The following is a 567,394-nucleotide window of genomic DNA, read 5'->3' as shown; positions in this document are numbered from 1 at the left end:
GCATTGTCCCAGCAGTGGAAAAAGCAACAAATAGAAGCAACAAATGCAAGACAGCTGGATTCCACCTTGAGGGATGCTCTTGCCCACAGGCCCTTAGAGATGTCCACAACTGGCAGAAGCTGCAGGCAGCCCATCACACCAGCAATAGGTCTTGCTGAGGTAATTTCTCAGGAATATGAGAGGACTGGGTGGTGTGTGGAGGAATAAATCAAAAGAACTCAGAGAACTGGAGAAGTGAGGCAGTGATGCAATGTACCCATCTGCAGATTGAGTTGCAGTGCTGCTGGGAACCGGAGGTGAGACACTTAGGACTAACGTAGGTCATGGAGCATCTATCACTCTTTCTCCAGCTTGCCTGGAATATGTCACTTCCTACTCACACTGCCATTTCACAGCTGTGACTTTTTAATCATGTGCTTTTCAAAAGAAAACAGGTCTAGCCCCTAAAGAAGACTACCACAGTAAGCCCTGAGTGCTCCCTTCTAAGCTGGTCTCTCTCTTCCAGCTGTCCGTCTCTTGGTTTTAATGAACTGAAGTCATAACAAAGTCTGGACAACACAAGGCCAATTCAGTACTGAATTTCTTTCAACAGTGCTAATTCCTCGGCCTTTACAGGGGCATTGAACCAGAAACATGCCTCAAATGAGTAGAGGGTAAAACAACCCAAACAAACAAGTAGGGGAAACAAACTGAAGGTTAAAGAAAAGATAACCTGTGCCCGTTCTTGGGAAAGTAGAGTGTTTTCTTCCAGCTCAATTCACCCTACAGACAGGCAGGTCAGGACTGCTGGTACTGGGTAGCTCACCTATGAAAACAAATATTCCCTTGTTGGATAAAGTGCCACATTGTTGACATTCAATGCCTTTTCAGGTTTTAAGGCTCTCCAGAGCAAGTAAAAATCAGCCAGGCTAATTAGGATGTGCTAGTATTTTGTCCTGATTGCATTTTGTGTATCAATGTGCACATAAGAGAGCAGGACCTCCAGGACGGTGTAAGAACATGCAAGAGAGGGAGAGAGGAGCGTGTGAATGTGCAACCAACAAATGAGTGTATGTGAGAGAGAAAGAGACCAAGAAGCTTTCTCTTATTCTTGAAGATATATTAGAAGATTTCCTCTTTCTAAAGAATGACCAGTGACACATGATAAAGGAATAAGGATAAGGGGCATTAACTTATATAACTCATTCCACCGAGCTATATAAATTGTGTTGCCTGTGCATGACTTAGTCTGAAAATGTTGAAGAGAGATAACAGATAGGAGCACAAATCAGCAGCTTCTGCAAAGTGATATGCAAGGCTGTAGATTTCCTTTCTCACTGGAAGTCAGGCATGCCAAGAGACACTGCATGTACAGCAGGATCTGCTGTTTTACCTGGCGGAAAAATGCTACCAAACACAGCACAGGTTGAGATCTAATAGCAGCAGTGCACTGTTTGCCTGTGTGCAGCAGCTCCTGGCTCCCACCAAATCCAAAGCTGAGCAGAAGATGGGAGCTGAAAGCTGCTGTCTCTTAGACACCAGCTGCAAAATGCAGTGAAGTCTGGTTGCTGGCCCTGCTGGATGTTGTTCAAAATCTGGCCAGCCTCTGGAAGTTCTGTGGCAGGTTGCCTGCTACTCCAAGACATTAGCTTCAGGTTATCCATAATTTTTGGACAAGAAGTGACTCAAATGTTAAGAGATGCCTCATGATCAGTAGGAAATACATGTAAGTTATTTTCCTTCCTGAGATCATTAACCCAGTCTACATAGTCTGATGAAGAGCTATTGAGTTAACCGTTTAATTCTTTCTCAGTTCCTTCTCATGTAAGGTAATTATTTCTAATATCACTTTCAGGTTTCCATGATGCTGCTTCTTGCCAAAAGAGGACTCTTTTGGATATACAGGCACAGATTATTGTATGTAGATCAGCAGTATTTTTGGAAAATGCTACAGCTCTTCACTGGTGACAAACATGAATGAGCTTTCCTATAGCTTTTTAGGTGAGTCACTAATTCTAGGGAGCTTGAGAGCCAGTCTACATGCAAAACTGGAACAGAAAACGACGCATACAACAAAATCAATTTATTATAGTGCAAGTCTACAGCTGAAGAAGGACTCTAGGTTCACAAGTGGGAGGATTCACTCATGCTACTTACTGCATTTCTGAAAGGCAGACACTGACCAAGAATAAAAAAACAACTCTAAAAATAGCAAGGAACCTTTTATTTCAGAATGAAATATACTGTTCTGATGCACCTGAAATTGATCTTAAAAAAGTCAAACTGGACATTGAGAAACACTGAGGCAAAATAGCACTCACATAGCTACTGAGCAAAACAAGCCAAGAGGTCAGTTACAATGGTTTTGTTTCTAGCGGTGAGTGGTTTTACATTGGTAAAATCCTTTAAAAAGAATGTATGTTTGAACAGTGAAACGCGTGACATTCCGATTGTACACACTGCATGCTGACATACGCCTGCTCAAGCAGGGTGAAAAAAAAAAGCTTTTGGTATCTAACCCCAGGTCTGTACACATCTGGCTCAGATGTATGATACCACAAACCTGTAAGGGCCATGGCAGGGGAGACTTGGACATTTTCCTCTTCACTGTTTCTCCAGGATGTGTTTGATGTGCATATCCCAGGTGAGTCTTGACTGAAACACCAGTGCTGGCTGAAGGCCCAGCTGTTTCCTCGCTTCTTGAATTGAGGCTGATGAAATTATGCCGCTGTGCCTGTCAGTTGAATTGCAAGACTGCTTACTGTCAGGACAGCCAGCCACAGATATGGGATCTGCCTGGAAGACAACTCCTAACAACTTCCTCCTGTCAGGAGCCTCAAACCTGAAAACCTTCTTGCTAGGGGAATTGAGGAGGAGTAGCTTTTGATTTTACTTCCTTTCATATGCAGCAGTGACCTGATTGTCCATAACAAAGTAATTATACTTTGCTGAAATGCTGCCCTTAAGTGGAAACCAGCGCTGTCAAGAAGATGTGCAAAGCATATCCACAAACAGATGCATAAATACATTTGTATGTATTTATACATACCTATGTGCAGGAATATATATATATATATGTGTAAAAACTGTATGCATTGGACCTGATTATCAGTTCACTGAAGGGCAAAGTTCTGTTTCTCAGAATGTTACTTGCAGATATTCTTTACACTACATGTACACCAGGATTCAGGCATATTTCCAGCCGTATCATCAACTTATCAGTGACCAGAGATGTTTATAAAATAGCTAAGACAAGAGTTGTTGAAATGCGGAAGACAGAACTAAACCTGGGATCCATAATATTAGCTTCATTTTTAGAATGAAAAGTAAGACTTCTTCCTCAGAAACATATTTTGCCATTCCTGTCTGTCTGCCCAAAAGTAACAATGATGTTATTTAAAATTTACTTTTTTTTGGGGGGGGGTTGCTGTTTGCCAAGGATTTAACCTTTGTCTTCCCACAGTAGCAATGGGGATTCACAAGGGAACACTTAAATAAACTGACTTCAGACTTGTTTTGCTTCTGCAACCAGACAATGTCACAGGCACAGGTATTTATCAGGAACACCAGTACAAACATAGTTGTTTCTCCTCTTAAAGGTCCTGTTCCTCATTCTGTACTGATCCATTCTTTAACAGATGTTATATTGTAAACAATGGATGCTTTCCTGGAAGAAGATATGTAGTAACAAAAGAAAGGGGCTTATGCTTACTCATCTGCTTTTTTCTGCTCTGTAGAAAACCTGGCATAATTTAAGCATCAGCTAAGCACATACCTGGCCCCTACTGTAAGAGGTAATTTGTGCCCTGAACCACAAACATGGTAAGAATGCTTATACCTTCTTGTATCCAGACTAGATTTATCCTAGCAGAAAATAAGTACATGAAAAAAAGAGGCAGAGAAGAAACAGAAAAGAATTAGAACAAGCTATTAACTGGGAGAATAGAGATTTACATAGTTTAGAGCCATCTGGGGTCTCCTCTCTGCTTTCTTAACTTACTGCTTTTTTCCCCCTGAATTGTTGCTATTTCAGCATAAAAGCTCAGCCTGTGCCCTATTAATGGCATTGAGCAATCCTGGCTCTGCTTAAACGTCAAATTCTTTACCAGAGGAATTTTGTTCACTTGCAGAAATGACAAAATGTCATTCTGGATGAAGGATACAAGTTTCAACAAATGTTGGCAGGAGTGTTATCCCATGCAAACGCAAATATGAGAGCCTTGCACACCATTGATGCTTTATTGTCATTCTACTCTGGTGTGTTGTTTCTGAGAAACCTGTTAGCTGTTAATATGGAGCTCAGGTACCTTGTTAGTCCCACCTGTATGGTTGAAACAGCTGCTGTATGTGATCTTCTGCAAGAAAGCAGCACATTGTTTTAACTGTTGATAGAAGGGTTGGTTGGTTTGCTTTGTTTTGGTTTTTCCCGCTTTGCCAGAAATTGAGACTTTTCCCCAGATAACAGTCCCTCCAAAGAAATGTCAGCAATCTCCTTGTGGATAGCTTATACCTACTACTGGAGACCTCGTTAAAGTTCCCTAGTTCTCTGTTTTACCCCCCGAGTACCCTCAGTCCTGTTCTAAACTATACCAGTTAGCAAAGCACTCCACTACTATGCTTCCAGACAGTTTGACCCTTCCTCCAACACCTACTTTCTCTGCAATGGTGCATAAGGCTCAATACATAGGTGTTTCTTCCACCTCCTTTGGGGATTGCCCCACTTCAGGAAGGTCCCCAAAAAACTGCTTTCTTAGCTGGTGTTGCAAGAAGAGCCTCGAGGTACAAAAAGGGAGGAGGAGGCACGATTCTTATTCTGGGTTTCTGTGTGTAAAAAGTCATGGTCAAGTGACTCAGACATCACTTTGTATGATCATCTTCTAGCTAACTTCTGCCTTAGAGTAATTTAAAAATGTTTTTAAAATAAATTCTTCATCCAACACACAGCAGCCTCCTACAAGATTTAGTAATCTGGGAAACATCTGTGACTGTCATGTATGACCTCATCAAAATGCCTCAGGGAAAGCTATCCAAAGTTATTATGCTGGGGCTTGCACAGGTAAAAAGCCAGCTCTTTTCTCTGTGGGAGGTCTGAAATGTGTTGACTTAAAGGCCGTGATGCAACAGCCTTGAGGAGGAGAAGAAAGCATCCTGCTTGCCTCCACCTCCCCACTCTCACCCAGATCAAGTTCCACTTGGAGAGCTGAATGCAGAAAAGCACATAGGTACCCTCAAAGCAAGGGGGGGGGAACCCTGGGACAGCCTGAATATGAGTGTGAGCCTCTTGGTATACACCTGTCACAGAAACTGTTGATTTTCTTGCTTTTTCTGTGTTGCTTCCAGAATGACACAGATTATGTGTGTGTACAGGGCTGACTGCTTATCACTGCAATTGGTGACTTCCTCTGAACAGGACATAGAGCTAATCTGCTGCAGTGAGGATGTAATATGAAGCACAGAGTAATATGAAGCACTTTTTTCCAGTTGAATTTACTAGGGGAAATTTGGCATATATGGGTAAAATATGATTTCTCAAGTTGATACATAACTTTAACCTCAATGTGACCAGAGGTATTCCACTGCAATACTGTTGTTTTCACCCGAAGATCACCCTCAAGGCAAGTAATGAGATACCAGCAACAAGAAGCAGCCAGGAATCATTCTGTGGTGTATTTTACATGGAAGATGGCTATAAAATTTGGACATAAACTTATCTCCCGCAGTCAGTCTACTCATGTGGCCCACAACAAATATTCAGGGAAAGTGTAGAACCAAGCAAGCACACAATTATGTTGCCCAGTGGGATGTTGCTATCTTCAATCAATTCAGTTTGTGGTTAAATAGCAGGATCCATATTCCAAGACTTCAGATTTTTTTGTGAACTACTTTGTACCTTTGGCTGTCACAAATTCTGAAGTGGCAAGGAGCTCAGCTATGCTTGTGTGAGAAAAGTATTTTTCTGCTGTTTGTCTTAAAACTCCTGCTTAGTACATTGATGTAGTATCTGATAGTGTGTCAGACACAAGCTCTTCAAGGAGTCCCTTATGGTGATTTAAACATCATAGACTGTTTTTCTAGGTTCTAGCCACAGAACTGCAACTTAGTTCCCAATATGTTTTTGCAATCTGCAGAGTACATGGTATATGCTAGGTGTCAATTTGTTAGGGTGCACACAGGCAACCATACATGCTACACTGACTCACAGGTGAAAGAACAATCAAAACCCATTGCATGGTAAATATGATGTAAAGCGCATACCTCACATGGAGGTGAACACAGCCAGTCATTTGTCCAGCATAATTCCTTGCGTGGATCCCTACTCCAAGCTGCTGTGTGTTTGGAGCCTGTATATGGTGGGATCAATGTCATTTCCTGGGAATCTCAGACAATAACATAGAGTCCACACCTGGGAGGTTTTGGAAAGGAGAGCAAAGGCAAGGTTGCCAAGGTGAGTGCTCTCCTCTGAAAAGGTTTTATACATTGTCTATAGGGATCACTACCCCTAAACTCTGTCAGCTCTGGTTGATAGCTTGTCAAATACAAGATAGATGCACCCAGCTAATCATGGTTGGTGCAAATAATACAAAATACAGAAGCAATTGAGACAGCTCCATTAATTGTTACGCACTAACAATAAAGGAGAGCTGGGATAGGGACCCACAGCAGGCTAAGGACACCCTAGTACACAGGCACAGCAACATTAAAACCAGTGCAGTGGTGCTTCTAACTTTCATGATGTCTGTCCTCACTTTGCTAGCTGCCAGTGCCTTGCACAGCAGGGGTACGGAAAGAGGGATGGGTGACAGCTAATTTGTGTGTTCCTATCTTGCCAGATATCAAGTGTATCATTTTGTTTGTGTTGCCTATGCAATGCTTATCTCCCTAGTGAGAAGGAAGGAGTGCCCACCTTCAATAGATGCCATTTCCAGGGCCCAAGGTACGCACTCAGTAGCCCTCTCACTGGTATTATCAGTATCTGCTGTTCATCAAAGAGTTTTGTGCTGGAGGACAGCGAACACTGCTTTGAAACTCTGCGCTCCCAGGCTAAGCTGCTCCTCACTGCAAACAAAGAGTGGTGCCAACATGGCTGGTTTCCCGGCTGCTGAAAAGCAGAACTTTGCCAATTTGCATAGGAAGAGAAGACCAGCCAGGTCCCTGTCATCACAAACAAACCAAGGAGCAAATGTTTAATCTCAACAGGGCCCTAGAGCATCACCTCCACATACCGCTGACTGCTAGAGGCTTCAAAATAGTTTCCTAATATCCTGTGACAAATTAAGACCTATGGTAAAGACTGAGAGCCAGTATAAATAATGTGGTATGTAAAGAGAGAAGAAGAGACCCATGAGAAGCCCTTTCCTAGAAACAATGATGCAGTAGAAAAACTGTTACTTAAAAGTCTGAAATAGCCTTAGGAAGCAAGCTGTATGTTGTACACTACAGGGGAAAGCAGTATTCCTCTCCCCACAGGGTCTTTCTTGGCCCCAAATCAAGTGATTGGCTCAACCTAGACATCATGAACAACATACTCTAAAAGATTTGATGCTACTAGGACCTGCAAAACATGCTGCCATATCAGTATTACACCTAGGACCTCAACAGTTTTACATGTTTTCCCAGTACTCATTTTCAGCACTTCTCTAAAACTATCGTTTGTAATCTGTGAGTAGTGGAGATGCAGCATGTCTGGAAGACTTCAGGTTGCCCAGGCAACAGGCAAGTAAACAATTCAGCCTTTGCAAAGCCATTTCTGTTGGCATTGTATAGTTTTAGGGAGCTAACCCAGACTTAATCTGAACAGCATACTAGGTCTGTGCTTGCAGTGCTGGAGAATCATGGCAGGGCAGCATTTAATGTCCAGGAGTGGTCCAGTGCATTTGCAGGTAGATGTTCTTACAGCTGGATGTCCCTCTTTGAAATGTCTACTGACTATTTGACAGGTCTTCATCATTTTCTTCATGCTCTTGCAGGTTACTTGAAGAACAGGTGCGGTAGAAAAAAAAACAACAACAAAAAAAAAACCCCACATGGATGCATGGCTTCTTAGCTCCATGGTAGCATTATACGTCCCCTGTCTCTCACTAGATACATGGGGCAGGGGACCTTCCATTTTGTTATGGTTGATCAGTACACTGCCTATGAGGCTATGAAGGTGAAAACTCAAAGGTGTCCCGTAAAGGTGTCTCCACCATGTATGCCCCAGTTAGTAGCCCAATATGGGTTTACTCTGTTACTTGCCTGCTACCAAAAAGGATATTTTGGAAACTAAGCCTTGCCATGTACTTATTCTGGGAAGACCTTGCAACAATATCTGACATCTGCAACAGCTTCCTCTCCACAGTCTTTCCACAATTTACATTTATTTATTTTATTATTATTAAATGAGACCAAAATGAACACAGGCAAAAACACAGGCTGCCATCTGGGAGGAGCTGGACTTCAGTGTTGGATCTTCATCTTCTGCTGGGATTGCCTCACTGAGTCCAGTGTTTCCATGAAGCTGAAGTCAAGGCAGCTCTGCTAACTCACACCCACTGTATATCAGATTTACACAAAGACAGCTTACAAACTGGCAGGTGGCTGACCTCACTGTAGCTGCAGTCAAATCTGGAGTTCATTAGTGATGCAAATGATTTTATAGATTCACTTAGGCAATTTCACTCATTTGCCTTTAAGTCAGATTTTCTTTGCTATCCAACAATATATGCATTCGAGAACATTCTTCTATTCTTAAATGCAGAATCTTAATCTGAAGCAAGCCTTAATGCATCTCTGAATTGAGAAACTGATTCTAACTTATAAGGAACCTCTGCTGTGTTGGCTAAAACAGCATTCCTACAAGGTACCCTTCACCTACAGGGGCAATTCAGAGTAGGAGCAAGGAAAGAATGACAAGTCTTCCCAGAAGTCCTGTGCCTTCTGCCGTATTTCTCTGCTCCTGCTTTCTCAGCCAGCAAGAGCTGATGAGTAAGTTAACTTAGGGAACAGCAGGGGGTGGACATCACATCCCACAGCTCATTCAGCTGCTGAGTCCCCTCTGCCTGCCCTTTTGCGGATATTGAGGTCCACGACTACTCCACTGCTGAAGGGTAGTCAGCTATCCCAAGCCCACTGTGTTGGCTCTTCTCTGTAAGTGTTAAAACCAAGCCAGTTTTAACCACGCAGAACTGCTGTGAAATAAGTATCTTTATTCCAGCTGAACACAGAGGGAAACCAAGGCACTATCATACATTTCTTTTAATAGATGACTGTTTGCTATCTGCCTACTGAAGCATGCCTTAATCTGCTCTGTGTTTGACTTAAGACTCGCCTAAAATTCTTACAATGGTGAGTTTTCGAAGTATGCTTGAAACTACAAGCCAAAGGGAAGGCTGACCCTTGGCAAGGCCTGAATGGGAGCTGGAAAACTTCTAAAATATCCTTTTTGTCTTTGAAGGGATCTTTGCAGAGAAAAGGATCTTTTTCAGTCCAGGCAATTTAGAAATACTTTACAATGATGAGCATTTTTGAAAATGTGTCTCATACTACTTTACAGAAGTGACATTCCCACTTCAGCTACAAACCAACAGGGAGGATCCTCAGACCGCTGAATACTCTGGGCCGTCTCATCACAGTACATAGTCTGAGAGTAGGTATGGTAGGTCCCATATCCATACGGACATCAGGTTATGTTAAATCACAAGTGTGGATTTTATTTTTTACCTTGGTTCACTGCTCTTTCACATTTTACAGTGACCTTCATTTAAAAAAAAAATCACAAAAGCTGGCACATGATCAGTTGTAAATGATTTAGAACAAATCTGCACACTTTAGAATAGTTATTTTTAATACAAAAACAGGACCAAAGAACACCTGATCACATACTTTCACAATGACTATTTGTAGCATATTCTACAAGTTCTTTCAAATGCCATTTCCAGTGTTCTTTATCCTGACCTGTCATTTTTGATAATTTACTGGTTCATCCCAAGATCTTTCTTTCATCTTCTAATACATATGTGAATTTCCTGGATAAAGGCAAATCACTATTAGATCATCATCTGTCTCCATATCATGAAAGTAAATTCCTTGCCAACACTAAGCCACAAGCCATTAATCCAAAAAGCTTAGAAAAGGTCAATTTTTTAAGCTAATAGTATAAAACCCACATAATATAACATTCAGGTAGAAACTTTAGGAAGTCTCTTTTGCAACTTAATTTAAATCCCCAGTAGACCAAAATGTCTGGATAAAGCCCACAAAAGATTAAAGACACTGGAAGACCTGATTTTCTAACCCATTGCATTTTCTATCCCTGTGCAAATCCACACAAATCTTTACCTCTTTGAAGTCACTAGCAAATCTCTTGGTCTTTTCAATAGGACTTACAACTTCACTTCTGGTAATTACATCAGCCTGCCACTGTGGAATATCACTCCTGGGAAATGCTAATAATATAAAGCTGGCCACTGTCAGATCCTCTTTGTACCAAAGCTATTTAATTTAAGTAGCTTTTTCTTTTCCTTGTTGAAGACACGAGGATGTTACGGGCTTCACAGATGCACAAGATGTCTCAGAAAGGGGTAGGATGATCCTTTTAATAAGAGTTTGAACCCTGACAATATGTTTCAGAGACCAGATCATGGTTAAGCAGTCATCTCTTAGTGAATCTTCCTTCTCCAAGACATCGCGTTCCTCTTTGTGATACTGTTTCTTTCTGCACATTCCTGCCATAAGACTGTCCTTCAAATTGCCGTTATCAGTTACGTATCTCTCCCCACTTCCTCCTAGTACCCGTGTTTGTGTCCATGGTGGCTCACCAAACCTGCCAGTCTGTACCGTTCTTCTGCCTGGTTCAGATGTTGTCTACAACTGCCACACACCCTCGAAATGCTTCTCTTCTTTCTGATGGATCAGCAACACATAGAACACAAATATGGCTGGATAAGAAAGTAGGTCACCTTCTATCAGCAGCCTGGACACCCTGGTAGATCTGTCCTTTGTGAATCTCTCTATGTTGAAGTAGCAGGTTATGTTGGCTGAGAAGCTAATGCCCATCCAGGTGCATTTCCCATTGCTCACTTCCCTGTGTCCACATAATGAAAGGCCACCTTCTCGTGGCAGCCTGAAAGGCAAGGAAAGGGAAACAGAAGAATACAAGTGACCTGCAAAGGAGACGAGCACACTACTGAGTGCCCTTGTTTTTCTGATTAAGTTTCCAGACAAAATATTCCATTAATGGGAGCATTGTGCTTTGAGGGCTGTTTGTTCTGTTGTATTATTCCATCAGTTTAGATGCAGACACAAATGCACAGAGGAAAATAAAACAGAGTTAAAGAAAATATTTGACTAAAATTCCAGGTTTCTGGTGGGTCTTGATAAGGTTTGATTGCAAACACTGAACTCTGCAACATCTGTTGTCAGAGGTGGAATTCACTGTAATCCCACTGCTGAAAATTGCCCAAAGGCTGCATCCCCATTTAAAATGGCAAGGGTTTACGGTGTGGTAGGTTGTTAAAGCAAAAAGCTTCTTGCATGCTGCAGGCTGCTGTTACTGTTGCTGTTGCTATTTCTCTTCTCTATGGGGGAACTGTTGACAGAGCAGATGCTAAGTCAAAGCCCAGGTGATGATCTGGGTGTTGACAGATAAGATCAGCAGGTTTGTTGTCTCAACCCAGGCACTGTTTATCCTATAAAATGGTGGGCTAATTTCACTGGCACTGGATATATGCTAGTGCCCTGCCATAAAGGAGCTATTACAATTCCACCTGAAAGCCTGGGCTGCTCCTCCCTTTCCCCTCTCCCTCCCACCATTCATCCTCCTCCCTGCCAGGAAAATGTCAGCTGAAAAGCCAGATGCAGATATTGCTGGCTCCTTGGTTTGTTTTGACCTCTGTGGGTTTGATCAGAGAATTAAAATGATGCCAGACTGCAGGTACTCCTCACTGATCGAGAAACTCTGTCTGTGAGAGTTAAAGCATATCGTTCCCTAGGCATCAGGAAAAGCCTACAGTGATAAACTAGTATAATTTGAGTCTGGAATTACACTTGATTACATATTAAATCCTGTGTTATTCCAACAACTTTGATGACTTTACAGTGTATATAGGCTTGTTCTGCTGAAGGTAAAACCTGGCCTGTTTTCTTCTCTTTAATCACAAACACAATCTTTTGGGAACAGCAAATCATTTGCATGTCTGTGTGACAAAGAATTATTACACAGAAGAGATAATTAAAAGCATCACTTCATAGTTCTCATTTGAGTCACTTGATTAGTTTTGTTTCCAGGTGATAACTGAGGGCTTTGCCAGGAAGGAAGCAGTGTTTTCTTATTCATCACAAGAAAGCATTTGCTGAATTATGTCAAATCTCTTACTACTGTCCTTTTTAACAAATGCTTGTAATTTCTTTGTTTCTCAAAAAGATATCTCCCTGGAATCAACAGCATGATATAACTATTCCTCAAGTGCCTCCCTCACCCCACTTAATTCACCACATTGCTCTGAGATTTATGCCCTTGGCGATAATCCCAGGAAGATGTTCACTTGTTAATCTCAGCATTAGAAATACACCTGAAACTACATCCAATCACATCAGTGGTGACACTGAACAGGAAGTAGTTGCTGGAAAGGGATGAATATGTAGAGGTACTTTTTGTAACAATTGCAAATTATAATTAGAGCTGAATGGAAAATATAAGCAGCTTGCAGAGAAGATTAATTTGCATTTTCTTAATTAATTCCTTCTGATGATATCTATGCTTCTTTCTAATGTTTCTGTTGCACAAATATCTGAGTGATAAGGATTTTTTACCCACACAAGCTTAGGCTTGGTGAACCAGACTCAGCATTGCTCCCAATGTCCAAAGAGACTGAAGGAGAGGTGAGAAAAGCATCTACCCCTCAGTGATCAACCCTGATGGGAGGGACTGGACTTCCAGCCAAGTACCAGCTCCAGAAAAGGTACAGCAGTGAGTTACACATACTCTAGCAGTCTTTAGGACTCCTCTAAAGTACAGGAGACAATCATCTGGGCAATTGCCTCAACAGGTGAGATGCAGGCCTCCTGCTCTAGCTCCTGTGTCCATTCTTGTGAACTTCATGCTAAGCAGAGCAACCTAATTTTATGGTTATAAAATCATAGAATAGCAGAATGGTTTGGGCTGGAAGAGACCTTAAAGATCGTCTAGCTCTAACCCCCCTGCTATGGTCAGGGACACCTTCCACTAGACCAGGTTGCTCCAAGCCTCATCCAGCCTGGCCTTGAACACTTCCAGAGATGACGCAGCCACAGCTTCTCATATGGGAATTATGTCCTTTAACTTCTGCCATCTTGCTTTAGATTCAGTGAGGCATAATCCTAGGATAAGAGGTAATGAATGTTTGTTACTACATGGTTATCATTTATGTTTGTTATTTTATTTATAGAATTATTTTGTTGTAACTTCTGGTAAGCCATTTCCCGTCATTTTATGGAGACAAAATGCAGGTTGAGTCTGCCTATGCTAAAAATCGTAACAGTCAGCTGTGTTGTTTTTTTGTTAACAAACACTGCTAACTGGAAAATTAAAATTCTTTTATTTATCAGACTAAGTCAGAACTTTAAAGCAAAATCTAACTTTGAAGTGGGGCCCAAAGTAAGAAAAAAGCACAACAAAACCTTTAGTGTTTTATCTGCAGGTTTGCTGACCAAATCCATCTGCTTTGTTTGACAACTGATAAAGACTGGCAGGTGCTCTAATGAGCCAGCTTTGGCTGCACTTGCAGATCATCCTTTTGAAACCTGCAGCAATGTCGTTCTCCAAATAGCTGAAAGACATGATTGACCTCAATGTCAAATGTCTCACTGGATGTGTGCATGACCATTCTTGCAAGTATGTGTGAAACACCCTTCCGCAACCCCCCTTGCTGCAGCTCCCTGACCCCTGCTCCTTTTTGCCCTATACACATACAGGCCCTGACACTGAATTTTGGGTTTTCCCACTTTCATTTTGGGTCCAATCTTTTCTGCCACAGGAATTCATTTGTAACAGTCCACATCTGAATGAAAACTTGCAAAATGGCCCATGTCACCCCCAGGCCTGTGCTACAAGGGGAGAAAGGAGCTAGTCAGTGCCCTGGTGTCTGGCAACAGAGCTTTATCATTAAAAAAGCAAGATTTATGGGAAAAGGTAGCATAAAATCACAGATCCCCAAGAATAATTGAGGTTGGAAGGAACCTCTGAAGGTCATCTGCTCTATCCCATGCTCAAAGCAGGCCTAGTTTCAAAGTTTACACCTTCATTACCAACATTGTCCGAGATCAACTCACACACTTTCATCACTCTGCTTTCTAGGTACCAGCTGGGAATATGTTTCCTTTCTCATAGTCTGCATGGCCAACATAATCAGGTTAAAATTAGAGTAATTGTTCCCAACTTGTATGTAGTTTTCAGCTTCTATTTTTGACTTGAAGAAGGATTTCTGTACCCAGACTCTTGTTTTCCTTTTCAACTATATCAGCTAGTCTGATAAAAACATTACCTCCTCCTGCAAATCTTGCTGGTATTCTTAGACTTTTCCAACAAGAACATTCTCTTCAGTGACAGTTTTGACTCAGCAGTGACCAGATAATTTTTGTCCCTGAGAGTACACACATTTTATCTCAGAGAAGCTGCTGAAGCTGTTATTGGAATAAGCAGACTAATCCAGGATTCAGTAATGTACGTGTATGCTTAAGTGGTACAGAAATTAAGAAAGAAACCAAAGTAAAATGGCCAGTATAAAAACAGTGATTCTTTGTTTTGAATGTAGTTGAAATTCACTTGTTTCAGTTACTCAGCCCTCTCCTTTTTTTTTTCTTTTTTTTTATGGGGTAATAATATTTTACACTTTTTGCTGCTAAAGTTGACAGTATGTTTGGTTTGCCATTTGCCAAGTGATAGAGGGGAAAAATTAGGAGCACAGACTGAAAGAAACAGGTTGAGCAGAGATGCCAGCAGTTAAGATGTTCATTGCCTGAAGTTCACTTATCTTAATTACAGTAAATGATTAAAGACATTATTTCAATCTTACCCCTATACTGACAATTTCCTCTTAAAAGTAAAAGCTAAACAGCTAACACAAAAGCAATGAAATCATCTTTAAATTACTCTTCACAACCAAAACTAAATTAAGAAAAAACTGTCAGTTGTTATTTTTTAATGCGAATTTTATGTGAAGCCTGGAGTAGACATTTTGCTATGTTGCCCCGCTGTTGCTGACATGACGAGGCACACGCCCCGAATTTTTCACTGTAGTATAGTCTTGCTGTGCTAAAGCAAGTCAGAAACTTAAAAAACAGTATCCAACAGTATCACCCTGAGCAATCCTTGGCCCTGGCAATTACATTTTGAAATCCTTGGGGAAAGAAAGGAAAAAAAAAAAAGGATGAGCTGTTCAGGCTGCCCTGAAAGGAATGCAGATTCCATCAGTGTCCATTTGCATCAGTCAGTGGAAATGACCCCAAAAAAATGTTCTCAGTATTAGTTGCTCGAGCTTCACTTAGTGGATTAACCACACTTCTTCCTGGTGCCATGTTAGTATTGGTTATGATTTAGATCAGTAGACCCATTCACTGTGGGCACTGTCTATCCTCCAAGGAATTCATAGTGTACAAGACAAACAAAGGACAGGAGAAAGCACATGTTATTGGCATTTATAGGTGGGGACATGAGTCACAGAGAGGGATTAATATCTTGAGGCAGCTTGTGACAGATTGGGAAAAGCATATAATTAAACAGGCTTGTGTCACAAAAGGAGAATATGGTATGGCAGAAATCCCAGATTCCATAGCTCTGTCCTGTGCCTCACACTGGGATTACACAAAGAGGGCCTACAAGAAATATGGAGAGGGACTTTTTACAAGGGCATGTTGTGACTGGACAAGAGGGAATGGCTTTAAACTGACAGAGGGGAGGTTAGATTAGATATTAGGGAAAAAATCTTCCCTATGAGGGTGGTGAGGTGCCAGAACAGGCTGCCCAGAGAAGTTGTGGCTGCCCCATCCCTGGGAGTGTTCAAGGCCAGGTTGGACAGGGCTTTGAGCAACCTGGTCTATTGGAAGGTATCCCTATCCATGGCAGGGGAGTTGGAACTACGTGCTGTTTAAGGTCCCTTACAACCCAGACCATTCTATGATTCTATGGTTCTGTGACTAGCTGAAGGAACATCCCTGCTCCTGGAGAGAATCTGGTGCACTGGGCAAACATACTCCTCAAGCACAGACATTCCTTCAAGACAATACCTCTTGAAACATCCCATCACAAAAACATGAACACCAGCAGGGAAAATTTTTTAGGGTGCACAGCAGGTCTATATAGCAGACAACCTGCAAGTTCATAGGAGGATTATTAAATACGGTTTTATTGACCATGCCACCAGGTATCCCACTGCTTCACAGTGATGGTTCCCTGAAGCCTCTCTTTCTTCCTCTCCTTTTTGCCATACCTATTCCCTAGTGCTGACAAAGAGGCTTATTCTGAAGAAAGAGTAAAGGGATTGCTATTTGCCAGAATAACGCTGTAGAATGTAGTGAGTTGCCTCTTGTACATAAGAGTTCACAATCTAGAATGCTGAGGGACAAGCAAGAGCAAGCAGGGGAATGGAATTCCTTCCCCTAGTTTCCCCTCCCAAATATTAAATTTAAATATCTTAATAAGTGGAAAACTTATAATGCCAGTGCAGTTTTAATCCTGATGGACAATGGAAAACAAAACACATTGCTGTTCCTGGAAAACTAATGTCTGAGGGCTGGCCAGATAATCCTTAACAACTTCGACTAAGCCATTTGATCAGTCAAAATCAATATCTAGAAACTTATTCAGCTGTGAAGAGAAGCGCCGTCCTATCCAGGAAAAATAATTCCTCTCAGGCAAACAAAGCAACAAATGAGGAAATGAGTGGCTGAAATCACACTGCAATAAAAGTCTGATTATAATGTTATGGCGTTAAGATCTATGAATCTAATCATAGACCATATTTGTCCAAACAACAGTTGTGTGCTTCCCTTCATGCTTTGACATAAAAATCTGCCGCAAGCCATTACTGTTTTGTGGCCAATCACTTGCCGTGAGCACGAGGCACAGGCCCATGGCACAGCCACCACCCATTTGCAGCACTTGTTTGAGCCAAGGCAGCGTGGGCTGTGGGAGCTCAATACAGATCCCACTGATGGCCCTGACTGAGGAGTAAAACGGTATTGCCTATAGTGGGTTGAGCACTGCGTATTTCTCAGCTGCACACAGGATACCATAAAAAGGGTTACTACTTGGAGTCATATAAGGTTAGTACGTCAGACCTGTGTGGAAACAGCAGTATGCTCATGTCCAAAGTATTCCTTTGAGTACTTCCTATAGACTTTCTGCTACAGAGACTGGTTCACACCTCTAACCAAGAGCATATGGGATGTCCTCTTGAATTCTATGAATGGATCAAAAGCCTCATGCTAATAAGGTCAGAGACCATTGTTTGGTCTCTAGCAAAATCTTTGGAAAAGGTGAATGAAATAGAAGAGATAGAAGCACATGTAGGGGCAGGGTGAGAAGGTAGGTGATGAAAGATGGATCTATGGAATGAACATACCTTTTGGAATAATTGTAGAGCTTGAGGGTGTAAGTATGATATATTCTGAACTCAGGTCATAAAGGAGGCCTGACATACATCCAGATTTCCCTTATAAACCTCATAACCTACAAAACTACAACACCAAGATGTGTGCGCTTCAGTACCTCAGGCATTTTGAGCTCTTGCCAACTCTGCTCCAAATAGACCTAACCTCTATAACTGCCACATATTTGCTAGAAGTATTGAGATGGTTTGAAGCTGAAGTCTTTGGTTTAGGGATTCATTTCTCCTGTTTATGGTCCTTTGCAATTCAGAAAGCAGCTCTAGAACAACCATCTTTTAGTTTCCTGGTTTGATTTTGGAGAATACAGTTTGACATACAAAAGCAATGCTAGAGCATGAAATGCAATATAGGAGAAGTCATCACAAAATCACTTTTCTAATATTGGCTTGGCTTTGCTGGTGGTTTGGTTTTGGGTTTTCTAAATAAGAACTTCTTCCTGGTGTTGAGGAGCATGCTCCATCAGTGGGCTCACCATGTAAAAAGGAATGACTAAATCATGTATAACAAACCCATTAAATCTGCCAGTGAGGATTGAGATATGTACTTACTGTTAAAAATATACATACATTTTAGGAAGTTTAGTTGCTACAGGAAGCAGGGTTCATCAGGTGCTGCATGGAATGTTGTGCAGATCTGGGTGGCAGATCTTGAGTTTAGCCACAAGGTTTGTGAATTCCTCAGGCAAAGCCATCAGCTCTTGCAGACTTCCCAAATAGTGCAGCTAGAAGAGAAAATGAGCCAATATTTTCTCAGAGAAAGACTCCTTATGTCTATGTGACAGCTCTGGGTTTCCTTGTTTTCCACCTCCTCTCCCTGATTAACTTTTCATTTAAAGAAGAAGAAAGCTGAACATCAGGGAAAATCAATATTTGTGGTCCATGAGTAGGCTTAAAATGTAAGAACTACATAAAGGGACAAAGGATTTCTCTTCTGATGTAGATCAGTTGGGGATTTCTTTAACAAGCCTGGTACCAGTGAGCCACTGCCCTTTGGCCCTGTTACAGCATCCAATTGCCTTACATATTCTGGTCACTACTTTACACAAGTAAAAGTAGTACTGTACCTTCCCACATGTAGACTTCAGATCCTCTTCCCATCTTTTAGAGAGACTAGTTTTGAAAAGAAAGCCTGCAGCTACTCAGGCAAATTCAGAACAAGAGGGAGGGAAAAATTAGGAATGGCTGTAGGAAGCAGGCATGGGGGAGTACCCTCAGACAGGAGACAGGCAAATTCAACGATGTGACAGACATAAGCCTGCCACTGAGGTCAAGCACAGAGGTTAATGAAATAATGACAGGGGAGGACCTTTGCTGGTAGAGGTCTGTGAGTGAAGCATCTAGTACCAGCTCTCTCCCAGCTCAGGGCACTGGTGCTCTGCCGTCCTGGGGTCCCTTGAGTAAAGCATAGTCATGATCCCCAGACTCCGCTTGGGTTCCTCTCCCACCAGCCCCTGGGGTGGCAAGACAACCAGCAATGCCCGGTGTTCAGCACAAGTCTGTACCTCCATCGTCTAAGCCACTCTATAAATGAAAATCAAGAGCAAAATACCTGTAACAGGGCATTTTTATTTGCTTTGGCACTAGCGGTAGTGGCACTCAAGTTTTTCTCTTAGAAACAGGTATGCATAGTCTTTACAACCAATCCTGCCCCATGTGCATCATTTCTGAGAAATTAATGTGGTAACAGGAGGTTCAGTGGAAGCAGTCTAACTTTTCAAACCTGAGTCTATCTGCAGGCAAATTCATGGAGGTTGGGGCCTCACATCCTAACTGTGAAACAAACCAGACTAGAACGGCCTATCACAGGCTTTGACTGAGGTTTATCTCACAGCTGAGCACTTTTACCCTGACAGGTAAAATGGTCTTGAAGGAAGAAAACAGTGTAGACTTCCACAGGAAGGGATGCCCAGACCTTTATGCAAAAGCTACAGCTTATTTTTTTCTTTTTTAAAAGTACTTTCAAGTCAGAACACCAAAGTTGTTCCATGCATTGATTCAGACTTGAAGTGCTCTCCTGATGATGACTGCATTGCCACAACTGACCCTACTAAATAAAGGGGCTTTATTTAATGTGGCCCTCAATAAATGATATACTGTGTCCTCAAATGACGGAACTGTGTAACCAGCCTTTTGTTAGCTAACCTAATTTTTCATCTAAAGACAGTCGTGTAGTAAATGTCACATCTGTTAAGCTGGTGAGATGCTCTTCTATTTTATATAAAACCTGTGTTTTGGGGGAATTAGATGCGACAATCCAGCTGTAGTTCATGACCAAGAAAATGATGTATTATGTAAACCATTATCCAAACAAATAGGCAAACCAAATAAACCTACTTCTTTCTAAATGAGTAAGCAAACTGCAGAAAGAAGGTAGCAGTGATGACAGGGTAAAGGTAGCAAAAGGAAAGATGCCTGCTATATAATACCTTGTCAGCTGAAGAAGGAGACCTCTGAGTGACTGTATTTGAGCTACAACAATTGGATATACATGTTTGCACACATATATGGAGGAGTAATGTGAACAGTGGTGAGGTCCACTTACTTTGATGTCTACTGGAACCCCGAGTAAAAAGCAAAACAAACAAGAGATGCAAATCTACATTTTTATACTCCAAAATAACCTCTTACTATAGGATTTGATCCTCTTGTGGTATAATCCCAGCTCTAATTACATAGGAACAGCATTTGTGGTAGCGTCAGGACAAATGTTACCTGCATTAGGTCTTGAACAAACATGAATCGAGAAATGTAGGTGTTCTCCAACTTACCACGTCCACATAACACCACTTAATTGATTTTATTGGGTGCTATGGACACCCAGGTATTTGGAAAACCTGTGTTTTGAATGCCCTCTAGTGGCTTCTGCCACCTGCAAGAAAACTCATGCTTCCTTGCTCAGGAAACCTCCTTGGACCCAGAGGGCTGTGGAGCAGGGCTGCAAAGGCAGGAAGGGCTGGCAAGAAGACGTGCCAGGTGAGCCAGCTCGATGAAGGCATGGAGATGGTCTTGGGCTCCGTTTTCTTTAAAGAATTTAGAGCTCACTTATAATGACTTTTAATAACTGGTTTCATGCCTGTTGTCATTAACATTTTTTAATGTGATTTGTCATAGAGGAGCATAAACTCTCCAATTGTCTCGTGGAGAGAGGAAAGGGGGACACGCTATGGGCTGCGTTTGAATACGTACAGCTATGGTATTTACTCCTACACTCCCTTATGTCATTTGCCTCACAGCAATTCTCTTTAAATTTTGCATAGCTCCAATTTAAAGCTTATGGCAGAAAATTAGCATTCTGGGGGCAAGAAAAATTCTCAGCAAAAATTGCTTCTCTCTGGGGTGCACTTGTATGCAAAGGCAGAACTAGCCTGGCTTTGTGCTGCAACCTGGGCATCATTACTGCACAGAGAAACCGAGGTATCTGGGGGATTTGCTCTCAAAACCTGTATGTAGGCACAGTCCTCAAAGCTTTCCTGAGCTGGCCCTAATAGCTACTTCCAGCAGCAGATGCAAAATTAGTCTATGTGTTTTAATAATTAACAGCAGTGATAGAAGTCTGCAAGGTATCTCTAAGTGCAAGACCTTGTCTGCTTAAACAGTTTGTAAACTAGACCTCTGTTTTTTCATCAGCTTTTTTATCTGATGCCTATCTTAATATAGTAATCAGCAACAAGCAGGAGTGTGTGTTAACATGTTCCATGTGTTAGCATTGCTACAGGCAAGAAAATACTTGAACTTTGAGAAAAGAAGCATACCAAAACCATAGAGTAAGATCAAAGTGCAATATCTGATGATTTTCTTTTACAGTTTCCTTCTTTTCCTCCTTGTATTTTCTGAGATGTTTCAGCTTTTGGAGATCACCCTTAGCTATATTTTGGCAAAAGATGACATGGAAACATGGATACAAGCATTAAAGCAATCTCAAAAAGGAGATAATATAGGACCAGATCTAAGGACAAGATTTCTTCTTCTGTCAACATCAACTGTTCCATTGCACTTGTTTTGCATACAGGAGCTCCAGCTGTGAAGCCAGTGCTGCAGAAGCAGCTCTGCAGGTAAGGCATGTAAGGCATCTGCACTACACACTGAAAAGGAGAGCTTCACTGGGAGTTTGTCTTTTTCTTCATTCAGATACCATGTGGCATCACAAATGAATCAAAGTTTGAAGGATAGATCACTGTCTTGCTGTGCCTGCCCCTTAGCAAAGAGGCTTAGTCTGGCAAAGCAACTATTCCACTAAAGCCAGTTGTTTGCATGCATCTGGACTGAGACTCTAATCTTCCTGAGGCTGAGTCCACAGGCAGAAGTGGTCACCAAATCAGTGGATCCCAAGTGAGTACACACAGAAGTTACCAATGGTCCATCATGATTTTGCTGGAAAAAAAATTAACCGGTAAAGTAGATGTTTTAATTATGTACAAAATCTTAAGATAGAAGAAATTGGTGTTACTTTTAGCTAGGATGCTGGATTTGCAATAGGAAATTGGAGTCCTTTTTTTCTCTGCTCTCAGCTTGACACAAAGGCAAGTCATTCTACTTCTCTGCATCATACAGGAGTCCTGTTCTAAAAATGCATATAATTAAATTGTCTCATTCTGGAAAGGGCATGGAAATCTGCTGGGGTATGGGGGAGAAAGTATCTAAATGGTAAATGATATCATGATAACATGGTACTATGAGGGCAGGACTTAGGCTGATGTCCTGGGAAACACAAAACATGCTATTGGTCACAGGTTTCTGATCAAAATGTTTTGGTGGCTAAACATCACACAAGTACCTTCAAGTGAGCTGCAGCCTGAGAAGCAAATAACTGCAGTAAAATTCAAAGAAGAAATGCACTGCAGAATCCAGAAATGTGGTCAAACTCTTCTAGAAGAGAATAAGGTAATAATAAATTAAGTAGGCTATTAATTACTTAGATTTATGTTTAACTATGGGTATAAAAGAATGACTATGGAGCAGCAAATATAGCCCATGTGTGGGTCCTGAGCAGCATCCAGATCAGGTGATTCACATCATGCCATACCACATTAAGTCTTCAGGTAAGTATGGCTGCTGGTAAGAGCCAGTAGAGTTTGTGGAGGGTGGTTCTGAAAAACTAGGGGTGGGCAGCCCTTGATGGAGCACATCAGAAGTATCTTTTGTCCCTCAGCTCTCTGATAGAGTGTACAGTGCAACTCTCAGGTATGTGAAAGCCTTGCTATGGTCTCTGAAGGATTAGAGATATTGGTTGTGCATTTCTGTTTGACCAGAAACCTGAGGCTTGAGGGAGTGAATCTAAGAATTAGAGCTGCAGAGGCAGGAGTTATTCTGGTGCTTTACTAAGGGAAGTGACTGCTGGAAGCCTAGTATGTGGCCTGGCTCTCTCTGTGGCTTCACCTGCATGTCTGCAGGCCTGCATTGCCATGTTAGAGCTGATGGCCACAGTGAGCTGTGTTATACAGAGAACTGACACAGTTACTTGGCACCTGCTAAGCTGAAAATTCAAGTTTTTTCTAAACAAAGCTGTGAGTTTGTGTGCTTTTGGGGGCTGCAAGAGACTTCTAAGATACAGGGACCATGTAGCTTAAATGTGTACTTTTTTTCTTCTTTTTTTAGCTGTGTCCTCTCTTTCACTCAGATGTAGATTAACTTTGGGTTCTTTCTTCTTTCCTTATTCCTGTGCGTTCGACTAATGAATGTTGCAAGGCAAAGCTGTTTCAGTCAAATATAACTTAAAGAAGAAAATAATTCGTCTAATATTCCATCATGTAGTTTATCTCAAATTTGTCTTGAATCTATCTTCCTGCCTTATCATGGTGAGATTTTGATTTGCTTGTTAAAATCTAGTTTGCTGGTAACAGCTGTCTGTCTAACTTTTACAACTTCTTGTTCAGATATGCTTTTTTTCAGCGTTCATTTTAATTGCAGTCTGAGGTTAGCTGACAATCATTGTTTGACTTGCCCTGGCACCTACACGAAGGCCCCACCTAGGACTGAAGTATGACAGAAAATAATGTATAACCTGATTTCATTGCGATGGGCTCATGTGAAAATGGTACCACTGCTGTTTTGCAAGCTCTGGCGAAACATGAGCTACATGAAAGGGGAAGTCAGACCTTTTGCTGTTTTTTGGAATGATACAGGGGAACAGCTTGAGAGAGAGAGATAGAGAGAGCATTATGTTATGTTGCAAGGTCTCTTTCCTTTAATACTCACAAAGGTAAACCTATGTTCTCTTTTTTGGGTACCTAAAGTAATTTCAAAATGAAGAGTAAATTGATAAATCAACTTGACTTCACATAATGTTTTGACTGCAACTTGTGTCAGACAGGACACCTAGAGGCTCCATTTTCTGGGGTATTTTTTTTTAGTTATGGTCAATACCAGTTTTTCCTTTACCAGGTTCAATACCTGTTGGTGTTACCTGGTGCACACAGACTGAGGTAATCTCAGAGTAACCAATCCGTCTACAAGGCTGCCTCGGTTTCTTGGAGCCTCAGTAGAGGATTCCCTTATTTCACAAAAAAATCTGAAATATCTTTTCTTGTACCAAATCATGATAAAGAAAAGGTAGGTATACTGTACTGAAAACACTAGGCACTACAAATAATATTTTTGTCTCTTTAATGCAGCTTGATGTGTTACTTGTCTCTTAGTCTTTCAGCTATTAAAATACCCCTTGGTTGCATTTCCAAGCTTTGCACCTCACTTTGAGGGCAAGACATTAAATTCTTTGTTTTGAAGTGCAATTAGCACTCTGAAAGTAACACCTGACTCCAAGTTTTCATGAAAAATAAGTTCACAAGCATTAGGTACTTTCATAGGCTCATTATAGCCAGTGAGACTGGCTATACATAACACGGTCAAAATACCTCGAAGTGCAGTATGGGCCCTTCAAATCTACCCACTGCTAACCTGTGCGTAGTTTTCATGCTTTTAGCATTGTGTGCTGGGTAGAAGAAAGAGAAACTTTAGGAAACGTTATTGCTTCATGCAATATCTTAATACACATCTACCACGCACTGTGCATATCTAATGCACTATCTACCACCTAGTAGAGCCTGGTATTGCACCATAACAAAGTGTAACAGCAGTTTGGAAGAAGAAAAATAAGTTCTCGTCTCATAGAATCATAGAATAGTTAGGGTTGGAAAGGACCTTAAGATCATCAAGTTCCAACCCCCCTGCCATGGGCAGGGACACCTTGCACTAAACCACATCACCCAAGGCCTCGTCCAACCTGGCCTTGAACACTGCCCGGGATGGAGCATACACAACCTCCTTGGGCAACCTATTCCAGTGCCTCACCACCCTAACAGGAAATAATTTCCTCCTTATATCCAATCTAAACTTCCCCTGTTTAAGTTTTAACCCATTACCCCTTGTCCTATCTCTACAGTCCCTAATGAAGAGTCCATCCCCAGCATCCCTATAGGCCCCCTTCAGATACTGGAAGGCTGACATGAGGTCTCCACGCAGCCTTCTCTTCTCCAGGCTGAACAGTCCCAACTTTCTCAGCTTATCTTCATATAGGAGGTGCTTCAGTTCCCTGATCATCCTCGTGGCCCTCCTCTGGACTTGTTCCAATACTTCCATGTCCTTTTTTATGTTGAGGACGCCAAAACTGCACACAATACTCCAGGTGAGGTCTCACGAGAGCAGAATAAAGGGGCAGGATCACCTCCTTCAACCTGCTGGTCATGCTCCTTTTGATGCAGCCCAGGATATGGTTGGCTTTCTGGGCTGCAAGCTCACACTGAAGCTAGCTCATGTTCATTTTCTCATCGACCAGCACCCCCAAGTCCTTCTCCGCAGGGTTGCTCTGAATCCCTTCCCTGCCCAGCCTGTAGCTGTGCCTGGGACTGCTCCAACCCAGGTGTAGGACCTTGCACTTGGCATGGTTAAACTTCAGAGGTTGTCATCAGCCCACCTCACAAGCGTGTCAAGGTCCCTCTGGATGGCATTCCTTCCCTCCAGCGTATCCACCAAATCACACAGCTTGGTGTCATCGACAAACTTGCTGAGGGCGCACTCAATCCCACTGTCCATGTCAGCGATGAAGATGTTAAACAAGATCGGTCCCAACACCAATCCCTGAGGGACACCACTCGTTACAGGTCTCCAGCTGGGCATTGAGCCATTGACCACAACTCTTTGTGTGTGGCCATCCAGCCAGTTCTTTATCCACCGAATGGTCCATTCATCAAATTGATGTCTCTCCAATTTAGAGACAAGAATGTCATGTGGGACAGTGTCGAACGCTTTACACAAATCCAGGTAGATGATATCAAGTGCTCTACCACTGTCCATCAGTTCTGTAGCCCCATGATTAAGCCCAAGTTTCCCCCCCTCTCTTTGTCAAGTAGATTCACTGAAGTCTTACTTGCCCTGCCAGGTCTGAGGTGTTCACTTTTTGTTGATTCATATTTGTGATTCCTGGACTGATCCATTCTGATATAATTTGCAATGTTTCTGGAAAGCTAAGGCTTTGTTTTTCTGAAGTTGTCTGCATTCCCTAGACCTCAAGTGATTTGATCAGAATAGCATCTGTATGGCTGAAAAAGCCACTGTATACAGCTGGCAAAAAAAGAAAATAGGCCATGCAAACTAACCTTCATGCTGTTATGTTTACTGTTTATGCTTACAGTTGTCCTGATAAACCATAGGTGTCAGTTGTTCCAGAATTAAGCATAATAATTTGCTCCAGGTAGCAACTTGACGTAAAAGGCTTGGCAGGTGATTAGTTAATATCACATAATCTGTTTCAGTAATTTACATATTGTCAGTAGCTGAAAAAGTGCCTGTTGCAAAGTAGCTGCTCTAAGGATGCTTAATCTCTTTGTAAAGTGCTTTTGAGATCTACTGATTAAAGTTAGGTGGTATTACTATTATTATTGTTGTTGTGTCATAAAATCTGGGCGTATACTATGAAATATTTTCTACGAGTACTCATTTGAATTTGGAGTTTAAACAGCCTATTCTAGCCAACTTGTATTCCTTTCAAGCTTGCTTTCACAATTTTTTCCTGGCTGGAAAGCTTACAGGGTATACCTTTTATGTCTGAATTCTGTCTGCAAGCATTTGCTTTGTAAGTCTGATAGTTGAGATGACTGTTGCACAACCAGAGAACAACAACGCCATGCAAAGTGTGACAGAGGAGAGGAAGATTGTACTGGTATTTATACAGTGATGTATTAGCTAACAGACAGGGCTGGATAAATCATCTGTTGAACTTTCCAACCAGAAACAAACCCAAGTGTCCCAACTAGGTTAATGATATGTAAGTTCTGCTAGCCCAGTATTTGCTAGATTGTCCTGCTGATGGGCCATGCCTGTTGCTCTTCCTGGAGCAGAGTTCATACAAGATGCCTGAGGTCTTCATCGCACTTAGTGCTTTGCATGAATGGGAAGGAGGATCTCTGTCTGCTCAGTGAAGCATTTCAAGTCCTGCACATGCAAACAGGGTAAAACATCACAATTAGCTACATATTTTAAGTCTTGCTCTTTAGGCAGCAAAGTATGTGTGGAGAAACCACAAGTGCTCTGCCAGATCCAAATAGCTGTGTTTACTGAATATACACAAAGGTAGGAGGGTAGAAACCTGCACTGATGAGCTGGTTGGTTTCTGGCACCTCCAGCAACAGAGAGCTGCAGAAGGCCTGACCAGCCATTTAAAGGAGTACGTGAGTAAGAATGTTACGTATGGGTTTTTAGTGGTGTTTTTGAAATCCATAGCAGTAGGCCACCAACATAATTTAGTCCTACTCTGAAGCTCTCTTGTGTTCCCAGAATGATACAAATCAGCCACCTTGTGTGCACCCACAGGGTCTGACTTCTAGTTTTCACTAGAAATGGTTGTTCTGCCCTTGTCAGGTAATGCCCTTTTGGACAATCTGTCTGCTTTCCTCTTGTAATTTTTACTATCCTGATCTGAACAGCTCTCATTACATCATGTTGTCCCATGAGTCCAATAAGAGCTCTGAGGATGGGTAAGCATTTTCCGGGGGGGTTTAATGAAGAAAGGCACGGATGAGAGCATGGAAATTCACAGGGTGCAAAACTGAATCTACATATGTTTGTAGTTGTTAGGTACATCTGTGCTGACTGCTTTGCTGGGGGGATGCGCATGCTGGCAGCACTCAGCCCCTTCTCTGTGCAAAGCATCCCAGCAAAGTAGCTAATAGTTGCCCAAGTGGGGATAAGCTGATCTTGGGCTTACCAGCTTTCCACACAGAGCAGCCCAGCAATCCTGAGTGCAGCCTGACTGAAGGGTAGTATGAGGAAGAGGCTGGAGCTGCACTGAGCTACTGAACACTTCCCTGGGGAAGGCTCTGGTTACCTACTATGACCTGTCTCCAATGATTGCTGGAGGGTGAAAACATTCATAGCCCATAGCCCATACCCCACCCTGAGAACTCCTCTGCCTCTTGGGCTCTTCCCTTTCTGTCCACAGAGTCTTTTGGAGCCTCCTGGTAATTAAAAGTCAAAGTCTATCACGTAGAAATGAGAACAACAAAGCAAAGAGGATGCCTCAGTGCTTACTCTCCTCTCTGTGGCTCTTCTGGGCTGTGACTGACACATGAAGGAGCCTCACTCCATTTTGGGGAACCAAGGGCTGGGGGGGTGAGGGGTGGTGTTGGAATGTGCTAGTAAAGTATTAAAGACTTAATAATCATAAAGGAAAAAATTCTCTGTAATGAAGTATCAACACAGGTCGGCTAGTTTCTGCTGTTTTGACAATTGCCAGGTGTTTTAGAGTAGCATGATTGGCACCTGCCTGTGTTGTTTCAGAAGAACCAAGGTGCTCTCCTCCCACTGAGCTGTCTTGTGCCTTGCAAATCTCCCCTGAGAAAGGTGGGAGCAGTTCATGTTTGGTATGTTGTCATGGAACCAGAAAACCCTTTGGGCAGATAGTTGTCGTATTTGCTTGTTTGGACAAATGCAGGAGTGCTCCTCAGCAGTTTTTGCCAGGGCGCTGGCAGCTGTCTGGGGGTGTGCAAGGCTGTGTGGCGATCTGGTGGGGCTTCCCCCTAACTGTACTGTGCTCCCTGGTGCTGGTGCTCAGCAGATCTGGAGCTGCGCCAGCTCCCCGAGGACCTGTGTGTGCCTGCTGTACCTTGGCCTGGTCTAGTCTCTCCGGCACAAAGCAGCACTCTCCAAGGTCGATGTGTGTGCCAAGTCTTCCCCAAGAGTGAGCACAAAGGCTTTGGTTTGTGGGCCTCCTCCGCAGAGAGGGGTCATGGAGTGTGTAGTAGCACTGCTGGCTGGGCTTTAGAAGTGATTGTAGCTCAAGTTCAGGAGCACATTTGTCTCTGAATGTCCCTCATGTTCGGATAATTAATCTTTTAACACAGGTATCCTTTCTTTCTGGAACTGACTTCTGTCTACAAGACCCCAAGCACTTCTGGCACATTTTCGTGGAGTTTTCACCTTTGTATCATTGATTCCATTAAATAGCCCATCAGCTATGTTGCTCCAAGGTGCTGGTTGGGGCTAGGACATGGATAAGAAAGAATGAAAAAAGCAGCTGATGCCAAGTTTGCATTTGGTTGGTTGTATAGCTATAATAGTTCTGTCTTCTGGCAAATTTCATCACCCAATTTGTCTTTCCTCATGCCTAATCTCCTGCTTCAAACCTGATGCTTTCCCCAAACACAGTACACCCCTTGTATTTCAGTACACTGACACCCATACATACTGTATTACTGAAGGCTGGAGGAAGAAGCTGTCCTTCCTAATATATTTTAAGTCACTGTTCCTAGAAACTGAGGATGAGGTCAGACAGCAGAGCGTGGCCAACATCGTGCCTTGCTGCTGAGCAGAGGCTGTCTCCCCAGTCATCCTCCTCCCAGCAATGCTGTTTCCCTCCCTCCCTGCTCCAGCACGTGTCCTTTTGCACAGACTTATTTAGCTTACTGGACTGGCTATGGGTTGTTCCCTCATCTCCTGGGGTCAGTTTCCTGCTGGATTACTGGCTTGAATTGGTTTATCAGCCCAGCAGCCATGCACCAGTGCCAGTGGGAGGGCGCAGAGGAGGTGGCTGGGGTGGATCCCCTCTTCTGAGGCGTCTGGGAGCCTTGGTATCGGCCCAGCCCTATCATCTCACCACACCCTCAGACAGAAAAGCGAAGGACACTTCAGCTATTCCCAAGATAGATGTCTAGATAGATAACAATAGACAATAAGAACTGTGTACTGCACACAAGCATTTTTAGCAGATAACAGCAACTCGGATATCAGTATTTGAAGAGCAGTGTTAGGGCTGCCTCTAACTGCATATCCATGATCACACAGACAAGCATTATTGAAGTGTCTCTTTTTTCTTCCCCCCCCCCCCTCTTCTGTTGCTCTTTATCTTGATGGATAGAGACTTGTATGAATTAATTGCATTCTATTATCATAAAGGTTAATACTTTCTAACTGCTGGTAATTACACTTCAGATATATGTTACTGGGAGATTGGCACATGTGTTACGATTACTGCTCCTCCCATCACTGCATTTCAAAAATACATGTGTATATGTTCAAATTCGGTTTTGAAATCAGATTAATCTGCTGTGTTCTTGAGCCTCAGCCCCAAATTCAGAAAGATTTACATGTTCCCTGAGATGTATTTTTAAGGAATAACCTTTTCTGATAAAATTCAGCTTGTCCTTCTGCTCTTTTTCCTCATTGAGCTGGACAAAATCTAGAGCATTAAAAGTGCAGGCTTAAGTAAGCTTCAACTAAACTTCTGTAAGTGAATACAGCAGTAAATGGGACTATGGTTACCAGAGAACCTAAGTCTGCCTGCATTTTCACAGACATTAAAACCCCCACAGAAGTGGCTAGTTTCTATGAAGATGTGAACTGCAGTGACACTTTGAGGATCCTTAAAAATTGGAGCCTCTCTAATAATTGCAGAAGCAAATTGAAGGTTGGATATACATTTTTTGCTCAGTCCTTGGTTCAGGAAGCATTTAGATAAATGGGTAATCCTATTTGTATTCAACAGGGCATTTCATTTCAGTAGTACTGAAGGCAAAAAGGCTTCACCCTATGGTGGGTCTTAATGCATCTAAGAACTGTAATGAACTGCTTTCATGCTTTACTCTAGTGAGCATAAGACCAAATTTGGTTCTCATTTAACCTTAACAGTTCCCAAAACCTGTTCAAAACCTGTTCATCTGTGGGATGAACATTCTTCACAATTTTCACAGATGGTAAAGTTTTCACAGGTGCTGAGTTTCTCTACCCCTGGCAGAACCCAGTGGTACAGACACCCTGTAGAAGAAAAAAAAGGACTTTATAGCGTGTCTCTGGCAACTAGCTACCAGCTTGTAGAGGCAGTTGGCTACCTCTCTTGCCGTGTTTCCACTGGGTTATGGGGCAATAAAATAAAGCCTGTTACTAAAGGGCTAAAGTCATGCTCTGATCTTTTCGAGAGCCTGCTTGAGTTGTCCATAATCTTCTGTTTATCAACTATTGCTAAAGTTCATTTATTTATAACCATGACGAATAACCCTCATGTACATTCCTCCCGTGATTTATTGTGCAATTGTTTTGCATTCTTGAAATGTAAAACAAGCCACCAAAGTAAGAAATGATGCAAGATACTAATTTTTAAGAAACAGAGGAGAAGAATTCTTTCACATAGACAATGCAAAACATAAACCAGCTGCTCATTCATGTTATGATAAGACTTAAACTAAAGTGTTGCAGTTCTGCTGAGCTTTCCATGAGAAGTGCAAGCTGGTTTATTGTAGAATAGATAATGATTATGCCACTTCATCACAATGTCACTTAGCTCTCCAATAACTCATCATCCTGCCTTAAAGACTGGGCTGTTGCTGAGCAGCCTTGCTTTAGAGCCGGTATCTCTCATTGACCTGTAGTTGCAGAAAGTGGCTTGTGCAATCTGATCCAGTTTCCATTATGGAAAAAGGGCTGGATCAGTCATTTTGCGCATGATGTCAATGGTCATATTTATATCTAATCTCCACTTCTCAATCTTCCAGCCAGTCTTCTGCTCTTGTAACAGTGTGACCAGCAGGAAGCTGAGCTGCAACTGGTACTCCATAGGAAAGGCACAAAAGCTGGTACCCCTCTCTCCCAGGGACTTGGGAGACATGTCAGACTGGACCTGCCCACAGAGTGTCTGCTGTGCAAGGAATTGGTGTTTTCTTTACTGGCTCTGTTTATCTTGTTTGTCCCAGTTAAACTCATGACCTAAGGAAAAGCCATCAAGTTGCTTAGGGCTTCTGTATATAAACAAGCACATCCTATTCACCTGGAAACTGACGGTTACCTTGTGCACTGCACAGAGGGATTAATCTAAAACAAGTTTGCGACCTTCTTTATGAGTAAGTTTTGAGGACCCTTGAATTAGAATGACTCTCTCACACACCTATGTTACCTGACCAGTATGTCATATGGACACACATCAAATATTAAATGGCCTGTACTGTTACGTGGTCTCCCAGGTAGTCCAGGTACTGACCATCAGGATAAGTGAGCAAGCACGTGATGCTGATTGCATTACTGTTTATTCAGCTCCATCCCAATCCCACCATCACACAGCAGAGCATGGGCACACTGGGAAGCCTGCTGGCATTGTTGGGATCTGCCTGTCAGCTCCTGTGTTTGTGGCCACGTGCAGTAGGCCCCAAATGACACTTTTCTTTCTGTGTCATGTGCATTCTCTGGTGAATTCACCCTGCAGCCTTTCCCTTGAGTGGTCATTTCCCAAGCTGTCTCTTTTACTTCTGACTTGTATGCAGGACCTTAGTTATCCTTGTAACCTATTGCCTTCCATGAGGCTGCCTGAGATTGATCAGTGGGTTCAAGAGCTACTAAAGGACACACCTATGCCTCTGGCAGCAAATACAGGCACACACCCATATGAAAATACACATGAACAGGCACAGTATGATCATACGTGCCTATTTTCCTAGAAGCCAGATGAAAACTCTGCAGACGCTCATTGCCCACCCTTGCTGTTGTGAGCAGAGTCAGTCTCTCAAGATCGAGGAAGCTTGTAGTGAAAGTATCTGAGTTAAAAAGAATTATATGGCTGTCTAATATTAACATAATCGAGCTTCATCTCAGCAGGAGCTGAAACAATGTACAGAGCTCTAACATTACTGGAAATCTGTGAAATGGGCATGCTGTTTCTTGGTTGTTTTGTTCTGCTTAATACCAATTGTTTAGAAAAGAAAACTTTTCTGAAAAAGGAAATCAAGAGCATTTCTCCATTCGTACTGTTGCTGCAATAACAGGAAGCAAAATTCACATATACAGAGCTTGGCAGATAAGAGCTGAATGGTAGTTTGTTTTTTATAGCTGGTGGCAAGTGATCCAAGAGAAATGCAAATCACTTGCCTTTCTAATTCACAGTGAGCTGAACCCTGAGTCCCCTGGGACTTGTGCAGGCGCCAGGATGGAGCTCCCCAGGGATGAGAGCTGCAGGATACCTCTCTTGGGAACTGGTAAAGTGCCTCCAAGCTGACCAGTTCAGGGTCACAGGTTGTTGCAGCATCGTCTATATAAGGTGATCCGATCACTTACAGAGGGAAGGCAGCAGTGGCTCTGAGCAGTTGGCTGTGCCTCACCCAAGGCTTGCTCCAACTTTTGGTCTGTTGTTTTTCTAATGTCACACCATCAAATGAGAGGAGTTTTCAGCTGACTGGTTGTGTGAGAAGTTGTAATCCAGGCAGCCTGTCTGCTTGTTGCCTTGGCAAGGTCAGCTGATGGTCATCTTCCCTCACAAAATTCAGCGACATCTCAAACTCTGCAACTAGCACTGCACAGGTTGCCTTGTAAAGTGTCTGAGCTGTGAGATGAAGGTTTTTGCAGCAGCAGTGCAGGGAGTAGCTGAGGGCACTGCTACTGCCTGAGGCTTTAGGACAAAGCCAGCAGCTGCATGGTTCTACCAATGCTATAAGTACCAAAGTAATTAATAGACTTGACACTTACATGTCTTTTGGGGGGGTAGGAGTGGGTCCTCCCTGTTATGCAACTTGCATCTCTCAGGTGGTTTCAGACTTACCTGCAGACTTAGAACAAATGTGCTCTACTCTGTTCATGTATTCCAGCTTATGTGTATAAATCTTGATGAGAAAAATGAGGGTTTAGGATGTCAGAGCCACATTTCTACAGCACATCAAGAACTGTGCTTCACGGCTCTCCCTGTCAGAACCTATACAATACTTGGCAGTTTCCCTTTTGGATCCTGTGTCTTGTCATTTCCCTTAATTTTTTCATCTAGTGTCTTAACTTAGTGTGTAATGTTTTGTTCCACATTCATGTTCACAGAGCTTGGAATACTATCACTGGATTCCATTTAATCCTTTCTTTTCACGTAGCCTGAGAGCTAATCAATTTTTCTGACAGCACATTATTGTCAGCTAAAGCTGGCACAGCTAAAGCATACGCTTTCTGAGTTGGGGCTTCTTTGGTGGCTGGTACCATTTGATGTACACGTATGGTACCATGTCTGCAAAAGAAACACAAGATTACATCTTTAGCAGTAAAAAAAAAAAAAACAAACCTAAAGCATTTTAAATTACTGAAGTGCATTCTGACCATTGCTCCTTCTGTCAAATGTGGGCCCAAGAGGCGAGCACTTGTTAATTTCTGGGGTTGTAGTAGTGGAGGGAGCCTTGAACAAGGCCCCTGCAAATAAAGACCTGCAGGAACTTGGGATTCCTGCCCCAAACAATTTACTGTTTAGGAAATAATGTACTTCTATAATGTACGTGTCTCACCAAAATGTCCAATCATGCAGGGTGTTTTAAGGGCTGAAATTAAGCTTGATGGGGTAGCTTTATTAAACCATTCTCCTGTTGTTGCCTTTAGGCTGGGCTGCATTGCAGACATGTTTGCTGGCTTAAGTACTTTGAACGAGTGTGCCTGTCTTGACAAAGCAGAAAAAGAGAACTACTGTTTTTTTTTGAGGGATGGTGGAATACTTCAAATAGTATCCTTCACACAGGGATTCTTATCCATGTGAATCGCAATGTTGCTTAAAACACAGAGATAGAAATCTTGTCTGTATTTAGAATGGGCTGTGTACATATATATGTATATATGGGCTGGCAGCAACCTGTAGTGGCACTCTGTTCTGTCCACTTGTTGGTGGTCCTCCCAGTTGTATGCACAGAGTCTGATGTGTTTCCTACCAGGGAATGCATCTTTTACTTATCCTTCATTTACCACTATGGATTAAAATGTTTTCCTTTCATAAACTATAGAAACAAGCTCAATTTAAATGTAACCATAAAGCGATGAGCAGCTTTATTACTAATGCTACCAGCACAGTAGATCTCTGACCATGTGTGAAACAATGGCTGAAAATGCTGTGTTTGGTACCTGGGTCATTTAAATTTCTATCAGGTGGGGTATAACTCAGAAAGCTGGCTGTTGCAATGACACAAGGCTGAGCAATGCTCACCACATCTTATCAGGGAAATACCTACAGCTCAGCCATTTAACTGCTGATACTTTTTAAAGTTAACTGGAAATCTGTCATCTTTAAATAATCTGTAGGAAGTATCTGAGCTGGCAGTATTGTGTTTCTGAAAGGCAACCACTGTAAATGATTGACATCTCCAGTATTTGTGCTTATTGCTCGTGAGGTATAAGCACGAATAGCTGTAGCAAATTGGAACACAACAAGATGTATCATAAATGGCTTCTGAAAGCATATGGGTTTGCACAAATTCTCGCACAGTCAAGTCTCTAGACATCCACTGCAAGGGAGTAAGAAAAAAAATAAGCCCAAATCCTCACCATGAGCCTCAGCACACAACTTCAGAGCAGTACCTCTTCACTAGTGAATTGTTCTTCTAGAATTACCAGTTTCTCCACATAACCAGCTACTTGCTATTTGCTGTCTGGTGGCTAACTGTAAGCTTCAGATGACACCTTCATTGAGACAAGTGCTATTAAACTGTGTTTTATAGGTCTGGGTGGCTAAAACCTGGCTGGAACTGAGTCAGCACTTCTGTGGTGATGCACAAACTGGGCAGGACCCATTGCCACTTACCACAGTGCTGAGAAACCTCAGCCAACAACTCCAGGTGTTGACAAGGCTGGAGGACGCTTGCTGCGAGTAATGAGGAGCTCCATGAAAACAATTCTTGATTAATAAATCATTGGAAACTTTTGTAATGTCCAGTTTAATAGAATTTAAAGATGATAAAGGATTAAGTGAATAACAGGAACCATCCTGCAAGAATTTCCCCCAGAGCACTGTGGGCGAGGGAATGAATGTGAGAGAGGGAGCACACATGTGTTTGCAGTTGAAGAATGCATGCCCCTAAGGGGTGGAGCGTGCTTCTGCTCGCTGCATGGCTCACAAGCACTGCCGGGAGAAACCGAGGCTAGCAGGGGAGTGGGTGGGCAACCTCCCGTTGCATTCGATTCGTGAGTCATTGAGGTGCACTTTGTTTCACTTCCTCCTTTTCGCCTCTCCACCCCTGTAGTAAAACCCTCTGCCACTTCGAAAGTAAGACCAGTTTTGCTAGGTAGCTTCTGCAATGGGCAGGATTTTCAGAGCATGCTTAGAAGCAATGTTAGCCAGTAACAAATGTCCTTTATAAAATGTAACATTTCCATGACCTGCTTGAAACCAGCTCAGTGACAGCACAGCTACACAGAAAAAAAAGGACTGTCTTTCTGCATAAGCTAAATTAACATTTTTATTTGAAGCATGAAACATTGACAGGAAACAACTGCTGTAGATGTTAAGAGGTAACCAGAGAAAACAAGTGTGTTGCTTAAATAGGGAAGCTTGACAGAGTAAATTACCAAAAACTCAATGATGCTTGAAAAATGCCATGAGAATGAAGATTGTTTTCTGCCACACAAGTGGAAGTATAATTCTCCTGAGCCACAGAGAAAAATAATGTGGAATAAATCATTCCTTCCCTTTTCAGACAAGCACTTTCCACTGATAAGGAGAAGTAACTTCCCAGGCGGAGGGAAAAATAATCATTTTGCAAAATTCTGAATAGTGCTTTGTCTTCAGATAGCAAATTTTAGTTGCTTTATCAAAGAAGAGTCCTGTTAACATCTTTTTAACTAATGCTCATTATTCTTGTTGCCCTACCTGTTTTGTGCCAAAACAAGTAAGTACAAACGGGTGAGACTGTTGTTACAAGAGCAGTGTAGCAGCTACGCACAAAATCTCAAAGATGCATGAATGAAGTGCCCTGTGAATTTCGGACTGTAACTGGCATGTCAGTGGGAAAGAGGAAGGGGAAAGTAATCAAATTCTCTTCCCAGCTTCTAAAATGCTGCAAATCAATGTTAATTCTTCATGATACTAATGTGATAGGAACATGGGAAAGGCTGGGCTTGCGAATAGCAGTGTAGACATGTGGCCCAGACCTTGATAAAATGCTCATATGTGTTTGCCAAGCAGGAGTGGAGTCCAGTATTTTCTGTCCCCTGTGCATCTGTAGCTCCTGTTACTGTACTAAATAGAGCAATTCTGTGGGGGTTTTTTTAGTGTTTATCCTTGAAATACCGCTTACAATAAGGGAGTGCTAGCATTTACAGTCGGCAAGAAAACATAAATGTCAAAGGATCCCTCTCCTTCTTTTGCTTCTTCCTTTGGGGCAGTTTTTCTTTCCTTATAGGTGTGGGTACTGGGAGCTAGCAATGCTTCTGGTTTCAGCAAGCCTTGGTGAGAAAGCAAAGGTCATAATGCTGTGAACTGGGTCTGGGCACACTCAGTATCCAGCATGTGCCTGGTTCCTTCAAACATACACCCCTGACACAACCCACAGCAGACCAATTAACCTGAACATTCACTATGGGAATGTCAATAAAGGATAAGTGTAATTCCTCAAACTGTTTCCATCCCCATCCCCCCTCCCACTGTTATGCTCACACATATGTTAATAGCCACAAGTTAATTTTTCTCCAGCTAGTAAAATTGGGTTTACATTCATTAAAATGCCAGAAAGGAGCAAAGCATTTGATGAAAAACTGAAAAATGTAGGGGACCATAGTAGAAAAACAAAATATCTGTGGGCTGACATAATTCAGTGCTGTGGGCTGAAGTGTGCGTGTTTCACACTCCCACTCCTTCTTATGTCTCCTTTGAGGTACCACAGTACGGTGCATCAGTAGCAGTTGTATGGTACCATAGGTGGTAAAAGACTACTAAATAAAGAAACCTGAGGCACCTGAGTTAAAATACTAGTATGGATTTAAAATTATAGCACTTAATTATCAAGTTACCTTTTTTTCCTGGGTAAGAAAAGAAAGGGGTGATATATTTTGCTTTTCAACCAAAGCTTCTTTGCAATTCTCAAACGTACAGGTTTTCAATAAAAAATTAAAAATTTGCTATGGATGACTCTTATGGAGAAAAGAACCCTGTATTTTGTAACCAAAACTTTTTTTTTTTCCTTCATCATATAATATTTGTGTTCTTTAGCTGAAAGGGAACTTCCCATTCCCAATACCCCAACTCAAAGGTGAGTCTATATCAATGTGAGGTTTTGTTTTTCGGAGATGTCAGGATCAGGCTTTAAGTCTGTAGAAACAAGAGGCCCTATTACTGTTTTACTTGTAGATGTGCAACTGATGGGTGTTCAGCCTCCAGGAGTTTAGATGACTGAGATAAGGTTTCAGATAAACATCCAAATGTTTAGATTTTTATCTAACCCAAAGCTCTGAACCTTTAAAGGATTACCCACCTCCAGGGATAATCCTATAGTGATTTCAACACCTGTATTGAGTCAAAGTGAGTTCAGAGTCTCCTGTCCACAAGAAATGGTTTAAGCCCATCCTACTGTTTGTTTTGTATGGCTAAAACAGGCTGTGTCAGATCTGAACACGATTAGCTGGGCACTCTGATTTTAAATGACTCCATCCCAGGATGACTCCAAATAGTCATCAATAGGATCACTTATTACCAAAGGAAAACAACCTGTGATGCTATGCTTCTGTGGCCTAAAAAGCAGATATGCCCTAAATGTTCTTAGGGTGAATCAGAAGCACTAAATACCTCACAGTTTTATAGATATTTCAGTGAGCTGTTTTTCTGTCAGCATTTTGCTCTGGAAGCAGACTTTGCTGCCTTCTCTTGCAGTTATCACAAAAATATCTTCATAGATGTGACACTGAGGGACATGGTCTTGTGGACTTGGCAGTGCTAGGTTGACAGTTGGACTAGATCATCTTAAAGGTCTTTTCCAACCTAAAAAATTCTATGATTCTACGTTGGCACACAGCAAAGCTGCATTCTATAGGTCTGCTGCCCCAGATATAAAGTGAGATATCTTATGAGTGGCCATTTCTGTCTGTTGCCACAGGTGTATTAGACCTACTTAGAGGGAAGATATTTTGGTCCTGTTCTAACACCTGCACAATGCAGAGCTCATGGCCAGATAGGCTGTATTCTTTTCTTTTTCTCAACTAGCAGCTTGTCCAGGTGTCCTGAGTAGCAATTGGACTTTGGGCTTCATTCAGGCTTCTCTTAAACGAAGCAGTAACTCTTACTAGGATTACTAGAATTCTTGTGGCGTATCTGATGAATTATTCTGGGTTTAGTTCTGGTTTTAGATGCTGTGGCCATGCTTTGCAATAACAAGGAATTGAGAAAAAATTAAAAGAATTATGCCTAACACTTCATACAAACCTATGTATGTGTACGTATGCATGTATACGATGCATATTATTTCACATGAATCTGAAAGTGCTTTACATATGTTAACTGATGATGCCACAGAAATCTCCCTTTCCTCGTTAAAAAAATAGTCATTGGGTATTATTCTGACAACAGAATTATAGAACACAGAATTATAGAAGCCGTGAGGCTTTTTGGCAAATCCTTTAGCCTTATTTGGGCTGAGTTCCCTGTTAGCCTGAGAAGAAGGCAGAGGTTTTTTAATCAAAAGATTTCCCAGTAGACAGAACTGTTGGTGTGGGGTTTGGTGCTTTTGTTTTGGTTTTGTTTGGGTTTTTTATTTTGTGTTAGTTGGTTGTTTGGGGGGGGGGAGAAGGGAAGTTGGGTTTGGTCTTTTACATTCAAGCAAGAAAAAGAGAGTTCACTGTTCTTCATTTAAGTTCATCTGTTGTAAATTAACAAGCAACTGGAAGCAACTACTAGCTTTGATCACTCTTCTGAGGTACAATGGTATTTAAGGAAAAGCTGATCTTATTTTAATCACTGGTTCTTCAGCTCACCTTTTAATTAGAAGGAAAGCTTGCCTCAACAAGGCTCAGGTGGAATGCACAGGAAACATATGATTAAATGGTGATTCTAAGTTTAGCATTTCACCTCCAGAAAGCAAAACAAGTATTGGGTGCATCTTCCATACATTGGGTGCGTCTTCCATACAATCAAAAGACATTTTAAAGATTAAGCTAATTAGCAATGGCATACATAATAAGCAAAGACAAAGGATGAAATAATAGTGAATTAAAGCCAGTTAGGATCTTGCAGTGGCATTCAACAGGGTTAGATTTTCAACCCCACATTTTCACACTAGGTCTTCTCTACAGATTTGATTTGACATTTACGGTGAGGTGAGTTGCAGAGAACTTTATCAATAAGGAAACCCAGTACAGGCTGGGTTTACTTTCCTAGACTAGCCCTATGCAGTCAGCCTGAAATAGAAGCTTCTACTTGTCCTCTTGTTCATCCTACTGTTTGGTAACTTCAGACAAATATTTTTAACAGAGTTCTGGTGGATAAATTCTCCTTAATGTGTTGTAAATCCCTGGAAGTGGAGGAGGGTGTTTTCCTGGAGAGAGCAAACTTGTTTTTCCTTTTAAATAAAACGCCTCTCCAGTAACTAGGTTGATCTGGCTACTGGAAAGCAGACCTCTGCAAATGTATATGTTAGGAATGTTTGGAGTTTGGAAAAGTTAAGATAGATTTCACCACAAGGTCAACATTTAACTTTTATATAAAATTAATGTCTGGGGAGTATTTTCATCCACATCACTGTTATTATCATAGGATACCAACTGTTTGCATCTCTGATTCCTTGGTTATTTCCCCATCGTCCAAGGAAAGATTTATTCCTGGTATGAATTTCATAAAAGTAAGGGGAGAAGTGACTGCATGAACAGACAACACTGTTTTCATTATATTGCATACTAGACAACCAAAATGAAATTAAGAGTTCCCAAGAGTTCCTACAGTTTCTTTAGCCAATGGTTTCCATGTCTCTGGTATTCTCACCAACCTGTTTCACCCTAGAATTTCATGTCAAGTGAAGTAAAATCCAGTGTGTCCTATCTAAAGAGTGCAAATGCACATTGGACTTGCCATTCACAGCTCTCTTTTCTGAAATTACACTGAGCAAAGTCTTGCCTCATGCTTATTTGTAATTGTAGTTTGAAGGATCATCAGAAAAAGGGCCGTTTGTTGAAGTGGATTTTAGAGTCTATCCCACAAAATATGACAAACAGTCTGAACAGGCTTTCTGGAATCTGACAGATATTTATGTCTGGAATGCCTTCTTTCCCTACTGAAAGGAATAAAACATGTAGCCTCAGTAGTCTCAGCTTTTACCTGTAAAAAGTTATGGTTGGACCATGATAATGGTTCCAGTGGCAAAGCGTTGGTAGGAAATCAAAACCAGTTCAAAGTAAAAAGTGTTATTAACAGTAAATCTCCTGAACAACTAATTTAGGCCTTTGATACAACACTTGAAATCTCTAGAGAGATCCAGAGAAAAATGTGAAAGCTTCTTTAACTCAAAAGGTCTGGTTTAGATGCAGAAGCAGAGATCAAGTACGTAAAAGGCAGACCAGATATCTGAGTTTAAAATGTAAAATAGATTAAGCTCAGTTTTTCAGAATGGTTTCTCCTGTTTGGCTTCTTGATTTCAAAATTTGATATTGATGTGACTTTTTTTTCCTGAGGACAAAATCTTTATAAAAGTTTCTTCAATTCCATTTGTTTTCATTTGCAGAAGAACTAAATTTGGGTTCAAAGGTCCCAAGAATGCCTCAGTCCTGGCAAAAGGCGGCCAGCCTTACCTGAGTAAGCATGAGCTCACAGTTTAGGAAAGTGAGGAAGAAAGAACTTGATGAGCCCACAGAAGGAGCAGAAACAACTTCCCTGCTACCACCTCGCTGAGTCTTCAGTTCATTGTGTTCATCCTGCATCACTGTGACTCCCAAACAAATCATGAAGTTACATCAGCCAAGTGCCTAATTAAAAGGACTGGAGACACTTGGCCTGGTCTGAAAGGTGAAGTAGTAGGTATTTACCTGAAAATGCCATGAAATGACACAGCAAACACATATGTTTTAGACCTTACGAATCAAACCTCCGACTGCACTGAGTATAGATTTGGATGATAAAAGTAGCCTATTGTTGCTTCATGGGTATTTATTACCCAGTGAAACCTCTGCAGCTGTTAATTGCATTAGAATTCTTATTTTAAGCCTCCTGATCAGCAGGGACCAACTACCCCAACACTTATATTGCTGCAGCATGGTTTTGATCTAACATTTTATTTTTTTTTTTTTATTTTAATAGCAATGATTTCTCTCTCTGTTACACTCTGTCCATTTACCAGTTATGTTACTCTGTTGCTCAGAGACGGCCTGACATAGTGTCCTGGGTTCAGCAGTAGCAGTCATTTTTCTCTTTCTTGGTAGCTGGTGCAGTGCTGTGTTTTGACTTTCGGGCTGGGAGCAGAGCTGATAAAAATGGTGTTTTGGTTTGGCCAAGGACTTTGTGAGCCTCATGCTCTGCCAGGGAGAAGGGAAGCTGGGAGGAAGCAGAAGCAGGACACCTGACCCAAACTAACCAAAGAGGTATTCCATACCACAGCACGTCATGCCCAGGAAGGAACTGTGAGAGTCACCTGGAAGGGCTAGGTGGGCTGCAGGGTTGGAGGAGGTATCGGTCGGTGCTTGATCGGGCTGGGGGGGCAAGTTATTGGTGGCCTGGTGATGGGGTGTTGTATTCTCTTCCCTTGTTATTTCCTTTATCATTACTATTATTGGTGGTAGCACCACTAATTTGTGTTATACCTTAGTTACTAAACTGTTCTTATCTCAACCCGTGGGAGTTGCATTCTTTCTGATTCTCCTCTCCGTCCCTCCAGGAGTAGGGGGAGGGCAAGAAGAGGGGGGGGAGTGGGTGCATAAGCTGTCTGGTTGCGGTTAAACCACGCCACATAGTAATGTAGACACATCTGCTCACCCAGTAAGGGATAAAATATATTAATATTTTCCACACTAGTCAGGAAAATCTAAGCTTTCTAATGCAAAATATTAAGAAAGTTGTTTTGATAGCAGTAGTTCTTTGACAACTCTCATTAAAACTTTGATATATAGAACATCACATTTTATAGATGAGTAAAAGGAGTCTCAGAGAGGCCAGACTGTGGCAAAAGTCATAGTCTTGCTTTTTTCATTCTCTGAACTTGAACAGCCAGCCAAAGCAAATATAAATGCCACTCTATTTTAGAATGAGTGTTTGCAGAGCACTCACCTTGCTGACCTGTCTCCTGGGCCATTTGAGTGTAAGACAACAGGTTACACCTAAACAATTACACATTTTTAGGGTACACACCAGGTACCAATGAGCAAATAAAATACTGAAAAGTGAAAATGCATCTTTGGGTCCCTCATACCCAACTAGTGAAGACAGCAGTCCAGCCATCTGTGTACTGGTAGAACAATACTTCCTCTTACAGCTTCTCATATTATGAATGGAGTCTAAAGTACGTCTGTCTGACAAGGGAAAGTAAGACAGAAAGACAGGGAAATAGTCAGGAACAGGAGGAAAAAGACAATAACAATGCAGTGCTTTGAAAAGGTAGGCTTGACTCCAGCCTAACTTCAACTGCCTCTGAGCTGCGTGGTGGCTCAGCAGCTGGACGGTTTTCCTAATGATATTGTGCATTGTGCTGGAGTGGCTTCTACCACTGCCACACAGCCACGCTGCTGAAGACTCTGGGGAATTACCTTGGTATTTAATTTGTTGTTATGAAAACAGTGAGTGTGACTGCAGCAAGAATAGTTTCTTCCCAAACAGTTACCAGAATCCTATTGTTGTTCTCCTTCTTGTTGACCTTTTTGCTGCTTTTGCAATTATAATAATGATTTTCCCGGCTTTGAGATCTTGAATTTGTTTGATTTATATTGTGCCAGGAATTCAGAAGGGGAAATAGCATCTCGTCTCAGGCGTAAGTTCTGCTAAATGATAGATTTTAGAGAAGTAATTTTTTTGAATGGAATTGTGATGGGAAGAACAAAATTTTCCTTGTTTTAAGCATTTTAACTGTATATGGCTACTAGAAACATAGAGCTTATTTTCACCCCCAGTATTGTGCTGCTACCACACAAGCTTTTCAGTTTTGGTGGTTTGGGTTTTTTTATTTTATATTAAATTAAATGTAAATATTACTTCTTTTACAGTGTAAAGGCTGTGAAAACCTTACAATGATATTTGCCTGTGTAACACTGCTGACATCAATTACTTCCTCACTTACTTCTGTTCTTATCTGAGGGTATTTACTGGGCTTTCTACTCTAACTGCTCCCCACATAAAATTCCCAAATTAAGAGAAAAGCCCTCAAAGAGCAGGTTACAAATCTGCTTTGCACAGCTATAAATAAGCTTTACTCAGGATCCCATTTGCAGCAGGTCTGTGTAAAATTTCTCATTGACTTCCCTTGAGGTAAGGGTCAGGTAAGTCTGGTTCAGACCATGCTTTACCCACTTGTGTCTCAGGGGACAATGGCATAACAAGATAATTTCCAGTTCTATTCTCCTGTGTCTTCAAAGACCCAGAGTTTAATTTCACAGTGACCAAGAGAGTGGCAATCTTAGGAAGGTGTTATGTTGGCTGGTGCAGAAATTTATTTCCTTTAAAATTATCTGGCTGTGAAATATGGCACCACGGCAGCTGCAGGATCTCCCTCTTGCCCTTCGCTAACTCTGTTGCTAACCATGGCATTGGCACACAGGAGCGTGTAACTTTGCCTCCTCTCCTTTCAGCCCATGTACCCTTTTGTATTTTAACAAGTCTGTCATGATATCCAACATAAAAGCATCAAGCTAACAGCTAATGAAAGTGTGTGCCTATTAACTTAGACACAGATATGTGTATATTTATTAAGCTATTTGGAAAGCCAATTATAATAATGAAATAATAGGAAATTATTCTTATATTTCATACCATAAATGTTCTTTATTGTAGATATGACTATATTTGAGGTAACATTTGCATATGAAGCTATTCATAACTATGATAAGATAACATAGTCACTGCAATGCTATTTGCTGTGCTTATACAGTATGCTGATTCAGTTCCTGCACATTACTTTTCATTTATTACTGATGGCTGTGTTAAGAATATCCAAAACAATCAACAAAACACAGAAAAGAACATTTTTTTTAAATTTGTGTATGCTATCTGTGCTATGCAAAGCTTACACTTTAATTGCTATTTCTTATCTGCAAGGATATACTTTTCTACAATAAAGGCAGTGTGCCACAAGCTACTTATGAAAGTCCTATTAGGAGACAATTATTTTAATTACTATATAATGTTAAGACTACAGCACTGCTAAAAACACACTATCCATTTGGAGTACAAAAAATTAACTCTCCATCCTACACCCGGCTCTCCCAAGAGAGCTTGCAGGCCATAGAGACAGAGACAACCAAAGCAGCATGCAGGAGCTAGGAGATGAGTGCAGCTTCGAGAAAACACAGACACAGTCCTGAATACATTTTATTAGGACCCAGATGAACAAACTCTAGAACTGTCCTGTTTACTGTATTTATTTTGTTCTTAAATGACAGCAACGTAAGTAAAAGAAGGCAAACTTTGCTAGTTTGCTACTACCTCTTCCAGGAACAGTGTTATCTTGACATATTTCTGTAAACAGCACTATTCCTTATAACTTCTTGAATTTTGCGTGTAGTAGTTGTATATACTGTGCCCACAGACTCTGTAAGATGGACTTTGTCACCTGTTATAGATTTTTATTAGTTTATTACCAAAGATACCAGCTCACATTAGCCTCTTTTTTTCCACAGGTTTATTTACACGGATATTTGCCGTAGTATATTGTAGCATAAGGCAGTGAAAATACTTCAAGAAAAGCAAAGTGCTGTAGTAGCTTAATGAAAGAGTCCAAGCTCCACATGAAGAGGCCACAGAACTGTGCTCGCTGTCTTATGTTACTTCTCTCCATTTTCCTCAGCAGCATCATCTAATACTCATCCTTGCAGCACAGATGGAAACAACTCAGTAAATTTCCACCTGGGGAATATCAAAACCTAGACAGAGTTGAAATATTGTTGAAATAGAGAGATACAGTTAATGTAAAATCAGGAAAACTAGTCCAATGCTGGAACAGAGTTAGTATGCCGGTCCTCTAGCTTCTCCCTCACCCTCCCCTGGGTTGCCTGAAACCCACGTCGAGCATGGGTGTTCACTTATTTCAGACTCCTGGAATTTAAGTTCATGCACTAGAAAATGAGAATGGGCTCCTGGAGCCATGACTCATCCTGAGGCACAGAAGAAAACACTTTTACCATCACTCTGGCCTTACTCAAGTTCCATTTCTCAAGGGTGGTCTGGCACTCAACAGCTTGGAGAAAGCACTTGGATCCCTGTTGCCAGACCCTAACAGGTGACACTAACCCAAGAAAGACTTTTCTGACAAAGAGCTTCATCCTGCAAGACTACTGAGACCTCAGGCCTCAATTTTGTAAATGGTGAAACTAAACCAAATACTACACTTCCTGGTGGCCTTTTGGATGCTGTCCTCGAGCTGTAAGAAAAAGCCCTAAATGTTGTTGGAGCAGAAGGCTACTTCATGTCCAATGTCAAATAAAATGTTCTCAGAACTCTGGTAAGATTTCTGGGAAAGGATTTTTCTCTTCACAGAAAGGTCTTAGCACTGCAGAATGACTGTCAGGCAGGTGGCTGCTTCAACTTTCAGGTTTCTCAGTGTTTTCTTCCTGTGAGCCCACTGACACATGGAGTGAGCAGATGTAGATGATCTGCTTAAATACCTGATCCCACAAGAGGGAAAAAGTAAGAGATGGCAATCTCTTCCCACCACCCTTTGCTGTCTTTTAGGAGGGTTTTTGGTACAGCAGTGCACAAGTTAAATGAGATGGGGGAAAGTCACTTGCTTGAGACTGCACACATGGGGAAGAGAAACAAACCCCAAGCCCTTAGCCCTGATGATTTCCTCATGTGCCAGCATTCAATTTAGGAGCTGCTTAGTTGCACTGTTCAAGGCAAGAGTTATCTTTCAGTTATGTGTTTATACAGCACCTAACACAGTGAAGCCATTCTCCTTGATTGCAGCTTGGAGACATCATCACAACACAAATAGTAAATAATAATCGGGTTAAAGATAGCACTGAATTAAACCAGAGCAATATGCCTATTGGAGGCCAAATGTTACACAGTGCCAGCTCAGGCAACTGGCTTTCAAAACTGAAAGAGAACATTCCTCTGCAGTAAAATAAACACTACTCTTTTTCTCTTGAGCTAGATAAAGCATTGTGTGTTTCTGATAAATCCATATGGTTTGCTTGCTTGCAGAGGAAAGCATGAAGAACAACAATTCCCCAGATTTCTTCCTCAGGAGTTGCATTATCAATAAATGCCTGTGATATCACTTGGGTTCTTAAGCCCACACATCCGGCCAGTATATTAATTGCAATAACTTCACGTCCTAAAAAGCCAATGCAGTGATATACAAGGGACCTGATTCCAACCCCTAACCTCTCTGAGCCCGGAAAGTCTTTCAGCATTCCTGTAAACTTACATAAGAGAGAGGGAGCAGATAACATTGTATGCTTGCAGTTAAACATGCAGGATGCTTGTGCCCTCTTGCAGAAAGGACTGAAAGAATGGCCTCTTAGGAAGTCGTTCTAAATTAGAAAATGGCCTTACAACTGAAGAATTTGGAGTGCAAAACCAAGGACCCCTGGGATTGCTGAATTGTTTTTTCAACTCTCCAAAATTACTTCATTGCACTTTTTTCTACAGCCTATGACAACCCAAAACCTACTGAATAAACAGACAAAATTCTCTATGTGGTCTTTATATATACTGAACTAGGCCATACCAGCAGCATTATAGGAAGTGAGCAGAGGACAGGCCTGACTAAGTGGAAAAGGAAATTCTCTTTACTTAAATTGTTTCTTTTAATTTGTCTTTAGAACTGGGAACTACACACCGGAACTGGGAAGCCAGACAGATCTGAAGTCCATCCTGGAAAGGTGGTAGATGTCCCTGCACATCTCTTAGGAAAGGGTTGAAACCTGTCTCTGGGTCTCTAGGAAAGTCAGTAGCAGGAGGGTGTTGTTAGCACAAGTGTATTATTTCCACAACACCTGAATTTTCAGAAGCCTTTTACAAGGTGCAATACTAAAAGTTATAGAGGAAGCAGATCAGAGGATTACAGTCCACATCAGAGAGTCCCCAGGGACAGGTGCTGCATCTTTATTGATAACGAAGAGGAGAGAAAGGGCTGAATGGTAAACTGCAAGTTTGCAGATAATACTAAGTATTTCTCCATAAGCAAATGCCATGCCAGTTTCAGAAGAACCACATGAGTGTACAAAAAGGTGGCAGATGGGGTCCAGGTAGGTAAATGAAATGTAATGCGTCTCTTGAAAAATAATCTAAATCATGCCTTCATGATGCTGAACTGGGGTAGCTCCAGTGCAAGAAACAGACCTTGGCATCAGCAGTGCCAGTTCTCGGAGATCATCTCTTTGGTGTGCTGTGGCAGCCAGAAGAGCCAGCAAAGCACTGGCCATTGTAAAGAAAGGTGTGGATAATGACAGAAAGAGTGCCATTTTCCTGCTACAGAAAACTGCTGTAGTAACAATGCCTGTTTTGCAGTTTTGCATCTCAAGGAGGGTATAGCTGAGCTAGACAAGATCTACAGAAGGGCAAGGAAGACAGCTCAGACTGCACTTTGGATGATATCTTATGGAGAGAGACTAAAAAAATTGAATTGCTTCAATTTGGAGAGAAGAAAGGTGGGGATGTGAGGGAGGAGATGGTAAAAAACTATAGGATCACAAAAGTGGTGGATTAAAGCAAAGGTAGATAAGCAATTTACCAAATTCCTTAATGCTGGAACTGGGGGATGCTTGCTGAAAACAAAAAATCAGTTGAACACAGATAAAAGAATGTAATTCTCTTACATAGGTGTCATTGAAGTTCTGGGATTTGTTGAGCCAGAAAGTTTCAGGCAGATGATATCTGCAGGTTCAGAGAGAAATCAGACAAACTCAGCGACAGCAAGTCCACAAGACCAAATGAAACTGTCCCATATCATCCCTGTATATCCATTGTGGGTCTTTGAGGAGAACAAGCAGAAGAGACCACAGAAAGCAACCAGAACCATTTGCTGTATTTATTCCCTTTGTCTGAGGTTCAGTATTGAGCTATGTGGACTGTTGGTCTAAACCTGTATGTTTCTAGTAGAGACAAACAAGTAGCAGCTTTCAGAGCTGTAGAGAGCAAGTAGATACAATTGCTAATGTTTTATCTAAATCTTTTAGGCTGATTTAAAAAGCTCTGCTCCACTTCACACACCTGGTAGCTCTTCAGTATTAGATTCACTGGGAGCAGCCAGTGCCATTGACTACCAGGTGAGCACAGTTTGCTTCCCTTCCTCTTATTCCTTTGCTTTCCCTTGCTGTTTGGTTAATAGTATGAGCTGCACAGCACAGTTTCTTTGTCATCTTGCAGCCAGAACAGCTTCTTCTGGTGTTATGTGAGTATGAAACAATTCAAAATTTATTATTTTTCATGGGTAAGGGAGGTAGAAAGGTGTTAACCTGCTGACATGCAGCAGCATGATACGGCATATATGGTATGGACTCATATCAAAGACCCTATGTTTACAAGTAATAAGGAACCTTTTGATTAAATTTTCTTCTAAATTACTTTTGTGTGTGTTGATGCCACTGAATTTCATGGGTATACAAACGAATGAGTAAGTGCAGTGGCATAGCTATACTTAAGTTAGAAATTAAGGAAATTAATTACTACACTATTTAAGGGTAAGAAATACTTCCTTGAGGAACTTCTGGAAGAGGTCAGGGTGATCTCATAGGTTTTGGGGAGCTAAAGATCTAATGATGCTTAAGTTTGCTAAGACAAAATATTGACTTCTGGACCTAAAAGTTCACCTTGGACTTTTCCCTAGCAGCATAGCTTTGCTCTTTTCTGCCATACTTAAATCCATAGTTAGCAACCAAAGGGACTTCTGCATTTTGCTGCACACTTAGGATGCTCTTCGGCTGTGTAGGAGAGGTGGTACCTTACAATGTAGTTCCTCAATGCTTGCCTTGTCTCTGGAAAAGGAACCAAAGGCTGAAGTAAAATGCATTGGAGGCACAGACAGAGGGAAACTTAAGTGCAATTTCAGTGTAACAAAAAAATTATATCTAGTTCTGATCATTATTTGTGTTTTTTTAGTAGATGAAAGTATTGTCAGCTTTAAAAGGCTCTCAGTCAACAAAAAGTGGTATCAATGTGCTCAGATCACATCCTGAAGTCAGAGTTCAGTATTCAGTTTCTAAGAAGGAGAAATTTTTCAATTTCTTGTCTAGACAAAATTGTTCTTACAATAATGAAATATTGTTGCAGCTGAAGGAAGAAAGGTCTTGAATTTAAATATGCCAGAACCTTGCAATATTTTTTGTTTGATCTAAATTTAACATCAAGAGCTTCTCTCTGGTTACAATGGGATGAAAATGTATTAGCAGTCTCATGTTTTATGTGATTTATTACTTCTATTGTTAAGGTTTGGACCTTGTTACCACTGAAGGCTATGAGAGCCATTAAAAAAAAAAAAAAAGTAGATTCTTTTTCTTGCCCAAAATAGTCTGACCTTTTGTTCAAAGCTATAAGAGTACCTGGGCCACATGTATGAACATAAGACAAAGTAGAATATAAAATGTGTTACCAGGCCACATTTGTGCTTCGCATTGTCTTTAGTTTTAACACCTCTGGAAATCTAAGAAATACTTCTAGTAGCTGTTAAGAAAGAATTTGCTGCTTCTTGGCAGCTGCTGTGATCTACCAGGTGTGTGTGGTCTCTTCCCTTTATGAGGTTGTCCTTTTGTTCTGACTTCTTTAGCCAAAGAAAAAAAAAAGGCAAGCTGCACAGCTTTAGTCTGTTAAATAGTCCACATTACTTACACGGCTACTCTCTTCGCTGACCCTTAACAGTTTAGTAGCTATGAACTTTAAGAGGCTCAGTCTTAATCTTCTGTCTTCAAAGGAGCCAGAGCTGGTGTAGAATATGGCCTTTTCATTGTGGCTTTCCCTGAATTTTAGAAACCCACCTTTGTCGGCTGGTCACTTCCATGCTTTTATCTAGATGCCAACAACAGTAAAATTACCGTAAATTACATAGACTTGTCTGTGGGTTTTCATAGCTCCTTGATGCTTTGCTCTCATCCTGGCATGCACTCTCTCAAATAGTGTGTTAAATAGCAGACTTCTACCTAAGAGACAAAATGTTCAGAATCCTTGGAGGCACAGCCCAAACAAAATATTCTGGCCAAGGAGCACTCTGGCTCAAGCGTACAATGTTTGTATCTTTACTTTCAATTGAGGAAAGGTGGCATGCAAGTGATGTGATGAAACTGCATCTCACGATTTCAGGGACTGTCTTTTTGTAATCTGCAAACATCAAGACTGGACCCAAAGGAAGCTCATTATTTAGGGGAAACTGTCATGTTCAGCAAGACAGGACTGTTGAGCTGGTGCTCTTGGCAGAATTCTTTCTTTCCCTCCACCCTGGGATAGCAGTATTCTGTTATGGCTTCACATGGGTACTGATTCCTATTTCTTACTGTCCTTGATTTCTTTGGATCAATGTGCTCTGGGCAGTAAGCACAGAGAACTGTGGATATGGTTATGAACCAGGGTTGATTCAAAGAACATGCACTATACTGATGTTTAAGGGTTGTGACTGATTCTTTCCTATTGCTCCAAGGTGCACATGAGCATCTCGGGCATACGAAGACCTGCATGCCTGCTGTGTGCAAGAGGTCAGTCCCATAGAAAATATTTTTCTCACTGGGGACATATACATGGAACTTCCTTTGGGCTTTCCTGGAGGATTTGTTGCTCTTTCCCACCTCTGCTACAGAACATAACAGCCACCAGGTATGGCGTAAACACAGGGATGTTCACTCATCAGTCTCTGGAAGAAGTATCTAAGATGTCAGCTTACAAAAGCTTAGAAAAAAGTGGGGGAGAGTGCAAGGATCACCCTGTAAAAATAGTTTCCTTGCTGTTTCTAGACTCCAGAAGTGTAGACCAAGATGTACTTGGCAATCCAGTGGGACCTTGACACCCTTGTAAGGTGGGCTGATACCAACCTCATGAAGTTTAACCATGCCAAGTGCAAGGTCCTATAGCTGGGTCAGAGCAATCCCAGGCACAGCTACAGGCTGGGCAAAGAAGAGATTAAGAGCAGCCCTGCGGAGAAGGATTTGGGAGTGTTGGTCTATGAGAAAATGAACATGAAGCCAACCGTATCCTGGGCTGCATTAAAAGGAGCATGACCAGCAGGTCGAAGGAGGTGATCCTGTCCCACTACTCTGCTCTCATGAGACCTCACTTGGAGTATTGTGTGCAGTTCTGGTGTCCTCAACATAAAAAGGACATGGAACTGTTGGAACAAGTCCAGAGGAGGGCCACAAGGATGATCAGGGGACTGGAGCACCTCCTGTATGAAAACAGGCTGAGAAAGTTGGGGCTGTTCAGCCTGGAGAAGAGAAGGCTGCGTGGAGACCTTATAGCAGCCTTCCAGTATCTGAAGGGGGGCTATAGGGATGCTGGGGATGGACTATTCACTAGGGACTGTAGTGATAGGACAAGGGGTAATGGGTTAAAACTTAAACAGGGGAAGTTTAGATTGGATATAAGGAGGAAATTCTTTGCTGTTAGGGTGGTGAGGCACTGGAATAGGTTGTCCAGGGAGGTTGCGAATGCTCCATCCCTGGCAGTGTTCAAGGCCAGGTTGGACAGAGCCTTGGGTGATATGGTTTAGTGCAAGGTGTTCCTGCCCATGGCAGGGGGGTTGGAACTAGATGATCTTAAGGTCCTTTCCAACCTTAGCTGTTCTATTCTATGTTTCTATGAACTGCACTGGAATAGTGTATGGGCACTGCTTGGCTCCTGACTCCAGAAGCACTAGCAATGCATGTGGGCCTGCTGACTTCCTATGGATACTTGCACAAACACTGGTGACTGGTGTCAGAGAACGCTTGCAAGATCAAGCAACAAGGGCCTGTATAGAGTTTCTGTGCAGTCAGAAGCCTTGACTTGGTTGTGTGACATTCCTTCATATCCTGTCCTCTCTTGATGACCTTTCTTTCTTGTTTTCTATGTGACTGACAGCCCTTTAAAACACAAAGCAACAGGATAGTGTCAGATGGTGGGAGGAAACATTGTCATCAGTTTGGGATATCATTATTGAAACAGCTTCAAGTTATCAACAGCTTCAAGGAGGAAAAAATGCTGATACTGTTTTTTGCCTTGCATAGTATTCCCCATTCATTAATCGGTTTGTTGACTCTCTGACCCACCTTCCTGCAATAATAGTTCTATGGAAAAATCAAACATTTCTTATACTGATGTCTGCATCCCTGGGCTGAAGGTTCTAAGATACTTCTGACTGTAATGAGACAGTAAATTTCCTTCCTAGCAGTTTGGAAATCATGTCTTAATCTTACCATTTTGCTAACTTCATCACTCATCATAGCTGCTTGAACTAAAATGTAATCCTGGAAGAAATATTTGATTTTGCTGAACATTTAGGGACTGTAGGGTTGACATTATACCATGTCCTTTGTTTCCGGAGTCATCACAGTAATTCCCTGTACAAAATATCACCAAAAGGGGTTTGACTGTAGTAATTAGTGCCCCAAAGCCTGTCATTTATCTAATAATCATGGAGATTGGTAGACATTCATTAATTATGTTCTCAGCAGCCTGGTCTCTTTAATTTCGCTGTTCTAATTTGGTGCCACAATAGCCACTGTTTTTTTAATAAGGTAATTACTAACCTCACTTTAGGATTGTATAAACTGATAGATTGCATTAGGTGGCTGCCTGATTAAACACTGTGTATGCAGTAGAGAAATTAGGTCTGAATTTGACTCCTTCAATTCTATTTTGACAACTAGGGTAATGTTGCCTTTGATTCTGTAAGTTCATCTAGGGTCTTCCCAAATGCTTTTATATGGCAGTAGGGAGGAAAATAACAAAAACTGGGAACAAGCGGTTGGTAGGCAAATAAGAACTTCATTTCCTGTTCCCCCACTCCCTCCCCCTGAGGCACTAAGGCAGAATGCAAACTGATGACAAGTTTCTCACTAAAGAGATGCTGTTAGTTGAATTGCCTGAAACGTTGCCTAGGGAGTAATAAGTATTTGTGAGTTGCCCCATTGTAGAGAGAAACTAGCTTTAGGGGCATGGAGCTGTGGAAAGACCAGCTTGCCCAGGAGCAGGGACCCTCATTGTGTGACAAATACAGTGGTGAATATGTGTGTTATAATTGCAGCAGCTATGGTCATTGCCAGTTGGAGAACTATGCAGATGAGATATTTACAGTTAATAATCTTGGTGTACTTTGAAGATCAGAGAAGCCACCCAGCTTAACCTGTGGTTGACAAGATGGGCCATGGATATTCCTGCCCTAAGGCCAGTAACCTGTGGTGCAGTTTCACAGTTCCTGTGGGCCAGCCTGAGACCATCATGCTCCTGCTCACTCCCCCTCTCTCCCCGTCAGTGTCTCTCCACACCTGTGTCTATACTCCATCCTTTGTGCTAGGTCTAGTGGCTGTGAAGCCAACCTGAAATTACCAGAAGTGGTGTAGTTTTCAGTCTTCTCTTTAACTGTACTGTCAAATGAGGTGGAATAACATAGCTCATGATGAGAAGGTTGACCCTGGTCTGAGCGGGTGAAACCACTACATTATAGTCAGGATCATCTAAAACATCTCTCTCAGAGATCCCATGTGGTGCTGAATGAGAAATGCTGTTTGGAAACACCCACCATTGCCCTTTGTTTTTTACAGGGGTTAAATTAGCATTTTCAGGAGCAGAGCTACGTCATTAGAACATCCTCCTTGACAGAAAAGGTTTTTATTCCCACTTGTCATATTGGAACTTGAAAACCTTGAAGAAACCTACAAACTGCCCATGAGGTTCCATAATACAAAGACAGGAGAGAAGGTAGGGCTTCAAAAATAAAATGGCATTTATGTAGCTTGTCTTCCTGTGATATTCAATAAAAGTCAGTCTAACTAGTATTTATGACTTCTAAAACCTGTGTCATGGGGCCTCAGTGGTGGCAGAAAGCTCAGTGTTTGAATAACTACAGCAAGGAGTGTGTTAATAACAAGGCTCAAATTTCAGTCACCAATGAGCAGCATTCAAATGGCAGGGACAAGGAAGGGAGATAATTGCTAGGATGTGTTTTATATATTTGAAGATTAGAAAAAAGCAATAATATGGAAGTACCAATTTAAAACACAGACCTTTAGGCAAGAATCACCTACACATCGTTGTTTTGGTTTGGTTTTTTTAAGGAAAAAGTTATTTCTACAGGCTAAGGTACAAATGGGTGAAACTAGTAGTAGGTCATTTGTTAACCAGATAAAGAAAAGCTACAGTAGGATCTACTGGTGTGTTTTCATCAATGGTGGTGTGGTGATGATGGTGTTTGCAGCAATGAATTTTTAACTGTCCCCATGTAAGCAGGTGGTTTTGGCTACATGTGAAATTTTTTAAATCCTGCTGAAACCATGGAAAATTAATTTCTGCGTTTTCTATTATGCCACTGAAAAAAAAAATTCTCTTCCAAATGTTCTGTTTCATTCCCATTTTATCCTGTGTTTTACTACCCTAAAGTCTTCTGGATGATTACTTTTGGTTTTCTTTATTTTATTTTATTTCATTTTATTTTTTAAATGTTGGCTTTTTTTGTCTATATTCTACTACTATTCCCAGCACCTGATATTTCTCTTGCTGCTCGGGCTGCATCAGGGTCTTCATCCCTCTGCTGACCACAGCCTATAGATGGACCCTTACATTCAGCAAGGCCCTGTCTCCTCTTCAGACTTATAGGTTCATACAGATATTGGGTATAACCTTGGCCTGTACGTTTTGTGATCATACAATGAAGATGACAAACAAGATGTTGAGGGCCAAGAGTTGCTTTAAATGCCTAAAAGACAAACATAATGCTAATGGAGTGTGTAAATTTACTGTCCTCTAGTATTGACATGCTGGATGGGAGCAGTAAACTTTTCTTCTTAAATGCTGCATGAGAGCTGAAACTATCATAATAGTAAGAAAGCAAATTGGAAAGCCTTGGAAGAGCAGCTGAAAAGAGCACATGAGTATGCTGGAACAGCGAGTGCATTGGCCAGGAGCTTTCGGAAAAAGTTAGGCTCGGGGGATGATGACATGATGATAGCAATATAATAAGTGAAAGGAAATTGCATGAAAGCAAGGAAGAGGGTTATCTGGATTATCTAGAAAGTGGCTGAACGGAGTTTGGCCTGAAATTAAAAATGGAAAAAGAATGAGGCTAGACATAGGTGAAAAAAATCATAACCTTGAGCATGTCTGGAATAGACTGTTGAACTTAGCAGAAGCAATGACATAGGTGGGTGAGACTAGATAGGATAAGACAATAGCAACAACAAAGTAAGGAAATAATCTTTGTGGTGGGGGTAACTGGAGTGGGTAACCCAACTCATGTTTTTCCAGGCCTGGCTTTCTATATATAGCTTAAGAAAGTAAGTAAATCTCATACACTTGTCAGTGGTGGCTGGCTATGATGGCACACTGTGATAAGTTTCCTATGCTTCTACTCAGTTTTACAGAGATGTGGCATTGAGGGAGGATTGCCAGCCCATGATTGCTAGAGGTCAGGCTGTACAAAGTACCATGAAATGGGAAAGAGATGAGCCACCAGTCACTGAGGTGGCTCTCAAATCTTCCAGGCTTTGGGAGTTTTAGGCTGCAACTGAAATAGTTGTTGTGGATGCTTAAGTTGCCTTGAACTGGCCAAGGCTGTTATTCACAGGTTCATCATCTTTGCACCAACTTCACTATTTGTATGTCTGCTGCCTTAAAACAAATGTTCTGGCCTCATTCTACCTCTAATGTGGTGATGTGGACTGTGTACCACAGCAGATGATATTAATGGGGTGGCTGCAGGCTCAGTAGTATTGGTTTCACACACTAAAACATCCCATCTGTACACTTTTGTTTAGTTTTATACTCCCTACAGTGGAATGAGAAAGTATAATGTGAAAAAATGAAGGTTATGAGAAGCATGAATTTGCCATGCTGCTTTTTTTGGTTTGGTCATGATGTCAGGATTTGGGAATTTTCCTTTATTCCTGAAATATGTATTAATCCAACCTCAATCTGCTTCAGAAGAAGGACTCCAAAGAAAAACATCTATTAGGAGACCTTTTGGCCCTTTCTGTTTGCTCTGCGTGCGATGTTTTTTGTTTAATTTTGTAGTGATGGGCCTATACTAGGCTAAAATGAACCTTTAAAGGAAATAACCCTAAACGTGCCTTCAGGTCCATTCTGTCAGCTCATACAGGAACAGAATAGAGATCTTGAAATTCTCTTCCTTACAAAAAGAAGGGGTCTGCATTTCTAACCTAGCAAGTTGTTTTTCCCATACTTGGCAATCAGTAAGCTCTTCAGAGAGTTGCAATTATGTGCCAGAGGCATACTGAAAGGGAAGAAGCAAGATTTTGAAGTACTGCCAAGTACTGTGCACTGTTACACACCAAGACGCTCCCTGCACACCCGTTGGGTGTTGGTGTGCAAATATTCAGGTGGCAATCATCTTACACTTATGTGGCTCTTCACATGGGAAATACTGATCCTGACCCCCAGTAAAGGCAGTGAGAGTTTTGCTGTTGATTGCTGCTCAGAATAGGCACCACAGATCTGCAGGAATTTCTCAGGAGAGCAAAGAAAACTGAGGGCCCTCTGCAAACCCTGAGGAGGGAAGAGGTTGAAATGGTGGCAAATACTTCACAGCGTCAGTGAATGTTTGGAGAGACTGCTGGAAATCATTTAGTCCAACTTCCCCTGCTAAAACAGATTCAGATATAACAGGCTGCATAAGACTGTGTCCAGGAAGGTTTTGAATATCTGTAGAGAAGACTTCACAATCTCTCTGGGCAGCCTTTTTCCTCACCCTCAAAGTAAGAGAGCTCTTCCTCATATTCAGATGGAACTTCCCGTGTTTCAGTTTGTGCCCATTGCCCCTTATCCTGTCACTGGGCACCACTTAAAGGAGTCTGTCCCTAACCTCTTTACACCAACTCTTAAGATATTTGCATGCATTGATAAGGTCCCCTCAGTCATCTCTTCTCCAGGCTAAACAGGCCCAGCTCCGTCAGACTTTCATCAAAAGATAGCAGAATGGACCATATCATCTTTTTTGGACCTCCACTGGACCCTCCCCAGTAGTTCCTTGTCTTTCCTGTATTTCAGTACAGCTCTTCAAAGCCCAGAACCGGATACAGTACTCCCAGGTGTAACCTCACCAGGGCGGAGTAGAGGGAGAAGATAACCTCCCTCGACCTGCTGGCCACGGTATTGCTAATAGAGCCTAGGGTACCACTGGCCTTATTGGCTATGAGGGCACACTGCTGGTTCATAGAATCATAGAATCATAGAATCATAGAATAGTTAGGGTTGGAAAGGACCTTAAGATCAAGTTCCACCCCCCCTGCCATGGGCAGGGACACCTTGCACTAAACTATATCACCCAAGGCCTCGTCCAATCTGGCCTTCAACACTGCCCGGGATGGAGCATTCACAACCTCCTTGGGCAACCTATTCCAGTGCCTCACCACCCTTACAGTAAAGAATTTCCTCCTTATAGCCAATCTAAACTTCCCCTGTTTAAGTTTTAACCCATTACCCCTTGTCCTATCACTACAGTCGCTAATGAATAGTCCATCCCCAGCATTCCTATAGCCCCCTTTCAGATGCTGGAAGGCTGCTATGAGGTCTCCATGCAGCCTTCTCTTCTCCAGGCTGAACAGTCCCAACTTTCTCAGCTTATCTTCATATGGGAGGTGCTCAAACATGTTTCCCAAATTTAATGAAAACCAGTAATTCCACAAATATTTCAGAACTGGAACCTGTTGTTTAGGAAAATTTTAAACCTCCTTTAGAGCAGCATGATCTAAGCTCCAGGGCATACAGAGGAGCTAGGCATCCTGGGGCATCTGGTGTCTCAGCTGTGGCCAGCCCAGCAATGACCTGCCCTGGAGTAGGGATCTGTGCAGCCCTCAGCCTCCCAGTGCTATGTCAGGCAGCCCAGCAGGAAACACCTCCAGGACCCAGTCCTGTTTGTGCTTTATCAGGAGATTGTCAAACATACCCATTTCCCAAAGACATTTTCACTCTGAATTGCCTTTTTCCAGTCTGTTTCACTGGAAAATTCCTAACATGCCCTAGCTGCTATCCAAGGACACTGGAAGAAACTGAAAGGTAGCAAGTTCAAAGATGAGGAAAGGAACTGTTTTCCCCCGCGACATCATTAAACTATGAAACTCATTCCTGCAGGCTGTCACTGAGGTCAGGAATTTATCAAGATTCAGAAATGGCTGGGAATGTGTGCTGAGGATGAGCATATTCCTATTACACAGGGCTACAAAAGTAGTTTTGCAAGGGCTGTTTGAGACCTTTACTGAGCTTTCATATTATAATGGCATGAAGTGTAATTGTATTACATATAGGTTTATATTGCAGAGGCAACTTCTAGTGATTCTCTACATGCATGTCCAACAGGTTTTGGTGCTGGTCATTGTAAGAGCAACTGTACTGGCTTAGTGGGATCTCATCCTGATTTGATGGGGGAGGTTTAAATATTAAGCCTCCATATATTCCATTGGATGCCCTGAAGATGTTTAATTTGGGGGTCTATTTTCTTGATGTTCTGAGTCACCTTAGCTCCCACTGGAATTGTATAGGAAATTAGGATTATTCTCTTCATAGGGGTTTGGGCCCATGTTGCTGAGATAAAGGAGATGAGGAACAGACAACAAAGGTTTCTGGTGTTGAATCTGTGCAGGGCAACTGTGGGTCTGATAGGTCCCAGAAAGGGAGGGGACTCTGTAGGAGGAGTTGGATGTTTGGCAGACGACACTTCAAATTCCTGGACATGGGCCAGGTCAACACTGACAGATGTTGCTGTCTGTAATTTTGTTAGGTGGGTAATGTCAATGCTTCTAGCATGAAAAAAAAAAGCACCTTTAGGCATGATTCACCTCATCTAATTTTAGCTTCTTAAGACTCAGTCTAGTCCCTATATCCTCAGCAGAGAGAGCGAAGCCTGTCTATAAAGTGATTCATCCCTCTGGTCTCTGGTATCTGTCATAAAATGGGTTGAATCATTCTCAGAAGTGCTTATCCGTTTCCACTGGTTGCAGCGGGAGACCAGGCACACCAGGTCATGCCAGATGCCTAACACTGAGATGGCTTATGTGAAGTGAGATAAATCTCCCTTTCCTGACTACTATGCTCATACCAGCAACAACAAAAAGCACAAACCTATTTATCAACATGAAGTGAATTGTACACGTACTAGTGAAGAGGAAGTTGCCTTCAGAGGTATCCAGCTGAGGTCAGCAAGGTCCCAGAGCTGTATTCCTCTCCTTTTCAGCTCTCAGACTTTACCTCTACCTTGTCTATTTCCCTCTTTAGAGAAGCAAGTAGCGTCAAATATGTAAGAACACAGAAGTGTATTAATCCTGGTGTGCCCCAAAGCTTGCTTGCTTTATCTCCCACTGTATCTGTTAGCCTAATAAAAGATACTGAGTCTGTCTATAAACTTTGCTTGCTTCCTATCCTCACATCATCGAGGTAGCTACAAAGCCACCATTACCTTACCTTCAGCTCATCTTTGGTGAAGAACATGAACTCAACCTGTAATGAGATAAACGTGTGTTTTTAACACAGACACATCTCTACTGGTTGCTTAAGCCAGCACAACTGCTCACATCTTTTAAAAATTAGAACATGCTTAAGCATCTCATGGTGAATCTCATTTTTATTTGAAAATGGCAGCTTTTGCAGCCTTTTTGCTTAGTATCTTGGGAGGCTACGCATCTGTGAAAGCTGCATGCAAATCCTTTTCAAGAACTCTGGAAGTTTCTCTGACGAGAAAATCATGGGAAGCAGAAATGAATGATAACAAAATACATGGGACAATATTACTCATACAATGACTCTGTCGCTTAAAGCAAGACAAAAAAAATTCCCCACAAAACCTCAGAGGAGAAGCACGCAGGGAATTTCTGTTTCATAAATTCCTCATTTTGGGTGCATATGTAGCAGTGTTCACCATCCCTCCCAGGCGCTTCTTACACTTAGGTAAGCGCACATTGTCCTTCTATGGAAATATATGGTAAGTTGTGCAAATAGAAGCTGCTAGGAGACATCCGTCTCCCACCGGCAAGGAATGTGGGTGTGGATCTAGCCAGGCTCCAGCCCTGCCCCTCTGAGGCACTACCCTTGTGCAGCCTGAGAACAATAACCACCAGAACATGCTCAGAGACATTCGGGAGGAAGAAAAGAAAAGGGGGGGGGGGATTAAGTCCCTGCTTGGACTTTAACATGCAGATGTGCCACCCAGTGCTATTTCCAGAGATAAATAACACATGTGGTGTTGCTCTCTGCTCACCTACTCTGGATGTTCACTGCAGTGGGCAGAGAATATTGCAGCACAGTGAGTGTAGTGGCTGAGGAGCTTCTTTGAGGGTGATGCGTCCTTGCATGAGGTGTGAGAACCCTCTCTGGCCTATCACTTAATGAGACATCCCTGAGCTGTGGAAAAGCAGAGGGCTGGAAATGTTGCTGTTTAGGGAGCACATGGTGGAGAGACTGAGAAATTGGCAGTGTCTGAAGCATGATAGCATCTGATAGCTAGTTATGTATTTACTGCTGCCTGTCTCCCTTTTGCTAGCCCACTCACTTAGGCTTCATGCATATCAAAGTGTGAAAACAGGGGAGACAAAGAGGAGGTGTCACCTTTCATGTCAGTGACCAGCTGGAGTGCATGGGTGAATAAGAAGCCAACCAAGATCTTATGGGTCAGGATTAGAGGGATGGCAGGGACATGTGACATTACAGAGTCTGCTACAGGCCACCCAGCAAGGAGCACTGAGCAGGTGAGGGGTGCTGTAGGCAGCCTCATGTTCACAAGCCGTGGTCCTTATGGGGGACTTCAACGACTCAGATATCTGTTGGAGGAACAACACAGCAAAGCGTAAGCAATCCATGAGATTCCTGGAATGCAGTAATAACTTCTTTCTCCAAGTGTCAAGGCCAGGTGGGACGAGGCTTTGAGTAACCACATTTAATGCAGTACGTCCAATTGGCAGGGAGGTTGGAACTAGATAATCTTAAAGTCCCTTCCAGCCCAAACCATTCTGCGATTAAGTGTTGTGGCTTGTTTTCTTGTTATGTGTGGCATGCGTGCATATTTCCCATGCTGTGTTTTAGAACAAACAGCTCCTGTGATATCTTCTTGCATAACACCTTCTCTACACTGGCAATTTTTAAATCCAGACTGGATGTTTCCTTTAAACACAGGCTTTCGTCATTAACAACAAAAAGTCAATGTCATGCAGCTCTTGCAGAGGGACCACTGCATTAATCCACCCTTTGGTATCTGCAGTGCATGAACTTGTGCATGTTCCACCTGGCACAGCTGATGGGCACAATATGCTCTGAAAGCCAGGCATGCCAGCTGCAGTTATTTTAAGAGAAAAACCACCCAATTTGATCTGTGGGACCTTATCAAAGGCAATAACAAGGAAGGAAACATAGCTAACCAGAAAGGTAGGGGTCAGGCAATGATGCTAATCAATAATTTGAGAAGGGATTGCCTGGCTTGTGATTTCTTGGTAATGCTACAACCTTGGAAAAATCAGGGCAGTCATTTAGCTGCTGTTATCTGGGAGATAACATTTGCCTGTGGGCACCCATGTCTGAAAATATTTGACTTTTGACAAATACCTCTCAGCCACTACAGGCAGACATTGCTTTTTTTCTTTGCTCCAGTTTCCCCAGAAGCAAAAGCAGTGGAAGTAAGCAAACTGTGATTTCCTTTAGCTCTGGGTCTGTACTTCATTATGGACTGTAGTGATAGGACAAGGGGTAATGGGTTAAAACTTAAACAGGGGAAGTTTAGATTGGATATAAGGAGGAAATTCTTTCCTGTTAGGGTGGTGAGGCGCTGGAATGGGTTGCCCAGGGAGGTTGTGAATGCTCCATCCCAGGCAGTGTTCAAGGCCAGGCTGGACGAGGCCTTGGGTGATATGGTTTAGAGCGAGGTGTCCCTGCCATGGCAGGAGGGTTGGAACTTGATGATCTTAGGGTCCTTTCCAACCCTAACTATTCTATGATTCAGACCTCAACAAATGCAGTGTAAATAAAGCCATTTTCAAGTGTAGATCGTCCTAACTACTAATTCTTTATGTGACCCAATGCAAGATGAATCACGGGCACGATTTTTAGGCTTCTTGTTAGCAAACACTTTATTTAAATAAATACCACAAAATGCAGAGGCTTGTTGTAGATAATAAGTCTGGAAAATTATGTTTAAAGAAAGAAAATAATTGAAAAAATAGACTGGAATACAGACGAAGCTGATTACTTGTTATTAGGTTTACTTATAGTTGTACTGCTGTAAATACAGGGCAGGGAGGGTTAGTTTATGGACCTGGGGGATGGGGACATCCTCCTGCACGTGGAACCTCTGGCTGGCCAGTTAGTTTTAGAGAGGAAAAATTATTAGCTATGCCCAAATTGGTATGTTTCATTTGTCATATCTAGTTAGTGTTATTTAACGTAGAAATGAACAGAAAACATCACTCTTACTGCGTGGGGTCAAGTTACACTTTAGAAATGGTACATAGGAGGTATTTCTGGGTGTACCTTAGGTGCCAGCGACTGCTTTTCATACCAGGGGCTACCAGAGTCTCTGTGGCAGAAGCATAGCTCAGCTGTGGTGGGTTTGGTTTTGGGTTTTTTGTTTTTGCTTCAGCTGGAGGCTGGATTGTGTGCTCATGGCCATCTCTGCAGGGAAAAAACATCCAAAATTTTACCCTTTTAGGAGAATAGTGATAGGTTTCTGGCAGGTCCAGCTAGGAATTAGGGTTTTTATTTCTAGTTCCAGCTCAGCTGTGGCGATGGAGGGAGCAGGGATTAGTGGGATCTCTCAGATTTCCCTACTTTGGCATCATCATGGCAGTACTGCCAGGGGCAATTTGGCTCAGCCTCTCACTTCAGGGACTGCACCCTGCCTTCCTTAATTCCCCAGGCTTTTTGGAGTTTGGTGCTTTGATTTAGTCTGCTGGCTATACCCGATGTCTTTGCCATTACCCAGGGCTCCAACAAACCTGTTTTCTTTCTCCAGGCTCCCCCAAACCAGGGAGTCTGTAACCATAGTGAGGGTTTCGGAGAGTGAGACAACAAAACATTGCCCCTGGACCTGCATATTTACTTAACACTTGCATTTTGAGGCATGCAACCTACTGACACCATTCAAAGTGAGTGGCTGCCTTCCTCCCATGCTGGCAGCCTGGAATGAAAAAGCCAGCTTGCCTGGAGGGAGACACCGATGGCTCTGAGTGACAGGCTCTTGCACAGCAATTAATCTGCCAGCCACCATCAGCTGCCATGCTGGAATTTAGGACTAGCACATGGATACCTGCTTTCATTAGGAATGGAGTGCTGGGGATGTTGCATAGCTGGTTTATGGGAGCTGCAAGCAGCTGCAGGAGTGGGTCACAGAGAGCCAGCAGCAGGCTCGTGAGCTTGAAAAACATTAAAAGTCCACCAGATTGTTGGTGGTGTCTGAAGTTTAGCATAGGCATGAAAAGGTAGCCTCCAGCCAAATGTGAGTACAGCCCAGATGCTGTCCTACAGCTACTGCTGCCTGACTTCACCAATAAAATCTGGCCATTCTCCTATTTGTTTGCTCGTTTGTTTCAAAAGGAGAGGGGGAACTTCTTCATATTCTATAGCTATAATTTGATTTGTCCTAGCTTTTTATGTGCTGTTGAGACAAGCTGACTGGAAATTCCAGTTACATGCTTTCATTTGTTCCCCCTTGGCATGCAGGTTACGGTAAGAGGGCTACAGGCCCATTGGCCTATATGTCATTAATCTTCTGGGAACAATGAAAAGAGAGCATTTGAATGTGTCTTGGCTTTTCTGGCAGTCTCTGTCTGAAGGACTTCTCATTTATGTGGCAAGAACAGCAAAACAAAAGAAAAAAAGGGAGAGCAACAATAAAAGGAATCCCTGGGAGTTGAGTGCATGTGTCCCTGGGTGTCCATCAGCCTTACTGGATGGGGACTGCATCCCAATACCAGGAACAAAAACCTGTCATCACAGCCATGGCAGGGGAGAGGGCTCCCATTCAGGTGTCTAGAACCCAGTAAGTTGAACAGATGCAGCTTTTGATGAAGGGCTGTGAACGCAGACAACCATGCCCCTTCCCTAAAAGCTTCCTCAAGTCAAGGCAGCCCTGTGTAATGCTATAGGCCTGGGGAAGAGTAGCTGGAAAGCTGTTCGGCAGAAAAGGACCTGGGGTTGCTAATTGACAGAACAGAACATGAACCATGAACTAGCTTGTGCCCAGGCAGCCAAGAAAGCCAATAGCATCCTGGCCTGCATCAGCAATAGTGTGGTCAGCAGTACCAAGGCAGTGATCATCCCCCTGTACTGGGCACTGGTGAGGCTGCATCTTGAATCCTGTTCTCAGTTCTGGGCTCCTCAGTACAAGAGAGACATTGAGGTGCTGGAGCAGGTCCAGAGAAGGGCAACAGAGCTGGTGAAGGGTCTGGAGCACAAGTGTGATGACCAATGGCTGAGGAACTGTGGTTGTTCTCAGTCTGGAGAAGAGAAGGCTCAGGAGGGACCTTTGTTGTTCTCTACAACTGCCTGAAAGGAGGTTGCAGTGAGGTGGGAGTCAGCCTCTTCTTCTATGCAAAAAGGCAAGAGGTAATGGCCTCAAGTTGCACCAGAGTAGGTTTAGACTGGTTATTAGGAAAAATTTCTTTACAGAGAAGGTTGTCAACCACTGGAACAGGCTGCCTAGGAAAGTGGTTGAGTCACTGGCCCTGAAGGTATTTAAAAGGTGTGTAGATGTGGCACTTAGCACATGGTTTAGTGGTGAACTTGGCAGTGCTAGATTAATGGTTGAACTCTGTGATCTTGAAGGTGTTTTCCAACCTAAATGATTCTATGATATTCTAACTCTGCAGGTGGGATTTCCACATCCTCACTGCCTCTCATTTGTCACACATACCCAGTGACCTCTCCCTTAATGCTCTGTGATAAGGTGTTGCTGTTTACTTGAACAGTTACTGGGCTGAATTCACAAGGAGCTGACCAGGATGAGGACCAGGGATTCACTGGAGATTCATGGCTTCCTCACATCGAATGTTTCTTCCCCACAAAACTGGGTTTTAAGGTGGTATATGCCAGCTTCCTTTTGCAGGTGTGAGTGTTTCATCATTTAACCTAAGGATTTACAGACTTGCTGGTAAGATAGGTGCCTGAGGAAGCCTCAAGTTGCTGATTACAGGGCTGGGCAGGCAGCAAGAATTCCATTTTGCAAATATTTTTTTACCAAAAAGTGAAAAAACAAAGGGAGATGAAAGGAAAGAAAAAAACTTCCACACTGCACAATAGCCAACAGCTCAGACCTGTAGCTATTCACTTGAGAAGTGGTCTGTAATCTGGAAGAAGAGCACTCCTACCACCAGCCCACTTGACATTCTGGCATGCACCTCCCTAGGCTGGAGGTCCTTTTCTGCACCCAAGAAAAAAAATGGGGTTTTCTGTATTTCTCATAAAAAGAAGCAATCAAAAAATACCAACAAGTACCTAAGGAAAGCATCAGGTTTAAACTACTGCCTTTTCCAAGGGAACACCCCTCCTTTTTCTTAATCTTCCCTGCCATCTCCAATTATAGCATTCTTACGGCATGTTCTCCACTGTGGAAGGCATCACAGTAGATCTGGTGCCCTTGGAACTGCCTACCTTTTTCCAGTGTCGGGGGGAGATTAATCAGAATTTCAAAAGTATACTAAGAATATTTTGGCATCCAGCTTCCTTGGGACTAGTGTTGTGCCTTTGAATGTTGTATTTCTGCTGATCCTGTGGTGGATTAATAATGAGCTCCAAGCAAATGTCCTTACCTTTCTGGAAAACTCATGCTCTTGGGCCAAATGAGGAAAGAGGGGGGGAAAGGTGATTTACCAAGAAGGCGGTGTGTGTGTACAAGAGAAATGGCAAAATGGCATCATGCTCAGCTGGACTGGCCTGCTAGAAGGGAAGTGATGCCTGGAAGTGGGAGAGTAGCCTCCTGCTACCCTGCAAGCTCCTGCCCTGCTCCACGGGCAGGGGCAGAATGGCTCTCCCTTTGGGAGAAAGCCCCAGGAGTTGCCAGCACTTTTCTTCAATGCCTTGCCCAAGAGCTTTGATTAATGGTACCAGACTGGCTCTCGATCCCTCATCACCTTGCCCTCTCAATTGTTATGCTAAAAGAAGTGGACTCATGTTGCCTTGTATTGGGTCCAGCTTTGGTCTACTTGTGTCTGTGCTCCAGGCGGCATAGGTCAGGGCAAGTTGAGTCCTGAGAACCATCTTCAGACTCACAGCACGTAGCCCATGCCTCTCCACTGACAGGACTAGCAAATGCTATTGACTGGTACAAATGAAATCAGCCAGGAGATTTCATTTGACATCTTGGAGATTTTCTGGCCCCATGTAGTATGGACAAGGAGGGTTAGCCAGGGTGATAATTATGAGGGTTTTTTTTTTCCCCAAGATTTTTGTGTGGCTTCCTGGGGAAAGAAGTTAGCAAATGGTCTATAAGACAACCTCCAATGAGCCCACATATTGCAGTCTGGGTGTTCCAGCTGTGTATTTACTTAGGAATAAATAGTAAATGTTGCTGATAAGGAAATAATAACTAATATGTTAATCAGAGATTTAATCGTGTGTTATTGGAATTTCCATCAGTGAAACAACCAAAGGATTAGACCTTACAAACTGGAACTGCCTGACTGAACAATGCATAAGAAATTGCATTCAGCAGGGAACTGCTGAGAAAATACCAATTTATGTATCTGTAGGAAAGCAGGAAAACTTGAGTATCTTTGAAATAAAAAATGAACAGCTTGACAGAAATATGTAATTTAATAAAAATAGTAATTCATGTGCTCTGCCCATTCATATGATGGGACTTTCACTTTATCCGAATTAAAGCATCGAAGCTTCACAAACAGAAATCCTGTTAGTGATACAGCATATATCTGAAAGTTCATAGTGAAAGGGTAACTGCTAAAAATAATCTTGTATTTCAGAATATCTGTAGGAAGCTGGGAAAACCCAAGTATATTTTAAATGCAGTTTGAAGTTTTGTACCAAATGAACTCAAAACCAATATTTCAGTGTTGCTTTTAAAATGTTTTCAAGAAAACTCGAAATGTTTGCTGCATCAAGGAAAGAAAGCATCAAGGAAAGATGGTCCCCACTCGTGGCCATCAAATCTTGCACAGGAGCCAGCTTGCAGTTGGATTAATTTTTACCATGAATCTTTTCCCTCCTTTTCACCGGTTTTCCAGTGAATAAGGGAGAACCCAGGAGAGGGCCTGGCCCAGACTGGGGCTAGGGGCATCCACTGACATATCCAGCCAAAATAATGAAGGGCAGAAGCCTCTGATAGATCTGAGTCTGAAAGAAGCTTAGCAGTGGTGAGTGTGGCTGAACTGGACATCTCCTTGTCCCCAGTTCACCATCTCCACCCTGTTCACCGGGATTTTCTGGGATGTTCAAACCCAGCCAGACCCAGCTCAATCTCATGCTCTGTTGTCTGCAGGTTCAGTTTCTGTCATTTCCAGCTTTGCAAGCAAGAGGTTGAAGACAGGTGTCTTGCTGGCAACATAAGCATGCTACTGCTTGACTTCCTGGGTATAAAAATTTCTCTTAGCAATTTTTCTGCCCTCTCCAAATCTGAAGACAAAGATGACCATTTCCCATCCCATTCCACAAGCAGCCTCTTAAGGGCTAGAATTCACCTCTGTAAGCAGAAGCAATTTTCAGATAATAGCGCTACCTGACTCATGGTTTCCTTTTGTTCCTCCCCTCCTTCCTTTCATCCACCTGTGGTATTTCATCTTGCACTCAGTTTGGAAAGCTTTAAGCAGAGGTCCTTCCTTTGTTGTATGTCTACACAACTAGCATAGAGTGGGCAGACCTGAATCATGAATGATACTCTGCACACACACACACAAAACCAAACAGCAACAGAAAGACGAGGATTTGTTGTACTCATCATTCCCAACCTCCCTATGCAGTAAGCAGCTGTGTGCTGATGGGGTTTGGTCCCATGTGTGTGGGTAGAAGTTATCTAGCTTTTGAAAAGTCAATCAAACTTGGGTATGTCTCAGCTCCTCAAAAATGTTTTAGTCCTCCTTTATGAACTGTTTTGCTGACATGAGGAATGATGAGGTTAAACCTAGAGATATACTAGGAACTAAGTGTAATAGTCCTGCTGATGTTAAGGAAGAGGTTTTCCAGTCATTTGAGGCTTAGGGAAATCGTAGAATGGCTTGGTTGGAAAGGACCTTAAAATCATCTAGTTCCAACCCCCTTGCCATGGACAGGATGCCTCACACTAGGCCATGTTGCCCAAGGCTCTATCCAGCCTGGCCTTGAACACTGCAAGAACACACTAGTGTGTAATATTTGTATGTATTAAATTATTTTTAAATTAATTATAAATATGTCCATATTTATACTTCATATCCATAACACCTTATTGATATGATTCATTTTGTTGGTTCAGTGAGCTCATGTTTCTCTTCTAGCTACAGCACATGAGGAAATAATTTGGTTCAATAAAGAAGGTTCCAAACAGAGAATCTTTTATTTCCTTAATATTATCAGGGGAAAGTAGGATGGTTTGAAAGGAATGCAGGAGCTTGGAAACCAAAGAATACTGCTTTTCTTTTTTAGCAGGTGTCAATGTGCATAGGGGAATAGTTCCTAGCAAGAATTTTGGAATAAATTAACACCTACCAGAAATATCTTGGGCCTCAGACCAGAAAAGCAATTAAGCATGTGCTCAACTGAGAACATTGCCTATTTTGTGAGTCACTTATGTGCATAATGTTAACAGAGGCTTAATTACTCTGTAAGAGCATACAAAAGCAGGGCTGGAAAAGACCTCAAGAGATGAACTGGAGCAACCCTAACAGCTGTTTTGCACAGTGCTTCAATGGTATGGTTTGTACAGCCTACTCTGGTAGCATGTTCGAACTGTCATTTGAATGTAAGAAAGCGTGGGGGGTTTGGATGGTTTTTGTGGTGGTGTATTGTTTGTTTTGGGTTTTTTCCCTCAGGCAGCAAGTTCAAATCTTCTTTGTGCAGAGCAAACAAAATTCCCCTTAACACAGAGAACAACTAAGCTCTGTTCTACATGTAACACCCTTCTTGCATGCTGCAATACTGATGGCATCTCTCTCTCTTGTTCTCCCCCTGCTCCCCTTTATATACCAAAGAACAACAGTTTTTCCAAGCTTTGCTTGAATAACATGGTTTTCACATCACTTATCATCCCCATTTCCCTCTTCTGACATCACTAGTGCATTGATCTTCCCAAAAGTGGGGAGCCAAGCTGATGCTCCACCGATGTCACACAGAGGAAGCTGATTACTTTGTGTTTCACATCCATCCCGCTTTTTGATACACTTTGACAAAACAGATTCATCCTCTTTTCCATATGCACTTTTCGTTTCTGGTCGTCTGTAACCCCAAGATCACTTCTTGGTGTGCTGTTACTTCTCTGGTTATTATAGAATCATGGAATCATAGAATAGTAAGGGTTGGAAAGGACCTTAAGATCACCAAGTTCCAACCCCCCTGCCATGGGCAGAGACACCTAGCACTAAACTATATCACCCAAGGCCTCATCCAACCTGGCCTTGAACACTTTCTCACCCTGTCTTCATATGGGAGGTGCTCCAGCCCCTGATCATCCTCGTGACCCTCCTCTGGACTTGTTCCAACACTTCCATGTCCTTTTTTATGTTGAGGACACCAGAACTGCATGCAATACTCCAAGTGAGGTCTCATGAGAGCAGAATAATGGGGCAGGATCACCTCCTTCGACCTGCTGGTCACGCTCCTTTTGATGCAGCCCAGGATACGGTTGGCTTTCTGGGCTGCAAGCGCACACTGAAGCTGGCTCATGTTCATTTTCTCATCAACCAGCACCCCCAAGTCCTTTTCCGCAGGGCTGCTCTGAATCTCTTCTCTGCCCAGCCTGTAGCTGTGCCTGGGATTGCTCCAACCCAGGTGTAGGTCCTTGCACTTGGCATGGTTAAACTTCATGAGGTTGGCATCAGCTCACCTCACAAGTGTGTCAAGGTCCCTCTGGATGGCATTCCTTCCCTTCAGCGTATCAACCAAACCACACAGCTTGGTGTCATCAGCAAACTTGCTGAGGGCGCACTCAATCCCATTGTCCATGTCAGCAATGAAGGTGTTAAACAAGATCGGTCCCAACACCGATCCCTGAGGGTCACCACTCGTTACTGGTCTCCAGCCGGACATTGAGCCATTGACCACAACTCTTTGTGTGTGGCCATCCAGCCAGTTCTTTATCCACCGAGTGGTCCATCCATCAAATTGATGTCTCTCCAATTTAGAGACAAGGATGTCGTGTGGGACAGTGTCGAACGCTTTGCACAAGTCCAGGTAGATGACATCAACTGCTCTACCGCTGTCCATCTGTTCTGTAGCCCCATCATAGAAGGCCACCAAACTGGTCAGGCAGGATTTCCCCTTAGTGAAGCCATGCTGGCTGTCACCAAGCACCTTGTTGTTTTTCATGTGCCTTAGCATGCCTTCCAGGAGAATCTGCTCCAAGATTTTGCCAGGTACAGAGGTGAGACTGACTGGTCTGTAATTCCCTGGGTCATTCATTTTCCCCTTCTTGAAAACGGGGGTTATATTTCCCTTTTTCCTGTTGTCAGGAACTTTACCTGACTGCCATGATTTTTCAAATATGATGGCCAGCGGCTTAGCAACTTCATTCGCCAGCTCCTTCAGGACCCACGGATGGATTTCATCAGGACCCATGGACTTGTGCATGTTCAGATTTTTAAGATGGTCTCAAACCAGTTCCTCTCCTACAGTGGGCCCAAGGTCTCCATTCTCACAGTCCCTGCGTCTGCCTTCCAAGGGTTGGGTGGTGCAGTCAGAGCCTTTGCCAGTGAAAACCGAGGTAAATAAGTCATTCAGAACCTCAGCCTTCTCCAAATCCTGTGTAGCTATTTCTCCCGAGAGCTTCCTGAGGGGACCTACATTCTCCCTAGTCTGTTTTTTATTTGCTATGTACCTGTAGAATCCCTTCCGGTTATCCTTAATATCCCTAGCCAAGTTTAATTCTAACTGGCCCTTAGCTTTCCTAACCTGGTCCCTAGCTTCCTGGACAACATCCCTGTATTCTTCCCAGGCCGCCTGTCCTTGCTTCCACTTTCTATAAGACTCTTTTTTCCTTTGAATTTTCCTCAGCAGCTCCTTATCCACCCAAGGAGGTCTCCTGGCCCTCCTGCTGCACTTCCTTCTAGATGGGATGCAACACTCCTGAGCTTGTAGTAGGTGATCCTTGAAGACCAACCAAGAGTCTTGAGCCCCCTTGCCCTCTAGGGCTATATCCCATGGAATCTTACTAAGCAGGTTCCTGAAGAGGCCAAAGTCTGCTCTTCTGAAGTCCATCTGTTTTATTTGTGCATTCAAAAATGCCTCATCTTTGCTGACTTTCATGCTGCAGATTTGAAACCCCTCCAATTTTGGATCATTCACTAGTTTTATAACTTGTGCTGTGTGAGCTCACTCTCAGGCTCCATGCTGCTAATGAATAAGGTGAATAGAGAAGTGACTAGGACAAATTCATGAAGAACTTCCTTAAATGTCATCCTGCCCTGACAGTGAGTGGCCGATAACTGATCTTCAACTGCAGTTTTTCACTCGGTGGCAAGTCCAAGTGCATGTGATTTCACCAAGATCATATTTTCCTATTTATTTCTCAGAGTATGTAGGACAATGGCATCCTGCCTTTTTCTTAATTACTGGGATACTACCCAGTAAATTGTTCTGACATGCCTTGTTCTTAAAAAAGAAAAAGAACATAAAATCTGCACTGGCTGATGTTTGTTAACATATTGCTCTCTTGGGATTATAACTTAGTTATTTAATCATTCATATTATCTTTCCATCTATCAAAGTTAGGCAGATTAGTTTTGAATTCCCTGGCTCCTCCTTTTTCCTCTCTATAGAGATACGTCTTCTCTCTGCTATTTTCCAGCCCTCTGGGACATCCTCTTTAAACCTTGAATTCTTGCAGGTAATTCCTAATAACTCAGTGTGCTTTGGTTGGTTCAATTATACTACTATGAGTTTCATCAGGCCTCATAAGCTTGAAAGCATTTATCTTATCTAAAAACTATTTGGGCAATTCTTTTTCTATCTTGGCCTTTACACTTATCACCTGCTAAATCAATTTTACAGTTAACATTTTTACACAGACTTGAACATTCTTCTCTGTTTCAGCTGTTATTTCTCCTCTTCAATAAGTAACAGGTTTTCCTGTGTTGTCCAGTTGCTTCTAGACATTTGGGAAGCCTTTTGTACCCCTTGCTAGTTGCTATTCATTTTGCATTTACATGATTTTGTTATTCCGCTGTGTTCATTAATCAATACAAGTACTCAATTCATCAATATTTCTACATAAAGTTCATCAATACAGCAATTTTCCACAAGCTGCCTGTGCTGTCCTAATGCTCTTCAGCTATACTTCCTTTTCTCCTCTGAGACTCAGACAACTTTATAGCTCAAATATAAGCTTGCACAGTCACTCTTCTGCACTGCTTTCCTCCAGAATTTATTTCTGCAGGACCTGACTTACCATTTCTGCGATGCTGTTGAAGTTTGCTCTCCAGAAGTTGGTGTTTGTTTTGTGGTTTTTACTCTTTTCATGAATGTGACCACTTTGTGTCCATGGTCATCCCCCTTGCTTTATATTTTAAAGCTTTCATTCAATTCCCGTCTACTCAGTGGCACCAGGGCTAAAGTATGCACTCCTACCTCAAACACCCTTCTTTCTTGGAAATGTATTTTTTTTTCTACAGTATTCTAAGAACATAATGAACTATGTCTTGCCCTATTTGATTAATTACTCATGAAATTTCCCCATCATCAAGCCTTTATTTGCCTTGATATTTGCAGTAACCTCTGCCTGGTTCATTCTCTGCTGGTGCTGCCTTGCATGCCAAGGTCAGGCTTGGTGCTATTGGTTTCATTGTGGGATACAGGAGTCTGTAAATTGAACCTTTCATGGAGCAATTACACCTCCAATGTCATCTTGTACCAGGTACCTTCCAGTGTTAAACAGGATATTGCTGATGCTTTAGTTTCAAAATCCAGTGAAGACTGCAAAGCATGCAGGTGTCTGATGATGCCCAGATGCCTGAAGGTCAGCTCTTTATATAGTTTGTTCGTTAAATGTGTGATTGAGTGTTTCTACTTATATGGACTTGTCTATAAAAGAAAAATAATGCTCAGAAGGTTTGCAGTCCTGAATACACCAGGCAGATACTGCCTTTGTGTTGTCTAGAAACCTGATAGCCCCAGGGGTCCTGAGCGGGAGACATTGATAAATAAATCAAGGAATCTTGAATAATCTCATTCAGAGCATGAATTGGTCATACTGTAAAGGTATTTACATACTGTATTTACATACTGTAAATACCTTCAGTTACTTTGTCACTCTACAGTAGTATCTCTGTCCAATGCTTTCTCTCTTCCTACTTGCAAGGAAATGGAGAGGTGACCAAGGCAGAGAGAGGTGGGGAGAGAGGTGTGATCCTGCCTATCCTCTGCACCTCCCACAAATCTGCTCTCACATTGCCCAGATGTTGCACTGAGCCCAGCACCTCTGGGCTCTTAGAATAGAATAGAATCAACTAGGTTGGAAAAGACCTTTAAGATCACCAGGTTAAACTATTACCCCAGGACTGCCAAGACCACCACTAACCCATGTCACTGTAGGCCTCATCTGCATGGTTTTTGAACACTTCCAGGGATGGCGATTCCACCACTTCCGAGGGCAGCCAGCTGCAATGCCTGACCACCCTCCCTATGAAGAAATTTTTTCTAATATCCAATCTAAACTTCTCCTGGCACAGCGTGATGCCATTACCTCTTGTCCTATCGCTTGTTACTTAGGAAAAGAGACAGAACCCCACCTCACTACAATCTCCATTCAGGTAGTTGTAGAGAGCTTCCTTTTCTCCAGACTAAGTAACACCTGTTCCCTCAGCAGTTCCTCATGAGACTTACTCTCGGGCCAATATATTCTCTTGCAAACATGTGGCCCCTCAGACAGGAGCAAAAGCTTTCCTAAAAGACAAATAGGGCTCCAAATGAGAGGTAGAGGGCTAGCTGTTTTCCTCTCTTTACTGGCTTAAACTTGGGTCTGATAGCACTTTTACACGGTAGTAATTCTTAAAGCATTTCTTTTATGCATGTGTTGCTTGTTTGATCTTTTGAAGTGATGGCTGGCACCTCCGCTTTGCCCAGCCAAGGTTGCTGGCCCCATGCAAATCCTTGGAGTCCTGGATGGCTTTATCTGAAGTCTCCTTGCTCCCGTTTAACAGCTGCCATGGTTACAAGCACCACTAGACTGATGATATTCACATGCAGGAAACAATGCAGGGAAAACAGGATTTGCACGGCTCCGGCTGCACTGCCTCAAGAATTGCAGGAAGTGATTGTACTTTATGAAACCGTCTGTGCTCTGCTAGATTGTCTATAGCTTTTAAGGTCAAGCAGTAGCACACCGCGTTTGAAATGCCCTTTGTAATAATGAGGACTGTTTATGAACCGCAGTACAGGCTGTATTGTTTACCCTGGGCTTTGGTTAAAAGGTGCTATATTTCAGCCTGTTTTGCAGGATGGCACGGGAATTTATCATGGGCCTTTCTGGCATGGGCTTGGACTGGGTTCAAAGGGGGAATGTCCATCATGTCATCTGAAGTATCCCCTGGCATGTAGAATGTCACGCAGCAAGCACAGCTACCCAACACTATGTGAAGACAACAAAAGAGCTGGGGGGAAATTGGGAGAGCCTCTCAGGGTCCCAGGGTGTTCCTCTGGGCACTTCCCACAGCAGCCAAGCTGCACTCTTGGAGTGGGGAGAGGTGCAAGCCCCACAGTGGATATGCTCAACCCAGGGAGAGGGGTAGAGAAGTGAGGCAGGGAACCACAGCTCCTGGCAGCTAAAGAGGAAAATTCTGGGAAGCAGCCATAGATTCAGCATCCCTTCTCTGCTAATTGTCCAATCCTTCAAATGCACGAGCGCTGCCTGGTGCCAATACAGGTCTGTGCAACAGGGCTGCAAACAATGTGTTTCTGCAAAGCATGACTAGATTAGAAGTGCTCAGGTGTTGTTTCTAGTGCCTGCCTTGGGTTTAACACCACCAGGGTTAATAAGCAGAGCAGACAAAGCTCCAGCAGTCAAACCTGCATGGCTGAGACTTGCCCCAAAATAAAGCAGGGAGTTTTGCAGCAGATCTCTTGCTTTATATTGCATTGAATGCTACAAACAATAAAACCTAGCTGCTAGCCCTCTTTGGGCTAAGAATATTGCTTTTTCAAAGTAGGTTGCTTGTGCAACTTGCCAATCATCCCAAAAAAGCTGTGTTTAAAATGGATTAGTGGTGCTTATGCCTTGGAAGCGAAGACCTGCCTGTGTGATCAGTTGAATTCCTGCCGCAAGGAGCATAACATGCTGGGAGATTTTTTGGTGTGGCCATAGTGTGAACATGTTGGAAATCTTGTGAGTGGTTAGAGACTTGCAGAGGCCACAGTGGAGTCCAGAAGTTGTAAAATGTCATCCCTTATAAGCATTCATTTAGAAGTCACACCAGATGGCAGGCCAGCAGCCCAAAGGACTTGCTGGTACCTACGACAACTGACAGCATACTGCCCCTTAAGTTCAGGTTGAACTTAATCAGTATGAAGATGTCCCTGTTGGAGGACTTTGCAAACAAGTTCTGGCATGCTTATGAGAGGGAGGGACCATTCAGGAAGTGTTGGGAGAGGAAGATGAGGCACACAGCTGAAATCATCCAAGGTGTCACTTGGTGACAGTATTCTGCTGGCAGGAGCTTGGGCTGTGGATGTGCAGGCTCCAGAAGCAGCTTCTGGGTGAGGGGCCATGAAACCAAACTCTGCAGCAGCTGAGGAAAAGCCTCAGTGTGCTCTCACTGTAGTTCACCCACTCCTTCCCTGTGATCACGGTCAAGGGAAAGAATTTGATCCCTTTCTAAGATACAGCTCAACCCTGGAGTAGGTAAATTGCTTGAAACATGTGCTAAGCTAAGCAGTCTCCTTTTGGTCCTGTTTATCTTGCTGTTTCTGCCTCACAGGGGAAGATCAAGGGAAATACTTTGCTTGGGTAAGCAAAATCTTCCCCCTGACCAGGACCGAACCATGGACAGCCAAGCAGGCAGCCTGAAGTACAGCATTGTTTTCTAATAAATAAAACTCAAGAAGAGGAGTTAAGCGAACCCATCATTAACAGTTGCTAAGGGATTAAATGTTTGCTTTTTCTCTCACATCCCCTCCTGTTTCTCCTTTGTGCACTCTTATTTGTTCATTTTGTCCACCTGTTGACTCTTGATATGAGTTAAAATGTTGGGTCCAGAGCACAAACGTGGCTTGGCCAGAGTGCTTGCATGGGTGCATTTGGTGGGCTGCAGGTGGACCTCCCCATTGTCATTGCAACACCACTAATAGCCCCTGCTGCCAAGGAAGATATAGGCAGGGGAAGATACCCATCCCAGACATCACCAGCTCTGACAATGGTTTTGCAAAATCCATTGGTGTGGGCAGTATTTCCTCAGCAGAGAAATCCCTTGGCCTCTGATGTATCCTTTTCACATCTTCTCCCATCCACCCACTCCAGCTTCTTCTGTATTCGTCTTGATGTCCAGAAAGATTGCTCTGATTCATTCCCCTCTGTCTTTATCCACTTCAGGTACCTCATGGCACTGAAACTCTTAAGGAGCCTCACCAGCAGATCTTATATATCGAGAGAGAGAAGAAAGGGCAAACAGAGCTGGACACCAGTGGGCTATGATAATGCCCAAGAGCTGGGAGGTGAGAGATTCTAAGGGAGCTAGGACAGACACCACAGGTGAAAGGTGGCTCAGGTTGGCAAAAAGCAGAAACCAGAGGTTCTCTAAAGTATTAGTAACTTTGAAAAAATCTTGGCACATGCATATCTGGTGTGAGCAAGCATAAGGATCTGAGGTTATTTTTATTGTTTAGCAGCTAACTGGTTAAAGCACTAGATGCTGTTCAGACACAGCACACCGTACCCTCCAGGGTATGTGAAACAGAAGTGAAGAGGTGGACAAAGCAAATCTTAAAAATAACACTGACTTTTCTGGGTCCACTCATATGTCTAAGTCTAGTCATGAATGAGCTTTGCTGGGTGAAGAACAAATGCTCAGCTCCTTGCTGGTAGACCCCCATCGCTACTAATCCACTGGTCATTTTTTTCAGCAGGCGTTGAAGAGTTTCGATGCCTCCAGCATTGCTCATTACAGTGGCTCTCTGGTGGTTATTCACAGTTTATCAGATATGATCACTTGCTCTGTTTCCTATTGGTTTTCTTCCTGGAAAACTGGAAGCATGTACCCAGGAAGATGATGACAGCATTCCTGGGGCAAATAAATGAAACTTCTGAGGTTGAGAAATGTTTCTGTGCATGCTGTACATGTGAGCAATGAGGAGAATGACCTCTATAAATCAGCAGAGTCTTTATCTGAGACAGTTCTTGGACTTTCTTTTTTCATTCGATAGCTTTTGTGTGTCTTCTAGGACACAGAAGCACATAGGGGACACACATGCTAGAATACAGCATACTTCCATCCTAAGGGCAAAGTTCCACACACATCCACCCCTGTCTATTAGGGGTTTGGGGTTTTTTTTACTAAATGAGAAGCTGGTTGTCTGGCTCAGACTTTGAGTGTGAAATACTGAGGATAAAGACTCAAAGCCATGGTCAATTAGAAGGATAATCTAAACTACTCATACAGGGGTGGTTTCTAAAATGATTGGAGCTCATCAGGGAAAAGAATGCACTGTCAGACTATGAGAATCAATGTAAAAACACAGATGTGCAACCCAATAAATTAGAAATTGCATCTTAAGGGGAAGATGCAGCAGAAGACATTTCGAGACCAGAAATAAGTAAATAAGAATGAAAAAATTGAAAGACTAGGAAAAAAAGTCGTTCGAGGAGTACCTGGAAAAATTGTGACTCCCAAACTTAAACCTCTAATTATTTAATTAGAGGTTTAATTTAATTAATTAATTAATTAGAGGGTCTAAATTAAACCTCTTTGTAGGAAGAAATATTTTCAGCCATTAGAAGACAGAGGTGATAAAGCTGGCAAGGAAGGGAGAAAAGGAGCAACAGGACAGAGCCTGTACGAGCATGAAGAAGTAGACAGCAGATTGTCAGGGGAGCTCCTACAAGTCTTTCTCAAGCCCACGTGGAAAAGGAGCAGAAAAGGACTGGAGCCAGTGAATGTGTGTTTTTTCTCAGGGTTAAAGGAAAAGCATTTTGTGAAGTTCCAGATAAACCTCTGTCCCAGCATTCTGCAGCTAGAATTTAAAAAATTACTCAGTCCTGTACAGGCGCTTGTAAACTCTGTGTCTACACAAGATGCAGCTATTATTTTGGTAAAAATGTCAAGCCCCAGATTTAAGGGCATAGTAATGCACACAGATTAGAAGCAAACAAGTAGCAGACTGCCTACCTGGTTCTCTGTCTAGCTGTGTCATACACAGATCTGATCTTTTTCTTTCTTTCTCCCTCTGGCCTATCCACAAGGTGAGAAAATTGCAAGGCATCCCCTTCACTACCCTTTCTCAGGACCATCCCAGGCGCTTAGCACAGGGATGTCTGAGGCTATAGATGAGTAAATCTTGCAAGAGAATCTGTAGTTCCCACCAACCACCAGAGCAGGGCTCTGTGGAGAACATAAAGTAGGAAAAAAAACCCAAACCAACCAAAGCAGCCTGATAGGAACTACACAGGAAATCTTTGACCAGTTTGGCTCCATGCTTGTAACAACAGCTTGTAAATATTCTGCTTTACTGGCCATAAAGACTAATTCCAAGGTCATCAGATCATAACCCTTTATCAAATGATAAATATTTGCCTTCATAGCCTCAGCAGAGCTTGTGTAACTGAGGCAGGAAGTTAACTTCCACCAAAAGACTTGTGTTTGTTTTCTTGTTTGTTTGATTGTTTGCAATAAGTGGCTAAAACTGGTACCAGAGTCTGTACTGAGACACTTAACTATGTGGCTCAGTTTTCCAGTGTAATGTACTTTATTGCTGTCACAGTCAGCATCTGTTGCCTCTGAAAATCAGACTGTGCTTATAAGTCAATTATCTAATGCAAGAGCTTCAGTCTAGGTTATAATATTTTCAAAACTTTGGTTTTCTTTTTGTTATAGTATTCAGAATAATTCACACAACTTAAAATGAAACATTTAGAGAGTATTAGTGTGTTTACAATTTCAGTCCTTTGCCAAATATTTCCTTTCTATTGATTTTAATTTTTCTTATAATTTATTATTGTTAATTGTTTGAGTTCAGTGAACACATTAAACCTCTAGCGCATTATGCAAACTTGTCCTTACCAACCCTGGCATTTCATAAATTTTCAGTGGTGTTGCCCTTATTTTAAATATTACAAAGAATTCAAGATTATTTTACTTACATTCTGGTTTTTCCAGAGGCATTCTTGGATGCACTCAGGTGGCTCTTTCAAGCTATTCCCTATAGCTGTGCAGGCATCCTTTCTCTAAAGGGAAACTGAACAGCACACAGTCCCAAGAGCTCAGAAGCTGGGCTTTTAATTAGGCCACAGATCATTTCCCAACTCATAGTTAAAGCTGGCAATGTTCCAGACGATTCAGAAGAGATCAGACCAAGGTATAATTGAAAGAACAGGCTGTAGAGTTGAGATATATTTGCATTTAGACTGCTCTGCATAGTGCTGAGGTCCTCAGCACAACACTTAAAATAAATAAATAAATAACCAAAAGAACAGCGTGTTTCAGACCCAGCAGGAGTGAAAGTGCTTTTCTCTGTCTTTTATGTGAAAAGTTTGCACAGCAGCCAGGAAAAAAAGAGTCCTCAAGAAAAAAAAATCAAGCAAACAAACGGCTGCTAAAGCAGACATTTACCTAAGACTCCCACAACATGAAAGAAGTCCATGGAGAATTTCTTGTATGCATTTGCAGTTAAAGTGTGTGGACAGCTTTAAGTAAATGTGAAAAGTTGAAATCCTCTACCATCACTATATATCCCCTGGCTTAACAAGAAAATCCCTGAAGTATGTTTGTTGACAGGCTAGTAACAATTGCAGAGTTTATACTGTAATTTACCACCACCCTTCTCCCTTTCTTTTCTTTTCATTTCTCCTTTACCCCTTGATGGTCTCAGAACCTTTGCCCATATGTACTTTATTTGCTCATTGATTCAGCTCAACTCTGGTTTAATCCAGAACAACAAGAGTAAATGAAGCCTGGGTTTCTTTTTTATGATGATGACTCTCTTTTGCAGGTACTGCTTGTTTGGAGATTAGGGAGGCCTGGGGAAAAGGGGCATTTGAAGCATGTCTCCTAGGATGCCTTATTAAAGGATGGCAGTTTCTTATCACTTCTCATCACACATCTGTGGCCTCTTAATTCCTGTTGTTTCTCAATATGCATTCTTTAAGCATTTCCATGTTGACAGTGATATAATTTGTGGCAGGCTCTCCCCCCTTTCCCTTTCTTTTTTCATCTTATCTGATTTGTTGCTCCATTTTTTTGTTTTGTTTTGGGTTTTTTCTCTGAACTTGCAGGGAGCTATTTTTAAGTTTCATAAAGTTTTAACATGGAAGAGAAATAAAAAATGAGATCTGGGTGGAAGAATAAGCAACAGATTTTGGGAATGCTGGCAGGCGAGATCAGTATGGACTCTGGCTGCTTTTCAAGGAGGATGGCCTGGTCTTAAACAGCTGGTTTTAATATCAAAATGTGGTGCATGTAGTAGAGTAGTTCTGAACAGTTCCGAAAAATAGAGGTGATGAGGTTGCATTAAGTAATGTATGAAGTGTATAAACCAAAGGCTCAGAGGGCAGGCAGCAGCAAGCAGCTCTTGCACAGCAGGATTCAGAGCTAGCTGGATGTTAAAGTCCCTTTGATGAAGGGCTGTAAGCCGTGGCAGAGAACTGAAGCATTGGGAGGGCTAACAGGCTCCCGCTTAACACAAACCACAAAATTTCCTCTGTACATGGCTAAACCAGAGCTCCATGATGGAGCAGCATGCTCATTTGACTGGAAAGATCTGAAGAGGTAGAAGTCATGGCTAATCAATATTGCTCCCCTTGGATTAGAGCATCCTTAAGATGCTCCTTGGTCTCCTTTGCCTTCACTAAAAAAAAAAAATCAACATTTTGATTTTCACATGAGCACAAGGCTGAGAGATGAGCATTGCAGGTTACTGCTTCACGCTCAAGTACAGACTTAATGCCCAGTGTCAAGTGCCTAGGCAGTCACGGCAGTTTTGAGTTAGGGCAAGGAAGCTACAGAAGGCAACCGGTACTACAAAACCTCTCAGAGCAAGGTAGGAGGGCAGGCCCAGGAGCTTTCCTTACTCTTGTAGCTGTTCACCTTTGGAGCTGGGTTCACATGCAGCCCCTCAACTTCCTCAGCAGCACCACAGGGATCCTTTGGAGGACTCTGCAACATCTGTAGGAGGTTATTTGATCTCAACTTTTCCTTTTTTCAGTAGCTGAGCATGGGTTGAGGAATGAGAAAAGTCTCACCTTGCCTATTTTTCCAGCCTGTGTTCTCCCTCCCCAGTTAGATAGGGCTTACCATGATGGTATGAACACTGGGTTTAAAAATATAAGAGAACGGGGATCACTAGGAATATAACAGATCACTGACAAATCCATGACTGTTAGCAGGTCAGTGATTATAAGAAAAAAACTCCTCTCCCCCTAAAATTACCTTATGTTCCTGCCAACCAGCTCATTCACTGGATATAAATTAAATAGCAATCTGTAATAGAGCCAGTAAAGCTGCTAAAGAAAGCACCCAGAGAACATTTCAGACAAAATAAGAAAGAGTTTTCAATGGCCAAGACATTACAGCACCATCTGAAATTCCCTAACGTGTCTGCCCTTAGAAGGTCAGCGTGGAGAATTATCTGCACAATAGAAACAGGCATACAGAGAAAGGGAGTGATTTGCATTGTGTACCCACAGCATGCCCATTTTCTTGGCTTTGCTGCTGTTTTCCTTCCTTTTTGGCATCTGCTACTCAAGTTTTCTCCTAACCACTGGGGCAGAAATAGAGCAGTTTTCCCCTCAGTGGTCCAGACTTGCTTCTTTCATTAGAGCATAGAGTCTTGACTTTTCTTCTTGAGTTTCAGCCAGATGTATTCCCCCCTTCCTAAGTTTACTCACGAAATTCTTTCTTTTTAACATCGCAGTGTGACTTAGCTATCACTGTGATACAACTGTTACAAACAGAGAAGATCCTGATAAACTGTGGGCCAGCCTGTGTGTGTTGATGCCCAGGCTAGTTTTGCAAATGCCTTTTAAGGGTGAAAAGGCAAGCTAAAGATCAGGCTGATGATTATTCTTACCTGGGCCTTTGGTCTTGCCTTGGCATATTTGCTCAGGTCACTTGAAGAGCCCTGCTGTTAAGAGCCTGGGTATGCACTGTGGAAACAGATCAGGGGCTGTAGTTGGATGAAACAAGGATGGTATCGGAAGGTGGAAGAGAAAATTGTATCTTGTACACTGAGAATCCCAAGAGTGACAACTCAAATGTAGTTACTGGTAGTCAGGTTAAAACACAACATGCTTTGTTTTCTTCCCTTTTTTTCTGAGAATTTTCCATCTGAAAAAAGCAATACCTCAGAGTCAAGTGATTAGGTCCTTGCTTCTGATTTCCTTGACCATAAAAAACAGATCAAATTATTAGACCTTTGTTGCTCACTGCCACTATTATTCTAGACAGCTTTCTAAATCTGAGATTTCACAGAATTATACAAAGTTACCCTGGAAAGAAGCCTCCAGAGATGATCTAGGGTCCCTCTGAAATGAGGTATTCTTCCACACATTTCACAGCGAGTCCCTGGGTCTGTTTTCAGTACTCCTCAATGTTTGTTATTTAAGCCTAACCGCACAGCATCTTGGTTGCTCCTTGCAGGCCATATTTCCCAGGCTTTGGTCATTCCTCTTGCTCAGCTCTGGGGCCAGATCACCTCACCTACCTCCTGCCTGAAGTGCAGACTCCAGTACCCAACCATGTGTCAAAGCTTAGGCCTCATCAGCACTTGGTGGGGGTTAGATTTAAGATTAATATGACCATTGTGAGAAGCTAAATCCAAAGGATCCCCGGTGAGACTGTTACTGACCCTTCCCCCTTGGTACTGATGCTTTGGAGACAAGACCTCCAGGCTTATTAAGCATGTAGAGACTTAGGCATCAGGATGCTCATCTAGAGGCATATGGCCAACCACTAGTACTCATAAAATGACAACTGACCTAATAAGCATCTAGGTGTTTTGGGGGGTTTTATGCTTAACGAAGTCTAGTTTTTGCTCAAATTCTCCTGGGTTTGATGACACAGGTCTCCTCCAAGCAGATCTCGCACCTCAGCCTTGCTAAGACTTGAAGAATAAGCACTTCCCTGCTCATTTTACTTGTCAAGGGGCTGTTTTCATGTGTCTCCTCAGTGTACTTTTTCCTACATTTTTCATATTTTTCCTCCTATTTTCCAGCTCTTTTATTGTCAAGAGATGTGGGCATTGACAGATTCCTCTCTCCCAAAAGTATCTTTTAGACAAAAGAAGAGCATACAGCAGTGTAAAGGGTACTTAAATATGATGCCCTGACACAGGTTCAAATTCTGCACCTTCAGATGTTGGTTTCCCTATGTGCAGCCACCTGCTTTAATCACCAGGTTGTTGCCACCCAAGCAACAGCCTCTTCGGTCAGGTCATGCAAGGATTGGCTTATCTATGAATGTTTAAGAAATCCAGGAGAAAGGCTGATGCTGCCAGGTCTGGTTAAAAAGAGGTGTTTACATCCTTCAGGGAGCGAAGCTGAAGCCACATAGTTTTCAATGAATAAATGGCCTCGTTATCTTGCTGGCTTCAGGAGAGTCTTTCTTAGTCATTCCATTTTGAACAGTGTTTTAGGGTAGAACTGACTTTTTAGGGATCAAAATCAAGAAGACTGCCAGGAGGCTGGACCAACAGTGAGTCCCAAATTGACTGGGTCAGGCTGGCTTGGGGCATGGCAGAGCTTGCTGCAGCATGCCAAGGAGGAGGCATCCTGGTGGTAGCCATCACTCACATCCTACATTGCTCAATATCAAACCAGCAGGTACTAGGCTACCTGCATGAGCCAAACAGCAGCTGTGTCATATCGTGGCGTGCAGCACCACAGCCGTAGCGATGTGAGTGAGGGGTGGACTTGCCTGCCGCTCATGTAAAGCCTGAAAGTGGCTTTTGTCTAGACATTAAGGGAAACAAATTTCATAAGTTAGAGAAACACTCAACTGCAGTATTCTTTCAGGTTCAGGCTGGGGTTCTGAGCTGCTTCCATTAACTTCTAAAATGCCTTGAAGAAAAACAGTACTTTGTTAACTACTTCAGTATTGGCTCCACTTCTTTTTTTTTTTGATGCATCAAAAAAATTTTGAATCATAATTAGATTTTACCTTTTTAAAAAATTATCTGAGTTTATTTCATACACTTCATTTTGTCAGTGGTGAGCCTTTGCAGTTTGAAGTTTTCAGTTTTCTTGTCGAGCACAAACCTGGAAACCTAATCTTTCACCTGAACCTTTTTCTTTCCACCAGGGTAACTTTGCTTGTCGTTATTATTTACAACGTTTGCTCTCCTTTATACTAATGCCTAACTGTGACCAGGGGCATCTTATTTCCATGAGCTACTACTTCGCTGGTCGCAGCAGTTTGACACTAAACTGAAGTGTTGGTGCCCTCTAGTGAGCAACGTTTAATGTCAAGAAGAAAGTGCGTGCTGCAGCACTTGTGACCGTCTTCTCGAGCTTCTACTCTGATTTCACATTTTTACCGAGCTTGAAATAATAAGAAACAGAAGCCTTCACCTCTGCAACCCGACGGACCCCTGTTAGTGAAGCAGAGCTAACAAATCACAGGGTATCATTTGGGAAACATAGGAGCATTTTCTAAGCTCCCTTTACTTACAAGCAAGTTGCTCTTTTGTCATGCCTACATTACTTTTATTTGTACTGTTGTTTTGGATTTGTAGTGTCACCTTGTGTCGTGCACTCACCTGTTGTCCCCCAGATATTCTTTCCCTGCCTCCCCTTGCTGTGTGTGCTTAGATATCCTGTCCACACTTCCAGCAGCATTTCCCCTTCCCAGCCAGTCCTCTCATCTTGTCCACTAAGTCTTTTATGTATTTTGAGGACTGGACATATTTTTTCAATATATGCCCATAAAGCCACGATTTGACCCTTGATGCTACCCACTATGAAGGAAAGAGCACCATGATAATTGGTATTTATAACTGGATATGCTGGTTAGTGGTGAATGGTCAACTAAGTCACAGTCTTATGTTTTTCCATTTACTTGTTAGAAGGTCGACACCTTTATGATCAGTACATCAAAACCTCAAGCCTCCAAGAGAAACCTAGCTGCTAAGAACCCTAACTGGATTTCTGCTCCATTTTACTGAAGGGCTGGGCTGATCTCTGCAAATTCTTCCTGGAGAAATTAAGGTGTTTATAATCGCATTAATTCAAATTAATGACATGCACAGTGTGCATTTAGCTAGGAAAATGGTGACTGTTTTTTCTCTAGTTGAGGTTATTGCGGCCAGGGTCTAGCAGGACTCTGAGGAATTCAGCCCTCCTGCTGTGTCATGCAGGGGAAAGCCTAAAACATGCCAAGGGCTTTACTGCTCTGCCGAACAAGAGCAAGGAAATACTAACGGCAATAGATTAGAGAAGCAGTTTGCCGCAGCCTTGGCTAAAGAGTGGTGCTGTGGAGGCCATGCATGGCACAGTCACGTTCCCCAGAGGACTGCTGGCCCATGGGAATGAGACATGCACAGGGGACAGAAGCTGTCAAATTAGCAGAGAAGCTACTCGATAAGGCTAATGTGAGCCATCTTCTGTATCATCTGAACAAGTTATGTTTCTAGGTCACTTTGAGAATGGCAAAGTCAGTGGCATAGCTCATGTGCGCTGTGCAAAAAACCGATGCAGAAGTTAGAAGGGCCACATAGTCCATGGCACAACTGCCTCCTAGTGACAGGCTGTATCACATGCAGAAAGTGGCACAAAGAGGCAGAGATTTGCTCCTGTGTTTCATTCATTTTCAATAGGCACTTTCTAGCGCCTATACACTTTAGTCTCAGTTTAACACAAATAATGTAACTTGTTCTTAAACACCCTGAAAAGATTCCTGGGATGACAAGAGAAACATAATAAGAATCTTCATTTTCAGTAAAGGTATGACCTGTTTGTCAAGAAAATTGAGCTAATACGCAATTCCACCTATTCCAGACAATGTTAGTCTCTGTACTGTAATTACTGAAATGGCAGGTGGATGTTTTTTCTATAGTATTCAATGCTAAGCTTTGTGATGGTCACATTTCCTTACTCACAGGGACTGTTTAGGTTTGACAGGGATTTCAAACTACAGCAAACCTAAATCAACCAGAGAGTGCTTGCTTATTCAGTGACTGCTCAAGTGACACCCATGAAAAACAACTGACAGAGTGTAAGTACACAATGCACTTAAGTAGCATGTTTTCTAGGATGCATTCAGGTTAACTGTGTGGGTAGGTTCAAACCTGCCTTCTCTGAATACGACTCTCCCGAGCAAATCCAGTCATGATCCTCCTTGTCAAAATGCAGCAGAAAGCAAGCAAAGTCTACAAGTGGAGGAGGAGAAATTTGGCAGAGGCTGGGAAAATTCCAAACCCAACACTGGGATCAGTGCAAAATCTCTAAGTTCAAAAAATATAAAATCACCATTCATACAGGAGTTGTGATGTTTTTCAAAAGACAATGCTTGAAGGCTATCTATCTACCTACCTGTGTTCTTTTCCTGTGAAAAGCTAGGACTTCTGGTTTGTGTTAATTTGAGGAAAACTGCAGTATATTCAGATGAGTCAGTTGCATTCAGTTATAGGCATGCCTGTTTATGAGAAGGAAAGAAAGCATTTTAGATATCTGAGAAAAGCAAGACTATAAATAGCAATACAATCCTGCTACAGATGGGCAGAAACTCCAGCCCTTCATCTGAATGTTTCATGCTTTGGGGCACTTGAAATCTGAGTCTGACGTTTGCATCATTAAAATGTTTAGAGTCCACCTACACAAGATTGTAAAACACGCAGTTTATAGCAGACGTTACTTCAGTCACATCTTCTCCCTCCCTGTTCCCCCACTCTCCCTCTTTCTTCCCCCTTCTGGTGTTAAATCCTAAAGATTTCCACAGAAATTTCTTTTTATAGACTCTTTTTATTAGAGCGCTATCCCTACTAAACACTTCTATGAAATTCTCTATTAGACTGTAACCACCTACAGACCCTGTGGTATCCTGTTACATTTTCAAAGTTGATTTCATGCAAGTTTCTAACTGAGCACATTTTAAATGTCAAATTATAACTTTAGGCTTGTGATAGTATTTATAGCAATTTCATCCCTTTCCTTCCAGCTTTTGGAGGAAACTTTTTCTTCCTTTTTGCACACACAACCTCCACAAGCTGTCTGATGTTTTCTGTCATAGTTCACAGAGAAATTTGTCTTTTGAGAGATGCAGACCATTTAAAAAAATAAAAAATCAGCAATAAAAGGAGATTTTTGGAAAGTCCTTATTATGTAAAGGAAGCCGAAATATTATGTAAGGGAAAGAGTGTTATGGAAAGGAAGAAGAGCAAAGTGTTCCGAAAACTTAACTCCCCAAAAGTCTGACAGATGATTATATCCTTGAAAGCTTGTCTGTTTTTCTAATAGTATCAGTTAGGTTGATTAAGAGTATCATCTCTGCCTGGAAACCTTCCTGCACTTGTTTCTCCAGGCTGGTGAGATGCAGTGATGCTGCCACTGCTCCCATCAATAGTCTTATGGTCAGAGGGTGTTACAGCTCTGTGGCAGTGAGGTCAACCTAAGCAGACAAGCATATACACCCTTATATTTTTAAACCAAGGTGGACTGATACCTACCTCTATTCCTCCATATCCATATGGTTCTGTCAAGTTATGTGACCACAGTAACTTAGAGAGATGCTTTTACAATCTGGAAGGAGTCTCTAAGGCTCTTTCATCAGGGATCCTACAGGTGTTCTATCCACTCGTCCAGCTGGCTGTTCCACTTCATGAAAATCAGCAGAAGCAGGACTCTTGGACAACTGAGCTGTTCCTGTGGTATAGCCTTCATGTCTCTATGGGATTAAGTAAAAGCACTTTGTTGCAATTCCCTACTTTATTCATTACTAAATTCTGGCCCTGATTTTGCTCGTTTGGTATTTATCATGTACATACTTCATATGCAGAGTATATGCTAGATTTACAGATTGTATGTATAGAGCAGGCAGAGTGAAAGAAGACTCCCAGTTCTGTGTTTCTAAAAGTCTCAGGTTAGAAAATCCCCCAGAATGTGAACCACTGGAGATTTAACAGGCTGTCTGTGGTCTTAAATGTATTATTCCCTGGTGTATTAACAGGAACATTAATTTAAGGTTCAATGCTGTTGATGTGACCACAAAAGCATTCTTATTACAATATGCAAAACACTGAGTTTATGAGCTTATACTGCCCTCTTCTGTAGTACATTGAAAATGAAAACAATTAAGGCCAGGGGCTGTTCTAAGAAATGAAATCCTATTTTGTACTAAGGATTTCTCTATGTAAAAGTATCCTTTCAGGTCAGCTTTTGCTTCTGGTTGTTGTTTGTAAAAATATTGTCTCTAGTCAGCACATAATGTTTCACGTTCGCTTTTTCCTTCTAAGTTGCCCTTTGATAATAGTTCTGAAGAGTAGGTGTCATTGCTCAAAATATCACTGTTACGTAAAGCCTGATTGATATGAGCTAAGGTGGGCAGAAAAGAAAGTTATCAAAATCTGACTGTTTGAAAGAGAAGAATGTATTTTTGCTTAAAGCAGTGGGAGGGCATAATTACCTGTACTGAGGATAAGAAAGATTGGAGCTCACTTTGCCAACATGAAGGTCTGCAGAGCAGACTCCCTTCTTTGTGTGCTGTCTTGCACCCAGAGGTATCCACCATACAGCGGGAGGGGTTTGTGAAATGCTGCTACAGAGTAACATAATGGCCACACAACACCACGCTGATTATCCAAAGACCATCAGCAGTCAGGGTAATTACGCCACACATTCAAAGGTCTCGGGGTATGCTGATGTTGAAGGACGCTGCAGCATCTAAGAGGGGAGGCGTGAGTTGCTGGCTTAATGTGTGCTGTGTGCCCTCTGCAGTCCCTGCAATGCCATGGGGCCCTGAGCTGGCCTGCCCAAGGATTTGCCCCACTGACTCTCATACAGGAGAGGCAAATGGGGTAAGGAGGTGAGCGGCTCTGAAGCTGCTGAAGGGCAGGGTGAAAACAGAAAAAGCTACAATGAAGTCTCAACAGTAGAATTTATTTTGTGTTCAAGGCAAGCTTCTTGCCAAGGCACCAGAGAGAAGCCAGGAAGCTGTGTTTTAAACACAGGCAAGCGCACATTTCCAGCTTCTCTTTTTCAGGGGATTTTGTTTGGGTCTGCGGGTCTCCAGTTTGAAAGGTAGCTCTTAAAATATTCCCTTAATATTGTTAAGCTGGCTATTTGCAAGGTTTTTTCCTCTGAAACCCTGGGAATCCTGTGTTCTGGAGTGTCTTTACCAAGCTGGGTTGCTTTGGGCAGCTCTGTTTCAGTCCTATGATAGGTCTTTCCATGTAAGTTCATTAAATTAGTCAATTAAGAAGCTGTTTCTCTCACTCAGTAAACTGTAACAGACAGCAGGAAGGACTTGGGCACACACAGCATGCTGCAGCTCTGAGAAATATTGGAACTGGTCTTCAGATAATGAAATCCAATAAAGAGGACTCTACTGAACAAGCTATTTTGAGACATGTTTTCACTGCTTAATGATCCTCCAGCTTCCTGACCAATAATGAGAACTGCTGCAGCAAACCAATTTGCAGTAGCACTAGTTCTTTGTAATTTTGCTTTATAACAAGTATTCTCCCACAGAAACAACAGAGTAGTGATACTACAGCACAGCTGTCATCACTGTTAATCCATACATGTGTGTTAAGTCTTAAAATGATTTGTCAAAGCATTTAGTTGAAGTAAGTTGAAGTAACCTTCAAACATTTCTTTAGTCTCTGGTTCTCCAATGGCTTTGCTACTCCTATTACTATTTGTTCCAGTATTTTATTCTTGAGATGAAAATATGTATAGCAATTGGCCAGCAAGCTTTTTTTTTTCTTGAGCATTAGCATATCTTTTGCTTCTCTCTTTTTTCCTGCACTGAAGATCTTCCAGAAGTGTGTAGAAAATTGGCAAATTCCCTTAATGATCTGCAGTACATATTACTTGGGCCTGCTTAGCTCTGCTGTTTAAAAATTCTTTTTTAAAAACAATCTGCATTAACAACCTGGGTTTTTACAGGGATTCCCTTCCTAGTTGCTCCTACCCAGTCATCATATTTTTCAAGATAAATTCAGGTTTCACTACTGTCATTTTGATCACATTTTCTATAGAATGTTAATTCTCTTTTGTTCTACTTGGAAGCCATCAAAAATTCAGTTAAAAATTAGAAGTCATTTCAAACAGAAAAATTCAGACCCACGTGCAAATTTTGTTGAAGTCCAAGTGGGAGCCAGTCAGGATTGGTGGAGGCTCTTCCAGTATCTTTGATGACAGAGGTGTTATGTTGACCATATGCTGCCTGGGAGACAGCTTCATTCAGCCAGTTGGAATTTCACCAGCACTGACATGGTGGGAAAGAGTGTATGGCACTCATAGTCTATGACCACTTTTTATCATCCACCTTCTCCACCCTGAGAGCTGGAGCTCTGCAGGCAGTAGGGCTGAAGGGCTGCTAAGGACCTGCTTATTAAGTTCAGAGGAAGAGTGGAGCCTCTCTTATGGCAAGGAGTCAGCTTGCAAATTAGGGAGCCACCCCCAGCTCTCTCTCTTTGCAGAGTCAAGCCCCACTAAGCCAAGCCAAACCCCCAACTCACGTAGCACTCCAGCATAGCAAAGGCAGACACAAATTTTCACTGCTGTTGACCAAAGAACAGCATTTTCCTCCACTGGGAGCCAATTCTCACCAAAAGCTCCCACTCTGTTTGCAGTGAAAGAAGGGATTTCACAATAGAAAGGCTCAATAGAAGCTGTTGCTACGTGGGAAGATACTGAAAACATTGATTGGCATTACACTTTCTTTCTTCTGTCTCCTCTGTTGTTTGCACCCTAAGAACTGTAGGAACATGGCTGTTCCTGTGGCTAAGTCTGTTACCCTCTTCTCTTATTTCCCAACTTCAGTCATTAGTGTTTGAAGAACAACTTGAAGTAATTGCACTTTGACAGAACGGTTGTATTTCCCAGCCCTTTACCCTATCACAATCGTATGCCTACACCTTGTGGGCATAAAACCTGCAGCTGCATCTATCACATCCAGCACAAAGGGTCATGCACCAGCTCCACCTCCAGGGTAAGACAGAGGAAGGTGAGACATTCTTGCAGTGGGGGTATGTGGCTCACCATGTGTGCCATGTGGCTACATGAGTACGGTGCTGAGCCTTTACAACATCTCCTACAAGGCCACTGCCAGCTCCCCGTCGGACTGGGCATGTGCCTCTTCGCACTGATCATACTGATGTATTCAAACACTACCTTGTCCATAAAAGCCAGTCAATGGGGTTCAGCTTGCACAGGGGAAACAAGCCATGCTTGTTATTAGACCAGTACAGGATGGGTCCCCCATTTATTTCTTGAATAACCAGGGGCCATGACCCCTTTGTCATGCCACAGTAAAATTTTGGCTGACCCAAAACCTCAGAAATTCTTCCTTGGAGTTTAGAGCAAAGCCACAGGTATTACTCTTAGAGGCTTTCCAGGCTGAGATGTGCTCCTGTTTTGTTTCACAATTGTGAAAACAGAATTAGAGCCCTCATTACAACCAACCCTTTTTGCTGGTAGTAGCTGAAAGATTTGTTTAAAGCTCATCAGTAGTTCAATCTAGTTGCAGAGACAGCAAAAGTATGGGTGCAAAGCTGAGAATGAAAGAGTGCCTCTCCCCTCTGCCAAAGGCAGTCCTGGGAATTTATTTGTGATCAACATTGTGTAGAGAAACACATTTTCTCATGCCCTTGCAAGGGAAACGATTGCTAATGGATCTTGTGCTTCAGTGGCATCTTGCTCCCTGCTATGTTTCTCTAGTGTGTAGGTAGAACAGCAAGCCTATGGAAACCTTTTGTTCTTTTGTAAATGGAAAGAGAGCTGCTGCCTGCTCACAAAGATGAGAGCTAGAAAGTTATGAGAAAAGTACTATTAACCACTGACTTACAAAACCTTGAAGAAAGAAATTCTATAATGAAAGGCACAGTAATCAAGGAAATAATACAAAGAAGCTGAAGGCAGGATTTTCTAAGCTAGGAAACTCCACTGGGCCGGGGTAAACCTCTCCATGTATTCCTGCATGCCTGCATGTATTTGCTGAGGTGAGAAGGACTTTGAAACATGTTCTGGAATCATGCATTGTGCTTTATTACAATTACCAGTGCTACAGCAATGCCTATTTCCAATGAAGTAGCCGGGTCTTATTGCAGAAGTCATTGTGTGAAGGAGGAATATAAAAAAAGTGACTTATTATCTTAGACATTTCAGGCAGAAAAGAGCATGAAACAAGCACCCAGACTGGCACTGTGTCAGCAGTCTTTAAAATATGAGCCCTGTGAGAATGAAAATATGGAAAACCAAAGGTCTCCTTCCATAAATATAACTAATAAAGGCAGTCATGGGGCGATCCTAAGCAAAGGGAAAGAAATGAGAGGAAACATTAGACCAGCAGCAAGGGAAATATCTCAGGCTATTTTAAAAAGCCTTGAAGACACTTTCAGAAGAAATAAGGCCAGTTTTACTGAAGGGGGGAGAAAATTCCAGTATCAAGCTCTCAAAATATTATTTCCACCTCCATTCCTCATGTTCACATATTTCTAGCAATCTGGCCATGGTGTCTCCACACCATCCTCCTTCTCTGTAATATCTAATTGTCACTGTATATTGATCTCCTGCCCAGCTGAAGATCACCATCAGTGAGTGGTTTCTAAATGCAGCACGCAAATCACTTAAGGGATTTTACACCCTCTGTTTAGCAGTCTGGCTTCAGGTGTACATGATATTTTCTTTATTTCCCCCTGCCCCAGTGCTGTCACTGGTTCACGATCACTCCCCTCTCTGACTTATCCTTCCCATCTTATCAAAGAGAACCTTCTGCTGTGAGCTGAAGAGATGTCATTTTTTTTCTATGCCACTGCTGTTCACCAACCAGGGGCAATATTTCTGGAGATCAATACCTTTTATTTCTGTGGCCTTATTTTCAGCCTTGTTGCTTTTTGTTATCGTTCCTTCCCTGTTCAGTGCCTTGCTGAAACCTTTGTCACAAGACTAATACTCTGATTAATCAATAAGTAATAAGACTGACCTAATTCCAGAGCTAAAGGGGAAATCCCAAGGGAAATACTCTCTGTGATGCCTTCTAGAAGTCTGAAAGGTTCCCAGTCTCATAAAAGATAACAGTGGTAATTAAAGGGCTTTTCAGACAGCAATTATCAAGAGACTCCATTTTTGCTCTTCATCTTGACCTAGAATAACAGGTTACTCAGTTCACAGCCGAACATGAAAATCCATTCCTAGCAGACAAGACTGTGAGGTAGAGGAGGTCAGTTCCAGTGACCAAATAACTGCAGTTGAAGAACAAACTTTGCAGACATCAAGCCCAGGAAAAGGTGAAGATTCAGTTGAGTGGTGCTATGCTCCTTTGGACAAAACACTGTAGAAAAGGATAAGACCCAGCTACAACCTGGAAACCAGAATTCATGGACCCTACTTCTCATACCAGAGGAGACTATTCAGCCCCTGTGTGTCTGCTCTGCAAGGCTCAGGACTTTGTAGCCCTGTGGTTTTATAGAACCATAGAATCATAGAACAGTTAGAGTTGGAAAGGACCTTAAGATCATCAAGTTCCAACCCCCCTGCCATGGGCAGGGACACCTCGCACGAAACCGTATCACCCAACCTGGCCTTGAACACTGCCAGGGATGGAGCATTCACAACTTCCTTGGGCAACCTATTCCAGCACCTCACCACCCTTCCAGTAAAGAACTTCTTCCTTATATCCAATCTAAACTTCCCCTGTTTAAGTTTTAACCCATTACCCCTTGTCCTATCACTACAGTCCCTAATGAAGAGTCCATCCCCAGCATCCCTATAGCCCCCCTTTAGATACTGGAAGGCTGCTATGAGGTCTCCATGCAGCCTTCTCTTCTCCAGGCTGAACAGCCCCAACTTTCTCAGCCTGTTTTCATACAGGAGGTGCTCCAGTCCCCTGATCATCCTTGTGGCACTCCTCTGGACTTGTTCCAACACTTCCATGTCCTTTTTATGTTGAGGACACCAGAACTGCATATGATACTCCAGGTGAGTTCTCACGACAGCAGAGTAGAGGGGCAGGATCACTTCCTTCGACCTGCTGGTCATGCTCCTTTTGATGCAGCCAAGGATATGGTTGGCTTTCTGGGCTGTGAGTACACACTGCTGGCTCATGTTCATTTTCTCATCAACCAACACCCGCAAGACCTTCTCTGCAGGGCTGGTTTGAATCTCTTCTCTGCCCAACCTGTAGCTGTGCCTGGGATTGCTCCGACCCAGGTGTAGGACCTTGCACTTGGCATGGTTAAAGTGCTGCCAAAGTCATCTACCTCCCAGGCTTTATAGACCCTGCCCAGCTGTAGGCCAGCTCTAGCCCATTTCCCTTGTGCCCTTGGCAGCCTTACTGAATCTTAAAGCACTGGTCCCACTGTTTAATACAGATATTGCTGTCTTGATCTACTGTCAGACCTATTTCTAGGTTGCAGCTCCAAGGCTGTGCTACTTTCAGTTCACGTGGTTCATTGGCTTGTCTGCTTCTAGTCCTATGCAGGGAGGAACCCATGACTATGAAAAGCTGTTGCAGTCATGAAGTAATCCAACACCTCGTAACTGTTAAAAAAGTTTTTGCCCTTCTGAACTCGGGAGACAGGCAGAATTTTTGGTGAGTATGTTGTCAAAGTGCCTCTCCTCACCCACCCCCACATCTGAGACAGAAGAGCTCAGACTGAGCTTACAACACTGCTGTTCTCTAGCACCGTAGAGAGATACCTGGAGCTATCTCACCATGCCTCACTATAGAAAAGTACACATACACAGCTGACATCCCAGCACTTACTGCCTCCATATGCAGTGCACTCCCCATAGTTCAATTCTGTACTAAACCTTCACTTTTTAAAAAGTTCATTATGTGGGAGAGGATAAAGCAGGGACAGCACAACCTTATTCAACAGCATAAATGTGTTTCTCTGGCAACCATCATCAAGCTGCACTACATAGTAACTAAGTGTAGAAGCAGCTATATATAGGTTCTGGGTCTGCTATCTTTTTCACTGCAGAAAATCAACATGTATCCGTGCATCCAGTTTCGGGGTGAAGAATCCACCCATCCACTGCCAGTGAAATGTGGGTGTGTCTTTGAAATTTGGAAAGGTCTGCCTGGCTGACCTCATGCTCCTTCCCTTTTTGTGTTTGATATTTAATGCATTTCAAATTCTCATAAGTTTCTTAGCCTGCTCCAGACTTACCAATTAGTTTTGTTCAGCTGTGCCTGCACTGGGCAGCAGATGCTGTCCATGGTGCTCCCTTGAATCCTAAATCCCAGGTTGAGTCCCCAAGGCACATGCCAGCTGCTCAGTCAATAGGTGTCTGGACAACGCTCCCCTGTACCTTGCACTGGGACAAGAGGAGATGCAGTGTGATACACTGGTCTTTAAAAGCTGGGCAGTTTGGGGACCTCCACCATGGGGCCCCTGTGGGCACAGTAAGCCTTAGAGGACCTCAAGGTGTTCATCTTACTAATATTGCATTGAGGCCAAGTACTCGAAGACAGGCTCCTGCTTCCTCTTTAAATCATCCTAAATGTCTCTGAAGCTCAGAGCCTGGTCTTTTCAGTGTCTGGCAACACTTCAACCAAAGAGAAAAGTCAGATGTGTTTACTGAATGTCCCCAGCACCACTGTAGGTACTTAATATATGGAGACAAGGTAATAGCCCCACTTATGACCTCAGTAGCTGGGACTCCACAAACCAAAAGGAATATGTAACCACTATTTTCAAAATGTCCACTGAATCTGGGAGCACAAATAGTTGCTAGAGAGTGATATCACCTTTTGATGACCAGCCTCCAGTAAAGTGTCTCAGTTTGAGCACCCAAAATAGTCCCATCTAAAATCACGAGTCCCTTTTCTGAATGTGTTGGTTCTATATATAATACAGAGACATTACCAAGAGTAGCATCCAAGGGAGTTAAAAATAATACTGAAATATTCTGGAAGAAATTATTTATGAGGAACTTTTCTTGTTTTTATATCCTTCCTTAATATCACTTGAATTCTGTGGTAATCCTTTCTCCCAGCTTATCACAGAGAGATAATTGCAACACCTACTCTTAGAAAAGGAACAATGAAACTAATTTTTACAAATAAAATCAAAGGAAAAAGATCTTATGTTTCAAATAATTAAGAAATAATGCACATACGCTGTAAGGAATCATCTACAAATGGTTACTAAAGAAAATAACAACACTGTTTACACATATTTGGCAGGTATATCTCAAATAATAGCAATAACTTGACATCCAGGGATTAGCTCATGGACTCATTATCTTTTGAATGAGCTTAATGTTTTTAAAATTACTAGATCAAGCCTTAGACTGACATCAGTATTATGTAAGTTTCCTTCTAACAGCCAGCCTGTTCAAGGTGCTCTCCATCTTCCAGTAGTCTTGATTTTCCACTGAATATTTGTCAGACCTCTGAGCAAACCAGCAGCAATTTCACAATGCACAGAACAAGTCTTTGGCATAAGCTGGCACCCAATTTATGTATTTACTTAGTGTTCAAGCTGATAAAAATGTTTTATTCATAACAAAAAGGTTATTTTAAGTCCTAAGTTATGGAATAACTGCTTCTGGAAATGGGAGCTATAAAGAAACTTGTGAGAGGTGCATTGAATGAGGGAACAAGAAGCTGGATAGAAAATCATCTGAACTGTCAGGCTTCAAGGGGTGGTGACCATGAGTACAAAGTTAAAATGGCAACCACTTACCTGTAGAGTCCTTCATAAATCCATACTAGGACCAATATTATTTAGCGTCTTTACTAAGGGACTGGATGAGGAGAATAAGCACGCTCTCTGCAAGTTTACAAAGTATGTCAAAACAGGAAAGCAGTCTATGCTGGAAAGGAGGCTGGAGAAATGGGTGAAGTTGAAGCTCACAAAGTTCGATGATGTGCCATGGTGAGAGGTAACCCCATGCACAGGAGAAGCTGAAGTCTGACTGGCCAGAAAGGAGCCTTGCAGGTGAGGCCTGGAGGTCCCGGTGGACACCACACTGACCAAGAGCCAGCATGCACCCTGGTGGCAAGGAAGGCCAATATCTTCCCAGGCTGTGTTAGCAAGACTGAAGAAATGATTATGTCGCTCTGCCCTGCAGTTATGAGACAACAGAGGGATGCTACATCCACTTTCTGCCTCTGTAGTACAAGAAAGATGTTTGATACTCTGGAGCCAGTCTAGCAGAGGGCAACCAAGATGCTGGAGCACATCATGTGTGAGGAGAAGCTGAGAGAGCTGGATGTGTTCAGGCAAAAGGAGACAAGGTGAAGGGGAGACCTGCTGTCTGCAAATACTGAACAGGACTCTGCTCGGAATTGCATGCTGGAAGTGCAAGAGGCTACAGACACAAGCTGAAAAATGGAAAATTTTGACTTAATGTAAGAAAAACATTTTGTAACTATGCAACTCTTCACCTTTAAAAGCCTGTGTGCTGGGAAACCAGTCCCTTCTGCTAGGTACAAGACAGCTTTAATAACACGAATTATAGATTTTATTTACTAGATATCTGCATACAGAAAAACACAATGAAACCTTAGCACTGATCAGTCACGATATGGTCAAAATTCCTCCATGAGCCTCAAAGAGCTACCAGTATATTGGCCAAGAGAAAGATATCAAGCCTAATCTCTCACTAATTGCAAAGAGAAAGAGAAAGAGCTCTTCATCCTACTGCAAAACGGCACCCAAAGACAGGTTAAAAATACCAGGATGCTTTCAGAGGAAGACAGTGTCCCCTTTCAAGCCGTGTTGCTCCCCTCCCAATGGGCTGGCCCAAAAGGTTACAGATACAGCTGTGTGTCTGACCCTACTGCAGCCACCAAAGGCTGAATTCTTAAAGGAGGCAAGAGGCTCACTTGACAAAATCCAAGAAATTCTTTTCTACTCTTCATCCTAACAAAAATGAATCCTGATCTTTAGAGTTCCATAGTCCAAAAGACAAAATCAAGAATAAAAAGTAAATTTTTGGTTCCTTTAAGCTGGCATCAAACAAATTGGAACCTTTTACCCCAAAAATGCACGCAGGAAATGGATGGGGTTTTGTTGGCTGGAAGTTTAGAATCAAACTGGAAAAATCTGTCAGTTATGTGTTTACCAGTTTAGGACTAGGCTACATTACAAGTACTTAGAAATCTGATGCTAGTAGGCTAGGGATGGCTGTTACTACTGCTTACAGCAGTGGGGGTTTGTAGCTCACGAGAGACCAACAACATAACAAGCAGATGAAATGTGTGGACTGTTGCTTACACAGCACCAACATCTTTATAAAAGACACATGCCTTTTTTAGGCTTTACAGCAATTCTGTCACAGACTTCCAGGAATAAATAGTTCCTCCCCTGCCTTGCTAACATATCAACCCAAGCATCAAGCTGTAGTCTTCTCTCACTTAAAAATGCTGATTCCAAAAGGTCTTACCAGTTTACCAAAACAAATGTTACAAAGAGATTAAATGAAAAGATACATTGCATTCTTCCTGAGAACACATGAATCTAACACTTGCCTCCATTTGGAGAGGGGAAAAAAGATCAAGAACCCTTCCCGTGATTACTCTCCAACAGACAACAGGTGATGACTAGTTAACACATATTCTGAACTGAGTCAAATCAGCCATCACATGTTAAAAATAGTGTGCACAATAAATTAAAGTGAAGAGATTATTCGTGTCATTTTCCATATCATCCCACAAATATCCTGTGACAGACTTACAGAAAGTGGGGTTTTAATTATTCTGTTTAACATAACAGCTTTTGTTTTTTCTTTTTGTTCTTTTTTCTTTGTCTGAGATGGATGGGTGAACCTGGCAGTTCTGTGGAAAAATTAGATACATGTTTCAAATTATCACTACCTCTTAATCAGAGTATGCAATTTTAATAAGTTTTTAATTAATATCTAGTCAAGAAAAGTAAGGACATAGGAAATCCTAGTGCTAGACTTGGTTATTTCAGCAGAGAGATTGCTGGAACCATTTTGCTGCTGTACCTTGCAGACTACTGGAGCAAGAACATTCAGAAATTCATGCCACAAACATTGTCACAAGTGGCTTATGGTGTCAAGCAATTTGATGCTGAGCTTATGGGGTGGTTTCTTTGAGAAACAGGGAGTAAAGGGAAAGGTCCTCCTTGTGGAGAAACTGGGGGTTTGGGTTTTTTTGTTTTGTTTTGTTTTGTTGTTTTGGGTTTGTTTTTTTTTTATAGTAGGAATCGCCAAGAGCTTTGAAGAGAAAGCAGAGAAGAGATGTATGGCACTTCTCCTGACATAGCTGAACCCACATGATGGGGATGTAACATATTCCTGAGGAGGATTGCAGAAAGGTTTTATATTCTCTTGTTAAGACAGGTGTACAGAAGTGCCTGGAGGTTTTTCTCAAAGCCTGAATAACTTGTCTTACATAGTAAAATGCTGGTTTTGGTAGGTTCCAAGTCCTTGAGAATGTCACAAGAGTGATAAAAAAGCCAGTGTGTGGTCATGGCACCCGTCATGGAGAGGCCACATGCCATACCTCCCTGTCTGCCACTTCATCCAGGACACAGCAGGGTCAAAGACAAGTCAGCCTCACTGCTCCGACAGCCCTTGGAAAAACAGCCCAGTAACATGGCATACCCACAGCAGTCACCACTTTCGCAGCATAGAAAAAGCAGGAACCTGTTTTTAATGAACCCATTAACAGTAAGAAATGAATCACCTTTTATGTTTCAACTTGCTTGTCATCCTGCACCGCTCCCCAGCAGTTTTCCATCGCACTTACCTCCCTCCTCTCTGCCTTGGGGGAAACACCAAAGGGGAGGTAATGCCCTGGTCATTCCTGTAGGCAGGTGAGGTTATGCTTGCTGCACTTAATGACTCTTACAGGGGCTGAGGCTAACTGCGATTAGATTCTGACTGTGAAAGGATTATGGGGTAGCTGAGATAAGATGTTTTCCTCAATTCTTGCCATATCCTTAAAGAAATGCCAGGTAGGATGAAAACTACTCAATATTCTATCCATAATCTACTAGCAGACGGTTTGCAAACATTTTTTAAGTGGCTGGATAAAAAGTGCTGCTGTCTGCAGATACACCCTCTTTCTCCCCAGAATATCTCCAGGCTAATGCGGGAGTAGCTTCCAGGAACCGGGAGATGCAGAAAATGGGAACGCAGGGAAGGGCTGTGGGAGAGGAAGCGGGGACTCAGGGTGAGTGCAGAGGACTGCGACACCAAGGTAGGCCCTCCCTCCATTGTTCTCCATCATGGCAGGGAATGTTGTGGCTGCAGGTACCTCTAGAGGGCTCATTGCCTTGTCGGCGAGGTAGCAGCCTTTGTTCTCGCTTCACAGCACCGCTGCGTGAAAAGCACTTCATGCGTCTCTTTGCTTTTCAATCTTCCCTTTATTTCCACTCAGATCTCCAGTGGATTGACCTCCAACACAAAGATGCAGGGTGCGAGTGCTCCGTGTGTCCTGTCTGTGGAGTCTGATGAGAGGCAATGGGGATTTGATACCTGCCCATCTCCTGTGACACAACAGCCTCTTTGCATCTTTCAACCCTCTGAAAGTTTAAGTCCTTAAATAATGCCCTCCATTGCACTTAAACCATGCCACATCTGGTCCTATCACCACTTCTGCTACAGAGCTGATGTACATGAGTGCCATGGTTATCTGTCCTGCTCCTTGAGATGAGCTGCCAAGAGTGTAGAAATCCAAGACCTGTGCCACAATCAGGTTCTGCATTTGAGCAACGTTTCTGATCAGAAGAAGGGGAAAGCCAGACAGAAGATGTGCTTTTTAATCCTGTGCTTCTTTATTGGTTCTTCAGGTAGATGGACCTGTATCTCTAAACACTTGCAAAGCCTTGAAAGGTATTGAAGACTGGCTTGCTTCTCTAGGACTGTTTGCTAAGTATGTACAGCATATTTTTAAAGCCCTCTTCATGGGCAGTGGTGGTTACACCTGTAATGCAAATTTTGAGCATGCAGCTTTAACATTATTAGCACTGTATAGTCTTTCTTGTGACATTCCCTGTGAACTACACCATAATTGTCAGTATTGAATTTCATCTGCAGTTGTATTGGCCATTTGTTTTAACTTTCTCCTAATGCAGAATAACCAGCTAGGATTGCTTTGCAAAGCAAGCAAATTAAAAGCTGAAACCATTAACCTGACTAGCGATTCTCCCTTGACTGTATAAGCCTTATGTAGCCGCAAGAGAGGTGCCCCAAAGAAGAGATACAAGGACTCCCTGAAACAATACCTTAGCCTTGGCCATATTGACTACCATCAGTGGTCCACCTTGGCCTCCAATCGGGAGACTTGGAGGCACACCATACATAATGCCGCTGACTCCTTTGAGAGTTCACGAAGAACTAGTCTCGAGGAGAAAAGACAACGCAGGAAGAATCGTGTCCCACCTGTTCCACCCAAGGAGACCTTCTGCTGTGCTTTTTGTAGCCGGATTTGCCTATCCCACATTGGCCTTCTTAGTCATCAGCGCGCTTGTAGTAAGCGTGTGTAAATGCCCTTCCCAAATCTTCGTTCGCGAAGTCAAGCCATGATGATGATGATGATAAGCCTTATAAGCCCCTGGAACTCATCTGCATTTGATTCAGACTAGTCAAACAGGATGAGACCATTTCACTTGCTATACAGCATCTCCTTACATGGAGAGTTCAGCCTTTACTCTTGAAGGTTTTGCCATCTTCTGTCGAAGTCAATAGGAAGGCTCTTGTTGGCAAGGTTGAAATGAAGATAGACCATCTGTCCCCCAAAAGGCATGCACGATTAAGCAGCAAGGTAAGACTCCCCAGCAAGTCCAACCATGAGTATCAAAAGTTACGTTTGACAGTACAAGGTTGTTAGCAAGTTCTCAGGGCAAACTGACTTTCCCTGAGAAGGGATCTCCACCTGCCTTCCATTGCAATAGTGTGCATAACCTTCTCCTTTGGGGATATTGCTGGCTGGGTGCATTTCTCTCTCCAGGGAATGGAAAAAGCTTCTTGCAGGGAATAGCCCCAGCAGTAAGGAAGGAAGATGAGACTCTGGCTACTGGAGTTCAATCCTCTGGCATAAATCTGTGAACACTATACACATTGACAGTACAACAAGTCTTTATTGAAGCAAGAGTGGGAGTCAACCAATAGGCAAAACACAAACACCAAGCATCAGAAAGGAAACAAACATCCGACTCGCCAGTGCTGTGTGCCAAATGTCGCAGCACATGACAGGAGACTGTTGTGTTGTTGATGGCATTTTGTCATAATTATGTGCAATGTGCTTACACATGTTGTTCAGCACAGATAACATAATGATCAGCTTCTACTTGGCTTCTCACTGCACAGTGACTATTTCAGTCCCGAAACAGCCCTTTTAATCTGCATTCCTTAATGCCTCCATGGTGAGAGGGTGAATATTTGTACAGACATAGGCAACTGGGCTATATATTTCACAGGCTGCCAGATTGATTTCATGCATTTTTTAAGGACTTGGTCCCTAGGGACTGCTCACAATTGCTTCAGTGGCCTTGACTGATAAACTTTGTTTTGTGCCTCCATGCTTTGGAAAGCCAATTTGCATGTATATTGCCAATGATTATTCACTAGTTATTTTTATTAGGGAATCACACAGAGGCCTCTTCTGACAAGCTGTCCTATAGGTGCGTTATGAACATAAAGCTTTCTGGCAGCTCTGCCACAAAGGTTTTCTGGTGTTTAAGAGGTGAACAAGAGCTTGATCACTCTCAGTGTTTACAGCTGCTGCAGAGCTAAAATGAGAAAGATCCTTTCTGCAGACAGTGCTTTTTATTTGCACAGAGTTCATAGGCAGTCACATCTCTTGAGAGAATAGAGGGCAACAGAATAAAGTCCGCATAAGCTAGACCACATTCCTCCTTTAGGACCATTTGGGATTGGTCTAGATATTTATCAGATACTCTATGCTCCTCTGCAATTCCTCTCAGCATCTGGAGACACAGCCAATTTGTCAGGTATTTGATACTCACTGTGATTTCAGAACAATGTGTTTGCCTTTGCTACCTAAAAGGCTCTGTTCTGTCATGCTGGATTTACTTGTACAACCTTTACAGATGAAAAAAAAAAAAAAAAAAGAAGAAGAAGAAATAATTGAAGTTTCTCCAGAGTTATCTGGAGAAAAAGAGCCTGTTTTGGCTCCCATAGACTCATCACTATTCCTAGAACTATTCACAGTAGCTGCTTGGCACAAAGAAGGTACAAGTTCCAGCTGAAGTCCTCCTGCTAAAACTGCTCTGCATGTTTTATTCTCTATTGCTTTCTGCCCACAGGCTATGAGCAGAGGTCTGGCCAGAGAATGGCTTTGGCTCTGCGATTTGGGGTGATCTGGAGCCCCACAGAGTTTTTGCACCTTTCCAGAGGTGCATCAAGAACTAAGAGGTGGGCTGCACCATTCAGTCACCCCAGGAGTTGCCTTATTCTGTGCTAGCAGCCAAATTCAATAGAAAATAGGAAGTAGAGCTCTTACCTGGGAAAGTGTGTGCATTCCAGGCTGCCAAACCTGCCCAGCCAGAAGCCCATAAATATACCATCATAGCCCATAAGGTTAGGGTTCACTGGAGCCACTTCTACTTTGAATTAAGATTAAACACTGTGACCACATCCCATGGGTTTCAATGGACTTGATGTGCCCCAGTCTTCTCTCCTGGCTCAGAGCTCATGATGGAAATTTTAACAAAGTCTTAGTAGAACTGGCCCATCCTTGAGAACTGGTTTATTGCACAACTGGGTATTTTATGTTAAAATGAATTGTGCTGACACAAAAATAATTTATATCAGCATGTTAAAATAGTCAGATATTTCTTCCCTGTGTTTTTGATTTTACAATTAATTGAGCATTCATCATTCTTTCTCCTGTAAATGACATAAGTACTATATAGCTGAAAAGAATTCCAGGTGGCAATGAGACTTTACTATGTAATGCTACCAGTTAATGATAGAATTTGAGACTATAACCATCAACTTCATAACCTTCATAAACTTCATAACCTGAGCTGGCAAATGAAGTTGCTAAGCCGCTGGCCATCATATTTGAAAAATCATGGCAGTCAGGTAAAGTTCCCAATGACTGGAAAAGGGAAATCCAATCCCCATTTTCAAGAAGGGGAAAATGGATGACCCAGGGAACTACAGACCAGTCAGTCTCACCTCTGTGCTTGGCAAAATCTTGGAGCAGATTCTCCTGGAAGGCATGCTAAGGCACATGAAAATCAACAAGGTGCTTGGTGACAGCCAGCATGGCTTCACTAAGGGGAAATCCTGCCTGACCAATTTGGTGGCCTTCTATGATGGGGCTACAGAACTGATGGACAGCGGTAGAGCAGTTGATGTCATCTACCTGGACTTGTGCAAAGCGTTTGACACTGTCCCACACGACATCCTTGTCTCTAAATTGGAGAGACATCAATTTGATAGACAGACCACTCAGTGGATAAAGAACTGGCTGGATGGCCACACACAAAGAGTTGTGGTCAATGGCTCAATGTCCAGCTGCAGACCTGTAACGAGTGGAGACCCTCAGGGATCGCTGTTGCGACCGGTCTTGTTCAACATCTTCGTCGCTGACATGGACAGTGGGATTGAGTGTGCCCTCAGCAAGTTTGCCGATGACACCAAGCTGTGTAGTTCAGTCGATACGCTGAAGGGAAGGGATGCCATCCAGAGGGACCTTGACACGCTTGTGAGGTGGACTGATGCCAACTTATGAAGTTTAACCATGCCAAGTGCAAGGTCCTACACCTGGGTCGGAGCAACCCCAGGCACAGCTGCAGGTTCAGCAGAGAAGAGATTCAGAGCAGAAAGACTTGGGGGTGCTATTCGGTGAGAAAATGAACATGAGCTGGCTTCAGTGTGTGCTTGCAGCCTAGAAACCCAACCATATCCTGGGCTGCATCAAAAGGAGCATGACCAGCAGGTCGAAGGAGGTGATCCTGCCCTTCTACTCTGCTCTCGTGAGACCTCACTTGGAGTATTGCGTGCAGTTCTGGTGTCCTCAACACAAAAAGGACATGGAAGTGTTGGAACAAGTCCAGAAGAGGGCCACGAGGATTATCAGGGGCTGGCATCTCCTGTATGAAGACAGGCTGAGAAAGTTGGGGCTGTTCAGCCTGGAGAAGAGAAGGCTGCGTGGAGACCTCATAGCAGCCTTCCAGTATCTGAAGGGGGCCTATAAGGATGCTGGGGAGGGACTCTTCATTAGGGACTGTAGTGATAGGAAAAGGGGTAATGGGTTAGAACTTAAACAGGGGAAGTTTAGATCGGATATAAGGAGGAAATTCTTTGCTGTTAGGGTGGTGAGGCACTGGAATAGGTTGCCCAGGGAGGTTGTGAACGCTCCATCCTTGGCAGTGTTCAAGACCAGCTTGGACGAGGCCTTGGGTGAGATGGTTTAATGTGAGGTGTCCCTGCCGTGGGGGTTGGAACTAGATGATCTTAACTATTCTATGATTCTGTGATTCTATTATTCAAGACTGACATGCTAAAATTTCTCTTTTCCACTAATGCAAAGCCTTTTGCATAGTGGCAAGTCATATCCACACCTTCTGCACAGCCACTTTTGGCAGATGGAGTGGCTCAGTCATATGAAGAGGACAAAATTGCAGCAATGTAACCCATCAGGCTGAGGTGGCAGCCAAATTTTGCAGACTTCTCTCTTTGTATTTGTTCTTTAGCCTTTTCAGTTACCACCTAACAGTAATAACTCTGTGTGTAGAATAGCTGTAGTACAGGAGAACAGCCTTCCTTGCACAGGGAACCTTTTTATAATGCTTTAATACTTCCATCAAAAATTAACGTGTCAAGATGATTAACTCTGGTTTTGTAAATGACTTGACCAACAAATACTGACTAATGAAAAATGTCTGGGTTTTACTGCATACTCTCACCCTGACCTCTGATTACATATCAACAGGTAATAAACTATTTTACTCCCATTTTCACTTCAACAAATCTCCATTAGAGCATCAGCTTAGTTCATTCATAAGGACCACTTGGAGTATGTATCTGAAAGCAACGTTATGGCTATAAAAGCTTCATATCAACATTTAAAAATGGAGTCCCTTTTCACTTTCAAATGTTCCTTCAGTCTATCCACTTTTACATCACCCCTAAGGGCTGGCTCTAAGTCAACAGCTTCATTTCCCAAGTCAGGTAGCAGTACACTTACTTATAGTACTCTATGTGGGCAGTTGGCCCTGGAAAGCCCTATAATTAAAAGAACTTAGACAAGAACCAAGCAATAAATTGTCCCCGAGTACCAAACATACATACACAGAGACAGAGGAAGAAAGCACTTTACAAATAATAGGATTGAAAGCAATAAACACGGCATTCGTGCCCATTTAAATGGACAGATGGAGCTGTTTGAGCCTATAAGGTCAATAATGCACAAACTAAGAAGGATTTATATGATAGACAGTAATGGCTCAAATCCACTTAAAAAAAGAGGGTTACAATAACTTGGAACAATGCTCAGTATATTCAGGGGGCTGATGTGGTAAATAATGATGAACCTTTTTGAATTAGCACAGTTATTTAAAAATCAAATGTACAAGTGAAATAACAGGGTTTTTAAATGCCTCTATTCCACTGATCTTCAAACTACCTAAGCTTTAATACTGAATGTCACAACAGTGAGTCAGAGACAGGCTGCCAGAGCAGCTTTTCCACAGGGAGTGGTGCAGGGCCAATCCTTCTTTTTCTTCCTGACTTGAGAAAGCCAAATGTGCAACCTTGAGATGTATGGGAAGATGCTTATTGCAAGTGCAACATACACATGTTGGTTTTCTTATTCTCTTAGTTGACCTCTAAGCAATCCTTAACCTTTCAGAGACTCTCACCTGCAATGAGCACAGTAAGCCCAGCCTGAATGAAGTGACTCAGGTGAGGTCAGAGCCCTGACAATTCCCCAGGGGAAGGGGCAATGGTCTTCAGCTGCACAGTGTGGGCTGCCCTTAGATAATTTGTTACAAAAGCAGGGCAGGTAGGGTTTGCTTAATCAACTTAGCAGCTTGATCTTGAGTTAGGCAAACATGTGATAGAGATTTAATGTGTCCTTCTCTGACCAAGCAGGAGCAGAATTTCTTGGGTGCATTGTGAAGCTAGTTTAATGAGGTAGGTAAGTATGTATTTATTTTTTTTTGCTGTATCTGTAAGTCTACAAATAGCAGTAAATGTGAGTTAAAGCTTTCTTTTATCTTGCTGGGTAGTAATCTAATACTGTATTGTTTTCTCCTCTAAAGGAGCATTTCTTATCTCCAGATTCTTTGCTTTAATGTCCTTAGAGTTACCTATCACTTCCCTCAAATTTCCTTCTTTTTTCAGTTATCTACAATATTGGTAAACTTCTATACTGCAGCTGCAGTGACAGTAGTTTCTTTTCCTGGTCATGCAATTGCTTGGAAATATTTCATTATGACTAAGAGTAGATTTAGATTAGATATTAGGAAGAAATTCTTCACCGTGAGGGTAGTGAGACCATGGCACAGGTTGCCCAAAGAAGCTGTGGCTGCCCCATCCCTGGAAGTGTTCAAGGTCAGGTTGGATGGGGCTTGGAGCAACCTGGTCTAGTATAAAGTGTCCCTGACCATGGCAGGGGATTGGAACCAAAAGATCTTTAAGGTCTCTTCCAACCCAAACCATGCTGTGATTCTATGATTCTATGACTGATTGTTAGTGTTGTCACAAAGAATTAAACCAACTTTTTACTAGCTGTAGAAGGTATGGCCTTGCAACAAGTTAACAAGAGAGGTATATTTAATGGTGTTTAAAAGCTAGGTTAGGTATGAGAAATACAATTGGTATCTCTTACGGACAGGCGTGTGGAGGGGTGGGCAAGCCCTCCAGCATCCCTTTAGTCACACCAGTTTATCTTGGCTTTCAACCCAGAGAGCAAAGCTTAAGGTACTTCCTGCTTGTGAGGAAAGTCAACTGAATGATGTCTGAGGCACTCAGAGGCTGTGGATACAGGTGTCTCATTGAAACGGATAGACAAGCCCCAGGGAATGCTGTGAGCTGACATGGCCTTGGATGTGTGCATATTGCTGCTTCTTAAGTTAAAAGCTGTCCTGCCTTCAGCCCAGGAAAGCACGTGGTTAAGCACACTGCTTTAGTTTTCTCTTTGTTGCTTTCAAGAAGTTCAGAAGACTTACACCCACCAGCAGCAGAAATTTGTGGGAGCTGAACAAAGGAAGGGTGCTAAATGTTTGTTAACTGCTTGTACTTGGTTCTCCGTGCTTGTTCCCCTGATGTGTGAAACGTATGGGTATGTATAAAATATAAGCAGCTTGAAATGTGTTTGGGTTTTTTTCTAATTGAAATGTGTTCTGGTTTTAATATATGTATATACAAATGGAGCCTAGTCTGTTCCAAAAGGTTTTTGAACTAGAGAAAAGTTAAGAACTGGACTCAGTGTGAATTTGATTATTTATTCTATCTGCATAAAGAAAGGATGGAGGGGAAAGTAATAGTAAATTAATTGGTCTGGTACTTTCTGTAAGAAAGATATTCCTTCTCTTAATGTTCCTTCTGTTACTCAGTCCTTGTTTTTTGTGTCCTTAGATCAATAAATAATACCTGTTTAGGAAGATGGGAGGGGAAAAAACCTTCAGGTGCCCAAGAGAACTTGATTATTTCCCAATGCAGAAGTTTTGTAGGTCTTGCCCTATTTTCACTCTGATGATCAAAAGGTCAAGAACAGGATCTTTGGAATATATGCAACTTCTCAGTTTCTAAAATACTGTAATTTTTCCACTGAGCTATGAAGAAAAATCCTATTTAGGAGGTGCGTAGAGGAAAAGGAGAGTTGAAGAGGCCTTGCTAAGTTTTGCAGCTCAGCATAACTGGCAGTCATAGTTATTCAGTGCAGAACCTGAACAGGTACTTACTCTCAGAATTAAGAACATCTTTAAATATTCTTTTAAATTATTGGGTCCAGGATTACAGCTGAATGTGAAGAAGGGTTTCATGATTGCTGGCAGCCATAGGAATTAGAAGAAGTAATTTTGAGTTGATGAATGTTTAAATAAAAATTCACAGAATTAAGAATTAAAAAGAATCACTTGTGGTGAAGAATTGTCTTGATTGGCCTGACACGCAGTGGTGTTTTCAAATGGAGATTTCTGAATATTTTTTTAATATATTTTGAAAGTAATTTCAAATGGAAAAGAAGTTTTGTGCTTGAAAAGCAAAATATATCAATCTAAAAAATGTCAAAGTACAGTATTTTTACCTTTTCTGGTTTGTTTGTCATGTACTCCCATCCCCAGCCCAATGACCAATATTTCTAAGAACAAGCACTTTGTAAAATTGACTCAAATTAAAAGAAATAATAATTCTGTAATTCTGCATAGAATCTTTTTTACATCATGTTTTGGACAAAAATTTTTCCCTTTATGACCTGGATGTTGCAGGAAACATTAATAACACTTTACCTCTATAACCTACTGATGTGCGTAATCCTTCAAAGGTCAGGGTATATACTGGCTTAGTGAGGTTATCTCCAGCAAATGGATAACTCGCATGTGAGCAGGGCAGCATGACAGGCAGTGTGTTGGTGTCAGCAGTAAGATATCAGTCTGGATGGCAGAGCAAGAAACTGTTTAAACAGAGCTATTTGTCATGTACTAATGCCACAATGAACACAAAAGTCTAGATAAAGTAATGAAGGCTGAATTTCTGATACACACAAGGATTACACATTCACTGGCTGTGGGAAACTGAACAGCACTATGCAGACAAGAGCATCTTGAGATGAAGTTGGCTAGAAAAAGCAATAGCAGAGATATCAAGAGTTCCCAGGGGAAACTGTGACCCCATTGAACTGGTTGGGAACTTTTCCATATGATGTACTCCACTGCCTTCCTCCTTGAAATAAGACTCCGGATACGTCTGGATTTGTGAGCCTGAGCATGCCTGCCAGTTGCATACCAAATAGGAATTTACTTGGACGTGTGTTTAATATTCTTCTTTGCCTGTCTCCCCTCACCTGCCCCGTGCATAGGCTTTTGTTTCACATAGAAGCCCCTCTATGAGAGATTTCAGACTTCATCATGTCCTGATAGGTCCCTGTCTGGGTGATCAGGAGATCAGAATGTTATGATACACCCTAGAAGAATGTCATCTCCCAGTTGAAAGGAGTGGATGCAACTGGAGAATCCATGAATTCTTCCTTCCTGCCTCCATGCAAGTTTCACCAGGTGGTCTAGAAGCAATTCTTCTACCATAACATATCAACAGCAAGGAAATCAACTCATGCTGTAGTAATGCATTCAAACTTTCTATGTGTAAGGGTCAGGTTATTTTGATTCTGAAACTTTAAAATGTTATTTACAGCAGCTAGAGCTAGATACATCTGGTGCCTCTGAGCTTGGCTCCTTCATGTAAGGGTTAATGTCTTCACTTGCTGCAGAACAGTATGATATCCATACTTTCAGAGCTAAAGGCTTTGAAACCTCAGGAGTTCCTCAAGCTCAGACTGTGGGCACAAACAGTTTATCCTGAGCATGCAAAGGTCTTTAAACAATTATAGGCAATAGAGAGGAAAACAAGTGGGGAAAATTTACTTTAGGTGTTTTATCCTGCCAGATTTTTTTTTTTCCCAAGGTGCCATGTGGACAGAGGGATATAATTTCCCTTCAGCCTTCGCTGGCTGACCCTCTAAGAAAATTTATGTGGCTTCTCATTGCTTGTGGACCCTTTGCATAGTCACTGGAGTTGTCTTAATTTTAGTCTCCAAACTAACCGAAGAAATTCTAGCAGCTTGGTCAGAGCCCAGGAATAGTCTCTCCACAGTTGAGAACTAAAGGTTTATCACTAACTGACCTGAGGGTGTTTGTCAGTGTTTAGCTTATATTTACCAAGTTTTTCAAGTTTTGCCCATGTCTTCAAATTAAAACAAACCAACATAATCATTCAGTCACCATCATAAAAAAACAGGTCAGCATATACTATTCATAAATTATCGCAAAGCATCTGTCACATGCTTAATCTGGTTTTTAAAGGGGGTGGCTGCCTTTGCTAAAGCCCATGTCTTAAGCTACTGCTTTAGCTCCCTGTTCTTTGACAGTGCATGATTGGAGGGCAAGATTACTTGTGCTTATTATACAACATCCAGTGTAGAAGCAGCTGACTAGTTATCAAACAGTATCTCTAAAAGGGTTGGTTAAATCTTTTAACTTTGGTCCTGAAAAGCTAGGATCCATGCTAGCAGCCATTTGCTTTGAATAGTATTTATTCATATGATTGAGAGGGCGCAGAATTGTTTACTAGTTTTGAGATGGGGAAAAAAAAGTAACATTCAGGTACACAGTGAGTGTTAAATTAAAAATATGAAGTTTTAAAGATAAAGCAGAGGTGGGGGATTAAGGGATTGCTCACTCTTTGGTCTTCAATTGTCATGCAGTGTTTTGAGGCACAGGATTCTGTATGTTACTGTATTGAGCACGTCTCCTTGAAAAGTGAATTGTAGAATTTCCTTCTTTGGCTGCTGCAGTCATGGTAAAGATGAGAGTCAGGGAAAGAAATAGTGCTTTATGTTTCATGCACTGTGAAGGGGGGAAACAGTAGTTAAAAAAAAAAAAAGAAAGTCTGCCAGCAGCAGAATATAGAGTACCAGTTCTTTGTCCTCCTATGTCAACTGAGGGAATGGAATAACAAATAAAGCTTTCACTCCAGCCTCAAACTCATCTACTAGTCTGTGTGGCTCATGGAACAGCTGCAGGAAGGGGGCCATACCTGACAAGGTCACTGTTGAAAAGAATGACTTTAGTAATGCCTCTTGTTCTAAACAACAGATCTAAACAAACAATCTAGCCCAGACATAGTATTGCATTTCATTTAAGTAGCAGCACGGTATCTTCCTCAGTCAGGATTATCCCAGTTGGGCCTTCATCATGAGCATCTGACCAGCAACACTAAGAAGTAGCCAAGACAACATCAGTTTGACCACTCTGATTTGCCTTTTGCTTGTCTACATGAGTATAAATGGAGAATTGATTCTAATGAAGGTGTCTTTATAGGACTCTTCTGTGGTGTCCTGAACAGTGCCTATCAATAGAGAATCTGTTTTTTCTGCATTGTCCAGGTCTGATTCCCTTGAGGACATACCTTATCATTCTCCATTGAAACAGGATCAAGCAAAATATGAACAAAACTGAGAATTTCTGTGTTCATTGTAATGCTTCTTGTACTCAAATAATATTCTTCTGTATCAGTGGAAAAAGCAGGCAACCAGCTTCTGTAAGGGCTGTGACAATGGACCTGTCAGTCACCTCAAAATTTTAACTGCAGAAAGTAAATGGGTTTGTTCAAATCTTCTAGGGACTTCTTTCACTGCAGTTGCATATATTTGCATAGTGATTCACAGATAAGTGCATGCCAATAGCCATTTCTGTGAACAGATGTTAACAGAACTATCAGAGTAATGTGAACAAGTCTGTCTTCTTGCATGCGCAGAGAAATGCATAACCTAGTAGTATGATGGAAATTTCAGTTGGTGCATGATAATCAGCCTTTGCATGAGTATTGATGCTTCTCCATAAAAACAAGCAAGCATTTAGAATAAGAAGGGGAGAACCAGAAGAATTGTGCGGCACTAATATTGGTAATAGAGACGCTATGCTTATTTTATGACACCTCATTTAAGAAAGCACAATATTAATTTTAAAATGGTGTGTTTGTCAAACAGTGCAGTGACTGAATATGTTCTTAGTCATTATGATAACAATAATGTAGCAAATATTGAAATAATTGCCTAAAACTTCAAACATTTGGTATGGGGTGTTTTAATAACAGGTTTGAGGGATGGCTATATATGTCCTTTGCATGGTGATACTCTCAAGATGAATCCTATGAAACAGGCATATCTAGTAGAGAGCTGTCACAGACCAGCACGATATAGCGGAAAAGAAAACAAGATTTGAATTGAGTCTCAGAGTCCCTTATGCAGCAAAACTAGTTAGCTAGAAAGTAGGGACAGCCTACTTTGCTGATGACAGAAGCAAAGGAAGCTTTTATAAATGACAATACATTTCCAGAATGTATACGTTTTTCAGACCAAAGTGAAATTAAGCATTATGTAGCCCAAACTCAGAGTCAGGTAAGTAAAATGCATATAATTCTCCCTAGTTCTGTTCCCTCTCTGTTACTCTGAAGCAAGTTAACTTCAGTGCTACTCCAGTAATATGTTAGTTTCTATAACTGAATACAAAATCTGAGATGCACTTAGGTTTCTATTGTAATCAATGTCAACTCTACCCACTTGTATTTTCATCTTCTCATTGCTGCTTTCTTTCAGATTATACATAACTAGCATCCTCTGAACTTTGTTTTGGTCTCATCAGAGTAGGCGATACTGAAAATCTTGTTTCTCTTTAAGAATCTTCATCGTGATTTTGCTTTTAATTTGTGCCCAAGAAATCAAATTTTCCACACCAGTCCATTAACACTACTTCTTCTTAACATGGCAAATCATCTGAAGCAGACTCACAGCTGGAGCTTTCCTTTTATTGCAGGCAGAAAGCAGGTGTCTCAATGAAAGTATGCTAAAAAGGAAGCAGAAGGCCAAAAAGAAAAAAACTGGGAAGTAAGATATTCAGTTCTTGAAGACTTGTACTTAAAAAGTTGGGTCTGGAAGTCTTGTGCTGAAGGATAATTAACTACTCCAAATGTACACTGAGAGCTACCAGAAGAGGCAAGCTTCTGCTCATGGCTGTTAGGTATTCTCTTAATGCCAAAATGGGGTTCCACATGACTTTGAATACTTGTTTGAAGTTTTGTCCCAATTTTCCAACCTTGGTATTTTGAGGGTAGGAAGATAGGAGGCATACACAGTCACACAATCCTTAGGTTTAAAATCCTTGTATGGATGTTTGTTGGAGTTTTTTCCTCTGTTACTGAAATGGTATGGGCATTTACAAGTATGGCTGCTGCAGATGAACAACAGATTTCCCTACATGTCATAACTAAAGCCAAAATGTAAGCTGGGTTGCTACTTCACCGAAGTCCTCTTATGGGTCTGCCAAAAGAGGAATCAGCTCACATGACGTAAAATGTTGCCTACATTAACATAGATAATTAGGTATTTGCAAGAGCCTATATCTGGAAGGATATGTGAATTCCCTTGCAGCTATACTAGCTTGGGAGATGTCTTGCCTTTCCTACTTATGGACATAAAAATAAGCCTAAAGGTCTTCTCTCTGGTCCTTTATTATAGCCATTTTTTGACACGGGTACATTTTGTTTTCTCCAAATCTTTCTAGAAGCTACACTTCACATAAATTTAATCAGCCTATTTGTTTCACAGTATCCCTTTCCAATTCAGGAAGTTTCAGCAGGATTAATTTGTCACTTTTTATGCTAGAGTTTCTCACAGATTGAAATTTCAACCTTGGTGACTTTGACCACTTTCAGAGATGCAAGCTCCCCTTGACACTGTTATTGAAATATAACTACTAACATTAGATTCTAGCCCATGCTTTTCTTCTTAATCACTTAGTGTTTCAGTCTCCTTCCTGTACCTGAAAATAATAAAATTGAAATTGACCATAGAGATTTTGCAAAATCCTCCTTTCAAAATGATAGCTCATATCAGTGAGGCAATTTTACCACCATTTTAGTTTTTTCTGTGGATTACACACCCCACACACCCCCCCCAGACTCCCGCAATAAGATGCTGAGAGGCTTTGATAGCATTTACATGCTTGCAGTTGGCACAATGACACACACAAAAAAATCAGTTGAAAATAAATTTGAGCTTTCATAATTATACAGGTACCACCTCATTATTTTCTAGTTATGTTATACTGTGGATTGTCTTGTTTGTGAGATGCTCAGGGATGACTGTGGCATAGGCTTAAAGCAGAATCACAAAAAGGAAATTAGTGACCATCTCTGCTGCTGCCATTAGATTACTTAACCACAGTGGTTCTATTCTATAATATGATTGTTCTATTGGGTTTATAGGACTGAATATCATACACATCACCAAGTGCAGTGCTGGGTACGTATGCTAGCTCAATTAGTAAAACCATGAACTAGTGCTCAGCAAAACGTATTTGGGCTAATGATGAAAGCTTTTTTTTTTTTTATCATGAAGTGTACAAAATTGCAATACCTTCCTTTACTGGGGCTCTCATAATTATTCTGTATTGTAGTATATTCAAAATGCAGCAGCCTGCATCCTTACAGGCATTCAACTAGCTCTACTTTCTCCTTTTTGTATCAAGTGCCAAATCACTTTAGTCACTTTTCCAGTCTTTAGAGATCTGGGCAGTCGAATTCTGCCTAGAAATAGAGAGCTATTTCTCTGACCCATCCCTGTATCAGATGAAGCTACTTGCATTACGAGACAGCAAAATAAATGCCTGAGTTTCCATAAGAAAGAAACAGCTAGAAGGAAAACATGACAGACTACAGAGGAAAACCTGCTTGAAGGAGAGCTTGGGCCTTCTGCTGTAAACACAATCCTGACTTGATTAAGGATTTTTGGAAAGCGCAAGGACAATAACTTACCTGTAGATTTCTCATCTCTTTTCCTTTCTGGTTACCTTCTTTAGCAAACATGTTCAACTAAGTTGAGGACTAAAAGGTAAAGTATAGAACAAAAGTAATCTTAAGACTTGTTGAAAATGCTAAAATATAAAATTTATACTTTGGAGTACAGTGAGTTTGAGCTGGCTGATGTCAAGAAGTGATACTTAATAGATTCTACTAAAAATAAGTGTGTTTGTGCATAGCTATTTAGTATTTTTAACTGATTAAAATGTTAGTTTTTCAAAAGTCTGCTCTCTGGAACTATTTCACTGATGAACCTCCTTTCCCTTTTCATAAAAATCAATTTTTGGCAGAATTCTTTAAAACCAATCCACAAGTCTATTTAAGTCTACTTTCCAAAGTTTTATTTTTGTATCCTATTTGTCAGCAGCTAATGAGCAGTACAAAATATCAGTCAGTGACGCATGTGGTTTGAGCGGCAGTGGATTCACTGGGCACTCATTACTAAACCAGAAGTTAGTAAAGCTCTGAGAAGCAGCTGGAATTTGTTTCTGAGCATTGCTAGAATCACTTCTGTGTGTTAGCCTATGAATCCAGCAATATATCATTATGACCTCTTCAGCTGTGCTTATTTAAAAAACATCCTAGGAATTTTACCAGGGGTTGTGCTTAGTGACAGTAAGAAATTAACAAGGTGGTTAAAACTCTGATATTTTATGTTCTATTTATTTTCTTTCTTCTTTTTAACAGAGCATCTAAAAGCTCCAGGTATGTTTATAGGACTGCATGCACACAGGGAAAAAGTGGTCCTGCCATAAAGAGTTCACAAATATAAGCAGCAAAAGGTGAAAATGAGAAAGCAGACAGCACTGGCAGCATCACAGAAGTTTAAGGTTTTTTTTGTTTATGACTACTGTGAAGGTAGCCAAGCTATTTTTCTTGCTTGCTTGCTTCTTTCTCTTTTACAAAAGCAAAAGAAAGCTCTGTAAGGATGGGTGAAAAACAGGGCAATGTGGTAGTTGAAGGGGCAGATTGAACGTGGAAAACTTCTTGCCTGCCTGACAGTAATGGAAGTAGCACTTTGTTTAAAGGAAACTAGTAAAGCATCTGTTACTCTAAGTACCTAAACACAGTCTTAAATGTATCCTTGTTCTGCAGAACAGTGGATGTAGGCAGGACTGAAGCACAGCTTTATAATTGTGTGCTTTACTGAGTAAGAGTTCTACTGAAGTTTGCAGACGTCTGTCATCAAATTGCCAGTCCACCCTCTACAGTCCTCTTGCTCAAGCCTGGGACTATTAAAGAATCCCTTTGACTAAAAGAAATAGCATTTTTTGCTTATTACAGTACAAGTAGTGCTTTAGACAAGGTAAATACTTCCTGGTACTTAACATGATATTTAAAACTGTAATTCCCATTTCACATTCTATAATTTAGGTATTAATCTTTGACTCATCCTTGACATTCTGCTTTACACCTACAAGTACTTTGGTGCACAGTGTATTTTGGAATTTAACAAAATTAGATATACTGCACTTTGCCAGCAGATGACTAGAGAAGAGTACTTTTTTTCCTAAGCTAGCTGAACAAAAAACGCACTTCTGCAGCTTTAGAAAGTCCATGTGTATCAGGGCAGCTATTTCACCATTTCATAGCAGGGTATACATCCACTGGAGATGAACAACCTGCAGGAAGGAAAAATAGTTTTAACCTTATCTAAATTTGTTTTACATATTTTTCTCTGCCTGTATACATTTCTGTGTATGTATGTACTTGCTACAGAAGCCTTATGCTACAGATACTTCAGATGGGAACAACTCTGCTCTATTTCACAGATCGTCTCTCTGTCTTATCCAGACTCTAGGAGCTGCACATCTCCAGTTTATTTGAATGTGTATTTCAGGATCCCTCACAATACCTTCTAGACTTATTTAGTGACTTCTAAGACATAGATCAGACAGAGAATGGTCTGGCTTCTATTTTTGTTTTCCAGGTTAGATTGCATATGAGTTAGTGGAAACTCATGAAACTTAAATGCTGCACAGCACATCAACGGCCTCTTTTTTAGGAAAAAGATGATGATGGCTGCCTCCTAATGATGCCTCTCCCTTTGTAGCATCTTTTTAGATATACTGTCTGGCACCCATGTCACAGCTGCCAACCTCTACTCTAAAGCAGAAGTTGATGTACGGCAGAGAACAAGACTTGAAAGAGATTGCCCTGCCTGCAATTAGGGTGCCCCTCTGTGTGCTGTAGCCAGAACAGCTACATCCTGGAAGAAGTGGCTCTCTCTGCTGTTTATGCTGCTTGCCTTCAGCCTGATACAATTTTTTTGCCCCATCTTGTCACCAAAAGTTAGTGTCCTCAGTCTCGTGTGGTAGGATCTTTGTGCATGGAGGAGCAATTGAAATTGAAAATTTGTGGAAAGGATTAAATGTGAAAAAGTAATCCCAGAAGAGCAGTGGCAGTGTGAAGGAAGGCTTGGAAAGGTGGGGGAGGAAATGGCACATGCTCACCTAAGGAAGAAATAGTGTGGTTATACCTTGCTGAAATTCAGGGAGCACTTGTGCCTGTGAGCTATAAAAACAGCAAGATGCGTCAGGCCTGCCCTGCTGTCCTGGTAAAGGTAATGAGCTTTCCTCATGCTCTCTCTGTTTTCTTGCATGGGGACCCTTCTCCCAGCAGCTTTTGCTACTGATCTCAATGAGAAGATATTTAGATGGTAAATTCATTCAGTCAGGGATTATTTCTTCATTGGCTGCCACAGAGGGACTTCTGAGCTGTGACTTACAGGCATTAGGAACTCAAAGACAAATTATGAGTAAGAAGAATAGTAGTGGAATAGCACAAATTGTAAATTATTTATTTCCTGGAAGCTGTTTAAAGCAGACGTACACAGAGCTTAGTTAAATCTCTCAGTAAAATCCAGATCTGCAACAAACTGAGGAACAAAATGCAGCGGTGATGGAGCTGTCCCTTCTAATCACAGTAGAAGGATTCCATTTGGTTAACTACATCTTGGATATATTATGTTCTCAACCCCAATTCATGACTTGGCTCCTTCTCACAGCCAGCTCTAGGTTTAGGCAAGACAAGAGTTTTGTAGAAAAGCAGACTGCCGGGGAGGAAGAAAGCCCATACCACAGCAGTAACTACAGAGCTCTTTGCCAGAGCTCAGTTTCAGGTGTTTGCTTTGCCAAGCAGTCATTGTTAGTTTCAGTCCCTCCCAGGAGCCGCAATTGCTGCTCCATTCCCTCCAAGTCCCCTAGTGGCAGCAGAGATGAAGCCTTACTTCTGTGGCAGAAGAGACCCAGCACCCACAGGGCTTCTGCTCGCTTTCAGGAGCAGCAGCATTTGCTGTTGCTTGAATGCGGGCAGATCAAACCACTCTATTTTCATGTGCCAAGTTTTAGCTTTTATCCTGCTCAAAGTATTTATTAGCCAGTCCAATCTGAATATACATTGCTGTGGTTACTCTTGAATAATATATATATATATATTTTTTTTTTTTAGGGGGAAGGTGGGTCTTTCCAGTGTGACTGCATATCATCTCCACACCCTCCTTATTCCTTTGGAGTAAGCTGCTGAATCTCAGACTCACCATTGCCCTAGCAATGGTGAATATAGCTTAAAGGAACAAATCAAAGTGATGGTGACAGATGTCCTCGGAGAGAGAAGGTGATAAGTCTGTGTCTAGATGACAGGAATGTATTAACTACAAAAATAGATCTGAGTTGTAAGATTAAAGAAATCATGGATATGAAGGTAGAAGGACATCTCATCTGGCTTTGTCACAACTCTCCAGACAATTTGGGAAGTCCGATACATTATTAAATACATTAACTAAACCTAACTTTCAGAGGTGACAAAACTTAATAAAAGACATTTGAAGAGCAGAGTGCTTGAGGGGTTAGACAAATATTTATTTTAAGCCACTCAGATTAATTTCTTTGCCAAGAAAATGGTCAACTGTGTTCTTCAAAAGTTGTCATGTTTCAGAATATCATGGTGGCTTTCTAGTCACCTACAGAAGACTGTAATTCTTTCAGCAAAATACATTATTTTTGTGCAGACATGCTAGTTACACCACCTGGCTCAATTATTCATGATATGCACCAGAGAAAACGGGTGTTCTGGGGAGAAATTCAATTTGCAGCAGAGAAACTGGGAGCTTCTTAAGAAAAGAAATTATAAGCCTAAGGGTATTGTAACTCTGGAAAGGCCTACTAAGGAGGTTGTGCTGTCTTTCAAGGAGGTTTTAAAGTATAGGTTAGAGAAACGGCAGTGAAGAATGAGCTTGGTGCGGTTAATTGGTGTACAGGGATTAAATAATTTCTTGAGTTCCTCTTCTGTCTTGTATTTCTGTGAATACGACTTTTGTTGTAATTTGCTGGTTTTTTATTGATCTATCTCACTATGCTGTTTGTCATTTAGACTGCAACTCTGCATTAAGTACGGCCTTCTAAGACACTTTCCTTCTCCGATAATCCTTTTGCTGGAGACCATGCTACACCTCTGACTAAATACATGCTATTTGTATTACAGTCCTCACCTCCTCAGGCTTTTACAGTTGTTTCCAGCAAATTGCATTTTGTCATAGGCTCTAGGCATTGAGAGGAAAATTACAGCCTACAAGGGAAAGTTCACATAACTAGAAAATGTTAATGTCTCCCAGTGTGCACTATTCATATGGGGTCAAAGAGTGGGCTTGCAGAAGATGGGTGTAAAACACAGACTGATTTCAGTAGTGCCAGCATTAGGCCAAAGGAGCCTGTCTAGACTAGAATGCTACTATAGCTATTGTCCAACTAGTCCATTTGGTTAGAGACGCTTTAATCTAGTCATACAGCATACCCCATTTTCAAGCTAAAACAAGTACAGCACATTCTCCCTTATTTCTGCAGCTAGACAACTCATTTGTTGGGACCCACTGAAGCACCCCTGTGAGTCATGGATGTTGAGGAACCACAGGAACAAATGAAGAGTCCCTTTGGGCTCAAAGGAAGAAAAGGGAGGTTTCACATGGAGAGCTCATTTATGCAGGCTGTTCATAAAAGCAGTGCAGAAAGCAAGGCAGGATTGCAGGATTACTCTGATGTCACACAGTTGGCTGCTGACTATGTACGGAGACCAGGGAGAATAGTTTCCCAGCTGAAGTACCACCTCAAGGTGTGAATATCTGGAGCAGAAGGAGGGGTGGTGGCCCAGTCTGAGATCCAGTTGTCCCCCTGGTCCAATCATGATGAGAAACTTGCTGTTGGATGATTTTGTGGGAAGTTGTTCAATTAACTCTGAAAAATTGTATTTCTTACATGGCTTGGTGGCAGAAGCCCTTTTTTATCGCAATACTAAAACATCTCAAATACCAAATCCTTACCACAGTTGGTGAATTTTGGTTAAGGACTTGATTTAAATAGAGACCAGTTTTATCTGCATGCATTGCACAGCTTAGATTTAGCTGCAGATACTCTTGCACCTACACAATCCAAATAAGAAATACCCCGTATCTCAGGGTTCTAGACAGCTGTCTTATAGCATGCTGCAATATTCACCACATACAGGAGGAGACATACTGTCTCCTCCTTCCTCTAGACTTGGTTCTATTCCTTTTCAGTATGTTGCTATTTCCATCTACCCACCACTTGTAGTTCCAGAGAGATAGTATTTCAGGGATGGACCTTGCAAAGTCATGGTCAGTTCCTCTTTAGTTTTCCATGTGGCTCCTTTGCTGTAAGGGTACCTGGTTCATGTCACTGAACCACATTAGGAGGCTTTAGGTATTTGCCCGCTAGAAGACTAACACAAGGAAGGTGCAAAAAGGATGATTTGGAGAGAGCAGCTGGCACTGTTTGGCTCCAGTCACCATTGTAATGCTGGTATGCCCGCTTACCCCACTGCAGATGCTGTTTCCTTTGTACACTCCAAAAAATACACTGTAAAAAAACATTCTCCTTAGTTGGTACTCCTCTCTTTCTTGCCTGTTCTGGGCATCCCTAAGAGGCACAAAATTCTGCATAACTTTGTTTTCTCTAAGCCTACTATAAAGCTACTCAGCCTAGTTTGCATGTGATACCTGTCCCTGCTGACTGTTACGAGACCTCTTGTTTGCAGAACACCATTCTGTATTAGAGAATATGACAGTTCAGGCAATGGCAGAACTACGCTATCTCTTGAGTTTAATGAAGTAGATCCCTTTCACACTTGAAATCTGTACTTGAGATACCTAGGAGACATTCTGATAACATGAATTTCTGCTATTGTTACAATGACAAAAGTAGTGCACTATCACACAACAGCTCTCTTCTTGCTTGTCTGGTTTATTTACTTATATATAAACATATATGTGGATTTATATGTTTACATACTACAAAACTTCCTACATATTTCTCTAAATTTCACCTACTTGAAACTAAGATCGTTTTTGTGCATGTTTGACCACTCCAAAGGGGGTAACAGAAAGAAGTTATTTCCTAGTGTGCTTATATTTAATAATGCTTTTTACTGTATGGTACTCAGCTCTGTTCGAAACAGGTATAGATAACAAATGTAAGGAATAGAGAACAGTCAGGCAAATGACCTGGACAGCCAGATAATAACTGTGTTCTCTGTTACAGAAGCTTCATAATACAGAGCTGTTTGCAATGAATACATCCCTCCCTTCTGAGAAGGAGAATAAAAAATCCCTATTATTCTTTTAATTATTTTCATTTTAATATTTTAAGTCCCAAATTCAAGCTGACTTAAGTGATTTCTAAAGGTATAAGGGGCCGGGCAGTGGAAGGATTTCCAAAGACTGCTTCATAGCTTTTAAAGTTCTTTCTATGACTGGGACCACTGATTGCAGTCTGCAAAGATACTAAATACTGTCATTTCTGCTGTCTTGATCATTGATGCTGATTTCTCCTCTCCTCCCTTCTTTCCCAAAGACACTGTTAGTTTTAGTATGGGCATTCCAAGACTACAAATAGCTTGTCTGAATGGTCTTATTTTTGGCCTTTGCTAATTTCCTCAACTGCTTTTCAAAATCAATATTTTTCAATTGGTCACTTGAGCTTTTTTCAGTGACGTTGAACCTGTGATGCATGTCACTTCAGGAGCATTTTCCAAACATTGTAGGCGTCATGGAGCAGTTTTAGCATAAAAAGAAGAGTATAACTAGAGATGGCGGGGGAGCAAATTACATCTTGTGTATATATAGTGTTAAATGCTTCCATTAGTTGCCATAGGGATGGGCAGAAGTTGGTCTGAAATGACAGCTTTTTTGATGCTTGATGTGTTTAGAAAGAAAACATTGGGGGAGGGTTTTTTATTATTATTATGCTGGGAGTCTTTTATAGGGGAGGGGGAAATATTAAAGTCATATTTCTCAAAGAAATTCATTGGGGCTCCATAAGCAGGCCAGGCATCACCTTCACCTCTCTTCAGAAACACTGACCTCTATGAAGCATCTTTGCAGCTTCAGGGCTGTAATTCTGCTGCTCTGAGCTTCACATTTCCCTCTGTTGTGCAACACTAGAACTTGTGAGGCGTGGTTGTCAGGTCAGGCATTTCTATTTCCTCACTCTAACTTTGCTTGAATATTGGAAATAAACAGAAATCAAGATTGGATTCATAATTACACTATGATCATGTCAAAAAGATAAGAGGTGCAAGTCATATACCTCAGCATGTCATCTAGGCCTACAGCCATCTGATGTTAAAACTATCATTCACACAAAGAGTGACCAGTAGAATGCCAGCTGGTTTTTTTGCTGGCATTCAGGTCCCTGGAAATTCTGTGTCAATGGTATGTGTGCCACACAAGGGGATACTTGCTAGTTTTGCCAACTAAAAAATGTGAATGGTTCAGAACCATCTTCTACACAATATGTAAATGAGAGTTAATCAGGAGGCTTAATGCTACAACACTGTGTTTCTGAAGGTAGTCCATAAGAGAAGGATCTGTCCTGTAAGGAATGAAACTGAGGCACTGTGCTTAGTAAATCTAATCCAAATTCACTGGATTTTCCAACAATTTTTAATAAGTATTTAAACTGTGATTATTTTTTTTTGTTTGGTTTGTTTTGTTTTAAGCCTAACTTAGAATCTGTGCCACAAGTGCCTTTTTACTTCTTTTCCTGAAGACAATGTTTTATGAAAACTACTTATCAGCCTGGGGGGCACTGAGCAAACACTGAATGTTATTTTGAGAAGACCACCCATAGACTGTGAAATGTCATTTGTCACGGCAATTATTTGCAGTCTGCCTGTACATGCTATTCTGCTAGCTCCTGGGGATACACCTCACTGATATGACTGTAATGTCTTTAATAATTAGTGAAACTTGGGCAAAGAATAAAAACATAATTTTTCTTTTCAATGGAGTTGACTGAAAATAAGTGCAACACACATAAAACACTGGACCTGTCCTTGGTTCATGTTTTTTAGAAACTGTCTCCAGTCTCATGTTCTATTAAAAGACCTGATCTTTTGTCAAGCTGAAGAAACTGGAGGAGAGGATCTGCATTAGCTGTTCCATGGCAGGATGCAAATTTGGTGTGAGTCCTACAAATTCCTACTGAGAGTGCAAAGAGGCTTTGCTCAAAGGCAAGCAAAAATTCTTTGAAATCACAAGCAACATGAAGAGTTTGAAGTACTCTCCTCAGCCTGCACTGTATGGTGAACAATGAGGAGGATGTGGCAGAAAACAAGCATGTCTGAGGAAACAGGAGAACTAGTGCACCCACCGTTATGTTAATGGTAATGCACATTTCTCTTTTAGTCCACACTTTTGCTACCAGGCAGGAGTAATTTGACAGCTTTACAGTCTAACTATAGTTAAGAAAGAATTAGGTTCTTCTGGCTTGTTATCTTGCTCGTCATTTTTGACCTTGCATAGGCCTTCGTTATGCAGGATCAAAACCTTCCATAAAGTATGGAAAGCACAGCAATATATAGTTGCATATTTAAAATGCAAGAAAATATCCAATTTGTGCATGTAAAAGAAAAACCTGAACTGTGTCCAAACTAAGCTAAAGGTACACACAAGCTTTGGAATAACTTCAGTAGTGAGGTACAGTAATATGTGTCCAGGAATACTCAAAGGACCTGGATGATTTTGGTTGCTACATTAACCTGTTTCATTATGAGTCCTGTAAATATTCCCACTGCAAATATGTGGCTCCTCAGTAGCTCCAGAGCAACACAGGGTAGGAAACATATGACAAGGGAATGCTTTTTCTGAAGCTCTTGTGGCTGATTTGTCTTCCTAGGGAATTTAATCATAAAAAACATAGGCTAAATGTTTTTGAAATTTGTATTATAAGTTGATGTAGGTTTTTGAGGAGAGCACAGTGTAAGAACAGGCACAAGAATAATTTTTATGTAAACTATTCAGAAACTGGCATTCATATGCATTATTTACATATGTATGTACAGTGCCATACAAATATTAAATCTCATCATGCTATGTGAGGACTACACCTTGTAACTTCATTATTACTCCATAGTTACATCTTCGCCTCTCATAAAATCAGTTGGCAAGAAGTAATTTGATTTTGTTCTAACCAGACTGCAATTCCTACATTTTTTATCAAATGTGATCATGTTACTGTGTTTATGTCCTGACACTCAGTTACTTCAGAGTTGTTTATTCCATTTAAACCAGCAACCAACTGAAATGAGATTTAGAAATGTTCCACTAGCAGTGAATTTCTCAAAGGCCACTAGGAGACTGTAAGCATACATCTGTTTCCATTTTCCCTGTGCTGGTTTTCCCTTTCTTTCGATGATGGTTAAGATTGAGATAATTAGTACCTGTGCTAATGCAAACTAAAGGCATTCCCTATTACATCTTTGGCCAGTCGCAGTATTCTTTGTGTATGGGATAGCTCAAGCTCTGATCACTGCTCAGTCCCAGGAAGGCACAAAGGACAGATGACTCTTGTGCATGTAAAAGAAAAACCTGAACTGTGTCCAAACTAAGCTAAAGGTACACACAAGCTTTGGAATAACTTCAATAGTGAGGTACAGTAATATGTGTCCGGGAATACTCAAAGGACCTGGATGATTTTGGTTGCTACATTAACCTGTTTCATTATGAGTTCTTTGGCCAGTCACACTATTCTTTGTGTATGGGATAGCTCAAGCTCTGATCACTGCTCAGTCGAGGAAGGCACAAAGGACAGATGATTCTGTTGTCTGTCATTGCTTCCAGCTGCTCCTTTGAATCTTTTTTTAAGTTCTTTTGCCAGAAATCCTTGAAAATTGAGTAGGAAGCTGGAAGGGATGCCTCCACCTCCATGACTGTTGCATACTGGTTGGGCGGCAGAGGAAGGCTTACCCAAAAGTTCTATTTTACTAGTTTCATCCACTTCCTCTGCCACAGATAGCTCTGTGTTTTTTCTCCTTCCACCAAGTCATCTGTGCAAATGAATTAGGGAAAGTTCCTCTTCTTCCATTCCTGTGTAGTTTGTTACGGAAAAATAAAATATATCTAGTCATGTAATTAAGGAGGATGACAAAGGTCAATTAATGCAGAAGAATTTCTGCCTGTATAAGGACTGAAGGATGAGGCTTTAACATACGTGCTTCCCCCCAAATCTCTCATCTCTAATGTGTTTATAATATAATTATGACTTCAACATCTCCTCCCTCAAATGAAGGCGTATCAAACTGCCATATATCATCTTAGAATAGACTTTTACTATGCAGGGTAGATAACCTTTGTTCTCAATGACAGCACTTCTAATATTTCCTCAACTAGCAACTTCTTGAACTTCTTATTCATGAGACAGGATATTGGAGCTGCCTCTTTTCAAGCTCATCTCTTCTACACTGGAGTCCATGCAGTTCTTGCTTTGGAGCTAAGTAACAGGAATGTGACCCTAATGCTATGAAAGGACAAACTAAACCTTCCGCTTATTTCAAGAGCCAGAGCTACCTTTATGATCTCTTCAGTGCTTCTGGTATTGATAATGTTTATGGCAGAAGCCTAGAGAATAAATAATTCTGCACTGGAAGGTTCTCTTGTTCTGAATAACATTCTTAAAATTCCAATTGACTCCAGGATAGAGTCCTACAAAATTTGTAGAAACTTCTGAAAGCATCAGTGTAGTCTCTATCATGGTAAAGCATCTGTAGCCCTCAGTTGAGTATTTTGGTGTTTTATTGTATGTTGTGTACTTCATAATATTTGTCTTGCATTACAAACAAGAAATAGAGAACATATTTGTGTCCTAATTTTGCTAGCAATCCTCTCTTTTAATATATCTAAGCACAAGACTGATAATTATAATTTCAAAAAACCCCCATTCTTCATAGCTTAGGGGCTTAAACTTTTATATTCTTTCTTTATTCTGAATGTATCCCGCAGGAAACAACTCTCTGTAATAATCACCTTGCCTACACTTCTTCAGTCACATATTACATTCTCTCTCCCACTTTCTTTCAGGTTAATATTAGTGTTTGTCAGCAGCAGACTTTTTTCTCCAAGGCTCTGAGTCATTACAGTAACAGTTATGTTCTCAATAGAGAGTTCAGGATAGGGAAAAAAAAAAAACAACCCTATGCCTACGTGCATCTGACTTAAAAAAACAGAAGGCTACTCACACCTTTTAAATGCCAAGTGTTCAGTTCTTTTCCCCTTGAGGGTTTTGGGTTGTTGCTTGTTGGTTTTTGTGGTTTTTTGTTTATTTGTTTTGTTTTGTTTTGTATTTGGGAAAAGTCAGGTGTGCTGCAGAAGGTTACTTAAGCTCATGGTGAAGAATTGGCTTCAGAGGGCTTTAGATATTTTCAAAGTGTGACAGCTTTATTCCAAGTACTTCTTTAGCAGAGGTTGGTCAGTTGGTTTTATGGTCTGGCTCACAGAGTTCAGTCTAGACCTCTGTAGGTATCTGTGTATATTATAAAACCATTTCACCTATTATCCTGAAAAGGGATCTGTGTTGACAAGAGGTCCAATCAGTAGCAGAGATTTTGCAAGTTTGGCTTCTGACAGAGCACAGGGAAGCATTCAGAGAGCTGTAGAATACAGTTTCTGGCTCGAGTTAACTGTTGTCCTTCCATGTCCTGCCCCCTGGGATGCTCTTCTGTTCTTTGGAAGCCTTCTCTGGGGATCATAGCTGACTCAAACCAGATCTTTTTTTACCTGAACATTTTTCTAGACATGTAGGCTTTTCAGCTGGAGGTAATGGATTTCCCTTTCTAAGGGTAGAGCTCTTTCAGGACTGCAGCTCAAATCTGAGTCCCCACTACTGTCCTAAAGACTTTGTAACAAGGCAGGCAAGGATTTCCCTCATGGTGATGAATGCCACAGAAGCATATAAATACACATGCATTGTTATCTTCCTTGTTGTTAAGCATCCCCTAGTCAGAGAGAGCTCTTAGCAGCTGTCAAAACTGCATTAGAATTCAAAATGAACTGTAAATCCCTGAGATGGATGAAGGCATTGAGATGGATGATTTTGGAATGGTCAGTAGAGAGGCTACTAGTGATTTCAATACTTTGCTTGTCAGTCACAGTGGAAGATAACAATGCAGAATGAAAGGGTGATGGCAAAGAGAATCAGAAGGACACACCAAAGGCTGAAGGGCAGGTGTTATAAACCACTCTCCAGCATGCAAGGTTGTATTTTTAAAACCATATTTCATACTGCTTGCAAATAAGCAGATATAATCTTTGGAGCAAGTGAGGTAGAGTGTTCCTGACTTCCATTTTTTCCTTCTGCACCTCTGTATTGCCAGCCCTTTTTTTTTTTTTTTTTTCCCCTGGCTTTCTGTTGAGGAAAGTCAGCTTGGCTAAACAGACATATGACCCCTGGTCCATAGATAATGGAACCAGCTTGGAGGGACCTATTATTCCGTAGTCATCACTGCAAATACAAACTCTCCAAAATGCAAAAAGGGAAGGTGCTAGTAATTCTCCAAGATGCAAAGAAGGTGGCTTGCACTGTTCTTGTTGTTTGGTTTTCCTTTAATTTGTGTTTAGGAATGAAAACGTTTGTCACACCTCTCAAAATAGGAACACAGTTTGCACAAGGCAGATCCACAACTAAGGTGGCACTGAGACACCTACTTAACCATATTTAGTGGGGTGCCAATATAGGAACTGCCATACCAGATTCTACTTGGAGTTCATATAGCTCACCCTTATCTTTGATACTGTCTGGATGCTTTGAAGAAGCATTTAAGAAATCTTAAGAGAGGAAACCCATGGGGTAATCTGCCCACAGGGAGTCTTACTTTCTGAAGTGTACCAAAAAACCCCCATAAAATAATTGTACTCTGAGGGTGCATCTTCTTGGATTTCTTCTTAAAAGCCAGACAACCCACCTTTGCTACTTGATATATAGTTTTCTTATACTGAAATGAAAATCTAACCTTTCAGAATCCACAGATTTGAACACCAGTAACATTTGGTGGCAATGGATTTCAGAAGACATTTACACATGATCTTTTAAGCAGAGTACTGGCAAATATGGGAAGACAAAGCTTGATTGCTTTCTGACACTCAGCTGGGGCAGAACTTCCTAGTCCACATTCATCAAAGCATCACTTTATCAATGCCTTCTTCAATTTCTGATCCACTTCCAGAATCACCACACTAAGACCTGCTGGAAGAAACAGGGTCCTGGCCCTCTTGTGAGAGATGCCTGTGCAACTTGATAGCATGGCCCTTGTTAGCCCCTAGTGCCTGGCTTCATCAGGATTCCAAACACTGTGCAGCTCCAATAATGCTAAACTAGATGAACCGGAAGCCACCAAGAAACAACTGTGCTATATTTCAGTTTATTAATCATGCAAGCCCACTTTCTGATATGGGAAAAGCAAATTATAATTGAAAATATCTGAGTAAAAAAATGTTCTGCTTTCACGGTCTATGGCTATGCATGTTTAAGCTATCATGCCATGACACTGTGCTATTTGATTTATGTTTTTACTGATGCTTTGACTGACTAGTTTGTTGTAATGTACAGCTAAATGGAGGAAAAAATCAGAAACTGTATCAGGCAACCACTCTGTATTTCATTCTAGAAAATAGCTGGCAATTATAATTACTCACCATGTTTCTGGCTCAGAATAAAAGTGGCATTACACAAATACCACACTGAACATTCATCGTGATTAGAAAATGCTCCATACCTTGGAGTGCAGTGGAGACATAAGAACAATTTTAAATGCAAATTAAATTGTGGGGGTAGCAAAGAGAACAGATAAAAGACAGTAAAACAAAGCCTTTCACTTTCCTCAAATTAGAAAGCTAATGTAGTATATATAAAAAAAAAAAAAGCAGTTCTACTCAGTTCTGTGCTAAGAGCTTTCATTTCACCATAATATAAAACAGCAGATCCGTCACCTTTCTCTATTCAGTACTCTTGATTTCGAGGTTGAAGTGAAAATTAGAAGCTGTTCATTCTGGCTCACAGACTGGGTTGCATTTACTTAGTCTTATTCCATGACAGTAGGATGGAAAGAGGTCAGTAACACTGGTAAGTACTTGTATCCTGCATCTGATTTTTATTTATTTATTTTTAAGATCTTTCACAGTGCTTTGGCTTTTTATCAGTGTGTAATTCCTGAAAAATCCCTACATCGTGTATTTTGTAAAAGGCTGAATCTTAAGCAGAAACGCAGTGATTCCTTGAGAATGCTTGTACCAGATGTTAGAGCTCCTTCAAGAATGAATTAATTACTTAAAGTAGGAATTCTGTAATAGGAAAGGTTTCTAGATAATCTGTATATTTCATAGCATCACAGGAATATTTTGTGTGTTGCTTTCTCTGTCTGCCTGGTTCAACAAGCAGTACCAGATAAGACATGAATCTCTTCAAGATGTTATTTGCATTATGTGCATAGCAAAACATCTAACAATCTCATTATTCTTCTGGTAAATGGTAGGGAAGGTAGATTTTACTTACTGAAAGCAAATTATTAGACAAAATACAATGTTATGGTTAATCATTATGAAAGACTTAAAAAAGATCTCAGAATATGAGATACAACAAGGAAGATCAGAGTGAAAAACAAATTGTTAAGGAAATTATGTAGATTTTTTTTTTCCTTGGGAAAGTTTTTATCAAATTAAAACCAAGAGCTTAATTTTTCTGGATGAAGGGTGAGGGGGAGTAGGGGAGATGATCATAGTGTCACCTCCTGTTGCTAAGTAACAACATCTCCTGGCCGTTTTTATCTGATAAAGGAAGTCCAGTTGACGTTATGCATTATTCATCAGAGTTCCAATCAAACAATCAAAACTGTTTGCTTACACTGGGGACATTTAGTAAGATCAAAGAAACCCTCCTTGCAACTACTGGAGCTTACACCGCTGCCAGGCAGTTCTCGCTACTCTGCAGTAAGTATCGTTTCTGATTTGGGAGTGCTACAGTAAAGTGAATGCTGAGGAATTTTGGAAGTTTTCTTACCAGGACAAGCTTCTGAATTTTAGGAAGGACTGCATTTTGACTGATGAAAACTGAATTGAAGGGAAAAGGGAAATATTTGGAACCCTGATTCTCTGATTTTTGCCAATGTAATTAAAAGAATCGCTTGAAGCAAGGGTCAGATTCCTGCCCCAAACCTTTCTGCTAGGTTTGCTCAGAAAAGGAATAGAGGTATTTTTGCATGTTTGTCTTAAAATAAATGTTGTGCAGAGCTGCTTGTATACTTATGATTATATACCATTGCTAACTGAGGTGTGGATGAGAGAACTAGCTTGTGTGTTTTCTGCAAGTTATTCAGAGTAGAAGAAAATGCAGAAGGTAGTAAGAAGACTGGAAAAGGGTCATGATAATGTGCATAATCCCAGGAACTCTGCCCGGCAGAGGCAAACCTGACTCAGTGTGTAGCTTGAACAGTTGTATTCTAGGATCTAGGCAGATCTGAGTTCCAGAAGAATGCCAAACATATAAGCCTTAGCTAAGAAGCTGTGTTAGGAGTAGCCTAACATTTCTTAATGATTGCTCTTGTCACATTTTTTAAAACGGATGGTGGGATGTTCTGTTGCTACTTCTGGTCAGTACAAGGGGAGAAGGAAGGCAAGGTTGGCTTCTGCTCATTTAGATGGAATGAAATATCCGGAATACTGTATATGCCAAAGCAGCGCACTAGAAAGGAATAAGCAGCACAAATGCTGTGTTTAATGTAGTTTTTTACAGTAGTGCCTACTCAGGAGGTGCCAGCTCTGAATCTGGCTAAAGGAGCTCCCTGCCCCAAGCTTTTCTGATCTTTTTAAGAACAAATGTAACAGGCAGGTGAATCTAAGTATGTAGTATATGAAATTGAGACTGTGGCTAGCATAAAGGTGGTGGTACTAGAAATCATGCTAATAACTGCAGTAGGACTTGTCTTTAATGTTTTTAGAAAAGGATTTAAAGCGAACACCCTAAAATAGAAAAGGACACCCGTGAAGTTCTATGAATAATGATTTGAAAATTATTTGACCCTAATATGCCAAATGAAGTACTTCAGTAACTGTCTACACAATTCTTTCCACAAAGAAACTCACTAGCTTTTTTCCATCTAACGTCTCTGTAATCTTTCCCAGGAATCTGACTGATCAGCCATACCGGAGTAGTGTATAAAGTTCCTTCAAAATGGACTACTTTTTGGATGTTGAGTCTGCTCAGAGACTCTTTTACAGCCAAGGAGCTCAAGGTAAGAAACTCTAGTACTGATTCAGAAAATTACTATTTCAACTGTACAGTTAAGATGTATAAGGCCAGACAAGGGCCAGTCCTTGTGGCTGATCTACCAAAGTGTACAGAAGCCACAGGGAAAGGAGTTCAAAATGTATGAGTTGTGAAAGAAACTATAAGAAGAGTAATGATAGGGTTGATCTGCACTCTCAGAGGATAAGGAAAGGTGTGAAAGCTGTTGGATGTGCAGCAGGAACAAAAGGAACTGCCAAGATCCAGAATATGCTCTTGAAGAATCCAAATGGACAAGTCAGAGGGGACAGCAATGGCTTGCTGCTAGATACGTAAACCTGTGGTGTCCTTCCCCTTCTTCCTTCCTTATTGATGCTGTCAGGATCATAGGTGGTGTTAGTCAGCACTGCAGGAATTGGTTTGGGAAATTCTGAGGCAGTCCAGCATGCTGTATGTAACCAGCAGGCTCTCACTGGTTTGCATCCTTCCCTGTGAAATCCCCCCCAACTCCAAGCAGCAGCAGTGTGAGAGAAGGAAAGAGTAATCAAGCTTCTTTGCTTTAATGTAGTTGAGACTTGTTCACGACACAGATGATATTTTTTGTAAAGTCAGTTCATGTTTTTCTCACCAGTTCTATTTCTGGATAAAATTTGCAGCTTCAGAAAGAAGGGGTTTTTGTTCCTTAAGCTTTAAACACAATATTAAATGGAAGAAAACTAAGAACCAAGTAGCTCTACCAGCCTTTTTTGTTAATACATACTGCCTGTTTTCTGGAAATGTAATCCAACTTTTTTCCATTTATTAATTTCATCACTTGCTAATGAAATTCAAAGTCCAGCCAATAGAGTTGTGCCTTCCTTGTGGAGGCCATTCTCTCAGAGCAAGACCTAATCCACCCAGGGGGGTACCACCATGGGGGCCAGTACCACCTTGGCTCAGCAGAGGTGCTGCTCCCTGACACACGCTGCATTGCCCAGCTGCTGTCCCACTTGTGGTAGATTTTCATCTGTACAAGTCACAGAAAAGCTTTCTTGTCACAGCACAGCCTCCCGCATTGAACAACAGAGGCAAATGCTAAGCACATCAAAATCGGGGGGCAGAGAAAATGGCTGGGGCACTAACTGATTTTGCTGGCTTTTTCTGCATCTCTGAAAAGCAATAGACACCTGAGTGTTGCTACAGAAGTAATATTAAGTTCCTCAATATCCCTTGAGAACAAACCTTCTCTTTTATAGAAACTAAAATTAATGAATCTGCAACTTACTGGTTTACAAGATATAGCAATTTATTGACAGCATCCCTGTGAACTACAAGGTACAGAAGGAGTATGTATTCATGCAATGAAAGTCTATTACAGTAATGTACACAAAGTGACTAATAGGCTTGTATACACAACCTTCACTGTAAGTATTTCCAAGAAGGCGAATGAAAAACCCCCATATTTGGAGAAATTGTATTTTTAGCATATAGCTTGTACTGATCGGTTAAACGCATGACTGAAATTTTAACCTTAGCCCCTGCTTGATTTTGTGTTTCAATGCAATTATTTTGCCTTTTTAAAATGCAAAATGAGGGGGAAAATCCACCATGCAGAACTGTATTCCTTGATACAGAAGTCATCAACAGGGGGTTGACCTTTAGATTTGTCATGCGGGTTTCTGTCCCTTGGCCAAAACAAGTAGGAACCAACACTGTGACCTGGGGATTTTTTTTGTCCCCCTGCTTGTGAATGTTTCAGGAAAGCTGCCAATGACATGCTTCCACTGTGCACCACAGCATAGCGCAAAGGCTCCTAAACCATAATTACTTCTACAAGTGGAAACAGTACATTGACATAAGAGCCAGGCTGTGCTTATGCTCTGCCCACTTCCACTTTTCACCTTTCTTTTTGCTCCTTTGGCTGAATTTTTCCTAGCTCCTGTCCTTTACATCTCTCACCACACATGCTTGTGAGACCTCTCCCCCAAACTCTATCTTCGTCTCTCTGGTTTTGAGGTCAGCTGCTTTACAACAAGCAGGGAAATTGTTCTAAGCACAGAAGTGACAACTTCTGTTCTACATTGTCAAATGATGCAACACAGCAGACCCCTGGCAACAGGAGAGATGCTGGAGTGGAAGGATGGATGGACAACCCTGTTAGCAATAGGTGTGGCAGAAGTGTGGCCTGTGCAGAGAGAGGTGGAAGGCTTTCAGGAGACTTTCACTGTCTGAGGTAGCACTGAGCACCTCTGAGGTGACAGAGATGGCTTCAGCAGGCTAAATAATAAACCTCTGAAAGAGTTTCATCATCAGGTTTTCCTGTAGCAACTGCCTGTATTGCCATCCTTAGCCCCAGACTTCTTGACGGTAGCATCCCCTTTCTCTGAGCTATCTTATCCCCATGCACAACAAGGAACTAAACCCTACTGAATGCGAATTGTTACTGCCTGCACAGCTCTGATAACTCCTGTTGTCCTTGTACATTGTGCCAAATTTCAAGGCTGTCTTCCAAAGAACAGGCATTTCTAGATGAGATTATGGCATGATTTCTCGAAACATGGGCAAAAATAACATTTCTTTCCTTATCTGCCTTCTGACAGTTAAGCTGTGTTAGCTATAAGTTTCTGGGCAAAAAAAAAACCCAACCCAAAAAACAAAAAATGCACTGAATGTGAGGCACCCATCCACCACAAATAGCACAGCTCAAGTAGCTAGTTTGGAACTGAATAGAAGGTCTGCAAGAAAGCATTACCACCAGATCTTCCAAATGGGATCACAAGTAACTGTTTGATCTTTACATAATAACATGATGCTCTTAGCAAGTCATGTTATCAAACAGCACGTGTATATGCATTAAAACTGCATTATGACAGGAATAAGTGAAAGAAGACTAGTGTTCTGCCATTTAATTAGAAACAGCATTAGAGCATATTACATGTATTATTATTATTATTATTATTTTAATTATATTATTAGCTATTGCATTACAAAATGTTCTTTTACAGACTGTAAAATTGGGGTTTATCACCCACTTACTCTTCCTGTGAGATTTGAAGATTTCTGCTTTTTAATCCTTTGATCCTACAAATCAAGAAAAAATCTCCTTTCCAATGTTTTCACATTAATGATACGACAATGTTACAAATGGCAGCTGTAAAGCAATCATTTTCATCTGTACCCACTCCTTGTGGGTGGAGGAAAAGGGAAGGAATAGGACTGTAAAATGTTGGGAAGGAACTCAGAGATATGATGGCATTGTTAGCAGATGTTATCAAATCCCAGCTGATATCATGTCTCATGTGGTTGAATGCAGGATACTGACCTCAGCAAATGGACTGTGGTCCCCAGCAACTAACCAGTTCTCAATCTCTTCCTACCTGCACTAACACCCACACCTCATCCCTACTCCTGCAGAAAGCTGCAGAACTGCCTTTTCTGCTGTAGGGTAGGAGGAGAGAGGTGTTACCTTAATCAGCTGCCTCCTCTCCCATCTTCTCCTTCTGCAGAAGCAGCCATCACCTTACTCCCGTGGGCCGAACACAGTACAGAGGATGTTTGGCCATTCAGGCTGCATCTACTGTTCAAACAGCTGTTGCCTGTTTCCTCCAAGGAAAGTGAAGCAGGAGGGATGGAAAAGTCACAAAAGCTGGATCTGGCAGTAGGATTATCTAGATTTAAAAAACTTTGTAAACGAAGCCAGCTGGCTGTAGTTTTCAGAAACAAGCCAGAAATATCCTGAACTCTGCGATTCTCCCTGTCTTTCTGTGGCCATATTTTGGGATCTAGATGGGGGGTGTCCTTGCCAAGTGCGCAATGCCTGCTGATGCATCTGCAAGTCAGAAACAGGAAAGAAGGGACTGTGATCCCCTGGGCTCAGGCCCTTGCCCTAGTAAAGTCTGAATCTGAAATCTAGGCATGACAACGTACTTCATTTACCAAAAAAGTCTCTTCCCGTTGGAGTGTGTGGAAGATACTAGTTATTCTTGGATATACATGTATTCTAAATCCAAATCTACCATAGTTTTCAGCCATGAGGTCTGAATGTATACAGTGGAACTTGGAACAGGATTTGACTCACGTATTCCTTAGGTGTTCTCAGTGAAGATGTTTCCACTTAAGACTTCTGACTAGTCTGGCATGTATCAGTGGAAAGAAAGTCATTTTAAGAGCAGGGTTAACCTAATCTTAGACATCTTCCTTGGGATAATATAAATCCTGCCTTATTTTCTCCACTGATTATGAAAGCCTAGACAGCTAACTTGAATGAAAGATGCCTATGCTAATGGCATTTGTTTGCATAGAGGAATTGCGTGTTGAGAGATGACACCTAATTCAGGAAAGGGAGTAACTTCCCCCAAATAGGTCAAGTTGGAATCTAAAGCTGTAAATGTGCAGATCCCATCTTGGATGTAGCCTGCTTTGGAGACAGGTCAGCTTTGATCTTGAAGTTCTACTTGAAAGAAGTTAGGCTTTGGGGCATGGAAAGAAAGACCTCCTATTTGACAGAGCTGAGAAGGCTGGCACTGAGGAGTAGCAGAAGCAGGCTGCTCCTAATGAAAAGTGAGCCAAGAGTCAGCAAGAAAGGCGGAAGCAGTGGTCTTGCCTATGAGAGGTAAAACGCTGCAGCATACAAGCAGGTCAGTTCTGGTGACAGTCATCAGGTTCAGCCAAGAGTCCAGATTGTCAGACAAGACCATGGTGATGAGGCAGGTATGAGGCCAAGCAGGACATCTAAGTCAGCAGTTTGGATGCAGATCAGTGAGGAATGTAGCCAGGCACAGCCTTGCTCAGCAGGTAGGCAATGGCCACAGTGCAAATGTAGCTCCCAAAAGGAAGGAAGGAGGCAGCTGTTGAGGCTTCTTGTCACTTTCTCAAACAGCTCCAAAGCTGATCAGGCATTCTTAAGCCATTGTCTCCAACAGCTGTGCCATATCAGAGAGCCTGCCTTGAGTGTAGCCAACTGCACTGTATGCAGGGAGTGCATGTAGGGCCATGGTGTTGGTACCCAGCTCTTACCTAGGCTTGATCAGAATTAAGAAATGAGGAACCCTTCTCTTCCATTATATACAAGGGTGTGAAGTGCCCTGGATAAACTCTAAGAGCGAAGAAGGACTTCTGCCCAGTAGGCAGGATGAAGGCTTTAGTGTCATCGTAACAAGGGAGTTGCCCATCGCAGACTGAGCATAGCACTTTTCTGCAGCCATGAGTTTGATTGATGGAAGCTGTCCTAAGACTCACACCCTCTCTTGGCACCTTTAGCAACCCTACACCACAGCCTGACAGGACAGGCTGAACATCGTGCAGCCAGGATACTGTTTGGGGCTGCATGTGTCCACCTTTGCACTTAGACCCTCTGGTCCCTGCTCAGACTCTGGGTTCTGCTCTCGGGTGACTTTTGCCTCAAGGATAAAAAAAACTGGAGATGTATGCATCCATTTCTCTAGTCTTATCTCCTTTTGCACCAGCAGGGCACACCAGCTTAAAGTTAACTGCATTAATTGAGTATTTCCAAGATGCTCCTACATACCTTGAAATGCTTGCTAGTCCATTTGGCTGGATACACTGTGCTTATTTAAATAACTGAACAAAACTCTTTTGAAAGTTTATCTTAAACTATCTTTTGTATCTATATATAATTTACAGATCCATTTATATTAGGTGTGCTTTTACTGCTTGCAACGGTCCTGCAATCTACTTGATGAATGTAAGGAGTGAATAAAAAATGTTAAGTAGAAAAAAATATGGAAATAAAAATAGAGCACATACAGCCAAGAGTAACAAATGCATAAGACTGTATAGACAGATAGGGGATGATTATTCAAAAGATTTCTGCAAATCCTTCTTCTTGATCAGCTTTCAAGGTTTAATAAAATACACCCAGATACAATTTTAATTCCACATTTTCCTCTTGCAGTCTGTCTTCAAAATAGGGTTATTTCACTGTACTTCACTTTTGCTCATTTATTTTAATTTCCACAGTGCTGAATCATTCTAGATGTTTGACTTTAATCATTGCTGACTACTCAGTGCTACTTCCCTTCTGCTTTTGCATATTGAATGTCCAGCATTTTACAAAAGTGTATTGCTGTGGTATCCCCAGATCCTAATCCAGAAAGATTCCACTGAAGATGTTCCGTGGCTAAAGTAACATTAGGACACTCCATCCACCAACATTTTAGGATTAATCGCCCTGTAGATTAACATATTTTCAAAGTTACGTTATTTTGCAGGGGTGGTTTTTTTATTCCTGTGATGTTACTAATTCTTAGGCTAATAACAGAAGAATTAGTAGCAGCAACTGCACATTTCTGATGCAATTTCTCTCCCCTTAAATCCCATGAAGTAACCTTTTAACATCAATCTTTCCTCATCTTTTTTAAACTCTCCCCCACACACACCCCTTCCCACCTCCTACTCTGGCATATCCCCAGTATTGAGAATTCAGGAACAGGCAACTGAGTGCCAGGATCAGAGTCTCTGGCTTTGCAGAGTCAGGCAGCCTAGCTTCACCAATTGCATAAAAATAGCTCATGATGAGTTGCAGTAACTGTACTTCAGCTACTTTTTGTTCATTTATTTCAATATACAGTCAGCCAAATACAAGTCAGGAGAAAAAAGCATCTTCTAATTCTCCAAGGCATATCTGAATAAAACCAGGATATTTCAGATCCAATCCTCTATACCCCTAAATATAAAAAACTTCAGAAAACCTATGCATGGATCACACTTGAAAGATTGCATTCTGAAAACTAAATCTATATTTTTTCTACTAAAAACTAACTTTAAATAACTAAGCCTCCTCTTGTCCCTATTTCACAATTATTTAGCTGATTTTTTTTTTTTATTATTTTTAGTAGTCTGCTTTCTGAAACCTATGCTTTTGGACACAACAGCAGAGGAACAGGCATGTTTCCTTTAAAATGTAGCAAAAAAATGCTACTTAGGCATATTGCAGGCATTTACCCAGGTATCATAAACCAGCATAACAAGCGTGTGTGCAAAAGTGGATATCCTTTTGCATGTGTACTATTGTTTGCAATCCTCAGGCCTGTGTTTGAATACTATGCATCTAAGTACTTTCTTTCAGATTACTGGTGTCCATCAAAGCAGTGTCAAAGATCTCAAGAGCTTTGTTTTAGAGACATGGAGCAATCCATACGCATGTGCTTCTGTGTTTATCTGGGAGACACAATCATTCTTCATAAATGACAAATTATGTCCTCTCCAGTGCTTGCACATGTTCTGCTCTCTTCCCCTCTTGCCTGCCATGCCTCATTTTCCATCTCTGATCCTTCAAATGGTGTGCTTTATCAGTTGCATTTAAAATAAGACAAAAGTGAACTCACATTAAATCCCACCAAAAGATTATTTTCCACGTAAACATCGATTATGACCCATTAATTGGTCTGCCTTTACAGAAGAATATTTGCAATCTAATATTTTTTTCTTTTTAGCATAGCTGGAATATCATGTTCTAGGTGCATCAAAGTGTACCCAAACTGGCATTTTTAAAGCTTATATGCAGCCAAAATACATTTCTGTGTGCATTATCTACATGGTGAGCCCTTTCAACAAAACATGAAGGAGGAGAACTGAGTAAGAAGCTCATATGTTTCTCTAACAAAAAGAAAAGTATCAACAAAGTATCCTAATTAATCAGCAACAGCAGCACTGCAGCTAAAATATTTTCATAAATATTCTGAAAATTGTTCAAAATTTGCTCTGAGAAATGAGATTTTACGCAAAAAAAAAAAAAAGCCTTAAAGATTACTGATGTAAACCAGATTCCTTTATAGTTATTTCCATGTTACCTGAAGTTTCTTGTGATAATATGCTTCAGAAATAGACCTGTTGTAATGCATCTAGGTGGGGACATCTCCAACAGAAATATTTCAGCTCTTCTCTTGTGCCAAGACTAAAATCATCAGGTCTCAAAAGATTTTGCATTTTGAGGTACGAATCTGCTGTTTAAATAAGGGTTGCTAGATAAAGACCTTATCAAGCCAAAAATCTGTGTCACCAATGAGATATTTTAAAAACAATTTAATAAAAGTAAATTCTTAGAAGTGGATTAAAAAATATAGATTAATACTTCATGTTTTCTCTAATTTTTATGAGGATGGCTTTTTACCTCATAATTTTTTCCAACTTCAAAATGTCCAAAATTTTTCTAAAAAATACAAGTCTTAAAAGAAAAAATTGTAACTCTTCAAAACATAAAGCTAGTTCTTAGTAAACAAAAATTAGTAGTAATATTTTTATTAAAATATGTGGAAATGTATTTTAACAGAAAAATTAAAACCATCAAAAATTCTTTGCAAACTGCCTCCATGTTTTCAGTAAATTGAAATGTCATTCAAAACCTGGGTGACCTGTAGTTTTAACTAAATATATTGAAATTGTACGTTGAAAATGCCTCTGAACATGGAATGAAATAATTTACGTATTTCACATTCCCTTCTCCCAAACGTATAGTTGCATTGTACTTCAGTAACTGACAATATTTTGAGACAACAAATGTCAGATTATATACAATTGGTTCTAAGGTGTCATTACATTCATTACAGCATTTCTATTTTTAAGGTATTTTTCCTGCATAAGAAACCTTTTCCCTTCTAACAAACCGCAGGCAAGAAGTTGACACAACGTGCCAATTGTGGGGCAACACTATGAGGAACAATGCAAAGAGAATGAAAGAATTTAACCAAAATGACTGATTTGCCCTGTTAGTCTGCTGAAAAGGAGTTTTTGGACACTGGTCTCAAATCCATTTGCAGTGTAAAGGGGCCCCTTAATGTGTATCATAATGTCCTTCATTTACTTCATGACCTTCAGGAGGACACTTTCACATTTTTCTGAAAAACTATCTCCTAAAAATGCATCCTAGAGACTGAGCTGCTTTGTGGAGAGCAGCTCAAAACAGAGATACTGCTGGGTTACCTGGAGTGGACCCAACAGTCACATTGGGCAACTGTTGACAGCTTTGCTAAGAAATATTTGGTAAATCATTCTTGTAATAACAAGTGCTATGGATTACAGTTAGGAAAAAAGGTATATTCATCACCTACATAAATATTCATCATCACTGTATGTATACCAGAACATGATCAGTGATACTATCCACTTCTGTGACTGCGTAAGAATCAATCTTAGGTTTTTATTGCAAACCATTTTAATACTTACTAGCTTCCTCAGAATTTTTTCCAATGTCTACTTCAAATTTCCAGTCATTCTTGAAAACTCCTTTTGGTAATACCCTTAAAGGAGAGATAAACATTATTGTCAAAGTAATATATAATGATTACTCCAGGAAACATTTTTCACCATCCACCTACTTCTAGTCAAAACGAATACAAGCCAGATCCCAATATTTTGACCCAAAAGGTAAAAAATATTTATAAACAATTATACAGAAAATCCCACTTGTTCTCTGATAACTATAAATGTATATGCAATTTGGTGTTGATTTTTTTTTTTCAAACAGACTCTCGTGCTGTGATCCAGCCAACCCTGAAATACATGGGTGCCCTTTCACTGACTTCAACTACACCTAGATCATTCCAGTTTTAAAAACCAAATCTTTTACATGGTTGTTTTGTAAGATGTTTTTTACAATCCTGACTTCGTATACAGATGAAACTTCCTTAAGTGTAAATTTGATGATGCAGTACACAAAATTCTCCATAGCAGAAATTTTCCATTCTATCTTCATTACTGTACATGATATTACAAGGGAGCAATAATTTATAGTTTAGTTGCAGTGTTTACTTTAGTTTAATCTAAATAGTTGACCCCATTAGATCAATTTCAATGCTTGCCCTCTGTTTTTACTTCAAATTCAAATGCTAGGTTAGAAATGAGCAAAAACTTGAAAGGAATCTATTTAAAACCAGGAAACAAGTTAGACCAGAAATAACTGTTACCTCCAGCAGCACAGATTTGCTTGTTTAGTAAACTGCATAAAGCTGCAAATTGAAAAATAGATATGACAGCTTTGCTAACTCATACTAATTATATGCTATCTTACCTAACGCTGAAGTCAGGTTTTAGGCATCTGAAGGCTTCTGATTGACAGGTATTATTTGGAACTCTAAAACACTCTTAAAAGAAAGAATCACAGTTATCAGGCTGCAGAATATGCTCTTACTCATTATCAGTCATGCTCTCCAGTCCCAGCAGGAAAATATAGTTCATAATTAGTTATTGGAAGTGTAGAGTTTGCAGAATCTCTAAGATAAAGACTTAAACCAGATAATGTCCACAGAGCAAGAAACACCCAGGGGTTAGGCTCTTACAGGTTCCCATGTGAAAGTTAACGTTAAAAGCTGTACATTAAGAGTAGGATGGGCTTTCAAGCCGAAATTCTTTTTCCAGCTATATATGAGGTGGAGGGTAAAGAAACAAAATGGACAGGTACTTGTGCAAGGTGCTCATGCTTTCAGTGATCAGCCAGATCCATCTAACATTTGTGATAATCTTTTTCTATTCAGAGGGAGAATTAAGGTGGATGTATTTACAGAAGCTCCTCTGTTTGTGATTTGTCATTTATAGCCTCAATACCCAAAGCATTCAACAGTCACTCAAAATTACATTTCACATAAAACCCACCTACATTAGAGGGAAGTTACTGAGGCTTAAGTTCAAGTGCTAAACACTTAGGCAAAGGCAGAATGAAGGTGGCCTCTGCAACATTAATTCAGTCACCTTACACGTATGTACTATAGTTTGGTTTCTAGTTGCATGATGACACAAATTTTTCACTATCCTACCATTGGCTTTATCAATGCATAGAGTGGGCAGTGTTACTTAATGAGCCACTATTAAATATTTTGTGTTCTCCTCCTTGAAGGCATTGCCCAAGCCATTTAAACCCTGTTCAGAAGATAGAAATCTTAATTTCCTCATGGGCTTTTCATCAGTGTTTCACTAAAGTATAAGAATACTTTACAAATATTAATAAATTTATCTTTTCATGGAATCCCTACTGAAAGAAAATGATGATTCTCCCTGTTCTACAGCTAAGAAACTACGACATAAAGTGATCAAGAGCAAAAGTAGCTGTTAACTTTGAATACCCAAACCAAGACAACAAGAAACTGAGTTTTGGAATAGTTGCTGTAGGCACCACATCACATGTCCCAAGCACAGCTTCCACCAATTTCTGCAAATCAAGCAAACAAATACTTCCATTATTCTGGCATCACAGCCTCAAAAACAGTATTCAGCAAAAGACTGCAGCTATTGAGAAGCTCTGAAAAGAGTGGTTCAAGTGGCAAAACCAGGAACTTTGAACAAGCAATCTGTGGCAGGAACTGAGCTATAACCTGTGTCTTTGGGGCATACAACATAGAAATCTTTTCTCTTCTTGGTATCATTCAGCACAGCCCTTAAGTTCTGCAGCAGCTGAGGCAGTGACCTTAAGCAAACAGCCTCCTGTACCTGTTACAGAGCCTCTTTTTCATTGAGTGATTTTCTGTCTTCCTTTTTTCTCTCTTTTATTTTTTTTTTTAATCCCTCTTCCTCCCTTTTCCTATTTCTCCTTTCTCCTGCTATCCTCCTCCTCATTTGTTCTTTTTTACCAGCTCGTCGGGCAACTCTTCTCACCGTGCCCACTCTGGTGACAGCATCTTCTGAGGATGACATAGACCGGAGACCTATCAGAAGACTTCGGTCTAAGAGTGACACCCCCTACTTGGAAGAAGCTAGGATCTGCTTCAACCTTGATAATGGTAAGACCACCCCAAACACCACATGATGTTAATTAAAGACTTTTTTTGAGATGCAGATGGACCAGATGGTACCTCCTCCTTCTCAAGTAGCATGATGGTTCACCAGAAATCCAAGGATGTCACTGCTGTCTAACTACAAGCACCTGCATGTGTATGAACAGGGATCCTTTCCAAGATTCTCCTGAGTACTATTTTCCTCTCTTTTAGCTAGGGTGAGCCTGTGAGGTCAGAGCAAAAGAGAACAGTTTTGCAAACAAGATAAAAATGTAACTTATCCACTCCTGGCATCCAAAACCATGAAAGTTCTTGTGAACAGTCATGAAGGGATTGGAATTAACAGCAGACCAGCTGAACCCAACATCATGACCATGGAAGAACATTCAGCACACCCAAAAACCTCTATAGGTTCAATTTGCAAATGTGTGACAGAAACTCTTGATTCTACAGGAAAGACTAACACAGTTGTCACCCAAAATTCAGATCAGCTAATGCTACTATCATTGCCTTCAGAGTTACTGAGCCCTGGCTTTCCTTGGTCCTTTTTCTCACTGAGGTTGACCAAAACAATAGATTTTGGAAGTACTGATAACTTAGTAACTTTAAGCAGACTGGGTTTTCTTTAAAAAATCTGTGTTAAAGGGGATGAAACAACGCACTCCCTGGCACACACTTTAATTGTTTAACTCTCACTTTGTGTAGCACTTTTGTGCTACACTTTTTTTTTTAATAGCATTTTCAATTATTTGTATTACACCAACATCTAGAAGTCCCAACTGAAACTTGTGCCCTAACATGGCAGGCAACCCACAACCACAGAGGCAGAACTTCTACATAAATTTCTGATTACTAAATAGAGAAGATGAGACAGAACAGAAGGAACAAAACATTGTTCCCACTTTGCAGATGGAGAATGGATTAACTGATATGTTCGTATGGTCATGTTGGTTTCTTTTGTCTCAAAGACCTGACAGAATAACTTGTGTATAGGAGTCCCAAGCTCTAAATGATGGCCAGTGTTAAACATTGAGTGTAGATCCCTCACTCCCCCAGGCATTTTAAAGTGCTTGCCCTGGTGAACCATTGTGGTTTACTTAATGGCTTTGCCCAAGGGAAGACGAGGAGGAAGTGAAGGAATGAGCCCTCAGATTTTCCACCATGTCTCAATCCAGCCGCGCTTTCAGTTTGTCTCCTAGCCTAGAAGAGAGTGTTTCAGGGTGCCCAAGACTGCGTCCGGAGGTACCATCTCCGCCAGCCAGGCCATGCTGGTGGCATCTGGCATCTCAACTGGGCCACGGTGCTTGATGGGGGCAGCTGTCACCTCAGCTGGGAACCTGCCCTGGGGGCGTGAAACCACATCAGCCGGAGTGAGGGTGATCCTCCAGCCGCGACCCTGCCCTGGGCTGTGGGCGGGGACACACCGCTCCGGCTCCCCGGAGCGAAGGTCGCCGCTCTCAAGCGGGCGGCCCCTGGCGGGGCTCGGCCGGCGGAGGCGCTGCCGGTGGGGAGGGTCAGGGGCAGCGGGCAGGGCCGCCGCGGCCGCTCCCGTCCGGAGATCCTTGACGGGTTTTCCCTGTCTCTCTCCCTCCCTCCCTGCGCTCCTTTCTCCCTTTCCCTCTCTCCTTCCCCATCTTCCCCTCCCCCTCCCCGCGCCTCTCTCCCTCGTACCTCCCCTCCTGCCCTCTCCTCGCCCGGCCACCCCACACGGCCGCTCGCCCTCGCCAGCTCGCCGGGCCACGCTGCTCACCGTGCCCACATTAATGGCGGCATCTTCTGAGGAGGACATCGACCGCAGACCCATCCGCCGCGTCCGCTCCAAGAGCGACACCCCCTACCTCGCCGAGGCCCGCATCTCCTTCAACCTCGACACAGGTGAGGGATGGCCCGGCACGGTGCGGGGGAGCTGTTCGCATCACTCACCGCCACCCGCGGACCGGCGGCGGCTGCCCCGCGGCGGAGGGGCAGGAGGAAAGGGGCCGCCCCCGGCGCAGCGGCCTCCTCCTCCCCGGCCAGGGCCGGCGGGCTCACCGGGCTGCGCCGCCCGGCCCTCTCCTGGTGCCTGCTTCTTTGCTCTTCCCCGGGCTCCCCTTACCCCGCTGGCTCCCACTTCCCTTCGCTGTTCGGGCCATCAAAGCCACCTCTCTCCTAACGCTCCATCCCGTCAGCCCGCAGAGTGGGCTACCACTTCCCTATAAGACTCCTGATCTGTCCTTACCCACCAGGTTCCTTTGACATCCCTCCTGGAGATGTTGCCCTTAGCGTTTTGCGAGTCTTTTGCTCTCTCACTCTTTGCCTTCTTACCTGATGGGTTTCTGCCACAAAAGCGCAAGAAACTTGCACCTGCGTTGTCCACTTTTTCTGTCTCATGAGGTCCCCTCTTGCCTCAGCATCACTTTTTGTGACTCTCCATGGGTGTACAGCCCGATGCTTTCCACCAACACACCTCCAGCTCCCTACTTTCATCTTCTGCTGCCTGGTATTGGGATAAGCCTCCTGTAAGGCTCTACCTGACCTTCCCACCCCCCTTCTCCACTACTGCTCCTTCCTCTCTGCCACCTTTTCCTCATGGTTCCCTTGAGATTTCAGCTGTCCCCTTCAGTTCATCCTGCACATGGTTGACTATCCTGTTTCTTTCTTAATAGGCCTGTGGTTTTCTCTCCTTTCCTGACCTTTTCTTTCCTTACGGTCTCTGTCAACAGTAAACTACATCAGAGGTTACTTGCTCTCAAAAACAAAGGAAAAGAAAGTTCTTTATGTTGGCTCTTTTCAGCAAACCAGACTTCCTCTGTTCATTGGGGTGTGTGTGTGTGAGGGAGAATCTGTGGCCAGGAAGCTCTATTGCAGCCTCCCTCATGTCCGAACAGCAGCAGCAGTGCACAAAATGACCCAACTGTGTAACAGCCTTTGATACTGAGCCAGTCAGCTCACTGCCAGCTGTGAAGGGAAAAGAGCTGCCTCAGAGTTGTTGCTTGCTGTGCTGCAGTCTCCCCCATTTAGCCTTCCCCCTTTCAGCTGACAGAAAGTTGGAGATAGCAGGGATGTGTTCTATCCTCTGTTTGGAGATGGAGCTAATTCCTGTCCCCCTCCCGTTATCCCTGCTGTAATTACACCCTTGGTAATGGCCAGTATGCAGTTTGATTTTACCATTGATGGAGGAGTTGATTAGATTGTGTGGTGGGTCATTATTTCTTTTACATTATGATTTCTTAAGAATTACCAAACTGTAGGTGAGTTGAGTGGCGTTTCAGGGCACGGATTGGAAGACAATGCTAGATGCCAAGTTTCTAAAGAACTGAGTGTGAAAATGGAATGTGCATCACTGTGCATAAGGTGTAAATAAAAAGAAGTTGTATATGGTTGACTGCTGAAATAACTCTGCGCTGACTTGTGCTGTCACAGGTAATGTTATGTCATGTAGTTATAAATAGGTAAACCAGTTAAGAACAAGGTGCCTTCGGGTCACCTGGTGCCTCACATCTCTATGCTGAGCTAGACATGCTGTCTTTGCTACAAGTCCCAGAGGATATGCAAGTCTCTGGGTGCCTCTTTCCTGCAATCCACTGAAAAATTTGATAATTACACTTAGCTTCTTTCTGTTCCTCCCCTCCCCCTGTCTCTCTTTACTTTCAAACCTGGAAATGGAATTCCTTTAAAAGAAATAATTGAAAGAAACAGTACTGGTGTATCAAGAAATATAAATGAAGAATGTTGTAAGTAGTGCAAGTGTGTGTTTTCATTAATCTATCTGTCAGTGAGTAGTTTTGAGCTTAAAAAAAATAATAAAATTGCTTAGCAACCAGAGTGAGCAAGCCAAAAGCAAGAGAAACGTGTGGCTGGTACCCACTTTATTTCTGAGCTGCTGGTTTTACTCTTCTGTTTGCTTAGAAAGCACAAACTAAGCAGCCTGGGTTTGAGAACTTTCTATTCCAAGAGAACGTCTGTTAGAAAATTTGTTTAGCCACTTTTGCTCATACTTCATGAAGCTTCGTGGTGCAGGGTTTGCTTTTGAAACTTACTGATGTGGTGCATTGCTAGTGAATTTGTTTCTCTGGGGTATGTGTGGAAAAAAACCCAACTGATTCTAAACTGAGCAGCTTTTCTGGCGCATTGCCGCTGCTGGTGACTTTACTGACGTGCCATGATGGATGTCCCCGCGTGTCCCTGGCATGCTGCCGGTCCAGCCGGCGGAGTGGCCAGGCCTCCTGCCCTGCGGCGGAGGAGGACCAGGCCGAGCTGCCGCTGTCCGCTGCCCCTGGTGCTGAAGCGCCGGCCTGCCCGCGGGGCTCAGCCGCGGTCGCTGGGCTTTCTGCCGGGGGTAGAAACTGCGTGCCCCGCCTTGTGGTGTTCCTCTTCTGTGTCCGTGGGCTGGCAGTGCACATGTGTGCGCAGGAGTGTGTGTAATTTCTTTGCCTGTGCAAGAGGAAGCTGGTAGAAAGGAAGTGATGCTCCCCAACACTAGGCATTTAAGATTTGGCTGGGCAGGGTGCTGGGACATCTAATCTAGGTCATGCTTCACCTAGAAAAGTTGGACTAGCTGACCGTTGAGGTCCCTTCCATCCTGGTATTCTGTGATTCTGTGATAATGCTGTCTCTTCAACCCACTGATGCAGCCAAAACTAAAGTGACACTTGGAGTGGAGGAAACAACCTCTTATGTGTTTATTGCTGGCTTTCCATTTAGTGCATTCCATAGCTACAGCTGCTGTTTAACCAGTGTTTACAGAGCTACTTTTCCTACAGCTGCCACAAGTCGATCTGGGTTCCTTGGTCATTGTCTTCTATCAGGACAGGGTCAGGGCTTGGGTGCAGCATGCAGCTGCTCTGCTGTATTGGAACTTTAAAATCCACTTTTCTTAATGAAACATAAGCAGTTGCAGTGAATGGTGCTCTTCTCCACTCTTAATTGCAACCACTAGTTAAGAACTATCAGGTTTTTATCTACTTGAGCTGTAAGTTATAATTATACCATTACTGCTGTTATCTGTATTGTTGAACAGCTGGGAGACTCCATACACAGAGTCAATTATGCAATTTGAGTATACCAAAGATTTGGTCTGGATTGTGAAAAGCCACAATTTATAAGTGATTAATTGTGCGCCTTCTACCTGTCCATCTTTTTTGATTATATTAACAGTTTTGCTTTGTTTGATTTTTTGACTTGTTTATTGTGTTTAGTTTTAAATATTGATCAATTAACTCATGTTTATTACCTAGCATGAGTTAACAAATGGTGTTCAATTAGTTGTCCCTGGTATGGTTTTTTTTGCTGGTGTTCCCAAACTGATTAAAATACAAAGCTGTTTTCCAAACTCAGGGTTATTCTGCCTGCTGTTATACATATGCAGATCCTATTAATATGAGTTACGTGCTTATATCAAGAGGGTAATGTTTCCCAAAGGATTTAAATTACCTCTTCTGACAAAATTAATGTAGCTACATAACATCATAAAATTACAGATAGATATGAATTCTTTTTGCATAGCTGATACTGAATGAGTCCACATACATAAATTAATTTTTTAATTTTCTGAGAGACTTCCTTCAGTGTGACACTAGAGGAATGTGGATTGGGCTCCCACTTTCCGATGGTGATCTTTTGTTTTCTTTATTCTGATTAGCAGTCTGGCTTGGCTCCGTGTCTTGGCTTTTCATACACATCTTATTAAAAGCAGTTTTCAAATTCTATTTCTAACTTTCTGATTCAGGCATCTAAAAGCTAATCCCAAATTACTTTTGAAAACTTAGGCCTCCATCTGTGACAGTTGTCCAATAGCATAAACTCTTTCCTGGTCCTGCGCCAGATGACAAGTTGAAGAGTTTTTTACAGGTGTTGACCTCTTGCAGGTTTTGACAGATTTCTATTCTTTCTGTTGTTGCAAAATATTACACTTTTAAAATGACAGTGCATGGTAGGTGGCTTCCAAGATTGGTAAGTGAACAGAGGTGATGGCTGATAAGAAAATAGATCAATTAACACTCTCACTAAATGATCCAAGAGGTGTGAGCTTTTCTTCTGCCTCCCTCTTCATGCAGCTGCTTGGAGAATCCCTGCCAGAATGTTATCAATGTCTGTTAGGGGAAAAGGGACTACCACACTCAGTTGATCTGATCGGGTTCTCTTTTAGCTCTTCAAGACACAGTCACTATTGAAGCTACTTCTGTATACAGACCAATACCTACAGACAGATACTCCTTCCTAGCCAAAAAGGAGTAAGCTTTGTACTGCAGTCCTTTTCAAAGTTGATTCTAGCAGACTGACTTCTTGTATAGTGGTGCAAGAAGTTGTCTTTATCTCAGCTGCCATGAGACCTTCCTGAGGTCATTCAGGGAACTCACTAAAGTTCAGTCTTTGTTTGCACAAGGCTGATTGTCTACTTAGAATTTAACCTGTAACTGGGGACCCAGGGAGAAAGCAAGCCAGCATCTTGGAGATGTGAGGTCAAAATTACTGCAGTGGCTATACTACCAGCTAGCAGTAGCAGTACTACAGCAGAGAGGGGATGTTCCTTCAGGAAGAATGTGTTTAGCTTCCATGCCATTCAGTGAGGGAAGGGGAGTTTTTGAATGAGAATGTATCTTACCCATCCCGATTTAAAAGCGCGTAGCAGTGGTACAACTGAATGGAAGCCCGTGGCCAGAGAGCACAGGCTGGGCTCTGAGGCTGGTGAGAGGAGCAGCAACACAGTAGACCTGATAGGGATGGTGCAGCCTGTGCTAGCTATGGAGCCCAGCTGTCTCTCTCGGCCATGAACTACAGTACAGATTTTAATTATACTGAAATCAGTCAGTCATCTCACTGAAGTGGCTGGATTGTCAAGTGATGTAAGTCATTTGTTGAGTTCAGCCAGGAATCTGAGCCAGACTGTAGAAGTATACATCTCTGCTTCCCTTCAATAATGAAAGTTCTGTTTTATCTCTTTGTGGTATGGAGCCACATATTCTCCTGGAATGTGTTCTGGGAAAGCAAAGCTGAGAGGGAAAGGGCTGAGTGGCTCTGCACAATTTTGCCATGTGTAGAGAAGAAAGGTCTTATGTCTGGCAAAGCAAGTGAGCTTGGTACCTTTTACTGTTTTTAAGCAGTGATGAATAACTCACATTGGAGGGATGAAAAAAAGCCATGGCAGCCTGTGCTAGTGCTGCTGCAAGCAGAATTAATTCACAGGGTGTAAAAAGGGAGGACGATCCTGGCAGAAACTGCTGAATGGCTGAGACAAATGTTAGCGAGCTGGGAAATGTTCATAGTTGGCTGTTTCTCTGATACAGAGCTGGTGGGGGAAAGCCAAGACACGAAGGGTGGCTGTTGGTTTTATACACAGGAACTTCGCTGGTCTGAATGGGGCATAAGTTGAAACCAAAAGACACTTCCATTTTCAGTGTCCTGGCAGCTTCCACAGTCTTTTTGGACCCTAACACTTCTTACAGCCTTCATGATAGGCTGCCTTACTGTTACTGTTTGTATCACTGTATTCATTCCATTATATAGCTTTAGAGCTGTGCTGAGTACTTCTCAGAGAGTAAAATGATGTGTGATTTCCTTTCAAATGGAAAGATAATGTCATGTGTATCAGTCTCATACACGTTGATTTGGCTAGAAGGATATGATACATTTTTCTGCAGTGATCAAGAAGGAAGTTGTGAACTTTATTTTGTCGCTGTGTAAAATAAGAAAGAATATATATACAGCTCACTGAGGTGAGTAAATGCCAAATAGCTGAAAATAAAGCAAAATGACTTGGATTTTCTACAGGAAATCTCCATCATATACATTTTTAATTTTCACTAAAACCCATCAATTGATTCAGAAATCTGTTTTGAAGTTTGTGAGTTTGCCCCTGGTCATCTGTATGTATGATTTAGTACACTAACCCAGTTAATCATCTCTGAAGTAATTTGAAATGTTATCACGTTTGGCACTATGTTTTTTTCTTTCCTATTTAGCCAGCATATGTTTGTGTATATCCATAATAAAATAATCTGCATGGTTTCCTGATTAGAATAAATAATCCCTAAAATAATATAAGAATTTAAACTACTTTGGATTTATTGAGCACACAGATTAAAAATGATGTTGAACGGGTAATCTGAAAGGCATATTTGTGTTTTTAAACACACTTTCAAATTATGGTGGCTTTAAGATTTCAGGTAGAAAAGATTCGGTTCAGGAGAACTGGGGGAGAGAGAAATATGCAGTAGTAGGCTTTCTAATATTTTCTAATATTTTATTTCTTTCTGGAGAAAGATTAGTAAAAACGCTTTCTTGGAAAATTCCACTTTCTCTTTCTGCTCTAATCACTGTCTCAGGTTATTGTCATGGAGATCCTCTTGTACTTAGGAAGCCAAATCACTGGTTTTGGGAAAGCATCTCTTAATAGTTTTATAAAAGGGACTGAAGAACTGGCCTCTTTTACCATGACACTTTGCATTACCAAAACTTGTGCCTGCACTTTAATTGAATGATGATTGTTAGTCTTAATGCTGCTTAATTCAAGAGTATAGCTAGGTATCAGATGTGTGCCTGTCACTAATTTTGAGGCTGTTTTCCAACCACAGGAGCATGAGTGCACACACCAGGAAAAGAGAGGCTCCAAACTGAACGCTACCCACAAAAATATGTGGCAAAAATATACCATTTGGGATGACTGGCCTTTACCAGGGGTAAGTGGAGTGGCTGAAAGCACCTGTGTATCAACATTGTATATTACAGGTAAACAGCCTGTTTTGAGGGTTGAGGTCTTACCAGCAACTGAAGTTTTTAACTCTTGTATTTGGCTTTGGAGACCTTTGGTTTAAGACTATGACCTTCTGTGCTTGCCAGATGGATGTAAATTTACAGGTTCTCTAGGTGCTGTAAAAGGGAGCAATGTCTCTGTTTCATTAGATGTCATCTGAAAAGAACTGTTGTTAGCAAATAGAGGACAATTTGAAGGGAAATGCATAGTTGGTCAAAACGAAGCAGAGTTGGTCAAAATGAAGCAGAATTAGTCAAAATGATAGAACTGGCAAGAGGGAGGTGATACAAGATCCATTGCTCTGAATGCTGAATATATTGGAATTGGCTAAATAAAAATAAAAATAAAAGCTTTGCTGTTTTAGCCATTTTTGTGTCACTGCACATGTACATCACTTTGCTGTGCCTGGGGGAGAGCTGATACCCGGGCAGTCGGTGTCACCAGCATTGCTGTGGAACAACCATGACAGGAGGTAGAAGGAACGAAAGTACATGTTTGCCTTGGGATCAGAATATGCAGATCTAATGCCTATTACAGCTGTCTGCAGTACATGTAATTTTAAGGGTGCTGTAGTGTTTTGTTGCTAACCTGGTTCTTCAAGAAAATTGATGTAAGAAGTTATCTCCGTATTTGTCTTTTGGTTGATCATCTTTATAATTTGTATCATCTTTTGCTCAATGAGCCTGTTGGGTTAACACAGTTGAATTTATTCCTGCAAAATTATAGAATAGTTAGGGTTGCAAAGGACCTTAAGATCATCTAGTTCCAACCCCTCTGTCATGGCCAGGGACACCTCACACTAAACCATGTCACCCAAGGCTCTGTCCAACCTGGCCTTGAACACTGCCAGGGATAGAGCATTCACAACTTCCCTGAGCAGCCCATTCCAGTGCCTCACCAAAAAATCTTTTTATTTTTGTTTCATCAGGAACCACAGTTTTCTTATTGGAACTTGGTCTTTAAGGAAAATAAAGTCTTCCAAAACTTCAGATAAAATAGTCATAACTGGCAAACCTGTTCGGAATTATTAGCTGTAAAATCCAGTAAAAAGAATGGGCCTAATTCTCAGTAACAGGTATAATTAGTTTTAATGCTTAATTACTCTAATTGGTTTCACTGGGACTGCTCACAGTAATGCTCACAGCTAGGCATGTAAGTGCCTTCAGAATAAGTCTTAAAGTTTGTAAGTTTTTTGTAGTATGACAAAAGTCATTAGTGCACAAAGAATGTCCTGGGTTGTCTGTTTTCAGATAATATAAAATGTCAGTGCTAATGAAATACTGTCTTAATAGCAGTTGAATCTTGTGCTTAGACTTTAAACCATAGAATCGGTGTGGTATATTATACTTGTGTGGCAAAATAAAACTTGGCTGCACTCACGCTTTCTTGGTGACGAATATTCGTGACAATATATCTCTTGCAGATAAGGTGCAAAAAGTATCACTTCTAACATTTTAATTATATTAATGTATTTTACATGGTAATACAATTTGTTGATATAGTCATCAAAAGTGTTTTCTTCAGAATCTTTTAGGGCAAAAAATAATTCATAATCATGCAATAACCATTTGTAATCATGTAATTCTGTTGCCTTCATTTAGAATGCTTGATGGTCTTGTTTTATACCAATGTGCTGAGGCTGTTGCTTGACTCTCAGTATGGAGGTTCTGTAGGTTTTGTGGAGCCAATGCTACTGAATATTTGAAAGAAGATAATTATTGCCTTTACTGCAGACTTATGTTAATTTTCATATCTTGAAATTACAATTCAATCTGTAAGAAGCAAAATGAAGATGTTGTCCAAAGAAGATTTTGAATGAGTAGCAAACTTACCTAGAAAACAGGGAGGTGGAGTTGAAAAATTAAATGCCTGTGTTTCTTCTGCACTCCAGACCCGCTGTGGTTTCATTCTGGTTACAAAATATGTAAGATAAGGAAGTATGTGACAAGCGTTTGCATGCTTATGTACTGTATGGACACATGCCATTTTAACTATGATGGATAACAACTGCAGCGCATGTTTTGATTAATCAGAAATCCTTGCTATGCATAATTTATGCTACAATATAATTTTTATGTTTAGTGCTTACAGTCCTTGGACAAACACATCTGGTTAATAGTTTATAAGCAAATTAAATACTTGATGCATTATTGAAATGGAAGAGAAATTTCATCAAGCTAAATCTAATTCTTTGTTGGAGTGGTGGAAATAGTTAAAGCCTGATGCAAGCTTGCTGCCCCAAACTGGGAATGAGCAATTTTGAATGTGGCCCTTGCCTGCCTGTGTGTCCTTATTTCTGTTCAGTGGATAAAACGGTAAGGAATCTACTGGTGGTTTGATTTGAGAACTGACTGGGGTACCTGTCCTTGGGGAAAAATGTTCTTCTGTTACCTCACTCAGTCAAAAAACCAAAGTCAGTCAGGTGTTACAACAGTGTTAAGCCATTGGAAACAGCCTAAAGTTAAAAGAGATTATTTTAGGCTAGTCCCATTTTGCTACAGGTTTGCACTGAGCCATAGTAATCTCTCTGTGAACATAAAACATGCCCCCAGTTGGGTGAAATGAGAAATTAATAGTTATATTGCAGTATTCCTTGAGAAAGAGATTACTACCATCTGACATCTGTAACGGTCCTTTGTTCTCCTTTCTGTGATCATGATAGTACAGTTTTCATACATTTTTCCTTCTGCATAATTATCTGTATCCTTGTAATAGTGCTAGAAGTGCTAGAAACAAATACAGAGATACCTTGATGTAGTTATGCTTGATGTATCTGTAACATTTGGAGGAGAATGGCTCTTCCTTGTGCTCAGCCTCAGTTGTAGGAGCACATGGGTGTGGGAAGGTTGTGCAGACTGCTGGTGGAGAGGCCTGCAGTTGAGTATCTCATGCAATGCTCTCAGCTTCTGCTTTCTGTGGGGTTTTGTTGGTGGTGGTGTCCCTCTTTTCATGTTGCTTTTTCCATTCTCGTGTGTATCTGGGCTACTTGTGCTGGCAACAGCAATATGACCTGTGGCTTCATGAAGGCTGTCTCTACTAGCCTGGGAGAGTTGCCATACCAGCATTTAAAGCTGTAAGCTGGGACCTATGGCTTTCAGTGATCATCCTGTATCCTTAAGGACCTTTGATAAAGAGCTCTGGGATCTACATGGTGCTTCCACAAACCTGGTTATGGCAATTATTCCCCATAGTGATCATCACTCCTCTCTGCTTAGTGAGTGCTCTTTGGGTCCTTGGAGATAAAGGTGGTTTATTGAAAATACTGAGGTGGAGAGTTAGGAATAAACTACATTAAGCTGCTAATGAGTAGTCATTGTTAATATTTAAAGCAATTTGGCATGTTCATCCTTTCATGAACAATTTAATTTTGCCTTATCATCACTGTTCGTCGTTCCTTATGATTGACAGTACATATCAAGGCTCTTTTAAGATTTCACTGATGTGATGATTTTCCAAAAAACTTCAGGATTTTTATATCAAAATCATCACAATTGCTAACTATGTTGAAATATCCAGAGATAAATGGAAAGCAATTGATAATTTTAATTTCCTTTGTGTGGAAGTGTGGCAAAACCTTGGAGCATTTCAAAGCTAATAATAAAAAATTAACTGGGGTTAACTAATAATCAGTAAAATAATAGCCTGTAATTATAAGGCCTGAAGAAATCAATAAAGCTCAATTTGTAATTTAGTCTTAGCTCAGAAGAACAAACCATTCTGTGGGATAAATCTGATAAGATTGCCTGAAATAATATTTGGGACAAATTAATTTATAATAGTGTTTGTTTTTTAAAGGAAACAAGATAAGCATCACAGAATGATCTTGGGGGCTGACCTTGCAAGTTTTCCCCTCTGCAAGCAGTGCGTGTAGCAGCTCTGTCAGTGTTAAAGGAGACCCAAGGGGAGAGTGGCAAGAATGTTTGGTTGGGAAGTATCATTACACAGATGGAATAGAGCTTTTTGTTGACAGGCTTCCTCATAATAATAGGAAACGACCAGGGGAAAGTGTCACCAAAATGAAGGCAAGGGAGGGCATGTGATGTCATTAAAACATGGCAGGGCTTACTAAACTTAGTTGCTCATGGTTAATGCTGCCCTAGGCATCAGAAACACGATCTTAGCAGGTACTCACCTAAGGGGCTGTATATATACCTAGAGATATGTGTCAGCAGCTTTAGGAGCATGCAGGGACCATCTGCTAACCAGCGTGAATTTAAAAGGCTTAAAGTGGGCAGCAAGGGATTGTTCCAAAAGATGTGCCTTGTTTCAATTACCAAAGTCAGTGACAGGTAGACTGGTTAGAAGCAGTGGTAGGTGTTCCTTCCTTCATCGTAGCTGTTTCAGGTGATGTTTCTCTTTGGCTTTTGGCAATGCTTACTAATATTTGTAGCCAGCTGCAACTTAAAGTAATGCCTAGTGTTGAGAGGGAGCAAAATGTAGGACCAGCTTGCTTATCTTTCGGAGATACATGCTGCTTTTAAACTTCTTTCTTCCCTCTGTCTGCTGAAGTAAAATACTGTATCAGCTATATATCAGTGTGGTGACTAAAGAGGCACTTAGCTTTCATTAAAGCTTGTAACAGAGAGAAAAAAGATTATTGTCAGCAGGAGATAGAGGGATATATTGAGAAAGTAGACAGGGTGATAGTATTAGCCACAGTAAAATCCAGAGTTGTTGGAGTTTCACATTGAATTTAGGGCAGAGTTTTAAAGTGGATTAAGCAAGAAAATGTAGGTTGGAGCTTGAAGAAGATATTTTCAGTAGCTTAAAATAACTTTCATATTTTGGTTTAGCTAGTGTTTCTATCTTTTAAAAAGATCCAGGATTGTATATAAAGGTGCCCTCACCTATTTATTTTGTATGTGTGTGTGTATTATTGCTGCTGCTCACAGTGTGTACATTCAATGAACAAAAGAATATGCCTTCTTGTCCTTCCCCTGTCTTCAAGCATGCCCTGAAGACTCCAGGATAGGTCATCTCCTTCCTCCATGAGAAGGAAGCTCAGAAGACCTAAAAATGATACAAAAAGAAAGGATTTAACTGGTGGACAGAAGACCTGTTTTGTGTCTTTCTCCAGTCATGGTGAGCTTAATAATTGTATTTGCTAACAATTTTTCTTCTCCAGATTTTAGGACGGAACAAGATATTTTCTGGGAAGAACTGGGATTTGTGGAGTGAGGAGGAGAATGGCCAGAGTGGATTAAATCATTAAGATGTATTTATTTCCCTGAAAAGAATATTGTTGGACTGAAGAAAGACGTTCCTCTGAGCTAGAATTGAATGTGCTGGGTTTTGTTTTGTTTGTTTTGTTTTGTTTTGTTTTGTTCTGCTTAATGGATTTTAGAGGACTGTTTGCGGGTTTTTTGTGGTTTTTTTTTTTTTTTAATTTAATATCTCTTATTACTTCCCATAGAACATTATCAAGAAAGTTTCTATAAATCCTATGCACAGAGTTTTATTTGAGGCTAAGATATTTTTTCTTGCCATATCTCTTCTACCTTGTGGCACAACTGCACAGGTATTTATTTGTGTCCTTAAAAGTTTTTATTCTCACCTGTAAATGAAAACCTTGAGTGCTAAACTCTTAATCCTGTGCCAGTTCCATGTGGTAAGGAGGATACTCTCTCTGAGGGGCTCACCCTCCCTTCTGAAGTCTGCATCACAGTCATCTTTTGAGACTGGAGAACTAGCGGTTATTTGTAACAGAGCTTCTCTGTATTGTTCTTCATATCAGCTAAAAGAGTGACGATAAAAGCCAATAAAGCTTCATTTTCAGCCCTTTAGCTACTCATTCAACAGTACCCTGAAACCACTTTGGCCTCAGAGCAAAGGATGAAGCATACATCTCATGCAGAGAAGCTTCTTATGTCATTGCAATATCTTGTTGCTGCACTTGCATGGTTTATCTGATGAGGTTTACCATGTGTTTGCTGCAATGCGCACCTCGCCTTACAAGCCTTTTCTTGTAGCTCCTGAATTAAGTGTGATGCCTTTGTAATTTTTTTTCAGGCTTCTTTCTCTTGCCTCTGCCCTTAGGTAAAGGGCACAAAATATGAGCAAATAAGTTTCCCTCTAATGCAGTTTTGGGGTAGTTCAGAGTGGCTTGAAAACAAATGAAAAATGTTCAGAAAAATAAGTCTGACTGATTTCCTGTTCATTTAGATTATGTGTCTGTCCAAAGGCCTTCTTATATAATACAACTATTAGTCCCTGATGGATAGGAAATAGTTTTCTGAAGCTGTGCTTACTTTTTACACTCTATCAAGTCTCCCAAAACAACATTTAAAGGGTAGCAGGGTAATTAAAGTTCATTGGTACAACGGTAACTAGATGGCTATATTTAATTAGTCTCTCTGTGAGGTAGAATTGCTGCATCATATTTGAAATGCCCTTTGAGGAAGATAATGAAATATGTCTTACAGGAGCTTTAGTGTGATGATTGCTTGGTTAGTATTTAAATTTGCTGCATTTAGTTAGCATGCTTGGTTAGTATTTAACTTTGCTGCAAAGTGAGGTTGTGTTACACCGGTAACACAGCTTCTGATAGATCACCATCACAGCATCCTTCTTCAAATAAATACATACATAGCCTATTACAGTTCTATAATTAGCCATGACAAAAAAGGAACTGCTGTCTCACAATGATACTGGATACTGACTTCCGTGGCCTCTTCCTGCTTTGGTTTATTGTGACTGTGGAATGACCCAGTTCAGGAAAGCACTGATGCATCTAGGTTCATCATTATCAAACACTGGAAGTGTCTTCCTGAATCTGTCTCTACGTTGCAAATGAAAAGCTGCTCTGTGGAGATCATCATAGAATCATTCGGGTTTGAAGGGTCCTTTAAAAGTGATCTAGTCCAAACCCTCCCTGCAGTGTGTGAGAATATCTTCAACTGGATCAAGTTGTTCAGAGCCCCATCCACCTACCTTGAATGTTTCCAGGGATGGGGCATCTGCCAGCTCTCTGGGCAATGTGTTCCAGTGCTTCATTACCCTGAGCATAAAAAAGTTCTTTCTTATATCTAGTCTAAATCTCCCCTGTTTTAGTTTAAAACTATTACCCCTTATCCTATCACAACAGGCCCTACTAAAAAGTCTGTCCCCATCTTTCTCATAAACCCCCTTTATGTACTGAAAGGCTGCAATATGGTCTTCCTCGAGCCTTCTCTTCTTCAGGCTAAACAACCCCAACTCTCTCAGCCTTTCCTCATTGAGAGGTCTCAAGCCATATGATCATATCCGTGGCCCTCCTCTGGACTCGCTCCAACAGGTCCATATCTTCCCTGTGCTGAGGGCTCCAGAGCTGGATGCAGTACTTCAGGTGGGGTCTTACCAGAACAGAGGGGAGGACCAGAATTCCCTCCCTCAACTTGCTGGCCATGTTCCTTTTGATGTAGCCCAGGATATGGTTGGCTTTCTGGGTTGCAGGTGCATATTGCGGAGTTATGTTCAGCTTTTCATCCACAGTGCCTCCAGGTCTTTCTCTACAGGGCTACTCTCAATCCTTTCATCCCCCAGCCTGTATTGATATTGGGCATTACCCCAGCTCGGGTGCAGGACCTTGCACTTGGCCTTATTGAACCTCATGAGGTTCACATGGGCCCATTTCTTCAGGTTGTCAGAGTCTCTAATAATCTCAGAACATTATTTCTTTTTGCAGTTGCTTCAGAAAAGAGATAGTAAACCAGTCCCAGTCCCAAATGTAAGTATTGGCAGGAGGCGGGGCAGATGAAGTTCTGAGGCACTGGAATAGGGTGCCCAAGGAAATTGTGAATGCTCCATCCCTGGCAGTGTTCAAGGCCAGGTCGGACAGAGCCTTAGGTGACATGGTTTAGTGGGAGGTGTCCCTGCCATGGCAAGGGGGTTGGAACTAGATGATCTTAAGGTCCTTTCCACCCCTATAACTATTCTATGATTCTATGAATACATCTCCCTGCCAGGAGACACCACTTGCCTCTATGATTCCCATTAGGACTTCTGCATTGTCTCAGGAGGCACAGCACAAACCCTGAGGTGCTGGCACACCTCTTCAGAACTCTTTGTGATGCTGCAAACTATTGTGTTCAGAACTGGGCTGTGCATATGCACAGAAGAGTGCAGGGAACAGCCATTAGGGAGAAAGGGGGAGACTTCACCACATCAACTCAAACAGTTGTTCCTGCTCCTGTCACTCATAACTGTTCTTTAGAGCCTTGTGCTTTCCCTGCTTCACAATCAGTTTAGTTGGGTCAAACTGATTTTGCTAGCCCAACCTCTTGGAAATCAGGCCACAGATGCGTGTGCCTGATGTGTAACTCAATACACAGCTGGGATGTGCCTGGGTTACACACCCAGTTTGAGGAATGCAGGAGTGTTCCCCAGGTCCCTAATCACAGTATGCCATTAGTTTTTGCATAGCCTCGTCTACCCAGCTTGGGCTACTGGCCCACACAGCCTCATAACATCTCTTGAGTTTTACAGGTTTATGGTTGCCAGATGTGCTGGGCTGCTTGGGGTTTCTGCCCAAGCATAGTTTCTCTGGGGGAGAGAAATCCATTTTCCCAGAGATTTCCAGATCTGAAGCAACCCACTCAGAGCAGTAATATAAGCCTGTCTCTGGATATTTGTAAGTCTGTGTACTTTTTTCTACATTCAGAGAGCACCTCTACAGAGCATGCATAGCCAATCTGGCAGATCCTAGAAATGTATATTTTTCTATCCAGGAAAAACTATATCCTAGGGAAAGTTATTCCAAAAAAAGCTATTGTCCTTATGATGCCCTCTGGAAAGTAATTTGCAGCTGACCTCGTGGTCCCTACATTAGAAGGAGAATTTCTGGCCTGATGAAGGCACTGATTTATTATATACTTTGTTGTATAAGTACACTAGTGCACCAGTAAGATGAAAAACTCCAACTTTCCAGTGTTTCTCGTCCTAGAAGTGCTAGCAGATTAATTGACCATATTGAAATATTAGTAGACACTTAGATGGATCTGAGTTAGATGTTAATACAGAGGAACTGGTGCATTGAGTTAGTTCTGAGCTCTTAATCTCTGTAGGTCTAAAGGACAGACAATTCAGGGGTTTGTTACTGTTGTAGATCTTTAATCGTTGCAGAAAACACTGGTCATGCTCATTGGAATGTCAAAGGAAATAATGGATTAATATAATCTCTGTTTATGGAAGTCATGGAAATAGTTTCATTTTGATCATTTGGAGTTCACGGTGATTATTTCATTGCTGATTCACATCTTTAAAACATTGGTTCTTCTGCATTTGTGGAGGGCATCAAGAGAAATAGATGTAACAGCTATCAGGTGGGTCCATTTCATGGGGCAAATAAGAGCCTGGAAGCTTAAACCTGTACATCAGTGTGAACGGGGTTTGGATTCTCCTGGACCAGACTTACCAGGCAGTAGTGGTAGTGAAGGATTCAGTTTTCCTGGCTTCTGTATATTTTAGAATAATGTGACCCATATAATGCCAAAAATTCAGTAAGCTTTGAACAAGAAGCTTATTTGAAATACACACAAAGCCAGTGACTTGTTCTCCTGATAGATGGTTGGTTGGTTCAATTCGGGCTTGCTACTCAGTACTTAGAAATCGCATTCTAGTCTTAGTGGGGCAAAGAGCTTGCTTCAATGTATGGCCTTTGAAGATCCTATGGAAGAGCCCACCCTTCTCCCCAGTTCAACAACCTGCATATATTTTTATTAATTACATGCTTTTCTGGAAGCCTGCTAATGGCTTGTTTGTTTGGCAGAATTTGAAAGAAAATCAGCACAAAGTATGGTAGTCGTGGCTTTTTGTCCACTTCTTTCCTGCTCACTGCCATGGATCTGAACTAGGATAGCTACTGGGATGTGGGCTTTGTGGATAGAAGGACTTGGAAGGTTGAGTCAGGAATCTAGGCCAAATGATTTTGTCAGTGAAGGATTTTATGAAAAACCCAGGCTTTGAAATATGGCATGTGTTCTGTCTTAAGCCTTTTTACTGTTCAAACCATACTTTCAGAGCTTATAACCTCCAAATATTAATGCTCTTCGAAAGCTATATTTATGATAAATAAATAAGATCAAATAGTAGAGGTCAGAATTCCAGCAAGTTTCCTTTAAAACTGTAATGATTGTCGTATGATACATTATCTTGCAGTTAATGGAGTAGCAGGGGGCCTAGTACTAGAATCTTAAATGCCAAGAAATGAAAAAGCCAAATGTTGTCACAAATACTTTGCACTCTGGAAAAATATGAAGGTGAAACCTGAGGTCCAAGCTTTGCCTTTGTACTCAGTAACTCGTTTCTCATAGAGAGACTAGAGTTAGTGGTGGAATGTGAAGGGTAAGCTAATATTCCATCTAAGGAAGTATGACAGATTCTAAAATTAAGTAATTATTAGTAATCATGTATTACAAGCTTGTTTTTAATTTTTATTTCTTTTTGACTACCTTTTAGATTTTAAATGTGCTCCTGCTGTGGTGCTCACAGAACATTTTGGCATCTAGAGACCCAGTATAGTAATAAAAAGAAGAAAAAAAAAATCAAAACCTGTTATCATCAGGTTTGCAATTTACAGTTACTTTGGTTTAATGCAACATTAACATTAAAAAAAGGCTTGTTACGTGGATCATCACAAAACTGGTAACCCTGGAAGTCTGAAGTTTTATCCCAGTTCAAAGGTGACAGGTTCTGAGTAGCAGCTGTTTAGCTCAGTGGGACTACACATATCAGAAGAGGCTGCAGAACCAAACTTCTCTTTGAAACCCAACTCTGATGTACAGCTGTCCAGTCTTTGGGGAGGTGGGAGGGAAAGGCACTTAGCAACGTGCCTCCCAAGGCAGAAGGCCACTGCTACATCTTTCTGCTTCACAGGATAGGAACACCTGTTTTCCCTCTGTGGTCAGTCTGGATCCCACTGAGCAGTTATCCTCCTGCTGGGTTGTGTGTCCAGCCAAAGTAGATGTCTAGCCCAAGGGGCATTAAAATCACTTGTGTCTCCACACCACCATTGCTCTACTCATGTGTCAGGGAAGAAATCTGCCCTTAAGAGCTTCCCTGCTGTAATACTGTTCTGTGCTGCTGCCATTGTGGAGTTATCGCTGGAAGACACAGGAATATGTGTCTCTCAATATTTGTCTGGAAAGCACCAATACTTCCTTTCTGGTTTAGATCTGTGTCAATGAAAAGGAATGCCTGTGAGCTAAACTATTGTAAACCCAGTGAGAAGGAGATGTAAATAATGGAAGCCCTCACATTAAAAGTATCCATTTTTGCTACCTTCTGACTTGCTGGTCTGAAGGTAAGATTTGTTAGTGGGTGAAATGGTCAATAGATCTGGTTGGGCTTTTACTGAGTAATCCAGAATGGAGGATAGCGATATCTCAGTTGTACTCTAAACTGAAAGAGGATGAAGATATGCACTTTGCAGCCTGGTGTAAATACTGTCCAATGCCTATTAGTGGCCTTTCTGAGCCCCACAGACTCGGCATCAGCAGGATCCTGCTCTGTCTTTCTTCTAAGTGCAATTCTTAAGTAGTCTCCAGGAAGCTGTATTTCCTCTTGGCAAGAAGAGTGACTGAAAATCCAGTAAGCGATCATTATGAACATCATTTAAATTCTCTGTGTTGCATTTGAATAATAATCCCTAGCCAGCCCTTTGCTGTTCTTTCTACTTGCTAGTTCTCAACTTGTGTGTGTGTGTGTAGTTTCATATTGTTCTGCCACCTTTCAACTCCTTTGCCTTGAGGCTAAGGTATGAAAGCTGAAGCAGTAAAGAGGCCGATCACAGCTATTCAGGTGCTGCTCTGGTGGAAGAGGTCAGTGTAACAACAGGGCCAGGACATGTTGATTCTTCTTACCACAGAAATCAGTGACCTTCTAGGAGGGGTCCTAGTGTTCATACATAGATTTAGGTTTTGATGGTTTGGTCAAGGACAATCTGTAGTGACGAGTGAAAAACTGGAGGTTCAAACCAGTCGTAGTTCACTTAGACCAGTAGAGTTGCCAACTAAGAGTGCTGCCTTTATATTTCAGCAGTCTTGTGAATGTAATATAAGCACTTGCCGTAAGGAGCAGTGTAAAAAAACCCAACCTTGAAAGGTTAGGGATATGCTGCAATCATTTGTAGATAAAGGGATGTTGGCTTTCTTTTAATTTTGGCGGTGTATGTTCAGCTAAAAGAACGCTGTGCTGTTTCCTATGTGTCTTTTGTAGCTGGTAAAGTATCACCTAACCATCCCTGTATTTTATTAATTTGCATGCTCTTCTTTTGATGCTGCTTCTTAAGATACCTAATGTTGGATTCCACTCCATTGCCATGGGAAAGTAATACGCAACCAGACAAAAGAAACACAGAAAGAATCTCTTAAAATGGGGATTTAATTTGTTTTGCTGTAAAGTGTATACTGAGTATGTGAAAAAACACGTCTTCTTTCATATGTTCATCTACACCCCCCCACCTGATCTGTGACCCTAATCTTGAAATGCCTTTTCTACCCTTAATTGTAGTTTTTTAAGAGAGAGAGTGTTACTAAGACATTGTTCCAGCTGGTCAGAGTTTCTGCTGAAAGGCCCTTTCTAGGTAGGGCTCACTTCAGTTCACTGCAATATTTCAGCCTTGCATCCCAATGGGAGCATGAGTTGCCTGCATGGAGGGGTTTCTTCCATTTTTGTTGTTGTGGAGTTTGTTTTGTTTTGGTTTTCTTCACTTAGGATGAACTTTCAGGAAATTCTTTTCTTTTTTTTTTTTTCCAAGGGCCAGATTCTGGAAACCAGTGCTAAAGCCTGGTACTCTATTTCAACTTTTTGATTGTGTAAAATTAATCAGACCTCAACATGTCTGCAATGAAGGAGAGCATTTCTGGAGATTATAGAGATCAGAAGGGGAAACCTACTTCTTTTTACAAAACCTCTTTTTAGAAAAGAAATACTTTCCTATGTTACCAAATGCAAACAAATCAGGTACCACCACCTGTTGTAGGTGTAACAAATCCAGTATTAAGGAATGCCTGTGAAGCCATTCAATCAAGTAAGAAATTAGTCACATATTCAGTGTAACTGAACATTTGTGGTAATGTGTATTGCTGATAATTCATACTGACAGTAAGCTCTGAAAATACCAACCTGAATATCTTCTGACAAAACTTTCCATGTGGCAAAACATAAATTTGCCTGTAGTAATTTAAAAATTGTCCTTGTGTGGCTTCCTGAAGTACAGTGCTATTTTATGAGCCAGTCATCTAAAGAAAAAACAGACGCCTCTCTTGTGAAATGAGTGTTGAGTGCCTTATATATACTTACATTTCTTTACATTTATTTTGTAGAGCTTGTTGGACTTCCAAGGATGTCTTTGAATCCCTTTCAATATGGTTTTCTTAATCTAAACGAATATGAAATACAGCTGGTTGCTATGCATCCCTCACTTTTCTCCTTTCAGGTGGTTTTAGCTTTCAGTTTTGAATGTAATTCAGTCTGTAAGTAAACCTGGTGTAGACCATAGGTTGATAGACGAGAATGGAGATGATAATGTTACTCCAGTATCCTGTGTCCCTCCTGCCAAAACTGTACACTGCTGTTTAAGTCACCATTGGGGCTACATCCAGTTTTAGTTCATCTATCATCAGTGTCAGCCTTGATGCTGTTTCCCAGCCACAGATGAGTGTGAGTTTATTGTCCTATTTTTAAGATATATTTCAGAGTTGCTTCACGTGGGCCATATGTATCATGTTTGCTGTCACTGGCTCAGTTCACTGGAGCTTGAGAAGAGTTTCTATGCTTTTCTGAGTAGCTGTGCAGTTCTTTTCCTGTTGTCCTTTAATTTGTTGGGTAGTGACCTATGCATGTTTTATACCTTTTCAATTAAACAACTTGTCAAATTTCCTAGAGGTTTCCTTGTTTGGTTACTGGAAATCTCAAAGCAAACAAACAACCCAACCAACCAATCAAACTAACAAAAAAATAAAAAAAAAGGCCCACCACCACCAAAAAAAAAAAAATGGCCAAGAAAACCTCATCAGCCTTTCAATTAAAATTCTTTCCCTGTGGAAGCTCAAATAAAAAGCACTCAAATGCTGACTAGAGCTTATATTTTTGCCTTTTATTTTGATTGCTACAAATCAGTTGTGCTTTATTTATACTTGAGTCTCTTCCTATCAGGTGGGTTCACTCTTGCCTAAGAAAATATACTTAGGTTGGTTCCTTTCTTCTTGAAGTATTTACAAGTATTTCTTATACTATGCTGAAAATTTTAATGTAATCTTTTTCTTTCCTGAACAAGCCAAGGAGGTTGGTTTGCATTTCCAAGCAAATACAGCATGCAGCTGTAATTTCAGTACATTTCCAAGCGTAAGCCAGAGAAGCAATCTGAACAAGATTTAGTAGTATGGGCAGACATGCTATTGGCAGAAGATTTGAACTGATTCATAAACTGCTGTTCTTTTTTTTCTTTTGCACAAATTTAAATCATCTGCTACATGCATTTAGGTGATCTCTGTCCAGAAGGAGGTTCTGGAGGAGGGGAAATGCCCCTGGAGGTATTGATTTACCTCAGGGTCTTCTTTAAGGTCTTCTCAGTTCCTTCTCCTACTTCTATTTTTTCTACAGCTGCCAGCACTGTAAACACAAATCTGAATACTAATTATTTTTAAAATGGGTTATTATGTATAAAGTAGTGTTCCTGATGTTTAAGGGAAAGATCCAGCCATGGAAACTGAAAAATAATGCTGACACTGCCTCCGTGGTCAGTGGAGAAGTCATCCTGCAGAATCCTGACCTTTGCGCAGAGAAACTCCTTAATCTTCTGTTGTAGTGGCAGGGATTTCGTGCTTTGGAAATATAGTTGGAATCATAGAATCAGAGACTGGTTTGGGTTGGAAAGGACCTTAAAGATCATCCAGTTCCAACTCCCCTGCCATGGGCAGGGACACCTTTCACTAGGCCAGGTTGCTCAAAGCCCTGTCTAATCTGTCCTTGAACACTGCGAGGGATGGGGCAGCCACAGCTTCTCTGGGCAGCCTGTGCCACAGCCTCACCACGCTCACAATAAACAACTTCTTCCTAATGTCTAATCTAAATCTACCCTCTGTCAGCTTGAAACTATTCCCCCTTATGGGTGGACACCTTAGACCTAGGTCACCACTTGTCATGCAGTTTTAGGCCTAACACAGCATAACCTAGTCAATTTATATTCTATTCTATTCTAGCCCATCCTATCCCATTCCTTTCTGCTCCATTCTATTCCATTGCATGGCATTCCATTGCATTGCAGTCCATAGTATTGCATTGCATTCCCTACACTCACCCTGAGCTGGATAACAATGAGACTTATTTCCCTCAATGTCAGGGTTTTTCAGCTCCAAAAACACTTTGAAAAGCACAGATCACAAAGCTTACAAGTGGAAGCAGGATTTTATTTTATTGTATTCCATTTGGGTTTCGTTTTGTTACTTTTAATTTCATGTTATTTTATGTTATTTCATTTTTTTTGTTTTCATTGGTTGCTTTTGTTACTGTTTTAGAGCTGATGCACACAAGCATCAACACACATGTAGCCAAGAGCAGGCTGATGCATTCTTTAGTTTGAAAAAACATCCCTTGCAGTGTGGGAAAAGAAAACAACAGAGCCACAGAAAGCAGCAGCAGGAAGACAGGCCAAGCAGCCCCTGTCTCCTAAAGAGTGAGAAAGTGAAGAATGAACATCTGGACCGACCACACACAAATGTTCAAGATGGAAGAGGTGTTTGGTACCGTTTGGTCCCAATGTATGACACCTACCAGTGACAAGCACACTGTTGACTTCCAACTCTTGCTCGGCTGCTGCACTTCCTGGCCAGGAATAAATGAAGTGCTCTTGTACCTGCCCAGTGCTGGTGTTGCATGCAGGGAGAGCTGGAAAATGGTAGCTGCTGATGAGACAGCAAGGCTTTAGCCCTTCCAAGCACAGGCTGCTGTGCACAAGCAAGAACCCACAGGGAAATGGAGCCAAGAGAAGAGTGAAGCTCATTGCTGCTCTGAGCTTGCCCTGGGCAATGGAGCCAGAGAGAGCTAGGGCATGAGTGGTGCCTTGAAGGTGCAAGAACTGAGCCCAGAGGGCCCGGGGAAGCCCTGACAAGGGGCTGTGCTTAGTGCTACAAACAACAAGTCCCAGGGTCATGCTGGGACCACCCTGGGAGCCCAGAAGGCTTCCTCCCCCTGGATGTGGAGCACAAGGGCCACCTGCATGGAGCATGAGTGGCAGCCTTTGGGCCATAGTAGCCCAAAGGAGCCCTGGCAATGGGCTGTGCTTGGCTGTGGAAGAGGCAAAAAACCCAGGGACACTCACTAGTCCAGCCTGGGGGTAAAAAAGCCTTCCCCCGACAGCTGCAGGGCACGAGGGGCAACCTTCATGATGCATGAGTACCAGCCAGTAACCCGACAGAATGGACCAGCAGAGCCCTGACAAGTGGTCCTGCTCGATACTCAGAGGAAGGCAAAAAACCCCCAGGGCCATTGCCAGTCTGCCTTGGGGGAAAAATTCCTTCCTGACCACAGTGCTGGCTATTGGCTATCTCTGAGCATGTGAGCAAGACCTGCTTCTGGTCCACAGGCTGGTCACACCTCCTGGAAGATGCCCAAGCTGTATTTTCCCTCAACCTGGAGCCACCTCAGGGCTTCCAAGCATGCCCAAATGCCCCTGGCCTAATAGGCCTTGGAGGCAAGAATCCTTCCTACACGTGGCAGGGCACCAGTGCCTGCTCCAAAGCATTAGGATCACTGGAAACATCTCTGCATCCCATTGCTTATGGCTGCTGCGCCTGGCTCCATGGGGGATGAGGATGGTGAGCTCTGCAGTGCTCCTCATGAAGGCATTCCTATGATTTGGCCATGGCTATCCAGCTGAAAAGGATTGCTATCCCTCTGATGAGCTGAAAAGCTGTTCCTGCCAGGGGCTGGCCTTGCAGTGGAGAACCTCCAGCAGCCTTGACCAGCTGCTGGTCTTCCTCCCTCAGCCCCCTGTAAGTAACACCAGCAACTTAAGGACTTCCTTACAGGTGTCATCAGGCTGCCCTGGGCCATCTCTGCCAGGGGACACGGGAGGATGCTCCCTTTTATTCTGTCCTGGGGCATCATGATTGATGTGTTGCTGGGTGTCAGAATGGAATGGAATGGAATAGAATGGAATGGATTGGAATGGAGAGGCATAAAATGGAGCAGAATGGAAAGGTAAGAATGAAGAGACATTGAATGGAATGGAATAGCATAGAAATGGAATGGAATGGGATGCAGTGGAATGGAATGCAATGGAATGCAATACAATGGAGTGCAATGGAATGGAATACAATGGAATGAAATACAAATCACTGGGGGTGCGGGGCTCTTACTGAACAGTATGCTTAAACAAAGAGTGAGCATGTCTAAAATGTGAAAATGGTACAGACTGGAGACTTGGAAAGAATGAGAGGATTGTGGAAGAGTGAGTGAAGAGTCTGTCTGGAGTGATGACTGTTTTCCAGCATATACATACAAGCTTTCAATAAATGTCCTATGAAGTGCTACAGAAAGTGCAGAGATAATACTTTTACACAGCATTATTATCACTGTGAGAATTTGTTTGCCCATGTCTGTCAAGCATTTTGAACAAGGGCATATTTATGCAGTAATAATTTCACGCTTAGCTGCTGGGCAGCTGTGTAAGAAAGTTCTTCCTCCAGACTACCACCACAAGTTCACTTGATCTTGACACCCTGTATTTCTTCCTATGCACTTGGGAATTATGGTCATCTATGTTTTGGTTCCACATTTTTTAATTTCTGTACTGCTTTTAGCTAGGATAGTGTTAATTTTCTGCACAGTAGCTTGTAGCATGCTATGTTTTGGATTTATGATGAAAACAGTGTTGATACCATAGGGAAGTTTGGAAATGTACTTGATCAAAGAAGTTTGCTTAGACAGTTAAATCCATCTCTTCAGTCAACTTGTGTTTTCCAGGCCTTAGGCAGCTCCAGATTCATCAGAACAACAAACTTTGCAGTCTGATATTAGTTTCTGGACTTTATCTATTCTCTCTCTGATGACTCTCTGACTTCAGATATTTTGAAAGCTTCTTGGTGATGGAAGTGGCTAGTCTTGTGGTTTCTTTTTTTTATTATGGTGTTATGCAAGTGTTTTGCGGCGCTCCATCACTGGGTGTTGAGATGCCTGCATTTATAGCTGGTGGAAAGGTCAAAGTTGGCGAGCTTTAAAAATTATTTTTCTGTACTTTCATAAAATTAACTTCTGTGAAGTTGGTCTGTGCTGCTTCTAAAGCTAGGAAAATACTACTTCGCTCTTTCATGGCTTGATTAAAATTTAGGAAAATTTGAGAATTATAAGACCTTTCAGTACTATGTGAGGGGAAAGCAGAATAGCCAAAATAGGGCGAGGCTGTAATGAAAAGCCTTTGACTAACAGTATTGATTAACTGCAGATGAGAGCTTTATGTGGTTTAGGATGTATTTTGACCAAAAGCTCATAGCTGATAAAGTCTATTATTTGAGAGAGGGTGATGGCTGTGGAACAGAGCCTTGCAGGTTGTGGAGGGAAGGTTTCAGAATGTCCTGGGTTCAGCATGATTGCTTTCTGAGGTCAAACACTATTTAATTGTTTCACAGATGAAAACCTGGGATTACTCTTATGTATAAGGAAATATTTTCTTGGCATTTCAGGCTAATCTTTGTGCAAACTGCCATGATCTGTCCAATGCTTGGCCATGTCCACCTATTTTCTCACTTCAGCTGGAACTAGCATGTGTCCAGAAAACCATCTAGTGAAAGAATAGGCCCCAACAAAGATAGTGTTTGGCCAAATCAGCTGTGTGGTCCAGCTCTTCACACAGCTACAATGTCCAGCTCAAGGGAGGTCACAGACATTTACAGCTAGAAGGGAAGAAACCCATACCAGCTTGGATTTAAATTGTATTGCCTTTCTGTGGAACCACACCTAAAGCCACAGCAAGGGCAGCTGGGAGAAGCAGAACTGCCCTATTCTCTCTTCAAAGCGTCAGTCATTCATTTTCTTCTTATAGGAAGAAAAAAGAGACAAGAGTCTGGCTTTTGGAGTAGGGTGATGTTGTAGAATGATTAAAATTAAATTTGTCAAACATAATACACTTTTATATAGGTGCAGCTGAAGGCAGAATCAAGCCCAGGATTTGTAGGAAGGACAGAAAATTAAATGCTTCCTCCATAAGCTATTGCTGGCACCAGAAGTATTTAGAAATATTTATTGCTCTAGTTTAACTAGGTCATATGCAGAACCTTTTTCTCCTCAGCAGAATTGGGTGTAGGGGTTGTACTAGGGCTGTGTGGCAGTCTGAATGTGTTGCAACATCACTAATATTTATTTGGGTTTTTTTCTAGCAGTGTTTTGCGTGATTATGTGATGAGGGGTGAGCAGTCAAACACGTCCTTTATGCTGTAGCATTGTTTTCAAGAGAATTATGTCAAAAGGTGCAATGTGAATACACTCAACTGAGTCATGCAGGTCTTAAGTGAAACTGGTGCATTAATAAGACAGACTTAAACAGAAATCATACCTTTAATCTTATGGGTAGTGATACAGAGCAATAGATGAAAATGAAAGATTCCTTATGACAATGGTAAACCATATGGCATGACTTGTACTACTAAATGTAGCCTTTGTCAATTATTGCTGATCTATGTCTTATCTCTAATAGTACTAGTCTCGAACAGTTGCTGTATGTTGTGGCTTTTCAGGAGTGTCCATCTTGTACTCTGCAGAAAAGATCTCGGACTTAGTCCAGGGTCTTCTGTTCAGTTAAACCTGTTCTTAAGGTTCAACATCACAGTTGAGTCAAGGACACAGTAAGCAGCAGTTGTAGTGTGGAAGTAGAAGAGGGATTGTTAAATCTCTCATTGCTTGCTTAATGCAATTTTTGAGGAATGACACATCTCTTGCTTTCCTAGAATAGGTTATTGCTTTCTCCCTTTCACTTGTCTGTGATTTCTTGTTTGTGATGACTTGCATATAGTTAAACAGGGGGAAAAGGCAAATGCCCTTGTACACTCTCCCTTCCTACTGTTCAGAAAGGAGATTCAACAACATGAGGATGGCTCCTCTGGCATCTTACTTCAAAAATAAGAGTTGTTAGCATCAACAAAGTTCATGCTTGTGTTCATCAACAAAGAATCATTAAATGGACTAGGAAGAGCTTTGAAGAGATTCTGTCCAGCCCTCTTCACATAGCTTGTCTGAAGGTTGACCTGTGCATTCTCTGCTTGTTTGAAGAGCTTTGTGCGCTTCTAGACTGCAGAAGTACTACTAGCACCATTACATTGGATAAAGGTGTTATGTTTTTCTTTGTTTGTATGCATTTGTTTTGCTAAGCATATGTAAAAGCATAAATCATATGGTGGGACACTGCTGTAAAAACATTGGTTCCCAAAACTGAAATAAACTGTACTTGCAGCTTTTGTATCAGTACAGCCATATCCTCACTCAGAAAATTTTTGCTGCTTTTAACCATTGACTCTGTCCTAGTTAAAGCAACAAAAGTATTCAGTGTGAGCTTTAAAAGCTTGTCTGTACTTGAGTATTTCAGTGAACTGAGACCCAGAGAGTGCTTTTGCAGCAGTCCTCACTTCAGTTAATTGTGGGTATTCTGGCCTGTAAAAACAATTTGGTTAAGCATTTCAGCAGCAGGATTTCAACCATCATAATTTTTCATGCGCAAATACAAGTTAAAACTATAACCATACGATGGAAATACTGAAAGACATCGCTTAAGGCATTCATCATTTCATTTGCTTGCTGAACCGTTGCTTCCATATGTTTTACAGTATTCATCCAACCATAATTTTGGCTTCTGGTCATTCCGTATTGTACCAATGTGTTGTTGAATGTATACCATTACTTTCTGGATATTACTTAAAGGATGGGTTTTCAAATTCATGGTTTTCAATGGTAGCATGAGCCTGCCATACAAAACTTCTGTTGACTCTAGGAGTGTTAGCGAGGTCAATGATTAGTGTTTTAGAAAATCCTCAACAGAAGGTGTAATAAGAAGTATTCCTCAGTATGTCAGAATTGTAAGGATAGAGCATTTAAAAAATGTTTCAAATTGGGGTTTTATGTAAGTAGTCTTTTTATTCATAGGCGTTTGGACTTGTATAATTGGCAAAGTTGGCAATGTTGTTTAGAAGATGTGCTGCAGACATGCTGTCGAGAATAGGAGTCATTGATCAACTTAGCTCCTTTTCAATGCCAGGAGGCAGGTCACTTGCCTGATTGAGCAGGCTTGTTCAGGTTTCTGGATACATTGTCTGGCCTGCAAAGTGATTTAAGTTGAAAACCTCTAGAAAATAGCATAATAGAACTTTTCTAATGCATTTTAAATAATTTTTAGCAAACCAGACATCACTTCAGGCATTACTTAGCTGTTCCCCCACAGGCTTTAGGACGTTGAAGACAAAAGTGTTTGCTGATCTGTCTTCCCCAGTGACTTAGCATAGAGAATTTAACTGGTGGTAAAGTTTTAGTACTTAAAAGATGTTGTGGGACTTCTGTGACTATCGTGGTGTGGAGACTGCGCAGAAGAGCAAAGCTTGTGGTTGTATGCGAGGAGAGACCTCCTACAAGTCTGTGTTTCACTTCCTCCTCTTTGTTGATGGCAAAAAAGGAAAGGATAAGAAACATTCATTCCCTTCCCCATTGGCAGAGGTCCCTAAACTTGGTTTTACCAGGTATTGCCAGTAAGGGGAGTAATGGCCCCTGGCTGCGCACAAGACATTATTCTGCAGATTTAGAGCTATTGAAGTAGTCCTGTGAAGTGATCAGTGCTCTGCTAATGATGTGGGAGCTGCCAGTTTGAAAGCTGCAGCTATAAACTGTTCCTCACTCGTCATTCCTCACCTCTTGCCTTTTCTTTCTTTGGGCACGTCTCTTCCTTCTTACATGTGCACACAGATATGTTCTGACCCAGGCTTGCCAACATTTGGAAGTGATAATCTCCTTCCAAATCTGTTTTAGGTCACAGAGCCAAGAAAATGTCTGAGGGTGTGTTTCTCATCGCTTGTACATACAAGTGTTAGCCTTGCACCATTGCCCATGTTGCACTTTGTTAAATTTGTCTTTTAACACTGTAGTGAAAGCAACCATGAGAGAATTATGGGAAGCTTTTGGAATTCCTCACTTGGTAATAAGGTTAATATTGTAAAAGTAGGAACCATCAGCTCTCTAGTCCCCAAGCATCACCATCGCTACTTACATTTCAGCAGCAAGAGAAAGGGAAAACTGAGTGTTACTATGTTCTTCCAACAATCTTAAGGGGAAGAATCCCTGTAAGGGTTTAATTGTCCATTGAAGTCAGTGATTGTTCATTTTTGCCTAGGAGAAAGAACACAAGACCAAAGACAGACACACCTTCCATCTAATGAAAGTCTCATCTTGCCAGCCTTTTGTGAAATATATCACAAAAGTATGCCCAATAGCATTTAAATACTGTCTGCTGTGCCAGCTAACAACCAAACCAAGAGGATTCCTCAACATTTCATTTAAATATTTGTGTGTTTGTTTCTGGAATTTGAAAAATCCTGAGTCAAGCTGTGAGATTGTAAAAGCTGAAAATTATGATTTAGTTGAGGCTGCCCAACTGGGCAGTGACGCTGGCTATTTGTCAGGAGCTGGATGACTCCTGCTGAGGAGCTGACAGTGATTACTGATATCTTTGACAGATAAGCACCACTTCCAAAGATTGTGTAATGCACTTGTATGACATATTCCTCAGGCACTGATATGCAGGGGACAGTGATCTCCTTCTGTGCACTAAATAAGTTATTCACACAGAATAGCTGAGGTGAGAAGGGTTCTCTGGAGATTAGCATTATTCAAAAGAAGCTAAACTACAGCAGGTTGCTTCAGGCTGTGTCCAGCTGGATTTTGAATATCTCTGTGGATGGAAACTCCACAACTTCTGCGGGCAGCTTGTTCCAGTATTTGACTGCTCTCACTGTAGTAAAGTTTTTTTCCTACGTTTAAGTGGAATTTATGTATTTCAGTTTGTTCCCATTCTCTCTTGTCTGTTCACTGAATACTACTGAGAAGAGCCTGGCTCTTCCTCCTCTACACCCTGCCATCAGATACTTATGTCTACTGGCGAGATTCCTCTGAGCCTTCTCTAGATCGAATGGTCCCAGCTATTCCAGCCTCTCTTCAAATTAAAGATGCTAAAAGCCCTTGGTTTTTCTGGTCTCACTCTAGTGTGTCCATGACTGTCCTTGGGAACCCAGAATTTGGGAACCCTAAAAATCAGATACAACAGTTCAGATATGGTCATCTTCACACCTTCACCGTCTGTGTGCTGAAATGCAAGGTCTTTGGTTTGAGTGCTGTGTTAATACATAGGGAGCTTCCATATTAGTACTGATTCAAGTGTGCAACATTCCCTCATAACTGTGTTTTCCTGTTGCAAGCAAGTCCATTATGTTTCGCTTCTCCTTAGATATAACTCGTGCCATCTTCTAGAACCTCTTAAGCAGAGCAAGATGTCCATTCCCAGGAATCTTGTACCATGAGTCAGAATTATCCTCAGAGGGAATCCAACATTAAGTTATAAATCTCTGTGCTAGAATACAGCAAGGAATAAAATGGAGTTATGATTGAGCATATTTGGGGTAGTCAAGTGCAAGAATATTGGCCAGTGACCACAAAGATGCATGGAAGTAGGTTTCAGGGTACTAAAAGCATATGAATCTCCTGAATGGGCATAGCTGTGCCTCCGCTAAGTTCATTCACTGCTTGTTTCTGGGTGGTCACATTGAGCCTGGCAGCCAGCACCCCAGGCCAGCCCATCTGGGTTGATCTAAGCACCCACTTCAGCTGTTACACCTGGCATGTGTTAAGAACTGTGATATCTTCTGCTCATGTCTTCCACATACAGAGGTGCATGGAGGCAGAATAACGCTGGGCTCCATCTGCCAGCTACTTTTAGCCTCTGCTGATTAAAAGAATCTCTCTGTCATCAGGGAAAGGAATATTTTATTTGCTTATCTTGGTCTGAGATGGAAGAGAAAAGACGTGGTGTAATCAAAGACAAACCCTTGGTATGTGCTGGAAGCTGGGAAAGGACTACGCTCTCCCTGACATGGAAGCAAAGGAGCTTATGTCACTTCCCATGTATTTACTTCTTTCCCTGTTTTGCCCTGAAGATACCAAACAAGGAGGCAGTAGGACTTGTCATAAGTGGAGAGTTTACAGAGCTTCTCTGCAATATTTTAAAGTACTCCTGCAGGGCTTAAGTTGTTGTCGGTCTCTGAAAACTGATGGCAATCCTCAGCTTTAGATTTACGATGACAATGAGAACTTGCTTTGATACCATCAGGTGGAAAGGCTTTTTTTTTTTTTTCTTTCTGTATACATGTAAGGGTTCTGTATTTTTTGTAATGCTAAGAGAAATTACTTTTTTAAATTACATTTTTCTCATAGTGAAGATGTGTGAGCACTAAGAAGTGCTGAGAAGAGAGATGTAATGATGCAGAATCCGTAAAGTCATAGGGCTGCTGCTGCCTGTCACTCAGATGATTTTGTGTGACTTAAAATTAAAGAGATGTATATCAAGTGGCAGGAGTTAGTCACCAGAATGGGGATGACTCAAGTTGTTTCTATGAATTCTGTGAGGAATGTTAAATGATGGGCTCCCACAGCACCAGTGCTGCAAGTCTCTAGGTGACAAGAAGGGAGCTTAAATATTAGCAGTAAGATGAAGTGAAATTCAAGATTACATTGGGATGTGCTGGGAACAGTAAGACTTTTGCGAGTTGTCCAGTTTCACAGCTTTGGAGCATCATATAGGAATATGTGGCTAAATCTTCTTGTGTAATGCTGTCAGTAAGGATAAGAGCAAGGAGGGTGATCTTTAAGACAGTACATCAGATCATACTCAGTTGTTTATATAAATGATTTAACTCTCTTTAAACGTAGGACCAGGTATCAGTCTTGCTTTGGTGAAAAATTTAATGAATATACTGGAGAACTGTCCTGGATGCTAGGGCATGCCAGGCATGAAATGAAAGCTGCCCAGTGGAGCATAGTGGTTCCATGCACTCAGAGATCATTTTATGGTTTGGGAACAGAAAGTCAGAGCTTTATCAGTGGTACCATCATGCTTCCAAGTAACCACAGTTTGAAGCAGAAGTACAGCTGAGAAGTCTACAATCCTGTTGAGTTCTTGCAGTATTTTCTTTATTGTGGACAGGGGGTTATTCAAATAAAGGAAAGGTGAGGGCATGAAAGGAAAACAGCCCTTCTGACAGAGCATTTTGAATGGAGTACCAGAAGGCAGTTTGGACTGCTGCATGAATGCAAGGCTATGAAAAGCTGTAAACTAGTGACCCAGACAGAATAAAAAAAAAGTTAAATCTGTGGCTACTTCAGCTTTTGTTGATGCTGCCGATCCAAAATAATAATCCCCATAAAATTACCTTTCTGGTGCTCTGTTGACATCTCTGAACAGGTGAACAGACTCTGTTCAGCAATCAGATGTATAGCTTGCAGAGTCTGTGTCCTTCAGTGTGATTCTTCATTCCTGGAGTGTATGAAACAGGGTAATGTGGAAAATGCACTCACCTTCAGGGGGCACTGGTGTTGCTGTGAGACAGTCCTAAGGTGGTGAAGCTTCATAAAGGTTTTATAACCTATTTAGCTTCAAGTGCAAATTTCAGCTGTAGAAAAGGGTATACAAGTAAGCTATCTCTTCAAATGGAAAGTTGCTGGTGTTTAGAGGAAGGTCTAGTCTTAAAATAGAAAAATTTTATGGCTTTTCTGAAATTATTGGCTATCAAGTGATTACTCCCACAGACCTAAGAGCTGTTGAAGACCACAGTGTTAATACAGCTGTGTAAATTGCCCTTGCAAGCTCATTTTTGCAGCCCTTGCATATACAAATACCTGTTCCCTATGAAGAGCAAGTAATTCCTTAGTATTCTCACTTACACAATTGCTGTGGTCCTTCAATGGAATCCATTTGTTTGCTTTTTTTCCCCCAAAACCTCCTGTCACCAAGGAATCCCAGCTCCCTTAGATATGTCTAAAACCAAGTCTTATGTACAGGTAAGGTAAAAATGTGCCTTCTCAAAAGAAGCTGAGGCACTGGACTTTAGGTAATCCTGTGGAAGTCAGAGTCTTAGTGCCCATAGTGTTAGCATTGGCTTGTCTTTAAAAAGGGCAAGAGTTTGAAGCTCCAATATAGTTTTTTCTGACCTACATAAGTTCTTAGGGCCAGTTTTGAGTTTTGCCTGCTCCAGTTTCATGAAGAAGTTTATTATTGACTTTCTCACGTCAAGGATTTGACTGACTGAACTCCTTCAGTTTCTGGAATAATTCATATATTCTTCTGGAGAACAGAGGTTCAGGTTGAGCTGTGCCATAACAGGTTTTGACTTACTTAATCAAGCATTCTTTTTTCACCTGCCTAGTGAAGGTGGATGTTTTGGGGGGTTTGTTTATCTAATCCTTTTATTTTGCACCTCTCTAACTGTGCATGGGGAGACACATCCCAGGTTCCTTTTGGCCTTGGCTCTAAGGTGTCTCCATGTCATTTTGTAAACTTAGTTACTATAGCCAGAGCAATTCTCTGTTGACAAATCTAAGGTAAATGTTGTTCTTACTGATGTTTTGGCTACGCCACTGAAGTAGACATTTTGCAACTGCCTTGCAAGGCACCGAGCTCCACTAAAAATCTAACCCTCTCATATAACAGGTAGTCTAAATAAGAGCTTCCATGAAGAAATTGGCAATCAAAGCACATCAGAAACTTTTCAGCCTTGACTACTCCTACTCATTTGCTATTCTTAGTGCACTCTATTGCCGTCAAGAATCTAGCTCGAAGCTCTGAGATTCTTCTCACTTCATCAGTATCGTAAGACTCATGTTTTGCGTCTTTATTTTTAGACATACAGTTTTTGGCAATTAATGTGAAAGCTCTTTTCCTGGGGAAAAGTGTAATTCTTAAGAACAGTAAAAACAGACTGTGTTTTGTGGATGTTTGATGGTAGAGAATGAACTTTCTCTTATTTCATTCTTACTCTGCTTCATTTCTCTCAATAGGATTGTACACACCCCTAAAATTCTGTCCTGCACTTGCTTAATGTCTTACTGGCCTGGAACTTAGTCTGAAACAATGACTAGGAAGCCTGTTCCAAAGTAATGAAATGCATCAATGAACAAGGGAATAAGCAGCAGATTGCAGAATAAGAAAACACAGTGTTTAAGGAAATGAACCTTGCTCATTTAATAAATGCTGTTTGCTTTTTTTTTTTTTTATTTATAACTCGTGATTATACTGATGCAAGATGCTTTCACAGAGTGATCCTGTGTAGGACAGAAAAAGGGCTGCATATATGAGTTGAAGCTGGAAGGAACAGAGTTGGACAAGAGAACCCCAGGGAACTTGATCCTGCCTGAATGAAAGCGGTGCTGCTGGCTGCCAAGTTCCCTTTCCTTAGCATCCGGAGCAGGTCTGGAGACGGTACAATGACATTTATTATTGGTTAGTGCACAGTTGTTACTAAACAAGATATAAAGAGCTTGTAGTTTGAATAGTAGCCACAGAATGCTACAGGCCCTGAGGAAGGAATCACTTAATATGCTTGTATTTTGCCTTTTGCAGCCTCAGAATGTTTTTGAACTCTTGAGAAGTAATGGTTACTCAGAGGATTTTTTGTATGGGGACAGAAATGGTGGCAGTTCAATGCATCATATATGGCAAGGAGGTGACTATTTCCAGAAGACATGGTCTCCCCCGTTTTTCCTTCATCCATCCCATTAACAAATAGTGGTATAACTGTTATATATTAAAGGAGCAGTTTATAAATATGTGCTGACTTCTGTGCCTTTAAAGGTCCCTCTTGGCCTTTAAAGGTCCCTTCCAAGCCAGACTATTCTATGATTCTGTGCCACTGGGATAGTGCAGCATCCAATCTTGAAATGCAATTGCTTAGTTGAGACTTTCACCTACAGAAAACACAGTTTTCCGGTGCCAAGTCCCATTTAGTGCATGTTTTGAAGGTTTTTGTGCTGATTCCCTCCCTGCAGGACCAAAGCAAGAGGTTACTAAAATGACTTCCAGATGGAAGGTGCATCCCTGATCATACTTGACCACATACAGACTACATTCAGGGCAGTCCTGAGGCTGCTCTCACTTGACTCGAGTGAGGAATCATGTTCTTGGAACTCCAACCATTATCTTGGAACTCAGATTTGCAAATGAAAAGTAATTAGGCAAGAACACCAGCAGACTGTGGTAGTAATTGAGGAGCCATAGAACAAATTGTTGCCATTAATTTTGACTTTTTGCAAGGCATTACACAGAACACCAGGTACAAGTGTAACATCTGCTGTTCTTCTGACAGTCTAAGTGTTCCCTCCTGGATCACTGTTTTACCTTGAGGTGGCAGTAAATATGATTAAAAATAGGAATGAGGAAATGTGGGTGTCATCCATCTGATGCTACAGAGTAAACAGTCTGTGAAAATGAGCTGACTGGTAGGACAGTACCCCAGCTGATGATAAAGCTTCAGTTGTGTAGGGAGCAGGGGCCTCTTGACTAGATAACCATAATCTGAGGCTGTCAGTAGGGAATGAGGCAAACAGAATGGTGGGAAGAGAGTTGATTCATCCTATAGATTTATTCATCATACTGCATTGGTTTGGAGAGATTTCTGGAAGTTTCGAGTAAGCCTGTTCTTCTTAGTGGGGTCAAAAGCTTAACTGAGGAGCACTGTTCAGGGCCATAGTCTGTATTCTGCATGTAGGTCAGCCCGCTTGAAAAGCGTCTTTGTGTCTGTCTTTAATTGATGTGCTAGGAAGCCATGCATATACTGATATAAAAAATGCTGGAATGAATCTCAGTGGAGAAAAGCCAGACCTAACCTGCTGGAGTCCTTTGAATATTTTACTACAATGATACAGAGGGTGTTAGTGTGCTTAGTAATTCGTCTCCAGCTGCTAAAATCAAAGCACTCAGTGCTTCAGTATAGAAACCAAATGATCACGTCTGTACTGCACAAATATTTAGCATATCACTCACCAGACCCTTCAGAGCTCCAGCCTCTGTGACTACAGGTAAGCATAAAAACCTGTGGGCCAGCCCATCTTCTTTTTGTTGTTATTGCTATCATATTATCATTATTTTTATAATAATTTTAGTCCTTCTCACAGGGGATATGACAGTGATAGTTTACTTAAAACACATCTGACAGCCTTTCCCCTCTATCTGTGACTCAACAGATGCTGTTGAGAGAATCAGGAATGCTTTTGTCTGCTTGTACAGTCACCTCTGCTTGAAAATATGTGTATAATTGCTACTTAAAATGATTTAGTATACTTAAAATTGCTACATCTGATCCCACTGGACTGCTTTGATGCCTGGAAGAAATGAGGAAGTAGCATACTGCATGTGCTTTCTTTAAAACAGCAAAAAAACAACCCACAACAAAACCAGAATGGTTGTTCAAAATGACAGGTCTAGAAAAGGAAACAGACCAGGCAAGTGGCAGTGTAATTCCATGCAGAGTCGTACCCTTCAGTTACCATCACCAAAGTGGCCTGTACATGATTTAGACACCCAAAGGCTCCATAGAGTGTTTCCAGGCCACTGAACAAGCTCGTCATCTTTTCACACAACCCTGCCATGGAGAGCCCAACAAAACAATTCAGACAGATTATCTGTTTTAAAACTGTGAACAGTCTCCTGGCTCTTTGCTCTGGGCTGTTCAGGCTTTGAGAAAACATTGATTATTTTCACTACACTGAGAAAGCAGGAGGAACTTTAGTCCATTTGCCACATGTGTCTTGGGTTGCCTTTTGCTTGTGTATGTACACACACAAATACATCATATAGTTGTGTGTAAAATGGCACCTTTCTTAGAAATTATACTGAGACATCAGGTGTATGCAGGCACCTTAATGATCTAACAGTCAGAGGCACACTGAGTAGAAATATTTGCCCTGCTTTGATAACAGGTAAAATAAGTGTGTGGAATAATTCAGCTCCCACCGGAAGGCATGGTGCTGCCGCAGCAGTTTTTAGGTTGATGGTAGCTGTGTTGTCCTTGGTTTTCCAAGTGCCACAGCAGCGACTGACCTACCTGTGCTCCAGTCCTGCCTAAGCTGCAAGAACTATTTCATGCAAAATTACTCTCTAATTAAGTTGCACAGTGGTAGAGCTCGTACAAGCTGTACTGAAAAAGGGGATGCCACTTTTCCGTAGGTACCAGAAGCTCAGCATGACATTAAGCAAATGGAATAAATGGCTTTTCACAGCCCAGTGCCCACTGTATTTGACCTTGCACTGCCAGCTATTGTATGTTGGCTAACAGTACCCTGGCTGTACTATAAACAGGACCCTGATAGTGACCCCAGTTACAATAGAGTTATGCCTCAGCCGTATTACAAAGTGAGTTTTGATTTGAAAGGTAAACTGGAATGTACAATTATATTTCATAACCTGGTGCTGCTGTTATGGAATTATTACCTTAGGCACCCTGAGGAGTTGGAAAGAAAATCAAGAAATAAGAATTCCATAGATACATATGTTCTGTTGCCTCCACTGTTACCAGCAGGTGGTAGGTGAGTAATACCCATGAGGAAAATGTATTCTTTTGCTGCTGTTCTTGACATTCTGAAATGCAGACTATTTAATGTAAATTGAAAGAACATTTAAAAAGCAATTTTAGATGGGAAATTTACTAAATCCTCTGCTAAATAAAGAAAAAATTATACTAGGAGACAGATCATCCAACTGCAGGAACTATTCACCTTGAAATGTGAAGAGACAGGAAAGTGAAAGTCATTAATCTGGTAGCATTAGAACACTACATGAATTATCTGGGGTGGTTGCAAACCAAAATGTAATTAGGCATAAGATGGTTGCTTGAGGTTGCTTTAGACATGTAAGATGGGGAAAACAGGTTGGACAGAATGGCTATTGAAGTCGGGGTAGAGAACAAGTTTATCAGATCCAGAGCCTATGTGACCATTGCCTTGGCATTCTGTGCCCTGTGCTGCCAGCTGCTCTGCAAAATACATACCTATTTCCCAGCTGTGCACCTACTAGCTGTTGTTTGTAATGTAAAGTAAAAAATTCTGGGGTCTTTCTCTTAGGAAAATAATAGTGAGACATAGAAGTTCTGGAAGAAGATCAGTAGGGTTCATGCAATTACAGAATATGTACTGTGGACAAGAAATGGATAGCTTGGCATTTTGCTGTGGGAGAAGGTGTAGTGTTCATGAAGTTGCTGTACAGCCGTCCCTGAAGAATGATACCATCTTTGCTTATATAGGTCAAAGCTACCAAAAAATGAGCATCACCCTCCGCCTCCCAGGAAAACTCTTGTCTTTTTTTACACCTGTTTCACACTTGTTTCTTAGGAACATTACTTGCTTTCACTGCATCCATTGATACACCATTACTGCTTAGTCTTTATACAGGTGACTCTGGAAGGGTAACGTTTTTGCTGTAACCTCAAATACTCCTCTCCTGTGTGTTTGCTTCATTCATTGTAAGGCCCTTAGTGAAGCAAAATAAGTTATGAAGGCTTCACCTGCTGCAATGATTTTTGTTCCTGATTTTAACAGTTTCGGAAACTGAGTCTCCCATGCGTAGTAAAGTTGAAAATATGATTGGTGATACTGCTCTGGTGTCTGAAAATTAAGTGGAATTGCAACTTCTCATACTGTTTCAACCAAAGACAGCATTCTGTCATGCTACATCGGGGCAAACTCCTCTGACTGTTGTTTTGCATCCTCTGCCATTTGTTCAAAGATGGGATTAAATGATTTTTGTCATGTTTCATGGTAGTGGCACACAGGGTATTACTTTAGTCAGCCAACAGGATCATGGAGTTGGGACACTGCAGTCTTCTCTTACATGTTCCTCCTTGTTAGTTTACCCATCCCTGGGGTAATACAAGGAGGGCAGTGAATGTTCACAGTTTCCCATTCCTGTCTCATCCAATTGCCACAGTCAGAATGTGAGAAAGGATGGGGAATCCAGCTCCTTCATAGGATTGCCCTGCTTTGTATGGGAAATAACCTGTGCTAACACAGTCCCATCTTTAGTATAAAGACTGACCTCTTTCTTTAAAGACCACAGGTCACAGCCTACTGTCTATTATAACTTTTTTGTGGGGAAGCAGAGGAATTGATGAACTTTATGTTCTTGCCTAGCACAATCCTTAGGGCTTGCTGGGAATCCTTAGGGCTTGCTCAGTGTCAAGGTTTCTCCTCCCTCCCCACCCCTTTCAAACTTGAAAGGAAGAAAGAGAAAGTGAGTGAGAATGTACCTGCAGCAGGTGCCCAACAATCGGATCAAGATACTATCTGTTATCATTGTGTTTTGACTGCCAAATAAAATAATGATTGAAAATGAAGATTAAAATGGGAAATCTTCTTTCGTATCTAATGAAAATCTGTAATCTTGGCATAACATATGGCACTGCGTTCAACTCAGTGCTGTAGGAGTAGTTTGCAGCTGACAGTGCATATGTGTGTACAGTATGCTTCAGAATCCCTAAATTTAGATATTTGATTGAATCAGTAATTCAATTTAAGCTCGAAACGTAAGCATATTCCTCGTCCCCTTTCTGCTCTGCACACTACCTCCCAAAAAAGCACCTTGAAAAGTTAAGATCATTCAGAGTCATCCTCTCTCTCATGCTTCCACTATTCCTTTGCAAAAAGAAAACTAATAAAGAAGGTACTTTCATTTCTCTTCAGGAGAACAAAGTACCCTCAAAAACCTCAGGTGGCACCACAGAGCTCATATAATACCTGCCAGGAAAGCTTACTGAGTTGCTAATTTCCAATTCTGGAAAAAAATCTCTGCAACTGACAATATGGGTTTAATCAAAAAGGGTGTGAATTACATGTAGAGCGAGATATCGTGCGTCTTCCCTGACTTTCAGGATGCCTTAGCTTTCCCTTTGCAGAGGATTTATTCAGTTTCCATATTCATCTCCGTGTCTTTACCATGAATAAAGACTCACTAATTCATCAAAGTGTGCAGATAATTGTGATCTTCAGGAAGAAAGAACGGAGTTCTGTCATTAAAGTCTTGCTTTGCTTGGACCCCTTTAGGGTAAGATGTCAGACTTTTTTTCTTAAGCATTAGATCTTGTTTGTGTTTCATTACCAGTAGTATTTGATTCAGAATTTTGATACAATTTATATTCTGGCATTTGGATTCCAAAGCAGAAGGCCATGTGTACATTAATTAAAATTTATTTTTGTTTAAAACAAGGTGGTTTAATGAACACAGAAGTAACACCTCCTTTGTCTGAATCAGAAGTTGGGGATAGCACACCTTTCCAAATTCGTGTATGTTAGCCGCTCTCCTGAAGGCAAAAATCCTAGTAAGTAAAGGAGAAAAGATATATTCAGCGTGAAGTCAAGCTTAGGGATGAGCTTTCATGACTGCTGAGGTGAATTACATATGGGAAAATATTTGAAGGAGAAATATTTGGCTGCAAAGATCTGCATATTAGGAGAGCCTATATCAAGATACCTGAGTGCAAACTTGCATATATTGCAAAGACACAGCACTAGGTGCACTTTCCAACTTACTCATTCCCAAACTTTTAAATTTGAGTTTTTCTCTTTTGAATTAGCAATAAGACTGCAGGAGGTTGGGATTCATTTGCTGTATTCATTTGCCTGCATCCATCCTTTGCAGAGCTGTAGCACACAGGCTGTGTGCAGTTGTGTACTGGCATGTGAGATGGCCCCTGTTCAACCTGAGGGCTGTCTTGCTCCCATCATCCTACTCTATGTACTCACCTTCACTTTACATCCAGCCTTTCATTGAACTGCAGGCTGGTTTTGCTGTCCCCACATGTACCTAGCTTAAAATCTACTGCACCAGATAGGCAGGTCTTTTGGCAAAGGTGCTTTTACCCTAATTAGTCAAATGGATCCCATCTCTCAGCTCTTCTTCCTCAAACTTCTTCCTCAAAGAGGGATCCTTGGCCACGAAATCCTAAGCCCTGCTTGCAACACTGGCTGCAGAGTCAGTTATTAATTTTCAGTGTGCCTCCACTCCTATCCAGGCCTTACTCTTCAGGGAGGTCATTGCTTGAACTCTCGTGTTCTCTGCCTTTGCTCTCTAAGCTCTATAATCATTATTGAATTGGTATCTGTTCATCATGTTCTAGTTATTCATGCTAGTCACACACCTCAAAAAGATAAAAAAAATATTTCTGAAGCTGTGTTTCCTGGATGTTTCACAAATTCTCAGTGTCTGTTCTGTGACTCTTCTAAACAGCCCAAACAGACTATATGAACGGTTCTAATTATTTCAAGAAAGTAACTTGAATATGTAGTGTTATTACTTATAATGTCGAGAACTGATTATTGGCTTGAATAACTCAGACTTTCTGGAAATGCAAGATTGCTTCCCAGAAGAATTGTCTCTCTGTACATCTTTTTGTGAGGGGAAAAAAACCCAAAAAACAGTAGGACTGTATGGGTCACTGTAAGTCAGAAAAGATTTTGGGGAATGGGGTTGAATCTGGAATGGAAGATGTACAAAATCATCTTGAAAACAGGAGTCAGAACAATTTGATAGTATTAATGAACTCTTTCTTTCATTTCTCATGCACAGTGACAGAAATTATGTTCTATCCACAAGAATGTTTGCAAAACTCCACCTCACTGGCGGTTCCTCAGTAGTCTTTCTAGCAGAATCTTTAGATTTTCCAACTGATTTTATAAAAAGTTTCACCAAGGAGCAGAGAAGCACCACAAAAAAAAAAAAAAATCCAAAAACAAACAAACAAAAAAAAACCCCAAACCCACCCCAAACGAAATAGGTAAGCAGCTTTCAGATAATTTACATGCTGAAATTTGTTTGCGCAGGATATTTGAAAAAGTTAAGCAAATTAGGAAAAATCAAAGTGTTTTGTAAAGTGAAAAGAAGCTAGATACTTCTTGGCAATATCTCTTTGGTTTGTTTCATGCTGGATTTATTTTTGGAAGAGAATATTTTTGTCTTCTGTTCCCCTACCTCTGAGAGTTAATGTTGGTTTTTTTTTCTGACTGCGACAAAAATTGCTTGTTCTTCATAATACCATGTTCTGGGAGAGCTGACTGCTATGATCTGTCTTCCTTTCACTGCTCATCAGCTCAGCTTGGATTCTCATACCTATCCACCATATCAGGGTCTTAGTCCAGCAACATATGGCATATCATGAAGAAACAGTTAATATTTAATATTTCTGGTGCAGTCTTTAGCAAAGGTGATTAAAAACTGAGTAAAATTCAGATAATTTTTAATAATGTCCATGGCATTTTCTTGCCGGCTTTTAGGAGTATGTGTACGTACTGCCCTCTAGCAGGATATCCTGTGACACAGCTATTGTTTCTAAGTGCTTAGGTGCGCAGGGAGGCTGCTTTTTGGTACATGGAAATTACCCCCAAAAGATGGGCTAATACTTTGGATCTCAGTTGCCAAAAGGAAGTATCACTCCCAAGTTTTTCTACCTGTCCTCACTGTCACTTCAGAAATACTAGTGACCTCCACCTTTTCATTAACGTGGTGTTCTTAAGTAGGGGTTGCCTACAGATTAGTAGTTGTGATTGAACTACCATGCACCCCACTTCCATAAATTGGGCTGTTTTTCTCTGGAAGTCGTGACAAATTCATGCTGCCTTTTCTGAAGAGCTCAGGAGCACCCCCAAAGGCATGTCTTACATAATATGGGGGAAGTAAAAACATCATGTTTTTAATGATATTGGAAGTGCCAGAGAAATGCATGATTGTCTAGATTTAAAGATGCTGTAATACAGCTTTCATTAGGGAAAAGCTGGAGGCTTAAATACTGTCATATTTGCTTTTTCCCATGGAAAGTTGTAATTTCCTACCAAATTCTGATTTATTTCTCTGTGGCACATGAAAATATTCTGTTTAATTACATCTAAATTTTATAGGATACATCTTTGAAAATGAACCTTGACTTGTGAAAACTTGTAACGTATACCATTTATAATTACACAAATTGAAGACTTGTTTAATGTCTCATAGAGAGGAACCAGTCACTGACTTTTATTTGTCATTTTCTGAGTTTTGATTTCTGAAAGTGCCTTCAAGTGCAAGTAAAAAAAATCAGCCTCAAGCTGTTAGCACGAGTACCTTTCCCCCCAAATTATCGTTCTGTTCAGATTTTCAGAAAGATTTGATAACTTTTGAAAAATATATTTTTTTATTTTTTTTTTGGTAAACTGAGATCATTTCTGATTCTCTCTGTTTTATGTAACACCACACAGATAGTACAGATACTGGGACTAAAGGGAAGAAGAGGCCAGGGTTGTTAGTTCAGCCAAGCGAGAGACTGAATGGCAGGTCAATCAGGTTTGTAGGCAGGTGTATCTGGTCAGAAAGCAATGATCATCAGGTGCAAGGAATACAGCTAAACCTGCCAGCCATCAAGTGAGTTGAGGACTGTAAATGCTCTCTGTGTTAATAGTGTTTCTCTTTACCAGCTGGGCCTTTTGCTGTGGCTTTGGGTTTATACCCCTATAGTATTTAGGGAAGTGGGATGAGAAAAAGAGAGCTTAAATCTCTGCAGTTGCTGCTCTGGCACCTTTCAGTCTCCACAGGGACATAATGGCACACTAAGCCTTCAGAGGTACTGTAAAATTGCTATGAAGCATAACTATAGTCTTTTGACAGACTCTTTCTATTGCTGGCAGTTGTCTTCATTTGTTCCTATTACTGTGTCAGTTATTTGTGGTTTTTTTCTTGTATTGAAGTGGGTTTTGTTTTTTTTGGTTTTTTTTTCCCCCTCTTCTCTAACCTGTATTTATGTATGGAAAGGGAGTGTAAGGTGGCTGTTTATCAGGTAGTGCTTTTAGGATGTGATACTGGGGGACCCTACTCAGGAGGGGCAATGTATTCTCACTATCATTACCCTGTATGCACTTAGCAGGATTGGGGGACCAAATGAGTTAAATGCTAACTCCTCAGAAAACAAAATGGGGAGTGCTGAATACTGTGAAGGCAGTTGGTTTGAGTAATCTTTGTTGAAAGAGAGGCTTAAAGGTGTATTTAGAGTGAACTTTTAGGCCAGTTGTCCTGTGGCAGAACTTAGTAATGTTTTTCTGTGTATCCTTCAACATACAGAGAAAAAGCTGATGTTAGCTATACAATAGAATTATATTGCTAACATGAGTTTATACTGCATCAGCAAGAGTCAACAGATTAATCTTTGAAACTTCTTCATCCTAAGTGTTTTCCTGCTGTCTTGGAGCCCAGGGCAGAAGGGACAACTGGATCAATGCCTGAAGCAGTTCACAAGTTTCAAGTCCCACAGTAGCTTTGTATTGCAATTTAATTCCAAGTGAGATGGAGAGCATCCAGTTCAGGTCTATAAAGAGTTACAGTATGCTCCCACAATAAGCTTTGGGGCCTATCGAACAAAAGGCAAGAATTTTCAGACGTTTCAACAATGTATTGGGGAAAGCTCATAGAAGTGAAAGAGTAAAAACATACAGCCAGTCAGTACTGAATAGGTATTGAAGCTCTTGCTCATATCTTTGCAAAGGAGCATTTCATGCAGTCTTCTTTGAACAGAAGTCCAAATACCTGAGTCTTGATGCATGGTCTCATTGTATAGCTGAGTGCCCAAGAAAAGGAATCACGGGGAGCCACAAACCAGTGTGAAGGCAACCTAAGCAAGGCTCAAGAGGTGCTGAGTAAAGCCTCACAGCTAAATGTTTTTCTCTGCTGTCATAGTGTACAATATTTCTTCTCTGCTGCAACTGTAAAAAAAGAGAAACCCCACTGGGAACAATAAGAATATGCATTCAATGGTAATCAAAATAATAATTTGAAATATTTTGAGCATTAATTTAATTACAGTAGCATCTGCATTCAGTGTAGATCTTTTTAGTTCCAGATTTGAGCAGGCTGTGTTCAAGTCTGAATTTTCATGGGTGACCATGCTTAAACCTTAGCTTAACTGTTACATGGTTCTACCACTAATATTAGGAAACCTGTAAGCATCCTTATCATGAAAACCATTCTTGAACAATTAGAGGAACTGTCAGTCTCTTGATAGCAACGGTGTTATCTTTGCTGTTGATCGAGATATGGGATTGTCAGTCACATAATGGGGTTTTTGTATGCTACAGCTATTGTTGTGCACAGACCTGATTGAACTAAAGCGAAGATCAGTGGTGTCATTTGAAATAACTGATTCTGTGAATTTGCCACAAAATATTTTCCTGAAACATGGTACGTACTGTAACTTACTTCAAGATTTTAGTATGTTTACATACCCTTTCCAAGGTTATATTGTGAATTTGCTACAATCCTTATGAGTAGGTCAATAAGAGGTAATTTTACGTGAGAGTTTATTTTGGTGCTACTGCCTGAGGTGATGCACAGCAAGGAGCAAATTATCTTGCACTCAAGGTCATATGTCAGAGTCATCCTTAGGTGTGCTGCAGTGCAAGAGGAAGCATAATTCCTCTCTCTAAAAAGACACCTTCTGTGAGGAAGACCCATCGTGGTGCTCGTGTTTCTTTTGCTGGACAACTCCACATGCCCCCTGAGCTTGTACCGTGCTCCTGCGCAGGTGGCCTGTAGGGTGTGCTGCCCTCCCCATTTTCCAGTCAAAATAACTCCACATTGAAGCAATCAAGTTAACACTTGGCTAAAAAAAGGAATGATGTGTATATTTTTCCTCTTTCGTAAGGATCTCCTGCAGATGTCTTTTGGCTCAGCCTAGCACTTCCACTTGCTTGTGGTCATTAGGTATGTATGTTCTGAAAGAACAATTTGGTATCTGATAGCTACTTTTCTTAATTTTTCTTTTCATCAATGCAGTAGGGTTTTTTTCCCTTTAATTATATAGGGAAAAAATGGGAATTAACTTATTTTAGTTTGACAAAGATTTTATTTTTCTGATGTTTGGGCTCTTCCAGCATTTTTGCCAGCAGCCACTGCTTGGGGTTCATTCGCAACCTGCTCAAGTGAGCTGCAATGAACACTAGATTTAAATTAAAAAAACCTAGTCTCCCTAATTATCCCTTCTATGGGAAAATGTTCAGTTTTCATTTACTTGCTTGTTCGGGGTTTTTTCTTGCCAATATGGGTAACCAAAAAAGTGCCAAACATAATTTTCAGTAGTGGAAAACTGTCACCCACGTAACTGGGGAAGACTGGAGGGATTAGGTGCAGGACATGGCTTGAATAGGGCTGGGGTTGTGTTGCGTATGTGCAATGTTTAAATCCTCTGGACTTTCACTTCTGAAAGCCTAGTTTTGCTCAATGAAAGTAGGGGATTTTTGTTTGTTTTTAATGAGTAATTAACATTCTTGTGCTATAATTCCTCTCCTGCCAACTCTCCAACCCATGAGTAATCTTAAATGTGCAAAATCTAAGCACACAAATTTAAAAGCCTGTTTTCCAGCATTCAGTTACTGATGCTGTTAGATTAACACAACACCATTGCGAAAGTACATGTTGCAGTGCTGTCACTGTGACCGTGGCCTGGTGACAGAGGCTTGAGAGGCAAGAGCAAAGCACTTGTTCTGTAGTTCATTAGCTGTAAAGCAGCTGTTACCATTTTGAGCAAATAAACTTAAAATACCATGTCAACTTCTCTTTGTTTTTCACTGCCTCTTTGTACTTCATAGATGAAATTGAAGTGCAAGAGTTGCATACCAAGGAGCTTATCACTGATGACTGTATCCGTGTTTCAGGGCACTGAGACTTACAGCTATTGATGCTCTGACTGATTGCTGTTCTGAACATATGGGTTGTAGTAGAGGATACAACTGAAATTTGAGTGGACTAAAGGGGGCCTCAAGATCTGCCTGCTTGTATATTCTAATCAGAAACAAGTGACCTTGTTTAGATTTTGTGATAAGCTGCACCTGCTCTACCCCTTACATGTTTGAGGTGATCTCAAGAATTGAATTGGATGCATTTCCTAGAGTGTTACTAATTCAAACATGCATGTGTGCTTTTCATTAAATAAGGAGAAAGTATGGCAAGAGTAAGCACAAAAAGAAGAGGGTAAAAAAAAGTAGCCTGATTCTTGAGTACCATTGTAGAAATTAAATACAGATACTGAATTTAATGTAAAACGGTCCTTGGTAATCTAATTAGATACGCATTGCTATAGTTTGTTTTGTAAATGGAACTATGGGGGGCTAAAGAAAAAAGTATTTAAGTCAGCATAAGATATAAAAGCAACTTCCTTTAAAAAGGAAAAACAAGAAACTGCAGCAGTATGCATTCTGTCCACATAATAAATCATAGCATATTGAATGCTCCAGATTTAAGAGATGACATTGAGCATTGGAGACTTTCCAGAAATCAGCAGTAGCTAAATGGTACAAACAGGCACGATATCAGTCTTTTGTTTTTTGTCCAGTTTAAGGGTAGTCCCTTGGAAATAAGAAAATAACAGGATTTCCCTGGTCTGTGTTGCATCTCCAGTATTCATCTAAACACAAAGAAAATGGAGAATTTTATTTTTTTTTCTTCTGTTAAACCCCCAAAAGAAAGAAAAATAGTGTCTGGAAACTGTATTGCTCAAATTTTGATAATTTTAATTGTAGAAGGCAGCCTATTTTGAAACAATACAATGTGAAGCAATGAGCTCTGTGAATATAATGGCACTGAGTGTATGGTCTTTGAAGCATATGGCTTTTACTGTTGTATTTCATCTTCTAACTGGTGATGCTTGTCCAGTTCAAATTTTGCACCTTTTATAAATTGATCAGTGTTTCTTATTCCTGCATAAGTATGGTCTGTGTGAAGCAGATGACTGCTGCTTCTTGGAAACTCACCAGAGCAAGCTCTTCCCTAGATTTCCAATGATGACTGTACTCTTTCAAGCACAAAAGAGGATCTTGTGGCACTCTGCCAGCTTCAGGTGCTAGCCACCCATGCTGGTGTTTCCATGACTCTCCTGTGCTGGCAATGCTTTGGGTCTGAAGGGCTGCACTTCCAGTCACCAGCACTGCTTGCTTTGGCAGTGCTTGCAGTCCCCTCCCTTGGCAATGCATCTATGGGTTTGTAAGCCTCTGAACCAAGTCCTGGCTGTGCTGGGAAGCAGTGATGCTTCTGGATGTGTTGGCATGGCACAGAAAGCTGTGGCGTTTTAAACACTCTGCCGTTTAGGCCTGCTACAGAAGGAATTAAACATTAGTTGATGTGTCAGCTAGTCTGTGAAACCTTCTCTGTCTTAACTCACACCAGGAGTTGCCCTGCTAGCAACAATGATGGTGGAAAAAGCGTTCAACTTAAATTTACTTATGATCTTGTTTGTGTCTTCCACAAAGTTCAGAACAAGCTATACTTGGTGAAAATATGTTCATTTGCTGGGATAAATAGTGTACAAAAAGATGCATACTACAACAGAGGAGTTGAGCATCACTGAGTATTTAGAGCATCAAGAATATTTAATGTTTAGATCAGAGCAAAAATGTGGTGGTAAGGATTTCTTGTTGTGGGTTTTTTGGTTTTTCTCTCAAATCACAGCCTCTTTTTTGGGGATACAACAACAGCAATATTTAAACCTGTTTAAAGCTTCCTGCATAAATATATCATTTTAAAACAGGCTGTGTCCTGTAAACTTCCAAGCATAGGCTAGTCTGAAGAATATTTATCTGAGCATAGCTCATTATCCTTGCAGGATTTTGAAATAGTTTATTTCTACTGGTGTAAAACTATTTAGTTCAAACAGAGTAATGTCTATCCAGGTACAAAATCACACTCGTAACTAGGGTGTGGTCAGCAGGTGTATCAGTGCTAGTGTAGATCAGGAAGGCTGTTCTGAAACAGATCTTCTCCTGGTCCCTACTTCATATGAGTTGGTTGGTGTCAATGTGGCAGCCTTGGGAAGTCCAGATGTCCTGTGCCTGAGGGGAGATTACTAAGAAGGCAGAGCCAGGCTCTGTGTGGAGGTACACAGAAACAGGATGAGCGATGATGGTAATGAACTAGAACAGAGGACGGCCTAATTTGCCAAAGGGATTAAAATTAAACCCCCCCATGTCACCATTACTGCAGTCAAGGCCTGGACCTGGCTGCCCAGAAAATCTGTGTAGCTTCCATCATTGGAGGCTTTCAAGACCCATCTGGACAAAGCTCTGAGCACCCTGGTCTGTGATCCTGGGTGCTGGGCTCATCTCAGTTTAAATTAAACCAAAGGGTATGCTCTAGGAGTACCTAACATGCTTCACCCATTAGGGGCTGTTCTTAACCAGGGTCTTCAAAAGAGATGTGAAACAGGCCAGAAAAGCATGGATGGAGCACAGGGACATAGAAAATATTTCTGGGTATGGAGAGCAGAGCAGGAGAAAGTGATGAACTGTTTGTAAAAGACAGATACTGAGACCACTGAAGTACAACACAAGGACACATTTCATGCCTGTGACACTACTTGATCCTGTGGGCACACTGTTTAGCTGAACTGAGCAATTGTTTCCAAACACCGATTAATAAAACTCTTGAAATAGGTGCCCAACATAATGAAGTTGGGATGGGAAGGAAAGTAATAAAGGACCAATCTCCAAAATTAGAAAAATCATCATCTTGCATGATCTGTCTTACTTAACTATGCAGATTACTTCCTCAGCAAGCAGTTCCTCACAATGTAAGAACATTTACTGACAATTTAGCTGACCTTTCACTTCTGGGCCCTGATAGTCACATAATTCCATTTCAGTAGCACATACAACATCTGTTGTGCTTCTGTCCTAGGTTTAGTCTGAATGGTTACAAAAGGAACTAGTGTATATATATTTCTGTGGTATAGGCTTCCATGGTGTTTGTTTTAGAGTTGCTGCATTGTTATTGTTCATAGTCACATTGTGAAGATTCAAAGCACAGAACATTGCTACAGAGCATGCTGACTCTTGCATCTGAGTGGCACTTAACACAAGTCACAGGAAAGCTTTTGCTGTCCTTGGTATTCTCTTCTGGTATTGTAAAGCTTGTTCCCAGAATCACAGATACCTGAATTTCCAGCAGTGTGCTATTTCCATTTCATGGACCAGTAGTGCTCTAGTTTTTCCCCACAGTGTATATCCACACTTCAGCATTCTCTGGAGCAGATAAATATTAAAGGCTAAATAAAATAATTACCACTGTTGGCAGAAGATTGGAGTTAGTTTTTACATTGCAAGTATTTTGAGAGAAACATAGTGGGAGCTCCCCTGGTATCAAACTGGATGCCCTATATATAAGATTTGTAGTCCAAGAGAGTTAAGAAATCTAGCTTTTCAGGTTCCCAAATTAGATTTATCATGTACACACCCTTACTTCTATGAAATGCTTTCAGATTGCCCTGATTACAAAATACTTGTTGTAATCAGATCAAGTTGAACAGGAAATCCTAACTAAGTGCGGTATCTCATAATTGCTGTACAAATACCTTAAATAAATTGTGAGAAATTTCTTATGCGGTGGCTTTAGATAATGTTATTAGGATGCTTAATTGACTTTTCTGTCTGTCAGGTTTAGCCACAATGCTGCATTCTGAACAGGAAACATCTGTATAGAAATTGAAGTGCAGTACTTCATGTGCATTGAGGCATGAGTGACAATTTTTCTTTCATAAATCTGTAAGCATTGATTAAAAATTAAAAAGAAAAAAAGCTGGAATCAAGAAGTTGAGGAGTTTTTGGAAGTAGCTGTTTGGAGAGTGGAGAAAAAGATATGGGGGTGGAATGAAGAGCACATGCAGGAGAAGGGGAGTATCTGTAGACATAGAACCCTGTTTTTTCTACTTGTTTGGGGAAACCCCAGTGGCAAAAGCAGTGGTGTGAGAGATGGTGATGAGCTTTTAAGCTGGTACTGAGTGAGCAGGAACAAATTCTTGAACCATGGTCTCTATTCTTGTGGGAAGGAAATGTCATCATATGGTAAGGAGAGATTTGATTATGTTTGCATTTTGTGGAGGTTTTTTGTGGTGCTGGGTGTGTTGGTTTTGTTTGGGTTTTTTGTTTGGTTTTTTGTTTGTGTATGTGTGTCTGTTTGTTGTTCTTATTTGCTTGGTTTTGTTATCATTTCTCTTTTTCTCTGTAAAACCTTTTAAAGTTCTGATATTCGTCTGTCTGGCTCCTGAAGAAATTTCACAGGTGGCTTCCTCCCTCCAAGCAACAAGCTTGTTTCCTGTCTGGCTCCATGAAATGGCTCAAAGATTTCTGTTGAATTGGGTTTGATTGAGGGGGGTAGAGGAATTTAACATCATTGTGCTTTCTTTTGTTGTTTTGGTTTAGTTTTTGAATTTATAACTCATCACTTGAATGTTTAGTCATATAGATTATGTTATTTATGTATTTTGTTAACAGAAGAGATTGCTTTGGTCTGGTATAATACAGGAGTATTTGTTCAAAGATAAGGACAAAGGCACAAGCCAGTACATACATACCACAGCAAAGATGATATACTTCTGTGAAATGAAAGTGAAATCAGTAATGTCATTCTAGATAATTCTGTAGTCTTTTAATATCAGCATTAATGTATGCTCAAAGAGTATTTTAATTTAACACACTACAATATCCACATAAAAGGGAGCCCCTTTGGTTCAGCTGTTGGTGTTTTAGGGCAGCAGAGAGAAGAAAGCCTATAGAATTTTGCAAACTTTTCATTGTATCAAATCAGTTTATTTTAAATTTTAGATTACATGTTTTATTTCAATATCACTATAATGTGAGTCTTTCACATAACATTAACAGTCACTGCAACTTGCTCTACAAGATAGCACAGCAGCTATTTGCATAAAACATGAAGATAAACCCAAGGGACTTCTCTTATATTTGCTGTCCTGTTTTAAATTATTTCCATTTTAAAAAAGAGCAAAATAAATGTTGAGAATTGCTGTAAGTGAGGGGAGAAAACCCTCTTTTAACACCCATACCCCCACAGTCCCTGTCTCATTAAGATTATTGATGAGAATCTATTTGGAATATGCACAAGTATTACTGAAAAACTGCAGCAGAGATGGGTTTAATAATTAATGCATGGGAATTATTTATTTCCCTAATATATTGTAAAGCTTCATCATTTCAATAATGAAAAACAATCATGATGGTGCTGGAGCATTGAAAACACAAAGGAAGATGAAAATGGTGACTGAGACTTGTTTATCACTTGAATATGGGGCTTTCATATGTTAAAATTAAATATTAAAGCTTTTATATATTTTTTCTTTCAATACGTACATATTTTTTGTTAGTGGATGTTTGTTAAATTTCAGTGGGACCTTACAGAAATACTGATCAAAGTGAGATTTTTCTTTAATCAGGATATCATGCCTTTCATAAAAAGTATCAGTTAGGAAATACTGATCCTGATTTGGCATGCACTATTGTCTAGCTCGTGCTCACACATCTATGACTTGTTCTAATAGAAATACCACTTCAAATGTCTTAGGTATTTATTTTTCACAATTTAACCAGTTACTCCAGTGTTTCTGTTCTTGCTTTTGGGTTTCTCCTTTTGTAATGAAATGCTTTTGCTGTACATTGTCTTCATTTTGTGTTATTGATACGGGTCTGTTTCATAAATTTGTTAAGCTCATTTCTAATTTTAATCTCATTTTCTAAACTGCTTGCTGCTCCTGCAATCCAAAGACATCCGCAAATTTTAGATGCCTTCTCCAATTCTGTCAGAATAACAGCTGAAAATACTGAATGCACAGAAGCCGAGGAAAGACTTCTCAACAGGGATCCTACTTAAAACATGTTCTTGGTTTGTGTTGCATGGTTAATAGCCACTTTTTTAGATAGATGTTCTCAACCAATTGATCAGCAGTGAGTTACAGGAAGAATGTCAACAGGCTTAATAAAACACAACACTTGACATCTTCTGCTCCCATTCTCCTTTCTTTCTGCCATTCCCTCCAACCCATGAACTCAAGAAGGGAATTAAATTGATTAACTAAACCTTGTTCTTGACAGGTCTGTGACATTTGGGGGTGTGGGTGGAGGAAAGTTGACATATAGAATCATAGAATAGTTCAGGTTTCTGTAATAATTTAATTTTATTCCAGGCAATCAAGTTGACTTGTCAGTGAGTCTTTTTCTTCCCAGTTTTTAAAGGCTAGATGCTGTTGGTTTTTTTTCCCCAGAAATAATACTTGCTAGTTTTTCCACTTTTTTTTTCCAGCTTTTTGGTAAATAATACTGGGGTAAATATTGCCATCCTGTTGACATGAATAAAACTAACTTAGCTAAATATCTCTTGGCCTATTATTTCTATATTTTGACCTGTATTTCTCCCCCATTATTAAAGCTAATTTAAGTTCTTCAGTATAACTTTTTTTTTTTATTATGAGGAAGGTTTGAGTACTTCAGTCTCTTTGCGTGCTCTCCTTCCCCCCTGGATTAATGGGCCTGTTAATCAAGATTACGGTCATTCTCTGGTGTACTTTGAGAATCCTCACTAGCCTTTAAGCTGTTTTGCTTATTTACCTTTCTGACTTTATCTCTACCTAATGTATTCCTTCTTACGAATGATGAGCTGTGTGGTTTTGCCTCCATGTTTTCTATGATTTCCTTCTGGTTTTCCAGTTTTTAAACTGTCTTTGTTGCTCCTTATTAGTGTAGTTGTTTGCTGTGCTTTGGTTATGCTCCCTTCCAATAGCTGCAATTCTGAATATCTTTATCCCTAAGGCTGTTTTTCTGTGAAGTCTCCAACAGTTTGCTACAGCTCTTTAAAAAATGAAATTTGATTGTTCTTCTTTTGTACATATTTTCTTGCTGATAAATCCTGGAGCACCTGCTCAGCCTTTCCTTTAGAATTATACTTAGTTTCTAATTTCAGAGACATTCTCCTACTGGACAATGCGTTAAAGGCATGATGTGCTGCTGACTACAACAGATACGGACATACTGGAGAGGGTTAAGTGAAGGGCCTTGAAAATGTGTAAGGGATTGGAGCTTCTCCCCAGTGAGGAAAGACTGAGAGAGCTGTGACCATTCAGCCTGGAGAAGAGAGGCCTCAGGGCGGAATCTCATCAGTATGTATAAATACCTAAACAGTGTAAAGAGGATAGAACCTGGCTGGTTTCAGTGGTGCATGGTGGCAGGACCAGAGGTGACAGGCACAAACTGAAACACAGGAGGTTCCCTCTGACCATCGGGAAACACTTTTTCGCTGTGAGGGTTACCAGAAAGGTTGTGGAGTCTCCATCCTTGGAGATACTCAAAACCTAGCTGGACATGGTCCTAGACAACTGACTCTAGGTAGTGCTGCTTGAGAAGGGGGGTTGGACCAGTTGACTCCTGGAGTTCCCTTCTTACTTCAATTCTTTCGTGATGGTTTAACACTTCAAGATTGTGTCACATTCTTATGCTGTTAAGGTGTGATTATCACTCACTGCAGACACTTCTGAAGTACTATGGTTTAGTGTAATAGTTCAGAGACTAATATGTGATGAAAGTAGAACAGTTTTGGAGATTAAAGGCATGTTTGGGTTAAAGATAATATGGCAGGGGGCACTGATGCTGTCATCTAAATGGCTATGTCTGCGTTTTCTTTCTTTAGAGGACTTTTGTTGTTGATTTTTTGGTGTTTTGCTTTTTAATTGTTGCAATGAATATCTGCATTTGCGTCTGAGCTCAGTGGACCTGGTCAGACTTCTTTCAGAAGCATGGGCTTGAGAGGAGACTTTTGGTCATCAAGTCCAACTGCTATCACAGACATCACATCAAAGATCTCTCTTCATAAGCAGTCATCTTCTCTCTATAACCCTTCAGTTGGAGGGGGAAGCCACAGGCAACTGTTTCAATTACAGCTATTTGTGACAAAGACTGTTCTTGTCTTACTGCAACTTCAGCTATTTATAGAAGATCAGCATTAGTCATTTGGAGTGGCATCAAGTGTAACTATGTCATTAGCTAGTTTTTGTGTAGCGCTGTTCCAGGACCTATTTTCTCTCCTCTTCTGCTTGCTATATGTGATATCCCAATATATAGTGACTTCTTGATGATATCACTTCTAAATGTAGCATGTTGTCAAGTAAGTGTCCATCTTTTATCTCAGGGATTCTGGTATTCATTTGGTTTATCTTTTTAGGTCCTTCCAATTGACAGTCAATCAAAGCAGCTTCATTCTAAGCCCCAGAAAGCTCTTACTTGTCAGGGCTTTCAGCTAACATATCTCAGGGAACTTTATCCTTTTTTTTTTTTCTGTTTTCTGATGAACTGGCAACAACTTCACTTGGAAGGGTGACATTAGATCATTTCCTTCTTCATGCTTCCCTTTCAGTTGAACAGATTTTAAGACTGCACACCCTCTAGACATGGAGTTTCATAGGTAGCTTAGATGGCCTGTTCTGATTTTCAGAGCACCACTTTAACAGACAGAATTTTATGCTTCTGTTCATGTGTTTGCAGAAATGAAGCACATCTAAACTTCAAACAAGTTGCATTTACTTGCTTGTTTTTGTGTGTTTTTTGTTGTTGTTTTTTTTTTTCTTTAAACCTATGAATGTTCTTTCTTAAACAGACCATGATATCCTTGAAAACCTAAGATGCAGGCTATCACGATGATGGAAATAATGCCCTGGAGCACTGCAAGAATCCCAGTGCTATTTACCATTAGCTTTAGCTTGCTTTGGATGAAGCAGTTCAGTTGTTGGCTGGCTGAACAGCTGTAATCATATTAGACCTATGCTGCTTACAACCCACAGGTTGACTTTGAACTGATACTGCTTTTAAAGGTAGCAAGCCCTGATTTTGTTTGATACTTCAGGCAATGTCCCAAAGGATACTTATGCTCACGTGCCATCTATCTTTTTGTGATTGTACTGTAGTGCCTTGGGTCAGTAAATGAGAGGGTTTTTGAGGTCATGGCCTCAGTACATCTGTGTTCTTCCCCATACTTTCAACTTTTTGCTTCTGAAGCAGAGGCAATGGACTGAGTAGAAGCTGCTTGCCAGATCCAGCATGAGAGTCGCCCGCTGCATTAATACAGAAACTTGTTGGTTTACTTTGGAAGCAAATTTGTATGTTTGGAGTTCATGTGTTGTAGGCATGTGTGAGTGGCTTTCTTTTCTACTACAGGGTATTTGTTGAGTCACTTCTCCAGGTAGTCCCAAGCATGTAGAACATATTAGCCTGGATAAGGACTTCAGGCACTGTACTGCAAAAAAGTTTCAGGTAACCCTTGCTTAGGTTTGTTTTTGTTTTTTTTAATTTGTATTTAAAGATTTTTCTTGCTTTCAAAGTTTAACCAACACGGGCTGTTCCTCTAGTTGTTATGGCATGGATGAACAGCCTGCACAGCTTGCCACAGTAAGCGTTCTAGACGAACAGCGTATCATGTTAGCTGCATAGTATTACATGAGGGTGAAGACTAAGCAAGCATAAAATTTCCTGTTTCTTAGCCATCTATCTTGAAATGTTTAATCTCTCATTCCTTAATAACTTCCAGACAAATAACAGAACATTTTCAGATTTTTAATCTATTTTTTAAGCTTCCTAACTCTCAGTTAAAACCATGGAAATGTCTGTTCTGGGCAGATGTGTTGGTTTTTTTTTTTTAACAGCTTTAACATTTGAGTTGATGATTAGAGAACCAATTGATTGTATCATAATAGATAACCTCTGTAATCCTACTTTATCTCTCCCATTTCCACTTCCTGAGGAACTAATGTGCAACAGACTGTCACTAGTCTATTCTCTTGCTTTGTGTAGTGGCCAAATGGTACTGCCTCCACTGCAGAGGGACACTGAAATAAAATCTGCTCTTAAAAGAGTGAAACCTCTATTGAAACTAATAGGAGAGATTCCTACTTACAGAAAATTATTCACTTCTTATCCAAATGTTTAGTGATAAAACTGTCACTCTCCTGGCCTCAGTAGTAAGGTAACTAAGGTTTAGCAAAGCTAGGATGCGAAGATGGCACAGTGGGTTAATGGCAGAGCAAGAAGTAAAACCAAGTCTGTGACTCACATCCTGGTTATTTGATACTTTGAACCCTATTGTCTTGAGTGACTTCTTGGAGGCCATTGAGGAAGTATTTTGCAGAGCAAGAAATAGCTCCCAGTTAGGCAGATTCTTAAAATCATTTCCTTAGGAGTGTTTTCTTATCCTCTCATTCTATAGTCTCATGTGTTTTGAGCTTAATCTCATCTTTAAATCATGTGCTTGACCTGGCCAGCTAAGGTTTCTGATGGTGGATTTCTTTTTACTTTTTTTCCTTCTTTACCTGAAAAGGTTTTGGGGGTAAAAAGTTGCCTTTTTTTTCTCCCCCCCCCCCCCCCTCTTATTTTTCCTTTTTTTTTTTTTATTTAAAACTGCAAAACTGATGAGACGGAAAGTTACTCTCATAGCTCTATTGGCAAGTTACAATTTGTGTAATGAAAGAAGGTTTCTTCAGGTTTGTAATAAAAGATTTCTTAAGCCTTAAGCTTGATCTAGAGAACAGAACATATTTTCATCAATCCAAAGGGAAATGTGCATGTATGTATCTTTTCTGGTGGAGTTGTAGCATTAAAAAAAAATAATGGGGGGGACTCCAAAAAACAAACACTGAACCTTTGTGGTCTTTCTTATAGCTGTTGTGCAGTTTAATTTCTGAAAATTAGTGTAGATCCAGTTCTTTAGCCCTTAATTACAAAACGCCTTGTTTAACAAGAGGAATGCACTAGTTCAGTCTCTGAAATAGCAAAACTAATGCTCTTTTTTCACTTGGCAGTGTTCAAATTCTTATCTGTGATCGATCTGAGCAGGATTGACTCTGTTCTGTGATTCCGCAAGTTTATATTTTGAGTAAAAACAATTTTCATGTGTCAAGTTTACTGGTGTAACTATCAGTATCCCCCCCTTGATTGTTCATGTTGTCCAAATAATGAGATATTAAAAAGGTTACTTCTATGTAAAATACTTCAAGTTCCTTGGTTCTGTAACAGAGATAGTGTTATCCATATTTAGTCTGTGATGAAAACAAGTTTAAGACAGTCACTGAGGTCATTTTGGCAAATAAGCACTTTGTATAAAGGTATGAAAAATCTGCTTCATTGCTGTCTGGAGATTTATTAAAAGCGTCTCTAGTATTTTGCTCTTACTTTTTGTTAATAAGGTGGAAAAACTGAATTACTCTAAGAAAAGCTGTCCTTGTAAGCAGCCAGAGTTTATGGCACATCCAGCTTAATCTGGGGGAGGGGTTTAAGAACTTGCTTCTGTGCAAGGCTGTTCCAAAGCTTTTGACTTCACAAGGGTTAGCACTGTTTCCATAGCACAGTAGATAAAGCACTGGTTTGGTTTGTATTTCTAACAGCTGGATCAGAATTACAGGTTAAGCAGAGTGTTTAAGTGTTTTCGGGGAAGTTTCGGTGCTCAGCATAAACAGTGAACCTAGCTCTTTCACTTTAAAATGTAAAATACAGGTGTTCACTTTGAGCTTTATCTATGTTTCTGTCCATGTCTATTGCTTGTTTTATTAAATTTGGAAGAGCAGAAGGGAATCTATTGTATACAAAATGAATGTAGTGACTCTTATCTTGTATGGAGGAGAACCTAGACTTCACTTTTTCAGGCACTGAAGGGAACTTGCAAAGCTCTGACATGTGTCCAGTGGCAGAGAGTTATTTAATCTGGTGAGTGATTAATACAGTCACAAAAAGAAGAAAGAGCTTTTGCTATTCACAAAACTTCAAGTAAGGAAATTAAACAGCTGCAGGGAACACACCCAATTAACATTATCTGCTAGGTTTTTCTTTTTCATAATTTAAAAATAGCTCCATTTAAAATACAGCAAGAAGAAATTTTGAGTCTGAGCACATACAGTCCAACTGACTTTTGGCCATCAGATTTTAATATCTTGTGTAACAATGGGTGGGAACTGCTTAACAGCTCATTAATGGGCCAATATCTTGTTCTCATTTATTTCTATGATTGTTGTATACTCTTCCTGTGTTATTATGGGTCTTTGTGCAAATGAATTTCCCAGGTCTGAGAGGACACTAAGACTAGGTATATTCCCAAACAAGAATGAGGAATTGAGGTGTTCCTGTCTTTCAGTTTGCTCTTCAGACCAAAGCTTTGAGTAAAGTCATGAGATGGTTTGGTAGTGCAAATTGTGAAACTGAGAATGACAGTGCCAAACTTCTTGAAGTTTCATCTTCAGATCAGTGAAAACATTTGATCAGAAATGCAGATGAGAAGTAAAGTACAAACAGAATTTCATTTGGTGTAGGACTATCTTGAACTTAAAATGTGTCTATAGATTTACCATGTAACCCTGCATACATGTGTGCATACAAGATATAAATACTTATTTGCACTTTTTTGTTAGTTCAGAAGTAATTTCAAAAGTTCCAGTGATTAGCAGTATATAGAGAAGCTCCCTGGAGCCTTCTTAGCATGGTAGTGCATTAAGAGCTATTAAATGTCAGCCAAAGATGCACAGTGAGTACATACCAAAAGCCCACCAGTTCGCTGGCCAAATAATTATGTGAACAATCTCAGTTTATGTATAAGCTTGTTATCCATGTTCATATTTTCATATTCTCATGGTCCTTCAGCACTGTTTATTGCAACCTATTTTGAGAGATGCTGAAAATCTTTTTGGGAAAGGAAGAACATATTGTGTGTCTCAGCTGGCAGTACATGGGCACATCCATAAAGGAAAAAGCCATATAGGTGTTCTAGATCAGTGAAATGTGGTTTGAGCTTGCAATGCTAATGAAGTCAAGGCATATTCTCCCTGTACCTGAAACTATACTACACTCTTGGAAAAACCAGAGCTGTGCTGCTACTGGGTTGTGGTTGGGATGGTGCTGCCTGTTACAGTGTAAGAAGTGTATTAGGTTGCCTCCCTAAACCTGCAATTAGGGATGAAAGGAATCATAGCTTGTATATGGATTCAAAGAAGTAACCACTGAAGTCTTTAGGCGTTTATCAGCTGATAATGTTTCTAGTGTACTCAATAGTTGTTTCATGATTGGATTTTCTATCCAAGCTCATTGGATTTTAGTGCATCACTACCTTGTTTAGAGGTACCACTAGTTTTGTTGCAATGCATTGTGTCTACTTGGGGCAAAGATACCCCAAGGATCTGTGCTGCAAGAGCTCTGCTTCAAACATAAGGCTGCACTTCCCCACTGTATTTATGGCATTCTAATCTCTTTTTGACATCTTTTACCTTCATCTTACTCTGTATCAGTTACTGTAGGATGAAAAGTATGTGTTTGAATTCAAAGAGATCTGTTATCTTCCTCTTGGTCTGGTACAACAGAAACAGGTAAGGCTTTGGCATGCCAAAGAGTGCCCTGTTTTCTGTCGTTTTCCCCTCTGCTACAAAAATGCCATCTTCTTCCACTCCTTTCAGATCTGTGTCCTGTTTTCTGTTGTTTTTCCCTCTGCTACAAAAATGCCATCTTCTTCTTCCACTCCTTTCAGGTCTAATAGCCTGTATCTTTATTTATAGTAAACTTTTAGCTAAATTACTGTACTTTCCTAAGCTTAAAACTATTATACAAACCTTTTTCAAATATTTGCTGTTATCTGATGTCACTCTCTTATGTTTTTGTGGCTGTGCTGAACTTGGTGATTGAACTCAGCAGGACTGGATGAGCACGACATAGGCAGCTATTACAGCCTCCTGCAGGACTCAGGCTGGCGTTGAGTATCAGTCAAGAGGAAACAGAGTAGGTAGGATAGCAGCCCCAGAGATCCCTGGAAAGACTGCTCTTGTTAATTATGTAGTAATAACCTGGGTAAAATAATTTAGCACCAAGGTCAAAACTTGAAGATTTCTATTTGCATCTAGGCTTGTTAGGAGTAGCTTGCACCTTGGAAAGCATCATTAGGACAAAACTAAGCTGGATGAATTGACGGCAAAATTGTAGATGAGTACAAGCTGAAGTAAGTTTACTAGGCTTCAACCTAGCCATGTCCACTTAGGAAAGACAGCAGACATGCTGGAGTACTAGTGGCAAGCAATTTTTGCTTGGTTAAACAATTTGATTTACTGTGGCTTAGTAAGTTTACCCACCTTACTGTTACTAACCAGCCTCAGGAGATGTTCCTGCTGCTACGGTAATGTCAGGCTCAGTCAGAAACGGACAATTTTGTGGAAATGTCTGCAGGGGCGCTAAGAATTGGGACTGGCTTCCAGCAGGAATCCTGTAATCCATCTGAAACACTTATGTTTGAGAGGATTTCACTGCCACAGAGGGAGCTTCATCTTTTGCCAGTGGTGTCAAGCTGACTCTTTTTATGATGTCCCTGAAGGGTGGAATTCACTTAAGCAGGATGGAACAGGTTCAATGAATTTTTAGGACACTTTTTTCTTTTCTAAACTAAACTTATTTGTGGTTTTAGAAGACAATAACCATAAATGATGAAGAAAAATATTAGCTATGACATTAACTAGGAACACTTGTCTCTTACAACATCTGCTAGCAAATTTGAAGGCTTGTGGAAGTGTCTCCTATTAGTATTTAATACCATCTTGGTGGTTAACAGATATTGGTACCCCATCACCTTATATTTTCTGACTATTCCTGTCATAGTTTAAGCCCAGCCAGCAACCCAGAACCACGCAGCTGCTCACTGACTGCTCCCCATCCCTTTCTCCCCTCACTCCTGGAGGGATGGGAAGTAAAATCGAAAGAATGTAGCTCCCACGGGTTGAGATGAGAGCTGTCCAGTAACTAAGGTATAACACAAACTACTACTTCTGAAACCAATAATAAAGATAAGGGAAACAACAACGGAAGAGAATACAACTGCTCACCACCCGCCAACCAATACCCAACCTGAAGTGAGCAGCGATCTAGCCCTTCTGGGTAACTCCCCCCAGTTTATATACTGGGCATGATGTGCTGTGGTATGGAATACCTCTTTGGCTAGTTTGGGTCAGGTGTCCTGTCTCTGCTTCCCCTCCTCCCTGGCAGAGCATGAGACTGAAAAAATCCTTGGTCAGAGTAAACATTACTTGGCAACAACTAAAAACATCAGTGCTATCAGTGTTCCCAGGCCGAAAGTCAAAAACACAGCACTGCACCAGCTACTAAGAAGAAGAAAAATGACTGCTACTGCTGAACCCAGGACAATTACCTATTATTTTGTACTCCTGTTATAGTTATGACCTTGAAATTTGTTGGGTTGGTTTTTCTTTTTTTACCCTTACAAACTGTAAAATTACACGTACAAATGAAGTTCTTAAATAAAATATGATAGAATTAGCCATGTAATATAAGTCTGCATTCTGTCCTTATGGATCCCAGCCTATATCCTGGTCATATTAGTCAGTCCTATTGCTAACTGTATTACCTACCTGACTACTCTTCACATTAATATTAAACAATCCCTTTCCCTTTTTCAAAGGGATGTAGCTTCTGCCTACTCTGTATTGCCACATTCTCACTTAATTGAATCTCCCTTCTCTAGGTGATAAAAGATTAATGCCTCTTGGTGCTTTTTTTCCTCATTTCTTTTCCACTCCTATCTTCTCAGCTCAAACGTCTTCATAGTCAAAACACACTAAGTCTTGTAATACTAAAACTAAGAAAAAAAATAATAAAATATCAGATGTTTGATTAACCTGAAGATTGCTGTTAGGGTTTGGTCTAGAAGCAGCTTTGTTCAAGCAAGATACGTGCAACTATTCCATTTAGAAAAAAATTGCAAATAGTAGAACAAATGGAAATGATTGTCTTATGTCACATTTGTGTCTATGCCCTAGAGCTGGCATTAATCTAAATAAAATTTATTAATGGTGCTGAACTGAAAAAAAGCAAGCAACTACCAGGTCGAAGGAGGTGATCCTGCCCCTTTATTCTCCTCTCGTGAGACCTCACTTGAAGTATTGTATACAGTTCTGGTGTCCTCAACATAAAAAGGACATGGATCTGTTGGAACATGTCCAGAGGAGGGCCACGAGGATAATCAGGGGACTGGAGCACCTCCCATATGAAGATCAGCTGAGAAAGTTGGTGCTGTTCAGCCTGGAGAAGAAAAGGCTGCGTGGAGACCTTATAGCAGCCTTCCAGTATCTGAAGGGGGCCTATAGGGATGCTGGGGATGGGCTCTTCATTAGGGACTGTAGTGATAGGACAAGGGGTAATGGGATAAAACTTAAACAGGGGAAGTTTAGATTGGATATAAGGAGGAAATTATTTCCTGTGAGGGTGGTGAGGCACTGGAATGGGTTGTCCAGGGAGGTTGTGAATGCTTCATCCCTGGCAGTGTTCAAGGCCAGGTTGGACGAGGCCTTGGGAAATATGGTTTAGAGTGAGGTGTCCCTGCCCATGGCAGGGGGGTTGGAACTTGATGATCTTAAGGTCCTTTCCAACCCTAACTATTCTATGATTCTATGAAATTGAAGAGGCAAGGGTGAAAAAACCCGCTCCAGTCACTAAAGAGGCAAGGGTGAAAAAACATGCTCCAGATAACTAGTAACTTGTTTATTGGGTTTTCAATACAGAAGGCGATTTTCCTTAGATTAATATTTCTTTGGCAAAGAGTAAATATTCAAGTTTCTGTCTTTTTCTTCCAAATTGGATGTCACTTCATGTAATACAACTTTTGTGGCAGGCATGCTTCATAATAACGTGTTTTTAGGTAACTAAAAAGAAACTGATATCTCTCCAAATGCTATGTTGTTTGAAGCTCTGTAATAAAAGCGGTATATTTTAGAACTAAACCCAGGAATCTTAACACTGCAAGAATATATTTTTCTTGTTTTTTAATTTGCAAATATGTCTAGTAAAAACATAGTTTTACATTTCATGAACATGTTCCCATTTCCCCAAACACCACCAGTTTCTTTTAAAGAACTATTTAGCACTGGGCTGCCTTTATGGGTAAGTAGGTAATGCAACATATAAATTGTTCTTATTGTTTGTCCAGATTTCTAAGCTTGCTTAAGTGCACTGGGAAACCTAGTTCTTTTAAGGGGTCTTGTAGCCACCTGGAGATATAAAATGAGGTACTGGAAAACTCGAGTGGGTTGTCTGGATCCGAGCATGTGTCAGTGGGAGCAGAAGTCTTTCCCTCTGGGATGGGTTGTTTCAGTGCACCTAATTGCCCCCCCTGTGAAAGTTGCAAATGCAAATCCATAGACTTAATGACATTGAAAATTACTGGGCAAGAAAGGTTGTAAGATTTTTTTTTTCGTTCATATGAAATAAATCATCTGTGCAGTGGCTGATCCAGCCTGATACCCATAGTAGAAGGGCTACTGAACAAGCACACTTAACTGCTGAGACATTTCGAAAGCTGTTTATCACCAGGCCCATAGAATTAGAGGCCAGGAGACAATTGTCAGCTGCTGCTTATCTGAGCGTGAGCATTATCAAGAATTATGTCCCACTACAGCCTGTCTGAACTCTGTGAAGATCTGTCATCTTACAGGTGAAAATAATTTTAGCCTCAAGTGGTGTGCGGTTTGGGGGTTTATTATTCTTTTGTAATGCTTCAGGACCAGGAATGGGAGGACGGGCTGCTACTTGATGGCATCAGGGCATTGACAAGACATCACCAGCAGGAGCAATAGTTAGTGCGTTGCATTGCTTTTTAGCGTTCAAGTGCTTTACACACATCAGTTAATGTTTTTCACCTCTCTTGATTCGGCAGCCTTTAATTTTCCTCTGCTTAAGAAAAGGGAACAATTGTCTGATCTGATTGACAGTTTATTCAGAGCTAGAATTATCTGTACAAAGAGGGAGCTGTGGGCTGGGGTTACTTAACTAAACCTCTCCAATCATGGTGGACTGAGTGGGCTGGCAGTGTCAGGGTGGCTCTCTGGCAAAGGCAACTAGATGGTACTTCCTCAAAGGCACAGGCATGAGTTGATTTGGGTGGTTGCTGAAGAGAGAGTTTAATGCTTTGCCTAACTTGCGTAGTTCAAATAGAAATTGTCGCTTTTTTTGTTGTTGTTGTAGCATGGTTTGTTTGCTTCATAATTATCCAGTGCAATTATATTTCATGTAGAAAATACAGGCTGGCCACGTGACTTTACATACTGTGTTCAACTCTGGGTATGAACATATTTTGCATGTGGCAATCCTGAAGGTAATTATGGACTTTAACAGGAGTTAATGTCTGGAAGCCAAGCATGCATATACTGATCTGTATGAGCAGTGAAAGGGGATAAGTTTAGGAAAACTCAAGAGAGAAAGAACGTTTCCATAGGGTTGTGCTGGTCTGGTTTTTATTGTTTAAACCATCTAATCCAGCGGAATCCAGTAGTCCTGCTAAGAAACAGGAGAAGTTCAGGACTGAATGAGTCTTTTGTGTTAAATTGTAAGAGTAGGTATCTGGTGGGTTTCCTGGGTTTGGTTTTTGGGTTTGGTTGGAGTTTGTTGGTTTGTTTTTCTTTTTTTTTTCTCAAAGTTTAAACTGAGTTTATATTCAGAATGCTGTTGGGGCATCTTTTACCATTAAAATCAGTGACTTTTCAGAGTAATTTCTGACAATCCCCCTAAAGTAATTTCACTCTACCTCTTTCCTTCATTTTTTTCCCCTGTGGATTTTATGTGTAAAGGTACCTGCAGGAAAAATGATCCATAGACTGGCTGAAATGTTTCTTGGCAGCATTCAGCCCCCCAGTCCCTGGTTTTGCAAAAGTTCTTTTACCATGTAGAGAAAATTCAGGTTACCTGATTGATTGTATCTCTTCAGAACTTGAAATCTGCTTGATTGGCATAAGGAAGAGAAGGTGGTATATGGCAGAGCATTTACCTCCACATGTTCAAAGCTGCTAACAGAAACAGAAATTAACTTAATTTGGCAAATTCTTTGCTCCAGTGAAAGTTTTCCTGCCTGAAGGTTTGGCTTGGCACAAAGATGGGACTTGACTCTTGACTTTTATGGGACTATAGAGAAGGAAATTCTTGCAGAATAAGGAAGTATGCGTAGGAGCTATGTAACCATGCAAAATTGATTTTGCTCTCAATATTTAATACATAATTGAAAGGAAGTCTGCCTCAGAGACTCTGGTTCTCAAGTGGGTAAACTGAAACAATGAAGACTAATCAGTTTATTCCAATAAAAAACCCAAGGTACTCTGCAGAGCCAGATGGAACATGCTTCCTGATAAAGTGGTAACTAATTAATATTTCACACTTTATTTTCCCTTTACTTAAACTTATCATTTAGTTCCATTCATTAAAAAGACTAGATATCTGTCTGAACCATGTAAATTGCACGGTGGGATTACTAATGTAATTCTGCAATTTTGGCTAGTCAGTCACAGTAGTACCTTGTCATCCAAATGGCAGTGCTGTTTTCCCAGTTCACTTCTTTCTCAGGCATCCTAAACCTGCTAAGTAGGGTCCTGAAAAGCAAGCAGATGTGTGTGGAGTTCACTCTTTGAAGAGTGTGCTGAACCTGTGAGTTTATTTGCTTTTTAAAAATTTTGCATTTAAACCTCCTCACCAGAAGGCTTTTTATCAAAGGACAAATTGTCCTGCCTTCCACCACTTCCATCTCTCTCTGTTTTGATTATAGTTTATAAAATTGTGTGCTGCTCTCTTCTGTTAGTAGCAGTACACTTAATTCAGTTTATCTTTGTGCTTCATCATGGGGCATCTCAGAATAAAGCCAGTAAATAGTGTGCCAACAAACTAGCCATGATACCATTAGTTTCAATTTTTTATTGGTATCTTTTATTCTCCTTGAAATTCAGAGAAGGAAGTAGGAGCTTTCTCTTTTCTGATAGATGTTTTGTTTTCCAACAAGATTTGGCTGTACTAGGTTGAGGTGTCTCCTCCCTGTGACCTCTGAAGTCTGAGGCAAGTCCAGCCTGACTCCAGCTGATGGCCCTGTCCTAACTCCATCAGAGCATCTGCTGACTTAGTGTCACTAGCTCTGGCTTGTTTCCAATCTCCTTCAGCATCCCTCCTTTTCCTGGGAGCTGTCAGACTGAGCCTGGCATCTGTCCTTTGCCTGAAGTGGCAAGGCAAAATATGATTTTTATCCTTTCTTTTTAATTATTATTTTACCAGTGTCTGCCTTTTGTCAATAAATGGTCCTTACTGAGTTTTAGAAGATGTTGCAGCCTTGAAATTGTATTATCTCCTTTTCCTAAGAAGAGGAATATTTGTTTTACAGGTCCTAATACTGTTCAGTAAAATTCACTCTACTATGTAGTAATTGTACCTCTCGGCACGAGTGATATTTCTCACTCTAGGAAGTGTGCCATTGCTTTCAGCAGTTGTTCTTTATCTCTGCATCTGGCTGTGGCTCTTCTGTGAGCTAGGTAGAAATCTTAACTTATAACCACAGACCGGAAGTGTCACTAATCAGTTATTAAGCAGGCTGACTTTGCCAAAGAAGTAACCTTGTGATCAGCCTAGGTTTAGGTTAGATAAAACCTAGCAGAGAGGCCTCTCATGTTTCTTGTCATCAGCACTTCGAACTCTCTGCTTAATGGGTTTTGACTTTGCAACTGTAATGCATGGCTTCCTGTCACAGTGCTTGAACCTTGTCTTTCTATTTTACTCATGTTTTCTTGGCTCACCATTTGAAAGCTGTTCATAACACAGTGACATTGTTGCCTGCTAGCTGGGACTTTATGCCTTTTTTATGTTGCTTATTTGCAAAATTGAAGACTGACTTTGGTGTAGTGAGGCTGTTTTCCAAAGCAGTGTACTGTTCCCTCCTCCCTGCACCTTGTCCTGAAGACTTTCTGCAGCCAAGACCCCCTATCATTTTGTACACACTGAGAACATTGATGTGCCACTGATGAATGTTGCACCTGCCTTACGAATGCTCTTTGTGGTGGCTCTTGGATTGCATTGGAAGAAATACAGTTGAGTGAGAATGGCACAGGAGAGGTGAGGATGATCAAAGGTAGGGAAATAGTTTTGTAGAAAGAACTACTTAGGCTAGGAGTCTTCAGCCTGCCGAAGGTACAGCTGAGAGGAGGTATGATAATGGCATATAGAAGTGGGGTGGAAAGGGGAAGTAGAGATCAGCTGTCCAGCACCCTCCGCAATAAAAGGGCTAGGAGGTTTCAAGTGAAGTTCAAGTGGTACAGGGTTAAAGTGAAAAAAGAGATGGGTCTTCACACATTATGCTGTGAAACTGTGAAATTTCTCAACACAGGATTTTGATGCTAAAAATGTTTGTTTTCAAGGGAAGACTGGAGATGTTCATGAAACCTAACAAAGGCTATAACCATAAAAATGGTTCCTTTTTGGGTCAGATAGTCCCTGAGCCTCCATGTATTTAAGCCTGGAAGAATAATCTGCGAGAAGATTTTCTTGCTTGCTCTATTCTTAAACTGTCCTATAGGCTCTCTTTTTGGCAACAGCCAAAGCCAGGATATCAGGCAACATTGCTTTTTGTCCTGACCTGCTTGTGTTGTAATGTTATAAAGCATCTCAGCAATGACCCTCAGGAATGTAAAACAGAGGAAGTAAGTGTGGCATCTATATACAGGATCATGGCAGATGCAGAGGTGGGGTAGTTAAGTTAGAAACCAGAGGATGTATTTCAAATAAAAGTCCACTGGGTTGAATGGTGTCCTGATAAACAGGAGCTATATTGCTGAAACCCTTCAGACTGACAAGTGGAGTAAGCCCAGTCCCTCAACACTCTTCCCACTTCTGTACTATGTGAAAGGTGGGCAACACCACCACCCCCACCTTTTTTTTTTTTTTTTTGAAGGGGTCAAATATTACAGCATTTGACTGTTTTGTTCAGCAAGAGCCTGCCAGATGGGAGACTTTAGTGGGAAGATGCTTATAATAAAGTGTTGGGTCAGTAAGAGTGAAAAGCTGAGATATGCCTGGGTCTGCAGTTCTAACACACCAGAAAGCTGAAACCAAATACAAGGCAGTGTATAGTTTAGGTGGCAGCTAAATCTACTTTTCTTATTTTCTTCATATCTTTCTGTTTATATACTTAGCTCCTATCTGTACTTAACTTTTAGCACTTAGTTTTCTTTCATCTAGCTGTTAATTTCTCTTAACTGCATTTTACCTATACTCTCATATATATTTCATACGATCATTTTAGCATGATAGTTTTGCAATGTTTATAAAACTGATTTGAAGTTTGATGGAAATGCTAGATGCTTTCTGCTTCTGTTCAGACCATAAGTTTTCCTTTATTTGTATATGTTGTGATGTTATTTTTGAACATCAGCCACTGTCCTTCAAGCCTAATAGGTCAAATGACCTAAATATGGAGGGGGGAGAAAACCCACAAGGGAGAAGTTGTCCCATAAGATAAATTTGGGACATTGACTATTAAAAATACTATGGTGTAGATGATATCTACTTAAAATCAATTTCTGGTGATGAAAGTAATACTAGCATACTACTTCTCATTTTGCATGTTCCTCATGACAAGTTAGAGATACCATTAGAGTTGTCTCAAATCATTATTTTATTGCTAGTGATTCTGCTGTTCATTAATAATCTGAAGCTTCCTGCCATGAAGAAATACTTTAATTTCAGAAAATGTCAAAGGGGTGAAATTTAAAGCAATTCTTCTACAGGAGTAAAAATGAGCTTTCTGCATGGCAGTTGACAAATGATACCGGGGGATAATCTCTTTATTTCTTATATGCATGGAAGTTAAAACCATTCATGAATATCTCAGGAGATTATTCTCATTTAGAGCATTTAATTTCTTCAGTTAAATTCAGAGCACTCTTTCAAAATGGTAACTTGCTCCGTAATGTAGCTGAGCTTTTAAATATAGCATATGCATTTATGCACTTTAGGTGAATATGCTCTTCTATGCCTTAGCATTTAAAAGCTGCAAGCACAGAATAGGATTGCAGAGGTCACTTATGTATAATCTTGACATAATACCTTGCAACATGGTGTCAGTCTGGAATCCTGCCTCCACAGATTTCAGCTGGCACAGTTATAAGGAGTAATTTGCCTGCCACTGTGTTGAAGGTGCTAAACTTAATTGCGGTGTAATTGTGTTTGCTTCCAGTTAAGTCTAGATATCATTAAAATCAAGACTTCTTGAATACCCTTTTTCTCCCTTCTTTCCTTTCTGAAGCCTGTAAAGTTACTGTTGCTGCAGTGATACTGCCCTTTGTGTCTGCTTAATGGGTTTATAGACTGGTCTGCAGTTTCTGGAGTCAGCTACTTTCCAACAGCCATCAGTATCTTTTTAAACAGATGAAGACAGCAATTAATTAAGATGGAAAAATTGTTGACTGATAACATAGTCTGAATTTATCAATTAAATGGGTGAAAATGGCTTCTTTTGATGCTAATGATATAGTTTATATTGCTTTAAGTAGAGCCTTCACCGGAGACAGGGGAGAGGATGGGGAGTTGGAGGGTGTTTGGTTGTATTTGGGTTTTTTTGTTTCTTCTAAATGGAGCTAATCAGAAGACATGAATTCTGTTCTGTGGCTGTTGTAAGACTTTCTAAAGTGAGATTCTTTTTTTCTTTTTTTTTTTTTTTTAATTATTATTATTTTCTCCAATGTGAAATCTATTTGAAGCATTCCTGCCTGTTTTGAAAATGCCAGTCACTTTTGCTTCTTCCTGGCAATGTAGCTGGAGAACTATCTGATTTTAAGACTGCTGTATCTTCACTGTATAATCCAGTGGCAGAATTATTTCATCTGAAGTTTCTGATGGTCTCTAGTTCTAAAGTGCTTTGGTATGAAGAAAAGGATGTAATTGTACATCAAAAGCAATGGAAAGAGATGGAGTTTTCATACCTCACCTAGTATGTATGACTCTGCTAAGGTGGGCACATTTCACTTTTAATGTGTATTTCATTAGATAACTCATTGACTTCAGTCACTATAGTCCATTGCTGATGGCACTTGGAGGTTTTAATGTAAGGTGGGCTTTTTTCTTTTTTTTTTTTTGGTAAAGCATTCTTAAGGTGAATGCATAATTACCCTGGAAAATAACGATACGTATCCATAGAAGAGTTGCAGTGACACAGCTGTAGTTCCATACTAATCTCTTGTAGAAGTAGAATTGCATAAAGCTGAAAAATACTTCAGAATATTTTGTAGAGAATTCTAGTCATTTAGATAACTTCTTAAGCTTACTATCAATAAATCTGTTCCAGTCATGCTAAAGCTGAAAGTACAAATGTTTGTCATACAAGTAGGGGAATTTTGTTCTTTTTACTCAGTGGATGAGTATGAAGGTGAACTATTATGATGATTGTCGTGGTTTAAGTGCAGTCAGTAACTCCGACCCACACAGCCTGCTTGCTCACTACCCCCTTTTCCCCCGCCCCGTTCCGGAGGGATGGGGAGAAGAATTGAAAGAACTCCCACGGGTTGAGATAAGAACAGCACAGTAACTAAGGTATAACACAAACCACTGCTGCTACCACCAGTAATAATAACAATAAGTGAAATAACAAGGGAAGAGAATACAATACCACCTGTCGATACCCAGCCCGACTGAGCAGTGAACCACCCCTTCTGGGTAGCACTCAGTTTACATCCTGGGCGTGACGTGCTGTGGTATGGAATACCTCTTTGGTCAGTTTGGGTCAGGTGTCCTGTCTCTGCTTCCTCCCTGCTTCCCCTCCTCCCTGGCAGAGCAGGAGACTCAGAAAGTCCTTGGTCAGACTAAATATTTGAGCAGTAACTAAAAACATTGGTGTTATCAGTGTTGTTCCCAGGCTGAAACTCAAAAACACAGCACTGCGTCAGCTACTAAGAAGGACAAAAAATTACTGCTACTGCTGAACCCAGGACAATGATGAATCTTGAATTCTTTTATTATTGCAGTACTATCCAAAATAGGCGTATCTTTAATCACTGGAATGCAGCATAAGAGTGTCACTGCAGATTCTAGTTTAGGGATTTTGAAAGATTGGTTGCAGGCATCATTCTGAAAATAATTGACCTTTTTCCAGTAAAATTTTTACACTAAAATTTACTTATATCTTCCTTTATTTCTGCCTTGTATTGTTAAAATAAAAGCTAGAAGAGCAGAAGATTAAAATTAGTGTATGTGTGTGTTGCTTAGTAAAAGATATCTATGTCCAAAGCCAGATAATTTTAATTGAAAAATCTAGAAATACATGCATTGCCCTCTTATAGTTAAGCTAATTCCAAATTGTACATTTGCAAAATACATATAACTTACCTTCTGAGTTTAAGTTCAAAACCAAATGAAGGTGTGGCTGAAGTTATCTATGATATGGTCAAGAGCAGCAAACATGCACACACCATACCTACTCAACTAGCAAGGCCTTGATTTATCATTCTGTCACAAATTTCTCCAATAGTATTAAAGCAGACAGCCATACAACATAAGTAGATTATTTGTGACGTACACAGTCAAAAATTTTATCCACCTTTCATATTTATTCTACACCTCTATCCCGTATTAATGACAATAGCTAGAACATAAAAAAGGAGTTGATGTTTCACTGGAGGGAATAGTTACATACACACAGTAGAACTCAGTTAATGTATCATCTTTGCAGTGAATTTCTTTCATAGTCCTCATCATATCAGTGCAATGAAAACAGTAAGTTGCCATTTTAGTGGGCAACTCATAAAAATTCAAAGAACCACACACATTTCATACTGCATTATTGTCTCTGTGCTTATAGATCAAAACATTGTTCAGAGTTAAAACTATGATATGGGAATGAGAGAAGATGCATATTCTGCATAGAGCTGAAAATTTCATAGAGGATTTCAGCTAAACATTGGAGAAAGTAGTCTACTCCCAAGGATGTCACATAAGGCTAATGGTTGCCTAGAATCATTGAAGACAGCTTTGTCTGAAATAGAGGAATTACAATAGCTGCAGTATTCTCTGAGCTTCAAACCAGGGCAGACTTCTGTTTTAGCCGTTACCATAAACAGAAGTATCATCCTTCCTCTTGGTTTGAGGTGGCTATTGAGCAATAAGCTGAGTTACAAGCAAGACTGTCAATATACTGCCTTAGCTTCCTTGTTTGTTGACTGCCACTGCAAAGAAATATCACAGCCATGACATCATGTCCTCTTGAGTTGTGCATAGTGAAGGCAACTACATTTTTTAAATACTGAAAAGAAAAATGTTTCCTTTGCACTTATGTTTTTGTAATAATGGCATTTGAAAATAGCATTCTAGATGTGAGATGCTTTTAATTTTAAACTATGCCATTCTTGAAGTATGACTATCTCAAACAGAATATGTTGCTGCTGTTCATCTGGCCCATTGTACCAGAGCATATTCTTTATATATTTCTAAGGAGCTTTCTTCACCCTCATAATTATTATATACTACTCATGGAAAAAGTTGCTGGGAGATCTTAAATTTAATTTTCAAGTCTGAACAGACTAATAAATCCATGCTGATGTCTGGATATTTTCTGGGAGTGGGAAGTGAATTCTGGTAACACTGAACAATAACAACTAGAATGAATACTAGGATTCAATTTTTTTCTAATTTTGAAAACTTAGAAATGCTCAAATTTCTCACATGCCCCAGTGTTAAAAATGACATTACATATCTCTGAGTTGAAGTCCTTGGCAACTGGGAAAATACTTCCCTAACAGGCTGGAAGGAAGTTGTCAAGTGATATGTCGTAAGTGTGTCTCCAGTGCAGAGATTTCTGCATGGAGCTTCTCTGGGGTTTGCTCCTGCCCTAGGTGAGAGCAGGTATTGTCAGCCTCTTGTTTCACAAGGAAGAAAAACCTAACACCCATGACTGGGGAGAGTAAATGAGCAAAGTTCTCTGTAGCATTTACTATAATTACAACCAAAAAAACCTCAATCCAGTGGCTTCCATTTCTGCCTACCTTTACTTTTTATCTGTGAAATACAGAATACCAAGTGACAGGAAAACATGAACTATGAATTGCAAAGTAACTCAAGAAGAATAAAGCATTTATATACCTTAGGAATAGCCCAAGCATAAAGTCTGTCTTTATAAATAAATCAGTGGTATTTTTCTTAAGCCTAAATTTTAAAACACAGGATGGTGGGAAACCCTGCCAAAATTTTTTATTTACACAGCCTGCAGTTAGGTATTTAAGAGCCATGGTCGTCTGCTTTCTGGAAGTTTTGAGTGATGCAAGTCTCATCAGATTGGTCAAATGTACAGCTTCAGCATCTGGTGCCATCCAAAACCTACTTTACTTAGAACTTGATTTGAAGAAACATCAGAACGTATTTTGCAGATGCCAGATACCGAGTAGGCAAAAATAGTTTTTAGGGTTGGCTAGACAGTATTTAGAAATGGCTGGCTGTGTTTCTCATGCATATGTTTCAATTATTATGCAGGGACCACCAGAAACAATGGTTGCATATATGTTCCTCCTGAAATTTCAGAATATTTCAGTCTCTTTCAAAATAGATCCACGAGTAAACAAACAATGAGATGCCAAATAAAGCAAATATTAATATATAGACTTTGGTCAGTCCTAGATTTACCCTAAAGGTACCAAATTTCTTAATTTTCCTTTCTTTTCATTTCCCTGTACAGCTTTATGGAAATTTTCCTGTATTAATTAGAGCTCAGTAAAATAAAATACTTCACCAGAAGATAGTGATTAATTTCTTTAGTTTGTTATGTTGCTTTCACTTGAACAATTCTAACCTTAGTTAAGACTTGAAGTTGCAAAGTGACTGAGAATAATTTAATATTGAAGCAGCAAGGGCTGTGTTTTAAAGTAGTTCTGGATAATGCTGCATTCATTGACTATTCCCATTGACTTTCAGTTCCTCGGGGAAAGGGTTTACAGCAGGTACAGTGAAGAGCCCAAAAGTGTTGCATCAGTTTGTGAAACTCCCATGTGAAGTGAATGAATCACAGAATGGTTTGGGTTGGAAGGGACCTTAAAGCTTATCCAGTTCCAGCACCCCTGGCATGAGCAGGGACACCTTCCACTAGACCAGGTTGCTCCAAGCCCCATCCAGCCTGGTGCTGAATACTGCCAGGGATGGGGCAGCTACAGCTTCTCTGGGATACCTGTGCCAGTGTTTCACCACCCTTATAGTGAAGAACCTCTTCCTAATATCTAATCTAAGTCTTTCAGTTTAAAGCCATTCCCCCTTTTCTCATCACTACATGCCCTTGTAAAAAGCCCCTCTCCAGATTTCTTGTAGGTCCCTTTTAGGTATTGGAAGGCTGTTATGAGGTCTCCCTGGAGCCTTGTTTTTTCCAGGCTGAACAAGCCCAACTTTCTCAGCCTGTCTTCATAGCAGAGGTGCTCCAGACCTCAGACCATCTTTGTGGCCTTCCTCTGGACATGCTACAAGAGGTCTGTGTCCTTGTGTTGCATGCCCCAGAGCTGAGCACATTAGTGCAGGTGGGGTCTCACAAGAGCAGAGCTTCCCTCAGCCTGCTGGTCACTCTCCTTTTGATGCAGCCAAGGATACACGTTCCCTAAAACCTGAAGGGGATTCAGATTTTGCACTTTTCTGCATAACTAGAACATATTTTGTATTCATGCATGCCTAATCTCATGAGGTTTTCCAACCTTGGTCCTGCCTCCTATATTGTTTCAGTGTCTTCTGTACATGTCTATGTGGTGTGGGCATAGGGCTGGATTTGTTTGAATGCACCTTGTAGAACCTGGCCCAGAAGAGAATGAGATTAAAGACTTCTGCTTTCCATTTCAAAATATGTAACATCTACTCTTATTACTTGTTTACACTTAGTTATGTGTTTCTGAGCTTTATGATCTCAAACCAGGGCTTGTCTGTGTTTGCGACTGTGTAAATAGAGAGCAATTTAATGAGTGTAGCTGTTTCTACTTAAAAAGCCCTACTGCTGAGTTTAGCTTCAGGTTGTTCCTTACCATTTAAGCTCAACAGAAGGAGGCACTCCCAAAACTGCAAGGACACTAGTTAAACAGAAGTAATGCAGTGATTCAACTAACTTATTTTTACATAAGATAATACAACTTTGCTGGGACTTTGCTCTTCCATTAAAAAAAAAAAAAAAACCCAAACAAAACAGACAAACAAACAACAACTACCAACCAAAGCAGCAGCAGCAACAACAACAAACAAACAAAAAAGGCAGAAAATGTGATTTTGACGTGCTGGATCCTTTGGGAATTTGGATATCTAGGGTAGTAGGGTCATTGAATGTTACCATTAAACAGATTTAGCTGGAATGCATCCACATATGAGGAAAAACAGCTCTGGTTTTTGTTGACGTTTTGTTTGATAAGTGATCTGCTTTATCTCCTCACTTTTCTATTAGTCATAAATCATAATTTCATTCAAATGTGTTCTGCTGACATTATGGCTTAAGTAAGCTGGAGTTTATTTCAGATGGCTTTGGCATTTACTGCCTTTTTTTTACAGAAGCGAAAGAACTCTCTTAAAACTAGTTGTTTTGCTGAGATTCGCTTGAAATCTCAGCCTCTGAAAAGAGGTAGTGACTTAAAACTACTCCTGAAGCATTAGGCTAAATTTCTCTTCTAACTACGTTAGGAATCCTACATATTTAAAACAGGGTAACTGTTGGACTTGCTTCAGACCAGAGGTCAACCTCATTCAGTGTCCTGCGTGGCAATGGCTTTATCACGTGCTTCATGAAGCGTTTCTAGAATTATCCTTCCCTAGCATGTAGCTAAATCATGTCCTGAAAAAAGACAGATCTCTGAAGAGGTATTAAGTGTGTATCTGTTACTTTAAAATTGTCTTCTTACTGAGAAACTATATTGGTTTTTCAGACTGAAGGAAATAGCATATTCTCACTAGAATTATTGGTCTCAATGTGACATTTAGCAAGGGACTTTCTCTCTTAATATTAATCAAATGTATTGACAGAGTTAATTTCCCACATTATTGCAGTGATAAAAGCCTTGGATAATGGTGGTGGTTTTGGGTTATATCATAGTTTAGGTCATGTTCACTGACTTTCCTGTAAACCAATTACAAGTTAATCATATGTATTGAGGAATTTCCCAAGTCTGTATTGTAATGTGAACCTGCTCTGCTGGGTTCAGTACTCATTTCTGAGTCTCAAATGAAATAATTTTGTAATAATCCTATTTATAAAAAGGACATACCTTCTCTGTAGATATGATGTGAAGCAGCATTCTGTACTAGTTGGATGTAAAATAGTTGTAGCATCATAGACCTCACAGCAGAGATCTTCTCACCTTATATAAGACAAATGCAAGTCTAAATGCCAACCTTCCTGCTTTTAGGGAAAACTGTAGTACTGTAGCACAACCTCAAATAATAACTGTAGGAAAGAAAAAAAAAAAAAAGGCAGTGCAAATATTTGAATAGGTAAGACCTAATTTTAACATACACCTGTGGAGACAAGCTTTCTACTCAGCCTTACCAGCTGCTGTCTGAGCATGAGGAAGCTGGGTCTGCAGTCAAACTAATAAAAATTAATTCTACTTGATTATGTCATGTTGATTTCAGAGCTGCCAGAGCCCTGAAGAATGTCCTTTATTAGGTTCTGTTGATTCATAGAGGAATTCCCAGGTGAGGATATGAGGGCTCTTATACATTCTCCCCCAGTTCTGGGTTGTCTTTGAAAGTCTGAGGAGAAGCTGGAGTGATAGTTTACCTTTTGAAGAGGGGAAGGAAAAAGTATTTGCTGGGGGGTGGGGGGCAAATAAGGGAGGTAGCACTGTGTTTTCAGATCATAACATTTATTGCTGCTATAGATTACAGGTCAGATCAGAACATAAACCCAAAGGAACAAAAAAGCAAATAAAAAAATGGTCCAGTCACACCTGAAGAAATGGCTTAAACCACTCTTGTTGTTACTCTATACTATATTTTAGTCTTTGTGTCAGTATGTAAGCTCCTCCATGCTTATAGGTAGTTTTAGACCTTGGGCTCTGCCATCTGGGACTGCTGATCTAGCAGTTCAGGCCAGAACCCTGATGGTGGCAAATAGCAGCCATGTCCTGAGTGGGGTACTGTTCATGCACAGTGAAGTCAAATTTGGAAGGCAAGTGGTGTAAATAAACTATTCCACCAAAGCCGTCCCCCCACCCTGTTCCTCCTTGTAAATAACCCAGGTCCCTACCAGGGCTTCTGTTGTTTCACAGTTCCACTAATTTTTAGTCTTCTCTTTCCATCTCCTCAGTTGCATTTCCTGTGAGCTATTTCACCCCAGTCAGGCTGCTCAGAATAGAGCCTAAACATGCAAAGGATATTAACATTAGAACTGTTCTTCCTATCAGCAGACCCATAAGGCCCTAGATGATTACTGTGCTTTCTCTCAGTATTGTCATGTGAATTCAGTGCGTGTGATGAAGGCAAATGGGAATGTACCCTCCACTCTCTGAAAGTATCCAGATGCCCAGCATGCTGTCTCCATTTCTATAAAAGCATGACATAATGGCTCTGACAAGTTATAGAAGGTAAGAATAGTTTATGTGCTTTTGGATTAAAAAACCAAATAAAATTAGACCCTTGTTAGAAATTACTTCAGGGTTGGAGAAAACTGGCAGGGAATAGTAATTGTGGGGGGAAAAAGCTTACTTCTGCACTTTAATGCAGAAGTAAGGTTGGCAGATGTGTGCTAGAGTAGCTCTGCCCATACCAATTGTCTACATAGATTTGGGGGGAGCAATGGCATGGACATAAAGCACGTGAAAGCTTTTAAGCATGTGTGATAAGCATACTGTCTCTGTTTCAGCGGCTCTGCAGAAACTCGTCTTAAATGGTAAAGAACAGTAAAAAAGCAGTGACATACCAGTCAGACCAAAGGAAGAAAGCAATATGATGGATTGGCTGAATTTTAATCAGTTATTGAGAAACTCCTGTGGTAGCTATCACAGAGCTTTGAAATAGTTGAAATATAAATCCTATACTGTTATTAACATTTCAGTTGTTCTCACAGGGAACAGGTCTTAAATTTTCAGTGGTGTACTGGTGAAGTAGCGAAATCTATTAAACCCTTGCTTTTGTCAAATCCTGCCAAAGAAAACCCAAAACACTTTGGAGAAATTGGCCTCTTAAATTTATAGCAAAAAACCAATCACAGGAAATTGGCCTCTGTAGTGCCATACACATTAAATGTGTTATAAATCACAGTCACGAGTAGTTTCCTTTTGAAATATGAAAAATGCTGTATTATTGTGCTTAGAAATAAAAGTTGTAAAGATTCCTCCTATGGGGAAGTGGCATCGGGGTGAATGCTTTGCTGAGACAGGTTTTACAAATTCTCACCAGGGCAGTAATGGGTTGGAATGAACTCGTGAGGATTCCTGGGAGTTCATCAGAAAATGCCATAAATTCTTAAAATAAATATTAGGAGTACTTCTTTCCCTGAGGTGGGTGACTTCACTTTTCTAGATGGAGACTGTTGGAGCATCCTCAGCAGAGGTTACATCCCTGAACTTCAGTCTTTGCAGAGCGGCTGTTTGTCTTTGGTGACTTGTGCTCAGCTACCATGTGTTGTAGTGAAAAATAGGCCAGACAATGAATTCTCTGGGTTCCTGTCTGTTGAGAATATTGCAGTGAAAGCATGACAACCTAAGCCACTGCTTGCATTATAGCTCTAATCTGAAGGACTCAACCCAATAAAACCGAAAAGAATCCCAGCAAAAACAAACCAAGGAATACGGTCCCAGCCTTCTCTTTCTCCCCAAAAGCACACATTAATGCAATGCTTCACATGCCTAGCACATGACCACCATCTTTGGCTGAGGTTTCTTATATGTTTTTCAGTTTGTGGACATTCTGACTGCTGAACTAAAGAGGGAGGTAAGACAGTTGCAGAGTACAGGGAGGTAGAGATCAGGGGAGGTTCAATAGCTTTCTCATTTCTGCTTTTATTATCATTGAAGTAGGATATTTCTGAGACAGCCCGTGGCCATTCAGGGTACTTGGTTGTCCTTCTGCTGCAGGCATTAGGCAAAGACTATTAATAGGAAATACTTATTTCTAGCTCTGAAATTATTTGGCAGTTACTGCTGTCTCTCTCTGACATAGACCTCTCAGTTCTTCAAATTTCTTTCTCTTTTTAGTGGTGATAATCTTTTTCTAACTGTTTCTCTATGTTACTGTATTCCTGCATAATTTGTCCCTGTCGTGGTTTAAGCCCAGACGGTAGCACAGAACCATGCAGCTGCTCACTCACTCTCCTTCTTCCTCCTCCCAACTCCCAGAGGGATGGGGAGTAGAATCCAAAGAATGTAATTCACATGGGTTGATAAGAACAGTCCAGTAACTAAGGTATAACACAAACCACTACTGCTACCACCAATAATAAAGATGATAAGGGAAATAACAAGAGAAGAGAATACAATTGCCCACTGACCGATACCCAGCCTGACCTGAGCAGAGATCTAGCCCTTTTGGGTAACTCCCCCAGTTTATATACTGGGCATGACGTGCTGTGGTATGGAATACCTCTTTTGTTAGTTTGGGTCAGGTGTCCTGTCTCTGCTTCCTCCCTGGCAGAGCATGAGACTAAGATAGTCCTTGGTCAGAGTAAACATTACTGAGCAGCAACGAAAAACATTGGCGCTGTCAGCGTTGTTCCCGGGCTGAAAGTCAAAAACACAGCACTGCACCAGCTACTAAGAAGGAGAAAAATGACTGCTATTGCCCAGGACAGTCCAAAACTAGAAATCCACAAGTTAAGTAGATTGCCACCTCAGTAGTGACTGATGAAGGGTTTTCTGTACACTGGGACAGAATGGGCTGGTTCTCCCCTTCAGGCCACCATGTACTGCAGGTGGACAACCTATGCTGCAGCGAGTGAAATGAAACAAGTGTGTGTGGACTAACCATAAGGGCCAAGCATTTGCACATCCTAGAGTACCTGAAAAATTGTAGGGAGGCTTTCTTGTTGCTAAGAATAGGTTGAAAAGGCTCCTCTTCCCCTCAAACCAACAGCTAGGAAAAGCAAGTCCAGATACATAAACCAGCGTTGGTTTAGCTCAAATTGATTTTCCTTTACAGCCTGAGCATTTTTCCCAGTTCTTTGTTTAACATTTTGTGCTTGCCACACCAGGAGTTACTCCTCATTTAATATTTCTGTAACAGGGGAGAGGATGAATCCTCAGGATCAAGTATTTCCATTAAATAGCCTAACAGAGATGCAGAGCTGTTGGTTCTGTTTATTAGGATTTGCATCCTTTTGCACCAGCTTGTCCCAGCAGAGCAAAATGCATAAAAAAGGACCGTTTTGGTAGAATTCATGTCATCTAACAAGGGGGATGTTCAAGGGAGGTATCTAAATCTGAGGTAATCCTCTTCAGTTACATTTACATACAAAATAATTTAAGAGGTGCTTCAACACTTTAAAGAAGCAATTCATTTTCTATATTGTGATGGTTACATTAGAGGAAGATAAACTGCTGTCATGTTTTGTTTTTTTTTTTTTTCCCCTACTGACTTTAAAGAGAACTTAAAGGGACTACCTCAAATGTAAATGTTTATATTGCACTGTGTTCAAGTGGTGATACAAATACATGTAATAGAGTATTTTTTCTATCTTAGTAACTCTATAACTGCTATTGTGATGTTTGGGATTCATAGCACTTTTAATGAGAGTACAATGCCTTTTGCTATCTAAATTCTTGGTTTAAGAATGCTCTGGCCTTACTGCACATACCAAACCCAGTCCTGACCTGTGACTTATGCCCCTACTCATTCAGTGGTTTAACAACAGGGTTAACAAAAAAATCTTCCAATAATCTGACTGTGTCAAATGGTTGAACTGAATTAGTTTTCATATGAACTATCTTCAGTGTTTATTTTCATTTTTGAAATGAACAAAACCATAAGTATTTTTTTTTAATTTTGAATAGGAAACTACAGAATTAGATGTCTTTTTTGCTTTTTGACCTCAAACTAGCTGATTTCAAGGATTTTTGTCTTGGATTTTCGTCTTGGATTTTCTTAGCTGTTTGTTTTGAATCAGATGCTAACCTTTTATTTTAAAACCAATAAGATAAAAAGGAAAAAGTGTGGCTGTCAGAGTTCAGGCTGCTAATGCAGAGCATGATTCAAGTACTACATTTTAAGTCTGACACCCACACAGCTGCGTATGTCCTTGTGATGTAAAGAGAGACTGTCAGCCTTCAGCTAGATTGTGTAGGGTGCTTCTCCACCCCAGAACCTTCAAAGATGGAGAAAGAGAAGAGAAGGTTTCTCTTTACTTTGTTTTTGCTTTTGCACTTTGATCTGGGTCTTCAGTGAGTGTAATGACAAAAGGGTTACTAGGCACTGGTTTTGTTTGCTTCTTCAGTAAATGCTGCCTATGTTGCAGGCTTTATTTAACTGAAAAGTGTGTATGATTCTATGATATGTTGTAAAACAATTAGCTGTTTCATTGTATTTTTTCTAAATGCACTTCCAAAATGAAGTGTCATTTTGATTTGACAGTCAACAAGACCCACATTTCAGATCCTCCAGCAGGGAAGCCTATGAAACACCACTGCAGTTCCTCTAAGTCAGAGCTTTCCTGAGTAAATAGGCAAACAGTTTTAAGATTTCTCATAGCTGCTGCAGGGATGGAAGAAGATCCAGGTTCTGAGTGGCTAAACACACTACGTGGTAACATATTTTGTTCTACTAGATGAAGAATGGTGTAGTTCCCAACCTGGAACAACAAAAAGGAAAAAGTCGGATTTAATCTGAATACCTAAAGGCATTCTTCTGATATGATAAACACTTCATTTATATTTGAGCAAATGCAGCAGCAGAAAAAGCAGCAGATGCTAAAGCATAGACCTGAAGCTATTGTATGTATCTGAATAGATGATTTTCTGGGTGTAAAGAGAGAATGAGAATTAAATGCATGCCCAGCTCTGTGTGTTAGAGACAAAGTTGTGCATCAAAGTCAGCTTTGTTAGTTAGAAATGAGTCTTTTGTTTTCAGTCAAAGTTTATTCATTTGCTTGTAGATTATGCTGGTTAAGTTTTGTTTTGGGGTATTAGATACCCATTTAGCCCAGTGTCTTAGTGAAGTGAGCAGATGGGGATACTTGTAGGTAGATGAATATTGTTCCAGTGTCTAATCATCTTTAAGTTATTTAGGTTAGCGTAGAAGAGGTATCGCAATCATCTGGTAATCAGTGTATTCAGTTATGCGTAGGTAGGTCCTTGCAGCTGTGTGTGTATTGGGTATGTGCACAATGCTTTCAGGAGAGCCTCTTCAGTGTAGCTGCCTTAGCACTTAAGATGTGGATTTATTCACATTATTATAGTGTAGCATTAAAGTCAGACACCATAATGGTAATTATGCCTCCCATGCAGCTCCTCTTCATCTTCTGTTTTCCACTTTATCAATACACTCCATTAATGATATTTCAGGTAATGATTTCTTCAGCATCTCCGCCTGTTCAGCATGTTTAGGTTCAATGTCCTGCATACAAAAATCTGGTGAGAATCCTATTGGATTTTCATCCAAAGTGTTTTATCTGCATTAGTAAATGGCAAGGTGTCTGCAAACTGTAATTCACTGTAATGAAACTTCAGTTAATTAATGTTTTTATAAGCAAACTACTGACTTGAAGAGGCTATTTTAAATTATCTGTTTATACCTGCAAAAATCTGCTTGACCTTTACATGGAGACATCCCTTACCACATGACCTGATGCAGGCGGCAGGAGTCCTGCCAGAAGGTACACTCCTCATAGCGTGCATCTGTGGTGATCAGATAGTTCACACCTTTTTCTCAGCAATAAATCAGTTGATTTGGAATGTGCTAGACCTATCCAGAGATTTTGGGTGAATTCCTAGCCATACTGAAATTAAGGGCTAAACTGCTCCTACTAACTTCTGTAAGACCAGATTTTTATACTTAGATGTTCTTCACAGAACACTTTTTTTCAAGTACGTGACAACAGTGACATTTAAATACCCTTAAATCTTTAAGATTTCCTTGCGAGTTCTCTAGCCCAACCAACTGCTTTCCCCAGCCAGGAAAAAAAAAAATAAAAAAATATCTTGTTATAGATGTTAATAAAATATTTGAAGAATAAATGACTAGAACAACTTGTTGTGAAGTAAGCTTCAGAGAGTGTATGAATCCTGGTTCATAATCTGCAATGTTGCTGTTATTTCCGATTTCTAAATAGAAGACAAATAGCTTCTGTGGCTTTTGACAGCACTGAGAAATCCTGAAGTCTCTGAATGAATGAATGAACGATGAAGAGACTAGTGCATTATTACACTGTATTCCTTACTCAGCTCTAACTCAAAAGCAACTTGATCTTTTATTTTCCTACCTTCCTCTAGGAAGGGGTATTATGAAATTATTGCTTGTATCTTGGGAGCTACTAGTGGGTGAGTGATCTTGCCTGCTCAGAAGGCTCTGTAGAGCTTCTGAGATTCAGCTGTGTCACTTATGGTAGGCAAAGCTTCTTACTTCTCCTAAAAATATAACTAGAGAAGAAGTGGCAAGAGGCTCTGTTAGCTGGGAGTTGGGATCATGTTGGTGGCAAGTCTTATGATATGCTGGATTTCTAATGCACTGTGACATTCACATATTTTCCTCTGACAATGAAAAGGCACTTGTTTTTTCTCATGATAACTATTCTTCAGTTAAAATAACAAAATCAACGACTGCAAAGTATTCTACTTTTTTTTTTCCCCTTCTCCTGGAATTCATATAAAAGAATGTGCAGTTGACTGCATTTCGAGCTGCAATTTTAAAGTAGTATTAAAATTATCACTCATCTTTCTGTACTTAAGCTGACATCAAACCCAGATAACGGGAAGGGTCAATCCGAAATCTTCTAGTTGTAAAGTAATCTTTGACTGTTCAGATCAGTGAAAACTGGCAATCCAGTTGAAGGCACAATCTTTCAGCAGAATTGTTTCTGCTATTGGACTATTTCTAAAATAAGTTTGTTTCTCTAAAATAAGTTTAACTCTAAAAGAATCAGGGAAGGTAAAGGGATTTTTTGTGACACACTGCTATTTAAATATGCATTATCTGATGATTTCTCTTATTCAACAAGAAGAGCTGGATAAGATGTCATCTGCTGTGAACTTGCCTCACCGTCATCTGCTGGAGATGGAAGGTCAGATAGATGCGTCACTAGTTTAGATCAGCACATCTTTATTTGGCCAAATTTACACAAGTTGAAGGTACAACTGAAGTATTTATTTGGCAAGTGACACTTCTTTCAAAAGAACACATGCAAATAAGTTCCTTTTAAATACTTTCCAGTTATGCATAGACAGAATAAAACAAACATTACACATTCTCCCGTATCTATCTTAACCAACAATAAAAGTGAGTGTCTAGAATGGCCCTGAACTGTAAATCTGTGCAACTATAGTGACCAGGGTGAAGATATGAGTAGACATTACTCATTAGCTAGTCATCTCCCAAGGAGCTGTAGTCATGGGGTGCCTTAGCCTGAAGTCTTGCTGATGCAAGGGATAAATAGCTTATCCTGTAGGAACTTCCAGTAGCAGGCACAATTTATGCCAGTCTGACAGCTTGCTTTATATATTCAGTAAATGTGTGGTTACTGATTTACTCAAGGCTTGGTTTCGTCGCTCTTACCCCCAGAACCTTACCTCCATCAGCTTTGTAGATCACATCAGAAATCATTACTTACTGGCACAGCAGGGAGTTGGCAAGAACAAATACAAAATCAGGAAACTCAGATCATGCTAGTTTGGATTTTATGCTATTCTTATGCTGGTATTTTAATGGAAAATTTAGGGACAAAGGATCTTAAGATTAACACTCATGGTGCTTGCTACCAAGTCGGTGAGAGGTGGGTTCTCATCTTCTAACTTTTTGTTGTTGTGGGAGACAGTCAATTTCAGTGGTTTCAAATAGCTCAAAGAGACTTGCTCAGGACATTGTATTGACTGGATTTTGAAATGGTGATTGGCACGCTACTGAGAATAAAACCCAGCATAAATGACTTGAGTCTGCAATGTAGCCAGATGAAACAGACTTTCAGAGTCCAGTCCGTGAACAGTCCTTCTGTTCTCAAGCAAAGAAGTCCTTAAAGGAGAGCCCAGCTCTGTAGTGATGCAGGAGGGCTGGGCAGCCAGTTGTGGAGTAAAAGAACAGTTTGAGGAAATGAGCTATGTGTTGGTGCAAATCGGTGTGCTTGCACTGAAGCAGATGGGGCTGTACTGATACCCCATCAACATGAGAGGGCAAGTGCACAAAAACCCATCAGGCGCTTCTTCCTGTGGCTTACTGCAAAACGCATTTCTTGGGCTGTTCAAAAACCACTGGCACATCTAGCACCAGGGAGTCTCCTTTCAGATTATAATGTAGTCTTCTGCAGAGTGACTGAGAAAATAGATAATGCTCTTGAAGACCCTTTGTCTCCTGGGTTGCTCTCAACAAAATGTTTCATTTGGTTCTCCAAAGCACTGAAAAAAAAAGCCAAACACTCATCTCTATTTTAATGTTCTGTCTGGATACTTTCTCACTAAGCGCTCAAGAAAATAGCTTATTGCATTTACATGTTCCTTTCTCCTTTCCATATCTTACTGCTTAACACCTGCCTAACACCATGCTGAACCTTCTTTCTCACATCTTCCTCTGAGTGGAAAAACTCCCACAGTAGAAAAAGACTAATTTTTGAGTTAGAAGTCTTTGTGACTGCATGCATGCTTCTTTAGCTGTGTTCCCACTTTATGCAAGGGTTGCTGCCTGCAAGTGCACAGGCCACTGATTGCCTCCCTGTTTGTGCCAAATGATTAGAGCAATCCCAAAATAGATTTCCTCATGCTGATGGAGGCACGTGCACACAGAATGCTAGTTTGAAAAACTGGAGTTAACAGCACACAAGGGAAAAGACGGCAACACAACTGACTCTGTTTTTGTGATCATGTGCAGATGCTATTCTAAATAATGGTGTTAATGAGACTGGGAGAAAAATAATGGTAATGACTAGAAATACAAGGCCAGTCCCGTTTGTGCTCCCCTGAGTAACACTCTTCATAAACACTCTCAGAGTGTCAGTTTCATTTCTGTACCATCCCTTCAGAGAGCCAGTCTTATATGCTTTTGCCACAAGAAAGCACCAGTGGTTTGTCATTGACCCTTCATCTAGCAAGTGCACCAGCTATGTTTGCCTATTTTCTTCACTAAATGTTCCCGAGAGAGGAATTTACTGCTGTTCCTGGGTCATGGTCTCAAGCAGGATTTAGGTTCTCAGCTCTTACTGTCAGAGATAGCTGAGCACCGAGCTGCTTCTCGTCTCCTTGTAAATACTCCAGCTTGCTAAATGTTCTCCTCTTTATCCTTTTCAGTAGATGATCTTTTTCAGTGGCTTTTGCTGCAGGTAATGGTAATCAAGCAGGGCAGGAGATAGGGACAGAATGGATCCGAAGTTAAATGTTGCATATTACCCCATGGCAGGAAAAGGTTGAAGTCAGATTTTCTGTAGACTTGCTCCATGTCACTGAAGTATTTGGGGTTTTGGCTGGGTTCAGTGAACCTCAGCCACTTGGGTCTGCATTATCCGGTATTAGAGGCATGAAGGCATGATAGCTGCTCAAGGCCCATGTAAAGCTGAGGCTAAACAAATCATCCAAGTGTTATAAAAATTCCGTCTTGGCCATGATCTGATTTAATTAATTTTTTATTACAATTGATTAATATCAAGAGGCAATAAGCAAGCAGCACTGGGTGCGCCGGGGAGTCTCTGCTCCACCCAAGACGCACACCGAGATTTCTGGGGTACAGTCTCTTATACTCCTCGATCTTGGGTTTCAACCAATCCTGTCGTCTCCTTCACCCGAATATCGATGTGGTTCTTTTTCATTGTTCTCCTCCTGTTGCTGGGATCTTATCTTTGGGTGATGAAACTTTTAAAAAGTCATCGAATTCCTTGGCAATACATTAACAGGGAATGTCTGTCACAAGCTTAACCACCATCTTAGCCCCCTCAATTCCATTTCTTATATAGTTGCATATTGAATACACAAGTTTCACCTCATCCTGTAACAGAATGTATCCCTTGATTACCTAACCCCCTTAAGGCATTCAAGCAGTTAAACAAAACACCCTCTGTAATTAGCAAAATATTCGAGACATTCAAGTAGTTAAACCAAGTACCCCTTAAAGTAACAAAGACTTTGATTAGGAAGGATTATTCCTTTGTTCCTTCTTTTCTTTCATCATTGTATTGACAGGAACTTCCATCTTAATCTGATCATTCGTATACATTCTACACATGATTTTCGATTCCTCCCAAAGTGCAATGATGACAAAGACTCCTAAGTTTCTGACACGAATCATTCCTATATACCTCACACAAGTATTTTTGCTTTCCCTATAGAAGCATTAATGCTATGATTAAATTGCCCACAGATTTTTAAGTTATTGGGAAGGACAAGAAGAAGGAAATACATACACTGTGTGTCAAATAAACTTCATTTCCTCAGGCCACTGACAAAAACAGCAAAGCTGGTACTGCTGATTTACCTTTAAAAAATCTCCAGTAGCAATTGCCAGAGAAAATGTGCTGACAACTCATGGGGGTTTTGTCTATAATTAATTAGTGCCTAAGAACACTGTATGATTTTTTGACAGTCCACTAAAGTTCTTAAATTGATCTCTCTTGCAAATAGCTCCTAAACAGAAGGAATGTATTTGTAGTCAGGCAATGGATTTGAAATCATGATTAAAATAGATTATTGAATCAGCCATTAGAAATCTTTTACATAAATAATTTTTTTTTTTTTGTTTTCTATATCACTTGTACTTGCTAGTTATTTTCCAGAAGAAGCTTGCGTTCTTAGGGTGTGCAAGAGTATTAAAAACATGTTGATTTACAACTCCGTAAAGTTTTCAAGACAGAGCCAGGGTTACTTTGCTAAACTGGCAAATGCACATTATATAATGGTCTGCATGCTTTCATTCCAAATGAATGCATACTGAGTGTTCTTAAGTTTTAGTATTTTTTTAATTGTTGAGATTTACTGGACTATTTTTTTTTTTAGCTTCTGCCTTGTGTCAGACAGCGTATGAATGGAAATTATAGAAAGTGCAGTTGAGATTCATGTCAGCATTTTGTATTTGTTTTATTTGATAATAACATGCATTCTGCTATAGACAAAGTCCATTTAGCCTAGTCTTGTTTTAATACCACCTAATAGCTAATAACTAGGAAAGAATATAATAATGAGGCAAGCATACAGTGATACTTCCCCAGTGCACTGTACTGGTCTCTGGAGATTTGTAGCTTATGGACTATGTGAGCCAAATAAGCTTATCTATGTTTAATAGCCCCTCATAGATACATTTTCCCCTTCCATTTATTTGTCTGAATGCTTTATGAACTTGGTAAGATTTTTAGCATCTTTTCCCATACCAACTAGTTCCACTGCTGAACTGTGCATGGCATAAAAAAAAAGCCTCCTTTTGCTGTTTTTATCCTGCCCATGCTGCTCTTATTGATTTAATTTTATTTCTGTTAGACAAAACAGTGAACAGTCACTTCCTATTCAGTTTCTGCAAGCTAATGAGGGTTTTATGGATGCCTGTCATCTCTCCCTCACTCATTTATTGAGATCCTGATGAGTCCTGATCTGTTTAATTGTTCTTTGTGGGTATCTGCTCTGTGTCTTTGATTGTCCTTTTGTATTTTTCTGTACTTTTTCTGATTGTCCTGCATTTGTTTCCATATAGAGGAAACCAGTTTGGCCACTGTTCACAATGTGAGTGTAACATGCATTTATACTGGACCTATTCAGCCTGGAGAAAAAGGCTCAGGGGGTATTCCATCAGTGTGTATAAGTATCTGAAGCGAGGGTGTCATGACAATGGGGCCAGACTCTCTTCGTGCCAGGCGACAGGACAAGAGGCAGTGGGTATAAACTAAAACAGAGGAAGTTCCACCTGAACATGACAAGAACTTCTTTACTGTGAGGGTGTCTGAGCACTGGAATAGGTTGCCCAGAGATATTGTGGAGTTTCCTTCCCTGGAGATGTTTAGAAGCCACCAGAGCACAATCCTAAGCGATGGGCTGTGGGTGACCCTGCTTGAGCAGGAAAGTTGGACTAGATGGCCCCCAGAAGTCCCTTCCGACCTCAACCATCCTGTGATTCTGTGGCACTAGTAAAGATGTGTATGATTTTATTATGGGAATTTGTGTCAGGACAAAGTTTTTGATCTGACCTTGCTGGGAAACAAATGGTGCCAAGTATCCCTGGAGAGAAGATGTCAGAGTAGCAAGAATCGTACTATAAAATAAAATTACAGTTTTTTTACTCCTAATTTCTTACAGGCCTATTCGCACACATTTCTCATATAAAGTATAACAGGACGAGGCGTTATGCTAGCTCAGTCCTGATTGATCTCTGTAGTCTTACTTAACAGAACAGTGTTAAACGTATCTTTATTTTGCTCCTTTTAATTTATACTTTAGACTGTTAAAATCTTATGTCAGTATTCATAAAATGTCACATGTCTTTTTTTTAACCTTTAATTATTATAAAAGTCATCACTGTCTGGACACAGTTTAAATGTATTATCCTAGTAGACACATAAAATCTTTTTTTTTCTTTAATATTCAGTCTTAGTAAAAAGAAAAAGAAATAATGGCAGAATGCAATGTTCCCCTTGGCAATGAAGTCTGATTCATTTGTATTGCTGTAATGTTTCGCAAAGGCTCACGACAGGTTCATCTGTCTTGTTTCCTCAATGTTTTTGACAGTCAGTGAAATCATAGCAATGTCATTGGTTTTGATAGGACTTTGGACGACAGAGCTGTGGTCAATGTATGATGTGTCACTAAAAGCACCCGATCGCTTGCATGCTGAGAGGTCCAGCACTTACAGTTCTGATTGCTTTCTGCTTTGGTTCCTTAAGGCACCCTTTGCTCAAAGTGGGAATCAGTGATGATGGACTGCTTCTACATCTAATAAAATGAGAGTTCCAGCTGCATTGTTTCTTGAAGGTATTGCTGTGGTTAAGTAATGATAGCCATGACAAAGCTAATAGATTACATTTTTTTGTACCGTGACATTTCAGTGATGATTTTATGCCACTGATACATGTCAGCTACGTCTTAGGCAGCTAAGTCCTGAATGCAGTAGTTTGTCTCAGTGGAGCTGTGTAATTTGCATCATGTTTCTGGACTTTGCATTGTGCAGCATTTCATCATACACAGGAAACAGCCCAAATCCCTAGTTTCCTAGGAATGCATTCATTCCTGTAAACACAACAGTGCAAATATGAATTTGCTCTACAATCAGAAGAAAGCATAAAATCCACAGTCAACTTTAAGTATAAGCAAGGTAAGAGTTTCATGTAGAGAAAATATTTTTATTAAATAAACAGAAATAGCTAGAATAGGAAAGCTTTCAGGTCCACAAGCCTTATCTTCTCCTTTGTAAGAACCCATTGCTCCAGACTCTCATCCAGAAAAACACATTACAAGCTGTGTTACCAATAGGCATGTGTAAAATTAAAAACAAACAATCAAACAGGTATTCCATGATTTCTTATAAAACATTTCAGCAATGCATTTCCTTTCCAAGGCAAAAACTCTGTAACATCTGACCATGAATTCTTATCCCTGGGGCAAACCTGTGCCGAACGGTTGTTAAGTAACAGTTTCTCTTTGAATGCTTGCATTTCTTACTACTTAGGCTGTGTTGTGCATGTTAGCCTCAGCTGGGGATTCAAGCTTTGATTGTAACTGTGGAGTGAACTGGGATCTACATTTCATCAGCTGTAGGTCACCCTGTGTAATGAGGGCGTTTCGCTGGAGGGTAAACAGACAAGGGAAACAATGGAAAGCGACTTCACTAGCCTATTGAATTAGACTGCAAATAAATATCAAATGTTTTGCAATTGTTTCCTCAAGACCTGTGATTATACGAACATGCAGGGGTTTATATCCTGATGAAAAGATTTTAAAGACAAAGGCTGCTGCTATACAATGTAACAGATTAAATATCTGATTTTGTTTCAGTCCTTTCCCATTGCTGGTCTTTGTAATTAGAACCCTAGACATTGTGCAGAGAAGCTGCCCATTTTCAAAACAAGCTGATGCATCTCTTTAAGCATATTCAAAAGCATTTTAAGGAACTGGCTGGATGGCCACACAGAAAGAGTTGTGGTCAATGGCTCAATGTCCGACTGGAGACCAGTAACGAGTGGTGTCCCTCAGGGATCGGTGTTGGGACCGGTCTTGTTCAACATCTTTGTCGGTGACATGGACAGTGGGATTGAGTGCATCCTCAGCAAGTTTGCGGATGACACCAAGCTGTGTGGTCCAGTTGATACGATGGAGGGAAGGAATGACATCCAGAGGGACCTTGACACACTTGTGAGGTGGGCTGATGCCAAACTCATGAAGTTTAACCATGCCAAGTGCAAGGTCCTACACCTTGGTTGGAGCAATCCCAGCCACAGCTACAGGTTGGGCAAAGAAGAGATTCAGAGCAGCCCTTCAGAGAAGGACTTGGGGGTGCTGGTTGATGAGAAAATGAACGTGAGCCGGCTTCAGTGTGCGCTTGCAGCCCAGAAAGCCAACTGTATCCTGAGCTGCATCAAAAGGAGAATGACCAGCAGGTCGAAGGAGGTGATCCTGCCCCTCTACTCTGCTCTCGTGAGACCTCACCTGGAGTACTGTGTGCAGTTCTGGTGTCCTCAACATAAAAGGGACATGGATCTGTTGGAACAAGTCCAGAAGAGGGCCACGAGGATGATCAGGGGACTGGAGCACCTCCCGTATGAAGACAGGCTGAGAAAGTTGGGGCTGTTCAGCCTGGAGAAGAGAAGGCTGCGTGGAGACCTCATAGCAGCCTTCCAGTATCTGAAGGGGGCATATAGGGATGCTGGGGATGGACTATTCACTAGGGACTGTAGTGGTAGGACAAGGGGTAATGGGTTAAAACTTAAACAGGGGAAGTTTAGATTGGATATAAGGAGGAAATTCTTTGCTGTTAGGGTGGTGAGGCACTGGAATAGGTTGCCCAGGGAGGTTGTGAATGCTCCATCCCTGGCAGTGTTCAAGGCCAGATTGGATGAGGCCTTGGGTTATATGGTTTAGAGTGAGGTGTCCCTGCCCACGGCAGGGGGGTTGGAACTTGATGATCTGAAGGTCCTTTCCAACCCTAACTGTTCTATGATTAGCGAAGTTTGGTACAACATGAAAGCTAGGTATTACTATCAATGGTATGACTGTTTACAGTCATCAAGAATGACTGTCAGGCAAAGGTAAGTGAAGAAAGCCATAACCACTCACTTTGAAATCTGTGGACACGTGCTTTGAAATACCTTTCTGGAGCACCTCGGACTTGTTAGGCTTGCTCCCTAAGTAATGAGTCATATTTCAAGAAGACTGTTGAAATAAGGGTCTTATTGATAAGAAGAATAACATGAATTCCAGTGATCTGATTAAATCTCTCTCTTCTCTAAATCTATCCTTCCTCTTTAGGTTTTTCTCATTTTTGTTCTGTTCCAGCCAGGGGACCATAAGCAGCAGGATGCTAGAGAGAACGGCTGTGTCTGTAAGATCGGAGTTAGGCTGTTTTCCTTCATAGTACCTGTGCTGCCCCTTCCCACTCACAGAATGCTGCTTCCCAAGCAGAGTGCCCAGTCCTGGATACCTTGGGATCCTGCCTCATGATCATAGTGTTGCTTTTGCCCAAGAGGTTAACCCATGTATTATGCAGTATAGGAGGTGGGCAGTGATGTGCTCCAAGCTACTCAGTGGGCCAGGTTTATCTCTGCTGTGTCTCTGGGCTCAGAGGGAATGAATTCACCCCTTTGCTTGCATGTAAAGTCAGCAGCTATTGCAGAAGGGCTGCCAATGTCTCTGCTCCTAGTGATTTCAGTGGTATTTTCTTCCCCATACATAAGTCAGAGAACCACTGGCAGGTACTAAAGAGACAGCACAGTCTTCTTGCCCACACAAAGGATGTTATTAACAACCTTGTGTATCGAAAGTGAAAACAGAAATAAGAAAGAAGGAAGACATCAATTAACTACCTGAATGATCTACTGTTAGAAAGCTGGATACTAAGGATTTATAGTTTTGGCTAGCAGTTTCAAAACAAAATGATGATGCTAAATGAGAGGGACTGTCACACGGTACAATTAATGGGATGTAGAGTAATTGCGTTAAGATTGTATGTGCAGAATATAAATTAAGAGTTGTGATGCTATAACGGGTCTCAGTGTGGATGCATGTCTTTGCAGATGGAGTTTCTGCTCAGTAAACTCTTTAGGGAAACTCTGTAATAGGAGTCTGGACTTGCTACTGCTGCCTGTGTGTGCTGTGTTGCCAGGCAGAATTCACGGTGCTGACTTAGGTGTCTCTTTTCCATCTGCTCTGCACCAGCAGCTTTTGGCACCTGAAAATGAGACGCAGCAAACATCTTGGTTTACTAAGTCTTTCACATTTATTTCTTAAAGTTTAGTTGCCTAAGTGAATGCTGTGGGTGCTGGGTGGCATGTTTATTCTTCCATCTCCACTACAGTTACCTAATGAGACCATTGAAAGCACTTATCACCAAATTTGAACCATTTATTTATCTTTATTGCCATTAAAAAGAAGTAAGATTTAGTACTCTACACAATTTAACTGATAGGTGCTTTCACTCCAGTTTTGAAAGTACTATGAAAGTGACACATGCTCCAGCTGACTTCATGCAGATCATATCATTTGGCTAGGAAAACTGTTAGTCTGCTCATCTCAATGCAGATAGATTAAATTTGGTATATAAACCCTGTATTTCCTGTTGCAGAAGGTACCTTACTTAAGTCTAAATTTTGATTTTTCCTTTCCTTTTTCGTGTCCAGCTGAGCAGTATTAATCTACAACAGGCAGTAAGTAATGCCCAGGTCCCACTGCAGATGGACTTTGTTTAGCATGTTTTTGCAAATCCCCTTCACAAGGGTATATGAAGAAAAGGAGCAACCAAAGGCCTGACTCTAAGGATACAGGTTAGCAGATAAAGAGCCTGTTGCCTGCAAGAGTGAGGATTAGTGAAGTAGTTCTGAGGTTATGTATATGCATGTATTTATTTCACCTTCAATTGAGACTATAGCTTTTCTAGACCTTTCATATCCTCTGGAAAAAGAAATACCACAAAAATGTAATAAATTTGCAGACTAAAGCCAGAAGATATGTACAACTTCCCACATCCCAAGAAAAACTATGAAGCTTAACAATTGTGGGTTTGTGTTCCCCCCCCCCCGAGGCATGCATTTCTCATGCAGCCAAGGAGCAAAATTAGGTTGCTGTAAAACTCAAAGTACAGGTGCAGCAGAACTAGGCAAGTCAAGCAAATTGCAGAGATAAAGAATTCACCTAAGAAATCCTAGCAATGGCAACTGATGGTGCTGTAGCTTAAGGCTGTTGCTCCCCTGACTCTGATGTTGGTTACTGGGGACAGTAGTTGTTGCCATTTGACAGTCTGTCAGAAGGCCTCTCTCAAAGTCAATCTGTGGTCCCGTTCAAGAGACCTGTGTTGTTAGTGTTTTGCATTTTAGTTGTCACTCTTTCTGGAAGCATTACCAGAGAAGGTAAAAACTAAGTGAATATCGAGAGCGACTCTCCTCCTGGGAACATTAACTCATATTTTGGTCATAAGACAGCTTTAAATTTTGGGTTAAGGTGTGAGCAGAAGCTGGACGGGTGTTTGTTTATGAAGGATATGGTGCATATAGCACACACTGTACTTGTGCGTGGATGATGAGTGTTTTACCACAACTCCTTAGGCTTTGGTGACTTGCACCAGGTGTTGCATTTGTTACTATTCACTTGCCATCTCTGTGCCATGTCACTTTCCTATTGGCCATATGATGAGACATCTAGGCTCTCAACCCAACTACTGTTTGGTGAAGTTCTCCAAGTACTTAATTTTCTCCCTTTCGTTTCAAATTTCTGAGCTAAAGTGCAAATGTGTGAACATGTCAAGAAGAAAAACCTATTTTTGCATGACTTCACACCCAAGTAAAACCAGGAAGAACTAGCAAATCTTTCTCACACACACCCCCCTACATCCATGATTTTCCCTCTCATCCCTGTGTGAGCACTCCTCCTTCATTCTTGCATAATGCTCTTGCATTATAAGAAGAGTGGGTGGGCTGAAATAAACTGCTCAATGCTCATCTGGCCTAAAGAGCTAAATACTTCTAGATTTCCCATCTCCTTTGCTTAATCACTCCACCATTTTCTGTATGACAGTTGATAATCATGTGTACACATCTGTATTTTCCAGACTGCCCATTTTTGAATGGCTGCATCAAATAAGCAATTCTTATCTACTAAAAAATTGCAGTAACCTTTCTATTGGTTTGTTTTCTTTGTGTCATGAAGCCTTTCAAATTCCTCTTGAAACTGCTGAGGTGTGGAGCTTTTCTATCTTTGGTTAATGTTTGCTGTCACACACTGTAGGCTAAACAGCTGTATTAAACTTTGGTAACACAGCAAGGTAAGGGTTAGAAATTTATCAGAGCTTTTCAGCACTTAAGAATAAGGGTGTATTTAAGATCACCAGCATAGGGCATGACCTCAGGGCTTAATACTTTGCTAATGCTGTTGTCTCTTAGGTGCTGTCACAAGGAGCTAAAGCAACTATGAGACATCATAAATTGTATTCTCCACAACAGTTGCTTTTGCAAAGCCTTAAGAATTTCTCCATCAGTGATGGACTCTCAGATACATCTCCTAAATTCCTCCCTTCATCCCCAACTGTCCGTTACTCTCCGTCTAACCCAGTGCTGGACTGTGGCCAACATTGATGGGTTGTAAGGAAGTGCACAGAGCACTTCAGTGTGTGTAATCAGAGATTTATTCTTCCCACAATCAGTCTTTGAGCAATAGAAAGAAACGCTTGTAGCCTCCTAACAGAGAAGCTGCTGCATCGTTCCATTCTTGTGCAAGAATTAGTCATACTGACTGTCGCAGCTGGAACTTGCTGCTTACCCTCAGCTCATTTGCCTGTCAACTTCAGGTACTTCTGTAAATGTAAGTGTCCAGTTGATAGAGAATGAAATCAACTCAATGCATATTTATTTGGCTGTCAAGCTGTGTGCCGACCAAAGGAAAATATGAATGAACAGTGTGCACATATATAAACATCTTAAAAGGTAATACTTTCACAAAAAACGTAATGTTCAATAATTCTAAGACTCCTGTGGCCTCTTAGCTCTAAAAGAAAACCCACTGGTAGTGTTTCTGGGTTTTGTCCCTATTCACTCCTATTTTTTAGTTGGAAGTCTAATTTGTACAAGTGACATCAGGTCTCACTTCATCTTCCTCATTACGCCCACTCTTCATCGTTCATGGGGGCTTCAGTCATTCTGTTCTGTAGCTTACTACCAAATACAGTGCAAATTTAAGGATACCTGATTAAATAAAAATAGAAACTGTAGCAGGCTTGCACTGTGCCTTGACAAACAAAATAGACGTGTTTCCTTCTATGTATTTTTTCTACTGAAAAACTGCATACAGCCTGCGCAGCATCTTCACAGTGTATTGACAGCTGTGGAACTTTCTCCCTTGTTAACAAAGGAAAATATTTTTATCAAAAGGATTAACTGTTATTAAGTGAACATAGCATATGGAAAAGCTAATGGTGTCCGAGCCCAGGAAATCAAAAGCCTCTCTGGGAAACAGCAACGCAGACTTTAGCTGTTTTCTGAGGTGCTCACATGAAGGATTTCCTGAAGTTGAAGTTTTATTCTTCCTGCTTGTTCTGAGTTTTAACTTCCCTACTGAAACTGCTACCAAAATGTGACAAAAGTGCCCTTTCTGAGGGTGGTTTGTGAGACATTACAAAAAAGAAGGGTAGGAGACATTCTCTGGCATTGCTATAGCAAGTATGTGAGTGAATTAGGTAAGTGATGATCTGCAGCCCAGAACTGAAATACTAGTGGCAAGTAAATGGGGAGTTCAGGATTACAGGCAAGAATAAATATACAAAGGCATAGTTAAAACTGATGTTGAAACTCATAACTGCGCTTTGTCCTTGTTCCTGTGGTTCAGAGTATGATCACCTGGCAAGATGATAGCATCTTACACACTTTTCTGTTAAAATACTGTCTTTTCAACCATGGTCTGTCTCAGTTTCACCTCTACCAAGATTACCAGGGGTTTTGTGCATGCATTAGATTTTATCACAAAGTTGAAATATTTAATGATTGGACCTTGTTTTCTCAGGAAGCCCCTATGGCAGAATGACTGTTCATGAGAGCTGCCAGTGGGCAGAATTGTATCTTAAAGTGTGAAAGGCTGCTATTTTTATTCCACATGCATGGCATTCGAAGCCTGTTTGGTTTTCCTCCATGCCATGCCAGCAGGGTCATTGGCCTCAGGGGACTGTTTCTGGGTACAGGCCTGAGCTTTTTGGGCTTATGCACAGACTCATTAGGGTTAGTTTTTTCCCTCTTTAAACATTACAGGATTTTAGGAATGCTGGTTTATGGAAGAAATGTTTGAAGCACAGTGCCTGGTTTTAAGCCAGGGACAGTTGCAGGTGTCTGTCTTACCAATTCTGTTTGTTTTTTTTTTTTATGACACGACTCGCATGTCTACCCTGCTGTCCCTCTGTAGTACAGTAATCATGGCTCAGAAGACAGAATAACCGCTGTTTTTCTCTGCTTAATTGAATCAGATGTTTTCCTCCAGTTGTTTTGTTCTAAAGTACATTTAAATCATTAGACCCCACAGAACATGTTTAGCAGAGGTAGATCCAGCTCAGACCAAATTGAGATAATACTACAGAAATTCTGCAATGTCACAAAAAAAAAAACCCATCTTTAAAGAGATATTTTAAAGTATTAAATGACAGGTATAATATCCTCCCATGGGCCTGGGCAGCCTAACAAGCACTAACCACAATAAATACCCTGGCAGATCACTACAGTTTATGTCACAAGTTTAAAATTACTCAAACTTGCCTGTCTGAGCTGAAGTCTGATTTATTCTTTTCCTTCTATTATTTTCTTCCCAATCTGGAAATGGGAAACAAAATAGCAGATTATATTTCACATAATTTTGTTAGTATACAGAGAGATTGCATTTTCTTGAAGAGGAAAATAGAAAAAGTCTTCTATTAAAAAGAAATTCATCCCAGAGAATCTTTTTTTATAGAGATGCACTGAAAGATTTTAGTGATAAATTTCTTTGTCTACATCATGATGATCGAAGAGTGCTTCTTCCCTGGGGCTTTTAATTTTTGCACCAATAAAATTCTGAGTTCTCTTGTATCTTTGCTCCTGCATCTTCATCCTTTAAAACTGTCTTGACAATCCACTGCTGCTTTCTTCTGACAAAGGAACAAAGCTCCTTTTCCTAGCTCAGGTTTCCAATGCTGCCACTGCACTCTTTGGATCCTTTCTGCTCAGCAAGTTGTTTATCTCATTTTGGAGCTATTTTTTATGTACTACCAAGCCATTGACCTCACTCAGAACAATTTTTTTGATGTTTTATTAGCCATGCTTATAGCATTTGCACAAGAGCCATGAAAAAGGAGTCTTATGTATGGCCAGCACTTGTAAAACAGAATAACCCAAAGAGCATACAGGGTAAACGGGAACACAGGCAAGCACAGTGAACAATGTGACGATGCTAATGGGGATGGTTTTGACATACTTTGTGTTAAGTAGGGCTGCTTAGGTTTAGCAGTCAACTCCCCTGCTTTGGAGAATTAAGGAAAGGCAGGCAGTGTGAGGAAGTGAAGTGGAGAGGGACAAGAAGACAGGAGGGAAGGAGCCAGCACCAGCCAGAAGCACAGGCAGACCTGGGGGAAGCACTCTGAATGATCATCCTCCCTGCCTGGCTGCTTTTGCAACTGCTCTTCCCATAGCTGCAGTCTGCAGCCAGACTCTCTCATCTGTCCCATTTCCTGTCCAACACCTCCGCGCCTTCTCCTCCGCTCTCTGTTATGTATAGGAGTGCTTTCCACAAAGCTTTCCAAAACTGTTAATGCCTCTCCTCCCTGAGATTTCTTTTTCAAACTTAACTTTTGCTTGGGGCCTACAAAATTCTTGGTGATTATCAGGCATTTTGGGGTATGCGTGTGCACACACATGTGCAGTGGGGAAACAGTGTCTCTGGCATGAGATCTGCAGTGTTTATTTTGGACATGTTATCCACAATTGCTTTCTGTGTATGCATGTTGTATCTGAGCATTACCGTTGTACTGTAAACACTTGCGTGCTAACTGTTAACTTGTGTGTTAATTATAACTGCAGAGCGTTATAATGCACCTCTGCAGTGCACATCACAGTCTCTTTAGGTACCAACATACTGTTGTACCTGTAAGAGCTACAAAGCAATACATTTTTTGTCCCCAGTAAAACAAATAGGGAAGATCTGCAGTGCTTTCATAGTCATATTACATTATGCAGTGTAAATAATCCCTGTGTGAGGTATGTCAAGTTCCTTATTTTTTTTCTCTGCAGAGGTAAATAATCTCTTGTTTTCCTGGTTTTACTGTAGAGCTTTTTTCTCCTTCTCCTTATTTCTCTCGTTTCTCCCACTTTATGCTTTGACCCTCTTTTCCTTCACTGCAGCCTTCTGGGTTTGGGGGACAGACTTCCTCAGAATTGTTGGGAAGCTCTTCTGAGATAGATCTGTTTTGTTTATCTTCATTTTAACTCTTCCGTTTACACTAGCCCCCTGCCTGCAGCTTCACAGGTCTCCATCACCACAGTGAGGCCCATTTTCAAGGTTCCTCCATATTGTTGATGTAGTGGTTACAGAGACTTTCTATGTGCTGCTCACTTCTGCCTGCACTCATTAAAGCTCTAATGGTACCGATCCATACCATCCCTCACATCCAGAGATGGAGGGTAACTGATTAATCTGTTCATCTCTCACAGCAAGGCCTCTTAGATGTGTGTCTGTTGGATTTTAAAGGATTTATATGAGAATTCCCCTGTGCTTCTTTTCCTATCTGTGAAAATCTCTTTCAAATCCCTCAATTGCTAATGAATGTATTTGCTTAGGCCATCGTTCTGTGATGTTTTTATTTTAACTGGGTGCCTTCCTCAGAGTTAGGATGTTTCTCTTCATGATGCATTATATGGAATCTTGCTATTAAATCATGTTATTTGCATTTGAAACTTGATTCTGTAAATCCAGCTTCTCTGTGTGACAGTCCTCCCTACCTTTGGCAAGAAGCAAGAAAAATTAGTGATTCCTCAGAAATTACCCTGGTTCAGGGTCTCCCTTAATTCCGTCTCCATGGATGGGAGATGGGCACCATCTGTGACTGCAGAGCTTTGCAGTCTTCACACTGTTTGTTGTGCTCCTCAGCCTCACCTTATGGTCCATAGGGCCCTACAGTTTGCTTCTGCAATTGCAGTGCAAGAATTGGAGCTTTTTTTTTCTATACCTGTATGTTAGCGTGTCATGCTAGGGAGCCAGTCATCTTGCTCACGGAACAGTCTTCACTAAGTCTTTCTCAGACACATCAATAGCATGATGGACTAGATGAGATGTCAGTCTTATTAACAAAAAGTATTGTAGTTTAATTCTTGACAGGCAAATTACCACCAGCAAGCATAATTAGGCCAAATGAAGAATGGGCAAAAATAGAAATATTTGGGGGGAAAAGCATGCAATTCAGGAATGCTTGCTTCAGATCACATACCGTTCTTATATGGCTTGACAGTGGAAATTCACAGAACATATGGGCAGTAGGTATTGCAAGCCTTTATGTGTGACTGAGTTTTCATTCTTCATTACCCTGTATAAAAGCAATAAATTGTTAAAATAGATGAAATCTTAGGCTTTTGGGCTTCTCCCTAAAATTCCATGCCAGAAAAAGCCAGGTTTCCACCCTCATGCAGTTTTATACCACCATAATTCTGGTACTTTCACAGGATGTGACGCATTTTGTGGGAGAAGGGGATAAATAATAACTACATCAATTAGACTCTGTTCTTAGCCAAGTGAAGCAAACCAGGAATTTCAGGTGGTCAAGTGTGTCTACGCTTGGTGCTTAAATCCTCCTTAGCTTGTTAATAGTTAATATTGGCTTTGAGGACATCTTTATTGGAATGCAGTGTACAGCAATTTCCAGTATTGCTTTTTACTGGGAAATAAAACTTAAGTAAAACAGGTAAAAGAGTCTGTCAAAACAGGTAGGTTTAGGGTTGAATCTTCCCTATACAAATTCTAACTCTAGCTTCAGATGTCCTCATAAAAATAATAAAAATACATGCCCTTCTTGCCACAAGGTCTTATACCAGAGCTGAAATTGCAGCTTCAGGGGTAGGCAACATATCAAATAGACCCAGAGCACTAAACTTAAATATAATGAGCTATGACATCTGTATCTAATAAGCAATCTATATTTGTTTTATATTGGAAGAAATGGCAAATGAGACAGTCAAGTATAAATAATCAAGACTTGGTTATGTGCATTTTATTAGTACTCGTATGCAGTCACTGGGAGGTCACATCAAGTCACACAGTTAATCGTATTTTTGAGTTACAAAAAATATTTTGGGGGATTACAGTAAATAATAGGAGCATGAACCTACATTACATAGGACTTTGATTTGCATATTTAAAAGTATACAGTATATTTTGATCAGATTAATTTTGCATTAAGCATTTTTCCATTATGTGGTTTTGGGTTTTTGGTTTTGGTTGGGTTTCTTTTTTTTCCTTGCAATGATGTATTCTGTGAAATTAAAGCTGTATTTCTAAGAAGCAAAGTGAGAAACCAGATTTGAAAGGTCTTAAAATTTGAAGACATCCACAGCTAAATGGGCAGCTTTTTAGGTCAGGCTCCTTGCTCATCAAAATGGATCTCATGTTAACTTTGCAGATATACAATATTCTTTAATACTGAGAAACTTCTATTCTGCTATGTTGGTTTTTGTTTGGTTGGTGTTTTGTTTTTTTTGTAAAACCTGGGCTAGTTATTTACAGTATCCAGCATCTGCCATGACTTGTAAGCATAAATAAATTAAAAAGGAAAAAAAATCCACAAAATCTTGATGCTGACATAATTTTATAGTTTGGACATACGCCTGGCTTGCCTGAAAGATGGCTGTTGTTGATGTGCTTTTTTTCCACAGTCTTTGAGTTCAGTAATGGCTCAGCTCCACATCTGTTTCATCCATAACAAAATCTCCATTTCCTGTTGCATGAGTGTAAGCTGGCCTCATCTCTCAGAAAGAAACACAAATTCCATGCAAAACATGAGCTGTATCCTGGAAGGAAGATAAGCTGAATGCAAACAGACTTCTGATGATTTCAGTTCTCCATAGAACTTGTAGATCAAACCGACATTATTTTCATAGTCATGGTTCTCAAATTTATGCTTTTGGTTAAATTTCTCTTCTGCTTCCCTTCACTGCCTCCGTTTCCCCCCCCTCGCCTTTTGTCTGTCTTAGCACCTGGCTCTTAAATTCAGTACATCAAACATCTTTTGAAGGGCTCAGAGATTAAAGATTGTAAGTTACAATTAGAACAGCTATAATGATGATCAACTCTTAGTTCCTGCATAATGAATAGGAAAATGAGTTATGGAAGACTCCAAAGCTTTAGCCAAGATTTGAGCTGAATCCTTTAAGATGACTTTTATATTGTGATTCTGGTTAAAGAAGGAAAGAGTATCGTCCTCCTTTTTGCACAGTGGAGGTTCAGATGATTGGGAAAGTAGGCTCAGACTTTGAGGTGCTTATTCAACATGGAGCATTTCAGAGTTCTCTGCTTTCTTGCCTGAGACACCCTCAAACTTAAAGCCTTCTGTCAAGGCATAGTTATGTTTTCAAGTGACTGAAATGCATTAATTAGGCATTAGAATGGGGCGGCGGGGAAAGACACACATTTTTTCCCCCACTGTGAGTGACGCTGATTCAGGCATGTCAAGTAAGGTGGTTATTGTGAAGTGTGATTGATGTGTCTCAGCCTCTGTTATTATCCACACCTATAGGCAAAAACATGTGTTTTGCTTTAAATAGCAAAGGAGAGCCTGCATTGTTACAGTAAGCATGATTTTAACAGGATGATGTGCCTGCGTGAGCTTTTAAAGTAATTTTTCTCTCTGATAAAGGGAGTACACTCTATCAGTTTAAGTGGTTTCAGAGGGCAGCCAACAGGCTCCTTTGGTAAGAACTTCAGTGGTGGCAGTGCTGTGGTGTACTTCTTGTAAGGAAGGCCATAAGACAAATGAGCTTGTAAATAATTTGAGAGTAGCTTTGCATGTGACCAGCAGTAGGGTAGTGCTTGCCAAAGGCTTGCAGAAGAGTCAGCATCCCTGGCTGGAGGGGAGGCAGCAGAGAGTGCCTAGGGAGGATACCAGAGCCAGTTGATCTGAGTTCAAAATTGATCCTCAAAACTGAGCCAAGACCTATCCGTAATGAAAATAACCAGGGAACTGTCATCATCTGTCAACAGGAAAAATGAGCAGACTTTGCTCTCTGAGGTATACTAGTGTGTATGTGTCTAAGCCACCTGAGGGTTTGGTATCTGGTCTTCAATTCTGGGACATCTGTTTCTTTTCTAGAACTACTCAGGACTTGCATGGTACCATAAAATGACACCCTCTCTCTGCCCCCAGGAACTAAAATTATTTCAGAGCATTCTGGATATGCTCTGTTTCTTGTTCTGGTAGCTATCTTAGCCCATGCTTGTTAGGGGAAAAGTGCAAACTGAGTGTTTGAGAGAAAATTGTTTTCCTTCATTACTTGCCAGCTATTTGTTCTTTATATTTATTTCCAGTGATAGCAGGAATGAAATTATGTGAGGAAATTATTTACTAACTTTCTGCTACCATCTGTATCACCTGCTAGCTTAAGAGAAATATATAGAATTGCAACTCCTCTGTCCCAAGGGAAAAACTCTGCATGTCCAAAAGCAACTTTATCTGATCACTTTATCTGCCACTCAGTTTCACCTGCAATGAGGAAAACAATTTTCTGCCCAGTTTTCAAAGCATATTGATCTGAATCTTAATAAATGTAACCAGGTTATTGTGTATGGAGATTTTAAAGTTTGGCCAGCAGGTTTCTTATGGGACCCAGCTCTGCTTTATGTCCAGCCTTGTATACGCATGTTTGGTGAACCAGAATAATCTTGGACTTAGAAGGTGATTCTGAACATGTACCACTGAAAGATATCCTTTATGTCTTGTACAGGAGTAGTTTCCACTTTGTTTCCTGCATCTCTATATGGGAAAAGGACTTCCCAGTTCTCATTAAATTTCATGGTTTGCAGGAGTCACACACTTGATTTCACACCACTCTCCGTTACTGAATACATGTTTCCATTCAGGCATTCTAGTTATTCTGCATCTGAATGACAGTAAGCAGGAAGGTAAAGAAGTTAGCACATAAATGGTATGCCTAGAAGGATACCTCTGAAAAGTAGTTTGTGCTTATCTGTCAGGCACATAATCAACCACGTGGAAGGACACGTGGTCCTTCATCTTCAAAACCTTGCAACTAGATTGTTATTCTTTCTTAACACTTTGTAAACAGCTTAGAGCAGTTCAATACTTATTTCTTCATGTTTATCCCAAGGTTAACCCAGTATGATCATGTCCCACACAGCTTCAGTTTTCACTGCATGTAACGATATTGTTCAGCCTGACCTCTGGGCTTATATATAAAGGGGTGCTATAGTAAAAAATAGAGATTTTTTTTCAGATTCAGGATACCACAGTACTTAGAATCACCATATGCTCAAAGAGTAGGTCAATCCCTGTGAAAAGCCTTGAAATCATCACTTCTTAGTTCTTTATCTTTGCTGCTGGCACTAAAATGCATGGTAGGACCCCATTATGCACAGCTTGTCTCCACACTTCTGGTTCTTTCATGCCATATGTGACTGAGTATTAGCAGAGCCTGCGTGCCTGTATTTCCCTCTCATGAAAGTAAAGGGAATCAAGGGATGTCGTATCCCACCATGGAATTAGGATATGTGCAGGTGCAGATCTGATATAAAGAAAGAGCTTGCAGCTTGTGAGGTTTTAGACACAGCCTGTATGTCCTTAGGAAATCACCCCAATGCATTATTAGATGACGTGGGTCTTAAACCTTCTATACTTCAGCTTCCCCACCTGTTCAGTACATGCACTAACACTTCTTTCTTATGTGTGAGGGAACCTTTCTGTTTAGACTGTGGTGTCCTTAGGTCTCCATCAAAGATGAAAATATGCAAAGTTTCTGAATGAATTACCCACAGCACGATGGCCTATTCCTGCTCAGACGCTAACCTTTTATTTTATACAAAAAGGATACCAAGAAGGGGAAGCCCCATTTGCAGATCCTTTCTGTTTGTTAAAGGTGCATCAGCATCCACAGCTATGTGGGGTTGTTCACAGTAATAATCTTCATTGTGTTCAACTTCAGTTCTGTGCAGGGCAGCTTGGACTATTTAGTCCTGAAATAGTTGGATGTTTCTAGTACACAAATCTAAAGCATTCAGAAATAAGGAGATCTTTACTTTTCTTATCTACCAAGTAATTATTTCAAGAATAATTGTTCCCCAAGCTGGGAGAGGAAGAGCATAGCTGATCACAGCTTGTTATGCTGTATCTGTCCAGAATCCAAGGCAAGAATCAAAGCCCGCACTGGAACATGTCAGTACAGTATTTACTTTGTACTGATTGCATCCCAGGCTGCCAAGCAGAGAGAAAGGAGCTAAGAAATCCCCATACTGATAATAACCCACGTTTGTCAATTAGATGGCATTAGCAATGGCTGCACATTGGTACAATTCCATTCTGGCTATAATTTAATTTTTAAGCTTCACCTCCATCTTGCGGTCAGGCAGGAGACTGCATGCAAGGTGGATTACTTGCTGTCTTGGCAGCTCTTGGGCCCGAATTTTTCAGGCCTTCTCACCACACAGGTTTTTTCATGATGTATCTGTATCTATTGTAAAGCGTATTGTTGGGTTTGGAGTTTTTCCTTTCTTTTCTAGAGGTGGCTGTGTGGGGTTTTTTAGTCAAAAGCTCGTCCCAGCCTCATACAGTGTCCTGCAACAAAGCTATTGTTTTTATACAGATAAAGCGAGGCAGATCATCACACAGCAGAGGGAGGTTTTGTGGTGCAGCAAAGCTAACTTAATGATTCTTTCCCACCCAAGCACCATTCTCGCTGTTCCTTATTGGCAGCTCTCAGATGCGAGGCCCTGCCTTCTTCTTTGTAATACCTTGGCTAGTTGTAAGCAATTAATTTTTGTTATTGTAGCACTGTTTTTTTCCAGATTAATGAGCCACCCAAGAGAAGCAGCACATGAGCTGCCCTGAGGGAGAAAGAGGGAGATGAATGCCTTTTGGCAGCAGAAAGCCATTGAATTAGTTCAGCTGAATGAGATCTCCCTTATCAGAGCATCTCTCCCTGGGTTGCCACAGTCCTGTGTTTGCTTTCCTCCAGCACAACCCTCCACTTCCTTAGAAGCTGATAAGCCCTCTGGGGGTTTCGTAAGGCACAGGGAAACTCACTTTCACCTACTTGGAAACATCTAGCCCTGTCCTTCAATACTTCATGGCTAATAATAATGCGGGGGAAGTTAAAAAATGTCTTTATTTTGTGACTAGAGTGTCTTCATTTTAAAGAATTACCTATGTGGCAGCCATGAAAAGCTACGAAGAGGTAATTTGTTTACCATCAGCAGATGAGTTAGCATAATGGGAACATAATTGTTGCTACCATTCTGTCTGGATAAAAGAAGAGTGTGCCTTTGCCTTTAGTAAGATGGCATAGTCAGTAATTCGTGACTCAAGCGTAAAAATCTTTTTTTTTCCCTCATCAGAAGTTTTGATAATGTAAGAAAAGAAAGGATCAGTTAGTTTTCTGATGCTTTAATGATCCAGATAATGATCCAGAAAATAAGATTTAATCAGGCCAATTTATCTTGTCTATGGACTTTCATCCTGCACAATTAAAGTCAATGACAGTTTTATTTCCTACATAAAGACATGCAAGTTAAAGCTTAAATGTGAAAGGATGCCTTATAAAAGGACACTAAAATTGTGGACAACTCACTGAATTACTCATACTAAGTCTTATTAATCAAGTCACAAGTGTTTAATCTTTCTGAGTGTTCTGTTCCTGGGAAATTGCAAGTCATAGCCCAGAAACTCAGTTTATATTCTAGAAAATAAACTCTGTTAAAGGAACAGTGTGAAGATCCCCATGCAGGGTTGTACTGAACTCTGGATTTATCTTCTAATAGTGCTCCGTGACTTTATCCTTCTTGCATCATCTGCATGTGCCTTCTGCAGTACCTTTTTGTTCTTTCACTTGTCATGCTTTTAACTCCCAGTAGTCTTATTTTATTGCAAATTTGAGGTAATTGTTTCCCTTCTAAGAGGCAACAGAGTATTTGGTTTGTTCTTTCGATCCTTGTTAGTGCAAGCTTTATCTTTGTCACTGTAGTAAAATGGACAATATAAAAGGAAAGAATCTGAATGGGTTTCTGAAAATTATGATGTGTAGTGCAGATGCCACAGGTAATCACTTCATCAGTACTGTTCCACATATTTTGTCACAACATTTTTTATGATACTTAAGGAAGAAGACACTGTTCAACTTAATAGACTCCTTCACCATAACTTACAAAAAGATTGCTCTCAAAAGTGAGCTCTGGTGTCCACATTATTGTTTAATTATCCTGAAATAACTGTTTTGTTACTAATTACATAATAGTACCATCCACCTTTTACTGCAATTAAATTTGCAGTGCCTGACTATTAGAAACTGTGTTGTCATAATAAGGGTAGTTTCCTTTATTTGCTTATGCTGAGTTGCAGAATCTATAATTACATGCACGGATCATCAATTTTAGACTTGTTTGTATAATTATAAGTAATTGAACATGAAAGCAATTTAGTAGTATCAGACTTTCAAGTACTCTGCCTATTGTGGAGTTGGAGTAATTAGTAGATTAGAGGGATGATTGCCAGTTAAGAAAGAGCTTCATAATTTTGAATTTAAATATAAACAAAAATTCACTTCATGGGATCAACAGTAGCTTGCCTTGCTTACAATCAGGGATAGTCTGATTTTCAAAGTTATTCAGCTAAGCACACATCCGGAATTATTTTGGGTTGGTCTAGTGTGTTGATAAATTAGCACAGTAATTTCTTCCAATAATATGTTTTATGGACTCTATTGCTGTGAATACAGGCATTAATAGCATTATTAAATTTATTAACAATACATTATTTTGCTAAAAAAATGAGGCAGATTAAATACAAACATATATAATTCCTCAATATTCATTGTGCATAGAAAAGAGCTTCTTAGTGAAAGCAAACATCTTCATATGGAAGAATTTGCTGAAAAACTTGATGCAGAGGAAAACAGCCATTCTTGCATGCATCAGAAAGGTATATCACAGAAAAAATATGGATATATGAAAGTACATACACATAAATGGTCTCAGATCAGATCCCAGGCTAGATTTTGTCTTACTAGAGAACTAATGCTCTGAACTTCAAGCAGGGCCAGAAGGATTGGATTCAGGGGCTTAGCTGGGTGCATCTGAACGCTGTTGTGGTGGGTCATGCTCCCCATCAGGGCTACTGCACTCTAACTTCCATGCTCCCACTGCTGAGAGCAAGCTGGTGCTGATCCTGACTGCAGGAAGTGGATTCATCCTTTCCCAGTACTGAAGGCAGGGATGAGGGAAGAGGCAGTGTCCCCTGCTGAGCTACAAAGTGCAGGTAGCAACTCTTCTAGTGTCACTGTCCTGGTTTAAACCCAGCCAGACAGCTTGTGCACTCACTCCCAGTGAGTGGTGCCAGGCTGGAAGCAGTTGAGGCCCACGTCCCCCCCGGGGGCTCCCCCCCTTCCGTGCTCCCAGGGCATGGGGAGGAGAATCGAAAGAATGCAACTCCCATGGGTTGAGATAAGAACAGTCCAGCAACCAATGTACAACACAAATCACCACTGCTACCACCAAAGACAACAATGATAAGAGATAATAACAAGGGAAAAGAGTACAATACCACCTGCCAAACAACGAGTCTGACCCAGAAGACCCCCTGTCCTTCCAGGTAACTCCCAGTTACCTCCCCAGGCATGATGTGCTGTGTTATGGAATACCTCTTTGGTCAGTTTGGGTCAGGTGTCCTGTCTCTGCTTCATCCCAGCTTCCCCTCCTCCCTGGCAGAGCATGAGGCTCACAAAGTCCTTGGCCAAACCAAAACATCATTGTTATCAGCTCTGCTCCCAGCCCGAAGGTCAAAACACAGCACTGCACCAGCTACGGAGAAAGAGAAAAAATGACCTCTATTGCTAAACCCAGGACAGTCACCCTGAGCAACTTGCTTTGAGTGTTCAGATGCTTCTGTGCATTTCATCACAAGGATGCTGATGTTACAAGTCCCTCAGTGGTAGAGTGGTGGTCAGCTCATTCTTTCTAGTAGGGAGCAGGGGAAGACCTGCTTGGAGGCCCTGGGACTGGAAGGAAAAATAATCTCAGCATTCAGGGACTGTCTATTTTCTCTTCTTTTTCCTCTTTTTATGGATATTTTTGTGACTGCCAGTTGTGGTAGTTGGTTATTCAGAGTGCTTCCCCACTAAAAGGTAGTGCTTGGAGCACACTGGTGTGCCTGTCTCCATCTCATACTCAAGTCAGCTGCTTATTTTGTGGATCCCTCAAATGGCTATCGTCACAGGAGACAGGTACTTGGGGCCAGATTACAAAACTGTTTGAAGAAAGGATGGTCTCTGTAATTCCCGCCTCTTGGGTAGTGGATAGAAGCAAAGCACTTCATGGAATTTCCTTCTTTTTTGTCTCTCCTCCAAAAGGGAACCATCTCCTGTAAGCTTTCATTGGCTTTATTTTGTTTATCTTTTATTTCTCTTACATAAAATACATTAAAGCCATAAATGTTAAAAAGATAGGCAAATTTCCTTGGGTTAATATAATTTTCTACCAATATTAAACTGAAAATTTGAAGGAGCAAAGTCAGCCAAACACAGCAAAATACATAAAATATGGACAAACATAGCACTGTCTCCTTAACATATGAAAGGAGATTCGCTTGCAGTGTGATCCATGGCTGTTTCGTACCTTGATAGCGACATTTCAAGCCTAGGTAGGTTATTGGCCAGCTCTGTGAAGTTTGGATGTGCCAGTATGGGCTGGTGTGCCGTATAGTTTATATAGCACTGACACCTAGTGGCAAAAGGCAATATGAACTCCAAGTTGCAATCCAGTTAACAGGGCTGCAGCAAGCTGCGCACTCTTCTCATTCGTAGTGTTTTCATGTGTCTTCCAATACATGCAGGATATTGGAAAATTAAACAATCGTGAAAGATTTGGAGCTTCTTAGTATTTCCACGAGATAAATCTTAAGTGATAATTAAAAGCTGATTATAATAAAAGCCAAATAGCAGCTGTTAAGTGATAATTAAAGTTGGGGGTGGAGGGAACAAAACTGAAGATGAAAATCAGAATTCAAGGCACTCCTTTCAGCTCTGTCATCTTTTCGAAGTGATTTTCAAGAAAAAAATGTGTGTCCTTATAAACTGGTTAAGCACTCACCAATACAACTTCTTTGGCAATGGAGGATTCTCTTCTTTTCCCTCCTTCTTCTCATTAGGGTTCAAAAATGGTAAGAGGTTCATAATATTTCTTTCCTAACCCAATTTTTCCCCTTCTCTTTTCTAGTACATTGCCTCCAGTGAGAGTCTCAGGCTTGCAGCTGGCTGTTGGCACAGCACTCTGATGATTCCAGTATCGGTGCCAAAACCAAGAGCTTAAGGTTATGAGACATCCCACAAAAGACACTAAAACTTCCTGGGGTATTTTTAAATGAAATTTGCAGTGCTTTCTGTTTGCACTCTGGAGTTTGAAATGCGAGAGCTTACATTTTCAGGACTAAGATTTTGTTTTCTGTACATTCTCTTTTTTCCCTCAATGAAATCAGGTACTGATGCACTCACTTGGTTCTATGAGCTGGAACCTCCAAAGAGCTACCAGCTCCTGGGAGCATCACAGGAGAGCTGCAGCTTGGCTGCACTGAGCATCTGGAGGCATGTAAGTCTCTAACAACCAAACCCATTCTGTGCCTGTACCTTGGTGGTTAATCAGAACCTTGGGTTCCTGTAAGAGGCAATTGCATTGCTCATTGCCCAAAATAACAGTGACCCTGAATAGCACCTCACTTTTCTTGAGTGTATGCATTAAGATCTTTAGGTAAATCATTCACAGGTATTGTTTCTTATTACTAATCTCAATAAGCAACAGCTTAAACTCTCTGTGAACTTGCCACATTTTTATAAGGCAAAAGCTACTTCCTGATAGGCAGAGCTTGTAATTCTTTGGTATCTGCTAGAGGGCAACATCTGTTCAATAATATCTCCCTTTTCTGTGTGACTAACACTAAGATCTGTAACAGCGATATGGTGAGGAGGAAGCACATGATAATTACATACAGAATTTCTATACTTGTTAAGAGGTAAATAAGAAATAACACTGAGATGCATACAAGGCAGAACAACAGTAATGGCCAGCGATCCTGATTGTATTTATATGAGAAGATGCTGTGTTACAGCTTCACATTAGACAAGTATTCATCTGGTAGATGTATGCACAGACAAGCGTTTAACTTGGTCATGCAGAGTGCAAATGAACCATGCAAGTAAGTCAGATTCTACACAAATGTAGTTTCCCTGCCATGGGCATTGCAGTAAACACTGCTGTGCTGCTGCTGCTGCTGCTCAGTGAAGTCTGGTGACTAAATAGCTGAGTCTTTCGCAGAAATTTAGTACCTTTGCAGTGGGTCTTGTAGTCACGGCTCTGTAGTCACTCGAAGGTGTAAAATCATTCCTTGTAAACAGTGCTAATGATTAAAGTAGAACACCAGAGAATACCTGTTCTGGTTCTGTGCAAGAAAAGAGGTGTTTATTGACCAAGCAAATAAGAGAAAGAGGCTTTGTAACCAGGTTTAATAGAAGTATAGGTCTGGCCACAAATTCAAGATCAAAGAAATGAAAACATCTGCAATTCTCTTCACAATTCATAAACTTCATGCAGAGTAGGGTGCAACAAATGCATGTTAGGTAATGTACTTCCATTTTCTATCTTTATTAGCATCTTTGACCATTATCTTATGCCAAGCTGATTCATGTTAGATAGCATTGCTTTTATAGTATTTGATCATTTATGAAATTTGGGAATAAGTCTTTGTTCTAGAACATGCTCACATGCTGGCAGATGGTTAGTATACCCACCGGGAACATACATTTTATGAGCACTAAGTTAGATTTGCAAGAAAGATAAAAATTCACCATGGAAATAATTCAAGAGAGAAATGGTAGAAATAACTCAGTTTCTTTTATTAAAAAACATTTGTCACCACCACATCCTTTAAAACTAATATACAAGTGTGGGTGCATTTAGCAGAGCATGAGTTTGATAAAACACGAAACAGGCACCGACATAAGCAAGTGAGTTCTTTCACTTACACAAGTAGTCTAATTGAATGCTTTAAAGGATATGGGCCCTAGGGAATGTGATGAGTGGTTTAATTAGTTTTAAGCCATCATATTTAATCAAGCACTGTGCATTTTTAAACCGCTACATTCTAGGAAGGATGTTTCAGATTTTGCTTATGAGGCTTTGGAGCTCTAGATTCAATGTGAAGCAAATCTCTTTAATTGACATCACCAGACCCTAAAACTAAATGATTATTCTCAAAGTCAAACCTTAGAATTAAACTCAATTTAAAAGAGCCATTAGACATTTCAGAGCTAAAATTTTAATTGGGATATGCTTCATCTGCAAAGCAGGCAAGAGTTCATTCCACTTATCCCTATGATAAAAAGCTCCAAAAGGCATACATGATAGGATAGTCGGCAAAAATAAGGAAATGCATCTATACCGATTAATTTCACTTTGCTGAACAAATTTTTGAATCAGAGCTGCTATAGGACAACTGAGATATTTGGTTTACATTTTTATAACTTCATTAAACACTTAGCGGAATAATGACATCTTAACCTCTTACAGTTGTCCTAAATAAGCTCTGACCAATGTAAAGGAAAGACAAAAGAAGGAAAAAGGCACTATGTATGTTGTGATTTTTTTATTAGATGAAAAGGAAAGTACATAATTAACAGCTTTCTTCACCTTCTATGGGGAAACAGCACACTTGCAAGCAAAGAAGCTGATTTGGGCCGTATTCTTTGCTGTGTTAAGCAGGTTTGAGCTTTGCTATAAAACCAGTGGGGCAAAGTCTGATTCTTATTTGGACACAGGGACTCTTGTTAGAGGCTCCACACAAGATGTTAAGAGAATCTGCAGCAGGTTCTGTGTCCAAGATAGACTACATCTCTGTGGGCAAAATAGCCCAGAGCTCCTACAGACCTGCTAGCTTCCTTTGTTAGGTGTGCACCTGTTCTTCAGCACTCCTGTATGGCATCCCCTGGGGCAGCTCTTTGGTCTTGGAAATAGCTTCTTATTGAAATGATCTGGATATGTCACATCTCTTGGTGACACTATTGTGCTTGTTCACAGATTAAGGAAAATGTACTGGACATTTCAGGTCACTTTTGATATTCTCCTCTCAAACTGCATGGGCAAAATGGCGTGCTTTTTTAACAAGCATGGATATAATCTTAAAAAGCACTTAATCTACCTTTGTTACAAAAGGGTATTTTAAATTCCAGGAAAAGTCTTTCAGGGAAGTCTCTCCTTGTTAAACAATAATCGCCACAAAATTTTGAAGCACGAGATCTTATGGTTTTAAAAAGTGGGGGTGTTTTTTCTTCATATTTATGACAATTCTAATAGTGAATTAATTTTAAAGAGTCTGCACTGTCTGTAAGAGAAATCAAGAGGCAGCTGTTTTTCTTTACCTGATAGATGGATTCACCATGCCTAAGTACTTTGGAATAACATGGTTATCAGCCTTCAGTCTTTATTAATTGCAGTGGTAGTATTATGATAAAACATAGAAGCCCTGACAAACTGGAGCCTCTTTAGATAGTCCTGGTAAAATCACAGTCCTTGCCTTAAAAGGTTTGCAATCTAAATAGCATGGCCAGGGAAATGAAGGGAGGCTAAGGGAAAGGTAAAGTGATTTGCACAGTCACCCAACTCATTTGTAATAGAGCTAAAAATGTTCTTCTCAGTGCCCTCAGATCTAGGTAGAGGTTTTCTTGCCACTGACAGATTTAAAGTTTGCTGTCTTGCATTTCTTCTGATCTAGTCTCAGGATTTACAACATCACAGTAAAATTTATAGTGATTGTTTGTACCCCTGGATGGACTTTTAAGGTATCAGATCTTAAAACTGCCAGAGTCTCATACATGGGAAAGCTATACTGGGTCAATTTTAGGTGTTTCTAAAATTGCGTAAGTCAATTCTCTACCTAGTACATAAAATAGGATGAGTAATTTCCAAAAAATATCTCCTAAGCCACTTTGGGTTTTCTATACATGTGGAATATCCAGTACATGATGGTAAGCCTGTGGGCTAAATGTTTTGCTAACTTTTGTTAAAATAGAGTGAAATCATCCCAGGTTCATGACTTCATGATAGACTAGTGAAAAGCTGTCCAGCAAAATGGTTTCTTTTTTTCTGTGAAAGCTGATCCATCAGAATTATAATGTTCTTTGGAAAGAATTCCAACAGGTAAGAAATTACAATGTTCTTTGGACAGAATTTAGAACAAACAAGAAAGCAAGCAAACTTTTGATGAAAATCATTTTGGTTTGCCTGGTTTCTCAGCATTCTGTGGTCTGACTTTTAAAGGAACTGAGAGCATGGAGCTCTGGCACTTCCAGTTCCCCAGCTTCCAGGCAGGCACTTCCTCCGTTAGTACAACTTGCTCAGGCAATGGGTTATCCTCTCAGCTTAGAATGGAGATGAAGAGCACATAGAAAAGGAGTAGATCCCCTCACCTGCCTGGCTCGGGAAAAGGGGTGTCACTTGCCTATAAATTATCTGTAGACAAGGAGATACAGATGTGTGCAGCAAAGTTCTGGCCTGTGATCCTTGCTTTTTTTTTTTCCTGAATCACCTGCATTCACTAATGCAGAACACCTTTAATACTTTTTTTTTTCTTTTTTGCCTATTTTTCCTTCTTTTTCCCCATGGCACAACAAAAGCATACATAAGAAATCTCTGCACACTGAAATTAGCTTCCTCCCCCTCTGTTCAGTGATATATTTACATGTTAGAAAGAAGAAGAGATGATACTACAATATTGTTCACTCAGATGCAATGCTGATTAAGTTGGTTAGGGGAAGTCTGTGCGTGTCAAAGATGCTCAGTAGTAGGAAGGTTTGGGACTTGCTGGCAACCACAGAACACTGCAGACTTCTGAAGAGCCCAGTGTCGAGGGTAAGGCCCACATATTTCATGCTACCTTCGGAATGAGGCTTTCCTGAAATACAGATACTGTGGAGAACAGCTGTAAATGTTACATCCTACTGAGCCTGTTTGAAGTCCTGACCAAAAGATCACAAAAGCTTGCTGAGACCAAGGTTACAGCTTGCAGTGCTGCAGAGATTTCAAGGTAAAAGAAATTGGGTTTCTGCTGTGGTGAGCTCTCCTTCCCCTGTTATCCCCCGCTATGGAGGCCGTTCAACCTGTCTTTCTTAACTGGACAATTTACCTTATGCCTCTTTGAAGCACAGTGCAGAACCTGAAACATTTTTATTGTGGTTTTTCTTTGTAGTCCCTTGATTTTAAGTAAAGAAGTAGAGGCACTTCTTTTTTTCCTATATATATTTTTCCTCCCCAGGTACCGTGGTACAATAATTTTCTGTTTCCCAGTTTTGGCAACCATCTTGGAATATGTGTCACTTCAGCTGTTAAAAAAAAAAACCCAAATCTGTTTTATTAGTAACAAATTGATCTTGCGGCAATGAGTTCAGGAATTCGTAATACTGAAGGTTTGCTGCAAGGGAAGGAAAGTTACTCTTGGGTGGACATGGCTACAGAAGCAACCTCATTGAGCACAGAACTCCAGTAGTTCATTCTTGGTAGTGAATGTATAGAAGAAGATGAAGGTTGGAAGCTGGAGCCTTAAACTATTTCATGTTTTGCTAAAAGAACAGATAACCAACTACTCTTCTTTGAATTTGACCAACTGTTCCTGAGCGGCTTCTTTAAAGGCTCCATTTTGTGGCTGGATTTATGAATATATGTCAAGGTTACCAGGGAAGATCGTTCTCCAGGGCCTCAAAGACCAAAATCCCTATCTTCATGGTGAGAGATGTACTGTTTTTTTAAAACAGGATTTCTGTACATCTCGAATTCTTGTTTTGTTTGATTTGTGTGGTTGGCTGGTTTGCTTTGACTTCCCTCTTGCCCTTAATTGTGGCTTCTTTCTTTGGTCACAAACTGAGATTTAACCTGGAAGGGTTGCTGCACAAAGAGCTTTGGTCTGTTCTTTAGCAGCTGCTGGTGCATCACACTGGTTCATTGTGTGAAAACCCCTTTCAGATTAGAATCAAATCCTATGGAGATCCCTGTAGGGAGGCTCCTACAGCATCTCCTTGCACCTCCTGTGCAGATGTGACCTTTTTTCGTAGACAGTTTGGAATTGTTCATATGTGTTGTCATATTTGTGGCCTATTAGGCATCAGCTTCATAGCTGAATTTAGCTGAGTGGCTTGTTTTGTGAGAATTCAATTTAGGTTTGGCTTTTTTGTTTGATTTCTTTGAGAACTGGTCAAGTTAGTCAGCTTTGACATTTTCGGAGTGGTATGCTAATCGTGAGAGCATTCCCATGATGTGTGATGACCACAGGTCCACTGATGGTGGAGCAATGAATGCTTTTTGACACAGTATTTCTAAAGAGTCACAGCAGTAGGCTGAGGAGTGTGTTCTGTCTGACTGTACATAGCAGGTAAGTTAGGTGGCTTTGCACACCTGAACAAGGGTCCATAGAATCATCATGTCAGAATGGTTTGGGTTGGAAGCAACCTTCAAAGGTCTAGTCCAGGGACAATGAACAGGGACATCTTCAACTGGATCAGGTTGCTCAGAGCCTCATCCAACCTCACCTTGAATGTTTCCAGGGATGGGGCATCTACATCCTCTCTGGTCAGCCTGTTCCAGTGTTTCACCACCCTTGTCATAAAAGACTTCTTCTTTAGGTCTAGTCTAAATCTCCCCTCTTTTAATTTAGAACCATTACCCCTTGTCCTGTCCCAACAGGCCCTATTAAAAAGTCTCCAGAGCAGTAGTCCAGGTGGGGTCTCACGAGAGCAGAGTAGAGGGGCAGAATCACCTCCCTTGACCTGCTGGTCATGCTCCTTTTGGTGCAGCCCAGGACACGGTTGGATTTCTGCACGGCAAGTGCAACATTGCCAGTTCAGTCCAGCTTTTCATCCACCACTACCCCCCAGCCCTTCTGTGCAGGACTGCTCTCAGTTTCTGTATACTGATACTAGAGGTTCATTCAACTTAAAAGAGTGTGGCTGTAAATCTTAAAAGGGCTACAGACCAAAGGAGAACATGTTAGAGCAGGACAAAAGAGGAACCTCATCTCCCATTAGTTCTGTGGGGTGATCCTCGAGATTTTCCACAAATGTGTGAGAGAGACATTTCTTTCTGAAGTTGCTACCTCCATAATGGATTGCATCATCCACACTGCATGAATCTTAAGTGAGTTCTTGGTATTGTGTCAGGGTTTTGTATTTACTGGGCAAAAATTTGTCTGTGTTCTTTTGAACATTACTTGTGAAGCGTACACATTTATTTTTTCTACATTAGCTCTGTACAGGTACTGGAGTCTGTGCTCTCTATCACATTAAATAAGAGAAAAGAAAAGCATTTCTCTGAGAAGTTAAAAGGCAGAGATGTATTAAAAAAGCCTTAGTAGGAATTCAATCTTGGTTCCTAAAGATCAAAAGTTTCTTTTTTTCTACCGTACTGGCAATTTCTGGTTCAGCCTTTTCCACCTGTTGTCTTAACGTTTACTCTCTTTTTTAACATTTTTTTTTAATCATTTTCACAAACCATGGCACAGAGCTACAGGGGTTTTTGAATTATTATTAGTTTTGATGTCCTTATGTTAATTTAAGGAAGTCTTAATAGCTTCCTCTTTTTTCTTTTTTTGCTCATTATGGTAAATCACTGTATGTGACAGTGTGATTACTCATTTCATAGATAAGTCTTTCAGGTGGCCTTTTGGTGGGTGTTATGGTGAAAAGTGTCTGCTTGATATTACACTGAATATAGTGGAAATTACTTATGAGCATTTTACTGTGTTTTGTCAGGCATGATCCCTACATTTTAAGAGGAGCATAAACTGAAAATAACAAGAGGTGTACTGGGAGGCAGATTTTGCTTGAAGGAATTGAAGCCTACTAAGCAAGATGGCAGAATAGCCTACAAGTTTATTTCACCCCACTCCACTTATATTCTTTCCCCTTCTGTGTATGGATTCACACCTGGGATCAGACCCAGGCCCTGGAATTAGTTTATGAGTAAAATCCACACTTCCCCAAACTGGAGCTTGGATTCAGCCTGTCAGGTTTGTTAATAACAAACTTGGCCAGTGCAGTGCTCAATTGCATTTCCATTGGTGATATCTGTTTCAAAGATAGGACACCCCCACAGTCCAGCTCTCCCAAATCTCCATTTTGTAGTGCTCAGATGCCTTTTTTGCTAGGACTTACTAGAAAGAAGGGGGAAAAAATTGTTTGCATAAACATTTCTCACCAACAGTCTGTATATCTGTGGGTACCTTCCTTGTTTAAGAAGCTCAGAGTGGTTGGAGAGGCATCTTCTGTGCACATCTTCTGACAATCTTCTTAAATGTAGGGTCAGAAAAGATTATTCTTTTGGTCTCTTTCAGTCCTTAAAAAAACCCCAATGAATAATAATTTCTAAGGCATTTGCTGCTGCACCCACCTGATAACAGCTCTGGGAAACACTGACCTTCTCAATGCTCATAGGTCTGTCGGGTCACTCGGGCCACAATTCACAAACACTTAATTCTCCCCAAGGGCACGAGATGTGTGCAGGCACTGAATATTAATGGTTTGCCTGAGTGCCAGGCTTAGCACAAAACTTAAAACCTCTGTTTGAAGATTTGTCTCTGCAGCTTCCTAAGCTCTCATGAGCAAGCTTTCTCTAACACACAAGGCTCTGTGTTTCACAGATGTTCAGACTGGACAGTTGGAAGCATTTCTTTACTGAGGGTTGTCAAACACTGGCAAAGGCTTCCTGGAGAGGTGATGAATGCCCCAAGCCCCAAGCGGTGAAGATGCATTTGGACAGAGCCCTTAACAACATACTTTAACTTGGTCAGCTCTGAATTGGTCAGGCAGTTGGACTAGATGATCTTTGTAGGTCACTTCCAACTGAGAGTCTATTCTATCACTGTTAATATCATGAAAGTCTATTAATTTTGTCTTCAGAGGAGCTGTATTAGGCAAAATGTGGGTACTGCATATTTTCTCTACTCTGTATTGGCCATTTAATTTCCCATTCTCACCTGTTCCCAGAACTTTGCACTCTGAAGTAGACCATTTCACCTGGGTTGCACTGCCATTGCCACTGCATGAGCACCTCTCTTCAGATGCTTTTTTATACCCTCAATCCCATTTAAAACCTCTAGGGATACCTTGAAAGGATGGGGGAGAGAAAGCTGATTGTGAAAACCACCTGGCATTTGATATTTAGATGACCCCTGCATCCACCTCCACATCAAAGCCAGGTAATAGCTTTGTTGTGATAATCCTGCTTTGCCATTCTCTCTCCACTCCCAAAATTCAGTGGAGCTACTTGCAAGCTAAGGTGAGAGAATTTAACCCAGGTTTTTGCATCAGCCTTCAATGAGATGAGTCTGGTCTAAATTTAGATTCACTGTTAGGGTAATACGGATTTTCTTGATCTTCATCTCATTACAAAGAGCTGTAGGTACGCATCCCAGAGTTGTAAGAAATTTATTATAGAAATAATTAATATAAGAAATTTATTCAGTAAAGAAATTGTGCAAGTCAGTAGATCTACAAAGGGTTAAATTTGGCTTCCAGGTACTAGCCAGAATTCCTAGCCAAGATTTGGAGATACCCACAGGATTATGAATTCTCCCTGTGGCTTGAAGTATTTTTGTACCTTTGCTTTTAGATTCGACCTTGAAGCTAAGTCTCATCATGTTTGCTGCTTCTTCCTGTTCTTTCCCAATGCCACTTGCTCAGCCTTTTTGAGTCTATGGCCTATCTTTTTATAGCAGTTGACAGAGCTATTGGTCACATTTGATGCCTTTCTCTCAAAGGATACTGAGGACCAGCAATTTTCATTCTCCTGCTTTTATTATAGCTCTGGGTATAGCATCCAGATTGATTGGATGAGGGAGACTCGTACATCGTCAAGCCAAGCAACTTTGCTTGTAGTTCTGCCCTAGTATAACTGTGTATTAAAAAGGATGTCAAGTGCATTTATGGTTGAACTATGTACTTATTCCTCACATAGATGCATAGTAATTTCTCTTCTCCCAGAATCATGTGGCCCTTCAATATAGAGCGAGCTACTGCCCTCCTCACTGGGAGGAATTTGGACCAAGCTTGCATTTTTAAGAACTACTGGAATAGGTGACAATGCAAGTATCTATTCTGAAAATAAGACTACTTGTGTAAAGGGTGTGTGCCATACAGAATTTTTGCTTTGCGTGATCTGATGTGGCACAGCATCCAAATGCCTTCCGTACAGTAGTGCGTCTCTAAGTGTATACATGAAATTGTATATGGTGCAAGACTGTGGAAAGCTTAATTTGCACTCAGTGATACTACCCATTGCATGAAGGTCTTTGCTAAATTAGTTGTACTAACATACTACCTAACAGCCAGGTAGGAATGGGGCTGCAGTGTGGAAGGTGCCACACAGAAAACCAGCGAGAAGGGAACATCACAACCCGTCCCAGTCAGCAGCTCTGTGACAGGACTTCAGTATGCGCTTTTCTTTAGCAATGAGTTATTCAGGAGTAATTATTTAAGATGTGGGTCTGGAAACAAGTTAGCTGTCAATACTCCTTTGATTTTTAGCCTTAACTTTCCCTATGGCTTTAGCCAAATAATTTTACTATCCTACCTCAGTGGGCCTATCTGTAAAAAGAGAGTTAGCAATCTATGAATTTTAAAGGAATGTTGTAAGGATTCATTGGTTACTCTTTCTGCTGAAAATTTTGCAAAATAAACGGTGCTGTATAAGCATTACTGTTGTTTCTAAAGCATTTTTGTTTTGTGAATTTTCTCTGAAATACAGTATTTTTATCCTAAGAATATGCTATGGCCTTTTTTTAACATGCATTTAAGTTCCCTGTGTGAAACGCTATGTAATATGAACTATATTATTAATTGCTCAAAGTATTTTGAAAAAGACTGAATTCAGAAACTCCCTCCCTATCTTACAGTCCCCTAAAATGCCTCATTACTTAGCGATACTTAATCAATTTAATCTCCAGTAAATCTCTGTGTGTCATTAAAATTCTGCTAGGTATTACTTTCACATTATTTCTAGGGAGCTTGAAATAGACAAGGTTCGGGATTTATTTTTCTTTAATGTGTTATACTGAGGAAAGGAGAAATAATTTGATGGGCTTGCTTCACAGGAATACAGCATTAAAAATCGATGTGTTTAGCAAAACTAGGATAAAGTACTGCTGTCTGTGTTTCACACATATGTTCTGCTTGACACTAGATTATTTTGCTCCTTTTTCCACTTAGATATGTCTTAAGGGTTTTTTTCCCATTTTGATGAAGTGGGTTTTATTTTTTCATGTTTACCACGCAGAAATGAATGACAGCTGGTTTGGACACACTATACCAAGTTCAGTGGACACAGTGGAGGTGCAGCAAGGATGATAACCACCAAAAATATTCAGCCTTTCTATGTGGAGCACAGCATGTGACTTGATTCCACACTGAGGTATCTCATGGAATCCCAGCTCCCATGGAATCATGTGAACAGGCCAGAATCACAGCTTTTCAATAAGGTTTACTTTTAAAGCACAGAAAGTGAAAAAATATACACCAACCACACATAGTGGATCAATGTACAGTCACACAGAATGATCTTCTATATTTATTACTGATTTTAAAATACTAAGATTTAAGATCTGGGGGATTTTTTAGACAGCACATGATGAAACTGGCAAGAGGAACCATCTGATTCTTCAGTTAAATGTTGATCCTCTTAATGAGAATGCCTTGCATTTCTAAGCAGTTGCTATAAGCAACTAACCTGAGTCATAACAGATGAGGCTGGAGATAAAACTCGGGTTGAGCAGAGAGCTTCTCTTTACTGAAGCAGGCAGGCATAGGTCTCTCAAGATGAAACTGGGCAATGCTGTGTGTCAGGCCACCGAAGATGTTCATGAGATGACTGTCATATATTGCTTTTCTAACTGTTCAGAAAGTATTCAGTAGCACTGGTTTAATTGACTTTTTGCTTCTTGTTCCACTAGTGATTTACAGGGAGCAAGTGTGGTGCGCACTGCAGTGTTTTCAAGAGACCAAGACATGTACTAGATTTTTACTCAGATTCCCTCTGTATGAACTTTGCTGTGGTTTTAAGCACCTGGTTTTCTCTTCATTCTAGAAATTTCTGTGCCAAAGTGAGATGCAAAGTTAAAGAAATGCTATGTGTTCCTTCCAGAGATTGATAGCTTTAAGATGGTAAAATCACAGAAATCAGTGTATTCTGACAGCTTTCTGCTTTAAGCCTTCTCATACATGCTGGTTTTCATTTAGATGAGAGTCCAATCCAAATCTACCAAGGCCCCCCCTGAGTTTGCAGACTCCCACCTCCATACCGAAATTTCCAGCAACCCAAGTGGACTCAGTGGCATTTTCTTTTTTTTTTGCATTTTTATTGTGAATGTTAACTTTCCGTAGGTTTCCCTGCACTTGCTTTTGCAGGGGGTAAGTGTAATGGGCAAGGAAAGGGCAGCTTGTTGGGGCGACGAGAGTGTCAGGGTAGTGTCATACCCGAAGCGGAAAGGTTTCTGGAGAGGAAGAAGGTGCAGGAATCTCAGGAGATAGCCAGGCCATGGGTTCAAGTGCTGCCTGCTGGGAGATCAACCCACATTTCCATCACACTGACCAAAAACATCACCAGCTTAGAATGAGTGAAAAGGTCACATAAATGGCAGGGTCAGATATGCCCTTTTCCTTCCAGTAGCACCTTTTTTCTTCAGCTTATTTTCCAGTGCACTGACTTGTGTGGTGACAGCATCAGCCTCCCCTCAGCTCCCTCCTCAGTGGAGGGTGGCAGTGCATGATAGTAGGGCACTCTGGAAGGCTGAAAGACTTGTATTTGGAAGCGCTTCTGACTGGATTGGATCAGTAGGAAAGTTGCAGAGGGACAGATACCATAGACCAGAGGGGAGGGGCAAAAGTGCTGAGGAACTACCCATTCCCAGTGTGGGTCAGTGCACCTCTGTTGGTGCCTCCTCCAGCAAGATTCTGTTCTTTGGCTGGCTCTTGGATGCATTTTGGCAGCATCGGTAATATCCCTGACCATAAGAATTATAAGCAAGAGCTGTGTTGTGCAGGGACTTGAATGCAGAGACAAGGCTGCTGCTAGCAGTACGCTTTTGGTGTGGGGAATGGGGGAAGGGACATCCTAGGTAAAGAGAATGAACAATTACATGAATTAATCTCTGAAATCAGTGAATTGGTAAAAATGAAACTGGATATCTCATTACACAACTTAAATAGAAAGAAAGTAATTAATAAACAAAACTGTGATCAGGGAAGAAATACTAGAAACAATCTGTGAGAGAAGTCAAAAGTCAGCTAAAAGGAGCCTATTAACTGAAGCAAATGTGGTCCTGGAATGAGTGAAACCTAAGGAGTATGCCTAACCACATGTGGACAGGGAGGGCATGACAGCATCCACCAGAAACAGAGAACTTTCTATTGGAGCTTATATCCTAACACCATGCCTGTCCATGCTGATGGAGTGTCCAACCTGTAGCAGCAGGAGTTTATCAGTATAGTCAGATGGACCACAGCAGTGAATCCAGATGCTCCTAAAGTTTCAGCAGGGAGGAGGAAGAACTGGCTTGGGCTAGGTTTTAAACAAACTCCATAGCTGATCCTACCATGACAAAAGGCAAGAGTGCTCTGTGCTGCACTTGGATTTATAAACAACTCGATAATTCTATTGTGTTCTGCACAGTAAAATTCACCAGAGCATTATCATGGAGCTGGTCTAATCCGGAATCTCAGTTCCAAGTATTTTTATCAGATCATTTCAGACTTCATGAAATCCTGAAGTGTTCTCATGATTGTTAACAACTTTCAACCTTGGAGAGGCCTGTATGGGACTTGAATTTGAATTTAAAAGTTTCAACTATTTTTATTCTGTTGAACGTTCTGGCCCTCCAAATGTGATAACCTCTCATTCATACATATCCTCTTCTTATCAACAGCCATTCCCTTATTGAGGGCTTGTTGATACCTGTTTGCCTGCTTATTTCAAACTTAATATACTAAGGTGTTCCTTTCTAACTTAGGTGAGGTTTACACTGCTACATAACTCAGTTTTTCTGTGACAGCAAGCCCTGGGTAAGTGCAGACTAGGAGAACTACAAGTTGCTAATTGCACAAAGATAGTAGATCCTTGTCATCGTTTGGTTTTATTTATCTCCTCACCCCATATGATTTCCAGATCAAAACCCTGAAGAGCTTAGCGCAGTTTGAATCCTCTAATTGTGCTGCTGCAGCCATGTGACTGCCTGGCTGAGTAATTCCCTGCAGAAGGAGACAAACTGCATGTTACAAAGCTCAACAAACAGTATTTAAAATACGAACGAGTGGCAGGAGTATACAATGCCCATGCCACTTTGCCTGAAATCTATTCCTGCTGCAGCTGCACAGAGGCTTGATTTATGGTAGTAAGATTAGTGATCGGAGGGGAAAAGCATGGGTGGGGAGTGAAGGCTGTCTGGACCTTGGCTTGTTTCCTTTCCCTTTCAACAACCCTCTGCCTCCAAAACTGGTTTCAACTACCATTTATCAGAATGAATGGTTCCTCAGAGGTCTCATCAAGGAGGTAGGAATTCCTGCGTTGTGGAGGTAAGGAGCAGTCTGCTTCCCTTCCACCATAAGTCTAAATCTGTTCTTGCTGTTCTGCGGTGGTCTAAGACAGAACGAGAAAGAGAGGGCAGCTGGTATAAAATATGCAAGGATCCGCTAAATACATGCTTCATTTGTAGGTAATATATGGGAGGGGGAGAAAGTGCTGATAAAAACCAATTGTTCCCATTATACAAAAAGCCTCATGCTGTTTTCAGGACGGTTAATTGCATTGATTGTTCCAACCTCTGTGTCTTCCTTTCATACGGGAGCTGGTCACTGAATTGCAACTTGTTTTTCGGCTGGCTGACGGTGGAGGAGAAGGGGCTGTCTGGCACTGCAAGGCTGGATGTGTGTGTGTAGAGTGTGTGTGTTTTCAGAGCACTACACTTAGGGAGGCTTTTGCTCAGTTGCTGAAAGCACAGCTGCCGGAGAGCAAGGGAAGGAGCCGGGCAGCAGTCTCTATCAGGTAGGAAAATGCACAAACCATAAGCTTGTTCCTCCATAATTTTATTTTTCGAAGTGGCAGTATTATTAGTGGGTAGCATTTGGGTTCACAAAGTCCTCTTTTCTGCTTGTGGCAGTCAGACGGGGTTGCTGAGAGCAGCTGGGTGTGTTTGCCCAGAAGCCGGTATGTATGAATGAGGAGATCAATAGCTGTGCTAAAAATCACTCAGCCATCTGGGATTTGCAGATAGAGGATTGACTTGCAAATCCTACTGAAATTGAGATCTGCAGTAACTGCTAAATAACAGCACATGCAATGGAAGTGGTGTAGAAAGTTATCTAGAAGACCTGAAATGGCCTAGTGTTACTTTTCTCAGCCCTCAGTTGCAATGAAGCTTATGAAAGGGTGAGAAAATGCTGAGGGAGGGGAAAATTATGTTCTGCTGCTGTTTGTGGCGGTTTTTGTTTTTGTTTTTTAATCTTCTTGTTGATACGTGATTTTTAGTGTGCTGCAAGATAATAAAAACCGGCTATATTTTACCAGTACCTGGTGACTACCAAAATCAGTCTCCACACTTGCAGGCATACTGGGCCAACCCTTAACCAAGAGGGAGAGTGTAAGAACACAGGTGAAGGTGGGAGAAAAGGCTCATTCTGAAAGACTGCAAAGGATGCAGCTGCAGGGGATGTACTTGGAAGTGGAGTTAGATTTCAAGTCAGTTTTATGCTTTTTCTGTGCCTTGTGATTATGCAGAACTACAGCAGCTATCAGGCTATGAAGAGAAGCTAGGGATGAACTAAGATCTGAGACTGGAAAAAGAAAGTGCAGAAACAATCTTCTGTAAGTGCAGAAGACAGTTAATTCATAGCAGAGACTAGTCTACTTGCTAGTAGCTTTCAGCATGGATTTTATGTATGAAATTAATCTTCCACTGATTAGCAGGGATATATTCTTGGTTTAATTCACATGAAAAAACTAAGGTATGGCAGTGTGCTGTGGTCTTCTGGACAAGGTTTTTCTAAAACATGGCCAGGAATGGAGAATTTGCTTGCTGGCACATGATGACGTCATTACAGACCTGCATAATTGTCAGGTGAATAGATATGTGTTATGGTATGGAGCAAAATAGGTATTCTCCTCTATGTACTTCTGTGCTATTTTTTGTCATGGACAAAAACAGATGTTGAAACTCAGCCGTCCATAACCATGCTAGACATCTAAGTAGGAAAATAGTGACATTTGGAGCCCACAGAGACTTAACAACTTAGCCAATTTTGAAGAAGTTTAGAAAAGAACTGGAAATGCAAACCAAATCCCCCAGTGTTTTATCCACTAACCTATACCAGTAAGGCAAAATAACAGCTTTTCTCTTTTGTTTCTTCCTTTCCTGGCAAGGCATGAGCTGACCTTACAGTTGGCTTGGATAGTTGCACTGCCCTTCTGTACTGTTCCAGTCTCTTGTGTTAAAGAAGCTGTTCTAGTATTTATTGCATAGAGTTGATGTATGTAAACCTAAATCAGAGAGGGGAAGATTTTGGTGGCAGGTGATGTCATGTCCAAGCTACATATAAGCTAGTTTGAAGAACACAGAGTAAAATGTGGTACATAATTCTTAGTCCTCCTAGCAGTGGTATTGCTAACTGTGCTGCATGTTCAGAGGTTTCTCAGCATTAACAATATTTGCCAATTTTTTTTTCTCTGAATTTATTTCTCAGTGGAGGTACACTAAAAAGGCTTCAGGTAAAACTTTTGTAAGTAGATGGCATCCTTCGTAACTGCAGTTTTCACTGGCATTACACAACAGTTAGACTTAGGTCACACCTAAGACCTCTCTCTGCTGCCCTTGCCCATGCTAGCATAGTTACGCTTACTGATCAATTGAAATTGAGAAGCAGTTGGTCTATGCAGCCCTTGTCAGGCCACAGCTGGAATACTATATTTAGTTTTGGTCCCCACTGGTAGGGAGGACCTCTAAAAAAGATGTGGGCAGGGTGAAGGGAGTCCGGAGAAGGGCCACAGAGGCCTGGGAAGCCTTCCATGTGGGGAAAAGCTGAGAGAGTTTGGTTTGTTCATCCATGAGAAAAGAAAGCTTATCACCTTATCACCATGGTCCAAGGGATGGGGCAGCCACAACTTCTCTGGGCAACCTGTGCCAGTGCCTCACCACCCTCATAGTGAAGAACTTCCTAATATCTAATCTAAATCTCCCCTCTTTCAGTTTGAAGCCATCCCTCCTTGTCCTGTCCCTGTATGCCCTTCTAAAAAGTCCCTCTCCAGATTCCTTGTAGGCCCCTTTTAGGCACAGGAAGGCTGCCAAATAGTTCTTGTTTCACCCAGTCTTGGTCTGATACAGCTACTTAAAATGTCTGTAAGAAACAGCAAAATGTTTTCTGATTCTTTTATACAGTTGTCAGATCCCCCATAGATTCACAATGTTGACAGTTTAAGAGAATGTGAGAAACTTTGAGTGCAGCTGCAGTGGAAAAAGCAGTTTGCAGGAAGATAGATCATTTTTTGAAAGATGAGTGTTGTTTAATAGCTGTTTCCCCTTTCTCATGACAGATGCAAAGAACAAGAAAGATGAGCGGAAGCCCACACTATGGAATAAGTAATACTCTTGCTTGAAAATAATTTTTGTCACACTTTGCGTTGTTTCAGAACAGTGAAATAGGAAAAACGCCCCATGTGATTGCCCAGACTTTACTTGGTACCAAAACAAATTTGAGCATTACTCTCAATTTTTCGTGCTGTTTTTCTAAATCTGGTTTTATAGGGATCTTAAATTTGAGTTAGACAGCTTTTCCCAAAATTATTTTCCAAGTTGCCAGAATTCAGTTCTGAGTAAACCAGTGCTGCTAGCATCACAGAATAATTTAGGTCAATAAGGACTTAAGGATGTCACGTCACTCAGTGACATGGTTTAACATTAAAATGGTTTAATGGTTTAACATTAAAATGGTGCTCCATTCTACAGTGGTTCTGTCTAAAAGCAGGCAAGACTTAACTCTTTGAAAAATTCAGATTGAGAGTCTTTAAAGTTGTGGAAGATATTTGGGAGATTATCTGTAAAGAGGGACTTAATGCAAAATCTGTGGGGTTTTGGTTTGGTTCTTTTTTTTTGTTTCAAGTGTTTTGAAGTTATGCAGTAGGCCAGGTATTCATAGAGAAAGGATCTGTTTTCCAAAGTACTCCACCTTTTCTGGATGTAATGGCAGGCTGGGCTGCAAGCTGTACTTCCCTTGGTGTATTTTGCCACCAGGCACTCAAGTCTGAATGTTTAAGTGTGAATCCAAGTCAAAACTTTTGAAGTATGAAGCATTTGTCTTTTTCATTTTGATAGTTTCTGTACCCTTAGAAATTTATTGGGAAAACACTTAAAAAGCAGAAAGCAAACCTCCTTCAATATCCTTCTGGAAAACAATGATCAGGAGAAGCCCTCAGAGTCTGCATGGATTTGACAGCAAATCAGAGTCTTTCCAGGAATGAAAGGGATGCTTTTGAAGTCAGTGCATTTACAGAGAGGATGAATCTGTCTCCCCTTGTACCTTTCTCACCTTTTGCTTAACGTGGTGCAGTGAACTAAAACTTGAAACTTGTAAAGCACCATTCCCACTAATAGAAATATTTGCAGATTAATCAGGCTGTGATACTTAACATTAAATCTTGCTTAATATAATTGACTGTTATGTCATGTTAGTGAGATTTCTTTCAGTTTTATTGCCTGCATGCTGCTGATCCAGACAGCCAAGAGTTTTGGTATTATCTTATGCTGAACTATGCCTTGCTGGCTTTTTTTTTAATTTGGGGGGATAGCAAACAGTCGATGGCTTCTCTGTTAATATTTTATCTGTATCTGAAACAACTGAATAGGAAAGGTCTGTGTTTAAGCATATAAGGCTTCTGAGACATCTTAGTTTTAATTAACAAAACCCAAACAGAACCTGAAAGTAGTGTTGTATCTTTGTTACATACCCAAAATTACAAAATGATTGAAAATAAGGATGGGGAGCGGAGAGGGGAAGGATCATATTTTTAGGGAAAGAAGAAAAGAAAGAAGCAATGGCTTTCTCCTTTAATTTCTGTAAGCAGTTGTACAGACTAGAGTGAAAAGATTCAAATGATATAACTAGCCAGTGTGCTTTCTCTATCCCAAAGGCCAACCTAATCTACTCACTGGAGACCTGACCCAGATGAGAGTTACATCTCCCAGGGAGCATTTCAGGTCTTGAAATGATCATTGAAGAAAGGTTGTTGGCATCATTAGCATTGAGAGGCCAGTCTGCTCTTTACTGCTGTGCCTAATCTGTGATCACCCATACTTTAATTTTACCTGTTTTGCTCTAGTTTTTCATTGACATAATTACTCACCCCACGATGAGAAAACAACCCAGCGAGATTTCATCTGTGCAGACATGTTTGTGCTTAGGATGAGAAGTGAATGTAGTTGTTTGAGGGGAGAGACAGGCTTAGAGTCCAGATGACTATTTTTGATTACTCCTATTTTTAAGACAGATCTCAAGTGTGAGTAAATGATTTAGCCATGTTGAACTTGATAGACTTAACACTATTTTATATTAGCAATGTATCAAGCTTATTAGTAGTGTTCTGCATACTTATCTCTGTGTAAAAGAAACTGTCCCATTCACAAGCCATGTGGATGCGGTAGCTCCAAGGCCTAAGCATATAGTCATGAGCAGCCAGAGTGACTAACCTCCACTTAATAAACCTCTTTTAGGCCTAAGGTGGGGGTTTTCCACCTTCTGCCAAAACGATAAGCAGAGATAGATAAGTGCTGGTGTCCTTATCAGTTATTTACAGATGCCTTTATAGCAGAAGCAATGAGAGGCATTCAGTCTGGACACCATGGTGTTGAATTGAGGTTTTTTGGGGGGGTTTCACTTTAGAAAAACAGAAATTAAGAAAATCAACCTACCACCACCTGTCTAGAGTGGACCCTAAAATGTCTGGACTTGGAGAACTGTCAGGCTAAGGAGGGTGAGGAGAAAACCATCTGACAAAAATCAAACCAGCAGTGCCAGCAGTTACAGGGGCTGAACAGAGACATCTCTTGCAGGGACCAAACTAGTTTGAAGGAACAATGTTTTGAGTCTCTGCTAGGCTTTACTGTAGACACCAGAACTACTTTCCAAGTCCACAGACTGACCCAGACTGCCCTAAGGGATAGATTGCAAACCAGGGCAGCAAATTCACACTCGGATGGGGCACAGACTGTGCTGTAAGCCAGACTCTTTCCTAGTGAGATCTGAACTGTGCCTGTCCCTCATGTAGTTGCCCAGGAGCATGTTTTGTAGAAGTGATTAATTGGCAATCAGCCCTGCTTGTGTTCATCCTTGTGTTTCTGACATATAACTTTGCAGGAGAACGGGGGAGGGGGTTCTACAGCCATTAAGACTGACCTGTTGTTTTCAAGTCTTTGAGACCTCTGAGTCATTTTGGAGTGGTTCTGACCTGTTTTGTACCCAAGCTTTCTCGCTTAAAAGCTGTTTTTCCCTGATGAAGTACTGCTATAATTGCTGCACTTGCAACCCTGCTTCTGCCACTTACGTGACTCTGTGTCACCAGAAGTCACGTTCTGCTGAAACAGAGCTGTTTCTCTGCTGTCTGGTTGTAAAGTCCATGGTGTCATTTCAGAAATTGTATTTAAAGACAGGATTAAAATTGGTGGGGTTTAGACTTACTTTTTCCAAACAATTGCTGTTTTGTTTCGTTTGCTAATGTGGCCAGCTGGACACATCTTAAAAGGGGCTGCTCTTCAGAAAATTCTCACTCCTTGCTTTTGGATATCTTTAGCACATATTTGGAAAACTTTAGTCGTATTTGAAAACTTGGACCTTTGGGTTGACCTTTTTACTTGTTTTCTTTTTTAAATAATATTTCTTTGAGACCTCAAAGGAAAGGCAGGTTAATCATAAGCTGGTGACATTCCATTAGAGAAAAATAATTTCTTTTTGAAGTCTCTGTGCAGTTATTACAGGGAAGCTTTCATTGTATCAGAACCTCAGAAATTAAATGTGGTAAGACGATGAAAAACAAATGTCCATTTCAAGAATGCAATAAAATATTAAGTTTGTGCTGTGAACTAGTTTGCAATATTTTGCTTTCCTTAAAAACTACTTTGCTTTCCTTAAAACTGGTGCAAATTATGTAGGAGTATTGCTTCAGTAGGCAAAAACTGTGTCTCTGTTTCTCAGGCCAGCTTTCTGTGTTATGTGAATGTCCATGTTTTCATAAATAAGAACGTAAATATAGTGCCTTCCTTGTGCTCCTAGTATCTGTAGGACGCAATTGGCAAAGCACTGGAGAAGACAGCTCATTACAAGTGGTGATGAAAACGGAAATGAGCTCAGGGAAGTGGGATATTGAGTTCTGCACTGAGTTCGACACTGAAGCCTGACAGGGATGTAATGAGTGCGTCTGGTGCTTCCAGTACTGGAAGAGAGGGTCAGGTTGCTGCTGGCTTGCTTTCATGTCATTTCCCCAAGCAGGTAGTAGCACACCTGACAGCCATCTGCAAAGGAGAGTGATAATGTGCCATTACTCAGCCTTGTTTAGGGCTAGGAAGAGAAAAACACTGTGTTTGTAGCTTTCCTAATACATACCTGTTCTTTTTCATATGCCAGCTTGTCTTCAGCTTTTCATATGCCAGAATGCATGTTCTCTCAGCAACATGCTTACCATTTGGGGTGCCAAAGTAGGACACATTCTCTGCATCTGAATGGAGTGGCTGTTCCCTCTGTGAAGGCCCTCACTTCAACCAGACTGGAGAAGTAGAGTCCAGAATGCATTAAGATGTTGCATTTTTATCAAAGCAGCAGTGATTTTCTGACAGCTGTAGGTTGACCTTTCCACATGTGTCCCAGCAGCGCAGATCTCTGCCACTTGTAATGAAATGCCCAGTTGACAGCAGAAAAAGAAACTAGGTACCAGTTGAAACTCAACAGGAATATTGGAGGTAGTGGGCAGTATCTAGAAGTCTACAATCGTTACTTGAAACTGAAATTGAGTTCTGGCAACATATAATTGAATGCAGACCCGAACACCCTTCAGATGATAATAAATCACAAAAGCTCAAGGTACTAGATTATGATGCCAGCTCTTATGGTAGGCATCAATTTATCAATTGTCTTAATACAAATGAGTATCTCGTACCATGCTAAAATTGTGTTTCCGTGGCAAAATCAAAGCTATACGGTAGGATTCATGTACAGAGAGATAAATCATAGCTATGCTTAGTTAGAAATGCACCATCCCATTTTTCCCTATTTCACAGTTAACAGTGAAGTCAGTAATCTTGTCTAGTAAGAAGCAAGAGAGACAAATACCTAAAGAAGGTATCAAAATCTAGTGTTCTAAGTTGAAAAGTCGTTACTGAGAGGAGTCCTGTCTTAAGCCAAACTGAATGTGTTACCTAGAGTAAGATAGCAGTAGATGGCCTTTGTATTGCTAGAGTGCATCTGCTGAACTACTGAGCATGCTTTTTGGCTGGTTAGATTAGATTCTGCGTGTGGGAAGAGGTCAATTTTGAGCCTGATTGGGGCTTCAGGTCTCTTTTTGTGAGGGGGAAAAAGTGTATTCACAAAAAGGAAATAGGCGCTCTGTAGCACCAAGCCTGCTCCAGAGAACCTTGGCAGCCGCTGGCACTGCAGGGAGGAGTACTGTTGGAAAGCCGTGCAGGACCCAGGCATATGCTGCTTACCCTCGTATTGTTTCTGCTTGTCTTTTAAATGTACTGCTTTACAGTTTCTAATGTCCCCCCACCACATAATACATTCCCTGTGAAAAGTAATGGAAAGTTACTGCTGTAATTAACTCATTGATTATTTAAAACAATTGCTAATTGTATGTGGCTGGAAAGCTGGGAGGATCTTGCAGTCACTAGTGTGACTGGATAATTATACATTTTTCTTTCTTATTTTTGTGTAAAACATGTTTTCTTTGCAGGAGCTTTTATTTCTGGCCATCTAACTTTCAGTTCCTGTGAATGGCAGATGCAGGCTAGCAATCAGCCCTGGGGCAGCAAATGGGATGAAGGTATTTCAAACCTCAATAACTCTGCTCCCTTAGGGACACTCTAGGCAAACAATGTATTCATTTTTATATGTAGTGCATGGAGGCTACTATATAAAGCTGTGGAAAACAAAGGTCTGTGCTATAGCAAAGAAGTCAATGTACTAGCTGGAACCATCAACTTTGGGAGGCTTCTTCTAAGTGCCAGAATATGGTTCAGTTGTTCTTTTTCAGAAAAAGGAAAGAAAGAAAGAAAACAAATATCCTGGTAAGCCACCTCTGAGATGCTGCTTCTGCATCTTGGCATAAGAGCCTGTACACAGCCTGCCACATCCCACACACATTTGGTAGTTCTTTTCAATAGGCAGCGCGGTTGCTAGCCACTACCACAAATCCTGGGGAAGCTGGCAAATGTCAGCTCTTTCATCTTCTGCTTCTCACAGCCAGTTAAGAGTATGTCTGCATGGCACAACATGTTAGCACAGTACTTCTTCCAGATAGTATTTTATGCTCCATGCATCCCTGTGCAGCAATGCATTGTTCTGTATGGATATCTCTTTAAAAGCAAATGCAGGTCCTAAGCCTTGGAGTACTAGCAACTTGCAGCCAGTTCTTGCAAAGATATTGGGAGACTTTTCAAGTGAATGTGTCCACAAGGACTGACTGGAGCCACAGTAAAAAGCAAGCTGCTGTCTTCTGATGTCTATCTTGCAGCTCTGTCACAGACATCCTGTCAATTTGTGCAAACCATTTCTGTATCTCACTTATTTATCCTCAAAATAAGTACCTGTTTGGCTGTCTGTAATGGGGCAGGGCTCCTGAGTCTTCACCGTGGTGACTAGCCCTTGTGTTTTTTCTGAGGCTTCCAGGACATATTGTGGTATAGTTATAAATAGTAGTATTTTTGTCATGGGCTGTGTGTTTGTTTACGCAGTTTAACTTTGCTTTAGGTATTGGTGCTTCTTGAGAGATTTTTGCTATTTCAGTGAGGCCCTAATAATCACCACTGTAATGGGTCCGTGCTACTTAAGGACTGAATTCAGCTATCCTTGCTAGAACTGAGTAGGATATTTTCCTCACTCTGCATCCATAAAATAATACTAATGTCTCAAGCAAGACATATAGGAGGCTGTCTTTATGTGATAAAAACTTGAAGAAAAGCAAACATTCTCTTTGAATGCAATGCAAAAGACGTTAAACAGCAATATTTGCATGTATTTGCATGTATTTGCATCCATCTTAACATGGAAGGGTAGTTTAATTCAGCATTAATCTGGGCATTAACTTTATAGTAGTTATTTCGTAGCTTTATGGGGGAAGGCAAAGCTGCTGACAAGTCAATGCAGATTCAGTAGGATGTTCTTCCCATAAGACAAAGCCGAAGTGAAATTTAAGTGTATATAGGAGGAGAGTTATCAAATAGAAATCACTCTGGGACATCTGTTTTAGGGAAAGCCTCAAAGTATTGTGGTAAAGGAGGATATTTTTGCGCAATGAACTAAGCCTGGCTTCTCAGGGCATTTGGTTTTCAGGGCAAAATGACTTACAGCATAGCCTCAGAGCCACTGACATTCTCAAACCTTGAGGCTAAGATCACAGTGCAGATGGGGCCTATTGGGCACAGGAGAAAAGTTCTTTGGTTGCATTTTCACAGTGAGAGGAAGGGGGGTGGGAGGGTGTTGCTTGTATAACATCTTATGGCCAGAATTTGGTAGTATTCAGGGGTTTTGTCAAGAAAGTATATTTTTCAAGGATTAACTGCGTTAGTTGAATGCGTATAGAATCAAAACATGTTGCATGCTTGTTTAAATTTTTACCACTTTAGTGAGTTGGAAGCTGGAAGTACTCCTATTTCCATTTCAATTCTGATTATCAGTAACTCACTTTAAAAGGCCTAAGAACCTCATTTCTGTAGCCTAGATCTGAATCTAGTCTTAAATACTGTCTTTCTTCCAATCTAGCTCTGAGAAGAAAAAAAATGGAGGAAGGTATGAATAAATTTGAAAACTTTCTGACTATATACCAACATTTAAATTCTGTGTTTGGACCAAAAATCAGTGCTAGTGATCAGAAATGAAGATTTTAATGCTGTACTCTGAGAAAGTACCTTGAGTAGAATAAGATAAAGAATAATAATTTTAATTGTTAATTGAGTAAGCAGTGCAGGAGATGGTTTTGGAAAATGGCATTGATCAGGACTGTAATTAAATGGCATCTTAAAGAAGTTAAGAGAAGCTCAGCATAGATTTAGTTTTCAAAGAAAGCTGGATTTAGAGTGCTCCAGATGTTTTGCTTAGAATGAGCTTCATTGACCTGGAATATCTTAGTGTGCTAGTGTACTCACTGGAGCATTGTTAATGAGTCTGGTTGGGTTTGTTTCAGGATCTTTAGTTTGAATTTCAATGTATTTAACTTTGTGAGCACAGTTATCTACAGAAAATGTTTAATCTACAGAGATTAAAATTATAAATATATACTAAGCATCCAAACACAAAGATTTGCATCATGACTTTCTCCTGTCTGGTTTGGTTTTAACTAAATCAGCCCAAATGTGTGGATTCGTAATTTCCTGAAAATCTATTTTTGCAAGGCTTACATTATCAAAAATCTTTATTAGGACTACTGTGTTTAAAGGCCTTTTAAAAGTTCTGTGTCTTCTCTGATCTGTCATGCAGGCACCTTTTGTAGCCAAAGATAATCAGAAGGTCATGCCTGAAACAATCGAAAAAATTACCAAAAAACCCTCTGTAATCATCACTAAAACATAGTTAAGCAGTATTTTATGTTCACCATGTGTATTTTTTTTACTGCCTTTCTTCCCAGCCTGTAGACGGTTGGAAGTTACTCATTTGCAGAATGTTGGTAAACAGTTTTCAACCCTTAGAACTAAAAGATATTGATATTACCGTGTGTCTCATCTCAGTGTCATGCTTCTTGTCAACAAAGGCAAGTGAGTCAGGCTTGCAGTACCTCCTCTATCAACTGACGCATAGAACCATACTAAACTTTACAACTATCTATTATGCACAGGCAAAGTGTACTTTCTGAGTTGCTTCTGTGAAGCAGTTGAGCTCTGTGTTCTGTATCTGAATGACCACACTGAATTTCAAAACCTGTAAACAAAAGCAAAGTTCATGGACATTGTTTTTCATGCCTCAGGATCCTGAGAACCATGAGTCTTCCTTGCTATTTTCCCAAAAGCCATCATTCTCTTGGTAATTGTTTGTCCCTGGATGATAGGTCATATTGTCAGACCCAGCATCACCAGCTCTGAAACTGGAAAGCTTTTGGATATCCTGGGGATATGCACTAGAAATCTTGATTTTTGTAGAAGGGTCCTAATGTCACTGTTACTGTGCAGCAAAAACGCTTTGTTACATGCTTGGAGTCAAGTGTGTTAGGAGACAGAATTTAAAGATAATACGTTTATTTTATCTATGGGCTTTTAGCAACAGAAGAAAACATCTGAAAGATAAGGTAACAGAACACAGTAGTATATATGAGAGTAAAGAAGTTCTTTGACTGCCCTAGCACCTCAGCTAACTCCTAGCTTTTTCTCCTGAATCAAGTGGCAATCTTTCCCCCTTCCTTTGTTATCCAAAATGCTTCCTTCTCTCTGTTCTCCTCAGAGGATAGGGAGAAAATGGAGAAAGAAATGAAGGAAAAGAGATCACCTCTTGTGCCATCCAAAGCTGGACTCTCTCTGTCCTGACAAAGCTGTGCTTCTTTCTTTCTAGCCATGGGGACATTTCCTTCCACCTCCTCCCTCAGATGCTTGGATTATTACTTGGTTGTACCTGAATTAGCCCATTCCTGCTTTAGAGACATTCACCAGTACTGAAGACCTACTGCTAAGCCCCATGCTTAAGACGTCTTATATTGTAACTTTTTTGGCTTTGGGACAATCTTCAAAATATGAGAACTGATTGTATGGACTGTGCAGCCTTTAAATGGGGAACTGAAAACTGGTTATCCTCCCATCTGCTCTCCTCCACACCGCTGGTTTTGAGGTCTAGGGCCCCAAGGAAATCCATGTTTAAAAAGCTCACAAAGTCCAGTTATTCAACATGATTATACTGCTGCAGATGCCTAATGTGGTCCCACTGCACAGACTCAAAGTAGAACATGCAGCAGAACAGCTTGCATAGTAGTGTGCTAGATGAAGCGCTGTGGGGTGTGGTATTTTAAATCTGTGCTAGGTCAGTGGCAATGGACTGCACCAGTATAACCCCACTGATGGGTTATGTCACTGCAGTTTCTCAGGGGTCTCTGTGTATTAGCTCCCTGTCTTTTGTCCTTGCTTTATTTATGTTCTTCTCTCAGGGTGAACTTAATTTTCTAGACTCTTCTCTCCTCCAGCTTTCCTATCACTTCTTGGCCCCTTAACTAAGTCTCCGTTCACTACTTCTAACCCCTTCTCGTGTACCTTATTTACTATTCCTAAAATGTAAAAAATGGAGGATTCATACTGAGTTGCTGGATTTTTTTGGTAAGGAGCTGAACTACAAGCTGTGGCTTGCAAATACCAGTGCTTCTCTTGACAGTAACCCAGTAGAAGAGGCAATTGTCCATTGTGTGAAGACAAAGTTGTTTATAGGTCTTGCTGATGCCATTGCTTGATAGTAACACACCTTCTCTTTCTCACTGGGGGGATTTACGAGAGCAGAAGCAGACTCTTGAAAGATGCTGATGAACATGGTGGCTAGTAAAGTGCACCTTATGTTCCTTGCTGCATTGTAGAGACTGCAGTTTTGCCCAGCAGGCACTGTGCAATTTCTAAATGCCCAGGCAGGAAGAACTGGCTTGTAATTGAACATAGCTTAAAATAAAGCTCTGGCACATAGTTTCCATAAGGCATTGAACAAGATATGCCATATTTCTCTTTGCCATATTTAAATTATATTTTTACAGTTGTACCTAGTTGAATCCTATCCTTTTCAAGGCTGGGCTGTTTGAACAGTACCTTGTATAAAGCACCTCCTCATGCAAGTTGAGGTGCTTAGTACAGATAATTACTTATGAATAAGCCTTTGTCCCAAAGAGCTTACAAGAGACCAAGCTCATTCCACAGAGCTTGATGAAATAAATCAGATGGCATTCACGTTCAGTTGGTACTGACTTGACCTGAATTCAACCTGTCTGATACAAAGATGAAAATCTTTCCATATCATTATAAAACCCCTTCAACCATTCATCATGTCTAATTGCTAACTTTGCTATCCCCTAGCTAAGCAGCAAGCCAACTATTTATAATAGCTTTATAATAAGCTGCTTCATTCCCTACAACCCGTATTCTTTGTTTTCTCACCTTCTTGGTTTTTAAGTCCTGCTTTGGTCAGAAGAACAAAAGACCAAAGTAAACACTTATTACCATTACTGGTCCCTGCACTTCCACTCAGTGGTCAGTTTTGCCTCACAAAATTCCTGCTCCTCTTCCATGTGCAGGCATAGCTAATACCTAAATTGTTGGGAGCTGGAAGCCTTTTCATTTCCCCCTCTGTGTTTCTGTGCATACATCAGCAGAGTGGTGCCTCAGGCAGCCAGAGCAGCTCTTTGTTGTGTGATACCTGTGTTTCCCAGTTTATCTGTCTTCTGGCAGCCAGTGTGGAGGTGACATTCCATTCAACGGAGGTGGTTAGGAATTGATGGAGGAACCTCTGTCAGCAGAGGTTACAAACGCTGTAGCATGGTCACTTCCCATTCAAGTATCTAATCTGAAGGTTGAAAGCTGTTACCCTGACAAGCAAGCACAGTCACTTTGCAGTTGTAGAGTGCAGAAACACACACTGCTGTGAGCTAGTCTTTGGCTTGGTTTGGCCTTTGGTTGTTAGCACAAAGGTGTACAAGTCAGAGGAAGATACTGATTTAATGTTTCAGAATCATAGAATAATTTAGGTTGAGTGGGATCTCTGGAGCTCGAAACAGGCCTAGTTAGACTGGATTGCTTGGAGGCTTATGCATTCCAGGCTTGAAAACCAACAGAGATGGAGATGTTACAATCTCCCAGGGCAACTTGGTCTTATGCTCAGTTTTAAGTAATGAATAGTCTCACCTTTAAGCCTTAACCTTTTGTGGGGAGTGCAAAATATCTTTTTATGCAGAAGTGCCTGCTGGAGTGCCAGCATCACAAGAGAATGCAAACTATGTTCTTTCCTGAATCTTCTCTCAGTGTGGTCTTTAAATACTGCTTATTTATACTTATTTATATTGGGCTGCATCAAAAGGAGTGTGACCAGCAGGTCGAAGGAGGTGATCCTGCCCCTTTATTCTGCTCTCGTGAGACCTCACTTGGAGTATTGTGTACAGTTCTGGTGTCAACATAAAAAGGACACAGATCTGTTGGAACAAGTCCAGAGGAGGCCACGAGAATGATCAGGGGACTGGAGCACCTCCTGTACGAAGACAGGCTGAGAAAGTTGAGGCTGTTCAGCGTGGAGAAGAGAAGGCTGCGTGGAGACCTCATAGCAGCCTTCCAGTATCTGAAGGGGGCCTATAGTGATGCTGGGGTGGACTCTTCATTAGGGACTGTAGTGGTAGGACAAGGTGTAATGTGTTAAAACTTAAACAGGGGAAGTTTAGATTGGATATAAGGAGGAAATTCTTTCCTGTTAGGGTGGTGAGGCACTGGAATGGGTTGCCCAGGGAGGTTGTGAATGCTCCATCCCTGGCGGTGTTCAAGGCCAGGTTGGACGAGGCCTTGGGTTATATGGTTTAGAGCGAGGTGTCCCTGCCCATGGCAGGGGGGTTGGAACTTGATGATCTTAAGGTCCTTCCCAACCCTAACTATTCTATGATTCTATGAACAATAAGTTCTTAGTTGTTCATGGTGATGTAAGGAACATAGTTCTGTTTGGCCTCTTAGTATGCATTCTGATGATAGATTTCCAGTTATAATCCATAAAGCGAGTGAAAGCTTCCATGTGCTATTGTCCTCAGGATGCACTTCGAGCCTTACCAAAGCCTTGAAGCACCAAAGTCTTGAAGCTCGGATGCTTTAAGCTCAGAGGATTACTGCACTAGGGAAGACTTGAAGATCACTAAGACAAAAAGTCTGTTAAAATGTCAGAGTGCATTGTATACTGCAGTCCTGAGCTCTGCTGCGGCCCCTTGGAATTTCTGTAATACAAAGTAGTAAAATAGATCTGAGTTTTACCACTATTTTGCTGCACTGCCTCCATTGTGAAGAAAATGCATATTGGACTCCAGGCTTCTTGTTTCAGGCTTCAGTCACGTGCTCTCCTCTGGTTTAAACCTTTGGTAAAAGCAAAATCCTACTTTTTGTGCTACATTTGTCACCTAGAGACAGGTTTGGCAGATAGGCATTATGGATCATGCAGGTGGAGCAGCTGGATCCATAAAACTTCAAAAAATTACAAATTCTAGGAGTAAGTTCTTATTTCTGACAAATAATTTACATGCATGATGCTAAGATTTCAAAGAGTAGTGTAGGTATGTAGTTTATACATGACAATGCATCACTGAGAAAGGCAAATTATATTTTAGCTGTTAATATTTCCTCCTTTTATAAAAAGCCTGAAAAATTAGTCCAATCTAGACATGATCTTGAAGCTTTATAATTATCCAGTGGGCAGATGTTAAAGTCCTTGGCAAATTTCAGGTTAAAATATGTTCTGGGGATTTCAGGAAAAACTGATTATACAGCTATTTCTTCAGATCCTTTAGCACACTGCAGCGGCTTTTGTTGACTGCGCGTGATTCAAGGTTTTAAAGAGGCAAGTGATGCTTAATATGGCCTTTTGTCAGCAATATCTGTTAATGGCACATGTATTGTCTGTTGGTGTTGTAGACACTAGACTGGTTATGCTAAAGTCAGGGGAGGTAGGGGAATGATGACGTGGGACTGATGCAAAGCCAAACTTTTCCCTCTGTGTTTTGTGCTTCATACCAGTCTGCAGTGAAAGTGCAAGCAGCAATGAAGAGATAGGAGTCTGATGATGAAAAATGACTGGGCAGCAGTAAAGATAATAGGGGCTAAAAGGAGGGGAGTAAGAATCCTTTCTGATGCTTTTCTCTGGAGAAAGTTAACTCATGCAGATTTCTGTGCTGTTCGGAGGAGCTTGTGTTTATGCTGAAGGAGGAAAAGACTGAAAAAGATGCTCATTATATTGTCAGAAGCTTCTTGCTTCATTTCAGTACTGCAAGCTGCTATCACACTGGGAGATATGTATAGAAGCTGCATGCTATTCCTAGGGATTTGTTTTGTCTTTTTTTTCTAATCTGAGGAAAATGTGAGTGCTTCTTGAAGTGAGGAGATTGACAGTGTGTGCTGCTGTCAGACCCAGTGGAGGCAGATACTTGTGAAAGCTTCCCCCTACAGCTTTGCCAGCATAGGTACCTTAATCGTCCTTTGCAGCTGCCCCGGTACTCTTGGTTCCTGCACTACTCATGTGTAATTACAAAGTGCTTTTCAGTGGTGGGGAAGCCTCTGAAGGTTGGGAGGGTCTGTCAGTTCAAAGGCACTCTGAAAGTTTAAATGTCTATTCACAGCTTTCCTAATCTTCTCTCTTTTCCTCCTCCTTCCCTTTATCTGCTTTCTCTTCCAACTGAAAATTGCTTCCCTTCACCTCATGTTCCCTCTTGAATCTCTGCCTGCCTGACAACTCATTTCTACCTGTTAGGCCTCACAAACATTTTGCTTGCACCTTCAGCTCAGCCTCTCGTCCTCTGTCAGAACTTGTCAGGGTTTGACTTCACTGGACTTGCCATCTGGCTTTCCCCACACATCCATCTTCCAAATCTTTTGCATTTTATGACTTTCTCAGATTGCCTCAAATACAATGATGCTGAAAACCTCAGAAACCATAGTAAGCCATTAAACTGAAATGAAAACTCACTAGTTTTGTGTGGCTGACCCAGTGGCCCACAAGAGACATGGCAAGTCCCAGGCTGTTGGCTTGGACAGTTTGGGTAAGAGTGTAAAGCCAGGTTTACCGCAAATGAACTCTATGGGGGTAAGTCCGCAAAACTTACTTTTCTTCATTTGTCTTTTTTTGTGTGTGAAAGTGTTCCCTAAATGAGTGTGCTTCATGCACAGTCATATCCCTGACCTTCAAGTAAACTGTTCTCAACTACAAGCAACAGACTTAACATGAGTCATTTATAAAGGCAAAAAATCCAGTCATCCCTATTGCGTGCTGATCGTAACTTTGCTGTAGGCTGGTGATCTCAGTAGCCAGTGAAGAGTTTCTGAGATAATAACTATCCATTTAATTGCTTTGAAATAAATCTTTTGGTCTGTCTAGCAATTCCAAGTTATGCTCTTACTTATTTTGGCTATATTACTTCAACAAAGATTCCTACAGTCTGGTCCTTCTCCGTAATTCTGGCCTGAGAAGCGGCAATAACAGTAAGGATTATCATCAGGGAATGTTAGTCTGTGTATATTCTTAGGGAAGCCATGCTACTTGATATTACGAGGAGTTAATTTGATTAGTCATGTAGACAGAATTGCGAGGGCAGTTTGTGCTGAGAGCAATGCTTGTGCAAGCTGACTGACTTCATTGCAGTTGCCTGTGATGGAAAGTTCAGTTTGACCTATTTTCTTAAATTTTCCTTAAAGCCAGATGACTCAGACCTTTCTAGAGCCAGGGCAGACAGACCACTGTGTATGGCTCAGTCCTTGTACGCCGGTGAGACAGAAAGTCTTAGACCTCTGAGATTTCATGATGTTCGTGTCTATCCCACACACTGTAAAAGTGATAGAGTATCAGGACATCCCTAGTGGCAGGTCTAGAAGGACTGATGTTTTTCTGAGATGACTCAAGTTAATCACCCAAGATTTTCAGGCACTAGCAGTTACAAGTAGATTTTTTTTCCCAGCAGTGTTTCTTTTATTCCCATCTTGAGGCATGTACACTTCTTGAGGAGACAGCAAGAAAATCAGGGGCATCCTGAAAGGTGGTGACAGTAACCTGAATTACTGAGCTTTCTTTGCATGCAAAAGTCTCCGGAAAAGATTGTTCCAAGTGATCATTTTGTGACACACAGAAAACTGGATCAGTTCCAGAGTTGCAAGTTTCTCCATTGCATGTTGCAAATTCAGGGCTCCTGCTGTGTTTTCCATGTTAAGTCAAACATTTACTTTTGTTCAAATAAATATTCTTGTTAAGGAACAGTTGTAATGCACATCTCTGGAATCCTCCTATTGCCTTCTTTGATTTGTTTTTCAAACATAGTTTTACTTGGAGCCAACAAAACCACAAGTGCCTAGTTTCTGTATCTGTAGGAAGCAGTAGAAAACTAACCCATGATGTGGGAGCGCTTCTGCCTGTTTGCTGCCCAGAGGTGGCCAGTACTTGACTTTATTTACTCTAACAGCTCTGACTCCTCCTTTGGACCTTCTCCCCCCCTTTTTCATGGCTAGGAGCATTTCTGCCAAGAATAAGTCATACTCATTTCTCCAGGGGCTTGCTAGACATACAGGCAAGCACACAGGCAACACTGCCTTATTCCCTCACTGAGCTTTTTTTAGGAATATAACCTTGTGAGGAATTACAGATGCAGCTGGATACCTGACTGTAGGTTTGGTTTTGTGGGTGTTTTAGAATATTTCTCTGCACCTCTGTATGACAGCTCTGGTTTAGGTAGGATGCAGAAGGTGCAGAGCTATTTATTTATGAGCAGAAGGAAAAAGGTGTTTGGGGGCGGGGGTGAAAATCCAGCATGTTTTGGACTTCATTGTGCCAGTGTGAAGCAGGGAAGCTGTTGCATGTTGTGAGGCTTCAGATCGCCAGCGCTGTTGTGTTTTGGTGTATGTAAGGTTGTGCAGCCGTGTGAATTGCTGAATTGGCCAGACAGAATTTAATTCCTCCTTGGTTTCATTCTCGTAATTGCACTGCGGTTTTTGGAACTACTTTTTGTTAATTCTAAGATTGTAGCTATATCTAAACTGAGGATGAAGGACTGCTGCTGAGTCCCAGTTCATGCCTCTGCGCTATGCTGTGTCTATTACCAAGGTAAAAATGGTGTAGGCTTTCATTCCTGTGCAAAGTCAGTTATGCAGGATCTGCAAAGCGTTCCAAACAGATCACTCAAACCCCAGGCCATGCCACGTCTAAATTAGATGCAAAAATTCGTAGTGGACTTTCTAAGATGGGAGCTAATAACCTTGCTAGGACTGTAGTGACTAGTGCCTCTGGTGCTAGGACACACAATGACTTTGCTAGAGCTAGAATTTCACCTATAATTTCAGCATGAAGATTGTCTCTTCCTTTGAGTGTCATCTAATGCTAATGGTTGCTTCCTTACCTGTTTTACAAATCCAGGTTCCACATTGGTTCACTGCTGGTGTTTAGCCTTAGCATCACCAGGCCTCTGTGTGTTAATTGCACATACATGGCAGCTCAGCAACTTTCCATCTGTCCTGGTAGTTAGGATGACATCTTCCTTTTTATCCTTAGAAGTCCTTGACTGTGAGCAGTCCTTAACACTTGCAGCAAACAGGTGTTAGTAAGCTTATGGGGTTTTTGTGTGTAACCTTTTCTGTTTGCTTTTATCACACCGTATGGTACCATGTTGAAATAAAGCAGGGCTTCTTCTAAATAAAGAGAGAACTTCATCATGGCAAAGTGTGTGCATAGGATGTGGATAACACTGCAAGTAGAGCAAGAATGAGCCATGTGATACTTCAGCAGCTTTGTTGAATGTAGGTAGGCCAGGAAAGGGCATTTTCTTTCTTTTCCTTTCAGTTTGCTTTTATTTGTGCAGCACTCATCACCTGGCTCTCTTGGGTTTGTGACTGCGAGGAGTAGCTGTGATTGTTGTTTAAGAATGTGTTTATAGCTGCAGAACTAAAAAGGTCATATTCTATTTTGGCCTGCAGGAGTCTCAGGCTGGTTTTGCCTCCTCCTTGCCCTCCCAGTTTTGCTGATGTGCCATGCAGTAAGCAGAAATGCACAGAAATACTGTCAGCCTAACACCCTGGAGCCTCTGCCATGGACCAGTGTCCAGCTGCACTAACTGCCTGGCAAACAGAACATACTAGGGTATCCAGGTTTGAGCTGTGGCTTGCAAGTAGAAGGATTCTCCTTTGGCAAATGTCAGTTGTCCTGAGGTGGCTTTTGGGGCATTTTTTTTTTTTTTTTGCAGTGAATAGAAAATGCTGCCAAAGGGGACACTGTGTTAGTGGTTGATTCCTGTGTCAGCAGATCATATTGTATATATTTTCCTCTTCACCCCAAGCTGATCAGTTTGTTGCAGTATGTGTAATACCACGTAAGAGTATGCATTAATCACCAGAGCAGCTGGTAATCAGTTAATTTATCTTTTATCTCTTTCTCACTGGGATTCATAGTACAGTGGGCAGAGGAAATAGGAAGGAAAATATTTAGAGAAAATTGCCAAGTACAGGGGCATTCCTGTGAAAACATCACTGCCTAAGTACACTGTAAAACAAATGAGTCATGGTGTTTTGGTTAGAAGGACTAAACTGCTGAAAAGAAGCGTTACTTCTTGCTAGACTTGCATTTGTCTAGCATTTTCACCTGGGCAGTGCCATTCTGTTAGCCACAGCTTCTTCAGAAAAACACTACAGCTTTGCAGGACAACCTTTGTGTTGAAGAAACATGGCTGAGGGGCTTCCGCATGATTTCTGATGACCACCTATTTGTGGTGGAAGCAGGAGGGAGCCTGTCCTGCCCACACAGAAACCTCCATGTTGTTCAGCTGAGGGGCTCAGGGCAGGCTATGGTGGTATTCTGTCTGGCAGTGGGCATTTGAATAGGGCCACAGCTTGGAGAAGAAACCAAGAGGAAATCTTTTCTGTGCTATGGAGGATGCAGAAAAAAGCTCACCTGCTTTTAGAGGCTTGGTTCCAGCATCACTGTTCACTTTCACAGAGACTGATTGAGGGCACAGCATCCCAAAAAAAAACTCTCAGCAGAGTGATCTGTGACAGGGGGAGGCATAGTCCAGGGAGTAAAAAGCTGAAAGACAGAACGGACCCTCAAAGATTTTGGTGGAGATACAAGCCTGTATCACAGTAGTCATCTGTATAAAGGGGATCCAGGACTCATCTCTTCTTTATGGACAATGGAAGTGGCACTCTCCTTGATGGCAAAGGCTGTGGGGAGGGTGGGACTAAAGGTACAAATGGTTTCCCAAGCTTATACAAAAAGTGAATGTGGGCTGGGAATAATGTGCAAGTTTGTTTATTCACTGTCAAATCACTAGATGTCTGACATACTCTTCATTGATTTTGTTGTCCACTGTGCAGGAAGATTATGCCAAGCTTTGTAGCTGCATATTGAGGCAATGAAAGAGTTATTATGCACTTCTTTTTTTTTCACTTGTCTTTAAAAACGAAGCAAAGCAAGTAATTTTTCTGCAGGAATACTGTAGTATGTTCATTTTACATTATTTGTCCTGGAACTGATTAGCAGCAGCAGCTTTCACCATAATTACACAGATCATAATTAAACATATTTTTGTTTTATGAGCTGTGGCAAATTCAGATTCTCTATAAGGCGGCTCTTAGGAATGAAGGCAATTTGCGTGTTATAGCGAAGTGCCTGTTACAAGACACATACTAGCAGATGGCTTCAGGGCTTGTTTGCATTCAAAATACATAGCACCTGCAAGCAAAAATTCCTTCATGATAAGTTGGGCTTCTTATCCACACAGAATCAGTGTTACCCACTGGACCAGTTATTTAATTCTCAAATGTCCCTAAATGTTGTCAGAGCAGCCGGCCTTCTGCAGTCACCTGGGATCTGCTTACAAAAATAGTCCGTTCCTTGTAATGTTTGGAGGTTTTTGTAGTACAGAATACATGCAAAGTGGGACAGGGTCCCTAAAAAGCTTTCAACCTGACCTGTAGGACTAGTTACACAGCTAGTTTCTTTCCAGTCTTTGTCTGCAAAAGGGGTTGCTTGTATCCCTCTCTAAATGTTATTTGGGGTTGGGAGATAGTAACGGAGTCACCAAAAATGCAGGGGTTTGGCTACCGAGTCTGTTTTCAGATCTGAGTGGAATTTTATGGGTTTAGAATAAAAAGAGTTAGAAGAGGAGGGATAAACGCTGTTGAAACAAAATCCAGTGAAACTAAAAAGCTTAAATTTTGAATGAGTGAACAATTTGGACTAAGCCTGATGGAACATGTTTTTCCTGATTCCCCTCTCGTTTTGCTATTAATAGCAGATCTTTGTATTTGACCAGTCTGTGTGAGTGTTCCCTCTCTGCCATATACAAGCACCTTCAGAGCATCTTGAAATATGATTTCATCAATTTTTTTCTGAAGAGCAGAAGCATCAACATGCCTCCTCAGCAAGTTTGCTGGCAATATGAAACTGGGAGGAGTGGCAGATAACCCCAGAGTGCTGTGCTGTCCTTCAGAAGGATCTAGGCAGGCAGGAGAGATGGTCAGAGAGGAACCTTTTGGAATTCAGCAAAAGCAAGTAGAGCATCCTGCACATGGGGAGGAATAACCCCATGCACCAGTGCGGGTTGGAGGCTGACCTGCTGGAAAGGAGCTCTGTGGAGAAGGAGGTAGGAGTCCTGATGGACAAGAAGTAAACCATGAGCCAGCAATGTGCCCTTGTGGGCAAGAAGACAAACTGGTATCCTAGGCTGTATTAGCAAGAGCATTGCCAGCAGGTCGAGGGAGGTGATTTTCCCCCTCTACTCAGCACCAGTGAGGCTTCCCCTGGAGTACTGTGTCCAGCTCTTGGCTCCCCAGCACAAGAGAGATGTGGAGCTCCTGGAGCAAGTAAAGCACAGGGCTACTAGAATGATCAAAGATCTGGAGCATCTCTCATGTGAGGAAAGGAGAAAAGGCTGAGGGAGCTGGGCCTGTTCAGCCTAGAGAAAAGACTCAGGAGAGAGCTGATTAATGTGTGTAAGTATTTGAAGGGAGAGTGTCAAGAGGATGGGGCCAAACATTTGGTGGTAGCAGGCAATAGGAGGAGAGGCAGTGGATATAAACTAAAAGCCAGGAAATTCCACTTGAACATAAGGAAGAACTTTACTGTGAGGGTGACTGAGAATTGGCTTAGGTTGCCCTGAGAGGTTGTGGACTCTCCTTCCCTGGAGATATTCCAAAAGCTGTCTGGACACAATCTTGGGCAATGTGCTCTGGGTGTCCCTGCTTGAGCAGCACTAGATGATCTCCGGTTTTCCTTTCCAGCTTCAACTCTTCTGTAATTCTGTGAACATCATTGTGCTGTAGCCAAGGAGCTGAAATACCAAGACGTAAGGAACTTGTCCAAGGCAACAGAGGGAGACTGCAGAAGACTGGTGGCTTAACGCAGTTTTCATGTCCTAAGTTCTGCCCAATTCCCAAACTGCAAGACCATTTGCCTTACAAGACCAGCTCTGCTAGTTGTCAGCTCTGTTGAATATATATATAATTTCCTTTCCTAAAACAGGTGAGGCACAATACCCCAATATTGCCGTAACACAGCAGATACGGTATTCCAGTTTTGAGTTCACCCTGCATTGCATTAGCATTCATATTTCCCAAATTCAGGGAAGTTCACATTTGAATGTGCTTTCCTTTCCTGACCCATTTCTATAATGCAGCACTGCTGAGTACAGCCATGAACTCTAAGCAAGTTCAGAAGGTAAATTATGGTCATATCTTCTGCTTACCTAATTATTTTCTGAATCACAGCTGAACTGAAGGTGTTCTCAAAGGCAATGAATAAGTTAAAGAGAAATCCATTGCAGGTGTCTGAACTGCTGTGTGACTGGGGGGGATCAAAGTCTTCTTAGCTTTTGCTTTCCAAATGGGTAGCATAGCAAACAGTGTCTCATCATCAGGCATTCAAAGGGACAGCTTTTCAGTGCATTAATTCATAACTACATGATACATACATTTGAGGAATTTACCTACTTGTTCCTGAATAATTCCACGTTCCCTGTTCTCCTACCACTTACATGCAACGGGTGAGAATTTTAGATGAGCAACTCATGCAAAATCAAGTCTTTTGGGTCAATACTTACCCTGAGGTGACTGGCTGTATTCAACATAAACCTATATTCATAGTCCAGTGTTCAGGATGTTTTGCGTGGCTTAGTGAACAGTAGGATTCTGCTGAGAGCATGCTTTAGCCCGTATTTCCATGAGATCTGATAGCACCTAGTCTGATTTGTGCATGCTGCTGACAAAAGTAAAGCCTTGCCATTTTTGGTGTATGTGACATCTCAAGGTTTCAGCTCCAGGAGTGCCAGGTGAGAAGTCAGACCTGCATCAGAATGACGCAGAACAAGTAGGTCAGTAGTTACGTTGCATGCATCTTCTGTGTGTCTGTGCGTGTGTGCATGCATGCATTTGAGAAAATGGAAAACCATGGCACTGAATCCTTAAGTTTCTGCTCCTTCTTTCTTTAGGCAAAAGTCTCACTGACTGCTTCATGTGTAGTTGGAGAGAATCAGGGCTGGTTTGGCCTCTTGCTGCTGTAAAACATGTGGCAACAATATGTGGAAATGGTAAAGAATTGCAGAGTGAGTGGATTTCTTCTAACAGTGAGCAAGGGCTTTGGCTAAAAATAAGAACGGTGTTATTCTTTGCCATGTTTCGTCTGCCCCCATTGCACTCTCTCTGCTTCATGCCTGCCAAACTGATAGCGTGCTGAAGATTTAAAGGAGCAACACTCACATTCCTGTAATAGCTACCCGAATAGCTGAGGTTGTCATTTTCTCATCAGGGTTTCCTTCCTGAAACCTGCAAGAAGAAAGTGTGCTCACCTCTGCTCCCCACCTTTCACTGTGTTACAGGCACTGTCCTGAGCTGCTGCTTTAACAGCAGGGAAAGCTTGTACTGTTTACTGTGCCATGAAAACAGACAGCACGTTTTGGGGGCAGCTGGGCAGCAAGAGATTGGCAGAGTGTCTGGCCAGAGACTGTAATCCCCTCCAGGCTGGGTGAGCTTTGGAAGTGCAGTGGGCACTTGGAGATAATAGGGCTGCTCTCCAGAGCAGCTGTAATTTGGTCAAGGGCGACAAAGAAGGGGGTATTCATCCCTCAGATAAGTAGTCAAAATGAATTCACGCTGTCTGCACCTCTTTGATCAGCCTGTCTCTGGTCAGCCTTTTCCTAGGAGCAGCAGTCACACTGCAGGGGAGCTTGGGCTGAAGCCACCAGACAGTACCAGCCACTGTTAGTGGCTGCCCTTGTGAGCCCCACGCCGGCCAGGACAGGCACCTCCTGTCTTTTAAAAGAAGCAAACAGGCATAAAAAGAAAGAATGAAAAGCAGGAGGGTTTTGCAGGAGGGGAGCTGGGTTTTCCTAGGGCATCTGAAGCAGAGTGGCCCTGTGCTCCCCAAGCCGAATCTGCTTGTGAACGGGGGGGGCGGGGTTGGGTGTTGGTGAGAGAGAGCAGCCTGCTGTCAGCCTGTCCTTTGTGTGTAAAATACTAATTGCAGTGTGACAGGCTGCCAGGCCACCCAAGCACAAAGGTGAGGTTGCCGTGTTTGCTAGGCTAGAGAATCACAGCATGTCCTGCCAGAGGGCTGTGGCCAGCATTCCAGAGGGCTGTGGCCCAATGTGGGCGGGTGTGGGGGCTTGCTAGAACAGGGGGAGAACATGGGAGAGGAGCAGGGGTGAGGAGGTAAAGTGAAGGAGGCTGTGTGCTCCTGCGGTGTGTGCAGCAGCAAGGTAACCAAAACTGTGTACCAGGCTCCGCTTTGCCACCAGACATGCCTAGCGCCCGTGACAGGGGTGAGGCTCATCGTAGGCATGGCCAGAGCGGGGACCTGCTGAGCATCCTTCAGCCAAGCACAAGTGGATTGGTTAAAGAGCAGGGTCGCGGAGGGCAGCGAGGCTCAGGCAGCGCTTCTGCCTGTGCTCTGCCTCCCGCCTCCCTCCCCTCTCCCACAGCCCTCCCCTTCATCCCTGTTGTGTGTGTGGCAGCTAAACACTGAGGCGAGGAAGCGGATGGCGGATTGCACGCACGCCAGGCAGCCTGGGATGCTTGCTTTTTCTTCTTCTGGCTGCCAGCAGGGCTCGGTTTCAGACATGAGTGGAGAGAAACCTAAAAAGAAAGCTTTCTATCTAGTGAGGATGAAGCCACTGAAGGAGCCCACCACCACTAACAACAATGTCTCTTTTGTGATACACTGTCACATAGGCAAGGAGATCAAACACATTTGCAGCAACTGCAGTCGCGGGGAGGAAGCCCGTGACGGTGAGTGCTGAGATCCTGTGGGTGTAGGAGAAAGGCAGGGGAGCGTGTTTGCTTGCATGGGGGGGCGGGTGTGTACATGTGTGCGCTCCTGTCGGAGGCTGGGATGCTCGGCTTGCCCCTCCACAGATGCCAGGGAAAGAGGAAAGGGAGCGAGGGAGGAATGCGCTGGGCATCGATTCAGCCCATTGATCAGAGAGATGCCAAAAGGGACAGATCCCCTCATTTACCACAGGAGCTTTGTGCTAACAGTTAATGCACCAACTCTTCTTTTTTTCTTTCATTTATTCCCCCAGTTGCTATAGAAATTGCTGTGTGTATTTATTGTGTTTTATTCCCATTCCCATGAAATTTAGATCAGGGTTTTCTGCCTTGATACATCAACTTTTTCCTTGTCGTGCTGCAGTAGAGTTTGCTTGACTCAACTCCGTATCTGGAAGGACTGGTTTACATGGAATCCAGCTAGCATGATTTTCACCATGCTGTCAAATACATAGGTGAAATTGTATTTTTATTGGAATTAATATAGTGCTCTTCATCAGACAACTGTTCTCATCCCTCCCCCTCTCCTTTTGGGACTGAGCAAAACCTCCAGAGGGTATTTAGAGAGTGACGGTGTAATCAATCACAGGTGTTGCTACAGGTAAGTATATGCTTTTTATGTTTGTGGGAATGCAAATATGTGAAGGCAATAGTGGCAAACTGTTTGGATCTTGCCAAAGTCAGCAATTAGGAGAAGCTGAGAGCTAAAAGGAGCATAAAAGCATTTGGGCAAAAAACAGCCTCACAGATGTTACCCTGGGTTCTTGTTCAGTGTTGTATTACTTCGTTTTGCTGTGTGGTTTTACATGTTACTTAGGACTGAAAACACTTGACTTAGGACTCCCTATTAACTGATGTGGTGGACAGGTCTCATTTTCTGAAGGTCAGGAAAGGCTTTTTTTGTGATAAATGTGAGTATGAAATGGTTATCATTTTCTGACCTGAGGTTCTCAGTAGTTGTTGGTACTTCATTTTTCAGCTTTTGTTGTTGAGGCTGATATTGTTATTATTTCTACTACTACTACTATTACTACTATTATTAACCAAAGCTGCTTTCTTTTGCTCTATGTTGTTTTTTTTGTCAACCACAGGTCTGCTGTTTAAGTAAGTAACTGTGGTTTTGCTAATGTCTCTTCAGAATTAGCATCCTGCTAGTGTGGTTATAGTTTCCTTTGATTAAAAAGCAGCTAAAGCTGAATGGAATTGCTTTTAGTGGAAAAAAGAGAAGGTAGACTGAGAATCCTGGAAACCCACAGTGGGTTAAGCACTGTTACTGCTTATGCCACTACAGCAGAGGGAAGAATCTGATGAATGCAATGCAAAATGTTGAGTGTTTTCTTTCCTCATGTGCTGCTGATGACAGCAAGCCCCGCAGATATTAAATGAAGAGCTGCGTGCAGCAGCAGCAGATACTTTACACTATTAGCATGATCTATTTATCCTTTGAAGCAAATGAACCCGTTTGTTAAAAATATGCTTTCCTAGATTAATTAAATTGACCTAAAACTCACTTGCATCAGCGTCCTTTGCTGGGGTTTTGGTTGTGTTGTTTTTTTTGCAAGCTTATACTTGAAATCCTAGCATGATAAGAAAATAACAATGCTTTCCTCTCCTTTTTTAAGGCACCCATGTGTATGCATGGATGTTTATGAATATATAACTCCAGTTACTTGTACCTCTTAACAGACTAATAGATACATATTTGGGAACTTTATTTTCTTTTTTGTGTTTGATTATTTAGCTTTGAACTGTTAGATACTCCAAGGGGAAGGTATGCCTCTTGACAGGAGATAATCTAGTAGATCTCTAGAGGGGCAAAGACAAGAGCAGACAGACTTCTAGCCGTAGCCTTCCAGAGCATCTCATAGGTCCATTTTCACCCCATTCTTCTGTGGGGTAGGATTTCATTCCACCTCATGCAAATAACTTTTATGGTTATAATTTCAAAAAGTATGTTACACCACTACAACCTTAATCTTTTCTTTCCCATCAGCATGCACATCCATGAGTTTCTTTCAGAAAGTAAAGAAGCTGTAGTCCAGCTATGCTGACTGAGCACACTCCCTGGCTTGACTCTGTTTTTCAGGGCTGAAAAAAGGCCGTTTTTTCCCTGGTTAATACCTGTTTTAGATATTTTGGGTTTTGGAGGGAAAGGATGTTATAGTGAACTGAAGTTATGACGTGATCATAGTATCAGCAAGACAGATCAGGTACAAACCTGTAAGCAGCCGAGGTATGGAGAAATGTATGGATCTCGATATGTCTGTATATTCTCACAGTTGCAGAGCCTAATGTGCACCCAGGAAGGCAATGAGTTAGTACTTTTTATAAGGGAAATACACATAACTGTGTAATGTGGACAACTCCACCTTCCTACTAAAATCTATTTATAGGTTATAGATGGTCTTGCAGGCCTGAAACTGCATTAATGGACCCAAAAGTACTGCATGGCTCCTGTGCCCTAAGCAACTATTACATGTGTTGGAACTGTGTACAAAGACTAGACAAGCCAGTGGGATACATTGATTTAATGCAGAAATACCCTCCAGATCCAATTATGTCCTGGATTCTAGACATCATCTTAATCTGTATTCTCATTATATACTACTGCACTAGCAGAACTGGAGAACGAAAATTCATGCTGAAACAAAGAGAAATCCTTCAAAGACCACTAATTTAGGAAAGTCATAACTAGGAAAACAGCAGAAGAGATAACTGTGAAAATGAAGAAAACGATGGTATCTTGGAAGACAGGTCATGTAATTTGGAAGGTGAAGGAATTTGGCCGCACAGATGGGCTTACTGAATTAAGGATAAAGGGGGTTGATGTAAGGATAAAGGGGGTTGATGTGGATACAACATTTTGATGGGGAAAAAAATTAAGCAGTGCAAAGCTCAAAGAGAAGCAGGAGGTTATAGTAATACAGATGGAAGTGGGAGATGCTTTAGCATTGGTCTAAAAGGGATGGATTTATTTAATGGTAATTTAGTTGGAAAGTAGAAAACAGAGAGAGGGGTGTATAAAGCAACAATACTGGCAGTTTGGGTAACAGAACATCAGAAATGTCCTTATAAATGGAGAAATAGTGAAACTGTATGTGAGGGAAGAATGAGGTGTGTGGCTTCATCCTGTGAAGTGTGAGTGGCCACGGGACATCTAGGACATGATGCCATAGAGGCAGTCAGACATGGTAGGCTGAACCGAGAAGGTGGTCAAGTGTATAAGGATACGAGTCACCTCCAGGAATTAAAGAACAATCAGGGCTAAGGTCTGAATTCTGCCAGAGAAGGGCTGCAAGGTAGGTGTTGGGGGAAGCAAGATGATAAGTAGTTGCAAAAGTCCCAAGAAAAGACAGAGAAGTGAGGAGACAGCACAAGTGGATGTATTTTGAATGTGCCAGAAGCAAGAAGAGGAATGAAAATACTTTCTGAACGTAAATGTGGGAAAGTGACTCATAAGCTTGTGGAGCTTAAGCTGCAAGAGATCGAGACCAAAGTGAGAGGTGCACTGGGACTATGAGATGTTAAACATCTCCTGGGTAAAGAGCGCTTCTCAATGTGCTGACTTCAGTGGCCTCTGGGAGGGCTGTAGCCGTGCTGGGTCACAGTAGATGACATGAGTGATGAACAAGGGAACAGTACTTAGAGGAACAAATACAGGGAGAAGAGATTTGGCTGGGTTTTGTTTAAGGTATTCATACACTGAAAACCTGACTGCAAATCTCAGTTTCCTGCAGAAGTCTGAGCCTGGATCTTGAACATGGTTTAGATGCATCTCTACTTCATTGTGGCTAGAAAGAACTATAGAGGTTTCAGACACACCTAGAAAAAAGAAATAAAACTAGAAGGGACAAGTGGAGCTACTGAAGTGGGATACTTTTTTATGCAGAGAATCGGAAAAGACAACTTAACTGGAAAGCAGTTACCTAACAGTGGGATTGGAAGAGAGGGACTGCACAGAGGAAGGCGGTCAGTAACAAATGAGGAGTTTTAGCTCAGTTCCCACCTCTGCAGAGGATCCCTGGCAACTTCAGGGATTCATTTGTGTATTGCTCCCTACCTAAGTTCCTTGTCTGTAAAATGGAGATAGTGGGATTTCCTTTCACCTGCCTGCTGGTCTGTAAATAGACTGTGAGTCCTTTGGGGAAGAGGGAAAGGCTGTCTCTTGTCATTTGCATTCCTGCTGCCAAGGACAGTGGGGCTCCAGGTTTTGGGATCTCTAGGTACAAAAGTAGTGCAAATATAAAGAATTTTACGAATGAGCATGGCTGAAAGGTTTCATTCAGAGTCCAAACCCAGTCTGTTTATTGTGTGCTCCTATACTTCAGGGTTTTGCTGTTTAAGCAGAAATGATTCATTATCTTATGCATGAAAATCAGCGTGGACTGAGATGCTGTTGCTGTAGGGATTCCAACACTGGTTTTACTGCTGCTGTCTTTTTACTAGAGCTTCCATATAAGTATCTTTTCCAAACTGAAAGGGGGATCTGAGGGTGAAGTTGTGTGGGGGGGTGTGTGTGATTCCCACCTGGAATTGGCAACTTACATTTTTTGACCAGGAGCTGTGAGAACATTTACTTTATCATCACTTAAAGGGATTGTCTCCCAGGCCATTGTTTTGCTTCCAAAAAAAAGTAATTATTAAATGAAATAGTTATCTTCTAGACAAGCTGTAATCCCTGCAAGAGCTCTGTATAAAAATAAGTTTTCCTCCACTAATTCTCACATTTCAGACAGTAACTGCTCTTCCATTACCATCTCTAGAGTGAGCGCAGTATGTGGCTATGAGGCATTGCAGTCGTTTACAATTGTACCTGTTAAAAATCTTAAAATATTTTTGAAGAAAAAAATTAGACTACACAGGGTGGAAAAATAGGAAAAAAAAACCACAAACACACACAGTATACCTGGTCCTGCTGTGAAGTGTGGAAAGCTGAGAAGCATGTTTGAGGTTTCAGCGGCTGATATAATTATGCAATGTGTGTCTTTAGTCTCTGAGGGATAGTTACCTTAAAGAAAGAGGTGTGGGGGAAGGGCATGGGCTTTCACTGCAGCCTAAAATATGTCTCCTTGATAGCAAAGATCATAAAATTGGTTTATTTTTGTCAGTTCAACTCTGTAATGTTTGATTTGGGTGTTTGATTTTGGTGCTAAGCCAGAGAAACTTGTTGAGGTTGAGCAAAGACATTCCACATCCCAACAGGCTGCAGGCTGGGCTCCCATCAGCATCACTTTCTGCTTGGGATGATACAAGCCCTCAGCATTTTGTAGGCTGAGAATAAATATGCCCCTCTAGAAAGAAGGTGTGATTCCTACTCATGGTAACTTCCAAATAGCACCCGAGGCAGTGTCCAGTAGCAGGACACTATCATGTACCTTTAGTTTACAAAGGAGCTGGGGGGATAGAGTCCTAATGCCTCACTCCCATCAGTGTGTCTTGCGTGTTAGGGACTAACAGAAACTCATCTGCTACTTGTGGTTTTGTCCTGAGATTAGAGACTTAACAGGGCTGCACTGTGTTGGTGTGTCTGGGCATGGCCTGCAAGCAGGGAGGAGGGGGGTGAGGAAGAGAAGAGGAAGAAAAAGGTCAATTTTGGCTACAAGAGTGTGTATCTGTGGCTTACATACGAAGACTAGCAAATGTAAATGCCAGCGGGAGATGTGTGAGGCTTCCCTTAAAGGCTAACAGTTACTTCAGTTGGCTGGTCTGCAGTAAAAAGAAAGAAAAAGGGTGGAGAAAGAGAGGAGGAATTACATGTTCTATCTTTATGTCCCAAAATAAAGCTGAAGAAACACCACCAAGCTTGAGGCAAGTCCTTAACTGCTTATGTGCATCTCTGTAGTTACTAACACATGTCCTGTTAAACTGCCTGTAGCAAAAACTGCTGGCCTCAAAATGAGCCTGTTGTGTACCATTCTAGGTGAGGCTGTATCGGCAGTGGGAAGCTCACAGCCACATTTACGCTGGCTGTCACCCAGCAGAGCTCTGAGCTTACTTTGAAGAGCCCTGAAAGATGCCTTGTTCAAAACAGCAATACAATGCACATTATTAACTAAAACTGTAGGAAAAATATAGGTAAATATAGGCTTTGGTAAATAACATAGTATGGGGAAAAAGTTATACACAAGATGGGGTCTAGCTTATGCAAACATGTCTAAGTCTTGTTTTCCAGTGAAAACTCTTGTGTTCCTACTGGAGAAATGTTAGCCAGCTTTTCCAGGAATTCTGTATATCTGTGTCATTGATTTGAGGAGTTTTAGGAACAAAACCAACAAAAATTATGGAATCAGTCACAGTGGCTGAGCACCCTGTCATTTTTATTACACAGTGTTGACATAAGGGAACTGATAAGAAGACACCTTGATTCTTCAGGTCTTCAGAGAGAGATGGCTGGTGTGTTTCAGTCCTGTGTCCTCTCACTGATTTCTCTCCTTTTTCAGTGTTGTAACTCAGCTGTCATCTTTTGATAGCATCTTACCATCCCATTCTCCATTCTGAGAGCCAGGTTTAAAATCTTGGAATATGTAAGCCTCTTAAGTGCAAAGATTAGAGCAATACTGGACATACCATGAAAAATCAGATACTTCTGGTCAGTTCACAAATCAGATAAAATTTCCATCAAGTGCGATGAAAGCACTACAGTGGTTTTCCTGTATTTAATGATAATGCTCTGCTGTATTTGTTGTCATCTTGAGTAGTATGCCTAGTTTTCATTATTCTGTATCAAGTCAGAAATACATTATAAAACTATTTGAGAAGCCATAAAAAAACAAAAGTTTTCCATGTGTAAAGGAGACAGGCAGTGTGTAAAAAGAGAGGCAAGATGTGGAAGATGTCGTAGATCTTGAAGAAGCAGGTTCTCATCTCATTCTGCTAGTATCAGAGCACTTCAAAACATCTGATATTGACCTGGTTAAACAAGCTTGACTTCCTGTGTCGTTTTTTGCATCATCCCTATGCCCTACTTTATGTCTTGATTCCTGGCAGGTGGGCAGTTAGTTTCCATTTCGGTGTTTTGTCTTTTCTGAGTACTTCCCTTACTTGCCTAGAGATGTGTCTCTTAGAGGATGGTTTGCACATTTGGCCTGTTTCTTTTTTGAAACTTGGGATTCTTTAGAAGAAAATGAGATATATGGAAGTATTTCACTTTGCATCCTTTATTGGAATTTTATTCATTAATTTCACTGCCTAGCAGAGCTAAGCACCAGAGAAATATTGGGTATGTAGGGAGGAGATCAGAAGACAGTATTCTGCCATATGACACCTTTTTCTCCTCTTTTTGTTTGACTTCTCTTTTAGTTTGTAACCACTAGTACTTATATCAGTTTGTGCTATTATGATACCTTCTGCCTCTGTTTAGAAATGAGAGTTCATATATTAAGCAGCAGAGTTCATTTATGGTTTCCTTGACTGATGAGCAAAACCTATCCTTTGAGTATACTGTTATATGTATAGAAGCATAGTATCATAGGATAGTTTGGGTTGGAAAGGACCTTAAGATGATCTAGTTCCAACCGCAGTGTCATGGGCAGGGACAGCTTGCACTAAGCCGTGTCACCTAAGGCTCTGTTCAACCTGGCCTTGAGCACTGTTTATAACATTGTCATTCATTGCTGTTGCCTCAGCAAAAGAGGTAGGCATTCTACATCTGGGTTTGTATTGTAAGATTTTATTCCTTGATCCATTTCAGTGACTGGTAGTAAATGTCTGTCTATTCCTTTGTATCTCCTGAGATTGTCTTATCTGTAATCAGGCAATATGGAATTTGGCTCCCTGTTGTTGTCACCTTATTCAGCCCCCAGGTAGCCAGAACATAATTGCAGGAGCACACTATAAGTGCATGTAGTACTACTACCTTGCTAACAGTCTTCCAGGATGTCTAAGATTAATTGGATATGTTTGTAGTCTGTTAAATTGATTATGCCAGGTCTTGCACATCTCCCCAAATCCATTAACCAAAATCCAGCATCAGGACAACATGGCAATTGAAGGGCAGCACCAGAGTGTACAGTGGTTAAGCTAGTTTTGCCTGGATATTGCAATTGCTTTTTTAGAAACTGGAGGGTACCATGATGTTTGCCGTTGTTTAGATGGATGCAGCAAAGCTGCAAAGGGCTGTAGCTGGGGCATACTTCAAGGCCTCAGTTTTCCTTTGTGATTTCAAGTTGCATACTTCTTGGAAAATAATGATGTTATTGCCATTCCTATGAGCTGGAAAACTGTCCTCTTGCTGGTTTTTGGCTCTTGTGAAGTGACTTCAGCCTTCACTGGTCTGTTGCTTTTAGTCTTGTTTTGGGTCGGATTGGGCGGATTGCTGTTTTTTGCTTTTGCTTGTTTTGGGACAGATTGGGCAGAGAGGAATAAGGTAATGTTTGATTTGTCACTGTCATCTGTCCCTGACTTTCCTGGCTTTGGGTCCAGCTTACTAAAGATGAGGCAGATACAGCAGAGCCTCTGCCTTCGGATGAAACTCTTGGATTCAAAAGAAGATTAATTATTTCAACAATAAGCACATGGTATAATTTAAATCAAAGATAAAATCAGTCATTATAAAACCACCACCTGCTGTAGCTTCTTTGGAACATGTATCATTCTGTCTTTGTTATGCCCAGGCCACCGTGTTTAAAGGATGCCCCCAGAATCGTAGTGCCCATCATCCATCACAAGATAGCTGATTGAGATGCTGTTGAGACAGCATTCGTGGATAAGCACTGTTCCTCCCCAAAGGAAAGCTTCACATCCCAAGTGAGATAAGAGATGACCAGACCTGACTGACAGCCTGTGCAGATTTTCTCTATATAGATAGTGGAAATTTTGAAGGTTTGAAAATAGGACTCAGGAATCAAAAAACCCAAGCATTTTGCCAGCTCTGTCCCTCAGAAAATAGAACTGTTTCCAAAATGTTCAAAGAGAAGGGGATGGTAGGATTCTGTATATGTATGCTTCATAGTGTGCTAGTCAGGACGTGGACTGGGGTGAGAGATGCCTAGGTTCCAAGACCTTGGTTTGTGTAACTGATATTACATTTCTTTAGCCCTAACAACGGAGGCATTCAGTCTTAGCTACTTACTGAAACTCTGAAGCCTAAGGCTTGCAATTTAGATGTACAACCTTTTGTACACAGAAAGCTCAGTGCATCTCTCACTTGGGACATTTTGGGAAGGATGTAAGCTGTCCTTAAAATCTTTTCTTTCCTTCCCCCTGCCCTGAGCTGTGCAGCCCAAGACTAGGATGGCGGGCTTAGCTCTGCATTCAGCAGACACCCTCCCCTATCACTACTTAAGAGAAGGAGCTTGCCCTCTGTCTTGTTTTGTATGACACTATTCAGGCCATTAGTCTAATGGCTTTCTGCAATAGGAGTGCAGGGAATAAAATTTAAGTGGATCCAATTATTTAATTTATCTTGGGAGATTTTGGTAGCAGAGAATGATTTTTATTTCACCTTGCCTCCTAAGAGAAATTTATTATCTCTTTGAAAAAAACAGAGAGTGGTGGTATTTTAAGTCTTTCCTTCTAAAGGTCTGGAAGCACAGAAGGGTCATGATGGTAACACTTACAGTATCAGGTCATTTCAAGAAAACCATGCCTAAGTTTTTGATGAAGTATTCTATGTCTTCAGCAGTGGGCAGAGGGATGTACAGCAGCAATACAAATACCTTTGTCCCTATGTTAGTTATCCGTTTGACACAGATTCAAGAATCAGCAGATGGAAATGTTGGTAAACATATTTGAATGCATTGGGGATATTCAGATAAATAATTAGAATGCTCATTAACTCTATGCTGACAAATGAGCTAGACCTGGAAATGCCACTGTGGTCTACTGCATCCACAGTCCACGTACTAGCAAGCTTCTCTGAAGTGTGTGTAATCCATATATTTGCATCCACATGGCCAATAGCTATGGTCCCTAATGTCAGCAGTCCAAGTCGTAAGGATTGTGGCACTGGCTTTCTATCTCACTACCCATCCATCAGATGCAGCTGCTTTGATGTTTCCGATATTATAGATATTATCTGAGGTAGCACGTGGGCAGGTCCAATGTTGGGGGGTTTTTTTCAGCATGGAGATTTTGTCAACCTTGCTTTTGGTAAAGTAAATAAATAAATAAAAGCAGTAGAAACATTATTTTCTTCTACATCAGCTGAAATCGAACCGATACAGACTGTGTGTCATGCTGCTATAGAGCTTTATAGTATCTTATCTTTCTCATTTTACTTTCCAATCTGCTTAAAATGTCAACACTGCTAAAAATTCAGATGTACAGGCTGAGCAGACAGCAGTGTAATTGCACAGACATGGATGGATGGATGGGTGGATGGACGGACAGGTGGACAGTGGAAGGTATTTGAACCAGAAGTTGAATCAGTATTGAAAGACCTTTTCCCTCTCCTCCTCCCACACACCAGCAAAACAGGATGCTTTCCTTATGCTAGCACAGTGGGTTTATTGGATAAATGGCTTTGAAATTTGGGTTCAGCCTGAAGGAAAAGCCAGGTGCAGAGACTTACGTGGAACTTAGGCTGCTTGAATCTGAATTGTACCCTGATGAGGAATAGGAGTGAGATGACTAAAGCTTTCATTAACGGTTACAGCCTCAAAATAATTGTCTGCTGGCTTATAGCCATAAAGGTGACAGGTTGTGGGTGAACACTTAACAGCCATAAGGGTGAATGATCTGTGGTGGCACTTAAGTCGGGATTTGCTGCCTTCTCCAGCATCATAATGGAGAAAAGCAATTTCTGACTGCCTGCTCTCTTCAGCAGCCAGTCTTTGGCTCTTCTAGCAGACGTTGGGGAGAATTAGACATGATAGGTAAGTGAGGGGACTTGTGAGGCTCAGTTATTAGCTTCCTTTCCTTCAAAGTCCCCTCCCCCTAAGTCATATGCATGTATAAAGAAGGCAGAATTCAGGATGTATTTTATTTTCTTGTGTGTTTCCTTACAATAAAGACAGCATTTTGCCTGCACTGTTGACCCTTGGAAAGTACTTGAGTTACTAATGTGGGTTTGGCTTTCTATGCATTTCTGTCATCTGAGTCAAGCACCATTTTCATTGTGAACTCATTGTGCTTGTGCTGTGCATGGAAACCCATGAACCTAAAATAAAATAAAATAGGGAGATCCTGTGGTTCCAGTGAACTGATCTGATTTCTTCCATTCATCTGTTGGCAGAACAGCCAGTTCACTAAGCAGCAAGACAGGCGTCAGTTCACTAATGCATTTTCAGGCGTGGCACAGAGGCTCAAGACAGACAGTTCTTGGTGATATTTTTCTTTGGGTTGCTTTCATTTGTTTTTCTTTCTCTCAGCTGGCTTTGGACATGGGCTCTGTGTGATAAAAAAATAAAAGTAAACGTTGCAAGCCTATAAGAAGATGGGTGGTAATTTTAGAATTCAGCTGTTCAGAGCCAGTACAGCTACTCCCTGTGTTGAGCAAACGAATGGAAGCGTTCTTCACCTGCTAGGATTAATTTGTCTCAGATTTTTGCAGTATTATTGTTGTATTTGTAGTACACCAGGCTCCATTTTTAAATGTTTGTGCATAAGTACCTCCAAGAATATCCGTTTTGTTTCTTTTCTCTTATTTTTGTAGCAAAATACTTGGGAGATTTGTAGTTTTGAGCACCATCACGAATATTGTAAAGCTTGAGGTACTCAGCCATGGTTCAGGCCAGTCTCTGATTTGCAAATTCAAACAAAATGCTTTGCAAGTTAAAAGAGATTTCAAAAATCAGGCTCGCATGGCCAAGACTCCCGTTCAGTTGGAAAAGTGTATGTGCAAGTTTGACTTTTGACTTGATAGAAGGAGATCTGTGAAACTTGTAAGATGTTGCAAAGATACTTTGCCCAAAAGAGGTTGGCGCTTATAACCCATAGGCAACAATGTTCTCAATTTTGTGGGCAGAGGCAATTTATATTGTCAGAAACGCTCAGGAAGGCTTATGTTGTAGTTGTGCTTAGTGTTTTTTTTATCTGCTTAGTAGCAGAACCTTGATAAGTTTGAGAGGAAAATTTCATCATTCAAGTAAGTCAGATTTCATCAGTTTGTTCTTTTGTCCAGTGCCAGCAGTGAAAGGGTAGAAAAAAAGATTATTTGATTATAATTGTAAGGAATGTCAGGTTTGGAATGAATTTTATCCTACTTCTGTGTTGAAATGAAACCTCATGCAGATGCCCATCACAGTTACCTTCACAATGTTGCAAGATGAACTTTACTGCCAATTTCATGGTCAGGTGGCTCTGTATAGGCACATCCCATCACACTGCTGGGGTGCTCTGCTCACATTTGCACCTCACAACATGCCACAGGTTCCTCTCTCAAACACCATAATATAAAGGAAAGAAGTCATTAAGACCATGCTGTAATGTCTTCTCTGTCAGTTTCTTTTTCTGTAGGTGAATTTCAGCATGCAGAAAAGGCCCCTTTTACAGCTTTGGCCAATAAAGTCATCTGACACCAGTAAGGAGGCACATTTTACCATGCAACCAGCATATCTCAACCCCACATGGGAACAACCACACGTAACACAGTTCATTTTCTCTTGCTCTTTCTGCTCATCTTACTAGTCATAAGCAAAGAGCAGAGGGCCATATTTTACCTTAATTAGCAAAGATTTGATAGCCGAGAAAGCAGAATAGATCCCTGATTCCTAAGATGGTCATCCAGTCACTAAATGGCTTAAGTAAGGTAATTCTACTCCTTGTGACCTTTGCTGTTCACTTTGGTGTGGTCAGGATTTCATTCATTTCTCTCTGCTAACATTATTTCCATGCATAAAGCTGTTGGAACTATTTCAGTAGCTTTTTCAGTGATTGTATTTTCTTGGTTCCTTGTACTATTTTTTCCCCTTAGCTCTGATCTAAACTTTTTCTCATTTTCTGAGCTATTTCTGGTTGCTGGGTTTGGAATTATTCATGAACTTGAAGCTATGTGCATATATATTTCCTTTGACTGTAGCATTTCTTAGGTAGATATACCAATTTGATTACCTGATGGGATCCATCTTTTTTTAAACGCAGCATCTTTTTTAAAACCAGAGGCTTTCCTCTAAATCGATTGAGCAAGAGCAATAGCCTGCAGAGCTCAGCATCCATGAGACACTGTAGAACTTAACATTAAAAAGACAGGGTGAAAAAAGTGAAATCGCAGCTATGAAAATCACACAGAAATACTCTTTATTTTTAGCCAGCAACCCGCCATGCTTTATTCATTACTTTAAAGGAGTCATGGGTATTTTTCTTCCCTTTGAGTACTCATCTCTGAAACTCAAGCCTCTACCATAATTGCCTAAACAAATATTTCACCACAGCCAAGGGTCTAAACTAGCCATCATTTGAATCAACAAAAGAATTCCCATTATCATGACAATCGGCAAAGACCAAATATAGCTGCACTTAGGTAGTCAAAGCAGAAGTATTCCCTCTTCCTTTTGCATTCCAGAACATGCATACAGACTGTGTTCTTTCAGAGTCTAGTGAAACATGCTATTTTTTGCTAAGCCGTTACTGACTCTGGTTTTTAACTCACATTTATGCTTGTTATAAATGTGCCATTTGGTATCATTCCTCTTTTGCTCTTGGCCAACCTCCTGTCAATTTCTTTAAGGAAAAGACACAGAAATTTCTTTTTCCCAAGAGGAGCAATATACATTTTACAAGGGAGTGGTTTGAACTTTCTAGCTGTTAAATAAAAGTACTTTTTCCTTTCTCCCAGCCATTAAAGTAATTAAAACCTTAATTTTTTTATCTTTATGATGATAGTGGCGAGAGGGTACCATTTTGTTTAGAAAGCTTAATGTTTATAATGCCATTTACTGAATGTAGTTACTTTGAATAAGAGTACATGCTCCTCTCAGGTTTCTGAATAGTCTAAAGATATGCCTTCTAAAGTGCACTTTTTTGGTAAAATAAAATAAAAATATTGGGTATTCTTACATGAGAACCTCAAAAGATAAAGATCAGAGATTACTCAGTCCACCAAAAGTCTGCTAAGAAATGAGAATCATTGAAAATACTTTTCTTGGGGTTTCTCAAAATAAATGGCCAGCCTTTAGCACTAGTGGTTTGTTTCCAGAAAGGTGGAGAACTTCCCTTCCATGAGGTTCCCAGTGAAAGGCCAGTAGATCAGTGTGCTCTTTTGTATGAGCAACTATGTCTGCTTCTGTCCACATGGCAATTAGGAAAATTATCACCCAGTAGCAGAAGCCTAGCAAAGTGTGAGCAACAAACCCATGGGTTTCCATGGACTGGATCCTTTTCTTGGATTACTTTTATATATTGTAGCTGAGTAGAATTTGCAGGTCAGGCTTGAATAAGAGAGAAATCCAACCATGAAAATGTAATCATTACCTGCTCCTTCAAGAAGACACTTTGCTATCAAGTCTAAACAAAATATAGGGAAATGTGCTTCCTGCTTGCCACTTAGGGTAAAATTTCCTTTCCTTTCAAGCTGAAGTTTTTGCCAGAGCAATTCCTGGTACTTGTGGAATTGTCTTCTTGTAGCTCCAAGAAAAGCAGGGTATCTGGTTTGCTTCTGCTGGTTCTGCTTTTCTCTTGACTTTTTTGGTTGTGCTCCACTTGCAGTATCTGCTCTGAGTCCTGTTTTGGAGTTGCTGAGTCTCCACATAGTGTGGTACTGAGAACAGACCTGTGGGTTCTGCTCTAGAGTCTGGACACCCAACAGTTAGGAGCTGCAATACTGTTTAGTGGATTTAGCCTTAAATCTGTATGTAATAAATACTTAAGAGATATAAAATCCAGGGAGTAATAAGAGCAATAAGGTATACAAAAAATAGCTGATACCAGTTGTCGTGGTTTAACACAAATCTAACAATCCTTATTTTCTGTAATTGCAGGGTTTATGGAAGAGATTATGTAGCTACTGATGATATAAGTGCTTTTGTTGCAAGTATGTTATACTTGTGCACTATGTCATAATATGGAAAATACTTGATGTTTTGACAGATTTCATATCAATAAAGACATTTTCATAGTGATGCATGCAGTGCAGTATAGTTTGCAGAGGTTAAAAAAAAACGGCTTTCAGATTGCAATCAGCATGAATAATTAATGTTTTACGTCAAAATGCGGGGAAGTTGAAAACAGGGTCCTAAAGGGATTTGACTTGCAAAGCTATTCTTTGCACTTATGTTCCGACTAGAGAAATAAATAGGCTGAAAAGGAGAGATCACAGCAGAGAGCAGAGTGGTACCATGGTCTGACACAGGCAAGTGTAGAGGGTTAGAGATTTAGTTACAAATACAGTGCAAAGTGCTACACACCTGGGGAGAGAGATTAATTGGCAGGGGTTTGGAAAATGTGGGTGCTACTTAGCATGCAAAGGAAAGCTACTGACAGCCTCTTCATGGCTCATAAACTCACTACACCAGCCCAGTCAGTGCCACTGCAAATGTGTATATCCTGTGGGAGCTGTTGTCAACCGGAGAGGTAGTCATCCTCGTTTGGCAAGACTCATTTAGACTGCTGCATGCTATGCCTTGTCTTTCATTGGAAACAAACCTTGGAGAAGTTAGGAAAAGTTTAAATGGGCAATTCAGATAGTAAAGGCAGGACTGATGAAAATTAATTCCAGGTGCAAAGGGAAATTAAAGGGAAATAACAGATGATAATAGAAGAGCAGAAAATGAACCATTTTCCTGAAAGAAAAGCAAGGTGGGTTTTTTTAATTTTAAAGTGTTCCCATCCAGGTAAAGAGAAGACATAAGTGCTCAGCAATTAGTCTTTCAGGTTTCCCGTCATTCCAAAAAGACACATGGTGCGTCTACATCTTGTGTTGAACAAGGCTGCTGGAACGAGGTCTGTGCTTTCTGAAGTGAAGGATATTCAGGGTGCAGAGTTCTAAAGCAACTTTGCGACAGAAGTTTGTTGGAAATGAATCTGCGGAATAAAGACTGATTAGATGTAAATTAGAAATAAGAAGTATTACGTTGGTTTTTTTTTTTTTACATAGATTTGTTGTCATTAAGTAAAATGGCACATTTAGTGAATTACATCTTCAGGGTGAAGATTATTTTCAAACTGTTAATACAGATTTGTGCAAATGTAACAGGAAGGATAAAGTAGCCATTGGTGTTTCCTAGGAAGGCTTTAAATCTAACTTTGGACAGTAAAGTGCTGTTAAGACAATAATGTGTCTGATTATGAATAACAAGTGTTCAGAAATGGTCTGAGAGAAAACCTAGTGTGATTATCAGTAGGGAAGGTAATACTAAGCATTATGGATGGGATGGATGGGTTTTGGGGTTCAGTAGTGAAATTGCTCTGTCTTCCCAAATGTGGCAAGAGTGGTTTGGTTTTTTTTTTTGGGTGGTTTTTTTTTTGTTTGTTTATTTGGGTTTTTTTTCTAAAATGGAAGCTGGGAATATGATATGTCAGCAACATTAATCAATGCCATGATTCGCAGAGAGATGTGGAAATAACAAAACTAGTTGTCATTCTCCAGGAAAACTTAGTAAGTTATGTTGTCTTTGGGAAGGCCTTTGATCTGCTTGCTAAGCTTCTCAAATATAAAAATTAGGAGACCCCTACACTGTCTGTTACTCGACCTTCTGGAAATCAACACCCTGCTGAAAGATGTGAGAAACTCATAAGAACATACAGATTAGGCCTCTTTTTTTCTTGGTCTGATAAATTGACTATTTTGAAGAACTGCTTTTCAAACTGCCTCTCCTAGACTTGCTGATTTTGTCCATATCAGGTGTCCTTGCAGTGCATTACAGCTCACAAACCTCAGAATGATTGAGGTCAAATAATCCTCAAACCTAGGGTTAGCTGCAGTACAACAACAACAAAAAAAGAGAGAAGTTAGCTTTTAGACCTTCTATTGTTGTAAATCTTTGTAGCATATTATAATCAGGATTACAAAATTTCCTTTACATTACTGGGATGTAAAGTATTATTTGTTGTACTTTTTCTCATTAAAACCACAAGTCTTGCTTAATGTTCAATCTATATGAACATCAAGTGTCTTGAGGACTACAGTAAAATTTTGAGAGCTGCCTCGCAGTCAAACTGCCTGTGTAAAGCACTTAGGTCATTTTCCCCTTGTTATTCTGGGGTGACGTCTTGGACAGGAGAAAGTGTGAGGGAAGTGTATTGTCCTCTTGCCATAATTGCAGTTCCCAGTGTCTCTCTGTGTCCTGGCAAGATCTCTCAGATACCAGGGAAAAAAAGTCAGAACAAGCTCCCAAAAGCACCAAGTATCAACAGTCATTGTGACCCGTAAACATCATGGTTGTGGCACCGACCTCAACATGATCCCTCAACAGTATGTCTAGAGGCACCAATGCACATGGCAGTTCTCTCTCCCAGTTGAGCAGACTGATGAAACTGGGACTGCTGTGACTGCTTTCCTCTTTGACGGCACAAAGAACACCAAGTGCAAGGCCTGGTTGGTTTCCATTCGTGCAAGTACCACCTTTTTTGGGGAACAGCAAGGGTGTGAAACCAGCCTACGGAGCCTGCTGTTAGCAGTGGGAGTCACAGCCCACAGCGAGTCAATAGTCGTTAGGAGCCAAAAAGGCAGAGAAACCCAGCCAACTCGAGGAAAAGATGCAGCAGCATGAAAGAGTGCAGAAATCTGGCTCTTACTTCTTGCATCATGGTCTGCTTTTATTTTTGCTGTATTGAAACTGTCATGCCTTTATGCTAATGTGGTTCATTCCTAGCCAGTGATTATTATGCTTTGAATTAGTAGTGCTCTTGAGAGTATTTTTCATGAAAAAAAATGAGGTAGTCCTTCTGAGAAATAGGAGCAAAAGGGGAAAAGAGCTGTTACTTGCATTAGCTTGGAGCTGTGTGTGTGTTTGGAGAGGGTGAAGGAGAAGAGCCATGTTCATGGCTGATGGAGAGCACAGCAGGACTCCTGGGGCACATCTGTGTGAGAGGTGATACTGAAATTCAGGGAAAAGCAGTCAAAATATGGTAATGGTTTTGACACTGTGCTTGGCTTTTAATGAACTCACCCTTTGGGTAAATTCGTTTTGACTCCAGTGTTGGTTTTGCCTGACTGTGAATCCATACTCATTTACCCTGAATGGGTAAAGCTTCCCAGGGGCAGTGAGAGCACAGCTGGTGTGGGACAGAGGGGTTGTATGATACAAAAGGAAAGAGTCTTTAAAAGATGTCAGTTTTCTAGGGAATGGCCTCACCAGTACCAGTTAGGACCAGCTCTCAAAGAGGAGTTGTTGCAGCTCTGGGACTTACTAACTAAGGCACCTGGGTAGCAGAAATGGTGGCTCAATGATGGGGAAAAGTAGAGAGGGTGAGCAGCAATAGGAATTCCGTTGTTTAAGCTGTGGGCTTATGCAGCAGGATGCCTGATTCAGCAGCAGTAGCATGTCGTTCCCAGTTTGCTAAACGGGCCACTTCTGTACTCTGCATCCTCCAAGTAAGGCAGCAAAGACAATACAAGCCCATTACTTCTAGCAGCATCTCTAAAAAATCATACCAGTGGAACACAGTGTGATCTTGCGATGCTTTAACCAGAGGCATCATAAAAATGGAGGGGGTCTGCCTGTAGAGGGCGGTAGTCAGTACCCTGTGCTGGTCTTCAAAGCCCAGCATATTCTAGTGAAATCAGAAAGTATAAGGAAATTTCTGATTTCCTCCTCTTTTTACCCTCATGGTTTGTTCAGCATAATGAGGCAATTTCCAGCCTTGATACAGCATGTCCCAGCCCCTGCACAGGACAGAGCCTTGTAATGGGTTCTCTGGATAAGAAGGTATTTCTCTAGGCAATTGGGCACAAAGAGCTGCAACAGAATGAAGTGCTTTGTCCAGACTGCCTTTTTTTTCCCCTCTGCTTTAAATGGAAAGAGGATATTCTCAGAAATGCCTGTCTTTCTCTCCATTACCCCAAAGAATAGTTGTTTTTAACCATTTCCACTGAAACACTTGGGCTCTCTGTATCTTGCTGTGTAGCTTTTTTCTTTTTTTTACTCTAGAATATTAGAGGCAGCTGTATCTGGCAGTGATATTTTACAGGAAAAAAGGACTGTGTTGCCAATGTTCAAGGCAAACAAAAGAGCAATAACAAAATAACCAAACTTCTTGCAAAAACCTGAGGGTCTCAAATAGGATTTCAGTTTGAAATTCTGGTAATGAAACCTCCTTTGTGCTAGAAATGTGTCTCTGGCTGTTCCCATGAAAACCATCCTAAATTTGGCACACTCAAAGCCTCGGAAAAATTTCCATTGAGACACATAAGAATTTGCTAGCCAAAAATCTCTGGTGATTGTGTGAGTGTGGAGTGGGTATGCTCATCCCTTCAGAATGATGTTCTTGCTGAGGTTCCAGAGCTTTTGTGGATGAGATTAATATTTAATATGCTAGAGGTGATAGAAACTGGGTTGCTGTCTTCAGAGCAGGAGGGATGATGAGCTGCATCCTGTCTTTAAGAATCCAGACTCTGCGTGTGCAAACCACACAGATCGGTTTTACTGGCAGTGTTGCATTACAACACCAGCCTGGCAAACGGTATCCCTAAAACAGAAAACAAAGCAAAACACCAACAATTTTAGAAACCCCCCAACCAAACCTCTTCCTATATGACTTAAGTATTGCAGATGTTTTTTTGTGGAGAAAGAGTGTGCATGCATCAGCCTGGGGCTGGGAGAGCTTATTGCAGTCCTGGCATTTATGGCATGGAGAGAACTTTTCTCCAGGGCTGCTGGTACTTCTCTGTTGGTGTTTTCCTTTGTGGTCTTGGCTTACCTCTCTCAGTGCCTCTAATCACAGGGATGTTATTTCTCAAAGCTAGTAGCATACATTGTCCCAGCAAATGTGAAGGGGGACCATGCAATGTAACTGTGCCAAGTGACCATCTCCAGACTTCTCTTGCTGTCACTGGGGGAGAAGGGTAATTTAAATTCTTCAGGGTTTGGATTTTCTTTAGCTATATAGACTGTCATGATGTATTACAGGATGAAAGTTACAGAATGCTGAAATTTTTAAACACAGCCTAGTGAAAACAGTTCTGAGGAAATTCAGCTCTTAGTGTGGACTCTAAAATTTCTTGAAGTTCCTGTGTTAAAAGGAGAATTGGAGGGGAATGAGTGGACAGAAAGTAGGACTCACCATCCCTGGAGGTACTTTAAAGATGTATAGATGTGGTACATGGCTTAGTGGTGGACTCAGCGGTGCTAGGTTAACAGTTGGACTTCATGATCTTAAAGGTCTTTTCTAACCTAAACAATTCTATTAGTCTGATTTTTTTTAGCACCCTTTCTGTTATTAATGCAGCACCTTTTGTAACCCAGGCAGTTTTAATGGACGCAGTAATGACACCAGAAGGTCATTACTTATCAGAGTCCTTACTCTTGATAGACATTAATTCATGGAAATGTCTCTTTCTATTGAAAAAAAAACCACCCAAAAAACACCAAAAAACAAACCCAAACTTGCAATATTTCTTGTAAGCCATACTGCTCCTTTTATTTTATTTTTTTTTTCCTTCTGGCGCTTTCTTTTCCCAAGTCTCTACCCCATTTCCCCAGTAATGGTTGTCAGATGGATTGTTGGCTGTCTAGAGTGATGCAGAACAATTAAGTATGAATTGTAACTTGCCTGTTGTAATAATCTATATTTCCGTCGAAACTGATGGCTAATAATGATCTTTACAGCAGATTATGGATTCCACTGAAATTAAGTCTTAGAATGGTTTGATTTGGAAAGGATCTTAAGATCATCAGTTCCAGCCTCTACACCTCACTCTAGACCATGTTGCCCAGGTCTCTGTCCAACCTGGCCTTGAGCACCACCAGGGATGGACCATTTACCTCTGCTTTGCGCAACCTGTTCTGCTGCCTCACCACCCTCACAGTAAAGAACTTCTTCCTTGTATCTAACCTGAACTTCCGCTGCTTAAGTTTAAACCCATCACCCGTTGTCCTGTCACTACAGTCCCTAATGAAGAGTCCCTCCCCAGCATCCCTATAGGCCCCCTTCAGATACTGGAAGGCTGCTATGAGGTCTCCACGCAGCCTTCTCTTCTCCAGGCTGAACAGCCCCAACTTTCTCAGCCTGTCTTCATATGGGAGGTGCTTCAGTCCCCTGATCATCCTCATGGCCCTCCTCTGGACTTGTTCCAACAGTTCCATGTCCCTTTTATGTTGAGGACACCAGAACTGCACACAGTACTCCAGGTGAGGTCTCACAAGAGCAGAGTAAAGGGGGAGGATCACCTCCTTCGACCTGTGGTCACGCTCCTTTTGATGCAGCCCAGGATACGGTTGGCTTTCTGGGCTGCAAGCGCACACTGAAGCCGCCTCATGTTCATTTTCTCATCGACCAACACCCCCAAATCCTTCTCTGCAGTGCTGCTCTGAATCTCTTCTCTGCCCAACCTGTAGCTGTGCCTGGGATTGCCCCGACCCAGGTGTAGGACCTTGCACTTGGCATGGTTAAATTTCATGAGGTTGGCATCATCAGCCCACCTCACAAGCATGTCAAGGTCTCTCTGGATGGCATCCCTTCCCTCCAGTGTCATGGACAGTGTCAAATGCTTTGCACAAGCCCAGGTAGACAACATCAGCTACTTTTCCCCTATCCATCAGTACTGTAGCCCCATCATAGAAAACAATGCTAAAATAATGACTACACTTTTTTCTCTTTTTTACTGTTCTCTGTAACCATGGAAAATTTTGACCATCTGTGTGGTTGTCTGGTGATTTATTAAAGCAGTTATTTCATTCCCCCCCCCCCTTTTTTTTTCTCCTTTTCTTGCTGAAACTACAGCTGAAGAAGTGGAAAGACTGGCTGCAATGCGTTCAGATTCTCTAGTACCTGGGACTCACACGCCTCCGATCAGAAGAAGAAGCAAATTTGCCACTCTTGGGAGGCTTTTTAAGCCATGGAAGTGGAGGAAGAAGAAGAGTGAAAAATTTAAGCACACTTCAGCAGGTAATAGTTGCGGTCAGATTGGTTTGTTAGTCTGTAACTGTTTGCTAAACAAGACTAAAAGTTTGTAATGCAGCCCCAATTCATGTATGTTTTTAAGGTTGTTGAAACTTGGCTTGGAGAGATTTTTCAGATTCTAAGAGATCTTTAGCTCTGTTACCAGCTTTTGCTTTTAAAAAAAGGCAAAAACAACATTTTGAGTGCACTACAGTTAAAGCAGCAGCTCACCAAAGCTGTATATTCAGGTTCTGCTACTAGAGCTAGAGGGTAAATCGGAAGGAATCTTGTTACACTGATTTACAAGATTATGTGTAAAGGGAATAGTAGCATGAAAAAACAGCTCTGGAGAACTTAGCCACATTCAAACTCCTTGTAACTGCTAATAGAGGAGCAAGAAAAATGCATGACAAAAGAGTTGACTTTTTACTGAGTAACTTGCATAACCATAAATTATTTGTTCTAGTGGGCAGGAAAGATGTATGTCATTTGTTTTCTGAGAAAAACAAAAGTCTGTTCCTGCCACACCCCTCCTTATGCTATTGCTTTCTAATGCTCCTGGTTTAAGACTCTTTTAATTGAAAAATAAGTATGAAAATTTGCAGAAGCTTATTTTTATATTGTTACTTGGTCTGAGCAAGAATTCCATATCCAGGCACCTATGCATGTGGTAGAAACTGGTACCTGATGTGTTTGTTTTCAAGCTTTGTGATCTATTTAGAAGATTTCTTGTCTTTGTTCTTCCACGATGACTGATAATTACTACATGTGGTTTTGCAAGTCATAAGCCTGGATTGTCTGCAAGAACACATGAATTTTTTTCTGATTTCTTACTGTTCTTACTAGAACTTGAAAGAAAGCAGTGAAGATCTCGCTCCTTCAAGAGCCAGAAGAAGCTTGAATTACAGCCCAGTTGCTCTCTGACCTTTTTATTGCACAGTGAAGGCTTTCAGGCAGGAGACTTGACTGTACCTTCTGACACCCTAAAGCCTGTACTCCTGAAAATGGCCTGTAATTGCATGTGAGGTCTCATTTAGCTAAGTGCAAATTCTTGCGTAAGGTTAAATGCAGAATAAGAATTTTCAGGGTTTATACTTGAAGATGTTCTTTACTGTGTGCTGTTTAAGCTGCTCACTGATGTGTCAGACAAAGACTAATGAACTGGAATAGATGGCTATATTACTCTGAGTGACAATCGTATTTTTTGACTTGACAGCTGAGAAGCTATTGTCACCAAAAATGACATGTTTCTCCAAATCAAAAGGCTTGTCTTTCATGTTTTGTATCAGACATAACCACAATGAAGCGTAGCAGGATTTCCATGAAAACTGTATATAGCTCAGGGATATGTGGATGCTGTGGTGACAACTGCTTTGAAGCTAGCTCCATGCAGCATGCTGGGTTAGTTGGATACAACTAGGAAGATAACCACAGAAGTTCAGAAGGTGCCATGGGTTGCCAAAGCCTGCCTAGTATTTATTTGTATGGTTCATCCAGCTCCGGGAGGTGGGGCTGAGCTGCACACTGCTGTGGTTTGTCTGATTAGTTTTAAACTGGATTGAATACACCTACATAATCTGTTCTGGGCATTACAAGAAGAACCCATTTGTCACATCATTTGTAAAGTACATAGGGATTAAAAACACAGTAAAAACTTGTGTTTCCTCTTCTCAGAGGTATAGGAAACTTTACCACACATTCCAATGTATCTCTTCCCCTAGAAAGAGGGACTTTAGTCCCTGAAAAATCAATTTAAAATCTGGGTCTTCTGGTTGCAGGAGATTGTCGATTGAGGACTAGATTTGATCTCAGTTTAATCCAAACTCTTTCTTTTAAAAAATAAATAAATTTAAAGAAAAAAAATCATCTTTGGTAAGCTAACAGTATCCTACCGCTGCTCTGCAGAATTGGTATTCCCGTCAGCGACCCTGCTACCAACTGCAGCAAAGTTGACAAAGATAAACAATTTGCAGAGCACCCTGCAGGAGGCAGGGGGAGAGATTTACATCTGGACTGTATGAGAGGTGGAGACCCCACAGTTTTCATCATGCCCAATGCTGGGGAACATGAATCCACCACCATGATTCTGTGATTCTGTGATCCTATCAGACCCCTGTGGCAATTCAGCAGCATTGGCTGAACCTAAGATGTGATATACAAAAGAGTTTACACATGGAAAACTAGCAGTTTTCTTCTGGTATTTCCATGGCCTCTCATCTAATACCTCTGATCTCACTGATAAAATATATTTAATCTTTATAATAAATCAAAGGACAAGCTTATAAAATGGGATAATGAGAGACAGCATGAAACTTTGTAATACAGGCTTATTTTTTTCTAGTGCACTGATAAATGTGATGCTTGGAAAAAAAAAAATCCCATTAGTGTCCTACAGGCATGCACCCAAGCTTTCCACCTGCATAGAACATCAGTAATTATAAAAAAAAAAAAAAAAATACTAATACAAGTATTTTATTGGGCTCTTACTTGCTGCAACAATAGATTCAATTATTTTTAATGTCAAAAGTGGTAAGGGTCAAAACACATGACCTTATCTGTTGAAACTTCCTTTGAAATTTGTGGGAGTTTTTTCCTGGGAGAGCACTGGAAGAAAGAGAGAGTCAGGCTGGCATTTAAGATTGAAAGGGGTTGCCCTTTTCTTGAGAGTTCCAAGTGCTAACATTTTGTATCCATATCTTTATCAGACTGAAAGCTCTGATTATTTATTCAGTGATGAATACTTTAAAATACAGTGAGCAAAAAAAACACTTTTAGGTAATAGGTAAAGTTATTTTCTCACACCTGGTAATTGCATGAGATGAGATAGAAAATCTTTAATTTGATTGATTGAGGACCTTAACATTATGCTTTTTATATATGGTTCCTTTCAGCACATCAGTACTCATATTGTGGTGTTTGAGCGTAACAAGTCCCTCATCCTCTGTCTTTGTTATTTTATTGCCACTGACAAGTAGAAGGTTAAAAGGATGCATGCGTCATATACTTTGTATGTTTATAGGTAATGTTGGTTAGATACCCCTGAAGCGACTGCAGAAAGGACCAAAGTCTGACATTGCCTTGATGCTGACTTAGTCATGAAGGTGAAAGTTACGGGTTTGATGCAGGCTTCTAATGCCTTTGCCTTGCAGTTGGTCTGTCTGTAAGCATCATCATTAGGTATGTTTTAGAGCAGCCAGAGCAGGTAGAAAAGATCACACTATGGGGTGATCTGTTGTTGCAGATGGTAAGTGCCAGATGAGCCTGCATCTGGGGTTTGATTTGAGCAACCTCTTCTGCTGAAGGTGGAGTAATAAGAAGGTTGTTCAGGACATGCGCCATGAGTGACAGATGGGCTCCATCTATGAACAAGCTCAATCTCAGAGCAAGCAGAAGGGAGACTATACTGTGTGAGTAACACCAGTGTACCACGGTGGGGCCAGAAACAAGTTAATTCTCGCAGTAATCCTCCTCCTAGATAGAAGTGAAGCTTCCCGCAGCAAAGAGTATTTTTGCAATGTCAGGGTTGTCGATCATTTTACCACAGAGGTCTGGTGAAAGTTCTTTGATGGATGCTGAAACTCCCACAGTACAATAGGAACACTACTGACAGTGAAGTTTTATATACACAGTGAAGTTTATATAGACAAAGAAATTAATCTCAGCCACAATTATTCATGCTATAGTAAAAACTCTGGTGTACTTTTTTAAACTCACCTAAAATTTCTCCTTGCACAGAAAGTGTGGAAACGTTTATTACCATGAGGGCTGAGGGCCCCTCACGGCAGCGAGCAGTATGATAAAGCTGACAAATCTAGCATCGGGAGCAAAGGCAAATTTCTAAATGGCAAGACTGTATCAGTTGATGGGACTGTTTCTTATAACTGATAAGAAGCGCAGTCTCACTTATGGCAGAAGGAGCCAGGAAGAAAGAGTTAATTCTCTTTGCCCAAGCATGTTATCTGGACTGGATGTGGCTGGGATGGTTCCAGCAGGCTGCACAAGGTTTTTAAAGCCATGATAGGTTCTCTGGGAATCAGCAAAGCAGATAGCAAGAGAGTAAGCTCACTGTCTCCTCAGCCACACCTTTGCCATTGCTTTTAGTACCTTGATCTTGTTCTGCTTGCCTTGATGCGAATTTGAAAACAGTTCCTGCGTGCGCTGTAGTTTTATTTCAGTGCGTACATGTGGTGGTGAAGTGTCATTTCCTGGTGATGTTTTAGAGAATGAAGCGCTTATGAAATAAAGAAGCCTGAGGGAAGATAAGTTCTGGTCTTACTTGAAATATTATTGAAGTTTTTTTATCACTGTATTCATCAAGAGACAACTGCTTGCAACCTTTCAGAAAAAAGTATTTCAGCTGCTTGCAGGGGTCTGAATAGGGGAAAATGTCTCATTTCACCATTTCCTGTTTCTGGTGACCTTCATTTTAAGGAATTGTTGTGTCCGTCTTCCCCTGTCCTTGCTTCCTGAGCTGCAGTGCTCAGGCAGATGGAAGGAGGAAGCGTGTAACTTGTACTTGGAGGAAACTGGTTGCAATGAGAAGAGGAAAGCAGGAGAAGGTGAGAAATAAAGGAGTGTAGAGAACGCTCAGCTATACAATAAGAGAGGGAAGGATTCAGCAATTTTTGGGTTAGGTACATAGGCACCCTGTAAAATGAGCAGAGAAGGTCCAGTGTCTAAAGAAAGCTCCACAGCAGCTCTGTTATCAGGTAGACAGTTATCGGAAACAATCAATAATGCTAATGGGAGAAAATGAAATCTGTATCTCAGGCTTTCCTCCTAGGTACTTTGAAACCTCCCCTCACTGATGTCACAGATCCCCCCATAGAAATACAACTTTTTCTGCAGCATGGTAAGGACAGATCCATCTTCCAGTGCCACAGCTCCCATCCCTGATACCCGTGAGTGATCTAATGAGCTGTGTCCTGTTCTGTGGCCAAAGAAAGATGTGACAGTGATTTCCTAGCTTAGTGTTTTGGGTGCTTTCCTGAGAAGACTGGAGACCCACTCCTGCTTCATTTGAAGCTTCATTTGCTTAGTGTGAAATTGCAGAGGGTGGTGTTCAGGAACCCATCTCAAGGTGTAGGGCTGGGGAGTATGAAAGTATAAAGACTGGGCCTGAACAATGTAAAGCAGGGTATCAGAAGTGCCAAGAGGCAAATCAGTGTGACCCAGGCATCATCAGCTGAGTTGGGGAATGTTGAGCTGGGGGACTAGGACTTTCAGGGCAGGTTTATGGGTTGATCTGTTGTCTAAGGGTCTTAGGACTCTTAATAGTTGTCTGTACTGAAGATGACAGACTTCTCTTGCTAGCAGTTACTCTGTTAAACTGGAACAGCTGAGGTCTCTGCACTGGATCTAAACATTGAAGCCCAGTACTGTAGACAGTGCCACAAAAGACAGCATCTGTTTTTTTCTCAGTTTGCATTTTAGGGAGGGAATACATGCTCTACCATTGCTTTCACTCCTGCTGGAGCTGATTAAAGAAAATAAAGTGTGCCAAAACAAAATCCACTCATGCAAGCTTTAGCTGCCCCACTCCCAGAACATGCATTAAACCAGCCATTCATTTTATGCTCAACTGCTACATTTTTAACTTGCTAAGCCTCAGTGCTTTGGTTTTTCCATCCAGAGTTACTAAAAAAGTGCTCTAAAAAAATTCATATGTCAATGTGTTTATATAAGTTAAGTCTCCCAGTCAGCAGAGGGATTGTTTAAATTTGGCAACACTTACAGGCAAGGACTTTCAATGTTTCTTATGAATAACAAGAAGAAAACAAAATGTGGTGAATCTGTGCAATTAGAGGAACTGATATTCATAAACCATACCCAGATCATTGTATCCCTACTGCTGATTATTTCTAACTTCAATAGGTAAATATTTTGAACTTTACTTTCCAGAATATTCCAATCAGTAGAAATTCAATGATGTGTTTCCAGTGCTGCTCTTAAACCTTCCTACTCCCTTCTGTTTTGCCGGTGATTGCCTCCTCATGTAAAACTCCTGGGCTGTTAAACTAGTCAGAGTAGCTATTTGGATGAGACCTTTGCTTGGGGAACTGAAGGAGAAGCGCTGCCTGCACACATGCCTGCCCTCACCTCTGCCTGTACCTTTGGGCAGGTAGCTTAAAGTGGGGAGATTTTCAGTGCTTTTCCCAAGTACTTACCAAGTTGTTGAAATCTGTCTGCAAAGGTCCTATGAAAGCAGTGGGTTTGTTTCTATTATTGGCTAACAAGGATAACTGTGTTTTAAAGAACTTTATGGTCCCATTCTCTTCTCCTGAATTTTATTTCATAAATACTGTGATCCCATATGAGCGGTATTTGTATTTCAGTTGCAATTCCTCCTATGCTTGCAGGCCAGACAGACTGTCTCTAGGTTTAGGTATGGATGGCTGAGGTAATTATGATTTTTCTTCCTTCACTCTCTTATTCTGATCACTTATAAATGTAATTCTGAATTAGCATGGAGAAAGAGAGTGGGGTCAGCCCTGCAGTATAGCTGAGCCTGAGGTTACCATGAAGCCTGAAATACCCCAAAGTCCTGTTCACATCGATGACAAAGCTTGTTTATTAATAAGACTGCGTAAAACCCCCAGTGGTACTTTCAATGTGAGAGAGTGAGCAAGCAGTATGGGTGCTGGTCCCAGCCAGGTATTTTTGCTGTGCCGAAGCAGTTCATAGAGCATTAACGCATTGCTGAAAATAACTGATCATTTCCAAGTTTTTGGGAGGAGAGAGAGAAATGGCACTGATGCAAAACTTAGTCCAGACTTCAAAAAGGAGCTTCAGTTTTGTTAAACCCAGTAATACAACCACTTTCCAGACTTACCAAGTGCTTCCTTGTTCACTGCTTTGAGCTGTGTTTTTGAGGGAGATGCTAATTGTCAGCTGGTGAAGAAAAGTGCCGTTTTGCAGGAACTAGGACTGTTCATGAATGAACATTGACTTAAGCAAATATCTTTGTCTGAAGGAAAGTCCAGAAAATACCTATATTATATTTCAGTCTTTTCTAGATGAATCTTAGAGGAGCTTTTACTAAAATTTACATTTCCATTTCAAATTTGTACTAGATAGTAGCAAATCTGAATTCAGGTAAAAATCTGAATTTCAGATATAAAATGACCTGACAGACAGGAAAGCCTTTATTTTAAGTCTACTGAAATACTACACTGCTTGAGCCCAAGGACTGAATAAAAAATTAAAATCCATTTCATCGAATCGTTTAGGTTGGAAAAGACCTTCAAGTTCATCAAGTCCAACTGTTAACCTAACCCTGCCAAGTCCACCGCTAAACCATATCCCTAAGTGCCACATCTACACATCTGTTAAATACCTCAGGGGATGGTGACACTGCCACTTCTTGGGCAGCCTGTTCCAATGCTTGACAACCCTTTCAGTAAATATCCAATATATAATATCCAATTCCAATATCCAGTCTAAGCCTTCCAATATCCAGTCTAAAGCTCCCCATGCACAACTTGAGGCCATTTCTTCCTGTCCTATTGCTTGTTACCTGGGAGAAGGTACCCACCTCACTAAACCTCCTTTCACGTAGTTGTAGAGAGCAGTAAGATCTTCCCTGAGCGCTGTTTTCTCCAGACTGAACAACCCCCAGACTTGTGCTCAAGACCCTTCACCGGTTCCATTGCTGTTTTCAGTTTTATTTTTGCTTTGGTCTAAAATTGCATACTTGATGTATTTTTAATTTTGGAAATGAGAAAAAAAATATATCCTAGTTCTAAATGCAGATTGCCCATAGCTTCTTTTTGCATTCACTAATATTTTCTTCATGTCTTTTGTGAAGCTGTCCAGAAGTTGCACCAGAATTCATGGAAAATTATAGGACACATTTCTTAAAGTTTGTTCTTTTGCATTTCTGTAGAGGGAGCAAAACTAGCATGTGTATTTGCTTGCTGCTTTGGTTTGATGGGGCTTTGAGCAACTTGGTCTAGTGAAAGGTGTCACTGCCCATGGCAGGGGAGTTGGAACCAGATGATCTTTATGGTCCCTTCCATCCAAACCATTCTAGGACTATGGATCCACAGGGATGTTTAAAGTCAGTGACTGTTTTCAACCTCGCAATTAGATGAACAACCCAAAGCTTATGGTGGCAGACGGCACTTGATAGCAAGGGAAGGCAGTGGGTGAAGAAGTTTGCTTCTTTAATGATGGAATTATAAAATTATCAGCCTTTTTTAGATTTGTTATTTTAAGCAGATTAAAAGAATTCAGATGTGTTCGGAAGGTGCAGATCTGATTTGTACACAGGAGGCAGTTAAAGCAGTTGTCTATTTTTATACTTGAATTGCCAAATAGAAGCTCCTGGTTCAAAAATGGAGGGTCTAATCACTTCCCTGGGAGCATGTATTCCACTACAGAGCATCATTGTGTCTTCCTGAGATCTGCTGCAGAACATTTGGGGGATTAAGAAGTGAACTTTTCTACGCTGGACTGAAAAATGTATGACACGAGGCTCTTGAATGTGTCCCTTCTTACAGGAAAGGGATGTTTAATGAGGCTGTTTGGTTTTTGTGCTAATTACATTTCCAGCGGCTATGAAGATTGTATGAGGCCGCCCAAACTGTCGTGATGCAACATAATTCTGCAATAATGTATTCCTGTTAAAATAATATAATAATACAATTAATTCATTAATGAATTTATAGCAAATTCTGAGGATTGAAAAACAGATGTTGTAGCATAAGCTTCTGTGTAGTTTATATATTAGAGAACAACATTGATTGGAGATGTTTTTAAGAAGCATTTTACCAACGAATCAGCAATAATGGAGTATCTGGTTGTGGGGAGAGAGAATAAGCATGTTTGGAAGAAGCTCAGTCTTGTGTAAAAAATTGTTGTATATCCTCAGCTGCTGTTGCTGTGATTCACGAACGTACAGTCTTCATCAGACTGCATCCTTAAAGGTTATTTTAGAATGCTTTCATTTAAACCCAAAATGCGTTGAAGCTGCTTTTTATTTTTAGATTGCATTTTAAGCATGGAAATTAATTAGTATTTATCAGACTGTTGGCTTTTTGTTCTTGAAGTTTTTATTGCCCTTTTTAAAGATGTGGGGTGAAAAAAGCAGTGTTTCACAGTGGCATGGAGCCATGAGGCATCTGGTCTGTGATGAGATCAAAGGCTCATCAAAGACAACAGTGGGCAGCTGTAGTGCCAGGTTATCCCAGTGACCCAAAAACGCTGCAGGTCTTTTCCAGCAGGATGCTGGCTGGTCACAGGATCCTGCTTTTAAGTAACTCATGCCCCAGATCATTTTTCTTATTCCATCAAAGCAGCAGCCATTGAATACTGCTGTGCAAATTTGTCATCCATCAGTAATCGGATGTTGTGCAGGTACATGTCTTTGAGACTTGGCAGAGTTCAACAGATTTGGACTGCACAGGCCAGGTGCTTCAGCTGGGAAATCTGCTCAGTGATTCCACCAGTTTCTCCATTCTTTGGTCAGAGATGAATATGGTCTTTTCACTCCCAGAGCAACAGAGAAAACCTCCCTTGCCTTTTAGAGACTGCTGCTGGGTAGTTTCCAAAAGTGGTATTTGTTAGATGTGTTCACTCAGAAGTGCTGTTGAGGAAGTTTTATTCCTAGAATACTGTTTTGGTCTCGCTCGGTGTTTCCCACACAGGGGAACTGAAGCAGGAATCCCTGAGGCCAGCATGGTGCTATCTCGAGTGAGCCCTGCTCCATCAGTGACCTGATTGACATCTGACCCATGTTGTGTTTAGGAAATTGGGTTGGCATTGTAATGCAAGCATGAAGCTCAGTGACTCTAATCTAATGGGATTTTTTAATCAAAATAGCTGCCCTTTATTTCCATGTCTGTGAACTGCATTAAAAAGGTATACACAGCTAAATGTATAGGGTATTGGCAGCAGGGATGAGAATACCAGGTCCACAGGGATCTGAAACATGGATGGCAGTCACCCAGTAAAAAGCATTAGCTTCATGAGCTCTTTCCAGGGGCTAATATGTTGAAGAATAATAAATAGTTGCTAGAAAGAGAAGCTGAATTAAATTACCCTGTGTACAGAGGTTTAATAGGAAAAATCAGATTATGAATTGGGAATCAGATTATGAATTAGGAATCGAAGATAGCTTGATGAAGAACGGTTTCTTAGAAATCTTGGTCTAAGTCTTGTTTGATACAAGGGCTTGGTTGTACATTGTAACTTGAACTATTTAAACTATAAATATGAAACAGATTACTTGTATCACCATAAACCCTTGGGTGAATATTTATTCAGTTCATAAGCTCATTATTGTATTTTAATTCATTAAGGCCATTCAGTTCTGAATTAAAATGTCCACACAAATGTTTAATGTGGCATTGGTGATCCTCCTTGAATTACTTAATTCAGATTGCTTTTCTTGAATGCCCATGTAAGTAGCCACAGGAGCTAATGTGCAGGAAGGAATTGAGTAACTACCACAAAGAGATGGGATCTAGAGGCTCTGGTTGGTGAGAGCTGATCTGATTACATGGGCTGATCCAAGGGACTAGGCAGAAGAAGTCCAAGATGGTGATTAGAGCATTTAATGAAGAGAGAAAGCTGTCGCGCAGCCTTCCAAATCTGCTGGTAACTCATCCCGGTCTTGTTGTGAACAACAGCTATAGGTTATTACATTCTAAGTGTTGTAGGACTTACGTGCAATTTCACCAAGTCTCTTTTTTTGTTTGTTTCTTTGTTTGGTCTGTCCATGTGTAGGATTTCTTCAGAACTGCAGCTTACTAAGTCAACTCATTCAGAGAGAATCTTGGATGCCAGTAGCCAAAAGAATTATTAAAAACCCCATGCAGATGTAGAAGAAAGTCTTGGAAAATAAAAGCAGGGGGGAAATCTCAAATTCTTACTAGAAATTAAGCTTACAATTTTAAAGCAGCTTACAGATATTCTGAATATTTATATTCTACTTTATTGATATCAGTTACATTTTCGGACTAATGCTTCAGTTTGATAGTATGTTGTCTGTATAAAAAAGATAGGAGTAGTTAAAAATAAGACTTATTTTGGTTTCCATTTATTTGTATAGGCCAAAGATCTAATACTTTGTAATTACAAAGTTGTGGTTGTTAACTGCATCTGAGTTGTTTATTAGCTACAGGATGTCCCACACTTTTAGATAAAACTAGTGGTGGAATAGATGGATGACACTGAACATCACTCACTATTCCTTTTGTTCTTGCTGGAGTAGCAGGTATATGTTTCTAGGCCAGAAAATGAAGTATCTCAGTCTCTTACTTTTCAGCTGAATATGTACATGTAGATTTTTGAAGGAACAGAGTTCAGTCCCTTATAAAAATGTTTTAATTTTATAATTAACACTTTTGGTCCTTTATATCTTCAGAATTCTATATGAATCTCACCAAGATAATCAGGCAATCACAAACAATTCTGTTTATCAAAACAGGCTGTGAAAGTCATCCTTTTTCTGTGGCAAATCATACTTTTTCAACCTAATCAACAGCATTAGTTGCCTGTTTTAAAGGAAAAGTCATTAGGAAATTTGTTTGCCACTAGCTACTGCTTAAGCTGTAAACACCAATCCCTCACCTCTCTGTGTTTTGCAGAAAGCTTATGGTCTCCTTGTGCTCTTCATTAATTCCTTAGTTAAAAGTAGCATGTGGCTGACAGCTGAATGTGCACAGATAAGCAGAACTCTGAGGAAGGTCCAGAGAAAGCCAGATATGCTTCTGCCTGAAGGCAGTGACATGTATTTGTGCTGAAAATGGTTCACAATAGTAAATTTTACTTTCTTCCTGTTGAAGCTGATGAATTCTTCCTGTCTTCCCTGGGTGTAGGGTACCTGGCAGGCAGTTGCTGAATACCAAAAGCCTTTGCTCACGCAGATAAGCCATGAAGGCTTCTGCCAGCTGCACAATCTCCCTTCTGAGGTGATTTGTTTTCTAAAAAAGACCATGGGATTGGTGGGTGCTCAGCTCTTTGCACTAGTAAGCAACGCATCTGCAGGCCAGAAAGTTTCTGGGATGTGAACATGTATCCAAAATTCACCTCTGCAGCCTTTTAAATTTAAGTTCTGCCTTAAGACACTTTGGAGCCCATGAATTTTCTATCACCATCATCAAGAATCAATACTGCATTTACACTCCTGTGCTGGCACTTACATTTTCAAAACTGTACATGTACCTCTAATAGCCTGTGTGCTTTATGGACCTGATCAAAAGCCCCATAAAAGTGATTGCTGGATTCTCTGCTTTTCATGGGCATAGGATCAAGCTTATATTAAGTAGTCATAGTAGTATTCCTCCCAATTTCATATCTAATGAGAAAATATGCAATAGGTAGATTAAACATCACTTAAAAAAAGATGTAATTGGTTGTGAGTGAAATATTCTTATGGCAAGTGGACTAAAGTTCAGATATGCCTGAGCAGCAGTGGTTTTTCTCACCAGCTAGTGGTTTCTTATACATCATCTCCTCTGGAGGATTTTAGTTTATAGTTGTGGGGAAAAACAACTGGATAATTCCATGAGCAACAAAACTTATTAATCCAAGTTTTGTATGGATTGCTTCTTCCAGGTTCTTTTGCTGTTTAATCATGAGCTTAGCAATGGCAATTTGGACTAACCAGCCTCCAAATTTCTCTGGACTTTAGAAACATAGCAAATTTATGGTCTTTTGTCCTGCCACTAAAGTTGGGAACACGTTGCAAAAGTTGTCAGCTAGGGCAGAGAAAGGCAAGAAAGCTAATACTGCTGGTAGAAATAAGCAGAAAGAGATGGGTGAAAATAGTCATTGGGTTGGCTGTTCTGGTTTTAGACTGGGCAATGAGTTTGGAAGAGCACCTGGCATCCTTTTACAACTTCAGGCTTGACTCCAAAATGTGTAGAACACCATTCCCCAAGTGTATTTCTGTAAGGATAGCAAGAATCAGGAGGGAACTTCTGAGAAATTGTGTATGGAAATAATTTGAGATTTTATGATCAACGGAGAATCCTTGTGTCTCCTCGCTCTTCCATTTGGTTTGTAAAGAGGGAGGTTGGAAGGAGAAGGTATTATTAATATAGCATTATTGGGGGACAGGAATTAGCATTAGTAAAATTTAACAAACATTGTATTTGCTTGTAACTAATTGTATAATCGTGGTCTTTTCACAAAAGCAGTTGAGAATGCAAGAAGCTTTTCCTCCATTTTTTTAAATTAAAAAGCTGTCATTAGCTGCACTGCAAAAAGATCCCCATGCCACAGTGGGATATAGGAGAAGGTAACAAGTCCAAACAAGCAGGGAAAAGAAAAGGCAGAGTCATGGCAGCAACTTCTCAAAGTGCAGCGGTAAACCTCAGTGCATAACATGTTGATCATTTCAGTGCTTCTTGCAGCATGATGGAGCACTGCGCAACTCCTGTGACCCACTTGGGTTGTGAATGAGTCAGGACATTTTCCTGAGCCCCTTGGTGTTAGACAGGGCATGAAAGACACTCTGCAAGCGTTTGTGGGGTTTGGATCAGACCCCTGAGAGAGAAAAGATGGTTTCTCTGCAGACAGACAAATGCAGAAGTGTTGTGGGAGTTTCATGTGCTCCCTATGTGTCCCCCAAGAAAGCAGGGATCAGCCAGGGTGAAACAGAGGCATGACAACAGCTTAATCATTTTCTCTCATTTTTCAGTTGATTTGTGCAGAGCTTTGTACAGGGGCTGTGTAACAGCACCTGGAACTGTTTTTGTGATACCCTTTGCTTACTGACGTGTGACAATGCTTTTCTTCAGTCTTCTCATTAGCTTTCATTAGGGGTCAGGGTTTGGCCATCCTCATCCAGGCCCAATAGCTTGGAAAATTATTATTTGTATAATTTTACAGTTTAGCTAGGAAGAGCACAAAATCTGTCAAGATCTAAGATTTGGAATTCTACAAATAATTGACATTTCGCAATACTTGATCCTAATAGGTCACAAACCTCAGTAATTTTGAAGCATGTCTCATTCAGCCCTTGAATTAATAGTATTGGAAATGCTATGCGTGCCCTAATTAGCTTGGAATGAACAACGTCAAAGGCAAGGGCTACCTTGGTTGTAGAACAAATAACTGATCTATTTGTTTTTCACAAGGCAGATGGATGCCTACTATAAGCCCTGACAGTTGTATATCCCCTACTGATGCCGAACTGTATGTTCTCTGATGATGATCCAGTAATTGAAGGACTCTCTAAATCTTTTCAGGCTTTGATTTACTTACTAACTAGAAGATAATTATAATAACTTCTCTCTGTAATCTCATTCAGCTTTTGCAGCACCTACTTTTTTTCCCTCTGAGAGAGGAGTAGTTAATGTATGAACTCTTAGACCACCACCATTGCCAGGAAGGCATGTAATGTGATGTCCTCAATCCATCCTAGAAGGGGAGCTCAGTGCTGTGGAGAAAGGTTTCCTTCTGCCATGATGGGGTCATTCATTGCAGTGTGCACTGGCCTCTGCCAGGATCTGATCCATGTTGCATCTGTCTCTCTGCAGAGACAGAGTAGGATCAGAGCCTCTACTGCATGTGCTTACAGTATTCTTGATGTACATATGCACCACTAAAAGGCATGCCTCTTTATAATTCACAGAACTCTGATCAGGGCAAAAGTGAAAATTATTATAGAACATTCATATATATTGGTTTATAAATTAAAAAATTAAATCAGCAACAGATGCTCTTCTTAATTAGTGACGGATCTAACCTGGCCCTACAGTCAGTCAGGCATCCATTGTTGATCTCGTAGATTGTTGTTGATCTTTGACAGAACTCTGTCGTCTGGGCAGCACTGATGCGGGAGCTCTATCACATGTACTCATCCCTTGTAATAACCAAGTCCATACACTATCTTTTATTTAGATGCTATGTTTACGCCCCAGAAAGCTTGAAGTTTAGGATGGCTGCCTCTAAATACTGATGCTGATTTTTTGCATCTGAATCTGCGAAGTTATTGTGCTGAAATGTGAGGCCAGTGACGCTGTGGTATTTCTGGCATTAATGTGCAGACAACATTCCTGCAGGCTAAAATGCACTGCAAGTAGCTGACAAAACTAATCAAAATGCCCCCATTTGCTAGTCTAGCAGATCAGTCCATTTTCTGATTTCACTGCAAGGGTTGTGAGACTGGCTTAACTCAATTGCCCTCGTTTGAGTGACTGCACTTAGACCAGGCCAAGTCTCAGCTGTGTCATTCATAGCATCACATCTTCTGAACTAACACAGCTGAGGCTGGTATTGATGCCACTGAATTAACAAGTTTAATGCTAACTCACATTTTGGTCAGGATGTCTTAGTTAGGATTCCTGCATCCATTAAGAGGGAGTTAGCTGAGTTCCTTTTGAAGGTCATGAGCCAGTTCCCCACCACTAACACCCACCAGCTGGGAACCGTTGACCGCACTGTCCCATGTGCTGACACCTGAACCTCGTTTTCCAGAGGGCCAGAGTTCCTGCTGTCAGTGAAGAGTTAGCAATTTTACACTTTTTTCCCCCATCTTCTGGCATTCGTTCATTTGCTGAATTGAGCTGGCTCTGAGCTCTTCAGGACAGTCGTGGTATCTTCCTCATGGGGACCTGATGATCAAAATGACCACTGAGAAAAAGAAGTTGTATTTGACCAGGATCTACAGGATTTATCTCTGGAATTATGTTCCCTGAGGGAGAGAGTGGCTATTGTCTGTGGTATGTGTTGTCTTGGTAACATGTGATGGGAAGTACTGTGTGTATCTGAGCACCCTTAATAACTCTGTGCTGCAATATGAGTTATATTGGTTTGATTTCTTTCCTTGCATCCCTAGAAGGGGAGATCATAAAAGTGAACATTGCAAATATACAGGATAAAAAGCCACAGGGGAAAAAGTGGAGACGCTGCCTTCTGTGCTAATTGAAAATATGCCAAATCATAGTTCACTGCACAGATATACAGGAGAAACAGAAGACAGGCTTTTGATTGCACTATCTAATAAAACCCAACCATATCTCCAGAAGAGCAGAGCTCTCTTTTAGCCACTGTTAGAGCAAATATGGTCCAGTATGCACATTATGAATAAATTAGTGTGCATCCTTGGTCTGAAACTCCCTGAATATTGAAATGAACAAAGCAATAGCTATTCCAAGCACATGAGGTAGGGTATGTTCTAAGCGAAGTACTTTTGCTTCTAATGATGTCTCTTGTGCTGCAGAAATGCTGGATAAAAAAAGGGCTAATATTCAGGAGTCTTAGATCCATATTATAGTTAATTTGTAGCAAATAGGGTAGAGTCTCCCTATTCATGTAACACCTGCAAGCTGTGTACAACCTTTATGTATGCATGCTTATGTCCTGCTTATTTTTCCTAGAATGTATATACATGTCTAAGTGCTGTCTCTCATTACATTGCCTCCCCACAGGGGCTGATGGAGGGCATTTTTTTGGCTGTTAAACTTGGTGGTAAAATCCTATCACCTTCAGTGACAAAAGGCCTGACTCTATGCAAAAATGCAGTGAAGGCAGGAGGCTTTTTGCTGCATATTTAGGGCACTCCAGTCAGTAAGAAGACCATTTTAAGTAATGCTCTCAAGGAAAGAAGAACAAAAAATACACACACTCACTTATTAGAGGAGATAACTGTGGAACAAAATTATGTTGTTGAATAACAAAGGGGAAATTGTTTACAAAATGCTGATTTCTGGGTCATGATTTGCTTAATTTTTCCTCTTGCTCTTTGCTTGAATAATGAAAATGCATTGGTCCCATTAGTATCCAGAAGATCTTTAGTCATTTCCATTTGTTAGTTGCTCATGTGAGTGTTTCCCAAAGTCTTTTGAAGTGGCACTACCTCTGTGTAGGAAGAGTCTCAAGAGCCACCTCTCATCTTGTTCCTGACTCTGTGGCATCCCCATGGTAATCGAACCAACTGCTTATGTGGAGAAGTAATATGAGGAAACCACTGAGGCAATTTTAGCTGTCTCTTAATGAAATGTAACAGCTGGAAATCAGGAAGAGCATGGGCATCATGGGACCAATCAGCCCTCTGTGGAGAAGCAGCAAGTGCTGTGTAAACTATAATCAGTATGTCTCTGATGAGAGCAGCACTGTATTGAGTGGGTAGCTAATACTATGGTGGAATGCTTAAATCCAAACACCACCTTAATTAAATTTCACTAAGTATTAGGATAGGAAATACAAACCAAGCAGTCGACAAGATTTCTCAAAAACGGACCCACTACCTGGCTGATGTGGGCACACTGGCCTCTGTCTTCTTGCCATCTGCCTGAGATCATTTTCATGCCTTAGGATATCTTCTGCAGCCAGAGGTCCACTGTATTTTACTAAAACCTGTGCTGTTTTCCATTCAATACTGTCGGCTTTGAGATTGCTCAAGGTGTACTCCTGGAGGATTTTGTTTCATTTTTCTATACTTTCTATCATTGGAAAATTTTTAAGTCAGATAACAGCTCTCTCAACACAATGCAAGTTTAAGTCTCCAGTTCTTCCTGCCAGAGATGTCCCAGACAAATATCAGTAGTATCATGTTTGCTGCAGGAATTGACAGCAGAAGGCAGCCTTATGCATGGCAGAAACAGAGCATGCACAAGAGACGTCGGGTGGATCTTCACTCACATTTCAGCCTTTTTACATCAGGTAAAATGCCTACAGAAGTCCTGGATCTGCCCAGGGAATAACTCCCACAGTGAAGAAACTGTAAGAGACAACCAACAGGGCCCTGTCCAAAGCTGTGCTCGCAAGCACTTGCCTTTGGGTATCTCAGGCAGGCCAGGGTATCACTAAGCCAGGTTCTTGGTTCACAGTGTTTTCTCAGCTTGTCTTCTGTCCTGCAGCCCACCAGGCAGGCTAGGAGGGAATAAAGAAAGCACAGACTGCCTGAAAGTCATGCAAGCCACACAGCAGTGCTAGGCTGAGATTTCATTTCATGTTGTTTTGCAGTCTTTTATTAGAGTCGTGTGTGATCTTTCCCATTTTTTTAAATACTTAGCACCAGGGCAATCTGGATAACACAAAGCAACAAATAACAATAGGCTTTTGCTTGCATAAGATCAAGTTGAACATCACTTTTTATCTTTATTCCAAATATCTCTGTTCAAATTTTGCTTGCAATTATGTCTAGGTATTTTCTGTTAAATCCATCAGATTGGGTAACACTGGTGTTGTAAATGTAAGCATAAATTTTGCCCCAGAGTGCATTATTCTTCCAGTCTGTTTTAATCTGTTCAGTTACATGTCTTCTAATTGTCAAGCTAAATTGAACTGAACCTGTTCTTAGTTCTTGAAGGTCAGAAGCATGGGCCAAACAATATACTACTTATAAATGAGGAACAAAGGTAGAGGCTGAATTGAGATGGCAGGAAGAGAAACAAGGCATTGATAGATATCGAATGTATTTATTGCATACTCACACATGTTCATGTGCACACATTCTTACTTCCCTCTTTCTAGTTTTAAAAACCTTGTTAAAGTCCATATACTAACAATCTGTAGCACATAAATTATATTTGTGTGGCAGATGCTAGGTGTGGATTGATGTAAGCAATTATTCTCTGAGGTTAAGTGTATTAAGAAACATGTAATCACTTAGGGAGTGAACCATCCAAAGCAGCTTATTCAATTTATGTATGTGTATATATATACATATATATATGTATCTTGATCATGGCTCAGTAAGCTGGAACAAGCCAGACAGGCATAAAATGGTGCATGTTCTAGTTCTTACTGTCTGTGTTTTATTTTAATTTGATATTTTTTTTAAATTTAAAAGCCATACCAGTTCTTGTCCGTTTGTAAACATTTTTAGCCTTGGTTATGTAAACAGATGCATATCTTATATTACTTTTAAATTAAATTTATAGATTGGATGACCTTGAGTAGAAGTAAAGGTAGTGGAGCATGTAATAGTAGCAGGTTTCTGTTCTTCTGCCTCTGAAATGAGACATTAGTAATTTCAGGTCTTTTTTCTTATTTGATGATTGCTCCCAAATAATATAGACCATGAGAAGTAAAATGTTTTACTAGATTTACAGGGTTCCTAGTAATATAAAATAGCTGTGATAAGAACAATAACAAGATGTAAAGTGATTCTGTAGTATCTGGGCACTTTTAAGAAAGCACTGATTCTTCCAACTTCCTCATATTTCAATGTATGATTCACCAGGGATACCAAGTTTTCTCCAGCTTTATACTAATGTGCACAGGTATATGCTCCTTCCTCCTCTCTAGGATTGTTAGAGCCCATCAAGAGTTTCAGATGCATAATTCCTACCGGAATTAGTTGCAACTGAAATTCTTAGTTGCCAGGAAACCAAAGAGAAGTGAGAATTTTCACCACAATTGCTGATATTTTTTGTATCTGGATGTTGTTTCACACTTCACTATTCACAGGTCCCCAGCACACTCCCAGTGTGAGTGCCAGAGTGAATTGTGAGTAAAGTGCTAGAGCAATGTAGATGCATTGAGTTGTGAATGACTTCAGACCTTCATGGGAGCATTCAGGCAGGTGAAACTGCACAGACTGATTCTGACAGAATACCTTTTCAGACTTGCACACTGCTTTAACCTCAAGGAGGCTTCATAATGTGAAGCGGCATGGTGGAAATGGAGGAAATCTGTGAGAAAGAGTCAGTATAAAAAGCCAGGCAGGCACCATTTTCAGTGCTGCCAGCACCAGTCTGTTACCAAGACAGAAAAGAAACTCTCATGATGAATCCTGATAAACCGATTTTAGTTTAGCATCTTGAATGTTTGATAATGTGGACATGTTTACAGGTCTGCTTCTGCTGGCTACTGTGTGCTGCTTACAGAGTGGGCCAGTTTGAAGCGATTCTGTTTGCAGTGAAGTTCTGGGTATCTAAACCTATTCCTGGTGACTCCAAGGCTGGGAACAATTTAGCAGTCTGCCATTGTTAAAGTGAGCACAGAGATAGGCAGGATTTCAGGAGCTACCAACCCTTTGGCAATTTTAACATTCAGACTGCCTTCCTGTTTGAGAATAGCAGGTCTTTAAAAATATACCCCTGTGGGTTTTGTGGCATCAGTTTTATAGGTATATAATTCAGGTGTGATTAATTATATGACTTTGGTGTTAATGAAAGGCTTTTGAAATTCTTAGAGAGTTCTGGTCAAAGTTACATGTGTACCAGGTGTACCTGAACCTTAGTCAAATGTATTGAGACTAGGTAAATTTGATGCTCCATCAGAAAATTCATCATGATTTTTCTGAGTTGGGTTTATCACAGTGCTAGCATAACAATTCCAGACTTTCATACATTTTAACATTGATCTTATGTTTGTTGTGTCCTTTCTCTACTCTGTTCTACTTACTTACAGGAGAGTAAAGTGGAAATATTGTCTGTATTTACATCTCAGTGTCCCACTGGAGGATGAAGGGATTGCTGTGGTGTACTTACAGCAGTATCTGACCGACAATGGCTGTAATACCATCTGCTAATTAGAGGATTTGGCAAAACAATTGCAATTCTTTACTTAAATTAGAAAGTACTCTTAGTAGAATTTGTGATGCTTCTTCAGCTTGGGGGAGATACAAAAGGCTTGCATAAGGACAGGCAAATAACTGCTTATTTGCAAAACAGGCTGGCATCAGAAAGACAAATGCCACAGTTCTTTGTAAGGAGAAAAAACATTTTTCTCACCTGGGACACGCTGTTCTCTCCACCTCTCTCCCTGCGCATGTGCATATATGCACATCCCACAACTCATGATTCTTAACCGTGTGTCCTGGTTTCAGCTGAGATAGAGTTAATGTGTTCTTATTTTCGTATATTCTTATGTGTTCTTATTTTCATATAGTCAATAGTATTCCACAGCACAGCAGCAGTAGGGTTGTTTGAGAAAAAGACAAAATATATTATTGCAGCATTTTATGAAGAACAGCAGGAGATCACAAACCACTTAAATTTCTGTGCCACAGAAATACAATTATGTATTTATAAAGATTAATTTTTAATAATGCTGTTAGCTAGAAATGTGCCTAGATCACATGTTTGGGTACAAATATTCCTTGAACTCTGGTGAAGTTCACATCTAAATTCAGAACAATTAAATATGTACAATATTTCAACTAGGTCTGGAATGTACAAAACTGCTGGATATTCAGTTATTATGCATGATTGAATATTACTGGAACTTCTGGTGCTTGTGTTACATTGCCCATCGTTTATTTCTTTTGATGTATAGCTGGGATAATGCTGATATTGCAAAGAAAATTGTAGTCCTATCGCTTTCATTAAGTGAGTAACTCATGACAGTGCAGAAGTGGTATTGAACAAACCAGAAAAACAAATACTCATAAATTCATATATTGAGCATTGCATTATCCATCTAAGCATATTCTCAGATAAAAGCATTACAATCTGGGGACTGAAAACCGAAGAGCAGTACCAGAATTGGACTTTGTTATATCTTCATCTAAGCTTCTGGAAGCTGATGTGCATTTGCATATTAAAACTGCTCTGAATCTTCTGTGGAGGAAACTACCATGAAATTAAGAAGCAGAAACACCAGCCTTGCAGAACTTGCCTTTCCCAAAGAATAAATTAACTGGGAAAACTGTTACAATCAGTGGACATTGCTCCCTCCTGCTGTTCATTTTCAAATGAAAGTCCTCTGTGGGGACTTTTCATTAATGAAGTCTCAGATATCTTTTCTCTGTAGAAAGGATGGTTGGGGATGGGCAGTCTGGCTCAAGTCACTGGCTTTTTTCAGAGGCTTCTCGTGGGAGCTCGGACAAGCCACATTCAGTAGCTCTGTCCCCTGCATGCAGCTGCTATGGTTGAAGCCATAGGGACAATTATTCTCTGTTTATGGATTAATTTTTTCCACGTAGTATTTTCATAGGTACAAAATATGTGTAATACTAGGCTTTTCTCAAACAAGGTACCTCAGAGCCAAGCTACTGGGAGAGCTCAGAGATATAAATGGAGCAAAGTTGGAGGGTGAGAAGCATTTCTGCTCTGAGAAAGAACTTTAGATCCAATCTTATCAATGGGTTTTGACACTATTTTGGTGTTACAAATGGCATAGGAACTCACCTGACTGGCATATATGAGACTGACAGTGTACCCTGTAGACTTAAAAGAGACAGTTTTGCACAGAACATGCTGTCAGTTGGCTGCCATTTCCAAGACTGCATAATGCTATTGCAACCTGGATTAAAAAACCCATTATGAAGTTTATGTTGTAAGTTGTACTCTGTAAGGTAGACAGGACTAATACCAATGTGGGAATGAAGAGGCTTCAGAAGTTCTAATGTAAGATCCTCTCAAGTCTTGCTAAGCTTGTCAGATCTTCTCTATATGGTAGGCGCCTCAGTATGTGCTTCAGTTGGGCAAACGATGTCAGCTTCTGTGTTATGAAGAGGCGATTGCTTTTAGTGTTTTATTTTAGCTTTAATAATCATACTGCATTTGTTAGAAAGCACGTGGCCGGCCACACTAGAATATGTTATCTTCTGTATATTTCTGGAATAAATTTTGTATCTGCAGTTACTTTGCTGGACACAGTGAATCCCATAGTGGTAATGTGAATTTAAAGTAAAGCAAGCACATCAGAAAATACTGTCTGCTGTTCAGTATTGTTTCTAAAACTTCTACCTCTGCTTTGCTACTTCCTCAGCACAGCTGGCTGGGCTCCCTGACTCTGTCCATGTGTATCATTATATTCTGCTGTATGAAAGCACTGGAAAACTCAAGTGCAGGTGCCCCATTCTCATTCCTCTGAGGAGGCTGGAGCATTGAACTGTTCATTGCAAGTACCATCCAAGCCTATCTTGTTCAACTCCCTTTAAGTAATTTATAGTGAGCAGACAATAAAGAGCACCTCTTGTCACAGATGCCTATCCTTTAGTATATTTTCCTACTACCATATTTTCCCAAAGCAGAAGCATAAGCATAGATATGTTACTTCAGCATTAAAATTTAGCATGCCTATCTTTCATAAATAGTAGTCTGGAAAAACATCTCTGAATTTAATACAGAATTTATTTCAGTCATGCATGCCTATTGTCATTTTCTTTTCATAAATATTTACACAGTCAAGTTCCACTCACACGATTACCCTTAAAAAGTACAGTTAGATGTTCATATGTAGATACGGGGAGAGATGTCTGAAGTGACATAAATAGATCAGGTTTACCAAATCCTGTTACCAGAACCTTAGCCTGGCTAAACAAAAATCTGATCTTCACCTAAAATAACAGAGGCCATTTGAAACAAAATTACGTGTTAACTGTATATTAGCAACATAATTCATAGCTCAGACTCGTTTTGTAACAGCCCCTTTGCTAAGGACTGTGTGATTCAACAGCATTTGGCTGGTGAGACCAACCGCAGCTGACTTACACCAGCACAGACTGTCCAAAATGTATATGCACTACTCTGGGTTAACTCCTCTGTGATTTAGTTGAATAGAGAATGTAGACAGTGGTGAAATGGAGAAGACTGAATGAGCTCAAATAACAGCAGTTCAAGGATGTTAGACTGCTTCTATAAATGTATTAAAAAATGAGTGTGCATATTTTGTTTGCTATGTTTGAATATACAGGAAATGCATGTAAGCTGTAGAAATAACTTACAGTGACAAGACTTTGTAAATCACTGGAGATATTTTTATAGCCATTTTCTAGATACATTTTCTTCTTCAGGTTGATAAGTGTACAGCTTTCTGTACTTCAGAAGTGCTCAGCACAGAATATAGCTCTTGAGAAACTGTTCATCTTAACAAGATTTATTTCATGTAGATGAAATTCAGCAAGGAAATCTCTCTCAGGTGGCTACAGTAGTCATTAATATTGCTTGTATATAAAGGAGCCTAGAAGAGCAGTAGATGGGAAGAGTAGTCAAAGCCAGAACTGGGACCCTACTAGTGGCAAATGGAGGGTGGTAAGGACGCTCCATGCCGCCTCCTGTGTTGTCTGAAATCTCTCCTTTCTCTTAAGCTGTGCTCAGTTATTCTCATGCATAAGGCAAAGGCTGTGGTCTAAAGTGTGTTTGTTTCCAGGCTGGGCTCTGGTCAGCAGATGCTACCCACACCCATACAAAACTATAAGAGGGCACTTTCACCTATCGTTTCCTTCTCTTTCTGCAGGCTTTTCACTCTTTCACTGAAAAGCCCAAAGGCTTTTTCTCACAGTTACACAACTGCTCAGATTTGTGGCTGAAGTTCAGTTCTGGCAGAAATTGCAGCAAGGGGTGGGACTTATTTCTGGGGCTTTTTCACCACTGTACTTTAAGTTGATTAAAGTTGGAGTCATGACTAAGCAGCTGCACTGGGAATCAGAAAACCCTGTTACGCTCTGAGCTCTGCTGCTAGTCTGTTGTTCAATGCAGAGGGCCTCTTCATTTCTGCAGATCTCCATGCATGTGGCCTGCCTGGGATAGGCAGGGATGCTTTACCATGTTGATTATCACTGGGGTATCAACCTAGGACTGCACACTTATTGTTTCCAATGTCATGTATTATATCTAGACATTGTCATACCTCTCTGCAAGACAGGTTCCTCATCCCCAGCCTTCACCTTGTCCTTTCTGACGTTTCAGGACTTCTTAAGTAAACCTTGTTCCCCTGAACATTAAAGTAAGCCTTCACTCAGTGATTTCAACCTGCCCTACAACTGAAAACAGCCAGATAACCTGCCCTGTCAAAACTGCAAAACCTTATCATGCTCTCCTGAAGCTGGTCAAGCTCTTGTTAAGTTGCTCAGTCACTGAGCAACTCTTTGAAGGACCAAGGGCTTCTCTATGCTGGAATTACTATTGGTAAAGAAACTAGCTATAGGCAGCTGGCTATAAAAAAAACATGAAGAACATGCCTGTTAAATCAAAAGTTATTTCTACTCGGTCCCATTTGTAACTAATTTAAATGGAGAGATTTTTTGAACTGAGAATTTATGTCAAAATATGAGTATAAAATGAGTTAAGACTAAAATATTTGTCATTATAATATTCATTGCTTGAGCCCTAGACAGAGGAGAAGCACGCAGGCTCTGGGAGCCTGGTCAGCAAAAACCTCAGTTAACTTCTCCCAGCCTGGTTTTATTAGTAAGGCATATGAAGTCAAGCAGATTTCTTGTAACAGCCTAGTTATGCTGTTTAGACTGAGGAACCTATCCTCTATCATTAAAATAGCTTTAATGTGATTAAATGAAGACAGTCATCTGCAACCCACCTCTATCTTTTCATATGCCTGCTAAATCTTACATAGAGATGACTTTCATTTCCTGTGATCCCATAACAGCAAAATAAATTGACAGAGTGTTCTCAGGTAATCACAAAAGATAAAATAAATAAAGCCCACTGTTCAGTATGTTCATCGTGTAAAATAGACTTGACTTTCAAATTCAGATTTTCAGACTCTATTCTTGTCTAGCATCTGACAAGAATCAGACTCCAATTTTATTTTAACTCCAAATTCAGGCCAGGCAATTGCCTCCTCCATCCTGAGATTGGCAACAGGAGGTAGTTATAAAGAAAATGACCAGATGGAAGGGTAAAAGCACAAAAAGAAATTGGAACTTTTTTTTTAAGTATTGATCTTATATAGAGAAGTTGTGTTTACTATAGCTTGAAGCTTTCCTTTCTCTAAAAATAACATTAATATTACAGGCACTGGTTGTGACAGCAGGGATCAGAATGCCTACAAGGATGTGACCTGCAGAAATACATGAAAAAAAAATAATGTTTTGAAATGCCTTACTTCTTTTATTGTAATGGCTCACATTCCTTAGCTGCCTGATGGGAGAACCAGGAAGGCATGTGAGTGATTTTCCTTAGGCACCTCACCAATTTCCATTGCTTTATTCATCACTTTTTCAGGAAATCACAGCACGGCAGCGATGTGTGCCCTCCCTCACTGTAAAATGCAGGCATATGAGGATTAGGAATTTGTGCACAAAGAAACCTGTCCATGTTACTGAAACTAAACTGAGAAAGCTTTGTCTGCATTTCATACTTAATGTAGCTGGGCTTAAGAAAATTACTTTAAAATCCTGTGCAAGGTTAGAGGTTTCCTGTGGAGCCTTTGTCTATGCTTAGAGCAGAATCGCATGTTGGACAGGGCCTTGTGCCAGCATGTGAGTTAGCTGCATATTGCCTCATCATTTCAAACTGGGCCATGAATTTCCCTTTGGCTCTTGCTCCTGCTTGCTTTCTCCTCTGTTTCCTCCTGTGCACACTTCCTCAAGCAGTGTCTCCCTTTCTTAGTTCATCCACCAAGATGCCTGCAAACCTCCCCACTCCTACACCGCAGAAAGCATTAAACCAGCAGCAGCCACTAAGGGAATGCTGCGTGGATCAGGGCATGCAGCTGGGTCAGCCCTCTGTGCCTGTGCCTTAAAGGCACATCCCAAATTGCCAAGTCCCACAGCTGACCAGATACGCAGAAGTGCAGGTTAATAAGAATATGATAATCTCCCTGTAATTTAAGTTTAGAGAGTGGGAAACATGACTGCTTTAGACATGCCCTGAGCAGACAGATTTTGCCCTGTGTCTATAGAAGGGCAAAGTAAATTCAAGAGGACAGTTTGTCCTCTTAAAGAACTTCTCTTAAGGCCAGTAACTCTTACATTTTGAATTCAAAGGGCTAGATACAGCCCCTGCAGCTACTTTTCCAAGTAGCAATGAACTGGACTGCAATGGACAATAAAAATAGACAAATATCCCTCCCTTACTCCCTGCTGCAGCCATCCTGAACCTCTTTTGGTAGATCCGTATCTCCAGCTGTGGCTATCACTCACAGAATAATAACATCCAGTTCAGGTTTCCTCAATACCTTTTTTAACTCATGTTTAGTTTATAATTAAAAACTGATATACCAAAAGAGAAATGATACATCTTCTGCTTTAATTCTCACTGGTTCTGTTCAGGCCTTGGTCTTAGACCATTGCAGTAGAAGAGCTAAGGCTTTCCTGAGGGCCCTGATGCATCTGTAGGAGACTAAAAGCATTTCCATGACAGTTACAATAATTCTGTCACTCTTACCAAAATTACTGTTTCTGCAGCACCCCACAGGGAGATCATGGTGTTGAGAGTTGGCTTTTGATGTAATTCCATGACATTTCTCTTCAATTCCTAAAAATAAAACTGAAATATATTTTGTCTGGGGTGTTATAGTTTAGGTTTATTAAAATAGCAGTTTTGAGCACTCATGTCAGATGGCTAACCAGACTCCTTTGTAAGACTCTGTGTAGATATTTAGTACTTTTCTGAAAGTTAAGCTCTTCTAAGTTTAACACTAGAACCAAGAAGCACTGGCTACATGTTACATTGCTGTATTTTGATGTACTGAACAGCATTGAAATGAGCCTTGGTTTTAAGTGGTAACATTTAAATTGCAAGCATAGAGTGACAGTGCTACAATAGCAAATATTAAAATGAGAGATTTCTTTGATTCAGTGCTTAGTTGTAGCTTATATATGGAAAACTATTAGCTAAAAATAAATCTTAAAAATAATTCTTAAATAGACCCGCAAGGACATTGTATATATTTTTCTCTCGTTAAAATTTCCTGTTGTCTAAAATTATCTTTAATTAGGGTTGCATAATCTAACAATAAAACTGCTGAGGATTAGAACCAGCAGACACATTCAGCTCATGGCTTTAATTAGATTAAGCTCTTCATTGCCAGAAGTAAGAGATGGAGCATTAGACCTCTTTAACATTTAATCTGGAGAATGTTTTATAATTGTATTTAATATTATGAGGAAAAAGTTTACAGGGTGGGAAAAAAGCAATCTGCCAACATCTTTTTATGTAATGCTTGCTTAGCTCTTTGTCACATTTTAAAGACACTGCTTCAGGAAGGCATACCAAGATAGGGAGGGGTGGTCTCATGTGTGTGGACAGTGTCATACAAAGTCCAGATTACCTCTAAAGTAACTGTTTCAGTAGCTACATTCCTTTCATCCCTATTTAATTCTGTTTTCCTCAAGGTCTATGGAAAACATCTGAAAAAGAGTAAGTCTAATAGTGTTGCTAGTAAGTCATCAAATCTGTGATTAGTCAACTCAGTGAGTGGGTGGGAATCACCAGTGCAGTGCGCTTTGTGTTGAGCTGCTTTCCTACTCAGTATATGATGTTAGGTAACTAATAAGCAAATATATTAGCCTTTTCAGGGCTGCAGACTACAAATTCCCAGTGCAAGCTTTGGAGACTCAAAATTATAGTTCCCCCATCTGCCCTGGTACTAGGCCATCATGATTCAATAACAGAGTTAAGAGTATTTTATTGAGCTTTATTGTAATTGGCACTGTTCACCTTTCAGCTACTTATCTGAGACCCTAGAGAGTACAGGACAGAGCTCATCTTCACTTTCTTAGCAGCAGATTCGTGACATGAACCGTGGAGGGGATAATGAGGGTTTATTTGCTTTGCTAGCACAACTGTTCCAGATTTAACCACTTCTTCATTCTTCTCTGAGGCTGTACTGCAATAAAGCCCTAGAGAGATATCAGGTCTGTGACCTCTCTCCTTCAGGTGTTGCACACACTGATTCTTTCCTCCTCACCCTTAAAGCATAAATGTCCAGGGAAGAGGACACAGCTGGACACATGTGCTCTAGCAGTCACTAGCTAGCACAGAAAATGCAAAGGAGCATCTTTGTATAAAGGTTGTCTGCAAACTTTGCTCCTTAGGGGACAGGCTCAGCCTGGCTGATGAAGCTTCAAGTTCTTGCTTTCTCCAATGCCCTGTCCGTGTTTTCCAAAATTTAGATCTGAGCTGCACAGGTCAGTGCAGAAAATAAACACTATGGTGTTTATCTAAGAGATTCCATTTATAATTAAAATGTGAAACCAGTCTCCTGAGCCCTTACATTCTTCTCTCCCAGAGATATTTTGGTAAGATTTGGGGAAATGTTCTCTCTGAAATTACAAAACATTCTGTTTTCCTGAATTCTTTATTTCAGCAGAATCTAGGGATTGCGACAGTTGTATTGATGTGATTACAACCAGTTGAACATGGTTGCAATGCTACAGAGTATTTTCGCTGACCACCCCAGTAGTGCAGCTTTCCCAGAAAGGAGATTGCCTTTAAGGAGTTTGACCTTCTACTACTTTACAGAATGTCCTTGATGAACAGAGTTCAGGTAACCAAAGCTGTCTAAAGGCTGTTCTGCTGGACTAATAAAATCTGTTATTATTCAGTTCCTTAAATTCAGTAGTAAATGACATTGTGGGAGCATTTACCCTGAGCATGCATACTCAGATAAAGATAGGTGACATGGCCTTTTTAAATAAAAATGTTCCATGAAGGCAATGTTATTTGAAAGGAAAGCAATTCCGATTAGTACAGTACTCTGCCTTATCACTTGTCTCATTTAAACTGAGTTCCTCTTAGCTGAACCTCTCATTACAAACCTATCTGAGGCAATCACTATGATATGCATGCTTATTTCCAGGCAGAAAGGCTAATATTTCTAATTAGAAAGAGGCTTGCTAAGGTATTTTTAAATCAACTGTCTTTTATCATAAAGGCTTCTTGGACATTTGAAACTTTTTATTCATTTATGCTGAAGCCATTTGTTCCTCGTTTAAATACTATTGGAGAGAGCAGAGGCACCACAAATGTTAGAATATGTAGGAAAGATGGTAGTTTTCAGCTAGCTGAAACAAAACTTATTAAGGTTACTGGCTTATTTTCCTTTCTTAAATGAATATTTCTGTGAAAAACAACATTTCAGTTTTCCCATCAAGCTTTGTGTTGGATTCATTTCAAAGGAGACAATTCTTTCATTTCACAAGAGTTTGTCTTGCAGTCCCTACATTTGTGGGATGTGTATGGAACGGGTTTTGTTGGAAATGCAGGTGCTATGGCTTTTTAAACTACTGGATAGCTTTATGGATACAGCTAGCAACATTAACCAGATAATGATGGTAACCAGTCAGACATTGCAATCAATTTCTTCATTAAATACAGGAGTCACAACTAAAGTTAAATTATCAGCTGGAATTAGTAGTAGTATTTCCATTTTAAAACCAATGGAGTGCTTTGTGGGGTGCAAACATACTGCACAGTGATCCTGGTGCATATTGCCACATGATCTATGGGGCTGAAGGGCAGAGGTGCTCCATCCTGCAGCATTAGGTGCCTGAGGATGGTGAAGGAGACTTATCCACAGATTAAGTAGCAAGTATGGATGTGGAGTTTGCCTTAGATTTCCCCTAAGAATAGCACCAGAGAGAGAGAATGGGCTCTTTGATCTTCTTTGACAGAAGCTGCTGTTGAAATTCAAATGATTTATTAATTACAGCACAGCACCTCACAAGGTAAGAGAATTGGGTTGTGCTGTGATTTATAATCCCAGAAAAACAACCTCATGAAACTTCATAAAAACTGGGGAGCCTGTGAAAAAGGTGAGTAATCAAGCCCAGATTTAATAAAGCAGTTAAGCTTTTATCAACCTGGTAAAGCAGTTGCCTTCCCTCTTCTCTGGTCACCCTCTGTGTAGTTATTGCATGCTTCCAGGGACTGAAGGAGAGGAAAAGAATCAAAGAATGAGAGAGGAAAATCTTCCTGGAAAAAAAGTACGAATTCAGTAAAGAGAGAAGAAACAGTGGGTTTTGGTGTTTGGTGTTGTTGGGTTTTTTTTGTATGGTTGTCTCTCCTGGTAAGAAGATGCTAGTTTGCCTGGGATTCAGTAATTTTGTTTGGATACAATTAGCCTTTGAGCCAGACTCATCCCCTTGTCAGGTTGCAAAGCTGCAGGATTTTACAGTTTAAAATAAGTATTTTACTGTATTCATAAAAAATGGCTGTCCAGGGTTCAGCTGTAATGGTTATTTTTGTCCTTAGTACCTGGTGCAGTGCTGTGTTTTGCCTTTAGCCTGAAAACAATGCTGATAACACACCAATGTTCTTTATTGTTGCTAAGTAGTGCTTACCCTGATCAAGGACTTTTCATGCTCTGTCAGTGAGTAGGGGCACAGGAAGCCAGGAGGAATCAGAAACAGGACACCTGACCCAAACTAGCCAAAGGGGTACTCCATACCACAGCACCTCATGTCCTGTGTAGAAACTGAGGGGAGTCACCCAAAAGGCCAAGATCACTGCTCAGGTCAGACTGGGTATTGGTTGTCAGGTGGTGGGCAATTGCATTGTGCATCTCTTGTGTTTACTGTGGGATTTTTCCTTCCCTTTTTAGTTTTATATTCTCTCCTCCTGTTATTCCCTTTATCATCATTATTATTGGTGGCAGCAGTAGTAGTTTTGTGTTATACCTTAGTTATTGGGCTGTTCTGATCTCAACCTGTGGGGTTTACATACTTTCGATTCTCTTCCCCATCCCTCTGGGAGCCAGGGTGAGGAAGAAAGGGGAGAGTGAGCTAGCAGCTGTGTGGTTCTGAGTTACCAGCTGGGCTTAAACCATGACAATGACTCAAGGAAGTGTTTTTCAGCAAAACACTGAAACAATTATATTTTTATTTAAAGAACACAGAAAAATATGATACTATTGAGAACATCACCTCTCCGCTATAGGAAGTGTGGCTAAAAGGCTGCAAGTGTTGGTGTTGTAATGGAGGCTGGCCCTGTGCTGTACCTTTATGGTTAAGTTAATGTGAGCAACTCTTTAATGTTCTTTTGTACCCTTGGTAACTCCTGTGAAATAAGCAGACTCCTGTTCCTCTTTAATAAAAAACTTTGAGAGTTAGCAGTGGACTACAGTCAGTGAACACCCACTGATGGCAGTGCTCTTTGTTCATTACTTCAAATAACACTGCAGCGCACAGTTCCATGTGGATATGAGGATATGTTTACAGGACTACAATAGTGCAAAAAGCAAAATACTGCTATTTGCACAATTGGCCAGAAGGAAAATTCCCATACTTACATGTTTATTTATTCATAGTTTCTAGAATGCTGAATTGTCATACTTTGGGAAAAGCTAGGGAAATGTTCCTGCATTATCAAGCTATTTGCCATGCAAACATGGCAAGCTAATGAATTGTCAAGGTCAAATTCATAAATAATCAAGATTTCACCAAACAGGCATAGCTCATCTCTTTTCTCCATGAAAATTGACACACAGGTTTTATTTTTGAAAGCTCTGAAAAATAGCTAATCCAGAATGTTGTTTTTTTCCCAAATTCTTGTGACTGCTCTGTGCACTTACCTTTGCACATCAGGAGTTTCTGTGAAAATTTCCTTTGGAGCTGCTGTCAGTGTACATGCCCAGTCCTAGAGCAGTTTTGTTCAGGGCCGAGCCATAGGAAAGACGACTATGGTCACCTACTTCAACACAGCAATATCGTGGTGCAGGGTCTGTGCTTCTCTGAAGAAACATCTGGGTTTTGCTCTTAATTGCACAGTGAAGGTTAGGTTCTTCATGTTTGTTTGTTCGTTTTGGTTTATTTCCTTTCAAGGGAAACTAGCAGATATGTGAAAAGTGTTGCTAATTGACCTCAGGATCCACTGTGTTTTCTAAACTTACTCTATAGCTTTGCTACATCACTAAGGAAAGTTGTACTGCTAAGGATTATGTTTCAGAGGAAGGCAGACATTAACACCTACTTGCAGTCAGTGAAGATACCTTAAAAATTATCACAAGAACAAGGACACTAACTTAGCCTTTGGATCAAGTTCCACCTTGGGCAATTATTTCAGCCTTCCCCTTTCAGAATTCGCCTGTGCAGTTTCAACTGGTGATGGCTTTTTTGTATTCCATCAAGAGTCGCTATGCTGTATTGCTAGCATATCACAATTATTGCTTCCCACCGCAGTACTGGCTGCAATTCATGGGTGGCTGAGTAATCTGTTTATGTAGGCTCAGGATGTATTACGGTCTTGCTGATGAAAGATGTAATGCTAAAAGCAATTTTAATGTGACAATTGATTTTTATTTTTTTTTAAGTTTGATTTGGTTGTCAGAGTCTGTACCTAATGCTTATGTTACTGTGATTGCTCCTCTTACAGCGTGCCAGGCCAAAAGAAAGGGATAGAGCAGAACACAATCAAAAACTCACTTGGGAAAAAAAAAAAAAGAATTGCCTCTTTATAAAGAATGTGGGAAGTCAAATGCAGCATTTATTTTCCTTTGAGCTCAGGCGTCTGATCTTTGGTAAAAGTGACCTAAAATGGGAGGAGGAATTCTGTTTCAGTTTTATTGCATTTACAAGGAAGATGGAGATTATTATCTATTTATATTTGTATTTTCACATATAATAAAAACGCAGATTTTATCTGCCCTGGGAGACACTTATCCTGAGTAGTTCAACTTATGTCCTCTCAAGAACAGAGTGGCAAAAGATGTTTACGAAGCCTGTTCAAAAGTGTGTTCTTTTTAGCATCATTTAAACATAGAAACATAGAATGGTTTGGGTTGGAAGTTACCTTAAAGATCATCTGGTTCCAAGCCCCTGCCATGTGCAGGGACACCTTCCACTAGACCAGGTTGCTCAAAGTCCTGTCCAACCTGACCTTGTACCATTCCAGGGATGGGGCATCTATCACCTCTCTCGGCAACCTGTGGCAGTGCCTCACCACCGTCACAGTGAAGAATTTCTTCCTAATATCTAATCTAAATCTACTCTCTTCCAGTTTAAAGCCATTACGCCTTCTCCTGTCAGTACGTGAAGCCTTCTCTTCTCCAGGCAAAACAACCCCAATACTCCCAGCCTGTCATTTATGATTAACTCTTTGGGGAAAGAGAACAGTTTTACAAAGTCCAATAGCATTACAGAAATACCATTTCAATCCCTCTAAAGTTCATTAACAAAACCAGAGATAACAAAACATTTCTTTACCTGGTATTTCTGAGGTGAAATGAAAACAACAGTATGGAAATACTGATCACCTCTATCTCTTTTCAGGCCTTTTTATGTACCAAAAAAAAAAAAAAAGAGAGAGATTAGCCCCCTTAAAATTATTTTTTAACTGTCAACTTATACTATTGTTTAGATAATTTCAGTAATGCAAGAATATTTGCACCCTGCTGCATCAATTTGTATCTGCAATAAGCACATGAACTCTAGTGAAATTTCATCTAAGATATAAAAAGGTAATGAGAGCAGGATTTGGTTTTGTGATTGCAGTAATTAGTCACCTAAATTGGGCCTTTATTTTTACTCTTGAACAAAAATCACAACTCACTATAATGCATTGAGATAGAGGGAAGCCAGCTGGCATGTCCATATCTATCCATTGACTAAATAAATACAGTGTCATTAAATAATTTTCTGCAAATATAAAATCATAATTATTTAATTATCTTCTTTTCTTTGCCAAGGCAGGAAGCCTGATGTGAGTATGCTTTATTCCACTCAGTATGTAATACTGACAGAATATTCTCCTACAGCAATACTTAACAGTCACACCTGCCTGACTCCCCCTTGATATCTAAAAGACAAGATAAAAGGCTAATTAATCTCCAAAATATTCAAGATAATTCTAAACAGATTTTAAGTCCTGTAGGATTTTACTTCTTAAGCATTACACAAGAGATACTTGCAAGAAGAACCCACTCAATAACTGCTCAGTGGTTTTCATACACTCATTGTGCATTGCCCTTGGCTTTTTTCTCAGATACAGCCTTCAAAACCCTGATATGTCATTGTAATCCCAAGAAAAAACATGTTGTTGTTTTGTTTTTTTTTTTTTTTTTACTTTTCCCTGGATTATTTTTTTGGGGGGTAACTTTGCATTCTCCATTGTTTTATTTCTTGGCTTTGTGCATAGTCATATATTTCTGTGGTTGGTGTCAGTTTGCATGGTTATTGTTATGCATAGTTATTATTATGTCAGATACCAGAAAGCAGTCTGGAAATCCTGCCCATATTCATGGGCATGTCTGGACTGCTTGACTGAGCTAGTACCTTTGAAACTTAGAAGTGCTGCAACATTGACATCTCATTTATTTTCAGCCTGTACCTATTAAATAAACAGCAAACAGGAAAAAAAAATGCCAACTACTTGCTGCTGTTCAGCAAATAAATCCTGTCCCAAAGGCAAGAAGACTTCCTAAAAGGCTGATGCTCTTGTGCTTTTCTTAGTTTTGTAAAGCAAGTATATCTGCAGGCTTTGGGGGTACTGAAAAAATACTTTACTTTGTCTAGGGAGCAACACTTGGAGATCTCTGGGCTTTTTAAGCTTCAGTAGATGCCAGTGGGAGAGGCATCTGAAGAAATATACCAGGGCTAAGACCCAAGTTCATTGTAAATTCCTGTTAACCCACATGGCTTACAATATCAACATAGCTTACAGAACGAACTCTTTTCAGCAAAACGAAGATTTCCTGAACCTCTTAATGGTATTGGACGTACAAAAAGTTATCATTAAAACTTGATCTTTCTTAGTGTTCCTAGAGCATCCCTCAGTTGTGTAATGGTGCAGCTTGCAGCTTGGCATCATGGTTTTATTTAGCATGAAGAAATAAAGGGTAGATGCTGCATATCCCACCCAACCTTTAAGAGAGGGTAGGAGATGTGCAGTCTCTGTACAGCATAGAAGAGAAAATTTCTAAACCAGAAGCATTTTCAGTTTTTTATTTATTTGTTTAATTGCCTGCAAAGTAAAGCCTTTAACACATACAAACAAATCAGCTTAAAAGCAAGAGGGTTCATGTCTAATTAGCCTAATTATCAGGCTACCACATCAGCAACAAGTGGCTTGAAGAGGTACAATAAACGGGTAAGTCAGCAGTGAGTGTATTTTGGGTTTTGCTTTGTTAAGCAGCTGATGAGGACTCCTCTCTGACCATCAGGGTGGATCAGAATGGCATGCACTAGTCATCTTTACACTAACAAGAGATCTTTCCATTCCAGTATCTTTGAACTCAGAAGGTTTGTTTATACTAAAAACACTCTGTGTTTGGCTGTTCAATCAGTAAAAATTCACTAATATTCTAAAGCTCTAACATGCATAAGTCAGTCCACCTAAATTATCATTATCATCCTAATAAGATGACAGGATACTTGTTTAGTGTTTAAAAAGCTATCCAAATAATAGCATGGAAATATTTGGAATATAATTCTGTTATTAGTCATTCTCTATGCTCAGAGAAGGGAAGAAATCTTGTTTTACAAACAGCTGCTTCTGTCTTTACCTTTTCGCTTCTCACTGTACCTTCCCGCTTCTTACTTTGCCATCACATTTCAGAATGCAGCATCTTTGCTCTGAACAGCAATACATAAAAGAGTATTTAGCTCAGTATTTACTCACTCGAGCTTTAAAAAATTTATTTCTTCATAAAAGCATAAGTGGGGCATTTATTTATCTTTTTTTAAATGCAGGGCAACTGCTTCATCTTAGTAAAGCAGAAAAGGCAAATGTTTGATAACGCTGTCATTTTGGAAGGGCACACGGTGGGTGTATGAAGGCAACATCATTACACACAATCAGTTACACAGCTCTCGTTACACAGTTGAGGTGCAGATTGGAGTGCCAGCCAGCCCTACAGCAGAATGCAACATAATGTAGACGAGTTCTGTTGTAAAATAGTACATCAGGGAATTTTATTTTTGTCTACTTTGTCCTCCTTCACTCCAAGAGGTTCATTAGTCTCCAGGGAAAGATGCAGTTTAATTTTTGCCTTTTAAAGAACTATGTAAAAGGGGTAATTCTAGTCACTTTTCATGCACATACTTGAACACCTGTTTCTCCTTCATTTATCTGCCTATTAGTTCAGGATAACACCTACTGCTCTGGGTTCTTTTACCTCTTAATAATGAGGTGAATACCACAAGTGGCTTTTCTGTAGGCCTTAAGGAAAATTATATGCAACAAAATCATGAGATGTGGGGGTCATATGATAATTTACCTATAACGTGAAGCTAAATTTGACATGCCATCACATGTAACTGTTGTGTTTCTTCACAGTGTACATCTGAAATGTACACCATCCCGTATTCTGTGAGCCTGCTCTTTACTATGGTAATTCAAATATCTTGTAGTTAACTAGTTTCAGTGAACCTTTCAATATTTCAAGATTATCAGTGTCATCTTTTCCTGCTGCTTATTCCTCATTTGCAATTATAATAATCCATGATATTTCAGCCATCTTCAGAGTAGCTAATTATAATGGCAGAAATAGACTGACATCTATTGCTATTATGCAACAGAAATAAGTGAACTTTCACAAAAATAAATCATCCATATCTTATTGATGTAAAAAAAGACCAGCATGAAGTTGTAACAGAAGAATATTTAGGTAGAGTTAATCATTAAACTCTAATATTTCTTCACTTACATCTGCATTTTGAAGTTACTTTGTGAATTATTTGATGTATTTATGACAACATAATTTCATTTTGATAATCTTCAGAAAAATATTTCAAGGTAGTGTCAGCTTTCATCAAACTTGTACTTGTCTGTGGAGCCGTGATTTCGCAGCCTCGCTGTGCTGCTTTTGTGAAGCATTATTCAAAAGCTGCAGAACAGCTCAACTTTATTTTCTTTGTTAAAAAAACATCTGCAGTCAGGTCATTACCTGACACTGGGCAGAATTTAACATTTCAGGTTTGAATTCCATTGGCACTTCATATACTGTGCCGTCAGAAAGCAATCGATAATAATTAAGATTTGTCCAGTATGAAATATGGCACACTCTTGTACTTCCTAAAAGAAAAAAAAAAAACAACTGTTTTTTTTTTGTTTTGTTTTTTTTTTTGTTAAAAAGTCTTACCTTTCTCTGGAATTAATGAATGAAGAATGCTGAAGCCCATGTTGTAAAAGGGTTCTAAGCCTGATGCCACATTAGCTAGCAACCAGCTCTTCATGTGCCATGAAACCTGAGTCCATTTTTGTGATTTTAGGTGCTGATATGTTGGCCTCTGTATTACTTAACAGGTCTGATTTAATCGCACAAGAAAAATCCCCTGACATGCATGGTGAGGAGATAAAATTCAGTTTCCAGTCAAAAGCAAACTAGATGCCTTTGCACATTTCCCGACAATTAGATAATTGAATACCAGGTATAGTTTTGTGTGTTGGGATCGAGGGTATTTTCTGCTGATTCATTAAACACATACTTTAAAGATAAATGCACTCAAGGACAGACATAGTAGATCAATCTGAAATTTATGTAGCCCATCATCTTCTCTTGCAGTCAGTAGTTATGTTTAGTAAAAGCCTATGCAAGAAACAAGTATGTATTTATCTGTCCTCTCACGTAACAAACCAGATTGCAGCACTCAGAAATTCATAAGCCAAAAGCTGCATCCAAATTAAAGAGCCATGTGTGGATTTATCCTCCACCAGTTTGTGTCATTTGAACCCAGTTTCACTTTTGGCCTTAACGGATACCTCTTGCAGTTAATTCCACGATGAAAAAAGACATTGCACACAAAAGCATCTTCGGGACTTTTTTTGGTTTGTTTTTTTCCAGATGCAGTCTGATCATTTGTTCATTGATTTTTATTTCTTGCATTTTATAAATGAGTGAACGACTGTTCATGGTGTTATATACCTCTGTTATATTCCCTGTTGGTTTCCCAGGGTGTGGACTTCTGTTTTGTATTTGCTGTAACATGGTATTTACTCTAATGTGGACCACGGTCCTGATGGCAGGTCATGCAGACTGGCTTTACATCTCTGTCTGTTGTTATGGCCCCAGATTTAGATCAATGGGTAATGACCACACTGCATGAGAGCAGGAACTCACACTGCTGCCAAAGGCTACCTCATGCATTTAGAAGGCAAAAGCCCTTCTGGCCTGAGTTTACCCTCATCTCTGGGTCCAGAAGAGTGCAAAGGCTGTAGGGACACTTTGAAGGGCTATGGCAGGCCAAGGGTGCCCTGCCTGGTGCATTTCCCACCAGAGGTTATGTAGAATATGTGCTGATGTTGGCTCTCCTGTTTTGTGCTTTGGTTTTCCTTTGGGTGAACTACATAGTTCATACAGAGCACAGCCTGGGTGACAGTTACCATAGATTTTTGTGAATATCAGGGGACCAGGACCTTGGTATAAAAAATGACAAAAATACATTTTCACTACTACTCTCTATTGTTGTACAAGATGCCCCATCTCTTTAATCATTCTTTCCCATGACTTTTTTAGTTCTGCTGGTTTAGTTCTCTGTTTGGAGATGGATAGCCAGTCTTGAATTAGCTGTGGACTAGTTAGTACACTGGCACAGAGGTGCTGTATTTATTTCCTAGTAATTCCTATTTTCTGTTTCCTCTTTCTACTCAACCATTAAGACGATGTTTTCAGATAATTCTCTGCAGAGTTTCCAATAACTGTCTTCTGAGTGGGAATGACTAATTTAGCTGTTATTAAGTGTGCATAGTTAGGGCTGCCTATTCCCAAATGTCTTTTTTGTCTTATCAATGTTGAATTTTGTCACATGCCACTTGGTATCATAAGATCTTTTGTAGCTCCAAGCCTTGGTTTTGACTTCAGTCAGCAGATTTTGTCTCCTCCCTATTGCCAGCCTTTCTAGAAATGTGTCTTTGTAAAGAAGAGAGCAGGTTATACCACAGCCCTCTCTTTTATGTTTGGGGCATTCCTCCTTGCCCCCCTTGGAGCTGTTCAGCCCGGAGTAGAGAAGGCTGCATGGAGACCTTATAGCAGCCTTCCAATATCTGAAGGGAAACTATAAAAACTATAAAGATGCTGGGGAGGGACTCTTCATCAGGGATTGTAGTGATAGGTCAAGGGGTAATGGATTTAAACTTAAATAGGGGAAGTTCAGGTAAGATATAAGGAAGAAGTTCTTTACTGTAAGGGTGGTGAGGCACTGGAATGGGTTACCCAGGGAAATTGTGAATACTCCATCCCTGGAAGTGTTCAAGGCCAGGTTGGACAGAGCCTTGGGTGACATGGTCTAGTGTGAGGCATCCCTGCCCACGGCAGGTGGGTTGGAACTTGATAATCTTAAGGTCCTTTCCAACCCAGAGCATTCTGTGATTCTATGTTATTAATCCGCTAGAGGATGCTCAGTCTTTTCTCTTGCAATTTTAAGTCTTTCAGTGACCTTAACATAGGGGGTTTGGAGCTCTGAAGGCACTAACGTGAAACAGAGCATTTTCATTCATAGACTTCTGTGAGCTTTGTACCTCAAACCCAGGATGATTCTTCTCTTACCTCCCTTCAGTGCTTGGTCTCCTATTTCTAGTTCTGCTCTATATTGCTGTTCCTACACTGGTTGTATGGAAACCAAGCTTACTGGTCTGTAATTCTCAGGTGACTTTTGGACTCTTAAAACCAGCAACCTTCTGTTTGCCACCTCCCACTTTCCTGTCTTATGTAGGTTATATCACGCTAATCAGTTCATGTTTGATTCCTAAGGAATTCTGCAAAGAAAACTGCCCAGTCTTGACTGTTTGCTACTCTTCATTTTATTAATTTCTTTAAAAAGTTCTTCAAGTGACACTTCCTTTAGAAAGACTTCCACAGCTTCTTTAAAGAAGAGTTTTCATGACTGGGAAAAATATTTAGCTTGTTCACCATGGCCTTTACCCTTCTGGACCAATGCTTTTAACCTTAGATCAGCTATGAATGTGCAAATTTTCTGTTTGATTTTCTGCACATTTAACAGGTAAACTTTATTAAGTTCTGGACAGTAGGGACACTTAGACTGGAATACTGCCCTTATACCTTTACTTTGTATAGTATTATCTACATTTATAATGTGATTGCACCGTAAGAACTATCTAGGCTATCATCATATTTCTTTCACTTCACTGTCCTTCCTGCCTATTATTTTCCAAATTTGCTTCTCATATCAGTACTGTTACTGTCTAAAGGTTGTTGGTATCTTCAACTCTGTCTCCCTGTCCCAGACAAGCATTATTACTGGTTTTACACACTAAAAGAAGCACCAAGTTAATATATAATGCTGAGTGTAAAAATGCCTTCTAGTACCAGATAACTTCAGCACTTGCTGGAGAGGAGCCTAAAATGATTCTGTCATTGGTGGATTTTTCGTAAAACATACTGAAATTGCATGTGTGGCTTTACTGAAGCTTGAACTATCATCAGAAAAACAGAAAGTAGACTAAGCAGGCTGCACTATTTAGGATGTTAAAGACACTTTGGGGTTTTTTTCAGCATTAAGTCTATTATGTACCAACCAGCTAGTGTCATTGCACAAGCTGGAAATATCATCCGAAGATAATTGCTGGATGATGCGACAGCTGCAATTCAGGAATCTTCTTATTTTGGAGGAAGTGTCTGTTGCTTTGTGATTTAGTCATTTCTATAATCAAGTATTAAATGAATGATTTCCTGTTTGGTTCCTTACAGAGGTCTGTGTTGTAGGGTTCATGCCAGTTCATTCCTATAACAAATGAATTTTAAACTTGTGTGTGCTTAGTTGAGGTTTTCTGTGTGTACAAAAGTAGTGGTGGTTTCCTAGAAGCATTTGAAATCTTAATAGCTTCTCTCTCAAAATAGTGCTAAGCCAACTTCAGATTTAACTAGGTATTTCTTAGTCACGAGCTATGCTTTGAAATATTTATTTTAAACAGGTGTACATGTGGACACAGATACATAACTATCCATCTGCTTTGTGTGTCTGTCTGGAAGACTGCTGCATACTAATCATTCTAGTATAAGTGGAAGAACTGTTTCCTAAACTTGAATTTACTACAGCAGTGTTTGGGTAACGTGGGTATTTTTTAAGTTATCCCAAATCTCTATCTGGCGAAATAGAAGCAGCAGCAGATAAAGCTTTCTTCACTGTACCCAAAATAGGATGTCATTAGAGAGTAAAGCACTGTTTTTACATGTCTGACTGGATACCAGGCAATATATGTTTGCAAAGTTACAGCTGTAAGGTAAACTCAAGCTGTAAAACAAACTACACAGCAGCTGGCTGGTGCTATAGAAAGAGTTGTGCTGCTTGTCCTACTGACTACGGCTCCCTTTTCTACCAGCAAGGTGATCCTCCCAGCTGGCAAACAGGGGGACCAAATACCTGCCAGTAGTTTGATTGTCATCTCCTGGTGGTCTAGCCGAGCATTCCTCCTCCCTTATCATCAGCCTGCCACAGTTTTGGTTTTATCTGGAAATTTTCCCCCCTTTTTCTGTCCCAGGAAAACTAATTCCTTCACCTTCTAAAAGTTACACTGGAGAATCCAGTTCCCTGACATCTGCTAGACTTGTTTCTATAAAATGTGCTCTGCATTTGCCATCTGGATGTGTTGTCTGATGAGGAACAAATCCAAAAGCAGCAGCTTGCCTGGTTATTTATATCCTATGTGTAAACTCTGTTCTGGAGAGAATTCTCCAGAGAGCTGCAGGAGTCATTATCTTATTCTAGTGATGCCCACTGTTTAGATGCTTTGCCTTTCACTTTGAGGAAGGTGCCTTGAACTATTATGCAGCAGAATAATGCAAATAGACATTTCTGCCATTACAGATGACACTGCAGGTCCCTACTGCAGTGTTGTGTGTCTGGGCTCCGTCTTCGAAGGATAAGGGGAACACACAGCAGATACCTCACCCAGCTCTTTGCTAATTTACTTTTAGCATAGTTTGTTGTACATACAGAAATCTGAGATTGCAAGGTGCCTAAAGCAACTAGAATCACTTGTAAAAAGCAACTGTTCTTTGGGACATACAGCCACTGCTGCTGCTGTTCATGCATATTTCTTTCAGATGGTATCACTCATATTGTCTGTTTGCAAAGGCTTGGTGAACTCATATTCTTACTGTTTCTCTGATGCTACAACTTTTGTGTGTTGTAACAGAGAAACCTGTAGGAGAAACCCTCATTTCATCCACTAGTGGTCCATGTGAAAACATGAATAGATCTCCTGTCATAAGGATCATGTCAGCTGCCTTCTGCTGGCACTTAGGACATAGCTTCATTGCAGTTAAGGACTGTGATGGTAATAGCTATGCTTAATTTATATTTAATCTAACTATAGCTATTTAGGGTGCTGGCGGCAGTACGGACTTCAGCATGGGTTGTTCTAGCCTGCCAGGGTTCTTACTCGGATGAAAGCCTTCAAATAAGTGAGTACCACCCACTCATTACTGTTTTTGATGCCTAAATTATATATACTCAGAATGCCCTGGGTATTGCTTTATGTGCTGCAATCACATTGTAATTGCAGAGCAGGTCTACTCTAAGACATGCTATTTTACAGTGTTGCAAATTTCTTTAATTAAGATACAGAGCCTCATTTTTCATAAAGTTGTGGAACGCAGTACCTGTTGGTGGCTCAGCTTTCTAGTTCTTGACCTAGTATTTCCTAGAAATTCCTGCTGCTGTGCAGCAGTTCAGGTGGAAGAACAGGAGGAATGTGAGTTCTCTATGTTTTCAATATTGTAGCCAGCTTTCTGATTTCTCCCCAACCTGTACAATGCTTCTCAAGTGTGATAATAAAAGCGATTGTGTAGAAAAGGGATGAAAATACAAGCCTTTACAAAATACTATTGATAGACTGTCACAGCTTATTGACACAGTAGAGTTCTGTTTTGCTGTTTATTAGCTGGGAAGTTAAGGGCATTAACATTTTTCTTAAGGTTGCCTACGGTCTTGCTTTCTTTAAACCTACATTTTCTTGGGCTGTTTTTGAACACAAATCTTTTGTTATATTTGTCAAGATTTCTTGTCTTACCTCCTGTTTTCATGTATTCATCTTCTGCCATGCTTGCTCTGCTTGGCCTGTGAAATCCATTATGTTGGGTTTCTTTGGATCTAGCTTGAAATTTAGTTCTTCCCCTTTGAAAGGCAACTTCTTTGATTGATATTTTCAGTCCTATGTAAAAAAAAATAAAATACTCCATCTGCTCTTGGATTAGAGTGAGTTATGATTTCTTTAGTTCAGTTCCTTCTGTTAATTATGATAGAGTTGTTCAGATATAATTTCTCTTCATTCTTTGTGTTTGCTGACTTCTTGGGTGTATGCTGCATTGTATTACTGTATTGTGATTTTTGTTTAATGTGGTTTGCAATATTTTGACTAGCTCCTACAATTCTGTGTTTGCAGATTTGACTTTGCATTCATTTTCCTCCTGAGTCTGTCCTCAGGCAGTTTATGTGTCATAAAGATTAGTATAAATCTAGAGTTTTCTTAAGCCTGATTTCAGCTTCTTCCCCAGTTTTACTTTCTTTAGCCATTAGTAAGGAAGAGATAATTCATTTTTTATCTAGTTAGCAGGCTTGGCAACTGCTATACCTCCTAAACTCTTCTGGTTAGGAACTAGGGATTTTTAGGTTTGATCCTGCATTCACAAAGGAACATGTGTATTTTTACTGTGTTATATCACAGGCTTGCCTATCACAAATGAAGATTTACCATGTTCTTAGTCTAGTGCTTCTAGTTAGAGATACACCAGTGTCTTCGGCTGATCTGAATTTAAGTGGAAGCAAGATGCCCTAATACCATCTTCTCTGTGTTTTTATCAATTTCTCTGTGTTTTAAGTAGTCATAATCTAAAAACAGTCCAGTTGTCATTATAACACTGGAAATAAATACAATTAATAGAGTTTTCTTCTTTTTAATTTGGCCTCTTTTTCCTATTACTTTGTCTTAATTAGAGGTTAACCAAGTTTAAATCTAGAAGGATCATTTCGTAGCCTTGTGTTGTCCACTGGCTGCAGGACAGTTGCTGTTGATGCTTTACTGATCTAGCAGGAGGTGAGCAAAGTTGTTTCTACTTGTAACTCACTTTTCTACCTCTATAATGATAATAATGATGCTGGTTTGATTCTGAAGTTATTTAGTTACTCCTCTGGTGTGGCATCAATGCCAGGTTTTGTTCCTGTTTTATTTGTTTGAGATACAGCCTGTGTCACAGTTTTCCAAATGATTCACGTACTGAAAGGGATTTATTTGGTCAGCTGCTGTAGCGGCACCTGTTTTGTAGAGGTATTTGTAATACTTTTTTAAAAACCAGGCTTAACTTTTAATACCTCTTTCATCCACTTTAATACATCTTTCCCCCACTGATGTTCACTTGTTTTGTAATCTCATAGAACGGGAGTGGTAGGCTAAAAATCAGAACAAGAAATGTCATAGGCATACATTGCAGACAAAAAGGGGCCCCTAATTCTTTTTAGGTGGCAATCTGTCTGAGCTAGATTTTGTAGATGGTACTGTTACAGGAAAACCCAGACTGAGATCAGAGACACAAAACTTCTGTAAAGAACTTTAAATCTCAAAGATTCAGAAACCTATTGGAATATTTTTTCTTCCCTCAGGCTTCAAGAGACTTATGAGTGTTTGAAGCCAAGCAAAATTCATATTTAGCACTGAACAAAACAAAACAGTTATTTCAACCAAGCTATGTCTTGGCATTGGTTGTACCCCAAGCTCTCAGCAGCAATGCTGAGTGTCATGCCATAGCTATTGAAACAATCCTGTCACTAATGGAAATCTCTGTGAGCTGACACATTTACATTTTCTTCAGCTCCACCTGAGACTTTTATCTACAGCAGCATTTCTTTTCTTAAAACTACCCCCTCAGTCAATTTTGATTTCAGCATCTTACCTCAGCTACTCACCCTTGACTTCCTTTACAGTCACTAGAGACTAACAGGCACTTCCAAGGTGCAGTTCAGCCTGGTTTAGATGCTTAGGCTGAGGTCGATCATACCCAAGACTTGTTCTTAATACATAAAGAGCCAAACTCAGAGGCAGAAGCCCACACTGTGAAAATTTGTATCAGATGAATCCTGCTCCATTTGATTATCAAGCAAGTCTTCATAGTTGGAAGAATTTCAAGGTGATATAACATGTTTTGGTGCATAATCGACCACTTCTGAAAATCTCTCCTTCCTTACAAGTCTAAAGGAAATATTGATGGGGTTTTAACACTGTGCAAAGCAGTTGGTTTACTTCTTTATAATTAATCAGATCTGAATTATTAGCAAAGCAAATTTCTAACTATTTAAATCCAAATATAACTGATCATCAGAAAACTTCTCTACATTCCTATAACGACCTTGACTTCCTAAAATTGTCATGAAAATTATAGTGGCCTTTAAAAGCAAGAATTAATGCAAAGCAAACCCCGGTGCTTTTTAAGACAGAGGCCAAGGGCAACCTCAATAAAAACAAAGTTAAGATTCAACTGGCTACCACAGGCTGTGGTTTAGTTTCAGCCATCAGATGAGAAGAAAGGGCAAGAGCTTGCTTATTTAGTCTGCCCATTGGTTTAATCATCAACATGACAAATTATGCAAAGGAGGCTAGTTTATTCTCATATAGATGCAGGATGGCAGAGTTTATCTGAGATGTTTTGGTCTTGAAGGGAAGGATAGGAGGGACAGAAAGGTTACACGTCCTGACTACATAACCACCTCTCTGGTTGGTTAATGGAGCAGCAGAAGCGCTTGGCACAGAGGCAGTGGTGAGCTTCACATTCTCAGCTGGAGGAGCAGCCCACAGTCACTGCCATCATGGAGCACAATACCTTATTAAAGGAATAAAGACAAAACTGTACTTGATTTCCAGAATGGAGAGGCAGGAAATTCTCCTGACCCTGTCAAGGCTTTACTGATCATAATGGGTCTGCCACAGAGAAAAGCTCTGCTTGAACAGCAGAGAGGTGCTGCTCCTGAGGGATGAGTTCAAAAACACCAGCTCAGAAACATTAATGAAAACATTTCCCGCTGTTTCTTCATTAGAGTTTAAAGAAACAGCATACTCCAAAGCACACTGGCAAAAATCTGTACACTTAAACCATCAAATACACATATGCTCATTTCTATAAAATATTTACTGAGAGTTTCTTGGAGAATGGATGAATTTGTTAAGATTTAACCAGTTTCTGCAGTGAGTAGACCCCATAAACAGGGATTAATGTTTATTTCGTATTTCTAATCACCTGAAAGATTGTACAAATGAAAAAAATTATGTTAATCACCAAGGAAAATCACCAGTGAAGTAATACATCTTTTGATAGATACTAATTGTATTTTTCTCCGTCACGGAATTTACAAAGTTCTCATGAATCAAGGATTAATTCAAAGGTTTTTATTTATCTTTTGCTGTGAATGGATCCCTTCTCAGAGGAGAGTGAATTAATTTATTCTGTGTCAGCTTTATGCTCGAAAATGAAAATCCTTCATGAAAGAGCTGGCAACCTCTGCCAGAGGAATCCAGAGTGAAACATTCCATTGTTTAGGCTGTTAGATCGTAATGAGTTCTGCATCTAAGCACTTGTCATATTTTTTTTTCCATCTGATCCCGCAGAAGCATAGCAGTTCATGCACTTAAACGTATGAGACTTGTTTGGGAGGAAGATTGTATTAGAGGAAGAGGCAGCATGTTCCATAGTTTTAGTATAACATCTGTTATTATCATTCAGTATGCTCTTAGCCCAGCATGCCCTTCCTCTAAATATCTTATTAATTAAACTGGCTTAGTAGGAAAATAATTAATACTCTTATGTCCTGTACCTACTTAGAGAGATTTTAGAAACTGGAAAAATGTTTTTGTCTGAGCTACAAAGTGTAGGGTTGTGGGTTTTTTTCATTCTTAATCAGAAGCAAATCACAACTAAAAGGGAGTATCTGAAAAGCCTGCGCATAGACAGTGTCCAAAAAAATACATATTCTGTGTTCAAAATTCTGCTAGGCTGCAAAACTAGTACATGACTTTGAGAAGTCTTGGTCAATACTTAAGCGTCTTCTTCCCCAGCAACTGTTTTGGGAGAGGCACTTCTGCACTTCTTCAGAAGGTCCTGCTGGTCCTCTTTAGCACTTGGTCCTCCAGAAGCCTCAACTCCAGCTCACAAAATTGCTACTACTTTAATAATGTGGTGGGACTTCCTGGCCTTGAAGTCAGTAGTAATGCTGCTGCCTTGCACAGGCAGCTGTTGACAAAGCAGGAGGGTGAGACGGTGAACCCAGGTGGGCACCAGTGAATTTGTGTGTAAAATGTGGATCTGTAATTTAGCTATACATGGTAAAAGTACAGCAAGAGCAGTATTTTCATTTTGTGAACATAGCCACTGTCTATATACAGAAACTGCTGTTTTGCTGCTGTTTCACCCAACTTTGTTTCCCACTGAAGGACAAGCTCAGACACACTGGGTGTTATTTGCTGCTTACACTAACAGAAAATGTCACTTTTTCAGGCCTATTGGAAAAGATGTTGGGTTCTGCCAAATTGCTCTTTGTAGTCAGGCAGGGGTTTAACAATCTCTTCAGTGGGAGAAGGCTTGGGAGTTAGGTCTAGCTTGGCTGGGCTTTTTTTGGAAGGTCTGAGGGCAGCTGTTCTTAAGGAGAAAGAGGAAGAAGCTTGGAATACTGTACTAGAACAAGGTGCCTTCAGCACAGGGAAAAGGCAATTTGCAGAGAAGTCTACAACATGACTCCAGAGTTTGATTGTTGGGCATTTCTTTTCAAAAGCTTATTAGAAACATGGAAATTGAAGCATCATTGAAAGTCAGTGATGTCCCTATAGAGCTTCTTCTAATGGGGCTAAGGCACTCTGGAAAATGCTGTGGATGTTATGTTAACAGCCTCCGAAATAAAAGTGTACCATGTGGCTGGCTAATAAGTATGGGGTCTTCTGCCTCAGCAAAGGGTCCTGACATTAATTCTGATCAATGCTGAAGTTTATAGGGTGTGTCAGGGAATACTAGGCTTTTTATTAGCTACTCACTGTACCTACTGGCCATCTCTGTCTTGAATAATACATCATCAAAACTGATTTTAAAAGTGGGAAACCTAAATTTATCCTATGGAAAAGAGTGAAGCAGAGCTGTTCCTGTTCATACTAAGCCGTAAATATCTGACAACAAGTAAGTTGCAGTGAGTGCGGTATGTCACTATAAGCACAGCTAATTTGCCAAGTATACATGCCCCTGCGGGAACAGCCAACATGCAGCAATGCCAGGAAAGGTTATACCCTCATGTTTTTAGGGATGGAGAGAGTGTTTCAAAGCTTCTTTTGCTTTAAATCTGCCTTGGGCAGACTGGCGATGCTAAGTCCCGGTTCATTTGTGTGTGCATACATCTGTGCTGGGTCTGATAGGGGAGCATATGGCAGAAGCAATTTGCCCTTGACTGTGCCTCTCTTTTGGCAGGCACAGGCTTGTTGCTTGTTTCTCGCAAAGCACATGCAGTTGCAGCCAGTCCTGCACATAACTTCTTGTGCCCCTTGCTTGATGGGTTTCAGGTCTTTGCCTTAATGCATGTCCTTTGTGGTGTTTTGGTTAATTGGACATTGTTTTAATTACTGCTGACCTAAATAAACATGAAATTTCTATCTGTCATTTTGTCGCCCCAGTGACCACAGTCTCCAAGCAGCCAATACAGGACTTGGGATTTTCATACCTGTTATAAATTGCAGTGGCTCTCATGGAGTTTCCCTCATTTACACATTCTTAGGGAAAACACTCCTCCAGGGAGGAGAAGGCTCCATTTAACAGTTTTGGGGTTTTTTTTTCACTGTTCTAAGCACCTTGATCTTCTCTGACTGGAATTAGTGGCAAACAAGTGTGGTTTCAAGGCAGCAGATGGGCCAGTCCTCTTCAGTGACCTGGGGACAGCCAATGGCCACGTCTTCCATTAGTGTGAACCTTTGTATTGCATCTTTTCTTACCTTTCCCTCTCCAGCTTCTGAACTAATTGGCTTTTTCTCCTTTTGCTGTCTCTAATTCTTCCCAGAAATGCTTGGGTCACGTGCCAAAATTAAGCAATGGGAGTGTAGACATGCCCTCAGATCAGTCAGTCTGTAGCCATTTCTGTCAATAACAGCCATGCTACAGCTGCAGGCAGATTCTCTGGACTGCCAGTAGTCTTTATTTTCAGATGCTAATTTGCCACTGACTTGAAAAGGAGAAAAAGCATTTTTCAAATACCTTAAAAGGCATAGAGCCTTTTAAAATGGCCATTTCCCTTCTTTTCTATTTATATGACCCTTCTCCTTTGCTTACAGCTTTAGAAAGAAAAATGTCAATGAGGCAAAGCAGAGAGGAGCTTATAAAACGAGGAGTGCTGAAAGAAATTTTTGATAAAGGTAAGTGTTCCTTTCACAGCATTAAATCAGATCCCATATGGTTTTATAGTCAGATATTAATTATTGTAGCATTAGGAACTGGAGATACCGTCCTGAATTGCAGGACTGTGCAGAATAAGGTCCCTATTTTTTTCAAATCTCTTTTGATTTCACTGTGGTCTAGCCCTCTCCGCTGGATACGTGTGATAGTTACCTAGCAAATAAACCTGAAAACAAATCAGAAATATAAAGCAATGGTTGATAGTCACTCAAGGCAAAACAGTGAGGCAACCAGACTGCAGGGAGATGGAGTGGGTCTGTGCTTGCATATGTTACAATTGTCTTGTTGAGTTACCCTGGGATTAACTACTGTGGAAAAAGGAAGCATTTAAAGGTTTTGGATCCTTATGAGCCCAGAATAATGCACGTTCCCTTGACAGATCAGAAGACATAATAATGATAATTCCTTGTTCAGAATAATTAATTTGTTGAGTTGGTAATGTATTATTTATGCAAAGCTCCATTGTTTTGCAAACACCATTGTTATACACTGCTAATGCAACATGTATTTGACATCTATTGCGTATGTGTCAGCCTTTAACTGTAGCTTTTATTTGTTTTGCTTCTTCCTTTGTCAATAACTAAGGCAATTAATTCAGCAAATTATATAAAGACATGCCAGAGTTGCCTCTTAATTTAAGTAGAACTTACACTTATACTCTAAAACCTCATTAATCCAAAGTCTAAAAGTCTTTAACAATATGTGTACAAAACCTGTTGGAAGTCAATAGAAGTTTTAAAATTTCACAAGTTTTAGGAGAAGGGAATACTTCATAAAGTCTGGAACATTTAAATCTGCTACCTACTTTTTTAGTCTAGCTTATTGAGAATTTTAAAATTTAGTAACCCAAACCATTTATTGTTTTTAGTGGAAAAAAAACCCACGAGCCTTTGAAAAACCAGAGAAATGTGCTACTTGACATTACATTTTACATTTTTTACCCATTATATATTTTAACTGTTTCTAATTGTTTAGATCTAACATTGTCTGTACTCTCACTATGACCTGCTGTCTTGGAAGTCATCCTAGAGGCAACTTCACAGTAGAGACAACTCCTGGCAAATTGTTTGCCCTTCTCACTGCTTTGGATTGTCAGTGTTCTGGAGTGTCATGCAGACTGGATACGCAACCATAACGCAGGCATCCGCATGGCCATTGAGCTGTGCTCCAGGGTGTCACACTGTGTTCCAGCCCCAGTAAGGGGCACCCTGTTCAGTGCCATGACCAGCTCAGAAGTCAGCCTTCATTCATCACACCTCAATCCAGGGTGCAACCTCCTTCATCCCTGCCTCACATCCCACACATAGCTGCTTTAATACACCTAAAGGCATCCCCAGGAAAAATCTTTCCTGCGCAGCCTTACCCTGCCTTCCATGTTGAAACTTGGGGAAATTTTGCCTGCTTCACTACTGAAGCTCTACAGCTTTCTCCATTCATAAAATAATGCTGCAGTTTGTAGTCTATGTCATCTTGTGAAGCAGATGATAAGCTGTCTGGGGGTCCTCATCTGAAAAAAGAAATTAATTCCTCTTTATAGTCAATTTTCATCTTTTCATATCAGAAAAAGATGGAGTGAAACACATGCTGTTTCTTCCTATTTCCAATGCAAAAAGCAGAGACATCAGACTTTTTCAATGTCAGGTGCCACTAAAAGGGAAATTACAATGCAAAACGGCTGGACTTCTTATTCAGTATCCTACGTTATTTCCTGCTGGTTGCAAATACGGGAAGCTAAGAATTGGTACCCCTCCTTGAAAGAAAGAGGTAGGGCAGGCAAGAATAGTAGCAGTGATTGAGTAGCTTTGATCATAAAAAGATATGAGTAAGATGTGTAGAGCAAAAGGAATATTTCCTTCAGTGGTGTAATAATCTGAGAGTAATTCTAATAAAGGATATTATATCTCACTGTGAACCTTAAATGAAAGTAACATTTTGCTTGTAGTTCTTGTTAGGTAATCTCTAATCCTTCAAGAAAACATAGCAGACTTTAACATTTCATAGAAGAAGGCTTTATTTGATGATAGTGGCACTTTGCATGCCAAGAGGCAACTTACACAGACATTAGGTGTAGCAATTATATTAAGTCTCTTTAGCTTCCTAAGAGGTGGAGGACGCAGGCAGAATTAACATGTTAGTGATTTTGCATTTTTCTTTCTTCAAAAAATCCATACAGATAAAAGGAAACTTAATATGGATAGACTGACCCAAGAACAAAATTTCTGGAGCTTGCAGTGTGCTTTGTATTGGTTTTGCCATACCGTCTATGTTGAAGAAAAACAGAATGAGCTAGTTTGCTTCCCTGCTATTTAAAATGACAGTCTGACCTGTTTGCTTCAGGATTTGCTGGCTTTTCAGAGGACCTTGTGTCATCCAGCAGGTGAAAGCAGAGCACAGCAAGTCACAGTGTTCACACATGGGAGAGTCACTGCAGTCCAGCTGCTATATTTGGAAAACAAGAAATGCTTTTATCACTTCAATGACCCCCACACTTTAACTCAAGTCAAGTGAAACCACTCCAAACTGAACTGCAGAGCTCTTTTCTTGGCAAGGGCAAGACTCATGACCAAATCAGTTCCTGTCGTCTTCCATTTCCAGGGTTCTGTGACTTCGGTCTTCTGAAAATACAGGCAAAGGTTGTAATTTTTTCAACTACTGTGTACTTTCAGAAAAACAGTAAGTTGGAATGTCTGATGAGGCACCTGCTGTTCTAATAGTTTGTGGGCAGGCAGTGCTGAAAGGTTAAAAACACAGCTTCCACCTGCAGCGCAGAACATAGCACAGAATTTAGAATAACTCACTTTTTTGCTATATCATTGCTCCTACACGTAGAAAAACAGCTTTGATTTTCACATGAAGGTGTAACCATCCCAGAAGCATCTGTCTTTAGAGCTGCTAAGTGTCATGTGGTGCCAGTCAAAAATTAAATCTGCTTGTAGTACTTTGATAGCTCTTTTTATATCTGAATGTAGATGAGATGGCCTGAGTGAGTATCGGTTGCTTGTTTTACAGATGATGGCACAATGGTTCTTCAAGGAAACATGGGCAGTCTTCATCTTTTACACTTTTGTGTTTTTATATACTCCCTACCTAATTAAAATGATAGATGTAGGCCTAAATTTCAGGTTACCTGAATCCTAACAGGATTTGAACATGTTGCACTTACATGCTAAGGCAAGTTTTGTGTCATGATTATCAGTTTGAAGAACTGGCTTTGGTAATGCAGCAAGGAGGAAGGCACGGCAGCCACTGAAGAGCCAGTTGTGCGGCAGTGAAATCATATGTTGAAAGGTTTTGAACTCCTCCAGAAGCAAGGAGGACATCCCTATGTCAACCTGTCTCAAACTCCATAGGAATCCACAAAATCAGAGTCAGCTTAGAGACTGATCCTAGCTACCATGCTAAGGTAGACACCAAGGCTAGGAGACAGCCCCCTGGACAGGTGTAGACCACAGATACGAATACTCAGTTTTCCATCCCCTAGCCCATAATGGCCACAGCAGAGAAGAACATGAATTTTTCTCTGCCCTTTCTAGCCCTTCTCATCAAGTAGTTTTGCTTGCTTGGACAATCTTACTTGAGAGTAGTCAAGTTCTGAAGGAGACAACCCAAAGTGGATTTTGAATTCTCCAATCCTCATCATTTTGCCCCCAATAGCCATTTGTCTGTGGAAGGAGCTCGTGGGCATGGCACTTTTCAGATATGCAAGAAGTTCCCTACTCCACGGTATTGCGAGTGAAAAGACACATTGAGAGGGTAAGTGGAGCTCTGACATAAAGAACAACAAAAGGACTGGTCTGTGTCAGTCAGCGTGATGCACTGCAGGCTGCTTCACACGAGGCGGTTTTTAAGAAGTACGCAAAAGTGGAAATGGCAAGTGAGTTCAGGAGTACAAACCATGCTTGGGGCCACATGTTTTGAACATATCATCTGTGCATTTCTGGGCCTTCTCCCCATGCTGTTATTTTCACATGTGAAGGTGAATCAAGGAGTCCCCTGCATCAGAGAGTTTCCTCTGAGGTCCTGTTTCTTCAGTGACTTTAGGTGTGCAGAGCCTCCTGTGTAACAGAAGAGCAGCCTTCGTGTACTCCAGGTGCTGCAGAGGTCAAGCTACTCTCTCTGGTGGTGTCCAGATTCACACTCAGCCAGCATTACCTAAACTCATGCATTAGGGGAAGTCGTTCTACATTAAGTAACAGCAGTCTCTGTGGAAACACGGCAAAGGATTTTGCAAGTGTGAGAAGAAAAGATTACATAGGTTATCACTGTGCAAAATTAACTTTAAACTCACAGCTGGTTCCTGAAGACTAATTGATTCGTCCATGTCATAATTGCAGTACCAGGATTCTTTTAATTTTCAAGTCAGCTAACCAGAATAGCTTTTAGTTCTTCGAAAATAATAAGTAATTTGCCTTTTATATCTGGTTGTCAAGCATGTCTCTGATCCAGGATCTATTCACACTATGATATTCTTCACTCTGCAAATTATTTTATCTGCATCTTTGATCTGCTTTCTGTACTTGCGTAGCTTTCCATGTAGCTCTTTTTAAGCAAGATCTGACTTAGGGTGTATATTTCAGTGATGATTCTTTCTGATGATTATGTCTGGTGATTTCATTCAAATCCGAGGACAAGTTTTAGAATCTAAATGAAGTTTAGATATATTCAGAGGTAAGATTAAAAGAGGTCATGCTGTCAGTACAGAGAACTGTCATGCTTGTTACCATGACAAAAAGTAAAAGCCAGAATTTTATCTCACATTTTTCTTTTTCGCAACTGTAAACCATCATTTGAAAGCTGTCTTCTAAATCATGCCTTGAGAAGCACGAAGTGCACTTAAGACAGTAAGATTTTTAAGGTACTCAGTGTGTTACGATAGGCGTCCCACTTCATTAAAAATGTGTAGACATCCTTCCAAAAACTAAATGCTAGTGGTTTTATCATGCATGCTTTTTGCCTGCTCGCAGTTACAGTCACATTTAGTCCTGCTCTGAATTAATGAATATTGCTAGACACAGTCACTGCCTTCTATTCAGGAAGCAGTTGCTCTGCATAAGAAACAGTTATGCTCATTCGTGAAACCAAGTAACTGAGACACAAGCAGCCCCTATCCCAAACGTGTGAAGGTGTGTGTTTATAAAAGGGAGACAGAGCAAGCACAGAATGCATAGCATTTCCACCCAGACACCTAAGTCAAATAATCTTCAGCTTAAATACTGGCTGACCTGTTGCTTGATTTTTGCTGCCTAGAGAAATAAACGGGCTTGTATTGAATGACCACAGCAGTTTGAAGGAGGCTGTGATGCAACCAATTGGCCAAAACCATCAGTTCTGATTAATGTTGCTGCCTTGTAGCCAGCAACATTATTGCTTTGAAAGTCATGGGTCGAGCTTCAGTCTAGTATGATGTGATTGTGTACCATAATAGCTCGCTAGATCTTCAAAAAGCCTCCAACAAAAGCAAAGTCAAGACCTTGGTATTTCTAATAATTCCAAAATAAGCAGAGAACACCTTCACTCGCCGTTGGGAAGCTTTAAAAGGCAGAAACATAATTCTGAATGCTTATCAGCTAACGTACTTTCAGACTTGTTAATTGTGTCATAACACCTAAATGAAACTTCAGCTATTTTACTCTTTTCAGTATTGTTTTTCAAAGTGTTTTTCACATCTTAGCCCTGTTGAGGGGATAGTGTGCACTTGCTTGAATGATACATATCTCTGCTCAGTACATTGAGCAGTCATATGGCTAATCAGAGATGCCCAAAAATCAAGAACCAGGTCCTGAAATCCTGAGTTTGACTTAAAAAAGAATAATAATTTAAATGTATAGAAAAATTTGGCTCCTTTTTTTGCCTACTGGTTGTTAGCCTTACAGGTCACATTCCAGTTATATTTTCAGGCTTCTGCACATAACCATAGGGGCTGAGCTCTTTCCTTTATAAAACTGTAATTGAGATATCCATGTAGTCATTGCCTCCAGGTACCAGAGTGCTGTGCATGACAAGTTCTGAGATAAAAATCACGCGGGTTGACACCATAGAGAATGATCTGATCCCTCACTTGTGTTCTTTGTTATTTCTAATGTGAAGTGGTGTTGGATAGGAAAGAAACTACCTGCTGCTGTTACAGAAAATTTGCTCAGATAAATTAGATGCTATTAATAACTTTAAAAACAGGCCTTCTAAATGAAATCTGCTATATTCCAGTATCAAGACCTTATACAAGGCAGCTATAAAATTTATTCTCTCCCTCACTTAAAATCTTGATGCTAGGAGCTGTTTGTATTTGTGTGTCAAATAGGAACATACTTCTGTGATTTTCTTGTGTCCCTTATAGCATTAAAATTGGTGTAAGGGAAGAGAATAATTCTTGTTATTTTTATTTAATTATTATGAATTATATACTGTGTATGTTAGTATTCTTTAAGAAAAGTCCATAGCTTCTGTTCCAGCACACTCTCATTCCTGACTTCCCACCTTCAACAGAGTCAGGGATAAAACAGATGTTCTGGCCATGGATGGGGCTGCATGGCCCCATGGGTGGAGGTTGGTCAGGGGCTATCTAGTTTAGACCATGGCTCATAATGACCATCCTAGGGTAAGCAAACGATCAACACAGATATTTGGCAGATCTTTCCCAGATCTTAATAACTCCTTAAAGCAAGTAGAATGCTGTCCGACTTCTGTGAAACTTGTAGACAGAGCAAGCGCACATCTCCAGAACTGCTCTGTACAACTTGTATTTTTGAGCTACAAATCATATTGTTTTGATCCTTATCCTTATGTCTTCTGTATTGTGGTGAGCTGGAGACCAGGTACCCACCGAAGCTGCTCTATCACTCTCTCCTCAAGTGGACAGGGGGAGAGGAAATAAGAAAAGGCCCATGGGTTGATATAAGGAGAGGGAGAGATCACTCACCAGTTACCATCATGGGCAAAACAGACTCCAGTTGCAGGAAGAAATCAATTTAATTTATTACTGATCAAATCAGAGTAGGATAATGAGTGATTAAAACTAAAGCTTAAAAACACCTTCCCCCCACCCCTCCCTTCTTACCAGGCTTAACTTTACTCCCAAATTCTCCACCTTCTCCCTCCCAGCAGTGCAGGGACAGGGAACAGGTGTTGCTGTAAGTTCATCACACGTTGTCTCTGCCGCTTCTTCCTCCTCAGGGTACATTCTTCACACTCCTCTCCTGCTCCAGCGTGCAGTCCTCCATGGGCTGTAGGTGGATATGTGCTCCACTGTGGACCTTCATGGCTGCAGGGGGACAGTCTTCACCATGGGCTGAAGTGGGATCTCTGCGCCAGCACCTATACCACCTTGTCCTATTCCTTCATCACTGACCTTGGTGTCTGCAGAGCTGTTTCTCTCACATATTCTCACTCCTCTCTGCAGTGGCAATTGCTGCTGCACAGTAACTTTTCCCCCTCTTAGCTTACATTATCCCTGAGACACTACCACTGTTGCTGGTGGGCTCAGGCCTGGCCAGCACCAGGTCTGTCTTGCAGCCATCTGGCATTGGCGCTGTTGGACATGGGTGAAGCTTCTGGCAGCTTCTCACATAAGCCACCCTTGTATCCCTCCCACTACCAAAACTTTGTAATGCAAACCCAGTATATGAATACATACAAGATCTCAGTTCAGGTTCCTCAATAGCAAGCAAGCTAATGGAGATAGCAAATTTAATTTTTAATTATTTATGCTTATCTTGTTTATGTGCCTTACATTGTCATTCTGTTTTCCTCCAACTATGAACAGATGGGGAACTTTCCATACCAGATGAAGAAGGAGCTTTGGAGAATGGGCAACCTTTGGGCTCGGGGCAAGTTCTGAGCTCCAGCCAGGTATCCCTGCCAGCCCTAGCAGAACTGGAATCAGGTCCAGCACCAGGGGAACCCTGTTCATACGAGGTGCTCCCAACCACAGAGATCATGGATGGGACAGGTAATATCTTGTGTACATTATGATGTAGATAACTGTAAGCTGTTTGTAACAAGCTTTTGACTTCTAACATTTGGTGTCCAGCCCTGAGAAATCCTTGCTGAAGACAAAGGTCTTCTGTGGAAAAGGAGTTGCCAACATGCAGGTTGTCACCGGATGCTTCATGCGAAATTTTGACTGACTTGGTATGGAAGTAACCTCTACTTCTACACAGTAACTTCGTTGTAAGGCACAGTCCCTGTGCTTTCAGTACCTGAATGCCTGAGAATAGATTTCTAACTCTCCAGCTATGTCTTACCTGTGCCAGTGAGTTCTAGAGCAGAGAGCTGACAGCATTTTTAAACCCTAGGGTAAAACATCATGCACTTTAGCTGCTGTGTGGTGTTAGTGATGTTCACAGCATGCATCTTTCAGTAGCTAACACAGCCCTGCCCTAGGTGAGGCTGTATGCATGTCTTCCCTAGCCTGTGTAGAGATACAGCAATGCTATATATGTAGGTTAGTTCCTCTTTCTGCATCACTTAATGCTGAGAGTTGTGGACAAAGGTTGAGCGAGGAAAAGTGACTGGTAGAAATGTTCAGCCATGACCTTGCACAGATATGAAATACAGCAGGCCCCATGAGGTGCTTTTACATTTATAGCGTAAGTTTGGAGACCTCCTGTTAACATAAGTGGTCCTGAGCAAGCTGTGGTGACAGACCATCTGAGATGTGACATTTTAAGGCTCTTGATTTGTGTGAATATGTCCCAGAGGTAATGGGAAATTTGGCTGTTGTGTAGATGTGTGTTCCTCTTTCTCTTTTTCTCTTTCTCTTCCTTTCTGTGTTATATGATGTTTGAGTGAAATCTATTAGTCTTTCTTAACCTGCCTTGCTACGCTGCTTTTCTTGTCTTACAATGGCTGTATCTGCCGCTGCTTTGCTCGTAACGTTGTTGCGTCTATGATGTGGTTGTGTCCTCCAGTGTCTGAAGAGAGCCCCACATCCAATGAATCCAGCGTCCTTCTGTCCCAAGATCCTACAGCTAAGCCAGTCCTGCTACTTCCCCCCAAAAAATCTGCTGCTTTCCCTGGAGACCATGAGGACACCCCAGTGAAACAGTTGTCCCTCCTCAAACAGCCCCCTGCCCTGCCTCCTAAACCTATTGCCAGGATTGCCAGCCACTTAACTGGTAAGTAGGTGTTCCTGGACCCTCAGTACCCCTGTTTCCCTCACAGGAAAAAGCAGCCCTTACAACAAGGTTCTCTATGTCCTTCCTCCTCCTGTAATGCTGTTTGTACCTTGTTGTGTGTACTGGTAATGTATCTATGTTGTACCTAGGGCAGGGATCACGAAGCATCTTCAGACTATAATTTCATCAAGGTTGCTTCAGGGCCCTTCCCCTTTCAGCTGTAATTTACCTAAGACCAGTACTGCATTTCCTAACCCTTCTCACTCCTATTCATCAAGACTTACCATAAACAAAGAAATTGCGGGATGTACTTTGAGGGGAAAGGAAATATCAGGAAAATGCTATGATATCTTTAAATGCCTTTAATGAGAAAAGGGGTGAGAGTTGAGGAGCAAGGGAGAGTTTTGCTTTCTCCCTTTCTTCTTTTGCTTTTTTCTTCTCCCCTTAGCTGCCATCTGGGCAGGTCCTCCTGCACACATCCTGTAGCTTTTCATATATTTGTCTTTCAGTTGGCTCCTGGTCCTTATACAGACTATTCTGTCCCATGGCTTCTTGCCATTTTGCTCCCTGCTCACACTGCCTACCTAACTGCTCCGTTTCCATCCCTGCTCTGACTACTCCCTTCCCACCAGTGATGATAGTGGGAAGTTTCAGTTCCCAAAGATGAGGACCCTGGATTCTTGCAGTGTATGCTGCAGTTTTTCTCTCACTGCATGGCAGCTAGCAACAATAAACAATAAAGGCTCATTTTTCATATTCCAGATGTTTTCACAATTGTCCAGGCTCCTTGGGATTCAAAGCTGTAAGTACACATGGAAGGAGAATTGGTGGGTCTCCTCTCTCCAGTCTCATTTAGACCACTGAAGCAAAGGATGAATGCATCTACACAACAAAAAAAAAAGCTCCCTAAATGCATACCTGCACCTTTTGAACAGTTTGTTCATAATTGTAGCTGCCACCAGGGAGGTAGCACCTCAAAATCCTGAGTTCAAGATGAGATGTGGTGCATCTCTCTACTGGAGCAGCTGCTGGTCTTCTCACTGGGCCAGTCTTCTTGTGTTAATGCTGCCCTGATCTTTTGACAGCTGATGTGAGAAATGCTCACCCCAGTTTCATGGATTCTAGATATTTTTTTCTTCAGTTAATACCTATTTGATTCAGGTTAAGATATATATCAGGAAAGACCTCGTTGGGAAAGAACATGTTCTGGTTTTCTCTCGTATCTCTACATAGTCTCTTTATGTTTCTGTTTGGATGACCACACATTTTTGTTCTGTATAGTTTTGTCCGTTTTATGTGAAAGCTCTCTACTTTCTCGCTTTCCAAAATCTACACATAACGGTTAGCATTTGTCTTGTACTACAAGCTGAATGGGCAGTTCTGCAGCCTGCAAAGCCAGGCAGCAGTATCAATGGCTTCAGGTGAGGACAAAACTAGCTTCCTTTGATCTTCCATAACACTCTGTCCCAATTACAAGAAGCTGCTCAGAAATGAGGCCAACATGGAAGAAATAATGAAAAAGGAATAGGATAAGAAAAAGCTCAGGTACTAAATGTCCTTCATTCATAAGCCTTTCTTTTGTAAGAGAGAGCAGAAGAATCAAAGGATAAGGGCTTCTGGTATGGGTTTTTTTTTTCAGCTGGAAATTTTATATGAAGTAGAATCAGGTTCAAGCTATCCACATAAGTCAATTGCTTGATGGTAATGACTTTCCAATGAAAGTGAAACAGAACTGTGATTTCTTATGCTTCGGTGGCCTTTAGTGGTCTCTTATCCAGTCCTAAATAAATTCTTGCATGTGCATATAGACAGATTTTCATACATGCATATACAGAACCCTCAGGGGAAAAAAAACAGAGGTTTAAGTTTACTCATAAGGCCCTAATTTAACTGACAGCTCCTGGTAGACCTGAAAGGCTCATTTATATATACCTTATAAATAAATTTTAAACTTTTTCTTAAGGGTCCATTTACTTTGGTGGTCTAAAAGATATCTGTGTTGTTTCAGTGCCTTGTGTTCTCCACTGGTAATTATTTTAGCCTTGTATTATCTTTGGAAATGAGCACTCAGTCCTAATGAAGCACCTCATCAGTGAGAAGCAGAATTAATGCTATTTTTTTACTAATTACTCCAGAGACATCTTCAGCTTGTGTGTGAGAAAACAAGTAAAATCTGAATTCTCACATCTAAGATGACAACTTTTCTGTTCTTTTTGCATACCCATTTTTCTACTGAAGATTTTGTGAGAAGGTTGAAGGACAAATTAAGACACGTTGGGCATGGCTAATACAGAGTGACAGTGCTTTAATGGTCTGGTAGCTCTGCTCAAGAAGACTGCGAGGGGAGATGAGATCTTGGGAATTCAGATTCACATCTGAGAATGCAGAAGCACCTCAACTTTTGTCTGAAATTATGTACAGATTTATATGTATGTGTACATATGTATATTTAGTTGGGATGTGTTTTAAACATATCTGATAAAACATGCTGACCACACTACAGGTATGGTAAGCAGAAAAAAAAAAGAAAAGAGAAATATTTTAAGTACACAACTTTAGGAAAGAAAGGCTTCCTGTCAGCCTAACCACCCTCTTACTGTGAACTTATCCCAAAATTCTTCAATAAAGGCATGAAGACTGACTTGCAGGTTTTGGCAAAGAACTCAGTACAGGTTTTAGATATGAAAAAGAAACATTCCTTACCTCTGAAAGAATTTGTGTACCATCTCAAACATCTGTCTGCCTGTGCCAAGACAAAGATTGGCTTTTCTGTTGATAAGAAATGCATATAAAAGAGCAGGCCTAAAATAAACATGTAAGAGCACATTTAATTTTGGGGAGAATGAAAATAAAAAAAAAATCCCTCTTACAGGTGATGGGAAGAGAGATTGCTTCTAGCGAATATAAATCACACAACCTTGGCATGCTTTTTCTCAAGGCTGAGGTACTGCAGGGATGAGACAGAGCCGAGAGCAGACTACAGAGCAGCCACTGGGAGTGGTGCCACTACTGCTGCAGAAGGTGCTCCATGCTTTGCTTCACGCTATCTCCCATGCTGTTGATAATGCTGCCTCCACAGAGAACATCCTTATCCTAGCACTGAGTGTGGAAGTGCCCACACAGTTTTGGAAGACAGGCAACACTGGGAGAAAAATACGATCCTTAACTGTTTTGATAGCATAGTTTCACTGCCCTTTGGCCAGTCAGTTCCTGGTGAGCTTTCTACTGGTTTTTAGATTATTAGACAATGTTCATGAACAGAATTTCTTTCATTACTTTCATTCTCCAGTATCCACGTGCAGAACCCAGGCATCTAAGATAACACTTGGAAGCCCCTTTTACTGAAAATGTAGGAGGAGCTGAAATAAATCACCTGAGACCAAATTTAATTGGACTGCTGGGCTCGTCTCCAGATTATCATAAAGCCTCTAATGGCCAAAAGTGACAAGAAAACTGGTCACGCCTGATCTGGTAGACAACACACCCTGGTGGTGTAAAGTTCCTTTTGATCTTGATTCATTAAGCTGTTACTCCTCACCAGCACAGATAGTGTTTTCTGAAATTAATTAGATATTCTCCATTCAAACAACTGAACTTCCAGTAACCCATAAAGTCCTGGAAAACATCAGAGAACAAAATATATGCCACTAAGATGGGATCTCAGTAACACCTGAGCGTATTTGAGCCCAAATTTAGCCTAATAGTACAGTAGGGGATAGCTTTGGTCATACCTGGCCATTCAGCTGTTACACCTAAGCATTGAAAAACATTTTGCATTCTTTTGCTTTCCTCATTCAAGATCTTGAGGAGAGGCATAGCACATTTTTAGCTCTGAGACTATGCTTTCTAGTTACATCTCTGTAGATTAATAACTAATTCATAACTAGAGGCCAACATTTAACATGGTAGGAAATGTTACAAGTCCCCAAAAGTTACTTCAGGTAATGCAAACAAGCCGAGGATGAGGTTTGAGAACACGGATGCCTGTTATCCTGCTGCATTGACACAACACAGCTGGTTGCTAGGTACAGCACTATAAGAATATTTGTAGCTACAATTTATCCTATAAATATTCTCTGCAGTATTCATAACACAGCAGTCAAATGTGTCTCAGAAGGCTCTTCTGTAGTTAAGCCCAAGACATTTTCCACAGGTTTCCTCCTCTGTGATGTTACCTACTGCTGTCTGCTCTGGCAAGCTATATTCATGAAGACAGGTTACATTCCTGTGGGGGTAAAGGACAATTCTCTTTTCACTATGTGCTTGAGGGAGAAGCAGCAGAGCAAAAGCAGCTGTCCTTCACCAGCGCCCCGAAGTTCTTATGGGAAGTTGGACCCGGATGCAGTTGCTCTCTGTATTTCCTCTGCATGCTGCTACCTGGAGGAGAGTACCTAGCACATGCAGGCATCAGGAAATCTTGTCTTTGAAACCCTCTTCAAGGCTGCACAGGAATTCATGCAGAGCTGTACTTTTCAGCCTTTAGGCTAAGCATCTTTTGCTTGTGTTCTCCAAATTCAACTTGAACCTTGGATGCATATGTAGTGCACAAGAACAGCGAAGAATTTCTTTCAAATCTTCCCTGAAGACATGGCTGCAGATCCTGCTGTAGTCAGCAGGAGATCCATGGCAAATCTTTGAGAACAGTTTTTAACTTGTCATTATGAATCTGTTCAAAAATTCATTGAAATAAGAAAAGAGACTAAAGAGACTCCAGCTGTTCAGGCACAAGTGATATTCGGAGAGAAGACCTGAAAATGTAAAAGCACTTGCCCAAATGCTACCAGCAAGTATGAGGCACATCACCTCATTTCTACTATGGAGCTCCCTCAACAGGCCACGCTGCGGTTTGCCTTTTTTTTTTTTTTGGGCACACTACTTCACAGAATTAACTATTTGGTTGCAATTTAAACAATAACTCATTAACTTTATCACAAGTTGTGTATACAACTTGTAGTTGTATGTACTACAGTAAAGATCACTGTATGAGGTCATACAGGTGGGAAGGAACATCAGCAAGTCTCTGTCTTCCTGCTCAAAGCAGTGCCGGCTATGAGATCAGACCAGGTTCCTCAGGGCTTTGTCCAGATGGGTTCTTGAAAACCTCAAAGGATGCCAGCTACACAACCTGCATGGGCAAATCTGTTCAGTTGTTTGGCTCTTCTCGTGGGGAGAAATATTTTCCTTGTAATCCAGTCTTAAACCTCCTTTGTTTCAGCTTTTGTCCACTGTCTCTCCTCCTCCCACCATATGCTACTGTGAAGCTTGGCTCCACCTTACTGATAACCTCCTCAAAGGTACTGGAGGGCTGCTGTAAGGTTTTACTTCCATAAGCTATCTTTTCTCCAAGCTGAACAAACCCTGGTCGCTCAGTTTTTCCCTATAGCTCAGGTGCTCCTGCTGTCAACCGTTGCAGTGACCTTTTGTTCAACTTGTCCTGGTGTTTTGGTGTCTTTCCTAAGCTTGACACAACAGTGATCTGGATACAGTCGAAGGAGTGCTGAATAAAAGGGGAATAATTCTTCAGTCTCCTAGCTATGCTTCTATTCATACAACCCAGGAGGCTGCTGGCCTCCTTACTGTAAGGGTTATGTCCTGGGTTCAGCTGTAGCAGTTATTTTTCTCCTTCCTAGTAGGTGTGCTCCTGTTTGGCATCACAAGGAGTCCAGGAAGAGCGCCTCTGCCACTGGCAGGATAGCAAAACAAAGCCAGCTCTGCCACAAGCCCAGGATTCCCAAGTATGTCCTCTTTCTCCAGTAGTTGTGCTGGGACATAATTTGAGGATTTTAGTGAGCTGACCTGATGACAAAGGTCTGATATGCAGCAAATATTGTGGCATCCACAACTGTATTGTAAGTAATTTATTGTCATCAGCAGTGGAAAGGTTGATGTGTAACATCTCTTTCATCAGTTCTGGCACAGTTATTACTTAACCATGCACAGTGCAGAGTGGTCACAATCCTGCTGGGAACCACCATCTTGCAAAATTGCTCATTATTCTCTTGAGCATGAAGAACCTCACCAAAAGAGATTAATCAGCCTTGCACACCTGGCTTCACACAGTTTGCTTTTTTTTTCTGTCACATGAGTGCTTTGTGCAATGATTTAAGACTCTGGTAATGTTCCACTGAGAAGATACTTATCGCAGATTCCTTGTTCATATTTTTTCTGTCCAGCTTCTCATTCGTTTACAGATGTCCATGTCTGATGGATATTCCATTCTGGAGACAACAACTTCTTTCCACCCCTGGTTCATAAATCACATACATTGTGAAATTAAAGTAAACAGAGGAAAGAGCTGTAAAACTCAGTCATCTCACTCTTCCACACAGGGCAATATTGTTCCCTCTTTGACTCCAGATGATGGTAATATGATTTCCAACAGCGTGCCTGGAGCCCATGGATTTGAGCAGGGCCTCATTTGTTCAGCACATTAACTGCTCTGACCACCCAGTAAAACCGGCAGGACAAGGTCTTGGTTACTGGTGTTGGTGAAGATACGTTGTTACATTTCCAGGCAAATGGGTCGAACTCTGGTCCCACTGCCGTCATTCTCCTTTAACGGGCAAGTAGAATTCTTCTGAAGGTGAAGGGCACACAAGTAGATTTAATGCCTCTGGTTCCTTTTCAAGGTTCTATTTAGGTATTAGGACCATATTTAGACAGGCTCAAGACCTTGGGTGAGACACAGTCAGTCTAAGTAAAGCCTTACATTAAAAATAATGGATGAGTTTTTGGCAGGTGTCCAGTAGAGTCACCCAGCACCAATGCTGCTGAAAATATATTGATGTGAAAGATTTCTTTGAATTTAAGTGGAAACTGAAGGTCTGTACCTTTGTTGTGAAGAGTGGAAAACAGAGTATTCATATCTGATTCATGATGCAGTATGTGATTACTCAGGATAATTAAGCTAATTTGGAATGTTATACTCACTCCTAACATACAGTATTACGCTAATCTTCAGGATCATAGAAGGCAGCAAACCCATTTGATACTTCCAGTTATTCTGCCAGAAGCAAGATATGCCTGCAGTTGGGATCTCTTTGAAATCACCATTAAGGATGACTCCCCTGCATCATATACAGAGTGCTGGGGTGTCTGCTCACAGGCACTGTCAGATGAAGATTTTAGTTGTGATGCAGCAGAAAAGGATCTAAAGCCAACAGCCAAACCTGCACTTTGCAAAATGGAAGCGCAGGTATTAGTGTAGTCTTTGTAATTCACAACCAGTTCTGGAAGTGAAATTGCCTGGAGCACAAATGTATAAAAACACTTTGCTACTACAAATCCCACAGGAGCCTTATTCTCAGGGCTGTATGCAATTTACTCTTTACTCATTCTGTTACTTACCTTTTATTGAAGATGTGCATTCTTTTATGCAGGATACAAAGATACACAGATAACATGTTTGTAAGAAAAACTTGGCAACTTGGAGATCTTCCTGTCCTTGAATGGAAAATCCTGAAAGGTTTTTTTTTTCCTTCTGTACAGAGGGCAGCCTGCTTTATAGGAGAGGGCACTGCCCTATGCTTCTGCAATCCCATGAGTTTGATTTTTGTCTTGGTGGACCCATCAGAAGAATTTTTTGCTTTCAAGAGATAACATGTCAAGTAAATACGATATTACACTGAAAGCCAAAAGACTTGGATTCTATTTTCTATAACCCTGGAGAGCAGCATCTTGCAACCAAGTTTTCTTGGGTCAAAAGAAAATGCTGGCCCTTCAGTTACCATGTTACAAGAAGAAAAATGGTCTGAAGTAACAAGAGGCCAAAGGTCATGCAAACCTTGTCCGCAGAGCTGCATTGCAGAGCCAAGTGTCTGCAGTAATCCAGGCTGGAAATGGCCTGGACTTCCTCCTAAACACAAACTCACAACTGTGAGTTGCAGCTTAGTGTGCATTGTGACCATTTCCCACACTCATCTTGGTAACTGCAAGCCCTCCCATTATTTTTTTTTCCTTTCTGAAAATATTTCACAGTGTATCTCCAAAAATCTCCATTGTGCAGTTGAGTCTTGGCAGAGAGGTTTACTTGTGGACCTCTCATTGATTTCTCATGGACATCAGCAAAGTCTTTGCCTGGTAGGACAACTATGTGATTCAGTGAACTTGCCTAGAGTTAAAAAAGTTAAAATTCAGTGCATGATTTCAGAGAAAAGTGCGTGCCAAGTTTTCTGTAGAAGAATACATTAATCTAACAATCTTCTGCCCTTTATCATCTCCTCCTCCTGTACCATTTGTTTTCCAAACCACTCCTGTTTAATATTCAACATATTGCTTTTCTCTCATGCCTGTAATGTAATTTTTAGCACGAGATGTTTTACACATTACAAAGCTGTAAGTAATGTGACTTCTAGTAATTACAGTGCAGTGACTGAGAAACATCAGGAATTCCTGAGCTTTTGCTCCAGAACTGATGGCAGTGAGTCATCCTGTAACTTCAGATATGGAATTGCTCTCCCCCTTCTTACATGCCTGTTGCGAGGGAGAAATTGCACTTACCTCACATGACTGTTTTGGAGGATTAGGGCTTGAAAGCATCAAAGTGTGCCATGAGCCTTGTTAAGCATTGCTTAATGTGTTTATTAAGGGGCATGCACAGCCCTGGGATGTTTTTTTGTGAGACTCAGAAGGGCTGCAAAACAACAGTATTGTTTCTGAAGACCGTACTGAGCACACGCTATGCAGAGTTGACTAGCAATGTCAGTACCTGCTCGCCCAGGCAGATACTCTGATCTCCGTTTTACTGACATGAAAATTAACACCAGGGCCTCTCTTTCTTCTGTTTTAGATCCTGGCGCTCCTGTGAAACTGCCTTGTATGCCAGTTAAACTGTCACCTCCACTACCTCCAAAGAAAGTCATGATTTGCATGCCTTTAGGGGGGCCAGACCTCTCTCTCTCATCCTATTCCACACAGAAGAGCTCCCAGCAGCCTTTGACCCAGCACCATCACACTGTCCTGCCATCCCAGTTAGCAGCTCACCAGCACCAGCTCCAGTACGGCAGCCACAGCCAGCATCTGCCTTCTGGGTCCAGCACGTTGCCCATTCACCCTTCAGGGTGCCGGATGATAGAGGAACTGAACAAAACACTAGCCATGACCATGCAAAGGCTAGAAAGGTAATAGATCAACTTTTTAAATTGCATATTGATGTACAGTATTTCCTGCTAAACTCAGTATCAAATATCACCACTTGAGTTATGTTGATAGTACTTGAATGAGGCCTCTCTTCTGGGCTCTAAAAACTTCGGGACAGAGTGATTGCTGGAGAAACAAAGACAGGGAAAGAACATTTCCAGGCTTGTTTGACAAGTTTGTGGCAGAAAGGAGAAAAAGATGAAATTTCCTGAACCCTGTTGTCCTGTTCGAGAAAGTAAGTAATGCAGTCAGTGGAGAAGATTTTAATAAGACATGACTGGCTTGCAGTATATACTGCAGAGTGCATAACTTCAGAGCTCCGTTTATGTGGAGGATTGCCAAATCAAGGAAAAGAAATGGAAGATTCAGAAAAGAGTGATAAAAAACAAATGTGCCACTCAACCAGGGTATCTGATTAGTATTACCAGTTAGTTTGAACCAATCTGTGAGGACCTTCTGCAAGTCACTCAGAGGAGTTTTAATACAGTACTGTAATTATTTAAATTAACTTAAATTAAATTGTATGCTTGATCTTAAAATAAGTATTTAACCCATTCCATAGGACCTACCTTCTTAGCCATTTACATCTGGAGGAAGGTAGTGTGTTTGATCAGCCTTACCCACTTTGGGGGTCTTTTTTGTTACTGTCTACTATGAGTGTCTCTGAAGGCTGCTCCAAATAGCCTAAGTGAAGCATTTGGTATAAATGCAAGCTGTTCTCATAGATGGCAAGATCAGCAAGGTTTTGAAAGTCTCTTTTGTCTTGTAGAGGAAAATTGAGCAAGTCCCAGAATAAGGAAGGTAGTCCAAAAATTTACATATTCTATTTAGTACCAAGAGCAGCTTTGTAGCCAGCTCATTCTAGGAGTATCAGATCAACATTCTGTTAGACAGAAAGCTAAAGTATTTGGTCTGATAAGCAAAATTACTAATGATTTGCCCCAGTACCTCCTTGTGATAATGTTAACTTCATTATATTGCATAGTTGAAACTGATGTGATTAGAGATGGCAGATTATCCTTACTGCATGAAAAACAGTCAGGGGAGCAAAGTTATCCCACACTGCCAGTTTATTTTAGTATCAGATAGTGAGACCTTTGTGGTTACATCAGGGGAGCTAATGTTTCTGTATAGTGGGGAGGATTCTGTGCTGGGGAAAACTGCTAGGGCTACGAGAGAAATTCCTAGTTCTATCAATAAAATGGCTGTAGTTGTAGGACTGGAAAGAGCATCCACATTCCCTTTTACGCCAGTGATTACCCACTTACACATACATTGCCAGCAGGGCTGGTCAGGTACATCTGCATCACTCCAAAGCTTGGTGCATCAAGCACAGAGGGTAGCTGGTGTCTCCCAAAGGTTCCTTTGGGGCTACACTGCCTTTGCTATCCCCAGCATAGGTTGGATGTCTCACTGTCTAGCTCACGTGCCCAGTGCCCAGTGACATGTCTCAGAGTATGACTTCACTGTGACATATGTTGCCCTATAGCAATGAATGCTCCAATTTCTAGGCATCCATCATGTTTTATGATGTCTGCAAATACATTTGATTGATTTAAAGGAAGTAATGTTGTTTGGTTTTAACTACTAATTTGAAGCTGAAGCTATGATGCTTGTTAAAAAATGAGTAAGCAAGGATTTGTTTCCCAATATGAAGCAATTGCTTCCCTTTGAAGAAGAAAATAAGAAAAGGCTGTAGCACTGATATTTCACATTTAAAGTGAAATAAATCCTAGTTCATGATATTGTAGACAGTTGATTTTTATAGCCTTGCTGTGTTGATTAACTGTTATTTCATGAAATAAAATAGACTTCTTCAGTTATTCTCCTTGACGAAACAAATCAATAACATTTGCATTCACAAGAGAGAAAACAGGTGATGACTATTTCCTCTGCAACAGCAATTGTTATTTTCGTAGTACTTAGAGGTGAAAGGATTTCAGAGTATATAGAGGTCTGTGGAGCTGACACTTGCTGTTAAATTCTTAAATTGCCTTTTCAAGCCACATTATGATCTTAGTAAATTTGCTGACTCATCTTGAAGATTTCTGCAGATTTATAAAATACATGTATTTAACTTTTGAGAGGATTATTTGCACCAAAGGTCTCTGTTTTCTAGTATTTTTGACAGTAGCTCTTTTCCCTTAGTTTTGTAAAATCTGGATTAAACCCAGCAGAAATCATACTCCAGTATTTGTCCTTCAGCCACTTCAGCCAGCCATTTCTGCCCAGAAGTCTTGAGGGCCTGTTAAAAATGCAAAGATCCTAGATTTGCTTTCTGCTATGTAAAATTTGGTCTTGTGCTCACATCTATTGCATAGGATATGCAGTGGAATCCTGAGCTTTACCATTCCTTCCAAGATAACAGTGTACTGGGTCACTGCTGTTGGGCCAATAATCTTGATGAGATGAAAGAGCCTGACAAGTCTCTGAGGCACCTTCTGGGGAATGCTGTTTATTGGCAGTATTTATTTTTGCTGGTCTCAGTCTTTATCTCAAAAGAACCTTACAACTTCATAGAATAATTGCCATGATGCTGCAGTAATAAAACTGGCAAATCTGTTAATTTGGGAGATTATTTAGAATAGTATTTTGGTTTTAATAGGGGAGGACCATGTAGGCAAGTGCAGCTCAGATTTCTGCTCTAATGTTTTTCTGTGTATTCGGTCAGGATTTTTTTTCCTTTCCTTTGTCTAGTTTTTTTGGTCCTTGTGCAGTGAAACTCCTCGAGTCTGTTAAACTGCATTGATATTCACTGAATCCATAGCTAGTTAGTATCAATTCTGCATTTTGCCCAGTGAAGATTTCTTTACTGGGCAAAAGTAAAGACCTCACAACTTCAGTAAAGACCACACAACTCTTCTCTCTGCCAGAACTGTGAGTGTGAATAGGAACAAAGAATGAAAGACATGCCCTTTCTCTAGCAATCTGGATTTTTGCTTTCACAGATGAGGTCACTGGAATTCAGATAGTCTAACAGCATCTGAAGAATGATAGTTGATACTAGTGCGTTGCCAGCTGTTATTAGAAGCTTGCCATAGAAAAATAAGCTGTCCCTCTGTACTGGCTTAGAAGCCACAAGTTATTCTGGTGTCTTTGACCTTGAGAAAGCTACTGAGCTTCTCTGCCTCTATTTTCCCCTCTGCAGGAGTGGTTGTATGTTACTGCCTCACCTAGATCCTAGATTTAGCACATACTAATGTTAGTATCTTAAGGTACATTAAAAGCATGTAATGTCGATTCAAGTCCCAGTTGTTCTGATGACTTTAAATGGCAGTTAATTACTGGAAATCTTTTATTCAGTTTTATTACAGACATTATAGAGTATTAAGCTCATTTACACACTTTATGCATTGATTTAAAATGTTTTCTGTTACTCATAGCATCTATTCATAACCTGTTCTCAGAAGTGCAATCTGTCCCTTGTTATAAGTATGGCTATTATGACACATCATTTGTGCTGTCAGTTTGCCTCTATTTCCCTGATAAATTACCAGTGTTATGATAGATTAAGTGAAAACAGAGAAGAGTATAATTTCCATGTAAACTTTTTTCTGCAACCTCTGTTGCCAGTTTGTGCCCTACTGCATACAACTTTCCCCTTCATCCCAAAGCATATGTGCCAAGCTTAAGTAAAACTCTAGATTCAGGCATCATTTTTTACTATTTCAGAATGCATCTTAAGAGTTGGTGAAAATTTAGTAAAATCTGCCACCAAAATCTTCAGGTTTCATCCTCGTGACTGAAATGAATTTGAGAAGAAAGACCATGCCCCAAAAGCCCTGCATCACAAACAGCAGCAAAAGAGGCTTTAGAAACCTTCTTGTGCCCCTGGAACGTATCTTTAGCTTTGACTTAGGGAGATAGCTTCTGGATCTGAAACAGTCTTTTTTTCTGCCTTGCCTATGTAGTTCTCTGTCTGGTAAGGTGACAATTAATTTCAATTCCTCTGTGGTCTCTTATACACTAGCAGCTGAATCAAGGCCTCCATTTGTTCAACATATGTACAAAGAGCTGTTAAGTGGCAATATCTCACTCTTTGCAAGAATGGCATCTGTGGCAGAGCAGTGAAAAATCACTGTGTCCAAAAAGACAGTGTGTGAGACCAGTTCCTCTGGGACACTCAGCTCTGCTTCAGACTGTAGATTTATGAAATTAAATGCCCGAGACATTCCTGCCAGTGTCTTGTAAATCTTATAAAACATATTTGAGTCAGAAAACATTTATCTTCCATAAAACTTGTCAACAGAATTGCTTTTTGTCTAAACTTTATCAATGCCTAAGGATAGAAACACTTAATATTTATAGCTCTGCCTTCTATGTCTCTCACACATATGCCCATATTGTAGAAATGTATATATAATGGTTTGAAGTTTTTTCAGCTTTTTGTTTTTTAACTGATAAGTTCAGAAGAGTGTACTGTGGATCTGAAAACATGCTGATAAAAATGTAACTCTATTCTGAAATCAAAGAGCCTGGGATGACAGATGAAAAGCGTGCATTATTTTCGTGCTGGATTTTACAGGAGGGATTTCACTTTTCGATTTTATCTGTACCATGAGTCACTCATATGCTTAAATTCTGATTTTTCATTAAAATATTTTCTCACTAGAATCACTGTAAGCCATAGTGGTGTAACTCTTGCTGTATTGGTCACATAAAGATGACGCAACGGTAACTGCAAGTGCTTGTACTAGTAAGCTATGAATTGTTGAAATCTGTTGATACATTTATCTTCTTAAAACAAGTACTTGCTTAGCTGTAGCTTTGTTCTCTAATTTTGCTGCAAATGATGAAGCTAATTTAAAATGGACAGTTTGAAGGAATACTGTGGGTTTTGGTGAATAATGTTAAAAAAATTTGTGCTGTAGACCACCTGACCATGTGGGGTTTTCGCTAATGACCCAGAGGAATTTATACACAATGGGCATATCCAATGACCTTGATTTGACTTTCTTAAGAATACTGCAGTACTGCATGTATTTCATAAGTGCTTTGCTTAGACAGCTGACTTAGTCAAAAAGCTGTGGAAAAGGCTGATTTTAATCAAGAAGAACACAAAACATCAAGCAAAATGAAGGGCTTAAAATAGAAAGTAGTATTATCAAGAAAGTGAATGATTCAGAAAAATTACAATGAGATGAGAAGTTGCCTATTTCTAGATCACTAGTTCAAATAAAGCTCCTCTATGGTAATTTGTAAATCTTATTCCCATCTTTTACCTGCTTGGTAACCTAAGAAGAACCACTTTGATATCTACTACCCTATGTGCATGCCTGTAAGGAAGCACTGTAACCTACATATATCCTTCACAGGACAGGGAAGCACCAAATGGTCCTGGATGCTGAACTACTTTTTGCTCCTTTCATTTATACTCCCAGGAGGGACTTAGTGAACTTGTATTTATTTACTCTGTGTATGTGGTTTTTTTTAATTAACTGAATAGTCCAGTGGTTGTGTTCACCATTGGAAATTTGTTGTTTGGGTTTTTTTTTCCCAGTATTTTGGAGTTTGTTGTTGTTTTAGCAATGTTAACAGAATTTCACAGCATTTTAGTTTCTGTTGGAAGTTTAATTCCAGGCTTTTGAATTTCCTACCTTTCCTCTTAAAAAGAGTTACACAAAAAATAGGCTATAGAGAAAACAGATTTAAAAGTTTAACTTCATAGAACTCTTAAAGCATATCAATAAATTAAACACTGGCGGAAAGTTTTTAGTAGTGCATTTATGTTTCATTAGGAGAATTCAGCTGATGAATTTTAAAACCATCCCTGGGATAAAATTTTTTGGGTTAAACTCATTGAAGTCTAATACAAAACTTCACTAGCCAGTTCTCCATGAATCTCTCTTACTTTGTGGTACAAAACATGGACTCTCACTAAGAAAAGAGTTTCTCTGTTCAAGGCGTCCGGTAAAGGTATGCATCTTGTTGATTAGTTTGCAATAGTAAATGCTGCAATTGACAAAATTATTTCTTTGAAATGGTTTCTGCTGACTCACAAATAAACCTGAGCAGCCATGATTTTTGCCTGCCAGTCTTTCATTCTCACTTCACATCAGAAAAGCAACATGAGCTATTAGATAAAAATGGGTTAGGAAACCTGACTCTGTTCCTGACTTTTCCTTTTACTGCTTGACTTTGGTCTTTGCTTCCATATGTTCCTGTTTCCCTGCTTGTATTGAAATGTTCCTTTGTAAAGGCTTTGAAATCGACACAGAGCTAGATAATAGCAGTACCTTCCACAGCTCTTAACCTGCAGGAAACAATCGATCACACTCTATGTGACAAAAGAAATACGATGCTAGCTCCAATCCAGATTGCTCTCCAGCGTCGGCTGGAGTGAAGGAGCCAGGGCAGGAGAATGGATATTGTCACTGCAGCTCCCACAACACAGCATATAACTGTGCTGTTAGCAAACAAATCTGCCAGGTTTACATTTCTTCCTTGTTATGTTCACCAGCTCTCAGAGCCCCTTTTCTTCAGGCCCAGTTTCACGTGCTTAGTCCCCTGTGCTTCAGAGAGTTGTGCCCTTGCCTTCCCCTTAAGTCAATCAACATCTACTTGCCCAAGGAGTGGTTTTCCTCTGCCTTTCTACATTCCTCCTCTACAATCCATATCTTTCCCTCCTCCCAGTCTCTTACTCCACCTTTTGCAATCACGTGAGACATTTTCTCCCTATTGCCTGCACACCAGTGGAGAGGTCACACAGACACCAGGCTGAAGACATGCTTACCACTCTGAACAGCTGGTACAATTCTCACGAAGCCCCAAGACTGTATTTGCCATGGAACTTTAGTTCTCAGTCCCGGCTGCCAGTATTTATGCCTGTGTGCTGTCATACCTCTCCCTAGCAAGTGTTGTACCTCAATTCTAATGTGTACTCAGTTTAAATCCATTAGATGTCTTGATGGTCATGAAGATCTTTCTGTCATCATTTCTTCTCAGAAAGGAAAGACCACTGCTTTCCTACTAAATACAGTTAGAGAAGCAACTCAGTCTTTCATGGAGCTGTTTCATTATTTATTTGCTTTTCTTTCCCAACAGCTCTGGTTTACACACAGGTGACAGTGTTACAAAAACAGGACCTACGGGCCTTCCAGACATGAGACAAGTGCCAACTGTTGTGATCGAATGCGATGACAATAAAGAAAATGTGCCTCATGAAACTGACTATGAAGATTCTTCCTGCCTCTACCCAGGAAGACAGGAAGAGGAAGAAGATGAAGAGGATGATAACTCATTATTTACAAGTAAGACTCATTCCATTTTTCCTTTCTCATTTATTTAAGTTTTAGTCTGAACTCTTGATACACAAAAGAAACACAAGGACTCTGAATTTTCTTTCTTGACAGTGGCTTTTGCATCTCTCAGGGCTCAACTACATGCTGATACTTGGTAAATTAATCCAAAATAGCAACTGGTATGAATTTATAGTGATTTCCTTAATCTTCATGAATCCCTGCTGGGTAGCTCTCAGACAGAATCCAAATGACTTATATTAATTCACTTGCTAATTGACTCAGAATCACTTTCCTCAGTGTCAGTGGTGTACAGAAGCCCTGCTTTTGGCTTAAATCAAGATCAGCTCAGTAGAGTTACTTCAGGAGGATGAAATAATTACCACTAATAGAGAATCATAGCTTTTGCAATGAGTACATATTAAATAATGTCAGAATTGTAAGTTTGTACATACTTTGAAAGGGCTACAATCAGAGAACTGGGCTCAGATCAGAACTGAGTAACTGATAGCAATGTTGCAGTTTAAGTCTGGAGAGGGACTTGTGGCCCCTTCCTGACCTTTCTGAGAAAAACCCATCTCCTGCCTTGGTGTGGTGTCACAGGACTCTCCTGTGCAGACAGGATACAGTACTTTGCCTATGACAGCTGCTTATTGTCCTGCAGGTTGAGTGAAGTTTCAGGCCCCTGAATTTCTCTGAAAACTGGGAGCAGTATTCAGAACAATCAGACAACACCCTTTTTAAAATACACACAAAGAAGATTCTAAACCAGACATACTTTGTCTCCTCAGAGTCCTCTCTTATCCTGGAAGTGAAATTAAGCAGTCTTTGCGCTTAAATTAAGAAACAGAGCAGAACTGCACTATCTTGCAGTCTCCTGCCCAAAGCCCAAAACCTCTCATGGATTTGTGTATTTCTGCTTGTGTGTCTTCCCTGCGCATACTGCCTAGGAAATCAAACTTGAGCCGTGAACGGCCACTGATTTTCACAGCGTCTTTGCCACTGTTACTGCCTGAGAAGCAGTGTCAGTTAACATACATTTAGATATGTGCTGTTTCTGATTGACTTCTAATTTCTTCTAGTGCTAGCCTTGGTGTTACACTGCAAGAGAGAGACACCTCTCTCTTTCCACATGCTGTAGCTCTGCTGCCTGCCTAGATTCTGAGGTTGAATTATTCATTTCATTATGTGGTTCAGAAACACTGTTCTAGAAAAGGCTATAGATGCTCCTAGCAGTTCTGAACCAAGCCCTTCTCCACTCCCCTCTATGGAACATTATTTTAATTTTTTTTTTCTTGTATACCTGCCAAATTCAGCTTTTCTTTATTATGGTATGAATTGAGGTTATCAGAGCACCTGAAGTTACTTGATGCCCCTTTTCCTACAGTCCGTACTAGAGTAAATGAAAGCCCACTGTCAGAAGATGGTTAGTGCTTCTTTGCCTGCTGTATGCTGCAACGAATGATGAAACCTCCTTTGGCAGAGCCTCTTCTCTCTTCCACAGGCTCCCTGGCAAGGAAGATCTGCAGGCAGGACTCTTTAGCAATCAAACTAAGCAACAGGCCTTCCAAGCGAGAGCTGGAGGAAAAGAACATCCTCCCCATGCAGACTGATGAAGAGAGGCTTGAACTTAGGCAGCAGATTGGGACAAAGTTAACAAGGTAGGAGACAAACATTTTTCTAACTCTTGCTCTTGGAAATACGTGGTGGGATGCAGCTTTTTATCCCTAGTCTGTAAATATTTGAGATCTGTTTGTTCAGAGTTCATCAAAAGGAAAAGCCATGGGTGGAAGAGGGAATACATTTCTGCTCCAGTATAACTTCCCTTACAATGCCCCATTTCATTTTCCTGGGATATTCTATGGGATCTTTGGTTGCATTAAATATCAGTGTGTACTGTGTGGATTTGGTTGTTTTCAATGCACCATTTGGAAATGGTCTGCTTTGATAGCATTTTGGAGTTTAGCTGCAGGTGCCATTTGATAAGCTATTGGTTTGGCCAAAGGGCAGAGGCGTAACTTCCTCTTCTGACTGCATCTCCCATGAGTAGCTGAGTCTTTTTGTGATCCAAAATAGTTATGTCCTTTAGTACCTGCTTTTATTGGGTCAGGTTGAACAGATTTATCCTATCTAGACTCTGTTCTTCGTAACAGTGTTATTCAGCAGCTGTTCTGGTTTTCTGTATTGCATATAGAAGGGTATAGAGGGTAGCCATTAAATGTGGAAGATTTCTGTCAAGAATTATTAAACTGAGGTCAGGTAGAAATGTCTGAGAACCTTCTATGCTCCAACCATGATTTCTGTAAATATATTTAATAATTTCATGTTAGCAACTTGATGGTATGCAGAACTGGTGAATGCTGCTAGTTTCAGTCCAGTGTGACCCTGACAAAATCACAGATAGAAGACCACCAGTTTATGGTCTTGTCTGTCGCCTCTTTGGAATAAACTGACCGCATCTTTCTAGTCTGTCTGTAAGTCTTTGTGCTGGATCATGCTTAGCCTGCTCCAAAACCTGTCTAATTCCTCAGCTCTCTTGTTGAAGGGCCTCAGCAGTGACGCCCAAAGTATGAAAGATGCTGCTGCACTTTGCTGGTACTGTGATTTTTCAGCCCAGTCTTTATTCAGTCTAATACCTTGTTAGCCTGCAGCTGCACATGGAGCTCTGGGTCCTGAAGAGCAGCAAATGACAGGGTCCTGAAGAGCAGCAAATGATAGGGTCCTGGTGTTTGATTAGTTTTGATCCCTTTTGAAGCATGTGAAGAGTTGAAACTTTTGTCTGCTAGTGTATCCTACTATGCACTGCTTGACCTTGAAATGACATTGGACAGGATTTCCATTGTGTTCTCCATTTGCCTAAATTACTGAGGTCTGGCAGGAATTTTACAGCTCTGTCTGATGAAGGCAAATAGTGTCACCTGCAGACATTGATTCTGCACAGCTCACTGTGCCCCAGGTGCTTTTTATGATAAATGTTTTATATCTCACCTCTCAAACCTGCTTCTCCCCCATTAAAGAATGTTTCTTCAGCATATCTCTTTTTAACAGGAAAACTAATTTTGGCAATACCCAGAATCCTTCCTGTGTAAGCCCCATATTCTTACAGTGTCATTCTTTGTTCCCACAATTGCATCTCTGCTCATTCAATCTGAGGTATAATACTTGATCTTGTCTTCTGATATGGCTAGGATTGAGGGGCAATCACAAATACTTCAAATAATTAAACCTGTGTATGTACAAGATCAAAAAATAGCTGAGCCACTGCTATTTCATTCCCAGTTTATACCAGTGTAACATTACTGAAATGGATAGAATTTCATAAGCCTTATCTGGAATAATATAGTTGCCAGTCTGACCTTTTAGTTACTAGTATTTACAACTTAGTAGCTCATCCTTTTGAGTAGTTAAAACCAATCAAGAAGTATTAACAGCAAATAATTTTCCTCATCTCTAATATGCAAAAAGCCACAGGCTTCAGCAGCAAAAAGGAAGGTACCTGTCTTACCAGTGCTTTGTATCTAAATCTGATGTATCCACGTGCACAGACCGATGAATATTGGATTGAAGTAGAGAGCATAGTTTCAGTTTGGACAGTATTTCTTTATTCTCTAGACTTCATTACTGAATCAATCCATCCTTTGCTCAGTAATTGTCACACAGTGATGCAGATGCCAAGCAAAATTAAAGTTGCGAAGCATTTATAGTCCTTAGAGAAGATGCTAGATGCAGACTATAATTGCAGCTGGCAATTTTGGATTTCAGAGGGATTTGTAATGTTCCACCAATGGTCCTCTATGGTTTAAAATAGCCAGCCAATGAAATCACATATGCTACTTACAGAAGTAAAAAATGCGGAATAAAAACTTCAGCAAATAATTATTGTCTGTAATGGATCCATTAATTTTCACCGAGGTCTGATGAGGATACTTCAGTATTTATGCATAATCCTCACAGTATCTAGTTTGGGAGAGCTCATTGGCTGCCACATTTGGCAGATCAGAATTTAATACTATAAAGAGACCATAATTTGTAAAGATGGTTATAGCCAGACATATTGAGAGACTGACCATTGACATATTGTGGGGGACCAAAATCATCCCAGGTATAATTCCTCCGGCTTTATTAGAGTTGCACCAGGAATTAATTTGTCTCAGAACTATTTGTTCAGATCCTATTCAAACGCAGCTTGGAAGCTCTGAACCTCCAGTTAGTCCCAGAAAATTGTTATGACTTTATTATCGCCTCCACCAACTGGTAGAGAGAGACTCTAGAGCAGACTTCACCACGTTGCTTGTTTCCCATACTGAGAGACTAGTGCTTGACTTAACACCAAACCAGTTGAAAGAGTGAGGCTGCAGAAACTATATCCTATAGCAAGAGCTGTCCTGCTATACACATGAATATTGGCTCAGTCGTGGGACAAATTACAACCTTTGTGCCTATCATAGAAACACTTCACATGAATGTAATGCTTCTCTGGTGTGTATCCTGTGTCATGGCTCAGCACATGTACATTCAAGCAAAATGGAACTTTTTTGCCCAAGATGGCAGCATACATCCTAGCAATGGCAAGAGATCCCACATCACATGAATACCAGCCATATGAATAGGCCCCTGCACCATAGCCTTTTTCTGGGCGGTCTTTACACAGCAATTACAGCAACTAACTAGAAGACCTCCTCCTCTAACCAAACCAGAATGGACTACTCAAAAATATGATACCTACAACCAAGGGGCAAAAATAGAGTTAAAATGCAGAACTTACAGCTTGTAACTATATGTGACTTGGGGATAGGAAATGGATCCTGGAGGCTATGTTCTTGGCTGCTGAAAACCATTACAACTCTGTTAACTTCTACTCTGAAATGCAGACCTGTGCTAAGTAAATTTTTAAATGGGTATGGTTTTCTTGCTTTGTTTTTTCTGCCTGCTCAGCTTTTCCCAGTCTCCTCCTCCGTTTTATCCCTCTGGTGCCTGCATAGCTCCCCAGCTGCTCAAGAAATGCATGTAAACAGGAAAAGCCAGAACACTGAAAGTTAACCGGCAGAGGGAAAAGACAGACTTTTGCTTTCTGCCTGTCTCTCTGGATGTGTTGAACCTGCTGGGAAGCAGTGGTTGCCTGGTTATTCAGGCCAGAGCCAGGGACCAGGAGGACCTGGATATAGCTTTCAATGGCTATCTGGGTGAGAGGAGTGTGGCATATCTAGGCTATGATTGTGAAGCAAGGACTCAGACAGGCTCTGGATCTGAGCTTGGAGGTTCTCCTAGGGGCAGTGTCAGAAGCCCCTGGTGAGGAAGAAGAGGACCAGTACTGATGGGTGATGCACAGCAGAGCTGCCTGTCTCCCAAAGACTGCAGGACCATCTCCAGGTACTGAAACAGGTGCTTCAGTGCTGGTCCTTGCACTCCTGTTTCACCAAGGAATCATAATGGTGGTCATGAGAGATCACACAGACTTCCTTAATCAATATATTATTTATTCTGGTAAGCACTAGAGCCCTTTAGAGAAAATGTATCTATGTATTTCTGCATAGCTATACACTACACCGTACTTTGCTGAGGACTTTGCACTCCTTTGAACTAGGAACACCTGGCTTTGAGTGACTTTTGCAAAGTCTTCCCCATACCTTGAGACAACATATCTTTAGACTATTGGCTGATCTGCCACACATCCTACTAGAGGGGCTTTCTAAAACACTCAAGTCTTTCTTGAGTCTCTTATCCCCCCAAGGCTAGTGAAGGTGCTCATTAGTAGTTAGATACAGGAGTATTAAAGCTGAGATTTGGGTCCACTGCCTCTCAAAAAAGCACGGCAGTGTCCTTTTCTGTTTTCCCTGGATTGTTGCCATCCTGTCTTTCTCCACCTGCTGGAATAGGATGAGCTAATCATGCAAAATATGATCACATTGATAATAATTGGTGTTAAGGGAACTTCATGATGTTCACAGTTTTATTACTGGTCAGCATGATGTCTCTTTCATCAGCACACTCCTACCCACCTTGGGGCAGAGGGCAGGCTGCCTGCAGGTGAGGCAGGGGAGATACACAAAGGCTGTCCACAGGTTAGCAGTGCAGGTCAAGGGACTGCTACCCATCACTGACAGGTACCAGAGGCAACTCATTAACGTTTTGCAGCCCTCTAAGATTTAGTGCTGTGCTGCTGCCAAAAGCTGTCAATTGTAGGAGTCACATTTAACCCAAGACCATGCCCAGTATGAAAGCAGAGAGAGATGAGTTGGGGGAGCAGCCCTCTGCACATTAAATAATTACATAGAAAACAATTCAATTAGTAACAAACAAGAAAGTAATTTCTTGCAGTGTCCACACACTACCTTTTGCCTTTCATGTGACTGACCGATGGACAACCCAGCGTTCAACTGAATCTTTGAGTATGTCACTGGGTGTGCTCTGCTGTCTTTAAAGCAGTGAATCAATGGCAGGCTCCCCTTTCAGATATACAGTAGTGCTCTGCTTTTTGTTTTTATAGCCCTAGATTTATTCACTACAGTTCCTTATGGGATGCTGTCCTTACAGCAGCAAGTGGAAAAATCTTCATCTGAAGCAATATAAATAGTGGATTGCACGTATCATGAGGCAAAGGATAGGAAGTATGAAAGTAGATCACAGAGGCACTGTGTTCATATGGCTGTAAATTTGTACACTTGAGATATGGACATACACACCTATTAGGTATGTTTATAGTCCCATTGATGCTTTGGAAATAGTACCGAGATGTCTGTGACTGAGAAGTGTAGCATGAAAAGTCATAAATCTTTGTTAGGGAGCGGCAGGTTTGACAGATGGTGGTCACCTACTACCTCAATCAGAAAGGTAATCTACTCTGCACATTCGCTATCAATGTTATGTCTTCCTTGTCTGTGCTGAATAATACTGCCTAGAAACAGAAATCCGGTGATGAAATGAACGTGGTGAATTCCCACAAGTATACAAAATTATCATTGATTTTTAAAATGTCACGAGGCTGCTGTGAGGGTTTTGGACCTCTTCACAACAGGTGCCAGTTGTCTGTATGTCCCCCTGCTTGAGGGAGAATACCTGGGAGAAAGAGCAATAGAGTGTGTTTGTAAACAGAAGAGAAGACATGAACCAGAAACAAGGATAGAAAAATTGAGTAATTAGGGGAAAGGATTGTGTCTTCAACATCGCTGTGAAGGTAATGGAGATATTGTCAGTGCTGAAGAAAGGTCAGTCTGCAAGGCTTGCACAGTTGTTAAAATGCACAGCAGTTCCTTCAGAGGCCTGAGGAGACTGAACAGTCTGAAGCGATCATGTTTGTTTGCTTAAGCGTTATGCTATGAGGAGATTCAGGTTTTTGAAATGGTTAATTATTTACACAGCATTGCCATCCTGTTGAGGGGAGGGTTTATTCAGTCAGAGGATGGCAGCAAGATGGCCCCTGTTGAGCAGGAAGCCCTGTGGTGGAGAGCATTTTGTGTGCCTTCCCCATCTCAGGGTCATTTAGGGATAAAAGAATGGGCAGACAGCAGGATTAGTCTTTATTCACAAACCTCATTTTGTTGGGTAATGTGAAATAATTTCCTCCTAATTACCTCTGATGTCTGCAATTCTTGCAGTTATTGTCAGTTTTTGCTAATGAGAGAAAAGCAAGTGCCTAAAGCAAGAGCTCATCCCCAATGGCAGCACACACGTGTGTGTGTAGCTTGCCTCTTTGCATGGCGGGTGCTGGGGATAGATCACACAGAAAATAGGATTATGGTAAACAAGCTCATCTAAATCCTGGATTAGAAGGGGCGATGCGACAGCCCTGAATGCATGAATGGGGGTGAGCAAAAAAAGCTGTAGAGCTTCTAGCCACAGTGGTAGCTAGGGAAAACATGGTTCTGTTTATTTCCTTTTAGTTTAGCTCTGTGAGGAGGCTGTACATTTGTGGAAACCCCAAGGGAGCTATCTAAATTGTCCGTAGCATCAGGAGAAAGGCAGCAAAAGCAGGTGATTATCTATGGGTGACAAGCTGAAACAGAGTTATCATTACGCATCTGGGCTCAACCACCAGTAATAAGTACTCTGTGCTGGGGTACAGATGGAAGATGGGCTCTCAAGGCCCCTTGTCATCCCTCTTTTCTGTGATTGATGTCCTGGTGAGCTCTGTTACACTGAAAAGAAAGGTGGTTAAAACGCTCTGGGAAGGCTGCGTCTACTAAGGCTTTCCAACCTCAGGCAAGCAACTGAAAGAAATGCTTGTTTGTATATATATATACTTAAGATATGTTGGAGGTCTCCAAATGTACGTATGGGCCTATGAACTTTGGAAAATTCTGTTAGTTAACAAACTTGCAATGACAGCAAAAGTTTGTGTGCTTTTGAAAAAACACCCAGATACCAGGATTTCTTTTGACATCTGTGTTTCAGTAGAAAGTAGAACAAGAATCCTCTTCTCTGAGTACAGTTTGAACTTGTCTCTTTATATTAGGAATTTTTATAGCTAACATCATCATTTATCACAAAAGAATAGTCTAGTATCACACATGATGCTATTACCATTGTTTTGATGTGACTTTCAACAGCTAAAAGCATGAGTTTGCTTCATCTTAGTAATTTGCTATGGCAAAAGGTCAATGGAGCATTCAAGGGAAAAGGGAGGTGGTAGTGGGTAATGTCATTGCAGAACACATCACCTCTACATGCTCCCTCATTTGTGGGATGAGCAGTGTCTTTAACCTATGGTCTGGATGGGCCCTGGCAGTGTCATCTCTCCTCTGTCACAGGTCCACCTCGGGATGGGATGGACCCCTGCTACCACCAGTTTCACTCAACCAGTGTCAGCAAATGTTTTGTTATGTATGAGAGCAAGTCCTCACAAAGCAGATATAGTCTGTCCTTGGGCAGATGTCTCTCTCCATGGTAGAAGGTGAGGCTCCAAATGTGCAGAGACAATTTATTTACATTACTATAAAGGAGGAGGAATGGTGTGCTGAGGAGAGGGATGCTTTTAATGGTAGGCGACAGGCAACAGGAAGTGGTATTTGAAGGCAAGGTCTCCCCAGAGGGACCCCTGTGGCAGCTGATGAAATGGAAAGTGTTTTCTCTGTGTCAAAAGTTCATTTCAATTAGAGATGTCACCAGCCCGGGAAGGCGTTTGTTATTCCTGGGGTTTGTCACTGCTTCCATTGCCTGCTCTCATGGAAGCAGTGCAAGTCACTTTGTGCTGTTGTTGCAACATCTGTTTCTCCTGTCCATTCTCTGCAGAAGCCAAGGCAGAATACTTTATGGGGTTACACTTTCCACCCTATTGCTTCCTACGCTCTTCAGCCCCCTGATGCAGTCTGTATTTGAGGTCTAAGTTAGGCTGTCAACATAGCTGAGACAAATATATTTAGTCTACCTTAGTTTCCTTTGCAGTTTCAGTGGGGTGTCGTGTTCTTCATTTTCTGCCACAAATTGATTGCTTTTAGTTGTCAAACAACTGTCAGCTTTTACCTCACAGGAAGCCACATTTCTCTGCTGGGCAAAATAATTCATGGTGGTATAATGCAAGCTTGTGCCAGTAATGAAGTAACATAAGTCAGCAATAGAAGTAGTCTTTTATTTCTCCAATAAACAAGAGGCCACATGAAGTCTATTCAGTACTGTCTTTTGAGTAAAAGAATGACAAATATTAATAAAAGCAGGTGAAGCAAACACAAGCAAAGAAGTAGTTGATTCAAAATATTATATTCTGGCTTTAAAAAAAAAAGAAAACAAAGGAGGGGTTTTGTTGTCTTTTATTTTTCTTTTGCTGACTATGCTGACAAATTTAGGGCAGCTCCATTAAGAATTAGTTCATAAATTTCCACCTTGAAAAAAATCTAACCATAGATCTTCATGTTTTGTGTCTGCTGATTGTGGGGAGTTAATCGTAAGTACAACAGTTGCTCAGCTTGGATGACCTTGTAATTTTCATAATGGAAACAAATCAGATGGCAGTACAAGTAGAAAAAAGAAGCAGACTGGCAGGAATAAATTTCACTTTATAGGCTGATGATTGTAAAATGGAGAAATTGCTCTTTGAGCAAGATATTTAACCTCACTCAGAAGTTACAATTTGCAATTTTTTTCCCTCTTTGGCATATTATGGCAATGCATGTGCAGATTAACATAAGTAGTCCTTGTAAGGCTGTCGTGGTTTAAACCCTGTCATCAAGTTACCCACGCAGTCCACTCCCCTGCCCCCCCTGCCTTTTCTCCCCCCCCTTTCCCAATCCCAGAGGGGGGGGGGAGTAGAATGGAAAGAATGTGACTCCCACGGCTTGAGATAAGAACAGTCCAGTAACTAAGGTATAACACAAACCACTGCTGCTACCACCAGTAATAAAGATGACAAGGGAAATAACAAGGGAAGAGAATACAATACCATACACCAACCGAGCCCGAGTGAACAGTGAGTGCCCTTCCGGGTAACTCCCAGTTACCTCCAGGGCATGACATGCTGGGTATGGAATACCTCTTTGGTCAGATTGGGTCAGGTGTCCTGTCTCTGCTTCCTCTCGGCTTCCCCTCCTCCCTGGCAGAGCATGAGGCTCACAAAGTCCTTGGTCAGGGTAAACATTTGAGCAGTAACTAAAAACATCGGTGTTATCAGCGCTGTTCCCAGGTCAAAAGTCAAAAACACAGCACTGCATCAGCTACCAAGAGGGCGAAAAAATGACTGCTACTGCTGAACCCAGGACAAAAGGAGTCAAACAGAAAACCAGGTTTTTTGTTCTGACTCCAATCAGCTTTTAAATATATATATGCTCACATATATATTCACAGTGACTATTACTGTGAGCACAAGCTAAAGAAGTAAGTGTAACTTATGTGCATGGTCATCTATCTATATCCAGAAATGCGGGAGTTTCATATGCAGATTATTGTATGTGAATAAATGGAGTTAACTTTTTGAAGGCCTGGCCCTGTAGTAAACAGTATTTAATGTTTTACATGTTTGATTTATAGAGTTTGAAATGTCATTTAGATAAATGTACCAACAAAGAGAACATACTTACTGCTACACCTGGTACAATTAATCTAAGTTTGGAATTTTGCATGTTTTCCCTAAGACGTAGTGTTAACACAAGGATCACCTTAGAGATGAACAGGGACTTCTTTTGCATATATGCAGAAAAGTTACAACTGGTCTTTTAGAGCCAAGTACAGATGACAGTTATTCTCATATTTCAGTGCACTGGGATTCATAAGCACTGCACAGACCATGTGTGGGGATTAAACTAAGTCCTTAACCTCAGATCTGACCATGTGAAATTACTCTTTATGTTAACAACTTTAGTGAAGAGGAACCATTCTCATGTGTAGTAGACCACATCAACATGTCTCTTAAGTATGCAACCTGCAATATTCATTACTTGCCTTCCTGATGATAAATAATTTTCAAACCAGCAAACTACAGGGAAAGCATGTTTAATATGAAGGTAAATTTGTAACCTGGTTCTTCACTGACATCCTGAATTCAGGAGGCAGCAACACTAATAATTAATGGGTAATAAATAAAATCAGCATTCAATATATTGTATTTGCTAAATGAGCAAGCATCTGTAATGTCAAGCTGGACTGTTTATCCTACAGAATACATGAGTTTTTCAGCATGCTGGAAGAGTGTTCACAATGTCCTTTGTTGCAGTAATCAAGACAGAAACGGTCTTCCTGCCTCCTTGCAATCAACTGGCTTTGATTTAAAAGCTAGCCTGGCAAGCAGGAGACCCTGATCAAAAACAGCAGGAGCTGCAAAAGCGCCAGCCTGCTCCTTCAGTGGGGAATGGTGCCTGGACCAGGGCCCCTTCTCCTGCATGTGCATGGGAACCTCAGTTACTTGGTGGGATGGTGGATGGCAGCAAGGTCATACACCTGGGTTGGAGCAATCCCAGGCACAGCTACAGGTTCAGCAGAGAAGAGATTCAGAGCAGCCCGGTGGAGAAGGACCTGGGGGTGTTGGTTGAGAGAAAATTAACATGAGCCGGCTTCAGTGTGCGCTTGCAGCCCAGAAAGCCAACCGTATCCTGGGCTGCATCCAAAGGAGCGTGACCAGCAGGTCGAAGGAGGTGATCCTGCCCCTCTACTCTGCTCTCATGAGACCTCACTTGAAGTATTGTGTGCAGTTCTGGTGTCCTCAACATAAAAAGGACATGGATCTGTTGGAACAAGTCCAGAGGAGGGCCATGAGGATGATCAGGGGACTGGAGCACCTCCCGTATGAAGACAGTCTGAGAAGTTGGGGCTGTTCAACCTGGAGAAGGCTGTGAAGAGAAGCCTGAGAAGAGAAGATAGCAGCCTTCTAGTATCTGAAGGGAGCCTGCGAGGATGCTGGGGATGGACTCTTCATTAGGGACTGTAGTGATAGGACAAGGGGTAATGGGTTAAAACTTGAACAAGGGAAGTTTAGATTGGATATAAGGAAGAAATCCTTTGCTGTTAGGGTGGTGAGGCACTGGAATGGGTTGCCCAGGGAGGCTGTGAATGCTCCATCCCTGGCGGTGTTCAAGGCCAGGTTGGACAGAGCCTTGGGTGACATGGTTTAGTGTGAGGTGTTCCTGCCCATGGCAGGGGGGTTGGAACTAGATGATCTTAAGGTCCTTTCCTACCCTAACTATTCTATGATTCTATGATTTTGGGGCACCTCAGTCACCCGGTGGTGCTGCAAATGGCAGCTAGGTTGCACCCAGGCCCTGTGGTCCCACACACAGGGAGATGTAAACTGCACGTAAATGCCATCCTCCCGAGGCCCTCGCAGAAGCTACAGGGAAAGGTCTCTAGCCATCTCCCTTGAGGGTGTTTTCACTGCCCCATCACCTGGCACACCTCCAACTAAGACTAGGAGCAGTCTTAGCAGTGAGCTCCTTTGGCCTATTCCGCTGTACTGGGAAGTTTGAGCATCAAAACTGTGGTCCCCGACTTTGCTAGAGCAGTCTCTGCCCCACTGGAAGGTCTTCCCTGCCCAGGTTTCAGCAGTAAAAGAAAGAGGCAGGCTGTGCCTCTGACAGGAATCGGTTTCTTAGGAGTCCGGTTTATGGACACACTGCAGCTGCACATCGACCTCGAAGTGGGAAGCAATTTCCCTGACAGGATTTTGGTGTCTTCTTGAGTCTTCCCAACAGGGCATTCTCCAGCTGATCCCCAAACCTTCCTGTCTTCATTTCAGAAGGGGTAGCTGATGTCCCAGGACCAGAACATCGCCAGAGACTTCTTCCTTTTTCCCAATTAACAACTGAGTGTAAATGCCTGATGTCATTCACACTTGGATTGGGCCAGAACCATTAACCTTTCCCTTATCTAGGCAGACATATATGCTGAGATAGGGAGACCTGTGCAGTTGCAGGGATTGTAGAGCTGTGTAGTACTCCACCATCCATTTCGTCTTCCACTCAGAATAGCAAAGAAAACCTAATGCTCTACTGCAGTTAGAAAAGCTGTCAACATTTTGCAGTGCACAAATTGCAGCAAGTTAAAGGCTCAATCATGTTTTCTAATGTAACATGACAGGTGAAAAAAGGCTCTGCAGCAGTGAAAAGGTACGATTTTTGCCTTTGAAACCCCTGCCATGGGAAACATTTTTGGGAGTTACTTTTATTTCACTTTGTCTTGACTAATTTTTCTCTTCAGAGTCTTCATCCTGTCTTGTATTTCAGTAGTGCTGGTAGCCCCACCCCAGTTCAAGGTAGTGTACAGCACTTGACCTCAGTCTGAGGATTTTGGAGCAGATATAAAGACCACGATGGAGAAATGCAAGGCATCAGTGAGGGAATGCTAGGCATCACTGGTCACTTATCTCAGCATCCTCCTTGATCACTGCACACTTGACTGCCTCATATTTCATTCTCCCACCTGCCCATCACTGTACCTTGCCTTTCTCTTAGTTCTTTGTACTTGTCAGTAGACATGGTATGTTTTAATAATTAGGGCACGTGTTAACATCTTCAGGAGAGAGCAATGCTGCCTCACTATTCAGCATAATAGTATATCTGAAAGGATGGATTTGACCCAGCAGTACTGAAGATTAAGTGCCATCTTTATTTTCTTTAATGTTTTTTTGATCGGTCTTGGCAACTGGGAAAGGTGCCCAAAGACTGGAATAAAGCAAATGTCACTCATCTGTTCAAGAAGGAGGACTCAGGGAATTATAGGACAGTCAGCCTCACCTTGATCACTGAGAAAGTGGTGGAGCAGATAATTCTGGAAACCGTATCCAGGCACATAAAGGACAAGAAAGCCATTAAGAGTAGCCAGCATGGATTCACAAGGGGAAGTCATGCTTGATCAACATGATTGACCTCTACAATGAATTGACTGGCCCCGTAGACAAGAGGGAGCAGTAGATAGTGTCTGTGGAGACTTTAGTAAGGCTTTCAACGTTGTCTCACATAAGATACTCAGAGTGAAGTTACTGAATTATGTGCTAGTGGGCAGATAGATTGAAAACTGTCTGAATGGCCATGATCAAAGGCTCGTGATTGGTGGCACAAGGTCCAGTTGGAGGCCAGTAATTAGCAGCATACCCCAATGGGTCCATACTGGGTCCAGTCCTCTTTAACATCATTCATTAATGATTTGGATGGTGGGCAGAGAGTACCCCCAGCAAACTTGCTAATGACTCAAAACTGTCTGATGCAACCGAGGGGCATGCTACCATCCAGAGGGAGGGACCTTGATAAGCTGGAGAAATGGGCTGACAGGAAACTCATTAAGTTCAGCAAAGGCAAGTGCCAATTCCTGCATTTGAGAAGACAACCGCATGCACTAATGTATGCTGGGGCGCTGTCCAGCGAGAGAGCAGTTTGACAGGAAAGGATCTGAGAGTCCTGAGGGACATCAGGTTGGACATGAGCCAGCAACAAGCCCTTGTGGGCTGCATTAGAAAAATTATTGCCAGCAGGTCAAGAAAGGTGATCGTTTCCCTCTGTTCAGTACTGCTGAGGCCACGTCTGGAGTGCTGTGTCGAGTTCTGGGCTGCCCAGTGCAAGAGTGGGATGGGCATATGGGAAAGAGTCCAGTGAAGGGTCACAGAGATTATTAAGGGACTGGAGCATCTCTGCTGTGAGCAAAGGCAGTGGGAGCTGGGGCTGGTCAGCCTGGAGAAGAGGCAGCTCAGGGGAGATCTTGTGTATAAATTGGAATCTTGTGTGTAGATTGGCTCAGGAGATCAATGTGTATAAATACCTGAAGAGAGGGTACAAGGGGATGGACCCAGACTTTTCTCAGTGGTGCCCAGTGACAGGCCCAGAGGCAACAGGCACAAATTAAACATGAGAGGTTCCCTCTGAACAGCAGGAAATGCTTTCTCACTGTGAGGGTGACCAAGCACTGGCACGGGCTGCCCAGAGAGGATTTGGAGTCTTCCTCCTTGGAGATACTCAGAAGCCATTTGGACACAGTCCTGGCTCTAGGCAGCAACCTCCACTATTCTGTGATAGCATACGGCATCAGAAAAGCTGACAAAGTCTTTGTATGTTAGCACCATCTTCGCTTTTTGAAGTGCATGATGTTGTTGGCTGAGTTTTTGTGTGTCTTTGGCACTGCCGAGTGGCCAGGTTCTGTCTCAGACTTCCTGAATCCTGACTCCCTTCACGCCCCCTAGACTAAGGTTACTGTGAATGTGTCTGTCACAAATCTGTTCTGATGCAGTGCTTGACAAATCTCTCCTGCTTTCAGTTATTGCACAATGGCTGTGCCAGCACAGTGCAGCCAAGTTGCAAGCTCTCACAAATGCCTGTCTATGGCATGTAGACCATAAGTATCTAGCTCACTTCACTTCCAAGAATGTACGGAGTTAGCCCTTGAGACCAAATTCCCTGTGCTCTGCTCCATGGAAAGTATTACCAGGACTCAGTTTCTAAACAAGAATGTCTCACAGAAACCCTGTATCCACATGGAAATCAACTCCAGATGCTCAACTTCCCTTAACAAGCATGTTTCTCAGCACCTTGCCATCCCCTTAGTCCACCTCTGCCACGGAAGAAAAAAACAAAACAAAACAACAGAGTCACAGTTTCACTTCCAAGGGCTTTCCAATTCCTTGCACTCTTTTCTCCTTTTCTGACTAACTGAAGCAGAACTTTACAATCTGCTGTCTCTGGGTGGATCCAGATCCAGCAAACAGCAATCTATTGTTCTTTCTCAATTTGGGGAATTGGGAGCTTGCTCCTCTCAGAAACATCCTGTCCCTGCAATGGTGCTGTCTGGTAGCTATGCAACAGCAGTGATCTGCAGTAGTGCAGACTACAGCAATGTTCTAGTGGCTCTAGTAAGAAAATAGGACAGAAGCCTGTATTTGATGCACGTTTTGCCAAAACCACTGCTCATCAGAGTTTAAAAAGCTGATGGAGCTTAGTAGTTGTGAGATACTTCCTTCCCTTTCTTCCTTAACAGCTGGCGTTCGTTAGCTGGGCTCAGCAGAGCACCACTGCTGTCAAGTTGGAGCAAAGTTGTTACTAGCACTAAATAATCTCCAGTCATGAGAGTGGGTTTAGCACCCAGTAAACTACAAGGTACAGTTGTAAATTCAGTATGCTTGTAAAGCAGAACTCAAGTCCACATGACTGGCCAGAGGGGGCTGGAAGGAGGAGCCGAGTGTATTCTTTTACTTCTGCTTAATACTTTTGCGTGAGAAATTGCATGTTTACACTAATAATGAGGTTGAGCAGAACTGGGAAGCAGGCACTGCGTCTGTTTGCCCAGGCCATCCTAGCCAGCATGTTTTAGCACCAAACCATAGCCTCTCATAGCAGTAGGTGCAATTTCCAGTTTTATGAACATTTTGTGCACCATCAATACATATTCAGAAGGAACTTTTGCCAGGGCAACTGTGCTGATTCCCTTTGTTACCTCTCTCCAGGCCCTCTCCTTGCCTTTATTGCATCTGGATATACAGAAAACAAGTGGATGCCACAAAACCAGGGCACTGAAAGCCCAAGACAGATGTATTTCAGGGTACCCTGCAGGGGAATCCAGGATTCTCCTGTGATATTTCAGCAGCCATGAGCAAACATACTTTGTTGGTCTTGCATGCAAAATGTTTTAAGTTATTAAGTCTCTTCAGCATCCTTGCCTGAATGCCAGCTACATAAACTATTTGGACCAGTAAGAACCTCAAAGAACAGTTACCAGGTTAAGGTAGTCTTGTGTTAGAAGACTAACAGTTGCAAAATGTGGAGTTTAATATCACCCTGATTTGAAATGTCACAGGGAAGACATCTACAATGCTGTCCCAGTGGGGTTTATGAAGTGAAGTGTCTGAAGTGTAAAGGAGAAATGACTTCAAGACAGCTGGGCTAGGAACAGGTTTCTTTCACATTTTACGTAAGGAAGATGGAAGATATTGTGGGGCATTCCCTCCTCTTCCATAGTTCAACATCAGCTCCAATTAAGTAAAATAATAATGAAAAGAATGCTGGTCTCCACCCAGCAGCTAGATTGTGGTAACACAGTAGGTTTTTACATTGATAAAGTGTTGGAGGAGGTGGGGAATGTTCAGGCAAGAGTACAGGCATCTGATACTAGTCAGAATGAAGAAACTTTGTTAGGGGTTGAACTGAGCCTTTGTAACTTCAGGGAGAAAATATAAAAAGCTGGTGTCGCACTCTGCAGCAAATGAAGAGAAAGGCTGCAGTCTGTTCAGTGTAGCACACAGGGTTTGAATGTCCCAGTGGACGTGTTTTGTTTCATGGGGGGTTCTTTGTTTATTTTGAAGTTAAGTGTATTTGCCTGGAAATAGGATCTTTGTTACTTTGGAGATTATTGATTCCTGCTGCTAATTCCATATTTGATGTAATAAGCCTCTTTTGTAACATTCCATTTGTTTTGCTGTGGAAATAGTTACAAAGCAACAACAACAGAAGAAAGATTATCACTTTATGGTCCAAATTTAGCCCCTGGGTAATTATGTGCATCTCAATAACTTTGAGAGAAGAAAATGCAGATGGGACAAGAATTCTCCTGATTAAAATATACCTTGTCATGCTTTCAGGCCACTAGATTTAAACCTAAAGATGATGAACAGCTTTGAGCAAATCATACCTAGTATCTTGTCAAAATAACAACTGTGCAGTTTCCTAAGGCACTAATGGGGGGGGGGGGTGTCCATTTTAACCAGGTGAATAATTTCTTCTTTTTCTTTAACTAGACATTTTTGGTATTTTCTGTCTCAGGTGCAGCACGTTTTCATTGATGTTCCATGTGATGCTGTGAGTTTTTCAAGTAAATATTTCTGTGCTTTGCTAATGCACAGAGGCAGAAGTAGGCTTGGGCAGTGAAGGTGTTAAATACACACCCCCTGGAAGGGGACAGATGTGTTCTTGAGCGAGACAGGGATTTATACAATGGGCAAATCATGGTGAAACATGCATTCTCTATGAAGGTAAGAAACAAATTTGCGAACAGTTATGCAGATACAAAAGACTCGGTGTGGTAAAGTGTGTGCAAAGACACAGTCTGATCAGCAGGTAACACAGATGCAAATGTGACCATTAAATGGCTAGGAATGACCCAGACATCTGCAGTATAGCTGGCAGCACAGCTACTGGGAAGAGCTCTCCTTGCAACCTGCTTCAGTAGATTTGTGCTTGTTATTACCATAGCAGTTAATGCAAGAACAGTTGTGTCTACTGGAGCTGTCTGAATAAGGGATTTTTTTGCATTTGGTACTAAAATAAAATAACATAATTAGCAATCATAATTAAGTGGGATACAGAATAAAAATAGCGAATAGAGGCATTTATTTTTTTATTTCAAACTGAGAACTAGCATCCAGTATCTGAAGGGGGCCTACAGCAATGCCAAGGAGGGACTCTTCATAGAATCATAGAAGAGTTAGGGTTTGAAGGGACCTTAAGATCATCTAGTTCCAACCCCCTGCCATGGGCAGGGACTGTAGTGATAGGACAAGGGGTAATGGGTTCAAACCTAGACAAGAGAGATTTAAGTTAAGAAAGAAGTTCTTTACTGTGAGGGTGGTGAGGCCCTGGCACAGGTTGCCCAAGGAAGTTGTGGCCTCCCCATCCCTGGCAGTGTTCAAGAACAGGTTGGAGCGGGCCTTGAGCAACCTGGTCTAGGGTGAGGTGTCCCTGCCCATGGCAGGGGGGTTGGAACTGGATGATCTTAAGGTTCTTTCCAACCTTAACTATTCTATGATTTTGTTTTTTATTACATTCCCTTTTTTGTTGTTTTTAACTACTCACTACCTTGCAGATAGTTTCTGACCTGCTGGAACCCAATGTTTTGGCAATTTTGTTTTTTTTCAGAAACATTTCACCTGGCCCTAATTCTTAATCTTCAAGATATTTTAGGCCGCAGCCCTTTGCAGTAAGTCACTGCTATTTATCACCTGCCTTTCATGCAGTCTGGGGGTCTGAAATCCCTCTGGCACAAAATAGTTATTCACTCTTAAGTTTCTCAAAATTTGTTCACTTCCCAGAATTTTCCACTTGAGTAACAAGACAAAGTGTGGGCACCATGCTATTTCCTATGCATCTTTTCTCTTAGAAACGGAATTACTGTGGTTTTGAATTGTTGGTACTGCCAACTTCTGTTACAAAAATGTTTACTTGGAATTCCTGTTTTGTGGCTGTTCCAAGTCACTGAGTATTTTAGCTTTTTGATTAATTTCTCAGAAAGTGGGTAAGTTGTGCTTTTTTGACATTACCAATGTAAGGTGCCTGTTCGGGGATGAAGTTGATTTCTGCAGTGTGGCTCATTTGCCTTCCTTCATGCTGGCACTGGTAGGGTGGTCTATAACAAATTAACATAGTCAGGGGATATACGTGATTCTTCTCTCTGCTCTTTGAGTGGTCTGTAGCTGCTGCAGTAACAAAGGAGACTTTTTCATGTTGCCTGTGTAAGTGTTAAGCTTGCCATCAGCAAGCTGATGAAGCTTCCCGCCCAAGTTTCCTTCATTAAAACCAGCGGCTTTCTTCGTTTTGGATTGAGATTGCCATGGTGGTCACAGATTATTCAGACTGCCAACCAGAACTGGTTTGTTTGTTTACATGTTTTGGATGTTCCTGGCTTCATATTTAAAGATTACAGTTGTGTTTGTTAGTGCATATGTGAATAAGAAGATAGAGTGCTGTTGCTTTTTTAATGACACAAATTGCATTTTGACAGTGCTAGAAGTGTAAGACACCTGCTAGTGCAGTCTATGCACATACAGTCATTGTGGTCCATATACAATCACCACATAGTCTCTGTGGGCCACAGAGGCCCATTAGGAGGTCTGATCTTCACACTAGCTAAATACAAGGAAGGTGGTTCCTCCCTCATGCGCTTCAGCCCTTAACCCTTTCTTGGAGCCAGCAGATGCTTTTCAGCATAGCTGACATTTAAGTTTGTGGCAGCAGATTTCACAGAAGAGGATCTTTAGAGGAGAAGGGCACTGGGGAAAATGAGGGGGGTTTTAGAGGGCTATGGGAAGTTTGGGGAGTGGGGCCATGCTCCTGTTGCTATCCCTTCCTCTGCAGTTTCTTACCTGGCCCCACAGACCTCCTTCCCACCTAAAGCATTGCTTCCTCTCTCTATACCAAGTTCACAACACGCACAGGAAAAACTGCTTTACTCCCAGTCAAAGCATGTTCAACCCGTATGAGCATCCCTGAGCACCAGGAGCTGGGGCAGGGGAGCATGCCTAGGAAAGGGGCTCTGCTATTCTGGCTCATGCTTGGAGATGGCTCTACTTTTAAGAGCATAACATTCATGGTAAGAAGCAGCCATGTGCTAGAGATTAGAGGAATACCCCAAGTTTGTTTCATCCAAGCTGCTAAAAACACCAGGGGCTGATGTAACAACTCCAGTCACAGCTGGCTTGGTTGGGTGGCAGAGAACTGAAGGGATCTTGGCCTCTGCCTCAGTCTGTTGCTTGGCAGAACCACCTATAGGATTGTCCAGGAAGCCCTTTGGCAGCAGACTGGGGACAAATGTGAAACTGAATATTCTAAGATTCTGTGACTCTATGAGCTGGCTTTAGTGTGCGCTCACAGCCCAGAAAGCCAACTGTAGCCTGGGCTGCATCAAAAGGAGTGTGACCAGCAGGTTGAAGGAGGTGATCCTGCCCCTCTGCTCTCATGAGACCTCACTTGGAGTATTGTGTGCAGTTCTGGTGTCCTCAACATAAAAAGGACATGGAACTGTTGGAACAAGTCCAGAGGAGGGCCACGAGGATGATCAGGGGACTGGAGCACCTCCCATATGAAGACAGGCTGAGAAAGTTGGGGCTGTTCAGCCTGGAGAAGAGAAGGCTGTGTGGAGACTTCATAGCAGCCTTCCAGTATCTGAAGGGCGCCTATAGGGATGCTGGAGAGGGACTCTTCATTAGGGACTGTAGCAATAGGACAAGGGGTAATTTTATAACAAACCAGACACAATAATGCCTATAGATAGCAAATACATTTGTTCAGCTCTGATTGTTTTACATGGTGCCATTTTATTCAAGCCATTCATGGATTGACCTTGAACTGTAAAGTATGATTTCTTCAGCTTTGTAAAATCAGCTTTTGGTTCAATATTATTGCCTTTGGATAAGTGTCTCTTCACAATGCTGTACAGACAATGGAAGGACAATCACTAACATTTTAGAACATTTTTTTCTTACAATGGTTCCTAACATCCATCTGTTTTTTCTGGCATGCTTTAGATTTTCAACCAGTGTTTAGTATATTTTTCCCTCTGGATTCCTAGTACTCAAAAATACCCCATTTTTATTGTTCCAAAAATATATTCTTGAATTTAGATACATAGTAAATTCCCTCCTCTAAAAAAGATTGTTCTTTTTGTTTCCTGCTGCAGTTGTTGGATATTTTGTTCTTGGGATTAGGGTTAAGAGATCTGAGAATCAATGCTGAAAGCTCCTGTGGTGTATCATAATTCCACCATGTCCTTTTTAAAAAAATCATTTAAACTTTCATGATCATATTTTATGTGAACAGCCAGCATTTGGCTAAAAGGTTTGATGTTAGTGAAACAGGGGAGACTCCATTTTAGGCCTTGAGGTGTGAGACATAAGCATGCATTATCTTGCAGTGTTCCATGTATTGGTAGGCATTTTACAGTTAATATTATTAAAATACAGTTAATATTATTATTGCAGTTAATATTCAGACAAAATCTGAATCTCAGTGTCTAGCACTACTTGGCAAGAAATGAATAAGAAATTAAGCAATTCCCAGGGTGAATGCGGGTGTCTGCATTGTGGTACTGTGCTCTAATGAAAGATTAATGATTTGGGTATGTCATTAGTCACACCGTTTCTACTCAGAGTCATAGGACTATCTGGTCATTCCTTTATTTCTTTTAACAAAATACAGAGTTCGTGGCCCAAGATGATTCTGCTTTATTGGGGTACTTTAAAGAAATAAGTTCTATATATGATAGACAGGATTATAACTTTATGCAGACATAATGGATTGTTGAAATCTACATTTTGACTATGATTCTCTTTCCTCAGGAGACCTAATCTGGACAACTGTTCTTTCTTGGGCAGCTTGTAACATTCCCAAGAGTAAATCAAAATCATAATAACTCAATTTCTCAGAGCTGTGACTCAGGAATAGACTCACATGGGCTAAAAAATGATAAAACAAATTGGTCATGTTCAGAGTTTTAAACAAAGGATCAGCTTCATTATATTTTTCACTACCTGGAGATGCTTCTGCAAGCAGAAAATTTGCTCATTAGTTTTCCTCAAAGTCCTCACTGCAATCTAGGCAGCAAAAATCAAATTTTCAACTAAAATTATTCAGATTTTAATTTAGGCTCTACGCCCCTAAACATATAATTTGTGTTTATTCCAGACTTGGTCCTAACAAAATTGGCTAACTAGTTCTCATCTAAACTCTGTCTCAGTGGTGCTTAACTCATTTTCCCAGGGATGAACAGGTGTCTCTGTCTGCTTTAATCTGCCCTAGTCATTGCCACAGGCTTCTTTGTAGCTGCAGAAGAACCACCATCTCCCAGAGGCTGAGTGTTTAAGATCAGCAGGGAAGTGGAGAGCAGTCATTACATGGTAACTGAATCGTAGCAAACACTCCTATGGTTTTATTGCCTCAGTTTCTCAGGGAAAGACGTTATAAGGCATATTATCATTATTGATATCAGGAGACTTGTCATACAGGAAAGAGAGCTTAAAAGAAGAGATAATGTATTGTATAGATTAGCCAACATGTTAATGGAGTCAAGTACAGGAATTTTAATGGTGTCAAACTCTTACATTTGCTTCTTTGGTTAGGGATTTTCTATTTAATATGCCTTCAGTTTATTCACTCATTGGTAAAACTGCATTTAATCCCATTTTATAAATCCTGTTAGGAGAAGGGTAGTTCTGTGTAGACTAAAGTCTGGCTGACGGTATCTGGGCTGATACTTCAGGGAAGGGGAACCTCCAGGCTTACAAATATTTTTGCTCATTGTGCAGTGATGTAGGGAAAGGAGGTGGTTCATTCCTGCCCTCTGCTAACAGTTAACTGGCAGAAGCAGATACAAGATTTTATTCTCCTCCATTTTTCTCCTCCAATTTTCTGTACTTGGCATGGGAGTGCAAAGAGCCCCTGGTAGCCTATACTTCATCAATATTGCTTTGCTATCAGCGTTACTGTCGGGAAATGCAAGCTAAATTAAGCAACAGTAAGACTCTTTACTCCCATTGAATTTTCCTCATGTCGAATTACATAGCTGATGTAAATCAGCACATTTCTATTGGCTTCAATTGTGCTCATTTATGCCAACTAAAGAACAATGTGACAAGTAGTTCTTTGTAGCAACTGCCTTCTCACATGCCCAGCTCAGATTTACTCCTCTCTTAGAGCAATCTCTAGGGTAGTATGAGCCAAATTGCAACTGAGTAAAAAGATTTGCATCTACAGAATAAATTCAAGAGCTGCTCCAGAGGTTATGCTTCACTGTGCTCAGAAGCTATTTTACATCACGGTGACTTAAGTCATTAGGAATAGCTATGTGAGCGTGTTTTGGTGATGTTCTGGGCACCTCACTGTGCTGCTGTGTGCCCTGTTGTGGTTGCCTGTGACCTGTTTGCCCATCGCTCCTGCTCTTGGATCATGTGCACCAGCTGTAACCATTCAAGCACTGAAGACCTGCTCGGTTCTGCCTCTTGTATCTGCAAACACTCGGAGTTAATAAGCCTGGCAAGTATATGGGGAATCATTTTCCAGCAAGCCTTGTACTATATCAAGCCATTATATTTACAGATGACCCTATACTAAGCTCTTAAATTTTCTTGTCCTCTGTGTAAAGGCAAAGATGAATTCCTGGTACCCAGAATACACATACCCAGCACCACCCTGTTCACATAACCACTATGGGATTAGTCAAAGGTCATCATCAACAAAACAAGAGATTAAGGAGGGAAAACCCATGCCTCCTAGTAGGGGACAGCCTTGGCAGCCAGGTGTGCCTTGCCTCTAAAACACTGTTAGACAAAAGGGCTGCAAGAGCCTGACTGTCACCCTCACAACTAGTTGTCCACTGCCCTGAGAGCCCTCTGGGTATGACCACACTGTAGAGCAGGGAAAGCATCACTGTGGACTCTTCGCTTAAGTGTTTTGTATTGCCTGGGGAGATATACAGCCACTTTTTTCTTTTATTGCTCCTGCCACATGGAGCAGAAACTTCTATAGCAACTGATGATTGCCCCTCCTCCCTCCAAACTCCTATTCATGCACCATGACATGCCCAACACAGCCCAAAATGAATAGAAAACTAAACTGAACTAAACTAACCATCTCACAATGTCCTTACGAAGAGCTGCACAGCTCTAGTACTGTTCTAGCACAAGGCGTGTGGTACATTTTGAGCGTTCAGGGAATTAATTCAGAAAATTGTTTTGCTGTCAAGTTTGTCTTTGTAAATGTGAGCAAACTGGTTTATTTTTCACTGGCAGTCTCATTTGGATATTATACTTACGGAAGTGTAAACCAGGCAATACATTGCAAAGCACAAATTACAAAAAAAAACCCTTTCTGATCCCCTTGAATGCCTGAAGCTCATTGCAAAGCTGCATGGATGGCACAGCGAGGGTCAAGCATGTTCACACAAAAGATCTTATATACAGAAAACACTGTAGAAGGTTGTTGCTCTTTAAGGCCTGTCTTGCCTGCTGCTTAGACACCTGTGCTCGTACAGTTCCATGAAACAGCCCGAGTAACCAACAGCAGCACTGCACATTCCGCTCGGTTCTGTTTTTACAAGCAGATCCGTTCTTTGCTGTTGCACCAGACTGCTTCCTCACCTCCATTTTCTCCTGTTTATTCTGATGGTGCTGCTAATGAAACGCTTGTCTCCTAACCTCTGGCCTCTCGAAAGCCTCGTGCAGCCCCTGTGATGTTAAATGAAGTTAGGCACAGCAGCAATCCTGCAATCAAACTGCTGAAATGAACCTCTGCAAGCTAGGTGGGCTTCATCAATACTTCTTTATTCAGGGCAGCACAGGAGGGAAGGTAGAGGAGGCATCACACCTAGGTGTTTGCCAAGATCAGAGTGGTGCACTGGAGATGGCGTACTGAAATCTGGTGTGAAGAAAATACTGTTTTGTTAGAGCCATGGTAACAAAGCAATAGCTGCTTACATATTTTGATTTACAGGGTCTGTAACTAGTATCAAGAGTTTCAAAGACAGTAACACTAGCAGCTGTTCAACGTCTGGCAAACCTAGAAGTTAAGAGGCAAGAAAAAAAGGACTAAAGTGATGCTGTTCCGAGGAGTTGGTGGAGGTGTTTGTAAAGCCCAAAGATAGTTTGGGGGCAGAAGCAACTGTAGCAACAACAGAAATTATACTAAAAGAGTAAGAGATTCAGAGAAGAGAGAATTGTGAGAGGATGGAAGGGAAGGGCTGTAGAAGGGGCTGGGTTTATCCGAGGTACTCAGCAGGGAGGGACTCACAATGAGGGAACAGGAGCAGGCTCAGTCTGAAAGGATGGTGGAAATAGGGGTGTAACAGCAGCTGATGGAGATGAAAGCAGACACTGGTACTGGAGGCCAGGAGCCTCCACAGCTTCTGTTCGTTACCTTCCTTATCCTCCAGCCATGCTTCAGTGCTTGCACTGTAAGGACTAGTCGTGATTTTGTTCCACTAAAAGGGTACCTTATCTTTTCTTACTCTGTAAGTCTTGCTGTAAAAATTCTTGGGTTTGTAAGGGTTCAGAAGCAGTTAACAACCCATGAATGCAGATAGCTTCAGCTCTCCGGACTGAAGCTATCAAAAGTGTCATAGCTTTTTTTGCCATGTAAGTGCATCACTCAAAAATGGAGGCAGGAGAACTCTGCAGCCTGTAAAGTGTGGATAATGGGGTTTATAAAATCCCATTTGACTCTCATGGGGAAGACAGGTTTTTGTGGCCGGCTGTCACTATGGGTCCTACCAGACATCATGGAGAAGAATCTCATGGTTTGTAAGTCCCTGAATAGCAAAGGAGTAGAGGGTGCATGTAATGCTAAGGGTATAATTGGAAGAAATTTCTGTCCTCTGTGTGGAAGCAATGACACAGTGAAGTGAAAGTTTTGTTTAAATTCATCTGCTTCATGGCAAGTGCCCCAGTAAACACAGGGAAGACTTGGTTGGTCCTTTTTGCAAATCACCTATGTAGATAGATAAAACTTCTGCGTTTTGTTAGAAAAGCTCCAACGTGAACTGTTCTTGATGGAACTGTTAGTGGAGTCCTTCAATCCCTGTTTTCCTGGAAAGGGGAGGACCTTTTTGGGAGCATTCTCTTCAGACCAGTTTCTCCTTTTGCTTGTTGTGTGGTTTGTTTCTATAGACGCAGCTGCACACTGGATGGCTGGAGTCCATCCGTAACATCCCTCTGATAAATCTTCTTGAAAAGCATCATGGTGCAGTGGATTCAAAACATTGTATAACTCAGTTCCTGCAGGCACACATGGTGGGGCTAAGAATGGCAAATTTTTCTCATAAAAAACGCAAAATAAAGTAGTTTTAGTTGCCTCTTGGTGATGTCTCCAGTTAGCAACAGCTACTGTATCTTAAAGATGGTAATAGCAAGCACTTGAATAGCATGCTTTCTTTCCAAAGTACTTTGCAGACATTCTTTTCTTCTGAATTAAGAATAAGTTCCTGTCCTTCTTAACAGTTCTCCAATGAGATAAATGTTCAATCTGCCATGGGAAAGAGAAAAGCTAGTGATTCCACATTCTCCCCTGAAATAGGTGTGTTGCCCCTTTCAGCTGGCAGAGACTGGGGCCCCCAAGTAGGGAACATCTCTGAATTACAACGTCTGATGGAAGAGGAGGCTCTGTCCTGTCATTGGCATCATTGACAAAACTCCTATTGACTCAGAGGAGAGTATGAGGAGGCCAAACAGTGCTGACTTCTGATGTCATCTCCTTGGTTTACTTTGTTTTCCAAAGACCCCTTTGTGCTTCTCTCCCCTGCTTTGTATTCTGAATATTCAAATCATTTTTATGCTTGGGTCCCCACTTGTAATTAGATTATGAGGTTTGTGACCCTATTATGTACAGGTTGACTGGAAGTCATGCTGATCCTTCAATGTAAGATTTAGTAAAAGCCACAAGAGGAGGAGGGCAGTGAGGGTGTGGAGGAGGAGGAGGGCAGCTGCTATTGTTCTATCGTCAGCGCTGCCAAACCATCCCTTGTTTTTTCTGTGGCCTGTGTGTCCAAATGCTGTTTGAACAAACAGGGCATAGTCAGGAGGCTGGCAAGAGGGCAGCGAGAGGGTTAGCACGGTCTTAGATAGAAATACTTGCACGAGTCAGGAAGCAAGCATGGGAGGAAGGAACTTAAGTGGAGACATCTGTGTAGCTTAGCTTTCAGCAGCTCTGCCTGGGGTAGGGGTGGGAGAGTCATGCCTAAGATGACATAACTTATTTTGTCTTTCGTGAGCTGAAAACAGAGGAAACTGCGAAAGCGAAGCATGGTCTGTGTCACGCATGGTCCAGGCGTACCAAGTACATAATGGAGCAGTGTCAGTGCTTTTTGCTCTGCCTCTCACACCCCAAAATAACTTTTCAAGACAACTGAGGAGAATGTGATATGGTCCAAAAACTGATCTTGGACTTTTTTCGCAGACGACTGAGCCAGAGGCCAACTGCTGAAGAATTGGAGCAGAGGAACATACTGAAACGTAAGTCCTGGTATCTCTGACATTTAACCTGAAGCTAGTTTGGGTTAGTTTAGATGTATGTTGGGTGTTTTTTATAGAACATCAACTATTCTGTACATGAATTATTAATAATAAAGAAGTGCATCATAAATGCAAATAAGTATGCAAGTCTATAACAACATCCAGAGCTGCTATTTAAAATCAGAGTCAGTAAATTCACAAGAATGAACTGTCTATGGGGAAAAAAAACCCAGACTTTAAATCTCTTTTGCAAGTCCTGTTCCAAACAGAGAGTTGGTCATTCTGAAAAGCTTTTATGCAGTTCTTACACAGATTAACATCCTCTTATAAGTTAGTAAAGACATTAGGGCATGGCTTGATTAGTTTTCCTAAAAATCCTTACAGCATCTAGACTAGATGGAGCCTTTATTCAATTGAAGAAGGAAACCAGTGTGACTTGGAATTATTTCCCTGAAATGTTCAGCTGAAACTCTTCCTTTAAATCAGCCCAAAATTTGCTGGTAGATCCTTAACGTATGATACTTTAAAGGGGCAAATACCATTTAGAGACCCTGACCTGGGTTAAGTTACTGGACACATTGCCACCAGCTTCAAGGGAAGCACAACTGAGTCCAGCACAAATCTTGCAATCTTATGAAAGAACAGGAAAAAAATTGCAGTTTCTGTACTCACATTGAAGTGGTTTGGATATTAAAGGAAAGCTGTTTATCTCACTGTTGTTACTTACAGAAAACAAGATAAACAAGTTCTTCCCTTCTTTAGTTAGCAAATGCATCATTCCAGGGAAATTTTTAAAAACTACTACAGGAAAATGTACTTCTAACTGGTACCTTATACATAATATCTCCTTAGGTAGGAGAATTTAGCTTCTCCTGTTGTTCAAATAACTGCATTGTACAGAATCATAAAAACGTGGTAATTTGCTGAAAATTGGCAGAACTGATTGATTAAATACTTCAAAATCAGATTCCTAGCAAGTAAACAATCATGTTAATAGTCCGTGGGATCTTTTTATCTGCTCATGTTATTACACATCAGACAAAGAAAGAGACACCACTGTCAGTGCAAAGAGGAGAAAAGACTGGACAGCAGAGCAGTGTGGGCAAGCCCGAGGCTTCCAGAAAAGCCATTTGTCTGGGGCCAGCCCCATTTTGGTAGTGATGCTCATACTGCCTACTCCTAACTCCTGTGACTGGCTTCTGAAGGGAGTCAGGGGCAGAACCTGAGGATATAGGTGGCACATCCAGATGTGATTGCCTCACAAGGGGGTAGCAGAACAGCTGGAGGAGGAAAAACCTGCAACGTGACTGGTGCCAGGCTCAGGCAAGGAGGGACAGAGTCCAATTCTCTGGGCAGCTTATGTGGTCATCTCGGGACTTAGGAATAAACATGTGTCATGCACCACCTGGCACTGGTGCGTGACCAGTAAACACCAGCCTGGCACTGGTGAGGCTGGCTGGCGGGGAAGTGGAGGTCTTGGGCAGCTGCTTTGGCAGCAGGGTTTGAACCAACATCATCAGAGAGGCAGCATCTCCAGTGCTGGGTTTCTTGCAGTAATTCCTAAAGGTCACTTTGCTGATCACAGCAGTCACATAGCAATCTGAAGATCTCTTACATTTCAGGCGAATTGTCCCCTTAGTCACATTAGTTTCCTTTTGAATTGAATAAAGGCTCTTAAATGACATGGATGTGTTTGAAAATTTTACCCTGAATCCAGAACAATATTGTGTTTTCTAAATGGGTTTTTTATAGCTTGGTTCCTAAGAACAGATCTGCCCCAAAACATGTGTGTCTTTGTAGACAAACAGCTTCATAATTACAGGAAAAAGTAATGTGGGATTTCCAAGGCATCCCAGCTTTGGTGAAACACAGCAGGAAAGGAACAAAAAATTAGAATAGTTACATAATTTAAAAAATAAGAAAGCATAAAAATGCTCCACCCTTAAACAAGTAAATATAAATAGTGTCTGGTTTGTACATCACTTTGTGTCATTTCCCTAGTCTTCTGAGAAGGAGAATTATAATAAATACAGTGGAGCCTAGAGAAAGACACACAGGCACTGATAATGAGTGTAAATTCTCTGCATAAGCAGGTTGAGCAATTTGCCAGAAGCCCAGTTCAGAGAGGAGAAACACAGAGGCACAAAAGAAAGCCCAGCAAGTTCCCAAGTAGACTACATAGGATTTCCTTTGCAGTTAAAGCTGAAATCTCCTTGATGTAAATGTCATGTCTGGTACCATATGTAACTGCATTACTGCTCATTCTGCTGGGAAGAAATAGGCAAAATGTGGTGGGACAGCCAATTTTTATACATGAAGTGATTGCTTCCTATCTCCATGCTGCTACAACAAGTATGAGATGGTCATCTTTATTGAATTACAAAAGCGAAGCATCCATTGTACAAGTTCTACTACTTGCTGGTAGCAACAGTAAGATTACAGTAGGCACAGCAAAGAAATAGAGAACAGGGACACTGGTGCTTGAAGGGTCCTTCACTGAAGTATGACCAATTCTCTGGCTCTTATTTAAGTCAAAGTAATGTAGTGAGTGGAGTCCAGACCTGCAGAGTTAGTGTGAAGACTGAAGAACTCTTTTTGAAGTTAATAGATGCTGGCCAAGTTTATGAGGAAGGATTTCTCAGTCCCCCTCATGCCCCATCCACCATGGCACTTCTCTGATGGATACAAGTAGTTCAGTTGTCAGCTTGGCACATCCATTGCATCAGTTCCTCACAAAAAATGATGGTTAGGTAGGCTCTGAGGGTCTCAGGTTGTACTGGGGGACATTTCACACCAGCACAGAAATCAGGCCTGAAAATCACACCCACCCACAGCATCTCCTGAGCACATAAAATAAAGCAACAGTAGCTTCAGAAGATGGACGTGACTTAATTAACTTAAAAAAAGAAAAAAAAAAAAAAGCTAAAACAAAGTCACTGTCTGGTTTTGGAGGAAAATGTGTTCCTAATTCCCAGCTTTTACATGACTGAGGCCTTCAGCCTGCCTGGCTTCTCTGAAGGTGGATTGCTGGGCTGAGGGGTGAGGAGGAGAAAAGAAAGACATCTTACACCAAGTACAAAAGTGAATGGCCATAAGTAAGTATTATGCATAACCCCTTGGGTGCTTGCAGTTGTACCCTGACTCTGTGTGGGCTCTGCTTAGCTCTGTGTCCCTCTGGCTTAATCTTACAAGGATTTATTAGTGGCTCTATTTCTGAAAGTAGGCATTTGCAGAACAAGCTCCTCCAAATTTGAAACACAAAGGGAAGAACAAAATTGCTAGAGGAGCAATTGCTAGAAAGGAATCCATCCCAGTAGGGACAGGAACTGTTGAAAGAGGAAAAACATATTTATCAGTGAGTGTATTTCAGGTACCATTTTAAAAGCCATTTGTGACTCCATGCTGTGTTCTTTTTACTCCAGGATCAGTTTCCTTCCTCCTGAAAATAGAAGCGGTATTTTCGTTAAAGTGGCATTTAAAGATCAGCAGCATATCGTAAAATATCATAACATTGACTGGCTGTTTGTCCTCTTTGGTGGCGATTTCCCAGCCCTGTGGAGTCAGTGAGCAGTTGTGATAGTTCTCTCAGCTCTCTTGCTCTGAGCATTAGAAACCTGGCTTCCAGCCTAGCCCTGCTCCCCTGCTCAGAGCCTTTTGTGGTCTCTGAACATCAGGTCTTGTTTCCATTTAGGGAAAGCCCCAGTTTTGAAAAATTGCATCTCCTTCACTGTGTGCAGACTGGGTTAGGGCTTCCTTATGTTATTTTTGGCTGGTCCTAAGTGGTTGGTGGGAGTGGTGACCTGTGCTCTCATGGCTGAAGAAGTCAATGCTGGTGGTTTGTTACTGCCACTGTGCCAGAGGTGACTACTTCTGCAGGATCAGTAGACAGGAACATGGGATTCCCCCCTTGGGTTTAATTCAGTCCAAAGTTGGACAATTTAAATCAAGCCACATATTCCAAACTGCCCTTTGAAGTCCTTAATGTCCCCTGCAGAGAGTTATTCCTGTCTGAGCTACTCCTATCTGAGTGAAAAACAGATCACACCAGGGGTAAGGGTACTTGTTGGAAAAGCTGATGAGTTGTGTTACACACAGGCATGATTGGAGTAAGGAGCAGTTCAGCTGTCAACAAAGCAGTGGAAAAAGATCCTGGTTGAGGAGATGAGTATCTAAAAACCTGGGCTCTTAGAGAGTTTCAGAGACGTTCAATACAAAGACATGCATGACAGCCTGCCCCTAAGTTGAAGAAGAGTTAGTATACTCAAATGTTATTGTCTTCTTGAGGGATAATGTTTGAGACTTGCCCTGGCGTGAACTTGTAACATGATCTTTTGGCTTCATGTTGGAAGTGAATTGCCCGAGGATGTGCTTTTACACTCCAGTGTGTTGTGAAGGCTCATGAAGGACACTCTCTCCCTGCGCTGCTCAGGTCATGGAAAGTTGCAGATTTTGCCTGGCACCCCTATTCTGATGTTTTTTTTCCATTCTCTTCAAAGAGGGGCTGCAAGAAATCATTCTGTAAATGGGAAAAAAAGTATGTTTCTCTTCCAACCATTGGCCTTGCATCCTTACAGAATCCAACCGTATCATAGCTCAATCCTCTGAGGCCACTGGGCCTGTGAGCTGCGAGACAGTTTCTGAAGAGCTGGCTTGCTGCCTGGCCCTTCTAGAGAGTGACGCACATGAAGAGGTGCCAACACAGGGAAAGGAAGGAGGCTGTAGATGTTTGATGAAGTGTGTGAAGAAGTGCAGTAGCTAAGGACTGAGGAAGTACACCAGCCATAGAGGGACCCACTGTGCATCAGAGAGGTCCTGAAACATTAATATACTGATGGAGAGGCTTATTTTGTTGCATACTGTGCATGCCTGATGAGTCCACAGCCTGAGATCCTTGTAAATCTTTTACAGCCCGGAATGAGCAAGAGGAGCAGGAGGAAAAACGAGAGATAAAGCGAAGGTTAACACGTAAGGTGAGAAACAACTTTGATCCTATTATGACACTACTGTAACTTTCTCCCTGTAACTGCAGTTGTTTGCCTTTTTCCTTTTCGTCAGCACCATTTTCAAAAGTACAGTGTGAAACAAGTCTTTAAAGCAGTCTTTAAAATAAGTCACCAATGTTACAAGCTGTAAATCCACAGAGTGAAGTGAGCCACTTTGCAAGCTATTGCTGGTAACATCTTGAAAGAAGACAAAAGTCATAACTGAAGGAGCTTTGAACAGCAAAGGATAGAGAGCCTAGCACTGGTCCAACCCTGCTTCCTGTAAATGTAATGGCTTCTGCAGCCATTATGAAGAAAGCAAAGTTAAAACAATGCTGATTGCATTCAAGAATTACATCTAAAAAAAGGCATAAAACTGGGAAATAAACCTTTTCTGAAAAGGGAGATTGTCACTTGAGGCATTTAAACTAAATAGAGACAAGCACTCACAAATGGTGTATAGTGCAGAAAACAATCTTGTATTGGCAGGGAAGGACGAACAAAAAAGCATAGTTTGGTTTTGATTTTCCTCCCATTTGAAAGTCATTTACTCTTAAAACTAAAGAAAAGTCATTTCAGATATGCATATTCAGTTTCCCAGCTAGTGTAAATGTCTGCAGATGCCCCAACATATATAGCCAATAATGCATCCTTTTACTTTGGATAAATTTTATTTCACCACTGGCATATTTCCTGTCTCCAAAGATGGAGAAAGCCCCCTTAAGAACTCACATGCTTGTGAAGCAGTGCCAATCCCTTCCTGTACATTTTTTAGGTGACTTAGTCTTTTTTGACCTATGTGGTCACAAATTTTCACAGTGTAAATAATGACAAGGAAAGGGCTCTAAATATACATGGAAAGGATACATTCAGAGAGCTGAATTGCTTTTTTTTTATGGTTGAAAATCTCATGCCTTATTCTCAGCTCACGTAAATGAGCAGAGCTCTTGCTCATCAATGGGAGAATACTGCTGTTGTCTGCAGGAGCTAAGAATGCAACCCAGAGAGCTGTAATATTATTTTTATAACACTTAAATTCCTTGCAACAATGGCAGTGATTGTCTCACATTCTCTCATAGCACTGTCTGAAAGAACCTGCACTGCAAATATTTCATGGGACTCAGGCTGTGCAGAAAGGCTAGAAATACCATCTTACCAGGCTTTCAGTGTCCCTGTACATTGACAGGTGGAGACGTACGGGAATCCAGTCCAAAGATTGATGCCATTTGATGAACGTCTGTAACAGATAAAAAGCAAAGCTACTCATACCCAATCTGCTGCCTAAAAAAATGAGGGCTTGCTAACTCCACCAGCATTATTGACATGCAGTTCCCGTCTTCTGCTATTTTGTAGGAAAGGTACGAAGCACATGAATTATCTGTTGCAGGCAGAGGCCACAGCCACATGCTCAATTAACACATCCAGGCTGCTGTAACATCACAACAGTGAAACCTCAGCAGTCTTCTGCGAGATTTCTTTGTCTTATTTGCACTTCTAAGTAGGAACAGCAGTGACAGCAGCAGCAGTCTGAGCCCCTGGCAGCTGGCTCTTTAATGTTCATACCCCTGTTCCCAGTAACATTCCTTTTAGCCTTTTTGTGGCTTCTTCCCCAGTAAAGATTTTTGTCCCTCATGTTTGTGAGGTTGGTAGCAGCACGACTTGGCATTGTTTGATTTTGATAGTCTTTTTAAACTGTTGTAAATTGACTTAGTGACACATGTAATTTTCATTAAAAAGAACCACAGGCCTGGTCTAACAACAGATTTTGTTCTCACCTACCAAACATACTGCCATAAAAGCTCAGAAATCACTAGAGGCAAGGAGCGCATAAAGTGTGTAAGTGGATAGATAACAACTAGAAATGCCAACCACCTAGTGATTCCTGCAAAAATAGTTGTTATTTCCCAGTTCTGTCTTTCATGAGCATATCCCAGATGTGTCATTGTGTCTGCAGCAGAGTGGCAGACTCCTTCTGTTGATTTGTACTGAAGTCTTATTACCAAAGGATTTTAAACCTCAGATTGAGCAGAAGTTTAATTGAGCACGGCAAGTGGTTTTGCCCAGCAGCCCTTTCTGTTTGCACTGCACTGTGTTTTAATGCACACACATGCCCCTGGGGTAAATTCAACATAAGGAAAATATGCCACATTGCTTCCTTGCAACCATGTGTAGTTGGTAGTAAGAAGGGAAGGGGGTTCTTCAGAAGCTGGTGACAAGACTTTTGACCTTGCACTAGAATAGCTGCTACTGTCCCTGTTTTTTTTCAGTGGTGTCATTCCAACTCCAAGGGAACAACCCACTTCATCCATTAAAAAGCTGTTCTTAAAATTCCTTTAGTACTGACATTTTGTTACAGTATTATGATGATAAGTTGTACTATGACGTGCTGTAATAAGTAAGATTACCTTGCTAGGTCTAGACACCTTATAAAGTCAGCAATAAATATCCAGTTGAATCCATCATCTGGACAGGCAATTTCTAAAAGAAAATTTAGATCAGGTGACCTATAGCGAGCTGCCCCTTTAAACACTTTTCATCCTCTCAGACTCATCTAACTCCAAATTAACTGGGCATAGGGATTAGCTGCCATTCAAAGAACAAAATGGAGGCGAATGCTGTTCAGTGCAGTTTCTCCATAGCTCATGTCCCTCCTGTCCAAGGAAAGGTGAAGGGTACTTGCCTGTCACCTGAGATGCCCATGGATATATTCTGTATATCCAGCTACTGCTGTGCTCCTTCTCCCTGGCCCTTGGAGCACACTGAGCAACTTCAGGCACATTGGATTTGCATCATTTGAGTGGAGGGACATGTGGACATTTTTTCTCTGAGCACTGCTCTTGGCCCACAAGCCTATTCTGGGAACATTAATGTGCAAAAGCCCTCTGGGAGTAGTGTTGCAGGTGGGTTCCTTCCATGAGGAGATCTGGACACGCAGGAATTACTACTAAAAAGGTATCCACTCTGAAAAGCGGTTAATTTCTCCAAGCACTATGGCAATTAACACAAGCCTGAACTCTTTCTGAGGCCTTCCATTAGAGAGAGAGTTGCAGCCTGGATTAACAGAACATGTTACAAATCACATGCAAAGAGGAATAAAACTCTTCCTACTTTCTTTTCTCTCTGGTAGCATTGTGCTCCCCATTCCTCAGAGCTGTTTATAGCCTCTTATCCCCCACTGTCAATAGCTAGTATTTCCCAGAGGTCTAGCTCCAAAGCTAAAAATCTTCTAGCAGCTGTCACATCAACAACAAAAATGATGAGGTGTGGCTGCTTCTTCAAATCCATACAATAATCTGAAATCTTTGCTCCCATTGAATTCCTGCCCTGGTACAACTGAAACATTCTGTTCACTGATGCCTCACTGGGAAATGTCTTGCAGTTCAATCTTTTTTTTAACTGACCTCTGCTGGCTTGCATCAGCATGGGCTGTTCAAAATAATGAACTCTTGAGAGAGATGGGATTCATCAGAGGGAAGCAGGGAAGGGGGAAAAGGCAGAGAAGAAAAGAGGGTGGGGGTTAATTTGGATAAACTGCAATTATAGTCAGAGGGAAAGGTCTTCGAGGCATTTTCGTCATGTCCTGCTCCTGCATCTCACCACAAAAGGTGAGGAACAAAGAAGAGGGGTTGTGTGCACTGCTAGTTAGGATCTGTAGTTTTTCACCTTGGTTTCTTCCTTAAATAACAACCATAACATTTTAGCAAGGTAACAAAATAGGCAATAATGAAGTGACAAGTGCAGCAAACTGCATTTTGCATTTGACTAAATCCCAAGACCAGACTGGCAAGAGTACATCCCCTTCCACTTTACCTGGTGGCGGTGCTTGGGTTTGCTTCATTTCCCATGCCAAGAACAAAGGGGTTTGTCTTAAACCTTCCCTTGCAAATTGGCTTGGTATTAAAGCCTGAAATATGCCCGTTTCTATCTCCAGTGATCCAGACTATACAGAGGAAAACTTGACCTCCAGTGACAAGATATGGGAGGTCCTGTCCTCCTTTATTTTACACTGCTTTTGCATTAGTACAAATCCATTTACTTCAAAAGGTATTTTTGCCCTGGTTCACACTCAAATAATGAGGTCACTCACCACACAGTTAAGTGAGACCCTTCTCTCCACTTGGAGCACCACTGCCTGTTGAAAGCAGTTGTATCATGTCCTTGACCATGTCCTTTTACTGTAAGTTACAAATGTGCCCAGTTCCTTCTGCCTCTTAGAAGCAGCAGTGCTCATTGTCAGGTGTTGAACAAGAAGGACTGTGTAGTATTAAGCAATTTTGACCTAAGAGACTGCAGCTCACATGTCATAAAAATGAACTCCAAGGTGAGATCTCAGGTGAGATGTACCTTCAACACGAACAGACACTGAACTGACACCTACAGGGGAGCCGCTTTGAGTCTGTTCTGCAGGTCTGTTTCCCCACCTATTGAAGAATTAAACTCTGGGTAGCCCAAACATACTGAGACACCCTCATGCTTAGCAGCTCACAAGAAACACTTGCAGTGGCATGAGAGAGAGTGAGAGCAGTTTGTTAACTGTTCAATTACTGTAGCTTTAATTAATGGTTTTTAGAAAAACATGGGGTGTGGTTGTCCCTCTCTTTACATTTAATATGATCAAGTTGACTTTTTGATGTACTGAATATGTTTTTGTGTGTTTATATATGTAAATATGTGTAAATTTATGGCTACACATGAACTCTGTGGTATAAGCTGTGGATTTGAGGACTCTCTCACAGCCAGAGTGCTGGCATGACTGTCAGTGCATCTCTTTTCTGTTCACAGCTCTGCCCCAGGCCTCCTGGGTCACCCTGAGCTGGTTGGTTGGTCTCTGTGTTTCACTTGCTGCAACTGCTCTGTGGCCAGGGGAATGCTGCCCACCACTGTGATGGGGTGTACAAGTATCTGAAATTGCTCTGACTGCAGGTTTCTGAAGCAAAGGCAGGACAATGTACAGTAATAGTTGTATGACTTCAGAGGAAAAGAAGCAGCAGCTTTTACTCTGTCTTGCTTTCAGGTGTCACCGAAGATTGAAAAATGTGCATTAGCACCCAAGTTTCATAATGTGCTTATGCCCTTGACATTTTTCATGTGTAAATCAGTGCAGTGTTCTTCACACCCACCCAAGGGTTTCAGTGATGTGAAATGTGCAGGTGATGCACCTGATTTGACATTTGTGCATTTGCAAACATGAGAATTTACTTATGTGACTCAATATTTACCGTCATTTGATTTCAACATATACCCAGAACACCAAGCAAGCCAGATTAGCTGTTTAAGACCCTATGCAGCATTGAGGTAAATACCAGCAATGAATTCACGTTGCCAGCAGAAGCACCACCACTGCTGTGACATTTGATGCTTTTGCCTTATTGACACTGCCTATAGCCAACAGCCTGGCACTGTATCCACAGCCACCCGCCTTCTCCTTTGTACAGACTTGCTAATTGCTTTGATTAGCACAAATGTGAAAGCTGGCTAATGTCAAGAGCTGACAGAAGCTGTGAAATGGAGCTGGTTGTCTTTTAAAGCCCTCTTCCATCTTGAGAAGCTTGTAGCAGTTCCCTGTTTCCTTGTAGCCATTTAGGAAAACAGAGTTTAATTCACAGCATTTCATATTCTGTTGGTGTCATCAGTGTAGTAAGGCATTTTATTTAGAAGAAAAAAAATCCATTCGAAGATGACACAACATCTAGGCTATGTCCTGAAATGTTAAAAGCTGAGAAATGTGGAGATAAGGTTGGTGATTCATCCTTAATTCATGCTGTTGTGTGAAAAGAAGCAGTAGAGGCAAGTAAAGATGGAGTCTCACCCTTATCTTTGAAATTTTGGAGTATAGCCATATTATTTCAGCATGAAAATTCTCTGTTTCCATAGTCAGGGGTTACGTTTTAAATAATCAGAAGCAAAACTCTGCTATGCTCCCTGAATAGTAACAGTATCAGTGCTAACAAACCTGCAGCTCCTAGTACTACGGCTACTAGAAAACCATACCAATTTGGAATCACATTCAAGATGGGGTGAGGACAGAGAAGCCTCACTGATAGTGTAACTGGGATTATACTCCAAGTGTGGGATAGCACTTCAGTTTTCTTGCTTTTGTTAAAAGCCCCTCTGTTGACTGCAGTGTGCGTTTGGCTTGCAGGTGGCTTAGGTGTAGGTGTCAGGGCTGCAGGCTGAAGAGACAATTTTGTTCCATTAGAACAAAAAGTAACAGTTTTAAATCTAAACGTGCTTCAGTCTACTTTATTGTGCCCCCTGGATTTTCTGACAGGGTACTCCAGCTCAGAGATAACCCTGTTGTCTGAAAACGGCCAAAAAAGTTGTGCCTGCTGTGTATGCGTTTTGCTTTTTGGAAAGCAAAACTTGGTGTAGTCTGAGTTCAGAAAGGCGTGCTTCTTGCTAACCTCATGGGCTGACCTTAGCATGGCTGGCCTGAATGTGGGTATACAAAATGGGGGTTTTCTTGGGAAGCACTGGGAAGAAAGAGGAAGCATTTGACACAGTCTCCCACAGCATCCTTGCAGCTAAATTGAGGAAGTGTGGTCTGGATGATCGGGTAGTGAGGTGGACTGTGAACTGGCTGAAGGAGAGAAGCCAGAGAGTTGTAGTCTATGGGGCGGAGTCTAGTTGGAGGCCTGTATCTAGTGGAGTGCCTCAAGGGTCGGTACTGGGACCAGTATTATTTAATATATTCATCAACGATTTAGATGAGGGAATTGAGTGTACTATCAGCAAGTTTGCTGATGACACTAAGCTGGGAGGGGTGGCCGACACGCCAGAAGGCTGTGCTGCCATCCAGAGAGACCTGGACAGGCTGGAGGGTTGGGCAGGGAATAACTTGATGAAATATAACAAGGGAAAGTGTAGAGTCCTGCATCTGGGCAGGAACAACCCCAGGTTCCAGTATAGGCTGGGGAACGACCTGTTAGAGAGCAGTGTAGGGGAGAGGGACCTGGGGGTCCTGGTGGACGACAGGGTGACCATGAGCCGACACTGTGCCCTTGTGGCCAAGAAGGCCAATGGCATCCTGGGGTGTATTAGAAGGGGGGTGGTTAGTAGGTCGAGAGAGGTCCTCCTTCCCCTCTACTCTGCCCTGGTGAGACCTCATCTGGAATATTGTGTCCAGTTCTGGGCCCCTCAGTTTAAGAAGGACAGGGACCTGCTGGAGAGAGTCCAGCGCAGGGCAACTAAGATGATTAAGGGAGTGGAGCATCTCCCTTATGAGGAAAGACTGAGGGAGCTGGGTCTCTATAGTTTGGAGAAGAGGAGATTGAGGGGTGACCTTATTAGTGTATATAAATATATAAAGGGGGAGTGTCACGAGGATGGAGCCAGGCTCTTCTCAGTGGCAAACAATGAAAGGACGAGGGGCAATGGGTACAAACTGGAGCACAAGAGGTTCCACTTAAACTTGAGAAGAAACTTCTTCTCAGTGAGGGTGACGGAACACTGGAACAGGCTGCCCAGGGAGGTTGTGGAGTCTCCTTCTCTGGAGACATTCAAAACCCGCCTGGACACGTTCCTGTGTAACCTTATCTAGGTGTTCCTGCTCCGGCAGGGGGATTGGACTAGATGATCTTTTGAGGTCCCTTCCAATCTCTAACATACTGTGATACTGTGATACTGTGAATGTTGTGTGACAACCACACGCAGAGCAGTTCCCTCCAGGAAATTTCATGCCTCCCATAGAAGGTGGGTGTGAGAAAACTGCCTATTGTTAAGATCTTTGTAATATTCAGAAGTTTTGAAGTTGTTCTTTTTCAAAGGAGCAAGGAGCTTTTCCCCTATTAAAAGCCATAATTGACCATAAAATGGGTCTGGAGATCATACACAAACTGCTGAGCTGTGACTTGACTGATGACAGCTGTCCTAGGCAAGGGCATTATGTGGTGGAGTGTAGAGCTGTGCTCCTGGTTACACTTCCTTTCTGTGGTTTCTCTGCCTTTGGTGTGTACAAAATGGCTGTGCTGCAGCCAGGACGGATAGAACCTCATTTCTGTCCTCCTGAGCATCTTACAGGCAGGGCATTAGTGCCCCTCTGCAGACACTCTGGATGATGTGCTTGAATCCAGTTTGTGAGCTCAGGGTTATCAGTGTAAGGAGGGCAGTCCCACTGTCACCTCCCATCACAACCATCTTTCCTAAAAATAGAAGAAAGAGGCAACCACGCATGCCAAGAACAAGCACACAGGTATTTAAAGCTAGAGGCAGGATGGGGTGGTGCGGCTATCTTGCATCAACACCCAAATGCTGGAGAATGGTGGTATTTTTCACCCTCCACTTAGCATCTTAGCTGGTTTGCATTTTTAATTCTCCCTGGAAGATGAAATGCAGGGAACTGAGATACTTAATTTTGGAGGAAGGTGGATTCAGGAGCCTAAATAACTTTACAGAATAGAGTCAAGCATTTTATGAAATATTTAGACCTTCCATTATTAACAAAGGTGAATTATTGTAACACACACCTATTCCTAGTGAGTGGGAGTAGTATGATACACTGTGTAGCTAAGTTTTAGCAGGATATTATTTTCCCTAATGTCTGATGTTTCATTCCAGTAGTGAGACTTTTGCAGCTAATGTACAGCCATGTGCACACGTATGTATAGCACCTTCTTCAGAACTAGTTGTGTAATTGTTTTTGACATTAACCAGCATGCTGTGCATCCAAGGAGAATCGATCCCTGAAAGCCAATTCCTGTCCCTAGCCAGGTTAACTGACTGTATAATAGGTGGACTACCAGCACACTACTGTTTCTCATTTGAGAGGAGAGTTTTGACCGTGGTTGCCTCTTCTGTGGAATTTGACAGAAATGCTTTGGAACAATGAAGATGCTTTCTTTGCATGATACCATCCACCCTTGCGATTGTTTTGGGGTTTTTTTTTTGGCTTGTAGTATGCAGTGTAAACTGTTAGAAGTCAAATACACTGTGACACAAAATGGAGCTGCAGAACAGTGACAAGTTCAATAAGCACTACTCATCATCCTGCCTACCTTTTCGGGAGGTAAGGACAAGTCTGGAGAATATTGGAATGGTAAGGAAAGTAGTTTGTCACCTTTTGCACATAATTCAGGGCAGGAGCATCCTGGTGCCTTTGCCTGACCCTTCCCAGGCAGCACAGAACACACACAGCAGCTCGAGGCTGGGGAGCATACAGCCTACGCAGGTGGTTTTAAAGTTGTCTTGTGGTCTTTGTCTCTTCCCGAGACATTGCTGCACTCAGAGACTTCCCTGTGTTACTTCTCATTTCTGGCTGTGGGATCAACTTCAACCCGGGATTAGGGTGTCCATCCATAGCCACTTCCCAAATGGTGAGCTGCTCCAGCAGCAAGGTGGGATGATGTTCAAGGTGCTATAACAAGAGGTTATCTCCCATGTAGCAATTCTGTGAAAGGCTGACAGAAAGAATGGTGCTGGGAATGTCTGGACCCCCATAGTGGTGGTTGTAGTAAAACAAATCCCCAGGCAGCACTCTACAGGGAAAAAGTGATGTCCTGATGTCTTTTTCCACTCCTTCCTCAACCCCGCAGCTGAGTCAAAGGCCCACGGTAGAAGAGCTACGTGAGAGGAAGATCCTTATCCGCTTCAGTGACTACGTGGAAGTGGCAGATGCACAGGACTATGACAGGAGGGCAGACAAACCCTGGACACGACTCACAGCCGCCGACAAAGTAAGTGGAGCAACTCTGAGAGAGCCATGATCTGAATAGCTAGAGCATGTCACAGCAAACAGCATCCCGTGGGTCCCACAGGTCTCATAGCCATCAAGGAATAAACTTGCGCCTGACATCCCTTCCCCACACACCTCCGGTTTCTTCTCATTCTTAAGGTTTGTTGTTTGAGTCATAAATCTTTGGCAAGAAGGCTTCTTTATGCATGGGAACTAGGAGCAAGGTTAACAGCATTACACCTTTTAAACACAGGCAAAAGCATATCAAGGCCTTTGAGGAAGGGTCTTAATGGCAGCCGTATTATGTTGTTGTTGGTTTTGGTGTTGCCAGAATTGCTGTGTCAGGACAGAAGAGGCCTGGGTGCAAAAATGCTCCATCCCACTGAAGCCAGGTAACTTCTCTGTAGTGTGTTACAGCAGGGGCCTTTAATCAGGATTTCTAACAGAGTATTTTAAGCACTGAAGTGAAATTGCATGAGCCCTGCAGACAAAGGAAAGACTCGTGTTTGGTACTGAGAGCACTGTCCTCTGAGCACTAGTGGGACTTTTGTAAGTGGTGTCTCTGGTGTCAGAGATACTTGTGGCATTGGTGACAGAGGGGTTAAATGGCTGGCAGATTATATCAAGTCACATTTTGAGGGTCTCAGTGTTGCCTCAGGAAGATTTAAATGTTTTATGGCCACCGTAAGAAAAGAGGACTATGAGGCTGATCAGTGATTCCAAAGCTTACAGTCACGCTATGATGCCCATGTAATTTTAAAGACTTTCAGGTACCTAAATTCAAGCCTTGTCTATGTCCTTGCTGTGGTACTCGTGCAGCAATGGAAACCATGATGTCAGATGTTTAGAGACAGGAGCAGGGTTTCTGGCCATGCCACTCATTTATGGTGCTGTTGGTTTTGTTCACAGAGGAAAGGGCAGCCTATTACACTTGTATAATTTAACCAAAGGACTTGTATAGTTTCATGAGCACTGATTTACTCCTTGACAGGGTTTTTTTCAGTTTAGTTCTGGATATCAGCATAAACTGATCTGAAAATCAGAAAAATGTCCTCTGGATGGCCCACAGACCATAACATACTGGGTTGAATTAGCTTTTCCCATTTTAGCTCACCATGTTGGATAAGATCTTATACGACCAACTTAGTTTTATTCTCCCAGTTGGTATATGCGGGAGGGATTCTATCTCCAATTGGTTCTGCAGCCTTTGAGAGATCCCTGTCTGGGATGAAAGGCATGGAGAAACTTCAGCTGGGAAGGGGGAAGATTGGTGTCCAGAGAGGTCCTTCCTCACCCTGTGTCTGTGAAAAGAACAAGTATTAAATACCACTATTAAATATAGCCTGGTAAAGAATTCAGCATTAAGGCACTTTGAGCTCACTTTTTCATAATGCAGGTGGAAAGTCAGTACCCCAACCAAAGGGCCTGAGTTCTCCAAATGAATCTTTCCTCAGCAATGCAGAAGAAGAATTGTTTGTCACTCTAATATTAATGCCCCTCATGGCATAAGGAAGCAGGTATTTCTCTTTTGGCTTTGGGTCCTGTGGCCAGTGTTCTGATTTCTGCCATTCAGATGACCTGCTTTTCCCCACTGCTGTATCCACTGCTGGAAAAAATAGCCAGACAAATTGGAATCGACTCCACAATGCCTGACAAAGTCGCAACATCCTAATAATCTTTTAAGATTATTTTCTTCCAGAGCTTTGATTCAATAACTGTCTTTATTGGTCAGCACAGGTGAGGTTTACTGAAAAACAGATATTAGTAATGGACTTCTGTGTTTGTCAGTAAATCTTGTTCTGTGTGCTGGATGTAAGGAATTGCCTTCAGTCTGACTTCATCTTTGCCAGGTCTGACTGTGGGAGGAAAAAAAAGGGCACCTTTAAATCTCTCCAACAGACAAGGGATGCAGAGGGGAATAAATGTCAGAGCCTGTGGGAGTAAGCAGCCCATGTGGCCTCACTGAAGTAGCGAATTGGTCTGCTGAAGGTAGGCCCCTGAGTTGCTGCACCACCATTGCTCTGTCCTGATAGATGGAAGCAGAACCTGACAGACATTCTTAGGTAAATAAAAAACCAAAGGTATACAGAAAGAGCACAAGGGGCCTTTTCAGTGGGTCACAGTCACAAAACCTATTGCTTATGGCTTGTCAAGGCAAACGTAGTTAGTGGCTGGATCAGTGGCTGTTGCAAAAACACTGCTTTGGGCTCATGCTGTTTGTGCCAGTTTAGATTTCCTTCATCAAGAAAATTCCTGACAGAGTGGAGGTGCCACTTGCACCCACTGATGCTGATGTTTTCAGTATCACAGGGAAAAGCAGCAGCACACTTGGACCCAGGGGAGCATTAGGCCACAGCAGCCACCTTGCACATCCTCTCCAAATGCTCACAGTGAAACTCGCTTTTGGTTTACAAGTATCACAGGGCTGTCAGAAGCCTTGACTCTAGGCTTGGGACTTGAGCCAGTTTTGCTGAGGACCATCTCTACCACAAAGCTGAGTCCTTCCAACTCACCTCCTCTACTTTATTATTCAGTACTTCTCTCCTGCCAGTCAACCCTGGTGTTCTTTTCCCTCAAGGACAAGCCACAGAGGCTGTAGGTAACCAGGTCTCCTGCAGATGCTGAATACAACCGCCTGTGGCTAGTTTTCTGCTGGATCAGTGTGTAGCATCAGCTCAATAAATGGCACAGCTGGGGCAGAAGGGAGGAGGAGGAGGTCAGAGGGGCACAGTCTGAGGCAGATGGCAGGGAGCCAGGCATCCATCTTTCCCTCCCAAGTAACCTCAGCCACTTCAGGTAACTTCACCCAAGGAAATTCAGGACCGCATAAAGGCAGGAGGCATCTCAAACATGGGCCTGGCAGTATCCAGGCCCAGTTTACTCACAGTCCAGCTCCAAAACTGTGTTTGAGAAACTGTGGTGTGCATTTTTTTTTTACTTACGCTGATTTAGATTTTGTACATGATAGTGTTTACACAATAAGCAGAACTGGATTCTGTATCTGTATTATGTCTGATACATTCTCAAATTAAGCAGTTCTAATGAAGCATTTATCTTTTCCCTTGATGTGATTTAGAATATGTTTATATCTCTTTCTTTTCATATTTTTAAGTTTTATGGTTTTCTTCACTTCTAATATACTGAGAACAAAGTAAACTTATTTTGATCTCTCTCAATTATACATTTATGAGTTTATTTGTCCTTTGCAGGCAGCCATTCGAAAAGAGCTTAATGAATTTAAAAGCAGTGAAATGGAAGTTCATGAATTAAGTAGGCATCTAACAAGGTAAGCTGAGATTCATTTTTTAAGACTATCAATGAATACTGTTGATTTCAAAAGGAAAACACAGCAGCTGCTTCTCCAACGCCGACTGAACACACCATGAGGTCTAGACAACATGCAGAATTACAGGCTGTAAAACAAGCTCACACAGACAAACTCATGCTGCCCCATTACTTGGCGTTATGCAGCCATGTGCTGTCTGTTTAATGACATGTAACCTCCCTTTATTTTTTAAGTCTTGGTGCTCTACCTGCGTGTCTTTTCTCTTGATATTAGAAGTAAGTGATATTGGTGTCTGAAGGAGGACAGGGAACTTCTGCAGAACCAGCACGTAGGCATGAATGAGCACACACTCAAACCCCACTGAGCATACAGCTGTTCCAAACTACGTGTGTCCCACACACAGGTTACTCAGTCCCACCCTCCACATCCTGCTATAGGCAATGCAGCGGAGAAATAGCAACACTGACATGACGAGAGGCATTATTTTTTACACTTTTAGACTGTTTTTTGTTTAAAAGGTTAGAGGCTGATGCATTATCCATGACCCCAAAGTAATAACCCTCCTTTCTGACAGGCTGGGGCTGAGGCATGCTGGAAGGTCAGGACATGTCCCCTCACACAGTCTGTGCTGAGCCTGCTCTGGCTTTGATGCTGAGAAGAGCTGAACTCCTAGCACGTCAGCTGAAGCCAGGCCTTTGCAAATCAACCTTAACCCCTGCTCACTGTTAGACATTAAAGACACATGTTAGGTATTGGAGACAACTGACACATCTGGTGCAGAAATGGAGCTGCCCGTTTATTAATACACTCATCAGCTAGATGCTCGTGAAATACGCAGTCAGTACTGTTAAGAAAAATGTAGAAAAGCTTAAGGCAAAATTAATTTTGTATTAGGGGATTTTCATGTTCATAAATTAATAATTATATTAAAATTCACCACATGTATAAGGCACATACTCCCTTGCAGAAACGATCTTCCGTCTACTTCCTAGCATGTGTTAGGGTGGTTGCACCAGGGTTTGCAGTAACAGAGTGTTGCTGGAGCCAAGCCAGCTGCCTTTGAGCAACAAAGTCTGGAAGAAGCTTTAGGGTGTGCAGTTGGCCTAAATCTGTTGACCCCAGTGACTCAACCTTTGTGGGATGTTTGGCTCACTCCTCCAAGAGAGCAATGACACATTTGGAAAGGATGAGGCTCTTTTGTTTTGAAGGGAGTGTTGCTACAAAGGAGTCAAGCTACAACTGACAGCTCCATTGACTTCCATGAGGCCTTTAGCATCTCACAAACATAGAGATTGGTTTAGTTTTCCATAAGTTTCTCCGGCTGCTTGGCTTTCACAGGTTTCTGGTCAGTATTTGCTTCTCTCACAGTGTTAGGGTGAGCCGTGACCCTTTTGAGGTGCCGCTGTGTCCGAAAGCTGCTGAGTGGCTTTGACTCGCTAAGTTTGAGCCAGGCATACTCAGGGCTATAGGTAATGTAATAGAAATTGGAATAAGGCCTTCCCTAAAGTTCAGTAGGACTTGCTGGTTAGACAAGGGGCTTTGGGAAATATACACTTGAAAGAAGGACGCTTAAATAAAATAGAGTAATTCCATTAAACAAACTTAGATAAATCACCATTATAAAATCATTAGCAAGGTAATGAGCTATTCATGTCATTAAGCAGTGGCATGAGCTGAGGAAAGAATGTGAGTGTTGCTTTACTAGTGGGACACATTAATTAATTCATAATAGAGTGAAAAATCAAAGCCTAAATAAAAAACCTCTGCAGAGCTGACAAACCCACGGCTCCTGACACAGGGTGTACTTGCAGAAAGCATGGCCATTTCAGCCCTACTTGCCTCTTTAGCCTGCAGCACTAAGGAATAATTGTACATGAACGGTATGTACATCTTTCTGGCTGAGGAGCATAAGTTTTGTCTAAACCAGACAATTTTTTTGGAATCGGTCATGGTGTGGTCTGCAGGAGGAGTGGCTGGTCTGAAATAACTCACTTGGGGATCTGACAGGTAGACCCAAAGCATATTACTGTATTTGATAAGTTTTGGTGCAAAGAGCATCTGCCTATGAACTGTGTGTCAGACTGGCGAGAACCAAGAAGAGTGTGTGTGTCTGTTCTGGGTCTGCAGTGCAGCATGGCTGATGTCAGTGCTGCAGGAATTGAGCTGCCTGATGGTGTCACGGTAGCAATTAGCTCTCCAGGTTTCTTTATGTACGACATGCATGTGAGAATATTATCTTACTATTTCTCTTTTTCCCTCCCCACTTGTGTTTTAGGTTTCATAGACCGTAGCAGTTCAATTCTACCTGACTACTATGCCATCTTCAAAACATAACTATAAGAAACCATAAGTGCTGGTATTATTCATTTCCCCATTACGTACAGTGTAAATCTTCTGAACTGCCTTTAAAAAAAAAAAAAAGTAGAAAAAGAAATATTTAAAACAAGAAAAATTGTATTTACATGTGATGGGTACTGCAGTATCATCAGACCTGCTGGTTCAAGCTTCAGTAACAGAAAATACCCCTGGTGGGAATCGTGCCAAGACTTGGCATCTATGTATAAGACTTTCCTGGCATGTGGATTTGCCATACATGTTCAAGCCCAGCTGGTGGTGCATCCATTTCATCTTCAGGCACCCCTCATCCTGACAGGCCTCTGTCATCAACTCTAGAGAGCCCTGAGATGGTGTTCAGGGAAGCACTGGCCTGGGTGAAGTCTCCAAAAGACGAGCACCTATGACATTACAGCACTTAAACCAAACACTCCTTTCAGGCTGCAAGCACCTTACGGGGACAATGAAGGAGCAAAACTACTCTATGGGCCAGCCCATCTGTGAATACCATCTGACTAGAAAGGCTTTCTTTCCCAGGAGAAGTTTATGGCCAGTCAATCTGCATTGTTCGGCTCCCAAGCAGAAAAAGGCATCAGCTGTAAAGTACAGGACACCCTACTGAAGGCTGGTTCAGTTCTACCAACTGTTTATTTTTCATCTCTGATTTTCTAAACCCAGTTGTGAACCCATCAGCAGTAAATGATGAGAATGTTGAGGACAGGCAAGCAAAGCCCATCTCTTCATAGTCACTGCATGGCATTCACTCAGCTTGTAGTTTGTTTTTACATGCAAGCCTCATGACTGTGTAAGAGCCGACACGCACAACTGGCAGCAAGGCTGGGATTCGCACCGGCTCTGCAGAGGGACATGCGCCAGAGGAGCTGAGGATTCGGTGAGCAATATCTACCCTTGCTCTATCAGGTGTTTCAAGAACTGATCCTAAACTCACACAGAAAAGCGTGACAGACTGTGTTACCTGGCCTAACGAAAGGAGTGTGGTGCATTGGTGTGGATGGTGGGACTTGTCATTGGCACCCACAGCTGGGGCATAAGGACAGCAATTCAGAAGTGTTCTGGTTTGGTTTTAATTTATTTTTATTATAGTGGTTTAGCACACAGACTGACCAAGTGGAGCTCAGAGCGGGTCACTCTGGGCCTGGTTTACCTGCCAATTTAAACACATGCTTAACACGTAAGTAAGCATGCAAACAGCCTCACTGAATTCAACAGCATGTCTGACAGGCTTAACTGAAGCTGAACACATTCAAGTGCTTTTCTGAACTTAGGCCAGCACCTTCCAGAATCAAGTCTTTAACTAGTATAACGCCAGCAAGCTGGGGCAAACAGTCTAGAAATCATTTCCAGCTCATACAAGCAACTATTACGCCATGGTTTGGGTCAGTGGCCCAAAGCACTGTAGCAACTTTAAGAAGCTCCAGATGATTACTTCAGGACACCTTTTTTTCTTCCCTAATAGCTATTTTGCTTTGACAGTTTGAAAAGAGAGGCCAAAGTTTTTTACTACAGTATTCCTATTAATTATTCTGTTTGGGGTTTTTTCCCCTTTCTTACTGTCTTCCATGTACCTACCCACCCTCTGTGCTCCCTCCCTACCTCCCCTGATGATGTGCTAACATTGCCCTTCACTGATCATGGGCTGCAAAGCCTCTTGCACCTGAGCGTTCAGTGGCCAATGCTGCTGCACAGTGCCAACAGTCCTGCCTCTTCTGAGGTCTCCACCTCATTCCTCTGGGTGTAGGAATAAAGCAAAAGGCCTGCTTTGGCACGTACCCTGCCCAAATACTGGTAGTATGGCTAAAGCACTCCATTTACATTTAGTGATGGTATTCGGTACATCGCAGATTTATCTCTATTGAGAGAGACAAACGAAAACATTTCTTTCTCTTCTCATCTGTGGCCATCCTTGCAATGCTGTACATTATCAGCTATTAAGAATTGGCTTGTAGGATGTTGTAGGGTGGAAGATGCTATACAGGAAGTCAAAACTATCTGGTTTCTGGTGCCTGATGTGATACGCTTCCCAGACTGGGTAATGATTTCCAAAGAAACACACACAGTGATTTCTCTATCACCAGCTCACAGTTGCTTTAGATACAAGTTTGTCTTTAATGTGCAATGTTATCAGCTCAGTGCAGCAAAGACAGAGCACTTACATACCAGCCAGGAACACACTGCTGTGGGTTAATTTTCATGAAAACTTGGGGTTCATGGTTTTAAACTCATTCACATACGCATGTACACACAACAAGACTGCATCACAGCTTTCAAAAAGGAAAACAAAACCCTATGCTTTTGACTACACATACATTGTATTAGGAAAGGGCTCTGCAATATAACTGTTTTGAAGAGCAACAAGCCCTCATGTTCCCATTATGGATCTAATACCTGCCCTGGCATCATTAGCTTCGACATTCCCTGTGAAAGGGGAAGGAAAGCCATTCAAGGAGCAGCAGTGACAGAAATCAGAGGACTTAGCAGGCTGGTGGGAGGAAAAAGTGAGAATTTTTTCTTTTTTCTTTTCTTTTGTGGTTAAAATGAAGAGGAAGAGGTGGAAGAGAGTCCCGGGGGAATGGGTAGTCTGTGGACAGTCTGGGGCCTGCCCGTCCCTTGTGGGCATGGATCCCAGCAGTGCCCATGCCTGCCTGTCTGGTAGGCTAAATAAACCCCAGGACACTGGTTGAGGCACATATCAGCCAAGTCCTGGTTGAGGGCCAGACATTCCCCAGCACCCTGCCTTCATCCAGATGGGCTCACAGTAGGTCCCTGCTGACCACTTGGTGAGTTGTCATGCTCTACCTGCCTCAGGATTCATGCTGTCCCCAGGGCAGCTACTTGCAGCAATGCCTTTTCCTTTTGTTTTCAATTATGTTAATTCCTGGCTGAGCAGACTCCGGGACACAGTGGAAGCACTGCCATATTTCTCCCAAATTGGAAGTAGAGCTTATTACTGAAAAGGTGAAGGGAGAGGAGAAAGAAGCCATATAAAGTGTTTGGCACTGTAATAAGCATCACAGAACTGGCACTTCATCTGGTTTTAGATTCAGTGACTCTGGGTATTTTGCAAAGTCAACCTTTGGCAAGGCATTCTTCAACAACCTGAACACTGGGTTTGCATACCCACCTCTGGCATCCATGGGAAGTTACAAGCACACCGGGGAAAGCTAGTCCTTTATTTAAAATCTGTTTTCTTGAGCACTTGTCCTCTCTTCTGTGGAAGCCATCTCTATCACAGCAAAGTAGCTGTGTTCTGTTGGGGTGAAGAAAAAAAACCCAAAACCAACAAAATCATGATTTCCTCACCTTCAACCTCAAATACATGTAGGACATACAGATGATGATGGCATCCCTGCTAAAATTCTGTTAACATAGCAGTTAACACCAGTCAGCCTCATTCCTATTAGGAGGAGATTAATAGCAGTAATAAAGACATTACATCAGGTTTAGAGAATGGAAAAATCAACGCAGAATAAAAATGGCTATTCCGATCATCCATCTCTGGATGATAATAATCTCTGGCTGATAATGGAGGTAATATTCTAGAGTCAAGGAAGAAAAACATTTGATTATAATCTACTGAATCCTCATGGGTTATTTGTACTTAAAATGTGCAAGTGTTGTGACATCTCTTCTACAGCCTGTGGAAAGATGTAGTGGAAACTGGGGGAGCTGGGGATTTGGTGGGGATTGGAAAAGCTACTCCAAAATGTATAGAGGAAAGATTCGATTGTTTGAAAAAAAGCAGTGGTGAGGAAACAATGGTGGCATCACCCTCCCACCTGCACCCTGGCCAGGAGGGACCTGATGATGTATTTATGGCTAATGGAGAAAGTGTCAGTGTTGCAGCTCTTCCTCTGCACCACGACCCTCTGGTTATATACTTGCAAGCTGAAGTGTCAGGCTGCAGGTTTGCTGGGAGGCTCAGGCTGGCTTTTGTGTCTAGACAATTCCTCATGCGCACTGTGGACATTACTGGAAGAGGAGAGGGAAGGGAGAATGGAATTTTATAGACTTCTAACTGTTTAACTGGAACAATTTAGTGAGCCTATTACACAAACATATTTCAGCCTAATACTTCCATCTAAACACAGCACTCTGTTATCACTGCAACTCAACACCAAACTCTTCCTTTGTTATTTCTACGGTGCTGTCTGTGCTGTGGAAACACTACAAACCCACAGAGGGGGAGAAATTCCAACATACCTAGTAAAAGCTTGCACACATAGAAATAGATGGTTGAGATGGAAACCCAGTTACACATGAACGAGGGGCTCCCTAACGTGCCTGCAAATAAAATCACTTTGTATAAATAGCCATGGGAGATGACTAGGCTAATAGAAATATCAGGAAAGAAAAAAAGGGACAAATGATTTTTCCCAGGTGTTCGGTCTGCTCGAGCTTGGAACAACTTCTGTAAACAAGGAGGAGGTGATGGGCACATTACCTGTGTTCCCATGTATCCCAGTTACTCCTGCACCAGTTGCATTTTCCAGTTGATATCCAAGTGTATGTACATAGTTTGTCTTTGTATAGGAGTGAGTGTGGTGGCTGTTAATCGTGCTCTTCCAGTATTGTAATTTAACAGATTATGGCTGTATGAAAACGATGTAAATAACTAGAAAAAAATTAAACTGGATCTCTATGTCCTAGTTTTTGTACATACTGAAACTGCATGGTATTTAAATTATTGTTTGTCTCTGATGTATGCAGTTTCTTAAAAAAAATTCATTTAAAAGAAAGCATTCCTGTGCCTGTGTATTTTATCACCCTCTGTCCCACTGATTGATAGTGCAACAGAGGGATGCAGTCGAGGATAGCAGCCCTCCTGCTGCCAGCCAGGCTCAGCACTGCAGCCTGGCAGCTGCAGCGATGTAGTGCATGCCCACAGCATGCTCACACCTCAGTGGGAAGCAAAGCAGAAGAACAAGACTTACCAGAACAGATCGATGGGACACCATATCAACTGAGACACTAGAGCTGGATCAGTAAAGACGTGTGAAGGAAGAGGACTGGTACCTCAGCTGCTTAAGTTGTACCCAGCACCAGGCTAGTAAAGGAGGAAAACCAACAGTCTGCACTAGACACATGCTCACAACCCCCAACACTGAGAACCCAAACCCAACTCTCCCTTCCCTGTTAACAAGTTTTTGTCCATTATGCAGCACCCTGTGGTTATAGCAAACGTCACTGAGCAGTACTAGCAAGTGCTGTTGCAGCAGAAGAGCCGTACCTGCACATCCACCTACTTTCATACCACCTTTTCATCTTCTCCTCAGTAGCTTCTGTGGTTGCACAGCATTTCAGGCTGTGACAACCTGCAGCCTCTGTGTAGTGAAAGGGTGAAGAAAAACCTTCTTGACCAGGATAAGTATGTACCTTCAAACAGTCTCACCAGCAGCCTGCAGAAAGCACAGGAAGTAACAGCGCTGCGTAGGCTGTTCAGTTTTTGTAACTGATGGTACAAAAATCTGGACCCCTAAGATACAACCAGCACCAGCATCCTCACTGTAACTGGCGGGTGGGAGCCGCGTCCCTCCTCTGATGCACCCAGCCTTTCCAGCCTTTCCACTACACAAAAATGGAAGGTCCATATACTTTAACTGACCAAATTCTTTGTTTCCTTTTGCGTAAGTTTTCACTAACCTACTGTGTCCTCAGTAAAGTCCCATGTAATTCCTAGCACTCAAACGGCAATCTACCACCACCTTTAGACTGGAAACAGAGGAGGCTGAAAAAAAACCCCACAATTTCCTATTAAACTGCCACACATACAAGAACACACTGCTGCTTAGCAGTACCTGGCTAAGAGCTCAGTGCCCTTGGTGCAGGTATGGGGTGAGACTGCTTTGCTATCATCTTCCTCACCTCTGTTTCTGCCCTTCACAGCCCAGATCAGGGTTCCCTGGCAACCAAGTCCAAAACAAACAGCATGGCCATGCCCTGGTCACACAGTTGAGCCAGTCTGCATGGGACATAGTGGCCACCCTCCTTAGCAGCACGAGCTGATAGCTTCCGTCATCCCCACATCCGTTGAGCAGCTGTCAAGGCACAATGCAGAGGTGCACCACCACCCTCCACTCACCTAGCCACTGTACAAAATTGCTTATAGAATTCTTTCCCCAAGTGGCAGAATGCATGAAAGCTTGGCTGGTCAGTGAATTTGTGCTGCGTGGTTAGGAACTCCAGTGTTCAGAGACATATCCTCTTCAACTGAGGTCATCCCACGTGTCCCTGAAAGTTGAGCTCGTACCAGCAGGAACCTACTCTCCATCACTGTTACTTGATCAGCTCTAAATTACTGTACTTCAGTCACTTCTGTCTCCATACTCTTACACTTTTCCCGTACTCTTAGGCCCCTTGGCAGACCTCAAATCACTCATCATTTTTCAAGCATCATCCTCTGACATCTGCCATTACTTTTCTTATCTGGAGTTTCCATCACATTTGGACATCAGCTGGAAAAGATTTGGTGTGTGCAACACGGGAGAGCACAGACATGTGGCATTGCTCTAAACCTCTCTGGAGAGAAAGTACTGCTTGAGGGAAGAACTGGACCAAATTAAGCGTATTTTTCTTGTTTGCAAAGCCCATGAAGATACTTGGCAGGAGAAGGCTTGAGGGGAGAGCTTTCAGACATGAATGCATCAGTGTTGTTCCTATTGTTTCCAGGGGGAAAAAAAGGGGGGGGGGGGGGGGGAGGAAGAGAGGAATAAACCAAGAAACACTCTCAGCAGCTAGTTCTTTATGAACAAACAGGCATGCAACAAGCAGTTACATGCTCTGCCAGTCAGGGAGAAATAATGCAAATAAAGAAAAAATACCTAATTTTTCAAGCTTCTCAAGAAAAATGAACATCAGATGACTTGTGACCACACTCCTCCCGAATGACACAGAGGTAACAGAAAACAAATAGCAAAGGTAACCCCTTTCCCATACTACCTAGCCAGGGATTTGCTATTGGAGGCTCAACTATGTGCAGCTTCAAAATCATCTGTATAAGGCAATAGTCCACAGCAGATAAATAACCAAACTTGAACTGCCTACTACACTATTTGTGGTGTTCAAGAGGTACAAAAGCAATTGTTAGCCACATATGCCAAACTCCCAGCTGGAGGCACAGACCAAGGCTGACTAAATGGCAGATTCCACTCTAAACTGTCTTGCCTCAGCCTCGCCCTGATCATCACATGGTGAGGACAGTGAAAGCTCACATCTTGCTTTTGTGCTCTCTTGGGAAGCAGGTCTCAGAGCTAACACGTTATGTTTAACTGAGCAGACATCACCAAAAATTAGCTGAGTGTAAGTTAGCCAGATTCATACTTTCAGTCTCTTGGGAATTCATTCAGTTTTCTGCATAAACTGTATCCCTCATAAATCCACAGTGAAAGCCTGGAAATGGATCTGTTCAGATACACACAAATATCTCTTATGAGATCAGTGAAGGAAGCATGGAGTTAAACCACTATCTGTTCCCTAGAGAACTCCCCTCTTTCAGCATAGCCCAGAAGAAATAATGATCTCCATTAAAGAAACACCCCTGTTCTGTCTTTGTACATGAAACTGAAAAAGCTGCACACAAATGTCAGCTGACATTACAGTGGAAAAACATTTGAGGATCCATCCCACATACACTGAAAATGTTAAGTAAAACTGCTGTTGCTCATGTGGAAACACGAAGATTTTTACTGTGAGGATGACCAAACACAGGCACAGGTTGCCCGGAGAGGTGGTGGACTCTCCCTCCCTAGAGACATTCAAAAGCTGTCTGGACATCGTTTAGGGCAACTGGCTCTAGGTGGCCCTGCCTGAGCAGGAGGTTGGACCCAGTGACCTCCAGAGGTCCTTTCCAACCTCAACTCTTCTGTGACTCTGTGAAGGCAGACCTCTGTTTCTCATCTGTGCAGCTCCAGGACCTGCCTATTGATGGAAGCTTTAGATTAAAAACTAACCGCCCCACAAAAAGCAACGTTTAGAACCTCCAGTCAAACAGTGATCATCACTGAGAGCACGCACTGGCAAGACCGGGAGCAGTAACACTAATGGGTAATTCTAATCCTGATTCAGTGCATCTGTCTTCACAGAATACGAGTTATTGATTTCCTTTCAGGACTGAAACTACTTAACACCTCCAGCATCATCAGTGCTTGTTTTTTTAATGACTAAGTAATCTGCTGTCTAAGGGTCTGAATAATGCGTATGTGACTTAGGAGGTTTTGTGAATAAACTGTGCAGCCTGAGGGAAAAATGTTCAAATGGATACTCTCTCAGATTGCACCTGCAGCCATTACTTGAAAATCTTGTGCACTGCATGTTACAGTATTCAGTGCTGTTATTCACAGAATGTATATGCTCTTTCCTATCCATGCTACCCAGCTTTCATGCCTAGACTAGGAAAACAAGCTCCCATCTGAAGTGAACTAAATGGATTACACTACAACACAGACACAGCAACGGCTTTCAGAGCAGACACAAACATGCTTTTCGTGAACTGGGGGAAATGAGGCACTTCCAGGAACACTAACAGCAGCATCTCAGAATCCAGCACAAATAATATACCCATGTTTTTAGGTGTAGCCTGCACCAAGTCCCAAGCTTCCCCAGCGTATGTTCTGGAAGATAAACCTGACCTACTTTAAAACTAAAGTTAACTTTCTAAAGCATTTCAAGTCTGCATGACACCGAGTGCAAGCTAAACACACTCTTTCAAGTGCCATGAGCATATTTGGCACATGGCATACTAAGCCTCAATTTGAGACAAGTAACAGCTAAGCAACATTTTATATACAATTCCCTGGTCTATGCAAGATGTAGAAATATGATTTTATACTTTTACAAGAAAAAGATCAGTTCTCCAGCAAATCACTACCTATGGCTAATCACACTACTTTTATGACATAATGAATTCCATTTGTGTGTTAAATTTATTTTGAAATCTAAACCAAACAAGAATCAAATTACAACCTTGAGCTAAGCATTCAACAGAGGCATTGTTTAATACTAGATTGTCATTCAGAACTATATTGACTCGTCCACTGATTTTCTCCATACTTGCCCAAAGCTACATTTTGGGACAAAACAGATCCACTATTCTACAGCATCTTACCTGAAGAAGAAAGGAGGAGGAGGTACAGCCACAGAAAGCTGGCTGACAAACAAAAAGAAAGTATTTTAAGTCACTTCAGAAAAGCATGTCACCCTGGATCATTGTGATGCCCTCTACCTCAAACTTCTGATGCCTCTTCTTGAACATTTACCTGAAACTTTACAGTACTAATAGAGTACAGTTGCATTTCTAGCAAAGGCATGCTTACTCACCAATGAGCTCCAGCACACTAACGTTTAATAAATTCACCTTATAACACTGCCAAGTACTAACTAGTTATATCAAGTATAAACTGGCATACAAAAACAAGTCTGTTTACCTTGCTTCAAGAGTCACATTTACTTCCCCCAAAGGCAGTGTGCACACTGTGCAATCAGAACACTGTAGCTGGCTGGCCAGCAAACACTCTGGGCATGATCACAGTGCCACTAGGTATCTTTGTGCCATCTGTATTTATTGAAAAATATTTACATATTGATCACCATGCTATTAGCTGCCTTAGTAGCATCTTTACATAAAAGAGGTAATGAAGAACATCACACTAAGATAGGGGAAGAGTGGTGAAATGTCTTTTCAAATGTCTTTTTTTTCCCCAAGCTGTCATAAGCAAAGAAAGTTCTCAGACTGAGTGTGCTGGAGTCCCACAGTGTGCGCGCCACAGGTCAACAGCTTTGCTGACAATAGCATCGGTGTTATCTTGAGGAATCTACAAAAGATCAGGGCAGAATGCCTTGTCAGAGTACTTCATTTGGACTATTTTATTTAAAATACAGGTTTTAATTTCCAGTTCAGGTTTTCTCTCATTATAAAAAAGAAAACTAAACTAGAATCTTATCTCCCCACCCTACCATCCCACTATCCCTCAGTCCTTCATGCATCATATTATTTCCAGGTTTTAGACAAAAACCTTCTATTTACAAAAGGGTAAGGTGACCACCAGGCATATCACACTTCAGACATCTCTAACCTGACATCACGCAGAATTCGTACTGACCATCCATGACCACAAATATGTCTAATCTAACTAACCTAGGTTACACTGGGATCCTACAGCCCTGCTGTGATGCTCATTACTATTCTCAGCAGGAACGTTCAGAGTCATGTTCATGACCCCATCCTTACATCAACAGAAAACATACCCCAAGTCTATAGATTCACATTCAGACAAGGAGCAAAGAAAGTGCCAGAAATCAACCCTCTAAGGAGCTTCCAGAAACATTAACCTAACCTCACCTGCACTTACTTTCACAGAAAAGCCCTTCAGTATCACAAGGAATACTGCCAAATCTGTACAAACATGGATGACATTGACAAAGCCTAAAAAATCACTTCACTCTATGAAAGCCTTATCTCCAGACAGAAAAAAGCTACCGTTCTCATGCCTGCGCATTCTCTCTTCACCTTGGTACTACTATATTATTCTTAGTAAGTAATGGGATAGTATCCTATGGTATGTTTTAAACATGCAAACGACTAAGGATGAAAGACATGTTTATAAACCATAAAAGGTAATATGAAGCACAGAGTACTTACATTTTCCAAAAACTGTGTGATCTTTTCTGCAGTATTCAGTGCTACTATCTTCATTTTAAAGGTTAGTAATATCTCCACAGCAACAAAAACAAGAATCTTGCAGGACCCACTTATAACTTTGTCCCAAACTCTACAAAAAAGAAAAATGAAAAGGAATCACCAAACATTATGTTGTGTTTATCTGCTTATTTATCTGCTAGAACAGTCTTCGCATAATCACCTTTTTCCAGACTTTTTCTCTGAATAACAGTAATGTATTGAATTATTCCAGTCAAGGTAAACAAAAGACATTTTATCAACTCCTACATCTGTACAGAGCAGAGTGATAGCACATAGTAACATACTGATATGGTGTGGTCTTGTTTAGAAATGGGACTGTTTACAAGCTCAAATACAGAAAGCAAATCTTGTTTTAATAGCCTGAACTGTGAAAACAATTCTACAGCATATGGTATAGGTGTGAATTTTTCCTAGTGCAAAAAGAAAACAAGCTTTATTACTACTCCTAATAAAGACACTCTTCAGACAGCTAAGTAGCTGAGAATTCAGAAAGATGTAATACTAGCAACCACATCTCAAGTATCCCAGGTCACTGCTGTATGAGAAGCAAATACGATACATCAGCAGGATACAAGCCGTGATGTTGAAATTAGACAGGAAGAACAACTATTAAGTCTTTCAATCCATCCCACTGTGTGCACAGACTCTCTCAGAATTACCTAAGCATTCCTACCACTTGTAGGAAACTGTCCCTGGATCTCACAGTTTTAACAAAAACTGAAGGGCAGGTCTCCAAAGGCTGCAAGTACTTTAGCAACAGAACTTCAATGAATATTAAAAGGGATCCTCACTAACAAAACAGCCTGCAACAATCTGAAATCATCCTTCATCCAGCAGCTATATCTCAGTCCCAACTGAACAGACTCGGGATGAAAGATTATCCAAAACCAGTGTGAAACCATCTGTCAGATGGCAGCTTTTATGAGTTTGCTTTATTTTTAGTTCTTGAATTTTAAGAGCTGTGTCAGACTTTCTGAGGATTACTGTTCTCGCTTCCCCTGGGCACTTGTTAACAGTATTTCTCCTTCCAAACAAAACCATGGAGGACAAAGATCACATACTATCCTCCATAACCTCTGAATACAGTAACATTAACTGGAAAACATCTTTTGCAGCCAACCTATAAACTGAGATCTATGGGTGTGCTTCTTCCAAAGATAGGTCAATTTTCATATGACCTTTTCTCTCAGAACTTGCCCTTCAGCCTTGAGTGTGCCAGGAGAACACAACGCAGGCATAACATGAACTCTGACAGCTGAACTAAAGAGTGGGGGTCACACCTTTAAATGAGTTAAGAAGTGAGACTACAACAAAGAGCCATTAAAATGATTAAGGGACTGAAATATTTCTCCTGTTAGGAAAGGCTGAGAGAGTTGGGGCTGTTCAGCCCGAAGGAGAGAAGGCTCAGGGGGGAACTCATCAGTGTGCATAAATACATGAAGGGAGAGTGCAAAAAGGATGGAGCCAGGCTTAGTGGTGCCCAGTGACAGGACCAGAAGGACAAACTGAAACACAAGAGGCTCTCTATGAACATCAGGAAACGCCTTTTCACTGTGACGGTGACCAAGCACTGGCATGGGCTGCCCAGGGCAACTTCCTGCTTGAGCAGAGGGGCTGGAAGGACCAGATGACATCCAGAGGTCCCTGCCAACCCCATCCTCTCTGTGATTTTTTGTGAAAAGCACTTGTAAGTCCTAATGTCAAATGCTTGCTGCTGTTACACTGTGCTTATTTTTCACACTGTAACTCAAGTCAATTCTCGGTCAGTTTCTTAACCTTCTATTCATATAATTCTTTTGACACTATACTGACCTCTTCATTCTTAAAAAAACCCACAAAAAATAGACCAGAATTTAACTTATAATGAAGAAATGAGGAAAGAAATATGTCAAATCCCCAAGACTACTCTTAAAAAATAAAAAACCAAAAAGGAAACAAAAAAAAAGCCATACAGAGACAGATGGGTAAAAAGGTACTGCCTATTTCTTTCCCCTTTACAATTCAGTCTTAATTCCCTGTCTCACTATGATTTAAAAAAAAAAAATTGAAAGAATTCCAATATGGGCAGGAACAATCAATAACTCAGTTTAAAATCTTACTGCTTCCTTTGTGATTCAAGCATCCAGGCCAAGTGTTCACTGTAAATATCCCACTGGTGTTGAAGTCAGGTCTAGAAGCTCTAAGAAAGGCTATGAGAAAACCGAGATCACATTCCTGTTCCACACTGTACAGGTCAACCCTTTTTACTTCTAATGCATTTTCCTTCACAAACATATCTGTTCACAATCCAAGAGCAGATCCCCAAGCATTTCGCAGCCATCAGAACTGTAAGTTATGAATGACAATACTGAGAGCAGCAGACCTCAAAAACAGCAAAAAAATTTTAAAGTTCATATTGAAGTTCAGGCTAATTCAAAAACAAATTTACTAATCCTAATACAAAACACCCAGCCTTCTTTCATTATTTTGCTTTCAAGTCTCCTGACTTGCGTCTCTATAATTATATTACAGCAGGTTACATTCACGCTCAGAAAACACTCTAATGCTTTCCTTCACTATTTAGTCTGATTCCAGAACGAAGTTTTAACACTGGCAAAACAGATAGTATCTAAATCATCAGTGTCTAACAAGCTTTGGAAGAAGGTGCATAGAAAAGTGGATGAGATGTCAGCACTAACCAGCTGTGTCTGCTGTATTTTTCACTTTAACATTTCCAGTTATTGTTACTCCACCAGCAACAGCAATAGGGGAATGACTGTGACACTGCGATAAACAGAGCAGCACTCAACACCTTGCTATCCCAACAGAGCCAGGAATGACAACATAAACTGTCAGCAAAGTGTTTAATTAGAGTAGAAATAACCCACAGCAGTTCCAAGGAAACATGTATTTTGCTGATTCTATTCTAATACAGTAGCCTTTACACATTGTGTCTCTAGAGATGATAACCTATGTATTCTGCTTTCACTTTTTAAGTTAACAGCAAGTTTCCTGTCAGAGATTGCAACTTTTTACTCTTTTTTTTTTTTGATACTCCTGGAGATGGGGTAACTAGAACAGAAATGTTATGCAACTGTGCCTATAGCCCTACTCAGCAATGATGAAAAAGAAAGCACACAATAAATTCATTATAGTTTTTGTGACTATCATTCTCTGTGAAAGACAACAGTATTCAATTAACCACAGGAGCACTCTAGTATTTCTTGAATAGTAAAACAGTAACAACTGCAAGGAAAATTAAAGACAGGAAGCTATGAAGGTAAAGAGCATGCCAAAGATTATGCCAATGAACCCATTAACTTTTCACTGAGTTCTCTAGACAAGATACAACTTACTCTTCAAGGCAGTTCCTGAGGGTCCACAGTCATGACTGTCAAGCAGTATCCAAACAGCATCACATCGCTGCTGCTCACTCTTTTTCTTAGATATTGTCATTAACCTCACATGTCACACATCACACCTCACATGCAGCCCCTAGGCTGCAGGGTAAACACTCTCAACCTTATTCCCTGGTTTTGGTTCTCCAGTCACCCAGAGATATTCAAAGAGAACCTGTTTAAACCTCTGCCTGCACTTCCTGGTGTCCTTACCAGAGGTGCAAGGCAACTGAGTTACTTAAAGGCAAATCAACCTAAGTTTCTCTGTACTAGTCCACATGCATATTCTTATGTCCTCCCACTCTACAATAAATCTAAGGCATTCTTCATATTTCTGTTGTTTCTACTAACAAATTACTTGCATTTTCATGACTAGATGCAATTTATGCAGCACATGGAGAGGTCAGATGTCAAACTCTAGAAACCATGCATCAACACATGACATAGTGCCAGTTTGAAAGGCAGTCAAGAGATTTCAGGAGAACTACCAAATACTTTGCCACAAACAAGTTACTAGAGGCTAATAACCTAACACCACCCCACCAGCTATTACAGTCCTGCTAATACCAAGTCTTCAGTGCCGAATGCAAACAATGTCCGTCGGGGGAAGATACTCAATTGACAATGAGGCCATAAAAAATGCCTCGCTTTCCACTATTTTATCTGCAAAGCCACAGGACTGCTGTTGTAGCTGAATCACCTGGGGTGACAGCGCTGGAATAAACTGGGAGACAAAGCACCATTTTGCCCGTAGAGCAGAAGCCACAGAATGGACAGTAAGCTTTTAACAGCAGGGCTCTCCAGCTAAGGGCCTACACAGCACCACTGGAAAGCTCCACACATGGAGCTTACTGAACAGATGACTAGATACACTGTTGCATAAAATGAGTAAATACAGCAATGGTGGGTAGAAAAACAAAAGGTGTGATCCAGTTCTCTCCCTGTTTCAGCAAAGAGTAAGCCTTTATTGCCCGTGCTACAGGCTAGTTCATCTCCCAGGAAGCACCCTGCCTATATTCCAGGTGGGATACAGAGCCCTGAGGATACAGCGCCTTCAAAATACCCACTCTGCTGCTTTCTTTTACCATTGGTAAAAGTTTGTTAAGAAGCATGTTGCATAATATTTCAAATGCAAACAAAGGGGCTAGCAAAGACACTAGCTAAGATCAAAGGAAAAGTTTCTACATTAAACCTGTCTATATAAATTTTCCAAGTCCCTTTAAATTAAACTGGTATATAAATTTTACCTATGCTATAACTAGAAGTGTGCTATAAACCAGTATTTATACTGAATGACAATGCCTGTCAGGATTAAAGCTGGTATTATGCAACCTCATATCACCAGGATTGGATAAATTTCTGCATAGCATATACAAATCTTATACACCTTAGAGAAAAAGAGAAAACCATGAAATTTAGATTTAGCTGCCTGGCAGAGATGCATACAGTTTATAAAGAGCAAGCAACATCTCTAAGAAATACAGTGCTAAATCATAAATTAAATTAAATCACATAAGATTGAGCTCTGATCATCTCTCACTTGACAAAAAGTTAAGTAAAACCCAGAGAACTGGAGACCTGTTTTTAATTCTCAGCAGTTCCAACACTGGCATTTGGATACATTTCAGATAAGCATTTGGGCTTCTAGATTCTAATCCAAACTGAAGCAATCCAAGCATTAATTAAGTTCATCTGTCACATGTTACCCATGAAGTATGTTATTTCCTTAGCAAATGAGGCTGTTATGATTACAACTGAATAATGCAGAAACCTAAACTGGCAATAAAAAGTACACCTTTGTCACGTTCCCACAAGAACTGTTGGGAAAAGGGACTGATGTGCCATTAGAAGCACTAACACTGAAATTTGGGTTTACTCCGGAGTGATACAAAAAGACAGTATTTTGACCTTTTCCATGAGGAAAAAAAAAGTATTAAAAAAAATTTCTGGTCATCAACATTTTCTACCTCAGTAAGGTAAAACAGTATATAACAATGCTGAACAACACACTAGCTACACAAGCTATTTTGTAAAAATTAACTGATTCAAAATCATAGAACTTTGAAACGAAAAGATTCTGACAAGATGAAATATGAAATCAAAATTTATCCATATTTTTTCTTTTACACTACAAAGATGACACAGCTCCATAAAATCTTACATTTTCAGCAGAATTTAAAAAAAATAAAAATCCCAAATCATCCAAGAGCAAAACTGCTGTGATGCAAATTCCTCTTTCAGTTCAAGTTCTCAGCTCTGAGACCTAGTAGTAAAATTGGATCACATAAACTCTAAAGAAAACCATCTGCTAGAAGACATGTAAAGAGGTTCCTTATGCAGTAGTTTGCAAAGGCTATTTCATATCACAAAAGCCTACAGAAGAAAAGGCCTGAAGAGGCAAGTCCCAGGTAGAGCAGTCGCTTCTACTGACAGTCATTTAAGTTTTAAGGCAATAGGTTTCATACAAAGAAAGCATAATGAAAGCATTACCCACTGAAAGTAACCTATAAATGCAAATGTGAAATCAAGATACAGGCAAACCATACACGTTCAACTGCTTTTAAGGAAGTAACAAACCTTTCATGCATGCTTACATAATTCTGTAACCATAAAAGTAGTAGATGCTTTTACCCACCACATCACACACAAACACTACAAAGAGGTGCCTAATTTGCAGCATTACAGGTGGTTGATGAAAAGCACTTACCATGTAAAAATTACCATGCTGCAAACAGCAAAACACCTAAAAGGTCTACTACCAAATCCTCCAGTTTTTTTTTCCTCTGAGACATATTCCTAGCCGAAACAGAACCTCAAAGACCATAGTACAACAATACCAGAGAGCATGATTTATAATGTCATAGCTTGTTCCTAACCCCCCCCCCCTTATTTTCATATGGGCAAATAAAACATTTTTACTAAAACACCATAAAGCATTTCCTGAAGAGCATTTTACAGAAGTCTCTGTTTCCACACTAGGTTCCTATACCAGCCACTGAAGTCCTGGAGTAGAACTTCAATTGAACCTTGTTACTGCTCAAAATTTTCAGGCAGCTGAAAATGAAACCATTGTTTTCTTTGTGGCACCTACTGCTCAGCTACTAGGAACTCTTGTTAATGCAGAAAGGATACACTTCTCTACGTGTAGCTTGAATTTTCTGCTTTCCAAGAGTCCTCACGCAGCAAAACTACAGAAATAATACAAGCTTCGTTTCAAAAGCCCTTCCATGAAGGTCCATGCACAAGAATTTTCATCTTTTAAATGCCCAATAAGTTGCTAAGTGGCAGCCCACCCAACAACCTCTGCCCCAGTTTTAATGCTGAGCATGATGCCATCCGGTATGGAATATCCTTTGGGACAGTTGGGGCAGCTGTCCAGGCTGTGTAGCCTCCTAACTTATTGTGAACCCCCAGCCTGCTCGATGGTGGGGTGGTCTAAGGAGCAGAAAAGGCCTCGGCTCTGTGTAAGCACTGCTCAGCAACTACTAAAACATTTCCATGTGTTATCAACACTGTTTTCAGCACAAATCCAAAATATTGCGCCATACCAGCTACTATGAAGAAACATAACTCTTTATCAGCCAATACCAGTACATATTTCCAAAATCTTTTTAATCTAATGATAATACAGTATCATAACCACTCCCTAAGCAAGGATTTTGGTTAAAAAGCCTGAAAACCGACTACCATTCAGCTATCTATCACTAAAAGAGGATTTGTAGTTTTTAAATCCTAGGAGCCATTAAGTGCCTAATGGAATCAGCCGCTATATTTAAGTCCATTCTTTTTTCATTTCAATGCCAGGAACGATCACACAGAGCTTATCTTGCATCTATAACAAGTGGAATCAAACCCAGTTTCATAACTTCCAAGTCAACAGTAAACTCCATAATCTTACAAATAAATTAAGAAAAGCTCAAAACTTGTATTACTATATAATTATATATATAAAACTTGTATTACTATATAATTACAAACAGAAAGAAAAAAAAAAAGATCACTTGCCTCTGTAAACTGCACTCAGGTAAACAGCCTGCAAAACACTTTTTAAACCAAAGATCGTATGGGAGTTTGCTCATGGCAGCACATGCTTTTAGATGCATCAGCAGTCGGTTATCTTCAATGTTCAAATACTGCTCCAGAATCTTTGGCTGTTAAAAGAGTTGGAAACTTTTAGGTAACTCACATCAGAGTACCCTCCACAGTTAACATACACTGATAGACACAAAATGTGTTAAAAATTCAATCTCATAAAATAATGTATTAAAGTAATGAACTCGCATTGTTTTAACTACACACATCATGTTCCAAAAATACATGATAACTTTTGCAAGTAGCTAATTAAGTACTTCTTAACTAAACAACCAATCACATGTTCCTTAAATTGCTGACCATAGGCAGCATTCCCTAAGGCGATGAGGTGTTTGAGACCTTAAGGCAATGCGGAGATCAAACATGCACTAATTACTGCCATCTTCACAAGCTAACACTGAGTTTCATTCACCTCAAACATAATACTGTTAGCACACATCAGAAAAAATCTGCACACAGTGCAGCAAACTCCAGAAAATAAATTCTGAAAGTAAATCCCTGTGCAACATATTAAAAGTTGGACATTAATTTGTTTTAAAATCCAAACTATTCAGAAGTATAAACATGTGAACAATTCTCCACATAAAAACATGAATAACTCATTTTGTTTAAATTCTAATCTAATTTTCATAAATTCAGAAGTACCTTTATGCTTTTTGCCATAATTAGGTAGACAGCTAATGACTCCACCTGTCAAAGGAAGAAAACGCTTCCTTTGTCCATATTCTAAAATCCAACATCTTGGTACAATGTTTGTATCAGAACAAAAACTTAGGGAGGGAGGCAATTCACTCTTTCTTTGTACCAAAACCACATACTTCAAAAATGCTCTTCTGTCCTTTGAAAAGAATTCTAGAAATGGGTATAGCTGAATGTATCACCTCCAGCAACAGGAAGTGGGTTTAAAAAGTATTTCTTTGTTCCAAAGAGTAACAAAGGACATGCGTAATTTTCTGCAACTAATTTTCATTCAGCGATTGCTAATGCATGGCTGCTCTTATGTCAGTGATGACTGTTACCTCAAGTTTTTTATTTGTTAAGACAATCTGAAGAATTACAAAGTAAGTATGCATGTAAGTATGCATTTTCTTTACAACAAAATTTTAACTTTACAGACCATTAAGAAATGAGAGCATCTAAATGATCAGTGCCAGAAGAACTCTATTCTACTTTTCATTATAATTTAATTTGTTAACACACTGATTTTCTGAAGATCTTGTACCCTCCTCCATTTAAAAACAAAACAATTGTGTTTTGTCTGTCATCCAATAATTAGCAGATGGATGCCAGAGATGCGGCCTAAAAAGTAGCAGACAAGTTGTTCCTGACTTTGTGGTAATTTTAATTGCTTAAAATAAGGAAAATTCTTAAGTGACCAATTTGTGAGAAATACAATTCAACTACATACAAAGTAAGCTTTAGCTAACCTAAAAGTAAAATAAGATGCAATTGATGTAGCAAATAAAAACAATTTCTAATGTTATGTTAGACAGTGTCCTACAGGACAGCACAATCACAATACAAAAAGCATTCCCATTTTCTCAAAACAGGTGGTGAAGAGAATTCAAAGGTGTCACCTCTGTTGCTCCAGCTGTCTCCACATGTTAATGATTTCCATGACTGGCTCTCCTTGGGAAAAAAACAACAAACAAACAAAACCAACAAAACAAAACAACAAAACAAAGCAAAAAAAAAAAAAAAAAAAACAGAAGAAAGTGGGTTTTTTCCTTACAAGTTGTTGTAATGAATCTTTGTGCTTGCTGTTTAGCTGATTCACAAAGCAACTGACAAGCCAATAGCATTCTATGGGATCCTCCACCATTTCCTCCATTGCTTTAGCAATAGCAAGAAACACTTCATCTTCAGGTTCCTGGAAAACAAAGCCAAAAAAGTGAACTACATTACCTGATTTAAATTATTTTTATATTCCGTTTCCTTGCATTATAGTAACAGATACCTATTAATACAGTACAAGTCAAGACTTGTCTTGCTTTTAAAACCAGAACATGTTTGGAACAACTCTGATTCAAAGCTCTCAAATGAGATGATATTATATCCTAACAAGGTAGCAATACTCCTGCTTCTATACCCAATATTTTTATAGTGCACAGCAGCAAAATCCTTCATCCTGTTCCTTGCTAGGGGCCAAACAGGCCCCTCAAACACTTCTCTCAAGGTTGTTACAATTACTGTAAAAAAAATAATGCAGCCATGAGCTGTAAACCTACCCCCAAATTACAGAAAATCATTTGGTTTGTGATAAAAATCTTCCTGAAGACAAATATCTTTTCTAGGTGACAAGCATCTTATTCCCCACAATACATGACCAGAAGCATGTGATGGGCACACCATCTTCTTTTCTCCTGAGAATATACTTTCCTAACATAAGTATCAGCATGCCTAGAGCACAGTTACTGGTATGACTGCACATAGAGTAGATGGAGGTGAACTGACCCTAAACCAGCAAGACCTCATGCCAACAGCTAGGTCAGGAAGTGGCTAAACTGGGAAGGTGCACAAGGCAAGTCTCTTAAATTTGCCCTGTTTCTTACAGTATCCTTTATGCAGGCAGTACTGACCACATTAGGAGGCAGGCCAACAAGCCAGACAGGTATCCACAGTCTGATCTACTGTAACCACCAGTAGCAGTAAACTACAGTAACACAGGCTTTTGCACAGATTACGACTTGTGCAAAATGAGTGGATAGTCCAAATACTTCCGGGGTATGCCTCTGCTACACGGACTGATGCAATACACACATATCCCTACTTAAACTCTCTTCTTACAGATGCACACAACATACTTAGCAGACTTCTGTGATTTCTTACTCAAACATTTAAAATGTTGAGACCAATCTAACATCACCTTTATACTCCCTCTGCCTCCACAATAAAACACCTGCATTACTATCTAACAGTGACCTCTTGTAAGTTTAAGAAGACAGTTACTGCACTGAAAAGAGGCTGTCATAAAGAGAACAAATGCTTTCTGCAGCAAAACAAAAATAAGTTACAGGACTAATAACTGTGGATCTGCTGAACACCATTTCCATGAAACGCCATAACAGGACTGAGAGCAGCTAGTGCTCTAGGATGCACTGACACCTGATCAGAAAGCAGTGCTGCTCCAGAAGGGATGAATTTTCAGCCCACTAGGACACATCAAGGAAATTTCTCTATAGGAAACCTGCATGGCAGGATGGCCACATTCCCAGGCAATGCTAAAGGCAAGAAAACACTTCCCCTCCTCTAACAAGAGAAAGCTATATATAATACTCCAAAGTCTTACTGAATTTTCCATATTGACTTTAACTTTTTTTTTTTCAACTTTAAAACCATGTGTCAGATTTTTTTATTACAGATGAAAAAATAACGAAGTAAGTTGGGCTATGGTTAAATTAACAGTAAATACAGGATAAAATTCACTTCAGAAAGTCCCACAGCTCCTTTCATCACCTGCTCTTTCATACAGGCTTATACACAAGATCCACACATTGCTTTCATCACCACAGTCCAGACTTATATCAAACCATAGATTTGTTTACTTTTATGTGAGTATTCTCTAAACCACACAATACATGACCTCACAGAAACCTGGATAAGTTCACCCTAACAGAAAAAGGAAGTCAGTACATTAAAGTCTAGATTTAAAACCAAATAATTTAAATATACAATGTAATCTGCAATAAATTGCTGCTTGTACTGGCTCTGAATTATCCTTGTTCCAGGACATTGAAGAATCTATGAGCTCTAGTAAGACTGTCATTTTCATTTCAGTACTATAAAGAAACTGTACGGTGCAAAGAGTACAAAAGGCTTGAAAACCCAACAGGCAAAATACACAAAAGAGATTTTAAGGCATAAAATTTTAAGTAAGTACACAGGGGAAGAAAAAGAGAATAGCACTTTGACTAAAATCCCTAAGAATCCCTTGTAATTTCATACTAGTACTTCTCTGGTTTCCATTCACCTTACTTTGCCTATCTACATGCCTTTGTGGGGCTACTTGCAGTTCAGTTTTTCACAGGTTTATAGTTTGAAGTTAAATAATACTATATTTAAAACACTGTTAAAATGACAACTGACCAATGGAAAAGCCAAGTTTCGAGGCAGTTTTCCTGATTCCAGTTGATGTATGCGGAGGAAAACATCTACCTGTGGGGTAGAATCATTGATAAAACGAATTACATGGAGAGCATGGTGTATATCCCAGTACTGCTCCTTCCGGTACTTCATCACCAAAGCATGAGATTCATGGTGAGGGGGAATAATTCCTAAAAAACAAAACATAGAAAAAAGATAAGCAACTGTAAAGACAAAAAGCTGAGCACAAGCTCCTTTTTCAAGAGATCTGCCTAAATTCAATTTCTATTACAACTCGAGCCTACAGAACTGTAGGACCTGGCACTGCAGTTTGTTTATAAACCTGGTCAAAGAATACAGGGAGAAAATTCTACCAAACTGGAAGTCAATGGACAAACAACGCACTTTAGCATTATATTTATAAAAACAAATTTTATATGTCAACTGAGTATAGGCAAAATCTACCCTTAAATTATTGCTTCTCAAACTCTTCTACAAGGTTTTCAGAACACTAACTCTCTTGCATACCACAGCAATGCTCTGGTAAGAAACGTCATTGTTGGGGTAGATAAAAAAATAATTTGACTGGCTTATTCTCCTCCTCCAACAACTTGTATCTTTAAATTGTGAATCTTACTTGTTTATATCCACCTGTAGTTTTTGATGCAGTAATATAATATATCCAGATATATTTTTATATATTTATTTTGAAAACAAAGTCAGCACAGAATGATTTTTATAGACATTAGCTGTGCATATTCTCGAATTCTACACTTTGTCTGGGATGACCAGAGAATATACACACGCACACAAAGATACCATACATTCCAGTACTATCCAATTTACTGTTAGATCTCGCCAGAAAATCATATACTCACTGTATCAGAGATTAATCCTCTCTAAAACAACATTTAGAAGTGAAGTCAATCACATAGGTTGAATCAATTGCAGATTAAAACTTAAGAATATCATGCAAATACTTTGCAAGGTAACATTCCTACTTTCTTAGCACACCACCAATATTTTTCTAGTTTCCTAGGAGGATAAAAAAAAAAGGTGGTTGAGAGGAAGTATCCAAGTAGAAAAGCAGAAAAAATTAAACTATGACTTCCAGAAGAGATGCTCAACATTTCACTTGATCCTTCTCCTTACTCAAGACTCAATCTTGCCATGCACTTATGTCCAAACAAAACTGTCACAGGTTTCAACAGAAATAAGATCTTACATACACCAAAGAAAAAAATGCCACTTCCAATGGAGCAGATCTGTTTTAGAAAGCCATGAGAACAAAGTACTCTTCAAAAATCAGTTCTGAAACAGGCCACCTGCTGCTTTTATTTCTCATTGAAAGAAAAAAGTATTTCTGCCAAGTGTTAAACCAGGAAATGGCTGAGTTTTAGTAATATGCACATCTGACAGAAAATCATCTTTTATTTTCCAACTGTAAACCCGTCTGCATTTCAAAAGCTGGAACAAAACAAGGCATTTTTCATGTTATGCAAAAACAGAGTCAACATCATAACTTTGTATGTATACACCACCAACTGCTTTCCTCAAATACAGAAAACTACCTTAGGCAGACAGACAATAGGCTTAAACAATTCAGAGATGTCTAGAAACCACCACGAGACAAACTAAACAGGAAGTTAACAGAGACATCACTGACATACCATGTACCCTGGGACAGCACCAAGCTTTGTTTTGTGAGATAATTTTGCTCACAGAATTCCTTTTGTTAAACTATTAATATTATTTAGTGGAGATGTAATGCCTCCCACTAGAAATGGACTGGGCTGTTGTTCTAGTCATCTAGGGAGAGATATTTTGTACTTCCCTTCTGAATATAAGCTTTTCTAACAAGTGTTAACACCGAGATCCATTGTAGGAGAAGTCTTCGTACTTCTGTTCACTGTATGCATATTTGAAACAAATCACCCTGGGTTTAAAATACAAAATTCTTTTAAAAAATCAATTTAATTTTTCATACAGTTAACTCAGAAGGTATGGTACCAAACAAATCAGAAATCACCCTATCTAAAACAGTTAAAGACCACTGACTCTGCTACAATTTTGCTAAGAGACTGTATTACACTATTATAATTTTGGCTGAAGGATCTTCTACTGAGTCACTTGTCCAAGCTTCCTACACTATATTACCTACTACTAATATTTTAATGGATGCAGACTACTTAACTAGTGCCTAGAGTACAAGAATCTTTTTCACCCTGGAGTTAGTACTCTAATGGCAGAGGTTTTTATCAAGCCACTGTTACAGTTAGTTCAACAATCAATGCCAAGAACTTCAAGTTTTCTAATTAGATCTTGCACCTTGTGCACACTCTTCATTTACTACCTCTCCCCAAAAGAGACTTAAAAATTCAAATAATCAGGAATACAAAGCTACAATTTTTAAACTGGAAGGAAAAAACAGAAGGGAGAAAAAGATTGTTTACAACTCGGCTAACATTTTCTAATGCATTATTTGAAACTCCAGTCACTGTAGTGGAACAGGGAGACCTAAAACGGAAAGTACTTATTTGAACACTGTTCAAGATCAAGGCACAGCCTAAGATTAATAAACATCCTACAGCTGAGAAAACCTGGGTTTTTTGTAAAATACTCATTATGAAATCACCAGTCTTTCCAACTTTGACTCACATGCCAAAATTTTGTTGTAGGAGATATATATGGGAGCTGTATCACATATTCTGGAAAGCCAAAGGACAAAGAAGTAGAACAGTTCACGGACAGCAAAAGACAGCAGCTTCCAAGCCAATCTGCAAACTGATGCTGCTGGTCTCTCCCTGATGAAACAGTATTTTGCATAATCAGCACCCTTCCTGCCAGCACAGCCCTGGTAATAATACGAGACATGGGAGCCACACTCAAGCTTTTCAAAAGTGGCACAACACTTCACCACCAACGGAAATTCAGTCAGATGCTGTTCCTTCACGCTCCATCTGACAGTTTCTCTAAATGCAGCAAACTCTTATGGAAACTCTCTAGATACACCTCCTGTCTCCAAGCAACACAACCTCATATCTCATAAACCCAACACTCTTGACCAGTTACTGCAAAGTCATTAGTACTTTTGAGTTAGTCATCTAATGCACTTAAAGGGTAACAATCTATTTACGAGCTTTTCTATGCATTCCAGGGGATACTGTAATTTAATCTCTTGCCTTGTAACTTCTTCAACTTCAAGTACAATTTAAAGACAGAATCAAACCCAGACGATTTTTCAGAACACAAAGTTTCTCTTTACAATAAACATTCATCCCATACCTTGCCCAGTTTTTCTAAGTTCAATCACACCTTCACTTCAACTTCCTTGTCTGTTATTTTAGGAACAGATCTGCGTATCTTCTTATCAGGTATGAGCAACTTACTATAATCTGCCTTTCAAATCCATCTTATAAATTTGCTGAGATGGTGTTACAAAGTTAAATACAGAAATACACTCTTCTAGGTATACTTCAGCAAAAGTTCTCAGAAACCACACATGGAATTATTGTTTTATAACTGCCACTGGACATCCTAGGGAGACACAAGATAGACTAACTATGTATCAGTAGGTATGGTAGGATAGAACTATCTGTATCATTAATTCGCCAAAGGAAAAAAAAAATACGCTTTCCTATATACTTATTTCTACAGAGTATCACAAACGTTATACTTCATACCTAAAAGCACCTTCCACACCAGTATACGATACATGGATGGGAGAGGAAACCTTTGACTAAATGTGCAAAGCTTCTCAATATCTGTAGAGATATAAAGAAGAAAAAAAAATACGTTAAATTTAAATGTCATTTATAAATCAGTTTGAGTCTCTGATCTACCTAAGCATGACAAATCCTTTGCCGCAGATGGAAATCCCCACTTTCCTCATGTATTATCAGCAAACACTTTCACTACTTCAAGTGGGAACAGAATGTGTCCTATAAACTGCAACAATCTTGAAAAATATAAGCATTGGCTTGATTTACAATAAGACTACCCTAAGGTTCACTAGGAACAAACTAGCATTTTTATGGACATTTTGTAAATCATGTTGCTATTTCAAAACAATTAAGGGCTTCTTTAAAAGAACATTTAACTTTCTGTTCTGTTAAGAGATGTGGCACTCTTCGGGGACCAACAGTAATAATGAAATCTTCATTGTTTTGAGGTTAGATGGAGTTAACAGCATGAGACAACACATTCTCAGATTAAAACTGCTTTTATAAAAAAACTTTTAGTTTCTTGGGCACAGAATGAGAGGAGGAAAAAAAAAAAAACCAACAGGGAGACACAAATCTTTAATAGTTTTAAAAAACCATTTTAGTACTAAGTACAGCAGCTAAACATTCCCTGTTCTTCCCTCCCCATCACCAAATCCCCGAAGCAAATAGAGGAAACTGAAATCAACTTGCCCAGCCGGTCATCTTTTAAGAGAATTTCCAATGACTTCTTTTCTTCAACTCCACGAAATCCCACTTTTTCATAATACACTGAGCGAAAGTTTCTCTGGGAGTCGTCAGCCATGATTTGTTTCCTTCTGGAGAAACAGTAATTCCCACTTAAGACTTACAAGAATACACTCCTATTGTGTTAAGGTGCAAAAGCTTAACAACTCTTGCACACTGATAAAAGCTGACTGCCCCTGTCTCTATTGTACTAATAAGCACTACAGAACATGAAAGTCTTCAAAGATTTTTGTCATCGTATGTTAACATAAACAATCATTAAAATAACTGAACCTAAAAAAAGGTCTACAGATATACAATTTCCACATGAAACACAGGGATTTTTAAAAACCTTTTATTCCTGCAATAAATAATACTGCTTTTTAAAAAGTTTAAAAAAAGAAAACCAAACCAACAAAAACTGGAGAGACACTCAGTCTTTTATGTGATATCGTGTATTTCACAAGCAGTATGAAAAAAAAAAAGCTAACAATCTGACAAAATTTTGGCTACAGAAGCCCTAAACAAGTACAACTATTAGCCAGCTTTCACACTCGCCAAACAAGGTAACCAGAAGCAAGGACAAGCTGATGTTTGCCACGGCAGCGCAGGGATGACAGGAAAGAATAAGCCTAGGTATGTAAATTTGTTCTTAAGTTGCAGATTTGAATTAAATGTTCATGTTGTCATCAGGTGCTGTAACAACCACAGTCTTGACTGTGGTGTTAGTCCAGTACAAAAAAGAAATAAATGTCTCATCCTACACTGGAAACAATGGCAAATTGTTAAGTACTCTGTGTTTCATAACAAATGTAATTGATAATTCAGGTCTATCTTCTAAATATCAATACTCTCCTCTGCAGGCTTACAAATATAGGGAAGCTCTGGCTTGTAACTCAAAAGACTAAAGAAAAAAAACAACAAAACTTTTATATTCAGGGACAGCAACAAAATTTGGAGAAAAATAATTTGGTTTGAGTGAGGAGCAATGGGTGAATGATACACTGAAAAGCTTTTCTCCTTAAAGTCCTTTCCCTTGCTAAATCAAAGCACACATCAGGAGCAGCGAATCTGCAGATATAAGCAAAAGCCACAATTTTGCACATATTTAAATTTGTATATCCACTAGGCCTACTTGTGTTTCAAATTGAGTCCAAATACTGAATTAATGCTGAGATAGGTCATATACCACCTCAAAAACAGAAAAAATAAGATTTGCAAAACAGTCCAGCTGTGCACTATCCTCATGAAAACAATGGTGACATTCATGTATTCTGCATTTAAGGGTCCAGTGGTCAGTGTTTATTACATATACTGCAGCCTCGTCTAAAACCAGACTTGTGATGCTACAGACACTGAACTATCTGAAATGTTTTAAACCTGAATTTAATATATTTAGAAAACATTTATCCTGTACAACCTGTAGAAAGCTGACAGTAACCACAAAGCAGAAACAGTGCGGATCATTTGAAAAGTAACAACATGATCTGTAAAAAAAGGAATGTTATTTGAACAACTTTAAACTATGACTACACCAGCAGTACATTTTATTTACTGTTTCCTTCTTCCCTCGCTCCAAATTCAGGATATGTATTTCATGCTAGGTAAAAACCAGTGCTCCAATCCCTGCATGTATCAACAACAAACTGGAAAACGGGGGAATAAATCCCTCGCCAGCTCATTGGAAATGTTCTGTATAAGAGTACAGTTAAGTATCTTTAAAGATTAATGCATTCTCTGCCTCAAGAACACTTTTCATCATATTATTAAACTTCACGCTAAGTGATTTTAACAACAATGAAACAGAAACACACTTCTGCCCGTTCAGAGAAGGCCCTACCTTGCACAGACCAAGCTAAACTCTGGCCACAGACCTGCAGGCCGAGCAGCACCGCTGTCACGGCCGGGCGGAGGGCGGCAGCGTCGGCCCGCGCTTACCCCGACCCGGCCCAACCAGCGGCCTCGCCACCGTCCCGGCCTTTGGGGCTGCAAAACGCGCTCACCGCCACCCCCGGCAGCTAACGCTAACGCTACCGCAAAGGCCCCCGCAGCACCTACAGCAACGGGGCTCGGCCCTGCGGCGCGGGCACTGGAGCGGACAGGGGCGGAGCGCTGGGCGGGTTGCGCGCATGCGCACGCCGCGTCCCGCCCCGGCGGCCATGGCCTAGCCGGGGAAAGGGGGTGTGCGCGCCCTCCGCACACACCACCGTGACGGTACCGCTACGTGCCCAACGGAGTTGGGGGGCGCGCCAGGGTGATCCATTCCCCCCCTCGCCCTTCCACGGGGCAGGTGCGAGTGCGCTGAGGGCTCCCATACCCACTTAGATGGCCTCTTAAAGCCTCTAAATGGCTTCAAGCTGAAAGAGGGGAGATTTAGTTATCAGGAAGAAATTCCTCACTATGAGAGTGGTGAGGCACTGGCACCAGTCACCCGGAGAAGCTGTGGCTGCCCCATCCCTGGCAGTGTTAAAGTCTATGTTTGAGCAACCTAGTCTAGTGGGAAGCTGTCCCTGACCATGGCAGGGTGTTGGAACTGGATGAGCTTTAAGGTCTCTTCCAACCCAAACCATACTGTGATTCTGTGACTCCCCTGTCTCAAGGTGACACCAGAGACTTGGGCATTTTGACAGAACAAGCTGTTTCCAGTATGGAATTATATAGAGAAGTGATCCAGAAAGTGCAGTGCTGCACAAGACCCACCAATAATGCTTGTCAATAAGAGAATAATTCCTTCCCTTAACACTGAGGCCACAAAGAATAACAAAGAATTGTATAGCCTGTACCATATTATTTACTATAATTGGTATGCTTAGCGTTTTGGCCCATCCACTGTGACATTTTACTTAGAACAATCTCTAGGAAGCTAAGTGCATTTTCCAAACCCAACATTTACACTGACGCATGTAAGCAAAGTACTTGGTATTAAAACTGCCACCCCTCAAAACCAATGAGCGACCTAGATCTCACTGTTTCGAAGTCAACTTTCAAAAATCAACCTGTGCTGCCTAAACCATGGGATGTCAAAGTAATAGTGTGGGTTCATATGCGGATGGGGTTTGGGTTGGCTTGGGGTTTTTTAGTTGTTGGTGATGTTTTTATTCAGATGTGTGAGATCTTGCCAGCCTATAACCATACAATTGCAAGCACCAGGCAGCTGCTTTTAAGAGGAGCTGAATTTTCAGCACACAGCCCCCTTGCAGGAGCAGAAACTTGGCACAAACCTAATCAGGCATCTGACTTAGCAACACCAGGACTTCGAAGTACTTGAGCCCTCCAAGACAGCATCTTAAGTGCTATATTTTCAAATGCACAGAACATTCCCATTATTTTAATCTTGCCCAACGCTTTCGAAATGCCAAAGCACACCTGTAGAAGGGGCAGGCTTTTGTTAAATCCGGTTCAGACAGGAGTGGTTTTGTTGAGTCGGTGCAAAGCCCAGCAAATACGTTTCTTGAAGTAATTCTGTACAGCAGCAGGTGGCAGGCTGGGGCCGTTTTTTTTTGTCATTTTTGGCTTCTTGAACTCAAATACACCTTTTGTATCGATAGATGGCACTTGTCTCTGGGTAAGATCTGCTTGGTGCTCTTGGGAGCTCACCGGTATCACAAGGTTCAGAAAACGGCTACTGAAATTCAATCAAATGTCTGTAATTTTTAATTATTATTTTTTTGGCCTTTTCAAGATGTATTACACAGCTACAGTGGTGCTTTAAAAAAGGCTGAAGTAAGCACTATTTTAGCACTAATTCATGGTACAGCAGTTAAAAAGAAATAGCTGAAGCAGTTGAGCCATCAGACATTGTGCTATGAGTCTGCACTATATTAATGTTACCAATCATGGCATTGCTAAAAGTTCCTAATCAAAATTAGGGTCTCAAAGATTTAGCTGCATAAAAATACAGCATAAAGACAATAGCTGCCCTGAAAAACAATAAAATGTATGTGGTCCCCTCGTAAATTTTCTAATTTTCTAATTTTCTTCCCCACATATAGGAAGATTCTTAATCACATTAATTATACACACAGATTTTCTTAATGCTATCTGTAAACAGGTTCCACCGTATAGATAATAGGTTGTAGTGGGATCCCATCCAAAGTCAGTTGTAAATGACTACCAGCATTATATTTAGGTTAGTGGAAAATTTAAAAAATGAGACTTTTCAAAATGTAAAGGAAATTAAAAGAATCATTTGAGCTAATGAATGCCATGATTATGTGGTGACACAGTGAAACAAAGATGGCTGACCCCTTTTTTTAGAAAGACAGCCATGCACAAAGGTGGATTTCTTTATCAGCCTTATTTCATTTATTGCCTCTTTACATCCACCTGCACTGAAACTAGCTAAATGACTCTATATGCTGTAAAATGGTGGTGTAAAGCACACAGGTGAGTCATTACCTAAGTATTTCATTTAAGTGGGTTTACATTTTCATAAGCCAGATAATGACCTTATTTTCCTTCGTCTATGGACATAAAGTATCTTCATCCCTATTGATGGAATCTCTTTTTGGCACTGTAAAAGAAAGCAGAATTTCATCATGAATAGCTGCAAGTGTCAATCAGCAAAGTGGAGGACTGTATTTCTAGTAAAATTGATTGATTAATACAGTGTTAATCGGTAATACCTTCCTAGGCATCTGTCCAAACTCTGATAACCTAATCACTGAATTTTTTAAACTGCACATAACATCAGAAAAGGTAAAACACATAAAAAATAAAAGGGAAACAGGTTTGGAATTGGCTTGGGGTTATCTGAGATAGCAGAGCCAAACTGATTAGTACCCTGCTAGTATACTGTATCTCTCATTTTTATCTGTAACTTTTGAGTATTACTGTGTTTGCACTTTGCAGTGATGTGTTTATATTGCACAAGTGAATTACTCACTGACATAAAAGACACGTGAGAAGAAAGCCAAATGGGCACTGTTTATGCTTTTTCGTTGCAAAATATGAACTGCATTGTCTCCATGGTTCTTCTTGAAAAGCAATGCTTTTGCTATTAAAGCTGGAATAATTTCATGGGAGTGATGTGCTGCTGAATATTACAGCTCTTGGAAAGTCTTTAGGCATCGCTCTGTCCTGTATGACTGATTTATCAGTGGAATTACAGATGAGTATCAGAAGCGCACCTTGTTGTGCGAATATCAAAAGAAGTTGAAAATGCAAAGCAACGAAATGGTGATTTTACACAGCATGAAAGTCTGTATTTGCATGGAATTATAATAGACGTAACATACAAAAAATAAACACCATTTTCAGGTGGGTTTCATTTGCACTGAACTGACCGAAGATTCACTTTTTTGTTTAAAAGACACAGTGTCTTCACAGCCTCTCAAAAGCAGTATCTACTTTTAGCCTGCTAATGCACCATCCCTTGCTCCTGTTGCTATAGGAAATGATTTATGTTCAGGAAAGGAGTTGAAAGTTTGGTCACTTCAGCTTTTCTAAGATACCATCTCCTGTTTCTTCAGATGCATGAATAATGGTGGATGATGAGAAGATCTGGGTTAATGCAAATGACAATTTACTTACACATACACATAACCTTCTCATTATGAACATCAGCAGATCTAGAAAAGCTTGCCTCCATTTCCTGCCCAAAACAGCATCACTCTGCTCTTTATATTTTACCTGAGAGAAGGATGCAGATGTAGCTATAAATGTTCACAACTTAATCCCTTGTTGAAATGAGTTGGGGGGGGGGAGTGCTCTGGGGTAATAAAAATATCATAAAACTGTTTGGCAGCAAAAGATAATTCAGCCTTCCATTTTAGCATGGCAGCACAACAGGCAGCTCTGTCTCCAAGCAGACCAAACACTGTCTCTGTAATCATGAATACACATCCCCAAATGACAGCAAGGAAAAGGCTTATGGAGCTGAAAACAGCATAAGGAGCGGCTGAACTTGGAAGGCTGAGTTCAGATGTGTCCCACTTTGTTTCTTTATCCTGCTAGAGAATGAGAGTGTTTCAGAGGTGACATGCTTTTGTCTGCAGAGATATACAGAAACTGCAAGACAATTACAAAGAAAATAACAGATTGCAATTGCTCGCTGCAAACATAAAGGGAATAGGATTTGTTTTAAGATTATGTTAGTGATCTTTAAGGATAATGTCTCATGGATGCATAACTTCAATTTGTTGCTTAACCTCAGGTATCAATCAGCTGTGCCTGCCCTAACTACTCTTCTACCAACCTGAATAGTAGCTGTGTTAAGGATAAGATTGATGGTTTTGTCTGAAAAAGGCTTGCAAGTTTTTAAATAGCACCAGAAACTTGCTTTGTGCTGCCAGTGAGCATGGCACATTTGGGGCACTACACAGTAATTAATAAATAGCCCGAAATAATCTTACCTTAGATTTGTTACTCTTTAATTGAGAAGTGACAGTGGGGTGACAAGACAAAGATCGATCAGATTCAGGGCAGTGTGAAAATTCATTATACACCTTGAGAATCCTGAACAAGAAACTCAGTATGTGGATGAGGTATAGTTATTATGATCACTACATGCAGTTAGAGATGGAGCAATAATTGTAGCAATATGAAGGTGTCTGCCATGCAATGAGAGAGCAAGTAGGAATGAGGAAGGGATTTCAGTCTCTGCGATATTTCTCCTTGTATCAGAGCCACAAATGTGCCCAGAAGCTAATTCAAGGCCGCAAGCTGGATAGTAGTTAGATTCTGCGTTCCTTGCTCAACCAAGTATCCCCAAAACTTTAGGCCTGGGCAAACTGCACAGTGCAGGAGTACATGCAATGAATTTTACTCTGCTCAAGTCTTGTGACCCAGGATGGAGATGGTTTGTTTCAGTCCCTTCAGGGACTGAATATCTGAACCAATATTCTCTCTCATTTGAACCAAGTATTCAGGGCATATTTGAACCAGACATCCTTTAAAGCAAGCCTAGATGAGCCAGGGTTTCAGGGCATCATTTCAACAACCAGGATTGCAGAAGCCAGTCAGCCTTTGCTTGCCATTGCCACCCTCCTCATCCAGGACCTGTCCCAAGAACGGAACCCAGATAGCTGCTTGTACATTTGGCCATGGAAATGAGTTCATAGCTCCGACCTGCTCCCTAGGCTCAAAGACAAGAGCCCAATGGCTTCACTTGGACCAGTAATGTAAGGATGAAAGGATCATATCCAACCAAAGCAACACAGCAGACACAGCACTTGTACCTCCAAAGAATAATTTGTCACTTAATCACCTCCTTTCAGAAAGACTGCCTACCAAAGGGGAGGAGAGCCTTGTACATGAGCAAGCTTTTGATCTCAGTGAAGCTCAGGGGGCTTTGCTAGCAGATTGATTTAAAGGATTGAGCAGCAACTAATTAATGACTCTAAATTATATCAGTCATGGCTTGGAGGCTTGTTTTAATAGATAAAGACAAGCTGTTAAGATGGAATGGCAAACTGATGTTTATTTTGTGATGGGACAAAGTAGTCTCCACCTCTCTCCTGATTTTCTGTCAGACTTTTCATTCCTATAGCTGTTAAAGGTACTGTCAGTGTCCTGCTTTCTGGACGCTGATGTACAGAATAATGGAAAGTTGTGAAAATCATAGAACGATTTACCTTGTAAACTCCCAATTTACACTAGGATGATTATCATTTACTTTTTCACTTAATGATTTGCAGCCATTACCGTTGAGAACTTGCTGGTAAGACCTGGAAGCAGTGTTCTCTGGAGGGTTTGGGGCCAGCAACCCTTGCCAAGCTGAGCAGTGTGAACTTGAAACATAGAACAGAACTGCAGTTTTGTGCTAAATGATTTGGACTTATTCAGGCTGATTGGTTATTTTAGTGATTTTCTGACCAGCACATAGATCTGGTGCTAATTTTATCAGCTTGGTTTTAAAATCAATGCATGAAGAGTGCAGTGCCTCTCACCTCCCCCTCCATAAATGGAATTACTCAGAATGAATGCATTTAGGTAAAGCTTTCGGTATTGGCTTTGGTGTTGATAGTGCTTTTCTCAACTGAAGAATTTGAACTTAGACTGTGCAGACAGCACTGGCTGATTTAACATTCACAAACTGCAGCAGCATATTAGACATTAATTATATATGACTATATTAATTATAATGAATGAGAATTAGATTAGCTTTAACACCTATAAAGGGAACTAGAAATTAAAGTAGCAGGATTTCAGATTTCACGTCTGGCTGTCATGGACTTGCTCTGCATGACCTTGGGCAGCACAGTTTGCAATTCTGTCTCTAGTTTTCTGGAAGACAAGGTGAACATAATGGTATTTACCTCCTTTGTAAAGCTAATGAGGCCTACTATCAACACAAACATATGTATATATAAATATAATAGGATGTAAGTTAAAATCTTACAGCACTACAGGTTTTAAATAATTTTTTAAAGCTAAAATAGTTCAGACCACTTAGTCCATAAAGAGGAAAATCCTACTAAAAGCCGCCTTTAAAAAAAAAAAAAAGGTTAGAAGCTACAAGTAAATAAGAAAATATTTTTTTAAATTACTTTTTTGTAAGAGTATTTCCAAATAAAGTGAAATTCCATAAAGACTTGAGCTTATACCTGTTCTGGAATGAGACATTTGTATCATCTTAGACATTTGGAGGGCCCTCTGACAGTGACATTTTTAGTGATGGGTTCAGCCACTGTGAGAGGGAAAACCTAATAATCCAACTAGGAAATTCAGAGGAAAGATAAATTCATTTGAGAATGATGTGACCAGCTTTACCTCAGCCTTCACCTTGCCAGCTTCAAAATGGGAATAATCACAACAGCTCATTTTGTGGGATTTTGTTAATCTTTCTAAAGCACTTCTTGTGTGTGTGAAGCAGTACTGACAAAGTGTGCAAAATGTGGGTGGGTAGCTGTGAGCTTTGTCAGTTCAGCAAGCGATTCAGTCCCATGATGATGTACCCATACCTGTTGCAATTGAAGTGGTTGTGTTGAAGTGTTAGGCATGATAGGAAACATTTCTTCACTGAAAGGGTAGTTAGGCATTGGAACAAGCTGCCCAGGGAACTGATGGAATCACCATCCCTTGAAGTGTTCATATAGATGAGGCTCTTGGTGACATGGTTTAGTGGTGGACTTGGCAGTCATTGGGTAATAGTTGGGCTTGATGATCCTGAAGGTCTTTTCCAACCTACTTGGCTGTATGATTCTTCTTGATAGAGGCCCTGGTCCTGCTGTAGGCCTAAACAACTGGAATTGTTTCCAGGTAGCAAGGTCTGTGGCTAAAAGGGCAGGGTAGCCCCCAGAAAGCTGTTTCTGCTGTCTTGGAACTGCAAGCAAAAGGCATAGAAAAGTAAATGGGAAAATAGTCCATTTTAACTAAAAATGTTGTGCTGAATGAGCTTGGCACAGTTTAAACCAGAATTTTCTTGCACTGGGACAGAGATAGCCTAATTTTGTAACGCACTAGTTTTGTAATTCAGCATCCTTCCATTCTGGTGATCAGTCCTTAACTCTCAGATGAAGCGCCCAGGATCACCCTCTGCCACTAAAGCCAACTGGCACAGAACAGCCATGGCCCTATTATTAACTTCATAATCTCCAAAATAGGGTGGTTGCAAGCAGCTTGCTTGGTGAGAATAGACTCTGCTGCATGCTAACTTCCTAACTCTGCCACAGAACAGATATGGAAGAATGTAAGTTGATCTAAGCCAAAACCCATGTTTAGGACATTTCTAACACAGAAACAGGATAGCGAGTCAATTGTCAGAGCCCAGGAATGTTCTTGTGTCTCAAGAATCTGCTTTTTGTCCCAGTTCTGACATACATTCTCTTTCTGATTACCTTCCTTCCTGAGCTGGAGAACTTGTCACAGTTACTGTAAGGCTTCTTTTCATCACAGATACTTCCAGAAAGTATAATAACTACCACCACTGAAAAGAAATGTTAAAATCTAGCAATTTAGGGATAGCAGTGAGGAAAAAAAGCCACCAAAGAAAATGCATTGTGCCACACATCAAGTACCATTTCCAGCTGTCTCTGCATTCTCAAAGTCTGAAATGCATGTCTGAGCTTTTTCAGGTTTTACTGAAATGCCATGTAAAACTTACTTGCACAAGTGACAAAGCCAGTTGCATTCAGAGCCCATTGTCATTGCCTGGATGGCATATGATAATTTCTGCAAAAGCCTTTAGTTTGCAAGATGTGATTAACTGTGAAAGACAGAATTATTAAAACAGACTGGAGCAAACTCTGAAAGGCTTCTCTAAGAATCTCTATATACACCACTTTGGGAGGAAAGGGGCCTCCAGTTTCTTAAGAGACATTTGCTTACATGTATATCCTTTTGTATGGAAATGCAGAACCTAAAATTGGTTTCCTCTATCCATTTCCTTTTTTAGTCCTGTTTATTATTCCACAGTTATTCTACCAACTCTTTGATCCAATATAAAACACACATTTCTGGCAGTCAGCAGACCTGGTTTCTATTTACATTCTGCTATTAAAGTGATCTGGCATAAATTGCTGTCGACAATGACTCAGATCAGGGAACTGATCTGCCTGAAAACTAACTTAGTAAAAACCCCACGTTGTTAATTTTCAGCTAAGTCCATGATCACGTTAACCTGGTGGCTGCACACATTCCCCAGTGCCCATACTCAGGGAACGCAGAAACAAGCAGTCAGAGACAAGAGTAAGGATCAGGGCCTGCACTTGCCATCAGCCCTGCCTCTTCCCTCAGGAGCTGCTTGTGGAGCTGCAATTACTCATTTTAAAGCAAAGATGTGGTGCCACAGCAAGGTTTGTGGTGCTAAATTCACTACTTTTAGCACCCCCAAGTGTAAAACATGTTACAGAGGGCAACATACGCAGAGAGCAGCTCAAATGGGGGTGAGACAGTGCTGGCTCTTCCTAGAGCAGCCTTTTGTGGGGCTGGAGCCAGGGGGATGGCTGCTGCAGCCCAGCAGCACCCCGGTGCCTGTTGCTTGGCCTGCTCAGCCCTGTGTGCCTGTGCTAGTCACTGCTGCAGCCACCACATTCAACGTGGAAAGAGGAAATTTCCATCCACAGCAAGTAGCCCTCAGTGACACCAGGCCTGTCACCTATCCCACAGCTCCAGAGTATGACATGGGGCAAGTAGCCCTGTTACTCTGTGCATCATGTATGTTCACTCTGAAATGTGAGTTTTCCACTGGCACCTCAGCGACACAAAGAGCTCTGCAGCTTTCCATTCCCTAACAGGAATCAGTGAGAAAAGCATGAAGTGCATCTTCTCTTTGGCACGGCAGCACTTTTTAATAACTCCTGCCCCAGCAAACTCTTCATTCCCGAAGAGAACAATGCAACGCATTTAGCATTCTTCTGATTAATACTTATGGCTACAAGCCACCCATTGTTTTCACTACATAGCCGCTAATCAATAGAGACTCCACAAAGTAGCACAGCAAGCCAGGGGAGCTGTGGAAGCCTTGTTTCTTCAAGAATGACGGCAAATGGCAAAGGAGTTTTCCCCCTTGCCCACATTTTTGCAGTTTGTTTTATAAGCAGAACTCTTACTTGGGTTCATAAATCTACACTTCAGTGTCCCACTCTGCTGCCCCACTTTTCAAAATGTTTACCTTAGCATTTATGTAGCCTCATTAGTGTGGAATGTTTAGACTTGGTCTTTCATTTGCACTTACCTATACAGTTGTACATTGTGTGCTGTAACTATACCAATAATCCCTCTGTATTCCCAACGCTCTTTCACAGTGATTGCTCCCCTAAGTGCTGTTTTCCAAAGATTCCTATGTTTTAAACTTTGAAAAAGAAACAGGCCTTGGTTTACTGTGAAGTTGATGGGAAAGGGTATAGCATAAAATGTGTCCCTATTTTATTTCAGTGCCTAATTAATTAGTTGGAGACAGTGATCTGGAAACCTGAGCAAAGTTACACTACATTTGCTCATGAAGGCAAGGCAAACATTTAAAGTATAATTCCTGAAGACCTGGGCCCTGATTCTCCCTTGGCTTGTGCTTTTCTTCTATTTAGCATAAGAGAATAATGTATTAAAACTGATTAAAATGTATTTGAAGTGTATATAAGACCGTCATATCTTTGAAGTATGATAGTTGCAATGGCAGTAGTAGAAATTGCTAACATGCTGCATTTCTGGGATGAAGCAAATAATGTACCCACTCTGTTAATTTTCATGTATATATATGAAAAACACAGTTCACTTATCAAGATTGTGTGATCTGAGGGGAGCACGTACGCACTTAAAGTGATGATTTTGCATCCCCTCACAGATTTCTGCCTCAGATTCGCTGTACTTTTGTATGCCTGGGAAATGAGTGAGCACTGACAGAAGTAGAATCAAACATCTTTCTGTGTGCTCTGCTGGAAAACAGAAAAAGCAACACAGGAACTGCTCTATCCTTTTTACACATCAATCGCAGAGACAACATATATTTCCTCAGAGCCTAGAATTTACCACTGCTTCATACTATCTTCTGCTTTGTACTCAAGTGATGTTTTCTCCAGTGTCAGAGGGGATGGAGTGACAAGCGCCTTACTAGGCTGATGATACTACCCCATATAAGGGAGGAAAGGACCACCAGGTTGAGCGGAAAGACTTGACAGCTCCTGGTGGATGGGAGCAAGGATCAGGTAGGGCCATGGCAATTTGTGGACGGAGATGAGGCCAGAGAAGGCAAAGGTATCCCACCCAGGACACCGGTGAGAAGGTAGGAGGAGGATCTCCAGGCTGTACTGAAGAAAGGAGGAGAGAAAGGAGTCAGGAGAAAAAAGAAATCCATGAGAAAGTCCTCAGGACACATCACTCCAGCAGGTGTTAGTTCAGCCTTTGTCATGACCTCTCAATAGTTTTGTGTTACAACTTCTTCTCTCCTTCCATCACAATCCCCACCCCCAAACACAAAGCCGATATATTTTACTCAGATGTGCTGAACTTAACAGGCAGGCCAGAAACCAATGGTGATGGTTACTGTCTCCCCCAGAAATACAAGTATGAGGAAAAACAACAGACAGCTGAGAGAGATCACATCCTTTTACGTCTTTATTTGCCAGTTAAGATCCTTTTATTCCATCAATGCAAATATGCAGAACAGCAGGAAACCATGTTTTAAGCAGCACATACCAGTTGGCTGAGAATAAACTAACTACATTCCCCAAGCAATGTAAAAGTAACAATGCACATCATCTTCCAGAAGAAGAAACAAACAGATATTGCAGCCGAGAGGCACAGCAGGCAGCTTCCGTACAAAGTAGTTTGGCTATTTAAAATGCTAGAACCAGCCCATGCCCATTTCTCCAACCCCACCCCCAAAGTCCTACTATAATTTAACCACTTTTTTTTTTTGCTATCTACATAATATATAAAATATAAACTCTGTTTACTTATAACACTTACTTTTCTTGATAAATAGCTCTTTAAAATATCTACTGTACATATGTCCATGCGTTGACATTATATATATAGCATTTATATATATATGTATGTATGTCTGAAAAACAATAAATATACACTTAATATTGACACAGCAACAAACTGAACATATTCTCATTTTCAAAATCAAATAAAACCAGTACAGAGAGAAACAGTGAGTGTTGCTTGTGAAGCACAGCATAGCAGGGAGCTTTGATTCCTGCCCTGGCCAGGCATTCACTATGCCATGTTCTTGAGCAGCTGTGGTGTTGACATATTCTTTAATGAATCTCTGCTAAAAGTTACTTCAAGTTGTAGGTTAGGCACCCTGTATGCCATGTGTAACACAGACTGAGCGCAAGCTCAGAGGGAAACAAGGGAGACTCGCCTTGCGGCTTGCCGTGGAATCAGAAACAGAAAGAGGAGGGAAGCGAGTCGGACAGCTGGTGTAAAACGAAAATGAAGTCACGCACAGCACATGGGTGGAAGGTCACAAATAACCATGGTAAACAAATTAATAGAATTAAGTGCTTTTAAAGATGATGACTGGCACTGCTGCAAAATGCATCTTGATTATCTGTAGCCAACTCCATGTAATGAATTAGTTTTCCCACTGCTACAAGAAGACACAAATGAAACCCAGATGGCCAAATTCAGACGCTAGAAGTGGGGTCACTGCATGAAACTGCGAGATGCAGGTTCAGAGCCGAACCTGCCCAAGGACAGCTGAATTCCCTGGATGCCTTTAAATGATTCTATGATTCTAAACCTAACGGATGGGATTTTTTAAAGTATGGAACTTAAATCAACAAACAAACCAAAACAAAAAAAACCAAGCAAAAACCCACGCCCAACCCCAAACAGTTAATTTCATACATGCCAAGACATAATAAAAGATGGCTTTTTTTAACCTCTTCATTTCAAAACAGCAGTCTTTAAAAATGGAACTTAATCCTGACAGAAAAAACTTAAGTGACCTTCTACAAATATGTTTTCTGTTCAGTTTTAGATTGACCATAGCCATTCTGTTTATTCATTTACCTTGAAAATGCTGAATAAAAGCTATTTCAGTCTGACCTAAGCTGATACCCTTCATTCCCCAACCCCAAGGCTTCAATTTGGCAGCCTTTGAAAAGTTATTTCTTGCCTGGGCTCTGGCTTCATACACTCAGTAAGTTGTGAGGTTATGACATCAGTTCATGAATGCAGCATTATGTATAGTCCCATTTACTTAAAATTTCTTCTTTCTGTGAGCAAATGGAAGTGGCCAGTTATTGTTAAGGGGAAATTGTTTTTATTGGACAAACTTGATCCAGCAGCTCAAAGAGAGGAAATTTTAAAGCAGACAAACTGCCAATTATTATTCAGTCATACTTCATCTCCAGGATTTACAAACTTTGCTCCCCACAAATAACAACTTCAACAACAATAACAACAACAAGAAACTGCTGTCCTGAATAATCCTGCCACTTCGCAACAAGTCCTAGATATCCAGAGTCCACTGCAGAGGTCACAGAGTCTGGTGCTGAGTTTCATGTGTACTTAAGGGTCCATCACTGGGCCCCTGCAACATCACAGAGTGGATGCCAAAAGTCTACTGGGCACTTTTAAACCCTTATAAATACAGAACTTAACACTGAATTGACCGCATAATGTGCAATATTTTATATTGAAGGCCATAGATAAAAGTCAAATATAAAAATTCCAGCAACAACAAATTCTGTCTTCAGTAATTTCTGAAACTCTGCAAGGAACAACATCCAGATACTATGTTTACCTTTCTCCTTTAATAAAATATGCGCTTTTTTTGGTAGATGACTGAGTCATTTTAAATTGTCTGGGTCTTTTCCACATTTGTATGGACACAGAAATAAAAACAAGGTAACAGAGAAATTGAATTGTCCTGGTGCTGTGACCACACGCAGCAGAAAAACTTCCCTTTTTTTGAATGGCTGGACTTCCAGGACAGCTGTCCACCTGCACAGTCACCGAGTTGAAATCTATTCTAAAAAAGGAAACACTAAGCACAAAGTGGAGAGTGCCTCTGATTGCCCTATGCTGGCTGGGCAGGAATTTCTCATGCTTTCAGCCAAAGCAAAGGATGAACTTCACAGCAGCCCATCCTGAGCCTAAACTCACCTATGCATGCCCTGATTCTCTGCCATATTGGCTGCATGGGTAAGGGCGTATCATCTCTACTTGGCATTTTCTAACTACACAGCTAAAGTAATACTAATTTAACACATGCACAATATTAGATACAGGAAACCCCAAGTTCTTGCAGAGTTCTTATTCCTCTACGTAGGACTGAGCTCAGCACTGAGGACGTGCATGGATCTAGCAGGAGAACAGAACAGATACTGCATCCCCAAAGGCAGGGTCCCTTCTCAGGCTCCCAAACACAGAGATGGAGCAAGGCTGCTGCTGTCACCCTCAGGAGGTTCAGCCCTCACCCTCTGCACACGACCAGCATATTCTCCCCGTTGGCACAAACGTATAGGTACCAGACTGCAAACACACCTTCTTATCACTCCCTGCAGTCGGCACTCTCCCTTTTAAACCCATGGAAGGAGTCACCTGTGCCCTGCTGTTGCACAACATAGTATTGCCCTACCCTTGCTGTAGAACCCAGTGCAATTCCCATGGAAAATACATAATTTTTCAGCTGACTATTGGAGCAGACCCCTACAGAGCAACAGAAGATTTCACATGGGCTCACCTTTGGCTCTTCTTGTCTTTGGCAATAGGCCACAAGGTTCAGTGTCCTGTGTGCACAGGTTGATAGCAAAGGAAAGAGCCTCTCCAACAGCAGACCTGGGTAAGAGGAATGACCACTTCTTACCTAGTGTATGTACAAGGTCAATGTGGGCTACTGTAAATTCCAGCAGTAGCCACGGTTTGGCTATTAGGCCTGCACCAATTCTAGCAGCATTCATCTCAAAACTTGTGGCACAGCATTAAAGAACAGCATTAAAAGTGCAATTCCAAATACATGTTTCCTGGTGTGGTACCACTTCTGACTTCAGTCAAGTACATTTCTGCTGCCCAATATTCCTAAACACACTGTGAACTCCAGAGGCTACTTAGGGCAATTCAATGTACTTAAAACTGTACCAAAAGAGCAGAGGGCTTGATCCTGCCAAGAAAGATCCCAGACTGTAAAGTAACAATTTATGAGAATGGTAATACAGATTCTATAAATGAACCAGTTCTTTCCTCTTCTAAGCCAGGTGGAAGATGATTATCTTTACACTTGACACTACAGCACCTTCACCTCCTAGAGAATGGAAAAACTGACATACAATCCCGGATGTATGCAGTTACTGCTGCCATCACAGTTAGATAACAACTTCACCTAATTCTAACATAAGATCTTTGTTGCTGTCAGAAGAGGAGGTCCCACCCTGCCCTAGTCATTCTGCCTGCCCCTCTGGGGCCAGCACTCTGGTTGCACAATCAGCTGTACAGGATGCAACCCATTTACAAGCCAGTACTAATCCAAGCATCAGATGGCTATGGAACTAACGCATTAGATTTTCTTTCTGCTAAGCAGCACTGTCTGCATCAGTAAGTCTGCACAGTAGACAGATGATGCCTGCCAGCTAAGCCTTTGGATCCAGGACAGAAAGGTTGAGCTCAGTAGTGCTATCCCTACACACTGTGTCTCACCTGGAGCTGTTCACTGCACACTTCTTCCAGCTGTCATCACAAAACCCAGAAAGATACCAAAAAATAAGAACATACAGAAAGGAAAAACTGCCAACATCTGTGAACTAAAACTAGGTGCAAAGACTTGAACAGCAATTCCAGCATAGCTGCCAAACCACTAAGGAGCAAGACTCACATACATTTTGGTCCATGTTTAGTTCCAGATTTGGATGATGTTTAACAGGACATGGTTAATTATCCATCGGGCTTGCATTCATGAGTTGAACTAGTCACTGTTTTCAGTAAAAGGCTTTTGTCTTGCTACGCAAGATCCCTTGACCCTCTTGGAGCTAATTCCATTTTTCATGAGAGAGAAAGATGTGTGATTTCTTGATCAAATTCTCTCTTCTGTATTTCTCTGTGTTCTTTTCAGGGCAGGAACTGGATAGCTTGGTATACCACAACAATTACAATGGTAAGTTCCTGTTGGCACAAATACTACCTCAGGAATTCTCAGAGAAATCCAATTTTAGGAAAAACATCCAAACTTGTCAAGGGCTGCTTCCAAGAAGGAATGATGAAAGCTTGCCTGAGATCTTAGCAGAAGCAATCAGCCTCAGAGACAGTTGCTAGAACTGGCAGAACAACATGGATAGAAACAATTCTCCATTAGGGTGTGGTTTTGCAGTATTACATTATTCCTTCATCAGTCACACTATTACACTTTGGGGAATATTTCAGGAAGGGTCACACATACGCTCTTCAGAAGTTAAGCACACATTAATAATTTTGGGGTGGGAGTCAAGTTTCCTAGCCTTAGCCATCTGAAAATTTAGAAGCCAGGACTAGAGAGCAAAGAAGAACAGGACTTTCCACTAGGCATCTCCTTCTATATTCATCTTAGGATGAACTGAGTCAGCCTTTGGAGAGCTCGTTCTGTATTGACTACTGTGTCCTTGTACAGCTGATCAGGACAAGACACTTGACTTTCAGCTGGCTCAAATCAGATGAGATGAACCACACTATTGACACCTTCCTGTTAAAAACATGAAGCTCTAAAACTAGGCACAGGACAGGCAGAAGCATACAGCAGTCAGAGAGAGTCATTTGTAGGATAAGCCCTAGAGAAGGCCTTAGTACTCCTAAAAATAGCAGAATTGTGAGTGCTTTAAATAAAAAATATAAATTATTCTGACCATTCTTCTTCCAACCTAAAATGGCAACACTACTGTGATGGCCTGGAGAAACAGCATCATATTTTCTCCTCTGATTTACTGCTCGTCCAAATGTTCTCCTCTTTCCCCTAGTCAAAATTAACAGAAAACCCTAAAAAGGGTTTTTTCCTCAAGTTTAATATAATTTAGTGCTATATGCTTGTGTTCTACTTTTTTTTTCCTATCTGACAACCTAGCACTGTAAACACATATGCACTGGGAGCAGCTTTATGCAGAATATCAGTATCCCTGTTCACTGGGATAAGTCATGTGCCTTTCACTACATTCTTTCAAGAATATATTCTCAAAAGAATATATTATCTCAAGACTGCAATCTAAAATATTAACAAGAACAGGACAAGCATACTAAAAGAGTATGCACCCTGCCCTCATGACAGGGAATGATTACTACAGTACCAATAGCTGATGCCTTTAAGGAGGTGAAGAGGTGAGGGTCTTATTTAATTTTTTCCCCTGGAAAATGACAAGAAATTTTGTCATCCCTTTTGTTTTTCACTCACACTCAGCACTTGGTGGTGGATGCTTCTGGGTTGAGCTATATCAAATTAATCGTCAGTGTGCATCTCTGAAGTATGAGCTTACAAAGGTTTAAAAGAACACTGCTTGCCTGAGCATCGTACAGTTTCGGGTTTTATTTCTACTGTTTTCCGTCTAACACTAAAATGAGCAATGAATTCACTCAAAAGTCAGTTCCAGACACAGGAAATTATGTGTAAACCTTTATAAGACTAGCCTGAGTTCAGCTGTATAATAAAACCCAGTATCACTACTACAGCATGCCACTTGCCATCCATGAAAGTTTTGCACAACCCATTTTGATGGACAGATCTGCGCAGTTAACACTGAAGCTTACTGGGAGCTTGCAGAAGACCCTCTTCCAATAGCGGGGCACACACTGTGGTTGAGGACTGATTTGTTTTAAAAGCCACATGTTTTCCTACTTAATTGTGCTTTAAAAAACAAAAAACAACAAACAACAAAACCCACCAAAAAACCAAACCAAACCAAAACCAAACCCAACTAGTTAAACCAACACAGAGAAGCTCCTAACAAGCTGTATGAAAAGTGAGCTGCCAAGATTTTCTGTATCACACGACACTTTCACACCAAGTCCTATCATTCTGTGTGTTGGTTAGAGGTGTAGTACTACAACACGGTGGTGTCAGCTGTCATAGCAGGAACCATTCATGTCAGACACTACAGAAAATTTAATGACATGACAGTACCTTCACAGCCCTCTGGTAGGTAAGGAAAATCTAAAAGGATGTTCCCAACCTTTCACAGTAAACACAATTGAATAATCTAAAGCACCTGCAAGCAGGAGGTGAGTCCATGATATCTCTTTCCCATCAGCCAGCTAATACTGTTATCAAAACAGTTATGTTATCTCAGCTCTTCAGTCTCCTATCTGTTTTGGGGCATTTCAGAGGACCTTATCACTTTGGCATTTAGCCACCAACAGATTTAGTTGATCCACACACCGTATTTCCTTCTCCTGTATCCTCAGCTGTTTCTAAGATGCCCAAACCCTTCACAGGGGCTGAATTACCATTTCCTTCAAGAGCTGTCTGGTTCCTATTCTTTCCTAGGAGCACAGAGGAGCTAGCAGTACAGAGACATCCTGCTCTTCCGCATGGCTTCGCTGATTAAATATGCCGGGCTCAGTTCCGGCTCCTCGGTCATGATTGTAATGTTCTGCCATTCCCCCAACTGGTTGGACTTTTTAATGGTGTCCACAACACACAGGGCATACAGACAGTCGTCAAAAGTGGCAGCCATCGTAAGGGGCCTCCCGTCCCAGGTCCTCCTGTCATCCTGATCCTCAAATGCCTGCCTGACAGCTTGAACCATCTTAATGGTGCCCCGGAGGTAGGGCGATGGGATGTCACTGAAGGCTTTCTCCGGAAGTAAGGAGTTGCTGACTGGTGTGGAGTCCTTTAGAAGGAGCTCCCGCTGAGGAGAGCTGTTGCTCTGTCCATAGAGATCAGTGCCTATTACAATCAGCCGCCCTGCTGAACCCACCACAATAATGTCTTGTTTGAACTCCCCTGGGACATTGAAGTTGAGCGTCACAGTGCAGCACACGCCGCCTTCCAGCACCATCTGGAACGTACAGAAGTCATCACTGGTGATCTGCCGTATCCCCTTGATGTGGTCTGTCTGCTTCACAAAGGTCTTGAGCAACCCGTGCACTTTCACAGCCTTCTGGCTGGTGAGGAAGGTCAGGAGGTCGATGATATAGGTGCCAACAGAGTGCAAGCCTCCACCTCCCATCAGGTCATCACAGCTCCAGTTGTACTTCTTGCCTAGCAGGCTCCCACTGTGAACCTGCACCTCACACACAAGCAGCTCCCCTACATAGCCCTCCTGAATTAGCTGCTTCATCTTCACAAATGCAGGCAGGAAGCGCAACACATTCCCCATGATGCTCATGAGCTTTGGGTAATAATGAGCCGCAGTCATCATCCTAAAGGCATCCAGGGGAGTCGCCGTTCGGTCACAGATGACATTTTTTCCAATGCCTGAAAAACAAATATACATGGTTGAGTAAGCTGAAAGCCCAAGGCTATTCTTCAACACTAAGCTAAGGAGAAAGATCCTTGAAAGAAGTAAACATTTCAATATGGTGTTAACGGCAAAACGAACCCCTCTGGTGTGCTTCCAAAATGCACACAGAAGCTTCTTCAACACAGTATCCCTTTTTATTTTCAAAATGCACTCCTGTCTAAAAACGGCACAAAGTTGAGGGCCTGGACAGCTAAGAAATTAAGCTAAGGTGAGGTGGGCCGTTACCCCCCCATTTGCTACCTGCTAGAAGCAGGTACAGAACCATCCACCCCCACTCAGCCAGCTCACAGACACCTCTTCTGTGATAACCTTCCTGTGCGTGGTCTTCTGAGAACTGAATCTGAGCTTCAGATTGAATTCCCTGAAGCATGAGTAACACAACCCCATGTATATAGTAACTTAACATAGTAGATATTGAAGTCTGGGCTTTTCTTCTCAGTGGACTTGTCCTATTCAGTGGATCTTTCCCACTCAAGACTCTTTATAAGTGGCTCTGACTGGAGAGAGTGAAAAGCACTGGGCTTGTCTCTTGATTTAAATGTAGAAATTGCGTCTCATTTATAAAAGTTGATGCTATTCTGACAGTGGCACTGTCTTTCATTTTTTGAAGCAGCTCTGCTGAAATGTCAATAGCACATCCATGGTGCCAAGGGAGAACCACAATTGCTCTAAACCAGGTCAAACGTAGCTGTGACAATCTGTTCCCTCACAGAATTGCCCATATGGGCACACTGTTTACTGAAGCTGGCACAATGCTCCTGTTTTATCTGGCCATCAAGGTGTGCAACTCAATGCAGTGCAGGCTGAGATGCCTGAATAAGCGTTTTACTATTGATTTCATCAAATACTTTCACTCTGTACCCATATGCACATAGAGTGGCACAGTCTCCAGTTTCCTTTTGAGTTGCATACATGCTTAATGAGCAACATTAGATGAGCTATAAAACTCCTTATAGCATAAATAAAATCTCTGCCTTGAGAGCCTCAGGCTATAGCTGGGCCTGGCACTTAGAAGAGCTGAATTTGAATCCTGTCTGCTGGAGCCCAGATGAATAAGTCTAGTTACTTGTTAAATAGCTCTGTGTTTTGATTCCTTTTCCCTTCAGATGGGTGAGAAATCCCTTTTTCTTTAAAGAGCTGTTATGAGGATAAAATTTTACATGTTTTGGGGCTGTTTGGATGAAGTCATATAAATACAGACAGATGGCACAGATCTGTCTGAGCCCACTTACATGAATATTTAACAGCCTGACTGGAAGAAGAAGGGGGTCACAGTCCAAGCATTCAGTAACCAGCTTACCCACACTGTATTCCTCGTCTTTGTCTGCTGCTATTTGAGTATCTGAAACTGGAGGAAGGGCTGTCGCCACTGAAGCAGCAGTCACACCTAGTTAACACCCAAGAAGGGAAAGATCTTCGTTCAACTTGCTCCTATTTACCTTACACTTAATGAGATAGAGGCGTTCTCATTTTCCTCTTGTCCTAGGCAGGAATCCTCTGTTCAGTGGCCATGGTCTTCCCTTCTCAGTTTCCTCTCTCCTCTTCACACACTGCTACTGGTGACTGAGTTAACATTTTCAACCTTACAACACTTTTTTTCCTGCTCCTGAATAATTTTTTCCTGCTCTTGTTTGATACTAAAGAAAGCATTCATCCACCTGCCCTATATTCCTCTAACTGGTAGCTCCAGCTATGTCACTTGATACAGATCCTAATATAACAGTCCTTGAGTTACACAGACTCTTTGCAGAGATTTTAGCCTGGCAAATCAGTTATCAAAATAAGGGCAACCTTAGACAAAACTTGCCTACAGCCAAACCTTCCTGAAACAGTCCTTTCCCTCTTAGAGAATACATGCATATTACGCCATCATCTGACCTGTTCACCACGGATCCACCAAGCATCACTTTCTGCTCCAGTTCAGCTTGCTCCCGTTCAGCTTGCATCACTCTGCCTTACAGACGCCTGCCACATTTTATCTGGGGTCCCTGCAGGCACTAATCTCTCAATATACACAGCTCTACACATGCGCTTGCAAGAAAAAAATACCTGCTTTCAATAAGAAATTGCAGCCTGGGGACAATCTTTTTTGCTCTGTGCACAGTGGGGGTCAGTCCTTCACTGTGTGGGGCAGGAAACACTTGGGACTGTCACAATCTAAGTACCAAATTATGATTATAAATATAAAAGAGAAGCCTATGGGGTTCTCTTACATCCCTTACATTCAAGAATCCCTTACATTCAAGAAATAATGCCATTAGAATCAATATAAGTCAGGCACCCAGGCAGAGAAAAGGGAAGAGCCCTAAATATTTGTATGGAGACAGTGAAAAGGTGAAGTCATATATTTACTTCTTCCACTATTTCAACCTTTTTGGAAAGATTGAAAGCTTTTAATTACAGCAAATCCAAAATGCAGCTGTTCTGAGAGCCTTCCTGTCTCTGCATATGCTGATAATACACTCTGTGCTCTCATCCCTGTCAGGGATTTAAACAGGTTTTTGCTTGGTGCCCAGAAAGCTTTTATATTCTATTAAAGCTTGTGCAGGTTCTTTAAGCGTGACACTGCTTAGCACTTGAGTCTGTGCACACTAGAGATCTTTGTCTTCTCTGTAGCTGCAAATCTGCAAGCAGCCACATTAGCCTTCTTGAAGCAGGGAGAGAACATGAAAGGTTTGTTTAATTTAATTTACAGAAATACACTGGTGTGTTTTGCAGCTAGAATAAGAAACAGGCACATCAAAACACCACTGTTTTCTGCTCTCTTTCCTCTGCTCCCTTCTCAAAGGAGAAGAAAAAAAGACACCTTCCCTTTGAGCCATCTTCCATAAGGAGTGACAGCAGAGCAGAGGGCAGTGTGCAGGGAAAACCTCCCTTCCCAACATTGGTGTAAAAGCTGTGCTCTGACTGCAGGTGCTGCAGGGGGATTCTCTGGGAACTGACCCCCTTCTCCTGGTTAGGGTTTAATCCTGTCCACTTTTGTACAAGACTCTCTAAGAAAGGATAAATTATTACCACTTGTCATTCTAGCAGGGTGTTTTGCCATTTCACACATCTTTGCAAAACACATCACAGCAGATAGCAGAAACTTCGCTAATTACACAAAAGCAGTCAGTTTCTCTTAGCAAGAAAGTGAAATGCATTTGTCCATGGTGATAAGTAACAGAGTTGAATATATCTCATCATACGAAAGAATACACACCCCTTCCACAAGCATCACAAAATCTGGTCTACAGTGCTACAGCTCCCAACCAGGCAACTTCTGAATATTGATCTCTTCAGTTCTTAGGTAAAATGAACAAGAAAAATAAGTACAAGGCATTCTATTTGAGGCCTGTGCACAAGCTTCACACCAGTCTCTTTGCCTGGCTGTGCTTCCAAGAGACAAAGTGTTGCCAACCAGGTGGTAAGTAATATGATGTGGGATTTCTCAGACTGGCACAAACAGGGGAGGGCTCACTCCCGGCCAGACTGAGTCCAAAGCTGAAACTGGGCAATGCACCTCCAAGCAAAGCTGCTGAAGCTGACTCTCTGAAGAGTCCACCCACAGCTGTCATGCAGGACTCCAGTCTGAGATGCACTCCATGACCCACTGCTCCAGTCACAGAAGGCCAGAACTGCAAAGAACCTACATTAACAGGCACTGTGCTGTGGGGCCAGTGAGCTGCCCTTGCCCACAGGCATGGTGCCATGAGTTGGAAGCCATTTTACACCAGTTAGGTCTGCTGCCCTGAACCCATTTATCTTCTCCTGCCAAGAAAGGACAAAAACCAGGAAAAAACAAATAATGGTAGAGCTGAAGGATGGCCATCCATGAGATAGACCAGATCCCATGACCAATGACTTACATGTAACTCGCTTTAGCAGTCCTTAAAAATGTGAAGGGACACGAGTCTGAGCAAAATGACACAGGAGAATTTAACTTCTAGGTTTGGGTGCTAAACACTGAAAGATGGCAACATCTGATGACTGCTTTTTTCTTCTTTGTAATGAATCAAGGTTTCCAGAACAGGTCCACATCACAAAACCACTACTAACACTAGTGTCTTCGCACTTCTCAGTGCCCCACTAGGAAGGTTAAAAGCTGTGTAGCCCATCTTGACTATTTATCTCCCAGCGTGCATGTGTCGCCCAACCCAAACCTTAACTATTTAGATACTAATCTGCCTTTATTTTAAGAAGGTTATTTAAGAACACCCCTTGGAAGAAGCAGATGTCTAACCAACTCTCTAGAAGCAGCTGGGCAAATACAAACAGAAAATGGAACTGCCTATGCTGTCACTGGTGCTACCATTCATTTGGGTGAAGGTTTCTCGAGCACCTTATGCTGGAAAGTCAAATTGTAGCCAGGACCTAATGGCTTGTCACGTACCTCACAGTAATTATTTCTGTCAGGAAGCCATGTGATATATTTGCAAACCTCAGAAAAAGGAAGCCCCTGTGATGTGGAGATAATTCCGAAAGCCAGAGAGCGCAGAAGTGACTGGTGAGTGGATACAGTCCTGAGGGGTAGCACATGCAATATTTCCATGTAAATGCAGGGGCGTGTAAGGAGTGCCCGAGTTTGAAATACTTGGCATTTGCAGTTCTTCATTTTACAGGTGGTTCTAGCTCCTCAGCTACCAGCAGCCCAAGTTTCTTTGTCCTCGTACCACCCCAGTGCTACACAGCCTAAACCCAAGCAGAACTACTGGGCCCACAGTGCAGGGAGGGCAGCACCGCTGTAACCAGCACAGGCTTCAACTCCAAAACCTGCAATGTCAGGTTTTTTTCCCCCATCTGTTCTGATTGTTTCAAATAAGGACAGAAACATTTTCACATAAAAATCTCCAACTAATTAAAAGAAGTGACTGTGGCTGAACTGAGGTAAGACCAGTCCTCTGTTCAGCTCAGGACATGAGGCCCAATATTTTCTCTTCCTCCTATTCACAAGAAAATCAAAAAGGCTCTATTTGGAGTCTGGGCATATAATCAAAATCTTCACTGGCACCAGAAAGATTCATTAGTTAGCAGTCACTGCCTATTGCTCTTGGTCAGGACAGGGGCAAGAGAAAGAGGAAAATGAGGTTTTGGTGGACCAACCTAAATTAGGCAGCAGAAAATTACGTTTCTAAAGCTAAAGAGGAACTGGCAACATTCAAGGAACAGGCTGAGAGCTGCAGCAAATACAGGAGTAGTGGAAGACCATGTTCACCAGGGTATTTCAAATGGATGAGCTCAAAAATTTGTATCAGATTTAAGTATCTTCTTCAAACACATTTTTTATTTTTGAAAGAACAAGCTAATACAAAATTACATTCCAAATGACAGCAATTTACATTATCCCTACTATGGTTATAATAAATAAATATAGGCAAATTTTCCTCTTCAGATGTTGACCATTGAAGCTGCTGTTGTTGCCTTTGGATCCTATGCAGAATCAGAAGGGAAATCATCTTTGGCACTCAGTTCTGTTCACAGCTTGTAAGACATTGCAATGATATGTGCTGTATGACTAGTTGCAATCAGATCACAGTTTCCACCCTAATGCAGTTTGACATGGTTTGCAAATACAAAACAGTATTGATAAGATATGAATGAAGAGTATCTCATTAACATTTTCCCAGCATTGTAACACTGAAAAACTGAGATAGTCAGTTACTTTTATAAGTAAGAAATACAGCTTCTTTTATAAATGTGGTCAAATCAACAAACCAAAAGTAGCAAGTTTCATTAAAAGGCTATACTTTGCTATGAAACAGTTGTTTTGGCCATACAGACAAAAGACCTTTCCTTAGAAACATCAAAAGCCACAGCCAAACCAAATGGCTTAAATCATTAAGTTGCTGCCCCTCATTTAAATAGCTGATACACAGCAATTTGTTCTCTGCACATATGCACACAAATTCTCAACTCCGTGGTTTTGCACAGAATCCATCTCAGAAACTATGCAAGGTGCCTGAAGCCATCGTGTGGCTCCCCACAGCTAAGCTTATGTTTGATACAAGCCGAGTATCACCAGAACTGTGTGTTTTGCACGCTCCCATACTAGGCAGAGATCACTTTGTGATACTAATTGTGTTAGCTGATGGTACTACTGCAACACCACTGGATTTTCAGAAAATGTCTTTCTTTTTCTATCTTGCATAAAAATTAAAATGAATTCTGGTGGAGGCTGTAATTTAGGCAGGACCTCAGAAACATCTTCTCAGTTACCTTACTGACTCAATACAATACTTAAACACTCGGAACAAATTAATGACTCCCTAAGAAACCCAGAAGAAAGTACGAGACCTGATCCGGAACTGCACTGAACCCTTGACTACAGAGGAGGCTCATGGGCCTGAAAGCAGGTGACACTTTTTTCTGTTTCAGCACTGTCTTTGTGACAGCCTCATGATCATGGTCCCTTTTGTATGAAGCAGGAACAACCAGATTAAGACTATTCCATATTTCTAGCATGTATGTACTAAGGAGAGACACACAACACTGAAAATGCCTCTCAGAAATTACATGCAAATACAGAACTCGAAGGCAGAAGTAGCTCATACAGCCACTGTTCGCTTATTTTAAGCTTTGACAGCTAGGGTTGTTCTTCAGTTACTCAGATAGGCAGCAATCGCATAATCACTTTAGCCTGCAACATGCATGGTAAGCCATTGGCACCATAACTCATGATTTTCTGATCTATTCTTCAATCACCGTGATGTTGTTTGGTGAGCAGTACCAATAATGCTTTAATTACAACTCTGCAAAAGGCTCCTTTGCCCACTCAGCTGCAGATGATGACTATAAGGATACCTTGGCCCCTGGATTTTAGAAGCAGGGAATGCCCTGGCCCCCAGGCACAGTTTCCAAACAGTCTCAACAAAAAGTGCTTCTTTTGTTTTGGCTGTCTCATCATGAAACTGCTATAAGGCCTTGAAGGATCATGTTCTCATTATGAAGCTAGTCTGGGTGCTAGAGCAATGAGAAAGGACTGGCAACCCGGGTGTTGGGAGGATCCAGGTGAAACCCTGGGTAGTCCTGCTTTCCCCTTAGGGCTCCTAAAGGCAGCATCTGGAGTCACTGCAGACGAGCAGGCAGCATCAGGGGGTGAGCAGAAGAAAGCGGGAAGATGGCCGATGAAATGGAGAATGGCAGAGAAGAGGGAACAGAAAGGAAAAATGCTACAAGATGGAAAAGAGGATACTGGAAGGGGCTGGTGCAAACAGCCCACAGGAACTCCTGCCACAGCCAGCCCCAATCAGCATCAGCAACATCCCCAATCCTCAGAGCCCCATCCTAAAAGGCTCTCTTTCAGTCCAGTATTCATGTGAGCCCTGCTAGCATCTTTTCTGCAGACAAAAAACAAAAAAAAAAAAAACAATGGAGGAGAGAAAAACAGATTTCAGAGAACATTAGTACCCAAAGACTGGACAGCAGAGAGGGACGATGAGAAAGCATCCACGCTAAAACAGTGATATGCACGTGAGTTAAGCTGTATGTACATCAGGCTAAAGAAATATAATACCAGGCCAGGCTATCCTATGGGGCTGCTATTATTTTCTGATGCATTATGTGTGCAGATGTGTGAATCACATACTGCGTAGTGAATAAAAGCTTTTAAATCTCTCAGAATATGGTCTAAATCAATACGGATATGTACATTTCTAGCAGGAGAAATGGGAAGCCTGATGATGAAAGGCTGCTCTGCTCTGGGAGTTATTTCTGGGCTATCTCATAAAAACAATTACTCAGGTGATTTGAAAACCTTTTCACAGGACGAGGGTGCTTTCATTAATGCACAGAGGTGTCTCTGCTGCTATTAGATGCTGCTACTGTTGATATTGTGATATAGTGATAATTGCAGTAACAATAAGAACAATGATTGTATTTTATTGTATTCAGTGCATGATCTGTCACTCACTTCCTGAAGTGGCATGAAAAACACATTTATTTCAATCAATACATCTGCCAGGGGAAAACTGATGGCAAGACAATGTTTCTTTGAGGAACCCTTATTTAACAAAACTTTTGACAAGGAGATAAATCTGGATGATGAATGCCTAACAAGATTGGCATTAGTCACAGCTCCAACATTGGCCAAGGCAATCTTTGTTAATCACAGATATGTATAGCTGTTGCAAAAAACCATGTTACTATAGCATAATGAGTCATAACTCATGAACTGATTCACATTATGAGGGCATGTGTGTATTCCTAGTGTGCTGCAAGTGTGAAGGAAAATAACAGTGACTGAAGGAGCATATTTTCCTTCGCAGCTGAAACAGACAGCAAATGCACACAGGGAGTAATACACCACACTGCGGACAAGCAACAGCTCATTTGGCCACAGCAAATCAATGGCTTATACAAATTTTACAAATCCTGCATCTCTTCCTCTGCATCAGAAACATTATGAAGCAAAAGAACACATGCACTGTTATATTTTATCGTCAACTGGGGTGAGATGCACTTCACAAATATAAGATGACAAATTCTATACAGTAAAGAGGCAGGTGCCAAACTACATACACCACCACCAAAGCGAGGGCGTCAGTTCATGCACATAATTCTGCCCCTGGTGCATCACACCATGATTCCAGTTTTTAGATTGGCTTATCCTCACTTATATAATCTCTTTTCCATGTAACTGCTTTGAGAACGGAAACCTAAATATTAAAAAACATCGGGAAAAAGGTATTTGTGACTGCCTCTGCCTCGGCTGCCCTGTAACCATAGGTTAAATCAAGTCCTCTCAGATGACTTACCTGCACGATGAAAAGAAACCCTGCAGGCACCCCGTAGTGATATAACCTCATGACGTTTAACCATGCCAAGTGCAAGGTCCTACACCTGGGTCGGAGCAATCCCAGGCACAGCTACAGGCTGGGCAGAGAAGAGATTCAGAGCAGCCCTGCGGAGAAGGACTTGGGGGTGCTGGTCGATGAGAAAATGAACATGAGCTGGCAGTGTGCGCTTGCAGTCCAGAAAGCCAACTGTATCCTGGGCTGCATCAAAAGGAGCGTGACCAGCAGGTTAAAGGAGGTGATCCTGCCCCTCTGCTCTGCTCTCATGAGACCTCACTTGGGAGTATTGTGTGCAGTCCCGGTGTCCTCAACATAAAAAGGACATGGAACTGTTGGAACAAGTTCAGAGGAGGGCACGAGGATGGTCAGGGGCCTGGAGCACCTCCCTTACGAAGACAGGCTGAGAAAGTTGGGGCTGTTCAGCCTGGAGAAGAGAAGGCTGCATGGAGACCTCCTAGCAGCCTTCCAGTACCTGAAGGGGGCCTATAGGGATGCTGGAGAGGAACTCCTCATTAGGGACTGTAGTGATAGGACAAGGGGTAATGGGTTTAAACTTAAACAGGGGAAGTTTAGATTGGATATAAGGAAGAACTTCTTTACTGTAAGGGTGATGAGGCACTGGAATAGGTTGCCAAGGGAGGTTCTGAATGCTCCATCCCCACAGTATTCAAGGCCTTGGGTGACATGGTTTAGTGCGAGGTGTTCCTGCCCATGGCAGGGGGGTTGGAACTTGATGATCTTAAGGTCCTTTCCAACCCTAACTATTCTATGATTCTATCGCCATCAACAGTTTAGGTGCCACCCAGTTAACAACTCACAAGCAGCTCACACAAATGGTGTGGGAATTGCAAGCAGGCTCAGCAAGTAAGAAGGACAACACAAGCTGTGAGCTTATAGACATGGTTTCAGCTGGGTTAGCAGTCTGTAAAACCATTTGAGGAAATGGAAAAAACAGGGAACAGGTTTGTCTTGAAACAGAAAGAGAGATGTTGGGTCCTCTGCAGATGACTGCTGAGCTGTGGTGCTTAGGCTGGGAAATAACCCCTGCTGACTCCAAGAGATCATAATGATGCCTGCAGGTAATATGCGCCATCTAAGCAGAACCAAGATGGTTCATGAGGATGAAAGAAGCCTGTAATGATGATATCAATTTTTATTACGTATTAATATTGCCACTAACTTTTATTTGCACAGGGGCAGTAATCAGGGTTATGGACTGGGGCCAGGTCTTGCACATGTTACTATTGCTGTAGGTATAAATGCTGCTGTAGCCATATTCAAGGCACAGTCCTTTTGTGCTTGATGTTGGACTCAGGGTTGCTTCATAAATTTTTAGGTAGTCCTATAATGAGCAGGGAGTTGGATTAATGATCCTTATGGGTCCCTTCCAACTTGAGATCTTCTATGATTCTGTGATATATAGAATCTCCTGCAAAAATCTTATGTACCCTATATGATTTTGACAACGTGCCAACTTGAAGGTAAATTTTCTTATACATCCATATGAATTTTTGTTTGCTTGTTCTGTTAGTTTGGCTAGCTGGGGCCTTTGATTTTGAAGTATAAAGCACCTGCATCACTAAATCCAGAGGCAGTGTGCTTGAGAACAAAGAAAGCAACCAAATCTTGCATTAATTTCTGTGCACATTTTGCAAGGCAAAGCAAAACTCTCTAGCCCTTTCCTGACATGGGCTAGAGTTTGATGACTAGTTTATATCCCACCTGGCATGTAATTCTGATTTCTTCTCTGTAGGCATTTATGCAAATAACAATACTGGAGACTGAAGTAAATTAAGTTCTTAGTATTAGCTATATAAAAACCTTTAACTGCTGGGAAATCTACAGGAGGTGCAAATACACCCTGACAAACCAGCTACTTGCACACTACAAGAAAATGCTTCAGGGATCCCAGCTTGAGATTATCGCTTCAGGCATCTGAAACATGCTCAGACTTACATTCCCTGAGCCCTACTTGGATGTTTTCCATGTTCTCCTATGTGCTTGGGGAAAAGTATATGGGACAACCATGCGACTTTCCCAAATTTCTGTTCCATTTTTTTTAATCTTCAAATCCCCATCAAAACTGTAGGGTCACATCCCTGATGAGTACTTCCCTATGAAAGAAAAAAATATTAGAAGTCTCTCACTAAGTACTCAAACTAAGAAAAGAAAACCATTCTACTTAGACCTTATTCAAGCAAACACTCATTTCAATGGGATTTCATTTGCTTTAGGACTAAATAAAAAACTTGGTGAAAATCTCTGTATTTGGTCCTTCATTTGTTCCAATTACTCCTTCTATTCAACTTCCAGAACAAAACATACGCCATCAGTCCAGTATACTACCTTTCTTTTCCACAGTAATGAAATCACAGGGCAATCACAACCCATAGTCAATCACTATTCTCCCGAGGCATTATTATCTGTATTTAAATATGTTTCTTTCCATGTTAGCCAACAACAAGTAAATGCCCAGCTGTTGTAAAGGCTTTGGGAGGATTAGGAAATCAGGCAGTTCAATTTTCTTTCAGCTTGCCTTTCCATTGCAGAATTGTTTATGCTTACTGAGTCAGATAAATTTATGGCTGATAATTAGAGTTAATTTTCTTTATGTTTCCCTTGCCTATCCTTTCTACCCCCATTAAAACTAGCAAGTTGTAATGGGGTACTAAATAATAAACTGACAAAAGATAAACATCAGACTGATGCTGGTAAGTAATTAAGGCAGCCCATTATTTTGGCAGATTTGTACAGGATTCAAGAAGCTTTATGAACATTGAAAAATTGCATCTCATCAGCCAAGTGATGGGGAAACTGAAAGGAAATCCAAGTCTCACCGAAAAAAAAAACCAAACAAACCCAATCCTAGGAGTTGCAGTGTCAGATCCTATCTGTATCTTACATGGCATCACTGTGCAGAGCACCAAACCCTGTACTCTACCTGCACTTCATATTTCAGGATTGTTTTTCTCCAGTAAACATTCAGTGATACTCTGTTTGTGTGAGATGCACTGCAGTTTCTAATATAACCCTTTCTGCATGATGATTATGTGAAGCACCAGCTTCACTACTTAACCCAGACAGTGCTCCAAACATTTTTCCCAACCTTATTTCTCTGCAATATTTTCAGCTGGAGTATTTCTATTTCTTTCCTCCCCAGTGAAGTTTGAAAGTTCTCTGTGCTGAGATGTGTGAAAATGTGTGTCAGCCCTGCAGTGCTGGATGAATGGAGCTTGCATATGACCTAATTTTCTGATTTCTGAGTGGTTAAAATAAATTCTTAAATCATTACTCACCTTCCCAAATACTGTACTGACTATGGACACCAAAGCACACAACTATGGACTGGGATGCTCTAACGTAACTGAACACATTTGAAAACTGCACCCATAATTTTGACTTTCATATACAAGCACATACAAACAGATGCATACACAGGCAGAGAAAAGTATGTGAAAAGGAGCCCCTTTCACATCCATAAATACAAGTACATTGCAGTTAGAGGTGAACAGTATCATTACATTCAGTAGTGACTGCATGCACACTCTGTGTATCTCTCTGTGCATCTGCATGTACAGGCTCACACCATAAATCACATCATCTCCTTTAAGTATACAGCTGCAGAAATTGGAAATGTCCATTTGTAATTACTGGGCAAACCCTACTAGAGCCACTAAAGCTGTGCCTAGCAGTGGAGCCAGATTTTCCAGAGCAATTTTAACTTATGCAAGGATGGATGAAGACCAGGTTGCGCAACGTGTCTTGGGAAAGAGAGTGTTCTCTCAGTGGTTTCATACTCATTGTGTCAGCAGGTCCCCTCTCTGCGAACTGAGTGGCATCAGCATCAGGGCTGGAGAGAGTGATATAACTGCACCACTCTCAAGAAAGGCCACAGCAGAGAAGAGGAAAAAAAATGGCCAGTAAAAGGTGTCAAAATAAAGTAGGTCATCTGAACCAACCTAAGGCTGTTTTCTCTATCTGCTTGTTTCTGGTGTGCCATTTCACCAGGATCTGGGAGAGTACAAAAGCATACACACAACAGTCGATTTGCAGGATGGCATCTGTCCACCTCATCAAATGTTGCCTAAGACTATTTACAGATGAGACCATGGCTTGATTCTTCAGGGCTTCTTATTTCTGCTTCATGGTCTAAGTCCTCTGCCCAGATCAGGAGTAGTTTTTATGTCTTGCCAAGAACAGCAAGGGTAAGGACCACAGAACCCACAGGTGAAGAAAACAAGTTAGCTTAGCCCACACAAGAAAATCAAGCCAGTTTGATCAAAATGCTGATTGTAATTAAATACTTTTGTTGGGATGCTCCCAAGCTAAAATATGTTCTCATAAAAGACTCCCATCTCTCAGAGTCAAAATAGAGCAGCACAGCTCTATCCCAGATGCTACTGAGTCTGGTTGCTTTGGTCCAGCCCCATTCCCATTTTTAATGTGAATTTTGATGAGTTTTACAGCAAGCTGGCATCAGGTCTTAGCAAGTTTCAGGTCAAATTTGTCCTCAGCTGTAATACCATTAATTAAAGTGGGCATGCTGGCTATCAGTCTGGCTCTTTGAGCAACCCAGTCAATGGTACAACAGTGAAGAGATGACAAGCAAACTGTGGTTTGAACTAACTGCACTTTTCATTAACTTCCCACTCAAAACTACTTCGTAATTCCCAGGTTCTTGGTGGAATATCTATATAAAATATAAAGCTTCCCCCAAAAGGCCCTAGCCTTAGAATCAGGGTACTTTCTCAGGTAGTATTTTATCCCTGTCAGTGAGAGCTAAGTGCCACTAAAGAGCAGCCATAAACCCATTCTGAAAAGCAGCGTTAGGGATGGATCAAAGTGAATCAGCAATTCCAACTATGTGAGATGCTGACATCGTGCTTCCCTGGCTCCAACCCGGGGTCCATAAGAAGGATGAATGTTTGATTAATTACTCCCCATACTGCAGAGCTTACGCAAGAACCAAGGACACAGCAGCAGCCCAACCAGCTGACTCAGACAGCAATAACTCAACGGGTTCAATCTGCCTCAATGCCAGATTGCCCTGTCTGCAGTAAATCTGCAGTCTAACCCTCCCAAAAGGGTTTCTTGGAAAATGCCATTCATGCTCACACTGGCTAAGTGTGCACTGGACAAGACACAGCTACACCACAGTAGCAGCTGGAGCCATATTTCACTACACTTTTCCACAGCTTGCTTTAATGGAGACTGGGAACACTACTTCTTCCCCACCACTGAAAATCTGCTGGAAAACAAACTCTGGAACGTTTCACTGCAATGTTCAGTAGGCTAGATCTAGTCAATTAGAGTAGCTCAATTTGACATATTCTTCACCAACCTCAATGCCTGGTTTTGCTGCATTTGCATCATAATCCCAGGACCCTCTTGCACTATATGCTCCTCAAGCACACAATGGAAAACAAGCCCCTATTCACAATGGGCTTTGTTTTACCAAGCACATGCTGGATACTTGGATTGAGAAGAAAATGTGGGTGATTCACTGTGCCATCTTCAGACTAGACCTTCTGCTATGGGAGCTGCTCTGACCTCATTGAAAGGCTGTGTTTAGAGCTCAGCCCTCTCAAGACCCAGGAGAACTTGGAGTAACATACCAAGGGCAGGATTTTAAAAGGGGCAGGAGATCTCATGCACTTAACCTGTGCCACAGAGGATGAAAAAATGGTAATTTTTTATCCACCTACACTCTTGCAAGTACATATATGATTCAATGAAGAATAAAACACCTGTAAAGTAGGTCAGTAATTCTTGCACTTGCCATTCAGTAATACATGCACTCACATTTCCTTTGAGAAGCTGCATAACACACTGACTGATCTCCAAGGAAAAGGAGGGCACAAAGAATAAGGCGTTTGCAAGTGAGTAAGAATCACTTTATTTCTGAACAACAGTATGCAGCTAGAAGCCTACAGCTCTTCAACTACTGCATTTTTCTGTCACAGATTTGGCTCAGATTCCTAGAAGGATTTTCATCAACCTAATAACACTGTTTTCCCCAAATATGCGCTATTTTCTACCCGGAACCCCTACAGAAGAAGAATGAGCAAGAAGTCCTGAGGAGAAATTTCACAGTGGGTACAGTTAGTTTTCACTCTAAGTCCTGTTGAGATGCTGACTCTCAGTGATTTTCTCACAGAGCACCTTACCACCCAAACACAGTGACTAAGGAGGCTCAGGGTTGGGATGCTAGAAACAAGCTTAGGCTAATTAATTTCTTTTTCTGACTGCAGTGTTCTTTTGCCCTGCTGGATACTCAAAGGCTAGGACTGGCTCCTCTGATTAACAGTACATCATCATGAAATCAAAAGGAAAGCTGCAGGCTAAAGAAAAATGGATTTTTGTCAGCAAGGTTTTGCTCTTGGCAAATAATTATCATTGCTAATGTTAAAAGGAGATTGTGAATTAACTACAGCAGACATAAAAAATAAATTTGTAAAAAAGCTTTCAATAATTGCAGTGCGTATGTCAAATGGAAATTACTCCAATTTGCATAGCTCTGCAGTCACATCATGCAATATCTCAAGTGGCTTCATAATAACAAGCTTGTATCTTTAAAATCATTTAATATAGCCCAGGGTTTTAATAACCCAAAAGACACTTCAGGAAGTACAAGACAGAAAAAGCTAGCCTGGGATTCTTCATTTTCCTAGGCCATGTCTACACACAGTTCATTATTTCATAACGATGCATTTAAAAATGTGCCATACCCATCCCCAAGCACACATGCTTTTACTGATAAAAAGTACTTTATAGTGGTTTGGCATATTTGGATAGGTCATCTTTATTCCCATATAACCAGCCACATTAGAAGCCACACCACTGCAACTGTGTATGTAAAACATTGCATCCAACATCTATGCCAGGACCAATTTCCATGCAGGTCAGACACAGTTCCTCAGAAGGTCTGTTATTACCCGCAATGTGCTTCAGTCTGAAGTTTCCAGTTAAAAACATAAATGTGACTTCATGTGGGTGGATTTAAGACAAGAGCTTTGCTCTGCACTTCAGACAAGGATCCAGCTCATGAGCCATCAGAACACTTCTTGGCTAGTCACACAAGGGTGCTACTTGGGTCTTGTGTGTCGAGACACCGATTCCACATTCGTATGTTTGTTGCTGATTAGGAATAGGGGAAAGTTATTAAAACCACTCTCATATTTCCCCTTTCATTTATGACTCCAGCCTATTTAAACTTGAACTGAGGATCCCTATATGCCAAACAGAAAGCTCCATAGGACACGTCAGAGCCATACTTTTTGCCCCTTTGGTGTCATCATTTACTTTCACCTTTACTTAAGAGTCTTTACCTGTACCTGCCACAGAAGAAATGGGGAGTCATATTATCCCTTTGTAGAAACAAGGATAACTGACAGGTAATTACAGAAAGCAGCCACATGTCAATTAAAGACCACAGTTCGCTCACCGATCTCAAAGCACCACACTCAAAGCCAAGCAGGTACTATCTTCCCATTGCAAAGACAGAGGAAGGAGGTCTCAAGAAGTTTCATGATTTCTCTTGTAACAGGTATTGTAAAGAGGCAAAAACAACAAGAATCTAACTACTTCCTTCCCAGGTAACCTTTCTGAACCTGCAGGAATTGTGCCATCCTTTCAGCTCTTCCATCCAATTTTGCTCTCATTGCTGTTTTTCTTTTTTATTAAAAAAAACAAAAACAAAAACAAACCATATCTGCACTTAGCAGGTTGTTGGAATATCTCAGCTTCCTGTGTTAAAAGCAATTGCTGTTTAGCTGGCAGTGAAAGACCAAACCTCAATAGTAGGAATGTTAGTCTACCTGCCTAAGGGCAGGGATTTTGCATGCAAAAAACCACCAGCTTCTTGTTCTCCTGCATTCACACACTTGGCTGCAGGTGCCATGCAGGCAGGGGGAAATACTAGCTGCAGGCTATAGTCACCTCTGGCTATTTTCCTCTACACCAGCATGTGGAGAGAGTGAGGAGGATCCCAAGGCAGAAAGTCTCCCAAAACCATGGCAGAAACACCCCTTGGCTATGGTTATAGCCATCAGCAGCAACAGGCCCATATGGAAAGGGGCCAGTCAGTCACATTGTTAGGCAGTGGGTGCAAGAGATTATTTGCAATGTACCTTCTATTTTGGTGCTTCCAGCTAAGGGTTAATATTTACCCCACCTAACCAGAAACGGACAGCGTGCCAAACACAGGAGAGGAGAGGCCCATCAGCAGCTCAACCCCATGACACAGTGCACCAAGAGGGAGATGCCAAAACAGCTATTGTTGTTTCTCATGAGGTAAACCTGGCCCAAACACAGCACCACAGGGTACTCAGCTGCTCAGGGGAACCACTGCAGTAATCAGTTTCCCCTCCAAACTCAAATTCATCTTAGCTAGAGCAAACGGTGTGGTTTTGCACCTGCCAAAAGCATGGTGGCCTGGGTGAAACAACAGGCTCACCCTCCTTCCTGGCATTCAACAAGAAAGCACGCCCATCATCAAAACCACTTTTGACAAGGCCGGTGCCTGCCCTCAGGGCCCTCCTTAGCAGGATGGCTGGGGCAAAAGCAGAGGTCAGCATCCAGCCCCGAGTCAAGGCACATGCAGTAAGCTTACGTGGCTGTACCAGGCATCACATCAGCTGTCCTGACCACACGCATTTTAGTTTCCCAGGTTTATTGGCCTAAGTGCAAACTTTTTTAAGTAACAGTGTAAACTAAAGAGGTGTTTGTGTTGCAGCAGTCCTACCAAATGCTGCAATGAAAATACAGCTGGCATACCTTTGGACCACACTGTGTATTGAGTGCTGCTTGCATCACTGGTGCTGCTACCCTGGAAGAGAAATGACTTCGTAGATCTGAACAGAGAGACTGCCCTGCTGCCAGTGTTAGAGGGGTGCTGGAGCAGAGGCTGTTCACATCTCCAGAAGCTCAGACTACCAAAAGACAAGAAGCTACTTGATCTTTAGGGATTTCTTACATGCGCTGCAAAAATACTGCATGCATTTTGTATGCTGCTTGGATATTTAGATTCCTTAAGTGAGGTTTTGTCCACTGCAAGTGTGTTTTGTTTCAAGAATCCTTTTTCTAAACTGTGCAGACTGTGTTTGTCCTCGAGGCCTGACAGGACACAAAATGTGGCAACACACTGGAACAGCCTCTCTGCTGCAAGCTCTAATCTGCACTAGAGCAGCACATTGAACAGAGGAATTTTCCAGTTCTGTAAGATGTCACCACAGTAATGCAGATTTCTTTAGCTTGGACAAGCCTGAACTTTACTGTTCTGTTACAGGTGTGGCTTCCCACTACTAAAACTAACGCAACACTGCTTGAAGGCAAACAGAGCACACGCGTGTCCTGATGCCAGTTTTACACTACAACAGGTTTCAGTTGGCTCTGTGACACAGAAAAGAAGCTGGGCTTCACAGAAATTTGGATGGTTCCCTTCTGATTCACATCCAGTTGGGCTGTCCTTTGGAAAACTTGTGTTGTTTATTCTTAACAAAACCGGCCTCCAGAGTCTTCAGAGAATATTATGTTCTCCAACTGCATGGTTTGGAGCTTCTGTTGCTGTCATTGTTGGTTTGACTCATCTAAAATTGTCCCTTCCACCATGAGAATTGACAAGATACAGAAATTTGGTCACCTGGTCAAAATATTCTACTGAGGGGAAGCGATACCAATTCCAGCTCATCTCTTCCTCTCCTGTTTCTGTTTCAGAAAAGGCTCTAATGCATCCCTTCACTTTCAGGAAGCAAGCATTCCCAGTGTGCATGTTCACTGCATTACTGAAGAGTTCTCGTTGCCATGCAAATAACCCTCCAAAGCACAACCAACAGTGAACACATCCAGGGGAAATACCAGGCTGCGATGTGTCTTCATCCATGTCTGGTCCCTAGCCAAGTCAGTTGCCCAGGAAAATTTGAAGGTAGGCAATGAAACACCAATTTCAGAGAAGGGAAGAAGGCAAGAAAGAAGCTGGTTCTCTGACTTCTGGCTTTAGTGTACAAAGCCAGGAAAAAGGTAACAATATTACACAGAATATAGAAAATGAATCAAGGGAATACTAGAGGAGAAGTTTAATGTAATCTGCAACTCAAGCAGGATTTTCTTTTTCTTCCAAAAAGCCTTTGACAATTTCTCTAATCACTGAAAAAAGGCTAAAAGGAGGCAAGTATTCAACAGCAAGTATCTACCCCAGGCTTAGCCTTCCAGCACAGAGTTCTCAGTGACTAGGACAGAACAATGCACCTCCAGCTCTCATATGGAAGCAATTATTAGTGTGAAAACAGTCCTTCCTAAGAGGAAACAAATGAACCCCATGCGCAGCCTGATTAATGACTAGTCCCATGCAGATATGTAAACAGCCACATGGTTGCTACCTTAGCAAAATTTTGAAGTTACATTATTTTTATTCACTTGTTCATGCTGTTCTGCCAAGCACTGGGATTTTGGAGGGGATCCCATTTAGAGGACAGTGGGTGGCTGCAGGAACAGTACAGAGCTCTGCTGTCCATTTCTTAGCACCTAACTGAAAATGTAGTATCTTCCAGGTTTCTTTTCTACTTGCTAGATGTTAACAGGTTTATTCCCTGCAGCCCAAATAGTATTTAGTAAGACTGTTACTGCTTTCTATACAGCAAATATTACCAAACAATGTTGGTGGCTCCTGCCTCGAAGTAGCCCAAATGCTCTTACAAAAAAATCATGTTTTTACTGACATGATTACAGAAGAAACCTCTGCAGGACTGGGTCCTACTCACCAAAGGCCAGCTTTATGCGGAGATACTTTAGTGCGCTGGTGGAAACACTGCAGTTTCTGCTCTCCAGAAGAGCAAGAAAAGCCTTCTGAGCAGGTACCTAATAGGTAAGAACTGAGTGCGTTCCACTACTCCTAGGAGGATGGTGGAACTTCAGAGTGTGGAACACCCTTTAGATTGTCCAAGAGGGCAGCTACAGGTACCTCCACTGCACACTGTAAGGAATGTTAACCTCAGCCATCTCCCATCTATCAAAGAAAATCTGTTCACTCAGGTGTGGAAGCATGTGGTGGGACATACACCTGGTGACACTGGTTAGAGTCTCAACTCCACTGTCCCTTGAGCCAGAACAGCTAAGGTATTGGATCATCCAACATCCTTTCCTAAAGTGCATTATCGGGACACAAATTCATCCCCAGTTGCCATAACTGGCTGGAAAAGAGCTTGGCATGTAAGAGCACAAGGAGCATGGGAAGCATAGGGTACACCTGTGCCACAAAAGGAAGACCCCATTAGCACATCAGGCAGAGGCAGCCTGGAAAGGCTTTGCTGCAGGAATGTTTCCATGCAGGCTGGCACTTGGGTCTGAGTGACAGACATCTGCATCAGCCACAGAACGCCAAGACAACCTCACAACCAGGCTGCAAGTGCAGAAGCCCCCAGTGCTGGTTGTGAAAGAAAAGGAAGAACACCACCAACATTCAGTTAAAACTAAAATGATTTTGACTGTTTCCCTGAATGACCAGAGATGACTTCCCACTGACTGAGTTAAGCTACGGTTTCTCAGCCATTAATTTGCAGTCCTTTCAGGGACCTGGATCCACACTGGAAGCGCTTTTCATTTCCCCCTCCCCCCAAAAAAATTTACGCAGTTGAGTCTTGTCTTCAGCTCTGGGCTTTGCCTCCTTATAAAACATTTCAATATGCTCAGGCAGTTTTAGCAAAGAGGCTGAGCAGCCCTATCTCATCTGTGGCTATTCATTTGTCACAAACAGCCACTGCAATTTAACTGACATTCCACTGAAGCTTACAAGAAAGGCCACCTCTGCATAACACACTCAAAATATCCTTGGGGAGAACATGAGTCCCAGCATCACAGGGGCAGAAGAGCAGAAGGGGGTGGCTTTCCCCTCCTTGGGCAAGACCTAGTTCCAGTTGCCTCACTAGGGTTTGATTTAATTTTCCACACAGAATCACCCACAGCTTCTCTTCATTCCCCCCGACAAGAACTGCTTGTCCTCATTCACCTCTCTCCACTATCACTTCACAGTGGAAAGTAATGACAAGAAGGAGAAAGCCAATGCATACAAATGTGATTTTTGGCTGTGCGCAGCTTCTGTGCAGTCAGGTGATATGGGATAAAGCCGTCACTCACCACTTCAGTGCATATGAATGTATGTGGGTGCAGAAAGGAGACACAGCTTTTCCCCAGCATTAGTAAGCATAGCACAGAAAGGCTCAACTGTTTCCATCACCTGAATGCCTCTGAAAGGCTGAAAGAAGTGCATGGGCAGGGACTCCTGAGGAACACCTAGATGTGCCTTGCCCTCCATAAGAAGGTTCTTCAAACCCTGGTTTGTCCTGGAAGCCAGATCCCACCAATGCGTACAAGCTCCTTGGCATACAATTAAATATCACTGATATAATGCTGGGTTTCCTAGGCTTGTTTCAACAATGAAACACAGATCTCATAATAAATCATTACACTGGGCCGTTTCTCATGTTGGAGCATTAGGAACAGTGAAATCAGCCAGCTCCACTGCAGAAGCAACTGGAGACAGGATGCAGCATCTTGAACCTGTGCTTGCACACACCTACAACTGCAACACTTCATCCTAGAAATGGTTTCAGCTTACAGTGAAGTAAACTTTACACTATCTGGGGTATATATATGGGGTTGAGGGGGGGCTTCAGTTTGTTGAGAGATTTTTTGTTTGTTTGGGTTTTGTGTTATGTTATTTGCTTTATTTTGTTGTGGTTTGGGTTTTTTGTTTGTTATTGTTTAGTTGTGTTTGTTTGGGATTTAAGTTACCAAACCTATTGAGAACATTTGGGATAAATATTTCTTTATCTATTATTATGTGCCAGATTTCAGCAATACGTGCCTTCACCTTTGCAGGTACCAACCTATTACAAACAGTGTGTCATGATAATAAAGTAGGTGTCTCAGGACACAAAAAAAAAGGGTGGGGAAAAGGGATGAAAGGGGCAGGATAGAGACACACATGACTGATGTTCCACTTTCTAGAAAATGCTGTAGTTCTGACCAGGAAGGGATTTAGATTCTGATTGCAGAGGTGCTGGTCAATATGCAAGGTGCCAAGCAGGGAATAAATAAGCTACATAAGTAGGAAATGGAAAACTATGCTAATACATGGCCTTTCCCTGACCTAACTTGAGTAATGCAAGAATGGCTTAAGAGTATCCCAGACAGCAAAGAAACACTTGTCAGAGGAAGTCAGTAAGCATTGTCTAGCTGTGGGGAGCTGGACCATCATCTGGATTTGATACTCAAGCACTGCTTACAGACATGGGGGTAAGCCAAGCCTGGTAAGATGAAAAGAAACAGTTGGCAACCTCTGTATGCTGGCAAGGGAACCCACACAATCAGCCAATATAAGACACTGACCTTGGAGTTAAAGAGGAAAAAAGGCGTCACTAAATATTTAAAGAAGGACTTCAAAAAAAGTCCCAGTTATGTAAAACAAAATCAATGTCATTTAATAGTAATTTCTTCCAGCTTGACCTAAATCCTTAATTTCTGATATATCACTGTTAGGAATACAGTAAAACAAAAAATTAACATCAGAAACCAGATTCTAGGGCCAATTTATGCAGTTCCCAGGTCACAGCAGGCCACAGAGGGTTTCAGTCTGGAACCAAATGCCAAAATGTGAGAACCTATAAGCATTCAGTCAGAGAAAAGGGAGGAAACCTCAGGGCTCAGAGTTCACATTCACTAGCTCCCCACTCCAGATAAAGACCCAGCACTGTTATAGCAAAATACAGTGAAACAGATAAATGTTAGTACAGGTATGCTGTCTGAAATCAAACCAGGTCATAACCTAGAGCTTTAATGAAAAAAGGAGTCTTAAAGTGTCCCATAATAATGTACATTACAGCATGTCTATGAGTGAGATGCAAAGGGGAGTTAAACATCAGGCTTTCTTCAAGAAACACCAGATTGGCAACTTACCCTGTGTGCCATGGAGCTTTTTATTTTGCAAAGGGGAGTCTTCTCCAGAGGAGGAGGAAGTGCAAAACATCTAATGATAAGACACGTGGAAAATGTCTCACTCTCACTACACACAGCTTCAGAACACCAGCTGTGTGCCTGCCATAACATCTGTCAGCCTCTTCAAAGGCAGCTCTTACAGTGAAAGCATAATGTGCACCTACAAGGGAAACGCTCTTCCCTTCTCATCACGCAGCACATGGTGTAAATGTGCCACCAGGAGTGTACTTCAGAGTAAATGAAGTGTCACATCTCCAGTTCATAGTGAGAAAGGCGCTACCACTAAGGGGATCAAGAAGAGCACAACATGCACAGCGAGTGGTGGGAAGTGTCGTATTTGTAGCACAACTGAGAGCAGGTTTCTATGGAAAAGCACTTGAGGTCTTAACTTCGTTCCCCGAGTTTTCCTCAATAAGCACAGACACAAAGGAGTGGGAAAGTGTCTCCAGCAGTTCCTATTACTACAACATGAGTCATGCCCTGCTGAGGTTAGAGCTGTGCAATACAAATTTAAGTCCGTTCCTATTACTATGACATGAGTCATGCCCTGCTGAGGTTAGAGCTGTGCAATACAAATCTAAGTCCTTGGGTGGCTTTTACAACCAACTAGGACATTATTTTAACAAAATAATTTTTGTGATGTTAAGTAGAGCAGGATAGGGCAAGCAAAAACCCATAATTCCACACCAGGTCTCACTCTAAAAGAAACAGACCATTTTCCTCCAGACTGGTGAAGCTGTTTCCAAACAGCACCTCAGAGGTGTGTGTGAATAAGTATCTGGCTCTGGTGGGTCAGTTTCTACAAAACCAACATAATTCTGGCCTAGCAAGAAAAACCAACTAATCATGACGCAACAGATCTTACCTGGCACACGAGGCATCATGCACCACATGTTCCTTGAAGCCTTTCCAGGTTGCCAGGTGGTGTGAAACACTTAGCCAAAACCCATCATGCCATGCTGTACCCTGGTGGGCTGAATGAGACTAAATATGAAGCCGAAGTGCCTCCCAAGTCCCACCACGTTGCAGGAAGCACCAAGCACTGAGGTTCACACATGGCAACTCATCCTCTGCTCATGCAGTCAGTTCCAGCAAAGAAGATGCACCCAGCTCCCCAACAGCTGGGCCCAATGAGCTTGGTCACACTTCCAAAAGACACAGAGACTTCAAAGTCTTTTTCACAAACCCCTGAAGAACACTTCTACCTAGCAGCCTATTCTAGTAACATACAATGACTACTCCAACCATGAAAGCAATTGCTACCCTCTTTCTGCCTGGAAGATGACTCAAAGGCCAAAAAAGCAGCCAGAAGACCTGGGCAAAGCAACCCAGTAACATGCACAGAACTCCTCAGAGCCTTCCATGCAACTGCAGAGAAGAACACAAAAAAAAACCCAATGAGAAATCAGAGGAAGTGGTACTTAGAGTCCATCTGCACCTAATCAACCATCAGAGGATCAAGAGGCCATCTCTGTTATAAATTGTCCTCTTAGTACCCACATACAGCACCCAATTCAGAGAATGGAGAACTATGGGGGAAGAAATTAAAATAAAGAAACAAATAAGGAATTCATTCACTCCCAAAACTTGGGTGGAGGCAGAGGATTTGTGATCAGACGGTGCACACACAGAAATGTGTACGTCTCTGAAAGACTAACTGCAGGGAAGCAGAAAATGAAGCCAAGACAGCCACAAAAGCTGCTTATGCTCTTGGCTTTATAAATTTTATAAAGCTAGCTGTTTGAGAAGAGAATAAAAGTTCTCTTTTTTGATTTCCCACTCAAAAGAAGCCACTGTCACTTCATTTGGGTCACCTCTGCTTACACACGGCAGGTTTCCCTCCTGCATAACTTAAGTTTCTTATAAAATCTCTGGGCACTTTCGTCATTACCAACCACAACATCCTGTGAAAGAGCAGATAATCATTACTGGTTTGTACAGCCTATGAAAAGAGGCATAGAGAGACTACAAGCCCTGGATTGATTTCTGAAAGTCAGGCATCTAGTCTAAATTAATAATCTGAGATTTCTTTGGACTCAAAAGACAGAAATACACACCAACATTAGATAAGGTTATTTAAGTTACCTAATTTAGGCACACATTTTAGGATCTTGCCTGAATTTCCACCACCAAGAAAGTCAAGACTACATACATAACTGTTAGACCAGATGCCTAAGCAGAAATCATCTAAAGTTAATTGAGATAGGCCTCCACTATAAAGGAGGCAGAAAATACATAGCAAAGTTAATTTGCACCTCCCAGATCTCAGGCTAAACTGTTCTTGGAATGACCCTTCCTATACCTCATTGTTTCATAATGCCTCATTTGGCACATCTGTGTGGGGTAAGAGAATCCACCTGTAGGAGAACCACTATTGAAAGTCACTCACTCTGGGGCCATTTATAAAATGACAGGTTTTTCACACAACCTAAACAGCCTACTAGATGCCTGCATCCCAAACATACAGCACTAGTGCTCTTTGAGTCACTGCAGGCAAAAGTGTTGGTGTGCTACAAACTGGACAGTTTGGATTTGCACTGGTTCTGTAGGATGCTGACTTGGACAGCTGGAAGGCAGGTGTCTGGAAAATCTAATACTAAAAAGAGATTACCAGTTCAAGCTCAAGCCTAAAAAAAAAAAAACAAACTCAGAAATGCTAATCTATATGAAACAATAAATTCCCTTATCTTTGACAATATATTAATTGAGTTAGCCAAGCTAAGAACACAATTCAGTAGGCACAGAAAGATGCTCACTTTAACTAGAGGCCATGAAAAAGGCTGAACTACATCATGATTTTCTTCTCTGGCTGGAGACAGTTCAAGAAGAAATCTGATGGGTGGATCAGCCAGAGAGCACAACAGGGATTTCATTAACTGGGGAAATGTTGTACTGGCAGAGCGAGCCAAAGGCAATGACAGCACTGCAGACTGGCTCTGTTGTTTTCTTCTGCGACATCCCCGCATCTGACTTGGTATCAATGGACAGCTGCTGCAGAAATTGAAGTGACACTGAAATGACAACTCTATTAAAGGGGCAGATGGTTCTATGTGCGAGTGTTTCACCAAGGACTGGGTAGATATCATCAAACTCATTTCTCAATGACAGCTGATGTCCCAAGAGATGAAATTTCAGATTGTTACTGTACCATGTAGCCAGAGGCCAGGAATATTCTTGAATATGACCTGACTTAAAAATATAATGAAGCTAGTCCAAACACAAGACTATCAGTATGGCTAGAATCCTTGGTAGCAGCTTTTATGACAGTCATGGTTGAAATGTGCCATTTTGGGAAGGCAGCCAAACTGCTTATACATTGAGTGCAGCTGCACCATAAAGCCACTGCAGCTTTTTGGATGGATTACCATTCATAATGAACTGGGAAAAGGCAGAAAAATAAATGAAAGAGGTGCCAAAGTAGACTATATTTGTTCTAGAAAATGTGCATCTGGAAATCAGATTCATAATACAAAGTTTACTGGACAAACACTGACTGTAGTTCTCCTGTTACCTTGGCAGAAAATTTTGAAGTTAAAATTGATGTATTCTGTCACTTCTCCCTGTGCACAAGGGACTGAGAATGTTGACAAGTAATGTGATGCCTTTCACACATAATGCTTCTTTCACTTTTTTTCCTTGCCCATTAGTAAATCAAACTTGATATACTTATGGATAGCCTTGGAGCATCAGACAATATGGTAAAATTTCAGATAATCTCTTGCAAGAGCAGTGCACTCTAACCAGGACACAACTAACCAGGTTTAAAGCATGCAAACAACTTTCAGAGAATGTATGGGTTGAAATTCAGACAAAGCTGATCACACAGCAAGAACATAGGATATTCCTTCACTGTTCCAATGGGCAATGCCAAAAAAAAAATGAGTTCTTACCACACGAAGTCAAGCCTTCAGGGTTAACCCTCCATCTGCAGGGAATAATGGCACAACAAAGCTTGGCAAAAATAATGCTCTCTATGAAACAAATCACCAGATTTAAAAATACTTACCCATATGGTTGAGATTAGGGGCCTTCAGATCCATTCCTTATCTTAAGCTGCATAAAGCATTACCTCAGTCTAGTATCAATTTTGCACATAAAGGAGAAGTTCCTTTAGTCTTCCCACGCAATTAAGCTAACCTGTCTTTTTAGGTCACTCACATTTACATTGTCAAAATATAAAAAGGCTTTAAAAAAAGTCCTTACCTATATATGCATGTATGTACACACCTAACCATAGTGAGTTCAGCGACAACAATTTTGTCTCTACCATGAATAGTCTGAAAATTCATGTGACTGTTCTTGGCAACACTACAGCTGGAAATGCTTGCAGGGTTGGGACAGTGTGTTAAACCCTTTTGCTCATAAAGCATGAGGTAGTGCTATGTTATTTTGACCCACCCTATCTCTGTTTTTCTGTAATGTGCTGTCCTGGGTTCAGCAGTAGCAGTCATTTTTTCTCCTTCTTGGTAGCTGGTGCAGCGCTGTTTTTGACTTTCAGCCTGGGAACGGTGCTGATAACACCGATGTTTTTAGTTACTGCTCAAACGTTCGGTCTGACCAAGGACTTTGTGAGCCTCATGCTCTGCCAGGGAGGAGGGAAAGTCAGGAGGAAGCAGAGACAGGACACCTGACCCAAACTAACCAAAGAGCTATTCCATACCACAGCACGTCATGCCAGGATGTAACGGAGAGCTACCCGGAAGGGCAAGTTCACTGCAGGGTTGGACTAGGTTTCAGTCAGTGCTTGGTCAGGCTGGGCATTATCAGATGGTGGGTGGTATTGTATTCTCTTCCCTTGTTATTTCCTTTATCATTATTATTGGTGGTAGCAGCAGTAATTTGTGTTATACCTTCGTTACTAAACTGTTCTTATCTCAACACATGGGAGTTACATTCTTTTGATTCTCCTTCCAGGAGCAGGGGGAAAAAAAGGGGGGGAAGTGAGAGAGCAACTGCATGATTTATGGCTGACTGGGTTTAAACCATGACATGTGCCATTCATATTTTCAGTATGAAAAGCCAAATATATTACAATTGCTTTTATTTTAGTGTTTTATAAACACATTTCCATCTATGCACCCAGTAAATATTCAAACTGGCAGCTGTGGTGGTTTTTGTGTGTGGCGAATTCTGCCAGGCTTCGGTTCCATCTTCAAGTTTGATCTGCACAAAGCCTACAGGCCTCCTGAGCACTGCAGGCATTTCTGGTTTCTGCACTGAAAGAAGGACTAAGTGGACACAGAAAAGGTAAATAGGCAACTGCGACGATTAAGAGGACAGAGGAGCTGCTTTGGCAAGAAAGACAAGTCCAGGGGCTTTCAGCTTAAAATGAAAAGTCTAATGAGAGATATGATCAAGATCTACAAACTTATGAAGGCTGTGGATAAGGTACGCATAGAACTGTTTTTCACTATATTCAGTATTTTTAGATGTAGGAGGCATTCACTCCAACTAGCCGGAAATCATTTAAAGTTAACTAAAGAAGATGCGCTTCTACTGAGACAGTAGTGAAATTCTGTAATTTGTTGTCACAGTGATGACCTGTAAACATCTGTCACAGGCAGACAGTATCAGCAGGTTCAAAAAGGGATTAGACAAATCCAAAGATAATGGGTCCATAAACAAACAGTACAGGGAACAGGCAATAATCTCCTCCCAATGTCCCCAGTACAAGAGTGGTGGATGTACAAGATTGCAAGAGAGAAACTATAGACAGAGACCAGGCTACTGCACAATCCCTGATCAGCAGATCCTTTGGGTGCTATTGGAGAAAAATGCAGGGCCAGATACGAACGTTGGTGTGATCCAGTTGAGTATTTATCTTTTTATGCCTGACTCCTAGGTGGACTGCTAGTCTGGGGCACTTAGTTTGGGATTGATTTCCACAGTGTCTATTACCTCACTTGCAACTGTGGGTGCTTGAAGAGTCTTTGGTAACAGGCATCCAAAAAAAAAAGGCTGCAGCCAATATCCATGAATCCTACTGAAAAGGAAGACTATGAAAACTTTCTCCATTTATGCTGTCCCAAGGGAATTAACTTCCCAGCAGATGAGCACTCTTGTATACAACCACGTATCTGTAGTTATTTCACTTTTACAGCATTAAGAATCCTGGTAAATACCCTTCATGATTTCCCCCGACAGGCTGATGCCTTTCCCTTTTCAAACCCGCTTTTACCCTAATAACTCCAGCTCTCCAACAAGGCCGGCTTTGTTATTCTGCAAAGAGACAGGCTTATAATGCAGTAGGCTGATGAAAGTTCAGTGCTACCCTTGAGCGGTCCACATGACAGCTGCTCATAAGGAACACATGTTCTCCGTGCCACAGAAAGCAGCATCAGGATGATGTTGGAAACACTAATTACAAACATGCCTGCCAGGCCTAAAGCTCACATGCTCCGAAAAATAAGAGCAGAAGGACATCAAGAAGGGGCTTCCATAGACTTCAGAGGATGTAGAGGAGTAGTTCCCTTACCACTGTTATTTTTCTATTGCAATAATTATCTGGTATGTAAAGCCTTTGTACACGCACTTTATATTTTCCTAATATTTTCCATTCTATAAAGGAGCCATTTTATGTTTAGTGGCCATCTTGTGATGACTGACATGAGGAACATGAAGAATTTTGTTTGGCTCTTCTCACTCTTATTTTAGTTATCTTTCACTTACCTTTTGGAACACTGTTAGGGGCACAGAAATAGGTCAGTGGTAGTTCAATTGACTGCAAAAGATCCAGGGCAGGGGAGGAAGAGGCAGAAATCACCTTTAAGTCTTCTTGATTTCTGTTTTTGTACTAAATAGATCTTAAAACTTCAGCTCCACATGTCATTTGGTCATACAAACATTCATGTGAAGCTGACTGCTCATGCTGACAAACTTTACTGTCACATCCAGTAATATCCCAAGCCTCAGCACAGAACAAGATGGACTTCTGAGTTACCAGCGAGAAGAATGTGACCTACAGAGACTGAACTGCTCACCGTTTTCGGGAACAGAGAAAGTCATATAAAACGGAGCTGACACCCTTGTACTGTTCTATGGGAACATTTGCAAAACTAGGACAGAGTCCTACCATGAAGTTAGGATAGTCTGCAAGTTGCTACATAGCAAAAACACCCTCAGGCTGCTAAAATCCACTCTCAAAGCCAGTAAGATTTTTTTATAAAGCAACTGACATTTCAAGAAGTTTAACACTTGCAGTACCCAAACCAAGGTCAGCTCTCTTTCACCTACTGTCTCCCTGGTCACACCACTGCACCTTCCCTGGTGTCATACTGATAAAGATGACAAGGATGAGGCAGCTCCCTTCAAGAGCGAGTGAAAATATGTAGTACCTTTTGTAATCAGCCCCTTCTTCAGCTCTCTGAGCTCCTTGGACACCAGGAAAATACCAGTGATTTCCTTGGGATTACTCCTGATTTACACTAAAGAGCCAAGGCTAACTGTAGGTTTGTATTGTCAGTAAGAAAATTAGCCAACTATTACAAGAGAATAAAGTTAAAAGAGAGAACAGGGCATATGATTACATTTAAAGGCTTTTTCTTACTTTGCTCGAGGCACAGAAACATCAGGGTTTCCAAAATATATCCACAGGAGGTCTCTTTGCAGCAAACACAGTTGTTAAAAGTTAGTTTTATCCTACCTAGTAGGGGAAGCAGAACAGCAAAGAGATTTCCCACTGCCCCTCTTTGCTGTAACTGCTGTTACTGCCGTTACTGCCGTAACCTCTACTACCACCACACCTGCACCCCTCTGTGCAGCCACTATCCCTCTTGGTGTACCTACACAGCATGCAGAAGCATGACTGGACTTCACACAGCCACCTCCAGGCATGATCTGAACTCACCAGCTGAAGAAAAATGCAATAGCAGGCTTCATCACAGGAAGGAGCAAGGGTACAAACCTCCTTAGGTACCCATACATCCACTACTTGCTGCCCTGGGCTGAATGAGCCCATGGTACTATATCTTTATTGATGTTAGTACCTGCACTGACTACATTAGGGCTACTACAGATGCACTGGCTAGTCATGCAGCATCAGCACACCCTGCTTCAGGGAATCAGCACCTCACATGCTCATGCTTGCTTACAAAATCCTGCCCTTATGGAAGCTTCCTTCATCAGAAGACCCTGGGAAAGACTGCTCAAAAAGGGCAGACTTTTAGAAATTCCATCATATTGGAAGTTACTACTTCTGCCTGAAAAGTGGTGACCCACTACTGTCATCATCGGTAGCTGACATCTTCTGTGCTATACAAAAGGAGTGAAAGAGACAAAAGATTAAACACATTTCTCCCCCCCCCCTTCTCTTTTTTTTCTTCCCATTTGCCATTTCTGCATCTGAGGCCACTGCATGCATTGTCAGCCTGTCTCCCAAAAGCTAGTGCAGAGTCTTCACACAGCAACAAACACTGCCAAGAAAGCAACCTTAAAACCAACGCAGAAATGTGACAAAAGACTGCGATCCATCTAAGAAAGGAGCTCCTTTCTTGTGGCATGTTTATGGGGTACACAGTTCACAGTGGACCCTAATGTGCTAACACAGTGCAAGTATAATAGCTGGTAATAGAAACACCACCCAAGGGCAAGGTTTTTAACTTGTTTTTTTCTGGCTTGACTTAATCCCAAGGAGATCATGCCCCTTGTGTAACAGACCAAGACCCTTCTCCCCTTCAGAGCAGTCAGGGTGTAAAGAGAGCCACCACCCTTGCACACCATGTAAAGGATTGTCACAAACCACTCTGTCTTGCAGCTCCTTAAGGCACTCATTTATGATCCCAGAATATCTCTTCTGACAGAATCAAACATGATTTACATGTCAGCAGGAAGCCTACAGCTTTCCAGGCACTACTGGCTTGGTTCCTTTTGTTTAAACAGAAGGTTTTCCCCAAAAGCTGCATAGAGAAAGGGGCTCTTTAGCCTTTTTGTTCCGTGGTTTGCCCACAGAAGTCTCTTGCTGGAAGCATGCAGGGGCTCATGCAGAGGCTGCTGCAGTTGGAAATACAGGCAGAAGACATCTCCTGATGATTTAGCACATATTGTCTGCATGGATAGGAGGTGATAAGTAATTTAGTTATGCTTTGCTTCACAGATTATTCCGAATGCGCTGCCCCAGAAATGCTGTAATGATGCCACAAGAACGGCTGGAAAACTTCGTGTTATTTCTTTCTGTCAGCATCAGGATGTGTTTCTGTGCTAAAATTTAACTGATCTTGTTTAACTTACAATTTCCTCCAGGCCTGTCTTTGTGTCCAGTAAGGTCATAAACTCTCAGAGAAAGGAATATATGTACTTACACACATCAAACACTGTTCTTCTGGCCCTGAAAGGAGCCTACAGATAAATAACAAACTTGTTTAGATCACTGACTTGAATGTGGCTTGCTCTGTAGCAAAGCTCTCTGCTCCTTACAGCAAGAGGAAGACAGGAGAATGAATGCCACTCAAGCCTAAAATGCTTTACAAAAGATACCATAATCCAGGTTGCCCACATCATATGCTTTTACATCCTGCCAGCCCCTCTGTCCTACAAAAGCTTCCCAAGAACAAACACACCACAAGAAGCAGGGCTAACTATGAGAATCCTAAAAATTAGCACTCCCTGAGCTCATGCAGATGCTGTCTCCTTTTATGACTGATGCCTTGGAAACAGAGAAGGTACATACCAGGGGAATGCCACAAAATAAAATGCAAATGCTCTAAGCATGGCTTGATTCAGCTTAACAAGATGGAAGAAATTAATGCCAACCTTCCCGAGTCCCTTCTGGACTGATCAGACATCAGTGTAAAGCAGCTATTGCTTAGGATGTTACCTGGGTCAGAGGGCAGTGCACTGGCCAGGAAGCAGTAAAAATTTCTTCCCTGTAAAACAGAGCTGAACACTCATGTTAATTTCTCTGCATAGTTACTACAGCAGAGGATTTCTTGGCAATTTACAATAAGCTTTTCCAGTCCCTCTGAGCCTGAAGTGCTAAGCTGATGCCCCATACAGAGTATGTATCTATCTTCTCAGGCAGTGCAAAGACTGGTTATTGCTAGAGACAGTAACCTGAAGGCTGAGGACGACAATGTTTTCACTTCAACACCCAGGTAACACACAGATACCGATAAGGCTTCTGCACGCAAGCAGGAGCTTCAGGTGAAGATGTTGCCGTGTTTGTTTTTTCCCCAATTTGTTTCCTGGTGTATCTCACAGAACAAATCACTATGCCCAGTAACAACTCTATGGTCTTTTTGTTTCATGGGAAGAATAAACTAGTTTTACTGTGCCAAATTCTGGTTTGGAAAATTACCATTTACCTATCCATGCACTCCTCCATAATGACGGCAAGTATACAGGTCTCTTCCCTGGCTCAGCACGCGTATACAGGTCTCTTCCCTGGCTCAGCTCGCGTGGGCAGCACACTTTGTGCTGCTTGACAAGTGGCACCTTTCAGCTCTGAAAAGCCAGCATTTCACAAACTGGCGAATTAGTTCCTGCTGTCTGTTGAAAAAAAAATAAATCAAAAATGCTCTCATAAATCAACATGTATGCTTTACAAAAATGTGCATTTGCCAGATCTAGATGAATTATGAGAAGGATTCATAATGACTGCAATGAGGTGTTTGGTTTTTCCTCCCACTAAGTTTTCTTCTTGAAGCTCCAGACTTCTTTGGGGCTTTTCTTTCAAGGAGATTTATTCTCTCAAAATAACCAGCCAGAAAAAAAAATCAAATAGTTAAGTACTATTTAATCTTACTATTCTGTGGGAGGCAGATACAAAGAAAGGTCTTGGCACTCCTGTTTGGAAAGCATATGACAAGGAAACATGCTCTCTGCTCATCTAGCATGCCTTGGGTTTTTTTGCTAATGGCTCTAACACCGGTATTTCCGTGAAAAGGCAGCAGAGTAGAAAAGCATTCTGGGTGTCCACAGGCAAATGAGCACACTGATTAGTTTAGCCTGATGATTTTGTGCCAGAATTGGAAGTTATTTTTTATGTTCTCCTCCTTCTACTGATAAAAAGATGTCTCCCTTACAAGTCCAATGTGGAGCGAGGCATTCCTCCCAAGGCCCTAGCAGCCAGATTATCAACTTCAGATTATCAGATCCCCTGGCAATCTGGCAAATTACAGGCCCAAACAGTGATTCTCTTTCTCTGTTTCTACATCCAAATATTGGAAGGGAACCATCCCTTCAGTTTGAAGTGATACCTATAGACAGTGGTGGTTGTTTGCCTTCTGAGATTGAACTACACTGTAATAACAGCTAGCAAGATTTCACCACAGACAGTAACAATAGAAGAATTAAGATAGGGGAATAAGCAGTTAGAACCATGGAAGGGTTAGGTGTTAGAATTGCTCACTGACATGACCCTTCATTAATTCTTTTGAATTAATTAACGCTACTAATTTTGCACAGGGCCCAAACACTTGATCATATTTACTTTATTTTAATACTACTTATTCCTACCCAATGCCTTTTTTAAACTGAATGTGAAACCATAACATTAAAAGTCAACACTTTCAGGAGTGGCCACTGATTTTGGATGATTCTGAATTTGAGAGCCTATACGGGAACCTGCAGCACAGTTGCTTCAAAAGTTTTGAGTGATGAAACCAGTGTGTATGTTCAGCAGTCATCAAAATCAGGCCAAATGGATCCCTCTTCTTCCTTACTATTCCCTTCAGAAGAGAATGCTACTGCCAATGGAATTCAGCTTCTAAAAGTAGCAGTTACCAGAAATGCCATGAAGCTGCCAGGGGAGTCTGCAACTTCCTTCAGGTGGAAGATACCCAGGTATCCCACCGATGGACACTTTGTAAGTCTAAGAATCAACAGACAAATAAGCAATCATCTGTGCAATGCCAGTCTATACATAACAAACTTACTGACCTCCAAACTTACACTTTAACTTCAAGACCATATTTCCCAGTTTTACTTATTACAGTGAAGCCATCCTGTATTTCTGTCAGTGAGGCATGATACAGCATATCCTGATTCTCCAAGGTCTTGAATGACTCAACCACTTCAGTTTATGTATGTGGAGACACTTTCTGTGACTATATTTAGTTTTAGAGAGGGTCTGGAAAAGTGATATCACCACTGGAATGAGGAAGTATTTATGCCCCAACTGGAAACACATGATGATGATGTAAAGGTACTATTTGGAGAGCTCTATTTATATGGTTGTTTCCTGAATCTTAACATGAATCTGAGAACGTCAGGACGTAGCATGGTGCCACCACCACAGTTTGCGGGAACCACTGCCAGAGTTTCACAAAAACTTGACTAACCCCTAGTTACCATGGCACTGCAAAGCAAGGCTGAGCAACAGATGCTGAAATTTAATGACTTGACCAGTTTGTTACCACTGGATTTAAAACTCCATTATTAGTGGTAGACCAGTGACAGAATTACATGGGCCATAGCCAACAACTGCAGTATGATAAATATGCAAAGGCAGTTAGTGCAGAGTGCAATGTGATTTCACTAATTACTGCTTGCTGTAATTATTCTGCTTTTACAGATCAATAGCTGGCTTCCCCAAGCCAATTGCTCCTGCTTCTTGACTAGTCAGGAATTTCTGTGATAATCAGTTGTTCGGAAGTACTTTCTGTAACTTTTACAAAGACAGAGGAGGTCCAGCTGCCAAACACAACCTCCCAGGAGCAAATCTTGTGAACTCAGTTTGAATGTTTTCTGAAAGGGACACAAACTTTTTCACTCAGGCAAGAACACATCTCCAATAAAGAGAATGGCATCCAACCACTTCCCTTTCTTTTTACCTTTAAAAAATATAAAACTAGAACACAACTCTCTATTCTGAGAGAAATCAGCCAGAAGCCCTATGATTATGACCAGTCTGTTTGATGTAGCAAGCTGAGGAAGAACACAGCAAAGGTTTCTATACAGAGGATGGAAAATAAGAATCAAAATGTCACATCTGAGTGCCAGTGATTCCACTGAATTCCACTGGAAACAGCATTAAGGTAACAAGGCATTAGCATTCCTAATTTGGTATTAATACACCTAACAGGTCTTCAACCTTGTTTCTGGAACTCATCTATACCCATCTAACAACTGGATTATACTCTACACCATTCTGGTTGTGTACCAGCACAGGGATTAAGCAAAGCACAAACTGATATCCCATTAAAATGGCAGCAGCTTTACACCTACTATGCATGAAACAGACAAGCACAAAGTGAATCAAACCATGTTTATAGTTTAAATCTGACTAACAGATTATTCACTTCTTGGAAAGTTTAATATTTAATGAAATCACAGGATAATGAAACAGTGCTGCATTGCTCAGTTCTTAAAGGCAGAAGTTCCCACCGATTAAAGGAGTAGGTAGGATGCCCAAAAACAAAATAGCAGAAAACACAGGGGAAAAAAAATGGCTCTGAAAGGAAGGGATTATAGCAGCTATTTCCTTTATGGTGGTTGGTGGGTAGCTTTTTGTCCTCCATCTGTCATGCCCTCCCTCCCCTCTTCAGTCATTCCAGCAGGAGATGGATTTGCTTCCAACAAGGAAAAAAGATCTAGAATAAAAAAAAAAAAACAAAACAAAACAAAAAAACCTACAGACCTCTCCAAAAAATTGTTTACACTTCAGGACAAATGGGAGATACAGACCATCTACAAAAAATTTCCCATATTGCCAAAAATGACTGCTACTGCTGAACCCGGGACAGTATCCACTCCTTATTCCATGCCATTCACGCCATACTCAGATCCCACATTTCCAATATACCATCACTCATATATATATATATATATATATATATATACACACATCCACACAGAGAGAGATTGAAAGAGAGAGAGAGAGAGAGAGAGATCATTCCTCAGTACATGGACCAATCCCTATAAAGCTGCTGAGTTCATCTGGTCCATGATGTCAGGCTCCATCTCTTGTAACAGTCTTTCAGAGCAGTAGAGGTTGTGTGCAGTGTTCACACTCGTGAATAGGAATGGACACTATTGCCCAGGTTAAGTCCACCCCTCGGTCATGAGTCCATCTCTACGCTGCATCTCTGCTTTGATGGCCTGAAGTGTCACAAGCCCACCAGGCTCAAAATAATTCACCCTCCCCCCTTCAGCAGGTTCTGCAACTTGTTGGGGACTCCATAGAGGTGCCTTCAATCTCTGACATTTCCAAAGCACTGGAGGGGCCCAGTGGACCAGATACTGGCTAATACTGTCCCACACACCCTGCCACTCATGACTGTCCAGCCTCGGGGAAAATCTCTTGGTCCTCCTATATCGTTGTCTAACTCTAGACAAGCCCCAAACACGACTCCGCTTAACTTTTGAGATCAGACAAAGTGGTTGCGGGTAAAACACATACTGTATGCATGCCAACATGCTGACCCCCATCACAATCAGGAGGCAGGTCTCAAAGGTACCTAAAGGCCATTCAAAACCTTCAGAACTCTCAAAGGATGCTGCAAACAGTCAGGTGGTGGGGCTGGAAGCATGAGGGAATGTCTCCTTCACAGGCTGACCACCCGAGGAGGAAAAAAAAGAAAAAAAAGAAGGATGTGTAATTGCTAAACACTTTATTATATACCTCCCAAAGTATAGAGGTGGTGACCACACTGGGAATGCAAGCCAGATCAGTTTCATGATCAATGATTCTATTGCATTACAAGTCATTACCATAAAGTACAATGAAACAAGAGCCTTAGCTCAAAGCCCCAGCAAACGAACACTAACACGGCAAATACCGGCTGCAAGTAAGGTACGACATGCTGAAACTGTGAGATAAAGAGCAACAACTCTGAGAGCCAATAAATCAGCATTGTGACAAGTGACTATTAATCCGAAACAATAAATGCCTATCATAAATACGATTAGACACACTCCAGACAGATCTGTCATTATCTCAACCCTTCATGCCCCACATTGGGTGCCAAAAAGAACAGTCACGGTTTAAGCCCCGTCAGCCACGCAGCTCACTTGCTCACTCCCCTCCTTACACCCCCCCCAGCTCCCAAAGGGATGGGGAGAATTGAAAGAATGCAACTCCCATGGGTTGAGATAAGAGTAGTCCAGTAACTAAGGTATAACACAAAGCACTGCTGCTGCCACCAATAATAATAATGATAAGGGAAATAACAAGGGAAGAGAATACAACCACTCACCACCCGCCAACCGATACCCAGCCTGACCGAGCAGTGATCTAGACTTTCTGGGTAACTGGCCCCAGTTTATATACTGGGCATTATGTGCTCTGGTATGGAATACCTCTTTGGCTAGTTTGGGTCAGGTGTCCTGTCTCTGCTTCCTCCCGGCTTTCCCTCCTCCCTGGTAGAGCATGAGACTGAGAAAGTCCTTGGTCAGAGTAAACATTACTAAGCACCAACTAAAACCATCGGTGTTATCAGCGCTGTTCCCAGGCCAAAAGTCAAAAACACAGCACTGCACCAGCTACTAAGAAGGAGAAAAATGACTGGTACTGCTGAACCCAGGACACATACCAATGAGGAGTGAGTTGCCATACCAGATGAGACATATGGCCCTCCATGGACACCATGAACATCAAGGGTTCCCAGTCACAGCTCAGACTGCTTTTACATTTCTACTGTTACACAACAGCTCCTCCATGACAGCCCCCAATTCATTTTTGGGCCACCTGTGCTCTTTTATGTCACTCATAGTCCCCAGCCTCCACAAAAAAAAACAACCCAAGTCTTGCTGCTGCACCCTATTCAGTGTCCTATATGAAGATGCAGTATTCACAGACACCACCAGCACCATACTACTTGAGAAAAGAAATAGAACCAAGCTGGTATTTTAACTGATCTGAGAATAAGCTGATTGAAAATATTTTTTCAAAGCATCTGCTTATTTACTTCTTCAGTATGTAATATGGCTTTTACACTAAAATTTCATTTCCTCAGTAAAAGTCTGCTATTGGTAAAAATGGTCAAGGTTTTACACTGGGAAAACAGTACATACATTTCAGTCTTCAGCAAATAGCTTTCCTTGCTCCTACCCACCCCCCCCCCCCCTTCTTGTCCTTTTGACAATCAAAACTTTCAGGTAAGTTGCAAGACATCTGCAACATTCATAACCAAGACTGCCACATTATCCAGTGTGGCTGCTGAATTCCCTCCACAGATATTGTTTAGGAGGCCAGGAAAAAAAGAAGTCTACAATATTAAACCCATTTTTTGTTACTTTTGAAATCTTCCATAAAAAAAAATAACAACAAAGTACTCTTCCATAACTGAGCAGCACTGAGCAGTTAATCATCATATAAGGTTCTTGGGTCGTTACTGTCACACACAATTCAATTGTTTGCCAAGATCAGAATGTTAATATAACCATTGATTGCTTATATTCATTATCACACAAACACTGTAACAGTATTAATCATACAGCATCCAGCATCACTAATGTGACCTTACAATACTACAACAGCATTAATACAACTGTTCAAGTTGTCTCTCAGGACATGTAAAAGCTGTAATCTTTATGACTCTCTCCAACCCTGATTTCTCCTGCATTACTCATGCCCTCCTTAACATTCTCTCCCATGTTCTGTGGTCCCGTTATATACAGTACTCTGGTGGGCTTTTCTTTGTGCTCTGCACCTCATCTCTGGCTAATTTCATCAGCAGTTTCAACTATACATGATCTAATGACACACAGATGTACAACTACTTCCAGGCTTCTCACTTTCAGCACTTGATAAATTCTTGGCCTGTCTATTGGACAGCACACCCACAACATCTAGCCTTCAGCTCAAGCACAACATGGTAAAAGGGAATGTTTCACTTCCCATTAAATTTCACCTCCTCTTGCTTTTCTTCCTGTGGACAGCACAGCTCGGCCCCGTATCACCAGATATGCACTTCTTCCAGGTCTACAAATCTGTATAATGCTGAGACAGTTTATCCCAAGAGCTTCTCCAGATTTCCTCAATTCTACAGGAGGGTACTTTTTTGTCAGTCCAGAAATAAGCCTCTCTGCAGTTTCACTTGCAAAGGGTTAATCTAAATAGAAAAATGGGTCTGTTGCTCCTGAACAGACATACCTGCAAGTGGAGTAGTTAGAAACAGAAAACACTTTAAATTTACAACTTTAGCTTGTGTTAACACAGAGGGGTAGCAGGGCATCCTGCACATACTTTTTTTACACAGTTCTTCCTCCCTCAGGCATCTGGCACCAAACATCTGTGACTTGGATAGCATTTCCTCCAGTCCTGATAAAGAGAAGCTTGTTCTCTCCTACCAAGAAGGCTTTAGCAAAGATCACAGCCCAACCCTGCTGCTATCACCTCACTCACCACCATCTTCACCAGCTCTCTCCACACATTTTTGCATCAAACTTATCTTTGGTTTCAAGGCTTTCAGCATAAGCTTATCTTTGGTTTTAAGGCTTTCCAGCACTTACTCTCACCCCATCTATCATTCCTCACTTGCTACTGAGGCATTGATTCCTGCTTCTGATGATCCCTTGAAGCTTTCTGCTATCACCCAACTATCAGATTTTCCAACAAGCATTTGCATGCTTCCTTTCATCTTGCCTTTCCTACCACTACTGCTAGTCTCCTCCAGTTTTTTCCTGTGTCAACTTTTCAGTGCCACCTATATCAGAACAGACATATGGCTCATGAAAAACATGATGCCCTTGTCTTCTCTGTACTCCCCCACGTACCACCTATATCCATCTGTTCTATATTGGTTTTTATTAAGATTAAAAGCTCAAGACAGAATCAGCTTACTGCTCTATGCTGATACAATGCCTAGCACAGTGGAATCCTACTCACGTGCCAGATATGGCCTATAGTATGGTAACATGTAACACAACGTGTATAGACCATGTAATGTATGGTAACACAGTGCAGATCTAATATACGGCCATGTGCATTTTTCGCTTCTTCTGGATAGGAATAGTCTGTGTATCAAAAGAGCCAAGAGGTAGAAATGAACAAAATACACCACTGCTTTTGCTATTTTTATGTAAATCTGAATTTTTAAAGTAAGATAAATATCTTAGAATACAAGCATCCTGATCTATTAGTAGTCACCCACAGAAATGCAAAAAGTCAGTCTAAACTCTGTGGTCATTCTTAGAAGCCTTCCCAAGCACTCTCAGATTCCCCAGTCCATCTGTTGTGAAAAGTTATATATGTATCTTGCTTTATTTTAGCGTAGGTTATTCCATTCTTCTTACAGGAAGAATCATAGAATCATGGAAACTACCATCAGGAAAATATACTGGTGTAGACATCTTTATAACTATACAGCTACACCAGTATTGCTTCTGTTAGTATAACTATTTCAGGCTTCATAACACCTTAACAAGTAGAAGTCAAGGCTGAGTTCAGGTCATTAATTCATAAACTCTTACCATCATCATCGAACCGCCACCCTAAATGAGAATAGTTCAGGAAAGCCTGTATGGTCATTCCCACCTTTAAGCTACCTTAACTGCTGTCCCCATTTTAAAGGTTAGTAATTGTAAAGCATTCTGGAGTCATGCTTGCTGTTTCCCTCATACCTGTGGAGGCAGCACAGTACCAGTGTTCTCCATGGTCACGTCTACATTGTAAGCAAACTATGACAGCTGCTCATGCTGACACACTTGAGTAAGTTTTACTCTAGCAGCAATATCAATGAAATCACAGCAGCAGGGACTCTCTGTCATACAGACCTTCTGTACTTGAGAGCCTGGGCCCTCTGCTGCTATGGTCCAGAATGCTTGAGATACGAAAAAATCATCTTTGTCTTTTGTGGATATTGAAAGGACAGAGACACTCAAATGTGGTGAAATCTACAGTACAAGAAGGTCCAAAACCAAGGTAGTGACATACATGACAAATGCATAAGCAATCCATCAATGAGAACTTTTTGCTTGTTCAGACATATAAACCAAACACAGATTAACCAGTTCTGACTGTGCGAGATACTTTAAATCCATCCTTTTAGGTGATTTAGCAGCATTAGCAAAAGCCTGAACAGCAAAAAAGGGTCAGAAGGGAATTCTACTGCAGTGTCTGCTGAAAACTACAGAAGCTCTCAGTTACGCTTCTGTGGCACGCATCAGTGAAGTGGAAAGAGCTCTAGTTCACTGCCCAGAATGCAAAATAAAAATGAAGAACAGACAGACTGTTCAATGAGGCTCCTGTAACACTCCAAACAACCCTAAAGAAAACCCAAAACCCACAACAAAAAGGTTTGTGTGCTTCAAAGGGTTTTTTTTTTCCCCAGTATAATCAGTTTATCAAGTAGAGAATATTGTGCCCTTCTACAGACCTTAGGTCACCTTCGACCACTCTAACTGTACACTGCCAATAAAACAAAGCATTACAGTGAAACAGTTTAAAACAGACTCAAAAGGTGCATGCAATTCTTAAATGGTGATGCTCTTCCTTCTTGTATACACATACATGTGCATATTTGTATTTTCTAGAGATACACCACAAAGTCACTACTTTTATAAAATGCCTTTTTTTTTGTCAACCAAATTAGCCATATTGCAGTCATATATGAGTCACTCCTTCAGTTCTGCATGAGGCCCTGAGGAACTTATGTATGAAATGAAAGCGCCAGTATGGGTATTATTAAACATCTATTCTCATGTTTAACCAGGAAAGAATAAACATTTACTCACTAAAGTTTACTAGCTCGTGGGAGACACCATGCATTGTGACAGAAGTCCATCCACTGTAGGAAGACACAGTCAATCATGTAATTCCACTTGATCTAATCAGCAGAGAAAAAGGCAATAAATGTTGAAATAAAAGCTGGGCTCTGCCAAAGTTTTTCACATGCTTCCTGGGGGCAAACACAGCTGCAGAAGTGGGGAGGCTTCATTCATTCATGCTACAAGCTCTGAATGATGACCTGGTCCACCCACTGAAACTTCATTCAACTGACAGAGGTAAGCTTGCAATGCTACCTGAATAACAGATTCCCTATAAATTGAAACATTATCGGATGCCAACAGAACAAACCCCTTCAGAAATATTATAAGCCTATTTCTTAAGAGCCCAGAGGCCACTTCACTCTATTCCCTTCAGTCTAAAACAGCTTTAAAGCATTCATATGCTTACTACAGAAATAGTATCTTTGCAGTAGAAAGAAGTGCGATAGCATAAATGAGATTAATTTCCTCATATTTTACCAGTAAAGTCATTGGGCATTTTATACAAAAACTGCTAACACACAAAGAGTTCAAGAACAAAATAACCAATCACAAGTCATTCAAACAGAGCTCAGGATTGTCACCGATGGAGATTTTGGCTTCAAAGCGAGATCACAAATTTCACATGATGTCATTACTAGGGGTTTGCGTACCCTAGTAAAGGCCCAACAGAAGGCAATGATAGCATATCTGTCTGACAAGAAATGCATCTGGAGTTCTCCGCAGGGAGAAAGCATGCATAGGCAAGAAGATACATGGGCATCAAAAGGCAAGCTCAGGGTTTCGTAAAATTAAAAAGGCTTAAACTTGCAAACCTAAATTGCCAAAGCCAAAGGTATAGCCACCCTATTTTATAAAACACACATAAAACCTGGAACATTCATTTTTGTGTTGCTTTCACACAAAAGGCAAGTGACTTTTTTGACAAGTCACTTGCTTATAAAGAATTATCTACATAGGGTCAAAACTGTTGGTTTGTGGTTTTTTCCCCTAATTCTGATCTCCCTATGTGATTTCTCTGCTTCCCACTGCATAGTTTGCTATTAGTATTTATTCATTAGGTTCATATGTAGCTCCTAGTGATTATTTCACAGCAACCATCATGAACAGCATCAGGATCCTGTCATCCAAAGTCTCTGCTATGCACATCCGTACCTCTGATAAGTGCCCTGTCAGGAGCTCTTCTGAAAGGACAAACATCTTCTTCATCCGAGTTTGCAGTGCCATTTACTCCCAGTTTTTAAATCAGAAGTCTGAATCTCAGACCACACCCTGAGAAATAAATCCATATAAACACCAAAATTTCTTACAACAGAGCAGTTATCACTGTTTCATCCAAGGCTGTAGATACTATACACATCTTTCAAGCTGCAGAGGCACATAGGCTGGAAGGACTATCAGAAGACTTGGGAAGGGAAAATACCTGCTATCCCACTACCACCTCCAGTTTACAATTTAACCTAGCTCACACAGTATGTCCAGCAGTATTCCCTATTTTTCAAGAATATGCTAATTAAGACAGCAATACCCTCTCTATTCTCCTTGCCTACACAGGTCCCAGAACATTTTAACTACACTGTAACCAAAGTGGACATATCTAAACATCTAAACGTAGATGCCCCATTACCGGAAGTGTTCAAGGTCAAGTTGAAAGGGGCTTTGAGCAACCTGGTCTAGAAAAAGATGTACTTCCCCAGGCAGGAGCGGTGGTGATCTTTAAAGATCCCTTCCAACCCAAACCCTTCCGTGATTCTATGAAACAGGAACAGCAGTTTTCCACATATTGATGAATACACGGTAAAATCCCACTGCAGACAGAACAAAGTGCTAAGCTTAGCATATACAAGATGATCACAGGAAAATCCAGCAAGCTGTAATCATTAAAAAGGCTTTAAATATTATTATTACTATTACTATTATTATTCTGTGCTCATTACTTTAAATGCCAGTATTGTTTTCTAGGCTGACATTTCCAGGCTTGGGCCATGTCAGTCCTCAAGATAAATTAAAAAAAATAAAAAATAAAAAATCACTGTGATTTATCTTGGAACAAAAGGTCAGTTTTTACCACCTCTGAAGATAATGCATGCAGTTCCATCCCACAGCCAGCCAGTTAGCTCCAAGGCAAACGCACTTCTGAAAATTGGGTCATTTTTTTGTGGTTCATGAAGTCCATTGTTCCCCAAAGTAAATAGCCATTATCCTTAATGATTGAGTAATCACTCCTCTTCCTTAAAGCAAGGCTTTGAAGGTGATAAGGGAAAGGCTGCTTGGTTCAGATAGCCTCAGTGGGAAAGAGCAGCCAGCTTTTGTGCTGTTGTATTTGCAGGAAAACTTGCTCTTGTTTTTATTATAGATAGGTTTGGTTTTGTTTCCCAATGAGAGGAATTGTAGGAATTCAAGAGAGAGTAAAGAACTACCATGAAACCCTACAGCAGGGTATGAAGGCTGCCACACTGCTTCCACTGGCTGCTAAATGTGATGTTAGCTTTAAGATATGAGAAGAAACCAGAGCTCAGGAAAAGGAGCAGTGTCTAAGATGTGCCCCTGGGAAGGCTTCTGGATGTTAAAGGCTCTTGCTCTAGCTCCCTTCTCGGAGCCAGACATTAAGTTTCCCCAAGAGGGCTCCCAGCTCCAGTCAAAAGGCTGTGCTCAGCAATCCTGATTCACCTTTCACTACCCCTGGTTTGACACATCCAGGAAAATATACACTGACCGCATAGTAGAAGCTTTCATAACCTTGTAAAGCCAGCTCTAAAGAGAACGCATAGTGTATCTGACTTGAAAATGCAGATTATTCTTCTTCAGTGCTTTAAAATTGCTTAAAGATGGTATGAAATCCAGCAGGCCAGGAAAGCTCAGCATTCCAGTTCTTGGCTCCCAGTGGGGTTAGGGTCAGTAAAGTTGAGCACTGCCGACTGCTTCTGAGAATCTCATGCAAGGACTGAGTCCAAAACAGGCTAAACTCACTGAATAACTTCTTTAGACTCCTACAGACTTCTTCTGTTCCAGCCCAGACTACTTTAGCATCCTACAGACCAGTGTTTTAGCAATTTACAACCCAACAGCTCTTAAAGTTCTCAGTGTCTCTGAGTGAGAGTAAAAGATGTTGCTATTTCATACTAATTTTCTCAGTGCCTATAGTACATTTGGGACTTGATTTAGTCTGAGTAGCAATGACTGAACCATGCTGCTGCTTTTTACAAACTACTTAAAAGTCTGATGCTGTCACTTAAAATGAGTGTTTGCAAACCCCAAACACATAAGATTATGCACCTTACAGGCTTCACGTAAGTGCAGCTCACATTCTCTACAGAATACAGCCAATTCAGTTAATGAAAAGTAGACACACATCATACAAGTTACCAAGAGCTTTGCTGCACAATCTATTTTGTGCACTGCAAGTGACTCCTATCCAGAAATCCGCGTGTAAGCTACCGTCTGAAGGAAGATATCACACATATTAATTAAGCTACAAATAAATGTCTGAAAGAATTATCAGATATCCAACAAATTCAATCCACCAACATCAAGAAATGTTGCATAATGTGTTGCAGGGAAAGATAACAAAAACTTGACGCTGGAGTACTTGCCTTGATGTAATCCTACTCTGCTGAAAAACTACAGGGTTTCTCCATCATAACGAGGATGAAGTTTTAACACTGCTCTAAGGAAACAGTGGAAAACTTAAAAAAATTGCTTTGACTGTAAAAGTAATCTTTTTTCTGAATTCAAAACTAGCTCTTATTCAGCCATGTTCAGAGTTCAGCACTATTTGTCACACAATTCAGGGCCTGGTTTCAGAAGCTGTCAGGTCTGACTAACCCCAGGGAGCCACAGCCTTGTTGACAGGTGCCAGAGAGACATTAAGCTGACATATTTACAAAGACTGTGAATTATACATGAGTTTCTATATGAACCAGACAGGTTTAATGCACCACACATTCCTCATGTATTACATTTGAGTCTCATAATACAACAATTGCATTTTACTGTTCTGTGAATTTAAGGCCAGTGCAAGCATAAGACTGATATCCCCAGCGACTCATACCCTGCTTCTGAACAGAAAAGCAGCTACAGTTTCTTCCACAGCACTCACATCACTGCACCTGACTAAGAAGGGGCCAAATACCCAAAGGTGCAGGGGTTTCAATTTCCATACTCATGCAGCCCTCAGGCATCCTTCTGAGAGGAAGACAGTTGCCAGATGAAGTCATTGACATGGGATGAGTAACCTAACTTTGCTAAATTATGAGACTGGTCTCCCACAACACTTTGCAGCGACAGAAGAGACTGTCCTACAAAGCTCAGCAGAGCATCTAAGGAGGGTGCTTTCAAGGGAACTTCGCCCACCATGGGGTATTACCTCAGCTACAACTGTATATATATTTTATGATGTGTTGATACAACCTGGGGAGTACACCTATACATCCCCCACTCCAGCTGTATTTCTGCAACACCCCCAACATCTTCACTAAAAAGACTTCTATGTTCAAGAGGCCATTTCCACCCCTTGGTTTCCCCACATAGTAAAATCCTTGAGTTTCTTAATGCAGAGCTTACATGCCCTCTCATGTGCATCTAATCTGTAAGCACTCCAAAAGGTCACTATGCCTGCCATGAGGCTGTTCTGCCCTGATGCTGTGAAATTTCAGCTTCAGCTCAGGGTGTAGAACAAATGTTCCTGTAAAGCATATGCTAGCTTTCAACTGGCTGCATTTGATCATCACCCTTTTCCACCAGCTCTCCAATACTGCTAGAACATCACCTACTTGAATGGCAAGAGCTGCTGGAAGGCTTACAGTGAATAGACTGAGCTGTACAGTGAAGAGTGAAAAAGAAAAAAATAAAAATTAAAAAACAAAAATCACAGCTACTGTCTACCTATCTGACATGGCTGTGATCAATGGATAGGCCAGATCCAGCACCATCGTGTAGACTGCCTTCATAGCATGAAAGCACATCACATCATGCAGACAGCCTGTAGTGGTACACAGTGAAAACACAGCTCCTTGGTAACAGAGATATTTCAAAAGGTCTCAGAAAAAAATTTTTGTATGTGTTTTGCAAGTGAACACATTGCTGAGTGCCTCTTCTGTGATGCGTCTAGCTCTGCAATAGTGACTGCTCACACATTCAGCAGTGTCTTTAAAGTTTAGATCCTCTGATGGGTTATCTGACCACACTCCAAACGATGAACTGCAAATACAGCATCATGAAAGCAGCTTTTCTGCTTTTTACTACCCCATTTGGATATGACTTCAATTGGAAACTGAGCAGGAAGATTATCCAGCTCCAAGCTTTTCTATCCCAATGGTATGACCCTCCATCCCATTTTAATGACATATGAATGCAATTCAAAAGATTATGCAAGTCATTAGTAAACTGAGCTATAATTTTATCATACTGAAAAATGGGTATGATGCACCAATGCAGAAATTTCTCATAGAGGTAGATGTGAATCCAAAGAATGGGGCATAAAGGATTGAAGATAACTCAATAAGGTATTAAAAGCTGAGGTTACATGGAAATAATGTGACTTAATTAAGAGAGAACACAGCCTGACTACAAAAGGTACCTCTTCCAGAAGAGATAACAATGTGAACTACAGCCTTCTGAGGAAGGTGGTGGAATTCCCACCAGGGAAAATATGAAATATTAGATATATCACAAAAATGTGCTGTAGGGAAAACTCTGCTCTGTGCAGGAGACTGCCTGGGCGACCTCAACAGCTTTCTGATGGCTATGAACCATGGCTATGAAAGCAACAGCTTTCAGATGGCTATGAACGCATGATACAATATGAGAGCTTGTCTGTCAGAGACAAATCCAAACCTGAATAGTTGTTTTCATGATGAATTCACATCAGCTCATTCCAAACATGTAATATGACCAGTTCTTCCAGTATGCCATTATTATGCCAGTTCTCTCTCCAAACACTTACTTGTTTGTAATGAACTATGACTGTTACAGGAGAGGGCAGTCCTGGGACTAAGAACATTACTGCACATCTGAGACAGCTAAAATATCCACCACTACACACATAACACTAAATAAAACTTAGTAGAATACATTCAAGTGACATCATTAATCTGCTCTCTATCTGATCATAGTATTTTTAGCAGGTTTTGCTCTAGGTACATTTACATTACAACCCTTATAGCCTCAGTTCTTAAGTGGTAAAGTAAGCAGCGGAGAATAGGAGAGAAGAAAAGTTACTTTAGCATTGTTGCTGGATTAAAATCAGAGAGGAGAGCAGCTACCAAAGAAGTAGTCATAAGTGGAGCTTGCAGGAATGACAAACACAGCATGAGGAACATGGCAATGGCCACCCACCAGTATCTTTTCTTTTGTGGCCACCTCAACTCCATCAAGTCCACGTTTCTGTGTCTACCTAACTCCCTTGTGACAAGATGCTTAAAGCAGAAACCACACACAACAGCCAGTTCTCCCACAAACACATGCCACATGAACGTCATAGCTATGGGTACAAACAAGGACAGCTCTCTGCTCTTGGGTCAGGTTATGGTCAGCTGAGCAGAAACATCTCACACCAGATCCAGCGTCATAAGCCTGTTACTGGATTTGCTGAACTCCTGCTGTGTGAGGTATGCTTTTTACAAGGTTATGATTCAGAAACACACTGAAGGAAGCCACAATCAACAGCTTCTAATGAAAATTACTGTTATTTTTGTTTTCTGCAAGTGAGTATAAGGAGGCACAAGGATGAAATGTGATTGAGCCCGTGAGATTAGCACACAGGTACACTTGTACTTAGGCATTCTTTCCATTTTGCACCGCTTTTGTGTGCCTCAAACCTTTGATCCCCATTGACTACTGACAAACACAGCATTAACAAGCCATAAGTGAATTCATATGGGCTTCCTGTAACTGCTCCTAAGTCAGTGCAAATCAGCCTAATTGTATCAGCAGCCTTCCCCGCTCTCACCTCCACTTTGCAAAGAGTAGACCCTTCCCAGAGGGCCAGTCAACCAGGTGAAGCAAGTGAGTGCATTTCTGCATGTCCCAGTCCACCAGAGGAAGGCAAACACTCGGCTATCTCATGAATAATGCACCATCTCTTTACCCAACTCCAGAGACACACTCCAAATCAGCTTGTGGTCTCTGCAATTATTTTCAATATACTTGGCCAGTCTCTTTGTTAGGCAAATCAAAACACTGCTTTCGAAATTCCCTCTGATCACTTGAAGCTTTCACTCCTTTCTGCTGTACATAATCCAGAAGAAAGGAGACATGATTTTCTAGTCAGTCCAGTTTCATGCTGGTACTACTTGACTGACTTCAGTAGATTTACTCCTCATGTATACTACTGTGACACAGTAAGGTTCAAAGATGGCTTAACAGCATACAGGGATGTACCAGCAACTCAGAAATGAGTCATGAGGAGATCAAGCTGCATGTAGCATCATCAATGCCTTCTAAGCAGATGGTTAAGCACAAAGTATCACAATGAGGACTAAAACAGCCTTTTCTTCTATGTTGTAGAGGTGGAACCCGAAATAATAAACAAGCAGTGCAAGAGAAGAGGGTGAACTCATAGGGGGGTGAAATTACAAAATACTCCTCCACCCTGCAAAAAAATCTTTTTAAATACTGGCTCTCAGCCCAGAGGTTTGACTCCCGGGGATGTGATGTCAGCAAGCCAATGTAATAGCAGAAGCAAACCTTGAAATGCAATGTCAACTCCTCCTTGTAAATCTCATCTAATCCAAAAATATTTCACATGAGAAAAACTTGCATAAAAATAAGCCAAGAGAAGAAAAACATAGCTTAACTATACAAAGCCATGCAAACTCCAGAAATAGCCATGTTAGGAGAAGGCTAAGTTGTTCATTGGGCCAAGTCAAGTAAATCAAGGTGACAGCTCCCTTCAGTCTCCGTTTCAAACCCAGTGTTCAGGAAAGTGCCAGCGTGGGCTGTGAACTAGGTGAGAGATGGGCAATTTGCTGTAAGTTACAAACAAAACATTCTCAATTTTTAATCCAAGTCTGCTTGAGGAGGGGTAGAAAAGAAAGAAAAAGGAGCTGGTTTGTATCTTGGTCCTGCATTTGTGTCACTTGCAGCCATATAAATATTAAATTATGCCTGAAATATTACTTTATTGAATGTCACCCCTTCCCATTGATTGGCTACCCTTAGAGGAAGGTATGTATTTGTAGACTCTTATCTCACAGACCTCAGGTTGAGAAACACTGCTGTACTGTACCTTTAACCCATTTTAAGATGAAGGATCACTCACATCCATGCCATTTTCTAGTTGAAGCCATACCCTTTAATTCACAAAACAGAAATATTGCCCGAGGAAAAGAGAATGCATAGGATTTTTGTCATGCATTCCCACTCTGAAGACTGGTAATAAACAAAAGCTTCAAGAAGGATTCATTAGGACTTAAACATCCTTCTTCCTCCCCTCCAGACGTAAACCCTGCTCATGTAGCCAAGGAATAATCTTAAACCTTGTCTAACCCAGAAGAAACAACACTGAATACATAAAAGCACCACTTAGTTTGTCTCCACTTGGGCCTGGCAGAGCCACAGATCACTCTGAAGACATCCACTGCATCTTAATGTTGATGTTACAGCTCCCACTGAACTCAATGATGTCTCCTCCTGCCACAACATTCCTCCCAGTTCCCCCTTTCCCAGTGCAATGCAAACCTTTCTTCAGGAAAGTCCAGCCCACTCCTCCAAGCTGCCGCAGACCACCCCTCCAAGCTTCATCTCCCTGCCAGGGACTCACCAGTGACCATGACGGCAGCCCCTGCAACACATCCCAGGAGCAGCTGCTGCCCAGTGCTTTCCAGGGAAGCAGCCTATAGCCCAGCCACAGGAGGGAGATGCAGAATGCAGCCCACAGCTGGCAAGGTGGAGAGTCAGAGCCACAACACCCAGCCATACCCTGCTTCCCCTTCCATTTTTTGCAAGCTCAGTCACAGCAGCACAACCTGCTGTGTTAAACCCTCTTGCTCTAGTTCTCTCTCATCCCTTCCCCTGCCAGCCTTTATTTGGCTGGTTTCCTTGGGCCAAATCTGTCAGCATCATGGGTGCTTTTGCACTTTTTGTATTCATCTGTTTTTCCACACTTCTAATGATGGAGGTGTCTCATGCTCAGGCCCTTGAGAGCAGCCCCTTCCCTCTTATTTCACAGAAACATCCTCCTCTTCCAGACTGGTGTTTCCGAGGGCACATTTTCAAAGGCAAGAAATGCCAAAGAATCCTACGTTTCCAACATGAGGCTTCACACAAAACATGGCTTGCCACACTGCTGTGACATTCAAGGAACCTGCAACAAGCATCTGGTTTGGCCAAAGGGGAGCAGAGGGAGAAGAAAAGCCCAGGGTTTCTACACCCAGTCCAGGACTTCAACCACTCAACAGCCCATAGTACTGCCTCCCTTGTTTAAGTGTCCGTTTTCAGCACTGCTTCCAAATGAAGGTAACAAGCCAGACACAAGCCACCGAATGTAAAAAAAATCAGCCACGCAAAGAGCAGTATTAAAGTCTCTGATTTGACTGAAGTTTGCTGCTGTGCAGATGGCAATAGCAACATGGCACAGCTATGGCCCAGTGCACATCTCCAATCAGGTTTTCCACTCTCTTTATCAGACTTCAGTATTTACAGCTTAACCATAAAATCGGCTCCAAGATGAAGCCTGAGAACAAGGCATCAGCCATAAAGCAAACACTAAAAAAGAAAAAAAAATATTTGTTTAAGTATAAAAACCTTGCTCTGGACACAGTTTTCAACCTCACGGAAGTGCTAAGACAATGCAAGTGAATGGGTTTGGCGTTCCATTTCTTGTAATACTCTGTTCAGTGGAAAACCAGCTTCTTTGGGAGTTCTGGACAAAACAATAATTGTTCAACAGAAAATAACTTCAAACAGATGACTTTCTGCCAGTAGCAAATCAGAAGGCTTTCAAGTCTTCTGGTTTTAGGCACATGAAAGTTCATTCAGGGTCATGCCTGGGAGCCCCAACACTGACCAAAGATTTCAGAGACAGTTAAGTTCTTCAGGCCTGTGGATCTTTTAGCACTAATGAATATGGCTAATGAGCTGACTGCCTATTGGTCAAGTGTATCTACTCCACTGCTTTTCACCAACAGGAAGAGGGATGAGGTGCCTAAGAGTCCTACCCCGCCAGATGGAAAACCTCCTTCCTGTACTTAACCCAAAACACCCACTGCTGTACTGAGGCAGTCCATAAAGACAACAGTGTGCAGCATGCCTGACATAAGGATTCACAAATCCCATTCACCTCCTTTCTCCTCCTTTAATCCAAACACCACCTCACTCTCTGGAAGGGCCCTGCACCCTAATGCTGCCTCCAATTACTTACCCCAGTATATGTGCTTCAAATCAACGGGCTCTGACACCTGTACCTATTAACAGGGTTGAAAGTTTTTCTATCACTGTGAAACTTTTCATGGGAGATGTGAAAAAGCTCAGTAGAAAAGGATTTTCACAGCTGGGTTAAGGGTTATAGGATCTGCAAAGCTGGGAACAAGAGGCACATGGGCTCCTGTCCCTGGCTGCCCAAAGTGTTCTTCACCTGCTCCACCTTTGTGTAATTTAATCCCAAGGAGGAATAACTAAAACAGACTGCATCCGTATTTTTTGAAAGAGTCTGAGTTGCATGAACACACAGGGAGTCACTAGCATGAACACAAAAGATTAAATTCCTACAGGTGATCTAGAGGTAAATCTCCGATTAATCCACGCAGGTCTTTTTTCTGGCTTTTGTGTCTGAAAAACAACAGGCCAGTTGCAACTATAATCCTACCAAAATAAACATTTGAGTAGAAATACCTTGTTTTGATGTAGGGCCCCAGATTTTCACTATCTTGCAGCCTATGAAGCAATTTACAGTTGCTCGAACATTCCAAAGAAAAAGAAACAAGACCCAAGATTGACAACTCGTGGCATTTTGAATGAATTATTCTCCAGTAACTTTAAATAAAGCATATTGTTCCCCACATCATCCATGGTATTTTAATTAATATCCTAACTACTGTCCATATCAATCCGTCTCTCATAGCCTTGTAATTACAGGTTTAGAGACTGGCACATTACAGCTGCATTAAATCAGAAAAGAGGCTCATGGTACACAGATCTCCAATCAGAGCTAGAGAGTCTATCTTGGTCTGAAGCTGCTTTTCTGATTTCCCATTCTCCGTGGTTTCCCCACCCCCAAGTAACTACAGTTTGCTGTGAGCAAATTGAAGTAGCACGATTTCCCACACTTTTAATTTCCGTAGTATTAGTTTCAGGTTCTAACAGGCTTTACAGTAAATAGATAGGTGAGAAAAAGATGGAAAGACTGAAAAGGTAATTTCATTACTAGACATATGTATTCTGTGAGCAATACTCAGTTCCAAAATAAATATATTTTTACTTGCTATCAGGACTTAAATACAATATTCTCTGTTTTTCCTGCACCAACAGTTGTAGCAACTTCACAAGCCTATCTGAAGTTTGTTCTAGAGATTTATCTGATACACAGACAAAGAATATGTACATATGTTTACATTCATTACAACCATGAGAGTATAATCTGTATAATCTGCTTGGTTCCTACACTCAGAGTTCCCAGCTATAAGCACCACATAATCCACACAGAATTTAGGCTAGCATACTTTGACCAGACAGACAATTATAAAAACCTAGAAGTACCCATAATCCTTGCCCTGGTCCAGAACTGTGGTACAAACGTCTGACACTTGTGACCAGGAAACTTCACAATAGCACAGGTACGACCTGCCAGAAGGACTCTGAAAACACAGTCCCCTCAAATAGAAGGCCAAAGCCATGTCCTTTCAGTGCCATGGTAAAATATATATTCTTTAGGAATAAAAAGAAAACCTGATACTTATACTCCCATGCTATTAAATTAACCTTACAACAGAGGCTCTGGGATGATTCTGCCCAATGCAGGAGGCCGTTCACTCTACAGGGCAGAAAAATCACCTAGACCTGAAATTAGGTATCTTTCTACATTTGAGCACCTCCTAACAACAGCTGCAAATCTGAACTTGCTCTCATCAGCTTAAGGTGATGCCCCAAGTTGTATTTGCAACCAACATTACACATGCGTATGCTATTGTCTCTGTCTTCCAAAAAAGGAGTTGTTCTGGTCAGACCAGAAAAGCCCTGCCCATTTGCTAAAGGGGTGTACCATTGTATAGAGTGCCTAATATATTCTAAAGACAAACTCTATACATCACTGAAAATAAACATACAAGTCTCCTACCTGCTGAGCCGTCGCTGCTCATAGCAAGCTGGTTTAATAAGGGGGTTTTGTAGCATCTGTTAAATAAAGCTCCAATGCTGGAAAGATAATTACTAGCATTAATAACTCACAAAATATTTAGCACCAGATGCAATCCTCAAACACAGCACAGCCATGGATCACTCAATCCCAGCCACAAATCTTCAGCAGAGAAGAGAGTTCTTCGAAACAGTCCTTGTAATTCCTTCACAAGCTGCCCCATATACATTGGAAAGGGATATCAACAAGAAGAGTGTAGAGCTCATTACTAACTGGGAATCGGGTTTCCCCGCAATGTCCCCACTCTTCTCTTCCCACCCTGGTTTTAGATCACCTGCACAACCATCCAGGGAAAAGCCCTGATGAGAATGACAGAGATCAATCCTCTTCCAGCAGCTCAGGTACGTTTGTCCTGGATTACAACAGCATTGAGCCACAGTGAGTCCCACAGTGAACGAGCAGATATCAGAGGACCCATAACCACTTTCTCACGCAAGCTTCAGCAAGTCTCTTAGCACCCATGTGCTCCTTCATCCCTGATCTGTAGTTTCGGTAATCCTGAAAAATGAAACCAGCTTCAGGAAAGCACAGAAGTAAGACCTAATTAAAACACACAATCTGTATTACAGAGAATGAAAGCGCAGGACAGGAATCCTCAAGCTGATTCCGATCATGCCACTCTTGCTTAGATCAAGTATGAGTCTCATCAAACACACATCAAGGGTACAATGCAACTATATTGTCCCCACCCGGCATATGAGGGGTCAGTTCTCTCTGCGCACAGATGGCTGCAGGCATAGGCTCAGCAGCTGCTGAAACATCTGTGCCCATCAGCCTTGTGAAGGATCACCTTCACCTATGTTAACAAATCTGTAATTTCAAACAATCACAGTATCAACACAATTAAATTTATATGAAGAGCTGCAAGACAGCACTATGATCAAAGGCATAAATCTGCTAGCTAGCATCAAACCTCACAACCAAACAGATCAGTATTTATGAGATAGAAGTGAGATGGCTTATGAACACAGGTTTTCCTCATTTTAGGCATACAATGTGTCAAAGTGTTTTTCCCTAATAGGTGGTGGACTCCAGTAAAAATTATAGGCAGAATTACATTTCAGGTCCACGGTTCTCTCAAGCTACACCAATAGTCATAAACCATGCCCAAATGTACTTTGGCTAGTTTAGCAAACATGTTACACCTGCAAACCAAGCATGTAATGACACAGATTTTAAGTAGAATTCGTCAGCAACATAAATAATGAGTCCTGCCTGTTAACCAAGGATACTAAATTCAGGACGTCTTCTCTTGCATTTGGATAATTCTGTATCCACAAACTAGTTTCAGGGAGTGCTGCTTAGCACTGCACCCGAGAAACGAGCCTTTATCAGAACATCTCATACTGTTTAACCACAAAACATCTTTCACAACACTAACTTGTCAAGTTCCTTCAAGGCAAGCAGCAAGTCACAAAAGAGTTCTGCAAGCTCTATCATGCTCATTTAGTGATAGACCTTCATAGGCTATGGCTAATGCTTCTAAGTACCTCTGCTCCAAATATTTTCCACCTTATGTTTTATTCCTGCAGACATGCTGCTGCAACATGGTATAGAAGCACAACTGCATCACACTGTGGAATTGCACAGATGTAGCTATATCTTCAGATTTTTTTGATGAATGGTACAAAAGCAGTTTGCAAGCAAATTCCTACTTACATGAATTATCGCACCTGACAAATATTCCCTGTAAGGAACTGGGGATTTTGTCTTCAAGGAGACTACTGAAGCAAAGGTCTACAGAACCATGTCCCAAGACTCTCACCAATCATTTCCTAAATGACAGCGATGCCTTTGCTGAGAGGACACAGATTTGCAGGGCAGGCTTTTCTCTCTGCAGCATGGTCAGTTTTTCTTATAGGCCACATGTTCTCAGTAACATCACATAAATTATAACTATTTCCTTCAATCCAGTAAAGCTTTACTTGCATTCACAATGGAGCAAGCAGGATCAGAATCCAAACTTTTACATGCATTTTTCAGGTATGTTTCTAGAATTTACTTTAACACGCATGAGCTTGGCTGCAACTGCTTCAGATATTCTCCCAGCTATTCTCTCTCCCCTTTCCTATCCCCACACCACACAGTAACAGTTGCATTGTCTTGTATGGGCTGAGGAAGTAAAGGAAGGGGAGGAACTTCCAGGAATTTTAAATTTATATATTTTTCACCCTAATGTTGGGGATTTTTTTTAATTTTTATACATCTATTGAACTATATGTAATGCATATGTATAGATACCATGAATTCTGAGTGCTTAGTTTAGCCTTCAGTTTCACATTTTTTAGCACCATCACTCTAGCACAGCAAAGATAACTACTATTTTGTCCTTCTCTCTCCTTGTTTAACTCTATTTGGATTTTGAAAGCTCTCTATATTAAGGCTTCTCATTAGCCGTGTGAAGCCCAGTACCCTAGAGACAGTATTTAATTCAACCATGACCTCCCTCCTGGGCATTTCCTCACAAAAAATGGCCAGATGGAAGAGCTGAAGACTGCCAAGCATTCACTGCAAGGAAGTGCCAAAACAAGGGTCTTTATTGCTGATAAAAGCCATGGAAATATCAGAATGCAAAACAAAGTTGCTACCTTTTTTTTTTCCACCTCCATCTGCTTCACTAAAGCTGTGACTACTGCTGTGATGGAATTGAAGGCATCGGTTTTCACCCTGAGGTTAAACTCTAGCACAGTACCAAATGACAGAAGTAATTTTACTTCCTTTGTTAAATCATTATCTTTATTCTTATATTACTACTAACCAAGTTCCTCACACCATGTTCTCATTTTCTGTGCTCTTCACCATAATCATACTTAGATGAGTTATGCCGGATAAACAATAACTTTCATCATTAGCCCTGTCTGGGCTAAACTGAAGGATGCTATTATCTCTTTCCAAAGGAGAAGAGGGGATAAACTCTTCCCCTCCTCCACAATTTCCTAGAATTCCTGTTACCCTTGGGCTCAGACCTGTGTATCAATAAGATCTGGTGTTTATCCTATCCTGGATGCCAGTTCCACCATCTGGAAGTGCAGCTATTAGAGGCAACTTCAGTTCAAGAATAATTACACTTGCCAGATACATGAGTCTTGTCTGACACTGCTGGTCAGAGCCAACTGCGCAGTGCAGCAGTCCTAGCTTCCTCAGTTCTTCATCACCAGGTTTTTAGCATGGACAGCTTCAGAACAAGCACACAAAAAACCTCCTTACACCTTTTGGGGGCCTTGGCTCAAAGGCCTCAAAAAATTACAGCAACTCAAAAGCCAACCGCATGCTGGGCTGCATCAAAAGGAGTGTGACCAGCAGGTTGAGGAAGGCAATTCTGCCCCCGTTCTCCTCCCATGAGACCCCACCGGCAGTACTGTGTCCAGCTCTGGGGCCCCAACATAAGGACATGGGCTCATTGTAGCATGTCCAGAGGAGGGCACAAAGATGGTGAGAGGGCTGGCACACCACTCCTATGATCACAGGCTGAGAGAGTTGGGCTTGTTCAGCCTGGAGAAGAGAAAGCTCAGGGGACACCTTGTAGCAGTCTTCCAGTATCTAGAGGGGGCTGACAAGAAATCTAAAGAGGGGCTTTTCACAAGGGCATGTAACAGGAAAAGGGGGAATGGCCTCAAGCTGAAAGAAGAGAGATTTAGATATTAGGAAGAAATTCTTTACTGTGAGGGTGGTGAGGCACTGGCACAGGTTGCCTAGAGAAGTTGTGGCTATCCCCATCCCTGGCAGTGCTCAAGGCCAGGTTGGACTGGGCTCTGAGCAACCAGATCTAGTGGAAGGTGTCCCTGCCTGTGGTGGGGTGGTTGGAACTAGATGAGCTTTAAGGTCCCTTCCAACCCAAACCATTTTATGTTTCCTCTACGTGTCCACAACAACAAGCCAACCTGAATTAATACGTCACTCACCTTTATGCAGAGTACAGTTATATGAACACATCTACAGCTGGACTATATCAGCAACATGGACACATTCATACTAGCCGAACACTAAATATATATGCAACCAACAATTTATGCCTGCACAGGAATAACCTGCTCCAAATACAGATGCCATTATGCCAGTGGAACAGGAGTCACACCAGATGGACTTCTAATGGCCATGCAGCAATTATTACATTAAAGAAACCATACCCCTTGCAGTCATAATTATACTGGTAAAAAGAAAAAAAAAAACAACAGCAACAAAAAAAAAAAAAAAAAAACCCAACAAAAAACTATGTGCAGACCAGGCCTTAAATGAATTTAGGGAACCTACAGAAGGGATTGCTCCTGTTTAATTACATAGGCATCTAAATCAATTTGTTTAAATCAGGACTTAAGACCTGAAATCTTTTTTTTTTTCTTGTGAAGAGCACAGAATCATAGAATAGTTAGGGTTGGAAAAGACCTTAAGATCATCTAGTCCCACCCCCCTGCCATGGGCAGGGACACCTCACACTAAACCATCTCACCCAAAAAGCATGGTTTTCTTACCTACATGCTGACCTTATAAATGAAGTCCCCGACTGCCAACTCCCTCTTATGAGCTAAGAATTTTATTGTAGGAATAATAAACAAAAAGCAGTAGGGTAAATGCTTCTGCTTTGGTGGTTGAGGAAACCAGAACAATTAACAGCAACTCCGGATAACGCTGTGGCAAACTGATACAGTGAAGTGTGTTGTTGCATTGCAGTAGCCTGTGAAAAACACCAGACTTGGCCTTCCTAGGAATTTAACTCCATTTTTATTCTCCATGCTTTGCCACTACTTTGTTAAATGGGCAAAATCTATTGCATATACAAAGAAAATGACAAAGTTTTAAAATGCTCCAACACAATTTACCTAGCTCTCAAACAAAAGCAGATAGAACAACATATTTAGCATCTTGCAAGGTTTTTACCCTGCCTCCATCAGGGGCTGTGCTCGACTATCCATATCAGGGGTCATACAGCAAGCCTCTCTATTATGTAGTGTCAATTTTGGGCATAAGAGGGCTTTAAGGAAAGAGAAAATCAAAAGAGAGAGAGAAAAAGAGAGAGAAGAAGCAACAGTGAAAATCTTGAAAATACAGTGATTTTACTTGCCAAATGTGTTTTCCTTCCTCCACATTTACCTACACATTCTTCCTTAATTCCCCTATTACTTAATAGTTTTCCAAAACCTGTAACAACAGAAGACACAAGTCCTTCCTTTACCTACACCACTGAGCACTCAGCAAGACAAGTCCACAAAAACAAGCAACAAGAGAGAAAGTAATGGAGGGCAGGTCTATTAAGAGGCATCAGACAGCCCACTACAGCTAGTGTTATGGTGGCAGCTGCCTATCAGAATGAAGGCACAAAGCTATGCAAGAAAAGAAAATAAAAGATCTGTTTTCTGCTGTTCCCCATGTTACAGGGATGAAATAATTTACTCCAGAAGTTAGATAATTCCAGTGTTTGGCCTGAGCACAGCTCTAACAGTGTAAAAACATTTTATCAGGACCTTCTTGTGGTTGAGTCACCATCCCTTGAGGTATTGGAAACACATGCAGATGTGGCACATAGGGACATGGTTTAGTGGTACATTTGGCAATGTTAGGTTTACAGCTGGACTCGATCTTAAAGGTCTTTTCCAACCTAAATGATTCTATGATTTGAAGAAATCTATGCTACATATTTTGTTTTTGTAGCAGCATCCACAGAGCACTTGTGCCATTTTAAAAAGTTGCAGAAGATGCCCTCTACAAGATGGCCACTCTACCAACTGTGCCAGCAGGAGAAATACAAAAGGTAATCCTCACTAGCACAGTCACAGGCTAGACACCCATGCCCACACCTTTAGCAATAATGCCTTTGCTCATGGGAGATGATTTTAGTATTTCCAGCCCTTTTCTAGTTAACACCACATTAGTCAAAACTCTCTCAGCCATGCCAGAAGCCACACCCAAGAGAGCTACTTGCCTCTTTCAGGCATTTTCAATATCAAATCAAGACATTGTGGCACTGCTAATGCTAGTGTGTCACTGTTAACATTGACAAGGATGCCCTGAGAGGGCCTGTGCTGGAAATAGCCCTAGCGTGAGCTACTCTTTGAATAGCACTTTTTCCAGTACCGCAGACAGTAGGAAAAATAGCTGCATTTCTCACCACTGCTAACACCAGTGGAAGACCAGAATAGTGCAAGAACAGTGTCCAAAGTGCAGTAAAGCAGGGAAAGGCCATAAGGACTTGCCTAAAGATCAGAAGGAAAAAAAAAAAAAAAAGGAGGAAAAAAGAACACAAAACCACCTGTATTTAAAAGAAAGCCAGATTTCCATTCAAAGTATCACCACCCTGACTATGGTCTCTGCCTAACAAAGTGTGCCAGATCAAAAGTTGGCAGTAGCAGACACCAGTGCCATTCTGGCTTCCTTCACTACTCCTGTGCCAAAGGTCCAAGCCCCTTGCAGCCAAGCAGATGGAAGGAGGGCATTCATGCTCCAGCATTACACTTTGCCATTTAAATAACAGGGAGAAGTAGGACAGCTGAGGGCTTGGGCACACGTTTGTTTCAGCCAACTCAACTACAGGGCAACCTCTGACAGGGGATGGTAACTTGCTAAACCTGCAAGATGCTGCTTTCCACATCTCTACGGACTGCTCTGAGTGGGCACAAGACTAGACCTGCAGCAGTCCTCAAGAGGTGCAGCCCATTCTGCTTCAGCTGCCCACGCTGGTCCGGAGACAGCAACACAGCAACTTGTCTGCAGCCTTCTGGGATCCCCAAGGCCAAGCATTCCATTTAAAAACAGTATGGAGGAAACTGCAGCAACACAAACAGACCCAACTGGATACAGGATCACAGTGGTGGTCTTCATAGAATCATACATTCAGGTAGGTTGGAAAAGACCTTTAAGATCATCAAGACCAACTGTTATCCCAGGACTGCCATGTCTGTCACTGAGGGCCTCATCTACATGAACTCACACGGCCGATAACTCCATCATTTCCTCGGGCAGCTTGTTCCAATGTCCAACTACCCCTTCAGTAAAAAACTGTTTCCTATCATGCCTAACATTGTTTAATACAACCACTTCAATTGCAGCAAATGTGGGTACATCATCATGGCATGAGCTTAATACCCCAGTGTTCCAAGTCTGGTCCATACTGGGCTCCAAACCTACTCTCACCACTGTAGCAACAGAACTGGTGATTACTTAAAGACAGAGTAGGACAACTGGGGAAATTGAAAACATGCCTTTGATTTGAAGGTCAAGAAGGAAATGAGAGGAGGAAAGGAAGATGTCTTTTTTTATTATTTTTTACTTGTTTGTTTTTTAAGCAGTACCTGAACAGTGCTTGTTACCTTAACTGTCTCAGAGGCCCAAATCCCACAGTATCTCTGTAGGAGTTTTACAGGAAGAACACTGGAAATAAAGGTCTGCAGTACTGAAAGAAAAAGATCGATGGAAGAGCTGGGTGCCATTTTCTGTGGTATACCAGCATCACTCAAGTCAAAAGATGACCTGCAGCCGATTGCCAGCAGGCTCTTTAGACTGACTTTCTAGTATGTGCAAAAAAAAGGCACCATAGCCTTTGCTAGCCCTGGTGATTAAAGATAGACAGCACTTCAGCTGACTTTCTTTTGCAATAAGATGACCATAATTCACTTTTAATACGCTGCAAAGTCATCTGCCAAGTACAAGAGCGTGTTCTGCTGAAAGTCCCTACTATTAGGTCAAATTTAAACTCAATATTGCAGGACAGATATTACATTGCTATTAATAATAAATAATCACGATAATGTTTTCCCTTAATAGAGCATCTCATCCCAAAGGATCCTAACCACTTTACAAAGTCTGGACCAAGTTCTATCCACTGCTACAACCCTGTACCCTCTGCCTGATTTGCATAGGTGCAGAGAAATGCAGAAATCAGAGATTGCATCAGATCTATGAATTACTTCACTACAGCTGATGTTCCTCCCACTTCAGGGGTAAATCAAGCAGTAACACTGCCAATGCCTTAAGGAGTTCTCACAAACATATTCCAGAGAGCAGGCCTGCACTGCATACCTGTGCAATGCCAGTACTTTCCCGTGAATGTAAGTATCTGAGCAGTGCTATTTATGTTTCTCTCTGAATAAAGATGCTCCTTCATGACCAGACCACAATCAAGTACATAAGAAGCACTGATCAGCAAATAAATTTAAGTGCTCCTTAAGAGGAACAGCTTCCAAAGGGCTGAGAAAGTCATGCTCTATAGAGAGTCCAGATAGAATCCTACCATGCACTATTACCATATAAACATTTTCAAAAGTAATACTACATAGACATGGCTGTGAACACATGCTGTGAATATTCAGCACACAGCTCAGTGTTCCCATCCTTAAGCTGAGAGCAAGTAAAACCATTGTAAATAGAATTAAGCGTAACATCTCCAGAGACATGCTATTAAAACATCTGGCATTTGATTCTTCCCAAAAGCAAGACCATTTGCTCCCCAGGTTCACTTATGTGAACCTCAGGAATAACTTCCCTCTAGCCGAGTTGACTTAACTCAAGCATCAACACAACCAGGCACACAGAAATCTCTGCACCTTCCCCTTCAAATATAGGATTAAATGTCATCAAGGACTTCCCAACACCACCTGTAGCAAATCACTTCACCTGATGTGGCAGCTATTTAGTCACACAGGGGAACCATTTCAGTCAGGATCCAAAGAATGTCATATTTAACTGAACAAGGGGAGGGATTACACTGTGAAAAGTCTTAAATTGACAGTTTTGATTTAGGTGGAGGGTCATATTGTCTGCACCAGCAACTTTTCTGATGCTGAACATGAATAGGCACTCTGGTTTTGTCCCTGTATGCAAACACGTCTCCCATGCCTGATCAGGTTTGGGATACAGCTGTACTGCCGGTGCATGTGGGCAAGGGAAAAGCAGACCACTTCTAGCAAACACACCAAATTTTTCAGCCCTGTGAGAAGGAAAAGCATCCTTATCCAACACTGAGGCTGTTTTCTGGTCTTATCTAAACATTCACCCATTGATCTTTCTTGACCACCAAGCAGCACATCAGTTGGGATATCAGTTTTCTTACAGAGAATGAGTACAAACAGCAATAAACAAAGGAGCTCCTAAGCAAGGAGGACAGAGGCAGAAAAGAGTCAATCAGCTCCATTTTGCAGAATCAAACTAAGGAATTTTCACACAAAAGTGTGAGAGGCCATCAGTCTACTTCGTGTTTTATAAAGCCACGGGTTTTATTCATACTTTATGCCATCATCTGAACAAGCCGGGTTTCAGCTCACTGGAACTTGGTCTGTTGCAGTTGACTTATGCACTGTTGGTCTGCCTCTTAAGAAAACTGCCATACAGAGTCAGATCCAGCTCAGGATCCTCTTTCTAACAGAGCCGAGCAGCTGAGGCATAAAGAAAAAGTTAACAGGGCAAGTTTAAAGCTGCATTTCTCCCATTTTCTCCCCTCAACAGCTTCCAGGAAACCACAGGTTGGGGACTTCCTCTGCTAGGGCGTGCATTCACACATTTGTGCTTTAATAGCAGTTGATGGGTCACTGTGCCAAAAAGACATTTCAAGCAGCAATAAATCTACATGTCAGATGTATCAGTGAAAACAAAGCAACAGAGCTTTTCCCACTGCATGGTCCGAGTTAAACACAGCTGCAGGGACACCTGTTTTACCCCACCTTTACCTCCAGAATCCACACCAGAAATACATCAGAGTGGATATGAACTATTACACTATGATATGCAAATTCATAGTGTAAACGCAGCTCTAGATGGATGACAAAAACACCACCAACTCCTTCTTCCACTTTTATGTTTTAGTAATGAAACTTCCCCAAATGAAAACACAGCTCTGGGCAATAAGCCAGCTTAAAATAAAATACAGATACAGAAGAGCTGGTCCCTGTCTCTTCCCAGGCCAGATATGGTTCCTCTCATATGCCTCCTCTCATATGAAAGCCAGACCCTGGAGTATTAACAAATAACTCATGTCGGTTTTAACCTTTTTGCTGCAATGCAAGGCATCATGTTTAGACCTCCTGAAGCCTCCATCTATGAATAAAACCCCTGGTATCCCTGTCTGTGCCCAATAGACAGCTGCTGCATAAAATTCTGTGTGAGAAATCTCAAGAGGAAAAAAAAAACCAATCAAGTTGAAAACAGGAAAAAAGGTAAGGCCCACATCCTTTCCTTATCATAGTAAGGAATGTTTTTCCAGCTTCTGGTTTCCTCAGTTTACACAGCATCACTCCTGCCTACCACAGGCTTTTGAAGCCCCTCTCTGATGAATGCAATTGCAACCCTCCCCTCAAAACAGAAAAATCAGCGATTAAAGCAAAATAATCACTCCAAGGCACAGCAGTTCCCAAACTATGAAGTACAAGCAGGACCAGGAGAAGGAGCTGCCAGCAGGGAGGAACCACTGCTCTAGCCCCATTTGCACCTGTATGAACATGCAAGAACTTTCATTACGATAGACCCAATGCCTGAATTTAAAAGAAAAAAAAGGTAAAAAATTAACTCTGAAATAACTGGGGGAAGTGTTATTCATAACCAAAGAGATTTCTGTAAATAAAAATCCTCTAAGTAATCTACTACGGGAAAAAAAACACCACATATCGCACATTGTCACCTTTAGCATGTTTAATCCCCATTTAATGGTCATTCATGAGTTTTCAAACACATTTTACTACCCCTGCAACATACAAATAACTGACTGTTGGAGAACAGGAGGAAACCAAATCAACTAGAGATAAAGGGGAACTGAGAATAGTACAGTACTAATGAATTGGGAGAAAACACCTTTCTTTATTCCTCCAGTCAGTTGCTAGCAGATTGCATCAGCAAGAAGTTATCAGTAGCATCTCAGCTACATCAATTGTCAGCACCATTCATAAATTCAGCACATGCTCAAGAACATTTTTTTTTTCTTAAGTCCTCGAGAAAGATCACACCAATTGTATTTTTTTATTATTTCAGAAATTTTATTCTCGTACCAGATGCCCTGTATCTGTCTGAAACCTCATGGGGCTCTACTTTCATAAAGCTCAGGCAAGCCAGGGCACTTCCCTGATCAACACCTGCAGGAAAGAGCGTCACAGGAAAACTGACACAACTGTCACCAAATAAACGTGGGTCAAAGATGAAACCTCATTACCTTGTCTTTCATGTATGTTTTGCGGGATATGTATTTCTACATTACAAACCCATTTGCACACCATTCTGGCAAGCAAATCAGGCTTCTGGTGCACATGTTGTATCTTGAGGAAAAAAAGTCAAATGTGTATTATAAATAACAAGCAAATGCTCTGACTCAAAGACAAGCATTTCCAAGTAGAGAAAGCAATGTTGAGAAAGGCTTCCAGGCAAATGCCTACCCTGTAGTTAAGGTTTTGTACGTACTGCCTGAATTCCCTTAATAGCTTAATTTTAGAGGTTGAAAACACTAGCTAGCTGTGATAGTAGGAGCATTTGAATGGTAACAGATTCTAATGAGTATGCCAGTAGCAATGGAACACTACAACATGCCACACACATTTATGAGGCTGAAAGTGATAGCCATCAGCCTACATAGCTGCAGCCCCAGAGCCAAACTAGCCAACCTGACCCGTCAGCCTCAAAGTGCTCCGAAACAGTAACTCACAGCATTTTACCCTTTCCCACCTATATTTGTAGGGACAAATTAAGACTTCCTTACTCCACAGGATACTCCCACTAAAACCCTTCAGAAAGCAGGTGTCCAAGGACCAGACATCACAAAACTGGAAAAGCAAAGCCCAGACATAGGCTCACACAAGAGACAGTCAGATGCGGCCCACTTCTGCGCGCCTGTAACCAGAGACGCTTATAACAGTGCATGCCTACTTTTTCAGTCCCTCCTTCCCTTTGTACGTGAACTTAATTAAGCCACGGCTCTAACATCTCCTCTGCTGCCACCGTTTCCTGCCTCCCTCCCCGGTCTGCCGCCGGGGCTCGAGCCGGCACCCCGAGCCTCCGAGCAGCCTAGGGTCCCCAAGGCAGGAGCGATGCTCGGCTCCCCTCTCCCTTGCCCTCTCCCTCGCTTATGAGCACCGCCAGCCAGACGCAGGCAGGGTGGTTATTTACCGCGGCTTTCTCCTTCTTACCGCGACACGGGTGGCACCTGCTCCCCCCCCCACACGCCGTATGGGCTGGATGTCAGGCCCGGCCCTGCCCGGGCTCGCCAAAGCATCCCGGAGGGGTGGGTTCCCGCTACCAGGGACCACGCCGGCGCGGTCCGGGGATGCGGGATGTCACAGCGGGCCACGCCAACGCCATCCACCCGCCGGCGCTCGGCCTGCGACAGCAGCGACTGCCGGGCTCGGCGGACCCCTCTCTAAATAAACGGGGAACCGGGGGAAGAGGGAAGCATAGCAAAGGAAAAACTCGGCGCTCAGGTGGGGTGTCACTGCACCCGAAGACCGGCTCCGGAGCCGGACGGTCCCCCCAGTCCCCTGTACTCACCCAGGGTCTTAACGGCGACCTGCCGGGTGAGCGGCGGCGGCAAGTTGACGCAGACCAGGTCGACGTCCTGGTGCAGCAGCACCTCATCGATGCGGCTCGTGTAGAAGGGGACGCTCATCTCCTTGGCCAGCTCCTCCGCCTCCTCGGGCGTGCGGCCCCACAGAGCCTTCACGGCGAAGCCCTCCGCCTTCAGCAGCGGCACGATCACCCGCGCCGTCAGGCCGGTGCCGAACACCCCCACCCCAGGCAGCATGGCGGCGGCGGCGAGGGGCGAGGCGAGGCGGCACGGCACGGCGAGGAGCTCCCTCCTTCCCTCAGCGCCGCCCGGGGCGGGCGGGAGAGGGAGGCAGCCCCCGCTGGTTACTGCTGCCACCGGGGCCGGGACCAGCCGCCCCCCGCCTTAGCAGCGCCTCGGCCACCGGCTGCCCCGCCATGCCCGCACCATCACACACGCCTCAGCCGAGGCGCCGGCGCTGCCCGCCCCCACTCCGGACGCGGGGCGGGCGGGCGGGCTGGCAGTGGTGACCGCCCTCCCCGGCGGCGAAGGCCAACAAGCGCGGGGCTCACCGCCTCTCCTCTGCCATATTCGCCGCCGGCGCCCGCTCGCCACGGGGGGGTGGAGCCTCGCTGTCACCTCCCGGCGGTTTCTGCACCGCTCGCCCCGCCCCTGGCGCACCATTGGCAGCAGCCCGCTCCGGCCCCGCCCCGGCCCCGCCCCGGCCCTGCGGGGCGCCCCCAGGGAGGCTTTGGCCGCCCCGTCGCCGGCCGCCTGGCGGAGCCGGAGGTTGGAGGGCGGGCGGGTCCAGCAGCAGCCCCAGCTGAGGGGCTGTGGTGATGGGCAGTCGTGAGTCAGGCCCGGTAAAGGCACGGGAGAGCTGGGAGAGCCATAGTGGCAAACTGGAGTGAGATGGTGGTGGCCACGGGTGCACCTCCTGCTGCGACAGTTCTCCAGAACCGTGGTGTCCCGAAGCAGCATTGAGCTACCCTGGATGGACCGCGGCATCCCCCTTGGGCGGTGTGTGACATAAACGTCCCCACAGGCGCTTCCCACCACACCCGCCCAAACGGGATGCCAGGCCGAGGTCCCTGCCACCCGTCCAGCCCTGTAATGGACTGTCGGTCAGTTTTCCCCCTCACAAACATCGGCTTTACTGGGTCATTGGCTTACGCTGGAAGGACTGAACAGTGAGACCCAGCACTAGAGAAGAGCAAATCTATGCCTGCTGCCAGCTCCTGCTCATCTCGCCTCTGCTCCTGACAAGATTGAGCCATGGGCCTCCAGAGCCAATCCAGGGGCTACCAGGTGAGCGCAGGAGCAGCTGAGGACTCCCAGCACCCTTCAGCCCTTCACAGATCAGTGTAGAGCTTGCTCGCTCAGAGATGAATCTCTGCCCTGGCTCTGAGCACAGAGCAGCTGGTCCAGAAGCAGAGAAGCTGCTGCAGCAAGTGCCACAAAGTTACACTGGGGCCTATCTCTTAAAAAAGAAATAGTACAAAACTTCCTGCTCCAAATTAAAAGTTAAGAATAAAGGTGTTGTTTTCCCACATACTGTCTTTTTATCAGTTCCTAGAAGAAAGGAAGAGAATGGGTAAGGAAAGAAAGTGAGGAAGGAATGAGAAAAAAGGAAAGCAAAGAGGGAGAGGAAAGGGAAAGACAAAAGAAAATGCAGCCTTTCCTATATTGGATGGGGCTTTGAGCAACCTGGCTGTGTGGAAGGTGTCCCTGTCTGTGGCAGAGGGTTGAAACTAGATTGTCTTTAAGGCTGCTTCCAACCCAAACCATTATGTGATTCTATGATGATATGATTCTATATTAGACTCCTAGAAATGTGCCAGGGACAATGTGGCAAAGGTAATCCACCAGTGTCCAAAAAACTAGGCTTGCAAGCCAGCACTCCTTTCCTATATGCTGTGAAGAGGTGTTTTGGGCTTTTATTTTTTCTGTCACTGTCTTATAGCAAACACTTCTTTGTTGCAAAAAGCACAGGCAGGGAAAGGATTGCTGTAAGTTAAACAAGTTTTCCTTTCCATGCACTATTAGCACTGAAGTGAAGGAGACGGATACTCTTTGGTTTCTGACAGTTGAAACACTATCCAGATCCATTTGTCAAGTAACCATAGGGGTATTGCCTTTCTTTAAAATACAAAGATTGTCTTGGGGCTCTCCATCAGACATTCAAAACTGTTTATATGGATTGTTCCCAGGATGAGCAATTTGGAATATCTTTCTTGTCTTATTTGCTTGTCTCCACATAATAATAAACTCCAAGAAAGTACCTGGCTTACAGGAACAGGGTAAATATGTGGAGGTTGAAGAGAAATAGATGCTATATGTCTATTTAATCATTATGTAGCTTTTATTATTTTAGTAGGCACGAGCCACTTTATCAAGATCTATGTAAAGTCATTGTTTCAAGAAATTTTTAGGACTAGGAAATGAAATTATTACACTCTGCTAAGTCCATTGTTTTTCTTGAGAGAGTTTTTCCTTGCTTTACTTCTCTAAATGGTTAGGTGGGTTTTTTTCTCCAGAAAGAAAATGGTTTGCAGAGTGAAGCTGAGAGAATGGCACCTAGCTCTCAGCATTCCAGTAGCCAAGTCAACCTCTGAACACACAACAACCAGCAGGAAACTAATAAAACTGTTGCAGTCACAGTTCTGTTCCTTTTACATATTTCAGTGAAGTACATATAGGTACATTGCCAGCTTTATGTGAGAAAACCCACTTCAATAGCACTTCTACAGAACTCTGATGCAGTTGTCTGTGAAGATTTGAAACCATCTTCTCAGTTTAATTTCATATATTGTATGAAGTTCTATCTGTAGAACTCTATTGGTTTCTTCAATAAATGATGAAAGTAAGAAATACTTGATTTTTTTACTTTTTATTCAATTATTTTCATTTAAATTTTATGTAGCCTTATATTTAGTTTTATTTGCATTTAGTTTTATTATTATTAAAGTAGCTAGTAAATTGAAAGTATTAGATTATATATAATCTGGTAGCTTTATATTTAGTTTTATTATTATTAAAGTAGCTAGTAAATTGAAAGTATTAGATTAGCTATAAAAGGATATAGAAAAATGTAAAAGAGTCAATCAATCATACACAACATGCAAATACTTGTTATCTGTTGGCATAAGTAAAATACAGAAAGCTGCTGGTCTTCCAGATGCAGATAGCACTTAGCAGATAAAAGATCTTAATTTACTTTCCCTATGTGTGAAGGTATTTTCCCACATATTGCTAAGGTTTCTATCTAGAGCCTGCTGAACTCCACAGAAAGATGAGGATCTGTCTGATGGCATACCAGGATCCCACACAGTTTCTTTCTTACTTCTCTATAGTTAAAAGAAAATCTGGTCTTTTTCAGACTTTTGTAACATTTATCCTGTCAGACTCCACAGCTGTGTTTCTCAAACCTCTCATACATCAGTCTGAACAACAATGGAAAGAGCTGAATAGTAGATAGCTTCAGTGAAATACTGAAATTGAGCTTACTGTCTTTCTTCTCAAGTTCCAAGATTTTAAGATTAATTACCTAATTTCCTTTTACATAAATCAGTGTCTACAAACATGAAGTAGCTGTGAATTTTCATTAACCAGTTGACTCCTTCTGGAGTATGCGTTCTGTGATCACCACTACTGGGCTGCTTCTATGGCTTTGAGGCTTGAAGTTATTCGCATGGAAGCAATAGTGCTTCGGAGACAAGAAAAAAGTGGTGATTCAGACCTGTCTGGTTCTCCCACTCAGTCATACTGACTCATCCACAGCTATAGTGTGCAGCACGAGAAAGGATGTGAGAGCTCAGCTGCTCAAGTTCTTTTTTACATCTAATGCCACACAATTGGCAGTTTCTCAGGCCAACAGGAATTTGCTCCTGCAAAGAGCCATACGCTTTATTTTAGTGTCTCTTTGATTGCATTCCCAATGAGATGACCTACAGAAGTTTGTGCTCTGGGACTGAAAGGCATGAACTGCATTAACATTTGTAGTATTAAATGGCCCAACCTGCCACAGAGAGTAGATCACGTGCTAGCAAAGGGTTCATAATATATTCAGCCCTCCAGCATTCTGGTCAGTGGGAACTGTGCCCCTGCCTGGAGCCTCTGAGCCTGTTCAGTACATTTGCCGAGTTTATTCCTTCCCAGTTTCCAGACCCTTTCTGTAGAAGCCATACCTGAGACATAAGAGCACAACGCTGGGTATAGCACCTGCACAGGAGGCAGGACTCCTGCCCACAATAAATATAACTCCTTGCGCCTTGGCTGTTTGTTGCTCTGCCTGGGCTTCTGCCAGGAATCCAGAGACCCTGGACAAATGCAATGGACTGAGCAGAAGTAGCTAAAGCTTACTAAGACAGCTTAGCAAATCCATGGTTGTTGAAATATGCAGGTAGACCCACGGAGAAGGGGATTCTCATATTGGTGCTTTGGTGTGGAAAAAATAACAGGGCAAATAAATTGTATAGCGATTCTTAATTCTGAAAAATGGCTTTGAGCCCATGCAGTAGTTTGTGTCACATCACACTCAATAAATGCAGCACAAATAGCCATAATATGCTGCCCAAGTGGTTATTATTTTAGCAATAGAACATTGCACATTGCTTGCAGGGCAACTGAGATGTTACTTTGGGATGAAAATAGCAGAGAATCATCATGTTATTATTCATACAGGAGTGCGTGAAAGCGAGCACGTGTGATTTCCAGGCTTCTAAACCTGCCTATGCAGTGTGGATTTGACAGGGTTCAGTTTGGTAGAACTCCACATTTTACATGGGAATGTAGCACAAGACTTCTCAACGCTGCAGTCAGTCACCCCCCTCCCCAAGTGTCCTCTCTCTGAAAGCAGCTGGGATTTCAACGTGACTTGCAAGAAGCCTGTTATGGAACAGGCTTTAAAGGAAAATGTATCTATTGTGTGAATAATTTGTAAATATCAGATGTGTTAAATACTGCAGATTTGGACAGCCTTCCAGTGTACTGCAAATCAGTAGCATTTCAAGTGGGAAACCTGCTGCTGTTTAACAAAGGCTCAGTGATTCAGGCAGGGCAAGCAGGAATTTCTGTCTACCTGTTCAAACAAGCCCATGTCCTGTGTGCACTAAGAAGATACTGAATCCCAGGAGGATCTGTTTCCCAGGAACGGATGAACCCAGCTAATCGCCTCTGCACAATGCTCTCTTCTAATGCAGGCTTGTGTTCTGCTGCTGGTCTTTACACTTTTTTTTTGTGTGATAATTGGTAGAGAAACCTCCGCTTTTCCTATGATCTGCCTGAAAGCAGTTTTGTTGGCTTCCTGGACACACTAAAATACCACCCTTCTGTTTCCCCTGCTAGGCTACTGAAGGGAAAAGTCTTGAGGCAGTGATGTTTACTGCATTACCTGCTGAGGTCCCTGCCAACCTGAACTTAGAAGGCCTTCCTCATTTATTGTCATTTCAATTTTGGATTTCATTTCAAATTTTCAGTTCACTTTGAATTCATTTGGAGCTCTGGATCAGTACTGTGTTTGGTTTTAATCTGAACAAGTAAATGGAAGTTAACAAGTAACTTTTTATGCATTGAGAAAAAAAAAAACAAACCTAAATCCCATTAGTTAGGTCTACACTAGTACCATAGCACAAGCAGGGTTAGCACAGTTTGCTTTCAGACATTAGTGTGCCTCCACATAGCTATTTTTCCCTTGAAAACATGCTCTTTAAGGCTGTCACACTATTAAATATCAGGCTTTAGATTTGCCAGCTGTACTGATGTGGTCATGTTGAAGATTGGCCTTTGTTACCTGCTCTGTGACCTTGACTCATTAAATCAGTAACAGTCAGTCCTGTGTCCTTTAATTGCGCAAAGGGTAAATTCATTCCAGTCTAGTTTCTAGGCTATTGGTTGGTGGCAAATTCTCCTATGTCTGCAGTAAACCCTCTATTTTTGGTTCTTTCTGTAGGTTTTTACTTCAACAAAGGTGAGTATTGAACCCATGAAATGCCTGTAGTGAAGAAGGTGAGAGTTGTTGTCTTCAAGAAGGGGTCACATCTCCTGTTCAGAGCAGGAAAGCCAATTCATCCCTCGGGTCCCTCATGTCCCCATCCACACAAGGTGAGGAGATTATGCTGTCAAATGCTCCAGGGGATAGGAAACTTGCAGCACTGGTTTCCTTTTAACAAAGAAACTATCAGATGTTTTTTTAATTCTCTCTCTCCTAAGAGCCAAAGGTACTTCTTGGCTTTTTCAAAGCTGGAGACTTCCTTTTTGAAATCAGGCTTGATTGCTTCCTCTTCCTCTTCTGCCTTGCCTCGTGCCTGCCGTCATTCAGAACAGGTCCTCCCTCAGTGTTCCTGAAGGAACTTTATGGTACTGAAATGAATGATTTCTGGTACCTGGGCCAGAACTGTCACTGTCAAAATGAATAAATGAATAGGAGAGACCGGCTCTCATGAAATCTGCAAACTGAGGAAGGCAACTGGGCACTGGTTTTAATGAGGTTACATTTTTTAGATGTTCTTTGAAATCATAACAGCTAAAGACTGACTCCCAACTCAAGATAAACAGATGATTTCCACACAGAGATTCCTGTTAATATTTAAACAAGGCTTAATCTTCTCTTGAAATAAAAATGCACTCTTTCAAAGAAACTTTATTGAAGAGGAGAATGTTTCTTCAAAAGTGTTTTAACAGCTCAGATAACTATATCATCATCAGGCTTCAGTCATTAATCATTCAGGATACTTAGCATTTTAGGAACTGGTGCAGCAACTGTAGTTTATTAAATAAACCCTCATGAAAGGTCTCAATGATTGCTCAAACAGTGAGGGCTGCAGCAGGGAGCTTCCAGGTGCTACACATTTCATCTGTAATGCACAGGATAGTGTTCCAGCTGCACATGTGATGTTTAAGGGCACAGCACCTTGCAATGTAGGACAAATGACCAAAAGTGGATGAATGAGGATTGCTTAGTAATAGAATTTTTTTCATATACTAATAAGGCTATACTGTAACACTCAGCATTTCTAATATTAGGAAAGCATAGCATCAAAGAAAGTAGGGCAGCTTTATTAAGGACATTATGGAATCACAAATCTAAAGCAGTATACATCAACCTGTGTCCCACATACACCCTGTGTGGGACACTAAAATGTGGGACTGTGCTTCTATTGTTCTATCAAGAGACAAGACAAAGGATTGTGCTGAACACAGCAATGCAATCACTGGCAGCTTTCAGTTTAATATCTGTCAGACACGTAATTTTTATTATTTACTCTGAAAAGCTGGCCTGGCTTTAATCACATTTGAAACCATTTTACAAAGCCAGGTTAGAGCGTTTACACTCAGACTTTAAACTTAACCAGATGTGATTCTACAGAGAAACAGTTTTCAGTGTAGTAAACATTGTGATTTTCCAAGGCTCAAAGGCAAATCAAAAATAAGCATGAAACCATGCACATCTTGAAAGGAGAGATGCTTGCATTTTCTTTCACTCATTTTACACTTGAGAAAATGCATGCATTTCAGATCCTGGTCAAGGGAAGGAGAATCTCTGT

At 41.3% G+C, this 567,394-nt stretch overlaps 3 protein-coding genes and 1 long non-coding RNA gene across 10 annotated transcripts; 1 reads left to right on the top strand and 3 right to left on the bottom strand.

Moving 5' to 3' along the window:
• The first annotated feature begins 131,443 nt into the window (after positions 1 to 131,443).
• Positions 131,444 to 445,222, top strand: PHACTR1 (phosphatase and actin regulator 1). 3 transcript variants are annotated; one of them, XM_061346476.1, is made up of 16 exons: positions 131,444 to 131,460; positions 133,515 to 133,624; positions 145,179 to 145,325; positions 147,048 to 147,194; positions 321,208 to 321,372; positions 371,142 to 371,222; positions 379,022 to 379,207; positions 380,169 to 380,375; positions 389,164 to 389,494; positions 396,558 to 396,763; positions 398,256 to 398,412; positions 424,798 to 424,853; positions 429,762 to 429,823; positions 439,366 to 439,506; positions 442,715 to 442,791; positions 445,067 to 445,222. In XM_061346476.1, the coding sequence occupies exons 2-16, from the start codon at positions 133,564 to 133,566 to the stop codon at positions 445,080 to 445,082; spliced, it is 2,040 nt and encodes a 679-aa protein (XP_061202460.1). In that variant the 5' UTR covers positions 131,444 to 131,460; positions 133,515 to 133,563; the 3' UTR covers positions 445,083 to 445,222. The 3 variants fall into 3 exon arrangements, with proteins under 3 accessions (XP_061202460.1, XP_061202463.1, XP_061202462.1); XM_061346479.1 differs by lacking the exons at positions 131,444 to 131,460; positions 380,169 to 380,375 and having other exon boundaries at positions 133,549 to 133,624; XM_061346478.1 differs by lacking the exons at positions 131,444 to 131,460; positions 133,515 to 133,624; positions 145,179 to 145,325; positions 147,048 to 147,194 and adding an exon at positions 299,136 to 299,412.
• Positions 440,904 to 451,148, bottom strand: LOC133208544 (uncharacterized). Of its 5 annotated transcripts, none has more exons than XR_009724424.1 (3): positions 450,942 to 451,148; positions 450,390 to 450,542; positions 440,904 to 441,108 (listed from the first exon to the last, which is right to left on the bottom strand). It is a non-coding gene; the product is annotated as an uncharacterized LOC133208544 (long non-coding RNA). The 5 variants fall into 5 exon arrangements; XR_009724425.1 differs by having other exon boundaries at positions 450,401 to 450,542; XR_009724426.1 differs by lacking the exon at positions 440,904 to 441,108 and adding an exon at positions 441,207 to 441,361.
• Positions 451,149 to 454,679: 3,531 nt separating this feature from the next.
• Positions 454,680 to 473,782, bottom strand: TBC1D7 (TBC1 domain family member 7). Its single transcript, XM_061346498.1, has 8 exons — positions 473,680 to 473,782; positions 471,807 to 471,931; positions 471,075 to 471,155; positions 467,395 to 467,582; positions 465,041 to 465,178; positions 463,222 to 463,367; positions 455,780 to 455,909; positions 454,680 to 454,952 (listed from the first exon to the last, which is right to left on the bottom strand). Exons 2-8 carry the CDS (start codon positions 471,916 to 471,918, stop codon positions 454,866 to 454,868), a joined length of 882 nt encoding a protein of 293 aa, XP_061202482.1. The 5' UTR covers positions 471,919 to 471,931; positions 473,680 to 473,782; the 3' UTR covers positions 454,680 to 454,865.
• An 11,032-nt stretch (positions 473,783 to 484,814) lies between these two features.
• Positions 484,815 to 560,331, bottom strand: GFOD1 (Gfo/Idh/MocA-like oxidoreductase domain containing 1). The gene is made up of 2 exons (XM_061346440.1): positions 559,856 to 560,331; positions 484,815 to 492,606 (listed from the first exon to the last, which is right to left on the bottom strand). Exons 1-2 carry the CDS (start codon positions 560,106 to 560,108, stop codon positions 491,687 to 491,689), a joined length of 1,173 nt encoding a protein of 390 aa, XP_061202424.1. The 5' UTR covers positions 560,109 to 560,331; the 3' UTR covers positions 484,815 to 491,686.
• Positions 560,332 to 567,394: the final 7,063 nt, after the last annotated feature.

This window comes from Neopsephotus bourkii, unplaced genomic scaffold, assembly GCF_033783945.1.
Source record: "Neopsephotus bourkii isolate Nb327-2 ecotype Australia unplaced genomic scaffold, CSIRO-AGI_Nbou_v1 NB_272, whole genome shotgun sequence".
Classification (NCBI taxonomy): domain Eukaryota; kingdom Metazoa; phylum Chordata; class Aves; order Psittaciformes; family Psittacidae; genus Neopsephotus; species Neopsephotus bourkii.
The sequence above is the reverse complement of the archived record's forward strand: the minus strand, read 5'-3'. Positions and strand labels throughout refer to the sequence as shown.

Bases quoted from the DNA above. Each gene is read 5' to 3' on its own strand.
- PHACTR1 (XM_061346476.1), top strand. From the start codon at position 133,564: ATGGACTACTTTTTGGATGTTGAGTCTGCTCAGAGACTCTTTTACAGC. The intron at 321,373-371,141 runs GTAATAGTTGCG...CTTTGCTTACAG, and splicing joins ATTTAAGCACACTTCAGCAG to CTTTAGAAAGAAAAATGTCA. The intron at 429,824-439,365 runs GTGAGAAACAAC...TCAACCCCGCAG, and splicing joins AGCGAAGGTTAACACGTAAG to CTGAGTCAAAGGCCCACGGT.
- TBC1D7 (XM_061346498.1), bottom strand. From the start codon at position 471,918: ATGGCTGACGACTCCCAGAGAAACTTTCGCTCAGTGTATTATGAAAAA. The intron at 471,156-471,806 runs GCAAGTTGATTT...ATATCTCTACAG, and splicing joins CTTAAAAGATGACCGGCTGG to ATATTGAGAAGCTTTGCACA. The intron at 467,583-471,074 runs GTATGAAGTATA...TTTGTTTTTTAG, and splicing joins GGTGTGGAAGGTGCTTTTAG to GAATTATTCCCCCTCACCAT.
- GFOD1 (XM_061346440.1), bottom strand. From the start codon at position 560,108: ATGCTGCCTGGGGTGGGGGTGTTCGGCACCGGCCTGACGGCGCGGGTG. The intron at 492,607-559,855 runs GTGAGTACAGGG...TTTGTTTTTCAG, and splicing joins GGTCGCCGTTAAGACCCTGG to GCATTGGAAAAAATGTCATC.